The 576,716-nt window shown below is 37.3% G+C and overlaps 5 protein-coding genes and 1 long non-coding RNA gene across 37 annotated transcripts; 2 read left to right on the top strand and 4 right to left on the bottom strand.

Moving 5' to 3' along the window:
* The first annotated feature begins 129,216 nt into the window (after positions 1-129,216).
* Positions 129,217-147,387, top strand: LOC128870302 (growth/differentiation factor 8). The gene is made up of 3 exons (XM_054112908.1): positions 129,217-129,307; positions 145,123-145,556; positions 146,573-147,387. Exons 1-3 carry the CDS (start codon positions 129,217-129,219, stop codon positions 146,939-146,941), a joined length of 894 nt encoding a protein of 297 aa, XP_053968883.1. The 3' UTR covers positions 146,942-147,387.
* Positions 147,388-155,232: 7,845 nt separating this feature from the next.
* On the top strand, positions 155,233-398,635 carry LOC128870443 (twitchin). Of its 29 annotated transcripts, none has more exons than XM_054113075.1 (48): positions 155,233-155,345; positions 157,873-158,478; positions 167,423-167,453; positions 167,568-167,730; positions 168,724-168,865; positions 200,057-200,192; positions 200,755-200,955; positions 203,082-203,383; positions 217,505-217,728; positions 234,626-235,028; positions 235,140-235,792; positions 237,687-238,001; positions 239,859-239,900; positions 241,739-241,852; positions 241,982-242,044; positions 242,676-242,774; positions 244,216-244,533; positions 248,550-248,675; positions 251,187-251,219; positions 252,509-252,679; positions 253,131-253,358; positions 311,461-311,631; positions 312,480-312,515; positions 319,253-319,285; positions 322,348-322,389; positions 346,639-346,786; positions 347,785-348,158; positions 357,580-357,660; positions 361,167-361,292; positions 362,129-362,828; positions 364,083-364,436; positions 364,593-366,305; positions 367,108-368,007; positions 368,224-368,987; positions 369,068-369,203; positions 369,491-370,381; positions 370,444-373,116; positions 373,178-373,459; positions 373,520-373,819; positions 373,890-383,360; positions 385,539-386,517; positions 386,919-387,260; positions 387,327-388,369; positions 391,026-391,082; positions 391,875-392,005; positions 394,105-394,237; positions 394,310-394,612; positions 397,241-398,635. In XM_054113075.1, the coding sequence occupies exons 2-48, from the start codon at positions 158,166-158,168 to the stop codon at positions 397,858-397,860; spliced, it is 26,880 nt and encodes an 8,959-aa protein (XP_053969050.1). In that variant the 5' UTR covers positions 155,233-155,345; positions 157,873-158,165; the 3' UTR covers positions 397,861-398,635. The 29 variants fall into 29 exon arrangements, with proteins under 29 accessions (XP_053969050.1, XP_053969054.1, XP_053969068.1 ...); XM_054113079.1 differs by lacking the exon at positions 167,423-167,453 and adding an exon at positions 164,409-164,430; XM_054113077.1 differs by lacking the exon at positions 155,233-155,345 and adding an exon at positions 156,156-156,321.
* On the bottom strand, positions 289,617-320,842 carry LOC128870449 (uncharacterized). Its single transcript, XR_008455380.1, has 3 exons — positions 320,694-320,842; positions 320,255-320,616; positions 289,617-293,200 (listed from the first exon to the last, which is right to left on the bottom strand). It is a non-coding gene; the product is annotated as an uncharacterized LOC128870449 (long non-coding RNA).
* On the bottom strand, positions 327,780-328,964 carry LOC128870445 (uncharacterized). Its single transcript, XM_054113107.1, has 2 exons — positions 327,909-328,964; positions 327,780-327,853 (listed from the first exon to the last, which is right to left on the bottom strand). The coding sequence occupies exons 1-2, from the start codon at positions 328,908-328,910 to the stop codon at positions 327,845-327,847; spliced, it is 1,011 nt and encodes a 336-aa protein (XP_053969082.1). The 5' UTR covers positions 328,911-328,964; the 3' UTR covers positions 327,780-327,844.
* On the bottom strand, positions 332,758-334,329 carry LOC128870447 (uncharacterized). Its single transcript, XM_054113108.1, has 2 exons — positions 332,887-334,329; positions 332,758-332,831 (listed from the first exon to the last, which is right to left on the bottom strand). Exons 1-2 carry the CDS (start codon positions 334,267-334,269, stop codon positions 332,823-332,825), a joined length of 1,392 nt encoding a protein of 463 aa, XP_053969083.1. The 5' UTR covers positions 334,270-334,329; the 3' UTR covers positions 332,758-332,822.
* LOC128870448 (uncharacterized) lies at positions 351,747-358,836 on the bottom strand. Of its 4 annotated transcripts, none has more exons than XR_008455378.1 (2): positions 357,578-357,654; positions 351,747-352,430 (listed from the first exon to the last, which is right to left on the bottom strand). XR_008455378.1 is itself a non-coding variant. In XM_054113109.1 (2 exons), exons 1-2 carry the CDS (start codon positions 358,790-358,792, stop codon positions 351,980-351,982), a joined length of 480 nt encoding a protein of 159 aa, XP_053969084.1. In that variant the 5' UTR covers positions 358,793-358,836; the 3' UTR covers positions 351,747-351,979. The 4 variants fall into 4 exon arrangements, 1 of the variants encoding a protein (XP_053969084.1); XR_008455377.1 differs by lacking the exon at positions 357,578-357,654 and adding an exon at positions 356,970-357,130; XR_008455379.1 differs by lacking the exon at positions 357,578-357,654 and adding an exon at positions 353,613-353,675.
* Positions 398,636-576,716: the final 178,081 nt, after the last annotated feature.

The following is a 576,716-nucleotide window of genomic DNA, read 5'->3' as shown; positions in this document are numbered from 1 at the left end:
TATTGTAGACCCTCAGAGTTATGGACGAAAACCCATAGCTTACTACACCGTTAGATCGCGCCAGTGCGTCCACCGAGTCCTTGCAGACTACGAAAGTAGCGCTTCAGTATTCGCCCTTGGGATCGTCCACGTTTGTGACCTTCCACGACGATGTAGGAAGCTCCGGATTGCATACCCGAAGCATTTCAAGGATCCGTTGAGGGTCTGATGGCTCCGCTGGTAACCAGGCCCTAGCTCTTGGTAAACTGGGGATGTCATCCCTTGAAATTACCTCGAGTTTAGACCCAGGCCATACTTCGCCAATCCTTGAGATGGCTATTTTGTAAAGATCAGTGGATCTCTGATCGGCACAGGCAATAAGCTTCACGTGGCTCTGATGCCATCCACTATCGCGACAGAAAGGAGCTGGACCAGGATTCTCCTTCAGAATTTGGAAGAAAACGCTTGAGAGCCTGGCTTCCACTTTCTTCCAATTGTCAGGCGAAATAGTGCCATCAGGGTTGCTTTTATCAACCACCGCCCATAGCTGTTGGCCTTTGACAGCTTCGGTGTATGTAGCTGGAGAAGTCTTGTTGTCTCGGGGCTTCTTCAACGTGATGGGGTTGCTGGGTGGGTCGTCCGACAACTGAAGTTTTGGGTTCGGTTCAGAACCCCGAGGGGACTCCTCCGTTACCCTTGTCGCCCAGCTAAATGAGTGCTTCTGTTAACAGACCACTCCCCCTGTGGAATCGTTTTCAAGCGCTCCAGTAGCCTGAAGGCAGCACGTCTCTCCTTGTAGCCATGCCGTGCAGGCTCTGCTACTGCGGAGGTATCAGTCGTTTCAGACTCAGCTTTACCACCTTTACCAGGGCTAGTCCCGGTATTGGTGGTAGAGGAAATTGACTTGTTGGCCGTAGGTTTATTGTGAGTACCGCCGCTTCTGCTGTTGCCAGGTTTGTCCTCAGCACCAGCTTCCGCCGTACTAAACGGGCTAGCCGTGAAGGGCTTGGATGTACTGACACTTCCACTAGGTTTAGTTATCCCAGCTTCCGTCGTACTAAAAGAAATCTGGTTTGATCCAGATTTGGGGGTGGAAGCTATAGTCGAGGAGAGGAGATGATGGGATGATGAGGGTTAAGGATTAACAGGTACGTCGGTACGGTGATCTTCATATGGTGATTGGATGGCCACCAATTTTGCCATGAAGCGGGTGGATGGCTAGCCAATCCTCATATGGAGCTTCCCTCTTAGTTCGTGTTGGGTTGGTTCCCATGATGTGGGGGTCAAACCAGCACTTAAGCCTCATCCCCGCGACAAGGAGACCAACATGATGAGGCACTGTTTTATTACTTTGTTTTCGATTTAAAATTTTAAAACATTTTTTATACCGAACTACGTTCGTTTTCGAAGACATCACACACTGTATTTTCAATAAATACCCTTCTCACTTGTTTTGTGCGTACATATGTATACCATGTACATATGTATGTACTTGTTTTCTTTTTATTTGTCACTTTGGATTGTTTATACATGCATATGTTTGTTTGTTTCTTTAATTTAGTTACTGCACTCTTTTTCGTTTTAGATTGTTTATATGTTCGTTGATTTATTTCACTTAACGCGAAATTGGAGCAGAAATTTGTTGTTGCTCTATGTATGTGTGTATGTATAGATCCTCCTCCTATTTGTGGTGTGCGTCTTGATGTTGTTCCACAAATGGAGGGACCTCAGTTTCAAGCCGACTCCGAACGGCAGATATTTTTATGAGGAGCTTTTTCACGGCAGAAATACACTCGGAGGTTTGCCATTGCCTGCCGAGGGGCGAACGCTATTAGAAAAATGTTTTTACTAATTTTGGTTTCACCGATATTCGAACCAACGTTCTATCTGTGAATTCCGAATGGTAATCTCGCACCAACCCATTCGGCTACGGCGGCTGGCATGTGTATTATTACAAATGTTTCCGTATTAATTATGTTCACAGTATTATTGAACGCAAAGTAATTATTTATTAATTTTATAATTATTATTATAATTATAGTTTAATTTTCACACACCAAGTCCCTTCTCGGTCGCCATGAAAATTTCTTAAGCTGTTTTAGAAGTTATATTTATTTTTGTGTTTTGTTCGGGTAGTGTGCGAACTAATAACTTGCCTGTAACTACTTTCGTTAAAATACGTTCACATATGCAGTAATTAGCAATAAATCTACGAAATTACTCTACCCGTTCACAAATGGCAGAATACCTGCAAAATTGACAATCAGTTGTCAATACTGTTTTGAAAGGTTTTGTTCATAAACATTGCTTGGGTGGAATATTTTGGAGCTTTTTGTTTGTTTAATTCTTAACGATTCGAAGAAAAGACAGGAGAAAGAAATAGTTAATTTATTTGCGCAATTGGCTGCTATTAATAACCAGCTGAAAGAAAACCGTGACCGACGTTTACTGAGATTTTAAAAAGTTATGGCAGCAATACGCGTGCGAAATTCGAAATTGCATTTTATAATAAGTAATAACAGGGCAAAGTGTCTTTTTCTGTTATATATAAGCATAATTAATAATATTTAACAAAAAATGTATTAGAATTATGTCTACAAAACAGTTTTCTTAGCCGGCGTCCATTTTATTTAGTTTTGCCTTTGACGTTTCTCTTTACATTCGTAAAAAAAATTATTGATAATACAGAAAACACAGGGTTGTATGTGAAAAAGTATGGCAATAATCCAGGACTATTTTGTATGGTAATCCCGACGGAAGAGAAGCACGATGCGACCAAATATTCCTTCTATGAGCGAATGGAACGTTCCCATGAGCGCTGCCACGACATAAAATTCGTGTTTGGAGACTTCAACGCCAGGATGGACAATTAGGGAATTTTTGGTTCACAGTCGGAAAATTCAGCCTGCACAACGAAGGGCCGAAATACGTGAGTGCGAGGAGCTAGAGATGCCGACCAATAGGAACAACGCCCGAAAATGCTACCAGAAAGTTTGGTGGCTTACACAAGGTTTTAACACCGGGGCGTTTTCCTGTAAGAACAAAAACGGTGATCTGGTGACTGACATCTAGAGCATACTTAAATTATGGAGGGAACACTTCTCGAACCTGTTAACTAGTGACAGCTAGGCATATTAAAGATAATGTGAAGAAACCGATACCACAATCGTTGGCGACGGAATTCTTGTTCCCCACCATGACAAGGTGAGAATAGCGATAACGTGGCTAACGAACAACAAAGACGGGGCGCCGACAGACGGCCGGCTGAGCTATTCAAACATGGCGGCGAAGAGTTGGTAAGGTGCGTACATCAGCTCCTATGCAAAATATGCCTGCCGATTGGAGTTTAAATGTGCCCTGCCCAATCCATAAGAAGGGTGATACTGCAATCTGTGCCAATTATTGCGGGATTAGTCTTCTAAATATCGCCTATAAGGTTCTAGGGAGCGTATTGTGTGAAAGGATGACGCCTACCATCAACCAACTGATTGGACCTTATCAGTGTTGCTTTAGACCTGGAAAGTCTACCATCGACCAAATATTCACAATACGCCGAATCTTGGAAAATACCCATGAAAGGAGAATCGACACACACCATCTACTCGCCCATTTCAAAGCTGCATTCCACAGTACGAAAAGGAGTTACTTATATGTCGCGATGTCTGAATTTGGTATCCCCGCAGAACGTATGCCGCTATGCAAGACGACTTCGCTCAATACCAGCAGCGCCGTCAGAGATACGAAGGACCTCTCCGATCCGTTTGATACCAAACGAGGTTTAAGACAGGGTGACTCACTGTCATGTAACTTTTTTAACCTGATGTTGGAGAGCATCGTACAAACTGCAGAGCTTAATCGCTTAGGCACAATATTTTATAAAAGCGCACAATTGTTGGCGTATGCCGATGATATTGATATCATCGGCCTTAACAACCGCGCTGTTAATTCTGCCTTTTCCAAACTGGATAAAGAAGCAAAGCGAATGGGTCTGGGGGTGAACGAGGGCGAATCGGAATTCGTCCTGTTATCAAACAAATAGTCGACGCACTCGCGTGTCGGAATCCATGTCACTGTTAGCAGTTATGTTTTCGAGGTTGTAAAAGCCTTCGTTTACTTAGGAACCAGCATTAACACCTATAACAATGTCAACCTGGAAATCCAACGTAGAATCTCTCTTGCTGCAAGTGATACTTTGGACTAAGTAGGCAACTGAGTATTAAAGTCCTCTCTCGACAAACAAAACTAACACTCTAATGCTCTCATCATGCCCGTCCTAACGTATGGTGCAGAAACGTGGATGATGGCAACATCCGATGAAGCGTCACTTGGGGTGTTTGAGAGAAAGATTCTACGGAAGGTTTTTGGACCTTTGCACGTTGGTAACGGCGAATATCGCAGAAGATGGAACGATGAGCTGTATGAGCTTTACGACGACATAGACCAGCGGCTACGTTAGCTGGGAATGGATACAAACGCTCCGGCTCTGAAAGTATTCGATGCGGTACCAACTGGGGGTAGCAGAGGAAGAGAAAGGCCTCCTCTGCGTTGAAAAGATCAGGTGGAGAAGGACTTGGCGTCACTTGGTGTTTCCAACTGGCGCCGGTTAGCACGAGAAAGAAACGACTAGCGCGCTTTGTAAAACTCGGTCAAGAAGAATGAATTTTACTCTTAAGGACAGCTGAGCGAAATAGCTACCTTTTCTATTATTTTTTCCAAGCTCAAAACTGGTTCGTTAACTTGATTGTATCCAGAACAAGATTGAGGCAAAAGAGGTGATGAAATAAAGACAATTTGTATAGAAGTGATAAAGTCCATTCGAAAAATTTAAGAAGCAGCAGTGTACATACATATATGCGGGTAAATATGAAATAAAATATTGCTTGAAATAAATTGTTGTTAGAGTTTAAACAATTTTTATGTCTTTTCTACTGAAACACCATCAGCCTCCATTTTGTAGAGGGTTTTAGCTCTAAGATACCCTTCTCAACATCCTCCAGTGACAGACTGAAACTTTTAAGAGACGAGATAAGATCTGTAGGAATAACCCAGTTTAAACCAAGTTCATGCTTGACAAAAAAATAGAAGACAGGTTTACCATTTCAGAAGGGGTGATAGCTAATTCCTTATTCAGAAAAACGGCAGATGAGATATAAGAGGTAGACTTCCTAGATTTTATGTGTTCCCAAAAGCATTTGAGACTAGATTTAATATTGTTTTCAACAATTAGAACATTGTTATTATTAAGAAATTTATTTTAACAATTAAATGCTTTTAAGTGGTCCAGAAAAACAGCAGATGGGACACAAGAGCAGGACTTCCAAGATTTGATGTTTTGCCAAAAGATTATAGGTCTAGATTTAATATTGTTTTCAAAACTTAGAACATTGTTATTATTAAGGAATTTATTTAAACAATTACATGCTTTTAAGTAATGCTTATACATTGCAAAAACTTCCTTTCTATTGTTTGTTTTAAACTTCTTAAGGAATTCGTTACGCTTATTCTTTAGTCCTTTAAACTCACGAGTGAACCCAAGAAACTTGTACTGTCTTTCTTTATTAAAGGGATATTTATGCGACAGATCTCAACCACTTTAGATTTAAAAATAGAGAAACATTGGGCAACGTCAGAATATATCATACAAACAACGTTTCGCAGTTAACTTCAAGGAAAGAATTATCAACGCGTGAAAAGTCACAGTAATTGTAGTTAAAGGCTAATTTATCTTCAGGAATACTAGTAGTCAATTCATAAAAAATTAAGTACCACAGAAATATGATGCTTATCTGTAGTTGAAAAAGGACTGAGACACTCCGAAATATTAAATAAAATAGAATCAACCACGTAGGAATCGATCTGAGAATTCACTTTCATTGGTAAAATACCCAGTTAAGCTACGTTTTTGACCACATAGTATTTGGAAGGTTAAAATCATCAAATACACAAAGGTGATTATTCGCTAACTGATTACGGACCAGTGACAAAATATTGTCCGAATGAACCCTATAAATATTAAAACTACTCCCAGGAGGGATGTATGATGCCAGTAAATATAGTTGAGTTTCCCTTAATACATACACATAATTGAAAAATAGAAGACATTGAGATAACGCCGAACTGCAACACGAATTCCTTCGCCACGAGAAAGACCTGTTTTGTTTACATCACGATCTTTACGTAACACAGTAAATAATTAAGGATTAAAAAATTCATTCATGGAATCATTGAATTCAGCCCTGTTTCTACGAAGATTATTTATTTATTTATATAAATAGTAGATAGTAAGTCTAAGGTCTTTTAATAGTACTTCAACAGTATTATAAACAACTGGAATATTTTTAACATACAAGTTTCTTAAGGGGGGAGCCTGATTTATGAGGTCTAAACATTGCATCTGTTTGCGATTTTTTTTTTTTTTAAGGAAAAAATTAATTTAGCACTGCAAAGTTTTTTCTATCTTTTAATGAACATTTAAAAAGTATAAACAATTTTTGTACTGGTTAAAATAAGTTGAAAAAAATGTTTAACATAGAAATTAGTAGAGCGCTGCAACGCTGGAGTTTCCAGCTGGCGTACAAGATACAGCTCGTAATTATTATCTAAACCAAAAAATTCAAATGGATTTCTAATTATCATGATTTTTTATTCTAGATGAACTAAGAAAACTGAGAGAAATTCCAAAATTTCAACTTTTTAGAGGTTTTAAAGAAAAAAATGCCTTTCTATAAAAAAAACATTCACTTCAACTTGGTATAAAAATCTTGAACAATTTTTTTAAATCTATTTTGTTGGTTCAAATAGAAGAAAATTTAATACTGAAGGGAACAAGCTATGATTCATTTCATTTTTCATTCATGTACGCCAATTCAAAGAAATCATAAAAATGAAAAGTCGAGAAAAGAAGATAAAGTTTGTACTATAGCTGTCCGGTCACAGCGTAACTACCTAACGCTCGCCTACCTTTGGCTTTGTATCTACGGAAATATTGAGAATTAGGCTCTGTAACTTTGTGTGAATATTCTGAAATATATTAGGAATCGCTTAAAACGAAAAAAAATTGATTTTTTTGACCTTATAAACCAGGCTCCCCCCTTAATCTAAATTTTACACCAGTTCATTTACAAATCAATCCAATATATTTAACTTAACTTTAATAATAAGAAGAAAAGAAGCAGTAGGAAAAGAAAAGAAGGAAGAGAGAAATTTAATGCAATCAAACACTTTTAAAGTAATTATATAAGTACTTGTGCCCTGAAGTTAAATCTGTTAAGTCCAGCCTTCACAGTGTCTGGTAATGAGTTCCACACTTTAACCAGAGAATGTTAATGCAATGAGAAGGTGCAAATGTTACTGTAAGCTTTTTTTAGTACAGTAGGTTCTGTTTTTATGCGGCTTTTTTTATGCGGTTTTGAAATAGTGCGGTTTTTTTTTAAATTACAAAATGCATGTCGACCTATCGGGAATTGTACATATAAACAAGATTCTAAACCAGCTAAGCAAAAACTCATCACAGATTACATCAGAAATGCTAACCCTACAAGTATGGAACCGCCTGCATAACTATCTAGATCAGATGTGTACATTTCCTCAAGTGACGAAAGTGATTTTACGCCAAATCCTAAACGAACGCGCAACATGTGGGTATTGTCTGATTATATTTCTGACGTAAATTTATTTTTCGATTCTGACGTTTCTTAAATAAAGATATAGTTTTCAAAAATACAATATTTTGTTTATGCGATTTTATTTAATTATTTCAGATTCATGCGGTCTATTAAACGTATCTATACTAATAATATGGGACTAGTGCCCTTTTTTATGCGATTTTATTAGATTATTGCAGATTTATGCGGTTTTAGCATTTGAAACGTATCTATAGTTTTACTATAGAACTAGTAGCTTTTTTTATGCTGTTTTTTTTTTATGCTGTTTCTTGCGGAACGTATCTACCGCATAAAAACAGAACCTACTGTACAATTAAGATTTGAAAGATTTGAAGCAAGGGAATTTAGCACACCGAGTTTATAGACACCGCACTGACTTTTGCCCACACAAAAATTAGAAACACCACACATCTTTCACCTCAACACACAACACATTTCTCACCTCGACATTAAACCAATTAAATTTTTACTATTTTCGTATTTTTCAAATAATAAGCGAATACGTAAAATTTATTACATAATTTTTTTTTTCAATTACATTAAACAAAAAAAACGATTTAAAAAAAAAAAAATTTATAAAAAAAAGTTTGCACCGGGAATTGAACTCGAGTCTAACATGTGGCGAGGAAAAATAGGCGGTGCGTTTATTTCTTCGACTGCTTATTTTTTTACCATTTTGTTACTTTTGAAATGATAAGCGTATACATAAAATTTATTACAAATTTTTTTACGATTACATTAAAAAAAAAAAATTTAAAAACGAAAAAAAAAAAATTTCCACCGAGAATTGATGGCGAGTCACGTGGGGAGGATAAATACGCAGTGTGTTTATTTCTACGCCTGCGTTGTGAACAAAAGGTTTTGTGCATGCGCGCGACGCGAATAAATTTTAATAAAGTTCTGAAAGTAATTCATGAAGTTTTTCATTACATACATTCAAAAACGAACGTATACTTTATATGTAAATAAATGATGGTATATGATAGTATTTTTCCTGTAAGAACAAAGACGGCGAACTGGTGACTGACGTACAGAGCAATCTTAAATTATGGAGGGAACTCTTCTCGAACTTATTAAACAGTGACAGCTGCGCATGTCACCGAGAAAGTGAAGATCCCGATACCCCAATCGTTGACGACGGAATTGTCGTTCCGCTGCCCGATCATGACGAGGTGAGAATAGCGATAACGCGGCTAAAGAACAACAAAGCCGCGGGCGCCGACGGACTGCCGGGTGAGCTATTCAAACATGGCGGCGAGGAGCTGGTAAGGTGCATGCATCAGCTTCTATGCAAAATATGGTCGGATGAAAGCATGCCTGCCGATTGGAATTTAAGTGTACTCTGCCCAATCCATAAGAAGGGCGATCCTGCAATTTGTGCCAATTACCGCGGGATTAGTCTTCTAAATATCGCCTATAAGGTTCTAGCGAGCGTATTGTGTGAAAGGCTGAAGCCCACCGTCAACCAGCTGATTGGGCCTTATCAGTGTGGCTTCAGACCTGGAAGGTCTACCATCGACCAAATATTCTCAATACGCCAAATCTTGGAAAAGACCCATGAAAGGAGAATCGACACACACCATCTTTTCGTCGACTTCAAAGCTGCATTCGACAGTACGGAAAGGAGTTACCTGTATGCCGCGATGTCTGAATTTGGTATCCCCGCAAAACTAATACGGCTATGTAAGATGACGTTGCTCAACACCAGCAGCGCCGTCAGAATTGGGAAGGACCTCTCCGAGCCGTTTGATACCAAACGAGGTTTCAGACAGGGTGACTCGCTGTCGTGTGACTTCTTTAACCTGATGTTGGAGAGCATCGTACGAGCCGCAGAACTTAATCGCTCAGGCACAATTTTTTATAAGAGCGTACAATTGTTGGCGTATGCCGATGATATTGACATCATCGGCCTTAACAACCGCGCTGTTAGTTCTGCCTTCTCCAAACTGGACAAAGAGGCAAAGCGAATGGGTCTGGTGGTGAACGAGGACAAAACGAAGTACCTCCTGTCTTCAAACAAACAGTCGGCGCACTCGCGTATCGGCACCCACGTCACTGTAGACAGTTATAATTTCGAGGTTGTAAAAGACTTCGTCTATTTAGGAACCAGCATTAACACCGATAACAATGTCAGCCTTGAAATCCAACGTAGAATCTCTCTTGCCAACAAGTGCTACTTTGGACTAAGTAGGCAACTGAGCAGTAAAGTCCTCTCTCGACGAACAAAACTCACACTCTACAAGACTCTCATCATGCCCGTCCTAACGTATGGCGCAGAAGCTTGGACGATGACAACATCCGATGAAGCGACGCTTGGAGTGTTCGGGAGAAAGATTCTGCGTAAGATTTTTGGACCTTTGCACGTTGGCAATGGCGAATATCGCAGACGATGGAACGATGAGCTGTATGAGCTTTACGACGACATAGACATAGCGCAGCGAATAAAGATCCAGCGGCTACGTTGGCTGGGTCATGTCGTCCGAATGGATACAAACGCTCCGGCTTTGAAAGTATTCGATGCGGTACCAGCTGGTGGTAGCAGAGGAAGGGGGCGGCCTCCTCTGCGTTGGAAAGATCAGGTGGAGAAGGACTTGGCTTCACTTGGTGTGTCCAACTGGCGCCGGTTAGCACGAGAAAGAAACGACGGCGCGCTTTGCTAAACTCGGCCAAAATCGCGTAAGCGGTTATAGCGCCAATTAAGAAGAAGATATGATAGTATACATAAGTACATAATATGTATGTACATGTCAATAGGAGGTATTTGCGTTCAGAAAAAAAGAACGGTTTAAGATAAATCAACACTTATTTTATATTTTATGTCAATTTATAGTTTATGTATTCGACAGCATTTACATACATATGTATGTATGTACATTTGTATATGAAAAACAATAATGCACAAGCGCAAGAACATCATATCACATACATATGTATGTATGCAAGTATGCCCAAATAACCTTGACTTATGTATGTACACATGTCATAGCACATCATATTCTTACAAGAAATCAAATACACATACGCACTAGTGAACGAGTTTCTTCCTAACAAGTGCAAAAACAATTCTGCTCTATGTATGTATATATATTATTATTATTTATTTGTTATCTATAATTAAAATTACAAAATAACTTTTTAGCGCAAGCTAACAAGGCTATCGGCTACTTAATTCACAATACCTATGTATATATACCCACTTTATGTCCCAGCAAGAAGAGTGGCGGTCACGTTACCCTTCATGTAACCGCCACGCGTGGCCGTTAAACTGTCACTAACCACGCCCCTTTACAATCACGTTGTTAAAAGCGTTGGGAAAATCGTGCCAAAAACTTTGTGTACGTGTTATTTTTTATCCCTTTCATACATATGGATTCGTTTGCCAGTGCCAGTTTCGTATAAACGTAGCGACGAACAAAATAACTTTTAGGCCAGCGCCGGCAGCACAGCGCGATAGCCTAGCGGCTAGCAATGTGGGCTTCCGATCCAAAATCCTTGGTTCGAATCACAAAAAAAAAATTTTTTTATACATTTATTTTATTTTGTTTTATGATATGTTTATGAGGAGAATTTTTTCATGGCAGAAATACACTCGATGTTTTGCCATTGCCTGCTGATGGGCGACCGCTATTAGAAAAATGTTTTTATTAATTTTGCTTTCACCGAGATTCGAACTGACGTTCTCTCTGTGAATTCTGAATAGTAGTCACGCACCAACCCATTCGGCTACGGCGTTTGTTTACTTTGACTGATTCAAAAATGAGGAAAAATATTTGAATGAAGTTTGCTTACTGCTTACACATTTGCCAAAGGTTGACAATTTGATTCTCGGCCTACTTTGATATCAAAAAGAGAGAAAAGATATCTTTTTGACTTATTGCTTTGACAGCCACTTGCCGTTTTTTTTGTTTTTTTTTTCTATTGATGCAAAAATGAGAAAAAATATATGAATGAAGTTTGCTTACTGCTTACACATTTTCCAAAGGTGACGGAGAATCAAAAAAAAGTCGATTGTGTTAGAGTTTCGGTGACGCCCCAGCAAAACCTGCGTGCATATGTGTTTGTAACAAATAAAAAAGTGTAATTGTGTTAGAGTTTCGGTCACGCAGGTTTTGCTGGGGTCCTAGCATATATATATACATATACGAGTATACCTACTTGCCTTCTAAACTTCCTACAAAATAATTGTATTCATATGTTACTACATCCATGCACGTTCATACATTCATGCATATATGCGCGAGCACAGCGTTCCCTTCTTGCTTCCGTGTACTTTTGTCTTTCACCAGTCGATATTCCTAATATTATACTTACAAAAACACAATACAGTAGGTTCTGTTTTTATGCGGCTTTTTTTTATGCGGTTTTGAAATAGTGCGGTTTTTTTTTAAATCACAAAATGCATGTCGACCTATCGGGAATTGTACATATAAACAAGATTCTAAACCAGCTAAGCAAAAACTCATCACAGATTACATCAGAAATGCTAACCCTACAAGTATGGAACCGCCTGCATAACTATCTAGATCAGACGTGTACATTTCCTAAAGTGATGAAAGTGATTTTACGCCAAATCCTAAACGAACGCGCAACATGTGGGTATTGTCTGATTCTATTTCTGAGTTAAATTTATTTTTCGATTCTGACGTTTCATAAATAAAGATATAATTTTCAAAAATACAATATTTTGTTCATGCGATTTTATTTAATTATTTCAGATTCATGCGGTCTATTAAACGTATCTATACTAATAATATGGGACTAGTGCCCTTTTTCATGCGATTTTATTAGATTATTTCAGATTTATGCGGTTTTAGCATTTGAAACGTATCTATAGTTTTACTATAGAACTAGTAGCTTTTTTTATGCTGTTTTTTTTTTATGCTGTTTCTTGCGGAACGTATCTACCGCATAAAAACAGAATCTACTGTACTTTGATAGACGCAAAAGCAACAGCAAGCGCAACGCGATGGCCGCTTTTGCCACCACACATTCTAAAATGTTCTAGAACACAACAAAAACACATACCTCACATGCGCATGTCGCCCAAAGCTAAAATCTAACCCTAGCGACTACAAAAACAAAATACATTCGTAGACGCAGTCGCAGCGGCCATGATTCTATCAGCGACGGCGCTTAACAATTTAGAATAAAAACAAAAAGTTCATTCATAAGTTAGAGCTCATATTTCAATTTCATTCATAAAACGAGCCGCCCATATGCCAATTTTCGCGACCATTCGAAAATAGTCAATATTGGAATATTTCGCGTGGAATTATTTGCCAATATTTGATAAATCTTAAATTTTTGTCATGTCGAGTGGCCGCGGCTCCGTATGTATGTATGCACCCTTATATGTATGTGAATATGTCTTCTAACTGTGCGACAGTCGCGAGTTAATGCGACTTCCAGCGAATCACACATTGCTGTCCGCAAAGCCGCATATATGTACCTTATGATCAGAAAGTACCGGGAATGTTTAAATTAAACAAAACAGAGTTAAATTTAAGGAAAATTATATTATCTCCTTCAAAATATGACCCGTCTGAAGCAACACACATGTGCCAACGTTTAACCCAGTCCTCCAAACACCCCCGGCAGGCCGATTTGTATTTTCTTTGATCAGTGCGATGGCGCGTTATCATCATGCAAAATCTGAGAATTGTTTGCTCACATTTCCGGCGGTTTGCAACACACAGCATCTCTCTAAGGTTTCAAAACGGATAAATAATATTCTCTATTGACTGTCTGGCCCGATGGAAGGTACTCATGGTGGGATATGCCTTGGCAATCGAAGGAAACAGTCAACATCACCTTCCCGGTTCTTTTTGCTCATAGGGTATACATATCCCATCTTTTCACTGACGGACAAGAAGACGGTCGCAGTTGTTGTTTTTTATATGCATACATTTTGCGTTCGTTGAAGGTTTGTATATATTTGTATACATACGCGTGTATGCGCGTTTGGCTTTCTGGATGCATCCATGGATATTAGAATATATTCTCATCAATATGTGTATGTAAGTAGTTCAGATTTGGCTGAAGAGATTAAATATAGGAATGCATATTCAAATGATTGCCTTTATGGCTGGTTTAATATAAATTTCTAAATAACAGGTATTAGAAAAACCTGAATACACTATTTTAAATCAATTCTAATTAAACCAAATATAAAAAATGAAATAAAAATATCGAACAAAGAAAAGTGGGTACAGGACTTGAACCTGAGTCAAACATGAGGTTATGTACCGCATACACAACACGTCTGTCACGATTGCGCTAATCTACAACCAATAATGAAATTTTCTAAATCACTGATTTATTCGATTCGCAGTTTTATATGCACATATTCTGCGTTAGTTGAAAGTTTGTATGCGTAATTATATGCATATGTATGTGTGTTTGCGCGTTTGGCTTTGTGGACGGATATTATTGTAGAATGATATTTTCTCATCAATATAATTTGGATTTGATGAAATAGATTATAGACATATGTACATATTTTCTGTTTTGATTGATTTATATAAAAATCAGGTCATATCCAGTATGAACTATTTATACCGAAAAGAAATTTCCATTTATAAAATACAAAAAAAACAGTATTTTAAAGAAATTTTAATTAAAATAAACTCAAAAATTTTACCAAACTTTCCTGGTTTGAATTGTAAAAAAAAAATGTGCAAGAAAAAAATATGACTTCAGGACTTGAACCTGAATTATTGTAAATACGTGCCAAAAAACAAAACGAATAATTCCGCCGACTTTAGCTTCTGCACCACAAATTAACTGCCTTCTTAATCGCAAATTTATTCGCTTCGCTGTGGGCATGAAATAAGTCGATTTCCTTAGTAGTGTGCCGAAAAATCTTATGAACTTCCTCAGTAGTTTGGTAAACGCAGAAAAAATCTGAATTCCTGTCCTAGCGTGGTAAGTAAACACTCGCGTCACTCGCGTGGTAAATATCTGCAATTCCCCACTCGTGAGCAAAGTTGAATTTGAAATTACCTTAGTTTGAATCTACAAATTAGAACTCGAAAAAAGCTCATTTAACATTTGCTCCTTCTCATTGCATTAACATTCTCTGATATTAGAATATTTTCTCATCAATATGTGTATGCTCCTGCGTGAATATTGCAGAGACTCACAGCTTACGCAATGTAGCAGAAATATTCCCCTCAACCCTATTTATGTGGTCAGCACAGGTAAGTTTTGTGTTAAGAATAAACCCTAAATTTTTTACCTTATCCATAAAGGTAAGGGGACTTATACCTGTCCACAATTTAGGGATATTGTCAACATGCACAACACTATCACTACATATTATAAAACAAAGTCGCTTTTTCTGTGCCTATGTCCCCTTACCTATACGCTTAAATCTTTAAAACTACGCAACGGATTTTGATGCGGTTTTTTTTAAAGATAGATTGATTGAAGAGGAAGGTTTATATCTATATAATGTGAAGAAATATATAAAGGGGGCGTGGCAATCGGTCAAAATGTGGCAAAAAAACATGATTTTTTTGTTTTCACGGCCATAAATCATAAACGAATCAACCAATTAAAATGAAACTTTCTTGAAGTTTAACTTTGAAATATTTACTTTCGTTCTGCATCAAAAAAAATAATTGATTTATTTGTTATTTAACCAAAATTGTTTAAACAAAAGCAGCTCTTTTTCCAAAAAAAGCTGTTTGTGTGGGTGTTCGCTGTCAACCGAATGAAGCAACAGGCGTTAAGCGATAATCTCACCACACCTCATTAATGTTGAATTACATCGTATGGTGACGTATGTATGTATGTATTTACGAATCGCTCGCATTATTTCATTTCGGGCATATGTACATATGTATCTATGTATGTACTGAATTCCATGTAATTATATGTACATACAATTTTACAGCGAAATAAAACGCTATTTTCAGGTTCTATATTAGTAAATCGCACATAATTAAAATACAGTTTTTGAATAGTTTTTATTGATTCGGAACGCGTTTAGTTTGCTATCAATTCCATACAATAACATTTTTTGTCATTTACTTTTTACGACAACTAATAGCTTATTTTCGAAGCGATTTCAACAAATGGGTACAACATTAATCCTTATCCAATTAAATACCTTAAATACATTGTTGTTTTCATATAGATCTATGTATATGGCTCTTTACAGCATATAATTAAAAACAATATTTTTCAAGATATTACAACAGTAATTAGTAATTGAGATCTACCGGAAAAATTGCGTTAGCTGTTGCGTCATCCGGCATTGCCGCTACTCTTTTGGAAAGAGGCCGAACCACACACTCTACAATGAAGCACCCGCTGAAAATCGCCACCGATGATGATAACAGCGTCTGTAGTGTTTCTAGACAGAGCAATACAGGAAAATTTATGCGTGACTGCTCATTAATAGCCTGGGACGAAGCTACCATGTCAAACAAGACGTCTGTGGAAGCACTGGATAGGACAATGCGCGATTTGCGCAACAAAAAATCACCTATGGGTGGATGTACAATTCTGTTCTCAGGAGATTTCCGTCAAATCCTACCAGTTGTGACTCGAGGAACACGTGCTGACGCAATAATTGCTTCGCTAAAAAGATCCCACCTTTGGTCGCATGTCAAAAAATTAGAGCTTAAAACTAATATGAGGATTTCGTCATCTTCACGTGAGAACAGGCTATTTCCAGAGATACTGCTAAAAGTTGGCAATGGAGAATTAACACAAAGTGAGGGAAGGATTATGAAATATGAAAGGAATGTCACACCAATTGTTGTGATTTAATGATTTATTTATTTTGAAGGCTTTCAATGGTAAAAATAATGAAAAATACAAAAGAAAATGTCCTTCAATGGCCATAAATGACAACGATTTTTATTCATCATCGTCATCTAAATATTCCTAGTCGTCGTCCACGTCACTTTCGCAGTGTTTGCAAGTGAAATAACTTGCCTGCATGTTGGCGCACTTCAAATGAACTGGACGCTTGCATACGTTGCAATTGATCGAGTTGGCAGTTGGTGTTTTTTAAACAACAACAAAAATGTAGGAATTCGGCAGTTCTATATGATTGTAGTGCAAAAAAAAAGTGCGTCATAACTGGGCCACCCGCTGAGTCACAACCGGGTCACGATGCTATTTTGTGTATGACAAGCAAGTTTTTTATAGACACCACATAATCACATAAATCCATATAGAATCACAAAATATACGGCAAATACAATATTTTGATGCATTACACTCGCCTTTTCACTGTTAATTTCACAAAATTTTGGTACTTTGAAAAAAATCAAAATAACTTTTTCGCACGATTTTCAACACGATGTTTGGTGCGTGTATACACAATGCGACTACTAACGTTGGTGTCTGCACAAAAACTGCTGAACGTCAAACGAACATGATTGGCAGGGCTCAAACTGTCATTTTCATACCGCATGTCAAAAATATTTAGCTGCGTCACAACTGGGCCTGCGTCACAACTGGGCCCCCTCCCCTATACGCTTAAATCTTTAAAACTACGCAACGGATTTTGATGCGGTTTTTTTTAAAGATAGATTGATTGAAGAGGAAGGTTTATATCTATATAATGTGAAGAAATATATAAAGGGGGCGTGGCAATCGGTCAAAATGTGGCAAAAAAACATGATTTTTTTGTTTTCACGGCCATAAATCATAAACGAATCAACCAATTAAAATGAAACTTTCTTGAAGTTTAACTTTGAAATATTTACTTTCGTTCTGCATCAAAAAAAATAATTGATTTATTTGTTATTTAACCAAAATTGTTTAAACAAAAGCAGCTCTTTTTCCAAAAAAAGCTGTTTGTGTGTGTGTTCGCTGTCAACCGAATGAAGCAACAGGCGTTAAGCGATAAACTCACCACACCTCATTAATGTTGAATTACATCGTATGGTGACGTATGTATGTATGTATTTACGAATCGCTCGCATTATTTCATTTCGGGCATATGTACATATGTATCTATGTATGTACTGAATTCCATGTAATTATATGTACATACAATTTTACAGCGAAATAAAACGCTATTTTCAGGTTCTATATTAGTAAATCGCACATAATTAAAATACAGTTTTTGAATAGTTTTTATTGATTCGGAACGCGTTTAGTTTGCTATCAATTCCATACAATAACATTTTTTGTCATTTACTTTTTACGACAACTAATAGCTTATTTTCGAAGCGATTTCAACAAATGGGTACAACATTAATCCTTATCCAATTAAATACCTTAAATACATTGTTGTTTTCATATAGATCTATGTATATGGCTCTTTACAGCATATAATTAAAAACAATATTTTTCAAGATATTACAACAGTAATTAGTAATTGAGATCTACCGGAAAAATTGCGTTAGCTGTTGCGTCATCCGGCATTGCCGCTACTCTTTTGGAAAGAGGCCGAACCACACACTCTACAATGAAGCACCCGCTGAAAATCGCCACCGATGATGATAACAGCGTCTGTAGTGTTTCTAGACAGAGCAATACAGGAAAATTTATGCGTGACTGCTCATTAATAGCCTGGGATGAAGCTACCATGTCAAACAAGACGTCTGTGGAAGCACTGGATAGGACAATGCGCGATTTGCGCAACAAAAAATCACCTATGGGTGGATGTACAATTCTGTTCTCAGGAGATTTCCGTCAAATCCTACCAGTTGTGACTCGAGGAACACGTGCTGACGCAATAATTGCTTCGCTAAAAAGATCCCACCTTTGGTCGCATGTCAAAAAATTAGAGCTTAAAACTAATATGAGGATTTCGTCATCTTCACGTGAGAACAGGCTATTTCCAGAGATACTGCTAAAAGTTGGCAATGGAGAATTAACACAAAGTGAGGGAAGGATTAACCTAGAAAACCTTTGTGTTTTGATAGACAACATCCAAGAGTTAGTCAACAATGTCTATCCAGACATTGATAACATAAGTTATAAGACAATATCTTGGTTTAAAGAAAGAGCTATTCTGTCACCAACTAACGAACAAGTAGATAAAGTAAATAACTTGATTATTTCAAAGACTGATGCGCCGACGGAAATATACTACTCGGTCGATACTGTTCTCGATTTGGAAGAAGCTCTTCATTTTCCTACAGAATTTCTAAATTCTTTGAAACCGTCTGGACTCCCTCCTCACAAAATGGAGCTGAAAATAGGTTGTCCTGTTATTTTATTAAGAAACCTAAATCCACCTTAACTTTGCAATGGCACGCGTTTGCTGGTAAAATCACTGAAAACTTTCATAATAGAGTGCACAATACTCACAGGATGTGGTACCGGAGAAGATGTATTGATTCCCCGAATCCCTCTGATACCATCGGATCTACCATTCCAATTTAAACGCTTACAATTTCCGGTAAAGACATCTTTTGCAATGACCATTAATAAATCTCAGGGTCAAACCTTCAACGTTGCAGGCTTAGATTTGAGTGTTGACTGTTTTTCACATGGCCAACTGTATGTCGCTCTTTCAAGAGTAACCTCTAGAAAAAACATGTTTGTATTGTCTAATGACAAGAAGGCTATGAACGTTGTATATAAAGACATTCTGTAATATAGTAATTGTTGTAAAAATAAAATAAATACATATGTAAAAATGCAAAAAGTTAATATGCAAAAATGAAGGGTATGAATTTAGATATCCCAAAGATAGCAGGAAATCTTCATGCTATAAAGAAAGGGGAATTGTTTTACTCCAAATTTAACGCGTGCGGGCCACGGGCAATAATGAATAAGCCAAAACTACTGTATCGATTTTAATCATTTTTTCAGTGAGTGACATAGGGTATATATTTTATACCCGTGCGAAGCTGGGCGGGTTGCTAGTTACATATAAAGCGTTTTTCAGTAAGAGCGCTTCAACTTTTTTTTTGAATAAAGCACAAACGGTTCGACTTTTTTAACTATTTTTTTTTTATTATCGAGTTTGAACATATACATTTAAGTATGAAATTCGATTTCTTTTGCATGACCACCGCGTGCACGTTTTACGAAGTCCAATCGTTGAATCCAATTTTCGACCACTCTTTTGCATAAATCGGCCGAAATTCCAGTAATTTCGCGTTCAATATTGGCTCTGAGCTCACAAATCGTCGCCGGCTTGTTACTGTAGACCAGTGGTCTCCAACCTTTTCAATGTGTTGAGCTACTTTCAAGATTTTGAAATAAGCAGCGAGCTACTTGCACAAGCCAACATAAATTAAATAATACACAGTTATATTCGACATACAATACATGCATTTATTTTACTAATATACGTTCTATATATAATAAACTTATGACTTATAGCAGAGAATGTTAATGCAATGAGAAGAAGCAAATGTTAAATCAGCTTTTTTCGAGTACTAATTTGTAGATTCAAACTAAGGTAATTTCAAATTCAACTTTGCTCACGAGTGGGGAATTGTAGATATTTACCACGCGAGTGACGCGAGTGTTTACTTACCACGCTAGGACAGGAATTCAGATTTTTTCTGCGTTTACCAAACTACTGAGGAAGTTCATAAGATTTTTCGGCACACTACTAAGGAAATCGAAGCGAATAAATTTGCTATTAAGAAGGGCGCGCGGGAGTTCGTTTGTGGTGCAGAAGCTAAAGTCGGCGGAATTATTCGTTTTGTTTTTTGGCACGTATTTAATTCAGGTTCAAGTCCTGAAGTCATATGTTTTTTCTTGCACATTTTTTTTTTACAATTCAAACCAGGAAAGTTTGGTAAAATTTTTGAGTTTATTTTAATTAAAATTTCTTTAAAATACTGTTTTTTTTGTATTTCATAAATGGAAATTTCTTTTCGGTATAACATAGTTCATACTGGATATGATCTGATTTTTATATAAATCAATCAAAACAGAAAGTATGTACATATGTTAATCTCTTTCATCAAATCCAAATTATATTGATGAGAAAATATCATTCTAATATCCGTCCAGAAAGCCAAACGCGCATACACACATGCATATTCATATAATTACGCATACAAACTTTCAACTAACGCAGAATATGTGCATATAAAACTGCGAATCGAATAAATGAGTGATTTAGAAAAGATCATTAACAATTGTAGATTAGAGCAATCGTGAAAGACGTGTCGTGTATGCAGAAAATCGTCCCATATTTGACTCAGGGTCAAGTCCTGTACATAGTTTTTTGTTCGATATTTTTATTTCATTTTTTATATTTCGTTTAATTAGAATTGATTTAAAATAGTGTATTCAGGTTTTTCTAATACCTGTTATTTAGAAATTTATTTTCTATATAACATTATTCATACTTCTTTTGAATTGATTTACTATATGTAAAACAGCCATAAAGGCAATCATATGAATATACATTCCTATATTTAATCTCTTCAGTCAAATCTGAACTACTTACATACACATATTGATGAGAAAATATTGTAATATCCATGGATGCATCCAGAAAGCCAAACGCGCATACACGCATATGTATATAAATATATACAAGCCTTCAACGAACGCAAAATGTATGCATACAAAAAACAACTGCGACCGTTTTCTTGTCCGTCAGTGAGAAGATGGGATATGTATACCCTATGAGCAAAAAGAACCGGGAAGGTGATGTTGACTGTTTTCTTCGATTGCCAAGGCGTAGTGCACCATGAGTACCTTCCATCGGGCCAGACAGTCAATAAAGAATATTATTCATCCGTTTTGAAGCCTTTGAGAGATGCTGTATGTTGCAAACGGCCGGAAATGTGAGCAAACAATTCTTGGATTTTGCGAGATGATAACGTGCCATCGCACCGATCAAAAAGATCAAAGAGAATACGACGAAGGAGCTGAAGGCCATGTCGGCCTGCCGGGGGTGTTTGGAGGACTGGGTTAAACATTGGCACATGTGTATTGCTTCAGACGGGTCATATTTTGAAGGAGATAATATAAATTTGCCTTAAATTTAACTCTGTTTTGTTTAATTTAAACATTCCCGGTACTTTTTGATCATAGGGTACATATATGCGGCTTTGCGGACAGCAATGTGTGATTCGCTGGAAGTCGCATTAACTCGCGACTGTCGCACAGTTAGAAGACATATTTACATACATATAAGGGTGCATACATACATACGGAGCCGCGGCCACTCGACATGACAAAAATTTAAGATTTATCAAATATTGGCAAATAATTCCACGCGAAATATTCCAATATTGACTATTTTCGAATGGTCGCGAAAATTGGCATATGGGCGGCTCGTTTTATGAATGAAATTGAAATATGAGCTCTAACTTACGAATGAACTTTTTGTTTTTGTTCTAAATTGTTCAGCGCCGTCGCTGATAGAATCATGGCCGCTGCGACTGCGTCTAGGAATGTATTTTGTTTTTGTAGTCGCTAGGCTTAGATTTTAGCTTTGGGCGACATGCGCATGTGAGGTATGTGTTTTTGTTGTGTTCTAGAACATTTTAGAATGTGTGGTGGCAAAGCGGCCATCGCGTTGCGCTTGCTGTTGGATTTGCGTCTATCAAAGTATTGTGTTTTTGTAAGTACAATATTAGGAATATCGGCCGGTGAAAGACAAAAGTACACGGAATCAAGAAGGGAGCGCTGTGCTCGCGCATATGTGCATGAATGTATGAACGTACATGGATGTAGTAACATATGAATACAATTATTTTGTAGGAAGTTTAGAAGGCAAGTAGGTATACTCGTATATGTATGTATATATGCTAGGACATAAAGTGGGTATATGTATATACATACATACATAGAGCAGAATTGTTTTTGCACTTGTTAGGAAGAAACTCGTTCACTAGTGCGTATGTGTATTTGATTTCTTGTAAGAATGTGATGTGCTGTGACATATGTACATACATAAGTCAAGGTTATTTGGGCATACATACTTGCATATGTGATATGATGTTCTTGCGCTTGTGCATTATTGTTTTTCATATACAAATGTACATACATACATATGTATGTAAATGCTGTCGAATACATAAACTATGAATTGACATACAATATAAAATAAGTGTTGATTTATCTTAAACCGTTCTTTTTTTCTGAATGCAAATACCTCCTATTGACATGTACATACATACATATTATGTATATTGTCATTTACCATCATTTATGTACATATAGAGTATGAATGTACATATGTAATGAAAAACTTCATGAATTACTTTCAGAATTTATTAACACTTATTCGCGTCGCGCGCATGCACAAAACCTTTTGTTCACAACGCAGGCGCAGAAATAAACGCTCTGCGTATTTATCCTCCCCACGTGACTCGCCATCAATTCTCGGCGCAAATTTTTTTTTTTAATGTGATCGTAAAAAAATTTGTAATAAATTTTATGTATCCGCTTATCATTTCAAAAGTAACAAAATGGTAAAAAAATAAGCAGTCGAAGAAATAAACGCACCGCCTATTTTTCCTCGCCACCTGTTAGACTCGAGTTCAATTCCCGGCGCAAACTTTTTTTATAAATTTTTTTTTTTTTTAAATCGTTTTTTTTTTTAATGTAATTGAAAAAAAAAATTATGTAATAAATTTTACGTATTCGCTTATTATTTGAAAAATACGAAAATAGTAAACATTTAATTGGTTTAATGTCGAGGTGAGAAATGTGTTGTGTGTTGAGGTGAAAGATGTGTGGTGTTTCTAATTTTTGTGTGGGCAAAAGTCAGTGAGGTGTCTATAAACTCGGTGTGCTAAATTCCCTTACTCTAAATCTTTCAAATCTCAATTGTACTGAAAAAAGCTCACAGTAACATTTGCACCTTCTCATTGCATTAACATTCTCTGGTATTAGACGTGCTATGCGTGCGAATACGTGGTGCGCATAGTTTTCTTTATACAGTATGCAAAATTCGTATTAGTACACCCCTTTATAAATAAAAAAACCACGTATATTTTCTAATTAATTTTAAAACAAATGCTTAAAACCATTTTATTTTATAGATAACTAGCAACCCGCCCAGCTTCGCACGGGTATAAAATATATACCCTATATCACTCACTGAAAAAATGATTAAAATCGATACAGTAGTTTTGGCTTATTCATTATTGCCCGTGGCCCGCACGCGTTAAATTTGGAGTAAAACAATTCCCCTTTCTTTATAGCATGAAGATTTCCTGCTATCTTTGGGATATCTAAATTCATACCCTACATTTTTGCATATTTACTTTTTTGCATTTTTACATATGTATTTATTTTATTTTTACAACAATTAATATATTACAGAATGTCTTTATATACAACGTTCATAGCCTTCTTGTCATTAGACAATACAAACATGTTTTCTCTAGAGGTTACTCTTGAAAGAGCGACATACAGTTGGCCATGTGAAAAACAGTCAACACTCAAATCTAAGCCTGCAACGTTGAAGGTTTGACCCTGAGATTTATTAATGGTCATTGAAAAAGATGTCTTTACCGGAAATTGTAAGCGTTTAATTTGGAATGGTAGATCCGATGGTATCAGAGGGATTCGGGGAATCAATACATCTTCTCCGGTACCACATCCTGTGAGTATTGTGCACTCTATTATGAAAGTTTTCAGTGATTTTACCAGCAAACGCGTGCCATTGCAAAGTTAAGGTGGATTTAGGTTTCTTAATAAAATAACAGGGCAACCTATTTTCAGCTCCATTTTGTGAGGAGGGAGTCCAGACGGTTTCAAAGAATTTAGAAATTCTGTAGGAAAATGAAGAGCTTCTTCCAAATCGAGAACAGTATCGACCGAGTAGTATATTTCCGTCGGCGCATCAGTCTTTGAAATAATCAAGTTATTTACTTTATCTACTTGTTCGTTAGTTGGTGACAGAATAGCTCTTTCTTTAAACCAAGATATTGTCTTATAACTTATGTTATCAATGTCTGGATAGACATTGTTGACTAACTCTTGGATGTTGTCTATCAAAACACAAAGGTTTTCTAGGTTAATCCTTCCCTCACTTTGTGTTAATTCTCCATTGCCAACTTTTAGCAGTATCTCTGGAAATAGCCTGTTCTCACGTGAAGATGACGAAATCCTCATATTAGTTTTAAGCTCTAATTTTTTGACATGCGACCAAAGGTGGGATCTTTTTAGCGAAGCAATTATTGCGTCAGCACGTGTTCCTCGAGTCACAACTGGTAGGATTTGACGGAAATCTCCTGAGAACAGAATTGTACATCCACCCATAGGTGATTTTTTGTTGCGCAAATCGCGCATTGTCCTATCCAGTGCTTCCACAGACGTCTTGTTTGACATGGTAGCTTCGTCCCAGGCTATTAATGAGCAGTCACGCATAAATTTTCCTGTATTGCTCTGTCTAGAAACACTACAGACGCTGTTATCATCATCGGTGGCGATTTTCAGCGGGTGCTTCATTGTAGAGTGTGTGGTTCGGCCTCTTTCCAAAAGAGTAGCGGCAATGCCGGATGACGCAACAGCTAACGCAATTTTTCCGGTAGATCTCAATTACTAATTACTGTTGTAATATCTTGAAAAATATTGTTTTTAATTATATGCTGTAAAGAGCCATATACATAGATCTATATGAAAACAACAATGTATTTAAGGTATTTAATTGGATAAGGATTAATGTTGTACCCATTTGTTGAAATCGCTTCGAAAATAAGCTATTAGTTGTCGTAAAAAGTAAATGACAAAAAATGTTATTGTATGGAATTGATAGCAAACTAAACGCGTTCCGAATCAATAAAAACTATTCAAAAACTGTATTTTAATTATGTGCGATTTACTAATATAGAACCTGAAAATAGCGTTTTATTTCGCTGTAAAATTGTATGTACATATAATTACATGGAATTCAGTACATACATAGATACATATGTACATATGCCCGAAATGAAATAATGCGAGCGATTCGTAAATACATACATACATACGTCACCATACGATGTAATTCAACATTAATGAGGTGTGGTGAGATTATCGCTTAACGCCTGTTGCTTCATTCGGTTGACAGCGAACACACACACAAACAGCTTTTTTTGGAAAAAGAGCTGCTTTTGTTTAAACAATTTTGGTTAAATAACAAATAAATCAATTATTTTTTTTGATGCAGAACGAAAGTAAATATTTCAAAGTTAAACTTCAAGAAAGTTTCATTTTAATTGGTTGATTCGTTTATGATTTATGGGCGTGAAAACAAAAAAATCATGTTTTTTTGCCACATTTTGACCGATTGCCACGCCCCCTTTATATATTTCTTCACATTATATAGATATAAACCTTCCTCTTCAATCAATCTATCTTTAAAAAAAATCGCATCAAAATCCGTTGCGTAGTTTTAAAGATTTAAGCGTATAAGGGGACATAGGGACAGAAAAAGCGACTTTGTTTTATAATATGTAGTGATGTCACTTTATAGTTAATGTATTCGCAAGCATTTACATACATATGTATGTATGTACATTTGTATATGAAAAACAATAATGCACAAGCGTAAGAACATCATCTTCCTCCTACATCAACAATTCTGCTTTATGTATGTATATATACCCACTTTATGTCCTAGCATATATACATACATACATACATATATGTATACCTACTTGCCTTCTAAACTTCCTACAAAATAATTGTATTCATATGTTACTACATCCATGCACGTTCATACATTCAAGCATACATACATATATGCGCGAGCACAGCGCTCCCTTCTTGATTCCGTGTACTTTTGTCTTTCACCAGTCGATATTCCTAATATTGTACTTACAAATACACAATACTTTGATAGACGCAAATGCAACAGCAAGCGCAACGCGATGGCCGCTTTGCCACCACACATTCTAAAATGTTCTAGAACACAACAAAAACACATACATACCTCACATGCGCATGTCGCCCAAAGCTAAAATCTAAGCCTAGCGACTACAAAAACAAAATACATTCCTAGACGCAGTCGCAGCGGCCATGATTCTATCAGCGACGGCGCTGAACAATTTAGAACAAAAACAAAAAGTTCATTCATAAGTTCGAGCTCATATTTCAATTTCATTCATAAAACAATATTGGAATATTTCGCGAATTATTTGCCAATATTTGATAAATCTTGAATTTTTGTCATGTCGAGTGGCCGCGGCTCCGTATGTATGTATGCACCCTTATATGTATGTAAATATGTCTTCTAACTGTTCGACAGTCGCGAGGTTTGTATATATTTATATACATATGCGTGCATGCGCGTTTGGCTTTCTGGATGCATCCATGGATATTAGAATATTTTCTCATCAATATGTGTATGTACATAAGTAGTTCAGATTTGACAAAAGAGATTAAATATAGGAATGCATATTCAAATGATTGCCTTTATGGCTGTTTTACAAATAGTAAATCAATTCAAAAGAAGTATGAATAATGTTATATAGAAAATAAATTTGTAAATAACAGGTATTAGGAAGACCTGAATACACTATTTTAAATCAATTCTAATTAAACCAAATACAAAAAATTAAATAAAAATTTCGAACAAAGAAAAATGCCTAACGGATTTGAACCTGAGTCAAACATGAGACCATGTACTGCATACACAACACGTCTTTCACGATTGCGCTAATCTATAATTACTAATAAAGTTTTCTAAATCACTCATTTATTCGATTCGCACTTTTATATGCACATATTCTGCGTTAGTTGAAAGTTTGTATGCGTAATTATATGCATATGTATGTGTGTATGCGCGTTTGGCTTTCTGGACGGATATTAGAATGATATTTTCTCTTCAATATAATTTGGATTTAATGAAATAGATTATAGACATACATATGTACATATTTTCTGTTTTGATTGATTTATATAAAAATCAGGTCATATCCAGTATGAACTATTTTATCCCGAAAAGAAATTTCCATTTATGAAATACAAAAAAAACAGTATTTTAAAGAAATTTTAATTAAAATAAACTCAAAAATTTTACCAAATTTTCCTGGTTTGAATTGTAAAAGAAAAATGTGCAAGAAAAAAAAATATGACTTCAGCACTTGAACCTGAATTAAATATGTACGTGCCAAAAAACAAAACGAATAATTCCGCCGACTTTAGTTTCTGCACCACAAATTAACTGCCGCGCGACCTTCTTAATCGCAAATTTATTCGCTTCGCTGTGGGCATGAAATAAGTCGATTTCCTTAGTAGTGTGCCGAAAAATCTTATGAAATTCCTCAGTAGTTTGGTAAACGCAGAAAAAATCTGAATTCCTGTCCTAGCGTGGTAAGTAAACACTCGCGTCACTCGCGTGGTAAATATCTACAATTCCCCACTCGTGAGGAAAGTTGAATTTGAAATTACCTTAGTTTGAATCTACAAATTAGAACTCGAAAAAAGCTCATTTAACATTTGCTCCTTCTCATTGCATTAACATTCTCTGCTTATACTTATGCATAACTACATCCATGTTCACACCTATCAATCGTAACAAAATTTTTTGCAGTCATAATGGCAAATCATAAGCGACTTAAAAAAACAACAAAACATTAATAGTACATTATTATATAAATATAATATGGGCAGATAAAAAGAGTATATTTAATGAGAAGGTTGACATTCTGACTCATCGATAATTTTTTTAATATTTGCAGTATAATTTGATACAGTCATTCGAATACAGTTATCCAAATGTATATCTGTAAGCCGATTGCGGTATTTATTTTTAATAAATTTCATATTGGAAAAAGAAAATTCACACAAATAAGTTGGACTGAATAACGCTTTCACTTTCAACGCAACATGACACAAAACTGAATACTTATCTTTACTTACTAAAGTCCATATACATTTTGTATTTGAACCAAAAGATTTTAAAGTCAACTCACTTTGAAAAGCAATCAGTTCCATTTCTGTCACAGCAATGTCTTCGCTAAAGTTGTTCATAACACAAGTTGCAAACTGTTGTATATCAATGTCCATGAAGGGTGAAACAACAAATTGCCTCACTAAAGCAATTTTGCTGAAATCCTTGAAACGATTTTTGAAGCTTTCCTTCAAGTTAGAAACTATTTCCATATGATATTTACTGTCATAGGGCTCTAATAGATTTTTGGATATCTTTTCGGAAAGAATAGGAAAATGCTTAGTATCGCGGTTTTTTAGGTTTTGTTCCCCAAAATTCAAGTTTTGTAATAAATGCATTTATATCAGAAATCATTTCCGCTAATTCTTTATCCCTGCCTTGAACCTGCAAGTTAAGCTCATTTAATTTCTCTGTAATGCCCACAAGAAAACCAAAATCTTTGAGCCAAGTCGAATTTTCCAGTTCTGGAATCGGTTCATCGCGTTCTTTGAAAAATTGGAGTATAGCAGGCAGGACATCATTGAAACGTTTGAGCACTCGTCCTCTGCTTAACCATCGCACTTCAGAGTGAAGAAGTAGCTCTCCGTATTGACAGCCAATTTCATCAGCCAAGGTTTTAAATAATCTTCTTTGTAACGCTTGAGCTCTAATCTTGTTCACAATTTTCACCACCAGTTTCATAACGTTGTTCAAGTTTAGAAAATTTCCACATAATGCTTGCTGATGTATAATACAGTGGTAACTTAGAAATTGTGGAAAACTTTCATCCTGATGACATAGCGCCACGAGCCCCTTATCACAACCCACCATAGCTGGAGCACCGTCAGTTGTCAGGCCTACCATTTTTGATATTGGAATTTTTTCAGAACAGATGAGATTTTTTAAATGAGAAAACAGCTCTAGCCCAGTAGTATGTCCTTTGAGTGGAATAAACTTCAAAAGATCTTCTTTAATTGTAAATGCACTGAAAGCCATCCTGACAAATATGGCCATCTGTGAGGTGTCAACTACGTCTGTTGATTCATCCAGTTGCAGTGAAAAATAAATACAGTTATCTAAGTCACTTCTTAACTGTAAAAAAATAGCATTGCTCATTACTTCTACTCGCCTCATCACTGTATTAGCAGAAAGTTGCATAGATTTTATAGCAGACACTATTTCGTCTTTATTTCTAAAGTTGGCGAATAAAGAATCTGCAGCTTCCAAAAATGCTTGTTTTATGATTTCCCCGTCTTCATAAGGTTTTTTCTTTTGTGCAATTATCTGGGAAACACGATAAGATGCTTCAGTTGCAGCCTTATTTTTGTCGATTGTTTTCAAAAATATTGACAGTTGTCCAATTAACTGGATTTTTAAATGTTTCAGTTTTTCTTTTCTGGTGGCAGAATTTAACGGGAATGCCTTCTCAAAATTCGAATGTACAGTTTTATGATGCCTCTCAATATTTCCTTTTTTAGGAACTGACACAGATGTATTACATAACAAACAAACACTTTTGCCATTAACTTCTGTGAAGAAGTATTGTTCTTCCCATTCCGAATGGAAATGGTATGTCTTCACCTTCTTACTACTGCTTGCCATAATGTTTCGAACTCTAACCCAACCGCTGCACACAGAACGTTGATAATGCCGTTCAGTATTAAACTGAGCGCAATGTCGACGTGCATTGCGTATATATAAAGCCAAAAAATTCTCGAACACGCTAATCGGTTCCAGCCGATCCTAGAACGGAGACGCGACTTCGCGTCGTGTTTGTCGGCGCGAAATCGCTTACCGCAATGTTGCCGCTGTTTATCTATTTATTATGAAAATTTCTGAAATTTGCTAATACTGGTATGATTTTCAGACTTTTGGATTTTTTGCAACGTGAGCAGCGCGACCTACCAGAATTGCCTTTACGAGCTACCGGTAGCTCGCGATCGACGGGTCGGCGACCACTGATGTAGACCAATGACTTCAGATAACTCCAAAGAAAATAGTCTAGAGGCGTCAAATCACACGAGCGCGGCGGCCATTCGACCGGTCCATTTCTGGAAATAATGCGCTCATCGAACTTACTCTTCAACAAATCAATTGTAGCGTGTGCTGTGTGGCTTGTGGCCCCGTCCTGTTGAAACCACATGTCGTCTAAGTCCATACCATTCAATTGCGGCCAAAAATAATCGTTTATCATGTCGCGGTATCGATTTCCATTCACAGTAACGTGGCGATCGTTCTCGTCAACGAAAAAATATAGGTCAATTACGCCGCCGGCATGTAAACCGCACCAAACAGTGATTTTTTCGGGATGCAACGGTGCCTCATGAATCACTTGTGGATTGCTTTCTGCCCAGTAACGCATATTTTGCTTGTTGACAAAGCCATTGAGCCAAAAGTGAGCTTCATCACTGAAGATGATTTCTTGGAAAAAATCTGGATCATTTTCGAGTTGATCTTCAGCCCAATTTACGAATCGACGTCGCTTCAAATGGTCAAACGGCTTCAGTTCTTGTGTCAGCTTGATCTTGTACGGATGTAGGCCAAGATCTTTTCGGAAAATTCGCCACAATGACGACACAGAAAGGCCCAATTGTTGAGAACGTCGTGTGAGCGACACATTTGCGTCTTCTTGAACTGAAGCCCTGGCGGCAGCAATATTTTCAACACTTCGTGCACTTCTTGCTCTCACTGGCACCGGAACATTATGTAGCGAAAACGTAGATACAAATTTTTTCACTAGACGGTCGATTGTCGAACGGGATGGCCCTCCCTATCGGAAAAAAGTTGAGGCGCTCCTATTGAATAACCCTATACTTCAGCAAATAAGAACTCATTTTCACAGTTATTTCACTCTGCTATCAGTTTAAATTTCTAAGTTTTTTTGCAGTACACTGCAACACCAGCAGCTAATAAGAGCATTAGGTGGCTGCAGCAAGTGCATTTTGAATGCACTCAATATTAGACACTCTAACTGCTTTGCATTTAGGGCGAACACGTACATACACATATCCACGAATAGTGAAAGCAGCTGTTATTTTTTGCTCTCGCCTGAGCTGCATTGCAAAACGCATTAGTTCGCGATTGCCTTTTGTGAGACATTCGTGTATGTGTAATTTGCCTTCTGTTTTGAGTCCAGCATCACAGAGTAATAGCAGAGAATGTTAATGCAATGAGAAAGAGCAAATGTTAAATGAGCTTTTTTCGAGTTTTAATTTGTAGATTCATAATAAGGTAATTTCAAATTCAACTTTCCTCACTAGTGGGGAATTGCAGATATTTACCACGCGAGTGACGCGAGTGGAGGGTTTCTATATTTACTTACCACGCTAGGACAGCAATTCAGATTTTTTCTGCGTTTACCAAACTACTGAGGAATTTCATAAGATTTTTCGGCACACTACTAAGGAAATCGACTTATTTCATGCCCACAGCGAAGCGAATAAATTTGCGATTAAGAAGGCAGTTAATTTGTGGTGCAGAAGCTATAGTCGGCGGAATTATTCGTTTTGTTTTTTGGCACGTATTTAATTCAGGTTCAAGTCCTGAAGTCATTTTTTTTTTCTTGCACATTGTTTTTTACAATTCAAACCAGGAAAGTTTGGTAAAATTTTTGAGTTTATTTTAATTAAAATTTCTTTAAAATACTGTTTTTTTTGTATTTCATAAATGGAAATTTCTTTTCGGTATAAAATAGTTCATACTGGATATGACCTGATCTTTATATAAATCAATCAAAACAGAAAATATGTACATATGTCTTTAATCTCTTTCATCAAATCCAAATTATATTGATGAGAAAATATCATTCTAATATCCGTCCAGAAAGCCAAACGCGCATACACGCATATGTATATAAATATATACAACCCTTCAACGAACGCAAAATGTATGCATACAAAAAACAACTGCGACCGTTTTCTTGTCCGTCAGTGAGAAGATGGGATATGTATACCCTATGAGCAAAAAGAACCGGGAAGGTGATGTTGACTGTTTTCTTCGATTGCCAAGGCGTAGTGCACCATGAGCACCTTCCATCGGGCCAGACAGTCAATAAAGAATATTATTCATCCGTTTTGAAGCCTTTGAGAGATGCTGTATGTTGCAAACGGCCGGAAATGTGAGCAAACAATTCTTGGATTTTGCGAGATGATAACGTGCCATCGCACCGATCAAAAAGATCAAAGAGAATACGACGAAGGAGCTGAAGGCCATGTCGGCCTGCCGGGGGTGTTTGGAGGACTGGGTTAAACGTTGGCACATGTGTGTTGCTTCAAACGGGTCATATTTTGAAGGAGATAATATAAATTTGCCTGAAATTTAACTCTGTTGTGTTTTATTTAAACATTCCCAGTACTTTTTGATCATAGGGTACATATATGCGGCTTTGCGAACAGAAATGTGTGATTCGCTGGATTTGTTCAAGGAATCTAAGTCGCATTAACTCGCGACTGTCGCACAGTTAGAAGACATATTTACATACATATAAGGGTGCATACATACATACGGAGCCGCGGCCACTCGACATAACAAAAATTCAAGATTTATCAAATATTGGCAAATAATTCGACGCGAAATATTCCAATATTGACTATTTTCGAATGGTCGCGAAAATTGGCATATGGGCGGCTCGTTTTATGAATGAAATTGAAATATGAGCTCGAACTTATGAATGAACTTTCTGTTTTTGTTCTAAATTGTTCAGCGCCGTCGCTGATAGAATCATGGCCGCTGCGACTGCGTCTACGAATGTATTTTGTTTTTGTAGTCGCTAGGCTTAGATTTTAGCTTTGGGCGACATGCGCATGTGAGGTATGTGTTTTTGTTGTGTTCTAGAACATTTTAGAATGTGTGGTGGCAAAGCGGCCATCGCGTTGCGTTTGCTGTTGCTTTTGCGTCTATCAAAGTCTTGTGTTTTTGTAAGTACAATATTAGGAATATCGACTGGTGAAAGGCAAAAGTACACGGAAGCAAGAAGGGAGCGCTGTGCTCGCGCCTATGTGCATGAATGTATGAACGTACATGGATGTAGTAACATATGAATACAATTATTTTGTAGGAAGTTTAGAAGGCAAGTAGGTATATATGTACAATATGTATGTATATATGCTAGGACATAAAGTCGGTATATATGCATACATAGAGCAGAATTGTTTTTGCACTTGTTAGAAAGAAACTCGTTCCCTAGTGCGTATGTGTATTTGATTTCTTGTAAGAATGTGATGTGCTGTGACATGTGTACATATGTATGTACATAAGTCAAGGTTATTGGGCATACATGCATATGTACATATGTAGGTATGAAAGGAAGATGATGTTCTTACGCTTGTGCATTATTGTTTTTCATATACAAATGTACATACATACATACATATGTATGTAAATGCTGTCGAATACATTAACTATAAAGTGACATACAATACAATATAAAATAAGAGTTGATTTATCTTAAACCGTCTTATTTTCTGAATGCAAATACCTCCTAATGACATGTACATACATATTATGTACTTATATTGTCATATACCATCATTTATGTACTTATAAAGTATACGTTCATTTACGTATGTATGTAATGAAAAACTTCATGAATTACTTTCAGAACTTTATTAAAATTAATTCGCGTCGCGCGCATGCACAAAACCTTGGTTCACAACGCAGGCGCAGAAATAAACGCTCTGCGTATTTATCCTCCCCACGTGACTCGCCATCAATTCTCGGCGCAAATTTTTTTTTTCGTTTTTAAATTTTTTTATTTTTTTAATGTAATCGTAAAAAAAATTGTAATAAATTATATGTATCCGCTTATCATTTCAAAAGTAACAAAATGGTAAAAAAATAAGCAGTCGAAGAAATAAACGCACCGCCTATTTTTCCTCGCCACATGTTAGACTCGATTTCAATTCCCGGTGCAAACTTTTTTTATTAATGTTTTTTTTTTTAAATTCGTTTTTTTTTTAATGTAATTGAAAAAAAAAATTATGTAATAAATTTTACGTATTCGCTTATTATTTCAAAAATACGAAAATAGTAAAAATTTAATTGGTTTAATGTCGAGGTGAGAAATGTGTTGTGTGTTGAGGTGAAAGATGTGTGGTGTTTCTAATATTTTTGTGGGCAAAAGTCAGTGAGGTGTCTATAAACTCGGTGTGCTAAATTTCCTTATTACAAATCTTTCAAATCTCAATTGTACTAAAAAAAGCTCACAGTAACATTTGCCCCTTCTCATTGCATTAACATTCTCTGATAATAGTGGTCGCTTTTTGGCTTTGCAATAATTAGACACTGTTTTGAGCAATCTGGAGCGATCAGCAGAAGATGTTAATTTAACTATAACAGCAGACGCAGTTGAGTTACTCTGCTTACGCAGTCGAAAGGCGGGGGAAATTTGTGGCGCTGGCATATTGAGAGTATGACACAGGCTACCAAAAATATTTTTTATATTCTCACCATCCATGTGCGGCAAGCCGTTGATGATAGGATCGGTGGAGACGGCATGATTCTGGCACTCATCCAGCTGAGTCTTCAGTAGCGCGATTTCACCCTGAAATTGACCATTCAGTTGAATTTGGGCTTCGGCTTTCCCCACTCGTTCTTTCATTGTTTTCATTGCTTTCCGCAGGTTCTCATTTCAGCCGCTATTTCACCAAACCGCTGCATTACTCGCTCTTCGGAAGTTTTCACTCGTTCGGAAATCTCTTCAATGATACTCCTTCTCTGCAACTCGAGTTGTTCCTCTATCCGCTCAAGCCAGAAAGGAGGTGGCAAGCTCCCTTTTTTCTCCGCTTTGGTTAGAGCGCTCGCACTGTTTTGTGGAGTGGATATCGTTTGGCGTGTAATTTTTCCTCTGGTGGTCATTTTTTAAATTGTTCTTAAATTCGCAAAAATTTCTAGTTTGGTTTGTTTTAACGTACACTAAATATTTTCACGGCCATAGAATTAGAAAGTGATCAAAGAGACGCGTATTCGCAAAAAACTATATAAAAAAGCTGGTCACAAACAAAAGTAAATAGGAAATAACTACAGCGCTCAAAAAAACACGTCTACTCAGTTTGCATATACATACTTATTATGCCAAACTCGAAGACTGCACTACGAAGACAAATGTCATCCGACTTTGTACGTACACTGCCCATATTTTGGAAGTGAATTATCAGATTGTTGGATGATGACTTGGATTTGTTAGAGCTGGCTAGTTTAGGTTAGGTTCGAATGGTTGCCCAAGGAAAGAGCACACTTGGACAGGAGGTGAGGTGAATGAGAAAAGCGATGTGATACAAAAAGAGAGGGCGGGAAGAGGTGGTGGTAGGATGGTTAGGAGGATGGGTTTAGAGTGTGTGGATTGTGAACGATGTCTGTGCTGCGTTTGCGTGAACCGCTTTGTGCTACTGATGAAATTCATCAGATCTTCAATGCCAACGCCAGCTATATCAGCAGGTGTAGCAAACAAGTAAGAGCCAAGATGCCTGGATTTTAAACCCGCCAGAGCAGGGCAGCTAAGGAGATGGTGCTGAAATGATTCCACCTCATCCTCCATACATCTAACGCAAAAAGGTAATTCGAGGTAATTTCAAGTCTCACAGCATGCATTGCTCGCGCATAGGGCCCTGTGAGAAAACCCACGAAATTCGAGAGCTGATATTTTGTCAGCCTCTGAAGCTTGCCCGGGCACCCCCGATCCAACGTGGCCAGAAGCATTCCGCGACCTTACAAGTTTGTGTACTTGCCCACGCTCGCTGAGTTCGCGCGAAGCCCATCTTTCCAGGAGCACACCGCAGGTGGTCAGGGGGATCCCAATTCTCTCCCTACGCGGGGAAATCCCCTCACATGTCCCTTGTCCGGCCAGCTCATCCAGCTCACAGTTTCCTGCAATGTCGCTGTGACCAGGAACCCAGATGAAGCGTATGTCAAAGAATTCAGACGCAGTCGAAAGTGAGGTCAGGCATTCCCTGACCAGTTTCGAATGCACCGTCGGTGTCGGAGTAAATATTTACTTTCTTGACTATTAAAACGCATGTGAGCCGCCAGTCCGCTGCCTCCTTGATTGCGGCTACCTCTGCCTGGAACACACTGCAGTGGTGCCCAAAAGTGAGGTTGAGCTTATAGCCCGAGCCCTTCAGTCTGATTCCGGTACGTGCAGCGGCAATTCTGCTTGCGATGTCTACGGGTACCACATTTAACATTGCGCTGAGCGCCAGAGTAGGAGTCGTTCGAAGCGTCCCACTGATACCAATGAGTGCCGACCTCTGAACTCTCTCCAGTTTCTTCACCAATGTCGTCCTCTCTAGTGAGTTCCACCAGACTATGACTCCATATAACAATATAGGTTTTACAATGGTATTAGAAAGTCAAAAAACAACTCTAAAGAGCATCCACAAATTTTCCTCTAACAATTAGTGTCACGACATCCGCATATGCAGTTACCCCACAGCCGCCTCTCACCAGCTCCTCCAGCAAGTCATTCACAACAACAACCCAGAGAAATGGTGAGAGAACCCCACCTTGCGGAGTGCCCCTCCTTACCTGCCGGCGGATGAAAATGCCGCCCCACTCTGCCGCGACTGTTCTGTGGCTAAGCATTTTGCAGATAAATTCTACAAGGTCGCTTCCGACCCCCAGTTTACCTAGAGACCTAGTGATTGCCTCCGGGAGAAAGTTATTAAAAGCCCCCTCAATGTCGAGGAAGGTGCCCGCCACAAACTGCTTCTGAAAAAGAGTCTCCTAAATCTCGTTTACAATTGTATGCAGATTGTAAGCAGATTCCACCGATCTACCCTTGCAATAAGCATGTTGGGTATGCGACAACTAACTCCGAAGAATTTCGTCGTCACTGTTCAGGTTTACAAAGAAGGAAGGCCGTTCAGGCCCCAGATCATTTAGCGCTACCCAGGGTGCACCACGCGGAGGCGATCTGCCTTACGCCGCTAGAACTGGCTAAGTTTGATTTGTTTGTGGTACTTCCCTTTGAAAATATTTAAGCGGTCGAAGATTTACATTTGCAGGCCAAAGAGCAGGATTTTAGATCTTGTCGTTCAAAGAAGCGTTAACACCCAATTTGAAATTTACCTTCTGAATTAATGGTATCCCAGTTCCTTTCTTAATAAGTTTGAAACAGGATAAACCATCTTTTTGAAACATTAGCAGTACTAATTTGTTTAGAAGTAGCTGGCATACTTGGCGCAGCAATCGCAGAGCTCAACCTGTTGTTCAAGCCAGTTAAGAATGACGATTTGCAGTTGATAGCAAGAGAATTCGGTGCTGGATAAGTTCACGGAGTTATGCTTTTGTTGCTGCTGAAATCAGTACGCAAATTACTAATTTGTGTAGTGAGCACATTGATCGACTAATTTGATACTAATTTTTCCATGCAAAGCTTGCTTCCTTAAAAGATATTGTTTATCCTCAAACAGTTCGTTGACTTTAGCAATAACAGATGAACTATGCTCTCTAAGAGTAACAACCTCAGCAAATAACTACTGCAGAGTTATTTGTTGTTCAGCATCATTTAATTGTATTGTTTGGCAGGCATTTTCATTATTTCTGTGCATAGGAAACATTTCTAAATTAGATTCGTTAGCGGGAGCAGTAGCAGCACTGTCATCTAGAATGACGATAGGAGGCGGCGATCGAATGCAGCCACGGCGTTCTGCAGCACAAACTTTTCAATAGAATGACCGGTCGCAGCTGTGCAAAAATTCAGCTGCTGCACGTAGAGTTGATGAGCCAGGTTGTTTTTTTCTGCGATGACGCCCGTGAAAAGTAAACTGTCATGAGTATTGCTATACCAATCAAAGCAGTATGCATTGTAGCCTCACAGCTACACCTACGTAATAAACATCTCCGCTTATAAGCTGATTTCAGCATAAACTCAAAAATATTTTCTCTGTTTAAGATTTCATTTCCAGATTCCATTTGTGGAACAACATCATCAAGACGCACACCACAAATAGGATTAGGAGCTCGGCCAAACACCCAAAGAGGGTGTACGCGCCAATTATATATACATTTCGAAGAAAGGGTGTGAAAAAAGGTTCCGAAACAGTCCGAACAGTTCTCTTAAAACACAATTTTTCATCAAGAAGTACAGGGTGGGCCATATAGCGTTTGCTTATTGAACCACCTATTTTTTTGAGAATGGTAACACAAATGACATGTCAAATGTGTCCATAATTTACGTTAAGGTTTGACATTTACGAAATGGGACGCTATACGCTTGATCAAAATTGGGAAATATTGAAATTGGGAAAGATGAGCATTTTTACCGAAAAATCATCTTTTCTGATGAAGCTCATTTTCACATCGGTGGCTACGTCAATAAGCAAAATTGACGGATTTGGGGCTCAGAAAATCCACATGTTACTGTAGAGAAGCAAATGCATCGACAACGAGTCACTGTTTGGTGCGGTTTTTGGTCTGGCGGCATCATTGGGCCATTTTTTTTCGAAAATGAGCGAGGAGCCGCCGTTGCAGTAAATGGCGAGCGTTGCAGTGACATGCTCAACGAGTTTTTGTTTGGTTTCAACAGGACGGTGCAACTTGTCACACTGCCAAAGTTACACTCGAACTTTTGGCTACTGTTTTTGAAAATCGAATAATCAGCCGAAATTCCGATATCAATTGGCCGCCTCGGAGCTGTGATTTAAGCCCGTTGGTTTATTTTTTGTGGGGAGCCGTTATGGACAAATGCTGTGCGAACCATCCAGAGACGATTGATGCTTTAAAACACAAAATCGAAGTTGCCATTCATGAGATTGGAGCCCAATCAATCGAAGATGTGCTTAAAAATTGGGTTGATCGAGTGGACTACTGTAAAGCCAGTCGTGGCAGTCAGTTGAACGAAATTATTTTTCATTCATAAATGACAATGTTCAATTTTCAAAATAAAAAAAAAGTTTGAAATAATATTAATTCGTTTTTTTTTATAGCCGATTCAAAAAGCAAATTTTACATGGCCCACCCTATACAAAGAAAAAGTCATAACTATCGCACTAACGTTGACAAACTACTTTCTTTTGCTCTAACTCACGTTTCGCAGTCAGCACAATATTGGAATGTTTTTTGTTTTTTGATGATACAAAAATAATACTATATAATCCTTTGAACCCAGCAAACTTTAGAGAAAGCTGTCAAAAGCCCTACAAAATAAGAACATTATTTCCACAGTGAAATTTGGGAAGCTAAGTGTAATACTCGTAGTATGGGTTTGTATATGTAGCAAAGGTGTTGGTCAAATTAATATTAGTGAGCAACTAAGTTCCCGCTGTTTGTCAATAGATGTCATAAACCAACCTAAGGCATATGGTAAACAAACTGCTTCGACACATTAGTGATTTTGTTTTGGTATCATATACTTTTGGGTTTGTGAAAATGTCTGATTTTGAGCCGAATAATCGTCATTTGCGGGAAGTGTTGATTTTCCTCTTTCATTCGAAAAAAACGGCGACTGAAGCGCATCGAGAGCTACAAAAAGTTTATGGAGATGCTGCTTTAAGTGAAACAACGTGCCGAGATTGGATCCGTTGCTTTAAGGACGGTGATTTTAATGTTGACGACCGTCCGCGTGAAGGACGGTTTTCCTCTTCCTCTTCTACCACCAGCTGGTACTGCATCAAATAATTTCAGAGCCGAAGCATTTGTATCCATTCGGACGGCATGACCCAGCCAGCGTAGCCGCTGGATCTTTATTCGCTGCGCTATGTCGACATAAACTTTCGAAATTTACTTCAAACATTTTTTCTTGTCAATTATTTTCATATGAAAAGATTTATGCGACAAACTGGACCTTAAGAAATATAAATTTATTAAATGAGTAGTTCAATAAAATATTACAATATTGTGATCTATATACATAAACCACCGCTCTTACCCGTTTTAAAAACTCACAATTATGGTTATAATGATTCATAATTTTTTTTGCTATAAATTAGTACCAAAGCGCCATAGTTATTTGTAAAACAACTCATGAGGATAGCGATGTGATGAAAATTCAAAATCTAGCAAAATTTTTAAGACTATAGCGATCCTTTTTGATACCATTACTTCTGGTTGGAACTTTTGCGTACGTGGTTATTTTAATTTGCAATATTGCCTGGCCATATGTTGACAATAACTATGCCTGAATTGCTAAAAACATTAACATTTCGGAATCTTATAATATAATAATAACTGCGCTTATAAACTTTCTCGAATTCTTGATCTAGTTTTCATAAACGACAACATGAATTTCTCACTTAGTGAATGTCTTGAACCAGAGAATGTTAATGCAATGAGAAGGTGCAAATGTTACTGTGAGCTTTTTTTAGTACAATTGAGATTTGAAAGATTTGTAATAAGGTCATTTAGCACACCGAGTTTATAGACACCTCACTGACTTTTGCCCACACAAAAATTAGAAACACCACATATCTTTCACCTCAACACACAACACATTTCTCACCTCGACATTAAACTAATTAAATTTTTACTATTTTCGTATTTTTGAAATAATAAGCGAATACGTAAAATTTATTACATAATTTTTTTTTTCAATTACATTAAAAAAAAAACGATTTAAAAAAAAAAAAATTATAAAAAAAAGTTTGCGCCGGGAATTGAACTCGAGTCTAACATGTGGCGAGGAAAAATAGGCGGTGCGTTTATTTCTTCGAATGCTTATTTTTTGACCATTTTGTTACTTTTGAAATGATAAGCGGATTCATAAAATGTATTAGAAATTTTTTTACGATTACATTAAAAAAAAAACGATTTAAAAAAAAAAAAATTTATAAAAAAAAGTTTGAGCCGGGAATTGAACTCGAGTCTAACATGTGGCGAGGAAAAATAGGCGGTGCGTTTATTTCTTCGACTGCTTATTTTTTGACCATTTTGTTACTTTTGAAATGATAAGCGGATACATAAAATGTATTACAAATTTTTTTACGATTACATTAAAAAAAAAAAAATTAAAAACGAAAAAAAAAATTTGTGCCGAGAATTGATGGCGAGTCACGTGGGGAGGATAAATACGCAGAGCGTTTATTTCTGCGCCTGCGTTGTGAACAAAAGGTTTTGTGCATGCGCGCGACGCGAATAAATTTTAATAAAGTTCTGAAAGTAATTCATGAAGTTTTTCATTACACACATATGTACATAAATGAACGTATACTTTATATGTAAATAAATGATGGTATATGAAATATACAATACATAAGTACATAATATGTATGTACATGTCAATAGGAGGTATTTGCATTCAGAAAAAAAGAACGGTTTAAGATAAATCAACACTTATTTTATATTGTATGTCAATTTATAGTTTATGTATTCGACAGCATTTACATACATATGTATGTATGTACATTTGTATATGAAAAACAATAATGCACAAGCGCAAGAACATATCACATATGCAAGTATGCCCAAATAACCTTGACTTATGTATGTACACATGTCATACCACATCACATTCTTACAAGAAATCAAATACACATACGCACTAGTGAACGAGTTTCTTCCTAACAAGTGCAAAAACAATTCTGCTCTATGTATGCATATATACCGACTTTATGTCCTAGCATATATACATACATACATATATACCTACTTGCCTTCTAAACTTCCTACAAAATAATTGTATTCATATGTTACTACATGCACGTTCATACATTCATGCATACATCTATGCGCGAGCACAGCGCTCCCTTCTTGCTTCCGTTTACGTTTGTCTTTCACCAGTCGATATTCCAGAGAACGTTAATGAATAGAGAAGTCTTAATGACTGGAAAGTGTTCATTTTCGAGGGGTACTCGTCTCGCGAAGACAATTTCACCACAGACACATTTTTCAACAAAAATTAACAGTAAGGGGCTGAATTATGTAAATTTAGCAGCAGTCGATAAGAATTTGTTGGTGATTAGAAGCAAAGAATGCTAGGTAGCTTTTTAATATGACCTATATATTTGAATTTCTCCAAATCATCCAAATTATGTACATATGTTATGTCTGTCTGTCTGGTGTCTGTAAAACTTTGTTGAATCCCTTCCAACTGAATCAAAATCCTCTATAGCAAACGCTTCATTACCAGGCGCACAGGAAGATGGCATATGCAAATGTAAATTTGTGAATTTATATACATTTGCGCATATGTATATGCTGTGTGTATGTGTGCTCACCAGCCACAGCTCAAGATAAAACGGTAAAACTTCGCAAGAAATCCAGCGCGCACTCATGGCGCAGCGCATATTCATAGGCACAGCATTGTACATATACACATATTTACGTACATATATTGATGCATACATATGTACAATGCCGCGGGCACTCGACTTGACAAAAATTGAAGATTTATCAAATATTGGCAAATAATTCTACGCGAAATATTCCAATATTGACTATTTTCGAATTGTCGAGAAAATTGGCATATGGGCGGCTCGTTTTATGAATGAAAGTTCTTGCTCTTAGAACTATGAGCTCGAATTTATCAATGAATTTTTTGAAGATGAGTTTTTGTTGCACAGTACAATAGTTGAAACTGTTCGGCGCCGCCGCGACTGTTCAGCGCTATGGCAACTAGAATGATGGCCGCTACGCCTGCGTCTATGACTGCATTTTGTTCTTGTAGTCGCTAGGCATAGAATTTTAGCTTTGAACCACATACGCATTTTGAGGAATAAAGTGAATGCCCTGTGTGTGCGGTTGTATGTACATGCATATGTGTATATTAATAAGCATTGTTTTGCTTGAATTCAATATTTATATTTGCATATGCCATCTTCCTGTGTGCCTGGTAATGAGGCGTTTTGTATACAGAATTTTTTGATTTGTTTGAAGGGATATGGGCACCAAGTGTACATACGCACATACAAATATGTACATGAGTATTCAAAAGAAATTTGTTTTAGCATTTGTGAGGCAGGAATTTGATCATTAGGTTATTTACATGAAATATAAGGCGATGCTCGTGAGGTAGGTCATGTTGCTTCAGTGCACACATATGCGTGCAACATATACATATTTAATAAAGATGCAATTGAATTTAGTTGTCCCATATATGCAAATACGTTTCTTTGAAGTTTTCCTTTATTTATTTTAAAGTTTTATACTATCTAGAAAATGCATACATACAAATGTATGTATATTATTATTCCCTGTAATAAAATGTAAATTGAAAAAGATTTGGTTTGCCAAAGGAACAAATAAATGCATGTTCAAATGTAAATACATATGTCGATATACCAAAACACTTGTATGCTATGAATTAATTTCGACTCAAAAAATTAGTAAAAATTTTCATCAAATTTGTTTAGTTTTAAATTTACTAAAACGCACATACCAAAATGTGAGAGGTCGTTTTATAATGTATTTTTTTAAATTAAATCAAAATACTTATTAAAGTTACTTTGATTTGATTTGGCGCATATAATAAATTCAATCATTTTTTCTTCATCACCTTTGTTTGAAAATACAAATTGAATAAATTTTCGTTTACCAAGGGAACATAAAAATGCACAAGCAAATGCCTTGCAAAATGCCGTCGGCATTCGTCAATTTGATTTCATACAGAAACCAAAAACTGAGCAGAGCCAATGTACTTGTACATAATTCACTGTAATCAGCCCTGTTAAGAACTTCCCCGCTGTCGAGTTAAGCGAGGTGAAATAGTGTTCGCGGTTTCACTTCATTTTTGACAATTCACACTATTCGTAGCTCGTGAGAATTCTCTATATTTAACGTTCTCTGGATATTCCTAATATTGTACTTACAAATACACAATACTTTGATAGACGCAAAAGCAACAGCAAGCACAACGCGATGGCCGCTTTGCCACCACACATTCTAAAATGTTCTAGAACACAACAAAAACACATATGTACCTCACATGCGCATGTCGCCCGAAGCTAAAATCTAAGCCTAGCGACTACAAAAACAAAATACATTCGTAGACGCAGTCGCAGCGGCCATGATTCTATCAGCGACGGCGCTGAACAATTTAGAACAAAAACAAAAAGTTCATTCATAAGTTCGAGCTCATATTTCAATTTCATTCATAAAACGACCCGCCATATGCCAATTTTCGCGACCATTCGAAAATAGTCAATATTGGAATATTTCGCGTGGAATTATTTGCCAATATTTAATAAATCTTAAATTTTTGTCATGTCGAGTGGCCGCTCCTCCGTATGTATGTATGCACCCTTATATGTATGTAAATATGTCTTCTAACTGTTCGACAGTCGCGAGGTTTGTATATATTTATATACATATGCGCGTTTGGCTTTCTGGATGCATCCATGGATATTAGAATATTTTCTCATCAATATGTGTATGTAAGTAGTTCAGATTTGACAAAAGAGATTAAATATAGGAATGCATATTCAAATGATTGCCTTTATGGCTGTTTTACATATAGTAAATCAATTCAAAAGAAGTATGAATAATGTTATATAGAAAATAAATTTCTAAATAACAGGTATTAGAAAAACCTGAATACACTATTTTAAATCAATTCTAATTAAACGAAATATAAAAAATGAAATAAAAATATCGAACTAAAAACTATGTACAGGACTTGAACCTGAGTCAAATATGGGACGATTTTCTGCATACACGACACGTCTTTCACGATTGCGCTAATCTACAATTATTAATGATCTTTTCTAAATCACTCATTTATTCGATTCGCACTTTTATATGCACATATTCTGCGTTAGTTGAAAGTTTGTATGCGTAATTATATGCATATGTATCTGTGTATGCGCGTTTGGCTTTCTGGACGGATATTAGAATGATATTTTCTCATCAATATAATTTGGATTTGATGAAAGAGATTAACATATGTACATACTTTCTGTTTTGATTGATTTATATAAAAATCAGATCATATGCAGTATGAACTATTTTATACCGAAAAGAAATTTCCATTTATGAAATACAAAAAAACAGTATTTTAAAGAAATTTTAATTAAAATAAACTCAAAAATTTTACCAAACTTTCCTGGTTTGAATTGTAAAAAAAAATGTGCAAGAAAAAAAATATGACTTCAGGACTTGAACCTGAATTAAATACGTGCCAAAAAACAAAACGAATAATTCCGCCGACTTTAGCTTCTGCACCACAAATTAACTGCCACGCGGCCTTCTTAATCGCAAATTTATTCGCTTCGATTTCCTTAGTAGTGTGCCGAAAAATCTTATGAACTTCCTCAGTAGTTTGGTAAACGTAGAAAAAATCTGAATTGCTGTCCTAGCGTGGTAAGTAAATATAGAAACCCTCCACTCGCGTCACTCGCGTGGTAAATATCTGCAATTCCCCACTCGTGAGCAAAGTTGAATTTGAAATGACCTTATTATGAATCTACAAATTAGAACTCGAAAAAAGCTCATTTAACATTTGCTCCTTCTCATTGCATTAACATTCTCTGCTTGAACCAATATCGCATGCTAATAATCATCATATACCGCTTGTTATTCGTTTATTCTTTAGCTATAGGAGACTAAGTTCTTATAAAGTTACTAACAATTTTTGCTTTAAACGATGTAATTTTAGTGTTGTTAACATAGTCCAGTCAAAAGAAGATTTAACTTAGTAATTTTAGGAGTATGCGAGTTTATGGTTTTATTATGTAAAGCCCATCACTGTGAACTTAAGTTTGAGTTTTCGGGGTCGGGGGTTGTGTCCCGCGGCCGCCATCTTGGAAATAAGGGTGCTACTGGTTTTTTGCGTTTATCTCGTGAATTCTGAAAGTTGCGAACATTTTGTAAGATACTTTTTTGTAGACAATAATATTATCTACAACTTTCATTCAAAACCTTTTATTGTAAAATTAATAATAAAAAAGTTATAAACAAAATTACGCGAAAAATTAAGGGATGAATTGTTTTAAAGCGAATTAACTTCTTTTTTATAGATTTTATGGAAAATATACTTCAGAGCTTTTTTATAGAGCATTCTTTTGTGAACATTTTTGTCTATAAGTTTTTTCCGCTATCTTTATTTAGTCGTATGATTTTGAGCTGCTAAGCGGAGCAACCAATACATTAGCGAAGCCCGTACATGATTACACAGGCCGACAAAATTTAACCAACATTCAGACCCAGAAACCAGACTATATATTTCCGAAGCTTTATGATGCGCTGAATCCAAATCTGGCCTCAGAATTGCTCTAGCTGCTCTGAGTCTTATGTTTCTTAAAATTTTGTCTCACACACACTATCTAACCATTGGGTACCGAGTCACACACAGCCCTAACCCCTAGAAACCACCCCTATCATACCGCGAGCAGGCTAACCCACTTAACCGCAAGCAGGCTTACCCACAAACTCCAAATTTATATACTATTAATCCATATATTTCAGGCCCTCAAACCCAAGAAAATTAGTAATCGACTATATCATGTCTATGTTATCTTAATCGATTTTCAGGTGTAGGAAAATTTCGAAACATGAAAATTTCAAAATGCGATATCTCTGCGAAAACAAATGATATTTGAGCAAACAAAACGCCATTTGAAAAAAGAAGGCTTGTATTTAAAGATGACATCCGTTAATTTTGGTGAAAGAAAACATCTGCAAGGCTACATAACCTCAAATATGGGCAAAAATGGTGTTTTTTGCACTTTTAGGTTAGGATATCTCGAAAACCAGAGCAGCTAGAGCAATTCTGAGGCCAGATTTGGATTCAGCGCATCATAAACCTTCGGAAATATATAGTCTGGTTTCTGGGTCTGAATGTTGGTTAAATTTTCTCGGCCTGTGTAATCATGTACGGGCTTCGCTAATGTATTGGTTGCTCCGCTTAGCAGCTCAAAATCATACGACTAAATAAAGATAGCGGAAAAAACTTATAGACAAAAATGTTCACAAAAGAATGCTCTATAAAAAAGCTCTGAAGTATATTTTCCATAAAATCTATAAAAAAGACACATCCCCCGACCCCGAAAACTCAAATTTAAGTTCACAGTGATGGGTTTTACATAATAAAACCATAAACTCGCATACTCCTAAAATTACTTAGTTGGCTATTTTTTTGTCTCTTTTGACTGGACTAACACTGAAATTTCAATTTTGGATTGGGACTTACTGTTTGCTGGAGTTTACCTGTAAACTTGCTATGATATGTACGATATTTTATGTATGTACCATCTACTAGTAGTAAGAGATATAAAATTCCGTGGTGTACATTGTGGTTATTTATTTATTTATTTATTTATAAAATTGACTTAAAGAGTAAATCTTATAAGCTAATTGTAACATAAATCAATAGCATCGAGGCCTTACGTTTAAACTGTGTATATAGAGTACTTTGGTATTGCATATTAAATTCAATGGTATAGGTTGGTTATTTTAAGGAATTTGGTTATTAAAGACATTGAATCGGAAGTTGGGGAAGATAGATGGGTCATAGGATTTGTGTTGTTGAAGATTTGTCTTCTGCGGTCGGTGTATAATGGACAAGAAAGGAGGAAATGGGGTATGGTACTTGTTACGTCCGAGCACGTTTATAGTTGGGTTGGTGTTGGTCATGAGATGTCCATGTGTAGTCCTCGCATGCCCCAGAGGAAGACGCCCAAACTTTATGACATCAAGTCGGGTCACCCTATTTTTATTCTTTTTTATAAAGTCTTTTATATGGGTTTTTGTGTGGTTGTCCAAGAGTGCCCTAAGCTAGGGCTGCCATTTAACCTGTGTAGTTTACTCGTTGGTACCAGTCATTAATTGAGTTCTATGTATGGTGCTGTTTGTTATTGAAATGTTTTTAACACACTTTTATTAGGTCGGGTTGTATGTATGTATGTATGTATGTATGTATGCATGTATGTATGTATGTATGCATGTAACGGAATCTTTGAGCTTAATTTTCACTGGCTTCTAAAAATCTGATCGACTTGAAATTTTGCACACCTATCAAGGACCGATGACAATGCAATAATTTGATAAACGTTTTCCATTATCCTTATTAGGATTGCCAGGATTAATATTTTTTTTTTTTACCTGTGGGCAAAAAGTAAGGTGAATTTGGTTGTAAAATGAAAAAATCTTTTTTTATTCTTGTAAATCAGTTTCTCAGGCTCCCTCAACGAAATAAGTTCTTCATCCCGATTACTTCTTTATCACGGCCGATAACTGCATGGCTTTAGACTCACAGTCGATAAGAAAAGAATTAAATATAATTAACACGAATATATCGAATCATTTATTCACTGACTGCAATGATAACAATAATTTCCATTCATAATAAACAAAAAATAGTTTAAACAAACTAAAAAACACGCTTTTTTGCTAATCGAACTAAAAAGTAGAAAATAAAAAATAGTTTAAAAAAACTAAAAAACACGCTTTTATTGCTAATCGAACTAAAAAGTAGAAAATAAATTTTAATGACAAAGAGACCTATAATGAAGTAATAGCAAATCGAACGATCAGTCATAGTCAACTACCTCAGAACAGAATTATAACAAAAATTAAGATACAAATAGACTAATTCAAATTAGAGTTAAAAGCGTGGGATGCATTTTGCTTCACTTTCATAACCCTCTGTACATAGGTAGTTGCCAATAGAATGATTGTAAAATTTACTATATCAAGCATCCCACGCTTTTAACTCTAATTTGAATTACTCTATTTGTATCTTAATTTTTGTTATAATTTTGTTCTGAGGTAGTTGACTATGACTGATCGTTCGATTTGCTATTACTTCATAATAGGTCTCTTTGTCATTAAAATTTATTTTCTACTTTTTAGTTCGATTAGCAATAAAAGCGTGTTTTTTAGTTTTTTTAAACTATTTTTTATTTTAATGTCAGTTAAGTTGAATGGTGTTGGTGTTTGATTTGCTTGCTTGGTGATATAATCAGCTAATTCATTTCCGGTTATGTTGGCGTGTCCCGGCACCCAAATTAGTTTACTTTTAGAATAATTCACTATCGTAATATTTCTGATGCTGGTTGAATAGTGTAAATGTTCGCTATTGACTTGATAGCCGAAAGGGAATCAGAGCATATTACGAAGTTTTTGGTTTTGCTTTTTATTGTGTTTATAGCTTCGCATATGTCTATAATTTCTGCAGAGTAGGTGAGCTATAGCTTACCAAGCACATTTGACATTTTTATAACTTCGTGAGTGGGTAGATGAAGGTAAAGTTGTGGTATTTCTCTTTAATTTCGTAAGACTTTGTTTGATACTGGATTCGGTTCGTGTTGTTTTTTTTTTTTAATTACTTAGGGTAGTATTTATAGCCTTAGGGCTTAGTATCCGGGGAGGCGAGTTGTGGATGATATGTTTTGTAGGTAGATTGATTTCGGCACAGAGGTTTAATATTTTACCTATGGCTGGCTCTTGTGCATTTTCTTTTCTTGTAGTTTTGAGCGATATTATGAAGAGGGTTGTTTTTTGTTACTAAAAGTCCTTTAGCGCAGTGCCCCCAGGATAGCAATTAAGTACTATTTTGATTTTTTAGCTGTAAGTTTGGGGCGGACCGGAACAAAAAAATGCCATAATTTATTTTTGGAATGAGTAGCGTTTTAACTGATGTGAGTAAAGTTTGGGTATCACAATTAAACTTTGGAATGGTCGGCACTTTATGACACTAAGTTGTGTTATCAGTGCTGTGCTCATTAAATCAGTGTGAGAGTTCCACATGTATCTTTTGTTGAATATGACACCTAGTACTCTTTATTCATTGCTTGGTTGGAGGTTTATTTCGTGCGATAAGATTGTACATTGGCAATTTTGTTTACGACAAATGTGAATGTATTTGCTTTTTGTTTGAGATAATCTTGTTCATGAGCACTGACCCATTATGTCTGTAAAAATGGATTTTTCCCCCCTAATTATTATGTAAAAGTCGCCGCGTATCCACAGAAATTAAATTCTTTGGGAAGAGATATTATGGAGCTTAATTTGTTGTAGGCGATTGTTGTTCACCGATATAGGAGAACTTTGGGGGGTTCCATTGTTCCGATGCCGGACATCGGAGAACTGCTTATTAACGCGAACCGCAAATTTACGGTTGGTCATAAAGCTTTTGACATATTTCATAATTTAAGGGACATGTTTAAGTTTCCATGAATTAAGTTTCTCCACAATAGTGTCAATGCTGATTCTGTCGTAAACCTTTTCGAAGTCGATATTTAAGGGTTAGATGAATTGAAGAGAGTCTAATTGACGCTAAATAATCTAAGGAAAGCAGAGTATCTGCTATTGATTTTCCTCTCATAAAACCAGTTCGACGGCTATTGAGTAGCTTGTGTTTTGTTACAAACCACCAACGCCGATTTGCAATTATTTTCTCTAGAAATTTAGCAGGACTTAGGTTAAGTGATCTCGGCTTATACGAATTTGCTAGGGTTTTCTGTATTTTCTGTTTTTTTTTTTTGTGTTTGCGGGTAAGGGGGTGGCAAATGCCTAATACATCATCAAAACTGCCGTCGCAGCAATGGTATGTCCAGAGACTAAAAAACTCTCTCTCGTTTGGAACCGCCCACTCTGGAATCGGTTTCGCAATCCTTCAGAGCGGCGCTTCACCTTCCCCATTACAAAGGTCCCTATGGCAAAGTTTCGGCTTTTTAATCCGGGAAACTACTGATAATCTTCAACGTTTTCTCGCTACTTAGCATCTTGTCGATTACATTTTCAGTGGTTATGCGACCGACTGCATTCTCTATTGCGCGAAAGAATATGAGTTCAGCGTCATCTTCGGCGGCATCCCCGTAAATGCATGTGGGGTATTTGCGCTTCTCTATTTTGAACGGGTTTTTCTGGAAATACCCGTGCCCCGAAAGCATTTGGGTTCGCAAAAGTCTGCTGTCCCATGTGGCGATGTTTTTTATTACATTATTATTATTTATTTATTAAATAATAATTAAAATTATAATATAAAGTAATATGTTTACAGCACTAGCTACCAGAGCTATCGGCTAAGTCATTACGTGAAATAATTAGTATTATTTATTATATATTATATACTTATACTTATTTACATACAATACTTATATATTATAGTATTTTAAAATAGATGCGCCATGTTTAAATGTTTTAGAAAGTTGAAAATAAGTTTTACATTGGTTTCTGTTGCATTGGAGAAAATTTCAATTAGGTTTTTATTTGCAAAATATTGCGTGCGTAGATGGGAGATAGCGGTACAACTTAGCAAAATATGGAGCACACTTAGATCATATGTGTTGCAGAAAGTACATGGTGGTGGTTGAGTATTCTTCAAAAGATATTCATGTGTTAGAAGGCAATGGCCTAACCTTAGGCGTATAAAACATTTATTCATCCAGGTTGATCTGTTTGTTGATAAGATCATCCCGTTTCCATGAAGATTCCCTTCTTTGTATTGGTGTTTATAATTGGACCAATTACATCCTTTGCCGTGAACCCATAGCTTTGGAGAATATATTTTTGATGGATTTTTGGCTAGACGCCCACATGAGCCTTACTCTTGGTGACAGACTAATTAGTAGTCGCTGTAAATGGTAAAGAGGATCGATAGTAATATGAAATCTTTTTGCAGCTTTAAAGACAGATAGACTGTCAGTGCATATCACCGCTTTTTTGCTGCAGTTTCGCGTCAAATATGGTAGCATAGTTCAGCAGGAGTCCACAGGTTCGAGTGCCGCCATTACTGTTTGTTACAGTAAATGAGACTCCATCATCTTGTTTCGAGCCATCGGTGTATATGAAATTTCAGTCATTCTCTTGCAAAATGTGTCTGGTAAATAGAGTTATTTGTTCTCTTTACGCAGGAGATCTAATTCGTTCACAAACACGTTTCTTATAAGAGCCCAAGATCGAAATTTGGTGGCAGGGATCTTCATGGGGTGTGCGTCTATGTTCAAATCAGACACTTATTCTTTTATTGCGCATAGTGCTGACTTACATATGTGGCGTGCAAGTTTTCTTCTGTTTAAGTAGCTGAAATTCTTCATGTAGAATATGTTCACTGGTGCAAAATAGTTTGTAAACAATGCGTAGATATTGTATGCGGTCTTCAATTGATAGAAAGCCACCTTCAGCTAAAATATTTTTTACTGGTGTCGATCTGAACGCTCTAAGGCTTCGCTTTACTGCCATTTTAAAAAGTGACTTGATCTTGTTAATAGTGTCTTTGCTGCATTTACCATATATTTGTAGTCCGTAATCGATTTTGCTCTGTAACGTGAGCCTGGTGACACTAAGAAGAGTATTTGTGTGTGTTTTAGCTGGCTTTATGATATTAAGCCTGGTAGCTAGTACATTTCTTAAATTAGTACAGTGGGCCTTAAAACTAATATATGTTTGTTGTAAAATATAACACCGAGTATGTTAAGAGTAGTTACATTTGGAATTTGAAATGTATGCTTCTTATACTCGTATTAAAGGTCTTACAGCTATGTTTTTTTCATCAGAGAAATGCCAGCACCGGAGTATTCACTCCAACTTTCGATGGTATTTAGAGCGCTATTGGAAGTATCTTGGATTTTTCTTGTGTTTTTGTAACTGCAAAATATGTATAAGTCATCGGCATATAGGCAATGTTTTATGTTATGTTGTTGGCTAAGCAATCGACTTACATACATCATCGAATGCTATCAGAAATAGTGTAACTCAGAGAGGTGACCCCTGAGGGATACCATTCTCTAAGGGAAATATTGGTGATAAAGCATTATTAATTTTACACCGCAATTTTCTGTAGCTGAGGAAGGACTTAATGAAGTTAAATATCTTCGGGCCAAGCTTCCATTCTTGCAACTTTTTTAATACAGAGTGACAACCAATTTTGTAGAAAGCTTTAGTGAAACCAATGGAAAGAATAGAAGTGTGGTTTCTCGAGCATATATATTATTTTTCGAGATGTGGTGGTCGAGACATCTAGAGTGCTTATAGCAGGCTTAAATCCAGTTTGAAATGGAGATATTTTATGTTTTTTCCTTCAGAAACCACATTAGCCTTGTCGATATTATCTTTTCCATAGTTTTACTTACACATGAAATAAATAAAATTGAACCAGGATCTTTATTAGGTTTTGCTATTTGAACAACGACAGCTGTTTTAAAGCTGCTAATGCTAGAACTCAATATACCGTTGTAAAATTGAATCAAACGTTCTTCAAAAATCACAGCTGTGAAACGCAGCATTTGGTAATTAATATCATCAAGTCCTGGTGTAGTTCCTTTCATTGTTTTAAGAACTTCATTGAAGGTAATATCATGTTCAAGGTGAATGGCCAAACTGTCTATGCAGCCGGAGTTAATACTGATATGGGTTCACACTGCACAGATAACAATAAAAGAGACAACACGGACAAGGTTTAATAAGATCATTTATAAAATACACATAAATAAGCAAAGACAAATATCCCAAGCAGATAATAATAACTAATTAAAAGGTAAACCATTATCATAGGAAAACTATTTATTACTTAAGCTAACACATATGAGTTATTAGAATAAACAGATGTTTTAGTAGACATAAGTAAAACTTCCTCACCAAATATACGACAAAATATTGTATGATTAATCACAGCAGACAGTAATTACCACAAACAGGACAAAGTAAATAGATAACAAAGGTATTTACTCTATAAACAAATATCTAGGAAAAAATAGCATATACAAAATTCCACGGTTCTGAACGAAGACCAGAAAAGATTCCTGGAAAATTGGAAATATATTCAATTTCTCGGGAATAACAAGAACCATAGAGATGACTGAAGCAGCCACGATTAAGGCGATTAAGGGGAAAAACCAAACACCATATCATATAGCCACAGTGTCAACCATGCCAGCACTCCGGCCGAATATAACACTTGCAAACCAAATAAACACCGAAATTTTTGGGTGTCTACCAACATTCAGCAGCACAGAAAACGACTACAATCCATGGAGAAGCTAGGTAAGGACTCAAATGGAGAAAATCTAACAATTTATAAGCAGTCCTGAATTTTATAACTGTTTTTGCATAATTCGTATAAAAATTATTGGAGCAGCATATAGAGTTCTATCGGATAACGAAACAGAGCTAAATTTGTATGCCATAATAAATCGATTATACTATACATATTCTGATAAATGCCCCTTATATGTGCTGAAAGTCGGTATGTCTAGTATTAAGCAAGGGAATGAAACTCTAACTGAATTACATGATGAAATTCATCAAGCGCTTACATTAATCCAGCATAAAATAGAAACAATGGAAGAGAGTATGAGAGCAGGAAGACTATCTGATGTTAATGACGATGCTATCCTCACTTTCATCGTAGGTCTCCGCAGTAACTACACTAGAGGTATATTATATTCAAATAAGCCCAAAACCCTTGGAGAAGGTTACGCAATAGCCTGCACAATTTACCATAACAACCAGGACTTGCACTTCGAAAGCGTAACATCACACCGATATGAGAAATAAACAACATCCTATCATCAAAGAAATGATCAACAACTGAGGCCAGCATATCAGGCAAATCAACAAAGACAAGTCAATCATCCCCCACAACAAAGAAATTACGCAAGGCCATGAAAGTGGAACAATTTGTGAGACCATCTAGTTTCCAACAACCGTACAGGTGGAATAAACAACCTTCAAATAAGGCACCACATCATAATACATTCAGATTCAACAACCAACAACCTATGAGAAGGAATAGGAACGTTTCATCTCAAAACTTCAATTTTAACAAGTTTCAGAGAATCCATCAAACACAAGAGGAAGATCTGCAATCAACCAAAGTTTAACATGAGTATAATCAAGAAGAATATGAAAATGGCAGTGCTTTTTTAGACGAGTCAACGATCTGCCATGCCTACAAGGTACTTGCAGAGAAACAGGTAGATCAATAAACAATTTATTAGATTCAGGAGCCACTAACAATCATATTAATACTCGTACTACATAGTTGTAAGATAGGGAAGTCAATAAAAATTAATCGCGTAAAAGCCAGAACAGATCATGGATATTAAATAATAAACACGAAAAAAGTAATTACTGTTCTAAGCCACAATTTAACCTTTTATGAAACAAATGCACTTCAAGAATTCGATATGCTTCAAGGAGAACAGGGATTAAGGTTAATCAAAGCAGGGATAAATTTCTTTGACTACAGTTTAAAATATAAATATAAGAAAGAAATTAAAAAATTAATTACACAGTAAACAACGAGATTTATAGGAAAGATATTGAAAAGATAATGGAAAGGAACAATAAAACGAATGAAATATTGCCATTTGCTATAATATAACTATTCAGGCTTTAATTAGAAAAAAAATAAGAAGCTCTTGTTTATGTGAAATTTATGTGAAACAATATCCTTAAACAATATCCTTATCCAATATCAGATAACGAGTTTATTCACAATGAATTACAGAAATTACTAGATAATGAAATTATACAGCCAATTAGGAGTCCTTACAACTCCCCCATTTGGACAGTTGCAAAAAAGGGTACCGATGATCAAGGCAAACCCAAAAGGCGAATGGTAATAGATTTTCAGAAGCTAAATGCTCAAACAGTCACTGACTGCTACCCAATTCCTGATATTGGAATGAAAATCCAGAACTTAGGCAAAGCAAAGGTGTTTACTGCACTAGAATTAGAATCAGGATTTCATCAAATCCTTATAAAAGAATCACATAGAGAAAAAACAGCATCCAGTGTATGCGGCGCAAAGTATGAATTTTTAAGGATGCTGTTTGGACTTAATTACGCTCCCTCCATTTCTCAACGATACGTAGACGATATTCTCCGCCCTTTTATAGGAAAATTTGAATATGTTTATGTTCTTCATCAATCGAAGTGCATATGGAACACATCCGCACTATAGTTAACGCACTCCATGACGCCAATGTGAAAATATTCAACGAAAAGCATACTTTTTTCAAGATTCTGTAGAATACCCAGGACACATTATAAAATATAATAGAATAACAGTTGACTATTCAGTTCCCACAAACTTAAGAGAACTTACCTCAGTTTTAGGCTTAGCAAGTTACTACAGAAAATTCATTAAAAATTTACAGCTATAGTAAGTAAAACCACTCACAATGCATCTCAGAGGAGACAATGGTGGAGTTAGTAAAAACCGAGATGCAACCAAAAGATGCACTTCCGGCACAAGTCGAATTATTCCAACCTGAGTTTTCTAAACTATTCGCATTAACCACCGATGCAAGCAATTTCGCTATCGGCGCAGTTCTTTCCCAGAATAAGAAACCTATATCATTTATTTCACGAACCTTAAATGAAACAGAGCAAGACTACAGTACTAATGAAAAAGAATTACTATCTATTGTTTGGCCTATGCAAAAACTAAGAATCTACCTGTATGGCATCGCTGACCTAACAATATGTATATACTGACCATCAATCATTAATCTTTTCCATTTCGGACAAAAATCCTGACACGAAACTTAAAAGAAGAATATGAAGCAAAATTAGTGTATAAATATGGACACCAAAATGTTGTGGAGGTTGCTTTATCAAGGCAGCAAATTAATAATACATCCAGTTGTTCACAGCATTCAGCGCAAAGTTCACCAACAGAAGGTATTAAGAGAGTCAACCAACCTCTAAATACTTTTAGAAACCAAATAATACCAATATTTCATGAAAATAAAAAAATTGGAATAAATACATATACAATTTTTCCTGATAAATTTAGATACACTGTATACTACAAAACAAAAAAGTAAATATGAACGTAGGCCAAATACACAACCGATAGGAAAAACCCCAATACCCACAAAAGTAGGAGAATATATACAGATGGACATATTTTATGTGAATAACCAAATGCATATTAGCACAGTTGATAAATACTCTAAGTACTGTTATAAGGCGTTATTCAATAGGTGCACTTCAACTTTTTTCTGAAAGGGAGGGCGAACGACGCAATACTTTTTATTTTTCGCTTGTCATTTGTAAACTTCATTAGTATACATTTCATCATGGAACGCTACACACTTGAGCAACGATTGCAAATCGTGCAAATTTTTTATGAAAATAATCGTGCAAATTTTTTATGAAAATTTATAAATTTTCCAAAAAATCATCTTCAGTGATGAAGCTCACTTTTGTCTCAATGGCTTTGTCAACAAGCAAAATATGCGTTACTGGGCAGAAAGCAATCCACACGTGATTCATGAGGCACCGTTGCATCCCGAAAAAATCACTGTTTGGTGCGGTTTACATGCCGGCGGTGTAATTGGCCCATATTTTTTCGTTGACGAGAACGATCGTCACGTTACTGTGAATGGAAATCGATACCGCGACATGATAAACGATTATTTTTGGCCGCAATTGAATGGTATGGACTTAGACGACATGTGGTTTCAACAGGACGGGGCCACAAGCCACACAGCACACGCTACAATTGATTTGTTGAAGAGTAAGTTCGATGAGCGCATTATTTCCAGAAATGGACCGGTCGAATGGCCGCCGCACTCGTGTGATTTGACGCCTCTAGACTATTTTCTTTGGGGTTATGTGAAGTCATTGGTCTACAGTAACAAGCCGGCGACGATTTGTGAGCTCAGAGCCAATATTGAACGCGAAATTGCTGGAATTTCGGCCGATTTATGCAAAAGAGTGGTCGAAAATTGGGTTCAACGATTGGGCTTCGTAAAACGTGCACGCGGTGGTCATGCAAAAGAAATCGAATTTCATACTTAAATGTATATGTTCAAACTCGATAATAGAAAAAAAGTTAGTTAAAAAAGTCAAACCGTTTGTGTTTTATTCAAAAAAAAATTTGAAGCGCTCTTACTGAAAAACGCTTTATATGTAGGATACATAGCAAAACAAATTGTCCTGAATACATTAAAGAAATTCTCACACAAATATACATTTAATGATTTATAACTTATCGCTTACAAATACAGTACACAACAACACCAATTCATCATTCAACAACCAACAGACAAGTCGAACGCATTGACGGCACTCTGATTGAAATATCAATAGCCTTGGCACAGCAAAATAACACTTTAACAAGATAATAAAACAATTCATTCTACAACAGGATATAGGCCTGAGGACGTCTTTCTCAATAGAGAAAGTTACCCCGATGTTATAGGAAGACTTGAAGACAAACAAGAGAAATTGCTCAAGTAAAATAAAAAAAATAAATAATTGGCGCGTACACTTCTGTTAGGTGTTTGGCCGAGCTCCTCCTCCTATTTGTGGTGTGCGTCTTGATGTTGTTCCACAAATGGAGGGACCTACAGTTTCAAGCCGACTCCGAGCGGCAGATATTTTTTATGAAGAGCTTTTTCATGGCAGAAATACACTCGGAGGTTTGCCATTGCCTGCCGAGGGGCGACCGCTATTAGAAAAATGTTTTTATTAATTTTGCTTTTACCGAGATTCGAACCAACGACCTCTCCGAATGGCATTCACGCACCAACCCATTCGGCTACGGCGGCCGAAATTGCTCAAGTATCACAATAAAAATCGGCATTCAATAATCTACAAGGAAGGAGATATACGCTAAAACACACCGCCGCAATAAGAATAATGTGAAATCCCCACAACACAAGGTAAAAGAAGATCGTGGGGATACAATCTTAACAGTGAAGGGTAGGATTATTCATAAGGTCAATATACGCAGACTAGCTTGTACAATGTACAATGTACAAGTCAACAGGAATTATGATTATACTCTTCACACTCCATAAATTTTCGAACATACAGGAAATGTCAAAATATTTAACTCCTATTGAACACCATCCTATACGATTTACCGTTTACTCTATACTCACAGTCTTCATAACAGTACTATATGTATACACTATAGTAAAACTAGGTAATTGTTGTAAAGAAACAAAACAAGAAGACTTCCTAAACACATTTACGAGATAAAATTGACAAGATTAAAAGCAGAAATGAGCATAATGTAAAAGAGTGAAAGACACTTTGTTTTAAGAAGGAGGGGAGTTAATATTATATTAAGCAAACGCATAATATGTAGTTATTAGAATAAACAGATGTTTTTAGTAGACATAAGAAAAACTGCCTAATCAAAGAGAATGTAATATTTCTTGTATGATTATTCACAACAGACTGTAACTAGCACAAACAGGACCAAATAAATAGATAACAAAGGTATTTACAACATAAACAAATACATATCTGTAACATGTCCATAAGAAAAGAGATATTTAGTTCATATAAATAGCTGGTAGGAAATTCTTAAGAAGGTAGGAGCAGTCTTAAGAATATATTCAAATAAATTGCACGCTGCGGTACAAGAAAAAATATTTTTTTTTATTCAGTCCTTATTTAAGGATCTAACTCGCGTCCGAAGTATTTTTAGATTGTTCAATGAATTGTGAAGGAAAGTTCGATGTGAGCGATGTCACGGAAATGTACCTAGCTAATTCTATGGAGATATCCGATGGGTCGAATAAAACCTGACTATTGAAAGCTATAGACTTAGGAATTTTCGTTGCATACATATGTACCTGTAAGCGTCTTTATCCTTTTCCAAATGCCTCCGGTTGAATAATTTGGGTTAACGTTTTTTGTGAATTCTTCAAAACTTTTACGTTTTGCAAGGCAGTTTTCTTTGTTGAACCTGGCACTACATTTTTTATATGTTATAAGTGTGAAAGTACAGGTCGACTTTTTATATATTCTCCCCCCGAAACTTTTTCGGTTCGCAGAGCGTTGAGCTCAGGTGTTCACCAAGGGACTCTCCTTGAAGCTGTGCTGGCGTTATTGGAATAGAAGAGTTTGCTGCTTCGCGTAAGGATTTTTGAATCGTAGCTGCTTCTTTGTTGATATTATATTTAGGGCGTCAAATGCCGATAGGCGCTTCGTAAGCAAAATTTCTTGATACTTATTAGAAAGAGAGATGGAGTTTGAGTTGAGTTTACTTGTTTGCGCATGATGGAAAGAATAATGAGATGGCGCCTATTGTGGTACCGCTATTTTGCTCTCAGCAAATTTTACAATGAGTGACGTCGTATTAGCACCAGTTTGGCCAGATTACCATTTTCGTAATTTGGTTTAGCATTTTTTTGTTATTTAGTCTCGAAGTTTTATTCTTTCTTCATGACATTTTTCTAGCCTGTTCTTATTAAAAAATAATATTTATAATTTTGTAATATATACACTTTTTAAAAATTAGTTCAATATTTCGCTCAGTTTTATTTAGCTTTACTTTTTTAACATCTGGTCCCATTGCCCACGATTGCGGTTATTGTTGGGGTTCTTCTCCTTTCAGCAGTCAAATCTCTCTCGCTACTGCAGTGTTGCCTAGCTCTGGATATAAAAACGATCTAAAATGCCCATTTAAAGAACTTTGTATGCGTGAAAAATTGTCTTTAAAATGTGTGTTTTTTTTAAATAAATCTGTTATGGTTATGTACAATTCAATTTATGAGTTTTTTGTTATGAGAAACTTTTTTGTTAAGAGAAAACTTTTTGCTATATTTCAGGTTATGTAACACGATACAAGTACGTTAGCATATGCATTAATTACCAATAAATACACAAAATTAATCTACCCATATGGCAGATTAGCTGATTACCAAATTGACAATCAGCCTTGTATATCGCTGTGAAAGGTTTTTCTTAATAGAAATTATTTTGGTGGAATATTTCGGTGACTTTGCTTTGTTTAACTATTATTAACGATAGCTAATTTAAAAGAAGGCATAGCTAATTTAATTGCGAAATTGGTTGCTAATAATAAACAGTTGGAGGAAATCCGTAAGCGACGTTTACTGAGGTTGCAAAAAATTATGACAGCAATGCGCATGGGGAATTCTATATTACATTTTATAACAAGTAATAGAGGACATATGTACGTTTATCGACTTATGCTTTTTTCTGTTATGAATACATAGTTAATAATATATTACCTTACAAACATTTTATTAGAATTGTGTCTACAAACTTGCACAAAAAAGTAGAACATCTACTTATATGTGAACGTATTATAAGGTACTCTTTTTGTCGTTATGGTTTCTTCACAATTTTATGGTATTTTATTGCTGATTTTTACTATGAATACACCTTTTTTAAAATGTGTAAAAAGGGTTTCAATGTTAAGAAGAGTTGAGAGAAGCAGATTTAATATTCTAACAGCAAATTTTATAAGAACCAACAAATTTCATTAACACTAAAACCTTCTCAGAGTGATCTTTTTTAACATTCTTTTATTTAATAATACAGTTTTTTTGTTTAACTTACAATTTCTGTAGCTTTAAATTAAAAAAACAGAAACAAACACCAAACTTAAGCATTTTCGCATTTTGGGTATAAAAAAGCACTAAATTTATTGCGAAGAGCAAATGATTGGCAACACTGCACAATAAGGTGGATCGAAAGTTGTATGCAGAATATTTTTTTTTGTTTAATTTTTATTTCGGCCTATGCGGGAAAGTTGCCTCATATAAAGACAATCAAATGTTTATATGTTATATAAATGTTTATATGGAGTCATGTCAAAGTTTAGAGCGCGAATACTGCCACACGTCTTTCAAAATTCTTCCAAATGAGTAAAATTCTGACATTGTTGCAAAGAACTTCGATTGTGCTCATATTAAAAAAATAATTGTATACCAACCTTGTTAAGCTATTTATGTGTGAAAAACTCTACAAACGACATTTTTGTCTATTTTCAATATTTAGCGAAATATATTGAAAAATATGAAAATTCAACTGCCATTTAATACCAAGAACTTTTATATCATAGTCAAGAAATCAATAACAATTCCTACATATTTATCAAAAAAGGAATAAGTGTAACAAAATATAGCATTTCAAACATTTCTTTTATTCAAATTCATTTCATATTGTATCAAATTTCATTTTTAAGCATTAAAATTAAAATAAATCTTTACAAACACTGTAATCTTTTATAGAGTTTAATTTTGGCATGACTTTACGAGATTCCAATCGCACTCTAATAAATCCATCTTTACTCGTTTCTCCACAAACAGCAGTTGATGATTCAGTTACCAGTTTAACACATCTTTCTGTGGCTTGAGAGTGGCATGGGTACTTTTTTACCTTAGACAAAATTAGTGCATCTTCTTTTTGAGGTGATTGTTTGCATTCATTATGTACATCTGTGTTCATTTTCGTTACGAGTGGTGGCTCAGTAAGTGTAACATCATTCCAGTTAAACATTTTCGTGTAGCCTTTTGCACTAAAATAAAATTTTGGTATTTTAAAAAATCTTATGCTTACACCGGTTGTTTTTCTACTCTTAATTATTTTTTCTAACGTCAAAACCTTCACGTCCATTCTTTCATCAACCAACATTGCCAACAACATGTTCGCGGGTGTCCGAAAAAACAATTTCTTTGAATTACAGAGTCCACTATCTGTTTTAGGTTTTCTGGTAGATATCTCAATCGGACTATAGTTGAATGTAAATGTTTTGACCCATATATGGAGCTTGGTTTAGTTTTTATTTCAAACCACATTGCTGCATAAACTTTTACAATAAAATGAACTAACATCATAAGATTTTCTGAAGGATGACTTGTTGATACATACAATCTTAAAATTCTATTCGCTATAGTAAACCACCTGGAATGAACAATTTTTCTGGGGTTTTTCTTTTTTAAGCTGTCGTTGCAATGTCCACTTATAATAGCACTACAAATATCAAATAGGTATTTTTGATCCGTACTTAAATCTTTTTCACTGGATATATCTGGTAGGGTGAATATAATTGGTTTATAATTCACGAAAGAGAGCTTCTCACAATCCTTGAATTTTTTCCCTATTTCACCGTTAAAGCTTGCAGACGTAGAGCCATCAATGTATTCAAACAAATGTCTAAGCGGTAGTTCATTGGCGTGTAATTGGCAGATGAACATTGTAAGGGTTTTTGAAGAGTTTCGTCTAAATATCGTATTACTCCTCCTTTAAAACCTGTGTTCAAAACAGTTCCATCACATCCAACCACAACCACGTTGTTGTTATCAAGGCTTTTTCTATCAAAAAATTATTTAATTTTCGTACTCACCATTTTTGCTTTTCCGAGCTCGGTTTCTTTACAAAACTTATGTGCTCCTTTATAGTAATTTTTCTACAACCTTCAACCATTGTAAAAGTTTTGTCCTTTCTCCCATCAAATTAAAGCGGTCCCAAGATTAACGAAGGCGTATCACTTAAAATATTTCCCTGTACAGTACGGGAATGCCTCATTTTATTTCTGTCAACAACTTTACTTAAATCATCTTTCGTTACTAATCCAACATCTTGAAGTGTAACTGTCACGAGAGCTGCTGCAGCTCTATCTGATATACCGTATCTGTCAGCTGTATTAGCCATGGAGCAATTTTTAATTTTTTTGGCACTGCAAGATCCTCCAAAGGTTGAGACGATATCACTGGTATAGGTTCTGAAGGAACCATTTCGTTATTATTATTCTGATTACCAGAGAAAGTTGGTTCATCCATTTTTTCTTCGACTTCATGGAATTCTTCACGTCTGTGCCACCAATTCTCACTTTCCTTACTGTGCGCTGGTCAGTCAAAAATAATCTTTCAAGAATTGGTACTTTTTCTGGTATTGCACACCTACATGAATCAAAGTTCTCGCGTTTATATGATGCAATATCGAAAAGAAATTGAGCTTCCTTTCTAAAATTTTGAATTTTCTCTTGATAAGAATTTCGGTTCTTTCTAGATTTGTACGATTTGAGTAAATTACGGTATTTATCATGATACTGTTTTATTTTTCGAACAACTGATCGAGGCTCTATTGTAGGAATCGAAGCAGATTTCCAAATATCTAATAAATTGTCACTTGCAAGAGTTTTAAATTGATTTTTCTTAATCTCACTAATCCACAAATAACATAGAACTACATCTTCGTTCATGTCCAAATACTGGACATAATAATTCACTACGTAAAGTCATAATATTTATATGAGAACAAGCTAATTATTTTAAATTTCATATCTTACTAGCAACCCGCCCGGCTTCGCACGGTTATAAAATATATACCCTATGTCACTCACTGAAAAAATGATTAAAATCGATACAGTAGTTTTGGCTTCTTCATTACTGCCCGTGGCCCGCACGCGTTAATTTTGGAGTAAAACAGTTCCCCTTTCTTTAAAGCATGAAGATTTCCTGCTATCTTTGGAATATCTAAATTCATACCCTACACTTTTACATATTTACTTTTTGCATTTTTACTTATGTATTTATTTTATTTTTACAACAATTAATATATTACAGAATATCTTTATATACAACGTTCATAGCTTTCTTGTCATTAGACAATACAAACATGTTTTCTCTAGAGGTTACTCTTGAAAGAGCGACATACAGTTGGTCATGTGAAAAACAGTCAACGCTCAAATCTAAGCCTGCAACGTTGAAGGTTTGACCATGAGATTTATTAATGGTCAGTGCAAAAAATGTCTTTACCGGAAATTGTAAGCGTTTAAATTGGAATGGTAGATCCGATGGTTTCAGAGGGATTCGGGGAATCAATACATCTTCTCCGGTACCACATCCTGTGAGTATTGTGCACTCTATTATGAAAGTTTTCAGTGATTTTACCAGCAAACGCGTGCCATTGCAAAGTTTAGGTGGATTTAGGTTTCTTAATAAAATAACAGGACAACCTATTTTCAGCTCCATTTTGTGAGGAGGGAGTCCAGACGGGTTCAAAGAATTTAGAAATTCTGTAGGAAAATGAACAGCTTCTTCCGAATCGAGAACAGTATCGACCGAGTAGTATATTTTCGTCGGCGCATCAATCTTTGAAATAATCAAGTTATTTACTTTATCTACTTGTTCGTTAGTTGGTGACAGAATAGCTCTTTCTTTAAAACAAGATATTGTCTTATAACTTATATTATCAATGTCAGGATAGACATTGTTGACTAACTCTTGGATGTTGTCTATCAAAACACAAAGGTTTTCTAGGTTAATCCGTCCCTCACTTTGTGTTAATTCTCCATTGCCAACTTTTAGCTGAAGATGACGAAACCCTCATATTAGTTTTAAGCTCTAATTTTTTGACATGCGACCAAAGGTGGGATCTTTTTAGCGAAGCAATTATTGCGTCAGCACGTGTTCCTCGAGTCACAACTGGTAGGATTTGACGGAAATCTCCTGAGAACAGAATTGTACATCCACCCATAGGTGATTTTTTGTTGCGCAAATCGCGCATTGTCCTATCCAGTGCTTCCACAGACGTCTTGTTTGACATGGTAGCTTCGTCCCAGGCTATTAATGAGCAGTCACGCATCAATTTTCCTGTATTGCTCTGTTTAGAAACACTACAGACGCTGTTATCATCATCGGTGGCGATTTTCAGCGGGAGCTTGATTGTAGAGTGTGCGGTTCGGCCTCCTTTCAAAAGAGTAGCGGTAATGCCGGATGACGCAACAGCTAACGCAATTTTTCCGGTAGACCTCAATTACTAATTACTGATGTAATATCTTGAAAAATATTATTTTTAATTACATGCTGTAAAGAGCCATATATGTACATAGATCTATATTAAAACAACAATGTATTTATGGTATTTAATTGGATGGATAAGGATTAATGCTGTACCCATATGTTGAAATCGCTTCGAAAATAAGCTATTAGTTGTCGTAAAATGTAAATGACAAAAAATGTTATTGTATGGAATCGATAGCAAACTTAACGCGCTCCGAATCAATAAAAACTATTCAAAAACTGTATTTTAATTATGTGCGATTTACTAATATAGAACGTGAAAATAGCGGTTTATTTCGCTGTAAAATTGTATGTACATATAATTACATGGAATTCAGTACATACATATGTACATACGTCCGAAATGAAATAATGCGAGCGATTCGTAAATACATATGTATGTACATACGTCACCATACGATGTAATTCAACATTAATGAGGAGTGGTGAGATTATCGCTTAACGCCTGTTGCTTCATTCGGTTGACAGCGAACAAACACACAAACAGCTTTTTTTGGAAAAAGAGCTGCTTTTGTTTAAACAATTTTGGTTAAATAACAAATAAATCAATTATTTTTTTTGATGCAGAACGAAAGTAAATATTTCAAAGTTAAACTTCAAGAAAGTTTCATTTTAATTGGTTGATTCGTTTATGATTTATGGCCGTGAAAACAAAAAAATCATGTTTTTTTGCCACATTTTGACTGATTGCCACGCCCCCTTTATATATTTCTTCACATTATATTGATATAAACCTTCCTCTTCAATCAATCTATCTTTAAAAAAACCCGCATCAAAATCCGTTGCGTAGTTTTAAAGATTTAAGCATTCAAGGGGACATAGGGACAGAAAAAGCGACTCTGTTTTATAATATGTAGTGATATAAGATTTCAGTTGGATAATGGATAGTCGATAGAATTATCACTAAAGGATAGATTTGTAATAACTAAGAATTTGACAGGCCATACGAGGCTGCGTTTGAGAAAACACTTGTAGCAGAGATGGGACAATGCGTCAGTGATGTGAGAGTACCCTAATGCTCGGTAGCTTTTCCACGGCTTTCCCTCCCTGCTCGTTTGGCCTGTGAAATTATTTAGTTACAAATCTCCCCACTATCCACTATCCTCTATCCCACAGAAATCTATCCCTCGTTTTTTCTGTGTTTTAGTATGATGTCTCTACTATGTGATATGAGCTTTACAAACTTTCAATGATTCGATATTCAAAAAAGTGTGTTTGATTTGTATTTAACCATAGAACAGACACCCGGGTACAAATGTATCCACTTTCAACTTTGAAGTGTTGTAACTTTTGAACCGCTATACCTCTATAACGCTAACTTCGGATCTAGGAAGATTATTTAGTTTTGAGTTCAAATTCAAAATTTGAACCAGATCGGACCATTGGTTCAGGAGCTACAGCCTTCCAAACACATTATTTACGTAAACACACACCCGGGATACGTTTGTACCCCAATAGTAAAAATCCTCATAATAATCAAAAAAAAACATTTTTTGTATTATTTTTTTATTTGAAAAATTAAAAATATTCATTTCACACATTATATTATTGACTTTTATTATAAAAATGCATCTTATATCTAAGGAAAATCATGGCAAATAGAGCAATTTGTTGATGTGACCGAATGTTCAAGACACATTGGCTTCTTACATTTGGCGCACAGCTTTCTGGTTTTTCTACGGCGTTTTTCCTCTTGTGCGTAACATAAATAGCAAGATCCGGACACAGGTTTTGGCGTGCGCGCTGCGGCAGATGTTGATGCTGCTGTTGACACCATTGATTCCAGCGGTCGGTTGAAATATGCTTCAATAGCAATTTTAGTCGAAAAATTTCGCGTCACTTGACGATTTATGGCTCTGGCTTCAATAATGGGCATACACAATGCTTCAGCCAAGCTGCGCAGGCTTGTTGTTTGTTCTCCAAGGCAACATAGGGTTATTCAAATCGTAGACAATGTAGACTGCAAGAGCTGTAATGTCCAACATGTTAAAGAACATCGCTAGTGGCCATCGTTTTGTTTGTCTTTGTGTTGGATATTCCGCAAACATTTGGTCCATTCGATCAACACCACCTTTGGTACGATTATAATATTCAATTATTTCAGGTTTCCCACTGTCAGCTATTTCAGCATCATTATGCATGGTCGAAAGCAAAATTACTGCTTTATTTTTTTTGGGAACATAAGAGCACATTGTCACATTATTTTTGAAGCCAAATGTCGTTGAACCAATTGTCCTGTTTTTGTTCTGCTTCATTTCTTGAGGAATATATGATTTGTTTTTGCGCAAAGTTCCAACGATCGTGAGTTTCCAGGTGAGAAGCAGTTCTGCAACTGGCAAGGTCGTAAAAAAATTGTCCATTGTAATGTTTCGGCCACTTCCTTGGTATTTGGCAGACAAATCCTTCACCACTCGTTCGCCTTGGTTCGTTTCCCTACCAGTTTCTGCTTGGCCAGTATATATTTGTCCATGCAGTTGATATGCATTTGTGGCATCGCAAATCCACCAAACCTTGACACCATATTTAGCAGGTTTTGACGGTATGTACTGCGTAAACCGTGTGCGTCCACGGTAAGGAAATAATTGTTCATCAATCGTCAAGCATGAGCTGGGCTTGTAATGTGCAGCAAGGTTATTGTTCATCATCGTCCACAACTCACTGATCGGTGCTGCTTTATCAGTTAGTAAGCGTGTTGCACGAGTGTTTTTATCGTCAAATCTTAGGAACCGCAATATCGAACAGAAACGGTTGACTCCCATTGTGGCGCGATATAAAGGATAGTTTTTGACGCTCCATAAATCTCGAACATGTTCTCCATTGCTATGGTTCGCACCAGTCATAATAAGTATGCCAAAAAATGCATACAGCTCTGTTATTGACACAGGCGTCCATGACTTAGGAGTTGTGTTTGGATGCGCATTGTTGTAAGCATTATAAGTTTCTTTCGCTAACTTATTTGTGTGGGGCATAATTATATCAGCCATTTCACCATTTCAATGTTTGCTCTATTGACAACATTTCAGTGCATCTAGCTGGTCCAGAACGTTCTCTTATAATATTTTGTCTGAGTACCTGACGACTTACATTTGGTTCTTTCATCCACTCAATACCATCACGTGCAACAATTTTTTCGCCACTAGCAGGTAATTCATTATTTTCTTCTACTTCTTCTTCTTCATCGTCTTCTTCATCATCCTCATAGTCCGCATAATCAGGTAATACTTCTGCGGCACTTTGCGAAACTTCAGCATCGTCATCAGCAATTTCAATGTCATTGAATTGAATTTCTTCTTCATCTTCTGAGTCAAAGTCATAGGGAGCGTCATCGTCACAAATTTCATCAAATAAAGATTGTATATATGATCCTCGCTGTTCCTCAGTTGTTGCTTATTTTACATTTTTTACCTTCTATATGCTGCACTTGATAAATATTCGTTTCTTCTTGAAGTCATTTCGTATCCAGTTATTTATAGTTTCAGTTATATTTATTTTCACTTATATTTTCACTTCTTACACTTTTGAGCACCAAAACAATAATGAAAATATCAACAGGCAGCATTTATAACAACACCTCGTGTGAAAACAACCCTTGCAGCTGCATATAAAATACAAAAACCAGTTATACCAGTGTATTTGCTACCTACGTACCCATACCTTGCGCGACCTTTTTGCACATATCTTTTGAACCAGGTAGAATATTTCAATGAAATAAAAACCAAAATGTGTATTCGTTGTTACTCTACAAGTATATTATTATAAATTATATTATTTTGTTTTGCATTTATCAGGACAACAACAAAAACAAAAATCCACTGTTGCATGTCCTGACTTTATTTGCCCATATCGCTGGAACCAGTAGGAATATTCGAATGAAACAAAAGACAAAATACTTGTTATATATTAAAATATACATTTCAAAAAAAAAAATCATAGAACTCGGTTGAATAAGCATTAAAAAAACCGCAAAATAAGGTCCCGGGTACAAACGTATCCCGGGTGTGTGTTTACGTGGTATTTTCTGGGTGTGTGTTCTAGGGTTAAAAGAATGTAAAAAAGTTTAAAATTGACACCAAGTTAATTTATATGAAATTTGCATAATTACAAATAGACAAAAATGTCGTTTGAAGAGTTTTTCACACATAAATAGTTTAACAAGGTTGGTATACAATTTTTTTTTTGTAATATGAGCACAATCGAAGTTCTTTGCAACTATGTCAGAATTTTACTCATTTGAAAGAATTTTGAAGGAAGTGTGGCCGTATTCACGCTCAAAATTTTGACATGACTCCATATAAACATTTGATTGTCTTTATATCAGGCAACTTTCCCGCATAGGCCGAAATAAAAATTTCAAAAAAAAATGTTTTTAATCCAACCTACTGCACAACTCAGCCAATGCGACGTCACGCACTCTCTGATGCGCGCAATCTTGTTTCTATCATTCTTGTTGTTTGCGGTTGTGTGGAGCTAGCAACCGATGCATAGGATTGCTTTGAGTTAACGTGTGTGGGATTATGGATTTTCTACAGACGTTCAGCTTCTTTTAATTACGTTCGCTCTGTGTTTTTACCACAATTGGGGTTGTTATTGCATCTTTTGATAGTGTGTCCCAGTAGTTGGCAATTTCTGCATCGCATTGGTGTTTGGAAATATTCTTCCACTCTTACTGAGTACCAAGCGTACATATCAATGTCAAGTGGGACCGTAAAGCATGAATGTCAAAACAATTCGGCCTGTTGGGACTTTTTCTCCGTTACAAATTTTTGTAAATTTATATACGGCAACAATACCCTGGGATTTTAAACCTTCAAGAATCTCGTGTTCTTCTGTGTTTGCAAAGATTTAGATCAAAGATAGTTCCTTTGCAAGTATTTAATGATGCGAGTAAATCAATTAAAACTGGACATAAACCACCGAAAGTTTTCAGCCTCCTTATTTGATTTAGTTGGTACGAGTAGGCTCCCATCGCGAAGTATTCTGTACTAATACTATCTAGTGCTTTCTTTTTAGCAAACACTCTGTATTTAGCAATAGGGTTGGAGATATCAATCGATTTAATTAAAATAAATTTCGGATCATTTGTGTTGATTGTTTTCACTGTTTCCGATAATACCGCGAAAGAGTCTTCAGTGATGATGGGTTTTTTTAGCGTTTAGCTTTTGACGGTTTAGGCATACTGTTGGAGAGTATACTATACCGATTCCCCAAGGGGATCGGAGGAGTTTCCCCAATTTGAAATACTCACTACACGTTTGTTTTTGTAAACCTCAAATTTGAAAAAAGAAAAGTAAGTTACCCCCGCGAGTTAAGGGGTTAGAATTTGCCCGAGGTAACGGATGCCTGTCGTAAGAGGCGACTAAAAACCATACCTGAGCCCGTCATTTATGAGTTAACTCAACGATAGGAGGCTGAACGAAACAGAAACGGCTTGGTGATGATGGCAACACTGTCGTCACTGGAGCGTTCAACCACCTAACAGTGCATAATATTACATTTGCTTGTCGTGCTGAGCACACTCTCGGAAGACGAGCTGCTGGCTTCTATCCAGGACACAGTGGTCGGACCCATCACGTCGAGTGCTCACCATAACACCCCACTGCTGAAACCCAGCCGTCTACAGGCAATAACCTAACAAACGCAATCCTCTTCTCCGACGACCTCTGGTAGGGATGCCAAAAAGAAAAATAAAAAATCCTCTGTGTCGCTGCTCAAAGCGCGCTACCGGAGAGCCAAATTCATTTTGGCTAATATAGACCACATGAAAGCGACACAGGGGACAAGATTAAATATGAGGCCGTAGTTTCGGAGTACGAAACCATGACCGCTAGGAAAACTTCCGACCTCCAATCACATAAAAATCCTCAGGAACAACCAGCGGCTAAGCGTAATCGATCACAGAGGTGAGCGGACGCGCTGCCAAGAAAATAAAAAAATTCTAGACTCAGAGAGTTGAGGGCTTTACAACAAGAGCGGTAGTTACGGCTGCGAGGGTTGCTTATAGCGAGGTGGCCAGGGATCACTTAATAGTTTCCCTCGTAGACGCAAAATCCCATAGTGGTAGGGAGGTGCTGGCCAATGGATACCATTGAGGGACTGCTGTTAAAAATGTTCGTCGAATACCTCATAGCAAACCAAGGACAAATACCTCTTTTCGACTCGGGAGGCATGTGCTGTGACTGTAGGCTGATTAAGTGTGCCGATGAGTTCTCCAGGAGTTTTCTGGAGAAGGGAGTTGTTGAGGTCAACAATACCTGGGAGGGGCTCTTACTTAAGCTCAGCCCAGCTTCGGAGATCCCAAAAAGACCCAGAGCCCGCATTTGGGTACCGAAGGTCAATTTGGAGCGCCCGAAGATCCTCCATGGCCTGATGCTTCAAAATCCAGCGGTTCCTATGGACAACTGGTTTATGGTCAAGTTGGAGGAACCTCAAAAAAACAGGTTGACGGCACTGCTGCGAATTTCTGAAGAGTCCCTGAAGGTACTCGAGGAAAAGAAGCACAAACTGCGTTTTGACCTCAGGACGTGTGCGACGGACGCGGTACCCGAAGCCAAGAGCTCCATGAAATCCTTTGAGCTTGGCCATAAAACAGGCTTAGTTGAGCATCCTTTAACAAAGAAATGTTAAGGGTAGCTCAAATTAACCTTTGCCACGCTAGTTTAGCCTCCGATAACCTCTGTGTCATCCTCAGGGAGGAAGACATAGATATCTGCCTGATCCAAGAACTTTGGGTTCGGCAGTCTAAGATCATGGGCCTCCAAGGGAGACACTATCTTTTTTATGTCCAGTCGGAAGGTAAGCCTAGGGCTTGTATCCTCGTTAGGAATACTATTAATGCCTTTCTGATTTCTCATTTAAGCTCACCAGACGTGACAGTAGTCTATGTAGAAGCATCTAGTGGCCGCTGCTACTATTTGGTTTCTTCCTGTGGAAGTGGCGCGTTTGGTGGACTCACCTTCATTTAATAAAGAGGCCATCATGATTGGCTGCGACGCCAATGTGAGACATACCATTTGGGGCAGCAGCGAGATAAATGATTGAGGTGAGTCTTTTTTTGATTTCATTATAAGTCGAAATCTCCTTATTTGGAACAAGGACAACACCCCCACGTTCAAGTTTCCAGCATCGGAAACATCAAACGGTTGGGAGAAAGTTCTTGATATCACTCTCTCGACTAATTCGCCTGCCATTAGGGTTGATAATAGGAAGGTTTCTCAGAGAAATTCCTTTTCGACTCATAGGTTGATCCTTTTCGAAATCAATTTCGCGCGGGAAACCATATCTCTTCACAGGAACCCTAAAAGAACGGAATGGTCTCTGTTCAATAAGGTTTTCAATAATGAATTGAACACGCGAACTTTTTCCTACTCATCCACTGATCAACTGGACAAGCAGGTGGAACACTTGCAGCGATCCTATCTGACGGCCTTCAAAGTGGTTTGTCGAGTATCTTTTAGCAAGCAAGACTTTCCTCCCTGGTGGAGCAAGACGCTGACCTACTTGAAAAAGAAGATTAGGAGGATTTTTAACGAATGCTACCAAACTAGAAACTTTAAAACTTACCGTGTAATTTTGAATGAATATAAAAAAGCCACTAAATATGCAAAACGCAACTCCTGGAAAGAGTATTGCGAGTCCATTGAATCCGTGAAGGATTCTGCTAGGCTAAGCAAGATCCTTTCGAAAGACCACTCTTGCAGAACTCTTGTAAAAAGGGAGGACAAAGAGTGGCCTTAATCTGCAGAAGAATCTTTGACTAACCTGGTGAATAATCACGTTCCGGAAAATTATATTACACCAGGTCACATTGTCGACACGAGTCGACAAATAGAGCTACTCGATGTTTCCCTGGAATCTATCCTGTCAGTTGACAGAATCACGTGGGCAATAAATAGTTTTTCCCCTTTTAAATCTCCTGATTCGGACGATATCTTGCCTGTGATGCTTCAGAAAACAGTTATCTGCAAGAAATCTACGGGGCGTGTATCGCTCTTAATCACGTTCCCGCAAAATGGAAGAAAACGAGGGAAGAGGGGTCACGACTCGGCAAAGGACTTTAGGCCTATAAGTCTTACCTCATTTCTCCTAAAAGTGTTTGAAAGATTGATTGATTATCATATCCGAGAGCACATCGAATCCAAATTATCTTAAGCGCAACATGCTTACCTGTAAGGGAAATGCACGGAGTCAGCCTTACACGAGGTCGTAGGGACTGTGGACTGGATCTCGTCCCTGCTTGGCTGCAGGGAAGTTAATGCGGTCGCAAGACGCGAAAGTCAGTAGATTTGTTCACAGGGGCTAGATGCTATTGACGAAGTTCTGATAATGCTAAATAAGGGTGGGGTTAAGGTAGTAGCATAAGCCGATGACTTGGTCTTGATGGAAAGGCTGGCTTCACTCAGTCGCTGGGCTGCCACTTGCCACCCCTGAGTCAACTCTGACAAAACGGACCTGGTGCTATTTACCATAAAATATAATCCTCCACCCTTTCAGCTTCCCAAATTAAAGAACAACGTTCTCCCGCTCTCATCGGAAGTTAGGTATCTTGGAGTGAAACTTGACTCCAAACTCCATTGGAAGCTACCCATTAAAAATCGGGTAAAGAATGTATAGCCTTCTACACCTGTAAATCTATATTATGTATACAATGGGGACTCAAGCCACAGGTCGTGCTGTGGATGTACAACGCAGTGGTCTTACCAATTTTAACGTATGGAAGCCTGGTTTGGTGGGAAGCTCTTCGGAAGGGCTATAATAACACTAAAATGGGGAGGTAGCAAAAGACGGCATGCATTGGCACTACTGCAGCATGTAAAACTTGCCCCAGTGCTGCCCTGAATGTCGTTTTGCACTTACTTCCGATCGACTTTTACGTCATTTCCATCGCAGCTCAAAGGGCAATCTGGTTAAAAGAGATTGGCCTCTGGAGACAATCTCTCAAGGGACGTGGTAGCATTTTCGGTCAGTTAGCATCGTATTTCTCCGAACTTCGAACAGGTCTCTCTATCCGAAAACTTGAGTTTCGGAGTCGTGCTAGGGCAATCTTTCTAAAACAGGATTGGATCGAGGGGATAACCAACCTTGCACCTCTGTCTTCACTGACGGTTCCCATATGGAATCGGGAGTCGGAGCAGGGGCCGCTACTTTCTCCGAAAGTCTGGGGCAGTACGCCAACCTAAATCCAATCAATCTTCTCCATTATATCAACGGCTCTGGATAGCTACAGATATCTGCCCGTTGGAGCTCTCATAATGGCATCAAAACGGCGCTTTAGTAAATAAAATGAGAAAAATAGTGCACGTGGAAATGTCACTACGTAAATTCGAAGTCAACGAGAGAACGATTTTGGGCACAACTGCTCGGGACGAAGGTTAATCGGGACACGTTTTTTTATAAACCTAGCCGTCCATCTGCCGCGTGTTTCGTTAATCCAGCGGTCTTGCCATAGCCTTAGCGTTTCATCCCTTATTTCGCGCGTTGTAGCTTTGCAAACTATTTCTTATATTCCCTCTCACTTTAATGCCCCTAGCTTTTTCCTTTCAAAAGATAGTAAGTCTATCGGTATCGAACCGCTTATTACTTGTACAGATGGCTCTGATACCAGAGAATGTTAATGCAATGAGAAGGAGCAAATGTTAAACGAGCTTTTTTCGAGTTCTAATTTGTAGATTCATAATAAGGTCATTTCAAATTCAACTTTGCTCACGAGTGGCGAATTGCAGATATTTACCACGCGAGTGACGCGAGTGGAGGGTTTCTATATTTACTTACCACGCTAGGACAAGAATTCAGATATTTTCTGCGTTTACCAGACTACTGAGGAAGTTCATAAGATTTTTCGGCACACTACTAAGGAAATCGAAGCGAATAAATTTGCGATTAAGAAGCCCGCGCGGCAGTTAATTTGTGGTGCAGAAGCTAAAGTCGGCGGAATTATTCGTTTTGTTTTTTGGCACGTATATAATTCAGGTTCAAGTCCTGAAGTCATATTTTTTTTCTTGCACATTTTTTTTTTACAATTCAAACCAGGAAAGTTTGGTAAAATTTTTGAGTTTATTTTAATTAAAATTTCTTTAAAATACTGTTTTTTTTTGTATTTTATAAATGGAAATTTTTTTTCGGTATAAAATAGTTCATACTGGATATGACCTGACTTTTATATAAATCAATCAAAACAGAAAATATGTACATATATCTATAATCTATTTCATCAAATCCAAATTATATTGATGAGAAAATATCATTCTAATATCCGTCCAGAAAGCCAAACGCGCATACACACATGCATATTCATATAATTACGCATACAAACTTTCAACTAACGCAGAATATGTGCATATAAAACTGCGAATCGAATAAATGAGTGATTTAGAAAACTTTATTAGTAATTATAGATTAGCGCAATCGTGACAGACGTGCCGTGTATGCAGTACATCGTCTCATATTTGACTCAGATTCAAATCCTGTGCACAGTTTTTTGTTCGATATTTTTATTTAATTTTTTATATTTGGTTTAATTAGAATTGATTTAAAATAGTGTATTCAGGTTTTTCTAATACCTGTTATTTAGAAATTTATTTTCTATATAACATTATTCATACTTCATTTGAATTAATTTATATGTAAAACAGCCATAAAGCCAATCATATGAATATGCATTCCTATATTTAATCTCTTCAGTCAAATCTGAACTACTTACATACACATATTGATGAGAAAATATTCTAATATCCATCCAGGAAGCCTAACGCGCATACTCACATATGTGTATAAATATATGTACAAACTACCACCATTCTAACAAACCCAGAACACAAGCTTCTGCGCACACTTGACACATGGGATATGTATACCCTATGAGCAAAAAGAACCGGGAAGGTGATGTTGACTGCTTCCTTCGATTGCCAAGGCATAGTCCACCATGAGTACCTTCCATCGGGCCAGACAGTCAATAGAGAATATTATTTATCCGTTTTGAAACCTTAGAGAGATGCTGTGTGTTGCAAACCGCCGGAAATGTGAGCAACCAATCCTCAGATTTTGCATGATGATAACGCGCCATCGCACTGATCAAAGAGAATACAAATCGGCCTGCCGCGGGTGTTTGGAGGACTGGGTTAAACGTTGGCACATGTGTGTTGCTTCAGACGGGTCAAATTTTGAAGGAGATAATATAAATTTGCCTTAAATTTAACTCTGTTTTGTTTAATTTAAACATTCCCGGTACTTTCTGATCATAAGGTACATATATGCGGCTTTGCGGACAGCAATGTGTGATTCGCTGGAAGTCGCATTAACTCGCGACTGTCGCACAGTTAGAAGACATATTTACATACATATAAGGGTGCATACATACATACGGAGCCGCGGCCACTCGACATGACAAAAATTTAAGATTTATCAAATATTGGCAAATAATTCCACGCGAAATATTCCAATATTGACTATTTTCGAATGGTCGCGAAAATTGGCATATGGCGGGTCGTTTTATGAATGAAATTGAAATATGAGCTCGAACTTATGAATGAACTTTTTGTTTTTGTTCTAAATTGTTCAGCGCCGTCGCTGATAGAATCATGGCCGCTGCGACTGCGTCTACGAATGTATTTTGTTTTTGTAGTCGCTAGGCTTAGACTTTAGCTTTGGGCGACATGCGCATGTGAGGTATGTATGTGTTTTTGTTGTGTTCTAGAACATTTTAGAATGTGTGGTGGCAAAGCGGCCATCGCGTTGTGCTTGCTGTTGCTTTTGCGTCTATCAAAGTATTGTGTTTTTGTAAGTACAATATTAGGAATATCGACTGGTGAAAGACAAAAGTACACGGAATCAAGAAGGGAGCGCTGTGCTCGCGCATATGTACATATATGTATGCTTGAATGTATGAACGTGCATGGATGTTGTAACATATGAATACAATTATTTTGTAGGAAGTTTAGAAGGCAAGTAGGTATATATGTATGTATGTATATATGCTAGGACATAAAGTCGGTATATATGCATACATAGAGCAGAATTGTTTTTGCACTTGTTAGGAAGAAACTCGTTCACTAGTGCGCATGTGTATTTGATTTATTGTAAGAATGTGATGTGGTATGACATGTGTACATACATAAGTCAAGGTTATTTGGGCATACTTGCATATGTGATATGATGTTCTTGCGCTTGCGCATTATTGTTTTTCATATACAAATGTACATACATACATATGTATGTAAATGCTGTCGAATACATAAACTATAAATTGACATACAATATAAAATAAGTGTTGATTTATCTTAAACCGTTCTTTTTTTCTGAATGCAAATACCTCCTATTGACATGTACATACATATTATGTACTTATGTATATTTCATATACCATCATTTATTTACATATAAAGTATACGTTCATTTATGTACATATGTGTGTAATGAAAAACTTCATGAATTACTTTCAGAACTTTATTAAAATTTATTCGCGTCGCGCGCATGCACAAAACCTTTTGTTCACAACGCAGGCGCAGAAATAAACGCTCTGCGTATTTATCCTCCCCACGTGACTCGCCATCAATTCTCGGCACACATTTTTTTTTTCGTTTTTAAATTTTTTTTTTTTTAATGTAATCGTAAAAAAATTTGTAATACATTTTATGAATCCGCTTATCATTTCAAAAGTAACAAAATGGTCAAAAAATAAGCAGTCGAAGAAATAAACGCACCGCCTATTTTTCCTCGCCACATGTTAGATTCGAGTTCAATTCCCGGCGCAAACTTTTTTTTATAAATTTTTATTTTTAAATCGTTTTTTTTTAATGTAATTGAAAAAAAAATATGTAATAAATTTTACGTATTCGCTTATTATTTCAAAAATACGAAAATAGTAAAAATTTAATTGGTTTAATGTCGAGGTGAGAAATGTGTTGTGTGTTGAGGTGAAAAATGTGTGGTGTTTCTAATTTTTGTGTGGGCAAAAGTCAGTGAGGTGTCTATAAACTCGGTGTGCTAAATGACCTTATTACAAATCTTTCAAATCTCCATTGTACTAAAAAAAGCTCGCAGTAACATTTGCACCTTCTCATTGCATTAACATTCTCTGCTGATACTGTGCGGTAGGTGGACACAACTCTCAGGGCTCCCGTTCGGCTGTAACAATTTCGAGACGCGAGAAACCATGTCTTTCCTCGTATACACAAAAAGAAATCGACACGAAGTGCATGCGAATGCGTCGATTTGTCTTTGCTAAGCACTGAGCAAGTGTACTGTAAACGTATGTACATACATACATATATTAATGTATACATTTATATGTACGCACTAATGTATCATATTAGAAGCTATGGCAAAATTTTGATTTGCCTATTTTTGATTTTTGTAGGATTTTTATATAAAATAGCGTGAATATTCTATCACACTTCATACCTCTATGTAAAATAAGAATATATGTATGTAATCAAATATCCATACATCTTTCTGTACTAAATATTATTACTTAAGTATACTAACTTCTTTTTATCTAGCCGACGTCCCTGGCAGCCAGTGCTTTAGATTTACGTGTAGCAATTATTTATAATTGTTTCTCTTCATATAAATAAATACATAAAAAAAATTTATTCACATATTTATGTCGCAATAAAGTAGATAATTTTATAAATACCTGACATTACCATTAAACGTTCTATCCTCCAACTAGGAGTTAGAGGATCTTATATACCAAGAGATCTAAGATAGTTAAGGGATGATTATATTCACAAACAATAAATAAAAACAGTTAAGTGAATTCTAACTATAATCGTGCAGGGCTGAACAAATGCAAACATATGTATTTTAAGAATAACAAAAGGTAAACATGTGTTAAGAATAACAAAGGATAAACATGTTTTTCCTAAACAGCAAACAAAGAAACTAATATACAAGTCGTGTACCTAAAACAGTAAGATGAGGTTTAAGTATAAATACGACTGTCAAATATGTTGGCAGTCAGTCCAGTTTTAACAAAGTGTTAAGAAGTACCCTAAAATTAAATTCATAAAATAAATTTTTATATTTTTCCAAAGTCAAGCAAGTCCTTAACTATCTTCCAAGTCTTTAATTGGCGATCCTGCCAGGAGTATCATATACATTGTGGCACCAGTGAGCGGACCAAAAAAATAAAAACAGTCATCTAATTCTCACAGAAAGGTGTAGATAAGAAAATCTTTGGAGAAACGTAATGAACTTAATGCACAAAAAATTTTTCCACCATCGACGTTATGGAACAAATCGACGTGAACAGCATAATTCAGCAGATGGCCAATTTGCTAGTAATGCTTCAGAGTATCCAAGCAGAAAATGTAACATTAAGAGCCCGGATAGATCAGATCCAAGTTAACCCTGCAATGATTCCACAAGCAGCAGAACGAGTGGAACCAGTCAACATAACTTTTACCAATCCAACCGATACCACCCTGAACGTTTTTAAAGCACTACCGGTATTTGACGGCAACATTTCCAAATACCGCGTATGGAGGGAAGATGTCCCTAGACTTATGGATGGAATTAGTAATCATAGGAATTCCAAGAGATATGTAGAAGCTCTATAAATTATAAAAACTAAAATACAAGGTGCAGCAGCTGACGTGTTGACCAACCATAAGACAAGATTTAATTTTGATGGAATCAGGAATAGATTGGACTATACCTTGCAGGACGCGATGAAGAGACTCACACAAGGTAAACACAATTTAAGTGAATTCCATGACAACGTGAATAGAGCCCTGACGCTAATCACGTCAAAAATATATATGTCTGGCCATAGCCAAGAAGTGACCAAAGTAATGGCTGATGAGGCAACAGAAGAAGCGGTAAGAGTGTTTAAGGGTGCAATTAATAACTCATATATTCGTTCCACCCTATACGGAAATCCAATTAGGAATTTAGAGCATGCATTTGCAGTAGCCCGTACCATAGAGCACAATGACGACATCGAAAGTTATGTATAGGCTATGCACAACAGAACATTCATCCAACCAACAATAAACACTACTATGAGAAACAACATTACCAGAGACGTCCCATGTATCAGCAGAAATACAACTAACTATAAACAGCTGCCATCACAATTACCAAAACCAGAACCCATGGACACAATTTCCAGAAACACAACATTCAGGCAACCAACTCAGCATTAAAACAATTACTACGTCGTGAATAGAAACAATAAAAATTGGAAAAGACCACGAGGTAACAGTGGCCAGTTCACCAATCAATACCAACAACCAAAACTCATGTGGAACAACAACTTAAAATCCAAAGAAGACAACTCTAGCAGAATTGTAAAGACAGGTAGACAAAATCATTTAGTAATTAAGTATTTAAAACCAATAAACGGGTTGCTCAGTATAGTAATGAATGTGATACCTATCAATGCATGGTAATTCTATAATTAATACGAAACAAACTATTAAGTTCATGAATGAAGATTTCGACTATAGATTATAGATTGGTGGTAGATAAATGGATTTGATTTGATACTAGGATGGAACGGAATAAAGAAATTGAACGCGGTTATAAATTTGAACAAGATGACATTGGAGGTGTTAAGAAAACCGGAAATTAGTGAAAAAAATTATGCAAATTACACTATAGGGATAGACACGTATAGAGCAGAAATCGATAGGTTAATGAAGGACAATAATGTCATAGGACCGTTACCCTTCACTACAAGGATTGAAGCTAGCATACGGACAGATACAAAGGATCCTATATGGACCAAACAATATACAAGTAATATAAATGACGTAGAATTTGTAAATAAGGAAATTGACAAATATTGAAAGAGGGAATAATACGAAAAGCTACAGCCCATACAATTCACCCATGTTAACCGTACATAAGAAAGGTATAGATGAGAGCGGAAAACCCAAAAGACGTATGGTTATATATTAGATTTTAGGAAATTAAACGAACATACGATCACAGACAGATACGTAATACCAGACATAATTACGCTGCAAAACTTAGGGAAAGCCAAATTTTTCACTACACTTGATTTGGAGTCCGGCTTTCATCAAATTAAGATAAAAGAAAGTGACAGAGAGAAAACAGCGTTTTGTGTGAATGGAGGTAAATATGAGTTCGTTCGAATGCCTTTCGGATTGAAGAACGCCCCATCTATTTTCCAAAGATGTGTGGATGACGTCCTGCGCGATTTCATAGGTAAATTCGCATATGTTTACATTGCCGATGTAATCATTTACTCCTCATCCTATGGAGAGGATATGAAACACATCCGAACTATTTTTAACGCATTAAATAGTGCCTCTTTAAAAGTGTCCAATGAAAAGTCAAAATTTTTCATGGAAGAGGTAGAATCCTTAGGTCATATTGTAAAGCACAATAGAATTTCAACTGATCCGAATAAAATAAAAACGATAGAAAATTACCCAATACCAGAAACCCTCAAAGACCTTAGAGGATTCTTAGGACTTACTGGATACTAAAGAAAATTCGTAAAAAACTATGCAGCTCTAGCAAACTCAAAGACATAACACAGCCAAATCGACAGTTGGAATTAGTTAAACAAGCACACGAGCGAGCATACAGGGGATACAAAAATAATGTTAAAGAACTATTAGAACAATACTATTGGTCGAAATATAAAACCATAATGTAAGGCATACAACAAAAAGTGCATAGCTTGTCTTTACGGCAAATACGAACGGAATCCCACAAGAGAACCATTAAAAGACTCAGACATACCAACACAACCAGGGGAATACATACATTTAGATATTTATTTTAATGAACACAAAACATATTTAGTAACACTAGATTAATTCTCAAAATACATAACTATCAGACAATTAGACTCAAAAACAGAATTGGACAAAAGAGTAGAATACATTTTTATCAACAATTTTCCAAACTGTAAACGACTCATGACAGATAACGAAAGTTGTCTGAATACACCAATATTAAAACAAATGTGTATAAAATATAATATCAACAAAATACAGATACCAATATATAGGTCAAAGGCAAACGGCCAGGTAGAACGAACGCACAATTCCATATCAGAATTGGCAAGAATATTAAAAATAACGAATTCAACATCAGCAACCGAGGAGCTATTTGTAGCTATAAAGGAATTGAGCAACACGACCCATACCGTCACAGAAAAAAACCAAAGGATATACATTTTATCTTAATAGCATACAGCAAGGAAGACATAGTAAAAAAATTAAAAGACGCATCGGAGAAAACATTACAACGTTTAAACCAGGGAACTAGACACCGAATTTTCAAACAAGGAGACCAGATATTGGTGTTAAGGACTAACATCAGAAGTAAAAGCGACAGTCGTTACAAAAAGTACGTAGTGCAGGAAGATCGTGAGGACATGATTTTGACTAAGGAGAGAAAAATTATTCCCAATGACCACGTAAAAAATTACACAGTTACAGGAGACGACAATGAATTACCTGAAATTATTAGCCATGGTCATCATAATCGCAATTCAAGCAGAAGGAGGCACCAAAATAACAACCATAACTAACAGGAAATATACTCTAACTAGAACCGACGATGCATATTTATTTAACGAATTCACATTTTTATTCTACGCAACTAATTGTCAAAAAATTACCACATCGTACGAACAAATATTTAATAAGAACTAAAAATCCTATCAACAATATTTACAGTAGATTGAATGACTGTAAAATTATTTAGGCAAGAACAAGGAAAAAACCTTAATTCGGTATAAATCGGGACGATTTAATTTAGGAAGGAGAGAGTTAAGGAATGATTTTATTCACAAATTATAAATAGAAATAGTTAAGTAAATTCTAAGTATAATCATGCAGGGCTGAACAAATCCAAACAGATGTATTTTAAGAATACCAAAAGATAAGCATATGTATGTTAAGAATAACCAACCAACCAACCAACCAAGAATAACAAAAGATAAACATGTTTTTCCTAAACAGCAAACAAAGAAACTAATATACAAGTCAGTAAGATGAGGTATAAGTATAAATACGACTGTAAAATATGTTGGCAGTCAGTCCAGTATTAACATAGTGTTAAGAACTAGCCTAAAATTAAATAAAAAAAAAAAAATTTAATATTTTTCCAAAGTCAAGCAAGTTCTTCACTATCTTCCAAGTCTTTAACTATAAAACTATAAAAAAGAAACTACTCAATATTTTTCCAAACTTTTTTTTTTATTTTGAAGTACAATCCTTCCGGTTAATGATGGAACACAACTTCGTTCATATGGCTGCCTCGGCTAGCCATGCACCATCCCATACGATCGGTCCAAGTTTTCAACACATTTTCGATTGTATGCGGCTGTATCTCAGCTATGGCATCGCGTATGGTGCTCTTCAGTGCATCAATTGTTGCTGGTTTGTTGGCATAACACTGGTATTTGACGGCACCCCAAAGATAATAATCCAACGGCAAAAGCAACCCAGTTTCTCTTACTTTTTTCACAAAATAACGCACATACGCTTCATTCGGTGCTTTTCTTCTTCCCATTGCCGTACGTAATTTTCGAACACATTCTGCAACATTACCATGATTTTCAAAGTAATGTCGCAATATTTCCAAGCGTTCTTTGAGCGTATACACAACCATTTTCGTTCAGCGGAAGAATAAAACTAATTTTCTGTCAAATCAGATGACAGCTAAGTGTTACCATTCTGCAAATAATACCTAGTTCAAATCCGTAACGATAGATGGCGGGCCCTGTACATGCATGTACAAACATATTTGCATTTATCTATAAAGGTTAATAAAATATATGCCCCGTATTATTTACTTATTGAAATTTGCCGTCCGCCAGTCGATATTCCAAATGTTGTACGTATAAAAACAAAATACCTTCATAGGTGCAGAAGCAGCATTCTAAAATGTTCTTTAATACAAGAAAAACTATTTAATTTATAAACGCAAGTGCATATTTCTCATAGCAAGGCTCGATCATTCATAAAACGAGGCCGCCTGAAATATACATAATCCTATTTTTCTTGAGGAAGACAAAAATATTTGGTGAATCGTCAATTATTGTCGTTGTACGTTCCGGCATTTTGGTATATACATACAATGGTACAGCTGCGAGCACTGAAATAGTAGTGCGAACCTACGGCTAATATTTCTTGAAATTACAAGTAAACCAAAGTAATATTTGCATTAATTTTATTGCAAAACTAAAGGACAAATTCATGAGTACGTGTAGGGGGAAAAAATTGTTCATATATAAGCTATAACAAAAATAATTTCACGTAAGATGTGTTTTCATGCAAATTACCGCGAGCAGCAAAATAGTAGTAAGTTAGTAAAATTATTTAATATGTTTTAAATTGTTAATATTATTACTAAGACTTAGCATAAATATTAAGTATTTGGTAGCATGACCGTTATTTTTAATCACTGCTACACATCGGTTTCTCAAGATGTTGACATCTCTCCTGTGGTATTGATTGCCATGCGCGGAGCACTATATCCCATAAATCACTGTTATTTTTTGGTTTTGCATCCCACACAGCCTTTTTAACATCTGTCCAAAGGTTTTCTATGGGATTGAGGTCAGGAGATTGAGCTGGCCACTCCATGACCTCAACTGCATTGTCTTGAAACCACAACTTTGCCAACTTACTTATGTGCTTCGGGTCGTTATCTTGCTGCAGTACCCATTTGAGTGGCATCTCTTCTTCGACGAATGGGAGCATAACATCCTTCATTATTTTTACGTACTCATATTGGTCCATAATAGTTTTTATCCAATAAATTGGCCCCACACCATGATATGAAAAACATCCCCATACCATAATATTGGATCCTCCACGCTTCACCGTCGTTATTGTGGATGATATTCCATATTTGGTGGGCGTCTTACAAACTGTCGAGAGCCTTTTCCACCGTACAAAACAATTTTTGACTCATCCGTCCACAAAATGTTCCTCCACTTTGAAATAGGCCAATCAAGATGTTTTTTGGCAAAATCTAATCTCCGTACCACATGTTTTTTTTTTTAAAGCGGAACCTTACGTGGACTTCTAGCATAAAAGTTATGTTCTCGCAGCCGTCTCCTTACAGTATGCACACTACATGGTAACTTCAGGTCGCGTAAAATTTCGACAGCTGACATTGTCGGATGAGTCTTCGAATATTTAATAATTTGACGTGTGGTAGTCGTTGATAATTTACTGCCGCCCCTTTTTTAAGATTTACTTTGTTTTTTCCACTTCTTTGTACGTTTTCCGGCTAGAATTTAGTATAATGCCTATCGCTTTGGAAAAAACGGTAAAAAGGGGGTGATAGAGGGGTGTATCCCCATCTTAAAACTGAAAACAGAACCTGCCGGAGGCTTATAGTTTTTAAGTAATTTAATGTTAAAGTTCTATAATTTAGCGAAAAGTTGGTGTTGCCATACACCTGAAATGAAAACGAAGTTCGCACGCAGGGATGTTCAGTGGAAGGTTCATTGTAAAACTGCAGTATTTTTTGCTGTAATTTAAAGTTGAGAAATAAATTTGAAAATAAAAACATACAACTCATTTAAACTTAAAAACAATGATATTAAGCGTATCACAAAAAATAATAAAGTAATTAAAATTAAATTAAATTAATTAACACAGTATTTTTGCGTGGAACTCTTTATCGCGTAGGCGGCCTTCGGCCGCGCTTCAAAAAAATAACCCTCATCAGTCCAACTCCGGCTACGCAATCCACAGTATTTTTGCGTAGAACTCCTTTTCGCGTGGGCGGCCTTCGGCCGCGCTTCAAAAAAATAACCCTCATCAGTCCAACTCCGGCTACGCAATCCACAGTATTTTTGCGTAGAACTCCTTTTTGCGTGGGCGGCCTTCAGCCGCGCTTCAAAAAAATAACCCTCATCAGTCCAACTCCGGCTACGCAATCCACAGTATTTTTGCGTAGAACTCCTTTTTGCGTGGGCGGCCTTCGGCCGCGCTTCAAAAAAATAACCCTCATCAGTCCAACTCCGGCTACGCAATCCACAGTATTTTTGCGTAGAACTCCTTTTCGCGTGGGCGGCCTTCGGCTGCGCTTCAAAAAAATAACCCTCATCAGTCCAACTCCGGCTACGCAATGCACAGCATTTTTGCTTAAAACTCCTTTCCGTGTTAAAACCATTGAACCCAAAATTAAAACATCATATGCATGTATGTAGTAAGCAGGCACAATAACCCCCATTCCCATCATTAACACTAAACTCAAGTACTTGATTTTTGTTTTCATTTGCAGGCATCCGGCAACACCATACTGTTGTAATTCCAATCTTCTTCTTGTTCGCGCTTAAAATTGGAATGTGATTGCATAGGCAAATGAATTTGCATTTAATTTTAATAGATATAATTAGAATATTAGCATAAAAATCGGTAAAAACACGCGTGTGAGTGTATATTTGGTGATTTATAGTGAAATGTTAAAAAATATAGAGTGTAATGTGGCAAATTATAGTGATGTTCCCAAGGGCATTTTGAATGTAAATAATTAAAGAATTATTATTTCCCGATTAATTTAAAGTTATAAAGAGTGTTCCTTAACACCTCACTAACATCTCCACCAAGTTTCATTAAAAAAAACATTATAGTTTGCCAGAAATTCCGAAATAGGCATTGTTCTAAATTCCAGCCCGTTTTCCCTATTTTTAATAAGGGCTTTGAAAATTTCGCGTTTCTCGTGAGTGCAATGCACACCTCGTCCCACTAAAAGTTGTAAACAATTTTTTTTGCTATCCCCCCTAGACATATAATAAATAAAGTAATCAAACTTACTTATTGTTAGAAAAAATTAATTATTTTTGCAAGAAATTAAATTTTGTGACACTATTTGCTCTGCGCTACTATTTCACTGCTAGCCTTAAATGCTGTTCATTACAGAGATTGCTTTTTTTAAAATTAAACCGTTGCTGTTGAACGGGTTATATTTTGCATATAGTTAAAGCATACCCTAGATATGATAATTTAAAAAAAAATCGATATCGATATCACATAATTTGCGATTTTAATGGAATTATGCATTTCGCTAGTGGGCACTACTATTTAAGTGATCGCAACTTTATGTAAATATGTATGTCGTCTAATGCGCGACAGAATGGCGACAGTCCTAGCGAATGGTGATTGTTTTAGTTGCTGTGTGTGAAGTGCACGCAGAAGCACCCTAATGAAACAAAAACAAAGGGCATCGTTAGCTTAAAACCAGTTTACGTCGTCGAAATTTCGCACTATTAAAAGTTTAAAATCCATTCCTCTTTCTTCTCTTATAGAAGATAAATACTTAATCAGGGTATATCTTCTATGGGATTATCCAATTAACAAAAACTGTATGAAATAAGTAATACGAGTATAGCCGCGAAGTTTGAAATTTCAACTAGATTTAATTTTTTTTTTGCGGTAGTATATCTATGTTTACATACATATGTATACATTTTTCTATGCGCCCGGCGCAAAACTTGCTTGACTCCGTCGTACAGTGTCTTCTTCGCGGGCACAAATAAAAATGTTTTTCCCGAAATATATGCGTATTTGGATTGTTGAAAGAAAAAAACAATTTTAAACCCCCTTAGACTTAATTTCATCGAAAACATAATATAAAAAATATGAAATACCAACAAATAATCCCAAGTATCAAGAATTCAGCGTAGTCTAGCTCACTAAGGAAACAATTTGTATCACAATTCATTCATTTTTGAACACTGTTTATATTGAGCGTTTACTCTTTGCGTTTACGAGCAAAGCCATCATTGGTCGCCTTTATTACTTGACACGATGATTTGCGTATCAAGGAAATATTATGATGTTACCACGCAGTCGAACCAACGCGATTTGAAATTCGAATTAAATTCGATCCAATACAAAAACATTACCAGGTCCATCGAACTTTTTCAACCGGCGCAGTGCTTTTGCAGAAGCAAATTTCATAATTTTCACCATTTCGAATTTTTGTCTTTATAAATAGATACGTGGGTATGTATATACATACGTGCATACGAAATATCATCAATCTTGTGGGAACGTAGAAAAACAAACGCACATGCATAAAAGCTATTCCCTGCGAAAATATTTCCCTATCCCCAATTCATACATATGTACATACATATACATAAGTCGTCATACATATGTATGTATGTACATATATATGCACCGCCACGCACTCGCCACAGCAAAAATATCACCATTTGCCAAATTCGGAACAATTCTATATTGTGCTAACATGTATGGGAACATACATATGCATATGTATGTGATCTATCTAAATGCATACATTTTAATAAAATTTAAATAAAAATATTAAGTGAATGGACGGATATGCCGGTCCCCAGATTTGAACCTGGTGACAAGCATATAGGGATCGTACAAAAGCAATCATTGAGTAAGTTCTAAATCAATGAAGCCATAAAATATTCTAGCCACCAGCGAGTTGTAAGTATCAGAAGCCCGGAGTTCCTCCCCTTTTCCTTTCTTGCTATTCGCAGTGGCTTGCCGAGTTCGTCTGGTTCTACTGTATTTGTGTCTGAGGCGAAGACAGGCACGTCTCAATTTGTCTATTTCCTCCGTCCATCAATAAACAGAGCTTTTATGCTTTTTCTTTGTCAGAGTCGGCATCACTTTATTACAAGCTTGTATGATGCGAAGCATTTCAGCTCTCACCACTTGTGTGGCGCTTTTAAGAGTTGTGCATCCGTGGGAAGGTGCATCAACCATCGCTATTAGTACATCTTGGTCAAGCTTTGATACATTCGACTTCCGGATACCACTTTTCTTTATATCCGCTCCGGGTATTACCTTTCGTTCTACTTTGAACGAAATAGATTGGTGGTCACTGTCTGTGAAGTCTTCGGAAGTCCTCCATGTCCTTTTGGAAGGTCCTCCATGTCTTTACTAGTCCAGCAATGCGATCAAATACGAGCGTGGTATCTGGTGTTGTTTCTTCGCAATTGGATCTCCTCCTGTGTTAATGATCGTAAATTCGAGTACAGCCGCCATATCCAGAACCCTCCTGCCTCTTGAATTCGTACTTGTCATTCTCCATTCGATGGCTTTCGAGTTGAAATACCGATTTCACGAGCCGCATCCTCAATGTCACCTAGTTTGCTTCGGAATTCTTCGATGTTATCGTTGGGCGTTAGATAGCAGCTTATAATATTGGTTTGTTGGTCCGCTAACGTTTTCTGTTACGTTTACCACATTTCCTGGCGGGAGTTAAAGTGCCGCAGTACCGGTGGGGTCCTCCAACCAGTTGCCGGTACTTTTTTGTTTGTATTGCTCACTGATTATAATAACGTCTGTGTTCTTTTCTGCTATCAGTTGTACCTCGCATTACCCGATCCCGGTATATTTGTCGAGCTGTGATTGGCTTCAGAGCACAAACAGCACTCCGAGGCTTTACTGCATTCTTTGAACTTATGGCCGGGTTCGCCGCATCTGATGCAGAGACCTCTTCAGTCGGGGCTTTTACACTTCCATGTTAGATACCCCGGGCCGAAGCACTTGAAGCAACGCTTGATACTAAGCTGCATTCTGCAGTTCACCCAGCCAATTTTTATACGTGACTTATTGAGGAGAATGTCCGGTTACTGCTGTGTTATAGTCACGTAAGCACGAACCTGTTTTGCAGTTTGGTGCTGACAAGTTTACGCCTATCTCTTCCGTGGTTACAGCGAGTGTCGCCTTTAGAGTTTCTACCACTTCCTCCTTTGTTGTAAGATAATCCAAGTTTCGTATCTCAGCCGTAGTTTTCGGTTTAAGGTCTGTAATAACAGCCGATCCCTGTAGAGTGGATTTTAGTGACTCGCTGAAGGTGGGCTTGATCCGCTCACCTTTATCTATCTCAACCAGTATTGCTCACGCTATTGTTTTACGAACGGCTTTTATTTTGATTTCAGCGTTGCCAGGGTTTATTTTGCTACGGAGGCTTCTGAGAACATCCGCGTAGCTGTGTTCTTCTGCGGGCCGGATAAGAAGTGCCCGATTGAGTCTTGATTTATCGTTTTTTTTTTCTTTTTCCATATTTGCTTCTTTAGGGCCAGTTTTTGTTGTTGTAGTGGCATAAACATTCCGTGTACATATATGGGGAATGCTGCTGAAGCGGCAGTCCTTGGCCGGATATAAAGCCGGGTCGTTCCGGTAACGTAGAACCGACTGTCATGGGAACGTCTTTAGGACCCGCTTCAGCAGCACTTCTAATTCATCTTCTTTTTCGCCAACAATTTGCCATTGGCCGTCTTCGCCATTTATGTTTGTGTGTTGTAAGCGAGTCTTGGGAGCTGGAGGATTTGTGGCCACTCGTCTTTCATGTCTATGCTGACGTTCTTTTGCTTTATTAACGTAAGCTTCATTTTATTTATTGCTCTTTTGCATTTCGTAAGGGATTCTTCTTCGGCGGCTCTCATTTTTTGTATGAACTCCTGTTTTGGAGAACTGTGATAGTACGATAATAGTCCGGTTTGTATAAGTTTGGCGTGTTGTGTTGGTTGTTTCGATGCATCGATTGAAGCCTTCACTCTTGTTTTGTTAGGCTTCCCTTCGGGAGCCACCGTAATGTTTAATACGGGTTTCGGCAGCGGTATAACTAAATTATAAAGGGTGGTTAAGTTTCTAGGGCCGGTGTTGATATTGAATAAAATACATTTTTTTTATGAAATTATTGTCATTTCTAATATATTTATTATGATAACTACCTGACCCGACGAACTTTGTTCTGCCCTAGAGGCTATAAAAAAGCAGATTTTATTAATCAAGTATTTCAATGAAGCTTTAATAGATTGTACGCTTCATTAAGCACCTTGCGATACACGACATTTTTTGTTTTATTATCAGGTGCAAGAATAAACGACGCAGATGGTTTTCCGACCCATGAACATGCCATATATAATTGACCATGTGAGAAACATTGATTTTCTAGATTCCGACCACAAACTTTCAAGGATTGGCTTTGTGATTTGTTAATGGTCATGGCGAATGCAAGACGGATCGGAAATTGAAGTCTTTAAAACTCAAACGGAAGATCGGTTGAGATCATCGGGGTCTTCGGAATGAGAACTTCTTCACCTTCGAATTTTCCTTTGAGTATCGTCGCGTAAATCGCATTGTTCATCAATTTATTTACCACCAAACGCGTACCGTTGCAAAGTTTTGGTGGGCTTATGTTTCGAAGCATGATTACTACGGAGCCAACTTTTAGGCGTAAATTGTGCGGTGGTAAGCCAGGCACATCCAAGGAGTTTAAAAATTCAATTGGATAGTTGGTGGCTTCATCTTCATTTGTTACACAGTCAATGGATTTGAATGAATGCATTGTTCCAATTTTCAATCATTTTGCATTATGTAGTCATCTACATCTGTATTCTGAGCCGCTAAAATTGCTCGCTCACTCAACCATTCATTATTTTTGTAGTTATTAATGATGGTTGGGAATACTTTATTGATAAGTTTGTCTTTCAATGAGACAAAGTTACAGAAATGCTGAGGAAATGAAATCAATCCGCTCGATTCGTCGAGAGATACTCGACCATTTCCGATAGTCAGTAATTGCTCAGAGAAATCTTCAGTAGATGTATCATTAAGTAATGCAACTCTCATATTTATTGTCAGCTGAAGTTTCTTCACATAGCGCCATAGATTCGATGATTTGAGGCAAGCGTTTATTTCGACAGCAGCCGTTGATCTTGGAATTACTGGCAGTGTTTGGTGGAAGTCGCCACACAGTAAAATCATTGCGCCTCCAAAAAAGTCAATAATGACAATTTCACTCTTCCACTAAGGCAGCACAATCCGGGCGTTTCACCGGAAAACTTCAATGCGCCAAAATACTCGCAAACAACGTTCATTGGCCCAATGCAAACGCTAGGATGCAAGCAGCTCGATTCAAATCAGCACTTGATAATTCTCTTCTTGTGCGTGAACTACTTGTTGATCTCTGTTATTCACTCGCCGATTTCGCATTGACAACCGAGCCGTTTCACGGGCTGCCTCGCTCTGCTCTTGTGATTGAGAAGCACAAAGCCGAGCCATACTAACGCGGCGCTTTCACGGGCAATTCCTTGTGCTTCTTCAGTCGTTTCATTCATTCGCAATGTTTCGTATCCTTCTTGCATTACGGCTTTGTCGGGAAAGATTCGATCGTCTTGGTCGCGGCGTTGATAATGATGATTCAAAGAGAATACAAATTACTGTGATTATATATTTCTGACAAAATTTATATTATCAAATTTTCTACTTACCCATAGACAAAATTACGTTTAGCTGTCCTTTGCGTTTTGTTATACCACATTTTATAGTGACTTCACGGACACGCGTTCGAATGGGATAAAAAGTATTCTATGTCCGTCTCCTGGTCCTAAGCTTCCTCTCCACCGATTTTCAGCCAAATCGGCTCAGTCGTTCCCGAGTTATAAATAGCGTAACTAACATGACTTTCTTTTATATATATAGATATTGTTATAGCGCAATTACGTATGGAACAAAATATCGGCCAAATGGCCGTCGCGGCCTCGGCGGCACTCCTCCATCCGATGGTCCAAATTTTCGATGACACTGAGGCATAATTGAGGTTCTATGCCGTTAATGTGCCGAATTATCTCATCCTTTAGCTCTTGAATTGTTGCTGACTTATTAAATAACCCGAAATCAAGAAATCCAACGATGTCAAATCCCATGATCTTGGCGGCCAATTGATATCGCCGCGACCTGAGATTATTCGGCCATCAAATTTTTCGCGTGTGACAAGTGGCACCGTCCTGTTGAAGCCACATATCGTGCACATCCATATCTTTCAATTCGGGCCATAAAAAGTTCGTTATCATCTCACCATAGCGAACACTATTCACAGTAACTGCCTGACCGGCTTCATTTTGGAAAAAATACGGCCCAATGATGCCGCCGGCCCATAAACCGCACCAAACAGTCACTCTTTGTGGGTGTATTGGTTTTTCGGCAATCACTAATTCGCCCAAATGCGGCATTTCTGCTTATTGACGAATCCACTGAGGTGAAAGTGTGCCTCATCACTGAAGATGATTTTCTTCGAAAATTGGTCATTCACTGTTGCCATTTTCTGCCACCATTCTGACCATTGACGTCGCTTAAAATCGTCAAGAGGCTTTAGTTCTTGAGTCAGTTGCACCTTGTAAGTGTGTAAATGAAAGTCTTTATGCATGATGTTCATCAACGACGAGCGTGAGAGGTGTAATTGTTGGACACGACGACGAGTTGAGGTGGACGGCTCTTCAACCACACTATCGCGAACAGCAGCAATATTTTCTGCAGTACGAGCTGTACGAGCATGCTCTGGTATTTTCACATCTGCTACAGACCCAGTTTGCTCAAAGTTTTGCACATTTTTTCCGATTGTACGCACATTTGTACGATTAAATTGACCGAAAAAAGCACGAAGTGCGCGATATGCATTTTGATTTGAACGCCCGTTTTCATAATAAGCTTAAATAACTTTATCGCGTTGCTAGATTATGTGTCTTTCCTTGGTTCAAATTGTGTTAGTCTGAGAATAAAAAATGTCAAATTAAATGCAGAAGAACACTTGACGTTTAGGTGTGGTTCACATCCAACATCGGCCCTTAAAATTTAACCACTCTTGAAAGTTTTTGGAATGTAGTTTTGAAAAACAGAGTTATATGTAAAATTTTAAAGGACGTTTTTCAAATGACTCTGAAGATTTATTGATCATTGGATACGATATTCTATCTGTGTGAATACCTCGAGATAATTTGTATCCGCAAAATCGTCTAATATTTGTCCAGATGATTTTTGTGGGTGTATTGTGATTTATGTGTTCTGTCAATTTCTGTATCGCTAACCGTTTGGTTGTTTTTATTTCGCGTTTTAATTGGGAATTAACTTTGTTGTAGTTAAGGAGATTTTCCTGAATCATATGTTGAATAGTCTATTTTTTGTGCTTTTAGGTGGTGGTGCTTTAAGGTGGCTATTCTACCAAGGGACAGTATTCAATTTGTTGTGAAATTTTGTTTCGAGGGATTGATTCGTTAGCTGAATATAGTAATATTTTTTTGAGGTTGGAGGCTTCGGATTTTATATTATGGCTAACAGGCCTGATTGACTCATAATGGGTTTATTTTCTTTTGAATAGTGAACAATTTGCAAGATTGACTCGGAATTTGGGCTTGAGGAGTGTTGGCGAGTGTCGGATATAAGGAAATAACAATCGGAAAGTGGTCGCTTCCATTTAAGTCGTCTCAGGTCTTCTATTGCGCATGTGCGGCGAGGTGGGGAGAGCAGAAAGTCAAGCTGAAGTGAGTGAGCGTGTTATGTGTAGAAAGGTGAGTGGGAGATTTGTCTATTAAGCTTATCTAGTTGGATTGGTTGATAAACTTTGCCTTACCCTTTCGCTTGGCCTTTTTCGTTATCTTATTTATCTTTTTTAACTCGTTTTTGGTTTTTTTGGCAAAATGCTGATTTTGGTTCTTTTCACAGTTTTTTGTATGGTACTTCGCGGCGGTCGCCGTAGCCGAATGGGTTGGTGCGTGACTACCATTCGGAATTCAGAGAGAATGTAGGTTCGAGTCTCGGTGAAAGACCAAAAAGAAGAAAACGTTTCTCTTATAGCGGTCGCCCATCGGCAGGCAATGGCAAACCTCCGAGTGTATTTCTGCCATAAAACAACTTCTCATAAAAAATATCTGCCGTTTGGAGTCGACTTGAAATTGTAGGTCCCTCCATTTGTGGAACAACATCAAGACGCACACCACAAATAGGAGGAGGAGCTCGGTCAAACACCCGGAAAGAGTGTACGCGCCAATTGTATATATATAAAGGGTGAATTTTTAAGAGCTATAGGAATGTTTAAAAAAAACACACGTAAAATTCAGAAAAACGCTTAAAATGTTTATTTGAATCGATAGTATAGTCCATATAATTTAGTTTTTGAAGATTATTTCATGCAAATGTTGACCGGAACTGTGCTTCAAATGGTCCATCCGCTTAGCCCAATTTTGGCATACTCTTTCCAATGTTTCGGCCGGTATTTCACATATAAATGCTTTAATGTTGTCTTCCAATGCGTTAATTGAAGCAGACTTGTCTGAATAGACATGCGCTTTAACAAAGCCCCACAAAAAATAATCTAAAGACGTTATATCGCACGATCTGGGTGGCCAATTGACAGGACCCGAACGTGAAATAAAATTTTCACCGAACTCGCCTCTCAACAAGTCCATTGTTACCCGTGCTGTGTGGCATGTGGCACCGTCTTGCTGAAACCACACGCCATGCAAGTTAGGCTCTTGCATTTTGGGCAAAAAAAAGTTGGATATAATTTCACGGTAGCGCTCACCATTCACAGTTACGTTACGACTCGCAGCATCTTTGAAGAAGTACGGTCCAATGATACCTCCAGCCCATAAACCGCACCAAACTGTTTTTCTGGATACATTGGTAGCTCGTGCAATTCTTCTGGCTGATCTTCACTCCAAAATCGACAATTCTGCTCATTTACGTACCCATTGATCCAAAAATGAGCTTCGTCGCTGAACACAATTTTTCGATAAAAAAGTGGATCTTCGGCCAACTTTCCAAGGTCCCATTCACCAAAATTTCTGGGTTGCTGTAGGTCGTTCGACTTCAATGCTTGCACCAGCTGTATTTTGAAAAGCTTCACACCTAAATCCTTTCGCAAAATTTTCCACGTTGTTGAGTAACAGAGGCGCAATTGGTGCGAACGGCGACGAATCGATAATTGATGGTCATCATTAACACTGGCCGATACAGCTGCGATATTTTCTTCAGTTCGTACTCTACGTAAGCGTGTTGGTGGTTTGATGTCCAATAATGTAAATTTTGTTCTAAATTTAGTCACAATAGCTCGAATAGCCGCTTCAGTGGGTCGATTAAACTGATCATAAAATGGAAGAAGCGCGCGATAAACTTTCTTAACAGAACACGCATTTTTATAATAAAATTCAATGATTTGCAAGCGTTGTTCGTTTGTAAGACGATTCATGGTTAAATTATAGACCAAACTGAAGATGTTTGACAGTGAAACAAAATACGAAACGTGCGCCAGCTGTTTAAACCAACTGTTTAAAAAGATAATAGCCAAAAAATCACCCGTTATAATTATATACCACCCGGCGTAGTGGTGCTGTTGAGTAAAACATCTAAGTAGTAAATTTTTTCTCTTTGCTTGGAGACCGATGCACATACATATGTGGTGAAAACGAATTATGTGGTAAGTTTGATAGTGTGATGGATTATAATCCATTGGTGCTGCTGGAGCTCGTTGCTTGTGTTATGTTAATTTTTGGCGTTCTGGTCGTTATTGGCGTGTGAGTTGTGGAGTGTGTTGAAAGTGATGTTGGTGTAATTGCTGCATTCTTAGCATATGATGATTTTTGTGCGTGACGTTCTTCGTACGTAGTAGCATTATTATGGCTTGGATTTTCCTTTCTTTTGAGAATAGTGGACACATTTCGTCCAATGCATTGTTGTTGGTACTGTTGATACCGTGGTGAGAGGCTTTTGAGCTTACGCAAATTTGGGTATTATTGCATACTTCTTGTGAGTGACCGTAGCTTAAGCATTTTGTACAACGAAGGGGAAGTGGGATGTATGGTCTCAGCTTTACCTTTTCGAAGCCGATAAGTAGCTCGTTTGGCAGTCTAGGATTGTCGAACGGGATGATGAGTACACCCGTTTCGACTCAGTTTTGGTCGATTTTTTCTTTATTTTTCTTACATCGCTAACGTTTTGGTTTTATTATGTCCTCAGGTATTACTTTCAACTCCCTTGAAAATATAACACCTTTTAAAGTGTTTACTGTATTGTGATCAGAGACTTCAATTTTTATGGTTGGTTTAACTGATGTTAGTGTGATTAATTTTGTTGCTTGAACATAAGTTTTGGTTTTTATTAAAATATTTTCACTTTTTATTTTTTTGCACAATTCTATTTCACCGCACACTTTGTTATTAATGACATATTTGAATGTTTCCATTTCTGTTTTAAAACTGTACTAAGCCTGGCTGATTCATACAATCTTCAATCGTCGTGGCATGGTGTGATAGGAATCTACTTCAGCTAAATATTAAGAAATGCGCTCATGTATCATTTGCTGAGTCAAAGCATTTAATCTCTACATCATATTTTATATAAATTGATGCTTACACCCTTTTTGGGTGTTTGGCCGAACTTCTCCTCCTATTTGTGGCGTACGTCTTGATGTTGTTCCACAGGGACCTACAGATTAAGCGGACTCCGAACGGCAGATATTTTTTATGAGGCGCTTTTTCATGGCAGAAATACACTCGGAGGTTTGCCAATGCCTGCTGAGGGGCTGCCGCTATTAAAAAAAGAGGTTGTCTGTAAATCGGTTTACTGACGATAGTTAAACGCGACAACGTCATAAGAAAATATTGATGTAATGGTTGAAATTTTCAAAATAAAATTTTGATTTTATTTGTTTGATAGATATTTTGTATGGATATAGAGAAGGAGGTAAATGGAATCGCAATGGAATAGGTCAAGTTACATTTACACAAACGTGAAAAATGACGAAACATTTATCAAATTCATGAAAGATATGTTCAATTTCGATTGTGCATCAGACGTTAATAAGTAAACAACACTAAGAGGCACCACCATCGATTTGCCTTTTTCAAGACACATTACACTCGAAACACTCCCTTTCATTTCCTACTTTTCCTATTATCGTCCTATTCTCAACATAGAAATGGTTCATTATCATGCACACAGGAAGAAGGCATATGCAAATACAAGTATGTGAATTTATATAGGCATGGGCATATACATACATATACATACATATATGTAACAAATAATAGAGTTCGGTTCTTTTATAGTACAACTGCTTCGCGTAAGCGATAATTTATTTAATTATTTGTTATAGTAAGGTATGCAAAAGTAAAGAAGTTTAGATAACTTATTGAAATATGTTTGTAACTAATATAAGAGTTCAGTTCTCCACTGTACGACTGCTTCGCGGCGCGACGACTTACTGACTGCTACTTCACTACACGGTTATTTTACCCGTTGCCTCTCTGCTGCTCTCCAACCACTGTTGCCACTGTTACATTCGGCCGTCCTGATCATCGTCATCCGCCTCGGATGACAGGAGCTCTTCGTTGCATTCGGCGTACTTCCAGAGCCTCATGTTGTCACAGCTGGTAGACGTGTTGTTGGGACCCTCTACATTGGCTGCTTTGCGTACGTCGTATCGACCATTGCGTTTAACTTTGACGATTTCATATGGACCCAGATATTCGCTGACCAATTTTTTACCGGCCACAAACTGAATGCGTTTGATCGCCACTAGATCGCCAACCGTGTAGCCTATTTCCGCTTTTCTGCCCTTGTCAAAATTTCGCTTGTAAGTAGCTTGAGTCTTCAGAATTTGTGCCCTCGCGTCATCACGAATACGCTGTCTGTCGATATCCAAGTTGTCAACCAATTCATCTCGTAAAGCATCTAGAATCTGGCTCTCAAGATCGACTTTCATTTTGATGCCAAACATAATTTCGAATGGCGACGCCTTTGTCGAGCTGTGAAAAGAAGAGTTTATTGTGTTTTGAACTTCAGGTACAAACTTGAACCATTTGGCAGGATCGGCTGCCGAGAGCTTCGAAATAATAGATAAGATCGCCCTGTTGACCCGTTCTACTTGTCCATTGCCTCTTGGGATGCCCGTGGTGGTCAAAACGTGGTTAATGTTGTTCTTTGTAACAAACTCGCTAAAATTGTTAGATGTGAATGCAGCACCTCTATCACTTATGATGCGTGTCGGATTGCCGAAGATCATTGACCACTCGCTCAGCTTCCGGATAACCTCCTCGCAGCTTGTTGTCTTTGTGGGGTATAGCCACACAAACTTAGTGAACCCGTCGACTACAGCAAAAATATATCGGTAACTTTTTGAAGTCGCATCCATTGGACCGAGGTGATCGATGTGGATCGTATGCAACGGCAGGTCACCTTTATCAATGCAATTAAGGAAACCTTCTTTTTTTCCCAGCTTCTTGTTGTACAGGATGCACTTGACGCAATTGTTGATGAACTGTATAACCTTGCTCTCCAGATGTGGTATCCAGTAAAACTGTTTGATCGCGTGCATTGTCTTCTGCGTGGCAAAATGTCCTGGTTCGTGCGCGTTTCTGATAACTTCGGTTTCCATCGATTTCGGGACTGCTAATAACTCCAGACCGTCTAATACTTTGTATATAATATCGCCTTTAATTTTGAAATTTTCATATGGTTTGGTTTTCAAGATCTCGTGAACTGCTTTGAAATGCCTATCCCGTTGTTGAGCAGCGCGCATGCGAGCTGTGACTTCTGAAGCAACTATGAGAACTTGCTGTGGGTATCGGCTTAAACAATCAACATGTTTCATCTTGTCTGCACTTCGATGTTCAGCTTCGTAGTCAAATTCTTGGAAATAGAGCACCCACTGTGCAACTTCACGGGGCACATCTTTTTTCTTAAGGGTCTGCTTAAACGCTGCACAGTCCGTAACAAGCTTGAATTTCGTTCCCAGTAAATAGTGTCGAAACTTTTTTAATGCTAGATACGCTGCTTTTACTTCAAGAATGTAGCTATGTTGAGCGGATTCCTTCGGCGACGTCTTTTTACTCCAGAAAAACACCGGATGTAGTTGATTTTCGAATTGCTGCAGTAACGTGGCTCCAAATCCGTCTTTTGATGCGTCAGTATGCAGTTCTGTGTTCGCGTCTCGACAAAAAATGTGTAGTACTGGTTCTTGTATAAGCGCTTCCTTCAGTTCTTGTACAGCTTTCCTTTCTTCGACTCCAAATTCAAACTGCTTATTCGTCTTTAAAATATTTGTCAAAGGTCGAGCCTTTAGTGCGTAGTTCGGAATAAACTTTCGGAAGAGACCCGTCAATCCAAGAAATGACTGGACTGCCTTTATGTTTTGCGGCGTAGGAAACTTTTTTACGGCTCTAGTCTTTTCTTCTCCTGGTGAGATTCTTCCATCCTCGACTGTGTGACCAAGAAAGTCTATCCTTGACTGTAAGAAACTGCACTTCTTCCACTTGATATTTAAACTCCAACTCGCTGCTGTTTCTAAGACCATTTTCATTTTGTTTAAACATTCTTCTGTCGTCGACGCGTAGATGATTATGTCATCGATATACAAATCCATGATATCTTTGTTAATCAAGTCTTGGAAGATGTGATTTACGTAACGGCTGAAAACTGCAGGCGAGTTGCACAACCCAAAAGGCGCTCTATTGAATTCGAATAAACCTTCTTTGGTGATGAACGCCGTATATTTTTTACTTTCTTCGTCTATCTTGACATGAAAAAACCCATTTTCCAGATCCATAACTGTAAAAAACTTTGCTTTCTGCAATTTTTCAAGTACATCGTCAATAACCGGCACCGGGAACCGATCTTTCAGCACCATCGAATTCAGGTTTCTATAGTCGATACAGATCCTTCTGCTGCCGTCTTTCTTTCTTACTACTACGATTCGGCTGGCAAAGTCCGACGAGGATTTCCGCACTATTCCCTGTTGTAACCATTCATCAACTTGTGTACTTACAGCTTTTTGTTCATGATGAGGCAACCGGCTCGGTGAATGATGGAATGGTTTCATTGTAGTATCCGGAACAATACTCAGGGATATGATGCTTTCTTTCGTTACAGCTGCAGATTTATAATCCGTAATCATTTCTCGCACTTGCTTTTCGAATCGCGACGGAACCATTATCTCTTTAAATGACTCAACTATGTTGTAAATGTTCGCGTTCGGCGGCTCTTTTATGTTTTGTTGCGACCGCAAGGATATAAACGAATATCCGTCAGTACCGGACTCAAAACGAAACTTTTTAACGAGGTCCCAGCCTAATGTCGTATTGAATAGTGCCATTTGGCACCACCATCGTCGTTTGGGTTGTGCATAAATCATCGACGCATATTTCGCCTACAAAACGTCCAACCGGTTTAGTTTTTACATTACCGAGACCGAACAACGTAGTATCACTTTTTTGCAAATCGACGCTATTCAATTTTTCGAAAGTTGTTTTTGACATTATCGTAACATCTGATCCCGTATCTATGAGCGCATTTATTCGGACACCGTTCACCGAAACGTCTTTTACGCGTTCTTTTTCAACCACGACATTAACAAATTTTGACCTGTTTTCGCACTCCTTGGACGTATGTCCGAATTTGTTACACTTAAAGCACTTTGTCACAGAACGACAGTCCCTTCGTTTATGACTTGGGGATCCGCAATTGAAACAGTGTTCTTTTTTTTCTATAGGTGACCTTTTGTCCGCGACTTGAGGTTTGCCGATCTTATTTACGCGCTCCCCGTCGTACGATCTTTCGTCTTTAATAAAATGTTCAAAAATTTCGTATTCTTCTTGTAGCGATTTATATGTTTTACACCTGTACAGGAGATGTTTGTTTTCACTTTTTATACGCAAACCATCGACAACGTAGCGAACGATAGACGTTTCCTCAATTTCACTTAGTGAGGCAATTTTACGCATGTGTAACAAATACTCGTGAAACGACTCTGTGTTCTTTTTTACGCGTTCCGACAGTTTCTTATGCACTTCCGCACTATTGTACTCTTTCGCGAATTCTTCTATTAATGCCGTTTTTAACTCGTCGTACTCGGTTATTTGCGTTGTTTCTAAGATAAGTTTTGCGACCGACGTCATTTTCGCGCGCGCTTGCACATATTTTTGTTTTGGATTAAGTTCGTATGCTGTCGCGTTAATGTCAAAATTGTCAAACCACTTTTTTATTGGTATACTGTTTCAATCACACTCGGGGATAATTTTCTCGAAGCTTTCTGCACTTATTTTCGTAGTTCTATTGTGCTGCTCTTCTATTTCAATTTTTCTAGCCAGTAGCCGTACTAGCTCCGTTAATTGTAAATTGTCTTCGTTCGGCATATTTTGTTGTTCTCGCTCTACTGTTTCGCTATGTGCTTCTTTCATGTACTGCTTCTCCTTTTCGACTTTCTGCTTTACCTCTTCGTGCTGCTGCTTTCCCTCCTTGTTACTGCTGCTTCTGCTGTCGTTTTCGGTTTTCGCTAAATTTTTTGATGTGCCTTTAGAACGTGTGTTGTATGTGCTACCGCTGCTTGCCATCAACGCTGTGCACTATGCATGTGTTACGCGCCGCAACCACCGCTATGCTTATGTGTTATATATTTCGCTAGTTTCGCGCCGCAACTACTGTTATGTTTATCTGTTATATATTTCGCTATTTTCGCGCCGCAACTACTGTTATGTTTATGTGTTATATGTTTCGCTAGTTTCGCGCCGCAACTACTGTTATGTCTATATGTTATATATTTAGCTAGTTTCGCGCCGCAACTACTGTTATGTCTATATGTTATATACTTCGCTAGTTTCGCGCCGCAACTACTGTTATTTTTATGTGGACAACTTCAAGGGCACGATTCACACTTATCTCGTACCTAGGGTATTTTTATGACCTTCTACTTAAAATCACATACGCCAATCAGTTGCCACACACACACAACACTTTATTTATGCACTTTTGCTAATTTACCGCAGATTAGTTCAGATTATGCACTTTTATTAATTTATCGCAACGTATTTTGTTCAATCAAATTTTAAATCCCCGTATAATGGAAATCACACGCGTTTATTTGCGTTGTTTGGGACGAGCCCCCATATGTAACAAATAATAGAGTTCGGTTCTTTTATAGTACAACTGCTTCGCGTAAGCGATAATTTATTTAATTATTTGTTATAGTAAGGTATGCAAAAGTAAAGAAGTTTAGATAACTTATTGAAATATGTTTGTAACTAATATAAGAGTTCAGTTCTCCACTGTACGACTGCTTCGCGGCGCGACGACTTACTGACTGCTACTTCACTACGCGGTTGTTTTACCCGTTGCCTCTCTGCTGCTCTGCAACCACTGTTGCCACTGTTACATATACATGCTCACTCAAGTAGGACAGACCCAGATGTCGAACGTTGCCGAGCGCGGGGGCCGATTGTGCTCTTTGCCGTTCGTTCCGCGCTCTCGCTTGCAGTTCAAGCACTTAGCTTACATTGCGTACAGAATAGATTTGTACATTTGATATGCCCATATGTTGTTTGTATGCATCTTTACATATAGATTTATTCTTTTTGTTTGAAAATTGCGCGACATTGTATATGTATATGCATGTTTATATGTTTGGGCATAGGACATTTGTATATTAGACTATAAAAATTGCACCAAAGTATATGTATGTATGCATGTTTATATATGTACATATATTGGTATACAACATATCTTATAAGGCAGTGGTCGCCAACCTTTTCAATGTGTTGAGCTACTTTCAAGATTTTGAAATAAACAGCGAGCTACTTGCACAAGCCAACATAAATTAAATAATACACAGTTATATTCGACATACAATACATGTATTTATTTTACTAATATACGTTCTATATATAGTAAACTTATGACTTATAGTGCTTATACTTATGCATAACTACATCCATGTTCACACCTATCAATCGTAACAAAATTTTTTGCAGTCATAATGGCAAATCACAAGCGACTTAAAAAAACAGCAAAACAGTAATAGTACATTATTATATAAATAAAATATGGGCAGATAAAAAGAGTATATTTAATGAGAAGGTTGACATTCTGACTCATCGATAATTTTTTTATTATTTGCAGTATAATTTGATACAGTCATTCGAATACAGTTATCCAAATGTATATCTGTAAGCCGATTGCGGTATTTATTTTTAATAAATTTCATATTGGAAAAAGAAGATTCACACAAATAAGTTGGACTGATTAACGCTTTCACTTTCAACGCAACATGACACAAAACTGAATACTTATCTTTACTTACTAAAGTCCATATACATTTTGTATTTGAACCAAAAGATTTTAAAATCAACTCACTTTCAAAAGCAATCAGTTCCATTTCTGTCACAGCAATGTCTTCGCCAAAGTTGTTCATAACACAAGTTGCAAACTGTTGTATATCAATGTCCATGAAGGGTGAAACAACAAATTGCTTCACTAAAGCAATTTTGCTGAAATCCTTGAAACGATTTTTGAAGCTTTCCTTCAAGTTAGAAACTATTTCCATATGATATTTACTGTCATAGGGCTCTAATAGATTTTTGGATATCTTTTCGGAAAGAATAGGAAAATGCTTAGTATCGCGGTTTTTTAGGTTTTGTTCCCAAAATTCAAGTTTTGTAATAAATGCATTTATATCAGAAATCATTTCCGCTAATTCTTTATCACTGCCTTGAACCTGCAAGTTAAGCTCATTTAATTTCTCTGTAATGCCCACAAGAAAACCAAACGGTTCAAAGTACCAAAAATTATTTGAAGAAAGCAGAGCCTGGCATAAACATCGATTTCAGCCTGGCTAGATATTTGTTCAACCAACACACCACCCCGCACTCAACAACGAACCGCTCGCCTGCAGAGCTACTGTTCAATCGTGAGCTGAAAACTTATTTCGACAAAATTCAACCTCACGAAATAGTTTACGGTAAGGTCACCGACCCTGTCAGTACTAAACCTTTTATTTCAGGCAGTCCAGTATGGGTTCGTAATCATTCGACGGGCCCGAGATGGATCGAGGGCCTGGTGGAAAATCAGACTGGGCCTATATCTTATGAGGTTCGGTTGAACGACTCTAGGGTCATCAAACGACATCAGGACCAGCTTCGTAGTCGGGTGGCATCAGAAGATTCCGACTGCGAAATACTGTCAACCGAAGACGTCGAAGCCAGCACAATCCAATCGTCTGATGAAGTTGATTCAAGTACTTCCGGTCACGTCGTGGAGACTCAATCGCCAGGGCCATCAACGAATCTACAGCCTGTCGCCTCGTCATCGCCAACACCGGAAGAACCGCGCAGATCGAAGCGCGAGCGACAGGCCCCACAATTCTACTCCGCCTCTGGGTGTTAAGGGGTGTTATGTATGAGAAAAAGACAGACGTAATTGAGACACCGACCGAACAAGTTGTCCCGCGGATTCCAATATTTTATACATACACTACATACATATGTATACCAGAATTATACAGTTTCACTTTAATAAATATCATACGTTCAATACCTAACAGTATGTATGACTGCTGAGAGTTCTTTTAGGCTGTCGTTCCCTAATATTGCATGGAATGTTTTTAGTGTGGGTAGCAGGAAAAATTTAAGTCTGCAATCTTCTAAATTAAAAAGGTTTAAAAAGGTGTGGTGGGTAATTTTTATTCTTCCTCCGACTGAGTTAGCGAAGAAAGGCTTTTCGTTTTCCATATATTTTTTTACTAAATTGCATTGTATATAATTTCTGTTTGATCCTGTATCTACTAGAATGTTTAGTATGTCGCCGCTCTTCGTCTTACATCTGAAGTACGGTAACGAAGAGCTGTTTAGTCTAAAAAATGTACGTCCGTCAGGTCGTGGGTCTCTTTCATATTGTAGTCTGTCGACTGGCCGTTATCATATTCGTCATAGTATTGGTCCTCGTAGTTTTGGTCGTTTGTGGTTTCGTCGGAACTTATATGAAAGTTCCTTTGAACTTTCGTGGGGGGGGTGGTTTATCATTGATGCGTTTGGTGGGCGTTTACCTGGTTCGTGTGGTTTGGGACGGTTTGTATAGTTTACTGCTTTCGTCCTGATGCTTTCGTCCACATCCATAGGTTGAGGTGGTTTAGGTGGTCTTGGAGGGGGGTGGTTTTGTTGTTGGTTATAGGGATTTTGTGATTGGTAATAGGGATTTTGTGGTTGGTAATAGCGATTTTGTGGTTGGTATCTATTGTATAGGTTTGATTGGTTTTGGTTTTGTTGTCTATAGTTTGGATGAGGGTGAGGTATATGGGCTAGTTCGGGGTAGAATCTTAATTGTGAGTTTGTAGGTTGCACATATCTTGAGGTGGGAAACTGTTGTCTAGGGATAGAAGAATTAAAGGTTTGATTTCTGAGGGTTGGTTGTGGCATCTGATTGTTTGCATGCTGCGCTCTAAAGCTCTGGTTTTCTTGTTTGAGGCAAAGGTGTAGGGCCTCTGGAAGGCTCTTCGGCTCTTTTATGCCTAGGAATCTAGGAAGATCTCCAGAAAGTCCTCTGATGAAGGTATCAAGGGCTTTAGCGCGGTAGTTATCTGTTAATAGATGGACTGCCTCTTCTCCTATTTCCATGCATCCTATTTTATTAAGGATCAGGGATAAATGGCTATAAACTTTCTGGTAGAATTCGTTAATTGTCATTCTTCCTTGAATGAGACACGTCATCTGGTATTCCAGGGTGCCTATATCGCGTTTGTCTGCGTAGTGGGTAGTTAAACAGCGGGAGATTGCTGTCCAATCTAAAGGTGTGTTGTACGATTCAAGGGCTATATCCGCTTTTCCTATAATTTTGTTTCGGATCACATTTAGGATACCGAAGTATCTAGGAGTGCCTTTTGAGGGTTCGTATATCCTCAAAATACGTTCAACGCTTTTTTTCCATGAACTAAATTCGGAGGCGTTTCCTGAAAATTCTCGTAGTGAACGTACTACGTCAGGAATTTTGTCCATTTCATTCATGTTGTTTCTAAATTGTTCCTCTATTGTTTGGTCTGTTATTATGGGGGGGCTGTTATTGTTAAGGACATTTTGTATAAGATGAGGTCCATTGGATTCTATAGTTTTCCTAATCATATTCCTAATGAGAGTAGCTAAGTCTGGGGAAATTTGGGGGTTTGGGGGTGAAGGTGGTGCGACTAGCACTGGTGGCCTAATCAAATTGTTTGGGTTTGCCATAGTTTATTATTTAATACTCGTTCAAAAAAAGATAAAAATTTTTACATTAGCAACAGGTTTTCAGTAAACACTTGTAGTTGCTTTATAATTCTATTATTTATTTTGTTTTTACAAAAATGGAAAATATTTGAATGTTTGAGAAATTTTATTTCCTCTATTAACGTTACGCGATTTAATATTTTAAATTTAATTATTTTTTCTTTTTTACTATTGTAGGATTTAGAAATTTTAATTTGCTGTGGGAATATTCCTCGCTTGAATTTTATTCTACGCTTTCTTTTAACTATTTTAAAAAATTTCATAATATTTTGCAATTTCTTTCAGCTAAAATATTATCAATTTAGGCACGATTTAATTTACATTTTCCAATTTATATTCTTACAGTAATCTCAGCTATGTGAGTTAAATTCTTAAATCTAATGCATTATGTTATATTATATAATCTATTGTATTCTTACAGTAATCTCAGCAGCATTTGGGTGCCGGCAAGTGTGCGTGCTCCTGTTTTCCGTGGGTACTGAGGGGCACTAGGCTTGCTCCTTGCTGATGAAGTTGTTGTTGTCCGGGCTGGCTTTGTCTGGCTTGTCGTTGGGGCGTCGGGGAAGTTCCACGTTCCCTTTCACGCCTCTTTTATGTTGATTTCTTCTTCAAAGTTTTTTTGCGGCACTTTATTTTGTAGCTTTTTAGAAAAAAAAATTTGTGGCACTTTATTCTTGTAACTTAGCTCAGAAAAAATTATGTGGCACTTTATTTCTATAGTTTTTAGAAAAAATTTTGTGGCACTTTCTTCTTGTAGCTTAGTGGCACTTTATTTTGTAGTTTTTAGAATAAATTTTGTGCCACTTTCTTCTTGTAGCTTAGGGGCACTTTATTTTGTAACAACTTTTGCTAGACGCTGCCAAGCTTATTTGACTCGGGCGCCAGTTATCGTCCGGGAAATTGGACGATGAAAAAAAAACACAAGTTTTCTTGGTCGAAAGACCTTTATTCTTCAAATTTCAACTTACAACTCACAGCTTAATACTAAATCTGTCCTTAATATAGCTTATTTCTACTTATGTCAGCATTTTTGACAATTGATTTACATCGGCGCATGCCGGATGTTTATTGCTTAAACTAATATTTATTGATAAAGCTAATTTTGCTGATCGAAGTGTCAGTATATTTGGATATTGAGATTTTTATTGCTAAAGCTAGTTTCAGCATTTTTTTACAATTGCTTTACATCGGCGCATGGCGGATGTTTATTACTTTAACTAATATTTATTGATAAAGCTAATTTTGCTGATCGAAGTGTCAGTATATTTGGATACTGAGATTTTTATTGCTAAAGCTAGTTTCAGCATTTTTTACAATTGCTTTACATCGGCGCATGGCGGATGTTTATTGCTTACATTGTTGCGTTTGTTTATTCAGCATCTGGGATGTCGCAATTGCATTACGGGTGTGGGTATAACTTAAGTGGTGCTAACTTATATACATACATATGTATGTATATACCTACTTGCCTTCTAAACTTCCTACAAAATAATTGTATTCATATGTTACTACATGCACGTTCATACATTCATGCATACATCTATGCGCGAGCACAGCGCTCCCTTCTTGCTTCCGTTTACGTTTGTCTTTCACCAGTCGATATTCCTAATATTGTACTTACAAATACACAATACTTTGATAGACGCAAAAGCAACAGCAAGCGCAACGCGATGGCCGCTTTGCCACCACACATTCTAAAATGTTCTAGAACACAACAAAAACACATATGTACCTCACATGCGCATGTCGCCCGAAGCTAAAATCTAAGCCTAGCGACTACAAAAACAAAATACATTCGTAGACGCAGTCGCAGCGGCCATGATTCTATCAGCGACGGTGCTGAACAATTTAGAACAAAAACAAAAAGTTCATTCATAAGTTAGAGCTCATATTTCAATTTCATTCATAAAACGAGCCGCCCATATGCCAATTTTCGCAACCATTCGAAAATAGTCAATATTGGAATATTTCGCGAATTATTTGCCAATATTTGATAAATCTTGAATTTTTGTCATGTCGAGTGGCCGCGGCTCCGTATGTATGTATGCACCCTTATATGTATGTAAATATGTCTTCTAACTGTTCGACAGTCGCGAGTTAATGCGACTTAGATTCCTTGAACAAATCCAGCGAATCACACATTTCTGTTCGCAAAGCCGCATATGTGTACCCTATGATCAAAAAGTACCGGGAATGTTTAAATAAAACATAACAGAGTTAAATTTCAGGCAAATTGCGTCTATCAAAGTATTGTGTTTTTGTAAGCATAATATTAGGAATATCGACTGGTGAAAGACAAAAGTACACGGAATCAAGAAGGGAGCGCTGTGCTCGCGCATATATGCATGAATGTATGAACGTGCATGGATGTTGTAAGATATGAATACAATTATTTTGTAGGAAGTTTAGAAGGCAAGTAGGTATACTCGTATAAGTATGTATATATGCTAGGATATTAAGTGGGTATATATACATACATAGAGCAGAATTGTTTTTGCACTTGTTCGGAAGAAACTCGTTCACTAGTGAGTATGTGTATTTGATTTCTTGTATATTAAGAATGTGATGTGCTGTGACATGTGTACATATGTACATAATTCAAAGTTATTTGGGCATATGTACTTGCATATGTGATATGATGTTCTTGCGCTTGTGCATTATTGTTTTTCATATACAAATGTACATATGTACATATGTATGTAAATGCTGTCGAATACATAAACTATAAATTGACATACAATATAAAATAAGTGTTGATTTATCTTAAACCACTCTTTTTTTCTGAATGCAAATACCTCCTATTGACATGTACATACATATTATGTACTTATGTATATTATCATATACCATCATTTATTTACATATAAAGTATACGTTCATTTATGTACATATGTGTGTAATGAAAAACTTCATGAATTACTTTCAGAACTTTATTAAAATTTATTCGCGTCGCGCGCATGCACAAAACCTTTTGTTCAATACGCAGGCGCAGAAATAAACGCTCTGCGTATTTATCCTCCCCACGTGACTCGCCATCAATTCACGGTGGAAATTTTTTTTTTTTCGTTTTTAAATTTTTTTTTTTAATGTAATCGTAAATTTGTAATAAATTTTATGTATCCGCTTATCATTTCAAAAGTAACAAAATGGTAAAAAAATAAGCAGTCGAAGAAATAAACGCACCGCCTATTTTTCCTCGCCACATGTTAGACTCGAGTTCAATTCCCGGCGCAAACTTTTTTTATAAATTTTTTTTTTTTTAAATCGTTTTTTTTAATGTAATTGAAAAATAAATTATGTAATAAATTTTACGTATTCGCTTATTATTTCAAAAATACGAAAATAGTAAAAATTTAATTGGTTTAATGTCGAGGTGAGAAATGTGTTGTGTGTTGAGGTGAAAGATGTGTGGTGTTTCTAATTTTTGTGTGGGCAAAAGTCAGTGAGGTGTCTATAAACTCGGTGTGCTAAATTCCCTTACTTCAAATCTTTCAAATCTCAATTGTACTAAAAAAAGCTCACAGTAACATTTGCCCCTTCTCATTGCATTAACATTCTCTGCTGCTACTACACCTTGGGAGCTTCAAGAACCAGAGCTATGGGTTATTTTCTCTTGAAAATAAAATAAATAAGTAAATAATTGGCGCGTACACTTCTGTTAGGTGTTTGGCCGAGCTCCTCCTCCTATTTGTGGTGTGCGTCTTGATGTTGTTCCACAAATGGAGGGACCTACAGTTTCAAGCCGACTCCGAACGGCAGATATTTTTATGAGGAGCTTTTTCATGGCAGAAATATACTCGGTGGTTTGCCATTGCCTGCCGAGGGGCGACCGCTATTAGAAAAATGTTTTTATTAATTTTGCTTTCACCGAGATTCGAACCAACGACCTCTCTGTGAATTCCGAATGGTAATCACGCACCAACCCATTCGGCTACTTCGGCCGAAAAATAATACTGATATTTAATTCAATATTAAAAGGTACAATATTTATGGTTAATATTATTCAGTGGAATATTAAAGGTTACCAAAATAATTACCTGGAACTAGAAACTCTAATCAAAGTTCGTAAGCCACATATAATTTGTTTACAAGAAACCCATATTAAACCCAGTTACTCACCATATTGCCCCAAACAATATTCGCCGTATTTTCATAACTTCTCTAACATTAACTATTCTAAACAAGGCTGTGGTATATTAATCCACAAAAATCTTCAACACAAAAGAGTCAATATAATTTCTAACTTATCAACTGTTGCAGTCGAACTCAATGTTAAATATCCAATCACTGTTATTTCTGTTTACATCTCCCCAAACCAGACATTTTCTCACTCAGACATATTGCAACTTACCTCCTCAATAAGTACTCCTATAATCATATGTGACGATTTCAACGGCTGGAGTCCACTCTGGGGTTCCCCAAACGCTAATCGCAGGGGCACTATAATTGAAGATTTCATTCTTGCTTCTAACTTGTGTGTCCACAACAATAATAGCCCAACACACTTCTCCACCCACAAATCATTCACACATGTTGACCTGACTATTTGTTCACTACAACTATTCCCCATAGCATCCTGGCACACGTTTGAGGACCTGCATAACAGTGACCATTTTCCGATAGCTTGCTCTCTTTCCATCTGTACCCCAAATACCGCGAGCATTAAATTTACTTCTACATACACCACTACCAAAGCTAACTGAGAGAAATTTAATAATATATTAAATGACAAGCATTTTCCTTACTTCGACAACACCAACCCTAATAAAGAAGCAGCTAGAATTCATAAGGCTATAACGTCCTAACGTATGGCGCAGAAGCTTGGACGATGACAACATCCGATGAAGCGACGCTTGGAGTGTTCGAGAGAAAGATTCTGCGTAAGGTTTTTGGACCTTTGCACGTTGGCAACGGCGAATATCGCAGGCGATGGAACGATGAGCTGTATGAGCTTTACGGCGACATAGACATAGCGCAGCGAATAAAAATCCAGCGGCTTCGTTGGCTGGGTCATGTCGTCCGAATGGATACAAACGCTCCGGCTCTGAAAGTATTCGATGCGGTACCAGCTGGTGGTAGCAGAGGAAGAGGAAGGCCTCCTCTGCGTTGGAAAGATCAGGTGGAGAAGGACTTGGCTTCACTTGGTGTGTCCAATTGGCGCCGGTTAGCACGAGAAAGAAACGACTGGCGCGCTTTGTTAAGCTCGGCCAAAATCGCGTAAGCGGTTATCGCGCCAATTAAGAAGAAGAAGAAGGATATCAGCGAACCTAGCAATACCACGGAGTCATCCCCGTAAAACCTCAGGAAATGTGCCCTGGTGGTCGCCAGAACTAGGTAAACTACGACTTGAGAAAGTAGTAGCCTGGAGGGATTATCAAAGGTGCCTAACTCTCGATTCATTGATAATTTACAATACAAAAAGCTAAACGACCGTTTTAACAGGGAGAAAGAAAGGCTGAGTCCAAAAGCTTTAAAGAATTTACGAAAACACTAAACCCTAGCTCCCCTACTCGATATATATGAAAGGGGATACAAACTCTTACTGGGGCATATCAGCCTCATTTTATTAATTCAATAACTGTAGATAACACTGTAATCACAAATCCACACTCCATTTCATTCGAATATGCACAGAAAATTTCAAAATCTTCGGAAACATCCAACTTTCCGCCCCAGTTCATAGCCTCTTCCAACAATATCCCTTAAATGCGTGCAACCGGCAACCGATGCCACGGACCACCTTGCTCTTTCCCTTGAAAATAATATCAGCATTGATGAAATAGATTCTGCTTTAAAACTATGTAAAGGTAAAAGTCCCCAGGCTTTGATCATATAAATTACGATATGTTACGCCATATACCTATGTCCGTTAAACATAGACTACTCCAACTCTACAACTCAATTCTTAATCTTGGCATAATTCCCCAGAGTTTTAAGACAGTCGTAGTAGTACCTATATTAAAGGCACAGAAAAATGCATCGCTTATCGAAAGTTATCGGCCCATTTCCCTAATACCACGTATGAGCAAAATAATGGAGAAAATTATATCAAAAAGACTACTAATATGGTTTTTAAGGACCAAAAAGCATCTACCATCATTCCAAGTTGGATTCAAAGCCGCTTCCAGCACATTGCATGCCTTACTTTCTCCAAAAAGAAACACTCATCTGTTCTTGCAATCGACTTTGCTAATATAGGGTTTTTCAGTAAGAGCGCTTCAACTTTTGAACTTTTTTGAATAAAACACAAACGGTTTGACTTTTTTAACTAATTTTTTTTTTATTATTAAGTATGAAATTCGATTTCTTTTGCATGACCACCGCGTGCACGTTTTACGAAGTCCAATCGTTGAACCCAATTTTCGACCACTCTTTTGCATAAATCGGCCGAAATTCCAGCAATTTCGCGTTCAATATTGGCTCTGAGCTCACAAATCGTCGCCGGCTTGTTACTGTAGACCAATGACTTCACATAACCCCAAAACGGGACGGCTTGTTAAATGGACCGTAAAATGGCCGTAATGCTCTTAAAGTAGCAGCAACAGAACGATTATTTTCAAAAAAAATTTGCACGATTTGCAATCGTTGCTCAAGTGTGTAGCGTTCCATGATGAAATGTATACTAATGAAGTTTACAAATGACAAGCGAAAAATAAAAAATATTGCGTCGTTCGCCCTCCCTATCGGAAAAAAGTTGAAGCGCACCTATTGAATAACCCTATACTTTGGGCAAAATCGAATGTCACATATTTCTCAAAAAGCTTCAAGGTTGGAAAGTTGGACCCAAAATCTTCAATTACATAAAATCTTTTCTAACCAATCGTAAATTTCGTTGCAAGGCATAAAACAAATTTTCTCCCATTTTTTCTCTTCATAATGGAATCCCTCAAGGATCTCCTCTCTCCGTGACTCTTTTCTTAATAGCTTTTGACGAAGTTAGCAAAATTATGAGCCTACAACTAAACATAAAGCATTGTCTATATGCTGACGACTTATTTTTAATATGCAATAATAAGAAAATAGCTGATATTGAAACTTCATTTTGTACAGATCTAAGCGCTTTGGACGAATGGTCAAAACATTCGGGTGCTCTCATTTCATTTGAGAAGAAATGCAAGCACCTTCATGTCTGCAGGAAACACAATTGTAATCAGCTTAACATTCAATATAACAATCACACCATAATCAATGTAAATTTTATGAAAATACTAGGCGTTATTTTTGATAATAAACATAGTTTTCAGCATCATTGTATTAAATTAAGAAGTGACCTAGCTACCAGATTGAATATTGTAATTAAAATATTTGTCATCAAAAAAAAGTTGTATACATACAAACACTCTACTTACCGCAACTAAACTAATTATACAATCAAAAATTGACTACGGTCTGCAAATATTTGGAAAATGTAGTAAGTCTACCATTAATAAAGTGCACATAAGCACCATTCCATGCCGCGGTTCGGAGGAGTTTACGTGCTTTTAGGACAACACCTACTGTAAATATGCTAACGGAAGGTGGTTTTCAAACACTTGAAGATCGCACGAAATATCTCAGAAGTCGCATAATATACAAATTATTCTGCGATTCCAGTCATATTCTTCACCATGAAGTTCAATTACTGAATAAAAGAAGAAGAACACTTTCTCATAAATCAACATTATGCGAGGTAAAAGAGCTCGCCGATCATTTAAACTTGAAGATATCTCCAATGAGAGTGTCTCAAACCAAGCTACCACCCTGGGCTCTAAACTCTGAAAGCTTTATCGAAGACTTATGTTCTTTACGTAAACAGTACACCAACAGCACAACATATCAGCAAATTTTCTGGAGCATAGTGCACCCTCTGAAACGAAGTGGTTGGAATCTCCTTTTCATTGATGGCACCAAGCAACTCAATGGCATCGCATTTGCTGTTACAAATGAAGATGGGGAAACCCTTTCTCACGGGCTATTGAATTACAGGGCATAATTTCAGCATTCAATTTTGTAAAGATTAAACAAAAGGTTTTAATACGCACAGATAGCCAATCAGTGTTCAATGCTGCAAGAAACAATGTATGTAGGCCCAATATATCACATGCAACAATTGTTAATTAAGAAAGCGCTAAACACAAAACTTATGTGGATACCTGGACATTCGGGCATACTCGGTAATCATCATGCTGACTATGCCGCAAATCTTGCCTTAAAATCGTGTTTGCACTTTTATAACCCATTAAGTACAACAACAATTAAAACCATATACTCCAGAGCTTTACATTCTCAGCTGAACGCCAATTGGTATTGTATATCTACCAGCATGAATACAAAGAAGTAAATCCACACGGTTCCGCTACCAAACTGCCAACTTCGACTACTTCTCGAATGAACCGATGTTTTGTACGTTTAAGGCTAGGCCATACACTTTTAACAGAGAATGTTAATGCAATGAGAAGGAGCAAATGTTAAATGAGCTTTTTTCGAGTTCTAATTTGTAGATTCAAACTAAGGTTATTTCAAATTCAACTTTGCTCACGAGTGGGGAATTGCAGATATTTACCACGCGAGTGACGCGAGTGGAGGGATTCTATATTTACTTACCACGCTAGGACAGGAATTCAGATTTTTTCTGCGTTTACCAAACTACTGAGGAATTTCATAAGATTTTTCGGCACACTACTAAGGAAATCGACTTATTTCATGCCCACAGCGAAGCGAATAAATTTGCGATTAAGAAGGCCGCGTGGCAGTTAATTTGTGGTGCAGAAGCTGAAGTCGGCGGAATTATTCGTTTTGTTCTTTGGCACGAATTTAACTCAGGTTCAAGTCCTGAAGTCATATTTTTTTTCTTGCACATTTTTTTTTTACAATTCAAACCAGGAAAGTTTGGTAAAATTTTTGAGTTTATTTTAATTAAAATTTCTTTAAAATACTGTTTTTTTTGTATTTTATAAATGGAAATTTCTTTTCGGTATTAAATAGTTCATACTGGATATGACCTGATTTTTATATAAATCAATCAAAACAGAAAATATGTACATATGTATATCTGTAATCTATTTCATCAAATCCAAATTATATTGATGAGAAAATATCATTCTAACATCCGTCCAGAAAGCCAAACGCGCAAACACACATACATATGCATATAATTACGCATACAAACTTTCAACTAACGCAGAATATGTGCATATAAAACTGCGAATCGAATAAATGAGTGATTTAGAATAGTTTATTAGTAATTATAGTTAAGCGCAATCGTTAAAGACGTGTTGTGTATTCGGTACATAGTCTTTTCTTTGTTCGATACTTTTATTTCATTTTTTATATTTGGTTTAATTAGAATTGATTTAAAATAGCGTACTCAGCTTTTCTAATACCTGTTTTTTATAAATTTATTTTCTATATAAAATTATTCATACTTCTTTTGAATTAATTTATATGTAAAACAGCCATAAAGGCAATCATATGAATATGCATTCCTATATTTAATCTCTTCAGTCAAATCTGAACTACTTACATACACATATTGATGAGAAAATATTCTAATATCCATGCATGCATCCAGAAAGCCAAACGCGCATACACGCATATGTATACAAATATATACAAACCTTCAACGAACGCAAAATGTATGCATATAAAAAACAACAACTGCGACCGTCTTCTTGTCCGTCAGTGAAAAGATGGGATATGTATACCCTATGAGCAAAAAGAACCGGGAAGGTGATGTTGACTGTTTCCTTCGATTGCCAAGGCATATCCCACCATGAGTACCTTCCATCGGGCCAGACAGTCAATAAAGAATATTAATATCCGTTTTGAAACCTTAGAGAGATGCTGTGTGTTGCAAACCCCCGGAAATGTGAGCAAACAATTCTCAGATTTTGCATGATGATAACGCGCCATCGCACTGATCAAAGAGAATACAAATCGGCCTGCCGGGGGTGTTTGGAGGACTGGGTTAAACGCTGGCACATGTGTGTTGCTTCAGACGGGTCAAATTTTGAAGGAGATAATATAAATTTGCCTTAAATTTAACTCTGTTTTGTTTAATTTAAACATTCCCAGTACTTTCTGATCATAAGGTACATATATGCGGCTTTGCGGACAGCAATGTGTGATTCGCTGGAAGTCGCATTAACTCACGACTGTCGCACAGTTAGAAGACATATTTACATACATATAAGGGTGCATACATACATACGGAGCCGCGGCCACTCGACATGACAAAAATTTAAGATTTATCAAATATTGGCAAATAATTCCACGCGAAATATTCCAATATTGACTATTTTCGAATGGTCGCGAAAATTGGCATATGGGCGGCTCGTTTTATGAATGAAATTGAAATATGAGCCCTAACTTATGAATGAACTTTTTGTTTTTGTTCTAAATTGTTCAGCGCCGTCGCTGATAGAATCATGGCCGCTGCGACTGCGTCTACGAATGTATTTTGTTTTTGTAGTCGCTAGGCTTAGATTTTAGCTTTGGGCGACTTGCGCATGTGAGGTATGTGTTTTTGTTGTGTTCTAGAACATTTTAGAATGTGTGGTGGCAAAGCGGCCATCGCGTTGCGCTTGCTGTTGCTTATGCGTCTATCAAAGTATTGTGTTTTTGTAAGTATAATATTAGGAATATCGACTGGTGAAAGACAAAAGTACACGGAAGCAAGAAGGGAGCGCTGTGCTCGCGCATATATGCATGAAGGTATGAACGTGCATGGATGTAGTAACATATGAATACAATTATTTTGTAGGAAGTTTAGAAGGCAAGTAGGTATATATGTATGTATGTATAAATGCTAGGACATAAAGTCGGTATACATATATACATACATAGAGCAGAATTGTTTTTGCACTTGTTAGGAAGAAACTCGTTCACTAGTGCGTATGTGTATTTGATTTCTTGTAAGAATGTGATGTGCTGTGACATGTGTACATACATAAGTCAAGGTTATTTGGTATTTGCATATGTGATATGATGTCCTTGCGCTTGTGCATTATTGTTTTTCATATACAAATGTACATACATACATATGTATGTAAATGCTGTCGAATACATAAACTATAAATTGACATACAATATAAAATAAGTGTTGATTTATCTTAAACCGTTCTTTTTTTCTGAATGCAAATACCTCCTATTGACATGTGCATACATATTATGTACTTATGTATATTATCATATACCATCATTTATTTACATATAAAGTATACGTTCATTTATGTACATATGTGTGTAATGAAAAACTTCATGAATTACTTTCAGAACTTTATTAAAATTTATTCGCGTCGCGCGCATGCACAAAACCTTTTGTTCAATACGCAGGCGCAGAAATAAACGCTCTGCGTATTTATCCTCCCCACGTGACTCGCCATCAATTCTCGGTGGAAATTTTTTTTTTTTTCGTGTTTAATTTTTTTTTTTTAATTTTTTATTTTTTTTTAATTTGTAATAAATTTTATGTATCCGCTTATCATTTCAAAAGTAACAAAATGGTAAAAAATAAGCAGTCGAAGAAATAAACGCACCGCTTATTTTTCCTCGCCACATGTTAGACTCGAGTTCAATTCCCGGCGCAAACTTTTTTTTATAAATTTTTTTTTTTTAATAAATGTAATAAATTATGTAATAGTTTTTACGTATTCGCTTATTATTTCAAAAATACGAAAATAGTAAAAATTTAATTGGTTTAATGTCGAGGTGAGAAATGTGTTGTGTGTTGAGGTGAAAGATGTGTGGTGTTTCTAATTTTTGTGTGGGCAAAAGTCAGTGAGGTGTCTATAAACTCGGTGTGCTAAATTCCCTTACTTCAAATCTTTCAAATCTCAATTGTACTAAAAAAAGCTCACAGTAACATTTGCACCTTCTCATTGCATTAACATTCTCTGTTTTTAACACACCAATACCATTTAACAAAGAGTACGCAGCCAATGTGTAACTTTTGTAACGCGAACCGCTTAACCATACGTCACATTCTACTATATTGTCCATCTATCTCCACCTTACGCACCACAACACTGCATAACGCAGATCCAATCAACATTCTTTCCATCCCTTCTGAAGCAAATATAATAAAAATGTCAAACTTTCTTAAAGCTATAAATATATTTCAACTTATTTAGTCTTATAACTTTTATTTACTTACATTAACTATCACTTGACTAAGCCGTAGCTAGAGCTTTTATATTAGATAAATCTATAATTTTAATTATACTTTAATAAATAATAATAACAATCTGTTCTTATACCTTGGTTCCGAAAATATTTGTATAATCGGCTTTAAATTTGGTGAGCAAGTTTACATGATAAATATTTATAGTCATTATCTATAGTCTATATAATACAGTAGATTCTGTTTTTACGCGATTTTGTTTTATGCGGTTTTGAAATAGTGCGGTTTTTTTTTTAATTAAAAAACGCATGTCGACCTATCGGGAATTGTACATATAAACAAGATTCTAAAGCAGCTAAGCAAAAATTCATCACAGATTATATCAAAAATGCTAACCCTACAAGTATGGAACCGCCTGCATCACCATCCAGATCAGACGTGTACATTTCCTCAATTGACGGAAGTGATTTTACGCCAAATCCTAAACGAATGCGCTACATGTGGGTATTGTCTGATTCTGACGATGTAAATTTATTTTTCGATTCTGACGTTTCTTAAATAAATATATAATTTTCAAAAATACAATTTTTTGTTTATGCGATTTTATTTAATTATTTCACATTCATGCGGTCTATGGAACGTATCTATAGTTATAATATGGGACTAGTACCCTTTTTTTATGCGATTTTATTACATTATTTCAGATTTATGCGGTTCTTAGCACTTTTGAAACGTATCTATAGTTTTACTATAGAACTGGTAGCTTTTTTATGCTGTTTCTTGCGGAACGTATATACCGCATAAAAACAGAATCTACTGTATTTATAATAAATTTTGAGTGGATTTAGAGGATTTGTATTGTTAAATATGTTTATTCTTGCATTTTGGTATTTTAGAAAATATTAAAGTATACGGCTTATAGACAGTGGGCACTTGCACGCTAAGCAAATTGGGTTGGGTTGATCTTTCGTGTTCGTGCGTAATTTTTGTGTGCCCCAATCTTAATCCGGTGAAGATTTTTGATGTTTCTGCAGTTGGCGATGCAGGAAAAATTGGTTTGCAGCGGTCTTGATCGTAAAGCTTATAGCTATGATGATAACTGTGCCAGTTAGACGTCATCAATTCTCTTCAGGAGATATGAATTTACTTTTCAGATCATATCTGATTGAGCTAAGTTTGGTAGTGTAAGCAAGACGACTTGCAGCGTCAGCGCATTCGCTTCCATTTATGCCGCAGTGCACGGGTAACCACATCACTTTGATTTTTGAATGATCTTTTTCTAACTAACATGCCTCTCGATTTTTCCATCAGTGGCTCTTTGAGGTTTTGATGAGAATTTATGGATTATGTTACAAGCTGTTGATACAAATTACTTAATTTGCGTTAGTGGTAACAGCATGTTTAATAGCGATATTTATGAAAATAAAACTTTTGTGTTTGTAAAAGTGTACTTTACTGTAATTATGTTAGAATAGAAGTAAGATATTTTATGATGTTCAATCTATAATTAAGTTTGCTTTCTTAATTATATACAGTGCTGTTTGAAATTTATTGTTTTGTCGAAAGGTATACCTAAGGTTTTTAGATGTTTTACGTTATTAATAACAACGGTTTTGTATTAAAACTCGTAGTTTTGGTAATTTTTCTTTCTACAAATATAAAGAAAATGAGATTTGTTACATTAGCTTCTCAGCTTTTTGACCTAACTGCGAAGTTTTGAAAATGTATTTTGTTATTTTTTTTAAAGATTAGTGGGATAAAAGTTGAATGATTTCATCAAAAGCGATTATAAAGAAAACAACTGGGATTGTAGAGCCTTATGGTAGATCTAAACTAAATAATCCCATATGGTTTCGGTTTAAGAGGTCAGCTGACCGGCGCGGTTCTAACATAGGTGAAGTAGTATGTCAGTTGGACTCTGTCCTGCTTCAAGGTCAACTTGATTGTGACTAATTTGTTTAGCTGTTATTTTTTCTAGCAATTTGCTAAAACATTATAGCACGATATTGGCTTATAGTTGCTTACTTGATTTAAGGGCTTATATGGTTTGAGCATGGCTACAATTCGTTTTTCCAACGTTGATTATACTTGCCTGTGTCGAAGATTGAATTGAGGAGTTGAAGTAACCTATTTTTCACGCTTTGAGAAAGTCTTTCATATAACTCGTGCAGTACTGGCACTTCACATACAAACTCATTTTGGAAACGTTGATGCAAAAAAACGCAGATTTCGGGCGAATGTGGAGGTAAACTGCAGTTTTTATGGGCATATGAACGATTGCAAAATTTAGCAGTATATCCAAAAAGCTGGCAATTTTTACATTTCACGTGGAGGGAAAATATTGTCCCAGCTGCACTTTGCGTGAAGCGATATCCAATTCCCCGATGGTTGTATTTGAACTTTCGTTGCAATTTGCTCCTTGTTTAAAAGCCTACGATGGATACCCATTATAAAGGCAATACGGGAAAGGTTTCGAATACCTGCATACCTGCTAAGGATTCCCCAGAGCTACCTAAGTGAGCATAAACTTCTGTACGACGCACCAGATGGCCAGAAAACAAAAGCGGTAACGTCTGGCGCAGCTCAAGGATCTTTTCTCGACACCTATCTCTGGAATCTGAGCCATAACGAGATATTGAGCATAGAAATGCCAGAAGATACACATCTAGTGGGATAGGCGTATGATACGAGCCCGGGACGATGAGGACGCTAGGAGGGAGCTGAACCAAGTCATGACAAGGACGTAAATATGGCTTGAGGACCACCAAACCGAGGTCATCCTTATGATACGAGGTCAGCATGCAAAGAGGCAGTGAAATACCTAGGTACTCAGGTTGACTGCAGGCTTACTTTCTGGGCCCAGATGCGGCACGCGGCTACCAAAGCAGTAAAGGTCACGTGTATGCTAAGTAATATAGATTAATGGCAAACATCGGTGGGTCAACACAGAGCAGCGAAATATGGGGAATTGTGCTATACGGCAAAGCCAATCGCAAAGAATTGGAGGCTTTGCAACGAGCAGCGGCACTCAGAGTTGTCTCAGCTTACCGCACTCACTGGAAAAAATTGATGCGTGGGACTCCAACACGAAGAAAAAACACGTCATCACCAGCTTCTCAGAACGTAGATGTCAAACCATGCTGCGGTGGCAAAGCCGATGGCACGTGTAGCAGATGAACGCCGAAACTTATTCCATCAATTGATAAATGGGTCCAAAGGAACTTCGGTGAGTGAACTACTTCTTAACTCAGTTCCTCTCAGGCCACGTATTGAATTGAATTTGAAAAGGTCGAGCCAAAGAGCACCAGGAGATTTGGTGGCTCCGAAAACACTCAGGCTAAAGAGCCCATTGTATTTAAAGCTCTGAAAAGGGGGTAGATAGTCAAGGAGGGAAGGAGAAAAGTATCAGAGAAAGAGATAGGAAAGAATAGAGACAGAGATAGAGATAGTTAGTCCTGTGAGAATTTTCCAGATTCTTTGGCAAATCTGTAAATATCCTCCAGTTTTAGAGAACGAATATTACTCATTCTCATGACATCGGAACCCAATACTCGTAGCCTTGCTCTAGCAAAGGCAGGACACTCACAGAGAAAGTGCTCAGTGCTATCCGCCCCCTCCAAGCATGACAGGCATACCGGGTTCCCGATGATTCCAATGGTGGTCATATGCTGACCCCATGGGTTGTGTCCTGTAATGATGCCGACCATCAACCGAATTTCTTTCCTTCTAAGTTTTAGTAGAAAGTTTGACAGTTTTCTGTTCGGACTTGTCACAAAACATTTTGCAGTTCTGCAGCGTTCCAGACCGGACCATCGCTCTTTATGTAGATTGCCTACATAATCGCTGATCCAATTCTTGATTCCTGCGGGACTGATTCCGATTATTGGCTCTGGCCCCTGTGGGGGCACCGCTGATCCACGGTTGGCCAATTCGTCGACAATTTCGTTTCCTTGAACACCGGAGTGTCCCGGAACCCATATAAGTACAAGCCTGTTTTGTCTTGCGACAGAATTAAGCTTCTTCTTCAATGCAGCCTGACTGTCATTGAAGACTCCAATCTCTTTCCCGCTCCATCTCTCTCGATTATCCATTCGGCTACTTTTAGGATGGCAAAAACTTCTGTTTGGAAAACAGTTGCCATTCCCCCCATAGCATAGTGATACTTATTACTATCGTTTAAGTACCATCCGGCTCCAGACCCTATTTCATTCTTGGACCCATCGGTAAAGAAAATATCCGTCAAACCTCCCTGAATGCATTCTGGATTGCTCCATTACTCACGCAATGCAAATCTGACATCAAAATTCCTTCCAAATGAAACTGTGGGTATCAGGTCATCTTTAGGGAGCATCACCAGAGGTTGTACTCGTGGCACCCGTGATGCATAAACATACACTTCTTTGCAGCCTGTATAGTTCCCGGATTGTGGACTTAACCATGCTCCGTCGCCACCAGACCACAGAAGCGTAAGTGATGATTGGTCTGATAAGTGCTGTGTATATCCATAGGACCACAGCAGGTTTCAGACCCCAGGTTTTGCCAAAGGCTCTACGGCATTGCTGAAAAATCTTCAATGCACGATTCACCTTCAGTGAAACGTGTGTCTCCCAAGTCAGCTTCTTATCCAAGATTACTCCTAGATATTTAACTTCGTTGGAAAGACCAAGTGTCACACCTTTCAGTGTTGGAAGACTGAGTCCATCCAATTTCCGTTTTCTCGTAAACAAGACTATGGTTGTTTTGTTCGGATTGACGGAAAGACCTTGTCTCATGCACCAGTCATCGATTTTGTCAAGAATCCTCTGCACTTTCGTACAAAGCCTCCCAGTCCACGTATACTTCCGAAGATACCTATACCACATGGGCAAGGTAAGCGATTCCAAGTGGATATACTGCGAAGCGCTGAGTGATGACGCTGAACATAGGTTTTTTAGTTGTGATAGATGGCTCGTGGAATTAAATGCTCTAAGGGAGCAGATTGGCGACATTGTGCCGAGCAAAATAATTAGCAAAATCCTCGAGCGCGAGGACAGCTGGAACACAGTAAAGAAATATATCGAGATCGTACTACGAAAAAAAAAAGATTGACCTCGACACAGTGCAACAAGGCGAAGCTGCACATATAGACACACAAGAAGACGAGCCTATAGCATGAAATCTGGCTACGAATAGGGGGGACCCAGACATGGGTGAATAAAATTAGTCCTTTATGGATGCCGTTCTAGGCGTTCGTTTAAGTGCCCACATCACACGGCGCAGTAGACGACGGTTCCTATAAGTGCGAAGGCATTTTGAACCCTACCTCACCCGCCAAATACAAAAGAAAATCTACGCCTTGTTCCCTAAGCTCATTGAACATTTCATTTATTTCAATTTTCATTGTATAAACGGTACCTTTATTGAAGTTTAGGTTTTCATTTCATTTCATGCGTCTTAATGGCGCATAATGGCGCTCTTTTGTTGATATGTATGTATAAACTTTTCTGCAAGAGTTTGCTTAACAGAATAGGCTACCGTCACGTGGACCGCGATCTGTGAACCGCTAAACAAGAGTATTGCGAAATAGATTTATTTCTGTCTACAGGCTCTAGGACCACAAATTTTGTTTTTTTGCACAATACATAGCTTGGGGGGAAATGTCAATATTGTCTTTGAATGAAGGATTTGGTTTTTTTATTTTTGGAGCTTTCGGATAGCAATTGAAACCCATCAATACCAAGTAATGGAGGCCCGGCGGCATTATCTCATGTGATTTTATCACTGGTTTAATGTATTAATTTGCAGCAACTTGAATTGGTCAAAAGCACTAAGTACAAACAAACCGCTTGGCTCAAGCTATGAACGTCTTTTAGGCTTATTTACATTTCTTATCATACAGTCTAGTTCACTTGATTTGAGGCAATACTTTGTATGGAATAAATGGTTGTTAAAGCAACCGTATTTTATCTAGAACCATACGGCTTTCTGAAATTCAAGTGAAGACTTTACTTTGCTCGAAAATAAACATGCAGCAAAATATTATTCCATATAACGGTATTTCGCAGTATCTATAAATGTAGGTATTTGCGCGTTAAAGTTGTGAAAAGGGATCGTTTTTAAGCAGTCATTGTGTTTGGTCGACAACTTCTTAATTCTAATAAAATGGGGAAAAAGTAAATAAATAATTTGCGAATACACTTCCCTTAGGTGCTTGGCCGAGCTCCTACTTCTATTTGTAGGGTGTACCTTGATGTTGTTCCACAAATGGAGGGATCTATAGTTTTAGGCCGACTCCGAACGGCAGATGGTTTCTTATGAAGAGATTTTTCATGGCAGAAATACACTCGGAGGTTTGCCATCGCTTGCCCAATGGCGAACGCTATCAGAAAACACTTTTTTTTAGCATTTTTCCGCTTCATGCACGGTAGTCCCACGGGGGTACTTTTTCCCCGGGCCCGGGGTTTTCAGACGGGCCCGGACTAGAGATTATACGTATTTATATGAATTAGACATAATTGGTAAGGGCCCGCACTGCAATTTTCCCCCGGGCCCCGGATATGCTCTCTACGGCCCTGACTATACTCAAGACCACAACGTCAGCGCATAACAAATTCGCTTCGTTTTATTTTCCTTTTAAATTTCATTTATTTCATATTTTTCTTTTTAAATTAATTTTTATATTATTTAATTAATTAAACCTACTTAAACTACTAACAATTCCTTCTGTAAACTTAAAATTCGTCTTATGTAAACTTAAAATAAAAATAATTCATTTATCACATTTTTTTTAATTTTTCTTTTAAAATCTTCAGTTTTTTTTTTTTTTTTGTGTGGTTGTCGTAAATTTGTATTCATTTGGGTAGCGATAGAAAATACCACTACATATTTTGCTTGACGGCCTCTAAAAATTTTTCGAGAATACCATTGCGTTCCCTCTCAATTTGCAGAGCTTCTCTACTATCTTCCTTTAGTTCTTGGATTTCTCGGGCAATCGTTTGGCCGCCCGAAATTCTTCCAAAAATGCATATTAGAAATTTTAGTTTTGGCGTTTTCCAGAGGTTGTGAAGACAATTCCAATGCAATTTCCACCGAAGGTGTTTGCCTTTGAGAAGAGCTGCTGCATTCTTCCTCTGTCTCAATTTGAAGGGTCTCCACTTTATTATATAATATAATACATAAAAAAAAACAATTAATATCGGCATAAGATTATAAAGCTTTACCGTACTAACCTACACTCTCTTCTACAACTGCATCAAGGTTAAACTACTTGTATCCGCCAAGGATATGGTGCACTTTATCGTAGTATTCCCACTCAGATGGGGTACCGCCCGAAGGCCCAACAACTTTCTTCTCATCTCTGTAAAACAAGAACACTATTTTTAAAATTACGTACTAACAATTGCTATTGAACAAAATTACCTATATTTATTTGTTAAATTGTGCATTTTAACCTTTATTTCTCTTGACGAGAACAAAAGCCATTTCCACGGCCATGTCTGCATATAATGGGTTATTCAATAGGTGCGCTTCAACTTTTTTCCGATAGGGAGGGCGAACGACGCAATATTTTTTATTTTTCGCTTGTCATTTGTAAACTTCATTAGTATACATTTCATCATGGAACGCTACACACTTGAGCAACGATTGCAAATCGTGCAAATTTTTTATGAAAATAATCGTTCTGTTGCTGCTACTTTAAGAGCATTACGGCCATTTTACGGTCCATTTAACAAGCCGTCCCGTTTTGGGGTTATGTGAAGTTATTGGTCTACAGTAACAAGCCGGCGACGATTTGTGAGCTCAGAGCCAATATTGAACGCGAAATTGCTGGAATTTCGGCCGATTTATGCAAAAGAGTGGTCGAAAATTGGGTTCAACGATTGGACTTCGTAAAACGTGCACGCGGTGGTCATGCAAAAGAAATCGAATTTCATACTTAATAATAAAAAAAAAATTAGTTAAAAAAGTCAAACCGTTTGTGTTTTATTCAAAAAAGTTCAAAAGTTGAAGCGCTCTTACTGAAAAACCCTATACATGCGTATCGTAGTTGCGGCAGCTTTTCTTCCCACAACTCCAAAAGAAACTCGACCGCCTCTCTATACCTATGTGATCGCGTTTTTCTATAAAATAAATCCATAATTAATAATATTTACCAAAAATTTTATTAGAATTATGTTTACAGACCTGTTTTCTTTGCCGGCATCCATTTCATTTAGTTTTTATTTTGATGTTTCTCCTTACATTCGTAATAATAGTTATCGATAACACAGAAAACATAGGGTTGTATGTCGAAAATTATCGTTATGATCTAGGATTATTTTATAATCTCAGATTTTGGGAGAGAAAACTTTTATGAGAAATCGCGCTTTTTAATCACGACTCTTGAGTTAAGCGCGGTAAAGGAGGTCATCTATTGCTAAGGATGTATTTCGATTACTCTAGTGGAAGTATTTACAAGAAAATTTGATTGCCGAATTTAGGGGTCGACAATTTTTGTCTACCTTCAGCATTTATATTCGGACCTCAGGGTATGATGTCTCGAGGTTTTGTCCTGACGACAATTTTCGTTTATTCTTTAACCACAATAACCTCCTTCAAGTATGATACTTACCTACGGAATCATATCAACTTCTCGAAAATGAATAAACAAATTCGAAATTTGAAATTTGCTTCGAATTGAAAGACTTTGGGGTATATGATGAACTTTTTTACTTTTTTACAAAAACGGTGTCCGCGCCAATTATATATACTTATATATATACCTGGTTTAATGGCTACAATGAGATTATAAAATTACGTTTCTCATGAAAGGCGTTTATTCATAGGCTCATGAAAACGGAGTTTAAAATGCATTCTTGTCGAACATAAGTATTAATAAGTAACACATGAATTTTAAGATTAATTCGGATTTAACTACCACGTGTGTTCTCTCAATAAAACCAACAGATTGTGGGCCCAGTCCCGCAATTAGAGTTTAAAGGTTAGAATTAATTTTTCAGGATGAGTGTGATGTACCAGATAGAAAAGCTCGACGAGAATAATTTCGATTCTTGAAGCGTACAAATGCGAAGCGTACTGGTACATGCAGAGCTGTGGAAGATCGCATCGGTTGAGTCACCGAAGCCAGAGGCCAATGCAGAGGCTGTGACCTGGACTGTGAAGGATGAGAAGGCACTTGCGATGAATACACTAAGTGTAAAGCCTTCACAACTAAATTACTTGTGCCATGGCACAACGGTAGCAGACGCGTGGAGACGACTTAAAGAAGTGTATCAGCCCCGCGGTCCCGTTATGAAAATATCACTGTACAAAAGTTACTTAACTTCGAATCATGAGAAGGTGAGAAAATGGCGGCATATTTGAATGCGTTTGGAACAGTCATGGATAAGTTGGCCGAGGTGGGCATCATGCTTAATGATGAGCTAGTTGCAATCATCCTGCTATCAAGACTTCCAAAGGTGTTCGGAAATTTCGTCATCGCAATGAAGACGAGAGACAACTAGCCAACAGTTCAAGTTTTGAAAATGAAAGTTCTCGAAGAAAGAGAACGGAGAATGAATAGTGAAACACCCACAAAACTTGAAGGCAGCACTCAGCAGGCGTTTGCAGTGAAGTCGGCGCAGGGCAGCGAAAAGAAGTTCAAAAGTAAGCAGTTGTAAAATGTTATTTGCTTTCGCTGCGGTCAACGTGGACACATCAAAGCAAGTTGTACAACCAAGCTGAATGAAGGTTCGAAACAACAAAAACAGTATTCATTTACCGTGTTAGCTGCATCGAACTGCAGCATGTTTGACAGAACGAAATGGTGTTTGGACAGCGGCGCAACCGCGCATACATACATATGTGTTGCGATCGCAATTTATTCTCTAACTTCGAGAAGCATACCGAGGTGATTGCATTGGCTGGTGAAAATATCATTAATGCAGAAGGCAAAGGCAGCGTGAATATATCTACGGGGTTGTGTGCTTTGACTTTGAACGATGTTTTGTATGTTCCTTGTATGAGAGGTAGTTTTATTTCTGTCGGTCGTGTCCAGCGTTGCCGCGAGCTTCGAAAAAAATGTATCAATTTCCAAGCAAAATATGTTTCAAAATGTATCAAACTCATCAACGGCAACAATTTTGATTATTTTTTCCCTAAAAATAAATAGCACTAGATATTTTTAAAAATCCATATTTATTTTAATAATATTTGCAAAAATTTACACATTCAGACTTATTAGGCTATTTTTTTATGCATGGGTACATAGTAAAAAAACATACACGTACAAGGTACATTTTTTCAAAAAATAATTCAGGAAATAAAAGTTTTAATTTTTTGACAAAAACTGAAGATTTAAGAAACTAGAATTAACAAATTTTCTTACTCATACTCATTTTTAATTTGCTTCGTAAACATAACAGCTTCAACTGTTTCTACATAATACTTATTTTCTAAATTTGTTTTTATCAAATTAAATTGTGAAAAAATACGTTGAGCCGCTGCTGAGCTATGAGGTAAACTCAATACTTTTGATGCGAATTCAAAAATGTCTTTATACAATGGACATTTTCTGCATTTTTTATACATACCTATACATTTCCCCAAAATTTTTCAATATTGTTTAAACTCGACAGATTAGTTTCTAATTGCATCAGTTTATACTGTGTGCATATATCTTCTTTTTTTCATTATCATACATGTTAAGAAATGAGTTTAAAAGTGTTAAGAAGGAAATAAAATCATTTTCTGAAACTATATTTTCAGGATCTATTGAAGATATACACTTAAAAGCAATATTATCGAATTTAAACCGTTTTGTGATTTGCAAACATACTATAATTCAATGCATCCCACTGAGCCAAAAGTCTAGCAGCCACTTGCTTTAGAGATAACCAACGAGTACCACAAATTCTCAAAATTTTATGCTTTTTTACGTCAACGTAATCTTGGAACTCTTTAAATTGGGCGATTCTTTTGGGACTATGTGCAAAAAAATTGTATACATCTTCTTGCATGCATGAGATGTACATAAATGCAGCGAGTGACAAATGCAGGGCATATAAAATAAACTTGAATTCAACGTTTTGAATTTTGCACGCAGCCCTCGTATCTCACTGGCCATAACAGAAGCGTTATCTGTAGCAAGTCCAATTACATTTTTTAACGTAATTTCTAAACTATTTAAATGGTCTTTGATAACATTATGGTACATATAGATACAGCTTTACAATCTCTAGTTGAAGTAGCCCAAAAAACATGTCACAAGTTGTATGCTTCGTTTTACAATAAAACGGCGCTGCCAAAGCAAGAACTTTTTTTGAACTAACGTCTGTACTCTCATCAACAATTAATGAAAAATAGGTCGCTCCTAAAATGCTTGCTAATTTGTTCTTTGCCTTTGGTGCCAAATGATTTTTAATTATATTTGTCGACTTTGTTCTAGCACAGGCCACATTTTTTGCAATACTTGAATCCGAAAAAATATTTTTTAAAACTCGAGGTAGTACATCTATTGTTGACATTGGTAGATTGTGGACTGCGCAAAATATAACTAAGGAGTGTTCAGCGTACCTTACCTTTTTCAGCATGTTTGTTTGCTCATCTGGCACCAGAGATTGCTCGATGGTGCTTGGTTTTTCTTCCTGCTAACGTTTTTTTGGTATAAAGCAGATTTTTCATTCCGTTGAATATGTGTTATTATATTGAACATATTTTTCCTCAGTATACATAAAATGCATTACCATTTTGTTCATCCAGCCAATGAAATAATTCCTTCCTTTTTTACCTGAAACGACGTTCATATGTTTTGGGCGTTGAAGATCTAAACGAGTGGTCAAATATATTTGCAAATTAAATGAACATAATGTACATATGTATGCATGGATGTGTATATAATATTTTACAATTACACAGGCCTGCGAAATCTCGCTTTTTTACGATTCTACAACCGCTATGGGTGTTTCTTGAAGGTTTTTTTTATGCTGAAAACGAATATGACCTTGAAAATGCTCCAGTACGTAGGGATTTTTGGCAATTTGAGGTTAAATAGTCAAAAAAATCCAGATTTTGGCCATTTTTTTAATTTTTTTTTGAGCAAGGTAACTTTTTTTTTAAATTTTCTATAACGGCATCGCAAAGAACTACTCTTTAGCTTTAAGGTCCTTTTTTAAAAATATTTTTACGATTAATATAAAAAAAGTTATTCTATTTTGAATTGGAGACTTTTAGATATGCAAATTCAACCTTTCAACTCTCTAACGCCCCTGTAAAAGGCGAATTCAAAATGGTATAACTTTTTTAATATTAATCGCAAAAATGTTTTTAAAAATGGACTAGTATTTTGCGATGCCGTTGTGGAAAATTAAAAAAAAAACTTTACCTTGCTCAAAAAAATTAAAAAAAATGACCAAAGTCCGCATTTTTTGACTATTTAACCTCAAATTGCCAAAAATCCTGACGTGCTGGAGCATTTTCAAGGTCATATTCGTTTTCAGCATAAAAGAACCTTCAAGAAACACCCACAGCCGTTTTAGAAACTGTATATCCGATACATTTTGGTACATAAACTTTATTTTTACTTAATTGTAAAATGTGAAAAATTGATGGGTGATATAACTTTTTAATAATTTTTTCGTAATCAGGACACCAAATTACAAAGTAGTTAGTTAAAATTATCGAAAAAGTTTTTTGGTTGTTGGCCTGTGTTACCTTTCGTTTTCTATGTTTTTTTTTTTCTTTCCCTGTGGAATCCACCTTATTTTCACTGTTACTAGTATTTTTTTCAAGCCGTTGTACAAATCTAATAATATATGTTATTTTAATTGAGTATTTTATTATTTTCACTAAAGAAATACTTACTTATACATTTTTATGCAAAATCAACGCGTCATATCTTTCCAGATACTAACAGTAAATGACCTACAACACTTATTCAAGTCAAGGTGGATTTATTAAGGTGACAGCATTCACCCAGCTGAATTTTTCACCGTAGGTATGGCTTACGTCAAAATGATATGCTTTGCTTGTATGTATTGGTATGTTTACATTCGTATGTTTACATTTGCTTGCTGATTTTGATGTGATGGTTGGACCAAACGCAACAACAAATACATGTAGGGTTTTACTTATATGTATTTGCTGTCACCTGTAATAAATTCGCCTTGATTCAAATCCATATGTACACACACACACATTGCACGTACGCTCAACAGTGTTGTCAAAACAAAATTGAGCCGAAAATAGAAAAGAAATCAGGGTTATGTTTCTGTATAAGAGTTGCCACAGAAAAATTTTAGCATTTCTAAAATCTTAGTAAAGAAAGAAAATAAATTTGTTTTAATTTTAATTGTCCCTGTGCAAATTTAAAATTAATTTAGAGAAATAAGCAAAATGTATCAAAATAGGGCATTTCGGAATAAAAAAGTATCTATGTATCAAATCACTTAATTTAGAAAAAAGTGTATCAAGAATGATACAATTGTAGCAAAACGGCAACGCTGGTCGTGCCGTCGAAATGGGTTGCGTAGTGAGCTTCAACAAAAAAATATGCAACGGTGGAAAAGAACAGTGATGATATTTTACTACTCACACAAAGCAACAACTTGTTTATGTTTGAACATAAGCGCAGCAGTTGTCATGCAAAATCAAGCAATCGTGGGGCAAAATAGGTATGGGCAGCTTGAATGAACTTGCACACAAATCTTTAGTGCATGGGATGGAAAAAATAAGTTTCTCGGAAAAGCCGTTTCCAAATACAGATGAGCATAGAGCAAAGAATTTGTTAGATTTGGTGCATAAGGCTGTATGTGGGCCTTTTGATACATCATCGCAAGGTGGATTAAACTATTGTATTTTCTGACATTTATAGACGATATATCAAGAAGCATATTTGTCTATTTTATAAAATCAAAAGCTGAGGTGTTCAACAGATTTGTCGCCTTTTGTACTATGATTGAGCGACAAACAGATAATCGTATTAAAGCGGTCAGAAGCGACAACAGCCGTGAATATATAAATAAGCATTTAAATGAATTTTGTGGCAGAGGCGTTGGACAAAACGCATCATAAGAAATTCCAACGAAAAGGCAAGCAGTATATAATGCAGCGAAAACGACGAATTTCTAAGCTCTGATGATCAGCAGGTGACGCGTGGACCAGGAAGGCCAATGCTGATTCGAACAGGTAAGCCAGGTCGTCCCAAGTAGAAATTTAACGTGTTGAATGCTATGGACATGAGTGAAATAGAAGTACCAGAAACATATGAAGAAGCAATGGCTAGTAAGCAAGTGGCTATATGGAAAAAGGCGATGGACAGGGAGCACCAGGCTCTCACTTCAAATCAGACTTGGTCATTGGTAGATGTGCCTAAGAAGCAATCGGTAATCGGCTGTAAATGGGTGTATAGCATCAAAAGAGACAAGCACGGCAACATTGCTCGTTATAAGGCGCGTTTGGTGACGAAAGGGTGTTCGTAGCAGTTTGGTGTAAATTACGAAAATACTTTTTCTTCGGTGCGTCTTTTTGAAACGGTACGATTACTATTAGAGAGAAGTGTGAGAGAAATCAGCAGCGAAAACGACGAATTTCTAAGCGCTGATGATCAGCAGGTGACGCGTGGACCAGGAAGTCCAATGCTGATTCGAACAGGTAAGCCAGGTCGTCCCAAGTAGAAATTTAACGTGTTGAATGCTATGGACATGAGTGAAATAGAAGTACCAGAAGCATATGAAGAAGCAATGGCTAGTAAGCAAGTGGCTATATGGAAAAAGGCGATGGACAGGAAGCACCAGGCTCTCACTTCAAATCAGACTTGGTCATTGGTAGATGTGCTTAAGAGGCCATCGGTAATCGGCTGTAAATGGGTGCATAGTATCAAAAGAGGCAAGCACGGCAGCATTGCTCGTTATAAGGCGCGTTTGGTGACGAAAGGGTGTTCGTAGCAGTTTGGTGTAAATTATGAAGAGACTTTTTCTCCGATGCGTCGTTTTGAAACGGTACGATTACTATTAGCGTTAGCGGTAGAGCTGAAAGTGTATATACATCAGATGTGTGCACAGCGTGTCTCAACAGTGAGCTTAACGATGTCGTTTATATGAAGCAGCAGAAGTAATCAACAAACCGTTTTGCGGTTAAATTAAGCTATCTACGGTCTAAAGCAAAGCGGTATAGAATGGAATTCCAAACTGGATGCGACGTTGCGTGAGTTGGGTTTCATTAGTGCGAGACCGAGCGAAGTCTTTATAAGAAAGAAGAAGGAGGTAATATTTGCCTATAACTTGTATATGTAGATGATCGCCTTCTAGCGTGCCAGTCAAAAGAAGTTATAATTAAAAGCAAAAGTAATATATGCGACAAGTTTGAGTGCGTTGACAAAGGTTCAGTTCAGATGTTTTTAGGCATGTAAATTGAGCGAGGTTATATGTATATCGGTTGGACAATCACAGTACATCAAAGATTTGTTGCGACAGCATTGTATCGGTTCATGCAGACCAGCATCGACACCACTGAACTCCGGTTTCCAGGTCCCGTGTAACAGCGAAAACTGTAAGAGGGTTGACGAAACATCTTATCAGTCTATAATTGGAGCGCTGATGTGGCTAGCGCTATCCACGGTACATCTTTCACTCAGTATCAAAACTGGCACACCGTAATAAAGATCCGCATAGTGAAAATATGGCAGGTATTATTCATGGTATTACGGTATTTAGCAGCAACGATCGATATGAAGATACAATATCGTGCATGCAAGCAACCATTGAAAGGGTATTCTGACGCGGATTGGGGTGGCGATAGAGTTGACTGCAGGTCTTATACCGGGTACGTGTTCTTTCTGGCTGGTGGTCCGATATCCTGGAAGTCGGAAAAACAGGACTGCGTCGCCTTAAGTAGTACCGAGGCAGAATATTTATCTATGTCATCTGCAGCGAAATAGGTGTTACACCTGCGACGTATTATCCGCGAGATTAATTGTGGCAATGCGCGCACACCAACTGTGTTATTTGGATACAACCTCAGTGCTCAACACCTTGCAAAGAATCCTGTGCCCAATGCAAGGACAAAACACATTGATATTAGATATCACTTCGTGAGAAATATTGTTGAGAGAGGCGACATTATACATATTAGAATACATATCAACTAATGATATGATAGCAGATGTATTAACGAAGAATTTGTCAAAAACGAAACACAATGAATTTTTAAAATTGTTAAGCCTTAAGAAATGTATAAATATTTTTGTAAGAACATCAGCATTGAGGAGGGCTTATGTTCGACAGAAATGTCGAACAAAAGTATTAATAAGTAAGCACATGAATTTTAAGATTAATTCGGATTTAACCACCGCTTGTGTTCTGTCAATAAAACCAACAGTTCTCTTTCACAATGGGAATAAATTTGGTCTATACACATTCTACTAAAAAAAGAAGAATACACAACTGTTACCCTGGTTTTAGATGAAATTAAATATGTGTAACACAATTACTACTTCATATGTGTCAAATTAAAAATGGTAAACTTCTTTCTAGTCTAACAAAGTGGTTACACAAAGTATCCTTGTTTTCTTTGCTTGTGGGACAGTAGAACTAAAACACAATATTTTATTAAAAAAAATTGGCATACTCGGGAAGCGCTAGCTTCCGGTCAACAGAATGTGATAAACCCACTTCTAATATCAAGGGATTGTATAATTTTACCCCCGTTACACATAAAACTGGGGCTTATAAAACAATTTGTAAAAGGTTTTGACAAAAACGGAAATTGTTTCCTATTTCTATCAAAAAAGTTTAAAAAACTAAGTGCAGATAAGATAAGATAAAGGCGGGAATTTTTGATGGTCCACAGACAAGATCTTTAAGAAAAGCCTCAAATTTGACGGACGTTATGACAGAGATTGAGAAAAATGTATGGGATGAGTTTAGTTGCATGTATCCTGCAGTGTGTTAGTGAGTTTAAGGATCTTGGCGTCATCTTCGATAACAAATTCTCTTTTAATAACCATATAAATTATATTACTTCTAAATCTTTTTCGATGTTGGGCTTCATCAGACGAAACGCCACTAAGTTCTCTGATCCCTATACCATTAAGTTACTGTATACATCTTTTGTTAGATCCCATTTAGAATATGCTGCTTTTATTTGGAGACCTTGTAGTCAGCAAGCTATTAATAGAATCGAAAGTGTGCAAAAAATATTTCTCAAATATGCCCTTCGATCCCTGAATTTTATTGATCCCATGACATCATATTCTGCTCGTCTCATGCTTATAAGTCTCAAGTCCTTAGAGATTCGTAGGACTATACTGTGTCTGTCTTTTACTCATAATATTATTACTGGAGTAATTGATTGTCCCTACTTGTTGGAAAGGATTCGATTTAATGTTCCCCAGCGATCTCTTAGGAACTTCTACCCTTATTATGGGGGAAACTTTAAAACTACGTATGCCAGCAATGCTCCCATTACTCGTGCTTTACGGGAATTAAATGCCGTTCATAATGATGTTCTTCTTGATTTCTCGCTTTCAAGAACAGCACTTTTAAATCTTTTGAATTCTATATTATAGTTAGTTAGTAGCTAGTATAGTTTTTAAATACATATAATATATTTGTAGCTCAATCTAAGCAACTTTTGTATCATAGTCTGTAAGGATTGTAATTCATAGACTTAAATAAATAAATATTTTATTTTAGTTGGGTTGTTCAAAATTTTTTCGGAATAAAAAAATTCTGATTATTTCCAATTGGTCGAAAAACGAATGAGTCACTTTCAAAGTCTTGCATGCAACATGAACATCAAGTTACACTTTCTTCATAATCACCTCGACTATTTACCGGCCAATCTTGGGGATCTAAGTGAAGAACAAGGAGAGCTTAACATGCATGAACATATGCATTGCTAGGGTTGTTTTATAAAGTAGCATTTCAACAGCCCTCCTCAATGCAGATGTTCTTACAAAAATATTTATACATTTTTTAAGGCTTAACAATTTTAAAAATTCATTGTGTATCTTTTTTGACAAAGATGAACGCTATCAAGGCTACTGTAAGGCACATATAATGGCTAACTATTGTTGGAACATTCAGAACAGCTCTCTGCTTTCAGCTTCAAAAAGAAAATCAAACAAACGAAAGTTGTTTCGACTTAAAAACTAAATAACATATGATTATCTTTAAATATTAGTGTTTTTTTTATAAGAAGACTCGTGTGTCATATTTTTTTAACAAGAGCTGATATTGAAATCTCAGTTACAGATTTAATAAAAAATTGTACCAAATTGTCATAACCCAATATTAGTTGGACATGGACACGCTGTTGTGCAGTGTAATTACACAGATTTGAGTACGTAGAATGAAAGGGAGAATTTCGCTTATAGAACTTATCATTTATTATGGAAACTAATATTTTTCAATATCGTTGATATATAAGTGTACATATTGTATGTATGTAGAGAGCACACTTAAATTCCAATCGGCAGGCATGCTTTCATCCGACCAAATTTAGCATAGAAGATGATACATGCACTTTATCAGCTCCTCGCCGCCATGTTTGAATTGCTCAGCCGGTAGTCCGTCGGCGCCCGCGTCTTTGTTGTTCTTTAGCCGCGTTGTCGCTATTCTCACCTCGTCATGGTCGGGTAGCGGAACGACAATTCCGTCGTTGACGATTGGGGTATCGAGATCTTCACATTCTCTGTGACATGCGCAGCTATCACTATTTAACTATACACAGGTTCGAGAAGGGTTCTCTCCATAATTTAAGTATGCTTTGGCTGTCAGTCACCAGATCGGCGCCTTTGTTCTTAGAGGAAAACGCCGCTGTCCTAAAAGTTTCTGTAAGCCACCGAACTTTCTGGTAGAATTTTCGGGCGTTGTTCCTATTGGCCAGCATCTCAAGCTCCTCGCACTCACGTATTGCGGCCTGTCGTTTCTTCTGTCGAATAATACGTCTCTCTTCCTTTTTTAGCTTTGGGTAGCGCCCGATCGCAGCGTGGCTCTATAGGCAGCATCCTTTCTTTATGCGGCAGCATGACATACCTCGTCGTAGCAACTGTTTTTTCGGGCTCGCCGGAATCCGATTTCTTCTTCGGCGGCAGTACGTAGGGAGCGAGAAATGTTGCTACATTACTAGTGCATGCCGGTTTGTGGGGCAGTACTCTCTGAGAGCAGGAGTGAGAGTCGAGTGGCGAATCTCCTGGCTGTGTGTTGCGATTGCTGTACAAAGTCGAACATTCTTTGCGTAGGAAGATGTACGTTTTTTGCTGTACAGAGGCGTGTACGCAGTTTGGTTGCAACAAGGTAATGATCCTAGTCGATGTTGGGTGCTCGGATCGTGTGTACATTTAATACACTAGAAGTGTGTCTTTCATCTATCACAACATGACCGATCTGGTTTCGCGTTTGTCGATCAGGAGACAGCCAGGTAGCTTGGTGTACCTTTTTATGCTGGAATCTGGTGCTGCAGATTACTGCGAAGTCGATCAGCCTCTGTCCGTTACCGGATGTTTCGTTGTGCAGGCTGATTTTTCCGACTGTGGGACAAAAAATTCCCTCCTTTCCCACCCTGACGTTGAAGTCGCCAAGCACGATTTTTATGTCGTGGCGGGGCTGCGCTCATAGAAACGTTCCAAGCGCTCATAGAAGGAATCTTTGGTCGCATCGTGCTTCTCTTCCATCGGGGCGTGGGCGCAAATGAGCGATATGTTAAAAAGTCGCGCTTTGATGCGGATTATTGCCAGACACTCGTTCACCGGACTGAACGACAGTACTTAGCGACGAAGTCTCTCTCCCACAACAAATCCGACACCGAATTTGCGCTCCTTTACATGGCAGCTGTAGTAGACGTCGCAAGGTCCTATGGTTTTCTTGCCTTGCCCCGTCCATCGCATTTCTTGAATGGCAGTGATGTCAGCCTTTACTCTCACGAGGACACCAACCAGCCGGGCAGAGGCACCATCCCCATTAAGGGACCGGACATTCCTGGTGCATGCCCTTTGCATGATCATCTTTGGTAAAAAAGGTGTGTTCGCCTTGGATCCCAAACAATTTAAAAAACGCCCTGGAAGCGCGACTAGTCAGAATTAGTGATGGGATAAGGGTAAATACCCAAATGGAAAATTGGGTATTTAAATGTAAATACCCAGGTATTTACCCAAGCACCTGGGTATTTACCCAAAATGTGGGTATAAATCAGAATAAAGAAACATTTAAATAAATTAAAAGAATTTAATTTTTTATTATGAATTAGATGTTTTAATAACAAATGAAATAATTTTTAAATTTAATCGTAATCGCTGTCGCTGTCCGTATCCAATAAAAACTCATATCGAGTAGAGTGCGTGATTCCTGTTGAGTTTGAAGGGATATCGTCCTGAGTACCTTCCAGTGAAGAATTCATGTCATTTTCAAATTGAGTGGAGTGCGTGCTTTCTGCTGAAGGTGGTAAACTATTTTTAAAAAGCAAGTTCCAGTTGCACGATATATATGTTATTTTTCCTGCTCTTTGTGTTGTTAAACGGTTCCTTTTTTTTGAATGAATGAAGCTGTGAGTGCTAAAGGAACGTTCAGTAGCAGCTGAAGTACAGGGAGCTGTTAAAATTCGAACAGCTAATTTGCTTAATTGCGTGCTTCCACAAATTCCTTTCCACCAAGTTACTGGAGAAATTTCATCCAAACAGCTCCAGACAAAAGTTTTTGCCCAAAAATCATTTCTGGCCTTGTAATTCGCAAAATCTGCCATTACATTTATGTTTAGCGCCTGTGACATTGTGTGAATGAATTCCAATGCATCTACCTCCTCAGAGGGATGAAGATCACTTCCTTGCGCCTTAGGATCTGGCAAATTCGCAGCTAAATGTATCGGTTTTATGGTTTTTTTAAATCGTGTATTCAATATGGTTGATAGCTCAGTTTTTTCGGCATCATTCAGTATCATAGTTGAAGCAAACTCTAATTCAAGCTTACTTTTAATTTCATTAAACGCGAAATATACCCTGTGTATATTAAATTCGTTTGATTCGAGCTTACAAATCCATTCTGTAATGTAACCGAATATGTTTGAGCTTAAATTTAATTGCTCCCAAAAGATTTCGCTAAGTAACTGTGATTTTATATCGGCTTGTAGATTAATTTGCTCATGAACTGCTAAGACCTGAAGGGATGCTTTTGTTTTTATTACACTCTGCATTGAATAGAAGTAACTTCCCCACCTTGTTTTGGCTGGTAGTTTTAATTGTTCACCGATTCCTTTTTCTTTCACAATTTTAGCTAAAGTTGCTGTTAGAACTTGGTTGTTTTTAATTGTTTTGATTATATTTACAACATCTAAGTAATTCTTCTGTAAGGTATCGCATTTTAAAAAATCCTGACAAATTAAAAGAAGACTATGCACTACACAACCCATAGGCACAACATTCGGGTAGGCTTCTTTTACTATTTTGAACGCCTTTTGCATATTTGCAGCATTGTCACCAATTAACACAAAAAACTTTTGTTCACCGTTTTCCTTCATGATTTTAATAATTTCCTCTGATAAATAGTTAGCTGTATGCCGATTAGCCTGTGTTGCCAAACTTTTCACAAATACAGTTTCTGGCTTTGATATGAGAAAGTTTACAACACCTTCATTACGAATGTTACTCCATCCATCACATTGAATATGTAAAAAATTTGCTGTTTTTAGTTGCAGAGTAATGTCCATACTCATCTCGTTATAAATTTTATCCAAATATGTGGAGGAAATTGCTTTTCTAGTTGGAGTCTTGAAATGTGGATTAAGGTCCTTAAAAAAGTCCTTCCACAATGGATGCTCCACCATAGCCAAAGGAGCGCCGGTTACAAATATAGCCTTAGCTAAGTTGTATTGTGCTAAATTTGAAGGAAGATGCATATGTAAATCAGATGAAGGCGGAGGATCAGTTGCTGTCTGTATCTTGCTTATTGTCACATTGGTGGCAAGCATGTCTTGAACTCGTTGCTTTATTAATAATGGACACTTGATGCACGTTATTAAATGTTTTGCCATTTTATTTACATTTGCAAATTTGTACCGCTGTTCGCAATGTGAGCATGAAACTTCATTGCTACCTCCGCTTCTGTGAAAATGTTTCCAAACAGTTTCATTTTTTGGTCTTCCCATCATTTAAAATATAATTATCAACCCGCGCACTTTATTTCATTTAGTAATCGCTGGGAACGAATATTTAAGAATGAATGAACGAAATTCTTTTTATGCACCTGATGCTCAAGCTTGGGTTTCGAAACTTTGATCTTTCTAGTTACTTCAGCATTGTTGTTGCCATCGCTCCCACTCATTACATTGAATTGCCATAAGCACACTGATTAGCGGTTCTTATTAAGAATTGTTGTTGTGTTCGATGCAGACAAAACTGCCTTATCTGAGCAAAACGCATCAAGAAATGTATAAACAATTCAAAATAAATTCGAAAATGTTCACATTTCTGTTACTCTACGTGACAATGAGTATTTACCCGAAATTAGGTAAATACCCGGGTATGAAAATGGGTATAAATGGGTAAATACCCAGCGTTGGGTAAATACCCAGGTCTAAACCCATCTCTAGTCAGAATCATCAACTAAACCTCGTACTGAACAATTGTGTCAGCGTTGTTCTCTCAGTTTTTGCTATTTAAAGCTCTTATTTGGTTTTTTTTTCATACAGATCTACTTATTGTAGTTGCGCGTTTAGTATTTCTCTTGAGTGCACAATATTATCCAATATATAAGTATATTATAATTTTCGTCCCTCGGGGGCACCCATTTCGGGGGCAACAGGTTTTCTACGCTTGCTCAGAGTCCCCAATCGAAGCGAAAAAAAGCGTTTCAAAAACTACAGCAAGCTTTTTCTGCTTCCGGAGCTGCTTTCTGTATTACTTCGGGAGGGCCAAGAACGGCATGTATATTAATAAGCATTGTTTTGCTGGGAGTTCAGAATAAAAATATGTACGTACATAGTTTAGGGCATCAAGTGTACATACGCACATACAAATTTGCACATGCATATGTATAATAGATTTGTTTTAGCATATGTTAGGCAGGAATTCGATCATTCAGGTATTTACTCCCTAATTATTGCATGAAAATATGATAATATGAATAAAGAAATTGCTGAGTTGCGGGCAAGAAAACAGGCAGCTTGGTATGAATATAAACGGTATCGCTCACTTGTCAACCTAATCCTCTTCAAGAAAGCTAATGCGCTTTTTCGACGTTCTACGAAGCAGGCCAAGCCTAGGTGATTTGAGGATTTCACAAGCAAAATAAATCTTCCTCTAGTCCAAAATTATTGGGTATGGGAATAAGTTTCCGTCCTTTGTAGCCAAATTTACCATTTATTTAAACAATGAAATAATAATACATGATATTACAGGGTTTGATTGAAAAGTAAATGAGCCGCACGGAGCGTCTGCCAAGCGATCAACCGGATCGGTTGGTTCCCCTTCCCCTTGCCCTAGAAACCGGTCCCAGTTCGCTGGCAACAGCGGTGCAGTCAAAATCGCTCCGCGCTTGAAAGCTGTTTTAAAAGTGTGTTAGGATTTTGCAGTGGCGAAAATTCAGCGATCGTTAGAGCAACGTTACTCGATCAAATTTTGCGTAAAGCTAAACAAAACAAGTACCGAAACCATTGGGCTACTCAAGGAGGCTTACGGGAACCGATCTCGGTCCAGTGTCCAGGTAAAACGGTGGCTCATGTCGTTCGAGGAAGGCCTAGAGGACGTCGAAGACGAACAGCTATCTGGAAGGCCTTCGACGACACAAACAGACGAAGATGTGAACCGGGTCCACAGGAATTTGTACCTGCAGGAAGCACTGTAAACGCGTTTGCCTTTGATGATATTAGCCGAATGATAACAAAATATAAAGGAATGGAACACCAGATCTATGCGGATGATGTTATAGTATACGCAAAATTTTCTAACGTTAAATTAGCTCAATATTTATTTAGCAAGTACATTAGCTGAAATTGAATCATGGTCGCTGGAGTCTGCTACTTCACTTTCTTTAGATAGAAAGATATGTGTTTCATATATGTAGCAAGCTTAATTGCATCGGGATCTCACTAACACATAACCACACAAATATCGAATGTAAGACACAGTTAAAAATTCTAAGACTTATATTTGATTCTAAGTATAACTTTAACTCCCACTGTAAATGTGTTAGAAACTCTTTAATGTCTAGATTAAGCATTGTAAAACATCTCTCGTCTAAGCAATCGTTTATTCATTCGAATACATTCGTCAATGTTATTAGAGGTTTTTCTCCTTTCTAAAATTGACTATGGGCTCTCCATATATGGCACTTGCTCAAAAAGCAGTATAAACCTTTTATGTGCACCATACCAGTGTGCAATACACGGTATTCAACACAGCATTGAAGACTCCACGATAAAATGTTTGCTAAAGCGGCAGGGAGTACCAAGCCAATATTTAGGAGAACCATCACACGTGCTAAAAAAAAAAAAATTGCCAAGAATTCTATCAGCAATTATGAGCTGCATAAGTTTTGCCGCTTGTCCAAACAAAATACTTCAAACGAAGTTTTTCAACATACTTTTGCTGAACTGGAATCTTTTTATGCTAATAGTGGAAGGAAGTTATGGTTTACGGCCAAGTCCCTCAGGAGAAATAATTTGCAACTGGTTCCTTCCTTCAATGTGTCCTGTCTTTACTACTGAAGCGTCAGCAATCCCCCATGCAGTTAACCACGCTGAAAAGACCAAAGAAAAGTTCCTCATCTGTACAGACAGCAGATCTTGTATAATGCAATAGCGTCTCCGTCCAATCATCGCCCCATAATTGAAACAATCAGAGGCTCAGAAAATGCAAGTAGTGGGGATTCCTGGCTATGCTGGTATTAGAGGAAACCACTATGCAGACCTTGCAGTGAAAAATATATCTAAGACACCTGCTTTAACATATCGTGCTTTAACTAAGCAAGACATCTCCAATCACGGTGAGCTGTTGGTTCAGGAAGGTTGTCCAAAATCTGTTGTGCTGCAAGAAAATATCTATCCTATGCGCGAAATGGTTGAGTAACAGAAATTGATGTCATATACCGTGAGATTGGGGCATCCATAAGAATTTGCATGATCACCTTTGGAAAAAAATGTGTGTTCGCCTTGGATCCCAAACAATTTAAAAAACGCCTTGGAAGCGCGACTAGTCAAAGTGCTTCGAGAATTGGTTCATCCCGTTTGAAGTGTTTTGATCTTCCCGGAGAATATTATATTTTGAAAAACAATAAAACTATTTTCAACGACAAATATTCATTTTTCCATTGTTGGGCTAGAAATATAAATAGCAACCCTTGTACTCGTATACTTATTTCCACATATTTAAAGTTTTGGATTTATAAATAAAAATGTTTGTATGAGTTAACATATATTTTTCAACTGTTCTAATACCGAATCGCATAGAAATTGATTTTTTGAAATAATGCTTTTCCATTTTTACTCAACAATAGCCACCCGCATTCGCCATAATCGTAGATGGGAAATAATAAATTTTAAATTTGACCACAATCACTTCACAATAGTTCGCACTATTATTCATCTTTATATACGTGGTCGGGAATGGATTCATGAGCATTATCCTGATGTTCTAGAGCAAAAAACCACCGATGGAAAGATTAGAAGGCGAGGTGATCTCATAATTATGATTCATTATGTCGTTCCCCGATCGAGCAGCCAAAACCTTACCCATACTATGAAGCTAGTGGAGTCTCGCCATCGAATACCATCCGGTTTAGGTCAATGGGTGCAATTCGAAATCAAACATATACCTCCAAACTGGTTAAATCAAAATGCTGTTACAATATCGCTCGCTATTAAAACTCAAGAGTCGTGGATGAGGTCGTTTTTAGTAATCGATACAGAAAATAGCCAGAATAAAGAATTTGTAAGTAATATATTAATTTTTTTCGGTTATGAAGGTATTTTTTCTATCAAAATTCCTCCCACATTGAGGGCTAGAGTCGAGAAAAAATTTGGAAAAAAGGCTTCAGTTACACTCACTTATTGAATTTCATGGCTTATCCAAATTTATTACTTTATGTCTAATGATGGGGCAGGCACTTCAGACTTATAACATATATTAATTAACGTTTATTACAGAATTAACTTTATTATCTATTACTCAAAAAATATTTCTTTAATCTAAGTTGCAAATTTGACGGTAATTTCAGTCTAGTACCTTCTGTAAGTATTGAGCTGATAAAGTTTTGGATTAAAGGAATACTAAAAATATTTTATAAATAAAATTCCAATCCAAATACAATATATCAGTATTCTCCGTGCCGATCAAAATATTAATGAGGCACAAAACGAAATCGCAGAACCCTCACGCAATTCTCGATGGTGGAGGAGATTTTAGTCCCATCAGAATCCATTCGCTGAGGCCCAAAATACTTTCAAGCACTAATATGGAACGAGGCTAATAATATAACTGGCCAATTCATCCTTTGCTTGGGTGTCTGCACGAGCTCCAACTCCATTTTGAAGTGTACGTATTGATGTTGTGCCACAAAAGAATGGACCTACAATTTATGGCGTCTCCGAACCACAGATGACCTTTTATGAGGAGCTTTTTCATGTCAGAAATACACTCCAAGGTTTCTCGTTGCTTCCCGAGAGGCGATTATTTTCATTTTTATGCCCGCAGTGGGTTTTAAACCCGGACTATTTGAAATGATAGTCACTACAAACCTATTCAGCTACGGCAGTCGTCAGTTATAAGTTATTTTCAGAAAATTTGTTGCTGTAGAACTGTTTTGAAATATTGAAAGTATTTTTTAAAGATGAATATGAATGTGAAAGTGGTTTATGTATTGAATTAGCGGATTTATCTACATATATACATATATGTATGTGCAAGAAGTTATTTCTAATTTTTATCTAAATTTTGTGTTCTTATAGCCTCTGCACATTGAAGCGTTTATCAAACAACCCCGCCGGCAAAAACGAAGCACGTCGTTGGATTGCCAGGAGAGCGATCACGAAGTTCGATGTTGTCGATATCCGTTGAAAGTAAATTTTACTAACTTTGGTTGGAACTTTGTCATTGCGCCTACCTCTTTCGATGCATACTTTTGCAATGGGGAGTGTAAAGTTGGATATCTGGAGCAGTATACACATACACACATCGCATCATTAACCACTTCAGCTACTCCTTGTTGCTCTCCTACAAAAATGAGTCCTTTGAGTTTACTTTATTTTGATCAGGATCACAATTTAGTATTAAGCACTATTCCTAATATGTCTGTAGAGAAATGTAGCTGTTCATAATGAAATGAAATGACCTAGTACCTACAGTACAAAACACAGAAAACGTAACTCGGTAAAGATCACGAAAATTGTATGTATTGAGTTGTGAAACGAAAATTATTTTATGAATCATATAACTAATATTTTGTTTTTAAGAAACTTTTTCAAGGCATTTGTTATTGTTTTTTGCACTGTTTTCTTACCAGGAAGTTAAACAGTAGTCTCATAGCTTACAAAGATAAATATAAAATGTACATATTTTTGCGAAAATCGAGAAAATGCTTGAACCAACTCTTGCGATTACCGAGTATAAATTGAGCTTGTAAAATGTTTTGTACAATACATATGCATTTGTAATCAGTGGAGAACTTTATACAACACAAAGAATGTGTTATGCTATGAATTGCTAAAAGCAACATTACTCAATAATTACATAGACCAAAATAAAAATTTTGTCATCACAAAGTGTCCGGTAAATCAATAGTATTTATCAACTTTTGAGTTTTTTTACGTACCGTAGTACCTGCATACCTTCTTACTTACCAGATATACAGGATTTGAGGGCTAATTTCTATCGAATATTTTGACTATTTTCCATGTTTTCAGGAGAAGTGAAAGCATGAGAAATGCTTTGAAGTGATTTGAGGAGAAAATGTAGAGAATTTCAAAGCGATTCCAGTTATTTGGAAAAAAAAGAAGAGCACTTTTTTGGCTGTCACGTCTGCTTTAGTTTTTAATTCATACACATTCGCACACACAAAAACCAGGGAACGATAATGTATAGAAGAGTCTCAATGAGAGGAACGTATAGAATTTTGAGGGGTACTCGCCCCACGAAGACCAAGGCATTTTTCACCAAAAGTTAACAGCAATAGACTGAATTATGTAAATTTACGAGTAGCAGTAGTACATTAGAATTTGTTGGTAATTTGAAACAAGGAATGTTAACGCTGTAGGCTGGATTTTTGTTGCAAATGATCCAAAATTTTATATACATATACCTATTACGTCTGTCTGTTAAACTTATTCAATTCCCTTCAGCCAAATCAAAATCCTTTATTGAGAAATGCTTCATTACCAGCCACACATGAAGATGGTATGATATATGCAAATTGAATGTGTGACAGCAGCTGCGGCTGTTGAGCATTTAAAGGGTGATTTTTTAAGAGCTATAGGAAAGTTTTTCAAAAAACACACGTAAAATTTAGAAAAATGCATGAAATGTTTATTAAAATCGATAGTATAGTCCATATAATTTAATGTTTGAAGAATATTTCATACAAATGTTGACCGGGACTGCGCTTCAAATGGTCCATCCGCTTAGTCCAATTTTGGCATACTCTTTCCAATGTTTCGGCCAGTATCTCACATATAAATGCTTTAATGTTGTCTTCCATGTCTGAATAGACATGAGCTTTAACATAGCCCCACAAAAAATAATCTAAAGACGTTATATAGCACGATCTGGGTGGCCAATTGACAGGTCCCGAACGTGAAATAAAATGTTCACCGAACTCGCCTCTCAACAAGTCTATTGTTACCCGTGCTGTGTGGCATGTGGCACCGCCTTGCTGAAACTACAAGTCGTGCAAGTCAAGCTCTTGTATTTTGGGCAAAAAAAAGTTGGATATCATTTCCCGGTAGCGCTCCCCATTCACAGTTACGTTACGATTCGCATCATCTTTAAAGAAGTACGGTCCAATGATACCTCCAGCCCATAAACCGCACCAAACTGTGACCTTTTCTGGATACATTGGTAGCTCTTACAATTCTTCTGGCTGATCTTCACTCCAAAATCGACAATTCTGCTTATTTACGTACCCATTGATCCAAAAATGAGCTTCGTCGCTGGACACAATTTTTCGACATTAAACTTTCTTAACAGAGCACGCATTTTTGTAATAAAATTCAATGATTTGCAAGCGTTGTTCGTTTATAAGACGATTCATTGTTAAATTAGATGTGTGACAGTGAAACAAAACACGAAACGTGCGTTAGCTGTTTAAACGACTGTTTGAAAAGATAAAAGCTAAAAAATCACCCTTTAGAAGATATATTTACATAAATATATGGGTGTAAACATCCATACGGGGCCGCGACCATTCGGCATACCAAAAATTCACGATTCAACAAATATTGGCAAATATTTCTGTAAGAAATATTCCAGTATTGACTATTTGGATTTGATTTCTTGAATCTTAGAAGTAAATTTTTGTCATCGTTGAGAAAAATTGGCATATGGGCTACTCGTTTTATGATTGAAAGTACTTTGCTCATAGAAATATGAGCTCGAACTTATCAATGAATTTTTTTTCGTTGTGCTGTACAATATTTGATGCTGTTCAGCGCCATGGAACCAGAATCATGGCCGCTACGGCTGCGCCTATGAATGTATTTTGTTCTTGTAGTTGCTAGACATAGAATTTTAGCTTTGGACGACATTAGCATTTAGAGGAATAAAGTACCTTGTTTGTGCGGTTATATGTACATACATGGAAGTTTAGTATACAAATATGGACATACATAGTCTAGGGCATCAAGTGTGTTTGCGCACGTACAAATATGTAAATGCATATGCAAAAGAAACCTGTTTTAGAATTTGTTAGGCCGAAATGCGATTTTTCGGATATTTTTACTCCCTAATTATTTCATATAAATATGATAAGGCGATGCCTCGTTGTAATTCCATACAGAAGAAGAGCCACTGAAAACTGCTCTGTTAAGAACTTCCCCGCTGTCGAGTTAGGCGTACACCCTGTTTAGGGTGTTTGGCCGAGCTCCTTCTTCTATTTGTGATGTGCGTCTTGATGTTGTTCTACAAATAGAGGGACCTACAGTTTCAAGCTGACTCCGAACGCCAGATATTTTTTTATGAGGAGCTTTTTCATGGCAGAATTACACTCGGAGGCTTGCCATTGCCTGCCGAGGGGCGAACGCTATAAGAAAAAACGTATTCTTCATTTTAGTCTTTCACCGAGATTCGAACCTGCGTTCTCTCTGAATTCCGAATGGTAGTCACGCACCAACTCATTCTGCTACGGGTGCCGCTGCAGAACCTCCATGCATTTATGCATATTCTTCGTTAAAAATTCGCTAAAAAATATACCACAGCTTTTATCAGCTGCAAAAATTAAAACACCATGTTTCGTGTAAGCGAACGCTTTATTCGCTGTGAATTTTACGAAGTTTCCATTTCTAGACACAAGGAGTATATCAGATAGCATAATGTCCGCTTCAACTGATTTGACTTTCATATTACCTATCCCCTTCGCTACAATACTTTCCCCTGATGCTAATATTAACCTCTGAGCATGCTGTATGTATGAAGAATGCTCCACTATCTAAAATCAGCTGTTGTTGTGGTATGTAAGCCACTCGAGCAGCATTGGGCGTATAAAATACTGAAGGTGGCGCTTTCCGAAAGCCGCTACTTTATTTTTCGCGCTTTTGACAAGAGATGACGTCATCACTTTAAATTAAAAAGAGGAAGAAAAGTTACTTGTTTGAAAATATCCATTGAATGGCTTAGTATTATGGGGATGTTTAGATTTGTGATTTTTAAAGTAAACAAACAAATAAAATTATGTGTCGCGTGTTAAATTGCGAAATCACGAATTAAAAAAAAATTCCGAATGCAGTTTTCTTTGGCCGATGACGCCGTGTCAGGTGTGTATATGTGCAATTGCTTGTGTTTGACAAGTTTTTTTGTTTATATGAAATGTCACAGCACATTCGGAAGGCGCAATTATGTATTCTATCATTCTTGCACACTTTATGTTGTTTTTATTGCGTTTGTTCCACGATTTAATCGATGTACGCCAATTATCCTTCGTATCGTTTACGGCATATAAAGGGTGATTAAATTTCAAGGGCCGATGTTAAATGTGAACCAAACCTAAACGTCAAGTTTTTTCTGCATTTCATTTAACATTTTTCAATTTGAGCCTAAGTCAATTTGAACAATGGAAAGATACACAGTCGAGCAACACGTAAAAGTTATTCAGGCTTATTATGAAAACGGGCGTTCAAATCAAAATGCATATCTGGCACTTCGTGAAGAAAATCATCTTCAGTGATGAGGCACACTTTCACCTCAGTGGATTCGTCAATAAGCAGAAATGCCGCATTTGGGCGAATTAGTGATTGCTGAAAAACTAATGCACCCACAAAGAGTGACTGTTTGGTGCGGTTTATGGGCCGGCGGCATCATTGGGCCGTATTTTTTCCAAAATGAGGCCGGTAAGGCAGTTACTGTGAATAGTGTTCGCTATCGTGAGATGATAACGAACTTTTTATGGCCCGAATTGGAAGATATGGATGTGGACGATATGTGGCTTCAACAGGACGGTGCCACTTGTCACACAGCTAACGAAACAATGGCTCTTTTGCGCGAAAAATTTGATGGCCGAATAATCTCCCGTCGAGGCGATGTCAGTTGGCCGCCAAGATCATGGGATTTGACACCGTTGGCCTTCTTTCATTGCGGTTATTTGAAAGAAAAGGTGTACGTCGATAAGCCAGCAACAATTCAAGAGCTAAAGGATGAATAATTCAAAATCAACACCGGCCGTTGAAACTTAACCACCCTTTACAACCTGATTATCTTCACTGACCTTGCACTCGTGTCGTTTCTTTCTTCAGAAATCTTGATGTCAGTATGTCGTCACGAATTGATACGTCAATATACTTAAGACTTTTCGGGATGGAACAAAAATGGCTAACTTGACTATTATAACTTACGTTAAGTTAAAACTGAGAACGCTGAATCTTTTTAAAAAGGTTTATTTTTCTTGCACGGCTTCGATACGTGTCAGAAACTTAATCCAAAATACAAACGCGTTATGGTCGTAAGGGCCTTCCGGTCGTTCGATGTCCAAGCTGTTTCTATGGCAGTGCTGCTGCAACATAATGTTTCAAACACGTGCCAAGAACCCAATGTCGCCAATAAACTTTTCATTTTGACTAACTGCAGTTTTCACCGTTTAATTTTTCTATATTCTGCTTGAATACCTTGGGCTAAATTTTAGATAATATAGGAGAATGAAAATCATGGATCTAAAGAGTACACATTTTTTATATTATATATTTATATGCATCCATATTCATACATAGTAACAACCCGGAAGTTGTGCTCGGAACTTACGAGTTTAATTAGGAGTAAACAGGTTATGTCTGATGAAGAATGATCGGGATGTAATATAATATTATAAATATTTTGGCTCAAGGGCATTTCTAAAAGGTTTTATTATTGTAACAGCCATAGAAAAAATGTAGTGAAAATTTCATCAATTAGATTTAAAGAACTCTGAGTGACCGTGCCTAGTAATATTAAGGGGGGAGCCTGGTTTAAGAGGTCTAAAAATTGCATCTCCTTGCGATTTTTTTTTTAAGGAAAAAATTATTTTAGCACTGCAAAGTTTTTTCTATCTTTTAATGAACATTTAAAAAGTATAAACAATTTTTGTACTGGTTAAAATAAGTTGAAAAAAATGTTTAACATAAAAATTAGTAGAGCGCTGCAACGCTGGAGTTTCCAACTGGCGTACAAGATACAGCTCGTAATTATTATCTAAGCCAAAAAATTCAAATGGATTTCTAATTATCATGATTTTTTATTCTAGATGAACTAAGAAAACTGAGAGAAATTCCAAAATTTAAACTTTTTGGAGGTTTTAAAGAAAAAAATGCCTTTCTATAAAAAAAGATTCACTTCAACTTGGTATAAAAATCTTGAAAATTTTTTTTTTATCTATTTTGTTAGTTCAAATAAAGGGTTTTTCAATAAGGGCGGGTAGATGTTGAAATGGAATAAAATGGCGTTTGCAGTGTGGCACGTAGTGCCGTGCCAAAATCGACCCGCGCCAATTGAAAAACCCTTTAGAAGAGAATTTAATACTGAAGGGAACAAGCTATGATTCATTTCAAAAGGTTCATTAGTTTTTTTTCATTCATGTACGCCAATTCAAAGAAATCATAAAAATGAAAAGTCGAGAAAAGAAGATAAAGTTTGTACTATAGCTGTCCGGTCACAGCGTAACTACCTAACGCTCGCCTACCTTTGGCTTTGTATCTATGGAAATATTGAGAATTAGGCTCTGTAACTTTGTGTGAATATTCTGAAATATTATATATTAGGAATCGCTTAAAACGAAAAAAAAAAATTGATTTTTTTGACCTTATAAACCAGGCTCCCCCCTTAAGATACTGCTGCAGCGAAGAACTAAGTTAAACTATTTAGTTCAATAAGTAATATATTTAATTGATTGTTTTAATTTAACCCACATTCATCGCGCAAAGAATGCATACAGTTTTAAAAACCACTCAATAGTACGGAAGAAAACAGTTGGACAAGTAAATAATAGATATTCACAGACAAATTATTCCCTGCAAATTTATCTGTTCAGCAGAATACAAATTTGCCTTTTAGATTCAGAAATTTTCTTTCGTTGACACTGAAAACGACTTAATTTTGCTTTCCACTAGCATAAATTAGAAAGGAGATCAAATGGGTCCGATAATGAGCGAATTATTTTTATACGGTGCAAATAGTAAAAACTTCCGACTTTAGTAAAATATATTCTGAGTAATATTGTAATGAAGTTACCATTTGAGTGTAAACTGACTTCTTTCTACTTAAGGTCTCACCAGGGTCTGGGAATTAGGAGGTACGGCTTCAAGTAGGCGTCTAGCTATTTATATACCAATGGGCTCATGTGAAATTCCACAGAGCTTAGTTTGGCCGATGATGCCTTTTATTTAGTTCAATCAACATCTATTGGGTTGGGGAATAAGTCCATAGGTTTTTTATATTTTCTTTTATTTTATTTAACAACGATTTGTTTGCTGTTTGGCAGAGGGTTAGAATTCATTCGATAAAACTCTTTCTGCTCCACAAAACTGTGATAATTGTATTTTTGAGTTATTTAATTTTTAGTTTTGAGGCGGATAAAATAAATCTTAATCACCTTCAATCAATGGGATTTACCGAAAAATTAGGAGCCGGGATGCCGCACGAGCTCAATGAAAAAAAACAAAGAAAGTCGCCTTCAAATTGCTTCTTAGCACTCATCCACCATCGAGTAACACACGGTCATAAACAGCCGGATCTTCATCCAAAGAAGATCATAATATGTGTTTGGTGGGACTGGGAAAGCTAGGAACAATGGGGAATTGGGAACAATCGAAAAGAATGCCCAGCTACACCACGTGAATGACCGGCCCTGGCACCGGCCGATTCCCATCCTTTCCGCTCACTGTCAAACCATATGAAAGACATTAACTTTGATAATAAAGGACCTCCTAAAGAACTTGTTTGAAACCAGACCAGCCGATTTTTGCCGAAACGGCATCAACAAATGGGTCGAGAGGTGGGAAGAGGTTGTAAACAGCAACCGTGAATATATATCTGATTAACTTATTGATATAATTATTATTATTTGTTTAAATAAAAGTTTTCGGTAAAAACGCTTTAAAAATATTAATGCCATTCAGTCTATATTCTTTTCTCCTAATGTTCAAAAAGTACCAGAAATTTATAATTTTAACCAACTGAGTTTGAGTTAGTATCAAAGTCATTTTCTTCTGTGCTGGTACTTGATATGCAGGTACTAAGATGGTACCAGTAAGTACACAACGAAACGTAAATAAAAAACGAATTTCGATATTTCGGTGCTCAAATCTTTGCGACATCCCAAGCAGCCCGACATTGTCGAAAATATATTGGTAATGCGCCGGCTCACACATCTCATCTTGCACGCTGTAACTTGACTAAAAACAACTTGAATACCGTTTCACAAGCTTCGCTTAAGATTTTTCTATTCAAGTGACTCAAATTACCACTTCCATGAAAGCAGTTAAAGAATTGATGTCATAAAGGAAAACTCGCAGAAGAATCTGAAAACAATTTCTAAGTCGGCCTTTGTGTATTCTTAAAGATGGTCAGAAGCATTGGAATATGTGTATTGGTTACAATGACGATTACTTTGAAGATAATAAAATAGAAAAATGGAGAACAGTTTTTCTTTTATTATAAAATGTTGGGTACTTTTTGAACAGAAGTAATACACACACGCATATGGGGCATTATTGAAACTTAACTATTCATTATAATGTAAATAACCAAAAAATACTTATTTCTTATTTGTTTCATTCTAATTTTCACAAGATCTATATTAAATTATTTATTAAAATGGCTGAAATATTGCTCTAATGCTTGTTACTGTTGGTTTCACGTTTTTAATTAGAATTTTCTCTCTTCAACCTCAAATTTCATTCGTCCATTCATGTTCTATTTTAATTTTTATTCTATGTTGAATTCAGTTCGATAGATACTCACGCCTAGAGTATGTCGTGGAACGTGTAATCGCTCAATCAAAAGTTCTAAGTAAATTATTAATTGTCATGCAGAAGAATGCAAATTTTTTGAGTAAGCAAGCTTAAAGGAAATATTTGAATGCATTAAAATAAAATAAAATTTAATAATATAAAATTAATTAAGAATAAAGTAAATAAATATAAAATAAAGCAAAGTGCAAATTAAATCTAATTAATCTATAAAAGTCTGGGAAAGCCGATATACATATGTGGAGATTTTTTAGCAGGCGAAAATTTGTATTTTTTATTTTTTATTGTGCTTCTTTTTTGTTTTATAGTCATATTTGAAAAATGCCAATATATATATAATTCAAAACTGGAAAACTAAATTTTTACTCACATAAATGCATATTATTTTTTATTCCTTTGAAATTTGAGTACGTACAAAAATAAATTTTCCGGGGTAGGGGGCGGAGATTATATTTACACAAATGTGTATGTATTTACATAGAAATATGTAAAAAATATTTTTATTTTCGTGGAGTGGTTTTTCCTCATAAGTTTTCCATAAATTTAAATTTAAGATTTATATAACATATGCATATACCTATTTTATATATGTTAAAACAACTCGTTTTCCGATGAGAAATGCTCCGAAAAATTTACTCCCCATGTTATAGTAAGTGAATATTTTATAAAAAAAATGTATTTTTAGTCAGACTGAGCAATGCGTAGCACGATTTATTTACATTCAAAGATAAAAATAGTCCACCGAAATTAGTAAGAAAATCAACTTAAAAGCTTTGAGCAGTAATCAGTAGCGAAAACCCAATATGTGAAATATATTAACTCAAACGTGACATGTGTGTGGATGTGAAGTCCTGTGTTTCAGAGCGTTGTGGTATAGGTGTACATACATACAAATACATAGACGATGCATTAGTGCCACTTTTCAATTCGTACAATTGAACGAGTGAAATAGTTGAAATTCAAAAAAAAATACGTTAATAAGTATATTGGGATAACCGAATATTATTACGAAATTTATTTAAACGATCGAAAGTACTGGTGCCAATGTTCGTGATTTGGTAAGACATTTGTAAAAGCTTAAAAATATGCATTGCTCAATTGGAGCAACGATAAAAGTTTTAAATGTGTATGAAAATTGCTTAGGAAAATAATTCAAATACTCGATAAAAAATATATATATGTGCAAAGTGATCATATCCATCATATACGGTAATAATAGGTAAACATATATTTCGGTAATAATAGATATGTATAATATGCAAGTGCCTCACATATTATTTGAATAAAGTATATATACTTTTACCAACAAATGATTTCGAGGAAAAGTCAAAGCAATACCTCAAATGTGTATGCGTGCATAAATCAATAATGAATGTATGCACATACACATACAATATATTTACGTACATGTACTATAACGATTAGGGGAGATCGGCATTGAAATTTTTAGTGTTAAAGAAAACTGCAGGTAATATCCAAAATGAATAAACATGGGCGTTGTCAAGAGTCCAAATCTGCCCTTTTTAAGTTAACAGAGAAAACAGAGTCCGGACACATTTCAAACATTTCATGTGTGTGAAAAAAACATTTTTTATCCTTATACAAAATGGTAAAGCAATTTATCATCAAAAGTGCATGAATTCAGTGACATGTATAAAACATTTTAACTTGAAACTTAATTTCAGACCGCATATCACGAAGGCTGTGCCCGATGTTGATTTTCAAACAGAACTCTAAAAATATAATTTTACTTACTCACAAAGTCATTGTACAACTGAACGCAGTTTGACATTTTTGAACATCTTTTAGTGGGCACTTATTTTGGAAATAAATTTCCACAATTTATAAGGTCTGTTAGGCTAAGTCTTGGCATAGTAAAATGTCAGAAAGATACCGAAAATACATGAATTGTCTAATTTTTCAGAGAATAATTTGCCAGAGATGTGATTTGCCTATTTACATATGGTATACATATTTTTCTTATCTTAGAAGTAGCAGTATCCGGAATACTGATATGTTTCTTCTTCGGAAGCATACATTTTGTCGTAAATTGCGATTTTTCGTTAGTCAAATCTACCTTATAGTTCTGCACCTCTATTTTGTGTTTTTATAAAAAAGAATATTGAAATAAACTACCAATTTTTCAGAGCCAACCAAAAAGAGTTATATTTTTTCTTTCAAATATTTGGAATTAGTTTAGATTCGTTCATTTAAATATCTAACCATTATAATACAAAGCCGTAAAAATGTAAAACATTTCCTTCATAAGTTAAAGACTAAGATCATTTACTCAAGTGCTCTGCAGATAAGGATTAATAAAATTGCAGATTACGAATTGCGTAGTGAAAAAAAAAATTCACATGATAAGAGGCAATCCTAACTTAAGAATATCAATATTTTAGAACCTAAACCAAAGAGCTGATATTTCAGTCAACTCTTATTGGTAATTGCTCTTCATATTTGCACTACCATTATGATTTAAATTTAGTTTTATTACAACATGCATTAGTTAGCATGCATATATGTAATATTATGCAATATACAAGTATGTATATTAATATTAATTATATTAAGCCGTAACTTTATATTCAGATTTGTTTTTTTTTCAGGCTACGATAACATCTTTACCACAGAGTGAGAGAGCGTATATTTTAGGAGTAACTTAATTATTATCTTTAGTGAAAACCAAGCGAATTTACATATATAGCAGACTGAACTGTTTTGCCAGCTCCATATAGATTTCGAAAAGAATATTTAACGAAAGAAGTAGTAAACACCTAAACTCACAAACGAATCTCCCAAAAACACCTTCTATATATTGTTGCATACCATTCTGAGAGGCACATGGATTTGAATTAACTACTAAATTGCAAAGGTGCTTGTGTTATTTTAAACCCTCAGCATGGGAGTTGCTGAAGAATTTGCTCCCAGCTTCGTAAAGAAGCCACAACTTCGTCAAGAAGATGATGGAAATCGGTTAATCTTTGAATGTCAACTTCTCTCATTGCCTAAGCCGAACATTGAGTGGTTTCGCAGTGACAATTTGCTCACAGAAAATGATCGAACTAAATTTAAAACTCAACCTATTGGTGATAACAAGTTCATAGTTATTTTAGAACTCGATGATGTTATTGAAACGGATGCTGGACTATACAAAGTTAAGGCCAAAAATAAATCAGGCGAGGTTTCAGCATCAATCAACTTAAATTTCAGACGTAAGTAACGATACTTATTATAGTATTTAATTTTTATATCGATACTCTAAGCGAAATAGCTATATGTGACAAACCATCTTAATAATTTTTCTTCCAAGTCTTTGCTTCAAGTCCCGTTACGTTTGAGCGTTGCTTAAAATTTGAGTTACTTAAAGGAGATGGTTATAGGGACAAGTGCTTTCGTTAAGATTTTATTTCTTGTTGTGGTAATTGAGTGATATTTTAAACACATTTTACAATTTAACAGATTCCTTAAGGTAACTAGAATAGTTTCCATTAGCAAATAAATAAATTTCATGCGGGGAAAATAACTTTTTAGGACATTAAAAGTAAATAAAAAATAAAATTATCATCCACAACTCTTTAAAAAATTAAAATAACTGGTCAGATGCTTTAGATTGACGACAGGTGTAAAAGAGAGATAAGACGGTTCCGAAGAAAATAATACAGCAAATTTTGAGTAAAGACTCGAATTTAAAATATCAAAACAGACTAGCTGAACCGAAGCTTACCTCCCCCACAAATCAGCTAGACTCGAATTCGCCGATAAATATAAGTTCTGGGATCATGAATCCATAATTTTTAGCGATCAAAAGAAACTTAATCTCGATGGGACTGATTGTTGTCAGATGTATTGCAGAGATATTCATGAATTACGACAAGCGTGACACTCCCGAAACTTCCGTGGCTCCTTTATGATCTGAGCGGTTTTGGCTGCCGTAGCAATACCTTTGGACCTTAGCAAGCAAATTTATAAAGGCGGACGCAAGCTAGTCAATAAGAAGGAGTAAAAATCGTCCTTAATGCCCTTCAGTCACTCGTAAATTCGATGCCACGATACTAGTCCACTGACAAAAAATAACAATTAAAAAAATATGTTTAATATTAGATTTGTCCCACATATCTTTTACGCCTTTGAAAATTATGAAATTTCTACCTTAAAAGGCTAAAATAAATCCTTCAACATGTCACATTCTTACGGTTGTTTTCTTCCCTTATGCAGCAAGGTAAAATTATTAAATCTCTGATTATTTTAGTAAAAAAAATTGTTTGTCAGTGTCTCATAAAGCTATTTCATTTAGTGTAGGAGAGAGAAAATACACGGTGATATTTTTAATCATATACTTGTATTATTATTTTTTTTTGTTTTGTATAAGTTTAGTTATTTTAGTATTTCTATAATTTTTTATTATATATTTTCTAAAGAGTAAGTATAAAATAGAATAGAATAAAATAATATAAAATATATTATAAATATTATAATAAATACAACTAGAAACAGATTCATAAACTCAGTCTTGCCATAAATTCTGTAAAAAGTTTTCCAATGCCTACGGCGAGAACAAATTTGCAGAAAAAAGTTCCGTTATTTTTGCTTTTGTTCGTATGCAGTTTTGTGGTAAATTTCGATTGTTAACAATGGAGTGGGAGCTAAGGAGAATCGCATTGCAGTGATTACATTACATAAGTGTGATAAAAGTGCAAGTGAGATGTACGAAAAAACTTAATATTTCGAGAATGTTTAATTAGTGCTCGATCAATCGTTTTTCCCAAACGTCTGAAGTGAGAGACAGAAAAAGAAGTGGTTGTCCGTGCGTGGTTCTAACCAATGCAGCCATAAAAGCCGTTCGAGAAAGAATTGTCAGAAATCCCCTTAGAAAGCAGAAAATCATGTTCAGGGGAATGTATGTATGGACCAGATCCATGTCAAGACTAATTGGAGATGATCTCCACATGAAAGCCTTCCGTCACTCAACTGGTCATCTTTTGACAATGCGCTTGAAGAAAATTAGACTCGACAGATGCAAGTAGCTTCTTCGGTAGCACGCGGTTAAGGGCCATGAAAATATTCTTTTCACAGATGAGACAATTTTCACTGTTGAAGATAAGAAGAATGACAAAATCTATGCTAAAAATTCTAAAGACGCGTAAAATGTTGTTCAGCGTGGTCATCATCCAACCTCCGCAATGGTTTGGTAGGGAGTGTCTTGTAAAGGCGTTACATCTCTTCATTTCTGCGAAAAAGTGTACCAGGCCGCTGTCTTAGAAGGCGTAGTGAAACAGTTGAGCAGTACTCTCTTCAATGGTGAGAGTTGGATCTTTCAACAAGATTCCGCTCCAGTCCATAAGAAAACCACCCAGCAGTGGCTAAAAATAATATTCCTGGGTTCATAGCCGTTCGACTTACAGGGTTTGATTGAAAATTAATGATCGTTGGACCTTCCCCTTCCACTAGAATCCGGTCCCAGTTCGCTGGCAACAGCGGTGCAGTCAAAATCGCTCCGCGCCTGAAAGCTGTTTTAAAAGTGTGTTAGGATTTTGCAGTGGCAAAATTGCAACGATCGTTGGAGCAACGTTACTCGATCAAATTTTGCGTAAAGCTAAACAAAACGAGTACCGGGCTACTCAAGGAGGCTTACGGGGACCAATCTTTGTCCAGTGCCTAGGTAAAACGGTGGCTCAAGTCGTTCAAGGAAGGCCGGGAGGACGTCAAAGACGAACAGCGATGTGGAAGGTCTTCGACGACGCGAACAGACGAAGATGTGAGCCGGGTCCACAAGGAGTTTGTGCCTCCAAGAAGCACTGTAAACGCGGCATTTTACAAAGAAGTGCTCCTTCGGCTGAAAAACCGCGTCGCCCGGGTTCGGCCCGACCTCATCAACAATTGGACCCTTCATCACGACAATGCGCCGACGCACACCGCCTTCCTCTGCACCTCTGCATTGGCCAAGATGGGGGTTCCGGGGCTTCCCCACCCTCCCTACAGCCCAGACCTGTCCCCTACGGACTTCTTCTTATTCCCGCGCCTGAAAAGAAAGCTGAAGGGAGGCGTTTCGACTCCATCGAGGCGATCCAAAAAACTGTGACAGCCGAATTGAACGCGATTCCAGCGGATGAGTTTAAAAAATGTTTCCTGCAGTGAAAGAACCGCTACCAGCGGTGTATTCATGCTCAAGGGTTCTATTTTGAAGAATATTAGTTGTATAAGCCAAAAGGTTTAATAATACTGCTTAAAAAAAATAAGGCTCATTACTTTTCAATCGAACCCTGTATGTAGCTTATAACAGAACTGTCGGCAATCTCCTTTGAAGGGTTCTCAAACTTTGATAAGGAAAATCTCGATGGAATTCAATATTTTTTTAGAAGAAAGGCTACATTAAAAATATTTTTTTTTTTCGTCAACAGGAATTTATCTTTGAAGGAATTTTAACGAAATCTCTTTAGCCATATTTCTTTCTTCGATGTAGGAAAGCTTAAAAAAACGTGTAACTAATTTTTTGTTTCAGCTGCTCCCAGGTGAGCAGTGCTTCAATTGTCCAAATCCGAAACTCGGAAAAGAAACACCAAGTTTTCTATTAACGGTCACCATCGGTAAACCTTCGAGACCAGTTATTACCATGAATAAGATTGAAAGCTAAAAGAGTAGATTCCTCAATTTAGAGGCCAACACTAATTAAAAACAAAAAAAAAATAATTGGCGCGTACACTTCTGTTAGGTGTTTGGCCGAGCTCCTCCTCCTATTTGTGGTGTGAGTCTTGATGTTGTTCCACAAATGGAGGGACCTACAGTTTCAAGCCTACTCCGAACGGCAGATATTTTAATGAGGAGCTTTTTCATGGCAGAAATACACTCGGAGGTTTGCCATTTCCTGCCGAGGGGCGACCGCTATTAGAAAAATGTTTTTATTAATTTTGCTTTCACCGAGATTCGAACTAACGACCTCTCTGTGAATTCCGAATGGTAATCACGCACCAACCCATTCGGCTACGGCGGCCGCCAACACTAATTACCAAGCATAATTTTGAGGCGAAGCTGGGCCAAACGCCTCCGACAAACATACATATGTACATATACTATTTTTTTAATTTTATTTGAAAATTGTAATATATATACATACTTACAATAACCACTAAAAATTAACACTGTACTTATACATATATCAGAATGCACTTATAAGTATTTATATTGATAGGATTTCGGTTGTCGTTTTTATAAAAACAATAACTATTGTTATATAACATTATTTATATTTTATCGATTTTTTTGTATATATATATGTAAGTGTATATATATCATTCATATTTAAATTTATATACATTGCTTAGATTAATATTATTTCCCTTATATTTTGTGTTAGTGTTGTAAATCTGACACAGATCTCATAGAACGGTAATGTATAGAAAAGTCTCACGGGCTACGAATAGTGTGAATTGTCAAAAATAAAGTGAAACCGCGAAGACTTTTTCACCTCGCCCAACTCGACAGCGAGGAAGTTCTTAACAGTGCAGTGCTTACAGTGAATTCTGTATAAGTCCATTGGCTCTGTATGAAATCAAATTGCGACACATATGAATGTGCATTTATTTGTTTCTTTGGCATACGAAATTTTTTTCAATTTACATCTATAATAAAATGTAGATTTCGGAATAATATATGTATGCATTTTCTAGATAGTATAAAACTTTCGGCCGCCGTAGCCGAATGAGTTGGTGCATAACTACCATTTGGAATTCAGAGAGAACGTGAAAAATCAAAATGAAGAAAAAGTTCTTTCTAATAGCGGTCGCCCTTCGGCTTATAAAAAATGTTTGCCGTTCGGAGTCAGCTTGAAACTGTAGGCCCCTCTGTTTGTGACTCAACATCAAGACGCACACCAAAAATAGAAGAAGATGCTCGGACAAACACCAAAAATTTAAAATAAATAAAAGAAGAATTCAAGAAAACGTATTTGCATATATGGGACAACTAAGTAAATATAGTGTCGCACTGAAGCAACTATGACCTGCCTCACATTGCATTATCCTATTTATATGAAATAATTAGGGAGTAAAAATATCCGAAAAATCGAATTTCGGCCTAACAAATTCTAAAACAGTTATCTTTTGCATATGCATGTACATATTTGTACGTGCGTAAACACACTTGATGCCCTAGACTGTGTATGTACATATTTGTATTCTGAACTTCCATATATGTACATATAACCGCACACTTTATCCCTCTAAATGCGAATGTCGTCCAAAGCTAAAATTCTATGCCCAGCGACTATAAGAACAAAATACATTCATGGGCGCAACCGTAGCGGCCATGATTCTAGTTGCCATGGCGCTGAACAGTTTCAAATATTGAACAGCACAACGAAAACCAATTCATTGATAAGTTCGAGCTCATATTTCTATGAGCAAAGTACTTTCAATCATAAAACGAGTAACCCATATGCCAATTTTTCTCAACGATGACAAAAATTTACTTCTAAGATTGAAGAAATCAAATCAAAATAGTCAGTACTGGAATATTTCTTACAGAAATATTTGCCAATATTTGTTGAATCATGAATTTTTGGCATGTTAAATGGTCGCGGCCCCGTATGTGTATTTACACTCATATAAGTATGTAAATATATCTTCTAAATGCTCGACAGCCACATCTGCTGCCACATATTTAAATTTGCATATACCATCTTCCTGTGTGCCTGGTGAAAAATGTGTCTGTGTTGGTTAGTTTTCGAGGGACGAGTACCCGTCAAAATTCCATACGTTCCTGTCACTGAGCCTTCTCTATACATTAACATTCTCTGTAGATCTCACAATTGGGGGCAGGCTTTACCGCTTTCGGTCTTGACAGCTCCTTGTAACCAAAATACAGTATATTTTTAAATAAATATGTACATATATTTAACTCATTGTGAGTTTCACGACGACAAGCGAGGCGAAAAACGTGTCGAGTTACTTGGATGAAGTACCTTTTCCAATAAACACTTAAAATTCATGTATCCTATCTCCATTATGATTTATAAACTAAAGTAATATAAGTATAGGTAAATCACAAGTTAAATAAAATAAGCTATATGTATCATATATGAAACCTAGAAATAAGAATATTAATGAAAATATAATATTTTTTTTTACTTTCCTGTGGAACAAAAAAGCTGCTGACGAGCCAAAAGAAAAGTAAGAGTAATTCATAATTTGTGAATGTTTTGTAATACTTCAAACGTTTTATCCACATATTTTGAACATTAATGACTTATTCTGTTGCTATTAGAGCTTTAAATTGACTTTTTTGCAAACTTAAAAAACTAATATCAACTGCTTAAAGTTCCACTGCTGATCCCATGCCAAGTCACTTTGCCTTTACCTTGACTTATAGTTTTAAAAAATTTAGGATTGATATTTGTTAATTACATATATCTTTTACAAGCTCAAGGTCAATTTTAATTTTTTTAATTGAAAACTGAAATAGCTGATAGCTGCTATTTCGGAGATCTACATATATAAGACTACTTTCTAGAGTTTAGCGAGGCTTGAACCCGAGCCATCTGAATCTTGAACCTGTGTCTTTACTCATTGAGCAAATGTAAAGTTTACAGTCAAAGCTGATGTTACTTTCATAAAGGTAGGAAACTTTTTTGTGGAAAAATATTTCTGCATTAAAATTATTTAATGCCACAACCTCTGTTATATTGTTTTTTGATATCTATTTTATTGATTTCCAAGTAAGTAAATTAATAATAATAACCAAAATCCTTTTCTAGCTTTCAAAACATCGATTTTGGAATCACCTCAATTGTTCCAAAATCGTTTCCGCTTAGTAGTAATTTGTGCCATGGGAATAGTAAGTATGAGAGTAAATTCCTGTTTTGTTTCGATATCATATTCATGCATCCATGCCTTGTAATCGGTAATGATGCCTTCGATACTTTGATAGCATTCTAACCCAAAAAATTCTATACCATGTGACGCTATTTTTACAAAAAGTCGCCTTGAACGCATCTCATCACCAAAATATTGTTCATAATACTCTGCACAAACCCAAGATCATTTATATTATATCAGATGCACATATGATGACATTTCAGGAAATTTTTTTTTACGTTTTGCGGTAAAAAAGTAATGAATGTATTCATCTAGACAATACAAATAGTGTCTTTTCACTTGGCAACCACTTAGCACTTTTCCAACAAAACATGTCACTTGCTGCAAATTTGTCTTCACTAAAATATTTCGTTGATGGTGACAGAGAAAAGTAGTGAGTACATAAATTATAAACAAAACAAAAGGACGTTTGGTTAGTAATTACGTTTTTGTTTTAAATTTTTGTGTAAAGACAATTCACTATAAGTAAAATGAGTTATGATTAAACGAACCGCTTATAGCTCACTTAAAATTCCCTCTACTCGCTGAATTTTTTTTTATGTACGAATTTTTTAATAAGACATAAGAAGTCAAATCAAAAGTACAAATATATGAAATAAAAAGAACATAGTTTCTAAGAGATTGCATTGGTGTATAAATGAGTACACTGACCGCCTAAGTATGAATATTTTCGAAACAGAATGTTGTTTTGGGCACTTTTTACACTTCCAGCGCTCTCCTGAATGACAAAGGACACATCGCAACTATTTTCAATCCAATTCCATCTTGAAGTAAGCCTGGAACTACCGACGAATATGCACATAGATAATATCGTGCGATATGACGTCAGAACATGAGTTAATCCATGGCTCCATTACTCATGACATGTAAACGCCAGGAGTTAGCAATAACCATGTCCAACATGTATATAAATAACACTCGCCACCACTTTTTACCATGAATAGCGGTTCTACTTCATCGGTCAATCCACTTCGAACAGGTGGTATGATAACCATTTCAACTTCATCACCGTCACTATCGCAGATAATGACATAAATAGCTTATTGAAGCCCTTTGTAGCTATTCAATCAATTATTAACTCACTTTGATATGCTTTGTTTAATGATTGAATGTGAAAAGGACTCAGGACTCTTCTTGTACACCTTCAACTGATGTTTTGATGTTAAACACAATTCCCACGAAGTATTTATCTATAGCTTTGAACAGTACAATAATAATGTAAAAAAACTATTATTATATCAATATTTATATTGTATAAAAAACACCAATTATTTGAAATCTAAAATCCACGCTGGCTATATGCACAGGAACTTCTAATGGTGTAAGCATTTTTTAGCTTGGATAGAGTGGTGAATCGAGAGCAGCTAATATCTCAAGCGCGGTTTGTTCGAACAGAAGTTATGGTTCAAATAAGCGTCTACTAATATGTACTTATATATGTACATTTTACTTTTTTATTTCGCCACAATAATATTCAGCTTTAGTACGAATTCCTCGGAAACAAATAATTGCCATGAATAGAGTTTGAAAAATTCTTTTAGAGTAATTTTTTGTTTTGCTCTTTTGTCTATAATAAAGCTCATTAGATTTCTTAGTAACGACGTGGAGGTGTGTTCCAAAGACATCATATGAAAGAGAGCCATTTAAAATTAGTCAGATGTCGATCGATGGCTTGTATGGAAGAATGATCAGTTTCGGTTAGAATACAAAAAATTTATGTAATGTTGTAAAATTTGTATCTACGCTTTTCCGCTGCAGGTAAAAAGATGGCCCCACAAAAAATATTTACTTTTGTAAGATCCGGTCTGCTTAGAATTATTCTAGGGAATTTTGCTTAGTAGGAAGCCATAGTCCCTTTACGAAACTGGTTTGGCGATGCGCTTTGAATGCCAGAACCAACCCCTATATGGTACAAGTAGTACTTTATAGTAGATTTGTAAAGTTTTCTGAAATTTTCCGATCACGAATTTTCCGATATGTTTTTCTACAATATCGGCAATTTTCATAATATGTTTCGATAATTTTAACGCGTTGCTCTATCCTGTAAAATTCTACATTTATCTACTTGACAAATGCCTAAGTTGACATAAAAAAAGATACCGTCTAGCAACTATTCACTACTACAATCTTTTGAAAGGCTCTCTATAAATACAATACATATATAGCTTGTTGGGAAAATAATTAAGAAAATAATATGTTTTAGAAATTATATTTGCTTTCGTTTCGCGCAATCATCTCGCTTCTTAACATTCTTTTTTTTGCTTTTTTGGCACAATTTAACCATCAGAGGGCGAATTTGATGTCAGTGAATCTGTTCGGTAAGTTTACTACTTTTCAAAGAAATATTTTCATTTGCTTTGCTTCTATTAGAAAACAAAAAGTCAAAGAAGTTCAAAAAATGTATGCTTAACCATTTTCTCTTCATAATATAGACAAATCGACGGTTTCGCGCCGACTTTCGCGAAAAAGCCCGCTATCCGACAGGAGGATGACGGAAAACGTCTGCTCTTTGAATGCCGGGTCAATGCAGAACCTTTACCAACCATCAGCTGGTTTCACAATGGGAACTCTGTTCAGGAAACGGCAAGACATAAAGTAAGGAGAAAATATACATATCATAATAGACTTAAAAATTAAAATATAAATATTTATAATCATATTTCAGATAAATAAATTTCTAAAAATAGTACACATTTGCCATATACTCTGTTATTGCAATATATTTAATAAAAAATAGAGATTAAGAACACCAAGCTGTCTTTCAGATTTGAAATCGAAAAAGGCCCTTAAAAATGCATTATATATGAATAAATTAAATATAATCCAAAAGGTGTTACCCTTATTAAGTTCTTCGTAAAAACGAATAGTTTGGATGCAAAAATGCCACAGACAATTCTCCACTTCGTTCAAGTCTGAACTTGATTATGAACTCTTGAAGTGAACTAAATGTTCTATTTTTTTCTAAAAATTTACAATTACATATTCATATTTGTGATCCGAAAACACTTTCCATAAAACATTTTACAAAAATTTGAGCACATTTCACGGTTATCCTTTATGTACGCCGATTCCACTATAGGTGCCTTTACTTGTGGTGGCACATCGGCTAGTAGTCAAATTAATTTCTGAAAATGATCTAATTGCCGAATATTCCCTGAAATCAAAGGTTTGTCAGATCAAGAAATATATTTTTTGGGGTAAATCGTTAGTTAATGAGTCGTCTACCGATTCGTGTTGTTATAAATGTGAGAAGTTTTCTAAGTTATTCTTAAAGCAACTGCACTAGAAGCGAGTCAGATGTGCACACAAATGGAATGCTTTAAGATCTTTTTACTACTATTTTAAAACGCCAGACCGGTGTAAATATCTTTATAATGAGCTGCCAAATAGCACAGCCCTTTGTTCCTCCCTGGAAATATAAGGAATAATAATAATAATAAATAAAAAAGGCGATACTTGAACAAATGACTTAAAAAGCACACTCGAGAAAGACATCAAACACACCACATTCCGGAGCAGCATTAATTTTAAGTTTACGAAGGTGAAAAGGATGAATTTCTAATAAATTGCTTATTTTACATATTTCAGATAACAGTTCAAAAAGATGGCCATTCATATTTTGCCTCCTTAGAGATAAAAAATGTCACAGTTGAAGATGCCGGAAAATATAAAGTAAATGCCAAGAATGAGCTTGGAGAGAGCAATGCCACCATAAGCCTTAATTTTGACAGTAAGTCGTATCTAATATTACTTGATTAAGCGAGTAAAGGGTAAATAATATTTTAGTAATATTTCATAAATTTTATCATTTAATTTCCCTAATTTCCCTAATTTTAAATTTTAAAATTATTATTAATATTTATTATTGCAAATTATTGCATCATCCTTCTACCAAAATAAAAGCAACACAATTATTCCTAAGGCAATGTGTGGTGTGAATAAAAAGAATAAAGTATATTACAAGTCGTAAATTCCAAAAGAAATCTTTTTCTCTAAAATTTGCATAACTTTTCGAAGTCCATGAAATAAGGTGATACAATATCTGTGATCTTCAACTCGTATGCTCATAGCTTTAGTGTAAACTGAGTTTTTATAGAAGATAAGATAAAATAAAGTAAAATAAGGCTTATTGTGCTTTTCACTCTTCCCAACATCTCATTCAGATTCAGTTCTTTTGCGAAATTTATTCTCTTCTAGTCGTTTCAGCGCGAGACTCTTACTTCTTTTTCTCCATGATATCACATTCGAGAAGTAAGTGTATAATATAATTAGACTATACCCCGAGCCTGTGCAGATGACTTCGTAGTCTGCAGTGATTAAGGAGTTTGCTTGTGAGCATTTCCAGTTTGTTCCTAGAGATTTTTATTTCTAAAAACACATTTTGGAATCATTCCTATGATATATTATTAACAAATTATATTCTATTAACAAATTATATTCTGATCCGGTATCTCTGTTATGATACTTATATGACCGAAGTCAGAAAAATCTTGCACAAGTTAGATTTGAATTTTTAGTGCAATTCGGGCTGCACATGTTTTAAGGCCAATTTACAGTAAGACTAGTCTTACCACCGCTTCTATAGCAATAGTGGAACAGCTGTTCATGGCACCAGTTATTGCCAAGCTGGCTTGAAGACTACCAAGTAGTTGTTTATTGTTGTTGTTGTGTATTGTTAAGTGATTACTTGTTTGGTTTTCATCCACCAAACAAGAAAAACATACAGGTAGGTGATGATCGGTATAATCACCATGGTATACTCGCACATCCAATGTATCATTTTAGAGTCTAGACCCCTAGTGGTTCTAGTGGATATTTCTATCACTGCTTCGGTAAGTTCCAAATTAGGCGTTTATCCAATTTTAATTTGTTTGCAAAAGAAACAATGTATAAATTAATTGTAATCGTTGCTAGTATTTCAATATACTTTATTTCATTTTTGAGCACAATATAAAGTTAAATGTTAAGCGATACTACTCGCCTTTCGTACGTTCTCTTTTGTACTACTCGATCGCTGACCATCCAACTCCCATTGCCCGCAATTGCTGTTGACTTTGCAATCTTTAGCGTGCATGTCCCAACAACAATGCCAGCACCCACAACTGGTTTTTGCTAGTCTCACCTTCAACTGACCTATGCTATTCTTGCAAAGGTGATCTTCATAACTGCTGGCACTATGAACAATAGGCAACGGTATGGGCAATTTGTTTCTTTGCTGTTTTATTAGTGCAAAGACCTTGCACTTGCATTCCACTATTGGTGTTGCTAGGCGCATTGAAACTTCTACCGCCCAACCCAGCATCCAATCTGATGCGTTGACTTAACCCAGCATACAAATGCAAGTAAAATGTTGCTCGGTCAGAAGGGATACCTTAACTACCCCCGTTGTTAAGACTGCAGGTCCTCGGGTAGAAGCAAAAATTGTCTGTACGGACGTTTGAAGTACAACTTGATTTCCGTGAACGATCCTTGGCGTAGTCGCATTAAGTTTGCAGAAATATTAAATTAATAATGCTAATTACAATTAATTCAGAGTGCTTACTTACAAAATTAATATATCATTGATTTCAAATTCTTATTTTTTTAGAATATTAAGTTCTTATTTGAATAGCTTTAATATTACTTAAAAAAAGATATGATCATTCAAACCATGAAAAAATGGACTTGTTTTCTATGATTATTGCGTCAACCTTGATATTTTTTATGTTAAATAGATTATCGAAGATTACTCTTATGTATCCTTTTGCCGTCAATCAAAACTGTGGTGCCAATATCCTTCTGGATAACCTTTTCTACAAAAACTTTATCCAATTTGTTGCCAAGTCTTTTATTACGCTTTAAGAAAACTTTTTCCCCGGGATAATATGTTCTCATTGACTTTTTTACATTACACCTTTGAATGGTTTTTTCTTGTGCTGCAGCTAACATTTTCCTTAGATTTTCTAAATTTTCTTCCGAGCTTTCGTGAAATACGTCAATTGGCTTAGCATTAATCACGGAGTGAATACTACAATTGTATTTGTGTGTTGCTAGTAATACTAACTCGGTAGCATCATCAATTTGCTGCTGGTTCTTAATACATCGAATAATTTCTAGCAACGTGGAATGGAGCCGCTCCATCTGTCCATTACTTTCGCTGTGGAGGGTTGGTATAAAAAACTGCGCTATGGAAAAAATATCTCGGACCAATGTCATAATCGTGTTCGATTGAAAGGCTTTTTCGTTATCGGAAACGATAGTTTTAGTATCTTTGAATACGAGCAAAGTTTCTAAAAGCGCATTTTTTATGTCGATCATAGATCTGGATGCTATAGGCTTCACAATGGCAAATTTTGATAGTTTGTCAATACAGGTCAGAAATAAATACTTGGAAATTATAAAAACATCGACATGAAGGATTCCCCCTAATTTAGTAGGAATAGGAGTTTGACCTATCAATGCATCAGGTGGCTTACGTTGATACTTATTTTCCAAACATATCTTGCAATTTGTGATCGTTGTTTTAAGTAAATATTTCATGTTTGGAAAATAGTACTCGCGAGAAATTTGCTGATAATTTTCATGTAAACTACGATGGGCTCTATTGTGCTCTGTTACTACTGCTTCGAGTTGGTCATCCTTATTGATTAAATCTATAACGAGGAGTTCAGTATGAACAAATTTAATACCGGGAAAAGCTAGTAATATCGAGCTCTGTATTTCACCCAGTGTGGGAAGATCGCAGTGTATACCATTGGTAACATTATAGTTTATAACACCCTTTAAACACTGAATAAGGCCTTCAATTGAGTCGTATGTGATTGTGTGTCTAATCATTTTTTGAAAAAGTATCTTTGTACTTTTACTGCATGAGCCTGATTTCGATATCAATAGTTGGTTTTTGAATTGATTTATTGGATTCTTGACTGTCTTTATCACATTACTGGACAATACTTCACTATGGACTGTTTCAGCTGATTCGGTCTCATTTAAATTGTGAGAAAACTGCCTTGAAAGTGCGTCAGCTACTTTATTTTCGCTTCCGGGCTTATAATAAAACTTTGGGGAAAATTCCTCAATAAACGCACGCCATCGTTTCATTTTGCTATTGGGATTTTTTTCTGAGATCGCAAATATAAGGGGTTGGTGGTCAGTAAAGATTTTGATATCTTTTATCCCATATAGATAATGGCGAAGTTTTTTTAACGCCCACACAATGGCAAGTAATTCACGCTCATTAACAGCATAATTTTCTTCAGTCGCTGAAAGCGTTCTGGAAATCATCGTTATGGGACGACCCCTTTGTGATAAAACCGCTCCTAATGCCTTGGACGAGGCATCAGTCGTAAGCTCGAATGGCTGATTGTAATTAGGATATTGAAGTAAAACTTCTTCAGATGCTAATATATGCTTGATCTTTTCAAATGCGCGTAGAGCTTCTGTGTCGAGAGTGATTTTTGTCTGTTTCGAAGCTTTGGTACTAACTTGCCCATTTTCACCGCGAAGGTAAAGGGTTAATGGTTTAACAATGGAGGCATAATCTCTCACAAAACGTCGATAATACCCTGACAGACCGAGGAATGAACGCAAGGCACGCAGCGTTTCTGGTTGTTCATAATTGATTATGTCATGGACTTTGTCTGGACAAGTTTTAATGCCTTTTTGTGAAACAAGAAACCCTAGGAATTCGACTTCGGTTTTGAAAAATTTCGACTTTTCCGGCGACACTCTCATTCCAGCATTTTCTAGCTTTTGTAGAATATAATCGATATGCTCCAAATGCGATTCCTCATTTGGAGAGTATATGATTATATCATCGACATTTACATGACAGAATTTCCCTATTACATCGCGCAGCACGTCGTCGATAGTTCTTTGGAATATGCTAGGCGCGTTTCGCAGGCCGAAGGGTAACCAACAAAATTCATATTTCCCATTATTGATACTAAACGCTATTTTTTACCTGTCCTGCTCACACATAATTATCTGGTGGAAGCCTGATTTTAAGTCCAAAGTTGTAAAAAATTTCGAACTTCCCAGATTAGCTAATATTACAGACGTATCCGGGATCGGGTATCGGTCAGGAATCGTTTTTTCGTTGATTTTCCTAAAATCAATTACCATACGTAAATTGGGTTTTCCACTATCATCGACACCTTTCTTCGACACAACGTGCACAGGAGAATTGTAAGGCGAACAGGATTCTTGGATTATGCTATCTTTAAGAAGCGATTTAATTTCATTATTAATGAATGGGGCTACTGATATCGGATAGGGATAGCTTTTAGTGTAAATTGGTTCTTCTGTAGTTGTGCGGATACGCGCCTGGACTCTTGTATTAAACGGTAATGCCCTGTCGGGATCAGCAAAAGCATTAACATTTTTATTTATAATGTTGCGGAATTTGGACTGAAATTTTGCTGGTACTGAGTCTTCTGAAATGGTAATTAGGTTTACCTGCTCACATGAAAGAAAGCATATTTTGACTTTACCATTCCGGTAAAATAAATAGCCTCTTACAGTGTCGATTTTTGCATCGATTTCTTTCAAAAAGTCGTATCCTATTATACCGTCAAACGTGTTTAGGGTGGATAATAAGTAAAACGTTGAGGTATTTTCTAAAATGTTTACTTGACATTTTTGATTAATGATATTTTCACCGTTTATCGATTTTAGATTAAAACCGCTTTTCAAGGTTTTGATGCCTTGAAGAAATGGTAATGGTTTAATATAGTTTTTGGATGTGCCTGTGTCAATAAGAAATCGGAGCTCCTGACCGTTTCTGCCTTTTTTGGTAATAAACGGCAGGAGCGATCTCAGTTTAAATAGTTGATCTCATCACCAATTTCCGAAACTGTCACATCAACTTCATTATAATTATAGTGATCACCGTTATTTTGATTATAATACTCATCGAAACTTTGACATTCATGATCATTCGAAGATATTTCAACTTCTGGCATAAAGTGAACCTTCTGAATCTTATGAACCGGCGAACGTTCAGATAACTCTCGGTCATTACCACGCTTAAAAGCCACTGGACGAGGATCTGGATTTCGTGAGCTAGAAGTATATTTGGGCTATAAGGCTGCTGTGTGGCATGAGGCTGTTGGGGAGTAGGTGAGCTTTGAAAATTACTACGGTGCCTATAGAAGCTTGAGCCATTATCTACTTCCATTGGGGTTGGTTTATTTAAGTTATGATTCTTGGTCTCTGTAGACTGATATTGGTACATGAATGGTCTAGTGCGATTAGGTTTATTTGCACTACCCAATGCGAAAGCTTCGGCGAATTCATAACGCTTATGGCTAGTTTGCAGCTCCTGTGCAACTGCTAGCGCTGTTGGAAGGTCTTGAGGTCTTGCTGAGAATAATACATCACATAAAGGTCTTCGAAGACCAGATATGAATACGCGTAATGCGTTTTCTCTAGCCCGCTCATTCAAAGCTGCTACGAGCTCATCATTACCACTGTGTGTCATTATCTGCTTATTAATAATCATCGATAATTTTTTATCTACCTTATCATAATAATCAGCGATGGACAAATTGTCCTGCCTTAAGATGCTTAACTTGTTCTCTAACACATATAGAGGTCTTTTATCAGAATAAGTCTGATCAAGCCTTGAAATTATTGCTTTAAAATTCAATACTGTATTAAAGGAAGCTAGAGTGGAATTAGCAGATTCCATAATTTTATTTCGAAATATGCCCATGGCAATATAATACCTTTCCGAACCCTCTTTATAGTAATTCATGGCGAATTGTGCGGCGCTTCGCCAATCTGGGTATGAAGCAGGATTACCCTTGAATTCGGGCAAGGACTTAATCAAATCTAAACTTGCATTATCTTGAACCAATGGATCTATAGAAACCGGTAGGTGCGATTCAACGCTAGGTGGTTGTAACCTGCCAACAGCTAAAGTTAGCTGATTAAGCTGTTCTAATAATTCCGATTTAGTGCGCGCATTGGCTTGGTTAACAATTTCGAGCACATCTTCTCTACTTACACTCATTTTATCCTTAAGGAATTAGTTTTCTAAGATGAAGCAAAATGCACTTTAAAAAGCTCAGCGCATCAAAAGCGGCAAAAATTGGTTATGAAATACTTTTGAGTTTCAACCAAAAGTGTTAAGAGAGCAAGGAACCACTCATACAAGACGGATTTCTTAAAAAAAAATAGAAAAACTAGATTTAAATCAAAAAAGGGTATGAAAGAGTGTTTTTTTTTAATATTTTGAATCTTACGAATTTGAAATATTCTTCCCTTAATTTTTATTGAAATTATCAAAAACTATTTTGTTTTAAAACGTTAAGTTTGTCAAGAAAAACCAAGACTTAGTTTGAAATTGTGTTTGAACACAAAATGTGCACTTTTTATCAACACGTTTTAAATTCAAAAATCTTTTTTAACTTTCTTTTGGATTATTATTTAATCTTTCACTCAAAATTTAGTCCACTTTAAACATAATTTGAAAACCACTTACACTTTTTTGGATGCCTAATATTAATGAAAGTTCCTTTCTTTAAGTCACGTGGTCCTTTTGTGTTGAGTAGCTTCTAGGGATTCTATGGCCCTTTATTGCTTCGCGTAGAACAGCTTCTCAGGATTATGTAGTCCTTTTTATCGCCCCACGTTGGGCGCCAATTAATTGTAATCGTTGTTAGTATTTCAATATACTTTATTTCATTTTTGAGCACAATATAAAGTTAAATGTTAAGCGATACTACTCGCCTTTCGTACGTTCACTTTTGTACTACTCGATCGCTGACCATCCAACTCCCATTGCCCGCAATTGCTGTTGACTTTGCAATCTTTAGCGTGCATGTCCCAACAACAATGCCAGCACCCACAACTGGTTTTTGCTAGTCTCACCTTCAACTGACCTATGCTATTCTTGCAAAGGTGATCTTCATAACTGCTGGCACTATGAACAATAGGCAACGGTATGGGCAATTTGTTTCTTTGCTGTTTTATTAGTGCAAAGACCTTGCACTTGCATTCCACTATTGGTGTTGCTAGGCGCATTGAAACTTCTACCACCCAACCCAGCATCCAATCTGATGCGTTGACTTAACCCAGCATACAAATGCAAGTAAAATGTTGCTCGGTCAGAAGGGATACCTTAACTTATACAATCATTAGCTAGGATTAATAGATAATCCTTCTGCACGACACCAGTATGATATGAGGATCAGCGCATGGTTCGTGATGTTGGAAATTATACCTGCAAATTTACCTGACACAATGACTGTAAGATCGCCAGCATATTCAATGGTATCAAATCCTGTTTCCTGTAGTTTCATTAGGTGATCATAAATGACTAAAGACCACAGAAGTAGTAACAAAACACCTCCTTGTGCACAGTTTTCGTTGACTGAGTCAGTTTCAGCCACCCTACAGTCGGTGTATCGATTTTCTTATTAACACATTCGCATCGGGTTATTTTTCCTTAAATAGAAATCGGAGTATTTTAACATTGTAAAGATATTTGGAGATATATGCACTAAAACTGCGATAATTATTTTTGTAACTATTATATTTTACAGGCATTTTCAGAAGTTGTACATAAAAAGTATTATTTTTTTTTTTTTGTATGATGTGTGTCTGGTGAAACAACTTCTCTTGTATAACGGTACTTCAGAGAATTTGTATACATATCGAGTTTCGCTCATACCCCATGCGCTTTACATACTATACATATTCTTGTGGGAGTTTTTTATTATTTTTTGTTGTCCTTATTGTCTTCAGGGTGTGTTCTTTCAAGTCACCAGACAATCTACCAGATGGTGTTGAAATTGGACCAGTAGCTCGTGATGTTGCGGGTTGCATTTCATCAGCTTTATCAGTTAACCAGGCCCTCGCAACTGATAATAAGCATTTTTATACACAATTTTTTTCGGATTTATGGCTTTTATGAATTTGTGGTATTTTATGATGCACAGAGTTTTCGCAATATTATCTTTGGTTTTTCTTTTATGTTTTCCAGTCGATGCTACTTCAGCAGAGTGAATTGTACTTATCATTTTTATATTTCTTTTATCCTTATAAATATATCAACAACAGACAGCCACCTTTTCAGCGAAATACTACGTCACTCTTTTCATTTTTTCATGTTATTCTTTAAATCTATCGGTAAACTTCTGTTTTCTCTTATAGTGCCGCAAACTCTAGTCTTATGTTTTAATAATAACTCTGCATTTTAGACAATATTATAATAGTTATCCTGGTAGAGGTAATGCCATTTACCTAATACCGGAAGTGTCTTGAAATTTTGCGCAGTATATTTCTAGATTTATTAGATATCCGGACTTACTTTAACATACTTCCCATACGAGCAACTCATATTTTATGATCTTAGCCGGATTATATGTTCTAAATAAAAGCCTTCCTCTCCAAGGAATTATTCCTTCCTCTAAAGAAATCCCTCGCGCTGGCGAATAAAATTCCTGAAATTTTGCAATAAAGTGGTCTAAAATAGGCTGAACTTTTAATAATCGGCCAGAATCATCTTTTATTTGGGAGTTGTCATTACGATTTTTTTTTTTATTTTTATTATTTCCCTTTTTTAATTACAATCTGTTAAATTTAAACAATAAGTAATTATTTTTAAAGTAGTATTGGAATTCTTTGTTCTCTAACCTATGCTAGATAAACATTCAATTTTGCTTTAGATTATGCTACATTATATTATTTTCTAAGTGATAATTATTATTTTTTGTTTTTTCTTTTGTTATATTGTGAGTTCTGTGGAGTTAATCGTTTTAATCTTCGTTTTCCCAATTTCTCCGATTGTGGTAGTTTGCGCATTTGTTCATTTGGATGATTTGTTAGTCGTTGTAGGTATATGCTTGGTGCTGTATTTTCTAATTGTGCCATCTATTATGTCGATGTTGAGGTCGCTGTGGTCACGTCGTTTGGTATATACCAGCCTGCTTTTGTTATTGTTCGAAGTATTTTAGATTGCGTCCTTTGAATTATTTTGATATTGGTTTTTTTTGCTGTGCCCCAGATTTCAATGCCATATTTCCAAATGAGTGAGATTATGGATTTATATATCACTACTTTGTTCTTAAGGCTTAGTTTTGAATTTTTAGCCAACAGCCAGTATAGTTGTCTGAACTTGTTTTTGATTTCATTTCGTTTGTTTTGTAAATGTCGTTTCCAATTTAGTTTTTCATCTATAGTTATGCCAAGGTACTTTGCACTAGGAAGGATTTTTATTTCATTGTTTTTTATTGTTAATTTATGTTTCTTAGGCTTTCTGTTTGTATATATTACTTGTACCGTTTTATCTTTGTTGACTTCTATTCCCCAATTATCGAACCATGATACAGTGTAATTTATTGTTTGTTGAAGAATGTCAGTCGCGTTTTTTTCTATTTTATCCGATGCCATTAAAACCGTGTCATTCGCGAATGTGGCTATCATGCAATTTTTTGTTGTTGGGATCGGTATATCTGCTGTAAATATCAGGTACAATAGAGGCCCTAGGACACTACCTTGGGGTACACCTGCTGTCATTTGCATCATGCTTGAGCATTCGTCTTCGAACTTTATAAAAAAATGTCGGTTTTCCTGATAACTTTTGAGAATGGTGAAGTGATTCCGTGGTAATATTTGGCTGATTTTATGCAGTAGTCTTTAGGCCACACCCTGTCAAAAGCTTTTACAATATCCAGTTAGACAGCTATGCAGAACCTTTTATTTTCCATATCATTTAATATTTTGTTTATAACTCTGTGGATTTGTTGCACAGTTGAATGATGGCAAATTGATGGCTTGGTATTATATTTTTTTCTATCAGAATTTTGTCTATTCTGGCAAAGAGTATTTTTTCAAACACTTTTGAAAGAATGGGCAAGAGACTGAAAGGGCGATAAGATGTCGTTTCTGATGCACTTTTACCTGGTTTGCCGTTATTTGTGCAACTTTCCAGAGGTGTGGGAAGCATTGTGTCCTTTTTACTGTTTTTCAAATGATATCTGATTTCTGCTGAGGTTGTCATTTTCATTCTCTTTTCTGGGTTACTCGTATTTACATTTTATTGAATGTGCTGATTGTCTTTTTCGTTTGAGAATATTGTTTTAAAGTGTTCAGCTAGTGTGTTTGCCTTCTCTTTATTGGTCTTTGCCAAAGTTGCGTGTTGTGTTTTGATGGGAGGTTTATATGGAACTGCTTTGACTAAGGTTTTAGTTGATTTCCATAGAGAATAATTGTTAACTGCCGTGGCCCCCAAGTTATGTATGTAATTCTCAAGCTTTTTATCTTGGTGTTGTTTTAATAATGTTTTTAATTCAGTTGTTGATTTGTTGAGTTTTGCCTTATCTTCGGGATGTTTAGTAGTTTGCCACTTTTTACGGAGTTTCCTTTTTTGTTTGATATGTATTAGAATAGACTCTTTTTGTTGAATTTTTATATTTGGTATCGAGAGGGTGAGGGCTTTGATGATGGAATCGTTGAAAAAAGCTATTGCTGAGTCAATTTCGTTTTCCGTTTTTAACGAAATATTTATAGTCAATTGTGCTTCCACACTTTGTCGAAAATAATTCCAGCCTGTTTTATTATTGTATAGTCCTCTAAAAGTTTGTTGGTGCAGAGAATTGTCATTAGAAGTGGGGAATGATTCGATGATAGTTCCAAACATGACTTAATGGTGAGATGGGATTGGGGAGTATTTTTATATCTGTAGGCCAGTATGTCGGCTCTCCGGTGCTTATGAAGTGTCCATTATTTTCTCTTATAGCGTCTAGTAATTTTCGGCCTTTCGAAGTTGTTAACCTTGATCCCCAAATAAAATTTTGTGCATTGTAGTCACCTCCAGCGATATATCGGCTTCCTAGTCCGTTTAAATAGTGCAGGTATTCATCTTTTGTGTTATTGAATTTTGGCGGACAGTATACTGCTGATATTGTTATTGGTCCATTTAAGCTATTTATTGAAACTGTCGTTGCTTGTATGTTATTTTTTCTATAACCATCAAGTTCGTGGTATTTAATTGTTTTTTGATGATTATTGCAGTTCCTCCGTGAGCCTTGTTATCTGGGTGATTTGTGTAGTGTATGTTGTAATTGGGTATACCTATTTACAAAAGTTTTATGAGTTGCATGAGTCTCGGATATTAGCATAATATCAATTGCTTTGTCTAGAATAAAAGTCTTGAGTTCTAGTTCGTGGCGCGTAAGCCCGTTTGTGTTCCAAATTGCTATTTTTATTTTACTTAGTGCGACCATCTAGCTTCGATACCAGTATGGTTACAATGTTCATCATGGTGGCCATTTGTGTTATCAATTGTTTCATCATAGTTTTAAGTTCAGTTAAATCATCGTTACTTGATGTACTATTAGGGTCGTTAAATTCTTTTGTTAATGTTTTCGTTGACGTTGCTTGTGCATAAGAAATGCCTGGTATAAGGGTTTGATTTGTATTAGTGCAGATATTTTCCTGGTGATGTTCATTATTGCCTTGTTCTTGTGCGGCGTGAATTTTTTTTTTTGCGTAGTGTCGGATATCTTTGTATTTGGAGTTTTTTGTAGATTTCGCAGCCTCTATATTAGCTGTATGATTTTCGCCACAATGAGCACATTTAATTTGGTCTGTTTCCGTCTTGTTCTTAATATTACACATATTTGTCTTGTGTTTGCCAGCACAGTTAACGCAGACTGGATCTACCATACAGTAGTTTTTTGTATGTCCGTATCTCTGACAGTTTGTACATTGAGGAATTGTTCTTTTTTGATGCGGTGGCTCAAAACTAATTTTACAGTGGAGTAGATGAATTATACTGTATATGCCTTTATTGTTTTCGTTTAATTTTAGTTCAATTGAAAATAGTGACAGAGGTTGTTTTATTCCCGAAGCGTTTTTAATTTGTACGTTGTGAATATTTGTTATTTCATGACCAAGTTCAAAAAGTTCATTTTTTATGTCTTCGATAGGAGTCGAGTCTAAACCCTTGTTGCTCTTTTGGTCTAAATGTATAAAATTTTGTTTTTTTTTGTTTTAGTAAGCCTATTATTTTTGTGTAATGTGTTGTTTCTTTCGGTTGGATTTTAATTTCGTTTCGGCTAAGGACTTTTATTTCAAATTTAGTATTTGGCAGGAATTCAATGCATTTGTTAGGGTACACACTTTTTCTACATTTTGTACATATATTGGTGGCGGTTTTTGTGCACGCTGCGTACCTGGATATTTTTCTACTGGGTTGCTTTCTGGCTCATTGATATTTGGTTCCTAAGTCTTTTTTTCTCGTTTTGCATTTGCATTCTTGTATTGTGCGTTCCTGTTGATGACGATGCGATCAGTGTAGTTGGTGCGCTACATTCAGCACTGCGAGTTGCAGTTTGAAAGAGAGTTGAAGGTACATGGATTGGTTTAGCAGAAGGGGATGAAGTTGTTGTTGTTGATGAGCTTAGAGCTGTTGCTGATGTAGTGATAATGGAGAAGTGAGTACCTGTTGCTGTCGTGCATGATGTCACTGCTGTCTTTTGCGGATAGTTGTAGGGCGCCAAAGTAGTCTTTATTACCGGATTCTCCACGTGATGGTGATTAGCCGTTAACGCTATTGGTGTTTTACATTGATCACTCCACGATAGAGGAATTGTTGATTCTCTTATATTAGCCATAGTTTCTCTTGTTTCTATTTCTGTTTTATCAGAGTAAGTTGAGCACTGATTTGGATTTGTTGTTTGCGCGGTAGATAGCGGTATACTCCGTTCACGGGGTGGAGTGCGCTCTACTGGCATCTAATTTTGTCAATATCGTTGTTTTTATATTTTTTTACACTGTTTATTTTACTTATGTTGTCGTGTTTTTTTTTTTAATAACAATACTAAGTTGTGATTAGCACGTTAAAGCGTCTATTTCGCGAACCAAAGATTTTTTAAATTAAAGATTTACCACTTTAAGGAGGTTGCACTCGAGAGCGAGGTGTTTACACGTCCGAACATGATAAATATTTTATGTATATTATCATTACGAGTAAAGTGCAAAAACGTCCAAATTTGTCATAATCACAGCAAATATTGGTATTTATCTTAAGGGAGTTTTCGCACGCTTCTCGCAAATCGAGAATTCTCGTTTCCCAACGACAACGATTTTTTAACGAGAGTTACCATTTCCCGTTGAGAATGTGTTAAGAAAAGCTCTTTCTTTAGAGCAATAATCCGTGATATCAAAGGCGCATTCAATATCTAATAAGGTACATAAAGCAATTCCTCTGGAATTTAAAGCTTTATCTATCTTTTTTACAATATAATGAAGTGCTCCTTTCATGGATTTTCCTTTATTACATATATGCAAACTGATATTGGTACAGTGGTGTTGTTGTTTCTATATATGTATACATACATATATATTTGGCGCTTGCATCCTTTTTGGGTATTTGGGAAAGCCCCTCCACCTATTTGTAGCGTGCGACTGCAGATATTTTTTTATGAGAAGCTTTTTCATGGCAGAAATACACTCGGAGGTTTGCCATTGCCTGCCGAGGGGGGACAGCTATTAGAATTACGACGAGTAGTTTCAGCAATATATCTAGCCCTCCTTTTAAGAGAGCTGGAAAGTTATGGTCCTCACTTGCCTCTGTTGTTTACATCTGAGCTACCCCGATGACTAACTGCGAATTTAGTTGTTGGTAGTGCCCAATTAGCTGCCGCACCTCTTTGGAAGTTATGTCAGTGGAGTCTGCTGGGAAATAGGCGGGCGCACAATGAATTTCGTATTTGCCTTCTTCCAGCGAAACCTCCACCAGGATTCGTACGAGATCCTGAATGATAATGAATTCTGAAACGGGGAAGTAATTGGTGTTGTCATCAAAGAATCACCTCCCTTAGTCTTGAGCATTCATAATATACCAACTTACATCTACTAATTATTATTATTATTATAAGAAGGCGATTACATACTAAGATCAGAGTTGATCTATCGTGCTAGGCCCTTTTTGGAACCCTAGAGTTTTAGGCTTTTTAACATTTTAGCACAATTTTGGGTTTATTGTTCCAAAGATTGCATGGAGATACTACGGTACCACCAAGGTGGTGAAGTCATTGTCTGCCTAATGCAGGACATTCAAATATAACACGTTCAGAGCTTTCTATGTCCATTTCGAAAAAGCGACTCATATTGGTCTCAGATAGACCAATATTATTTAAATGATACCTCAGGCTGCACATACCCTAATATTTAGTCGTTTATTTGGCCGCCATTTGCCCATGGCTCTTGTATTAGAGCAAAGAATAATTTTCGTCCGGCAAATCTTTTGCGCACGGTGTCCGATGCCCCTTTGCCATGGTACTAATCTCGTGCGCCGTGAACCCTTGTTCGGTCGGTCCGTGCGTTCAACAGCATGATTTTGCGTCAACTGTTGCGGAATCATAGTGTGCTAACTTACGGTGTCTGATCTGCTGGGGACCTTGCGTGCATTCCGCCTTCCTGGTGCGGCCTTGCTAGTAGATGACTTCTCGGGGTCCGCCGGTACGTGTTGTGGGTGCCGGCACCGCATGTAGAGTGTTCAATGTTCTCTCTACTGGCTTTTTCATGAGCATCCATTATGCAGTATTTTCCTTTGAACAAAGAAACAGTAACCATCAGTTTCTATGTACGAGGCCGCAAGTACCGGTATCTTATTGTCGTTGACCTCGATCATAACGTCAATAACTTCCTCCTAGATTAAAACCATTTCTTCTTTGGTGAATAGTGATATGCCATTTTTTTCATCTTGGCCCACACCAACAATGTCTCCTAGCGTTACTCTTCCTTTTATTATCTCTTCAATCGACATTCTTTCAGAAATATATCTCCGGCAGGAGAAGAAAATATGTTCTGTATTCTTACTACAACTGCCACCAAACGAGCAGTTCCCTGCGTCCAAATCTTTGAAGATACTATCTGTTGCACCCATGCACCGACAGGAATCATGTCAAGTAGTAATCCGTGCCTTCATGTCTTCGCTCAACCATGCCTGTACGTTTATGAGTCCACCTCTCTTTTGTCGCTAAGTCCTGTCTTTCCTCCTTGCGCTCTCCTGCGTAAGTCCTCCGTTTAGGCTTCTGGTTTTGTCGTGCACTCTACCCACTTTAGAGGCCACTTTATCTGGTATCATGATACCCGATATGACCGGAGGCCAGTATGCTGAGTTGGAAGCATTCTTTCCATCCAAAGTAACAACCGCACAGTATTTTTTTGCCGCCATGCATGCACTTGTCATCCTCAATGGCCTAGCTCGGTTATATATTTTGTTTTGGGAAGAGTGTCTGTACCACTTTTTCTAAATGAACAGGGCATGTTAGTGCCTGCCCTCTACCTCCTTTGACCTTGGCCATAACAAGTCCACATTCTGTCACAGTTCCTTAAAGCTAGTTGCCTTGCTGCTTTTAATGACTTTCTTTAATTCTTTGACTTTGACTTTGACTAATGACTTTCGCTTCTTTTTATACTTTTGCTTTATTTTTCTTGTCCGAAACCCACGTTCCGGCATTTAGGTTTTTACGCTGGTCGCTAACTAACACCATATCCATCTTATTCTCATATAACCTCATCTTAACTTACGCCGCTTGATACAGAGGACATTTTCTGCTTCCAATCTGGTGGCTTATATCCTCTCTTCCATTTCTTTAACATGCTCTACAGAATGACTTTTTTTCGCATATTTTCACTTGATGATCTGTATCTGGCTTATTTGGCACTTTCTTCTTGACTAGTTTGCGCTTGACACTCAGTCCTGTTTATCTTTTTGACAGTACTTTTCTCTTTTGCTTCTCTTACCCGAACTTGCTGTCACTTTATGCTCATGGCATGATTACAGTCTTTTCGACGTTCCTTCAGCCACTACACTTCCAAGAACGTTTCGCCTGGCTTTTAAATTCTTCCTGAGCTCTCATGTGGAACTTAGTGATCGATTCGAGCAATTCTTTTATGTGGTTGTTAATCGAGCTTTGCGCTAGACGGATAGTTTCTGTCAACTTTCCAATTTTCTCACCAAGCAGAGTCGAGGTATCACTACTCGATTGAGCTGCTTTCTCTTTGTTTTCTTGTCATGCAGGTGGCGGCGATTTTGCTCTCTCAGGCCTTTTTACACTGAGCGTCTTGGCAGGACTCCCCCGTGGTTATACGGCCTTTGGGGGTCTTGTTCTCGGTTAGGTCCACTAGTATATGACTTGATCCACTTGCACGTGGTGTCTTTCTGAGATCCTCTTTCAGGCTTTCGTTACCGCTGCCCATGTTAGCTCCATATGTAATACTGTTGTTTGTTGTCCTCATTTTGTTATCTATTCTTTGTTTTTTTTACAAACGCAGCGTGTGTAGAGGGGTGGGCCGAAATAAACAGTAACGGGTTCTCTAAGCCCTTTCCTTCACTTTACCGGCCCCAGAAAACACGGTTGGACCGGAGTTTGCCCAGGGCAACGCGTCCAATACCTCTGTGTCCAATACACACTCCCTGACTGATATACCCCGTGGTTAATACCTCGGCAGAGTAAGCTCACAGCACCTTCTTCACTTCAACAACAAAGATGGTCGAGAGACTCCCAATGCGCTACAGCATATACCGATCATTTAGCAGCCACAACCAACCTGTCGAGCAGCCGCTGACCAGGAAGCCGTTGATTATGGAAACCGCCACGTCTGGATTTTTGTTTTGCTCATCATGCCCATGCATGGTGAGACGGACACCTATTTCTCAGAAACGTTGTCTCTTCCCCACTGTCAGTGGATATTTCATCGGATAGGCTGGCTTTTTTGTCGCATCCTACGCTTCTAGCCGCTCATTGTCGGGGATTCCTTATTCGTTTAAACTTGTTTCGCAACTAACCTGCTATTATGGCAATCCGCAATCTGCCGATCCTTACGGTAGGGTAGAGCCCAGCTTAGTTGTCTGATCCCGAAGAGCGAATGCTTCTGTGAGCTTAGAGCCCAGAATAGTAGTCCGATCTCGGAGAGCGAACGCTTCCGTAGCTCAAAAGCTGTAGTGGTCGAATTGACACATAACGAGCCATGCATAGCTCGGCATATGCTGTTCCACCTTGGATGAGGATTCTATCTAGCATAGCCGTCTTTGCATCAGCCAACTAGTGTAACAAGTCACATTAGTTGACCAAAATACAGCCGTTACAGGGTGGAGGTGATAGATTAGGTTTCCACCAGCTATATAATTACGGAATGTACCAGTGTGAATGTTACTCCACTTGCATGTTAGTACCCATGAATTCACGAATAAGCACCTTCTTAGCCATGCGCGGCATATGTTGATCCACCTTTGATTAGGATTTGGTCTAGTTTAGACGACTTTACAACAGCCAACTAATGTAATAAGTCACATTAGTTGACACAGCCGTTTCCAGCCGGTACCGCGTAGAGGTGATACATCGGAAGCCTGGCTGGCCATATAATTACGGCACGCACCAATGTGCATGTTTGCCCCTTTGAATTACTGATGGCTTGGATGCCCATAGTCTAGGGCATACACCTCGTTCTAGTTTGTTCATTACTTTCGAATAATAGGATTGGTCCAAGTCTGAAAAATGGGCATTCGTTTCTGCAATCAGCTCATCGTTTGAATAAAATCGTTTTCCCACCAACAAATTCTTCAAATTGGGGAACAAATAGTAGGCCGAGAGATCCGAGGGAACCAAGTCTGGAGAATTGCCGGGATGTGAAACGAGTTAAATCCAATTTTTATTAATTTTGCGGTCACAACTGCTGAGGCGAGAGTTGGTGCGTTGTCGTGCTGGAAAAGGAAAATCACTCAACTTCCTCCACTGAAACGAATGCCAAACACAAAGAAATATACCGATCTGGCAGAAACTTGTTGTGTGTTCTTCGAAGAGATGCTACTAACTAAACACAACCTCGATACGCACCAGTAGTACCACCTCTCTGACTTTGCATGGACTTTTCAAACGACCTTCGTACGATGTACTATACATAGTTAACAGAATAAAAACTAAAATCAGACCATTCTTGGCAAACTTTGTTGATTAATAAAGGGTGATTTTTTAGCTATTATCTTTTTACACAGTTGACTTAAACAGCTGACGCACGTTTCGTGTTTTGTTTCACTGTCAAACATCTTCAGTTTGGTCTATAATTTAACCATGAATCGTCTTACAAACGAACAACGCTTGCAAATCGTTGAATTTTATTATAAAAATGCGTGTTCTGTTAAGAAAGTTTAAAATCCACTTTTTTATCGAAAAATTGTGTTCAGCGACGAAGCTCATTTTTGGATCAATGGGTACGTAAATAAACAGAATCGTCGATTTTGAAGTGAAGATCAGCCAGAAGAACTTGCAAGAGCTACCAATGTATACAGAAAAGGTCACAGTTTGGTGCGGTTTATGGGCTGGAGGTATCATTGGACCGTATTTCTTCAAAGATGCTGCGAATCGTAACGTAACTGTGAATGGTGAGCGCTACTGTGAAATGATATCCAACTTTTTGTTGCCCAAAATGCAAGAGCTTGACTTGAATGACATGTGGTTTCAGCAAGGCGGTGCCACTTGTCACACAGCACGCGTAACAATAGACTTGTTGGGAGGCGAGTTCGGTGAACATTTTATTTCACGTTCGGGACCTGTCAATTGGTCACCCAGATCGTGCGATATAACGTCTTTAGATTATTTTTTGTGGAGCTATGTTAAAGCGCATGTCTATTCAGACAAGCCTGCTTCATTTAACGCATTGGAAGACAATATTAAAGCATTTATATGTGAGATACCGGCCGAATCATTGGAGAGAGTATGCCAAAATTGGACTAAGCGGATGGACTATTTGAAGCGCAGTCGCGGTAAATATTTGCCAGAAGTAAACATTAAATTATATGGACTATACTATCGATTTAAATAAAAATTTCATGCATTTTTCTGAATTTTACATGTGTTTTTCTTGAAAAACTTTCCTATAGCTCTTAAAAAATCACCCTTCATGTATAATAGCGTTTTCAAATTTTATATTTTTTTTTTAATTAAGAAAACAGAAATAGCAAAAAAATGTTTCCCTCCTTAAATTTACGATAGAAATTATCCTCAGCGGACGAGAACTGTAAATGCCCACAGACGACAACTCCCGTTTCCTCTGCCTCACCAGTAGTTGTCGTTGTTGACGACAAGATTAGAAATCTGAAACAAACTTGCGTACAGTATGCGCGCTAGGTGTTTCATTTCGGCTATGGTTCCTTTTTAATAAGAGTAGAGTTTGGACAACATATCATTCCCTAACGGCAGTATGATACCACGACTGACACCATCAAAACAACTTACGTTTCAAAAACAAACTTTTATTTGATACTTTAAAAGCTTTGAAAGAAACTATTAATTTTCATTTGAGCGGCAATAGAGTGTAATGATAAGAGAGTTGAACTTTCGATTGATAAAATGAGATTCCCACCATTTAGATTTCATGCTAGAGAGTGACATGTTCTAAAAATATAAACATAAAGTATCCTTAGATATAAAATTTAGGAACTTAGTCTAGTCACAAAAGATTTCCAACTATATTTTTCTTTAAGCTCTTAGTTGGCTTAGTGATTTGCTCGTCTCTCTGTTGATTGTCCTTCTCCATGTTATTTTCGATCGGCCCCTATTTCTTCTTCCTTACGGGCTCCATTCCAAAGTGGCATGTGCTATTTGGCTCAAAGGTTTACGTAAGGTGTGGACGATCCGGTCATACTTTCTTTTCATAATTTGTTTGTCAGTTGGTTTTTCCTGTGTTAAAACCCATAGGTGCTCGTCGCTAATTGTTCTCGGCCGCAATATTTTTAAAATTTGTCTGAACCATTTATTAATAAAGATTTGCAACTCAGAGGTGATAAAAATCGTCACAAACCAAGTTTCTGAACCATAAAGCAGCACTGTTTTGACGCAAGCATTAACAATTTTTATTTTAGTATGTATTTAGGAGCAAGCCTCTGGATCTCTAGACTTTATTTAAATTGGCAAAAGCACATCTGCCTTTTTTTAACCGGTTGGCGATGCCAATAGTGGTACTCCCCTCAGTAGTAGCAAAACTCCCAAGGTACTCAAATTGAGCAACGTCTTCCACTAGATTGCCGCTAATATTAAACTGAGCAATCCAGATCTGTAATACATAGAAGCGGGGACAAGGCACAACGTAGACGAGAATGGTTCGGTGAGAAAACCAGCATGCAAAACATGACATGAAGCTCCTTAATAACTGTTATTAGTTATGTTCACTATTTCCGGCGGAGTCCGCCTTGATTCAAGAGAAAAAGTTGCGTCAAAGGCTTTCTTAAAATCTATGAAAGTTAGGCACAGGCTCGCATTTAGTTCGAGCAATTTCTTATGATGCTTTAACATATGAAAAGCACTTGATTGCCTTGGACAAAAACCGGCTTGATTTCGCCGAATAAGGGCATTTAGTGGCTCTGCAATTCGATTTTAATCTTCTGCTTCCTTTCAATCTATCGCCATAATTTTTGTATTCCACACTTGCACAAACAAGCTATGCAATTTCTCTGCTATGCTGTCCGTTATTGACTTAAAACACTCTTCTGGTATACTGTCGCTTCCAGAAGCTTTCCAAAGCTTGAGCGATAAAATTGCTTAGCGGATGTTTACCGGGCGGTCTGCAGTCTATGGCTCTATTGGAGTCACGCCTTCTTAGTGATGCCTTTCTAATTTCATTCGCTACAGAAAAATGGAAAATCTGATCTGATAAGATAGATAGATGAATATACTCTTTTCTATATTATGAAACTATACACATATATATGTATATACATATATAATTGGCGCTTACACCCTTTTTGGGTGTTTGGCCGAGTTCCTATTTGTGGCGTGTGGCATGTTGTGTCACAAATGGAGTGACCTACAGTTTTAAGCTGACTCTGAACGGCAAATATTTTTATAAGGAGCGTTTTCATGGCAGAAATACACTCAGAGGTGTTTCACGGAGATTCGAACCGACGTTCTCCGAATTTCGAATGGTAGTCACGCATCAACCCATTCGGCTACGGCGGTCGCTGAAAATATACATAAACATCTTAAAAACTATTTATTAAAGATTATACGACAATGACCCAAATGGGTGTGTGTCGGAAAAACATAATTAGGGCTGGATGATGGTCACGCTGAAACCTAGAAACAATATTGCTAGCGTCTTTAGAGGTTTTAGCATAGATCTTGTCATTTTATTTATTAATATTTTCATGGCTGTTGACCGCGTGCCACCGAAGAAGCTACTTGGATCAGTCGAGTTTAATTTTCCTCAAGCACGTTGTCAAAAGATGACCATTTGAGCGACGGAAGGCTGGAGATGATCTCTAATTAGTCTTGTCATGGATCTGGTCGATACATTCATTTCCCTGAACACGATTTTCTCCTTTCTAAGGGAATTTTTCGAAAGGGTTTTATGGCTACACTGGTTCGAATCACGCGAGGACGACCACTTCTTTTTTTGTCTGTATTGGAAATATTAAGTTTATTCAGCAATTCGTAAATCTCATTTGTTTTTTCACCATACTTACAATATATAATGCAATCACTGCAATGCGATTTTCCTTAGCTCCCCACTCCATTGTTAAAAAGCGAATTTTGCCACGAAACAGAGTATATTTATTAGTTGACAATATGTACATGCATACGAACAAATGCAAAGAATCATTGTAAAATTTCCCACAGAACTTATGGCAAGACTAAGTAGACTACTGCATCCGTCTGAACCAATTCCATTCAATATATTATTAACTTTATCTTGGTCTAAGTAGAATTGCCCAAGGTCCCGATGTCTGATTTGTTACAAAATAGGCCACTTTCCTAAGAACTGTGTATGTTTTCTAATTCGTTTAAGAGAACAGTTTAAATTTTTGTGGCCGCCGAGGTAAATAATATCGCATCTGGCCTTCGAAATTCAAGAGACTTTATAATTTTGAATCGTATCGTTATAATAGCTTTTACCATGTTTGTTCGTCGAGCTCACAATTGAAAGAATTATTGTACATCTACCTGTACTTGTATGTTAGTATTCCACTTCCACATGTCGAAAGTCCTGAACTGCTTTTGCCCAATATGTTCGTCTTTGTAGGATAATTTTTGAGAATTTATGTGGCAATCTATTAGCATCATAGTTAAATAAGGCCTTATGGATATGTCTTAGATAAAGTTGTAATGTATTCCAATAACAATTTGAAAACACAGTTTCGAAAAGGACACAATAAGACAGTTTATTTGTAGGCAAGTTCAAAATTCTTTTTTAAAAAATACAATTCAGTTTTATCTACTTCATCTAACAGATCAGAACCCAAAATTTTAGTGGCCTAACTTTGTATTGCTCTTGTTACTGCAAAAAATATATTAAATTTTGTAGATAATTTTATTTTGTTTTTGGCCAGAAAAGTTCGCCATGTAGCTTTATATTATTTGTTGCTACGCTGCTTCTACAATATTTAAAACATGTTTTTTAAACCTTAACTTTGGAGTCAATTAATTATATTCTGTCGATATTGGTATTTGTACTACTTTGAACGTCCAGTTTTTTCTACTTGCCAACCTTTCTCTTTGACAGAAAACCATTATTCCATATGCAACAATAATTTTCAAGATTATACATCATTTTTTGCAGTTCATCTACAACTTCAGATAACATAACTAAATCATGATACCACCTTCTGCTGTTAAGTAAGTCATTCAGATAAATCAATATATGGTACTCAATTTTTCCAACATTTTCTCGCCTGTCCAGATCACAGATTCTGTATTCTTATACAAAATTCCGATGAAAAGATTTCTTCGGACTATGTCAAAAGCTGCTTTGAAGTCTACAAAAAATGCATAAACTTTTGTTTGTTCTTCAAATTTAATATGAATGATTGATGTCAAGTTGTAAATGTTGTCCGCCGTGAATTAATTTTTCAGAAAACCTGCTGGGTATTCTGTGATTACCTTCTACTCTTTAAGCAATTTGTGCGTCGCTCGTTTAGTTGCCCATCATGATGCTAATGCACTTCATGAAAAATATACTTCTGTAGTTCGAAACTTTGTCATTGTGAATATGACACTAGTTTTAAAAGCAGCATCTGCGTGCCCATCATTATATTATATAATCTAGTGTAGACTTTAGCCAGCTCATCGAGGAATTCTATATCTACATCAATAAAGAATTTGTATGTGATCCTATCGAAGCCTGGAGCTTTTTCCCGATTTTGTTTTCTGAAGCATTTGGAAAATTTCTGTGGAAAGTTTTAATTTACAGTTACTTTGAGGTGTATTTTTCGTTTGTTTGTAACTGTTGCTTCTCACATTTAAATTCTAATTTGATATCTGTTAATTTCTTAGTTTTTTGTTTTACTTTTTTCTAAAGGAAAATTTCAATTCAAAGTAACTTTTGCAAAGTCACTACCAAAATTTGATGCTAGTATTTTTTCAGCAGGTTGATTTTTACACATAAAAGATATGTCGGTAAGAAAGGTTATCAATATAAATATTATCACCCCTGGGTTTTATGGGACATATTTAAAGATGGCAAATCCTTCTTTAATTGCAACAGTGCATCCCGGACAACAACATGTTGCAAATTTGACTGCTGTTTACACATTTTTTAAATAATTTCAGTGGGTGTTGCGTCTTTCACTAAAGCTATTACAACTATTTTATGTCTTGTGTGGAAAAAGTTTCTTTGAGTTCATCTACATGAATTTCTTTTTCAAACTAGGGGCTCAAGTTTATCAGCAACTTTAGTCTCAATACTATGTATGCCATAATTATATCCTGCAAAGATATCTGCGGAACATATTGCACAATGCCAAATGATAGCTCAGAGTTCCTTTGTTAATTACTCTGTGATGTAACCCTGTTTGCTTCAGGAGTGCGATTCAAAAGTATGGTGGCAACACTGCGCGCGTAATCGATATTATCGACCTACTGTTATCTTTATCAATAACTGAGAGCGCCGCTCACGATATTTGAATTCAACGCACCTCGTTTAATATCGTCGCTTTTTCTCGTCATCCAGCTCTCAACCACACTCGCGATCTAGTTCACCCCCACGCACATACTTAGATGTAAATATTTCGCGAGACAGCACTTTCCATCTTGTACATTTCCACGGACGCTGAGTTTTCTAATACATACAATACATTGATGTTGTTAAATCTTCTTCTTCTTCTTAATTGGCGCGATAACCGCTTACGCGATTTTGACCGAGTATAACAAAGCGCGCCAGTCGTTTCTTTCTCGTGCTAACCGGCGCCAGTTGGGCACACCAAGTGAAGCCAAGTCCTTCTCCACCTGATCTTTCCAACGCAGAGGAGGCCTTCTCTTCCTCTGCTACCACCAGCTGGTACCGCATCGAATACTTTCAAAGCCGGAACGTTTGTATCCATTCGGACGACATGACCCAGCCAACGTAGCCGCTGGATCTTTATTCGCTGCGCTATGTCTATGTCGTCGTAAAGCTTATAGAGCTCATTGTTCCATCGTCTGCGATATTCGCCGTTGCCAACGTGCAAAGGTCAAAAAATCTTACGCAGAATCTTTCTCTCGAACACTCCAAGCGTCGCTTCATCGGATGTTGTCATCGTCCAAGCTTCTGCGCCATACGTTAGGACGGGCATGATGAGAGTCTTGTAGAGTGTTAGTTTTGTTCGTCGAGAGAGGACTTTACTGCTCAGTTGCCTACTTAGTCCAAAGTAGCACTTGTTGGCAAGAGAGATTCTACGTTGGATTTCCAGGCTGACATTGTTATCGGTGTTAATGCTGGTTCCTAAATAAACGAAGTCTTTTACAATCTCGAAATTATAACTGTCAACAGTGACGTGGGTGCCGATACGCGAGTGCGCCGACTGTTTGTTTGAAGACAGGAGGTACTTCGTTTTGTCCTCGTTCACCACCAGACCCATTCGCTTTGCCTCTTTATCCAGTTTGGAGAAGGCAGAACTAACAGCGCGGTTGTTAAGGCCTATGATGTCAATATCATCGGCATACGCCATCAATTGTACGCTCTTATAAAATATTGTGCCTGAGCGAATAACTTCTGCGGCTCGTAGGATCCTTTCCAACATCAGGTTAAAGAAGTCACACCACAACGAATCCCCTTGTCTGAAACCTCGTTTGGTATGAAACGGCTCGGAGAGGTCCTTCCCAATTCTGACGGCGCTGCTGGTGTTGACCAACGTCATCTTACATAGCCGTATTAGTTTTGCGGGGATACCAAATTCAGACATCGCGGCGTACATGTAACTCCTTTCCGTACTGTCGAATGCAGCTTTGAAGTCGACGAAAAGATGGTGTGTGTCGATTCTCCTTTCATGGGTCTTTTCCAAGATTTGGCGTATTGTGTATATTTGGTCGATGGTAGACTTTCCAGGTCTGAAGCCACACTGATAAGGTCCAATCAGTTGGTTGACGGCGGGCTTCAGCCTTTCACACAATACGCTCGCTAGAACCTTATAGGCGATATTTAGAAGACTAATCCCGCGGTAATTGGCACAAGTTGCAGGATCGCCCTTCTTATGGATTGGGCAGAGCACACTTAAATTCCAATCGGCAGGAATGCTTTCATCCGACCATTTTTGCATAGGAGCTGATGCATGCACCTAACCAGCTCCTCGCCGCCATGTTTGAATAGCTCAGCCGGCGGCTTTGTTGTTCTTTAGCCGCGTTATCGCTATTCTCACCTCGTCATGATCGGGTAGCGGAACGACAATTCCGTCGTCAACGATTGGGGTATCGGGATCTTCACATTCTCGGTGACATGCGCAGCTGTCACTGTTTAATAGGTTCGAGAAGTGTTCCCTCCATAATTTAAGATTGTTCTGTACGTCAGTCACCAGATCGCCGTCTTTGTTCTTACAGGAAAACGCTCCGGTCTTAAAACCTTCTGTAAGCCGCGGAACTTTCTGGTAGAATTTTCGGGCGTTGTTCCTACTGGCCAGCATCTCAAGCTCCTCGAACTCACGTATTTCGGCTTCTCGTTTCTTCTGTCGGATAATACGTCTCTCTTCCTTTTTCAGCTCTCTGTAGCGATCCCACATGGCTCGCGTTGCGCCCGATCGCAGCGTGGCTTTATAGGCGGCATCCTTTCTTTCTGAGGCAGCATGACATTCCTCGTCGTACTAATTGTTTTTTCGGGCTCGCCGGAATCCGATTTCTTCTTCAGCGGCGGTACGTAGAGAACGAGAAATGTTGCTCCATTGTTCGTGCATGCCAGTTTGTGGGGCAGTACTCTCTGAGAGCAGGAGTGAGAGTCGAGTGGCGAATCTTCTGGCGGTCTGTTGTGATTGCAGCTTTTCGATGTCGAACATTCTTTGCGTAGGTAGATGCACGTTTTTTGCTGCACAGAGGCGTGTGCGCAGTTTGGCTGCAACAAGGTAGTGATCCGAGTCGATGTTGGCTCCTCGGTTCGTACGCACATCTAATACACGAGAAGCGTCTCTTTCATCTATCACAACATGATCGATCTGGTTTCGTGTTTTTCGATCAGGAGACAGCCAGGTGGCTTGGTGAATCTTATTATGCTGGAATCTGGTGCTGCAGACTACCATGTTTCGGCCCCCGGCGAAGTCGATCAACCTCTGTCCGTTACCGAATGTTTCGTTGTGCAGGCTGTATTTTCCGACTGTGGGACCGAAAATTCCCTCCTTTCCCACCCTGACGTTGAAGTCGCCAAGCACGATTTTTATGTCGTGGCGGGGGCAGCGCTCATAGGAACGTTCCAAGCGCTCATAGAAGGAATCTTTGGTCGCATCGTCCTTCTCTTCCGTCGGGGCGTGGGCGCAAATTAGCGATATGTTGAAAAAACGGGCTTTGATGCGGATTGTTGCGAGACGCTCGTCCACCGGAGTGAACGACAGTACTTGGCGACGAAGTCTCTCTCCCACAACAAATCCAACCCCGAATATGCGCACCTTTACATGACAGCTGTAGTAAACGTCGCAAGGTCCTATGGTTGTCTTGCCTTGTCCCGTCCATCGCATCTCTTGAATGGCAGTGATGTCAGCCATTTCAGCCTTTACTCTCTCGAGGACATCAACCAGCCGGGCAGTGGCACCTTCCCCATTGAGGGATCAGACATTCCAGGTGCATGCCTTCAAATCGTGATACTTATTTCGTTTGCAGTGGTCGTCATCAGTATAGGGAGGTCTCATCCGAGGCTTTTTGAAACTTTTCATTGGGGGGGTTTTTAAGTGGCGGGTCCCAAACCCAACGCACAATCAGCTATCCTGGAATATTTCGCCTTCTCACGTTAGCTCACTCCCGAACGGGTGTTCGAGAGCTACCCAGAGGATACGTGGGCTAATCCCGGCCGTTGTGAGCTGCTTGAACCATATGCAGAAAAATCGTCCTGGCCATTCCCAAGTGAATGACGATCAGCAACTTTCCCCACTTGCGTGGACTTCTACACATGGAACCATCCTCCTGTTGTTAAATCTAATGTGGCTTAATTTTATACGAGTACATCCTGCATCTCCATTTTTTCTGTATATTTGCGTTTGCCTCGCGTTTTGCATACAAATTTGCTGCATTCAACTGTGTCTTAATTATTTGCATTTATTTATGCGAAATCTAAGTTATTATCCTCAGATCTTTCCGTTCACGTCTTTTATTATTTACGTCCATTATACATATCCAGTCACTATTGGTTAACACAAAAAATTCTCTTCCTCATGTATATGTAATACTCGTACAGCATCTATGATATTAAAAGACAAGTGTCTTATATTTCGGTCAAAATTGGAAAAATATAAAACATATTTTCTTCCAAATAAATCTAAGTGAGACCATTGAAAATCTAATCCAATCTAATTAATACACCAAACTCTCTTGTTTTCATAGTTCTTTTTTACACGATTTCGAAATAAATTTTTTAGACGAAATTTCCGGTCTTGCATGAATCTCAAAACAAAAAACGTTTTGCTAAACAAAACATAAATCTTAACAGAATGTCTTATTAAGTAAAAAATTTCGTGTAAGAGCAATAAGTACATATTAGAACTAACCAAGTCCAACTGTACATTAAAATTTCAATGTAATCTTTAGGTCGCGTCTAGCTGGATAGCAAGTATTGTATACGGTGGCGCAAAATCTGTTTTTGATTCATATTTTTACTGAATAAAAAATAATTTTGAGTGGAGAAATCTTTATTTGATCTTTATATGCTTCAGTGCTTGTCTGTTTCTATACTGCAGCTGTCTAGTTCAAAAGAGCAAATATGACTGACGAACGACGTCATTTGCAAAAATTATAAATCATACATATCTGGCATAGACATATTACGCGCACGCTTGTTATCAAGTAGCGATGAATTTATATGTGTTTTGTACTTATGGATTGAATTTTCACTGTACACTAATTTTATTCTTTATTGTAATAGAAATTAATTGTTTTATTTTAAAAATGCTTATGTATGTAATAATGTAAGATTTCTTTATGACTTCTTTTGCACGTTTTTTTGTGAGAATATTTAGAGCTTTTCATTTACACGATTTTGGTAAATTGTGGAACATTGTACTTTTTTAACACACTTTTATTAGGTCGGGTTGTATGTATGTATGTATGTATGTATGTAACGGAATCTTTGAGCTTAATTTTCACTGGCTTCTAAACATCTGATCGACTTGAAATTTTGCACACCTATCAAGGACCGATGACAATGCAATAATTTGATAAAAGTTTTCCATTATCCTTATTGGGATTGCCAGGATTAATATTTTCTGTTTTTACCTGTGGGCAAAAAGTAAGGTGAATTTGAATCTTTGAATCTTTTTAACACACTTTTATTAGGTCGGGTTGTATGTATGTATGTATGTATGTATGTATGCATGTATGTACGTATGTATGCATGTATGTATGTATGTATGCATGTAACGGAATCTTTGAGCTTAATTTTCACTGGCTTCTAAAAATCTGATCGACTTGAAATTTTGCACACCTATCAAGTACCGATGACAATGCAATAATTTGATAAAAGTTTTCCATTATCCTTATTAGGATTGCCAGGATTAATATTTTCTTTTTTTACCTGTGGGCAAAAAGTAAGGTGAATTTAGTTGTAAAATGAAAAAATCTTTTTTTATTCTTGTAAATCAGTTTCTCAGGCTCCCTCCACGAAATAAGTTCTTCATCCCGATTACTTCTTTATCACGGCCGATAACTGCATAGCTTTAGACTCACAGTCGATAAGAAAGGAATTAAATATAACACGAATATATCGAATCATTTATTCACTGACTGCAATGATAACAATAATTTCCATTCATAATAAACAAAAAATAGTTTAAAGAAACTAAAAAACACGCTTTTTTGCTAATCGAACTAAAAAGTAGAAAATAAAAAATAGTTTAAAAAAACTAAAAAACACGCTTTTATTGCTAATCGAACTAAAAAGTAGAAAATAAATTTTAATGACAAAGAGACCTATAATAAAGTAATAGCAAATCGAACGATCAGTCATAGTCAACTACCTCAGAACAGAATTATAACAAAAATTAAGATACAAATAGAGTAATTCAAATTAGAGTTAAAAGCGTGGGATGCATTTTGCTTCACTTTCATAACCCTCTGTACATAGGTAGTTGCCAATAGAATGATTGTAAAATTTACTATATCAAGCATCCCACGCTTTTAACTCTAATTTGAATTACTCTATTTGTATCTTAATTTTTGTTATAATTCTGTTCTGAGGTAGTTGACTATGACTGATCGTTCGATTTGCTATTACTTCATTATAGGTCTCTTTGTCATTAAAATTTATTTTCTACTTTTTAGTTCGATTAGCAATAAAAGCGTGTTTTTTAGTTTTTTTAAACTATTTTTATTTGCACTATGTTATTTTGAACACATTTCTAAGGAGCCTACTGTGTAAAATCAGAGTTGGGTGTACTTAATTTTCTTCGCGATTTCTCATACGCAAAGGTTTACATTTGTAACAAATTACTTTACTTTACTTCTTAAAGTGTAAAAAATATTATGAAAATCAGAATATAAAGTGAAATATAGGACCCCTATTCTGTGTCTATTAAAATCTTTAATCAAAGCCGATTGGCTTGACAGTCAAGTTTTCAGAACTTTAATTTATTAAGTTGCCAAGCCCTCGTATTTATTGAAAGATCTGGTGTTTAATTACCAGGAATATTTCCTAACGGCTTTAAGAAAGCGTACTTGACCTTTTCTCATATCTCCTGCGCGGTCATAGATCACCGTTATTATTGAGTATCTTCATAATTACTCTCAAAAGTAACCGGGATAATTTGTCATGGTTATTACAAATCGCTAGTACTGACAATTTATTAAGTAACCGGATGCAATCAATCAGTCAAAAATAAAATTATTTACCATTAGCTAAACATTATACACTATTTTCTCTCTAAAATAATTTTGTGTTAGAAAAAATATTGACAGTTTCAAAAAACAGCGATCACTCGATGAATCACTCAAATAAACCTTTTCGTCACACTTTGTCATAATTCTGTTATGTTCCAAAGAGTTCAGGATAGATGTTGTGTGGAATTGGAATGCGAGCCATAAATATGGGTTGATCCAACATACAGACGCCAGTTCCGGTAGTGAAAGTCTTGCTAAAACGTGTTCAGCCCTTTCACTAACAGAGAGACTGCAAACAATTTTCTGAGGTTTGTTTAAGTTTTGGCTACATATGTATAACCATATAAGCTTAAAAACTACTTTTATTTCAAAATCATAGACTGACAGATGTTTTATTTATATATATACATACATAGATTAAGTGTGAAAAATTTAGTCAAAATCTAAATAAAACTGTTAACCCAAATGGCCTTTCCTACAGTCCTTTTACTTCAGTCATGTCCACATGCCCATATACATACTTATGTATATTGTATATGGATGTGTATATACGTAAATATAAGTATATTAGTTTGGATTTCTTTTTAATTCAATTTAACTACTGAATTTTCTCGTATAAATACATGTTTGAAAATTGAAGCCAACCAATATATATGTGTATATAAATTTAGGCGATGAAGCACCGGTGCCTGACGACGGCATTAAACCTACCTTTACCGAACGTCCAGTTATACGCCAAAGTGAAGACGGAGGCAATGTAACGTTTGAATGCAGATGTGTCGGAGATCCGAAGCCAACCGTAACTTGGTACGAGTTTATTTTATGATAAAATTTAAAGTTTTGAATAAACAAGTAAGAATATCAATATTATTAAGTGGAGATAAGATAACGTAGTTCCGCCAGAAAATCGTTTTATGGACAGCTTAATCTAATTTGATCCTAAAAATTTATTGAAATTAGGGATAACAACAATTTAAAAATAAGTATTCTAACGTAATCGTTGTTTCAGCATAAAGCTGCTCCTAGAGTTCTATGAATTGTTTACTTGTTAAGCTAGCACTCAAAAATGTTGCTTTTTCTATGAAAACAAAGAAGACAACCTGCAGTAAGTAGATAGTTATCCATTTTAGTGCTCCCAGAAGTACTATTTAAATGTATTTCATGACCGCTGAAAATAAACTACTTGCTGAAACTTTGCAGTTCTCCAATTAAATAACGTGGTTAAATTACAAATTCTCAGAACATAAATGCAGTGCTATGAAAATTCTTACTTGTTTAATAGAAAAATGCAAATGCGTATAAAATATTTTATACTTTTGGATACAAAAAAAAAAAAACTCCCGCGAAACACGTTTGCATTCTTAAAAAGGTTTCATGGCCATGATGAACTCAAGGAAGGTGACAGATATGCTATGTCTTTAACTTTGGATCAAAAACTGTACTACATGGCGCGATTAGAAATCAGCGATGTTATGTCAAATGATCAAGGAGAGTATCGCGCGAGTGCCAGAAATCAACACGGCGAAGGTGTAGCTACCATCAATCTAAGCTTCGAAAGCGGTTCAAAAAAGTAAGACATAGCGTTTTGATCATACATACATGTAAAAAAGTATTACATATTTTAATAGAGCTTGTGGTGGATAAAGACATATTTTTGCCAAGATATATATCTACATACATATATATACTTTTGCGCACGTTTGTGTACATAGTAGAGAATTGTATTGTCTGAAAACGTTTATAAAATTAAAATACAAATAAAATGCGATAAATGCACACGCACTTATATGTATGTAAAAGTTTGCCAATATGGTATACTAATTTGCACATACGTTATATGGTAAATGATTCTATGCCATTTATGTGCATACGTACATATATCTAGACTCAATTATAAAATAAAGGGTTTTCCAATAACAGGTGTTATTTATCGCTATGGAGAGATGATTAACGATTTTTTATGGCCGGAATTGGATGGTATTGATCTGGACAACGTTTATTTTCAGCAAGACGGTGCTACGTGCCACACAAGCACCGAAACCATTGATCTTTTACGAGGTGATCGCAATTGGCCACCGAGATCTTGTGATTTAGCACCCTGTGACTTTTTTCTTTGGGGCCACCTCAAATAGAAGGTCTACGCCAACAGCCCAGGGTCGATTCAAGATCTCAAAGATGGAATTCGTGAGGCTATCGAGGACATAGGGCAGTCACTTTGCAATTCAGTTATGGAAAATTTCATGAAAAGAATATTTTCCTGTAAGCGTGGTCGTGGTGGTCATTTGTCTGATTTTATTTTCCTCTATTAACGGCATACCTTCCTCTTTATAATGAAATAAACCTCTGCTCATTTATATTAAAAAGTTGCATTTTTCTTTGAATATCAAAATAACACCTCTTATTAGATAAACCTTTATTTATGGGCCTGCTTAAGGTAGAGGAGAAGGAATTTATGCCTTCTAATCAACCTAAAAATGTTATGCTTGAAAGCAAGACATGCTCAGAGAAGCCTAAAAATTCCGAATTTAATAACGTATTTTTCTTATATTTAACTAAAAATAAATTAAACGATTTCCTAACAAAAATTATTTTTATAACATTTGAATTAAAAAAAATCAAACGATTTTTTCACAATAAAGCTTTTTGGTTCACTCCGAAATGTACAAAGTTATGTATATAATACTGGATTTAAATGGCATGAATCAGTTCATATTCTCTATGAATTAATCTTTAAAAGAAGTAACAGCTTCATACACAAAAGGTTGATTGCTATTTATTTATTACCTACATATAACTATCAGAGATCGTAAATAGGTGTTATAGCGTCAAATTTTTTTCTAAACATCGACATGTTATAAACCTGTTTTTAATTTTTTGTTTTACGTTCAATAAACAGCACTTCTTTCGCTTTTATTTGCTCGCGATGTAAATGTTACAGAATGAGTTTTATTTTTCTATTGATAATTGTACTGGATGAGAAAAAAACAAATGTTGAAACTTAAGTGTAAGAATCGGTTATAGATTGTTCGCATAACATTTTATTGGTACAGCACAAACAAAATTCTAAGGGCGTCAAATTGCAGCTCCGTGGTGGCCAATTGACATCGCCGAAACGACTGATACCACGATTACCGAACTTGGGCGATAATGATCGACTGTGGCATGGCGCGCCTTCCTGCTAAATCCATTCCTTCAGTTGCCTATGTAACGCTCACTGTCGACAGAAATGGCGTTTCCAGAGATAAATTTGCCAATGATGCCACCGCTCCATGTAAATTGACTGAGTACTTTTTTTACATATAGTTTCTAGCTCTGATAGAATCGCAGTAATAGAATTTCAAAATGAGTTTCAAAGCCACAACTCACGAAATTTTTAAAACTATATTTTTTCAAAATATATTCGAATATATGTCTCATTTTTCGACATAGGACTCGTAAAAAATATTCAGAAAAATCAAAAATTTGTCGCTAAATCAAATCTTTTCGGTTTGCATATAAGCCATGTGTTCACTTATTCTGAACCTGTATTAAATATTTTATCGATTCATAGGTTTTTGAAGATTCCATACCACATAAATCCAGCAATGCAATCCTTATATTTAAAAATCCTAATTTTCATTAAATGTCTTCATCCACTATTTTACAATAAGTGAGTTTTAATAAAATTAAGAAAACGATTAAAAATTATCAATACAGAATTCCGGATGGTAAATCGCCGCGTTTCCCCAAAAAGCCAACCATACGACAAGAAGAAGATATATTAATAATGGAATGTATATTAGAAGCACATCCGGTCCCAGACATAACATGGCACTGTGCCGACAAAAAAATAGAAGATTCAAAGCGTACAAAGATGTCAAGAAAGGCAATTTCTAAGGACGTATATATTTTGACATTGGAGATACAAAATCCAACCAAGGACGATGGTGGCAATTATCGCTGCAATGCCGTTAATATGTATGGCGAAAGCAATGCTAATATAGCGCTGAATTTCCAAGGTATATTTTGCAATATACAAAACGCACATAGAGACAAGTCTGCCTCTAAATATATATCCATACCTACATACATTGTTATGCTACAAAAAAAAGAAAAAAAAAACCGTTACTTTAAGATTCTCTATGCTATGTTTTGATACGTTGATATGACATATGTAGGTATGTATAAATCACTTTGTATGAATAGGTAGCATGTATTTGAGTGCATTAAGCTATGTATAAGAAGTGCAAAGCAGCCTTACTTATACTACGTACATACATACGTATTCGTGTGTATTAATGTACATACTTGTATGAGTTTTTGTATATACCTCTATGTCTATATATATTGTATAATTATAATTATTTATACACACTGATGGACAAAAGTCACCGTCATTTACTATCTAGAAGATTATAACATCGCCCGCGCCCAGAACATAATGGAAACATAAAAAGTAGTATATTTAACGAAAACTATTATTTATTTAAATTATGTTTCAGTTTAAACATAAGGCTAATTCAAGAAGTATTTATAAAAAAAATGGCATTTCTGGTGGACAAAAGTCACCGTCATTTAATAAAGTACTTAATCAATTTAAGTGCTAATATTATTTTAGTGTGTTTGCCGTTATTTTTGATGACAGCTTGCAATCGTTTCTGCATCGAATGAGCCAGTTTTTTGGTAACTTCTGGGCTTATTTTCTGCCATTCCTGTAGCAGCGTTTGCTTAAGCATAGTCTTTGAGGTAATGTGATGCTCCCGAATGCGCCGATCTAAATGGTCCCATAAATGTTCTATTGGATTCAGGTCGGGTGACTGTGGCGGAGTTTTCAAGGTATGGGGAGTGTTGTACAAGACCCACAAGCGAACTATTTCTGCGGTGTGCTTGGGGTCATTGTCATGTTGAAAATAATAGTCTGATTCAATGCCAACCTTTTGAGCACTTTTTTGGAGATTTTCTTTAAGGATATTCAAATAAAGTAATGTGTCCATTATTTCATCGATAAAGACGAGCTCTCCGACACCAGCCGCCGACATGCATCCCCATACCATGACTCCAGCACCACCGTGTTTCACAGTTGTTTGTATATGCTTCTCTGCTAATTCATCGCCCTGCCTTCTCCACGTTAAAACACGTCCGTCTGATTTATATATGCAAAATTTACTTTCATCAGAGAAGATAAATTTTTCCCAGAAATCTATTCTCTTGCTTAAATGCTCTTTTGCGAAGGAAAGACGCTTCGATTGGTTGACCTTGCTGATCTGTGGTTTTTTTCTGCATACTCTGGCGTTATAACCAGCGGAATTCAGCGCCCTGCGCACAGTACGTGGGTGAACAACTGTACCAGTTCCTTTATCGATGCAGCAATTTCTGTTGACGGAGTTTTTGACTCTTTTTTAACTATTTTTATTATTTCACGCTTTTCACGTTCAGATAGTGCCGGCGGTCATCCACTCCTTGCCAAATATTTGCACTCTGGTACATCTTTAAATCTTTTTATTATTCCAGTAATAGTGGTGCGTGGACGATTTACTAATGAGCATATCTCCCGAATGGTCTTGCTTTGATTGTACGCATTTAAAATAATTTTTCTCTCTTCAATTGTGGTTTCTTTCCTTTTTTGATTCATTTTTAACAATCACGCGGCGTCAGTAAAATTTTTTAATTATGTACCGTTATAGAATGTATACAGATCAGTCTTAAAGCTACCATACTAAACGAATTCACTGAAAAAAGGAGCCAGATTGGCTTAAATTTTTGTTAAAATGCAAGCCGACCTGACGTGACGGTGAATTTTGTCTTCCAAAAAGGTGACAAAAATATTTTATTTTTCATTTTTCCAAAAATGGGCTAGTAAGAGAAAGATATTTAAACTGAAATAGAAATTAAATAAATCATAGTTTTTGTTAAATATGCTACTTTTGATGTTTCCATTATATTCTGGGCACGGGAGATGTTATAATCTTCTAGATCTTAAATGACGGTGACTTTTGTCCATCTGTGTAAATATGTAGACCTGTTTGGTATTTCCTCTTCCTTTTATAGCATATCTCATAAGACCGCACAGTTGAAGATGCAGGTACATACGAGGGTGGATTAATAAATCCCTGAAAACAGAAATAAAGAACACTGTGTTTAGCAAAAAACGACACACTTAAATGAAGGTTTTCCAAGTAGTTGATGTTCTCCAATTAAACGATTTATCGATGTGAATGAAACCGCACTTATACCAAAGCTTTTACTATGACTTTGTTGCTCCACCTTCATCTTTTTCGGTGAACCCACATTTCACCCACTGTTAAAAAACGCCGCCAATTGTCCTTCGGATTACGATTTAAACCAGAGGTCGGTAAAATTTGCTCGTGCGAGCCAAGGAGGGTAGATTACTAGGTTTAGCCAATAACTATGGTGAAAAACCAAATTGTGAGGAGAACTTCGGCTGCCATTGCTGACGGGAGTGATTCGTCAACCAAATTCTGCACGATGATTTCACATGTATGGACGCACTCGTCCAATCAATCGTTGTTCAGATAGCAACGAAGCAATATGAGTGAAGGCTGCATTGATTTTTTTGTATGTCAGTAACACAATCGTATATCATTTCACATATATTCACACACTCGTCTAATTAGTCGTTGTTCATTAGCAACGAAGTGACATGAGCGAAAATTGTGTGGAGATTTTTTTTCATATATAGTACGACTAACACAATCTTATCCCCAGCCAAAAGCTGCACTCGTCCAATCAGTAGTTGTTGAGACAGCAACGAAGTAACATTGTGTTATTTTTTTCGTATACCACTAACGCATTCTTAGTTTTTTCATAAACAAACCGATTCGGAGCTTCTGATACGTCAACCCAACAGCCGATTCTGTCAAATTCGCAGAGAGCTGGCTAAAGGTTTGATATTGGCTATACCATAAAAATCTTTTCACCATGATCCGAGCAGTATATTCAACACACGCATTCTTATGCTGCAAACAGTCACCGATGTAAACGCCCCTGTGTAAATGAAAAATTGCTTCCCTTCCGTATCGTAGATTTTGCAGCAGGATTTTTGAAAATTCTCCTAAGGATTGCTCTCTCACCACACAGTGTTGCCAAACAGTACATTTCGAAATCATTTACAAAATAAATTTGGAAAAACTTTAATTTTTGTTTAAATAACTTAAAAACAATGTTGAATAATGTTAATTATAGATAAATAAACTATTTGCATTTGTTGGTTTTTGGCTTTGGTTTATTAAACAATGAAACATTGTAACTGATAACGCGGATGTGTGAAAAATTGTGTAAGCAAAGATATCAATGGTAACATTGTGTAGATACAACCAAACACATACACACACAAACTGATGCGTTGTGTAAATATGTAACTAAAAGAACGCAGTTGTTCTCCACGGGATGAGTTTTGCTCAATTTTGTGCTTTCTAGGGGCTACGGTAAGGGACTACGTACGTCGCTGACTGTTTCCAGCATTATAGTCCGCACACTGACCGACGTATCGTAGTCCCGTGGAGAACAACTGCGTTCTTTTAGTTTCATATTTACACAACACATCGGTTTGTGTGTGTATGTGTTTGGTTGTATCTACACAATGTTGCCATTGATATATTTGCTTACACACTTTTTCACATATCCGCGTTATCAGTTGCAATTATTCATTGTTTAATAAACCAAAGCCAAAAACCAACATATGCAAATAGTTAATTTATCTATAATTGTCATTATTCAACATTGTTTTTAAGATATTTTAACAAAAATTTAAATGTTTCCAAGTTTATTTTGTAAATGATGTCGAAATGTACTGTTTGGCAACACTGTGTGGTGAGAGAGCAACCCTGAGAGGAATTTTCAAAATTCCTGCCACAAAATCTACGATACTACGATACGGAAGGGAAGTAATTTTTCATTTACATTGGGTTCTCATTAGTTTGATCGTAACAGCTGTCAGGGAACTGCGTTTACGTCGGTGACTGTGCGCAATGTTATGGTTTTAAGAGCGCTTTTATGCTGCAAACAGTCACCGACGCAAACGCAGTCCCCTGTCAGCTGTTACGATCAGCCCCAAATGAAAAATTACTTCCTTTCCGAATCGTAGATTTTATCGCAGGATTTTTGAAAATTCCCGTAGAACTCTGTCAGCTGATTGCTCTCTCACCACACAGTGATGCCAAACGAAATCATTTACAAAATAAACTTGGAAGCATTTTAATTTTTGTTAAAATAACTTAAAAACAATGTTGAATAATGTTAATTATAGATACATTAACTATTTGCATAGGTTGGTTTTTGGCTTTGGTTTATTAAACAATGAAAAATTGTAACTGATAACGCGGATGTGTAAAAAAGTGTGTAAGCAAATATATCAATGGCAACATTGTGTAGATACAACCAAACACATACACACACAAACCGATCTGTTGTGTAAATATGAGACTAAAAGAACGCAGTTGTTCTCCACGGGATGAGTTTTGCTCAATTTTGTGCTCTCTAGGGGCTGCAGTAAGGGACTACGATACAGGCCCGTGCAGGGTTCAGACCCCATGTTGTGTTAAAAACGAAATTAAGCGCGCGGAGAAGCTACTTTGGACCAAAGCAACGTTTATCGGTGGTACAAAAAGTTCCGAGAAGATGTGAACGACGAAGAGCGTACCGGACGCCCGAGCACTTCAACAACATACAAAAAATTGATGAAGTAAAGAAAATGGTATTGGCCAATCGTCGAATCACCATTAGAGAAGTTGCTGAGGACCTAGAAATATTGATTGGCTCGTGCCATTCGATTTTTTTCAATGGTTTGGGCATGAGACGAGTCGCCGCAAAATTCGTGCCAAAACTTCTCAATTTCGACCATAAGCAGCATCGCATGAACATTGCTAATGAGATGTTGGACTCTGTCCGCGACGACCCAAATTTGCTCCAGAGGGTCATAACTGGTGACGAATCGTGGGTTTATGGTTTAGATGTGGAAACCAAAGCTCAATCAACTCAATGGAAGCTACCGCACGAGCCAAGACCGAAACAAGCGCGCCAAGTTCGGTCGAATGTAAAAGTTTTGCTTACCGTTTTCTTCGATTGCAGGAGTGCTGTGCATCATGAGCTTTACCCACAGGCCTATGAAAGGACGACGCTACGCTATGATTGACGAGGTAAAGACGGCATCGAAGGAGGAGCTGAACAAGATAAAAAAATGATTTCTTGAAGTGCTTCAAAGATTGGAAAAAACGTTGGAACAAGTGCATAATAATTTTTGAAAAAACACTAATTTCGCGATACTGTTTGAACAAACCTCGTATAATATATAAATTATAATTTTATGCGTATGAGTATCAGAGTGGAGCAAAACAGTATTAACTTTTCAGTGTTGGTACATTTGGTATTTAAATTATACTTTTTTGACCACTGTGCAGTGCGATTACTCTGTGTTCACCAACACACTCGGAAAGTCAATTTTGTTGACCTCTGATTTAAACTCGCCAAACACTCTTCTGTTTGTTGCCGATTGTGAGCAAACGTGGCATTCAATTTGCTGATAGCTTCTTCATACCCAAATATTTCCGCAAAACTAAAATCCCTGATACATGTGATAAGTCTCGCCGGTCGTGCAAAGTCACACCATGGATTTCATCGACCATTTCTGGTATAGTGATGCCCATTGGCCGATCAGAACGTTCGACGTGCTAGTACGACCGACTCAAGAATTAGTAAACTGGTAATGGATAGCTCCAACCAATAGTTAAAAGACAAATTAATACTTTAAAGCATTTGTTTGGATTGCGTATTTAATGAGCACACGAAACTCATTTTTTCCATTTTTAGAAATAGGGTCGTAGACGTCTGTTTTAAATGGTTGCCATAACAAAACTATTTGAAAGATGCGAAAATTAGGTGGCAATGCCATCTGGATTTATTGACCTACTCTCGTACATGTATTTATATACGTTTAAGCTTCTTTGCGTTTGAATTATTGTAAATTTTTAAAACCCAATGTGCAAACATATGATACATAGCTAAAATATTCTAAATACCACGCATTTTTATGCAACGGTTGCTTCTAACTTAAAAAATCGTTATGATCTCCTCACAGATTTTTTAACTTTTTCAATTGCATCATTTGTTAACATTCATTTGCTTATATTACACTGTGCGACAGTGATATTATACTTTTGTTGAGATTTCCAATACACCTCCAAAATCTCATTTTATGGCCATAAAACCGTTTTTCAGTAGGTTGATGTGAACAATCACTCCTAACTTCGCCAATTTCCATCCGATTTCGAATTTGTTTTTTAGTTCGAAAGAACAAAAACAAGCCTTTGTAACAGTTTGTTGACAATTTTTCTAAAATAACAACTGACGAGACTGTAGACGGAAGTATTTGGAATTTTTTTATTTTTTCTCTATTTTTTCAACTTTGACATAATTTTTACAATATTATCCGATATTGAGGATTTTTTTTGGTACACTACTGTTATAGTAAATTTAATTTTGCGTCGAATGAGCTATATTTGACTGTAATTGAATTAAAATTAATAGAGTTGTGTGGGTTTTAAGATTTTTTTTTTTTTTTTACTAATTTGGTATGTAGGTATAACTAATGCTAAATGGGAATAAGGGCGCGTTTCGAAGCACGAAAATGATAACAAGTGTCATTATAAACACATAATATTTATTGGAGTATTGTGCAGTGCAGCACTGTGCGGTGCGGTACGGTGCAGTACACAACGGAACTGGTTCCAAACTTAAAAATGCATTGGAAACGGGCCTTTGGAGTTTAGTATGGTACGGTACATTTGTCATTCTTTTCATCAGTTTTGAAAACTTCTCTGTAAGAAATTCGATCACCATCATTCATCTGAAGTCGTCATCAACTAAATTCCATTGTTTAAATCGAGAAGCGAGCGTTTCAGATTGTCTTCCCGATAGAAGTAAATTACGAGAAAGATCCTGAAAATCTGAATTTGATACAATGTGTCGTTCTGAAGACTTAGAACCAGACGGAAAGTATTCTTCATCATCAGGTTTATTGTTATCAGTTTGATCATCATCAGCAATGAGTTGAACTTCCTTCAGTTCATGACCTGCAGTTGAGTCAATCATATCGTCCAAGACTACGGGGTTCTTAACAGTTGCAACAGCATTAGCATACACAAAAATAACAATCATCTGGCTTATGATAAGGCTGATGATGCCACATCATCGGAGAATATAAAGAAATTCGACTTCTCTGGCAACGTTTTGATTTATATCTCTTGAATTTTAATGAACACTCAGTACAAGCAAATTCCGGTTCATACCAGCGATCAGAAGTAGTATATGTAAGCTTAAAGACATCGTTGTAGCAGAGAATGTTAATGCAATGAGAAGGTGCAAATGTTACTGTGAGCTTTTTTTAGTACAATTGAGATTTGAAAGATTTGTAATAAGGAAATTTAGCACACCGAGTTTATAGACACCTCACTGACTTTTCCCCACACAAAAATTAGAAACACCACATATCTTTCACCTCAACACACAACACATTTCTCACCTCGACATTAAACCAATTAAATTTTTACTATTTTCGTATTTTTGAAATAATAAGCGAATACGTAAAATTTATTACATAATTTTTTTTCAATTACATTATAAAAAAAAAAATTTATAAAAAAAAGTTTGCGCCGGGAATTGAAATCGAGTCTAACATGTGGCGAGGAAACATAGGCGGTGCGTTTATTTCTTCGACTGCTTATTTTTTTACCATTTTGTTACTTTGAAATGATAAGCGGATACATAAGATTTATTACAAATTTTTTTACGATTACATTAAAAAAAAAAAAATTTAAAAACGAAAAAAAAAAAAATTTGCGCCGAGAATTGATGGCGAGTCACGTGGGGAGGATAAATACGCAGAGCGTTTATTTCTGCGCCTGCGTTGTGAACAAAGGTTTGTGATGTCTACGTAGATATGTATGCGCGCGACGCGAATAAGTTTTAATAAATTCTGAAAGTAATTCGTGAAGTTTTTCATTACATACAATACATTCATAAATGAACGTATACTCTATATGTACATAAATGATGGTATATGACAATATATTATACATAATATGTATGTACATGTCAATAGGAGGTACATATTTGCATTCAGAAAAAAAGAACGGCTTAAGATAAATCAACACTTATTTTATATTGTATGTCAATTTATAGTTTATGTATGTATTCGACAGCATTTACATACATATGTATGTATGTACATTTGTATATGAAAAACAATAATGCACAAGTGTAAGAACATCATCTTCCTTTCATACATATGTACATATGCATGTATGCCCAATAACCTTGACTTATGTATGTACACATGTCACAGCACGTCACATTCTTACAAGAAATCAAATACACATACGCACTAGTGAACGAGTTTCTTCCTAACAAGTGCAAAAACAATTCTGCTCTATGTATGTATACATATATACCCACTTTATGTCCTAGCATACATACATACATACATATATACCTACTTGCCTTCTAAACTTCCTACAAAATAATTGTATTCATTTGTTACTACATCCATGCACGTTCATACATTCATGCACATATGCGCGAGCACAGCGCTCCCTTCTTGCTTCCGTGTACTTTTGTCTTTCACCAGTCGATATTCCTAATATTGTACTTACAAAAACACAATACTTTGATAGACGCAAAAGCAACAGCAAGCGCAACGCGATGGCCGCTTTGCCACCACACATTCTAAAATGTTCCAGAACACAACAAAAACACATACCTCACATGCGCATGCCGCCCGAAGCTAAAATCCAAGCCTAGCGACTACAAAAACAAAATACATTCGTAGACGCAGTCGCAGCGGCCATGATTCTATCAGCGACGGCGCTGAACAATTTAGAACGAAAACAAAAAGTTCGTTCATAAGTTCGAGCTCATATTTCAATTTCATTCATAAAACGAGCCGCCCATATGCCAATTTTCGCGACCATTCGAAAATAGGCAATATTGGAATATTTCGCGTGGATTTATATGTCAATATTTGATAAATCTTAAATTTTTGTCGTGTCGAGTGGCCGCGGCTCCGTATGTATGTATGCACCCTTATATGCATGTAAATATGTCTTCTAACTGTTCGACAGTCGCGAGTTAATGCGACTTAGATGCCTTGAACAATTCTAGCGAATCACACATTTCTATCCGCAAAGCCGCATATATGTACCGGTATGTATATGTACATATATGTATATGTATGGTCAAAAAGTACCGGGAATGTTTAAATTAAACAAAACAGAGTTAAATTTAAAGCAAATTTATATTATCTCCTTCAAAATATGACCCGTCTGAAGCAACACACATGTGCCAATGTTTAACCCAGTCTTCCAAACTCCCCCGGCAGGCCGACATGGCCTTCAGCTCCTTCGTCGTATTCTCTGGGATCAGTGCGATGGCGCGTTACCATCATGCAAAATCCAAGAATTGTTTGCTCACATTTCCGGCCGTCTGCAACATACAGCATCTCTCAAAGGCTTGAAAATGGATGAATAATATTCTTTATTGACTGTCTGGCCCGATGGAAAGTACTCATGGTGGACTACGCCTTGGCAATCGAAGAAAACAGTCAACACCACCTTCCCGGTTCTTTTTGCTCATAGGGTATACATATCCCATCTTTTCACTGATGGACAAGAAGACGGTCGCAGTTGTTGTTTTTTATATGCATACATTTTGCGTTCGTTGAAGGTTTGTATATATTTATATACATATGCGTGCATGCGCGTTTGGCTTTCTGGATGGATATTAGAATATTTTCTCATCAATATGTGTATGTAAGTAGTTCAGATTTTACTGAAGAGATTAAATACATACATACATATATGAATTCATATTCATATGCATTGCCTTTATGGCTGTTTTACATATAAATCAATTCAAAAGGAGTATGAATAATGTTATATAAAGGGTGTTTTTTTTAGAGGTTAGGTTTTCAAGTTGGCACTACTTTTTTCGTAGATGGTCTTTTTGACAGCTGTCACTTGATTTATGCTCAGTTTGGTTTGCCATTTCATAATGAATAGACGTACACCTGAACAACGTTTGCAAATCGTGCAAATTTGGGCCCAAAACGAGATGGCCACCGATCCCGATTTTCACAAGAAAATTTTGTTCAGCGATGAAGCTCACTTTTGGTTGAATGGGTATGTCAATAAGCAAAATTGTCGCATTTGGAGTGAACATAATCCACAAGCCATTGCTGAGACGCCGTTACATCCTCAAAAAGCCACTGTTTGGTGTGCTCTATGGGCAGAGGGAATCATTGGTCCATATTTCTTTAAAAATGAAGCCGGCCATAATGTTACAGTCAATGGAGAGCGCTATAGAGCCATGATTAATGACTTTTTCGTGCCTGAATTGGACGATGTTGATGTCGACGACCTTTGGTTCCAACAAAACGGCGCTACATGCCATACAGCCAACGCAACAATCGATTTATTGAAGGAAACTTTTGGTGAGCGCATTATCTCGCGCCGTGGACCTGTTGCGTGGCCTCCAAGATCGTGCGATATAACACCGCTGGACTATTTCTTGTGGGGCTATGTGAAGTCGCTTGTCTACGCAGATAAACCCGAGACGATTGACGTCTTGGAAGAGAATATTCGGCGCGTTATTGCTGACATACGGCCCCAATTGCTGCAAAAAGTGGTCGAAAATTGGGCCTCTCGGCTGGAATTTATTCGAGCCAGCCGCGGCGGCCACTTGCCCGAAATCATTTTTAAAACATAATGGCAAACCCTTATATTTATAATAAAGCTAAATTCTTGGCCATAACATTAAATTATATACGTTTTATTTCATCTTGAAAACCTAACCTCTAAAAAAAACACCCTTTAGAAAATAAATTTCTAAATAACAGGTATTAGAAAAACCTGAATACACTATTTTAAATCAATTCTAATTAAACCAAATACAAAAAATTAAATAAAAATATCGAACAAAGAAAAGTGTGTACAGGACTTGAACCTGAGTCAAATATGGGACCATGTACTGCATACACAACACGTCTTTCACGATTGCGCTAAACTACAATTACTAATGAACTTTTCTAAATCACTCATTTATTCGATTTGCAGTTTTATATGCACATATTCTGCGTTAGTTGAAGTTTGTATGTATGTGTGTATGCGCGTTTGGCTTTCTGAACGGATATTAGAATGATATTTTCTCATCAATATAATTTGGATTTGATGAAAGAGATTAAAGACATATGTACATACATATTTTCTGTTTTGATTGATTTATATAAAAATCAGGTCATATCCAGTATGAACTATTTTATACCGAAAGGAAACTTCCATTTATGAAATACAAAAAAAAGCAGTATTTTAAAGAAATTTTAATTAAAATAAACTCAAAAATTTTACCAAATTTTCCTGGTTTGAATTGTAAAAGAAAAATGTGCAAGAAAAAAAAATATGACTTCAGCACTTGAACCTGAATTAAATATGTACGTGCCAAAAAACAAAACGAATAATTCGGCCGACTTTAGCTTCTGCACCACAAATTAACTGCCGCGCGACCTTCTTAATCGCAAATTTATTCGCTTCGCTGTGGGCATAAAATAAGTCGATTTCCTTAGTAGTGTGCCGAAAAATCTTATGAAATTCCTCAGTAGTTTGGTAAACGCAGAAAAAATCTGAATTCCTGTCCTAGCGTGGTAAGTAAATATAGAAACCCTCCCCTCGCGTCACTCGCGTGGTAAATATCTGCAATTCCCCACTAGTGAGCAAAGTTGAATTTGAAATTACCTTAGTATGAATCTACAAATTAGAACTCGAAAAAAGCTCATTTAACATTTGCTCCTTCTCATTGCATTAACATTCTCTGGTTGTAGCCACCAGAGCTTTATTACTCTGTAACTTCAAACAATGCTTTTGATCCACAAACCACAAATGAAACAAAACTTATTGCGATTATCGCACATTTCTTTCTCACAAATTTAAGCAAAACAATAAAACTTTGACGTTTTAATAAGGTTAAATTATAATAACAAACTTCTTTTGTTAATCAATGTACAGTGTGAACTTTGGTACACTTGGGAGCTTTTTCATATTTCTATTGAAAAAAAAATGTGTGATAATATGTCAGATATTTTCGTAAGTTCTAACCAGTTCTGTTGTATGCAGAACAGTGTACTCTCATGTATATATATATACTCCAATAAATATTACGTATCTATAATAACGCATCAAAACACGTCCTTACTCCCATTTAGCGTTAGTTATATCTACATACCAAATTAGTAAAAAAAAAGAAAAAATCTTAAAACTCACACAACTCTACTAATTTTAATTCAATTACAGTCAAATATAGCTCATTCGACACAAAATTAAATTTACTATTGTATAACAGTAGTGTACTAAAAAAAATCCTCAATATCGGATAATATCGTAAAAATTATGTCAAAATTGAAAAAATAGAGAAAAAATAAAAAAATTCCAAATACTTCCGTCTACAGTCTCGTCAGTTGTCATTTCAGAAAAATTGTCAACAAACTGTTAAAAAGGCTTGTTTTTGTTCTTTCGAACTAAAAAAAACAAATTCGAAATCGGATGGAAATTGGCGAAGTTAGGAGTGATTGTTCACATCAACCTACTGAAAAACGGTTTTATGGCCATAAAATGAGATTTTGAGGGTGTATTGAAAATTTCTCATATACCATTTTTTTTAGTTTTTCTATAGCCACAAGTTGTGCTAGGTCTCCTTAAAGGTATATTTAATTTTTGTTTTTGTCACACAGTGTTATTCATTATCATTACAACGTTTACATACGAGTTCATATGTACATGAACACTAGCATTTAATCATCATTTGTATTTTTAATTATACGACTATATTCATATTAAGTACATACTTATAATTAATTACGTAGTTATTATTTTATTATTTTATAGTGGTGATACCATCCTCACATCAATGGCATATAGAGTAGTCCCAAACGAAACTTCTACTGTTCAAGAAAGATATTGCATATTGTATTAGTACAATAATATCAAACAAAATCAAAATAATCCAACTGAAATTTTTAATTATATTACACTTTTAGTGAGGCGAAAGAAAAAAATTCCATGTAAATCAGTGCGAAAGTGAAACTCGTACATTATATATAAGTAACCATTTATAATTTCTTTGGCATAGATTTTACAAGCTTTACACAAAAACTGGTCTCAATTTTTTGTCGTTCGTACAAAAGGACCCTCTTTATGTCGTCCTTTGAATTTATGGTATTGTGGCGAACTTTCCCATCGATATACACACTCACAAATTCTCGATGGGGCTTAAATCAGGTCTCTTGGCTGGTGTATCGATGACATGCGAAGAATTATGTATATAGCAACCATCATAACACATTATAAGCCTTATGCTTTAGGTAACTGGCCTGATAAAAATACAAATATTCTCCTAGACCAAGTATTCCTTTAAAAAGTGTCAATTTTTCTGTGTTAAGATACACAGCCCCAGATGCAGAAAATGAACGGACCATTTACGGACCCACACCCGTGCCTTACTGTGGATTTTATATTTTTAGTAAGGAGCGCTTCATTTGATCTTCCCCATACACAAGGTCTGCCAATTGAACCAAATGGTTGAACTTGTTTTCATCAATGAATAGTGTAGAATGGAATGGACTGACAAATCTTTTAATTAGTATTCCTTGTCAAAGCGCCGCCTTGCTTTTTGATTACGTTCGTTAATAAAGGCCTTATATGCTTTGATCTTCTGCCGTTAAAATCAGCGCTATTCAATATATTTCTTATTGTTTGCATGCCAAAATTTTTCCCCCAAACCATTTTCGGCGATTGTTGCGAGTTTCGGTGGACTTAAAAATAAATCCTTTTTGACTCGCCGTAGAACATATTTGTCATATCTCGCGGAGTAAATTTTGTTATTTGCAACTCTTAGGGAAGTGTGGAATTCCAGGAATTCCACTTTCAAAATAATTTTAAGTAAGATGTGATTGCAAACAATGTTAGATTTGTTGCCCCTTGTTACACAATTTGTTTGCATAGGTATATTTCAATACCGAAACCTTTATGAGACTAATTAATAATTTTTTTCTAATTTCAAATACACATAAATTTATACACTAGGTGCTAACGACGCTAATGGATTTGCGCCGTCATTCATAGAGAAACCTCGAATTATCCCAAATGACTCTGGTACACTAATAACGATGAAATGCAAATGCAAAGCGAAACCTGAGCCCACGGTTAGTTGGTATAGAGGTTCCCAGCTGGTCAGTGAAAGTGAAAAGATTAAAATAAAATCAGCTGTGATTGCGGAAGACACATTCGAATTGACCTTAGAAATAAAGGTAAGTTTCATACTCAATATATAAGTAAATGCGCATATAACAATTTTTATCGCAATTCGATACAATTCAATTACTCACTAAAACCCCTATTTTGCCTTCCTTGTTTTCTCAATGCTACTAACAAAGATAGGGACCAGGTCTTCAGGATATATAAATTTGTATGAAGCTTATAAATGCTTTTTCAGTAAATCGATAGGATTTATTTAGTTGTCATAAGATTCATACAGATTATTAGATACAATTATAAATTACCACAGGGTCCGGCGCTCGAAGTGTAACCAATTAAAAAGGCAATAAATTTAATTTGGAAAATCATTTTTATTCAATTCAAAGTAAAAATGTGTGAAAATAATACAAAATTAAGAATCAATTTTCTTTTACTCGGTATAACCCCTTTGCCTTTGGTTTTTACGCGGTCCAAAAACGAATCGCAAACTGCCCGAATGTGACTTGCAGGTATATTGGACCACTCGCGGACAAGGACTTTTTCAGCGTCTCGACACTGGTGAATCTTTTAGTTTCGACCTTGTTCCCCAAAATGGCTCAATGGCCATTGTTTGTTATGAACGTTGTTTTTTAGCCATTCTTGGTTCAATCGAGCTTTGTGAGACGGTGCCGAGTCCTATTGAAAGGTCCATGGTCTGCCACCGAAATGTTTGTATGCACAGAGCAACCTCCAGCATTTTTTCTTGATAATATTTCGCATTCACCTTGACGCCAGGCTCGATGAAAACAATTTGAGCGCGCCCATCTGCGGTTACAGCGGCCCAGCTGTGGCGGGTGCTGCCTCCTGGTGGCCAATCGATGACTCAAATTCTCGTATGAGCGGTCGGTCAAATTAACCCTATCGTTTTGCGGGTTTACGAATTGCTAAACACAAAAAATTGTCTCGTCAGAAAACACAATGTTCGGAAATTGACCGCTTTCGGCCAAGCGAAGCAACTGCTTTGCTCTCTAAATCCTGACTTGTTGCTGCTTTGGTCTGAGATCATATGCCTTTTGTAAGGCTTGACTTTGGGATCATTTTTCAGGATGCGGCGGATGCTACGGTCAGATATTTTCAGTTCTTTCGCCATTTGATTGGCACATCGTTGGGAATTTCGCCCAAGTCGCTTCTTCACTTTTTGAACCATTTCACGTGACGTTGTAGTCTTTTGATGATCACCTCCATGGCGTTTCGCGATGTTACCAATATCATTGTAACTAGTAATCGTGCTATAAACAAAAACTTTATTTATATTAATATGCTCGAGCTCATGAACAATCGCTGGTTGTTATTTTCCAGCCAAATATAATGCAATCACACTATTACGTTTAATTCCATTACTGATTTTCTTTTTTCGCGTTTATTCTCGGCAAAATACTTTCGCGCGCTTGTAAACAATACTCTTGACTGTCTGTTAGCCAACTAATTGACAGCTGATGCACGAGCGGTCTGAAGTTGGTTAAACTTCGAGTGCCGGACCCTGTACATAAACATATCATTCAAGAATAATTTAAAGTTATGAATATTAATGTGAGCGAAAGAATAGTTCACCAGCTATTTGACGATTTCACGCTTATTAGAAGACATCTAAAATTAAAGGGTGGAAAAGGAGGAATGGAGAGCAAAGCATTGTACCGGCGGCCGCCTAAGCCGATTGGAGATATATTGGGTAGTTCTCGTGAAACAGCTTCTCTCTTCTATATGCCGTACCTTCAACCTAGTCTACCTTACATGAGGTAAAGCGAGGCTCGCTTTATTCGTAACAAATATAGATACATATAAAATAAGTGAATATGTATGAGCACAATAATTTTATTTTAATGAATTATGTTTCTGAATATAAGTCCTAGGCATGCATGTAATGCCACCTTTGCTCATGCCTAATGCAAGCTTCGTAAGACTGCTCTACGTACCAACTGTAGCGTTACCTATTTCTAAATAAAATTGACAGGCCGTCCGCTGGCGGACTTTAGTTTAGGTTAGGTTTCAGTAGTTGCCATTCTGCATGAGGGACCCACTTAGGCCTGGAGGCCCATTGTGATACCTTTAGTTTACATCAATATCCCCTTCTAACTCAAAATGTGGCGAAACCATTTTTTTGAGAAGCGCCGATTCCAAGTCTGCTAGACTTCCAAAGAAGTAAAAATTTAGACAGGGATATCACATTCTGGTTAGATAGGGACAGTGGCTGAGGAAGTGTTCAACGCTCTCCTCATAATCGTTCCTACGGCGACAGAAGTCATTAAGCAATGTGTTTCCATTAGGCAAAGCCCGGTGATGATGCCAACTACTGTACTGATGAATGGTTAGTCTAGATTGATGAGAGAACGAGTTCTGTACTCATTCTTTCTGGGCCGGATCTGTCTAGGTTTCTCACAATTGGGCTCCGTGGTCCACCTACTACTGGCTTGCACCATGTATACTGAACTTATCCACAGCTTGTTCGAGGATAAAGCGATGCCAACAAAGAATTGACTGATTTAAGATCAGTTTCCCTCCCGGGCGGTTCACCCCCTCCACCTGACAGCTTCATCAGAAGGAATTTAAAGTCTGGCTGCATGGTCTCCGTCCTTCTAGTGACCTGTTAAGGTTTGCAGTAATATGTGAAATGTTTGAGCTAACTGGTAATTCGTCCTCTGGATATTGTATGACGGCTATGTTTTTCTTTCGGCTAAACTATAGTAGCTCGTCGGCTTTCTCATGTCTATATTCCTGTGTCCGAGAATCCATATCAGAGTAATTTGTAGCCAATGACCAATCAGTTCTAGTTCCTCTCTACACTGTGAAACTAGTTTGGACGAATTAAAGTTGGAGTCAAAGGCCTTGATAGTTGCTTGACTGTCTGAAAAGATAGCTACTCTTGCACCAATTTCTTTGTAGTGTTTCAGGGATTTGCAAGCTTCTCTGATTGCTAATAGTTCTGCCTGGAACACGCTAGCATATTCAGGAAGTCGAATTGATTTGGATAAGCTAAGAGTTTCCTAATAGAGGCCATCCCCCACACCACAGTTCATCTTCGAACCGTCTATGCAGATTTTGACATCAAATCTACCAATCATTTTCCCTTTCTTCCATTGGGCACTCGGTGGAAAACGTACCGTTAAGTCTTTCTTGAAGTTTAGGTCGGGAATTATGAAGTCTGATTTGTTTTTGAGCGGTGAGGGTCCCTGTAGAAGGATCTTGCCGTGACCGTACAGTCTTGTTGTCCAGTTTCCTGCATCTCTGAGTCTCCCCGGGCTGCATATTGCAACTGTTTTTATATATAAGTCTAATGGTAACAGATGTGTTAGCACGTTAAACGCTTCAGTAGGACGCTAAGCGCTCCTGTGGTTAAGACACATGCTGATCTTTGCATCTTGTTAAGCCCGGTTTGGTTACATTTCTTTTCCATAGCGGGCCACCAGACTAGTGCCACGTATCTTCCCACCGGTTTTACAATGCCTGTGTAGGACCAATTGGATAGTTTAGCTCAAAATTCTCTTACACGTGTAAAGTGCTAATTAGCTTTCTTCACCTTGTATTCTAAATTGCGCCTCCGGGCTAGCGTGAGACTACCTCCGTTTAATTTTGGTGAGTAGCATCAGATCTGTTTCGCTCGGGTTTACCCTTAAACCGCAGTCTGTTGCCCAATTGCTGATTAATCACACAGCTCCTTCTATAATCTTGTTGATCATGAAATGAAAATTTGAAAATATTCCTGAAACCATAATCACTATGTCATCCGCATACACCACTGCTTTCATTCCCTTTCGGTTGAATTCGGTAAGGATATTGTTGACAACCAATAACCACAGCAAAGGTGATAAGATCCCTCCCTGAGGGATTCACGTGTTGACAGAGCGTTTTACCGTGCTACAGCCCATCTCTCCCATGATTATTTTAGTTTTAAGCATGTTGTTTATCCAATCGTTGAGACCTGCCTAATGTGTTAAGAGCCCTTACTTAAGTAAGTAATGGAGCTTGTGTTAACGTTGTTAAAGGCAGCCTCTTTGACGATAAAGTCGACAAGGGAGTATAGATTGTATTCCATGCTTCTCTATATTGTACTTACAACTTCGTGAAGAGCTGTATCTGTAGATTTTCCTTTGAGATAGGAATGTCGGAATGTTAAAATTGCGGTGTTTGTAATTTTCTCTCTAAGATATGCATCGAGCAATCGTTCAAGAGTTTTGACGATAAAAGAGGATAGACCCGATGTCTTTCTCTGTGTCATGACCGCGTCTAGTAGCTTTAGGGATAAAAATCACCTTAACCCTTTTCCAGCTTTTTGAAATACATTTAGTCATATATATAACTATATGCTTTGTCTTTGTATAGGCACTTGCCACAGCAAAAAATATTACGGTAAAGCTTCTCAAGAAAACCAGCGCACATTCATAGGTACAGCATTGTATGTACAGTAACCTTCAAATATGTACAGTAACCTTTAAATACCCTGATTTCAGAGTAAGTTTCTAACTTTGCAGCAAGACACATATGGCTTTGTACGCTTTTTATCAATTGAAGAACTACATACGTATACTATACTAATTAACTATTCACCTACTATCAGGAACATAAAATAATTGTTTCGAAATTTTCTCTCAGTATTCAAATGTCCAACACACGACTTTTTTATAAGCTACTTATGTATGTTGTTTTCTGCAACTTACTGTATGCTCATGCGCGCACTTGACGCACAGCAACTGCGGTTGTCGAGCATATAGAAAGGCATATTTACACACATGTATTGATGCATACATATGTACGGAGCCGCGGGAACTCGACTTGACAAAAATTCAAGATTTACCAAATATTGGCAAATAATTCTACGCGAAATATTCCATTATTGACTATTTTCGAATGGTCGTCTGGGATATCTTCAATCTTAGTTGAAGAATTTTTTCATCGCTGAGAAAAAAATGAAAGTACTTTGCTCGTAGAAATATGAGCTCGAACTCATTTATGAATTTGTTTTAGTTGTGCTTTATAATATAGGGTTTTCCAGTAAGAGCGCTTCAACTTCAAAAACTTTTTTGAATAAAACACAAACAGTTCGACTTTTTTAACTAATTTTTTTTTTTATTATCGAGTTTGAACATATACATTTAAGTATGAAATTCGATTTCTTTTGCATGACCACCGCGTGCACGTTTTACGAAGTCCAATCATTGAACCCAATTTTCGACCACTCTTTTGCATAAATCGGCCGAAATTCCAGCAATTTCGCGTTCAATATTGGCTCTGAGCTCACAAATCGTCGCCGGCTTGTTACTGTAGACCAATGACTTCACATAACCCCAAAACGGGACGGCTTGTTATATGGACCGTAAAATGGCCGTAATGCTCTTAAAGTAGCAGCAACAGAACGATTATTTTCATAAAAAATTTGCACGATTTGCAATCGTTGCTCAAGTGTGTAACGTTCCATGATGAAATGTATACTAATGAAGTTTACAAATGACAAGCGAAAAATAAAAAATATTGCGTCGTTCGCCCTCCCTATCGAAAAAAAGTTCAAGCGCACCTATTGAATAACCCTATATTTCGAATTGTTCAGCGCCGCCGCGACTAAAGTAATCATGGTTGCTACGGGTGCGTCTATGAATGTGTTTTGTTCTTGTAGTCGCTAGGCTTAGAATTTTAGGTTTGGTATCATACGCATGTAGAGGCACAAAGTAAGTGTGTGCAGTTATATGTAGATGCATACATATATATATATATATGTATGTACGTGTATGCACTGTTTTGCTCAGAATAGAAACATCTACGTACATGCATTGTCCCAACATATGTATTCATATGTGCATACATTACATATGGATAAGTCGGTCCTCTTTTACGCCTGCAAAACGTGGAACTTGTTGCAAAAAGATGCACAAGCACTTCAAAGCTTTGTAAACCGCTGCTTGATCAAAATCATGCACGTATTCTGTCCAAATACAATTGCAAACACCATGCCCTGGCAAGTCACAAAGCAAAAAATGATTGAAATTGAAATCACTAAACGTAAGTGGAACTGACTTGGCCATGTTTGTCTATTTACTCTTGAATTTTGTTATAAGTATGTAGGTATGCATATGAGCTGTGTTATGATGCAGGTTAAGATTTTTTGCCCTCATAATATGGATGGTATTGTAGATGTTGTATGTATTCAACACTTTGTAGTATATGAATATACATAATAATTTAAAAAGTACAACATATTGTTGAATACTATCCCTTGATGTAAATGAATGCTTTACAAGGATAATTAACCCAGCAAGAAGAGTCCCGGTCACGTAACCTAGTGACGTTACCGTCACGCGAGAGCGGTAAACGGTCACCGAACATTGCTCATCACAATCACTTTGTTAAGAGCGTTGGGAAAATCGTGCGAAAAATTTTTTGTACGTGTGATTTTCTATCCCCTTCATACATATGGATTCGTTTCAGTGCCAGTTACATATAAACGTAACGACAAACACAATAACTTTTAGCGCACCGCCGACAGCATGGCGCGATAGTCGAGCGCCTAGCAATGTGGAATTCCGATCCAAAATCCTGGGATCGAATCCCAAACAAATTTTTTTTTGTATATATTTATTTTATTTTGTTTTAGTTTAATGGTATTTGTGGTGTGCGTCTTGATGTTGATCCACGAATGGAGGGACCTACAGTTTCAAGCCGACTCCGAACAGCAGATATTTTATGAGGAGCTTTTTCATGGCAGAAATACACTCGGAGGTTTGCCATTGTCTGCCGAAGGGCGACCGCTATTAGAAAAATATTTTTCTTAATTTTGGTGTTTTCACCGGTAATCACTCACCAACCCATTCGGCTACGGCGTTTGTTTATTTTTGCTGATGCAAAAATGAGAACAAATATATGAATAAAGTTTGCTTACTGCTTACACATTTTCCAAAGGTGACGGAGAACCAAAAAAAAAATAGATTTTCATACAAATACGAGTGCATATGTGCTTGTAACATACAAAAAAGTTTAATTGTGTTACAGTTTCGGTCACGCAGGTTTTGCTGGGTACATCCTTGCACGTTCATTAATACATACATGTATGCGCGAGCACAACGCTCCCTTCTTGCTTCCCTGTACTTTTGTCTACCCTCAGACGGTATTCCGAATATTGTAATATACTTACAAAAAAATAACTTGATAGACACAAAAGCAGCAGCAAGCTCAACGCGATGGCCGCTTTGCCACCACGCATTCTAAAAAGTTCTAGAATACAACAAACATACAGCACTCTCACTTCATGCCTCAACATACGTATGTCACCTAAAGCTAAAATCTAAGCCTAACGACTACAAAAACAAAATACATTCGTAGACGCAGTCGCAGCGGCCATGATTCTTTTAGTCGCGACGGCGCTGAACATATTTCTAAGGGGAAAGTACTTTCATTCATAAAACGAGCTGCCCATATGCCAATTTTCTCGACCATTCGAAAATAGTCAATATTGGAATATTGCGCGAAGAATTGAAATTATTTGCCAATATTTGGTAAATCTTGAATTTTTGTCATGTTGGTGGCCGCGGCTCCGTATATATGTATGCACCCTTATGTTTGTAAATATGTCTTCCATCTGCTCGACAGCCGCAGTGGCTGTGAGTCAAGTGTTCGCAAAAGCTACAGTAAGAGGTCCAAAAAAACAACATTTCGATACTAGGGAAAATTTCGAATCCATTATTTTTGGTTCGCTCATGGTATATACATAAATACTAAATTATTATATTCCTTTACGTACATATGTGGTTCTCCAATTGATAAAAAGTGCACAAAAGCATATGCATATTAGCAGCACAGAAATAAACTTACTCTAAAATGAGAGTGCGGCGTTTTTGTAGGCTATTGTGCAGACATTCAGCCTTCAGATGAAGCACAAAGTGCCAAAAATTTAATATTGAAGAAATCACTGAAGCTTCTGTGAGTTGTGTTGATGTGCAGTATAGTTCATGACAACAGGGACCAATGCGTCAAACTTTTGAATCAGAATTTTTCAATAAATATGTACTTTTTATTTCAAAGCTTTAACACTTAACACTGGACTTTAATATAAGTATTCATATTCCAAATAATAACGTTACACTTCATACAGAAGGTCTAAAAAGGTATCTAAGTATATTATGGGGTAGTTTTGTTTACGCTTCGTAACTCATAGTTTTCGGCACAATGCTGTGCCTTTGAATGCGCGCGGATTCCTTTTTAGCATTTTTAGCGAATCGTGTGCGAACAACCGCATATGTATTGTACATAGTATACATACTGTATTTTCCTGAAGGGTAAGGAGTAGGCGGCTACAGCGAATGGTTGCTGTGTTTTATATGCCCTGTGTCAAGTGTGCGCAGAAGCTTAAGTTCTGTTGAGTTGGTAGAAGTGGTGGTAGTTTGTATGCATATTTATATATGTAAATATGCGTGTATGCGCGTTTGGCTTTCTGGAGGGATATTAGAATGATATTTTCTCATGAATATAGCTTATATTTGATTTAAGAGTTTAAATACATATATGCATGTTATATGTATGTACATATATATATATATATATAATTGGCGCGTACACCCTTTTTGGGTGTTTTGCCGAGCTCCTCCTCCTATTTGTGGTGTGCGCGTCTTGATTTTTTTCCACAAATGGAGGGACCTACAGTTTTAAGCCGACTCCGAACGGCAGATATATTTATGACGAGCTTTTTCATGGCAGAAATGCACTCGGAGGTTTGCCATTGCCTGCCGAGTGGCGACCGCTATTAGAAAAATGTTTTTCTTAATTTTTGTGTTTCACCGACATTCGAACCAACGTTCTCTCTGTGAATTCCGTATGGTAATCACGGACCAGCCCATTCTGCTACGGCGGCTGGGCTACTCCACTGAATATGTGCCAGTTTGTTCTTCTGGGGTTTCTGAAAGGAGTCGGTTTCGCGAGATGGAGATTGATATCGAACAGAATCCAACTATGGTCTGAAAAAGATTTCTTGTCGGATACCTACCGACTGGTTATTGCTCTGACACTGCAGAGATTTTTGGTAGCTTGACTGTCAAAGAGTGATCAGTTGTGCTGCAACGGATGAGTCCTTGACCCACAACTCAGCTCCCTTTATAGCTACTAACCCAGCTTGAAAAATGCTGCAGTGGGCAGGTAGCCACAGACTTAGGTCCAGCTGCACCACTTCTGAGCGAATGCCACTCCGTACTCTACTTATATTATTTAATCTTGAGCCGTCAGTGAAAAAAGAGAAACGTTTTCGTGCTTTATTCTTGCTCGGTAAATTTTTTAAATTTATCAATTAATTCTGTCATGTAAAGTCCCAAACATAGTATCAAAATATTCGTCTACTCATAAGGTACAATTTTTTTTCCTGTTCCTTGTACAATTTCAGTGTTGTTACTGGTCGAAATATTACGAACATGGCCCACATAGGTATATAGCCACTGTTGCCGTCTTCCCGACTCTATCGCTGCCGTCATTGGCGCAGTCATTATATTCGCTGGATTAGCTGTCCCCATAGTTTGTTGTTCTCACTCGTTTAATTGCTGTTGTTGCCGTCTGTACGGTGTTTTTTCTATCCCTATTTGCATTGTTGGATAGTTTTGTGCAAGTCATTGCCTTCATTGCATTTGCTTTCCCACAGTTGCTGCTTTCGCTGTCAGGTTTTTGACTGTTGTTGTTGATGTATATACGGTGCACTGCAAGAATGATAGAAAGAAGATTGCGCCCATCAGAGCGTACGTGACGTCACGTTTGCTGAGTTGTGCAGTATTGCCAACCATTTGCTCTTCGTAATAAATTTAGTGCTTTTTTATACCGAAAATGCAAAAATTTTAAAGTTTCGTGTTTGTTTCTTTTTTTTTAATTTAAAGCTACCGAAACTTTAAGTTAAAAAACAAATTATATTATTAAACAAAAAAAGGTTAAAAAAGGTCACTCTGAGAAGATTTAAGTTCTAATGAAAATTTTTTTACTCTTATAAAATTTGATAATTTGAAAGTGCAAATTTAATTTTTGGCTCCATTTAAGGTTATGCAAAAATATTAAATGCCACTCTCTCAACTCTTCTTAAGATTGAAAACCTTTTTACACATTTTTAAAAAGCCTTTGAATTTATTGAATGCGAATTAAAACCATAGAGGTGTAATCGTTTCTTCCGACATAGGACATTAAGAGTTATATTCATTGTAAAAATAAACAACAAAAGGGTCTCGCTTAAAAAAAAACTCATAAATTAAATTGTACATAAGCATAACACATTTATTTATTAAAACGCACATTTTAAAGACAATTTGTCACGCATACAGAGTTCTTTAAGTGATTCAATAAAAATTTGTTGGGTTATTTTCTTTGAATGGACATTTTAGTGCGTTTTTATATCCAAAGCTAGGCAACACTGCAGTAGCGAGAGAGATTTGACTGCCGAAAGCAGAAGAACACCAACAACACCTGCAATCGCGGGCAATGCCACCCGATGTTAAAAAAAAGTAAAGCTAAATAAAACTGAGTGAATTATTTAAATAATTATTAAAAAATGTATATTTTACAAAATTATAAACATGACATTTTAATTAGAACAGCTAGAAAAATGTCATGAAGAAAGAACTAAAACTCCGAGACAAAAAATAATAAAAATAACAAAAAAAAAATGCTAAATCAAGTTACGTAAATGGTAATCTGGCCATACTGGAGCTAAAATCACGTAACTAGTTGTCAAATTCGCTGAGCGCAAAGTAACGGGACCACGATAGGCGCCATCTCATTATTCTTTCCATCATGGGTGCACTGTTTATCTATACTCGCGTTGTTGGATAAGCATGACAACTCGCACTGAATTTGCGCGCCTGATCCACTTAACGCTCAAGTTACAGTAGATAAGGACGATACCGGCACTCCACCTGCTTCGATTACACGAGAAGAAGCGAAAATTGGAAGAGTAATGGAACAGATAACTTCACAGATGAAGACATCTGAAAAACAGGTACTAAGCAGAATAAGTGAGATCACAACTAAACTGTTCAAAGTTAAGCGGGATCCGTATGATTTCGTGGTAAGTTTCGCAAAGGTTGAGAGCTAATATTAATTTTGCAATATTTACATATTAATGCTTCTCAAGTGCGATGCCCTCTTCTCTACTTATTAAGGTAATAGCATGTGAAGATGGGTATTGTTATTGTGATTCGTGTCCTGAGTATGTCTTTGAGCCGTATGATGTAGATGCTGGGTGTGTACCTTTTCATTGACATAACATCTGAGTATAATAAAATCCAAACCACGCTTGTACATTTCCTACACTCCTTTTGTCAACTTTATTGAAAACGGGGCCCTTAATTGTAATAACAAAATATGTAAGTTTGCGTTACATTTCACGCAAACTAGTAGGACTTTACTGAACATATTTTTTGTAAATGACAGCTCTAAAATACTTCGTTTTGACTAACTGTATGTTCCAAGTTTTTCTAAACAGGACTTAAATTTTTATAAATTTGAATCCCAATCGATTCACTAAAATCGTGAGATCGGGATTGCCCACAAAAACCACTCTGTCTCTGATTCACTTTTTCTAAAACTGTTAAATGAACAATTTATACTGTTACAATTGTTACAGTTCAAATATAAATGATAGCCAGTTTTTGTTTCAAATGTGTCAATAAATGTGAGATAGTTAAGTTCATAATTAGTGTTAAATTGAATACGTCATGGAGGTGGTCACGTGAAATGGTTCAAAAAGTGAGGAAGTGGCTTGAGCGAAATCCCCAACGAAGTGCCAATCAAATGGCGAAAGAACTGAAAATCTGACACTTGTACTCTCTAAGCATTCTCGTGTACAATTAGTTTCAACACAAAATTAGCAACAATATTCATCAAATTTGTATAAAGTTTTAAATTAACTAAAACGCACGCACCAAAATGGGAGATAATTTTTTAATATATTTTGCTTCTGTTGCAATCTTCCTTTTAAATAAAAGTAGAGAACATTAAAGATACTTTGATTTTTTAATTTTGGTGCATATAATTCAAATATATGTATCTTTGAATGTACATTTAAGTTTTTTAATAACATAAAATTAATAAAATTTCGTTAAGGGAAAATAGAAATAAGCTGATTCAAATGCCGTTCAAAATGCCGTCGGCTATTCGTCAATTTGATTTCCTACAGAAGCCAAAAACTGTGCCCAACCAATATACTAAAGAGAGAATTCATTGTAATCAGCTCTGTTAAAAGTTTCACCACACCACGGCGGCGGCTAGACTTCATTTTTGACAATTCACACTATTCGTAGCTCGTGAGACTTCTCTATACATGAACGTTCTCTGGTTCACATAAGTTTATATGAAGAGTTTACTAACATACCAAAAAATATATAGGCTATCGAACCGAAAAACTTATTGAGCAGCCTGGTATACGAGTGTATAACTACTCTTTTACTTATTCCCTAGAACATACTACGGTTACTTTCATCTGTATTCTCTAAACTTCTTCTACCACTTCTACTATTAACTACAATACATTTTTATAATTTGAAGTACTATTGTCGATTTAAGCTTGACATACATTTATATATATATAATATATATATAATTGCCGCGTACACCCTTTTTTAGGTATTTAGCCGAGCTCCTCCTCCTATTTGTGGTGTGCGTCTTGATGTTGTTCCATAGTTTCAAGCCAACTCCGAAAGGCAAATATTTTTATGAGGAGCTTTTTGATGGCAGAAATACACTCGGAGGTTTGCCATTGCCTGCCGAGGGGCGACCGCTTTTAGAAAAAACGTTTTCTTCATTTTGATGTTTCACCGAGAATCGAACCTACGTTCTCTCTGAACTCTGAATTGCAGTCACTCACCACCGCCGCCAATTTGTAAAAGCGATGAAATTACAGCAAGTATGATATGTTGCAAATTTAATAAAATATTAATTATTTACAGTGAGACTCTAGGGTAAGGTGGAGAGGATTTTACCATAAAGAGTTCCCCTTGCTATTTGGCTAGTTGGCTGGTTCTTTTCTTTTCACCAGTAGGCGATCCACACCTGAAGTAGGGCTCTGATGTTGTTAAAGGTCCCTATAAACGTTTGGGAGAAGGTGATTTAGAAGGTCTCATAGTCATGAATATATGTACGGTTAGAAGGACTTAATTGCTTTCGATTTTCCTGGGGATACTCCAGACCGCCGACAGCCATTCGGAAGGGGACAGGTTCGAATCCCAGGGCATGGAACATCAAATGATAGAAAAAGTTTTTTCTAATAGCGGTCGACCCTTGGCAGGCAATGGCAAAACCTCCGATTGTATTTCTGCCATGAAAAAGATCCTCACAAAAAAGCCATTTTGCTTTTCGGAGTCGGCTTGTCTGTAGGTGCCTCCATTTGTGGAACAACAGCAAGACGCGCACCACAAATAGGAGGAGGACGCCAAACACCCAATAAAGAGTGTAAGCGCAAATTATATTTATATGCATGTATCATACTTATACTTACGTGATGGAAATAATAATGAGATGGCGCCTATTGCTCTCTGCGAGTTTGATAATGAGTGATGTCGTATTAGCACCAGGCTGGCCAGATTACCATTTTCGTAGCTTTATTAAGCTAATTAAAATGTAATGTTTTCAGTTTTGTAAAATATACAATTGTTAATAATTAGTTCACTAATTAGCTCGGTTTTATTTAGCTTTACTTTTTTTGACATCTGGTCGCTTTGCCCCGATTGTGGTTATTGTTGGTGTTCTTTTCCTTTTAGCAGTCAAATCTCTCTCTCGCTACTGCAGTGTTGCCTAACTTTGTATGCGTGGCAAATTGTCTTTAAAATGTGGGTTTTTTTAATAAATGTGTTATAGTTATGTCATGTATCATGCCCGTCCTAACGTATGGCGCAGAAGCTTGGACGATGACAACATCCGATGAAGCGACGCTTGGAGTGTTCGAGAGAAAGATTCTGCGTAAGATTTTTGGACCTTTGCACGTTGGCAACGGCGAATATCGCAGACGATGAAACGATGAGCTGTATGAGCTTTACGATGACATAGACATAGCGCAGCGAATAAAGATCCAGCGGCTACGTTGGCTGGGTCATGTCGTCCGAATGGATACAAACGTTCCGGCTTTGAAAGTATTCGATGCGGTACCAGCTGGTGGTAGCAGAGGAAGAGAAGGCCTCCTCTGCGTTGGAAAGATCAGGTGGAGAAGGACTTGGCTTCACTTGGTGTGCCCAACTGGCGCCGGTTAGCACGAGAAAGAAACGACTGGCGCGCTTTGTTAAACTCGGCCAAAATCGCGTAAGCGGTTATAGCGCCAATTAAGAAGAGAAGAAGAAGAAGTTATAGTTACGTACAATTTAATTCATGAGTTTTTTTGTGAAGAGAAACTCTTTTGTTAAGAGCACGACTTTTTTTGCTATATTTCAGGTTTTGTAACAAGATAAGGTACTATTTTGTAAAAATGTCGTTATGATTCCTTCAGTATTTTTTGGTATTTTGTTGCTTATTTTTACAATGAATATACCTCTTGATGCCCTATGTCCCACTACGGATTGAAGACCGGAAGAAACGATTACACCACTATGGTTTTAATTCGCATTCAGTAAATTCAAACGCTTTTTAAAATGTGTACAAAGGTTAACAATGTTAAGAAGAATAGAGAGAAAAAGATCCAATATATTTGCGTAACCCCAAAAGGAGCAAAAATTTAAATTTGCACTTTCAAAATATCAAATTTTATAAGAATCAACAAATTTTCATTGACACTAAAATCTTCTCCTTTTTAACATTCTTTTGTTTAATAATACAGTTTTTTTAACTTACAGTTTCTGTAGCTTTAAATTAAAAATAAGAAACAAACACCAAACTTAATCTTTTTGGGTATAAAAAACACTAAATTTATTGCGAAGAGCAAATGGTTGGCAACACTGCACAACTCAGCTAATGCGACGTCACGTACTCTCTGATAGGCGCAATCTTGTTTCTATCGGTCTTGTTTTACTTATATACGGGTATACTCCAGACCGCAAATTTGAGAGTACTCGACCTCTGGAAAATGGGTTTTTATTAGAACATCCCGCATTTCATTATATGTAGAGGTTTAGTCATGGCTTAGGATTTAATTTGGGCAAGTCGGGTTTTCCCATATTTCCGAAATTGAAAATTTCTTCATAGTTTTCTTTAATGTTTCCGCAGAAGCCTTTTCAGCATTCTCTGCGGGCTCTACTGATGGATTTTTTTTTAAGATTTTGAGAGCGTCCTTATATATGTATGTACATATTTTGGTAACAAAGTTTGCCGCTTCATACATTTTAGAAGATGCGTCAAGCTTACCGAGAAAAACAGACTTCATCCTAGAAGAGTTCTCTTCATGATCTTAAAGATACTCAATGAAAATAATTCAGAAGGTGCGGCCAATGTCAGACCGCTAACCGGTGATATACGAAAAAAATCAACACAGTCATTACGGGCAAAATTTCCTTTTCACCATAGCGGATTGGCCAAGCCCAGGAATCTATCATCCTTGCTTACAGATAGGCTGCGAGTACCGAAAGAAGCGGGTTTGTGGAGTGAAGCTGACAAGGATGATAAATTTACCAGGTTTGCTATTAGCTATGGTGGGAAACCAAATTGTGCGAGCAACTGCAGCTACTCATCACAAGGCCCTCGGCGCCGATTTCTGCCAGCCCGTTTCACACGTATTCATACACTCGTCCAATCAGTCGTTGTTCAGACCATAGATGACTAGATGCGAAACTCTTTTTCTCGTGAGAGCGCTGTCAAAATGTTCATTTTTTAAAACATTCGTCAGTGATGCCATACCAGAAGAAATATTGATTGGGTATATTTTAATCATAAATTTGAAATTTTCAATTTCCACACTACTATTGACATGCATAAGTATTGAGTGCGCGGTTCCCCAGTAGGCTGATATCACCCGCATTCACATCCATACAACAAAAGATCAGCACAATCAGTATGAAATACCTAAATATGAAATACATTCAAAAGATTTAAATGAAATTATCCAACGCTAAAGTTGTGAACACAAGAAATATAATTATAATATATATATTATATAAATATAATTATATATGTATATATATACATATATATAGTTTGTGACAAAACCATATTTGTAAAACAACGAATAGAATAAGTTAAAGCAAAATAGAAATAAAATCAACGATTAACGAAGATAACCTTTAATTTTTAGTTAACAATATTATGTTTGTAAAATATCCCAAACACGAAGTCAATTCCTTTACCTATGCTTTTAAACCATAAACATGTTTCTATACATATTTCCATACATAAACCACTACACAGTTTTCAATAGAATTACATGTATACAAAATGTGCTCTCTTAAAAAATATATTATTACTCATATATGTATGTACACAAAATGAATTCAAAGTAGAAGCCGAAAAGGATATAAGAGGCTGTGAAAATTCTAAATACAAACTTGAATATAATTTACTTCGTTTTAATTGAATTTTATTTAAAACAAATAATTGTAAAAATTTAAATCGCAATACTTTTCAATTAACGTAAGAACGAACTGTTTTCGTCAGTTATTTTTGGTGCCTTACTTCTAGCAGCCCGACACTTCGACTACCAGCTGCTTATCAGCCCAGGGATTGGCAATCCTGCCAAGTATTGAAACGAGTTCCTGGGCCCGCTCTCACCCTAAATGAGAATGTTTCTTATTATCTATGTTTCAAGGGGCAACGAAGTATATCACTAACATAATCTTAAATTTCTTCTAAAGACATCTCCTGTTGCGTCAGCCCATATGCTGATTCTGTCAAAGTCGGTGAACATCAAGGCGCTTAACACAAATATATTTATTATACATAAGTATAAGCTTCACCTGCTCAGTATTTTTAATTAATAGGAGTCATATTTGGAACGATATAATCCAGTTTTCTTTTATTTATAAGCGTGTTGAATTACTTTTTTTGCCAATTTAGGATCCTGGCGCTGCAGACGGTGGTACTTACCGTTGTAACGTTCAAAATGAATATGGAGAATCAAATGCCAATCTTAATTTGAATATCGAAGCCGAACCAGAACCGGAAGGTGAAGCTCCTACGTTTGTGGAGAAACCGCGAATAGTATCTGAACATAAGGGCAAACTTGTAATTATGGAATGCAAGGTGAAAGCTGACCCTAAACCAGATATTATTTGGTATCGCAATGGTCAGGTCATTCAAGAAAGTTGTAAGATCAAAATGTGTATGGAGCAACGTGGTGATCAGTACTATATTAAGCTGGAGCTTATCGATCCACAACTGGAAGATTCTGGCCTTTATAAATGCAATATTAAAAATATACTTGGTGAACTGAATGCCAATCTGACGTTAAACATTGAGAGTATGTGTTTATCTTTTTTTTCTTATTTAAGTTTTCAATGATTTTTATACATCGCGATATCATTTCAAATGATTTTATTTTTAAATGTCAATTATTCTTAATTATTTATAGTTGTCCCTGTTATTAAAGATAAACCGAAAATTATAAAAATCATCAAAAAACGTACCGTAGTTATCGAATGTACAGTTGCTTCCAAATTTGAACCGAAATGTACTTGGTATAAAGAAGAAACTGCTGTCAAAGAAAGCAAACGCCACGTTTACCTCATCGAACAAATCAAGGAGGGCGAGTTTTCTGTAAAGTTGGAAATAAACGAAGTTGAAGAGACGGACAAGGGCTCTTATAAACTAATTGCGAGCAATGAAAAGGGCGAGGCACTTTCACAAATAGTCCAACTTATCGACATACCAGAGGAGGATCGCAAGCCGACTAAGCCCGAGATTGTACGAAAGCTTGAAGATCAGACTGTAACAGAAACGAAATCATTCGATCTACATATTACACTGAAACAAAGTGATCAAAAATGCAAAATTGAGTGGTATAAAGGCAGCATATTAATCAAAGAGACCAAAGACATTACAACTACGTTTGATGGTATAAACGCGCGGCTAACGTTCAGCATAGCACGTCAAGAGCATTCTAGCACCTATAAAGTAGTAGTAACCAACGAAGCTGGCAAGGTCGAGTCAACATGTAAGATAAACATCGTTAAGAAAGATACAAAGAAAAAAGTAACCGAAAAGGAAGCAGAAGAGAAACGCAAGGTAATAATCTGAGTACATCAATGGGGCCAGTTTTTCAGCTAAAAAAATTTCCCTGCGCTCCAATTGATCGACTTTTAAACATTCTAACTCGTAATTCTAAATTTATTTAAATAAATTAAATTATTTACGCAAATTCACCAAAGTTGAGCATGCACTGAAAAACTAGGCCTAATAGTGGTGCATATAAAATCAAAAACGGTAAATACGAGAAATGGAAGATAAGTACGGAGACCTTAATATTTTGGGCAAGAGGTCTGATACAAACTTTCTAGAGTTGTTCAAAAAAGAATTTATATTTTATATACCTATGTATCTAGCTAAATAATTACTTGGTCTTTCTAAATCGAGTTTCTATCTTAAAATCAAATTAAACCATACTATGATCGATATCTCAACCCATTGACGGTAAGTGCATTTTTAAAGAAAAATTTAATGGTCATGAAACAGTACCCGTGGATTTTCCAAAAACATTAACATAAACATTTTTCCAGTAAACATCGTCTGAGAATATGATCTCTTTTATCCCAGGTTTCCTTGGATAAAACTAACGAATTGTCGCCGTTGCTGATAGTAGTATGGCTTTAATTCTTTCAAGAATTTAATACTGTATTTTTCTAACCATTTTATTAAAATTTTTCAATTATCTTTTTCTTTTTCATTCCGGGCTCTGCTGTACGATTACAATCGCCGAAAATATCTTTAATTTTGCTAAATCTAGTCTTCACAGATCCACCTTTTTCGTAGCGCGTCTTAGTTATTTTAATACGGTTTTCGAACAAAATCGAGCTGATTGCAGTAAATTGTATCTCAGATCTGTCAAAAGGGATGTAATCACATTGAGACAGATTTCGAAACGAAACTTTTCTACACAAAAAAAAAATTGAATTTGAAAGACTCTGTGCATGCGTTGTGTAGATAATTGAATAATTGATACATAGAAGAATTGATTGAATAGAAGAATAGTTTATACAATTTAATGATCGTCAGTATGGTACTATCAAATAGGTACTTCCATGAGTGAGGCACTATATGAGTGGATCTAGTAAGAAAAATTTAAAAGTAGTAAACAAATATTAACACTTAGTAAATACTGTTAATCGAAACAGAGATGTCTTTTTGGGGAAAAGACGCAAATGGTTGGAAAATTTAAATATTTTATTTTATCTTATTTTCTTTCATTTCATTTCCTTACGAAATGTTATTCACTACCTCTCTGAATTTTATTTAGATATATGTATATCTGAATTCTTTCTGGTTCATTCTTGTTCACACTTTTTACTCCGACTTTTTTAAAAATCGACTGGTCCCGCAAGTGTCCAAGATCAGTCGGAAAGGAACATGCGACTACTATCACTTTTGACTTCTTTATATGTGTGAACTGTTTCACTTTTGTTTGAGCACAGCCTACGAAGAGACTAATTTTTTTGATTAAAATATTACAAGGTAATTTTTTTTTTTTATTTAAAAAACTCACATTTCCAACAGACTGGGCGCGAGGCAGTGAATCGAAATTGCTCCAAGTTATTTCTTTAATATCATTATATGTTGTATTTGGGAAAGAAAATTAAATTAAAGGACGAAAATAAATAATATCGATCTGTAAATTCTGTATACCAAACTTAAACAGAAGCGCATTCTTGGCAAATTCATTGATAATTTTAAAAGCGTTGGCATCACGTTAAATATTAAATAAACATAAATTCAAAATTAGGTGTCTTTTTTTTTTTGGCCATAGACAAATTTAAGGGGTTGCATTTAGAAACAACTTTTAATGGGCCATCCTAATGTATACAACACATATTAATAATACATTGCATAGATACTTATATACCTACTCAATTTCGCACTTTCATTCACTATTTACATCATAACTAAAAAATTTTGAACCCCAAAGGAAGAGGAAAAAACTGTTGAAGAGGAAGAAGAAGAAATAAATTCGAAAGAACCGGAACACGTAACTGTTAAAGAAGAATTGAAAAAGAATGAACAGAAGAAACAAAATATGAAAGAAGAAAAAATGCTTGAAGAAGAAAAAAAGAAAATAATTGAAGAAGAAGAGAAAGCTGGGCGAGATAAGACGAAAATAAAAGAAGAAACGAAGAGGCTTGAAAGGCCTAAACAGAACACGACACAAGAAAATGCAAAGAAAATGGCTACCAAACAAGAAAAAGAAAGTAAACCAATAGTGGCAGAAAAACCCAAGGATGAGGTAAGAAAAAATACTGCCAGCAATTTGTCAACGGCGTTCATGCTTATACCTGCGCACAATAAATTGTTCTCAGCAAACCTTTTTCAGCGGTTTTAGAGATCGGTTAGAACAAGGAGTCCAACTCATTTATTTATAACATTTCTAGTATTGTATGGCTATCACACATTTATTTATTTATAAAACCACTTGCTTACAGGGTTTGATTGAAAAGTAATAAGCCTTATTTTGTTTAAGCAGTTTTATATTAACCTTTTGGCTCATACAACTAATATTCTTCAAGATAGGACCCATGAGCGTCAATACACCGCTGGTAGCGGTCCTTCCACTGCAGGAAACATTTTTTAAACTCATCCGCCGGAATCGCGTTCAATTCGGCTGTCATAGTTTTTTGGATCACCTCGATGGAGTCGGAACGCCTCCCCTTCAGCTTTCTGTTTAGGCGGGAACAAGAAGAAGTCCGGACGAGGTAGGGCCGAACCCGGGTGACGCGGGTTTTCAGCCGAAGGAGCACTTCTTTGTAAAATGCCGCATTTACAGTGCTTCCTGGAGGTACAAACTCCTTGTGGACGATGCCGGACGAGAGTCGAAAAAGATGATCAGCATGGTTTTGACCTAGGATTTCGGCATGCGCGCCTTCTTGGGTCGTGGCGACTGGCTCGCGTGCCACTCCGCAATCTCTCTCTTGCCCTCAGGATCGTACTCAAAGCGCCAGGTTTCATCTCCTGTGATACAATTGTCTAATGTATTATCCTGTTCGTCACTTTCCAATGCTTCACGACTCTTTTCCACTCGCAATTGCTTTTATTCATCAGTGAAAACCTTTGGAACCAATTTGGTACACACTTTGCGCATTTCAAGTTTTCCGGTCACGATTTCCCGCACATTGTAATAAGTTAAATTGACCTCTTCACTGATCTCACGTAGACTAGCACGACGGTCAATGTTCAAAAATTCACGCACCCGGTTCACATCTTCGTCTGTTTGCGTCGTCGAAGGCCTTCCAGATCGCTGTTCGTCTTCGACGTCCTCCCGGCCTTCCTTGAACGACTTATGCCACCGTTTTACCTGGGCACTGGACCGATATTGGTCCCCGTAAGCCTCCTTGAGTAGCTCAAAGGTTTCGGTACTCGTTTTGTTTAGCTTTACGCAAAATTTGATCGAGTAACGTTGCTCAACGATCGCTGCATTTTCGCCACTGCAAAATCCCAACACACTTTTAAAACAGCTTCCACGCGCGGAGCGATGTTGACTGCGCCGCTGTTGCCAGCGAACTGGGACCGGTTTCTAGTGGAAGGAGAAGGTCCAACGATCATGGTGGGGGAACCAGCCGATTCGATTGATCGCTTGACAGACGCTCCGCGCGGGAAGACTCATTACTTTTCAATCAAACCCTGTACATCAGAATTATGTTGGTCATTTATCATTGATTATTTTATTATATTGTATTATCAGCATGTCCGAAAAATGCACCCAAAATGTGAGAAACATTTATAAAATTTGTAAACGTCGCATTGTTCCTGATGTATTGAATATGGTAATTACTTTACCCTCCTGGGAATCATCATGAGGGTAAAATAGATGCACTCAACAAAACGCACCGTTTTTAAGTCTCAAAATGAAGAAACTTTGTTCGTGGGTGCAGCCAATTCGGTGCATGAGGCGAATTGACTCTGCCTACAATTAATACTATGTACTACGAGTATAGTTTAACCCTGAGCTTCAGATTTTAGCTACGTAAATGCATATTATAAATAGCTAGCTGTGTACCTACATATGTACTATATCTCATTGAAACTAATGATTTACCTCTTTTTTTACAACTCTCTTTAAACACCACAATCGATGCCATCTCGACAGGGACAACCCGAAATAACTGCCATAAGAAAAATCGATCGCAAGGTAAGTTTTGTACCCTGAGGGTTATATTTGGTAAAAATTCATATTAAACAAACCAAGCCCAATATAAATATGTTGTTTATATGTATATCAATATATTTTACCATTATATCAATAAACAATTACAATCTTACTTCGTGCATTTAGCCGACATCCCAATTTTGCAGTTGTTAATGACGATGTAAGTTCAGCAAAGAACGAAATTTCTGTCGCAAGCCATTCTGTCTGCACATAACCAGTTTATTGAGCTTTCAGTCGTTGTTCTGAAAGCAGCCGTTAGTTTACAAGTTATTTCCAAAAAAGGTTTAAAAAATATTTGGTAGGCACCATTTGGAATATGAGTTAACTTCATACTTTGTGATTTAAAGTTTTATATTAGATCGGCGCATATAGTACATGCTAACTGCTTTTAAGAATTGTCGTGTCTTAGGTAGACAGGTAGGTCTGGTGGCTGTGTATATGACACACTTAGACCTGTGATAGGTCCATTGTGATACCTCTGGAACTTTTTCCTTAAACTATAGAATCCCTTTTAAACCATCCTGTAGCTTTTATAAACGAACTTACTTTCGTTAGTTTAAGATGCGCTATATCCACTACTTCTGTTAAAAATGCACGGCCAACCGTGTAAAGTTTTCTTCTAGCTAATCCTTCCCACTCACAAAGGAGATGTCTTCTATATTATAACAGCTTCTACAATAATTGTTTTATAGTATGAAGCTGTCAGCCTTTTAGCATGGTTACCTATTAGACAGTGATCGGTTAATACACCTATCAAAGTTTTTGTACTCTCTCGGTTGAGTTTTAGCAGGCATTTCGAACGACACTGTTGAGTTTCGGCCATGTAAATTTTCTTAATTCACATGTTGTTAGGTTCTGCCATTTTGTGTTTACTATTTTAATAGTGCTGTGTATAAGTAATTTACAAGTGGCTATGGGCATGGGTATCAACGGCTTATGCGCCTGAATGCTTGGGTTGTATCTTTTCTGACAAGTTGATCGGCTATATAGTTTCCTGCTATATTTCTACGACCTGGAACCCAAATAAGGTTTACATTGAAATACTGGGATAAGTCGTTTAGGAGTTTATAACATTCTATGACTGTTTTTGACGAGTACTTTTTGGACTCTAGCGCTTTTATTGCGTATGGCTGTCTAAACAAATGATGACATTCCTGGTGGATAATAGTCTCGTGTTTATCGCTGTAAGTCTTTTAAAAGCAGTGTCTTCCGCATAAAATACCCTACAGTGATCGGGTAGGCGGAATGATTGCTTGTGGTGTCTTAATGCTACTCTACAAATAAACTACTAGTAGTTTTATGCCGCCTCTGTTCTTCAAAGGGTTTATTATGAGAATATTTTTCATGGCAAAAATACACTTGGATGTTTATTACTGTCGGCCGAGGGACAACTGTTGTTAGACAAAACTTTTTGTTTATTAAGGTCTACAATGGAATTGAACCCTTGGCCCATGTAGTTTCAGAAACAATTTCTTGCGTAAAGCTTATAATTGTAGTGAATTTATGTAAATTCCTCCAAATTGCGGAAACTGTTAAATGTTTTATCCTTCTAACTATTTTGTTATTATTAATATCATCGTCCAACAACTGTTTATTGTTTTACATGAACTTAGCTTTTTTATTACCGAGTTTTTATGTTAGAAAGCATCGGAATATGTTTTCATGGTGTAAACGTTCGAGTTCTTTTTTACTTTCCTTACTCCTACTTTACTTCATGCTTCCTATGCAATGCTATTTTTATATATGCTTATACATACAAACATAAATACAAATACATATATAACTCAACTGTGTGCTCTATATACATTTTAACATAACAGGCTAGTATACAAGAAGAACATAAATTAGAAGTTCGTACGAAGTCTGTAATCAAAACAGAAGAGACCGCTATAACAGATGAGGAAAAAGTGGCATCAAGGCGATCATCGGTTGTGGTAAGCTATTGAAATAAAATTTCAACTTAGGTGTACTTCTCTTACTGCACTTACCATACATACATACAATATCTATCCCATATACAAATATCAATGTTTCTGTGTGTGTTATATACGATGGTTCTACAGCAAATTAAAGAGTCCAGTGTGGAGTCTCGCAGGTCATCTATAGTGGAAAAGAGGACACTTGAGGTAATTAACAGAATTCAATTAACCCCCTCAATTAACACCCTCATTTAACCGTCTTTTATATTCATTGGAATCGGTTTCCTTTTATAACAAAAGTATTATCCAATTGTGAATCGGAGGGTAAAGAAAATTGTATATACAAATTGAATGTCTATCTGTTTGTCTTGTATGTACTCTTAGCCGTTCATCAAATTCAAGATGAACGATTTACACAAAACGGGAGTTATTACAAGTGAAAAAACTTTTTTTAGCAACACAAGAAAACGGGTCAGGGTTGTACTATATATAAATTTAAGCTAATTTTTTAGAAACAAACGAATGAATAAAGTATATACATACATACCGCAGGAAGAGTATCACAATCCAAAAACAATTTTTATTTAGATAAGTATGCAGAAATGATCATCAGCTATTATTTTATGTTACGTTGTTATATACAAAAATATGTCTTTATTTTAACTTTTTTGAAAACTTTAAACCTAATTGTTTTTTTTGGACTATGGCACTCTTCCAGCAAACGTCCGAAATGTACAAGCATTGCATAGTTTTTAGAAGCAAAACTGGATAATCCTTAGTAAATTAACTAAAATTCCACGTCCACTTTTCCTCTTTCCCACATTTATATTTCAAAAAGAAACCTGAAAATAAAAATGTTGAAGCGAACACGAGCCCACAACAATTAAAAGAAGAAATACCAAAACTTAAACCTGCTGAAAAACGACAAATTCCGAAGGTAAGAAGTGGCTAAACATTTTTTATGGGCTTTATGTTTCGATTCATTAATAATAGATGAGAGTACTCTTTCAATGGTGTAATAGAAATTATCTTTCCGCTTAAGCTGGAATCACTCAAATTAGCATAAAATGCGTATTTATTTTATGCAGGGACATAGATAACTCTCCATACTATACGATACATAACGCCTTTGTAAAAAGCAAAGGTTCGGGACCTGATGTAGATTCACAGACCTCGGAATGATGCTCAGAGCAGGTAATTTCCGAATGGTTTGTTTTCTGTGCCACTGTATATATATGAATTGCAAGCAAGCACTGATTGCACAATTTAAGAAACTTATTATGTTACTTCCAGCTCAGCTCGAATAGGTGTTTTGTTCGAAAACGATATTTTGCATAGCATAAAAACTTTTTAATACAGAATATTGTCTACTTATCATTTTCCTCCTTTTCCGAAACTTAAAGTTTCTTCTATCAAATATTTTTATATCATCGCAAAGTTAGACATTTCGAATTGTTAATTAACTATATGTCCTGCTTATAAATATCCACAAACAAATCATTCTCATTGTATAAGTTTACCTTTTTGATACTTGCGCGCACTTGTAATAGTTTGCGCGCGATAACTCGAGCAAAAATTAATATAATATATTTCAATTTCTTATGGTGCCAGCACTTACCGACGTAAACGCAGCTCCCTGCAAGCTGTTATGATGAAACTGATGAGAGCCCCATGTAAATGAAAAATCACCATCCGTTCCGTAGTATCGTAGGATTTTGGAAATTTCCGCAGAATCGTGTTAGGTGATTGCTCTCTCACCACATAGTGTTGCCAAACAGTACATTTCGAAATCATTTACAAAATAAACTTAGAAAAATTATAATTTTTATTAAAATAACTAAAAAACAATATTGAATAATGTTGATTTTTGGCTTTGGTTTATTAAACAATGAAAAATTGTAACTGATAACGCGGATGTGTGTAAAAGTGTGTATGCAAAAATATCAATAGCAACATTGTGTCGATACAACCAAACACAAACACACACAAACCGATGTATAGTGTAAATATGTAACTAAAAGAACGCAGTTGTTTTCTACGGGATAAGTGTTGCTCAATTTTTTTATATCCTACGGGCTGCGGTAAGGGACTCCGATACGTTGGTGAGTGTGAGCACCATTACTCTTTGTCCACGGTAGATTGGTAATGAAAATGGGCGAAATCGATCAATATACAGGCCCATGTCCAACCCAAAATAAATTTTTCTAAAATGTGAATGGGTACATAAAGTTCCATACTTGCTTACACTGCCGTTTGTAACTAACTTTCCTTTCATTGATTAATTTGCTAAAACTTGATTATTTTATGTTATATATTTGTACTCATTTTTTAAAATGTTTTCAAAAAATTTGGTGAAATTCCGATATGAAATAAAACAGCAAGTGCAAGAGAAAATCACTGAAGCTAAAGAGCTCCCCAAATTACGAAAAGCTTCCATTAATACGCAAAAAGAAGAACCGAAACTAGAACCGGCTAAACCTAAAGTCAAAGCCAAGGCTAAAGGGAAACCGAAATATGAGGAACTACCAGAGATACCGGACTACGAACGACCAGTTTTGGAAAAGTTTGAAAAACTTGAATTCGCTGCAAGTGACTTTGGTCGTGACCTTGATATACCTTCTAAAATGGAAAAGCCAGTATTAGAAACAGACAAAAAAGAACCTGAGAGAGCGGTTCTGAAAAATGGACTACCAAAGGTACAAAATAATACATATTTCATTTAAACAAACTCAAGAACGCTAAACAGCTTTTCAGCTACCAAAAGGTGGCGCAAAATTAATCATCTTTTTTTTTAATACCGCTTAGAATAAATAACGGAAAATGATTTTGAATGACGAAAATCTTAATTTTGACTTTTATGCGCTTTAATGCTTTTTTGGTTGCTGTCTAGTTTATAAGTGTCAAATATGATTGACGTACGCCGCCATTTGCAAAAATTATAAATCTTCTGATAGGGAGACTAATTTTGCGCCACGTTGATCGCCTTTTTAGTTACACTTTCGAATTCATTAAGGCAGGAAGTTTAGTAAAAATTCCGTGTATCTATATCGCCGGACTCACCCTCACACTGTTGTACTTTCGTATACATAGGTTGCTTACGTTGCCCATGGTACATTTGCGTGGATGCAACATGTGTGATTAAAGTCGCGCTAGTGTAACTATTATACAATACATGTCCAGAAGTATCGCTAACTATACTCTTGACATTGTAACAACAGTGAACATCAGGAAATTTGACTTTGTGGCAATTCTCTGCTAAATGCTACGATCGAATTCTGATCAATAATATTTTACATATATATTTAGATCTCCCTCATCATCGCGTAAAAATAGACTATATACAAACTTAGGACCAAGATCATGGACTACAACTTTGATTTCTGTAGCCTTGAGTCACCAAAATGCGGAAGCGCGAGAGAGAAAATGTTGTAAGATTAGTTGGGTGTGTTGGGTTAAGTGGACAGTCTACCTCCTTATACAGAAACCGCTTGTATCGAGTGTTTTTTAATAGCTTGAGAATTTAAAATGATAATAACAAACAGAAATACCTATTGTTGGAATGAACACTTTTTTATTATAATTTGGTAGATGATTTCAGTGCAATTATTTTTTGAATATTAAATCCGGCATATGTGCACCGCGGCTACGAATCATATGGTCCATTCGATCAATCCAATTTTTGAATACCAAATAAATCTCGTCATGACGTAGCCCCATAAAAAGTAATTCAGCGGCGTTAAATCGCAGGAACGAGGGAGCCAGTGAAATGGACCCCTCATGGAAAGAAATTTGATTTCTTGATAGCACTCGCCATTCACCGTAAAGGCAGCTCCTTCGAAATAAATGAGCACCGATAATGCTGCCAGCGTGTAAACCGCAAATAAAATAGACAAAATGCATTTGAACTTCGCGAACAGATTTATTTTGTAAAGTAAATTCCCACAATTTGGATGCTCTTTTCTGGCGTTACACTATTCGTGATGACTTGCCAAACCTTACTGAACATAAATGTCAACACAATTTCATATTATCAGCTGTCACCCCATAGTTATCGATATCGATAGTTCTTATGCAGCTAAGAAAATACTCGATATTTCGCAAAAAAATATTATCTTCGCTCAACATACGCAATTATGCAAAAGAAATATAGAAGTACTACAAAATATTTTGGAAGCATCAAAAAGTAGAATATATAAGAATGTATGTACATACATATACCCGTACGAGTTTAATATATAGTTCATTTCTGAATCTCAAATTTCTGATGAAATAGGCATAGATGACTAGATGTGAAACTTATTCATTTTGAGAGAGAGCGCGCCCATGAGGACGTTTCAAAACTTGGCAGCACTCACACATTATGGGATTTTGAACAGCTGATAGGCGAAATGGCAGACTGCCAGAAGAAACGCGCCGAAAATAACTGACGAAAACAGTTCGTTTTTGCTTAATGGAGAAATGACGTGTTGAAAGTTTATAATTATTTGTCTTAAAATTAATTCAATTGAAACGTAATAATTTAAATTGAAGGGAGTTTTAGAATTTTTCAAAGCCTTTTATATCCTTTTCAGCTTCTACTTTAATTAGTCTTATGCACATATGCATATGAATACATTTTACTCGTACATACATGTACTTTTATTGAAATCTGTATGTTGGTTTATGTCTGTAAATTGGTATATACGTAAATATTCTATGAGTGAAAAGCGTAGGTAAGGGAATTTAATTTGAGTTTGAGATATTTTACGAAGATTAAAAGTAATCTGCTTTAACTTATTCTGTTCGTTGTTTGAGAATTTTTGTTTTTTGTTACCCACTTTCTGTGTTATATTAAAAAATCGCAATAAGTCATGTTTTTAATTATTACTTATGTTTTTCGGGCTCATAACTTTATTATTATTAAATTACTTATGTATATCAGTTTTAAATAATTTCATTTACATATAAATTTTTAAATTTTTGGCTTATTTGTGTACATATTTCATACGGATTGTGCTTATTTTTAGTATATGTTGGAGGTTACGAGTGATATAAGGCTATTGGGCAACCGCACACTAAATACTAACCTCAATGGTGGTATGGAAACTAAAAATTCCAGACCTTTGGTTCAAAAATACCCAATTCATGTTTCTACCGGTGTGGCAATATTGGAAAATGTTATAAAAAATGCACATTTTTCAGCGCTCTCACGAGAAAAAGAGTTTCACATCTAGTCATCTATGGAAATAGGTACAGAATAATAACCATAGATGACTAGATGTGAAACTCTTTTTCTCGTGAGAGCGCTGAAAAATGTGCATTTTTTATAACATTTTCCAATATTGCCACACCGGTAGAAACATGAATTGGGTATTTTTGAACCAAAGGTCTGGAATTTTTAGTTTCCACACCACCATAGAGGTTAGTATTTAGTGTGCGGTTGCCCAATAGCCTTATATCACTCGTAAACACCTACATATACTACAAATAAGCACAATCCGTATGAAATATGTACACAAATAAGCCAAAAATTTAAAAATTTATATGTAAATGAAATTATTTAAAACTGATATACATAAGTAATTTAATAATAATAAAGTTATGAGCCCGAAAAACATAAGTAATAATTAAAAACATGACTTATTGCGATTTTTTAATATAACACAGAAATTGGGTAACAAAAAAAAATTCTCAAACAACGAACAGAATAAGTTAAAGTAATATAGATTACCTCTAATTTTTGTAAAATATCTCAAACAAAAATGCAGTTCCCTTACCTACGCTTTTCAACCATAGAATATTTACGTATATACATATTTACATAAACCAACACACAGTTTTCAATAAAATTACATTATGTACATAAGACTTATTAAAAGTAGAAGTCGAAAAGGATATAACGAGCTTTGGATTCTACAAACTCACTTAAATTCAAATTATTACATTTCAATTGAATTAATTTTAAGACAAATAATTATAAACATTTCAACACGTCATTTCTCCATTAAGCAAAAACGAACTGTTTTCGTCTGTTATTTTTGGCCCGTTTCTTCTGGCAGTCTGCCATTTCGCCTATCAGCTGTTCAAAATCCCATAATGTGTGAGTGCTGCCAAGTTTTGAAACGTCCTCATGGGCGCGCTCTCTCTCAAAATGAATAAGTTTCACATCTAGTTATCTATGATAATAACAACTCTGTTTTTGCACATGCACTTATGTCGCGCTGTGTAACTAATGTCATAAGGAGTTTATCAAACAACCCTTTGACCATTGAAGAAGGAACGTGAACAGTCCTTCTGCGGTACGGTACTTGGCTCCGTCTCATTATCACGTGCGTGATATTTACGGCAGATGTTTTTTTTAACTCTGTATATCATAGGATGGGCATTTATGTATGTAAGAGTCAGAGTTAATTCAGTGAAATCTGCTTAATTGCGTCAACACTTTATTACACTTTTCACGATATTTGCTCGAATTGTTTTAAATGCGCTCTTTATTTCACTTCTATACAGATATTTTGGAAGAAAGGAATATACTATATGTATATATACATACTTGAAATGCATAAGAATTTAAAAAACAATAAATGTACATTAACGATAATTCAAAATCATCCTTGTTAAATCCGTACATACACATGTATTTCTTTTCCTATTGCTTAGAAATTAGTTTTCAATATACATTTTTTGTACAATCACCCATGTTTTATGTTTTCATGTGTTTTTGTGTACACAGAAGGAAAAGGCTGAGGTAGCTCCAGCTGAAGAACCTATTGGCTTTAAAATGGGTAAAGGGAAAATGCCTGAAGACCTTGCGGATGCTGGCGGTGCTAGTTTACGACCAGTAATAATTGAACCAGAGGTAGGTGAAAACATTATATCTTCTAATTTATTTTGTCTTTCTACATACATATGTATACTTTAGTAGGTATTTAGTTCAAAATTTTTTTAATACTTACTTATGAACATACGTAGACTTGTTTATAAATACGAGTACCATGTTTAGCCGGAGGAGCTTGGTGTGTTGTGCGTTTAATTTAGTTCCACAAATGAAGAGACCTGTAGTTTTATGTCGCCTCCGAACGGCAAATGGTTTTCTATTACGGGATTTTTTCATGGCAGGAACACACTCGATGGTTTGCCATTGACGGCTGAGGAACGACCGCTATTAGAAAAAGCTTGTTCTACCATTTGATGCCTGCCCGGGCACTACTGAATGGTCACGCACCAAACCATTCGCCTATGGCAGCCATACCATAGCATTTGTGAGTGAAGAGAGCTTTTTCTAAGAGTTTGTCGCAAAATATTATAAAATTTCTACAATATATAAAAATCTATTTAAAGAACCAAAGTATGTAGTTACACAGAAATTTACATGTATACATATGTATACTTATATTGCTATTTACAATGTTTTTCAACAAGAACTTGAATTTTCAAAACAAAATAAAACAAAGAATTTAGATGAAAATTATTAAAATTTTTAGTGTATTAGGCTTGGCAATTATAAATTAAAAATTATATCGGATTTGTAAAAATGGCGGGTCCATTATATTAATCACGTCGCTAATTTTGATTTTTAAGGCTGCAATCGATTCGATTTTAATAGGTTTTATCTTTAACTTTGTTCCACAAAGAATATTCCAGTGTTGTTCACTGGATATTCCAGTTCACCTGTTGAAATCGCATGTCAGTAGGTTTGGCAATTATAAATTAAAAATGATATCGGATATGTTCACCACCACTGTTTTTCAATCACTTTTTGAAAAAATGACGGGCCCATTATATTAATCACGTCGCAGATTTTGATTTTTAAGGCTGTAATCGATTCAATTTTTAAAGGTTTTATATTTAACTTTGTTCCACAAAGAATATTCCAGTAGTGTTCACTGGATATTCCAGTTCACCTGCAGAAACCGCATGTCAGTGATATCCATGCGGTATGAGGCCTTGCGTTGTCGTAGTGAAACAAAACTTTGCGTCTATTCACTAAAGACGGTCGATTTTTGTTAAGTGCCTCATTCAGGTTTGATAGCTGATGGGAATAATAATCAGCAGTTATCGTCTGGTTTGGATCCAGACGGATGGTTCATAATAAACAATATCGGCCATATTCCTCCAAATAGACAGGAGAATCTTCTTGGGGTGAAGGCCATCTCTAGGGGTCGGTTCTGGTGTTTCATCTTTATCTAACCATCGGATTATTGTAAAGGGCCTATTTTTCATCACCAGTAACGATACGGTTCAAAAAACTTTCATTTTCAAGCCGTTGCAGCAGCTGATAACACATTCACTCTCTGCTGAAGATTGGCGACGGAAAGCCTATGCGGAACCCATTTTCCCAGCTTTGAAACCTTTCCCAACTGAACCAGATGCCTGTGAACTGTTCCATGCGATGAATATAACCTCTTACCTATCATATCGACTGTCAAATTTCGATCAGCTTCCACGAGTTCAAGCAAAGCAAGGCGTTGGAGTTAAAGACTTCAGGACGACCAGCGCGCGGGGCATCCTCCACGTCACAGTTACCACTTCGGAATTTTGAAAACCACTTTTGCGCAATCCTTACACTCACGGTATCCTTCTGAACAGTGTTTATTTCTGCAGCAGCAGTTGTTACATTTTTACCACTTTTATAAAAAAAATACAAAATATGCCTCTTATACGCGTTCGAAGATTCCATTTTATTTTTTAACCACACGTGCTTCTATCCGCGATTAAAATCACTTGTTGAATGTACAATATATCAAAGAAAATATAAATAGTTCCGTTATATTCCGCGAATAATTTTTTGTATGCAAAAATCGTACAAAAGTGAAATTATGGGTAAAATACGCACGAACTTATGGACTGACCTGATATATCAAAATTCTCGTGGTAATATCTCTCGATAGCGTAATCCGTTGACCTATTCACGTAGCGTTTTTCACTTGAAAGACCCAGTCGAATACGCGTTTATATTGGCACATTATGTACCGAGCTAGTCAATACAAATTTATCAAATTCGTCATAGCGGTTTCAGAAGGATGATCGAAAGGTGCCCGAAAATATTCAGTTTGAAACTCACAATGTGTGTGCAATGTTTTTCGAATTAAAATAAATTCATTGTAATTATTGCCAAAGCTTTTACTGTGTAAATAATAAAATGTCAAAACTGTCATGATATTAGAATTTTCCCCTATTGAAAAACAAAGTCCTTGTTGGAAAGCCCTGTACATATGATACATACATATATACCAAAAGTACAAGTTTTAATTTTCCTTTTACATATTTGCCATTTGTGATATTTCATCCAAAAATCCCCCAAATCCAATCTAATCAATGCGGAAAATCAACATATTCCACTCATAATACACGCATTGAAACTTGATAGGAAAAAACTTCTTCCAATTCTGCTCCTCTCGAGGTAAGTCCACTTGATATACCATGTAGGCATAGATAATACATCTTTGTGTATGTAAATACTTATACGAATATATACATAACATATATATGTAAATATACTTATATATACTAAACCCTAATTTCTTCCCAATTTGAGTAAAAATTCATTTGCGTATGAATATGTGTATAATTTTGCAAGAAGTGAATAGGGAGTTTTGAATTTAAAAACGTTTATATAGGTACCTATGTATGAATTCACGCCTCACTACTTGTTTCCGTTAATTTAGTTCTTACAAAAACTTACAAATGTATTTATTATCATGTACAGTTAAGAATCTCTATTAATCGGCCCACGATTATTGAGTAATAAAATCGGAAATTAAAATTCCGAACTCGAAAAGGTTTTAGGATTATAGAAGATTCACCAAATTTGGCAACTTTAGCTCGAGGGTTACAAAAAGCTTTACAAATGCGTAAAAAACAAAGAGTTTATCATATGCGGAAATGTGCACGGCTTTTTTAATTAAAGTTATAGATAGTAAACCCCTTTGTCGAAATAATACTTTGACAGCAGACTAATTGTGGATATGAATATATCTCTGTGTACTTAATGAGAAGATTGGGTTCACGTGAGAACCTTCATTCACACCCTGGTAATTGCTCAACCGCTAAAAAAGACTGTTCAAGCATATAATTTGCTTAGTAACATCCACAGATTTGTGGTGTGTTAGAACTAGAACACTTTTAGTATTTATGTACGTATTTACATAAAGATTATGACTATTGTAAGAAGCATAGCAAAACATTTACAATTATGTATGTCATCCGATATTCTTTGTATGCCATATTTTTTCAGTTTACATAAAGCCTTCTTAGCATTAACACGTACGTTTCTTATTTTATGACATAACCTAATAATGGTTCTGTTCAAAATGTTTTGTCGCGCATTTGAAGTATTTATTTATATTATAATATTTGTATGCGAATGAAAGATTTTCGAGCAGCGTTCTATCAATTGATAGAAGAAAAGTTCAAGATCTGTTTAAATTTCGGTAAACGAAATTCTCTTCTGCTAATGAATAAAATGCATATCATTAACGAAATATATATGTAAATACATAAATTTCCGAATAAAAAATAATCAAGACCTTTTTAATAGGGTGTCCAAAAAATTTCGGAGGCTTAAAAAATATATATACGTTCCTGAAGAAGTACATATATATATGGGTCATTTTTTAATCTGTTATTTCTAAAAAACTAGGTACTGACTAATTACAACTATGTTTCTCTACATGTACTTGTGTGGCACAGGCTAACCAATCACTTAAGGAACTTATTCAGCAACGTCGTCGTTCTTCGGTTCGAAACCTTATGACCAAAGAGCCAATCGAAAATGAAAACTTTTTGGGTGTTGTTTTAAAGCCCGTAATAAAAGACTCGAAAGATGAAGAAGCTCCACAACGAGCCAAACAAATACTAAAGGTAACTGAATGGCGGCACTCTCGTAAATTTTCATTGCTGCAATTCTTCTATCTTTATTTCTTTTTCTCTACATAGATTCAGCGGCTATTTTACCTTTCGTTACTTAAATTTTTAGCGTATTTAGCACATTTAAACTTTTAGCATCTTACTCTCTGGCTATCTTTACTACACTACCCCGCTTTCATTCTTTTAGAATTTTTTATATCAAATACTTAAAAACTATTTAGATTATTACTATTTATTCTACTCTCTTACTTCTTTCGCAAACATTCCACCGGGTTTTGCTTCTACTTTAAGCTTTCTCGCCATTTTTAATGCCTTTTTTCTTTGGTTCATTCTTTCTGGCGCAGTCTTTCTTGTCAATGCCTTTCTTTTATTTACATACAAGCAATCGCTAATAATCATTGGTTCTTTGTGTAACTATTTTTTTTCACACGAATTCGCATTCAAGGAAACTGTGAAAGAAGGCAAAATCATATTTTCTCCTGATAAAGCCAAAGATTTTGCTTTGAAAAAACTCGAAGATTTACCAACAATCGAGGATAATTATGAGCGTCCCGAATTAGAGAAATATGAAAAAATTGAGTTTGAAAAGAACAAAAAGGATAAGCCTGGAGTTATAGTCGAATCCAAAAAAGTTATACCCGCAGTTCAAACACCTTCTCAAGAACCGGCAAAGGTAAGCGTGTCTTATTGTCATTTCTAGATAGCTGGATTAAAACCAAAGCAAACAATAGATGTTGTACTACTATTTACAGGGTTTGATTGAAAAGTAATGAGCCTTATTTTTTTTAAGCAGTTTTATTAAACCTTTTGGCTTATACAACTAATATTCTTCAAAATAGGACCCTTGAGCGTGAATACACCGCTGGTAGCGGCCCTTCCACTGCAGGAAACATTTTTTAAACTCATCCGCCGGAGTCGCGTTCAATTTGGCTGTCACAGTTTTTTGGATCACCTCGATGGAGTCGAAACGCCTCCCCTTCAGCTTTCTTTTCAGGCGCGGGAATAAGAAGAAGTCCGTAGGGGACAGGTCTGGGCTGTAGGGAGGGTGGGGAAGCACCGGAACCCCCATCTTGGCCAATGCAGAGGTGCAGAGGAAGGCGGTGTGCATTGGCGCATTGTCGTGATGAAGGGTCAAATTGTTGACGAGGTCGGGCGACGCGGTTTTTCCGCCGAAGGAGCACTTCTTTGTAAAATGCCGCATTTACAGTGCTTCCTGGAGGTACAAACTGTTTAGCTTTACGCAAGATTTGATCGAGTAACGTTGCTCAACGATCGCTGCATTTTCGCCACTGCAAAATCCTAACACACTTTTAAAACAGCTTTCACGCACGGAGCGATGTTGACTGCACCGCTGTTGCCAGCGAACTGGGACCGGTTTCTAGTGGAAGGGGAAGGTCCAACGATCATGGTGGGGGAACCAGCCGATTTGGTTGATCGCTTGGCAGACGCTCCGCGCGGGAAGGCTCATTACAATTCAATCAAACCCTGTACATGCTATGCTTATGACAAGGCGAATTTATTACAGATGACAGCAAACACATATAAGTAAAACCCTACATGTATTTGTTGTTGCGTTTGGTGCAAGCATCATGTCAAAATCAGCAAGCAAATGTAAACATACGAATGTAAACATACCAATACATAAAACAAAGCATATCATTTTGACGTAAGCCATACCTACGGCGAAAAATTCAGCTGGGTGAATGCTGTCACCTTATTAAATCCACCTTGGCTTATGATAATACATTATCTAGTTGAGTGATTCGATTTGGTACTTATATTTCGGGTACCTGAACAAAAACAAAACAGTATATTTGAAAAACTAAATCCAAAAACAGAATTACCCACCCTAGATAGCTTTTACATACAGAAAGGTATAATAAAGAAGCATTACATTCCTACTATAGGGAATTGTATTCCCATACGAAAAATATTATTAAGTTCCGACTATTAGAGCGGCGAAGAACTGTTTGAACAAGTATCAACCAAGTAAACGTAATTTTTATGCCATCATAGATAGGTTAGGTTACGTTGAAGCGGTTGTCCTGTGAGATACACTCAGGGTCATAGCCCATTGTGATGCCGCGTTTGGAGCTTGTCCCTATTTCTCCTACAACCAGTGTGCTTCTCAAAAATTTTAGAATATCTCTGATTTCTGCAGAACTGAGATCTTCCAACTCATTAAAAAATTGTTTGCCTAGAATAGTAAATCCTTGTCTGGATAGAGCAGGACAATGACAGAGTAGATGCGAGATTGTCTGTTCCTCCTCCTCATCTAGACAACTTCTACAGAAGTCATGTGTTTGCACACCCATCCTTTGGGCGTGTCTACCTATTAGGCAGTGCTCCGTTATGCGCGAATAGAAAATACTTAATGTATTGTAGAGGCATTGAGCGGAGATACTGTAGAGGTTTACAATGCTCCCATGACGGTCTCTCGCTTCCTCATTTTAAATGGATGTATACAGAAAGTAGTCCATTTTCATGTCTGCAGCTTATGCGCCATTATAAGATCTGTCAACTTTCTTTAACCTAGGCTTCGGACGTGGGTAGCAACCGTTCAATGATGCGTAGGAACAGTAACGCACCGCGCTCTTTGTCTTTGCAAGCACAATGGATGTTGTAACAATTACATAAGAGTTTACCAAAAAAAAAAAAAAAGCACTGCTGCCAAATCATATACATACAAGGTTGAATTCAAGGGAAATGTTTTGTTTAATTCACTACTCGATCGGAGATGGGTGAATCGAATGCCAATGCTCTGATTAGTTTTAACTCGAATTTTAAGATTTTAATGCACATGTATCTGGTGTTTTTTTAGCTGCATTAGAACTATCGAAATCGATAATTATGGTTTGATAGCTGTGCAAACTGTGTTGACATTTCTGTTCAGTAAGGTTTGGCAAGATCAAAATTAAGAAACATTTTTTTCTAATAGCGGTCGCCCCTCGGCAGGCAATGGCAAACCTCCGAGTGTATTTCTGCCATGAAAAAGCTGCTCATAAAAATATTTGCCGTTCGGAGTCGAGTTGAAACTGTAGGTCCCTTCATTTGTGGAACAACATCAAGACGCACACCACAAATAGGAGGAGGAGCTCGGCCAAACACCCAAAAAAGGGTGTACGCGCCAATTATAAAAAAAAAAAAGGTTTGGCAAGAACCTTTTAACGCAAGAACTACGCTTTTAAATTATGGAGAATTCACTTTAAAACAAAAAAATAAATAAATGAGTTCACGAAGTTCATACAGCATAGGCGGCATGATCCATTCTGGCTGAAAATTTTTGTTTCTAAAAATATGTATATCAGCTAAACATAATACACATAATAAAAAAATTCATTCCAACAATATTTCTGTTTTGTGCTATCATTTTAAGCTCTCAAGAACACCCAAAAAACACCCAATACATGTTATGAAGTTATTAATAGCTTATTTTACAGTTATTAATTGCATTACTGGAGGTGTGAGTTTCTTACAATTCTCGAGGGTAAATACTGTTCAAATTCTAAAATAAAGAAATTGAATAACAAGTCACTGAAACCATAAAGTGGAAATGGATCTGAAAATGTTCTTAGTATATTATATAATACTATAAGCTTTTCCACATTTTTTTTTTTTAATTTGCACTGGGATCAACTTATCGTTGCATCATTAGAGACAGCCGTTGTCGCAAAATAAATATTTTGAATGTATTTATTTTATCACGATTGACGTAGTTCAGAAACCAACCTTTTTTTTAAGAAATTCACTTTATAATTTTATGAAGTATGCGTACTAATATAAATAGCATTGAAATGCATACATTTTATGGTAAGAGTTTTGTTTTTATTTATTTACAGTTTTTATGTTAGCTAAATGTGGTCCTGCGACTTAAATATGTGCTTTTTCATACAGTAGTCTTAATTGAATGTTTTAAACAGGCCTACAAAATAAATTGTTTTTTTATATGAAGCCGGTTTCCGATGTATATTTGTACGCTAGACACGATTCTGAGTTCCAAGAGTGCGTATCATGTCACGGTTTTGAGAAAATTGGGGGCAAACCTCCATAAAAACCGGTTTTGGGGGTTTTAACACTCTTAATGAACTCTTAATCAACAATTGAGCTAAGCTTATGAAAATAGAAACTCGAGGGTTTTTGAAATAGCTAATTACCGGTGTCAGTTTTCCAAATTTAAAAATCGCGTTTCCAAGAAGGACAGAAAATCGGAAAGTTCAGCACAAATATGTTTTATATACGAATAGTAGTTAGAAATCCAATCTCACAACAAAAAAAAATATATATATACAATATATTTATCTATAGACCTTTAAAATTTAAACAGCTGGAACGTTATATTAGAAATACTAAACAAACGAAAAGTACATAAACTAATTTTTTTAGAATGAAATAAAATGAACAAGACTTAATTTATTTTGGTGTGTTATGCCTTTATTATTTACGGAACACGATTTCATGCACGAGCTTTCCAATGGAATTATGTTTATTACCTTTCCGGACATTACGATCTCAACTACATCTAAATCATCAACTAACTTGAAAGTGTATCCAATTTCAAACTTTTGAATTTTTTTCTAGCCCCATATAGATTACCCCCACTAGATAGCCTGCATTACTTCTACGCTTCGCTGACCTCCAACGAAGATTGAATTTTTTAAAGTACTTCTCATATTTTAAACAATTTTCTCTTTCAACACGAGTTTTAAAAAAACCGAAACCGCTTACGCGCTTTTGGTCGAGTTTAACAAAGTGCGCCAGTCGTTTCTTTCTCGTGCTAACCGACGCCAATTGGACACACCAAGTGAAGCCAAGTCCTTCTCCACCTGATCCTTCCAACGCAAAGGATGCCTTCCTCTTCCTCTGCTACCACCAGCCGAATCGTTTGTATCCATTCAGGCGACATGATCCAGTCAGCTGGATCTTTATTCGCTGCGCTACGACTATGTCGTCATAAAGCTCTTACAGCTCATCGCCTAAAATATTCGCTCCAAGCGTCGCTTCATGGGATGTTGTCATCGTCCGCGCCATACATTAGGATGGGTATGATGGGAGCCATATAAAGTGACAGTTTCTTTCGTCGAGAGACGACTTTACTACTCATTTGCTTACTTAGTCCAAAGCATACTTGTTGGCAAGAGAGTTTCTACGATGAATTTCCAGGCTTACATTGTTATCGGTGTTAATGCTGGTTCCTAAATAAACGAAGTCTTTTACAACCTGAAAATCATAACTGTCAACAGTGACGTGGGTGCCGATGCGCGAGTGCGCCGACTGTTTGTTTGATGACTGGAGGTACTTAGTTTTGTCCTTGCTCACCACCAGATCCATTCGCTTTGCCTCTTTATCCAGTTTGGAGAAGGCAGAACTAACAGCGTGGTTGTTAAGGAACAATTGTACGATCTTATAAAAAAAATTTGGCTGAGCGATTAAGTTCTGCGGCTCGTACGATTCTTTCCAACATCAGGTTAAAGAAATCACACGACAGCGAGTCACTCTGTCTGAAACCTCGTTTGGTGTCAAACAGCTCGGAGAGATCCTTCCCAATTCTGACGGCCCTGCTGGTGTTGAGCAACGTCATCTTGCATAGCCGTATTAGTTTTGTGGGGATACCAAATTCAGACATCGCGGCATACATATGGTAAGTTCTTTTCGTACCGTCGAATGCAGCTTTGGAGTCGACGAAAAGATGGTGTGTGTCGATTCTTCTTTCATGGGTCTTTTACAAGATTTGGCGTATTGTAAATATTTGGTCGGTGGTAGACTTTCTAGGTCTAAGGCCACACTGATAAAGTCCAATCAGTTGGTTAATGGTGGGATTCATCATTTTACACAATACGCTCACTAGAACCTTATAGGCAATATTTAGAAGACTAATCCCGCGGTAATTGGCACAGATTGAAGGATCATATGGTTTGGGCAGAGCGCACTTAAATTCCAATGGGCAGACATGCTTTCATCCGACCATATTATACATAGAAGCTAATGCATGCACCTTACCAGCTCCTCGCCGCCATGTTTGAATAGCTCAGCCGGCAGTCCGTCGGCGCCCGCCTTGTCGTGGTCAGATAGCGGAACGACAATTCCGTCGTCAACGATTGGGGTGTCAGGATCTTTACATTCTCTGTGACATGCACAGCTACCACTATTTAACAGGTTCAAAAAGTGTTCCCTCCATAATTTAGGTAGAATTTTCGGGCGTTGTTCCTATTGGCCAGCATCTCAAGCTCCTCGCACTCACGTATTTCGGCCTCTCAATTCTTCTGTCGGATAATACGTCTCTCTTCGTTTCTTAGCTCTGGGTAGCGATCCCACATAGCTCGCGTTGCGCCCGATCGCAGCGTGGCTCTATAGGCAACCGTCTAGTATCTCTCAAAATTGAAAGTGCCATTCGGCTATCTAGAAATATTTTCGGAACTAGTGCACAATTTATAAATTGTAAAGAGATATATATCTCGAATCCTTGGATTGACACAACTTAAAGCAGTTGGGGCAAGTTCATCGCAAAATCTTGTAAAAGCAATTTTATAGGTGTTAGTCATGATGGAAAGAATAAGGAGATGGCGCCTATCGTGATACCGTTACTTTGCAGATTACCATTTTCGTAACTTGGTTTAGCATTTTTTTTGTTATTTAGTCTCGGAGTTTTACTTCTTTCTTCATGGCATTTTTTGTAGCCTGTTCTAATGCAATGTTTATAATTTTGTAAAATATACATTTTTGAAAAATTAGTTCAATCATTCGTTCAGTTTTATTTCGCTTTACTGTTTTTAACATCTGGTCGCATTGCCCCCGATTGCGGTTATTGTTGGTGTTCTTCTCCTTTCAGCGGTCAAATCTATCTTTCGCTACTGCAGTTTTGCCTACCTTTGGATATAAAAACGCACTAAAATGTCTATTTAAAGAAAATAACATACCAAACTTTTATTTAATTACTTAAAGAATTTTGTATGCGTGACAAATTGTCTTTAAAATGTGCGTTTTTTAAATAAATGTGTTATGGTTATGTACAGTTTAATTTATAAGTTTTTTGTTAAGAGAAACTCTTTTGCAGCAACACTGCAAAGATAACAAATAAATGGGACGAATATAGGAAATCCCTAGGTAACTATAACAAAGAACTAGGGAAGTCCAAACCAAAACTCTTGGAAAAACTTCTGCGAGGATCTAAAAGATACTCCAGCAACAGCTAGAATCCAAAAATCACTCTCCAAAGGTGACTCAAGTCCCATAGGCACACTAAAAGGTCCAAACAGAACTATTACCAACACATTCTTAGAAACACTAGAGCTTCTTCTAAGGACTCACTTCCCAGATTGTAAAAGTCGTGACCTATCAATCCGCAATAGTCTAGACATGGTAACTCACCATCAACGGAGATCGACGGTCTCATTTGTCAACAAAATCATAAATTTTGAAAGGATAAAGTGGGCAATTAACTCCTTTAAACCCTTCAAATCACCAGGCCCGGATGGAATATTCCCAGCACTTATATCCAAGGGCACTGTGGAACTGATCCGAGTCATGGTGAAAATCTTCAGAGCTAGTCTAATATTGGAATACATTCTAAAGATATGGAGGAAAGTGAAGATAATATTTATTCCTAAGGGAGGTAACAAACCCCCTGATTTTCCAAAATCTTACAGACCAATCAGTCTATCGTCGTTCATGTTAAAGACAATGGAAAAACTACTTGAATACCATCAAAGAGAAGAAGTAATCTTCAAAAAACCCCTCCATAAGCTGAAATTTTTTTACCAAAAGGTAAATCCACAGTCAGAGCACTGCACACACTCGTTGTCAATATAGAAAAGGCTCTAAATCAAAAAGAAATAGCCCTCTGTTCCTTTATGGACATAGAGGGAGCCTTCGACAACGCAAATTATAAATCCATGGAAACAGCACTCGAGAAAAGAGTGCAAACCCTATATTAGCTCATTGGATAAGCCAAATGCTTAATCAGAGGATTATTAAAGCCTCGTTAGGCCAAGCTGAACTTAATGTAACAACAGTAAAGGGATGTCCGCACGGAGGAGTTCTTTCTCCACTGCTATGGTCGCTACTAGTTGATGACTTGGTGCAGCACCTAAACAATAAGGGATTTATAACCATTGGTTATGCAGATGACATATCTGTTATAATAAAAGGCAACCAGAAAGGACACTAACAGACTTAATGCAAAATGCCTTGAACGCGACATGGAATGGTGTAAAAAGGAGGGGCGGTCGATCAACCCTAACAAAACTACAATTATCTCCTTCACAAGAAAAAGAAAGTTGGAGTTTCTTATATTGAAAATAAATGAAACAGTGATAGAACTAAAGGAAGAGGTCAAGTATCTAGGTTTAACCTTAGACAAAAAACTCACTTGGGAATCACATATAAAAAATATAACAAAAAAAGCCACGAAATCCTTGTGTATGGCCCCCTGGATATAGACCCAAATGGTTAGACCAATCATACTGTATGGGGCACTAGTGGAGCAAATCTATCCAAAAAAACAGCTATAACCAAACTGGGAAAAGTACAAACTCTTGTTTGCCTATGCATCACAGGGGCTATGAGAACTACCCCAACAGCTGGCATTAAAGCACTCCTCAATCTCCCACCACTTCATATAGCAATCCAAGAGGAAGCAGCTACGCAGGCACGCATGCTACACATGAAAGAAAATTTCAAATTAGGCAACCTCACCGGACACCTAAGTATCCTAAAAAAAATCAAAAACACCGTAAGCATGTCTCAAGTTTCAGACCACATTGACCCAACCCTCTGTTTCACAAAAGGATAAACAGTTACCTTTCCTGAGAGGATCGAGTGGAAAACAAACCCAAAATGGATGAATGATGATTCACAAAAATGGCACACTGATGGATCAAAAACACCTTATGGTGTAGGAGCAGGAGTAGTGGGGCCCAGAATCCACAAATCATTCACTCTCACCAGGGGCACCACCATCTTCCAAGCGGAATTATACGCAATTATGGAAGCAGCAAACATCATGCAACGTAGAAACCAAAAGAGAGTAAAGATTAGAATTCTCTCGGACAGCCTATCAGTTCTAAAAGCTTTAGATAGCTATACCTACAACTCAAAAACTCTCTTATAATGCCACAAGGCACTCAATAACCTGGCATCCAAAAACAATGTCTCATTAATTTGGGTACCAGGACATGAGGGATATGACGGCAACGGAAAGGCAGACTTTCAAGCCAAAAAAGAGGCAGATGTAAATTTCATCGGACCTAGTCCCATGTTTGGATTTAACAAAAACAGCCTAAAACAAAAAGTAAAATACTGGGCCAAAACTCTATTAAATCAGCATTGGAACAACGTAGAGGGTCTTAGACACTCCAAAAAGTTCCTAAGTGTCAACGCTAAAAGAGCTAACATGGCTCTCACGTTAAACAAAAAGAGAATTCGCACTCTCACAGGCGCCCTCACGGGTCACTGCACCTGCAACAAACACCTGCATAAATTAGGCATAACTAACACCAGCACCTGCAGATTTTGCTGCGAAGATATAGAACATCTCATCATCGAATGTCCGGTGTTGACGCATAGAAGGAAAAGGTTTTTAAACAAGTTCATGCTTACAGATGAAGATCTTCAATCACTCTCTCAGAAGCACCTGATACAATTCATAAGCATACTTAACAGTCAATAGACAGCATAGGGTGCACAATAGATCAATATGGTCGCAGTGCTAAAGGCCTATACCTTAACCCTTTACTACCATTAACCATTAAGAGAACGACTTATTTCCTATATTTCAGGTTATGTTACAAAATAAAATACTCTTTTTGTAAAAATATCGTTATGGTTGTTCCGGTATTTTGATGCTTTTTTTACTGTGAATACACCTCTTGATGCCCTATGTCCCACTAAGGATTGAGGACCGGACGAAACGATTGCACCACTATGGTTTTAATTCGCATTCAGTAAATTCAAACGCTTTTTAAAATGTGTAAAAAGGTTTACAATGTTAAGAAGAATTGAGAGAAAAAGATCCAATATATTTGCCTAACCCCAAAAGGAGCAAAAAATTTAATTTTCACTTTCAAAATATCAAATTTTATAAGAATCAACAAATTTTCATTGACACTAAAATCTTCTCAGAGTGACCTTTTAAACATTCTTTTGTTTAATAATACAGTTTTTTTTTTAACTTACAGTTTCGTTAGCTTTAAATTAAAAAAAAAAACAAACACCAAACTTAAACATTTTCGCATTTTGGGTATAAAAAGCACTAAATTTATTGCGAAGAGCAAATGGTTGGCAACACTGCACAACTCAGCTAATGCGACGTCACGCACACTCTGATGCAATCTTATTTCTATCATTCTTGGGTGTTAGTGAGGTATGGTATTCAATTAAGTCAAATATGATACATCTGACAATGGAGCCAACATGCAAAAGACATCGAAAATACTCTCTCAACATTGCATTAATGAAGATGATTGTGACGGGCTCGATGTAGAGATGGTTAATATACAAATATGCCGGAGCAGTACATAATGCAAAGCTTTACGCTCTTGATGTTATGAAAAATTAGGTTATGAGGAAATAGTTGCTGCAGTGTCGCAATATAAGTAAATATGTTCGCAAACCAACTACCCTAGTTGGATTGGCCTACTCGTTCGGGATGAACATATCACATGATTGATCAACTTCGCAAAGTAAGACTCATATATTATTGAAGCAATAGAAAGCAAAACGGAAGATGAGAGCTGACATTACCATGGCAGCCGGTTCTACGTTACCGGAATGACTCGGGTTTTCCCCGACCAAGGGCTGCCGCCCCAGTAAACTAGTCCTGTCTAGTGTACCGTATCCCACCCCCAATCTTTCGTCACAGGAGCAATCCCTTGCAGCACGTTTGCTCCGAATACTTCTCTTCAGGGCTGGCGTCGAACCCAACACCGGACCAGAGGTATTTTACTGCTGCATCTGCCACAAACGGCTCCACCCGAACTCCACCTCGGTTAGGTGCAACACTTGCAACGAATGGTGCCGTATTAAGACCTGTTCAGGCTTTAAGTCTCATAGGGAGTGGCCCCCACGGTATGTGGCCACGTGTTCCTCCTGCCATCAGGTGGGCCCTGCCTCAACGGCGCTACCGCTCTCAGTGCTGGCACGTCAAACTGCCGCCACCTATAACACATAAACGGTAAGGAGCCCTCATGCACAACACAACTCATCCAACGACCCACAACCCTCCTGCTCCTATCCCAGTGCGGGGACAAACCAGCAACTCTTGGTCCCCCGCACCGTCTGCTCCGTGTGTCAGACCAGAGTCCCTCGGAACCTGACAACAGTCCAATGCAATTCTTGCAATGGCTGGTGCCACTTTCGGAGGTGCTCTGGCCTGCGCACCACCCGTGAGTGGACACGTGACTTCGTTGCCCCCTGTGGCAGAGCTCTGCACCCGCAACCGCCCTCTGCGGCGCGGCCGTCCGTCAACGTCAGGCCACAACAACTCTTGCGGAACGCACAGCAGGACCAACCCAGACAACACCACGCGTCCCTCACCCCCGAGTTACGATCACACTCCCAATGAGTTTTAAACTCTTACAACTGAACTGCAACGGACTTATGAGTAAGATTGACGAGATAGTCGACTTTATGACCGACATGGTATCCAGTTAGCTGCAGTCCAAGAGACAAAACTGCACGCTAGCTCCCCCCTGATCACCAGGGACGGCTACAAAGTGCACAGAAAGGATCGCGAGCGAGACGACGGTGGAGGCTTAGCGTTCATAGTCCACCATATAGTGCAGTATCGTCTTATCGATGAAGGCATCGTCCGCAGGGACACCACCTTATTGCATGCGAGCGATGAAATATCAAGATGAAATTCAGAAGTAGAAACATTATATATGTATATATAATTTGACATAAAATGTGCTACAGCGACATATTTCAAATTATAATCAAACATATACATATGTACATAATACAACGTTTAAGAAATAGCAAAAATATCAATAGATTAATCCCCCACATACCTGCAACCGACAGTACACTGACATACCTAATTTGTCGGTTATGTTTTCAGTTAACCTTCGCAAAAACGCATGCAAAATGGATCTAACAAAAACGAACACTGCTCAAGAAGCGCTAGTTAAAGACTTGCTTGTCTTTGGAAAATGTTTAAAAATTTATTTTTATGAATTTAAATTTTGGGTAGTTCTTAACACTATGTTAATACTGGACTGACTGCCGACATATTTGACAGTCGTATTTCTACTTATACCTCATCTTACTGTTTTAGGTACACGACTTGTATATTAGTTTCTTTGTTTGCTGTTTAGGAAAAACATGTTTATCTTTTGTTATTCTGAACATATGTTTATCTTTTGTTATTCTTCAAATTCAAATGTTTGGATTTGTTCAGCCCTGCATGATTATACTTAGAATTTACTTAACTATTTCTATTTATAATTTGTGAATAAAATCATTCCTTAACTTTCTCCTTCCTAAATTAAATCGTCCCGATTTATACCGAATTAATGTTTTTTCCTTGTTCTTGCCTAAATAATTTTTACAGTCATTCAATCTAGTGTAAATATTGTTGATAGGATTTTTAGTTCTTATTAAATATTTGTTCGTACGATGTGGTAATTTTTTGACAATTAGCTGCGTAGAATAAAAATGTGAATTCGTCAAATAAATATGCATCGTCGGTTCTAGTTAGAGTATATTTCCTGTTAGTTATGGTTGTTATTCTGGTGTCTCCTTCTGATTGAGTTGCGATTATGATGACCATGGCTAGTAATATTAGGTAATTCATTGTCGTCTCCTGTGACTGTGTGATTTTTTACGTTGTCTTTGTGAATAACTCTTCCCTCCTTAGTCAAAATCGTGTCCTCACGATCTTCCTGCACGACGTACTTTTTGTAACGACTGATGTTAGTTCTTAACACCAATATCTGGTCTCCTTGTTTGAAAAATCCCTGGTTTAGACGTTGTAATGTTTTCTCCGATGCGTCTTTTAATTTTTTTACTATGTCTTCCTTGCTGTATGTTCTTAGGATAAAATGTATATCCTTTGGTTTTTTTCTGTGACGGTATGGGTTGTGGTGTTCAATTCCTTTATAGCTACAAATAGCTCCTCGGTTGCTGATGTTGAATTCTTATTATTATTATTATTAAACTTGTATAATAACAAGTTATACAAATATAAGGAGGCAGCAGCACCAGCAGCATGGGCCATCGGCTGTCTGATAACAAAAAATGTAAATGTACTTTAAATAAGGTCTAACGTTAAGTAATTATTTAAATGCTTATAACTAAATAAAATAAGCAGAGGTAAATGTAAGCTAAAATTTTAGATCCGTCTTAACAAGTCGTTGGCTTTTAGAAATTTGTAGACAGTCCGTATATTACTTGCAGATGGCTCTTTAAGAATATCAAGTGCGTGAGAGGATCCAAAGAATTGTTGTCTGGAGGTGTGTAGATTTCGGCAAGATTGTAGAATGTGATCGGAGGTTGCGGTTTCGTCACAAAAGGGACAATCGGCTGGCAGCGTACGTTGGAGGAAGTGTGCATGTATGAGAATAGTGTGGCCTAGACGTAGGCGCGAGTACGGTTTGAGAACTTTTAATGGAAGGTCGGAAGGGAGTGATATCTTTGATCTAGATTGATTTAAGAAAGCGTAGTGGCGGTGGTAGTTTTTCCAGTTATCTAACACATAAATACGCCGTTGTTTTGTAATCTCTAGAACGATGTCACTTTTAGAGTAGCATTTATGAAGCATTGACGGTAGATCAGAAACGTTTCTTGCCGCGGCATCAGCGTTTTCATTGCCGATAATCCCCGAATGTTCTGAAATCCACATTAGCTTAATTTTGTTTGGATAGCTTATGAGTATATTTCTTATTGTATTTATATGAGTTTGATCGTGTGTTGGACAACCGAAGGCATTGATGCATGATTGACTGTCCGTGCATATAATTATTTTGCCTTTAATTTGTTTGGCATAAATGGAGGCTTCTAACAATGCCACTGTTTCTGCTGCAAAGCAGAGCATATTGGGTGGAAAAAACCATGTTTGATCGTGTCCCCGTTTTCCTTTGTGACAGCAAAAAATGTTGATTTTGGGTTTTTCATCAATCTGTAAATATAAACTTCCATTCCTGTTTTGAGTACTTTTCTTTTTCGGACAGTGCTTTGTAAATCTCCTTCGCTGTACGTTCTTTTGGTCGCTGCAGCGTGTTGATGATAGCAAATGGAATATTACGTATCGTCCATATATATATATTTTCCCGTGGTTCCTAGGTGGAACAAAGGGCCTCAATAAACAAGTTAAAGTTAAATCTATTAGAAGCTAGGAATTTTATTTGCCGCCAGGAGCGGCCTGCTTGTTGCACTTCTGTTTCTACTAGTCGCCTCCACGTGTTAGATGGTCTGCCAGGTCTGCGGCTGCCTTGGGGGTTCCAATCCAGGGCTGCTCTAGTGATATCACCATATGGCTTTCGAAGTGTGTGACCGATCCATTTCCATTTGCGGCGTCGAATTTCGAGATAGACTGGTATCTGTTTCGTTATAGTCCACAGATCGGAGTTTGATATGACGTTAGGCCAAAAAATGTGCGTGATCTTGCGAAGGCTGCGGTTGATGAATACTTGCATTGCTTGTATGTCACGTGTTGACGCGTTCCACGTTTCGCATGCATACAAGAGGACAGATTTCACATTGGACTCGAAGATTCTCAGTTTCGTGCGCCTCGTTATATGCGTTGCTCTCCAAACTTTATCAAGCATGCCAAACACTACGCGAGCTTTCGATATCCGGTTACGTATGTCAGCCGCTGAACCGCCGTTTTTATTTATTTATCGTCCATGGAGGTTGCGTTTTAACTGTGCGGTGGCAAATGGTACACAGCAGTTCAAGTCTTCTTTGCAAGTTCAGACATTTGGCTACAACCGACGTAATTTTAGCATGCCTTTTTCTTGAAGATGCATTTCTGAAATCTTTAATAAGATTGACATTGTAGGTGAAAAGTAGTTTTGGTGAAAGTGTATGAGTACTGTCTTCGATCCGATCAGAAATTGTTGGCAAACCTGTTTCTGCAAACAAGTTTCGAAGTGGTGTAGTTGGGAACGCTCTAATGCTCCTGCGTATCGCAGAGTGATAAGGCGATGATATTTGGCTAATTAAGCGTTTATCTGCGTTTCCGTATACATATAAGAAGGCCGTAATCGATTTTTCATAGAATGAGTGCTCTGCATGCATCAACAAGTGACGACGGATGTACAAAAGATTTCTTAGAAGATAGGTACTTAATTATGTTTAACCGTTTCATATTACAATCTTTTATGTATTTACAATGTTTTTTAACTTATACTTAGAATCTATAATTACACCTAGAATTTTTATTTCTTTTACTGGCATTATAGAATGGCCAAAAAATTGTGTAGACAGCCCAGAGCAACTAGATTTTTTGCAAATGTGCAAAGTTCGAGATTTTTCGAAAAAATTGATGTGCTGTGCTTGAGGACCATGTCATTATATCGCGGAGAATGCTTTCGAAAATACGCGAGACGAAAGAAGATTAGCATTTCCAAAGATTTTCTCATCTGCTCCTTTCTATGAGAATTATATCACTGTTTTTATTTTTTTAATGGAAGAAACGCGAACAGTTTTTCTATCATTCTTTTTTTTTTTCTTTGTTCACTGTATTTTCACTTCTTTTCCTTACAGCCTTTAATTTTTTTACATAAGATTTTGTCCTTTATTATGAAGGATTATGTATGTATGTCATTGCTGCGACAAGCATGACTATTTTTTTGGTCCGCTCACTGGAGCATCCTTGTATATGATACTCCTGGTAGGATCGCCAGTTGGATACTTGGAAGATAGTTAAGGACTTGCTTGACTTTGGAAAAATGTAAAAATTAATTTTTTTTGAATTTAATTTTGGGGTAGTTCTTTAGACTATGTTTGACAGTCGTATTTATACTTATACCTCATCTTACTGTCTTAGGTACACGACTTGTATATTAGTTTCATTGTTTGTTGTTCAGGAAAAACATGTTTATCTTTTGTTATTCTTAACATATGTTTATCTTTCGTTGTGCTTAAAATACATATGTTTATCTTTTGTTATTCTTAAAATACATATGTTTGGATTTGTTCAGCCCTGCAGCCCTTAGAATTTACTTAACTATTTTTATTTATTATTTTTGAATGAAATCATTCCTTAACTCGCTTCGGCCGATTCTAAGTTTTCTGCTACTACTCCGCCTACAGAGAGTACATAATTTTTTTTTTAACTTGTGCGCTACGTGCCCCACTGTCCATCTGTTCAAGTTCAAAGTAGTAGCATTAGCAAGGTTACCGTAATATTGCTGCTACGAAGTAGTTAATGCTAACCCTGATTATAAGTATTTAAAAAAAGCGCGTTTGATAATTTCTGCGATCTTTCATTATAAACCACATTTAGTATTGAGATTATATAAGTATATATCTTTATACTCTTGAATTTTCAATCTACACAGCAAGCTGACAAATAGCGGCCAGAATTTCTATGTTATTGTTATAACTAATCTCTGGATATTATGTATTCTCTCTACTATGTAAGATAGTTTTACAGAACTCCCGACTATGATATCAGTATATGTTTATTTAAACATAATAACCGGAGTATTTTCCCTTGTGTAGAAGTCCACGCAAGTGGGGAAAGCCCCTGATTGTCATTCACTTGGGAGTGGCCAGAACGGTTTTTCTGCAAATGGCCCAAACAGCTCACAACTTCCCGGACTTCGCCCAAGTATCCTGTTTTTGGCTCACGAGCATCCGGCATGCACAGGACCTGAAAATCCGGCATTCGAGACCCGCCACGCAAAAGTCGTTCTCAAAACACAACCAAGCCTCGGATTATAATTGCTTACTCTAGTGATGTTGCAGCCAAAATACGTCATGATGCCACGCACAGAAAGGATGCTACTGTAAGGCCACGCTGCGATCGGGCGATACGCGAGCTATGTGGCATCGCTATCGGGAGCTGAAAAAAGAAAGAAAGACGTATTATCAGAATGAAGAAATGAGAGGCCGAAAGACATGAGTGCGAGGAGATTGAGATGCCAACAGGAAAAACGACCGCAAATGCTATCAGAAAGTTCGGCGGCTTATCGAAGTTTTCCAGAACGGGGCGTTTTCCTGCAAGAACAAACACGGCGGTATGGTGACTTCCATCTAGAACGTGCTTGAATTATGGAGGGAACACTTCTCTGCTATATAGTGACAACTGCAGAGAATGTGAACTTTCCCATACCTAAATGGTTAACGACAGGATTGTCCATGCGGAGTTAAGAATAGCGATAATATGGCTAAAGAAAAACAAAACCGCCGGTGCGAAGGGACTGCCGGCTTTTAAAACATGGCGGCGAGGAACTGGTAAGGTGCATGCATCAATTCCTATGCAAAATATGGTATTGTGTATGGAATTCAAGTGTACCCTACCGAATTCACAAGCAGGGGGATTCTGCAATCTGTGCCAATTACCGAGACTTGCGGGATTACTGAAGCCCACCATCAATCAACTGGTTGCACCTTATCAGTGTGGCTTTAGATATTCACAATACGACAAGCCTTGGAAAAAACCTATGAAAGGAGAATCGGCATACGCCATCTTTTCGTCGATTTCAAAGTTGCATTCGTGAGTTGTGAGAGAAATGTTATGCGGAAGAAATTTGAACCTTTGCACGTTGGCCAAGGCGAGCAACGTGGGCGATAGAACAATGAGTTTATTAGCTTTACAACAACACAGATATAGTGCAGCGAAAAAAGAATATCGTCCGAATGGATACAAAAACTCTGGCTCTCAAAGTATTCCATGCGTTACGAGCTGGTGGGAAGAGAAAGGCCTCCTCTGCTTTGGAAAGATCAGGTGGAGAAGGACTTGGCTGTGTTTTTGCTTATTCTAAGTAAATACAAGGTCCGATACTCGAAGTGTAACTAATTAAAAAGGCCATAAAGTTAGTTTAAAAATTACTTTTACTCAAGTTAGAGTAAAAAATGTGTGAAAACAATACAAAATTAAGAATCAATTTACTTTTACTCCATATGACCATCTTTTGCCCTGACTATGTCCTGAAGACGGTCCAGAAACGAATCGCAAACTGCCCGAATGTGACTTGCAGGTATTTTGGTCCACTCGCAGACAATGGATTTTTTCAGCGTCTCGCCTTAGTTCGGACCTCGTTCTCCAAAATGACCCAAAAAGAATAATCCATTGGAATCGTAACGTTGTTTTTTATCCATTCTTGATACACTCGAGCTTTGTGAGACGGTGCCGAGTCCGGTTGAAACATCCATGGTCTACCACCAAAATTGCGGTCTTTTCGTGACCACCTCCGTGACATTTTCGCGATGCTACCAGGTAATCGTGCGATAAACGTTTGAAATCCATTACTGATTTTCTTTTTTCGCGTTTACTCTCGGCAAAATACTGTCACGCGCTTGTAAACTGTCAGTTAGCCAACTAACAACCGTGCATCAGCTGCGCGAGCGGTCTGAAGTTGGTTATAGTACACTTCGAGTGCCGGACTCTGTAACTTAAAACTTGCTAAATTAAGTTCCGAACTAAACCATCAGCTGACTCTGTTACACAAATACAGGGTTAACGTGCGACCTCTGATTGGCACATTTTGGTGTTGCCAGTTTTTTATAATTGAATAAATTATGAAAAATTTCCAAATGCTAATTCAAACCATTATGAAACATGGATTAACTAAAAAACTGGAAGATATGGAAAAATTTTGTATGGAATTAAAAAATCAAATAGCTTTACTCAAAGCAGAAAATCAAAATCTGAAATTGATTAAAATAGTTCTTACAAATAACGATATAAATGTAGCTTACAAAACAGATGAAGATGAACTTGCCCGCGATGGGTATTGGATATTGAAAAATATTCCCAGTACGAAAAGGAAGACGGAATCATCTCCTGAACCTGTAGGGCATTTTGTTTTTTTTTCTTGTTTACTCCACTCGGGGGCATAGGGCCTCGACAAGACTCAGACTTGCGTTGGTTTCATTAATCTATTTACTTTCTTACAGGCTAAGTGATTAGCCTACCGCTACCAGTCCTAAGTAGTGGGAATGCCCACTTGTCGTTGCTTAGGAGCAACGCCTTCTTACTGCCTGAAGCGCCATCTCTGTGTCACATTTTTCTGGCAGAGGGATCACACAGAGGGTTGAGGACTTCGCTAAATTTAGTGTGTCTGCGCTATTACCGCGATTGCAATGTGTAACTGTGTCTTTTTTCTTTTGTTTGTTTTAGCCGCCACAATGCAAGTAATACGCTGACTTTTGTGCGGGAGTAAGGATAGGAAGGATCAGGCTGTTGGAGTTAAGGCATGAATTGTTTTTTTTTTTATTTATAGAAATTAGTAAAGTAGGAAAGTTTGGAAAAGTGCGAGGACCGTGCTTTACGTGGGATTCGAACCCACAACCTCTGGGATGACAGGCTAGGGCAGTACGCTAGACTACCGAGGCCGCAAAAGTGAATCAGATTTCAATGACTATAGAAGGTTAACAAAAACGTTAACTAGCATGATTCTTTCATGGTACTCATAAGCAATCTCGACATGCTATATAACATCACTCAAACAATGCAAAAGCAATAGTCGCAGATCTGCATGAACAAGAGTTAAAGACCACAAACGTATTCAATAAACTAAAGTGGAAATCAAAATACGACATAAAAACTATTCTGCACTCCGTAGTCACGATTGAGGCAATGAAACAATCGAAAATAATTCCTTAATGTAAATCGTTCCAATCATACGGTCATAAGCAAAACTAAGTATTGCGGTAAACAGCCAAGGTGCGTCAAATGCGTTGGAAAACACAAAACATTTGATTGCAATAAGCCTAAAGAACTGCAACCGAAATACTGCAATTGTGACCAAAGATCCGATAACAAAAAAAGGGATATTAAAAATAAAGATATTAATACAAAAGTTTCAGATATCAAACTCATACTAAACGATCCAAAAATATCTGCTCTTAAACTCGTTTCTCAAAAAACTGCATCAGTAGCTAAAATAGTAAAAGGGAATAGATGCTTTCCATTTCAATTCAACCGGGCAATTCGGGACATGTTCTTCGATTTCGATGTAGCTCAAGTATGTTGGTCTCTGGTCAAAATAATGAGGCACGTATTTGACCGAAAAAATATTTTTTTCAAGATTTATCGGCAATATTGGTTTTCGGCACAAATACCATCAGTAACTTTCTTAAAAATCCAGAAACATATGGTCAACTCAACCGAAGCGGCAGATCAACTAACATCGACATCACATGCAAACGAGAAATTCGTCATTTGGCTGCTCAAAAAGAAATGTCTTGCAAGAAAATCAAACACCATTTAAGTCTTAAGGTCACCGAAAGACGAATACATCAAATTTTGGTCGAGGACGGAACACTTAAATATTGTTTGCGGGAGCCGGTACCAAGACTATTGGCAGCCACATTAAAGCTCGTTTAGCAATTGCCGGAAATATAAATTTTGTACTAACGAATTCCGAAACGTTTTATTTTCGGACGAAAAAAAGTTCAACTTAGATGGTCCAGATGGTTGCCAGAAATATTGGCGGGATCTTAGGTAACCACGGCAAACGCGCCATAAGCGAAACAACGGTGGCTGGTCTTTGATGATTTGGGCCGCTTTCGGACATGGTGTAAAGTCTCCAATTTGTTTTATTCCGCCAGCACTAAGTCCCGATTTTAAACCATTTGAAGACCTCTGGGCAATATTGTCGGCACGTACTTATAAAAATGGTCAATAGTTTGAGACAATCAAAGACCTGAAAGGTGCTTTAGTGGAAGAGTGGGATAAGATAGGCTATTCCAAACATGACAGACTCTAAGCCTAAGCGTATAAATGATGCTCTTTCTCAAAATGAAAAACATATTAATTATTAGAAAATCGAAAGTTTTAGGAACGTTGAAAAAAGATGTAAAGAAAGGCCAATGCACATTTACTTATTTCATATGAAGTTAGTTTCATTTCTTTTTTAATTTAATAAGTTTAGTCAAGTTGAATTTTTGTTGTATAATTTTTTGTTCCTATTTTTAAATATAATATATATTAAAATTATTGGTTGAACCTTTCTGCTGCTTCTTTATAGTTTTTCATTTGAAAATACCCTTGCACATATACTTATTTCTGTGAGGTTTATGAAAAAGTAAGTTTTTCATTTGAAAATACCCTTGTACATATACTTATTTCTGTGAGGTTTATGAAAAAGTAAGCGAATATTTGTGGACTTTAAACAAGCATTTGACAGCAAAGACTGCAGGCATATTAAGTTTATGCTGCAGTCTATAGGCATTCGGCTAAAACCAATTGAGCTTTCTTTTATGACGCTTACAAATACTACGGCGAAAGTCATTGTGCAAGGCAAGTGTTCTGAATCATTTCCCATCATATCACGCTTTATCAACATTGATATTCAATGTGATCTTTCACGCAGCAATTAACGAACTAAATTCAAATGGGACTTTATACAACAAGCCGTTCCAGCTTTGTGCATATGCAGATGAAATACTTATCATGGCGAAAAGCAGGAGTGAATTACAGAGTGCGGTTAAAAAACTGGAAAAAAGTACGAACTACCGTTAATACAGAAAAAACGAAATTTATGGTACGGTCCAGCTCCGGCTTAAGACAAGAATTTACCTATTTGGGTATCAAAATATCAGCCAATAAGGATATGCCATTGACAATAAATGACAGAGTTTTGGCAGCAAAGAAACCTTATTATTCTAACTTGAAACTGCTTAAGTCAGTTATTATCTCGCGACCAAAAGTTAAGGATATACAAAACCTTTATCCGCCTTCTGCTTACCTATGGTTACGAACTATGGACGCTAAAAACCGGTGACATTAATCAGCAAATGGTCTTCGAAAAAAAATTTAACGAAAAATTTATGGACCTATAAGACTGCAGGACGGTACTTATTGAATAAGGTGTCAGGTCAGTCCATAATTTCGGGCGTATTTTACCCATAATTTCACTTTTGTACGATTTTTGCATACAAAAAATTATTCGCGGAATATAACGGAACTATTTATATTTTCTTTGATATATTGTACATTCAACAAGTGATTTTAATCGCGGATAGAAGCACGTGTGGTTAAAAAATAAAATGGAATCTTCGAACGCGTATAAGAGGCATTCTTTGTATTTTTCTTATAAAAGTGGTAAAAATTTAACAACTGCTGCTGCAGAAATAAACACTGTTCAGAAGGATACCGTGAGTGTAAGGACTGTGCAAAAGTGGTTTTCAAAATTCCGAAGTGGCAACTGTGACGTGGAGGATGCCCCGCGCGCTGGTCGTCCTGAAGTCTTTAACTCCAACGCCTTGCTTTGCTTGAACTCGTGGAAGCTGACCCAAATTTGACAGTCGATATGATAGGTAAGAGGTTATATTCATCGCATGGAACAGTTCAGAGGCATCTGGTTCAGTTGGGAAAGGTTTCAAAGCTGGAAAAATGGGTTTCGCATAGACTTTCCGTCACCAATCTTCAGCAGACTGAGAATGTGTTATCAGCTGCTGCAATGGCTTGAAAATGAAAGTTTTTTGAACCGTATCGTTACTGATGATGAAAAATAGGCCCTTTACAATAATCCTGTACGCGAACGCCAATGGTAGATGAAACGCCAGATAAAGATGAAACACCAGAACCGACCCCTAGAGATGGCCTTCACCCCAAGAAGATTCTCCTGTCTATTTGGTGGAATATGGCCGATATTGTTTATTATGAACCATCCGTCTGGATCCAAACCAGACGATAACTGCTGATTATTATTCCCATCAGCTATCAAACCTGAATGAGGCGCTTAACAAAAATCGACCGTCTTTAGTGAATAGACGCAAAGTTTTGTTTCACCACGACGCAAGACCTCATACCGCAAAGCAAACATTAGGCAAGCTGATGGGAGTTAATGCTGCATCAACCATATATATATATATATATATGTATATATACATATATATATATATATAATTGGCGCGTACACCCTTTTTGGGTGTTTGGCCGAGCTCCTCCTCGTATTTGTGGTGTGCGTTTTGATGTTGTTCCACAAATGGAGGGACCTACGGTTTCAAGCCGACTCCGAACGGCAGATATTTTTATGAGGAGCTTTTTTCATGGCAGAAATACACTCGGAGGTTTCCCATTGGCTGCCGAGGGGCGACCGCTATTAGAAAAATGTGTTTCTTAATTTTGGAGTTTTTCACCGAGATTAGAACCTACGTTCTCTCTGTGAATTCCGAATGGTAGTCACGCACCAACCCATTCGGCTACAGCGGCCGCCTGCATCCACCATACTCTCCTGATATTGCACCTTGTGATTAACACCTTTACCGTGGACTTCAATCCCATATGAGTAACAAAAGCTACTCTTCAAAAGAAGCTATAGAAATTGATATCGAAGCGTATTTTGGCTCCAAGGACAAACAATTTTTTGAGCAGGGTATTAAAAATTGACCTAAACGTTGGGAAGACATTGTAAATAATGGAAAATACGCACGAACTTATGGACTGACCTGATATAATCACGAGCTGGAACTTTTATCAAAACACGAATCTGTGATTAGATTTATAAAATCACAGAGGACAAGATGGCTTGGGCGCGCGCTTAGAACGCCCAAGGAGAGAACAACTCGAAAGGCAGTTGAATTATGCCCTATTGGAGGCCGAAGAAGAGGACGCCCCAGAAAGAGATGCCGCTAAGGGGAAGCTGAACGTGCGGCGGTGGAAGGAAGTAGCCTTAGATAGAGACGGGTGGTGAAAGGTTGTGAACGAAGCAATGGTTCACCAAGGACTGTCATGCTAAGAAGGAGAAGAAGAAGAAGAAGAAAGCGGACTTGATTTAAGCTCCTGTTATTCTCCAAGCATAAAAGTGTAACTACCAAGGAACATCAATTTACACTAACGAATAAATGATGACACAGATCAGAAATAAATAGTTATGAGGCTCTTGACGATGAAGTATTAAGCTTGTTAAACAACATACTACGCGCAGCGTGGGGTACTAAGAACTATTTCAGCGGGACATAAGTACGTCAACGATGCCAGCTATCCAGTTGTGAACCTGATAAAAGTTCTTTGAATAAAACAACACAAGAACTTTCTAAAAAGATAAAGAATTTTAAAACAGCTCTCTTAAAAGGACTACTTAAAAGGACTCACAAATGAACTCAACACCGATTACTCACTTCGGAAGTGCACGAAAAGATATTCATAATCAGCTACAAAATATCCACCAATAATAAAATCACATACCACATGGGCAAAAACCAATACAGAGAATGCTAATACCTTCTCTGAATACCTTGAAAATATCTTCAACCCGTACGACGTATCAAGAGTGGCTGAAATGGGCCTATGTTATCACAAGCGTCACGGCGAAATTCATCCAGTAATGAATTCTGAATTATGTGATGAAATAAAAAGATTTAAATTCAAAAAGCCGCCTGGCTTTCAGATTATCACTAGGGAAGTCCTAAAACAGCTCCCACCAACTACTCTAACTAAATTAATAGAAATCATGAATGCTACATTCCAATTGAAGCTCATTTCCATATGCTGGAAAACTGCCGAGGTGATCATGTTGAACAAGCCAGGAAAGCCAGCGCACAATGTATCGTCATATCGGCCTATATCACTCCTACCTATCTTATCAAAACTACTAGAAAAACTACTTTCTAAGCGCCTTAACAAAGTTATTGATCAGAGGAATCTGATACCAATGCATCAATTTGACTTTCGCCCAAAACATTTAACAATGGATGAAGTCCACATGCTAACTCAAGTATAAGAAATGCTTTGGAAAAGAAAAAAAGTGCTCTTCGCTGACTTCCTAGATGTATCCAACGCTTTCAATAAGGTATGGCCACCGTGACAATAAAATAAAAGAGCTATTACCAATTCAATATTATAATATTTTAAAATCATATTTATCCGATCGCTTCTTTCGAATAAAATGCGACGACACGAATTCTGAGCTAAAAAAAATTAAAACTGGTGTCCCACAGGTTAGCGTTTTCGAGCCTATCATTTACATAATTTTCATATGCGATTTGCCTACCCATCAGAACTGCGTGACAGTAACGTTTGTAGCCGACACCGCATTTAAACAGAATTTATGAGTGGACAGTTATCTATGAGTGGCGCATAAAATTAAATGAAACGAGGGCCTATATATAAATGGAGTGCAAGTCCCGTATCATAACACGACTAAATACCTCGGTATGACTCTTGACACCAAACTAAGTTGGAATGCTCACTCAAAGAAGAAAACAAGAGAACTTCATATTAAACTCAGAAACACGTATTGGCTCATGGGTAATCGATTCGCCTTATCCTTCTTAATTGGCGCGATAACCGCTTGCACGATTTTGGTCCAGTTTAACAAAGCGTGCTTACCGCCACCAGTTGGACACACCAAGTGAAGCCGAGCCTTTCTCCATCTGATCTTTCCAACAGAGAAGAGGTCTTCCTCTTCCTCTGCTACGAAAAACTCGTACCGCATCGAACACTTTCAGAGCTGGAACGTTGGTATCCATTCGGACGACATGATCGTTAAGCTCATACAGCTCATCGTTCCATCCTTTACGATATTCGCCGTCTCCAACGTGCAAAGGCTCAAGAATCTTCCGCAGAATATTTCTCTCAAACGCTCCAATCAACGCTTCATCGAATTTTCTCATCGTACATGCTTCTGTGCTATTCGTTAGGATAGGCATGATGAGAGCCTTTTAGAATGTTAGTTTTGTTAGTCGAAAGAGGACTTCAATATTCAATTGCCTACTAAGCCCTAAGTAGCACTTGTTGGCAAGAAAACTCTATGCTGGCGCTTAAATAAACGATGTCTTACACGTGACGTAGGCGCCGATACGCGAGTATGCCGACTGTTTGTTTAATGACAGGAGGTACTTCGTTTTGCCTGTCTACCCAGGTTGGAAAAGGCAGAACTAATAGTGCGGTTGTTAAGGGCGATGATGTAAATAACATCGGCATACGCCAACAATTGTAAGCTCTTATAAAAAATTGTGCCTGAGTGATTAAGTTCTGCGGCTCGTACGATACTTTCCAACATCAGTTAAAGAAGCTACACGACAGCGATTCTCCGCGTCTGAAATCGCGTTTGATGTCAAACGGCTCGGAGAGGTCCTTCTGATGGCGCTGCTGGTATTTAGCAACGTCTTCTTGCATAACCGTATTAGTTTTGTGGGGATACCAAATTCAGACATCGCGGCATACATATGGTAAGTTCTTTTCGTACTGTCGAATGCAACTTTGAAGTCGACGAAAAGATGGTGAGGTCGATTTTCCTTTCATCGGTCTTTTACAAGATTTGGCGTATTGGGAATATTTGGTCGATGGTAGACTTTCTAGGTCTAAGGCCACACTGATAAAGTCCAATCAGTTGGTTGATGGTGGGACTCATCGTTTCACACAATACGCTCACTAGAACCTTATAGGCAATATTTAGAAGACTAATCCCGCGGTAATTGGCACAGATTGCAGAATCATATGGATTGGGCAGAGCGCACTTTAATTCCAATGGGCAGGCGTGCTTTCAGCCGACCATATTTTACATAGGATCTGATGCATGCTCTTTACCAGTTCCCCGCCGCCATGTTTGAATAGCTCAGCTGCCAGTCCGTCGGCGCCCGCGTCTTTGTTGTTCTTTAGCTGCGTTATCGCTATTCTCACCTCGTCATGGTCGTCAACTATTGGGGTATCGGGATCTTCACATTCTCTTTGACATTCGCAACTGTCACTACTTAAGACGTTTGAGTAGTGATACCTCAATAATTTAAGTATGCTCGGGATGTCCGTCACCAGATCACCGTCTTTGTTCTTACAGGAAAACACCACGTTCTTAAAACTTTCTGTACGCCGCCAAACTTTCTGGTAGAATTTTCGGGCGTTGTTCCTATCGGCCAGCATCTCAAGCTCCTCGAACTCAGGTATTTCGGCCCCTCGTTTCTTCTTCGTGATAATACGTCTCTCTGTCTCATGCCTCGGTAGCGATCCCACATGGCTCACGTTGCGCCCGATCGCAGCGTGGCTCTATAGGCAGCACCTTTTCTTTCTGCGGCAGCATGACATTCTTCGTCGTACCAACTGTTTTTTCGGGCTCGCCGAGATCCAATTTCTTCTCTGGCGACGATACGTAGAGAACGAGAAATGTTGTTCCATTGCTCGTGCATGCCGGATCGTTGGGCTCTACCTTATAAGACCAGGAGTGTTGTCTGTTGTGACAGCAGCTTTTCGATTTGGAACATTCTTTGCGTAGGTAGATGTACGCGTACTTTGGCTGCAACAAGGTAATGATCCGAGTCGATGTTGGGTGCGCGGTTCATACGTACATCTAATCCACTAGAAGTGTGTCTTCCATCTGTCACAACCTGACCGATCTGGTTTCGCGTTTTTCGATCAGGAGATACCCACGTTGCTTGGTGTATTTTTTTATGCTGGAATCTGGTGCTGCACACACCATTTTTCGGGCCCCGGCGAAGTCGGTCAGCCTATTTCCATTACCAAGTGTTTCGTTGTGCAGACTGAATTTTCCGACTATGAGACCAAAAATTCCTGCCTTGTCCACCCAAGCACGACTTTTATGTCGTGGCTGAGGCAGCGCTAATAGGAACGTACCGGGGACTCACAAAAGGAATCTTTGGTTGCGTCGTCCTTCTCTTCCGTCTGGGCGTGGGTGCAACCGACGCCGAAATTGCGCTCCTCTACGTGACAGCTGTAATAGACGTCGCAAACTGTAATAGACGTCGCTTCGTATCTCTTGAATGGCAGTGATGTCAGCTTTTACTCTCACGAGGACATCAACTAGCCGGGCAGAGATACCTTGCCCATTAAGGGACCGGACATTCCCGGTGCATGCCCTCAAATCGTAGTCTTTAGTTCATTACAGGGGTCGTTATCAGTATAGGAAGTTCTCATCCGAGGATTTGTTGGTGTTTTCATTGGGGGTATTTTTACGTGGCTGAAAGCTTACTTTATGCTATTGGTCCTACACGAAGCCTGTACAGTATGTCAGACCGGAATATCTCGGAGCGTAGAAGCAGTCAAAACGACGCACCCATGATTGGAACCCTGCACAGAATGGTTGGGAAATTATATAATTTCGCCATCATCAGTGATGCAATTGTGACTGAGTGCAACATTTGTGACAACATTTTGGGATCCAATATTTTGTATTCAAAATTCAGGTTGTTAGAATTCTGTATAGTCAGATTCTATGTATTGATAAAATTCTTTATTGCGAAATAGTGTATTCGAAAAATCAGGTTTGTACTTCTTATCACTATTTGAATGATTCTCAGAATTGTTAATACTCAAAGTTAAATTAATACAAAATTATTAGAATAACTATATGATGAAAGATATATACATATCGAAATTCAAGCATCGACACCTCGTATCTGCCTTAATTGCCAACCGGTACCACCACGTAATGGTGATTCAAAATATATGGCACGGGTTTGACTTATATAGCAATGTTTTAACTTATAATAATGAAGGCAGGTACGGGAGCACATTAAATTACCTATTTTGAATTTTTATTTAATAAATTTTTTTCATTGAAAACAGTATATACATAATATTGTATATACATAAATACATTTGTATTGAAAATAGATAATTAGGATCCTGAGGAATTTAAGCTGTATACATTAAATTTTTTTCAGAACTTTCAACAAACACAAAATTTTTGTGCAGGTTTTAGGACATTTCCCGTTTTGAGTTAAGAATTGCCGTTGATATATTTGTAAAAATGCTCACACTGAGTATCCTATTTTTTGGAGAACTTCCTTTAAAGAACATAATTTCTGTTCCTCTTTCGACAAAAAAAAAAAAGTTTAACTAATTTTGTATTGCTTATATTCTAAATGTCACTTTGTTTGTAAACGTTAGCCTACAATATTCGACATATTCGTATGATAAGCCTTGTGGGAACTTTCGTGCAACAAAATTTAGTACTGCTTGTGAAACTAGCATTTGGAGCAAGTAACAAGTAATTTGTAGTTTCGAGAAACAGGCCCCTGTTATACCAGTGAATTATATAAAACGTTTTTTTAGAGTTTGCTCATAATTCAATAATAAAAGGTTTGATCAGTAAGCAGCTTGCTCGTTCCCTCTTGACAAATCGGCTCTCTTAGTAAGACATTGAGTTGCTAACTCTAGAATTTTTGAGTAGAAGTGGGGGAAAAAAATTGTATTTCCAAAATGGTATGCTTACGAGCAACAGCTCGCTCAAGAGTTTGTATCGGTGTATCCAGGACATGGAATACATCCTGGCATACCGTTTAAGTCAGGACATGATAGAGAATTAAGGCAATCCGAGATCGATACAATTTAAAAACATCGATAACATTGCAGTCTTCATTATCAGAAAGTTGGGATTGACGGATCTTGTTTCCAATGAGCCTACCTTCACATGGGTGAATGAAATATCCAGCGGAGGCTTAGCAAAACACAATAACAAAATGCGTGATGAATCCATTTCATTACGACCCTATTTTGCTTAGGTAACGTAATAGCTTCATATTGGCGACACTTCGCAACTTCGCGATCGGTTTTAAATATAAAAAATCATTCCAAGATTATATGGATTAAGTGAAAAATTGTTTGTTTTTATATCAGACTTGGCAATTTCCACTAATAACTTCTATTTGTACCATAGATTTATTTATACACATAAATATGGATATATATAAAATATGTATATTTATATTGTGTATAAAATATGTTAGTTGGAATCAAATATTATATAAAATTTATTTTTAAGCTGTTCGCATTTCAGTCAAAAAAATACTTTTTTGCTACCATTCGTAAAAAAGGTTTTACTTTTTTCCACTCTCTTCACATTCTTAAACTCAACCTTTTGTAAGGAAGTGTCAAAATGTCTAATGTCACAAGTGCGTAAACCTTTAATAATTGAATCATGCATGGTTTGCATAGGAAAAAATTTCGTTGAACATTTAGCATCTAATACAAATCTATTAGGATGTCACATATGTAGATACATATGTATGCAGCCCATGTGCTTGTACAGGGTGGGCCAAATAAGACCTACTAATGTTAAACGCAAATAACTTTTGCAATAATCGTTTATTTTGCTTAATTGTTTTTATACATTGAATATATTTTATGGAAATTATGTATGAAATATTACATCAGGCAAATGTCCACCAGTTTTCTCGATACAAAGATTGGCTCTTTTTACCGCGTTTTCCATTACACCACATAATGTTTCTGGTTGAAGGCTCAGTATTTCGTCTCGAATATTTTGCTTCAGCTGTCTAATAGTCTCTGGTTTATTAAGATACACTTTGTCTTTTAAATATCCCCATAAAAAGAAGTCGGGCGCAGACAAATCTGGCGAACGAGGTGGCCAAGGGAAATCTGAATTTATGGAAATCAGACGTTCGCCAAAAATTTCATGCAACATGTCCATAGTTTGCCTAACAGTATGCGCAGTTGCTCCATCTTGTTGAAACCACAAATAAAGATACTGCTCCGCCATTGGCCGCAAAAAGTTTTCAATCAATGTTCTGTAATAAGCTCCTGAAATCGATTCCGACGTTTCATCCTCATTTTGAAAGAAATATGGGCCGATAACTCTAGTGACCATAACACCGCACCAAACAGTACATTTAGATGGGTGCAACTGATGTTGGTGTGTTGCCCTTGGATTTTCAGAGCCCCACAATCTACAGATTTTGTTTGTTGACATAACCATTTAAATGGAAATGCGCTTCATCCGACATCAAAACATTATTTAAAAATTAATTTGTGTGGCTAATTGTGTAAAACGAAGAACTCGATAATTTAAACGCGTTGTGTTGTACTGTAAGGTTCCATAATAAATTTCCAAGAATTCAATTATAACCTACAAAAAGAGAAAAATAAATATGTCAAAAAATAAAAAAGTTATTTGTGCTTAACATTAGTAAGTCGTATTTTTTGGCCCACCCTGTACATACGTAAGTACATCACTCAAAAACATTTAATTATTCTGATTGAAACGAAGCAATCGAACATATTTTGGCCAATAGATTTTTCATGGAATATTTCGTTAATTTCTTTGCTATCCATTAATATACATTCATATATATATATGTATACATGCATGTGTGCATGCAAATACATGTTTTTGTCCGTACAGCACACGTGTATGAATACATATGTATACAAATTTAGTACATATGTATACATATATTCTTTTTATATTCATTTATGCACTATTTATATATGTTTAATTATATACATACAAATGTATGCATTTACATATATTCTATGGCCTGAGTGCTTATTTTGGCCAAAACGCTTAAATCTTCAGCATTTTCTTGTTAGTTATAACTATGAATTGCTATTTTTATGATTATACTTTCCTTTTGCCTGAGATATTCTCTGCGACATTTCATTCCAATCAAAACAAAAGACAGCGGCGTTGTAGCTAACGTAGCAATTTAATTTTTTTTACTTTATTGACAAACATGTTCCTCAAATGTGAAAAATTATGAGCATTTTAAAATTTTCAAAATTATTTGTTATGTTTTTAAAAATATAAACTCAGGTGTATGCACATGTTTGTGCGTATATGTATGTATATACATATCTGTTTACATACATATGTATGTATGCATGTAGATAAATATGTTTTGAATCTGCGCGTGTCCATTCTGTTATTATAATTTATTCTGAGCAACCGTAGGCGCAAGTGCTTTTCATCGCACCTTTCATTATTAACAAATAATTTTCTGAAGTCTTCGCGTTGGCCTTATGTGTCAGTTTTCATTATGTTGCCGGCCACATCAGACGATTTCATAAGTAGCATTAATTTGTTTAACAGTGATAAAGGACTAGATTTGAGAATAAATATTTACTAAATGGCAATAACGCCTAAGTATATTTTTCGTCCATGTGAATAGTAATATCGTGAATTCATATAAAAGACAATTTAACAAGTGGAGAACATTTTATATTAAATATAACAACTATTCTCACTCTAACCGTAAATTAAATTCATTAAATAATATTACAAAATAAATTAGAATAATTGCTGATAAGAATTATTAACTTGTGAACAGTTATTTTTACTCAAGCAAACACAAACCTTAACACTCTGATAAAATGGCCACGATAAAAATAACACCAGCAACGGTTCGTATCAAATTTCATAATCGTAAATATGCATTTTTCAGAAATTATTGAGTTCAAGTGCATCGTTTAACATAAATAGGCACATCACAGTTGCATGTAACTATGTGTACATACAATGGATGCATAAATAATATGGGCGACCGCCGTATCCGAATAAGTAGTGCGTGACTACCATTCGGCAGTGCCCGGGCTTGAAACCTCGTAGATGAAACACCAAATAATAGAAAAAGAGATCTAAGTTAGCAAATAGCGGTCAACTCTCGACTGGGAATAGCAAACCTTCGAGGGTATTTCTGCCAAAAGAAAACTCCACTCAAATAAAAAATAGTTTAAAAAAACTAAAAAACACGCTTTTATTGCTAATCGAACTAAAAAGTGGATAATAAATTTTAATGACAAAGGGACCTATAATGAAGTAATAGCAAATCGAACGATCAGTCATAGTCAACTACCTCAGAACAGAATTATATAAAAAATTAAGATACAAATAGAGTAATTCAAATTAGAGTTAAAAGCGTGGGATGCTTGATATAGTAAATATTACAATCATTCTATTGGCAACTACCTATGTACAGAAGGTTATGAAAGTGAAGCAAAATGCATCCCACGCTTTTAACTCTAATTTGAATTACTCTATTTGTATCTTAATTTTTGATATTATCTGTTCTGAGGTAGTTGACTATGACTGATCGTTTGATTTGCTATTACTTCATTATAGGTCCCTTTGTCATTAAAATTTATTTTCTACTTTTTAGTTCGATTAGCAATAAAAGCGTGTTTTTTAGTTTTTTTAAACAATTTTTTATTTTCTACTTTTTAGTTCGATTAGCAAAACAGCGTGTTTTTTAGTTTCTTTAAACTATTTTTTTTATTATGAATGAAAATTATTGTTATCATTGCAGTCAGTGAATAAATGATTCGATATATTCGTGCTATATTTAATTCCTTTCTTATCGACTGTGAGTCTAAAGCTATGCAGTTATCGGCCGTGATAAAGAAGTAATCGGGATGAAGAACTTATTTCGTGGAGGGAGCCTGAGAAACTGATTTACAAGAATAAATAAAGATTTTTCATTTTACAACCAAATTCACCTTAAAAAAAAGAAAATATTAATTATGGCCATCCTAATAAGGATAATGGAAAACTTTTATCAAATTATTGCATTGTCATCGGTCCTTGATAGGTGTGCAAAATATCAAGTCGATGAGATTTTTAGAAGCCAGTGAAAATTAAGCTCAAAGATTCCGTTACATACATACATACATACATACATACAACCCGACCTAATAAAAGTGTGTTAAAAACCCTCTGCCATTCGGAGGTGGCATAAGACTATATATCCCTCCATTTGTCCAAAAACATTAAGGCGCGCACCGAAAGTAGGAGGAATTATTTATAAGTACATATGTACATATGTATATGTATGTAGATAGTGAGATATATGGATTTACACTGCGGGATATCCCCTGTTACCGGGTCCATTACTTCTAGGGCAATCACAGCTACAGCTAGTCAAGGGGGGCAGCTACTCGAGATAATAAGTTCTTCAATCATTTTTTGCGAAAAACTGAGAGTATTTGTTATGTTAAAATAAGTTACATATTAATATTCATGCTTAAATGAATATGCAAAAAATCAGCTGCTCAAACGTGGCTACTTAAATTTGCGCCGTAGAATGTACAGCCTCTTGTAATCAATTGAAATCAATCAGACACAATTTTTTCATTAAATGTAAAATAAGTCCTTCCACTTTGCACTTATGTACCTATTTTTGTAAACAAATTGATCAAAACAATATTTTTAGTAATAATTAATGCAAAATTTGCGTACATGCAAGCCAATATGTTAAAGAATATCCCTGTAAAATTTAAAATTTTATATTTCATTATTTTTCCCCATTTATTTTATACACCTGTCTATTGACATTAAGTTTGTTGGTTAACAATTTGGTCAGAATTTATATAAATACATTGCTTAAGTCGCTTCGTCGAGTTCTTTTAGACGTATTTTTGTGTTTTTCCCCTTTTCAAGAAGTTTTTTGATTTCTGCATTATTGTGCTTGTGTATTTTTTCAAAGAGCCTTGTTGTTATCTTTTTGATTTCTTCGTCTACTGTTGCTACTTTAAAAGTCTTGTGGATATCATTATTTTTCGTGTAGTTGGTTTTATTTTAATTGCTTTGCCATTTATTTTTATTGGAACTGCAGTAAATTTTGTTTTGGTAGTAAATATAAGCTGTACGGTTTTGTCTTCATTTATTTTAAGGCATCAGTTATCAAATGATTGCTTAACTGCGTTTGTATATCGCTGCAGTTTTTCAGTAGCGATAGTTAAGTTTTTGTCTGATGCCAATAGTATTGTATCATCTGCGAACCTAGCAATTGTTGAATTAGTTTCGTAAAGACGTGGTATGTATACATGTATACAAAACATATAGTAGTAGTCCAAAAATACTACCGCACAGTAAGGATTGTTTTCAAGGTCTGATTGGATTTTATTTGTAATTCTATGGATCTGTTGGATAGTCCAATGTTTTTTTTTCTAAATCCACATTTATGATCCAATATTATACGTTTTTTCTCCAGATATTGTCGGTAGTAAACTTATATATGATGATACGATAGTTGGATCTTTACCCGATTTTGGCAATGCAATAATCTCTGCCACTTTCCAGAGTTTCGGAAAATATTGTAAGCGAAACATTGCACTAAAACGTTTCGCAAAAATATATATGCCTTGGTTGGTAGCTCCGCTAATGCTTTTCCTGTTATCATGTCATATCCGGGTGTTGTTTTATGCTTTATTCCTCTTGTGATGCAAGCTATATTTCGTGTGCATTCGTTCTTTCTATTTTTGTAAGATCATAATGGACGTTGTTTTGGTTGTCGATTTTCTTTCCTTCGTCATTTGATAGAACATTTTCAAAGTAATTTGCCAAAGTTTTCGCCTTTTCCTATTTTATAGCAGCCCATGAATTGTCATCTTTCTTTAATGGTGGTTGATGTATTTTGATTGGGAGTTAGTTTCTTCAAATAGTTTTCGATTTCTTTGTTATTTCTTTTGTTTAAGATATCCTTTAGAGTTTTCGTAACTAAGTTTAGTTTTCTTTTGGCTTCAGGTGATCTAGTTTTTTCCATATTTTTCTTAACTTTCTTTTTACAATAATTGGCTTCTTAATAGAAATATCAGTTGCCGCTGTATTTGCTTGCTTTGGTGCCGATCTGATCCCTGCTTCTAGGAGTACGTCGTTAAAATGTATAATGGCACGTTCAACGTCAAGTTGCGCTTTTAATATCAAATTTGGTAATATATAAGTATCAATATGGTGCCGTAATTTTTTTCAGTTGGTTCTGTCATTGAGTATGCGAAATGATGAATCTATATAATTAATATAACTTACATATTCAAATAATATCGAAAAGTGGTCATAGGACGACTTTAATTGGTTATGGCTTATGTTTTTGGTTATGCAGAAATCTATCAAGCCTGGAATTTCCTTTGCGTCAGTTGGTGAATAGGTAGGTTCTCCGGTACTTATAAATATGCCATTTTTAACACACTTCTATTAGGTCGGGTTGTATGTATGTATGTAACGGAATCTTTGAGCTTCATTTTCACTGGCTTCTAAAAATCTGATCGACTTGAAATTTTGTACACCTATCAAGGACCGATGACAATGCAATAATTTGATAAAAGTTTTCCATTATCCTTATTAGGATTGCCAGGATTAATATTTTCTTTTTTTACCTGTGGGCAAAAAGTAAGGTGAATTGGGTTGTAAAATAAAAAATCTTTATTTATTCTTGTAAATCAATTTCATCCCCTTCAAAATAGTCCCCTCTCGAAACGCGTTCCCCGGAGTGTTCTCTTGAGTTTTGGGAATAGCCAGAAGTCACACGGAGCCAAATCAGGCGAATACCGTGGTTGCGGAACGATATGCGTGGAATTTTTGGCGAAATGGTCACGAAGAACGAGTGCAGTGTGAGACGGTGCATTATCGTGATGCAAAAACCAAGAGTTGCTGGCCCATAATTCTGGTCTTTTTAGATGAATTGCTTCACGTAAACGACGCATAATGCTCAAAAAATATTCCTTATTAACAGTTTGGCCAGGTGGAAGGAATTCATAGTGCACCACACCACGAAAATCGAAAAAACTGGCCAATGGAGTGGGGTAGCCGTTTCTCAGGCTCCCTCCACGAAATAAGTTCTTCATCCCGACTACTTCTTTATCACGGCCGATAACTGCATAGCTTTAGACTCACAGTAAATAAGAAAGGAATTAAATATAACACGAATATATCGAATCATCAATTCACTGACTGCAATAATAACAATAATTTTCATTCATAATAAAAAATAGTTAAAAAAAAAAACTAAAAACACGCTTTTTTGCTAATCGAACTAAAAAGTAGAAAATAAAAATAGTTTAAAAAAACTAAAAAACACGCTTTTATTGCCAATCGAACTAAAAAGTATAAAATAAATTTTAATGACAAAGAGACCTATAATGAAGTAATAGCAAATCGAACGATCAGTCATAGTCAACTACCTCAGAACAGAATTATAACAAAAATTAAGATACAAATAGAATTATTCAAATTAGAGTTAAAAGCGTGGGATGCATTTTGCTTCACTTTCATAACCTTCTGTACATAGGTAGTTGCCAATAGAATGATTGTAATATTTACTATATCAAGCATCACACGCTTTTAACTATAATTTGAATTATTCTATTTGTATCTTAATATTTGTTATAATTCTGTTCTGAGGTAGTTGACTATGACTGATCGTTCGATTTGCTATTACTTCATTATAGGTCTCTTTGTCATTAAAATTTATTTTATACTTTTTAGTTCGATTGGCAATAAAAGCGTGCTTTTTAGTTTTTTTAAACTATTTTTTTAATTGCGTTAATGAGAATACGCCCCTTAAGGCGTCGAATACTGGAGTTGTTCTATGCGTGTCATACTTAATTTAATAATTATAGCTGTATCTTTATGGGCTCTTCCATCAGGATGGTTTGTCATATACAATTTATATTTTGGAAATTTTAGGAGACTTTTGTCAGTGAAGTGTGTTTCAATCAATGTTTTGTCAATTTCTTTGTCAATTAAGGTTTAATTTCCTTTATGTGCTTTTTGTATTCTATTGAGATATATCTACCAGCGCATTTCACGCATACTGGATCTATTGTACAATAATTTTTTGTGTGGCTATATTTTTGGCATTTCGTGCACTCCGCAATGGTGCGCTTATGATAAGGTGCCTCAAAGATGACTATGCAGTTCATTACTTTGTTTATATTGTAAATGTCTTTGTTGTTATCACTTGCTTGTAGTTCGATGAAAAATAATGCTAGTGGTTTTTTTCGTTGTTTTTTTATATTATCGTATATTTTCGGCCACCGTAGCCGAATGGCTTGGTGCGTGACTACCATTCGGAATTCAGAGAGAACGTAGGTTCGAATATCGGTGAAACACATAAATGAAGAAAAAGGTAACATTTGTGTAACAAAATCAAGACGCACACCACAAATAGATGGAGGAGCTCGGCTAAACACCCAAAATGGGTATAAGCGCCAATTATATATATTATATATATATTTAAAGTTGTTCCAACAGCTTACTACTCGTACATCTTGAACTCGCCGCTAAAGTCAATTAGTGAATTAAAGGACCTGGGTGTTTATTTGGACTCCAAGCTCAACTTCACCACCCACATAAACTTTATTCTTTCTAAATCGTTCACAATGTTAGCCTTTTATCGTCGGAATAGTTCTTCGTTTTCTGTTCCATATACTCTCAAACTGTTGTACTCGTCCTAAGTTCGGTCCAGGTTAGAATACGCGGTATTCGTTTGGAGACCATTTCATGCAGTCTATATTACTAGATTAGAGTCTGTTCACAGAGCTTTTGTGTGTATTGCTTTGCACTCAATGAAATTCGTTGATACCATTCCATTTTATCGGTCTCCATGCTTATTAATAAATCGAATGTCCTTAGAGTCTAGGTCTAGGTCACGCATTTTCCGTTGTAATGAATTGTTTTTTGTGGGTATTGCTTAAACTGTTTATGGAATGAATGCTCCTTTTAGAAGGACTCTAGCACAATTTAATACTTATTCTTCTTCCTTAGTCTTTGATTTCTCTTTCTCTAAGTTTACTTTTAAGAAGTTACTTATAAGACTCTTGTCATAAGGTCTTAATTTGTATCTACCCTTGTTTGCTGATTAAATATATATAGGGTTATTCAATAGGTGCGCTTCAACTTTTTTCCGATAGGGAGGGCGAATGACGCAATATTTTTTATTTTTCGCTTGTCATTTGTAAACTTCATTAGTATACATTTCATCATGGAACGCTACACACTTGAGCAACGATTGCAAATCGTGCAAATTTTTTGTGAAAATAATTGTTCTGTTGCTGCTACTTTAAGAGCATTACGGCCATTTTACGGTCCATTTAACAAGCCGTACCGTTTTGGGGTTAAGTGAAGTCATTGGTCTACAGTAACAAGCCGGCGACGATTTGTGAGCTCAGAGTCAATATTGAACGCGAAATTGCTGGAATTTCGGCCGATTTATGCAAAAGAGTGGTCGAAAATTGCGTTCAACGATTGGACTTCGTAAAACGTGCCCGCGGTGGTCATGCAAAAGAAATCGAATTTCATACTTAAATGTATATGTTCAAACTCGATAATAAAAAAAAAATTAGTTAAAAAAGTCAAACCGTTTGTGTTTTATTCAAAAAAGTTCAAAAGTTGAAGCGCTCTTACTGAAAAACCCTATATCTATATTTTGTATAATATTAGTAATGTGAAGTACTTACTGGCTTTTTCGTTTAATTCTTTTTTAATATCTTCTTGGTCTATAGAGTAGCGCTTATTTCGTAAGACTAATTTAAACCTTCTTTCAGTTTTATCCTAAATGTACACGATGTGGATTCTTTTTCTTCTAGAATGTGGTATAATTGGTTATATATTTACAAGTTTTCTGCTTTAACACCAACTTCATTACTTGCTAAAATGTTTAAAGTGAACCTGTTATTTGCTACTTCATTTAAAGCACTCTTTAAAGTTTTTATACATTCTACATCTTGAACATATATTGGTGGAGGTTTATTATTTTTTCTTTTTCGCTCTTATTTACATTTTGTGACAATCAAGCTATAATTTGCCCACTGTTTACAGTTTGAGCAAGTTCTTCTCATCATCCACATCTAAAGTTGCAAATTTGTTTGCAGAAGAAGTTCCATTCAGCCGGTAATTTGGCAGCTTACTTTGACTCAGGGTTGATGTTAGTTTTATTTTTTTGTTACTGGTAGTCGTCGTTGAGACCTTTATAGGTGAGTTTCGTGCTCGTTTAATAACTGGTTGCTTTTTTAGTGCAGCTTATTGCGTAGTTTTGTTGATGCAGTTGTTGTTGCTGTAGTATTTGTAGTATTTGTAGAGGCAGCTGAACAAGTTGTTGTTGATGAATTTATTGCGGTAGTCGTAGGCATGCCAGTTGTAAATACGGGGAATACACAAGAATAATAGAAACAAGATTGCGCCCATCAGAGAGTGCGTGACATCGCATTACCTGAGTTGTGCAGTGTTGCCGCCATTTACTCTTCGCAATAAATTTAGTACTCCTTAGACACAAAATGCGAAAATTGTTAAGATTTGTGCTTTTTTTAATTTAAAACCACCGAAACTCTAAGTTAAGAAAAACTGTATTTTTAAACAAAAGAATTTTAAAAAAGTCGCTCTGAAGACTTTAGTGTTAATGAAAAGTTGTTGGCGTTTACAAAATTTGATATTTTCAAAGTGAAAATTTAATTGTTCGCTGCGTTTAAGGTTATGTTAGAATATTAAATCTTCTTTTCTCAACGCTTCTTAACATTGAAAACACACGTCGAAAAGCGTTTTAATTTCCTGAATGCGAATTAAAACCATAGAGGTGTAATCGTTTCTTCCGGTCATCAATACTTAGTGGGACATACGGCATCCAGAGGTGTATTCATAGTAAAAATAAGCAACAAAGTAATATATATGAAAATACTAAAAAAAACCATAACTACATTTTACAAAAATAGTACCTCCTCTTGTTACATAACCTGAAATATAGCAAAAAAAGTCGTTCTCTTAAAAAAAACTCATGAATTAAATTGTACATAACCATTTTAAAGACAATTTCTTGCGCATACAAAGTTATTTAAGTAATTCAATAAAAATTTGGTATTTTATTTTCTTTAAATGGACATTTTAGTGCGTTTTTATATCCAAAGCTAGGCAACACTGCAGTAGCGAGAAAGATATTTGACTGCTGAAAGGAGAAGAACACCAACATTTTTAATTACATATTTACACAATACATCGGTTTGTGTGTGTATGTGTCTCATTGTATGTACACAATGTTGCCATTGATATTTTTGCTTGCACACTTTTTCACAAATCCGCGTTATCAGTTACAATTTTTCATTGTTTAATAAACCAAAGCCAAAAACCAACAAATGTAAATGTTCATTTATCTATAATCAACATTATTCTACAGTGTTTTTAAGTTATTTTAACAAAAATTATAATTTTTCTACGTTTATTTTGTAAATGATTTCGAAATGTACTGCTTGGCAACACTGTGTGGTGAGAGAGCAATCAGCTGACAGGGTATTACGGGAATTTTTAAATATCGTGAAAAAAAATCTACGGTACTACGATACGGAAGGAAGGAAATTTTCATTTACATGGGGTTCTCATTAGTTTGATCGCAACAGCTGACAGGGGATTGCGTTTACGTCGTTTACTGTTTTCAGCATAAAACACGTCCGATACGCACAGTATAAAAAAACGTTGATAAATTTTAATTTGATATATTGAGTTATATTCGACAGCGATTAAATTTTTAGTTCAACACTCATCACTTCACTGACTTTATATAGACTTTTAAGACTTTCTGTTAAGCTTCAAACATTGAAAAGATATTCTCTAGATTGTAAATGAATTTAACAAAAAAATAGAAAATTTTAAAGTGCTGTCTGCTTAACCCTTTCGACCCCAACTTTTTTCCTGTGGAACGAAATTTTTTTTTTAATTTGAGTCCTTTGTATTTGCTTAAGAAACAATTGTCCAAAATTTTGAGTCGTCACGCCCCACGGTTTGAGCGCTGCCGAAAGTTGCTTGTGAGCAACTTTGGGCAATGGTGGTATACAAAATAAACACATTTTTTTTCGAACAACTTTTAATGATTTTTATTTATTTTGCAAAATTATTGTTATTACTGCAAAGGTGGACTTTTTGCATTTAAGGCATTTGGACATTGGGGTTCCTGCCTTGCTCAATCTGCAACGTCCCTTTTCACTAAGGACTACCCAATGTTCCATTTTATCCTAACGCTGTGAGACTGAAGGATTCGGTTGGAACCTGTACTTTTTCGACTGTTGGGAAGACACACTGCTTGATGAAGAGCCCAGGGTCGGCTTTTTCTCTTTCCGAGCGAATTAGTGGCAGTAAACAACTCATGAGCAATTTCTAGTTGAAATTTTATTAGAGAAATATGCTTTTGTCTCGGGTTTATCAAGTTTAAATGCTTTCTATACAATAGCCATGCATTTGTAACGGATGTTCCGAGGCACCAATACAACAATACATATCTACCACTTCTTAGCCATGTCAGCCAATCTACTCCTCCAATACTCTTAGGCTGCAAACACAGTGCACGCTGAGACGAAGACGAAGATGAAGACGAAGCTGAAGATAAATTGCTTGCGTTGCGAGTAAGCGAATAGGTTGCACAGTGCAAGACGAATTGGTTGCGCTTTTGTTATGTTAGTCGCAATGGATTCCTCATCAGATGATGGCCTGCTGATTGAGCAAAGCTTATATTTTAAATTAAAACGTATAAAAGTAAATAAAAAAGTACACCCTATAAATTTGGGAAGAGAAGCATTTGGTGAATTTCATCATTTGAATGATGAGCTGCGCCACGATGAAAAGAAATTTGTGGAATATACCAGAATGACAATTAGCACATTTGATTACATTAATATTAATTAAAATTGAGCCACTTATTATTAAAAATTGGACTAATTTTAATAAGACGCCAATTATATGTGCTGAAAGGCTAATTGTGACGTTATGGTAAAAAATAGTTTAAAATATATTTAGTTTTATGCCTTTTATTGATTATTACTTCTCATTTAATTACTTGTTTTTCGACTGTCTTAACTTAATTAACGTGCCAAATCATAGACAGAACAAACAAACAAAAACCACGGTAACTAGCAAGCGATTCGTCTTCAAATTCAGCGTTTGAAGCTGATTGCTTGCGTTTCGTCTTCATCTTCGTCTTCGTCACAGCGCGCACTATGCGTACGAGCGAGCGAATTCATACGATTTGTTCTGCACTGTTTTTCGTCTTCAGCTTCGTCTTCATCTTCGTCTTCGTCTCAGCGTGCACTGTGTTTGCAACCTTATTGTAAGAAGCAACAATCGCAGGTCTTACAACATCAATATAAGCTTTTTCCTTTGGATTCCAACGTTTGCATATACCAACAGGTTCAATGCTTTCACACGAGGATTTAAGTTGAATTGGCTTATTGTCAAACCACTTGACGCATACAATATTATTGTTGATTTCACATTTCTTATCTAAAGATCCTCTTCCACACTTTTTTAACTCAGCACCTGAAAGTAGCTGACAATTGCTTATGCGGTTTTTACGTACAGTTCCTGTTGCAAACATGCCCATTTCTTTCAACGATATCAGAAGGCTTACTGACGTGAACCAATTATCGAAATAAAGCTTAAAATGTTTGTCCTTAGGAAGACATTTTGCCAAATATAAAACTATATCCGAAGATGGGCCCAACCCATAAGCAGGACAAGTACCTTCACCAACATACAACGTAAAGTCGTACACTAATACAGAGGTTCCAGCACGCGTAAATATTTTCAGACCCCATTTCTGAGGCTTAGCAGGGTTGTATTGTTTAAATGACGGTCGACCTGTAACAAAAATTTAAACTAAAATTTTCATTATGTCCTTTATGAATGTATACCTTTGAACGCAATGATTTGTTTATCAATACTTTGATGTTCTTCCTGGGGTAGCTTTCCAAAATTTCTTTGAGACTGTCAAATCGCCTCTTTTGGATTGTTTAGTGCTATCGTTGAAATGTATACATTGTTTTAGTTTTTCAAACTTTCCGCGCGGCATTGAATCTGTTATAGCGGTAAGATTTAAATTTTTTGACCATTCCATTTTGAGTGGAAGCAATTTTAAAACACCCATCTACCAATATAGCGTTTAATATCTTCAACAGTGCATTTGAGCTCAATCCCGTTGTCTTTCACCGCATATTTTTTGTGTGATCAAATTAAAAACTTGGCAACTAAAGAAAGTGCAGAAATATTCTACTGGCGTCATCACATCGTCGACCTTCAGAGTATTTTCTGGTCTCCCAAGGTACAAATGGCCTTTTTCTCCACTTTAGTGTCTTGGGGTCAAATTTTTCAAAGCAATTATCAGCCACATAAGATATCGGCTCACATTCTTCGACAATCATATTTTCGGGAAGGTCAATCTATATAGTTTCCCCTCCTTGCACGATCCCTTCTAAATTCTTCTCTAGCACTGCAGAAATGTCATCCATCTCGTCATCACTTTCGTCGACAGAAGAGGCATCCCAATCAAAGTTAACAATCCTCTCAATATCGTTATCTGACAATCCTTTCGGTCTCATAACTAAGGATAAAAATATTTATTAGCACAATGGCCCAAGGTTGCCCACAAGCAACATTGCAACTTTGAAAATTACTCACCTGGTTAATATTTTTAATTAATCAAATTTAAATTGGGGTCGAAAGGGCTAACTGTCATGCGCTTTACGAGTTGTCGTCCATTGATACGTCAGTACTAATTTGAGCAAATTTATACAATATAAATTAAATATGTGTAGGTGGGTATACAAATAAAGTTTGCAGATGAAACGAATGAAACAAACGCTGAAATAAATACAATTCACAATGTGAAATTATGGTTTTTAAATGTTACCACATTGACACAATTGCCCGAATTGAAATTAAATTAATTTTAGCACAATTGAAACTCAATGTTGTAGTAAAATGCCAGATGTTAACAGGATTAAAACTAAGACCAACAAAAAGAGTTTTTAGCAAAACAACCTCCTACTCAATACAGTAATTTGCAAAGAAAAAAAATGTCAGATGAGTGTCTTAGATCCTCGCTAATATAGTCGCTGGGCCTCAATTCTTGGACTTCAATTCTTGCGTACAAAGCTATGTTTTCTTTACATCGCACCACTCTGTGTCAATTAGTGGCAGGTTCAAAAAAGTGTGATCACTTCACCTCGAGAATATACATAACACTTGGAAAAACTATCATTACTACCTGTCATCCTATATTTATACTCTTAAAGCACCCTCTGTATTACTGCCCAACATACTTCCAGCATTTCTGGTTCTGTGTTTTTTTTTTTCATTGAACAACCATTGCCTCTGTATATTCTCTTGAGACAACGAAGAACCAGAGAATGTTAATGGAATGAGAAGGCGCAAATGTTAAATGAGTTTTTTTCGAGTACTAATTTGAAGATTCATAGTAAGGGATTTTCAAATTCAACTTACCACACAAGTGGAGGAATTCAGATATTTGTGAGTATTTCAGATTTTTTCCTGTGTTTACCACACCAGTAGAGGATTTCATATAATTTTTCATCACAGTAATCCCCTACTACTACACACTAGTAAGGGATTCGTAGTATTTCATGATCACAGCGAAGCGAATGAATTTGCGATTGAGAAACTGCGCAGACAGTTAATTTGTGGCGCAGATACTAAAGTCGATGGGATGATTCTTATACTTTTGTGACGCGTATTTAAATTCAGGTTCCAGTTCTGAAAAGAAAGCCACATTTTTTTTCCTTGCACGATTTCTTTTTTAGAATTCAAACTAGGAAAGCTTGCTAAAATTTTTAAGTTTTTTTAATTATAATTGCTATAAAATAGTGTGTTTAGATTTTTTTATTTGATATTTAGAAATTTCTTTCCGTATAAAATAGTTCATATGTACATACATCGGCGGCCGCCGTAGCCGAATGGCTCGGTGCACGACTACCATTCGCAATTCACAGAGAGAACGTTGGCTCGAATCTCGGTGAAACACCAAAATTAAGAAAAACATTTTTCTAATAGCGGTCGCCACTCGGCAGGCAATGGCAAACCTCCGAGTGTATTTCTACCATGAAAAAGCTCGTCATAAATATATCTGCCGTTCTGAGTCGGCTTAAAACTGTAGCCCCCTCCATTTGTGGAACAAAATCAAGACGCGCACACCACAAATAGGAGGAGGAGCTCGGCAAAACACCCAAAAAAGGTGTACGCGCCAATTATATATATATATATATATATGTACATACATATAACATGCATATATGTATTTAAACTCTTTAATCAAATCTAAGCTATATTCATGAGAAAATAGTCTAATATCCGTCCAGAAAGCCAAACGCGCATACACGCATATGTGCATATATAAATATGCATTCAAACTACCACCACTTCTACCAACTCAACAGAACTCAAGCTTCTGCGCACACTTGACACAGGGCATATAAAAAACAGCAACCATTCGCTGTAGCCGCCTACTCCTTACCCTTCAGGGAAATACGGTATGTATACTATGTACAATACATATGCGGTTGTTCGCACACGATTCGCTAAAAATGCTAAAAAGGAATCCGCGCGCATTCAAAGGCACAGAATTGTCCCGAAAATTATGAGTTACGAACCGTAAACAAAACTGCCCCATAATATACTTAGATACCTTTTTAGACCTTCTGTATAAAGTGTAACGTTATTATTTGGAATATGAATACTTATATTAAAGTCCAGTGTTAAGTGTTAAAGCTTTGAAATAAAAAGTACATATTAATTGAAAAATTTTGGTTGAAACGTTTGAGGCATCGGTCTCTGTTGTCATGAACTATACTGCACATCAACACAACTCACAGAAACTTCAGTGATTTCTTCAATATTAAATTTTTGGCACTTTGTGCTTCATCTGAAGGCTGAATGTCTGCACAGTAGCCTACAAAAACGCCGCATTCTCATTTTAGAGTAAGTTTATTTCTGTGCTGCTAATATGCATATGCTTTTGTGCACTTTTTATCAATTGGAGAACCACATATGTACGTAAAGGAATATAATAATTTAGTATTTGTATACCATGAACGAACCAAAAATAATGGATTCGAATTTTCCCTAGTATCGAAATGTTGTTTTTTTGTACCTCTTACTGTAGCTTTTGCGAACACTTGACTCCCAGCCACTGCGGCTGTCGAGCAGATGGAAGACATATTTACAAACATAAGGGTGCATACATATATACGGAGCCGCGGCCACCAACATGACAAAAATTCAAGATTTACCAAATATTGGCAAATAATTTCAATTCTCCGCGCAATATTCCAATATTGACTATTTTCGAATGGTCGAGAAAATTGGCATATGGGCAGCTCGTTTTATGAATGAAAGTACTTTCCCCTTAGAAATATGTTCAGCGCCGTCGCGACTAAAAGAATCATGGCCGCTGCGACTGCGTCTACGAATGTATTTTGTTTTTGTAGTCGTTAGGCTTAGATTTTAGCTTTAGGCGACATACGTATGTTGAGGCATGAAGTGAGAGCGCTGTATGTTTGTTGTGTTCTAGAACTTTTTAGAATGCGTGGTGGCAAAGCGGCCATCGCGTTGCGCTTGCTGCTGCTTTTGTGTCTATCAAGTTATTTTTTTGTAAGTACAATATTCGGAATACCGTCTGAGGGTAGACAAAAGTACAGGGAAGGAAGAAGGGAGCGTTGTGCTCGCGCATACATGTATGTATGTATGAACGTGCAAGGATGTACCCAGCAAAACCTGCGTGACCGAAACTGTAACAAAATTAAACTTTTTTGTATGTTACAAGCATATATGCACTCGTATTTGTATGAAAATCTATTTTTTTTTTTCTCCGTCACCTTTGGAAAATGTGTAAGCAGTAAGCAAACTTTATTCATATATTTGTTCTCATTTTTGCATCAGCAAAAATAAACAAACGCCGTAGCCGAATGGGTTGGTGCGTGATTACCGATGAAAACACCAAAATTAAGAAAAATATTTTTCCAATAGCGGTCGCCCTTCGGCAGACAATGGCAAACCTCCGAGTGTATTTCTGCCATGAAAAAGCTCTTCATAAAATATCTGCTGTTCGGAGTCGGCTTGAAACTGTAGGTCCCTCCATTCGTGGATCAACATCAAGACGCACACCACAAATACCATTAAACTAAAACAAAATAAAATAAATATATATTAAAAAAAAATTGTTTGGGATTCGAACCCAGGATGTGGATTTACGTGACCGGGACTCTTCTTGCTGGGTTAATTATCTTTGTAAAGCCTTCATTTGCATCAAGGGATAGTATTCAACAATATGTTGTACTTTTTAAATTATTATGTATATTCATATACTATAAAGTGTTGAATACATACAACATCTACCATCCATATTATGAGGGCAAAAAATCTTAACCTGCATCATAACACAGCTCATATGCATACCTACATACTTATAAAAAAATTCAAGAGTAAATAGACAAACATGGCCAAGTCAGTTCCACTTACGTTTAGTGATTTCAATTTCAATCATTTTTTGCTTTGTGACTTGCCAGGGCATGGTGTTTGCAATTGTATTTGGACAGAATACGTGCATGATTTTGATCAAGCAGCGGTTTACAAAGCTTTGAAGTGCTTGTGCATCTTTTTGCAACAAGTTCCACGTTTTGCAGGCGTAAAGGAGGATCGACTTATCCATATGTAATGTATGCACATATGAATACATATGTTGGGACAATGTATGTAAGTAGATGTTTCTATTCTGAGCAAAACAATGCATACACGTATATATGTATGTATGTATGTATGCATATACATATAACCGCACACACTTACTTTGTGCCTCTACATGCGTATGATACCAAACCTAAAATTCTAAGCCTAGCGACTACAAGAACAAAACACATTCATAGACGCACCCGTAGCAACCATGATTACTTTAGTCGCGGCGGCGCTGAACAATTCTAAATATTATAAAGCACAACAAAAACAAATTCATAAATGAGTTCGAGCTCATATTTCTACGAGCAAAGTACTTTCATTTTTTTCTCAGCGATGAAAAAATTCTTCAACTAAGATTGAAGAAATCCCAGACGACCATTCGAAAATAGTCAATAATGGAATATTTCGCGTAGAATTATTTGCCAATATATGGTTAATCTTGAATTTTTGTCAAGTCAATATATGTATGTAAATATGTCTTTCTATATGCTCGACAACCGCAGTGCTGTGCGTCAAGTGCGCGCATGAGCATACAGTAAGTTGCAGAAAACAACATACATAAGTAGCTTATAAAAAAGTCGTGTGTTGGACATTTGAATACTGAGAGAAAATTTCGAAACAATTATTTTATGTTCTCTGATAGTAGGTAAATAGTTAATTAGTATAGTACGTATGTATTTCTTCAATTGATAAAAAGCACACAAAGCCATATGTGTCTAGCTGCAAAGTTAGAAACTTACTCTGAAATGACAGCATTTTAAGGTTACTGTACATACAATGCTGTGCCTATGAATGTGCGCTGGTTTTCTTGAGAAGCTTTACCGTATGGGCAAGTGTCCATACAAAGACACAGCATATACATAGTTATATATATATGCGCATATGTACATACATATGTACAATATATAAATTCACATATTTAAATTTGCATATGCCATCTTCCTGTGTGCCTGATAATGAAGCGTTTTCTATAGAGGATTTTGATTTACTTGAAGGGAATTCAACAGAGCACCTTAGGCAGACAAAATTGTGTATATAATTTTGGATGATTTGGAAAAAAATCAAATTATAGGTCATATCAAAAGGCTACCTAAAATTCTTTGCGTCTAATCACCAACAAATTCTTATCGACTGCTGCTTAATTTACATAATTCAGTCTCCTATTGTTTACTTTTGGTGAAAAATGTGTCTGTGGTGATTAGTCTTCACGAGACGAGTACCCATTAAAGTTCCATACGTTCCTGTCATTGAGACTTCTCTATGCAGTAACGTTCTCTGTATTCTGGATAAAAGAAAAGCTGACCCCATTAAAGGAAAAAGATCAAACGATGAAAATAAAGGGTTTTCCAATAACAGGTGTTATTTTGAATAGCCCGCTATTTCGGTAGATGTCACTTTTGAAGCTGTCATTTTTTCATATTTGGCAAGTAGAAACACGCCATTCCCGTAAAAGATCAATGGTTTTTTTGCTTGTGTGGCACGTAGCTTCGTCTTGTTAAAAATAAACGTTGTTCAAAGCAATATCATCCAATTCTGGCCATAAAAAATTGTTAATCATATCTCGATAGCGGTGAATGGCACAGTAACTGTTGCGCCAGCTTCATTTTGGAACACGTAAGGTCCAATGACTCCGTCGGACTATAAACCACACCAAACAATCACACGTTGAGGATAGAGGAGCTTTTCAACAATAACTCTTGGATTTTCTGAGCCCCAGATCCGACAATTTTGCTTGTTGACGAAGCCACCGAGGCGGAAATGGGCCTCATCACTCAAGAAGATTTTTCGATGGAATTCCGGATCATTTTCATGCATTTCAACTACCCAATCAGCAAAGACACGACGTTGTTGTTCTTGTGTTAACTGGACTGTATAAGCCTTAAGACCCAAATCTTTATGCAAAATACGGTGTAATGACGTTTGTGGAATGCCTAATCCCAAAGAACGACGAGGAATGGACAAACCTGGGTTTTCTTCAACACTTTCGGCTACAACAGAAATATTTTCGGCTGTTCTTGAGCGACGTGCACGGGTTTTATTCTTCACATCATTAACTTGTCCCAATAGCTCGGATTTTTTCACCAATTTCTGTATTGTCAGACCGCAACGGTGCTTCACGATGACCCAAATATGTTCGAGTTTTACGAACCGTCTGAATTTTGAACTGAATTTTAATAATTTCAATGCGTTGTTTAAGCGTGTATCGTTCCATTCTTATTAATGGCGTATATTCTACTTGTCAAATATCAAAAAATGACAGCTTCAAAAGTGACGTCTACCGAAATAGCGGGCTATTCAAAATAACACCTGTTATTGGAAAACTCAGTATATGTATGTATATTGGATGAATAAGAAACTTTCGTTTTAAAATCGTTCTATGATAGTTGTATATACTAATGTTGGAGTACTATGAAAATACTTAAGTCTTACTCTGTACTACTGATATAAATTAAATAAATTTAAATGCAAATACATCAACCTAGGAAGAAATATCAAAGATTAATAACTCATCAAGGATAAAGTCAACAAAAAAATTTTCGAGCGAGGTGGAAAAATTACAGAGCAGGCAGAAATGATGTCTGAACAGGATATTGAAATTTTTTCTAAAATTTAAATAAATTGGCGGACACCACAATCAAAGAGATCTTAGTATAGAGAAATCTGAAAAAGGAGATTATAGGGACTACCACTAAGCACCGAATAAGCTTTGAGATGATAAGATGAAAATTACGAACAAATGGTTGAGGTGGAACAATGAAAACCAGCTAGTATGCGGCCAGGGAGATGTAAATAGAACTATAAAAATGTTGTATGAAGACACGCTTCAAAATGTAAACACAGATTATAATGTATTACTTAGTAAGAAAATTCAAAAACTTACGATTCTATCATAGCAAAATAGTTAACAAAAATAAAAGTATTATAATTGCAAATGATTTGAAATGTTCACAAGATTAGAGTAGATGTGATAAATAACATTACATTACAACATTACTTTTATTCCCTTGTATATAAGAGGAGCAGCTTGGTATTAAGACACGTAGGTAGTGAAGGAATATTTCAAGGAATATCCAGAGAAAATTGCAGTTGTTTTGGCCGACTTAAATGTCAGAACTGGAAATACACAACAAGAGATGGAAGACATGCACACAACCACTTTCAAAGCAGATATCAGCAAAAGGGCCTCAAAAGAGGACGTACTAAATAATAAAGGAACAAAATCTTTGAAAAAAAATCGACGAATCATTACATATATAAAACAATAATTTTCTCAATCTTTAAAAAGTAAATGGAAACATAGCAAGTGCTTATCGCGGCATATCCTTTATGAACTGTATCGCAAAAGTATTAATGGGATTGATTAATGCAAGACTTACAACTAAAATAGAAACTGGATGACATATGTATACAATTTTGCATCTATAGTACATTTATGCATACATCGTGGATTTCGAAGTGGCCTTCAACAGAGTGCCCAGGAAAACATTAATTTATAAACTCCGACAGATGGGAATACTAAACAAAATAACAAACCTGATAGAAGATATATATTTGAATATGAGAACCGGAAGTATTTTAATCTATGATTAATTTGATTGATTATAGAAGATGGAAGTAAATTCAATGAAATCTGAGGTGATAGTCATTAGAAAAGGTAGTCAACTAGCCAAGGCTGAAAAAAATGGTGGTACAAAGGCAAAGAAATAAAAATGGTGGCAGAATAAATATATTGGTGTCATTCTCACACTCAAAATGGCGTTTGCTGAGCAAGTGGAAACTACAAATAATTCAGAAAAAGCTAGCATTGGAGCATGGAGCAATTTCTTAGCTAAACCAAACATTTCATACAAAGCAAAATGGAGCTGTTTCAAGCTGTGTATAGAGACATACAAACATACACACCTCAAATCTGGGGTGATACGCTATTTGAAGAAGTAAATAAACTTCAGCGTTATTTTATTAAAAGAATTTTCAAATTACCTGACATAACCCCGAATTACGCAACAACGCTAGAAGCTTACGTGAAAGATAGGTACTTATATTCCCTAGAACGACACATAAAATACTTTTGGAAAACTACTTATGAATACATCAGCAGTAGCCTCCTGCACAAATTAACACAGTACATTTTACGAAAAAACGTGTTTTGGCACAAACAACTTAACAACTTAGGTATGAAGTTCGGCTTTAAGCTTGAAGAAAATACAACGGCTATGGACTGGCAAGATGGCTGTATCCAGCTTTTATCAAAAATGAAATAACAAAATTTAAACATAGCAAAAGAAAGCAAGCACGGCGCGAATTTTAAATACATACTTAGATTATGCAAAGAAGATTATTAAAGAAGATACGCGGCTAGCTGACATCTCAACAATATATAAAGCAAGATGTCGATTGCTAAAACTAAATGCAATAGCCTATGGTAACGCGGTGAAAATTTTAACCCTATACAGCTTAAACGAAGAAGAAGACATGTATCACTTCTTGGGAAAATACCCTAAACTGAAGGAAACTAGAAAAATACATACTTAAATGCATAGAAGCTAAACGACGCTGAAGTAATATATACATATATTAAATGACCAAAATTGGAGAACCCTGACTGGTTTTAAATACTCAGCCTTACATACGCAGTTCTATTCCCGCGTCGCCAACTTATGTTTATTTATACCACTTGCTTCATTTATTCGCCACTTGCTAACGCTTGGCGAAAAGAAGAAGCCTAATATCGATAACGCGTGGCGCTCGCGCAGCATTTGCCAACATGCCTTTGAATCGCACTCCCGAGGCAAACAGGATTGCAGCACAGAGTAGTAAAAGAAGAAACTCTGAGCTATCACCAGACATCGCGCATAATGTTCCGCACATAATATTGAAGGATATAATGATTGCTATACATAGACTACTGAGACTAATGTTACTGATAAACTTGAGCACCTAGCTTCCAAAAAAGATACAGATGAGCTCAAAGAAACGTGTGCCACACCACAGAAACAAAATAGTTGTAAAAGGTTTAGGGAAAGATCCAAGACCCACAGAAATAATTCAAAAAATGTGTAAGCAGCATCTGAATTTGCAACATGTTGTTATCCGCGATGCTGAACGAAACGAAAAGGTTATCATAGTAGCAGAAGTGGAAACAGCATATATGGCAACTGAAAATTTGTAAAACTCGAAAAAGCTAAAAGACACCAATATTTTCATCGAAAAGGATCTAAGCTTAGAGAAAGAGGAAAACAAAATGGCACTGTTACAATTAAACAAGGATTTACCATCTTTAAATTTGCTCCATAAAATCGTTGTCAAAGGTGATAGTATCTGTATTGGCGACCAGTGAACGTCCTTTATATCGTCATATCTCTTACATGTAAAAATCAACCTGCTGAAAAAATACTAGGATCAAATTTTGGTAGCGACTTTGCAAAAATTAATTAGAATCGAAATTTTCTTTTAGAAAAGGTAAGAAACAAACACTCACATACATACCTATCTATATATATATTATATATGTATATATTAGGGTGGCAGTTATTTTGCAAGATTATTTTTTTATTGGTGCTACCCCCCAGATTGGTTCCTTTATATATAAAAATGGTGGAAAAAAAGTTTGAAGTAAATCTGGTAAGTGGAAAGTGTGCCTCCGGGCCTTCAAAGTTTCAAAAAACCCGAAAATTCGTAGTATAAGTACTAGTAAGTAAAGTAAAGTAGCCGAGCACTTATTTTATCACATTACAATGATAATTCAAATTATTACGCTTAAAAATATATATATTCAATGCAGAATCTACCAAGTCGTTCGACCCTTGCTTTTTGACAACTCTGTCAAAATTTTTCCATTTTTCTTCAATTTCTGAATTACAAAAACAAAACGGAAGTTAAAATATGTGAGATAACTTATCAACTGATCACATTTTGAAATTCGAAATGAAAATAGATTTCTTCAAACAGATTTCCGCGCATAAAAAATTGGGTTCGCGTTTTGACTAACGTACACATCGAGTCTTGGATAATATCAATGTCATCATCTAGTAAAACTAGTACTAGTATCAAATAAAGTAGGCGAGCATTTCGTTTCTGAAATAACAACGGTATTCCAAATTTTTATGGCTAAAAAAGTTTTGTATTAAAGTTTTTTAAAAAAATCATTAGTTGCGTACAACATTTGAAGTGAACACATTCGGTAGTACAATGTCGCGACCTCTATTACGAGAAAACGTGTATCTGCTCTGCTTATTCAAATTAAATTTTTGGAAACAAACTTCCATCTGTAAAACAAACGTTACAAGTTTTGTTTTCAATTTACGGGTGTGTGATTTAACAATACGAGGCAGTGCTTCACTAGCTGTGCGGGAAGTGATGATATATTGGGAGAAACCCCGAATTCCGAAGCAAGAACTAAAGAACTGTATACCAAAGTTAGAAGGTCTCTATCAGCAGTGGCGGCAACTTCAAAAGCATGCTGCAAGAACGTCGATGGATCATAAGAAAAAAGAAAAATATTTCGTTGAAAAACTCGAGGATCTCTTCGATATTGCACACGCCAATGCATTGAATATCATATCGAATGAAGAAGATAAGCAGTTCTTAAACAATCAGCGGATGAAAGGATGCCCGGGGTTTATGTATGGAATTGATTACCAGCTAAGTGCGAAAGAGACTCGAGTTTCTGAGCGAAAATTATGAGAGGAGAAGAGAAAAGAACGAAGCAATAATGAAGTTCTTCAATTGAGTAAGTATTTATCTTCATCTTCTCTAGCTACCTATTTAACATGAATATTTATGTATATCGAACTAAATCGTACTTATATTGTTAATACTATTTCTAGCTCAATCTGATATACTGATGACGTCGAGTTCAAGCAGCGCAGAAGATTTAGAAGCGCGTGCTTCAGAGGAAATTCCGCAATGCTCAAAACATTTGTCTGTACCAGCAAAACAAAAAAGAGGATGACAAATAATAATAACTCCTAAGCTTGCAGCTGCTTTGGATAAGTGCAAGATCAGTGACAGAAATGCAGTTCATATTCTTATAGCTACACTTGACGCCCTTGGTCAAGATGTGGAGACTTTTGCGATCAACAGGTGGTCTATTAACAATTCTCGTGAGAAACTCCGCGAAAAGAAAGCTACCGAAATCAAAAATATCTTTAAGGATAAGGAATAGCCTGCCGCTACGATACATTGGGATAGTAAATTTCTGCCATCACTAACAGGTAAAGAGACAGTATACCGACTTCCTGTTATTCTTTCAAATTGCGGTGCTGATCAACTTCTTGGTGTACCTGCATTGCAATCAGGGAGTGGAAAAGAACAGGCAACAGCTGTTTGCGAAACGCTTGCGGAATGGGTCTTTCAGCACTACGTAAAAGCATTGGTTTTTGACACTACTGCCTCTAATACGGGCGCTTTTAATGGTGCGTGTGTTTTGATTGAAAGCTTTCTAGAAAAAGATCTCTTATATTTGCCTTGCCGCCATCACATATACGAAATCATTTTAAAAGCCGTTTTCGAGGAAAAGATGGGTAAAACTACCGGCCCAACCGTACTAATCTTAAAAAAGTTCCAAACTGCTTGGAATAAAATAAATGTAAATAATTTTAAGACCGGAATCGTGAATAAGAAGATCAGAAAACATTTGGATCTGGTCGATGTTTCCCGAGTTCTTGATTTTATACGAAGCACGTTGCAAGAACAACAACCGAGAGAGGATTATCGAGAATTTTTACAATTGGCTGCTATTTTTCGTGGCGAAATACCATCTCGTGGAGTATCCTTCCGTGCTCCAGGAGCTATCCATCATGCAAGGTGGATGGCAAAGGCTATTTATTGCTTTAAGATATCCATGTTTCGCGATGAATTTAAATTATCACCGCGTGAGGAAAATGCAATTTGTGATATTTGCATTTTCCTTATCAGTATATATATCGAAGCGTGGTTTTGTGCGCCTTCTGCAGCCAAAGCACCATTTTTGGATTTCAGTGTTCTTTCCAAAATTTACAAATACCGGACAGTTGACGAAGACATCTCTCGTGTGGCTTTACAAAAAATCAAAAATCATTTGTGGTATTTATCACCTGAATCTATCGCCTTGGCCTTCTTTGACCCAAATGTGAGAGCAGAATCAAAAATTAAAATGGTAAAGGCGTTGAATCGTGAAACTGATGCTGAATGTGAAAAAAGTATTAAAAGGATAACCGTGGAAATAAGCCAAGTTCCTGAATTATTAAACCAAGGACTTGAATAATTTGTCTCCAACAAAACAAAACGATTCTTTGCAAGATTTAACATAAATGACGAATTCCTATGCACAGATCCTGCCCGGTGGCACAAACATGAAGATTTCGTCCAAGCTTTAAAAGTAGTTAATAAACTTAAAGTAACAAATGATACGGTGGAGAGAGGTGTTGAACTAGTAGAGGATTTTAATAAGTTATATACAAAAAACGAGCGACAAATGCAGTACGTGCTCCAAGTTGTAAGTGACTATCGACAGAGGTTCCCAGACAGTAATAAACAAACTATATCTAAAAATAAAGATTTTTAATTCATTTTTATTTTATTTTCTTCAATGAGTTATTTCTTTTTTTTAGTTTTTTTTTATATGCAATGAAGTAAGCGTCATATGGAACTATATATGGTAAATACTGTATGGATAATAATTTCCTTCTTCAATTTATATATGTATTGTATAATATAATATACTATACCAATTAAATTCTTTTACTACTTATTTACGCTGTATATATACTCATGTAAAATAAAAAACCCACTTTTAATGAAATTAAAATTTTTTGTCATTTTGGGGTAAATTTTGCATATTGAAAGGCTCGGGGGCACACTTTTCCCCTATCCGATTGGCACCAAATTTCACAGAGGTCACTTTTATATAGAATGGAACCAAGCTGGAGGGTAGCCCGCGAAAAAATATTGTATATAAAGAAACAGGTCAAATAACTGCCACGCTAATGTATATATATATATGAATATATCTAGCTCCGAGCTCCTCCTACAATTTGTGGCGTTCGTCTTGTTGTTGTTCCACAACTGGAAGGACCTACAATTTTAAGTCGACTCCGAGCGACATAAATATTGTATGAGAAGCTTTTTCATGACAGAAATACACTCGGAGGTTTGCCATTTCTTTTTTTTACTTTTACACTACGACCGAAATTCTGTTAGACATCATCAGAATTTACCTGTAGTTGGGATAGTTCACCAGTAGAATTGTATAATCGATGTCTTATAAATGAATTGAACAAAAAGAAAGCGAACGATGAGATGAAACTTGGCGAAGATTACAAATTCAACAGCAGTGCGAAAGCAAACTTCTAAAAAGCTATTGAGGAAATTTCACAAAACAACTAATGCAGAACTCAAAGAAAATATCTTAATGCAAACAAAATATACAAAGAAAAACGTGAAACGAGCAATAAGGAATATTATGAAGATCTAGAGCAAAGAATAAATGCTTTGAAAGATAGCGCAGAGTGGCGGGGCCTAGTCTGGACGAGGCTAAACTCAGACACCAGATGCATTGGTAAATATTTAATTATATATTATGCATCAATACCAATATCGGATGATAGCTTAGTTAAGTCGATATCTTCGACAGAAATCATCCAAATGCTTCAGAAAACAAAATCGGGAAAAGCTCCAGGCTTCGATAGGATCACATACAAATTCTTTATTAATGCAGATACAGAATTTCTCAATGAGTCGTCTAAAGTCTACACTAAAATATATAATATAATGATGGGCACCCAGATGCTGCTTTTAAAACTAGTGTCATATTCACAATCTTTAAGAAAAGTAATAATGACTAAGTTTCGAACTACAAAGGTATGTTTTTCATGAAGTGCATTACCATCATGACGGGCATACTATACGAGAGACTCACAAATTGTTTAGAGTAGAAGATTAATCACAAAATTCCCAGCAGGTTTTCGGAAAAATTACTCCACGGCGGACAACATTTACAACTTGACATCAATCATTTATGTTAAATTTGAACAAAAAACAAAAGCTTATGCACTTTTTGTAGACTTCAAAGCAGCTTTTGACACAGTCCCAAGATATCTTTTCATCGAAATTTTTTATAAAAATACAGACTCTGTGATCTGGACAGGCGAGGAAATGCCGGAAAAATTGAATACATTGTTACGAGTGAGGCAGGTTTGTTTGATGTTGCCGTTACTCTTATTGATTTATCTGAATGATTTACTTGACAGCTTAGGAGGTGGTATCATGATTTAGTTATGTTATCTGAAGATGTATGTATGGTAAATGAACTGCAAGAAATGATTTATAATCTTGGAAATTATTGTTGAGCTGTATTTCTTTAACAGCATAATAACTTTACATAAGAAAAATTTTCCACTGAGTAAATAATTTAAAATCCTCTTGCTATTCTAAATAGTAATAAAATTTGCGTAAATAGTTAAAACGGTCAACCGTAAGTAAAATTTAATGCTTACACGTATAATGACAAGTAATTACACCCACATGACAATTTTGGTTTTTATAAGGAAAAGGTTCTGTAGCTTTGAAGAAAAATAGTTGTAGTCAAGCAAAAATGTTCATTTTCTTCCTATCATTACTTTTACTCATACCCTTAATGCTATGTTATATTGTACGTAACTTTATTTAGTATTCCCAATTAGTATTAAATCATATAAAATTAAAATTTTCATTTTAAAGGATGAAAAGCCAAAGGTGCCAAAAATACAGCCACCTGCACCAGGAGAACCACCCAAGATTGAAGTCGTTAGAGAAAAACGACCGTCACTTGCACCTGAACCTGCTAGTCGTCGAGGATCACTGGTGCCACCTGAAATGGGACGTCGCCCATCACTTATAATAAATGATGAGGTACGTAATCTTACAAGTTTGATACCAATATTTACACGCGAAAAAATTTGGCAGATACAATTTTTGTTTACGGCAATGAGCTTAAATGTTTTTAATAACTCCAACAGTTAGCTGTCTTTTTAGTGTATGAGTCGATTTTATGACTTTTATTTCGAAACTATCTGATCACTCACATTTCAAGCAGTAAAGATATAGAAACACGGCTTATACTTTTTGGATTTTTACAGAAACCAAAATACTTGTAGTAAATATATAAATAAGTTGTAGGAGATATACCAATATATAGAGTGTATGTCTACATTTAGTACGATTAAAATAATTGTAATATATTGGATCAAAAGTAAAGGAAGGACATTTTATGGAAATATAAAAGTTCTGGTTTCCTTCAAATTATGGCAGAACGCTTATCAATTTTTGTTATGTTTATAAATTTTTTGCTATGTTTACTATGTATGAGTGCTTTTAGTTGTTATATCCCGTTACCCGTATTTATATTGAATTTGGTTCACGCCCAATATTTTATATCACCACACTTATAAGGTATGAGTTTATTTTACCGATTTAAATACAAGTGTAATTTCTGTTATGATACTCAACAACCACATCTTTTGCTTTTATTTGTTTACTCGAATCCAACAACACCTAAAATCACCATTACTTCCTCAAATATTTGCAACATCATGAAACAATTACAAAACAATATACTTATCGCCTACCAAAACACGTTGCCATACATTCGTCACACTTTATACACAAAATTTACCTCAACCTGCCACCAACACCACCACATATTACGTGAAACATATCGCATATGAAAATTCGGGCCACAATCTTCATCGGTTCTTTAGAAGAAACTGCGACCCGGTGAAGTGGCGGATAATAGGGTAAGCATCAAGCATATATTCACGACTCCACTAACTATTGTAATAAGTATTGGTATAAAATACATTTTTTTCCATTTATTTTATACATCTGTGTATTGACATTAAGTATGTTGTTTAATAATTTGGACAGAAGTTATATATGTACAAGTTTATAAAATACATAACACAACCAAAGAAAAAATACAATTGTATATATGTAAAATTATACATACGTACATATACTAAACAGTGAGTTTACTTAGTACTTGAAATATGTATATTATATTTGTAAGTATGCAAATGAAACATAAGGGAGAAGTTATTCGTTTTATTCCAAATAAACATAAATATGCATATATATGTATGTACATACATATAGTATTACAATTGCAATATAACCTGAGCAACTTTTTCCTATCAATAAATAGTCAATACCGGTTATATCAACTCTAGTAGGACATTCTGAGTTGTTGCTTTTTACGTACATAGTTCGCTAAACTTCCTTTTGTTTTTTTAGGACGGGTGCAAAGGAATACAGCTATTAATTAGTGTATTTTGATTGCCTTTTCGCTCACAATATTCATCTAGTATTAAGAATGCACACATAGCAGAAAATTCAGCAAATTTAAACTGAATTGCAAATGTATTCGTCAATTTCTTATGAATTGAAATATCATATTCAAACCTTTACTTTATTTATGTGATTACTAGATTGTTCAATAAGTTTTACAGTTCGATAAGAAAAACCCAATTTTATGGTTTGAACTGCACTTTAATATTCAGTATAGTCTCCCGGAGCATCAAAACTCTTGTTCCAACGAGATTCCTATTTATGAATTCCATCCCTGACCTCTCTTATCGAACCGCAAAACTTAATGAACAACCTTGTACAAATAAAAGCTGAAATTGAAACATTTGTAGTAAAAAAGTGTAAATAGGAACAAGCTGACATTAGAAAAATGTGCAACAACTTTCCATTTTTTTTACTTTTTTGAATTGCACGCCATGAAAACTTGATGATTCTTACGAGATTCATTTATTCACATTCACACATTCTACAATGGAGATGGGTTATACGGATTGGGCTATATACAGATTTTAAAAGGAGAGTATGAAAGCTGCAAAGTACGCAGAGATTAGAGCTGGGAGAGTAATTTTGGTTCCAGCGAGACAACGACCCAAAACATGCCGAGCATAATGCGAAGGTATGGTTGTTATGGTATATAATGTAGAAAATCTGTTGCGAACAACTCCCAAATCGACATACCTTAACCAATTGAACATATATATGTGAGACTTACTCTTATGTTGAATCCGAAAACATACCATAACTTCAAAAAGTATGACATGGGCCATATTATAGAAGAAATGGACAAAAATTACAACAGAAGGGGTAATGCGCATATTTTTCAAATATTGACGGATATACTAGAAACCAGCTGGTCTCTCGACTTTTTCCAAAAATTTGTAGTAAACGTACTAGCACTTCCTGGTATATTTTACGTTTAAAAACTTGATCACATTTGCTTCAAAAAGTTTCGTCCGGATACCTCAATTTTTAGCATGCGTAAATTGAAAAAAATAAGAAAATATAATGGAGATCTACTTATACATACTTTGTATCCCATATTAAAGTTGTTCAGGTTTACACAATACTGTATGTACGAATATAAGCAATAAATGGAATAAACGTATGTATCTTGAATATAAGTTGTCATAATAAAATATTTCGTTACTATTTAAAAATAATTTATATACAAAAACCAAAAGAATTATATGAAAAATAAACTAAGATAATACCGATTGAAAGAAAATATAATAAAATATGTACGATAATTTAATAAACAAATAACATAAAATAAAATGAAACGCTCCTAGGGTTAATTTACATAATAGTTCTGCCATATTATATCTAAAACATATGTATGTATGTATTCTCAGTACTACGAAATTTAGCTTTTTATTATATTATAAAATTATTATTATATTATAAAATTATTATTATATTATTATGCGTAACAGTTATCATCAGGTTTTCCCTCTTTTATATTTCATCATATATATATATATGTATATATGTAAGTATACACAGATCTATCATCATAAATTAACAGAGCTTCATGACGTTTAAGTGACACATGGTCCTGAGCTGAATAAAAATTCCACATGCAAAGCAACAGCGGCGATTGGAAAATACAGTTTTCTAAATCCGTATATTTCTTATATGTAACTTATATTCGACGGCAAAGTAAGCTTGGCTGAAGATTTAGTAGGAGTATATGTATGTATATACGTGCACATACTACATAGTTCTTCTTGATTGGCGCAATTACCGCGAGTTTAACAAAGCCAATGAAGCCGCTTGCCCTTATCAACGTGCAAAGGAAAAAAAATCCTACGCAGTATACATTTTTAAAGATGTTTTGGCATTGTGTTTGTATTTCCCCACATACAATTTTTATGTTCCTATTTAAATCCCTTTGACTCATTTCAATAAATATAGTATATCATTTAGCTGTAATAAAGTTTTTATTTATTTTTAATATTTTTGGTGAAATAACAAGCTCTCTACATTTTTTCACTTTATATTGACGCTTAAATTAACATAGCTATAATTATCCTGAGCAAAATGGTTCTAAAACGTTTTGTGACTAATCTTCAAATCCTTGGCAAGTTTGGAAATTGAATGGCGTGGAGTCTACAGGACCTTATGAGCCCTCCGTCTATTGTATTGGGGCCTCAGGGTTTTATGAAATAGCACATGAAGAAATGGAGCTCCATCTCTTCTGCGCTTTCCTAGAAATAAGTTGTGCAATTCCCCCTTTAACAACAGTCAGGGGGATGTCGATGAAAAGGTAGGAGGTCTCCGAGACCAATCCAACCCCCTTGCTAGCAAGCCCATCTGCAAATTCACTTCCTTCTATGTTCCTATGTCCTGGAACCCAGATCAGAGAAATGTTTCCTACACGTTCAAGAGATTTGATCTCCTCCTTACAAGAGTTGGCTAGTGGCCATGTTGCCATGGCGTCGTCAGAGTCAGTTTTCGGCATTTTTAAGGGAAATAGATAAATTCACTGATTTGGACAAAACCCCTGCTCTAACTTCCGATTCCATCTTGGAGCCGTCAGTGAAGACAGAGGTACCAGGTTCGGTGCAGATTTTCCCTTCATTCAAATCCTGCCTACTTGAAAAAATTGCCCTGGCAGGACCCTTAAATCGCAGTTTGCGAATAAATATATATATCCGAAGTAGAGTTAAATATGGTGTTAACAGCTCAAAAATTCTACCATGTCTCTCGACAGATTGTCTCCAGAGGCCAACTTCCTTTAACCCATCCCAGTTTAGTGATATTATAGCCTTTCCGAAGGGGTTCCCACCAAACCAGCATCCATAAGTTAAAAGTGGCAGAAACACTACGTTGTACATCCAAAGAACGGCCAGTGGCTTGAATCTTTACTCGATTTTCAATTTGTAGCTTCCAACGGATTTTGGAATCAAGGATCACTCCAAGATACCTAACTTCCGATGAAAGCGGGAGAACGTGGCTGTTTAATTTGAGAAGTCTAAAGTGTGGAGGTTTATATTTTTAGGTAAATAGCACCAGCACCGTTTTGTCAGAGTTAACTCGGAGGCCGCAAGTGGCAGCCCATCGACTGAGTACAGCCAAAATCTCAGCCATGACTGGGGGAACGGTCCCGATGCCATTAGGACGCCGTCATCGGCGATTGCTACTACCTTAACACCACTCTTATTTAACATTGTCAGAACCTCATCAATAGCAACTAGACAAAGGAGAGTCATAAGGGCACCACCCTGCGGCTTCCCCCCCAGAACGAACCTAGTAGCTTTAGACCCTCCTGTCACCACAATAATTTCCCTGCAGCCAAGCAGTCACGAGATCTAGATACAGATAGGTCTTTCCACCTCTAGTCTTTCTAACGCAGTGAGAATTAACTCCGCCCTAACGTTATCAAAAGCACCCTCTATATCTATGAAGGCTGCCAAAGTGGTAATAGAAGTGGAGATGGTATGGAGTGATTAAGAAATCTCTAAATAGAAGTCTCTACATTTGTTTGTGAATAACAATAAAAACTAAAAGTAATACAATAATGAAATGGAAATGAATATCAAATTATTACGCCAGCAAATCAGATGGTTCTCTCCAATTCACTGTGAGGGGGGTAACGATTCGCGGAATTCACTACCTTCTGTATTCTCTTAACCGTGACAGAAATATACATTTCTTACCGAAAATACATGCATGCAGGCCCGCTGCGATAACGTTGGTTTCTCTCTTTTTATATCCTTGTATTTCTTTCACTAAAATTCAAATGAACCAAATATAACTTACACTAATGATTTTCAATCAATCAAAAGATTATTTTTAACTATTTTAGGAAAAATATTTAAATTTTCTAAATTCATGTCACCACATACGCTTGTCACCTGCTTTCAAAATTTAACACACCGCACTTCGTTTTTATTAGTTTGTTTAGTTTCAATGTCACAAACCACAATTTTTCCAAACCATTCACTGAGGTTTTACAAACATGTACAATAATTTCTCTTCTAACGGTTTTCGGAAGGAACAACCTTAGGTATTCAATTCGCCTCGAGCAAAACCTGATAATCTATCATTCTTGCAGAAAGTGGCGACATCCGCAAATCGCCATACCGCTCTCAGGGAATTTGAATAATCAGGTTTTGAACTGACGTAATAGTTGAGCATTCGTTTTCATTTTATTATCGAACGAATTTATCGTACTCCGCCGCTTTCTCTTATTATCCCAATTGTTAAAGCACTACCAAAAATATTCTCACTGATGTCGCTATCTTGAAGATGATTTCACTAGAGAAACTATAAATATAATTATAAACCATTTACATGTACAGGGTGAACAATATAATGAACAATATGAAGTGCTACCTATTCAAAACACCATAACTTTTTTGTGTGAAATTAGTTTTTATTGACTTCAAAGACAAAATTGTTCAAAAATGTTAATAATTTTAACATATATTCACTTCAGCTCGATATGACCACCTTTTGTCTTGATTATAGCCTTCAAACGTAAAAAAATGAGTTGCATGCTCCACGAATGTGATCTTGAGGTATTTTGGCCCATTCTCGTATAATCGCTTTTTTCAGTGCATCCATACTGGCATATTTTTTAGTCCTCAGGTTGCTCTCCAAAATGGACCAGATAGAATAGTCCATCGGATTTGCGTCTGGCGAATTCGAAAGCCATTGTGGGGACGAAATGAAGTGTGGGACATGATATTTTAACCATTCTTGGTTCATACGAGCTTTATGAGACGATGCCGAGTCCTGTTGGAACGTCCATGGTCTACGACCGAAATGTTTGCGTGTCCATGGCTCTAAACCAGCTTCTAAAACATTTTACCGATAACAAGTCGCATTCACTTTGACACCAGGCTCGATAAAAACGATTGGAGAGCGTCCATCAGCGGTCACTGGACCCAAACCATTACTTGCGATGGGAAATTATTTCGAGTGGCCATACGTAGGCTGACATTCTCGTATGAGCGTTCGGTCAAGTAAACACGATCGTTTTGAGTATTTATGAACTGCTCAATTGGGAAATTTGTTTCATCAGAAAACCCAATGTTAGGAAATTCGCCACGTTCGTGCAAGCGCATTGTAACGTTTAATAGTGCGATACACAAACATTTTATTCATTTTGAGGTGACTGAGCTCACGGACAATGGCTGGTTGTGATTTTCCAGCCATATATAACGCAATCACACTATTACGTTTGAACTCCATCACAGAAAAAAAATTCAACAAAACTGAGACGCAAATGCTTTTTATTGCTTATAAACAATATATTGAACTGTCATTAGAATAATTTTGACGTTGATGTCATGAGCTGTTTTACAGATACAAGCAGTGCGAAGTTGGTAACACTTCATATCGTTCACCCTATATATTGTTTTTGCAACTGAGTTGTTTGAATATCAAAATTTCAATGGTTATGTAAGCAAATAGATAGGACAATGACACAGAAGAAGTTCACTTTGACATTCCAACCAAGGAATCAAAAAAAAATCAGTTACTTTAGTAAACTTTACTTTGTGGAATTCGCCCCTGAACTTCTTCTTTGATCCCCAGAATGTTCTCTTCTGTTGATATCCCTACCCATTACTTTCAACTTTGAAGTTTAATTAAAGAAGTCTTTTTGAATAATAAAATATAAAAACAAAAACAATATCACATTTATGTGGTATCTATTAAAAATTTTTAACCACATTTTCAACCAAAACGTGATTCCGTTTCTGCATCGAAATCAAATGCTATGGAGGTTACTGATTTTTTTAATGTAGGTAGAAAAAGGATTCAAATTGATATTACATAATGTGTACATCCCACACTCATATGTATGTATATTGGATGACGTTATTAGTGACCAGCGATGTTAATCTCTCTATTATATATGTGTGTACATATGTACGTATGAACGGATCACTAGATTTTATAGTTGCTTTATATGCAAATTTTTTATCCGGTACTGAATCATGTGCCACCGGAACTCAGCTACAGGTGTGTTGTGGTGCACGTTTTATCGTTATGTATAGTAAATATATTTGAACATACTATACAACATTCCGGAAACTTGCATGTGAAGCAAGTTTAAATAAAATCTTAACACACCTGACATACATACATACATATGTATAAGTGTACCTATGAATGCTTTAATTATAATTTTGTGTTTTTACACATAAACTAATTACAGTTGTTGAGGCCAGGCGAGGTTGGTGATGGACAGGTGAGCATATACAAATAGTTACAGTATGCGAACAATTTGTTTTTTTCTGATACAAAAAACAATACCAACAGACAAGTATTTATCTAATATAAAAATGCATGCGCACCCAGAGTTCGCCGCAGTAGAATTTTTTAAATGCTTCAACATTTAAACAGTTATGGGTTTGTTTTTAGTAGAGTACAGTATTAAATCTTTATTAATTTGGCTTTGCGTTCAGAAACACAAATTCACAATGAGTTTAAGTATCTTATACATAACCACTTACACACATACATATGTATAACAGTACACAACCCAACAAACGCATTGTCGAGAGCGATGCGTACTGCTGTTATGGTAATTTATAGAATGGACATTTACATACATACGAATGTATGAACATAGGTATGATCTGTAGAGACAAAAACTTGTCATCAAAGTTTATAAAGTGTTGCAAACTCCCATCTACAGAACAGACTTCGTCTGAACTGTTGATCAGATGAAGGGTGATATGTATATCGGACAATGGGCTTGTATATATGTTACATAACTCATATTCATACATACATATGTACTTACATTCATATATGTATACCTACTTACATTCATACACATATGTATATATTCACAACTATACACAAACACAACAAACAGACACTCTTAAATTAAAGAAAAAACAGGCATTTGTAAATTCATATATGTATATGCATACATACATATGTACATACGTACATTTTCCTATACATACAGTTATGGATGTTTATAGGGCTTTACACTTTCAAATAACGATCGGAGCTCTTCATTTTCTGGTCCATGGTAACGCATTATGTTTGTATGATATGATGTTTCACAGTTTGCAAGCTAAGTTAGGACAAATGCACATTTATGTACTATGTATATACATACATATTTACATATATGCACATACATACATATGCCTATAAGTACACGGATTTATTCACTACACCTGCTTAACTTATTAGTACTTACATGTCTGGGTTTGTTCATAAAAACAGTATTTCTGTGGAACTCTGCTGCAGTCTTGCCACTTGTGGTTGCTACTGCAAAATTAACTTTGTACATACTTACATATGCACATATGTATGTAGGTATGGCTTTGCTATTGCGATCGTACTGCGAAAATTTATTTAATATTTCCGAGAGCAAGCGCCATTTTCAACAACGTCATTGGTAGCATCACTCATTGGTAGCGGTACAGACGACTTAAAATTTTCAGGAGTATTAATGAAATGCATTGTACCATAAGCTTCGTCGAAATGTTGTTATTCCTCGCTTTTATTATCTTGCGAAGAGATTATTGTTCTTGTCATATTAAATTCTGGTCGCTTTTCCTAAAAAGTTAATACGGTACATACGGTAGCGGTGGTTACAGTTTTGCAAAAGTAATATGTATAGTGAGGTAATTTACCGAAGTATTGCCAACAGTTGTATAAAATAGCTTTTAAGCAGACTACTACACATTTTTTAACGGACTCTTAACTTTCGTCATTTGTGCGGTGCAACTATTATACTGCGTTTACGAACGAACCCTTTACTTCGATATCACACTATACAGTGTATTTTGATAGAGTGCCCGAATCTGCAAATTGATTGTATTTACCCGGGAAATATTTGCATCAAAATATTTTATGTAGGCAAAAAGTAAGTTGAATTTATTTGTCAAATTTCGCGGGATTAAAATTTCGCTCTAGTTATTTTTTTCATGAGTTGGCAGCACTGTTAATAACATCTGAGCCAACTTTCATGTGAATGTCATTATCAGTAATATATTTACGCTTGTGTTTACCAAACGACCCAGAGTGCATTTTTCGATTTTTACAATGTCTGATTTGATTGAGCAGAGAAGTGCCATCAAATTTTGTTTGCGGAATGAAATTTCGGCTGCGGAAACGTTTAGCATGTTCCAGAAGGCATTTGGTGATTCGACCATGTCGCAGAAAAATGTTTATAAGTAGTAAAAAGACTTCAAAGAGGGTCGAGAATGTGCTGATGACTTGGAGCGCTCCGGACGACCATCGACGTCAACAGATGATCAACACGTCAATAAAGTGAAGGAGTTAGTGCTCAAAAATCGTCCGTTGACTGTTAAAGACCTTACTGATATGATCGGAATATCAGATCTCAATTTCTTGGAAAAAAGTCGTCGCGTTGATGTGTGTAAACAATGCTTTCAGACTATCAGGACAAGCTCAAATGCATAATTACGGGAGATGAGTCTTGGATTTATGCTTACGATCCTGAAACAACCGGCCAATCAAGCGAATATCGTGCTAAAGGCGAGGCCAGACCGAAAAGAGCACGTCAAAGTAAGGTTCAAAAATAAAGGTCATGATGACAGTTTTTTTCGATTTTCGTGGAGTGGTGCACTATGAGTTCCTTCCACCTGGCCAAACTGTTAATAAGGAATATTATTTGACATAACTCTCAAACGCGAAGCAATTCGTCTAAAAAGTCCAGAATTATGGGCCAACAACTCTTGGTTTTTGCATCACGATAATGCACCGTCTCACACTGCACTCGTTCTTCGTGACGATTTCGCCAAAAATTCCACGCATATCCTTCCGCAACCACCGTATTCGCCTGGTTTGGCTCCGTGTGACTTCTGGCTATTCCCAAAACTCAAGAGACTACTCCGGGGAACGCGTTTCGAGTCGATTGAGGAGATAAAAGCTGAATCGAAGAAGGTGCTGATGGCTATACCGGAAACGGACTATTTGGCATGTTTCGGGGATTGGAAAAATGGGTGGCATAAGTGTATTTCATCGAGAGGGGACTATTTTGAAGGGGATGAAATTGATTTACAAGAATAAATAAGGATTTTTCATTTTACAACCAAATTCACCTTACTTTTAGCCCACAGTATACGTAGTAGGGGATATTTGAATTCGAAAACCCAAAGAAAGGTACATACATATGTGGTTTTACGTTTCTTAAAATGAAGATTGCTGTGCTTCCACAATGAGAACCAATGAGTAAAAAACAAAAAATAAACATGATGAAATAACATGTTAGATTATTTTATGCAGAATAACTTATTAAACTTTTACACTATTTATCCATAGAAAAAAAATCAACGTCCTGGAGAAGTTGGTGATATGAAACAGGTTAAAAGAATTGTTATATCTATATTTTTTCAAACGTTTTTCAAGTTACATAATAGTTACTAAATGCATTTATACCAGCATTTTTTTAAATTTATTGTGTGTATGATAAAATAGATTTGTAAATAAATTATGTATAAAAATTGCTCACAGAAAACTGCCGATGGAAGTACAATTTAAATGTTAATAAACAACTCTCCATAAAACATAAATATATTTGTAAATAATGATGAAATGAACATTCCAATTAAATAGCAATAATAATAATTCGAGAATTGCATGGAAATGAAAAGATTCGAGCATGAGGGGTTGATTGTACCTACATTCACACACATATTGTTGCACTTTTTTTCTGCATCTGGTTCAATTTATGATACGTTCTGTTCATTTTATTTTTAATCGCTAGTTTGACAGAATGGCCTTTTGTAATATTGGGTTGGCAACTAAGCAATTCCGGTTTTTTTTTTAGAAAATCAAAGACAATTTTTTAATGGAACTAAATAACTTTATTCGGTAATGTATTGCCCATTTTGATCAATGACCTTTTGCCATCTTTCAGGCAGCATCATAATCCCACGTTCATAAAACTTCTAATTTTTATTAGCAAAAAATTGAATCAGGTACGATTTGACATCATCATCATTATTGAAATTTTGACCGTTCAAGGAGTTTTGTAAAGATCGAAACAATAAGTAATCAGATAGTCACGACTATATGGTGGGTGTTGCAAAACATCCCAACCAAGCTCCAATAATTTTTGCCGAGTGGCCAAAAATGTGTGTGGCCTTGCATTGACATGATAGGATACAATACTTTTTCGATTTGTCAATTCGGGACGCTTTTCTTCAACTGTATTGTTTAATTTCGTTAGTTGTTCAATGTATACATCAGAATTGATCGTTCGGTTGGGTGGTAGGAGTTCAAAGTAGACAATTCCTTTGTAATCCCACCAAACTGATAACAAATCCTTCTTTTGATGAATATCAGCTTTTGATGTTGTTTGAGTTGGTTCACCTTTAGCTGGTTAACTGGTTCTTTAGCAAATCGCAGCTGTTAATGCGTTGCGTTGAATGCGTTTCTTTCAGCTCGTGAGGAACCCATGAATTAAGTTTTGGAACATAGCCAAGTTGTTTTACCATAAGCGATTTTCAATGCATGTGTGTGATACATGAAGCTTCTCTGCTATCTCACGTGTTGTACTGTGACGATCCGAATCGATTATTGCTTTGATTAGAGCGTCATGAACTTGATTGGACGACCAGTGCGTTTTTCATCTTTGAGGGAAAAATCATCAGAACGAAATTTGGCAAACCAATTTTGACACAGCCGTTCTTTTAAGGTTTCGTCACCATAAACAGCACATAATTTTTTATGAGCTTGCGGTGCAATTTTCCCTTTGCGAAAATAAAAAAGCAAAATATGACGAAAAAATTCCTTTTCACTTTCCTTTCCTTTCCATTTTGCAACGATCGCCAAACGAAAACTACGCAACCGATCAAACAATTTTTTTTTACTGATTGAAATCTGAATTACCAACTATCAAATAACAAAATATGGTTTACATTTGTACTACGTCTGCAAACCTAAAAATTCAACTGAAGCCATCTATGAGTGAAATCCGCAATTACTTAGTTGCCCATCCAATAGCATAAGTAAACATGCAGTTATATGAAGTGAATTAAAAAAGCTTTTATTTCAGGGACAAGTTATATGTATGTTACAGTGTACTCTCTCTTAAGTGGGCATCTAATGGACTGACAAATTTGTCCGCTTGTGAGAAATGTCCGCTTACGAGAAAAATATAAAAAGAGTTCATAAAATTAAAAAAAAAAATTATTATACAAGATACTCAAATTGATTTTAAAAAGGTAATAATCTTAGCTTGGCGAGTTTTTCTTTTAATTTCAATATCTTGAAGATCCGTTAGCAGTTTAATACCCTTAAGGTCGTTGTGGCTTAGAGAAAAAATTTTAAATTCTTTATAGCTAAATAAGTCTCTTCATAGTATAATAATAATGATAATTAAACCGTCAGAAATGACAACAGCACCTTATTCTTCTTGCGCTATACACCGAATCAATCTTTATTTCTACAAAATGGCCTATCGTACCAAACGCTACCATCAACGAGTCTTAAGGTCTAATTACAACGAAAGCTTACTAAATAAGTCTTAAGGGCTAATTACGTAAGTATAAGCACATGCCTACAATTACTGTTTACAACTCGGCCTTCCTGACACATAGAATCTCCTGATTCTACTAAGTTTCGTTTACACAAATAAAGTCTGTTTACTTCTCAGTATTTTTTCCGAGACTTTGTTTAAAACCACACCAAGGCTTTAGATTTGTAACCGACCAAGTACCTTTATACGGAATCTGTGTCTGCTGAAAACCTTCTACATCTTCAACTACGTAGCGGTCATTTTCTAAAATTTTAGTTACTCTGTATGGTCCCTTGTATTTGGGTATCAACTTGCTTGACGCTCCTACCTGCGAACTGGTGTTGGAGACTACAACATAGTCATTTAGGCTAAATTTGCGAGGTTCTCGCCGTTTCATATCTGAATAGGTTTTGTTGTAACTTTGTGCTTTGATTTGTTCTAATTCTGCATGTTTTCTGACGTTCTCTATTATCGCTGGAGTTGAATTTTGTGCTGGCTCTACCACATTTTCTTTTACGCTATCTACGAACTTTCCTCTTTGTCTAACCCCAAACAAAAGTACGCTAGGTTGTTCCTTGGTTGCTCTATGTACTGTATTGTTCATTGCGTATTCCGCTGACTCTAATACTTTCTCCCATCTAATCTCTTTCTCAGAATCCACCATCTTTGCTAACATAGGTCCTAAGGTTTTATTCACGATTTCGACCTGGCCGTTTGCTTGGGGCGAGCTTGTGGCAACCTTTATGTGTTCTATACCTCTTTCTTCTAACAATTCTTCAAACTCTTTTGAGGTGAAGCAGGTTCCTCGGTCTGATACTATGAATTTTGGTCGACTATAGGCTCTGAAATAATCTTTTAGGGCAGTAACGGCTTCCTTGGAAGCTGTCGTTTTCGCGGGATAGAGACGAACAAACTTTGTGAACGCGTCTATTATTACTAGTATATGTTTGTACTTTGTGCATTTGCTATGAACTGGTCCGTAATGGTCAATATGAACCATTTCGAACGGCACGTTTCCTTTAGGTATCATATGTAAAAGCCCCTCTTTTTTACCGCCTTTATTTGAAAACGCTATACACTTCAAACAATTTTCAATGTGAGCGGCCGTCTTTTTCCTAATATTTGGAAACCAATAACTTTTCCCTACGGTTTCTATTACTTTGTCTACACCTAGGTGTCCCATTTCGTCGTGGTATTTATACAAAACATGTTGTTCCATAGGCTCAGGTACGTAAAACAGTAAGTCATTGTCCTTCTTTTTATAAACTACTCCATTTCTCATCTCATATTGACTGTTTTCCTTAACTTCTAATTCCTTTTTTACTTTTCTAATCCGTTCATCTCTACTTTGGCATACGATTAAGTTTTCTTCGAAAGTATTGGCATGAATTACTAGTACGTTGTTTATTCTACTTAGTGCATCTACATGTTGCATTCTTTTGCCTGACCTATGCTCAACTTCGTAATCATAATTTTGCAATTCTAATGCCCACCTCGCTATTCTTGGATTCATATCTTTTTTGTTGAGTGCCAAAGTAAGAGAGTTGCAGTCAGTAACTACCTTAAATTTAATACCTTGAAGGTATACCCTGAACCTTTTTAACGCATACACTATCGCTAGCGTTTCTAGCTCGAAACTGTGGTATTTGGATTCTGCATCGGTCGTTCGTTTGGAGAAGTAGAACACGGGATGAAATTTCCCGTCTTTCTTTTTCTGTAACAATATTGCTCCGAACCCTAAAGTACTTGCATCACAATGTAACTTTGTTGCATCACTCGGATCATAGATCGCTAGCAGCGGGGATGCGATAAGTTTTTCTTTAAGACTGTTAAAAGATTCTATTTCTGCTTCCATGAACTGAAACTTTTTATCTTTTTTCGTAAGATCGTGGAGAGGCTTGGCTATAGTCGCAAAATCTTTTATAAACCTTCGGAAGTATGAGCACAAGCCTAAAAAACTTTGAACTTCCTGAACTTTTGTTGGGACAGAAAAGTTATTTATCGCCTTAAGTCCTTTTTCATCGGCTTGAATACCTTTGTCTGTAATGACATACCCTAAATACGACACCTTTGATTGTAAAAACTCGCACTTGTCTAGTCGTAGCTCTAAATTATTCTGAACAATCCGTAACATAACTTTTTCCAATATTTCTAAATGCTGTTGTACACTTTGCGTTGCTATCATAAGATCGTCTAAGTAAACTATAACTTCTCCACTTCGAATCATGTCCGCGAAAATTTTGTTAATAAATCTCTGAAATGTTGCGGGCGCATTTTTCAGTCCGAACGGCATCCTCAGGAATTCGTACTGCCCCAAGGGAGTTGTGAAAGAAGTATATTTAATTGAGTCTTTTTCTACAAAAACATGAAAAAACCCGTTTTTTAGATCTAGCTTTGTAAATACCTTTTTGTTTGCCAATCTGTCTAGTAAATCATCTATAAGTGGCATTGGATAATTGTCTTTAACTGTAACCTTATTTAACTTTCTGTAGTCGACGCACAACCGAAGTTCACCAGTCTTTTTTTTAACCAGCACTATAGGTGACACAAACTCAGACTCGCTTGGTCGTATGTACCCTTTTGCTAAATATTCGTCAATTATTTTTTGTAACTCTTCTTTCTCACTGTACGACAATCTTCTTGGAGGACACGAAAATGGCTTATCACTTTCTAACGCTAATCGTATTTCCTTTCTAACTAGGGGTTCGTCGAGACTTTTTGAGTTCACGTAAATCCTTCTAAACATTGCTTGGAATCCGGTTTTTTCATTATAGCTTAACTGCTCACCTAGTTTGAGATCTTAATCCGTTTCATTACACACGTCTATTGCCATGATTTCTCTCAAAACTTCACTAATGTTGGTATTGTCGTCAGTTGTATCTTCGTTCCTTACACTGACTTCGTTAACTTTTCCACACGCTCCTTCGTTCGCTAAGACTAAATTACTCACTTTTTCAACATTGTAAATTTTCTCGACTTTACTTTTGCTCACAACATTTTCTACTTCTATTTTTGCCACTCTATCCATAAACTCGACATTTCCTATCTTCAACTTTGCGTCACTTGCTTCGATGAAATCCCTACCCAGCAAAACTGGACAACCCATGGACCCATTAGGAACCACCAAGAGTTCAACTGAAACACATTTATTTAACACTTCTATAAAACATATCATTTTTCCACTGATATTCAAAGGGGACTTGTTTAACCCATAGTAAACATTTTTGACTTCTTCTAATTTTGCTCCTGCTGGTACTAGAACTTGCTTAATCAGGCTGACTGGGCTTCCTGAGTCGACTAAACATTCTATAAACATGTACCTATTAGTATGTGCTGATACATATAATTTAAAATAACTTACAAACGTGTTCTTGTTTTTTTTGTGTTGTTTGCACTCCGCTGCGTAATGGCCTAGCTGTCCACAAGCGAAGCAGGAACCAGCTTCCCTCTTCGGTTTCCGACAATCTTTAGCATAGTGACCCGAGCAATTGCAGTTGTAACACCGCATCCTTTCGACCGTTCGTTGTTTTGGTTCCGTATGCTCTGGTAGACTTATAGAGCGGAACGCCCTTAGTACGTCGTTGGCTGTGGTGAAGTTTTGTAACCTGGCCTGATTGCGGAGTTGTCTATCAGGAATGCCTTCTATGAGGTAATCTGCGAGTTCCTCATCACCCAAGTTCAGTTCGCCGCCCAGCAAACATTTATCGTTGAAGTAGTTGGCGAAGCTTTCTTCGGATGACCACATTCTCTTCTCGAATTTTCTGCGGCGATCAAGCTTACTCTCACCTGCCCCGAACACTGACTCCATCTCACGTAGCAATTCGTCAACCTTTTTAGGAAACATAGGCTTTGCGTTGTACCACGCCAGGGCTGCACCTTTTAGCTTGGTGTGAATAACGACTCCTAGCACAGCGTCGTTTACTTGTACTACCTCGCGCAAATGCAGCAACTGGTTATGCCAGGCTTTGAACCCGTCGCCGCCATCGTACGCAGGTATTACGTCCTTCAATGTCTCAAACGCTACACCTTCAGTCGCTACTTTGCTTATTGTTTTCTCTCGTTCCAATTGAGCCTTTTGTAACTTCAGCAGCTCAATTTCTCTCTGCAGCAGTGAAATTTTTATGCTGTCTTCTACTGTACTGTTCGACATACCGTTTTTTTCTTTGGCGTCGCTGTTTCTCGTTAAACGGTCTCCGAATGTACCGCTACATATACGTGCTAACGCCTTTTGCACACGAACCGCGCCGTCGTCGTCAGTGACTTCCACGACCGTGTCACCTTGCCATTGCTGTACCTTCTCACCGTTGTCCTCTACCTTGTAGTACGCCTTTTTTTCTGCACTATTGTCCACTAAATTTGCCATTGTATTCCCTGCTTCATTGACCGCTGCATTGGCAGCTACATTTTTTGCAGTATCCTCTACGTTGACTGTCACCTTGTCCGCTACTTTGTCCATTACGTTTACCGCTACTTTGTCCGCCACGTTGACCGCTACGTTGTGTGCTGCTATGGTGTCTGCGTCACTGTCCGACTCGTTGTTTCTTCCGGTAACGTTGTCACTGACCTCATAAATCAGATCTACTGATTCGCTTGCTGGGCACAATCCGCGCGCTTCTTCTGACAACTGGCTCAGCCTTGCCGCGAGCGACGCTTTTGCACCGTTTGCGTTTACGCCAACGGCCGTACACCAGGCCTTTAATTGGAGGAGTGTATGTTTTTCGGCACTCACCACCTCGTCTTCCATTTCAGGACGCAAAAGAAAAAATGTTGTTTAAATATAACACACAGAGTTAGCTTTAGTTGCTTCGACTCCCACTTCTGATATAATAATAATGATAATTAAACCGTCAGAAATGACAACAGCACCTTATTCTTCTTGCGCTATAAACCGAATCAATCTTTATTTCTACAAAATGGCCTATCGTACCAAACGCTACCATCAACGAGTCTTAAGGTCTAATTACAACGAAAGCTTACTAAATAAGTCTTAAGGGCTAATTACGTAAGTATAAGCACATGCCTACAATTACTGTTTACAACTCGGCCTTCCTGACACATAGAATCTCCTGATTCTACTAAGTTTCGTTTACACAAATAAAGTCTGTTTACTTCTCAGTATTTTTTCCGAGACTTTGTTTAAAACCACACCAAGGCTTTAGATTTGTAACCGACCAAGTACCTTTATACGGAATCTGTGTCTGCTGAAAACCTTCTACATCTTCAACTACGTAGCGGTCATTTTCTAAAATTTTAGTTACTCTGTATGGTCCCTTGTATTTGGGTATCAACTTGCTTGACGCTCCTACCTGCGAACTGGTGTTGGAGACTACAACATAGTCATTTAGGCTAAATTTGCGAGGTTCTCGCCGTTTCATATCTGAATAGGTTTTGTTGTAACTTTGTGCTTTGATTTGTTCTAATTCTGCATGTTTTCTGACGTTCTCTATTATCGCTGGAGTTGAATTTTGTGCTGGCTCTACCACATTTTCTTTTACGCTATCTACGAACTTTCCTCTTTGTCTAACCCCAAACAAAAGTACGCTAGGTTGTTCCTTGGTTGCTCTATGTACTGTATTGTTCATTGCGTATTCCGCTGACTCTAATACTTTCTCCCATCTAATCTCTTTCTCAGAATCCACCATCTTTGCTAACATAGGTCCTAAGGTTTTATTCACGATTTCGACCTGGCCGTTTGCTTGGGGCGAGCTTGTGGCAACCTTTATGTGTTCTATACCTCTTTCTTCTAACAATTCTTCAAACTCTTTTGAGGTGAAGCAGGTTCCTCGGTCTGATACTATGAATTTTGGTCGACTATAGGCTCTGAAATAATCTTTTAGGGCAGTAACGGCTTCCTTGGAAGCTGTCGTTTTCGCGGGATAGAGACGAACAAACTTTGTGAACGCGTCTATTATTACTAGTATATGTTTGTACTTTGTGCATTTGCTATGAACTGGTCCGTAATGGTCAATATGAACCATTTCGAACGGCACGTTTCCTTTAGGTATCATATGTAAAAGCCCCTCTTTTTTACCGCCTTTATTTGAAAACGCTATACACTTCAAACAATTTTCAATGTGAGCGGCCGTCTTTTTCCTAATATTTGGAAACCAATAACTTTTCCCTACGGTTTCTATTACTTTGTCTACACCTAGGTGTCCCATTTCGTCGTGGTATTTATACAAAACATGTTGTTCCATAGGCTCAGGTACGTAAAACAGTAAGTCATTGTCCTTCTTTTTATAAACTACTCCATTTCTCATCTCATATTGACTGTTTTCCTTAACTTCTAATTCCTTTTTTACTTTTCTAATCCGTTCATCTCTACTTTGGCATACGATTAAGTTTTCTTCGAAAGTATTGGCATGAATTACTAGTACGTTGTTTATTCTACTTAGTGCATCTACATGTTGCATTCTTTTGCCTGACCTATGCTCAACTTCGTAATCATAATTTTGCAATTCTAATGCCCACCTCGCTATTCTTGGATTCATATCTTTTTTGTTGAGTGCCAAAGTAAGAGAGTTGCAGTCAGTAACTACCTTAAATTTAATACCTTGAAGGTATACCCTGAACCTTTTTAACGCATACACTATCGCTAGCGTTTCTAGCTCGAAACTGTGGTATTTGGATTCTGCATCGGTCGTTCGTTTGGAGAAGTAGAACACGGGATGAAATTTCCCGTCTTTCTTTTTCTGTAACAATATTGCTCCGAACCCTAAAGTACTTGCATCACAATGTAACTCTGTTGCATCACTCGGATCATAGATCGCTAGCAGCGGGGATGCGATAAGTTTTTCTTTAAGACTGTTAAAAGATTCTATTTCTGCTTCCATGAACTGAAACTTTTTATCTTTTTTCGTAAGATCGTGGAGAGGCTTGGCTATAGTCGCAAAATCTTTTATAAACCTTCGGAAGTATGAGCACAAGCCTAAAAAACTTTGAACTTCCTGAACTTTTGTTGGGACAGAAAAGTTATTTATCGCCTTAAGTCCTTTTTCATCGGCTTGAATACCTTTGTCTGTAATGACATACCCTAAATACGACACCTTTGATTGTAAAAACTCGCACTTGTCTAGTCGTAGCTCTAAATTATTCTGAACAATCCGTAACATAACTTTTTCCAATATTTCTAAATGCTGTTGTACACTTTGCGTTGCTATCATAAGATCGTCTAAGTAAACTATAACTTCTCCACTTCGAATCATGTCCGCGAAAATTTTGTTAATAAATCTCTGAAATGTTGCGGGCGCATTTTTCAGTCCGAACGGCATCCTCAGGAATTCGTACTGCCCCAAGGGAGTTGTGAAAGAAGTATATTTAATTGAGTCTTTTTCTACAAAAACATGAAAAAACCCGTTTTTTAGATCTAGCTTTGTAAATACCTTTTTGTTTGCCAATCTGTCTAGTAAATCATCTATAAGTGGCATTGGATAATTGTCTTTAACTGTAACCTTATTTAACTTTCTGTAGTCGACGCACAACCGAAGTTCACCAGTCTTTTTTTTAACCAGCACTATAGGTGACACAAACTCAGACTCGCTTGGTCGTATGTACCCTTTTGCTAAATATTCGTCAATTATTTTTTGTAACTCTTCTTTCTCACTGTACGACAATCTTCTTGGAGGACACGAAAATGGCTTATCACTTTCTAACGCTAATCGTATTTCCTTTCTAACTAGGGGTTCGTCGAGACTTTTTGAGTTCACGTAAATCCTTCTAAACATTGCTTGGAATCCGGTTTTTTCATTATAGCTTAACTGCTCACCTAGTTTGAGATCTTAATCCGTTTCATTACACACGTCTATTGCCATGATTTCTCTCAAAACTTCACTTATGTTGGTATTGTCGTCAGTTGTATCTTCGTTCCTTACACTGACTTCGTTAACTTTTCCACACGCTCCTTCGTTCGCTAAGACTAAATTACTCACTTTTTCAACATTGTAAATTTTCTCGACTTTACTTTTGCTCACAACATTTTCTACTTCTATTTTTGCCACTCTATCCATAAACTCGACATTTCCTATCTTCAACTTTGCGTCACTTGCTTCGATGAAATCCCTACCCAGCAAAACTGGACAACCCATGGACCCATTAGGAACCACCAAGAGTTCAACTGAAACACATTTATTTAACACTTCTATAAAACATATCATTTTTCCACTGATATTCAAAGGGGACTTGTTTAACCCATAGTAAACATTTTTGACTTCTTCTAATTTTGCTCCTGCTGGTACTAGAACTTGCTTAATCAGGCTGACTGGGCTTCCTGAGTCGACTAAACATTCTATAAACATGTACCTATTAGTATGTGCTGATACATATAATTTAAAATAACTTACAAACGTGTTCTTGTTTTTTTTGTGTTGTTTGCACTCCGCTGCGTAATGGCCTAGCTGTCCACAAGCGAAGCAGGAACCAGCTTCCCTCTTCGGTTTCCGACAATCTTTAGCATAGTGACCCGAGCAATTGCAGTTGTAACACCGCATCCTTTCGACCGTTCGTTGTTTTGGTTCCGTATGCTCTGGTAGACTTATAGAGCGGAACGCCCTTAGTACGTCGTTGGCTGTGGTGAAGTTTTGTAACCTGGCCTGATTGCGGAGTTGTCTATCAGGAATGCCTTCTATGAGGTAATCTGCGAGTTCCTCATCACCCAAGTTCAGTTCGCCGCCCAGCAAACATTTATCGTTGAAGTAGTTGGCGAAGCTTTCTTCGGATGACCACATTCTCTTCTCGAATTTTCTGCGGCGATCAAGCTTACTCTCACCTGCCCCGAACACTGACTCCATCTCACGTAGCAATTCGTCAACCTTTTTAGGAAACATAGGCTTTGCGTTGTACCACGCCAGGGCTGCACCTTTTAGCTTGGTGTGAATAACGACTCCTAGCACAGCGTCGTTTACTTGTACTACCTCGCGCAAATGCAGCAACTGGTTATGCCAGGCTTTGAACCCGTCGCCGCCATCGTACGCAGGTATTACGTCCTTCAATGTCTCAAACGCTACACCTTCAGTCGCTACTTTGCTTATTGTTTTCTCTCGTTCCAATTGAGCCTTTTGTAACTTCAGCAGCTCAATTTCTCTCTGCAGCAGTGAAATTTTTATGCTGTCTTCTACTGTACTGTTCGACATACCGTTTTTTTCTTTGGCGTCGCTGTTTCTCGTTAAACGGTCTCCGAATGTACCGCTACATATACGTGCTAACGCCTTTTGCACACGAACCGCGCCGTCGTCGTCAGTGACTTCCACGACCGTGTCACCTTGCCATTGCTGTACCTTCTCACCGTTGTCCTCTACCTTGTAGTACGCCTTTTTTTCTGCACTATTGTCCACTAAATTTGCCATTGTATTCCCTGCTTCATTGACCGCTGCATTGGCAGCTACATTTTTTGCAGTATCCTCTACGTTGACCGTCACCTTGTCCGCTACTTTGTCCATTACGTTTACCGCTACTTTGTCCGCCACGTTGACCGCTACGTTGTGTGCTGCTATGGTGTCTGCGTCACTGTCCGACTCGTTGTTTCTTCCGGTAACGTTGTCACTGACCTCATAAATCAGATCTACTGATTCGCTTGCTGGGCACAATCCGCGCGCTTCTTCTGACAACTGGCTCAGCCTTGCCGCGAGCGACGCTTTTGCACCGTTTGCGTTTACGCCAACGGCCGTACACCAGGCCTTTAATTGGAGGAGTGTATGTTTTTCGGCACTCACCACCTCGTCTTCCATTTCAGGACGCAAAAGAAAAAATGTTGTTTAAATATAACACACAGAGTTAGCTTTAGTGGCTTCGACTCCCACTTCTGATATAATAATAATGATAATTAAACCGTCAGAAATGACAACAGCACCTTATTCTTCTTGCGCTATAAACCGAATCAATCTTTATTTCTACAAAATGGCCTATCGTACCAAACGCTACCATCAACGAGTCTTAAGGTCTAATTACAACGAAAGCTTACTAAATAAGTCTTAAGGGCTAATTACGTAAGTATAAGCACATGCCTACAATTACTGTTTACAATAGGAATGTTGTCAATCTCATTTTCTTGGGAAACAGTTAACACTTCAGTATTGATATTTATATACATATATCTAAATTAAGATAGTCTTCTATGTCAACTTGGATTTCGCTCTGAATTCGATTAATAACGTTGGAGAACTGAGTAAGTGCTGATAGCGGAAACTCATCTTTTGCGGCCCAACCGCTATCGTTATTGGGCATATCTATTTTCCAAAACCCAGCTTTGCTGGGACAAATTTGTATTGTATGTAGACCCACTTGCTCCCACGCTTTGTGTATGAAATAAACAGCATCTAATAATAAATTGATTGATTTTGACAACTCCATAGCAGAATGTGTTTCTTCCATCCGAAACAAAATTGTTTTAAAAATAACGATTTATACATGAACTTAAAGTTTTTTATAACGCCTTAGTCAAGGGGCTGACAAAATGCTGTTGAGTTTGCTGGAAGAAAAACAACTTTAACATTTTTCAATTTTAGATCGCCAGAATAACAAGCCGCATTATCTAGAAATAGAACGACGCTCCTCTCTTAAAGTTACATTTTTCTATCGAACTGCTCGAGAAAATATGTCATCAAATCAGACGTCATGCAAGCCCTTTTGTTTGATCGCCACGTAACGGGTAAATTGCTGCTCCAAATTTATGTTGCGACTTCCCAATAATAAAAAGGCGTTCTCTTTTTCCAGCCATATTGGTCTTTGTATTCGATGATGCAGCAGGTTGAGTTTTGCTGATCTTACATTTCTTTCCCAACTCGCGTACATTAAGTCTTTCATTTTTATGAATTTCAATGACATTAACTTCGTCTTTTAAACTCAACACTGCTTTAGGCATTACCAGAGAACGTTAATGATATGTAGAAGTCTCACGAGCTACGAATAGTGTGAATTGTCAAAAATGAACTGTAACTGCGAAGACTTTTTCACCTCGCCTTACGCGACAGCGGGGAAGCTCTTAACAGAGCCGATTACAGTAGCCCTGCACAGGTTTTAGTTTCTGTATGAAATCAAATTGCCGACGGCATTTGAACATGCATTTATTTGTTCTTTGGCAAACGAAATTCTTTTCAATTTAAATTTTATTACAGGGTTTAATATATATGTTTGCATTTTCTAGATAGTATAAAACTTTGAAATTAAAAATAAATAAAAGAAAAATTCAAGGAAACGTATTTGCATCTGGGACAACTAAGTTCAATTGTACCTTTAATAAATATAGTGTTGCACGCATATGTATGCATTGAAGCAACCATGACCTACCTCTCGAGGCATCGCCTTATCATATTTACATACAATAATTAGGGCGTAAATACCCGAGTAATCGAATTCCTGCCAAACAAATGCTAAAACATATTTGCATGTGCGTATGCACACTTGATGCCCTAGCCTATGAACGTGCATATTTGTATTCTGAACTTCCAGCAAAACAATGCTTATTAGTATACACATATGCATGTACTTATAACCGCACACACAAAACACTTGTACAGCACAACAAAAACAAATTCATTGATAAGGTCGAGCTCATATTTCTATGAGCAAAACACTTTCATTCATAAATCGAGCCGCCCATATGCCAATTTTTCTCAACGATGACAAAAATTTACTTCTAAGATTGAAGAAATCAAATCAAAATAGTCAATACTGGAATATTTCTTACAGAAATATTTGCCAATTTTTGTTGAATAGTGAATTTTTATCATATCGAATGTTTGCGGCTCCGTATATAAGTACCTAATAAAAAAGTTCTGTCCCGGACATTTCGTTACTAGAGAAAATTTCGAGACAATTATGTTTTGTTCGCTGATAGTAGGAAAACAATTAATTAGTATGTTACTTTACGTACATACATATGTGGTTCTCCAATTGATAAAAAGTGCACAAAAACATATGCATATATTTGCAAAGTTAGAAACTTACACTGAAATCAGAGTGTACATATTCAGCCTACGGATGAAGCCCAATGTGCCAAATATTCCGCTACATTGAAGCTTCTGCGAGATGTGCAGCGCTGTTCATAACAACAGAGACCAACGCTGCAAATTGTTAAACTCATATTATTCAGTCAATATGTATTTTTTATTTGTAAAATGTACTACATACTTTTCCTCTTAAACATTAAAAATCACATATCGAATTATAATGTACTACTTCATATAAAAGACCTAAAAAGTGGTTTAAAGACCTTAAAAGTTGTAAATTATGAAACAATTTTGTTGACGCTTCATAATTCATAATTTTTGGCACAATGCAATGTCTAGTGCGCTGGATTTCTTGAGATATTTTAGGGAATCGTAATATTTTTGCTTTGGCAAGTGCATGCAGCCGTCCATAGTATTACATAATAGTATTATACATACATATATGCAGAGAACGTAAATTCATAGCGGAGGCTCAGGAACGAATGGGCAGGTTAAATGTCAAATGCTAACAAAACGCGGTTAAGAAATTTGTATTATTTCACCAAGGCCTTGGAAAAGTTAACATAGCGAAGGGTAGTCTACATAATTAATAAAGCGTTTTCATTGAAATATAGAATGCCATGATTTAGTGTTAGGCAAATTAAAATAACAGCAGACTTGTGCATTTTTCTTTCATGCTTATTTGCCGTCGGCATTTTGCATGCGCAAATGAAATATTTCTTGTGAGATGAATAAATTAATTCAAAGTATATATGTACATGCATGAATGTAAAATTTTGAGTTCAAATCACCTAATTGTATTGATATTATGTGTATTACCAAATTTACTTTAAAATATCCACATAAAAAACTAACTTTGTAAACCATTCATTTACATCAAGGGTTAGTATTCAACAATATGTGTGGCCTTTTAAATTATAATAACATCTACCATCCATATTTATGTGGGCAGAAAAAAATCTTGACCTGCCTCATAACACAGCTCATATGCATATCTACATATAAAAAATTAAAGAGCAAATAGACAAACATACATATGCAAAAAAACTCATCTAAACCGTATGCGTTTACATATATGTACATATGTATGTATGCACATATTAATACATACATATGTACGTTATGTTTTTTTGTTTTGTGGTATGCGAATCTTGGAGGTGGAATCTTTTAAGGATACGCATGAGCCGACTCATACGTATGCCCGATTCACATGCGATATTCCCCGGCTCTTTTGAACTGAGTTTCGTAGTGCCTGCGGACTAAGCCACCCCATCGCCTCGCTGTTCTGCTTTTCCCCTCGGTATTACCAGTTAAGATATTCCTTCGAGGGGGCAGGATGTGTTTATTAACTAATTTGTCTGCGTTCATTATCATCATGTCTCAGCCTTCGCATAATTGTTGAGGCTACGCTACAACCATAGTTCCACGTTTCTTCGGATTCCAGCATACATTGTACTAGGCTAGCAGCTGTCATGCTCTCGCCGATATTTGAGCGCCACATGCTTCGTTCCCCATCAAATCTAGAGCACTCCAACAGGGCATTCTCAGGCGTTTCATGTTTTTCTGGCAGCATAGACATGTGTGATTGTATTTGTACAAATAATGCCTGAAACAGCCATGCCCAGTTAAAAACTGTGTCAGCATGAATGTAACGTTTCCATATGTTCTCCGGATCCATTTCTGTATGTCGGGGATCATAGTGAAATTGGTTCTTCCCTTCCCACTATCGTTCCATTTGGTCTGCCAGTTTTGCAGAGCGGTATCATCGATCCTCTGTAGGGTGTCCCTCAGTGAGGCTTTGTCACCAGATACCCACGCGTTTTCTGCATGCTGGTGTTTTTGTTTCATGCATTTTACCTTTATATCGATGGGGATTCTGCCTGCTATTATCCCTGCTGCTTCGTCAGATATGGTCCTATAGCGTCTAATGATTCTGAGCTTGCATAATCTGTACACCCGTTTAGCCTGTCTCAAATAGCTGGGATATTTCACTGCGTTGCCCCACACTTCCACAGCGTAAAACAGGATCGAGTTGCAGACGCTTGCTAACAATGCTTTCATTTGTTACCTTGGTCCACCCACATTGGGCATTAGTCGCGATAAAGCCGCGCAGGATTTTGCAGCTTTGGAGCTTGCGTATTCCATATGCTTTTTAAAATTGAGCCTTCTGTCGATCATTACCCCTAAATATTGTGTGGTATCTGTTGATGTTATAGTTCGACCACTAGCCTTAATTGAATGTTTTCACCATTCGGCTAGAACTTATGAGAACCAGTTCGGTCTTATGGTCTGCTAGTTTTAGCCCAGACGATTGTAACCGTTGGTTAATTTTATTGAGGGTGTCCTCTATCCTTCGTGAGACCTCTTTTAGCGTTTTCCCTACAACTACCACAGCTAGGTCATCTGCGTACCCAACAATGCTGGCTTGTTCATGCTGTTCAACGCGTAGCACTCCATCATACATGATATTCCACAGTGCCTCCAGTTAGCTTATAGCTTTTGGGGCCCACGTCGCTATCATATCAGATCATTCCGCACATTCATACTCAAAAGTGGCATCAGTATTTGGTCCCATTTGGCCGTATTGAACGCATTTTTAACGTCCAGAGTCACGACTGCGCAATATTTTTTGGTTCCTCCTAGCCATATTCTACCAGAGATAGCAGTTTTTGCTATTTCGCATACTTCTATTATTACATCTACTGCACTGCGATGCTTTCTGAAACCGTATTGGCGAGCTGACAGACCTGTATGTCCTTCTGAGTACTGCTCTCGTCGGTTACAGATTATTGCTTCTAGCACTTTGCCAGCGGTGTTCAGCATACAGAGCGGCCTGTATGATGAAGGATCTTCTGGAGGTTTTCCAGGCCTCGGCAATAGGACTAGTCGCTGTTGTTTCCATTTTACAGGAAAACTGCGTTTTTAATGCATGTTGTGTACATGATTCGAAAAACTTCTGGTCTAACTTGCAGTGCTTTTTCAGCACGGTGTTAGGGATTCCACGAATGCCCGCTGCTTTTTGCAATTTAATTCTTTTGCAGACCAGTTCTAGTTCGTTGAGGTCTACTTCGGGCACTTCGCCCTCGTTATCAGTGAAAACCCTTCTGATAGAGAGTACACCTTGATCCAGAAAGAGATTTGTTACTATGTGTAGCATTTTAGCTTGTGGCAGCAGCATGCTAGTACTCCCATTCTGGATATTTTTTGTAACAATTTTATAAGCGTTACCTCATGGATTCGCATCTACCTCACTTAGGAGTGTATCAAATGCCTCCGCCTTGCTTTTTGCTATGGCCTTTTTCAGTGCTAGGCGTTTGGCTTTGTATTCTGCCCACAGCTGTTCCCCCTCTGGCCTATTTTTTTTGCGCTGATGCCTTCTCCACAATTTGTGGCATTCGCTTCTCAAGAGCGCGATGTCGTCGTTCCACCAATAATCGAGTGCTGTCCCGTTTCCTTGGCATTTACGAGTCATTGCAGCATCGCTCGCAACTGATAGTTGGCGTATTATAGAGTTGGCTTGCTGGTTTGCTGTGCCTCTAGCTTCCTCTGTTTTCTCCAGAAAGTACAAGAGCATTTCTTCGTCTAAGTTTTTCCAACTTCGTTTTTGTACTCTTTCGACATGTCGTGTCGACATGAAATCGTTGTGTAGGACTCCATTCGAACAGGATCGTCTTATGGTCACTATGTGTATCCTTCTCAGACACATCCCATCGTGCTGTTCTAGCTATTGTTGGACTAGCAAAGGTAAAGTCTATGGTAGATCTGCCTCTGCCATTGTCGATGGTACTCTTGTTGCCCCGATTTAGTAGCACTAGGTCTAGACTACCAAAGGCCTCCAGTAGTGCTGCTCCCCTTTGCGTTGTTACCGAGCAGCCCCATTCAGTAGCCCATGCATTAAAATCGCCTGCAATTACTATCGGTGCTTTCCCTCTGATGGCTCCGGTCAATGCATCAACCGTTTGCTCAAAGTCTTTCAGGCTGCAGTTTGGCGAAATATAGAAGCTACAAAAGAAAATGCCCTTTATTTTGGCGATTACGAATCCGTTATATTTCTGGGGCAGAATCTCAAAGAAGTAGTTGCCGCAGTTCATTATGGCTGCGTTGCCGTTTGCATCAGATGCCCCCCGGTTACTATCTGATTTGATGCGGTACGGTTGTGCAGCTTCACAGTGATTAAGGTTTAATTGCAGACACTTACTCATTCCTGGTTCTATTGTTAATCGCTTTCTTATATATCCAACATTTGAAAGAATGTGCTCTGTTTCACTAAGCCCCTTGGTTTCACACACAGAGCAGCTTGGATTTGCAATGCATGTTTTCGCGATATGTCCTTTAGTTCCGCATCTTAAGCACATTTTAGCTCTGGCTGTGTTTTGGCATGATTTCGCAACATGATCGAATTCCAGACACCGATAACATCGCGTTAGCGTTGCCTTTTCCCGTATTCGGCATCGTACCCATCCCACTTTTAGTTTGCCTACTTGTAGCAATTTCTTTGCATGCTTGGTGGGCAGTACTAGAGTAGCTACTTCCGTGTTATCTCGAAGTACCCGCATGGACTTAACTGTGCTATCTGTTAATACATGAATTTCTGGGAATTGTTCCTTCACTGCTTGTATGACCTCATCTTTGGTAGCCGTTTCTTCCAAATCTCTTCATTCGATGGCGGTTTGTTCACGCAGGCTTTTCACACTCGCCGAATCAGTCAGCATATTTTCTACCTGCTCTTCAAATTTTTGGGTTTGGTTACTAGCACCATTTATCAGCTGAATCAGAAGTTCCCCTTTCGCCGTTCTTCTGATTTTGTTGACGCTTTCCCCCAGCTCTTTCATCTCAGGCTTGCCTTTAATTGGTTTTAGGATATCAGCATATGCCTTCTCTCCGGTTTTGAAAATGATTAGCGCGTCGGGACGTCCTTGTGCTAGCTTGCGCGGACTCTTGACTGTGTTTTTGCGTTCCAAAAGTCGCCAGCCATTTATCATAGCATGGCTCTCCGTGTGCTGTTCGCTTGCTGTCCTTTCAGCTTCTGTTGCTTTGCTAGTTATAGAACTATGCTGTCTACTTACTCTGCTACCGTCCTTGCCCAATGCAGGTTGCTGAGCTTTCACATTTTTGAAATTTTTCCCCTGCTTGGTACGAGGCATGCCATCTGTCTGCACTCCTTTCGTGGCCTGCATTACCACTATTGGTGCTTTAGCGTCCTTATTAATTAACGCCTCTTTGTGTAGCTGCTGTATTTTAATTGCTAGGTCTTTCAATGTCTGCTTCACATGTCGCTGTGCTGCCATCATGTCGATTAGTTCGGCAATTTTACTTCTCAAATTCCCATATGCATCACTATCTTTAGGCTCCTTATCCTTGGATGCAGTACCGATATCTTTGTCTATGGGCGTGCGTGGGGTGAGGATGCTTCCTTTAAAAGGATCGCACATTATTGATGGAACATCCTCTGCAACCACCGCGCCATCAGATATAATGGGTGTAGTTGGACGAGTCGGCGATCTTGCTATTTTGTGGCTTCTCTTGAAGGGATCTTTCCTTTTCCCAGCATTCTCTGCTAATATGATTTCACTATCCTTCTCATATCCGCTGTTGCAGGTACTGTCGCTTTTTTTCGCTATTATTAGCGCTTGCTGTTGTAAGTTTTATGTTTGTATTTGTGTTTGTGGTTTTTTTTTCTCCATTTAGTAATAGACTGAGCTGTGGATTTTAGGCGCCTCCTACGACAGGCATCCCTTACCGCGGGCAAATACTAACCCCTAACCCGCAGGGGTTGTATGTATGTTGGGACAACGTATTTAAGTATGTAGATGTTTCTATACTAAGCAAAACAATGCATATTCATGTATACATATATATGTACATACAATATAACAGCACACACTCACTTTATGCCTCTATATGCGTATGTTTCCAAAACTAAAATTTTAAGCCTAGCGACTACAAGAACAAAATGTATTCATAGGCGCAGCTGTAGCCGCCATGATTATTTACCCGTGACGGGGCTGAACAGTTTCAAATATTGTAAAGTGCAACAAAAATATTGGAATATTTCGTGTAGAATTATTTGCCAATATTTGGTAAATCTTGAATTTTTGTCAAGTCAATATATGTATGTAAATAGGTCTTTCTACATGCTCGACAACCGCAGCAGCTGTGCGTCAAGTGCGCGCATGAGCATACAGTAAGTTGCAGAAAACAACATTAGTAGCTTATAAAAAAGCCCTGTGTTGGACATTTCAATACTGAGAGAAAATTTCAAAACAATTATTTTATGTTCTCTGATGGTAGGTAAATAGTTAAATAGTATAGTACGTATGTAGTTCTTCAATTGATAAAAAGCACACAAAGCCATATGTGTCTAGCTGCAAAGTTAGAAACTTACTCTGAAATGACAGCATTTTAAGGTTACTGTACATACAATGCTGTGCCTATGAATGTGCGCTGGCTTTCTTGAGAAGTTTTACCGTAATCTTTTTTTGCTGTGGGAGGTCCACATATAGTACATACACACATCATATATTGTATGTGCGTATATGTATATAAATTCACATACATATGTATTTCAATTTGCATATGCCATCTTCTTGTGTGCCTGGTAATGAGGTGTTTTCTATAGACAGACAGACATAATACCTGTATATGTATATAATTTTGGATGATTTGGAAAAAATTCAAATAAATATGTAGGACGTATTAAAAAGCTACCTAACATTCTTTGCTTCCAATCACCAACAAATTATTATCGACTGCTGCTAAACTTACATAATTCAAATGCACAAAAACATATGCGTGTATCTGCAAGGATAGAAACTTACTCTGAAAATTGAGTATTTGAAGATAAGTTGTTGGAAATCCTAATATTTTTTTCTGTGGGAAGGGCACAAATATACACACAGTATATATATATGCATGAGGGAAAGAATAATGAGATGGCGCCTATCGTGGTACCGTCACTTTGCTCTTATCGAATTTGACAATGAGTTACGTCGTTTTAACACCAGTATGGCCAGATTACCATTTTCGTAATTTTATTTAGCATTTTTTTGTTTGTTATTTAGTCTCGGAGTTTTAGTTCTTTCTCCATGGCATTTTTCTAGCCTGTTCTAATGCAATGTTTATAATTTTGTAAAATATAAATTTTTTAAAAATTAGTTCAATTATTCGCTCAGTTTTATGTAGCTTTTATTTTTTTACATCTGGTCGCATTGCCCCCGATTGCGGTTATCGTTTGTGTTCTTCTCCTCTCAGCAGTCAAATCTCTCCCTCGCACTAAAATGCCCATTTAAAGAAAAAAAAATACCAAAGTTTTATTGAATTACTTAAATAACTTTGTATGAGTGAGAAATGGTCTTTAAAATGATCGTTTTTTTTTTAATAAATGTGTAATGGTTATGTACAATTTAAAATAAACTCTTTTGTTAAGGGAACGACTTATTTGCTATATTTGAGGTTATGTAACAAGATAAAGTACTGTTTTTTTAAAAATGTCGTTATTGTTTCTTCAGTATTGTCTGGTATTTTGTTGCTTATTTTTACTATGAATACACTCTAATATCTCGGAGTGACCTTTTTTAACATATTTTGGTTTAATAATACGTTTTTTTAACTTACAGTTTCGGTAGCTTTAAATTAAAAACAAAAAGAAACAAAAACCCCAAACTTAAAAATTTTCGCATTTTGGGTTTAAAAAAGCACTAAATTTATGGGGAAGAGCAAATGGTTGGCAACACTGCACAGCTTTGCAAAAGTGACATCACGCACTCTCTGATGGGCGCAATCTTCTTTCTATCATTCTCGATATATATGCGCGTATAAATATAAATTACCATGTTTGTATTTGCATCTTCCTGTGTGACTGAATCATTTCTCTATGAGGATTATTAATTTGATATGCTTGAAGAATTTAAAATAAAACCTTAATATATGTACATTTATCCTATGCTAATATATATTGTATTGGTACTTGTATTTGTCCTGTGCTAATATATATTGTCGACCGCCGTAGCCGAATGGGTTGGTGCGTGACTACCATTCGAAATTCGGAGAGAGAACGTAGGTTCGGATCTCGGTGAAACACCAATTAAGAAAAACATTTTTCTAATAGCGGTCGCCCCTCGGCAGACAATGGCAAACCTCCAAGTGTATTTCTGCCATGAAAAAGCTCCTCATAAAAAATATCTGCCGTTTGGAGTCGGCTTAAAACTGTAGGTCCCTCCATTTGTGGAACAACATCAAGACGCACACCACAAATAGGAGGAGGAGCTCGGCCAAACACCCAAAAAAGGTGTACGCGCCAATTATATATATATATATATAATATACTATATATTGTATAAGCATGCATACATGCAATTTCGCGCAATTTTCATCAAAAAACCAAAAAGAACAAATCTATTGTAATATGTAAACATGTATACAAATCATATGCACATATCAAATGAACAAATCTATTCTGTACGCAGGCAAATGTAAGCTAAGAAAACTACATTTTTTCACACTTGCGTATCACTCTCTTCCTTTCATTTCTCTCCGGCAGCCATATTAATTAATTTCGTTCTGTTAACTTGTGGTGAAGTAATTTCTGAGTTGAATTATTACCCGTGTTTTGTTAGAGCCCAAAATGAGGAACGGGCCGGGACTAAACCTTCTTTATGAAATTGCGTTCTCTGGTAGGAGTATATGTATAGCCGTGTATATTTTTTGGAGGTAATAGACTTTTATAAAATACGAAAAAACCTAAGAAAAATATTTTGGATGGACACAAAACCAAAGCTGTTTTCTGATGTACGTCTATTCCATAAATTTTTGTGGTATTATTCTGAATATTTTGCACCGAACTCTAAAAGTGCCGCCAGACACTGCAAGTTAAGTGATATTTTGACTGTAATTAAAGGAAAGCAAATCAATTTGGAAAGCTCTAAAGGTTCAGTAACAAGTTTTAATATTTGTAAGAAGTGTGACCATGTGAAATATTGGCTCGGATTACATACATACATATATGTTTTTTCTACGTTATGTTTTATAATTACATGAATTTTTTTGCAAAATCGAATTTAATTTCATTTACTAAGTGAAAGTTAACCTGCAATGCACTTTTTGGAAATAAATAGGCAATTTTTACAAACTCTTATTATTTCCGAAATTCTTTAGCTTGACGGGCGTAAACTTAACTATTTTCTAAGTGGTTTCTGTACACTTGATATTAAAAACCGCCACTGTAGTTAAATAAATTTTCTTTTTCAAAATTTGTTTATGATATATATATACATATGTAAGTAATTTAATATTTAATACCAGATTGCCATTTTTAGGTATTCCGACAGCAACAAACAACTATATTTAATGAAAAGTTAAAATATTAAGCATAAAAAACTTTTCATGTATAGTAGAAACATTAGAATTAAGAAATGCATGTACTGAATAACAATTCAAGAAGGAAAGACTTCTGCTCAAAAGTATTCGGGAATCCGGGTATTCAAATATTTGGGGCAAAATTTTAAAATATATTTTTCATTTTACTTTAAATTTCTTTTTCGATTATTTATGATAAGAAAGCATTTTATGTAAATTTAGTAAATTCTAGCACATTTTAGCTTTGTATTATATTTCAATGATATGTAAGCCTAAACTAACTTACTACATATATTAACAATATTTATGTGTGTTATATATACTCCTATTTATATGTTGTATATACACATATAATGTGCCTAGTTTGTTATTACATTTATTTAACGATTATGCGATTTTTATCATTGCATTCGTTGGTATTGACTTACTTTCTGTATACACATGCATACGTTTATGAAAAATAATTTTATTCATTTTAAGCACCCGCATTCATATATGCTTTTACATATATATTTATTTACAAAAAAGCCGGGTTTGATAGTTAATTTGTAGTGTAGAAACATTGTTTTGGTTCCTCGGTAGAATGAAGTTGTAATGCATTGTTCGTCATAACTTTTATTTGCATTTGTTTCAATATAACAATTCTATTTTTGTAAGCGCATATGTATTTATTTATTTACATTATTTACATTAATTTCATTATTTTTTTAATTCACCCCGTTCTGCCTCCTAAATACATATGTGTGTACCTGCTCCGTTCTATATGTATTTGTGATGTTTCCATGAAAATAACAGCGTCGGAGAACGTCAATTGATGTACGTCGCCCAAGTGTACAGGATCTGGAAGATTTGATAAATAAACCTTCTACGCCATTGCGTGAAATCGGCGATGGTGGACCACCGCAAATTATTGATGTACAGGAATCATATTCCGTGGTCGAAGGTGCGTAGAACGTTTTCTAACATAAACTATTTAAGTATGTATATAATTGCACTTATTTACAGAAATTTTAATTCTAAAATAAAATTGATTAATAAATACGTACATACACACTCATATGCGAACTTTCATAATTGTTATATGCCTGTGTATAAGTATTTCTCCTTTGATTTTTCGCTTTAAGGACAGATCAGTATGGATTAATTTATAAGATTTAAAGTTTTTCTATTTATTGGTGCTCTAATCTAGTTAGTTATTGAAAATGTTCCAAAAAATGACATTCAAAAGGTCAAAGATCCATATTATTAGTATCTAGAAATTTAACGGCATTCTAGTTACAAGTTTTTAAAAACCAATTTAATTTTTTCTGAAAAACTGGAAAACGGATCGGGTAATAATCGGATAATAACAAACCCCTAGCGTACCTGTGGTTCTGTTTCATTGTTTTTTGACTAATCTGTTGTCCAAAAATGTATTAAGTCACGAAAAACTGATTGAATCCATATAATATATATTTCACTGACTTCTCGACAATATTTTAAATGTCACAGGCATAAATGGGTAAATTTAATTCAGAGTTTTCTCACAACCTTTACTAAGATATTTCTGTCATTACTACTACTACTCCGACAACAGGACTATGTACTCCGACTATGTTCGAACCGTCCATTGTACTGTTTTTCTAGTCAAAGTGTGCCGATTTTTGTTTCCAACCAAATCTTCCCCGAGAACCTTAAAACTTCTTCGGATAATCGGCGAGTGGACGTCCAGTAAGTCCTTAAACTTATGAAAAATTCCATCTGAGTACCTAGCCTAGACATTCCATTAAGAATTTGGTTAGGAATAATTTTTGAGTTCGTCATAAGTCTTACAAGCGTATGTATGTATGTAAATATGTTGTACTTATTCCATGTCTATAAATGTTTTCCAATGTATGCCCACACATATTTGTACCATATATTTATACATATGTTTTCCCCCTTACATGTAACACTGTCCAGACTCTACAGCTTATATGACTGTTGGTGTTGAAGGCAACCCAGCGCCAACATTTAGATTTTATAAAGGCGTCAGCGAAATAATCGAGGGTGGACGATTTAAATTCCTTACTGATGGGCAGACAAATTCTATTACTCTCTGTATGCGTAAATGTAAGCCCAATGATGAGGGCAAGTATAAAGTGGTTGTTTCAAATATACATGGCGAAGACTCAGCCGAAATGCAATTGTATGTTTCGGATTCAAGCGGCATGGATTTTCGTGCTATGCTCAAAAAACGTCGTTATCAAAAATGGGACAAAGAAGAAGAAGACCCCAATTGGGGAGAATTAAAACAAACTGAAAAACCATTGCCAACACTCAAAAAAGTTGAGAGGGTAAGAAAATGTTCAACATATATACGACGGCTGCAAATTAATCGTACCAATTTACTAAAATATTTGCTTTAGACTAACATGTACAACACGTTTCAGTGTATCAAATAATACTAATGTGTTTTCATAAAAAATTTTATGAATTTAAATATAAGTATTTGTATAAAAGTTCGAATCCAATGTAAATTAAATTTTGATTTCCAAATTCAACTGAAGTGGAATTTTATCGAAATAATGTAAGACAAACTGCCATTATCACATAATTTTGCCAATAAAACTTATTAACCGTAAAGAAAATACTGCAACCAAATTCTTGCAAAATTCTTAATATCTATTCATGCTTGGTGTAAAATTTGCAGTAATTTTCGATGATTCTCAAACATTTAAGTATAGAACTCTTTAAGATAAACATATAACACCATCCGACAAAATTAAAATTTTGTTTGCACATACTTTCACCACCTATAAAATTCTGAATGCAGGGCTAAAAAATTCATCATTCATTCACGTTTTTGAGACGCAAAATGCATCTTATTTAATATTATAATTTTTTTATTGGGCATGGGAATAAGTTTCTGCCCTCGCTAAAGGAGTGTCGCTGCTGATACTATTTTTGTGTTCGCTCTAGTAATATATTGGTGATTTGAAGGTGTATATGTGAGGTCTCCGTGGCCGAATGGGTTGGTGCGTGATTACCATTCGGAATTCACAGATAGAACGTTGGTTCGAATCTCGGTGAAAGCAAAATTAATAAAAACATTTTTCTAATAGCGGTCGCCCCTCGGCAGGCAATGGCAAACCTCCGAGTCTATTTCTGCCATGAAAAAGCTCCTCATAAAAAATATTTACCGTTCGGAGTCGGCTTGAAACTGTAGGTCCCTCCATTTGTGGAACAACATCAAGACGCACACCACAAATAGGAGGAGGAGCTCGGCCAAACACCCAAAAGGGGTGTACGCTCCAATTATATATGTATATATATATGTGAGGTCTCGCTCGCAGTATCTGACATTCGTTTGAAGCGTAAATATCCTTTTTTACCTGACGTCAATAATGTCTACGTTTATCCCGAAAAAACAGCATGAGCGGTCATGCTTCATTATTAACTTTTAAAGAAAAATGCAGCTGAAACGTGTCGTTTATTCATCAATATATCCGGTAATCACGCTCCATCAAATAAAACTGGTAAAGAGTGGTTTCGACGCTTCCAAAGTGGCAATTTCGACGTGAGTGATAAAGATTGCGAAAGAGCACCGAAAAAATTCGAAGATATCCAACTACAACAATTATTGGATGAAAACGAATGTCGAACGCTCGGTGATATGCCTAAAGAGTTGGATGTTGACAGAACAACCGTCGCTAAATGTTTGCACGCGATGGGATTGATCCAGAAAGCAGGTGACTGCGTGCAACATCAATTGAAGGAGAGGGATATCGAGAGACATTTGGTGACGAGTGAGATGCTTCTTGAACGGCAGAAAAGGAAAGGTTTTCTGCATTGCATTGTCAGTGGCGATAAAAGAAGGACCTTTTATCATAACCCTAAGCGTCGAAAATGTTGGAGCCTGCCAGGTGAATCAGGTCCATCGACAGCGAAAAAAATACTCATGCTTCAAAGCTTATGTTGCGCATCTGGTGGGATACTCTATTATGAACTCCTTAAACCATCTGAAACCATCACTAGCGATCGTTACCGAGTGCAGCTAATGCGTTTGAATGGAGCTTTCAAAGAAACGCGGCCGGAATGGGATTGTAATCAGTCAGCCCTTATTGGAGAGCGTTTCATTTCTTACGAAAGCATCGCAAACTGGCTCAATTAATGGATCAAGTCAAAAGAACTCGAATATTTTGTCAGAGGAATCCGTATGCTTCCTAAAAGATGGAGTAAAGTTGTAGCTTCCAATGGCACATACTTGCCATAATGTCAGGTATTATTAAGTTGTTTAAATAATTCGTAACTTTGGTTAAGAACGGACGGAAACTTATTCCCATACCCAATATTTTCTAAGTAGTGTAAAACAATTCTTTTTTGACGTGATAACGTCTTATAATTCGATTTAACAGGCTGCACGCACGAAAAAATGTGTCGTTACCTAGCTCATTAGTGTTACCTTGCTCATTAGTGTTACCTTGCTCATATGTCGTTACCTTGCTCATTGCCGTTACCTTGCTCATTGCATTGAATGAACTGCAAGCGAAAGCGCGGAATGAACGACAAAGCAAACAAAGCAAACGAACGGCAACGTTCAACATCTTGCTCTCTCCTACTTAAGTGAGCGTATATATGTATGTATATGCGCATATGTACATATATAAATTGACGTATTTGTATTTGCATATGCCTTCTTATTGATTATTATTAATTTGATTTACTTGAAGAATTTAAAATAAAACCAAGTTTGTTAATAATACCTGTTGTTTTAATGTTATTATTATTAATTTTTTTATTATATATGAAGGAAAAAATGTATGGTAATATTTACCATATACCTTATAAGATATGTTTATACTAATATAATATATTATATGTATATAAACATGCATATACATATACAATTTCGCGCAATTTTCAAAAAGAACAAATCTATATGTAAAGATGCATACAAGTCATATGGGCATATCAAATATACGAATCTATTCCGTACGCAAGCAAATGTAAGCTAATGTGCTTGAACTGCAAGCGAGAGCGCGGAACGAACGACAAAGAGCACAATCGGCCCCCGCGTTCGGCAACGTTCGACATCTGGCTCTGTCCTACTTGAGTGAGCATATATATGTATGTATATGCGCATATGTAGGTATATAAATTCACATGCTTGTATTTGCATATGCCTTCTTCCTGTGTGCATGGTAATGAGAATAGGACGGTGATAGAAAAAGTAGGAAATGAAAGGGAGTGTTTCGAGTGTAAAGTGTCTTGAAAAAGGCAAATCGATGATGGTGCCTCTTAGTGTTGTTGACTTATTAACGTCTGATGCACAATCGAAATTGAAGATATCTTTCATGAATTTGATAAATGTTTCGTCATTTTTCACGTTTGTGTAAATGTAACTTGACCTATTCCATTGCAATTCCATTTACCTCCTCCTCTATATCCATACAAAATATCTATCAAACAAATAAAATTAAAATTTTGTTTGGAAATTGCAACCATTCCTTCAATATTTTCTTATGACGTTGTCACGTTAAACTATCGTCAGTAAACCGACTTTACAGACAACCTCTTTTTTTTGTAATAAATTTTTGGTACTTATTTTGTTAATTGAAAGATTCAGGATTAGAGCCATGGCAAAGTGACCAACAGTCACGATCAGCACGATTGAAAGGGAGTACTTCAAATGGTTATACGGCAAATGAATTTTTAGTGGCATATGTGCACCGCATAACTATTTTCTGTGACAATTTATTTATAGTACCAACTTTTCAAATACTAATTGCGATTCGCCGCCACCGTAGCTGAATGGGTTGATGCGTGACTACCATTCGGAAGTAGGTTCGAATCGCTGCATGAAACACCATATGATAAAAAGTTATATTCTAATACCGGTCTAACACCCCTCAGCAGGCAATGGCGGTAGAAATGTAGGTCTTTCCATTTATGGAACAACATCAAGACGTATATCTCAAATAGGAGGAGGAATTCGGCCAAACACCTAAAAAGGGGTAAGCGCCAATTATATAGTATAACACCTACGGCTTGGTTTTAGGATTGGTATATATAGGGCTTTTTAATAAGAGGTGTCATTTTGGTATTCAAAGAAAAATGCTATTTTTTAATATGAATGATCGGATGTTTATTTCATTAAGAAGAGGAAGGTATGCCGTTAATAGTGGAAAATAACATCAGGCAAACGACCTCCACGGCCACGCTTACAGGACAATATTCTTTTCATGAAATTTTCCATAACCGAATTACAAAGTGGCTGCCCCATGCCCTCGATAGCCTCACAAATTCCATCTTTAAGGTCTTGAATCGACCCTGGGCTGCTGGCGTAGACTTTGTCTTTCACGTGGCCCCAAAAAAAAAAAAAGCCACGAGATTTTAAATCACAAGATCTCGGTGGCCAATTGTGATCACCTCTTCGAGAGATAACACGGCCCGGAAACTTTTCCCGTAAAAGATCAATGGTTTTGTTGCTTGTGTGGCACGTAGCGCCGTCTTGTTGAAAATAAACGTTGTCCAAATCAATACCATCCAATTCCGGCCATAAAAAATCATGAATCATCTCTCTTTTCTGTTTATGATATTGGCAATATTCCAGGAAAAAATAAGTCCTGTAATGAAAGAAAGTTTTTTTTTTATTATAAAACAAGTCTACTAAATTTATTTTACTAAATTTATTTTACTATATTGGATTCAATTTACATTGGAATATTTAAATTTTTGAACCAGAAAAAACGTGTTGTTAAAAAAATCGTATGGGTAAAAATAATTAGAGCAATTTTGCGTCTAAAAAACGCAAACCGATTGGTCTAAAAACTGCCAGACACGGCCAGATATCTTTTTTTAGCCCTATTTTCAGAATATATAGCTCTCACTCATGTGTGCCAAAATATTTAAATTTTTTGTAATTTGTTTAGCAATTGCCATTATAACATTTGCGAAATATTTATTAAAACTTATGCTTAATAATCAATAAAACCACAAAACAACTTGTATTTATTTACAATAAATTTATGTGCCCCAAATAAGTCAATTAGGTGTATGTAATAAAACTATAGACGGACGAACTTTAAATAAGAAATAAAAAATTACTTGCCATTATTTTAATCTAACCAAATTCTAGCCCAAGGCGATTATGTTTTTATAATTATGCAAATATATTTCATTAACGCGCTTGGCGTTTCCAGGGTCCCTGACCCCGAGTACTACATATATTCTTACATGCTTCGTATCTAACCAAGTATTTTGGAAGATAGCCTTTGCAACTTTTCAAATGCAATATATTAGTTGGAAAAATTACTTAATTATATTTATTTCTTACAATCGCAAATATATACACATTTTACTTCTTTGTAAATGTAAAATAGCAAATCACTATATAAGCATATCCAAAAAATTAAAAGCTTTTATTCCCACAAACTGTTTATTATCCTCTAAACTTTAAGCTAACTTCTAAATCGTCAGTTGCAACCCATAGGTACAAAGGATATGTAGTGCTACATAACACTATAAAACAGAATATTAAAAATGCAAAGCATTGAATTTATCTTTTGCACTTATTACACAAAACATTTCATAAGCCCATACGCCGTCACTTACTAGTAATATTTTTGCAATCAATAACTACATGGAATGTATGTGGAGTTATATGTATGTAGAGTAAAACTCTTATAAAGTACGTTAATGTAGACCAACATAGAATACATACATATATAAACCAATGCTAATAAAATGTTACCTACAACTAAAATTTTGCTATGTTCTATTTTCCATAACAAAAAATATGTACATACAGGCAACAACACCAAAACGTAGACCACCCTTAGCTGAATTGATACCCGATTGGCCAACATTACGTCCAATTCGTCGCAAGGAGGTTCGACTACTGACATCAGCCCTATCTCCATATGACTACTATGCAACTTTTTTACATTCCTTGCCAAGAAATTGGCACTCAAAATGAGTATTCTTTAGCGTTCGATGTTGTCTACTTGAACTTTCTCTCTCTCACATTTCCAAAAAACACAAAAATATTAATAATATTAATAATAGTCTTAATGTAATCAAACAAAAAGACACTGTTCAGTATATGTGTACTTACTTATACATAATACCTACTTATGATTAAACAAAGCTCTTTACTTTTTAATGCCTATACATTGAACTTTTCAGCACTTTTAAAGATAATATGAACTTGAATGCATATGTTTCTCGATAAGTAATATTTTTTGTGCCACTTTTTCGAAAATTTTGTACTCCTCACTCAATCTTTTGTACTTTCTTTCTGTCTCTTAAATGTTGATTTTTAGGATTTTTACTGCTCGCTCGTGGATGAGAAAATTTTTAAACATTTTTTGTTTTCAAATCGTTTGGGTAATATTAACTAAAATCAATTTAAAATCGTTTCAAAACGCAAGCGAATTGGTCTAAAAAAACGGTCAGACAGGGATATTTTTATTTTGACCTACTTTCAGAATATACAGTTCTTGATTATGTGTGCAAACATGTGTCGGTCGATGTAATCAGTCGGTGTGTGTAACAATTGCCTTTTTAACGTTTACGAAATATATATTAAAACTTATACTTAATAATAAATAAAAGCACAATAAAACGTGTAGATTGTTACAATAAACTTTTATATCCTAAATAGGTATGTAGGTACATTATGTATATGTAACGAAATAAGAGACGGACGAACTTAAAATGGAAATACAAAATTAATTCCTGTTATAAGACCTCTTCTATTTGCCACTTCTCTGTTCGTTATCTCTCTGCTCGACTAACTTGACGAAGATCCGCCGAAAGCGAGTATAGTTATACCTCATAAAATTGGTATAACTCATTATTTTATATACAGATGTAATTTTAGGCCGCTCTATTCCAGCGTTGCCAAGATATGTTTATTTATGCCAATTGCTTCATCTATTCGCCACTCGGTAAAACTTGGCGAAAAGAAGAGGCCTATTTTGTTCTTATCAAATTCTAACCCACGCCGACTATGTTTTTCTAATTACGCAAACAGAAAGCAATGCATTCATATTTTATTAATGCGCTTGGCGTTTCCGGGAGTACTCATCCCAAGAACTGTATTCTTACAATCTTCGGACCAAACCAAGTTTTTAGGCAGCTAACCTTTGCAGCTTTCAAATTATTAGTTGCAAAAACTACACAGTACTATTATTTATTTTTGACAATCGCAAATAGATACACAGTTGACTTCATTTTAATTGTCAAATAGTGATATGTAACATATGAGTACACCTACATATCTATAAAGGAGACCGTTTGGAATCTTTACACACAAAGAAAAATCCCGCGAACCTTATTGCACTGCATCACAAATGAAACTTATAAATATTTCTGATCGATGCTTACATCATGATATGTTTGAGTGAACAATTTAAAGTACACTGAGGTACTACATATTGGCTTACTTAAGTGGTGCTGAAACAAATATCGTTAGGTAATGTTTCTAACTCCTTTCCCAAATATCCTTGTAATAATCATAATCTTTTTACACTTATTACACAAAACATTTAATAAGCCCACACACCATCACTTACTAGTAATATGTATGCAATGAATAACTACATGGCATGTGTGTGGAATTATATGTGTGTAGAGTAAAACTTTGTTCCATACTCTTATAAAGTACGTTAATGTAGACCAACATAGAATACATATATTTATATAAATCAATGCTAATAAAATGTTACCTACAACTAAAATTTTTAATGTGTTCTATTTTCCATAACAAAAAAAGTGTGCATATAGGCAACTACACCAAAACGTAGACCACCCTTAGCTAAATTGATATCCAATTGGCCAACATTACGTCCAATTCGTCGCAAGGAGGTTCGACTACTGACATCAGCCCTATCTCCATATGACTACTATGCAACTTTTTTACATTCCTTGCCAAGAAATTGGCACTCAAAATGAGTATTCTTTAGCGTTCGATGTTGTCTACTTGAACTTTCTCTCTCTCACATTTCCAAAAAACACAAAAATTTTAATAACATTAATAATAATCTTAATGTAATCAAACAAAAATACACTTTTCAGTATATGTGTACCTACCTATACATAATACCTAGTTATGATTAAACAAAGCTCTTTACTTTTTAATGCCTATACATTGAACTTTTCAGCATTTTTAAAGATAATATGAACTTGAATGCATATGTTTCTCGATAAGTAATATTTTTTGTGCCACTTTTTCGAAAATTTTGTACTCCTCACTCAATCTTTTGTACTTTCTTTCTGTCTCTTAAATGTTGATTTTTAGGATTTTTACTGATCGCTCGTGGATGGGAAAATTTTTAAACATTTTTCTTTTTCAAATCGTTTGGGTAATATTAACTAAAATCAATTTAAAATCGTTTCAAAACGCAAGCGAATTGGTCTAAAAAAACGGTCAGACAGGGATATTTTTATTTTGACCTACTTTCAGAATATACAGTTCTTGCTTATATGTGCAAACATGTGTCGGTCGATGTAATCAGTCGGTGTGTGTAACAATTGCCTTTTTAACGTTTACGAAATATATATTAAAACTTATACTTAATAATAAATAAAAGCACAATAAAACGTGTAGATTGTTACAATAAACTTTTATATCCTAAATAGGTATGTACATAGGTACATTATGTATATGTAACGAAATAAGAGACGGACGAACTTAAAAAGGAAATACAAAATTTATTCCTGTTATAAGAGCTCTTCTATTTGCCACTTCTCTGTTCGATATCTCTCTGCTCGACTAACTTGAAGAAAAATTTGGATGCGAAAGCAACAACAAAGTTGTCGAGCAAGATCCGCCGCTAGTATAGTTATACCTCATAAAACTGGTGTAACTCATTATTTTACAAACCCATGTAATTTTAAGCAGCTCTATTCCAGCGTTGCCAAGATATGTTTATTTATGCCAAATGCTTCATCTATTCGCCACTCGGTAAAACTTGGCGAAAAGAAGAGGCCTATTTTAATCTAATGTAATTCTAATCCACGCTGACTATGTTTTTCTAATTACGCAAACAGAAAGCAATGCATTCATATTTTATTAATGCGCTTGGCGTTTCCGGGAGTACTCATCCCAAGAACTATATTCTTACAATCTTCGGATCAAACCAAGTTTTTAGGCAGCTAACCTTTGCACCTTTCAATTTATTAGTTGCAAGAGTTACACAATTGTATTATTTATTTTTCACAATCGCAAATATGTAGATACACATTCTTCACTTTAATTGTTAAATATATAACGGAGTCCGTTTGGAATCTTTACACACAAAGAAGAATCACGCGAACCTTATTGCTCTGCATCACAAATGAAACTTATAAATATTTCTGATCGATGCTTACATCATGATATGTTTGAGTGAACAATTTAAAGTACACTGAGGTACTACATATTGGCTTACTTAAGTGGTGCTGAAACAAATATCGTTAGGTAATGTTTCTAACTCCTTTCCCAAATATCCTTGTAATAATCATAATCTTTTTACACTTATTACACAAAACATTTAATAAGCCCACACACCATCACTTACTAGTAATATGTATGCAATGAATAACTACATGGCATGTGTGTGGAATTATATGTGTGTAGAGTAAAACTTTGTTCCATACTCTTTTAAAGTACGTTAATGTAGACCAACATAGAATACATATACTTATATAAATCAATGCTAAAGAAATGTTACCTACAACTAAAATTTTGTATATGTTCTATTTTCTATAATAAAAAATGTGTACATACAGGCGACAACACCAACACGTAGACCATCCTTAGCTGAATTGATACCCGATTGGCCAACATTACATCCATTTCGTCGCGAAGAGGTTCGACTACTGGCATCAGCCCAGCTCCATTTGACTACTATACAACTTTTTTACATTCCTCGCCACGCAGTTGGCACTCAAAATGAGTTTTCTTTAGCGCTCGATGTTGTCTACTTGAACTTTCTCTATCTCACATTTCCAAAAACATTAATAACATTAATAATATATTAATTGTAATAAAAAAAACGAAACTTTTCACTTCTCCATATATATGTATGTGTGTACCTACTTATAATATCTACTCGTGATTAAACAAAGCTCTTTACTTTTTAATGCGTATATACTGCGTTTTTAAGGACAATATGAATTTGAATGCATATGCCCATATTTTTCGATCAGTAATATATTTATGGTACTTTTTCGAAAATTTTCTGCACCTCACAATATCTCTTTTTCACTTTCTTTTACTCTCTTGAATGTCGATTTTTCAGAACTTTTACTGATCGCTCGTAGATGGGAAAATTTTGAATTGCTTTTACTATTTTGAAAAAAGTAAAGAAAAAGCCTACATGTTTTTGAAAAACAAACATTTTAATACAAAAAATTGTTGGTGTCTGTTTGTGGATGTTGTGATAATCATTTTTGAAGTTTTTTCGAAACCTTTGCAGGTTTTTGCTTGTACTTATATACATATACCCTGCAGTAAAGTTGGGACAATTTTCCAAGATTTAGATGCGGCGCAAAGCAAGTTGATTATTTATTACTCAAAAAACGTTTCTGACAAGAAAATGACTTCGTTTGGTAATTAATATTCAAAAACATGCAAGTGAAAACCAATATAAATAAAATAAATTTTTGATCGATCACAACTGATTAATATTTGCACCATGATTTAAGTTAGTAATTTAGTAAACCTAGCTACTTATGCGTGTTAAAAATATTCATATGTTGTGAAAGGATGAAAAATTATATCACTGTTGGTTTTATTACCGATAAAGTACGTGTCTATAAGTCCTAAGGCAAAAAGTAATAGTATAAAATTCGTCTTCTAGTAACCCGAGTTGGCTACTTCCACAATAAATTTACTATATGTGTATGGATGTTGTTTCTTACTCAATATATATTAAAGTTATTGGGTCAGCTAAACCAAATATCATACTTACATATAAAATCCATAAATGTGAAGGGCCATTTGCACTTAAAAAGGGTCACTATTGAGTCAAAATTGTGTTGCAAAACGTTGGAAGCATTTAGTTGTAAGCATTTGCCGCTATTATCGCAACTAATATCATTGTTACATAGAAGTACACAGTTGAAAGAATTTGCTGGGGATTTAAGACAGCTAATATTGCGAGGTCAGCGCTAGTCTGTGGATGGTCTGATTTGCTGCAGGGTACACGTCATATGTATCTACCCACTTTTAAATAAATCTGGCATGCTTATGACCCAAGAATGTGACAGCAGATGGTAATAATAGAAAGGTATGCGAAGTTTATTTAATATTTTGAAATAAAAACACTGTAATAAAAAGTGTCTTTAACATTTTCGAATGGTTTAAGCTCTTTGCAGTTATGAGCCAAAACAGTTACACTTTTTAATTTAATTCACCTACATATGCACTATATATGTATGCATATACTTATACATTATACAAAAGTGTGTGTAAATATGTGAGTGTATGTAACTGCAGTGTGGTCCACATAGCGCTTGGAATGCATTCATATTTTTCTATGAATTTTATTTTACTGTAAGGATTTAAATTTGCCTTTAAATATCGAACATAATTTAATTTGAAGGGCTTCCGCGGCTGGAAAATTCGATTTCATATTTTTACTTTTGAATTGTCACTGAAAGATGTCGAAACATTTGCACTTCACAGTACGCCTCAAAAAATTGAGGAATAGGGTCAAATCGCAACTTCTAGGCTGCCAATTGACATCACCATTTTCACTGTTCAGGCAAAAACAGGCTATTTAACAATTTTTTTTTTATAATATATAACCCGCATGCCATTTTAACTGTCAAAGTTAAAAATATCAATAGTTCAAATTCCAAACGCTGAATGGGCCACCCATTACGGTTTTATTTAATGTATTTTAAAAATACAATTGCTCCAGCTTATTAAATTTCTATACTATATTCGAGTATGTCACTGCAGGCCTAGAGTTTTCTTGCAAAATCATTATTAAAAAAAGTGATGCATATACATATGCAATGATATAATATTATTGTGTATGTATTTTTTATTTTTTCATCACTATATTTTTACACCTACATTGCGTATTAATATTACATATACACAAATATATTGCATCTTTTACATTTTAATTAGTTTTTATAAGCCTTACTAAAAGTTCGTAAACAATTTTTATACACTTGGCAGTCAAAGTAGCGTCTTTTTTGGAATTTTGTGTGCTATACATATATCGGGAAACAAACGTTACTCACTAGCGTTACGTTACAACTCCGAATTTTGTTTTATATGTCTATTTGTAAGTCGTAAGTTATGTGTTTGCTTTATTTTATGCTTAAATATAAGCTTTAGCTTTTTTCAACCAAATGCTCAATTACTAATGGACTTTCATGTAATCTTGTTGGCAATTTTTTTTTACCTATGATGAACATAATTACATACATATATGTATGTGCCACAAAATATTAAAACAATTATTTTTTAAGACATGGACCGAAAATGTGGGCATTTTATTTTTACATATATGCATACAAATGCATCACAACTTAAAACGAAACTGTAAATAAACAAAGTTGTCGTCCAAATGAAAGTCGTCTTAAATACTTCAGGACATTAATATTTAGGTAATTTTTGATTAATTGGTGTCCAAGACTAAACTATTTTCGAGATGTTCGGTTTAAGTGATATTAATACAATATACTATTTTTTTTTGCTTCTACCTCCATTTTTTTGAAATGTATTATATAATAATAAAATTTCAACGGCATGAATTTACGATTTTTCACTAAGTGTTTCCTGCTTCACATCATTAAAAATGGTGACTATTTGGTAAATTATATCAAAAACTGGTATGTCGTTATTAATGACTAAGATTTTGTGGCAGATACATGTGCATATGTACGTACATACATGTATTTTTTAAACTACATATATGTATTCTGCTTGTACTTACTCAAGGGCAGAATAAGTACGTATGTATTTTCAATTGATGTACATACACGGAACACACGATGAAGTCAGTTGGAAATCGCGCGCTGGTATTCATTTTGCTAATTTTTGAGCGCTGAATTTTGGAGTTACCGCACAACCCAAAATAAAAATAAACAAGAAAATAAGATGTATGACAATTGAAAAAATAATTTTACAATATTATTTCTTTTCCCATTTTTGACAACGCAAACCTTTATTTCGACAATCAAAAACAAAAACACGACGCAATCAACAAATATTTAAAAATATATACGAAATGAATTAAAACTCATGCAATTTCAACGATAATAAATGGAAACGGAAACAACAATGATGTTAATTTTAACAACAATATTTAATATAAAATACTTAACAAATATAATAATATGAAAAATAAAAACAGAAGCAGGAATCCTTCCTGAGCCCGCTAATCGATCAGTTTGCCAAGGAAGGTAAAGACAAGAAAGTCGTTTTCGAAGCACGTTTCAGCAAACCGAATTGTAAGCCAAAATGGATGTTGCGCAAGGATGTAAGTAAATACAATTATTTTTATGTGCATTAGCAAGTATAAGTCGAATAAGTATCTAGAAATTTTTTAAAAACCGGTATCTTATTTTTGAGTTTTATTTAGCTCGGATAGTATCGAATTTATTATACCCAAGGCACTTGTTTTCGATGGAATAAGAACCAAAAAACTGTTTCGGTTCAATGCAATGCAAATAAATAATAAAATTTGCGGTGCAATTAATTATTTCGTTTTATAAATACATATTCAGTAAAATTCCTCATTACGAACGGCCACACAAGCTTCAATTTCGTGCACACAGATTTTTCATTAATTTTCCCCAATAACCGGATACCCTACAAAGTATCTCATAAACCGACGAAATTCAAGAACATCCCAAGCATGTTTTCTTGCTCAACACATCCAAAATATCGGGAATCATTTGGAACATGAACATTTTAAACTTGAACCATCTATTTTAAAGCCGTCGACTATTAAAAAATTCTTTCAATCAAAGTATTATTGTACAAAATCCTTTATATACATATGTACATAGGTAATATTAATATGTATATTTGCATATATCCATAGACTCGTATAACATATGAAATAAACACCAGTTTCTGATCAATTTAAAAATTATTTTTTGCCCGAGATTTCGAGCCCGGTAACAAAAACACTGCGACGATGAATGTCTAATTATGAGGAATTTTACTGAAAATGGAAATAAATCGATTTTGTTTGGTATACTCTTCAAAATTAGAAATTTTGTATGGCCTTAATTTAATTATTGTTTTTGAAATCAATTCTCCTTGATGTATTGACCAATACCTCACTAATATTTACTACCCAACAAAAAGGAACTTTTCACTGGCAGCAAATACAAATTTAAAAATGAAAATGACACTTACCAGTTGATTGTCATGAATCCCAAAGTTGAGGATGGCGGCAAGTATACTATTGAAATAGGCGGTGTGTCCAGTACGGCATTTTTAAATGTCGAAGAAGCTGATCCCAGTTATACATTTACCAAGCCGCTTAAGAAGAAAATCGAAGGATTTACGAAGCACGAAACAACGCTGGAATGCTCTGTTAGTAGCAGTATGGCCAATGTCACTTGGTACAAAGATAATAAGAAAATCGATACTGATGATCTTCGTTACCTAATATCAAAAGATATTAATGGAAATCTTAAGCTTATAATCAAAGAATCTGTCCTTGAAGACACAGGTCAATACCGGTGCCAACTGGATAAGCAGCCAGATAAGACTGAGTCAGCAGTAAAAATTGTAGAATACCCATATAAATTTGTGAAAGTACTGAAATCCCTACAATGCATTGAAAAAGACAACATTACGCTGGCATGTGAAATAGACGATGCTACTGGTGAAGTGCAATGGTGGCGGGGAGATGAAGAAATTGAAGGAGATAAACGCATACAAATCGTTAAAGATGGCCGCAAGCGCAAACTCATAATAAAAGATTGTAAAGTCAGTGATGCTGGCAATTTTAGATGTACTACGAATGCTGACAAAACTGAAGCAGAAATTATAATCAATTGTAAGTAAGAAAAAATCATTTAGATTGTATAATATATTCGACCAGAGTGACCGAGGATTGCTTCAGAAGTCGAACTGATTTTGTTATAATAATTATTAACAACGATAATATAACGACTTCGGAAGGATAAGATAAGTTCTGTGTCTTCGCGTATCGAGGAAAATGGATCTTATCTGTTTTCATTTTTTAGTTGTCAGTGATTGTATTACCTACGTCCCTTCCAAACACTACTTTTTCATTATTTCTAAGTATATCTAAGAAGCTTCACTTTGGATGTGTCTCTTCGTGACACACGTTTTTTTTTTTATTTAAGCTCTCAAATTTTTGAGTTATCTTCAAAACAGTAATTTTTAAATAGGCAATTTTTTTTTGAATTCGATAAAATCTTTCATTTAATTTATACATGGTTGATTGGCAGAGATCTTTCTCCAATTTGGGGTGTGCGTCTTGAAGTTGTTCCACAAATGGAGAGACCTACATTTCTATGCCGCCTCCATACAGAAAATGTTTTTTATGAGGAGGAAATACATTCTAAGATTTGTCTATGCCTGCCAAGGAGCGACCGCTATTAAAAAAATTGCTCCTATGGCTTGGGGTTTCATGCTCGGATATTCGAACATACATCGGTACATACATTTGTACTCATAGGCTTCATGAATATGTATCAAATAGGCAATACACAGTTCGACCATACGTTATGATTTCAGACAAGAAACATTCATTTTAATACATAATACATAATAATTCATCATATATATATAGTATGTATCTACTTATATCAGAAATGATTTCGTTGATAAAGTATAGCAAGTGATAATTCAAGAGAGCAAATATATGGCGGCCGCCGTAGCCGAATGGGTTGGTGCGTGATTACCATTCAGAATTCACAGAGAGGTCGTTAGTTCGAATCTCGGTGAAAGCAAAATTAATAAAAACATTTTTCTAATAGCGGTCGCCCCTCGGCAGGCAATGGCAAACCTCCGAGTGTATTTCTGCCATGAAAAAGCTCCTCATAAAAAATATTTACCGTTCGGAGTCGGCTTGAAACTGTAGGTCCCTCCATTTGTGGAACAACATCAAGACGCACACCACAAATAGGAGGAGGAGCTCGGCCAAACACCTAACAGAAGTGTACGCGCCAATTATTTATATATTTGTTTTTTAAATATGATGAACTATGGAACATTTAAATATATTTTGTTTATTCTTATTGTTTTTTATGTAATTTTAAAATATTTATATATGTATATATAGATCAAAATCGTTTCAATAAGAAGCTTAAAGACACCGATGCAGTAGAACGTGAAAAACTTGTACTCGACGTTGAACTGCAAGATCAAACGGCACCTTGTGAATGGAAAATTAACGGTAACCTCATTGAGCCTAATGAACGCATTGAAATTAAAAATCTTGGCGGTGGAAAGCACCAGTTGATTTTCAATAATCTTGAACTTACCGATGTGGGTGAAATAACATGTGAATCTGGCAAGTTATCGTCCACGTGTAAACTAACCGTACGAAAAGGTGAAAGCCGACCAAACATTGACTGTCCGGATGAGTTCGCTGGTCCAATTAGTGCACCTGTTTTACTTGAAGTGCCATACAAAGGTAATTTTGGACTAAGCTTTAAACTAATTTATAAAGACTTTTATTCTTTGTTTAGAAGCATAAATTTCCTTCATTTTTGACATCAGTTGTGCCTACTTAATATACGTATTTCAAATATTGTTTCGCATTCTTGTTTCTTTATTTTATTCACTTTAGTCAGCGGTACAAAGCAAACTCCCATAGAAGCGAAGCTAATTAAGGATGGCAAACCTTTGCCTGTTAAGGAAGTTGAAGTAGGTGTAACTGAAGACAAAATCACATTTAAAATTAAGAAACCAGCACGTGAGCTTTCCGGACCATATGAAATTAAACTCTGCAATGGCCAAGGTGAAGATGTGAAGATGGTAAATGTTATATTCCAAGACGTTCCACAGCCACCACGAAATGTCGATGTTGTGGAGGTTTTCCAGACATCTTGTAAAGTGACTTTCGACAAGCCCGATGACGATGGTGGTTCGCCAATCATTAAGTATATAGTCGAGCGCCAGGACTTGAGCAAAAAGCAAAGCTGGGAGATTGTCGCTGAGGTTACGCCACAAGCACAACTCCTTAAGAAGATTGAAGACCTTACGCCAAAAAAACAGTACAGATTCCGTATGCGTGCTGTGAATAAGATTGGTCCTTCCGATCCTGCTTCTTTCAAAAACATTGTATTAGCCAAAGATCCATGGGATGAGCCAGGAAAACCGAAGAATATTGATCTTACTGATTGGGATACAGATCATGCTGATCTGAAATGGGATGCACCTGATGAAGATGGTGGCGATCCTATATCTGCTTACATAATTGAATATAAAGAGAAATTCTCCAATGATTGGATAGCAGGTAAGGAAGTTCCCGGCAATATGCGTGCAGGTACAGTATACGGTTTAAAAGAGGGACAACAGTATGAATTCCGAGTCCGTGCTGTTAACAAGGCTGGTCCAGGTGAACCCAGTGACAAAACGAAGGCTATAATTGCTAAATGCCGCTTTGTGAAGCCATTTATTGTTGGCAGCGGCCTGAAGAACATAACAGTTAAAAAGGGTCAAACTGTGCGTTTTGACATCAAATACGACGGTGAACCAGAACCGGCAACTAAATGGTGCAAAGGCTCAGAAGATTTGCTTTTCGACAATCAACGTATATTCCTTGATCAAATGGAACGTAACTCATGTATAACTATTAAAAAGGCAGTTCGCAAGGATACAAATCTTTACAAAATTATTTTGTCCAACAGTTCTGGTACAATTGAATCCGAAGCTCAAGTAACTGTACTAGATAAACCATTAGCACCGGGTGGTCCAATGGAACCCGAAGAAGTACGTGCTGATCATATCAAAATGAAATGGAAACGTCCACAAGATGACGGGGGCTGTGAAATCACTGGTTATGCATTGGAGAGAATGGATGATGAGACAGGGCGCTGGATTCCAGCTGGGGAAGTTAGTCCAGACGAAACATCTTTCAACTTCAAGGGCCTTACACCAAACAAGAAATATAAATTCCGCGTCAAAGCTATGAACAAGGAGGGAGAATCAGAACCTTTGGAGACCACCGAGCCCATTGTTGCCAAAAACCCATATGATCCACCAAGTCCACCCGGTAAGCCTGAAATTGCTGACTACGACAATAAGAGCGTATCGCTTAAATGGAAGCGGCCACCGTCTGATGGAGGTCGACCGCTGTTGCAGTACATCGTGGAGGTAAAAGACAAATTTTCACCAACATGGAGCGAAATAGCGAAAACTCAAACTCCCACACCTGAGTGCTATGTAGATGGCCTCAAAGAGAAAATGGTATACCAATTCAGAGTACGTGCTGTAAATAAAGCTGGTCCCTCAGAACCATCTGAACCTACTGACAATCATTTGTGTAAACATAAAAATCGTAAGTTGATTGTTTTAACACAAAAATTGTTCGTGCAAAATTTTTTATGATATCGACTAAAAAGCTTAGCTTACAACATTTTTATACCATCATTTGCTTATAGCTGAAGTACAGCAAGAGTATTCAATATATTATGCATCAGTATGTTGGTACTGATAAGATATAACGAAATATAAATTACGCTCAACCAACTGCGGCAAGCTAACACTTAATCTATTCAACTTAAATTCTTTCCTTTTGATTCAGAAATAAAAATGCTAAGCAATAATTTTGATGCATATTTTCTTTATGCTTTATATAAAATTATTAATGATTGAATGAATGATGAAAGAAATATATCGATAATAATATGCATTGTTTGTGCAACTCTACTGTACTCACACTATCCGAACTGAATTTCCTCATCAAACCTAAACCTCCATTTTTTCATATGTTTACTTGAGTTTATTTGTACATTACATTATACATTATTCTGCGTACTAATGCTCTATTCTAATTTTAATATACAAGTACTTTGTCTGTTCTCTTTGATTACTTTTGCCAACACATCATTGTTTCTTTGGCTAGGGTTTCGGATATATTTAGAATATATAATATTCATCGTAAAAGATGGTAAGATCGCATCTATTAAGCCAGTTACATCTATTAGCCTTACAATAAAACTCTTATCATGATTGATGTGTTGACAAGAAGATATTCAGTCGATATCTGTCTAATTTTCATAATTTTATTATCTTATCTTTTAATATCACAATATCCGTTCTAACACCTTCCCATATTTTGACACACACATTATTCTCAGTGCAACCACAAATCGACCGTTCAACATTTAAGCGGGTCACTATCAAGACTGGTCGTACCCACAAATGGTCAGTGGATGTCATTGGTGAACCAGTTCCAACATTACATTGGAGTTGGCGCGATGATATACCACTATCCACTGGCGATCGTATAAAAATTGAGAATGTCGACTATCACACCGACTTTATCATCTCGAATGTAATACGCAAAGACAGCGGTATGTATACATTAAAAGCTGAAAATCGCAACGGCGTTGATAAAGAAACCGTTGAGCTGATTGTAATCGGTATACCTACCTCGCCAAAGGGACCATTAGTGGTTAGCGATGTAACTGCGAATGGGTGTAAATTACAGTGGAAAAAACCAGAAGATGATGGTGGTGTACCTATTAAAGAGTATGTTGTTGAAAAAATGGATATAGCCACTGGCAAGTGGGTGCGCGTTGGACGCTCTCCAGGTGAAAAGGAGCCGCCCAGTTTTGATGTGACTGGCTTAAATCCAGGATCTGAATATATGTTCCGTGTATGCGCGATAAATGATGAAGGTGAGTCCGAACCGCTAACTACATTGATTGGCGTGGTTGCTAAGGATCCATACGATGAGCCAAATAAGCCAGGTACTCCAGAAATTACCGACTACGACAACCAGAGCATTTCAATTAAGTGGACACCACCTAACAATGATGGTGGTGCAGCCATTGAAAAATACATTATTGAGAAAAAAGATAAAAACAAACCTGATTGGGAGAAAGCGGTTGAAGTGCCTGGCAATCAGTTAGATGCCTGCTTAGCTGGATTACAGGAGTACGGAGAATATCAATTCCGTGTTATTGCTATAAACAAGGCAGGCCTATCGCCACCATCTGATCCCAGTAAAATTCAAGTCGCCAAATATAAGAAACGTAAGTACTTAATGTCGTAACTACCTTAAAGACGTAACTACCCTTATGAAATAGATTATTTGAGTTGGGAAGTTTTTGTCAAAAACATAAGGAATGATTTTATTTTTTGACTTGTGCTACCAAAAATAGTCAGAGCTTTTATTTTTTATTTTCTTTTTGGTGTGCTCTCCACCTACTTGCTCCTTCGTCTCATTGTTTGATCTCTTTTTTTGTTAGTCAAACCGAGAATCGATCGTACTAATCTAAAACCACTTTTAATACGTGCCGGTAAACCAATCAAGTATGATGTCAATATACGAGGTGAGCCACCACCGACTATTACATGGTACCAAAATGATAAGGAATTAAAGTCAGAAGAGTTACCTTCGAATTATGAAATTAAAAATATCCCACATAACACTAAAATTTCCATAATTGATACTGTACGTAAGCATACTGGTACTTACAAAATACGTGCGGTTAATGAACATGGTGAAGATGAAGCTGAAGTGGAGGTCAACGTCTTGGGACAACCAGCTAAGCCAAAGGGACCACTTGAAGTTAAAGACATTACGAAAGATAGTTGCAAACTCATATGGAAGAAACCAGAAGATGATGGTGGCAAGCCAATTACTGCCTATCAAGTAGAGAAGTTTGATAAGAAGCAAGGGCGTTGGGTACCAGTTGGACGCACCCCTGGCAATGATACTGAAATCGATATCAGAGGCCTACAAGAAGGCCATGAATATCAATTTCGGGTTAAAGCCATCAATGAGGAGGGTGAATCAGAACCACTTGAAACTGATGGTAGTATTATAGCTAAAGATCCATATACCGTTGCCGGTAAACCGGGTTTGCCAAAGATTGATGATTTTAATGAGCATATGGTTAAATTGAAATGGGAGCCTCCCAAAGATAATGGAGGTGCGCCAATTGTTGGTTATGTAATTGAGAAAAAGGACAAATACTCTCCGGTATGGGATGGGCTGTTAACCACAGATGTAAGTATCAGAAATGCATAAATTAAATATATAATATAATATAATGAAATGAAAAACAAAACTGACTTTTGCTTTCGCAGACACCTAATCCCGAAGCTGCTATTGATGGTCTGATCGAAGGTAACATTTACCAGTTCCGTGTTCGCGCCATCAATAAAGCTGGACCTAGTGAGCCTAGCGCAGCTACGGAACCTCATATAGCTAAACCGAGAAACTGTAAGGAACATAATATCCGCTTAATTTGCTCCGAACCATTCGCTACTAAATTGCTAATTGCTAATGAAATTACTAACTTCTTTTCTGTTTTATTTCAACATATTTCTTTTAAGGATTTTTTTCACACGAAAACGTATCTAAATTTTAACATATATAGTATATATATTTAAATATGTATGAAAATAAATATTTATTTGCTAAGCAAAGCTTTTTCGTTGGAATCTGTTATGTTGCAAATGTGAAATAATTTATTTGCCATTTACTAATGAACTTTTGATGATTCTCAGTGAAACCACATATTAATCGTGATAAGCTGAAGCCCGTAAAAGTTAGGGCAGGCCAAAATGTTAAATTTGATGTGGACGTGAGAGGTGAACCTGCGCCAAATCTAACTTGGGCATTCAAGGAGAAGGAACTCTCCAGCGATAACAAAGTGCGTTTAGAAAATGAGGATTATAATACGAAATTGACAATTTTGGATATAATGCGTTCGCAAACCGGAATTTATAAAATAAAAGCAGAAAATATAAATGGTATAGATGAAGCTGAAGTTGAAGTTATAGTACTAGATAAGCCAGCTAAGCCTGAGGGGCCCCTGAAAACATTTGACATACATAAAGAAGGCTGCAAGTTGAAGTGGAAAAAGCCGAGAGATGATGGTGGTGTACCTCTTACTGGATATGTAATTGAAAAGATAGACACTGCTGTCGGTCGTTGGGTACCAGCTGGATCCGTTGATCCTGAAAAACTTGAACTAGAAATTAAAGGACTTGAGCCCAATCATCGCTATCTCTTCCGCGTTAAAGCTGTCAACGAAGAAGGCGAATCAGAACCTTTAGACACTGAACAAGCTATAGTAGCGAAAAATCCATTTGACGTATCAGCACCTCCTGGTTTACCAGAGTTGGAAGACTGGGACGAACACCATGTGAAACTTAAATGGGAACCTCCGATTCGTGATGGCGGTGCACCAATTACTGGCTATATTATTGAAATGATGGATAAAGATACTGGGGAGTTCGTTAAAGTCTCCGAAGTTGACGGTCCGATATGTAAAGGTACAGTAAAAAAATTGGAAGAAGGACAACAATATAAATTCCGTGTTCGTGCTGTAAATAAAGCAGGTTCTTCGGAGCCATCTGAGCAGACAAATTGGCACACAGCTAAGCCACGTTTTTGTAAGTAATATATGTTACTAATTTTTAAGCAGACTTGCAAAAAATAACACTATTTCTTTCAGTAAAACCACATATTGACCGAACAAACCTGAAACCAGTTGCAGTAAAAGTTGGTCTATCTATAAGCCTTGATATTAGTGTTAAAGGTGAACCAGTTCCGAAAATTGAGTGGTTCTTTAAGGATCAACCATTAGAATCAGACAAAGAAGGTATAAAAGTTGACTACAATGATTACAATACCAAATTTTTTGTAATGCGTGCTAAACGGCCACAAAGCGGCAAGTATGTGATTAAAGCCACCAATGAAGTTGGCGAAGATGCTGCAGAACTAGATGTTACTGTTCTGGGTAAACCGGGTATACCAAAAGGACCACTTGAAGTTAACGATATCAAAAAACATGGCTGTAAATTGAAATGGGAAAAGCCAGTAGATGACGGTGGAGCTCCTATAGATTATTATGAAATTGAGAAATTGGATCCTCACACTGGCCAATGGTTACCTTGTGGAAAGAGCACTGAACCAGGGGCAAAAGTAATTGGTTTGCAAGAAGGAAAACTTTATAAATTCCGCGTGAAAGCGATCAACAAGGAAGGCGAATCGGAGCCTTTAGAAACCGAGAAAGCAATTATTGCTAAAAATCCATTCGATGAACCTGACAAACCAGGTCGCCCAGAACCAACTAACTGGGATAAAGACTTTATCGATTTGGCTTGGGACCCACCAAAGAATGACGGCGGTGCTACCATTCAAAAGTACGTCATTCAAATGCGTGACAAATCTGGACGAGCATGGATTGATGCCGCTACCGTACCTGGTGATCATACAAAAGGTACTGTTACAAGCGTTGAAGAAGGACATGAGTATGAATTCCGAATCGTGGCCATAAACAAGGCAGGGCCAAGTGAACCCAGCGACGTTTCCAGTTCAGTTGTTGCCAAACCACGTTTCCTTAAGCCACATATTGATCGTAAAGACTTACGAAAAAAGGTATTGCGTAGTGGGCAAATGCTACATATGGAAGCACCAGTAAAAGCCGAACCACCCGCAAAAATAACTTGGACTTACAATGAAGTAGTTCTCAAAACAACCGATCGAATCAAAATTGAAAATGAAGACTATAGAACTACATTTATTTTGCCGAAAGTAAAGCGAACAGATAAAGGAGTCTACGTTGTGACAGCCAAAAATGATTCAGGTATTGATACTGTCGAAGTCGAATTAGATGTTATCTGCAAGCCGGGCAAGCCAAAGGGTCCCCTTGCCGTATCCGATGTAACTGCTGCATCTGTGCACTTGAAATGGGACAAACCAGATGATGATGGCGGTGAACCCATCGAACACTATGTAGTTGAACGCATGGATACCGAGACTGGTCGTTGGGTTCCCGTATGTACATCTAAAACCCCAGAAGCAGATGTAACGGGATTGGTTGAGGGAAAACAATATTTGTTCCGTATAAAAGCTGTGAATGCAGAAGGCGATTCTGAACCGTTAGTTACGGATACCCCGACTACAGCTAAAAATCCGTATGATGCTGCTAATGCGCCAGGAAAGCCACAAATTACTGATTGGTCTGCTAATTTTGCTGACTTGAGCTGGCGTCCACCAGAAGATGACGGTGGAGCACCTATCACCGGGTATATTGTTGAAAAGAAAGATAATAACACCGGGAAATGGCAGAAGGTTTTGGAAACTAGCACACCTAATTGCAAAGCGCGAGTTAACGACCTTATCAAAGGTACAAAGTACCAATTCAGAATAAAAGCAGTAAATAAAGCGGGCCAAAGCAAACCCTCAGATCCATCCGATCAAATGACTGCAAAAGATCGCTTTGCACCTCCAAAAATTGATAGAGCAAATATTAAGGATATTATTATTAAGGCCGGACAACACATTCGTCTTGATATTAAAGTGTCAGGTGAGCCCCCAGCAGCTAAACATTGGTTCCACAATAAAGCTCGCATTGAAGATCAATCAGATGATATTAATATTGATTTTGAATCATATCGAACTAAGTTTTCAATTCCAATTGCAAAGCGTAAAAATACTGGCAAGTACACAATTAAAGCCGAGAATGATTCAGGTCATGATGAAGCCACATTTGAAATCACTGTCTTAGATAAGCCAGATAAACCAGAAGGACCCTTGCGTGTCTCGGATGTACACAAAGAAGGTTGCAAATTAAAATGGAATCCACCTTTAGATGATGGTGGATTGCCTATTGAGTATTATGTACTGGAAAAAATGGATTTAGAAACTGGTCGTTGGTTGCCTTCAGCACGAGTTAAGGAACCCTTCGCCGAACTAAATAATTTAGAACAGGGTCATGAATACAAATTTCGAGTCTTAGCAGTAAATATAGAGGGTGAATCAGAACCACTAGATGGGGAACATGCGGTCGTAGCCAAAAATCCATTTGATGAGCCTGGAAAACCAGGTACACCAGAAGCTGTTGACTGGGATAAAGACCATGTAGATTTGGTATGGAAAGCGCCATTAAACGATGGAGGTGCACCAGTTACAGGTTATATTATTGAAAAACGTGAAAAGGGTACTGAGCGCTGGATAAAGGCTGCGGAAACACCAGCAGGCCCAGGTATTGGTGAATGTAAAGGCACTGTGCCAAACCTTGATGAAAATTGCGAATATGAATTCCGCGTTAAGGCTATAAACTCAGCTGGACCTGGTGAGCCCTCCGATGCCAGCAAGTCTGTTATCACCAAACCAAGAAAATGTTCGTAATTCTACAATTTTCGCATTGTGTTTGACTATTTATTCATTCATTATTTCCATAGTGGCACCAAAAATTGACCTCCGTCATATTCACACCTATAATATGAAAGCTGGCGAACCATTATTCCTGGACATTCAGGTTTTCGGAGAACCTGCTCCCGATGTGACGTGGTCTCAAAGCGGGAAGTCCATACAAGCATCCTCATTTCGAAGGATTGAAAATGTACCTTACAACACAAAATATATCAACAGCAGTCCCCAACGCAAAGATACTGGTTTATATAAAATTGTTGCAATAAATAGATTTGGTCAAGATCAAGTTGAATTCCAAATCAATATTATAGGTAATTTGATTGTTAACACAATTTTACGCAATTTATACGATGCTTTTTATTTTACTACAGCCAAACCTGGTAAGCCTGAAGGTCCACTCGAAGTTTCAGATATACATAAGGAGGGTTGCAAACTAAAGTGGAAAAAGCCCAAAGATGATGGTGGTGAACTAATCGAAGGATATTTGGTAGAAAAGTTCGATCCCGATTCTGGTATCTGGTTGCCTGCGGGTAAATGTGACGGACCGGAATTTGTGGTTGATAGTTTGACTCCTGGACATGAGTATAAATTCCGTGTGAAAGCTTTGAATAAAGAAGGGGAATCTGAACCACTTGAAACTTTTGGCACTATTGTTGCCAAGGATCCTTTCGGTTTGTATTAAAGTGCTAATATTTTCTCACGAAGTTCATCAAACCTATTCAATTTCTAATTATATTTTAGTAACACCATCTAAGCCTGGAGCGCCTGAGCCTAAGGATTGGACTGCCAATAAAATTGAACTGGTTTGGCAAGAACCCGTTAGTGATGGAGGCTCTCCAGTAACTGGATACATCATCGAGATGAAAGATAAATACAGTCCATTGTGGGAAAAAGCTTTTGAAACAAATGATCCTAAGCCTACAGCAACAATTAATGGTTTAGTTGAAGGAAACGAGTATCAATTCAGAGTTATGGCCGTAAATAAAGCAGGTCCGTCAGAAGCATCCGATGCAAGTAAATCGTTTATTGCCAAACCACGTTTCCTTGCACCAAAAATTGATCGTCGTAATTTACGTGACGTAACCATATCTGCGGGTATACCACTCAAATTTGACGCAGTGGTTACTGGTGAGCCGGCGCCCAAGGTGGATTGGCGTTTCAACAACGGTTCTCTCCAATCAAGCGATATAGTCACTATTGAAAGTCCAGATTACTTCACAAAACTTGTCGTCAGACCGACAGCACGGGGCGATTCCGGTGAATATGTAGTAACAGCCACGAACAGCTCTGGCAAAGACAGTGTTTTAATAAATGTTGTAATAAGAGATAAACCGAGCCCACCAAAAGGCCCATTACAAATATCTGATGTAAACAAAGAAGGTTGTCATCTGAAATGGAAGCGTCCAGTTGATGATGGCGGTACACCCATTGAATATTTCCAGATTGACAAACTTGATCCAGAGACCTGTTGCTGGATACCTGTTTGTCGATCAAACGAGCCACAAGTAGAAGTCAGTGGATTAAAGCCAGGAGGGGAATACAAATTCCGTGTTTCAGCTGTAAATGCTGAAGGTGAATCAGCGCCTTTGGTTGGAGATGAGTCTATTATAGCCAAAAATCCCTTTGATGAACCAGGTAAGCCGGAAAATCTACACGCAGCTGATTGGAATAAAGATCACATTGATTTAGCCTGGACTCCACCATTAAGTGACGGTGGATCTCCGATTACAGGCTATATCGTTGAAAAGAAGGATAAATACGGGCAGTGGGAAAAGGCCCTTGATGTGCCGGCTGATCAATGTAAAGCAACAGTTATTGACTTAATTGAAGGCCAAGCGTACGAATTTCGCGTATCCGCAGTTAACGCAGGTGGGATAGGAGAACCATCTGATGTCACACCGCCAATAATTGCTAAGCCCAGAAACAAGGCGCCTCTTATTGATCGTACAGATCTTATCGAAGTACGCATTAAAGCTGGTCAACCATTCTCATTCGATGTAAAAGTTTCTGGAGAACCAGCTCCAAAAACTAAATGGTTGTTTAAAAAACGAGAAATAATTTCAAAGGATAATGTTAAAGTAACACACATTGACTATAATACTAAACTCAAAGTTTCCAATGCAACACGTGCAGACTCCGGCACGTACACCGTGCATGCAGAAAATGCAAATGGAGAAGATTCTGCTGATGTTAAGGTTATCGTAATTGACAAGCCATATCCTCCTAACGGTCCACTAAAAGTTGATAATGTTCATGCTAAAGGCTGTACCCTCAACTGGAGTCCACCTGATGATAATGGAGGTCAACCAATTGATTCTTATGTTATTGAAAAACTTGACGAAATCAGTGGTCGTTGGGTACCTGCAGGGGAAACCGATGGACCAGAAACTAAGTTCAATGTGCAGGGTTTGACACCGGGCCATAAATATAAGTTCCGTGTCAGGGCCAGAAACCGACAAGGAGTTTCTGACCCCCTTACAACACCACACGCTATCGAAGCGAAGAATCCTTTCGATGAGCCATCGAACCCGGGTACACCATTTATTAAAGACTTCGATAAAGACTTTGTCGATTTAGAGTGGACAAGACCAGAAAAGGATGGTGGCTCACCAATAACAGGTTATGTGATTGAAAAACGAGATAAATATTCACCTGATTGGGAAGAATGCGCTGAAGTGATAGATGATGTTTGTATAGGTCACGTGCCAAATTTGACTGAGGGTATAAAATATGAATTCCGTATTCGAGCTATTAACAAAGCAGGAAAAGGTGAGCCCAGTGAGCCAACTGCGCCACACCTCGCCCGCAGTAAGAATTTACCTCCGAAAATTGATCGAAACTATATGTTGGACATCAAAGTTCGTGCTGGGCAAACGTTTGAGTTTAATGTGCCAGTGATTGGTGAACCAGTGCCAAGCAAGGAATGGTTTCACGAAGGTAACATGATTATCAATACTGATCGAGTGAAGATTACCAATGAAGACTATCGCACTAAGATTCGTGTAATTGATGCAAAGCGTGTCGATACAGGCGTATACACATTAAACGCACATAACATGAATGGCAGAGACCGAGCCACAGTTAAAGTAACCGTATTGGATGTTCCATCACAACCAGAAGGTCCATTGCGGCCGCAAGATGTAACAAAGAGTTCTTTAACGCTAAGATGGCGACCACCTAAGGACGATGGCGGTTCCGAAATAACTCACTATGTTTGCGAAAAAATGGATATTGGAGCAATGCGATGGATACCAGTGGGTGAAAGTACAGATTTGCAAATTCGAGCTGATAATTTGATTGAAGGCCATGATTATAATTTCCGTGTACGTGCTGTAAATAAACAAGGTGAGTCCTTGCCACTGGCGACCACACAGCCAATTCTCGCTAAAGATCCGTTCTCACGGCCTGATAAGCCAGGACAACCACAGCCAGTGGACTGGGGTAAAAACTTCGTCGAACTTAAATGGTCTGCTCCAAAACGTGATGGTGGATCAGCGGTAATGTCATATATTGTTGAAAAACGCCCTAAATTCGGACAATGGGAAAAGGCAGCCGACGTACTCTCTGGTGAAACAACAGCGTTAATACAAGACTTAACCGAAAGTGGTGAATACGAGTTCCGAGTATATGCAGTAAACAAAGCGGGTCTCAGTGATCCCTCTGATCCATCACCACTAGTCACATGTAAACCTCGATTCTTGGCTCCATATTTCGACAAATTTCTTTTGGGAGATATAACTGTACATGCAGGAAAACGCTTAGGCTGGTCATTACCAATCGAAGCTTCGCCAAGGCCAACCGTGAAATGGTCATTTAATGGCGTTGAAATACAGTCAAACTCTCGTGCTGATATGAACCTCTTCCAAAATGAATTGACATTTGAAATACCCTCAGCTCTACGTACTGACGAAGGGCGTTATACTTTGTTATTGAAAAATGAGCATGGGTTCTTTGAAGCCTCTGCCCATGCCATGGTTTTAGATCGCCCCAGCCCACCTATTGCTCCTCTAACTGCCACAAATATTACAAAGGAAGGATGTCACCTTTCTTGGGGAGTTCCTAAAGATGATGGAGGATCACCAATTTTACATTATGTTATCGAGAAAATGGATCTTACACGTGGAACTTGGTCAGATGCTGGTATGAGTACTCACCCAGTACATGACGTGGCACGATTAGTGCACCGAAAAGAGTATTTATTCCGTGTAAGAGCAGTGAATGCTATTGGTGAGTCAGAACCTTTAGAATTGCCATCGAGCATTATTGCCAAGAATGAATTCGATGAACCGGATGCACCAGGTCAACCACAAGTCACAGACTGGGATCGTGATCATGTGGATCTACAATGGACACCACCGAATTCAGATGGTGGTGCACCACTCGCTGAATATATAATTCAAAAGAAAGAAAAGGGTAGTCCATATTGGGTCAACACACAACATGTTCCACCAAATCAGACCAAAGTCACTGTACCTGGATTGGTTGAAGGACAAGAATATGAATTCCGAGTAATTGCTGTTAATAAGGCTGGACAATCTGAACCATCAGAACCATCCGATCTTGTGATGGCAAAGGCTCGTTATCTTGCACCTAAGATTATAACTCCCCTTCAAGATATTAGAATAAAAGCAGGTCTTATATTCCATATAAATATTGACTTTACTGGCGAACCTGTACCGGAAGTTATTTGGAACCACAATAATATTCCTTTAACATCCAATGAGCGATCAACCATTACATCTATTGGGCACCACACTGTTGTGCATATCGTTAATTGCCAACGTAGTAACTCAGGTACATATCATCTTTTAATACGGAATGATTCGGGTATTGACGAAGGAAGTTTCCAACTGGTAGTTTTGGATCGACCAGGCCCACCCATTGGTCCAATGGAATATGAGGAGGTTACAGCTAATTCCGTAACTGTTTCATGGAAACCGCCTACTGATAATGGTGGTTCTGAAGTATCAGCATATGTCATTGAAAAGCGAGACCTTACTCATGGCGGAGGATGGGTACCCGCTGTGACCTATGTCAATGCAAAATATAATCATGCTGTTGTACCTCGCCTACTTGAAGGTACTAAATATGAGTTCCGTGTTATGGCTGAAAACTTGCAAGGGCGTTCAGATCCACTAAGAAGTGAGGAACCTGTTATTGCCAAAAACCAATACACAGTACCTGGAATGACCAGCAAGCCAGAGCTTACTGACAGCGACAAAACTCATATCACATTGAAATGGAAACCGCCAATTAGCAATGGTGGTTCGCCGGTTTTAGGTTATGATATTGAACGTCGCGATGTGTTAACTGGGCGTTGGGTTCGCATCAATGCTGGGCCTGTACCTAGCACCGAATATACTGACGAACGTGTAAGCCCAGATCATCAGTATCAATACCGTGTATCCGCTGTGAATGCCGCAGGTAGCGGAAAACCATCGGAACCATCAAATACGTTCAGCGCACGCCCAATGCGGGAGAAACCCAAATTGCATCTGGATGGCCTTGTAGGTCGAAAGATTAAAGTCAGAGCTGGTGAACCAATCAATCTTAACATACCAATATCAGGAGCACCGACACCAAAAATTGAGTGGAAGCGCGGTAACCTCAGAATTCCCGAAACGAACAAAATTTCGTGTAATTCTAACTCTGAACATACAATATTCCGAATTGATGATTCAGTTAGGGAGGATGCTGGTATATACACAGTAACTGCTTCGAATGAATTCGGTAAGGATTCTGCAGATATTGAAATCATAGTCGTCGACAAACCAAGCCCACCACAAGGACCTCTCAGTTACATAGAAATCGCTCCTGACCATATAAGGCTTGAATGGAATCTACCAAAAGATAACGGTGGCAGTGATATCACTGGTTATATTATTGAATTCAGTGAATTCGGAGTGGATAATTGGCGTCCAGTTGCTGGTTATTGTCCAAAGACCAACTACATCGTTAAAAATCTCGTTGAAGGCAAAAAGTATGTGTTCCGCGTCATGGCTGAAAACATATATGGTGTTTCCGAGCCGTTAGAAGGTAAACCGGTCGTAACGAAATCTCCTTTCGATCCTCCGGATGCACCCAGCCAACCGCAAGTTACAGCTTATTCTCCAAGTTCTGCAAGTTTGGAATGGCATCCACCAGAGTCTTGTGGCGGTAAGCCAATCACTGGTTATATTGTTGAACGACGAGAACGTGGTGGCGAATGGATTAAGTGCAACAATTATCCCACACCAAATACGAACTACACTGTACAGGACTTGCGAGAAGGAAACCGCTATGAGTTCCGCGTAACTGCTGTAAATGAAGCTGGTCCTGGGAAACCATCGAAACCGTCTGAACCAGTGAGTGCGCAACTTCAACGCTACAAACCTGAAGTTCCAGAACCACCAAAACCCGATCGTATAACTAAGAATGGGGTTACTCTTTCATGGAGGCCTCCGAGGTTTGATGGTAAGTCGAAAATAAAAGGATACTATTTGGAAATACGTCCAAAAGACTCAAAGAAGTGGATGCCGGTTAATGAACTTCCAATAACTGACACAGTTTATCATGTACCTAATCTAGAAGAAAGCAAAGAATATTCATTCCGCGTATTTGCCGAAAACGATGTGGGATGTTCCGATCCATCGAAACCTTCACAGCCAGTTATTATTGAAGAGCAACCGAACAAGCCCCGTATGGATCTTGGTGGTGTTCGAGATATTGTTTGTCGTGCTGGAGACGACTTTTGTATACACGTGCCATATATCGGTTTCCCTAAGCCTAACGCGCATTGGTATTCGAATGATCTACATATAGAAGATGATGGACGCCGTATATTCCAACATTTGACCGATGATGCTGCTTCATTTGTGGTCAAAAACTCGAAACGTACTGATTCGGGTCAATATAGGCTGCAATTGAAAAACCCCTCTGGATTTGATACAGCCACAATAAATGTAAAAGTATTAGATCGTCCGAAACCGCCCATAAATCTTTATGCAGATGAATTCGCCGGTGATGCGTTAACCTTATATTGGGCCTCACCTAAAGATGATGGCGGTTCTCCCATTACAAATTACGTTATTGAAAGAAAAGAGAAATCGTCCAACACATGGACGAAAGTAAACAGCTATTGTACTGTACCATTTCTTCGTATACGCAACATGACTCTCGGTAGGGACTACGACTTCCGAGTTTATGCAGAGAATAAATATGGTTACTCTGAACCGGCTACAACATCTGAGCCCATTCAAGCTCGTCATCCATTCGATGTGCCAAACGCACCTGGCATTCCTCAAGGCATTGACTCAAGTGAAGATAGTATTACAATTACTTGGGTTAAACCAAGGCATGATGGCGGTTCACCAATTACCGGATATGCTATTGAAAAACGTTTAATAAACGAAGAGAAATGGACTAAAGCTATACACACTCATTGTCCAGATTTGATTTGTAGAATACCGAATCTAATTGAAAATGGTGAATATGAATTCAGAGTCGCGGCTGTTAATGCAGCTGGAAAATCACCTTATAGTGCTTCTAGTGATCCCATCTATTGTCAGCGCCCACCACATCCGCCAAAGATTACATCAGACCTATCTATAAGGGACATGACAGTTATTGCCGGAGAAGAGTTCCGCATAACAGTGCCATACACCGCAAACCCTCGCGCTATACCTACATGGACCATAAATGGCCAAGAAATGATACAAGATGACCGTATTAGGTTTGATACGAATGACTATAATTCTATTTACTACAATAAATCTGCTAAACGGGTTGAAACTGGATGTTATACTGTTATTTTGACTAATAATAAAGGCTCTGATACTGCTTCTTGTCACGTCACAGTGGTTGATAGGCCTAGTCCTCCCCAAGGACCTTTATCAGTTTTCGATATTACTCCAGACACTTGTACATTGTCCTGGAAAACGCCATTAGATGACGGTGGATCGCCAATAACCAACTATGTGATCGAAAAACTAGATAACAGCGGTACCTGGACAAAAATCAGCAGCTTTATACGTAATACCCATTATGATGTCATGGGGCTAGAACCTAATCGCAAATACCACTTCCGTGTACGTGCGGAAAATCAATATGGGCTATCAGATCCACTCGAGCTAACTGATCCAGTTGTCGCTAAATACCAATTCACAGTGCCAGATGCACCTGGACAACCAAAAGTTATAGATTGGGATTCCGGCAACGTAACACTTATGTGGGCCCGCCCTTCTAGTGATGGAGGTTCGCGAATCCAAGGCTATCAAATTGAATATCGTGACATTGTAAATGACTCATCGTGGAATACTTACGAATACTTAATCAAAGATACCAAATATCAGCTATATAATCTTACAAACGGATGTGAATATGAATTCCGTATAAAGGCCAAGAATGCTGCTGGTTTCAGTAAACCGTCACCACCGTCAACCAAATTCAAGTTGAAGGGCAAATTTACAGTGCCGTCATCACCGGGCACACCTCAAGTTACGAAGGTTGGCAAAAGCTATGTTGACCTTAAATGGGAAAAACCAACGAGCGATGGCGGCTCGCGTATCACTGGATATATTATTGAACGTCGTGATGTTGGCGGAGCAGTTTGGGTGAAATGCAATGATTACAATGTCATGGATACTGAATATACTGTACTTAGTTTGATCGAAATGGGAGACTATGAATTCCGTATTTTCGCAGTGAATGCCGCAGGCCGATCCGATCCAAGCTCTTGCACTATGCCAATAAAGGTATGTGAAGTGATTGGGGGTGAAAAACCGGAATGGGTGGCACGTTTACAAGATCGTAGTGCACCATGTGGTAAGGATTTCACTTTGGAATGTAAGGCCACGGGTAAGCCATTACCAAACGCTAGGTGGCTACGTAATGGAAAGGAAATACAAATGGGCGGCGGACGATTTGTCAGTGATAGTAAAGATGGTGTGTTCCGTCTACATATTGCCAATGTGCAATCTGGCGATGATGGTGACTACACCTGCGAAGCATTCAATTCCCTTGGATTTGTACACACAACTGGACACTTGAAGATCGGTTCACCTCCAGTCATCACTCGCTGTCCTAATGAACTATTTATGGCAGAAGGTGACAACACAAAAATTAAGATTTATTATACTGGTGATCAACCAATGAAAGTTACTGTCACTAGAAACAATGAGGTACTTTCTGAAAAAGATGAGCAACATTTCAAATCCACTGTATTTGATGATTACGTGGCAATATTCATTAGAAACATTGTGAAAAATGATTCTGGGCTTTACCAAATTAAGTTTGAAAATGAATCTGGTTCTGCAACAGGACAATTTGATGCTCGTATTACTGGACTACCATCGGCGCCTACAGGCCCAATGGGTGTATCTCATATCAATAAGCATTCTTGCATGCTAGCTTGGCGCCCTCCTACGTATGACGGCGGTCTGCGCATAACACATTATGTTGTGGAACGAAAAGATGTTACTTCACCTCATTGGATTACAGTATCCAGCTTCTGCAAAGATTTATCCTTTAATGTTCAAGGTCTTATTGAAAACCAGGAATATATATTCCGAGTAATGGCAGTTAATGACAATGGCATGGGACCGCCATTAGAAGGCTTGAATCCAATTCGGGCAAAGGCGCCAATAGATCCACCATCCCCCCCTGGCAAACCCTCCGTTACTGAAATTGGCGGCGACTTTGTCCATTTGGAATGGGAAAAGCCAGAATCTGATGGTGGCGCTCATATTCAAGGTTATTGGATTGACAAGCGCGAAGTTGGTAGTAGCACATGGCAACGTGTCAACGTTACCATATGTCTTACCAACCAAATAAACTGTTCGAATCTAATTGAAGGCAGACAATACGAATTCCGTATTTATGCACAAAATGAAGCTGGATTATCGAAAGAATCTATAAATTCCACAGCAGTCAAAGTAATTGATCCACAAGCCGCTACGCCACCAATTATTGTTAAACCTCTGGGTGATGCCACATGCATACAATATCACAATGCACAATTTACATGCACAATTACTGGCTTACCACGTCCAATTATTTCATGGTACAAAGGAGCTCGAGAAATCACCAATGGTGCGCGCTACCACATGTATGCTGAAGGTGATAACTATTTTTTGAATATCAACGATGTCTTTGGTGAAGACGCAGATGAATACGTCTGTCGAGCTGTTAATAAGGCGGGCGCTAAGTCAACACGAGCCGCACTGGCAATATTAAGTAAGTCCTTTTTAAATAGTGATTTAACATATCTTTTTATTTTCGATTGTATATATATCAAACGCTGAAGCTTCATAAAGTATTTACTTAAATTTGATTTTGCTCGTTTTGTTGGCTGACAAGAATCCCGAATCAGGGGGCCGATGAACGTTAAATATGTGAAAACTAGCTCCATTCCAAATGTACCGCTTTTGATTCAGAAAACACATTTAATTCTTGTTAAAAAATGTATTGTAACTTAAAGACAGTGATAATGGCAATATTAGGAAGCAACAATTTATTTAGACAGAAACTGAATAAATAATATTTGACATGTTGTTTGCCGGAGTGGCAGCACCCTCAAGAAACTCTTAGCGTTTTCTTATGGTATTATTGTAACCGTTGCCCAGCTGATTTACTATCCGTGTTCGTCAAAATAATTGAGCGAAAACATTAATTGTTAGTTTAAAATGGAAATAAATCATTAAATTTTGATATATTCAGTATATATTTTGTGGAAGAATTGAACTTCTCTTGTTCTTTTCTCATATGAAATATACAATATTTTTGTAATGCTGCTATATTATGAGATGAAATTTTTTCGTGAAAAGAAAACACTATTGGGGTCCGACCATAAATTAGAATACCACTTCTTGAATCTGGAAAAGAATTTTGACAGTAATTATATAAGTTTGATTACTCAAGATTTAATGGATATAAATTAGTATTATGAATCTGAAACAAAAATGGAAGAAATCACCAACTTGAATTAAAACTAAGAACCATAAAATAATACCTTAATTTTGATTTGTATTTTTTAACTCATAATGATTGCCATCTCTGATGTACTTACATTTCAATTATTATAATATAATCAGTTTTTCAACATTGCCATTTCAAAACAAAATTATTTACATACATACATTATTTACAAACATACAGAGATTTACAGGTTGGTTGAAAAATATTTAAAGTAACACCATTATCCAGTTGAGGAATCAAAATGTGTACCCTTTTTCGATATGTGTACTAATTTCGATATGTCAATTCACTCTGAATTTTTTACAATGGAAAAAACCGAGTACCGATCGATAAGATTATGTACTTTGGCAAAATTATCAACAACAGAAACTCATATGGTAATGGTGAAAGTGTTAAATGAATCCGCTCCTTCATTTCAAGATGTTATCGAAGGGTTTTCGAGTTTAATCGTGGTTGTACACGGGCGGAAAAGTCTCGGGCCTAACACGTAGATGGCATTAGTTTTATTACATTCACCTATTTTTCAGTTAGTGCCAAACCTTAAAATTTCATGAAATAAAATTTTATTCATTAGTTCGTGAGTTATTGTGCTAAGAGTGTTATTTTAAGAACAATGAATCAAAAAGAATTTCGTGTTTTAATATTACACTGCATCTTGATAGGAAAAAATACCGTTCAGGCAAAGCAATGGCTTGGAAAGTATTATGTGGACTCCGCTCTGTCAATAAAACGATGGATTGCTGACAGACACCGATGATGCACAACGCTGTATACGCACCACATCATTTGTTAACACCAGAAAAAATTAACACAATTTGAAGTTGCGTGAGTTAGCTGACATCATAAAGATATCAAATGCGTGAGCATTTGACTATGAAAAAGCTCTGTTCAAAGAGGGTGCCGCGTTTGCTCACTTTCAAGACAACGCACCGTGTCAAAGGCCAATCAAAACAATGGCAAAACTACATGAATTGAACTTCGAATGGATGTGAAAGCAATCCACCGTATTCGCCAGATTTCGCGACCATTGTCTACTGTCTGTTCGCAGACCTAAAAAAATGCTCGCCGGTAAGAAATTTTACTCGTATGAAGAGTTTTCGCTGTAACGGAGAGACAAAAGAGAGATATTATCGTTCTACAATAGTGGTATTGAAATGTTAGAGCGGCACTGGAATGATTACGTTGTTCTTTATAGAAATTACGTTGATGAATAAAGCTAATTTTGAACATAAAAGCGTGTTTTCTTCGTTACACCCAACCTTTACATTACACCGAAAAGTGAAGTGGGATAACTATGCGTTCCACTATTATAAATTTGAATAAACACATCGGCTGCTGGAGTCATTGCTTGTTATTATTATTACTGTTACCGTTATTACAAGTAGATTTAGTTAAAATGATATTAATATTGCTTTCCTTTTCTATTTCTCGATGTAGCTGCTCCCAAATTGAATGTTCCTCCACGCTTCCGTGACACTGCTTACTTCGATAAGGGTGAAAACGTTGTTATAAAAATACCATTCACCGGCTATAGAAAGCCTAGAATTACATGGATACGGGAAGGTGAAACTATTGAATCAGGTGGACATTATACCGTTGAAGTTAAGGAGCGCCATGCAATGCTAATCATTCGCGATGGCTCGAAACTAGACTCTGGGCCTTACGTTATAACTGCTGAAAATGACCTTGGCTCCGACACAGCAACGATTAGAATCCAGATCAGCGATCGCCCTGATCCGCCACGATTCCCACTAATTGAGAATATTAGTACCGAATCATTATCGCTAAGTTGGAAAGCTCCGGTTTGGGATGGTGGGAGTGAAATAACAAGCTATCTGGTAGAAAAGCGCGAGCATCCAATGTCGTCATGGATTCGTGTTGGTAATACCCGTCTCACAGCCATGGCTGTTACTAGTTTAACTCCAGGAAAAGAATACGAATTTCGTATATATGCCGATAATGTGTATGGCCGTTCAAATCCATCAGAAATTAGCACACTTATTAAAACAAGAGATATTATGAAGAAAAAGCCTGCTGAAAGGAGATGGGAGATCGACGAGCAGGGCAGAAAAGTTCGGGGCAAGGCTGATGGACTAATTAAAGACTATGATTCGTATGTTTTTGACATATATTCTAAATTTGTTCCGCAACCCGTTGAAATTTCACATGACAGCGTTTATGATAAATATGACATTTTGGAAGAAATTGGTGCTGGCGCGTTCGGAGTTGTACATCGGTGTCGCGAACGCAGCACCGGAAACATATTTGCTGCAAAATTCATTCCTGTATCACACACAATTGAAAAGGATCTGATAAGACGTGAAATTGACGTGATGAACCAATTACATCACCAAAAGTTAATTAATCTTCATGATGCATTTGAAGACGATGATGAGATGGTACTTATATTAGAATTGTGAGTATTTCAAAATTGTATGTATATTACTTTATGAACATAATATCTGTTGAAGCTCTCAAGTGTTATCAAACAATAAGGGAGATATTATTCATGCCGTCATACATACTGAAAGATTTAGGATAGAAAATGTATTTTAAAAGCCTCATCAATAGACAAAGGTTTCTACATAAAACCCTAAACAGTCACATTCAATTAAGAAAACTAGCACAAGTTTTTTAGAATCCGAAAAGTTATTAAAAAGCTAATTCATACCAAATTTGAACTTCTTATATATTTTTATAGTATCTTATTTGTTATCCTTAAACTTTCGGCAAAATTGTTATCTGCTTTTTATTGTTCGTATATGTATGTAAGTGTGTCATATATTTATCATTGAATGTTTCCAAATTATTTTTCAGCTTATCTGGTGGAGAATTATTCGAGCGCATAACCACTGAGGGCTACTATATGACTGAAGCAGAAGTAATTAATTATATGCGCCAGATCTGTGAAGGAGTTCGACATATGCACGAAAAGAATATTATTCATCTAGACATAAAGCCAGAGAATATCATGTGCCAAACTCGTACCAGTACGAATGTCAAGCTTATTGACTTTGGTTTAGCCACCCGTTTGGATCCAAATGAAGTAGTTAAAATAACAACTGGCACAGCCGAATTCGCCGCACCTGAGATTGTAAATCGTGAACCGGTTGGCTTCTATACAGATATGTGGGCCACTGGTGTTCTTGCATATGTACTGTTAGTATTTTTGGTTAGTTTTTTATTTCAAAACAGAAACATTAAATTTTTATTTTTATATTTTAGTTTGAGTGGGTTGTCACCTTTCGCTGGCGATAATGATATTCAAACCCTGAAAAATGTCAAAGCCTGCGAGTGGGACTTTGATGAAGCCGCCTTCTGTCATATATCGGATGAAGCTAGAGATTTTATTAGGAAGCTACTTATCGCCAATAAGGAAAAACGTATGACGGCACATGAATGTCTTTTGCATCCTTGGCTTACAGGTGATCATAGCGATCGCTCACAAAAAATTGCACGCGATCGATACCTTGCATACCGAGATAAGCTTCGGATGAAATATGAAGATTTCAACAAGTACTTGCTCCCTATGGGACGCTTATCTGAATATTCCTCATTGAGCAAATTGCTTATGGAAAAATATAAAGTTCATGAAACTTCATTTGATCGTCGACAAGCCGCACCACGTTTCGTCATACGACCATCGTCACAATTTTGCTATGAAGGTCAAAGTGTAAAGTTCTACTGCCGCTGTATAGCTGGTGCTACTCCAACCTTAACATGGTCTCACAATAATGTAGAATTGCGACAAAGCGTCAAATTTATGAAACGTTATGCCGGGGATGATTACTACTTCATTATTAATCGTGTCAAGCTCGATGACAGAGGCGAATATATAATTCGGGCAGAAAACCACTATGGGTCTCGTGAGGAGGTTGTTTTCTTGAACGTGCACCCGCTACCGAAAGAACAGCCACGTTATCGTAGTGAAACGACACCAGTGCGCCGACGTGATCCTCTACCCTATACATTCTGGCAGGAGGAATCTGAATCGGCACCCAGCTATACATTCCTCTTACGGCCACGTGTCATGCAAGCTCGAGACACATGTAAGCTTCTATGTTGTCTCAGTGGTAAGCCCGTACCAACTGTAAAATGGTATAAAGATGGTCGAGAACTAAGCAAATATGAATATTCAATGTCAACATCGGACGGAGTTGTAACAATGGAAATAGTTGATTGCAAACCCTCAGACTCTGGTAAATACACTTGTAAGGCGACCAACTGTCACGGTACCGACGAAACTGAATGTGTAGTAATTGTGGAAGGTGAGTATTAATTGGTTTTAGAAATATGCGGGCAAACCAAATGCAATGTAATACCTAATATCAATAATTAAATACAAATTGCTGAGAGAAGAAGAGAGAGAGAGAATATTATGAGGAAATTATTTCAATAAAAAAAATTTGAAATCTGAAATGAACCGACGCGCAATTGCTTTATTTATTTACCTATTTATTTTTTTATTATTTATTTTTTATTATTTACTTACGGGTTTTTTGAATTAAGACCCTATTACAATAAATGAGCGATATGTAGCTGATTATTATAATTTTCTTTAGAAAAATAAAATAACAATACCACAAGTCTCATATAAATAAATAGATCAAATACGTTGAATAGAAAACTGTCCCAAACTGGATATTCCATTTTAATTCAGAATAAGGCATTAACAAAGGAAATTGAGTCTTTCAAAAGTGACGCCTAGAAGTCAGTGGTGAATAATTCCTAGACAGTAGCTATTTTTTGTCATCTTTGACATTTGTCAAGTAGAGAGATGTACAATTTTAACCATGGATATTTACACGATAGAACAACGTATTAAAATTATTGAAACTTGTTATGAAAATGGTCAATCTTTAAGAACAAAATATCGGAAAATTTTCAATTTCTTTGGTGGAAATGATCGCCCGAATGAGTCGGCAGTTCAAAGGTTGGTGAAAAATCTTCAACTGGCTTTGTAGAGGATAGAAAAAGGACTGCTAGACCAAAAACTAAGCGTTCTATTGACAATATTGCTGCTGTAGCGCAAGGTGTTGCTGAACAACCTAAAACATTGATATCTCGACGTTCTCAACAATTATACCAGTATAAGTGTTTATAAGGGCCATTTAAATGATGGAATTTTTCACATATAATTATAAGAGCAGTACTTCGAGTAAAAGTAGAATAGTAAGTAATAGTTTTTATGTTTTATTTTAAAACAAAAGCTAGGCGTATCTTTTGGAATACCCTTTATAAGTGCAATCGTCACTTACCGCTGATAATTCTTACAATTCCTGCCACTTCTCCGAAAATATAAACCAGAAGAGCTTGGTATTATTGTTACCGATCAATTTTAAGCAAAATCGGACCACTTTGCTAGCATATTAATTCTTATTTTTGCCATGAACAAAGTTCTCTTAAAAGTAATTTGTCGTATACTTAGCTCGGCCATAAGTTCTGTTAAAAGCTAAGTCCGTTATAGATCTTTTTAATGCTTTTTTTTCTTTAATCATGAAAATATTAAAAAAATTAAGTTTTCAATCGAAATGGTCAACATTTGCTTTTACCCTAGCCTTCAAACGATTGGGCCGTTCCGCTATTGCAACACGCACGGTTTCCATGGATATTGTACGTCGCTGCTCGAACCAAAGATAATGTGATACTGTAGACCAATGGATTCAGATCTGGACTTCCAGACGACGAATCTTCTGTGGCTATGAACCCAAGAATATTGGTTTTAGCCACTGTTTTCTAGCCTTTTCCTTATGGGTTGGAGCGGAATCTTGCTGGGAGATCCAACGTTCTCCACTGAAGAGAGTACCGCTCAACTGCTTCACCACGCCTTCTAAGACATCCTCTTGGTACACTTTTGCCTCGGTCTTAAGCCCTTTTTCGCAGAATTGAAGAGATATAACGCCCTTACAAGACACTCACCATCAATCCATTAGAAAGTCCGAATGGTGGCCACGCTGAACCCTTGAAACAAGCTTTTTCGCGTCTTTATAAATATTAGCATAGATTTTGTCGTTTTTTTATTAAAAACTTCTTCAACAATGAACATTTTCTCATTTGTGAAAAGAATATTTTCATAGCCGATAACCACGGGCCACTCTGTCGAGACTAATTTTCTTCTAGGGCGTTGTCAAAAGATGACGAGATGAGCGACGGAAGGCTTTTATGTGTAGATCATATCTAATTAGTCTTGACATGGATCTGATCGGTACATTCATTTCCCCGGATATGATTTTCTACTTTCTAAGGGCACTTCTGCGAATTTTTTCTCGAATGGCTTTTATGGCTGCACTGGCTCGAGCCACGCGAGGACCACCACATCTTTTTCTTTTTGTCACTTCAGACGCTTGGGAAAAACGATTGATCGTGCGGTAAACAAACTTTCTGGAAATATTAAGTTTTTTCAGGAATTCGTAAATCTCACTTAGACCTTTACCACACTTTGTAATGCAATCACTGCAATGTGATTTTCCTTAGCTCCTCACTCCATTGTTAACAAACGAAATTTGCTATGAAACTGAGTAAAATTTACGAGTAGACAATACATACGAAGAAAAGCAAAAATATAGAAACTTTTTCTGCGAATTTCTTCTCGCCGTATGCATTATAAAATTTGTCACAGAATTTATGGTAAGACTAAGTAGAGACGTAATACGTATCGTTATTCCATTTTGGTATAGATTCCAACCTCTTAACATAAGTATATTTAGGGAACTGAAGCCTGTACGAATATTTATTTGAAGTACTGTACCACTCATGTGCCACTCATTGCACATATGTACTTGAAATAACACAATTTTATATGACATTTATTTACATATATATAAGTATGGCAATTATTTATAATATAAATGCATTAATACAATATTTTTACTTAAAATATTAAAATTTGTTTCCTCAAAAATATTAAATGGCATTTTTTCATAGGAGAATGGGTAACACCTGAGCAAGCTGAACTTGCTCACAATTTTCTATATTCTGGAGGTAAAATATTGAATTCTTAACTCATATAAAATATGTTTCGTTTCAATACACGTTTGTTGAATATTTTAATTTTTATGTTTAGTCCTCTATGGTTCTTATAGTTAATATAATATATTGCATAGAAACTGGTTATCCTGTTTTGTTTAAACATTCTAAATACATACTAAAAGAACATACCGAATCAGTTAATACACTTACAAAGCTCAGAAATCCGGCTACCCTTTTCAAAGACTTTTAAATCATTTAAATTCTTCGAAAATAAGATAACTCAGAATTTCATACCAAAGTTATATATTCCTGTATTATTATTTCCCGAGATTAAGTATTAAATGTCTCAATTCCTCGCAAAGCACATGCAACTGTATGCACAAATCCATTTAATCTTTAATCAAACCGCTATATACCTATTTTCTTTCTTAAATGTTTTCCAATACAAAAATTGAATAGTTAATCATAGTTTTTGATAATATTCACATAAATGAATTTTTTAATTGATTTACCACAATTTTCCGTTTACCCTTTCCTAAAATCTCAAGAAATTGTGAAATTGGAAATTAATTAAGAATGTATCAGTAATTTAGTTATATAGTAAATAATTTTCTCAGAACTGCATGCCAATCAATCAGTTATAAACCCAACTGAATATAATATTATAATATACATATATGTTTTAACAATAATCCTAAAACTTGAATACAAATTTAATTTATGATGTTCGTTGATGATAGCAGAATTTGATCAATGTTTGGTATAATATCTTTATTTAATATCTTCCATTTTTTACTTTAATAGATCGTAAGTATATCGAACACCCGTTGAAACTTGCACCGCCACCAATCAATACTGTACGTCGATTCACGTCCAGCTCCTCTTCAAATCAGTACAACAGTTCATGGTCAACAGCGCAACAAAACTCAAGTCAGGTATAATGTTAATTTAAAACTAGATTTTATTTATACATACTATACTTGCCATAATTACTAATAACACTAGTCTACAAGGAAAAGTATCCGAAATAATTTAAACTAATATCTGCTTCTCTGTCCATGCAAAATTCGGATTGATAACTAAAATTAATTTATTAGTTTGAGTTTTCGAGATATCCTAACCTAAAAGTGCAAAAAACCCCATTTTTGCCCATATTTGAGGTTATGTAGCCTTGCAGATGTTTTCTTTCACCAAAATTAAAGGATGGCATCTTTAAATACAATCCTTCTTTTTTCAAATGGCGTTTTGTTTGCTCAAATATCATTTTTTTTCGCAGAGATATCGCATTTTGAAATTTTCATGTTTCGAAATTTTCCTACACCTGAAAATCGATTAAGATAACATAGACATGATATAGTCGCTTACTAATTTTCTTGGGTTTGAGGGCCTGAAATATATGGATTAATAGTATGTAAATTTGGAGTTTGTGGGAAAGCCTGCTTGCGGTTATGTGGGTTAGCCTGCTCGCGGTATGATAGGGGTGGTTTCTAGGGGTTAGGGCTAACCCAAAGGTTAGATAGTGTAGGGGTGTGGTGAGTCAGCCACTTATGGTGTGAGACAAAATTTTAAGAAAAATAAGACTCAATTCAAGAAAATTAGTAATCGACTATATCATGTCTATGTTATCTTAATCGATTTTCAGGTGTAGGAAAATTTCGAAACATGAAAATTTCAAAATGCGATATCTCTGCGAAAAAAAATGATATTTGAGCAAACAAAACGCCATTTGAAAAAAGAAGGATTGTATTTAAAGATGCCATGCTTTAATTTTGGTGAAAGAAAACATCTGCAAGGCTACATAACCTCAAATATGGGCAAAAATGGGGTTTTATGCACTTTTAGGTTAGGATATCTCGAAAACTCAAACTAATAGAGCAATTCTGAGGCCAGATTTGGATTCAGCGCATCATAAACCTTCGGAAATATATAGTCTGGTTTCTGGGTCTGAATGTTGGTTAAATTTTGTCGGCCTGTGTAATTCGTATCCCTACTATTTCTTTGCATATACGTCCCGTCGCAAAATTGAAACCACACCACTATTTTTATATAAAATTATAGTTCATACTACAACAAAAACCATATAAGGGATAGTTTTAAACTTTATGCAACATAACTCAAAATGCAATCATTACTTTCAAGTTTTTCACCATAGTTTTTAGAATTTTTCTGGGTATGCGGTTTTTTAGCATAACAAAGGTCAAGTTTCAATTGAATTTAAAATACCGTTGATTTTTGAAAAAAAAAGATTCGGTGACACCTTTCCTCTCATATAAAGTACATGCTTGCTTGCTTGAACTTTTTATAAAGAAGAAAAAGCCTAGCACTGTCAACAAAACCTATTATTCTGAAGTTGATGTCTATCTACTTACTGGGTTACTGTTTACATTTCTGGCAATGGGCACCTCTAGTATTGTCATGCGCCATCTAATGTTTCCTTTGGAAAGTTTTACATATTTTACCATAAAGTCGTTTTAAAATCAATCTTGGTAAAAAAATGGAATTAAACCCTGAACATTTTCGTTCGATTACTTTAACAATTTAAAAAAACATTATTTTGGCATTAAAAAACAATATTTCATCGATGAGATGGAGTCGTTACACGGCAAGCAAGCACTATTTTAGATTCGTACAAAAACAGGTACAATGCATTTTCTCCTGATCGCTGTCCATTCACCATTGAATTCCGTGAAGGCCGTCCAAAACCAAACTTTGGTAAAAACAGTTGGATCGCATACAATTAAAAAAAGCTCTGGAAACACGACTGGACTAAGGGCAAGGAAAATTGTTTCCAACGAATGCAAAAGAGTATTGTTCGTCATGGAGAATATTTTGGAAAACAACAGTAGAATGTCATTATTTAATCAAAAGGACCAACATCTCCAGTCTATGATTTATTTATAAGTTCATTCTCTATTAAAGTAAAAATATTAGCAATTAGCAACATATTAAATAAACACAGTATTTTTAAAAATAGACGGACATAAATAAATGCATTTTCCTTATTACTCATACCCTTAAATTTCGTAAATTTCAGACTAACATTCAAAATTTAAGCCACAACACTACCAGTGTCAATAACAGTAGCAATAAAAAGAAGTATAACAGCAATAGTTTGCACACGCCGGGTAGTCCGTCAAGATCTCGAAGTGCTACCAAGGAATTAATATGTAAGCCTTTTTAATATGATTCATGAAATATTGAGCATTTTGTGTTAAAATTCAATAAACAATTGTTCTTAGTGCCTCCAGACGATGCGCTGATGTGTAAACCTGAGTTTACGAAGACGCTTCAGGATGTCTCTATTAACGACGGTGACAAGTTAATCTTAACATGTAATGTTAAGGGAGATCCGGAACCACAGATAACATGGTCGAAGAACGGCAAACTTATATCATCCTCAGATATAATGAATTTAAAATACAAAAATGGTGTTGCAACCCTAACTATTCATGAAGTTTTTCCAGAAGATGAGGGTATATTCACCTGCACTGCTACTAATTCCATAAGCGCCGTGGAAACTAAATGCAAATTGACGGTTAAACGTGAGTATTACCAGATATTAAGCTCAATTATTTCTTATTGTGCATTTGCACGTTAAAGTTTTATCTTTCAATTTGTGTACGCTTAAGGCTTTTCAAAGTCACTTGATCACTGTACGCCCATTTTTATGTACGTTTCAATCGTTTCTTTCTCATGCTAACCGGCATCAGTTGGACACACCAAGTGAAGCCAAGTTCTTCTCTACCTGATTTTTCCAACACAGAGGAGGTCTTCGTCTTCCTCTGCTACCACCAGCTAGTACCGCATCGAATTCTTCAGGTCCGAAGAGTTGTTATTCATTCGGACGACATGACTCAGCTAACGCAGCTGCTGGATCTTTATTCGCTGCACTATATCTATGTCGTTGTAAAGCTCATACAGCTCATTCATCCATCAACTGCGATATTCGCCGTCACCAACGTGCAAAGGTCCAAAAATCATCCGCAAATTTTTCTCTCAAACGCTCCAACTGACGCCTTATCGGACATTGTCATCGTCCAAGGTTCTGCACCATACGTTAGGACGGGCATAATGAGAGTCTTGTAGAGTGTTAGTTTTGTCCGTCGAGAGAGGACTTTACTACTCAATTAAACGAAGTCTCTCACAACCTCGAAATCAAAACTGTGAACAGTGAAGTGGATGCCGATATGCGAGTGCACCAAGTGTTTGTTTGATGACACGAGATATTTCCTTTAGTTCTCGTTCACCACCAGGCCAATTTGTCTTTGCTTCTTTATCCAGTTTGGAAACGGCAGAACTAACAACGCGGTTGATAAGGCCGATAATAGTAATATTATATCATCGACATACGACAAGAAATTGTACGCTTTAATAAAAAATTGTGCCTGAGCAATTAAGTTCTACGCCTCGAACGTTGTTTTTCAGAATCAAGTTAAGGAAGTCCCACGACAACGAGTCACCCTGTAAAAACCTTGTTTTTGTTCGGAGAGGTCCTTCCCAATTCTGAAGGCGCTGCTGGTTTTAAACAGCGTAATTTTGCACAGCCGTATTAGTTTTGCGGGGATCCCGAATTCAGACAACGCGGCATATAGGCAACTCCATTTCGTGCCGTCAATTCAGCTTTGAAGTCGACAAAAAGATGATGTGTGTCCATTCTCCTTTGAGTGGCCTTTTCCAAGACTTGGCGTATTGTGCCTTTAACACAATACGATCGCTAAAACCGTATAGTCGATATTTAGAAGACTAATCTCGCTGGACTTGGCACAGACTACTGGATCACCCTTCTTATGGATTGAGCAAAGCACATTTAGATTCCATTCGACAGGCATGCTTTGCATAGGAGCTGATGCGTGCACCTTACCACCTCCTAATCGCCATGTTTGAATAGCTCAGCCGGTAGTCCGTCGGCTTCCGTCGGCTTCCGCGGCTTTGTTGTTTTTTAGCTGCGTTATCGCTTTTCTCACCTCTTCATGGGGTTGCAGAACGGCAGTTCCGTCGTCAACGATTTCGGTATTGGAATGTTCACATTCTCTCTGACATGCGGAATTGTCACTGTTTAACAAGGTCGAGAAGTATTCCCTCCATAATTGAAGCACACTCTGGATGTCAGTCACCAGATCACCGTCTTTGGTCTTACAGGAAAACACCCTGGTATTGAAATCTTCTGTAAGTCACTGAGCTTTCTGGTAAAGTTTTCCGGCGTTGTTGCTATTGCCCAACATCTCAAGCTCCTTGCACTAACGTATTTCTAACTGTCGTCTCTTCATTTTCATAATACATACATCGCTTCTCTTTTTTTAACTTCCGCCGGGACTTTTACGTGGCGGGTCGCATACCCAGCACACAAGCGGCTATGCTAGGTTCATTCGCCTTCTCATTGATTAGCTCACTTTCGAACGGGTGTTTGGAATCCACCCAGAGGATACTTGGACTAAGCCGGGAAGTTGTGAACTGCTTAGACCGTATATAGAAGAGTCGTCCTGACCTCTCCCAAGTGAATGGCAATCAGGCCCACTTCCGTGTACTTCTACATATGCAACCATCCTCCGGGTCAGATTAAAGAGGTCTTATTGATTCTTCTTCTTTTCGTAATCGAATGTAAGCGATTATACAATTTAAAAGTAATACTTTTTTTTTCTTATTATCATTTATAAAAAAAAACGTTATGTACCAAACTCATTTCTAAAATATTTGAATCTAAGTCTTAATAAAGCAGACTATTTAAGTAGATTGCGCATGCGGAAGAAATATGATACCGCGATTCCTGTAGATCGCAATATATATAGCTATCTTGGCTTTCTACGATGTGGCCCTTATTAAGGCATATTGCGGACCAGACGGTAAGAAATTTATCGAATGCGTAAAGATTAACATCTTAAGTTAACGTGCCCATGCAATCTCTTGACAACACCAATGATAAATTCCGAGGCCTATGTGAAGTCAGTGTCTATCAGCCAAGCTAGCCTTACTTATAGATTCTAAGATCGCATTAGCTAGCTAGGTTTCTCCCTTCCGCGACTGTTGAATATCGCAACATTGATCATCACATGTCTATCAGAATAAATATTTATCTTCTTTAACTATATAAATGTTTACATTAATTCCTTTAAAAAACTTTTTGGGCATCACATTACTCTTTTTCTTTTCTGTTCTTGTTATATTTCCTATAGCTCTGGATAAAAATGCCTGTAAACGACAGACGAATAGCTCAAAACCTCCGAAAATTGTTAGTCACTTGGAATCACGATTTGTTAAAGACGGTGAAATGGTAACTCTTGCATGCCGTATCATAGGCGCTGAACACTTTGACGTAGTTTGGCTGCACAACAACAAGGAGATCAAACCAAGCAAAGACTTCCAGTATACCAACGAAGCTAATATTTATAAGTTACAAATCGCTGAGATATTCCCAGAAGATGGTGGCACTTATACTTGTGAGGCCTTTAACGATGTTGGTGAATCCTTCAGTACTTGCTCTATAAACGTAGTTGTACCTGGTGAAGAGCCGAAACAGCCCATATTTATACAATTCCCAAACTCAGTAACCATTCAAGCAGGGGAAAGCTGCCAATTTTCCTGTGAAACGCAAGAAGAACCATTGCAACTTACATGGTTAAAAGATGGAAAGCCAATTAATACCAGCAGTACAAAATATACCTTCACCAAAGACGGAAATAGCTACACATTTGTTATAGTCAAGTGTTCGATGGATGACGTGGGCCAATATCAAGCAAAAGCCATTGGCAAAAAGAGTGAGACATTGAGTGCTTTCTCCATAAATGTCGACTGAATAAACAATAGAATATATACATGTAGCATAAGTCATTATGCTAATAGAAATAGGAAACAAAAACGAAATCTAAAATATAAACCGAAAAGTTAGTTCAAATAAGTATTTTTTTAATAGAGACTCTCGCTAGGCATAGGTAACTGAACAGTTACATAAATCGCTCTCTTTCTCTTTATATCGAAACCATTTAAACAATAGTATTGATATTTTTAATTTTCGTTGCTTATGCCTAAAGCATATAAAAATTATGCATTTTGTCGTATATGAATTTATATAATTACGCATACGAAAATATATCTTGGTGATAACGTGAACTAGCACTGCTCCGAACAAAAAAATTTTGTGTCCCTGACTAAAAAAAAAATCAAAACGATTAACGATGTTAAAAAACATATTTTACACTGTCTTATTCGAAAAAAAAATTTATGAAAATATTTTGTATTTGGTATCCTCGAAACGAAGCAATAATAATACTGTAACTGCATGAAGTTACATCCATCGGGACTCTAAATTAGAAAATAAAATTATAATATGTATAATACTTATGTGAACTGACTTGGTTAATGTACATACATACGTGCGTAACGTTTACTTACATAAATTATTTTAATGTTTGTACAGAACCAATTACGTTTTCACTCCCGAATGTGTTTATAAATTTGGCGCATGCCAAAATATTTCATATAACACTTAGATTGTAAACATAATTTATTTAAGGTACGCTCTAAGTATGCTCTAATTTATTTGTATGTAATAAATGGAGAAAAAAGCAAAAGCATCTTGTTTTAATATCGTAATTCATTCCGAAATAGATACATACATACATATTGTTACGTTAAAATCTCTCACAATAATTCCTCCGAGGTCGATCAGTGGATTGTTAAATAAAAGTCACAAAGTAATGACAACACAACTTGCTCCATTTAATTCCAACTCTTTACTTTACGTGTACACGCTCACCTCAAGACTGAAAATACTATTCGCATGCACATCTGCTTATAAACATGTACCGATTCAAAAAACCGATTTTTTGTTTTTTTGATAATTCGAAAGTATAGCATCTTAAGAATGTACTGTGAAATTTTCATTCGGAAGTTCCCAATATTATAGCTTCTACAGCCTGTACGCTCCTGTACTCGTACCTCAAACTTTAAACTTATTTATATCGAAACGACTTTTTTTTGCCTGGTGCTTCCAAAAATTAACAATTCAACCGAATCGTCTGAAATTTTAATATATTGTTCACAACATCAAACATCAACAAAGAAATATTATTTCAATTATTTCGTATTTTTTATTAAAAAACTAAAAAAAAAACGATTTTTAGAGTGTCAAATCCAAAACTGCGCTATTTTGTTAATTTTCTTTTTTTTCTAGTACGGGACGTAGCTACATTCATACTTATTAATAATTTTTTTGGTTTTTGTGTTTCAGATAAATTTCTTTAAATGGACAACACCGTCCAGGTCCAGTTTTTCGGGAGGGCCAACTTCAGCGCCATTTTTTAAATTATTAAAACTAAAAATAAACAATTTTTTTTCATTCTTGCATGTAAAAGAAGTTATTAAAAAGCCTAACAATTTAAATATCGTTTTTCATTTTTTTGTTGTAAAAAAGTTCCTGAAAACACCCTAAATTTTCGAGCTCTAGACGACCGGGACCCCTTAATTACGATAGTTATTATATTATTATTATAGTTATTTCTAGATCTGGCAGCTCGCATCATCTGGTGAGTTCTGTCTCGCGATCTGCTGTCGGCATCAAGGCGAATTCATGTTTTTGTTTTGGTATCTCATTCGCTCGCTATTGTTGCCAGTCGGTTCGCGAAGTTCCTCGATTCGCTTATGTTTCGATTCGCCAATATGTTTGAAACACAGGGTGGCGCGAACACCCTCTTTGGGTAATTGACCGATCTCCTCCTCCTATTTGTGGTGTGCGTCTTGATGTTGTTCCACAAATGGAGGGACCTACAGTTTCAAGCCGACTCCAAACGGCAGATATTTTTATGAGGAGTTTCTTCATGGCAGAAATACACTTGGAGGTTTGCCATTGCTGCTGAGGGGCGACCGCTATTAGAAAAATGTGTTTTCTTAATTTTGGTGTTCCACCGAGATTCGAACCTACGTTCTGTCTGTGAATTCCGAATGGTAGTCACGCACTAACCCATTCGCCTACGGCGGCCGCCAAGCACTTATCTTATAATATTAACAATGAAGCTAGAAACAATCTAATTTTATCTTCTTCTTCTGCTAAGTTCTTTTTCTTAATTAGAAAGGCGAATTCATACAAGTAGTATAAGTACAATAGTTCAATAGCCAAATTTGCACACATGCATTTTGTTTTTGCAATTTATTGTTTTGAGTGTCCAAGTCGGCTGATTACTTTTCACGAATTTCAATCCGAATGTAAACAAAATATAAAACAATCAATGGAAAAAGAAAAAATCAAATAAGTTATTCTAGTAAGATCATCTTATATGAATTTGCATTGGTGTACAGCTACACCCAATAAGAAAAGTCTTCCATTTAATTTTTCCAACAATATGCCTGCTTTCTCCCACGCAACAATTTCTGTAATCACTGTCTTGTGAATTTCTACATTCTAATGCAAGGCGAGAAGCACTAGGTAGCAAATGCAAATAAAATAAATGTATGTCCTGCTAATGGGATTAACCTACATTTCCATATCTAAACTGTTCACATGCTGGCGTATGCCGATGGTATTGATTTCATCGCTCTTAACAACTGCGCCGTAAATTCTGTCTTTTCTAAGCAAAGGCAAAGGCAGGGCAAAGAAGCAAATCGAATGGGTACGAGGACAAAACGAAGTAGCTGCTGTCATCAAACAAGCACTCAACAAGTGCCACTAGTTAAGTAGGCAAATGAGTAGTAAATTCCTCTCTCGACGATGATCGTCTGTGCTATTATATGGCGCAAAAACTTGGAGTACTCAAGAGAATGATTATACGGAAGGCTTCTGGGCCTTTACGTCTCGACAACGGAGAGTATCACATACCCTGAAACAATGAGCCAATGAGAATTCATTCAAGGATTCAAGATGGCACTCAAGCAACAAATCCATTTACATGCACATTGGACACAATTTATTCGCAAACTCACAGATTATAAACAGATAAACCTGATACTTAGTACGATTTATACAAAAGAACAAAGTTTTAATATAATACAATACAATACAATAATATAATACAATCCAATATCGTTTTTATTCAACATTAAAGGAACAAAAACTTCAAAATTCATATGGTGTTAGAGAACTTAAGTCAATAACGAAATAAGGCACAATTTTATGCAAAAATATTATTCGTATATAGCCATATAAAGAATATTTTATCTAAAAAATAATACAAAAAACGAGTATTCAGTACTTTATTGGGCCGCCTTTGGCTTTAATAACTGCTTCCAAACGTCGATGCATACTTTTTATTTCATTATCTGCAATTTTCTTCCACTCAACACGTAAAGCTGTCTTTAATGATGCCTTTGATGTTATTTTGCGCTTTCTGATTCTCCTTTCTAAGAGCTCCAAGACATACTCAATTGGGTTCAGATCCGGTGATTGCTTACAGTGGTAAATAAGCCACTCTTACACGAGATAAGATGAGTGTTTTGGGTTATTGTCTTCTTGAAACAAGAACCCTTTAGCATACAATCCAAGTTTAACGGCTCATGCAAATTATTATTCAAAATATTTAAAATACACATGTTTGTCCATTTAATCATCAATAAAAACCATTTTTCCTACTCCATTAGGGATGTACACCAACCCAAAAGAGATATGTACAGGTGGCGCAAAAGTAACCTTGCGATGTTTTTTGGCTATAGTCTACAAAAAAAAATGAAAAACTTTGATTCTTCTTGTGGATTATTTTTATTTGGTCTTTTAATTTTTTTTTACATTAAGCCGAGAATATGATGTCATGTAAATGGCCGCCGCCACAGTTGATTGCCATTTGAGCCCTTTTTATGGCATTTTCCATCACTTTGGCCAAAACTTCCGGCGATAGGTCCTCACATTCTTGACGGATATTGTCTTTAAGAGCTGCAAGAGTCTGAGGCTTGTTGACATAAACCCGCGACTTCAAAAAGCCTCACAAAAAGAAGTCTGGAGCGGTCAAATCAGGCGATCTTGCCGGCCAGTGCAAATCGCCAAAACGGGATATTAGGCGCCCGGGAAATGCATCCTTCAGCATATCGGTTGTGGCACGTACAGTGTGTGCCGTTGCACCGTCCTGTTGGAACCTCATGCTTTCCAATCCCAATTCATCAAGTTGCGGCAGAAAGAACTCGTTGGTCATTGCTCTGTAGCGCTCACCATTCACAGTAACCGTTTGGCCCGCGACGTCTTCGAAGAAAAAAGGTCCGATGACTCCTCCAGCGAAAACAGCACACCATACAGTGACTTTGAGCGGGTGTAATGGCTCTTCGTGGGTTACACGCGGATTTTCAGTTCCCCAGAAGCGTAGATTTTGCTAATTAACGTGCCCGCTAGAATGGAAATGGGCCTCATCACTCATGATTATTTTTGATGAAAAATCATCTTCCTCTTGGTGGTGATTAAGGATGGCTTGAGCGTATGTTAGACGCGATTGGCGGTCAGCAGCTAACAGCTGATGCACCGTCTGGACTTTGTACGGAAACATCTTCAAATCTTGTACCAAAATTCGCTGTAAAGACCGTCGACTGATACCCATTTGCTTGGCCCGTCGTCTGGTCGATGTCGACGGCGCTTCCATGACATCCTCGGTTACAGTAGCAATATTCTCTGCAGAACGGCTACTCCGGGGTCTGCCACGCCTGGCAGCATCTCGTGTTGTGCCAGTCTCTTCGAGGCGAGCGGCTAAACGTCGCAGTGTTTCACCAGTAGGCGTTGGACGGCGAGGAAATCTGCGACGAAATTCACGTTGTGTCACCGACCGATTATTGGTCAAATAATATAAATAGTCAGCAATATTCCGCGGTCTGGAGCAGTGTAGCGTAACATTGTTTATTAACGTGTATTTCGCATGTTTTACTATACAAATGTCAAAACAGAACTGACATTAGGGGCCAATCGCACAATTTATAGCATTTTATGTCACAGCAAATATTTTGCTAAAGTTTTTTACGTACTACACAGGGTGTGCGAATAAATTGTGTGACCACTGCATTTTGTTTTTGCAACTTGGTATTTTGCCTATTAATTCAATCAATGTCAAAACCACCAAATCGCAAGAAAAGAAAATCTGTTGCTCTATCGATAACATGTTGTACCAATTCGCCTCACAATGAAATGTGTGAGCTTTATGATAGATATCGTGCAGTTTTTTTTTTTTTTTTTTTTTTTATTGAAACGTTATAAATATTTAAATACATTTCATTCTATTACACCTAGTTCACAACTATCAAGTAATATTATTTTATTAAATTCAACAGTATTTACAGGAAACACGTATATAACTGGAAGACAGCTGACAGAAATTTACATATATTTGTCAGTCATCAAAATTTCTGGAACAAGATCATTTGGTTTTTTTCGTTTAAGTCTCCGGCATTGGTCATCTAAATTGGCAAGTCGCCGAGCCTCTGGGTTAGTATGTTTTTCGAGTCTTTCGGCATGAGCTACAGCGTAATGTTTGACAACTTCTGATACTAATGACATCTTTAGGTCACGATGTGATATCGTGCAGTGAAAAAAGACCCAGCGATTCCGCTGATTAGGGCATGTCATCCGAATGGATGGAAGCGCTCGTGGTAGCGATGCAATGAATGCTTGCGGTTACAAAAGAATAGGAAGGGTTCCTTTGCATTAGAATGACCAAGTGGACAAGGACTTGACTTCATTTTGTGTATCAAAATATCGCCAATTAGTACGATGAGGAAATAGCATTATTAAACTCGGTTAAGATCGCTTAAGCGATTATCGCACCAATCAAAAAGAAGAAGAATATTTTACATTCGCCATTAATTCAGCAAAAATAATTTTACTTATTAATTTTCGCCATTTTTTTATTATTTAGTTATATATGTATGTAAAATAGAACTAGTATGAATAGTAAATTACATGTAAAATAACAACGCATACAAACTTATATACGTACAATACTTGTAAATATAATCGTGCCTCGAGTTGAAGAATAAAAACTGCGATATTGTGAATGGGCTTTGAAAAAATGCTTTACAAATTTCAGATAAACACCAAATCATATTTAAAAAATATGCCGTGAAATTACTCATCTCATCTACTCATCCTCCAAGATGTTATAATTTTCCTGGACTTTATTTTATGGACCATTCGTCACGTGTGCTATCAAGTGCTAGAAAGAGATAAAAACGTTATAAGAAATCTTATTACACAAACTAAATAAGTTTTTATAGAGTGTGTATTCCAAACAAAGACATTCCTGCATTGCCCTCTTAAATTCTGAAAAGAGCGCTAACGTTGCTATAAAGTTTTAAGTTTTTTTATAATTACCAACCCTAAAAGGACACCAACAGGAAAAAACAGCACTAAAAGGATACATAGGAGACACGATTCAATACCCAGAACGGATTGACAGTAAACTGGTCAATATATAAGTACAGTCATGTTTGTATATTTAATATATATACAATATATATATATTATTGGCGCGTACACCCTTTTTGGGTGTTTGGCCGAGCTCCTATTTGTGGTGTTCGTCTTGATGTAGCTCCACAAATGGAGGGACCTAAAGTTTCAAGCCGACTCCGAACGGCAAATATTTTTTATGAGGAGCTTTTTAATGGCAGAAATGCACTCGGAGGTTTGCCATTGCCTGCCGAGGGGCAAACGGTATTAGAAAAATGTCAGTCATAGACCGTTTATTATATACATTTTTTAAGTGGCAAATTGCATTTTATTTGTATATGTAATTTATAAACTCCATGTTCATAATTTTTAATACTTTATCATTTAATAAATACATTTTATAAATATATATAAGCATGTTACGCTTAAAAGGAAGCTTCCACCAGGTACGTTCCGTCCATTCGCTGATTGTTTTGATTAATTTGAGCATTGTCCGAGGCCGGCATATACTTTCCACAAGCCTGAAATAAAAAAAATATCATACATAGTGTGAATATTTCGGTTATAAAACAATGTATGTATGTTCTAGTTTTTTCCTCGATGGAAAAAGTTGTGAACAAAATTTTTTTTTAATATTTTATGAAAGTAAAATGAAGGAGTTATTTCTATTAAATTTTATATAAGGTGTTCCATTTTGTCAGTATATGTTAGAGTTTGAAAAACAAATGCAGTGATTATTTTAAAAAGTTCCAATGTGTTAAATGGTCACATGAGTGTAGACATGGAAGTTATTGGTAGTTCTATATGTCATAAATTACAGAACATGACATTGTCATTTTTGACGAAATTTTATATGACATTTGATTATAGTCAGGGATTGTAATCAGGTTATAGGCATTAGCAAATTTCGTTTAACGAAGTTCATTGCTCCGTTCACTATTTGAAGACAGAAGAGTAGGTTTTTCATCGCAATAACGAATGCTGCCTAATGCGACAACTCCATTTGTTGACATAGCCGCCAAGTTTGAAATGCACCTCATCAGTGAAGATGATTGCTTCAAAAAATCATCATTTACTTTATGCGGGAGCGTTCAGCGTTACTCACGATATATGTACTGGCAAATGTCAACTGTCAACGCTCTAAACTGTTTCATGAATATCACGGTTGCTAAAAACGATTGTAAATTGAGATGGAAGAATTCAACTGTAATGATTCCATTAAACCGGACCGCACGAACACGAACACATTTTGAAGGATTTGAATTGGTCTATTTGAATAGTCTCAAATTGCTTGATTAATCAAATCACTGTAGCGCAAACCTTTTTGTAATACTCAGGCCCGTGCGCAGACCCTCAGATTTGTTGCAGTCTGATATAACTTTGCTTGTGTTTATAAATTTAAGACACAGTACACGCTTAAGTCACAGTTTTGGATATGATGAATCATTGATTGGTGATAAGGATAAATAATAATAAAAAAAAAATTGAAACTAGTTTATTATAATATGCATTATAATAACTCATCAATGTTCTCATGATTTATTCGTATATAATTTGTTTTCTCTGTACATCTAATCGATCTACATCATAAGCTATTATCAGATTTTATAGAAGTAATTGAACATACACTATACATTTATTACTATTTGAGTAAAGACAAATGCCTATTTTTCTCTTTTTCATATCGATTCATGTCAAAAATTTTTTTAAAACTTCGTCTGGGCCTGGTAATTTTTTTTTGTCGGGACAACTAGCAAGTGCAGCACTCAGACATTAATTAAGTCCATTATTCTACACTTGGATTCCCTTTTAATTATCTTTAAATCTACCCGATCTCCGAAGAAATCTGAGTTGATCTTGTGGTGCCAAGGAGCCAAGATGGTCGCTTCTTAACACATCAGTGCCAAAGACCTCAAACCTGATTCGAGCGAAGGCGGGGCAGACACACAGGAAGTGGTCCGCCGTCTCATCCTCCACTTCACAAGCTGGGCAGAGAACACTGTCTGGGATGCCCAACCTTTCCATGTGCTTCGCCCACAGAAAGTGGCCCGTCATCAGTCCAACCAGCCGTCTGCACTCCCCTCTGCTTAATGACAGAAGGGTTTGCAACAGTCGATCGGACATGACAGGTGACATCAGTTTAGTCCATCTGCAGCCTCTCTCAGCCTGCCAAGCTCGCTTGTGGGTGGTAGTTACCCATTTGATAACCGTGGCTGTGATGGCCGCAGAAGGGAGTGGCAAAACGGGCTCTGGGCCAAAGAAGTTGGCCTCAGAGCCCATCTTAGCTAAGGAGTCAGAGGTCTCGTTACCCGCGATACCCACGTGTCCCGGGACCCATATTAGCATCAGGCTATTATGTCTACCGACATAGTTCAGCCTGGATTTACAGGACTTAACTACCCCTGATGTGGTTGGAGGGCTCTCTAAGGCCATAAGCGCAGCTTGGCTGTCACTGCAGACACATATAGATCTGCCTCTCCATCGTTTTTCCACAACAAAGTTCATCGCTTCTTGAACTGCATACACCTCCACTTGAAACACAGATGCATGCATTCCAAGAGCAAAGTGCAGTTTTGTCCCGCTGGATTCCACGTAGACCCCAGAGCCGGAGCCATGCTCGGTCCTGGAGCCATCCGTAAAGATGCGAAAACAGTGTTTGCCGAGGTCATTTTCTGAGTCTTCCCACAATTGAGCCTCTGGTAACACTACACTGTATCTCTCTTCAAGTACGACTCTTAATGACATGGAGACAAGGGGCATGGAGAGAATCGTTGGATCGATGTCCATGCCTTCTCTGTGTTCCAATGCCGGACAGAGGCCGTACCAGAAAGCTGCCAGTGCTTTGGATGTCTTTGTTTCAACATGTGATTTCCATAGGAGCTTACTATCGATGAGTCCATCAAGCTTCCTCCTTCTGGTACAGAGGACAATACCAGTCTTGGCGGGATTTGCTGATAGCCCATTCGCACAGCACCAAGTGTCAATCCGATCCAGAGTTTTCTGCACTTTCCTGCAGATGTTCATAAGCGAAGGGCCTGTTACCAAACAAGAAACATCGTCCGCATATGCTTGTGCGTAGACTCCCGAATCGTTTAAGGTAGTGAGTAGAGGATCGATTACCATGCACCAGAGCAATGGAGATAGCACACCGCCTTGGGGGCAGCCTCTATTAACCCCAGATGACACCAGCAGATCTTCCTCTGCTCGCACCGAAACGATTCTTTGGGCCAGCATCGAACGAATCCAATTTACTAGCACCCGGTCTACGCCGTGCCTACTAGCAGAGTTACCCATACTGTCAAAAGTGGCATTATCAAACGCCCCCTATATGTATAAAAAGACGCCCATAGCGTAGTCCCTCCTGTCGATGGCCAGCTCTACCCTAGCAACAAGGTTTTGCAGTGCCGAATCGCAGGATTTTCCACTCTGATAGGCATGCTGAAATGGAGACAGAGGATGAGCCTTAAGCGAATTCTGACATATGCGCAATTCCACCAGTCGTTCGAGACTTTTCAGCATGAAAGAGGTCATGCTGATGGGTCTAAAGTTTTCGGGGCTATTGTAGTCGTCTTTTCCAACGTTTGGGATGAAAGCGACCGTCACCATCCTCCAAGAGCGTGGTATGTAAGGCAGTGCCAGACACGCCGAGAAGTTTCTCTTCAGGGCTGCTGTCACGGACTCTGCACCTTCCTTCAGCATGGCAGGATATATGCCATCTGGTCCGGGCGACTTGTAGCCGCCAAAAGATTTGATGGCAAATCGAATGGCGGCCTCATTCACCATAGATCTGGCAACGAACCAGTCATGCCGAGAAGGTGTAACAGCTCTGACAACTGCCTCTATCAATAAGGGCTGTTGCCGGCTGACGCTTATCTGATTACCAGGAATATGAGATTCCATCAGCAAGCAGATTGTCTCACTTTGCCGCTCCGTTAAGGAGCCATTAGATTTCCTAAGTGGCTCCAGATTGCAGAATTCCCTATATGAGGCTCTTTTCGATTCCCGAATAAGCCTCTTGTAGTTCTTCTGAACATCACGGTATCGCTCCAGTCCTCTGCAAGGTTTGTCTTGAGGGCCCGGTTTAGAAGTTTTCTCGACTCACGCCTCAACATCTGGAGCTCTCGATTCCTCCAAGGAACGGGAGTCCGTTTAGAGAGAGGTCGAATTGGACAGACTGACTCAAAACATTCGGTTAGGGCAGCGTTGAGTTTCTCAACAGTCGCCTCAATGGCCTGTTCTTTTCGAAGTCTTGGTGGCGCAACGTCAAGGTCCCGCAACGCCCCTCTAAACTTCTGCCAGTGTGGTTTTCTGGGGTTTCTGGAGGACAATGGCATTTGTGCCTCCTTGCCACACTGGAACTCAATGTACCTGTGGTCCGAGCACGAATCTTCGGCAAGGACTCTCCAGTTCTGGATTGACCACCTAAGTTTTGAGTTTGATAGGGTTAGAGCAATCACCTCCTGCCTTCTAGCTGTTACAAACGTTGGCTGTGAGCCCTTGTTATGTATGTCTAGGCAAGAGGACGTGATAAATTCGAATAGTCGAGAGCCCCATCCATTGCACTTGCTGCTGCTCCAGATTGTATGCTGGGCATTAGCATCGCAACATAGGATGAGACCCAGACTGCGCCGCTCACAGACCCTCACGTGACTAGTGGCCTTCCCGGGTGGTGGCCCTTCCAGAGCATCGTAAGGAAAATAAGCAGAGGTAATCTCAAACTTCGACCATCCGCGTCTACCTCTTTAACACACCTCAGCTGATACCAGGTCTTGGCAACAGAATTGCTCAAGACCCGTCACAGTGAGATGGGATGATACTAAAAGACCGGTTCTAGGTCCACTCGAACTCCTGTCATATAATAACGCTCAGCGCACTTAAGCCACAGAGACGGCCCCTAAAGACCCAGGGCTCTTGCACTGCTGTTATGTGGGGTAATGTGTGCAGCTGGGAAAGCATTCTACTTAGTAGTGCAGTAGCGGCTTTGGAATACTTCAAGTTAATCTGCGTCATCGTCAAGGGACGGTAGCTACAGGAATCGTCCGAGAAAATCATTTGGGAAAGACATGAAAGCTGACCGTCCCAAAGAAGAACTTCAGACGGTTCCCGTACCGTGAGCCCATGACATCAACACTGGCCGCATCCACTTGCACCACAAGAGCAGCCCTTCCTTTCCTTCCCGGTTTTTGCTCTTGGTGTACGAGAGGATACGACATCCGCCGTAGACAGGTCTGGATCCGGAATCCAGCAGATGGCCTTCCTAAGGGGTACACTCTCCTCGCTGTAGACTGCGAAGCGAGTGGTCCCCATGGGGGGCACGTTATTGACCACGGTCCTGGTCCACTCGAAGTTGGCCAGAGACGCGCACGTCACCTTTGTGGTGCCGTCCTTTGTCTCATAGCCCTTCGCGTTGGCTTCAGGACCGGAGGCAATAACCTGACGCATCAGTTGACTTTTGCAGTATTTGATTTCTGCATCCGTCAGCTGATGGCCAGACCCCAGTTTTCCAATCACAGCCACAGGTCGTGGGCCAGCAGCCTTCTCGCTATAGGATGGCTTGGCCGCACCCTTGGATGTGCTTGGGCGAAGGTCCAGCTTCTGATCCTCCACTGACGAAGATTTCGCCGGGCAGACAGCTGCGCGCTCGTACCTTGGGGGGTCGTGGCTCGGCCATTGGCGGCAACCGCAGGGCAGGGAGGTGCGCTCTAGCTTATAGAGCTGAGAGACTTGGGTAATGGTTGGGGCCTCCAGAATCCATGCCCCTGCCGCCGAAGCGGGTGGATTGCCACTTGTGTGGATTCCACCTGGAGTAATAGATCCATTGTTTTCCATTACCTTTTTGGTTTTTTTCGGGACTCGATTCGCGGTAATACTTATACTATCTGTTATACTAACAGAACATACTACGAAAATTTCGAACCATCTCCGTAAAACTCACCACTGAGTTTGGAGATTTTTATATTCGTTGCTTGTCCGTGTAATTAAGCATAAGTAAACCTCAGTGTTCACTTATATATATTATGAAATATCAAACAATCACCTCTATTACATACATTAACCGACGGATGGTTGCGACGAAATACTCCATCCGACGGCTTTCGGTATTATGGTAAACGATTGATAACGCAGTGTGGGGATCGAATAAAAAATCTGAACTTTAAATATATTATTCTATTTAGCATTCCAAGTTCATTGCGGTCAAAGAGACAAAAGAAAAATGCACTTGTTTGTTAAGTAACAGGGAGTAAACAATGAACAAACTTATATTTCTCGGAAGGGCACATGGGCAGGGAAATGAAAGCTAGGCCGTTAAGTAATGCAATACTTTTTGATCATTGTATTAATTTGATTGAGAGCCAAATCAGTGCAATAATTTTTCATTAGTGACGACTAAGATCAAAAGAAGTCATTCTTTATTCATTTTGTTAGTCATGACTGGGAAGCCATCAACTTTTTTACTCACTTGAATACAACCATTTTATTGTAATCACAAAATTATTGATTGCGGTTTGATGATTTGAAGCGGCTGGCTGTTGAAATCTGACATTTCATTTATAATTTTGGATAAAGTTTCAGTGTTGTGGTAAAATATCAAGACGCACACCACAAAAAGGAAGAGGAACTCGGCCAAACACCCAATAAAGAGTGTAAGCGCCAATTATGTACATATACATAGGTATATATTATACGTAAAGTTTCAACTTTCGTTGTTGCATTGCTCATGCTCTAAATGCAAAAAATAAACAACAAGCAAACAAACCACATTAACAGCTCACACTTTTCTATGTGCATATACTAAACTTTTTTGCTAAAGCCCAGCCTTGAAATCCAACGGAGAAACTCTCTTATGAAAAAATGCTACTTTGGACTATGTAGGTAATTCAGTAGTAAAGTCCTCTCTCAAAGAACATAACTCACTCTCTATAAAGCTCTCATAATGCCCGTCCTAATGTATGGCACAGAAGCTTGGACGATGACAACATCCGATGAGGCGTCACTTGGAGTGTTTGAGAGAAAGATTCTACGGACGATTTTTGGACCTTGGCTCGTTGGCGACGGCAGGTATAGCAGGTTATGGAACAATGAGCTGTATGAGTTTTACGACGACATTGACGTAGCGCGGCGAAAAAAGATCCAGCGGCTACGTTGGCTGGGTCACGTCGTCCGAATGGATGCAAACGCTCCGGCTTCCAAAGTATTCGATGCGATACGAGTTCATGGTAGCAGAGAAAGAGGAAGACCTCTTCTGCATTGAAAAGATCAGGGGGAGAAGAGCTTGGCTTCACTTGGTGTGTCCAACTGCGCTTTGTTATCGTGTAAGAGATTAAAATTAAAAAATTAGTTCTCGAAAAACATTTAGCCGGTCCTAATTGTGCGAATTTTAAGCCGGTTCGAAGCCACTTTTTATTTCTGAAAACTAGGAACTTTCGAGCCAATGTAGTGTTTTGATTTTGGAACAGACTTCTACTTCGAAGGATTTTACCTAAAACAAAGCAAAAATTCCATTAAAATTTTTTGTTAGTATGTACATACAGATGGTATGTTTATTTCCCAGTTTTTGCAACCTGTACGAGTTTTCTAATACATCTATGCAAAATAAATGCTGCTTGACTCTAGAGTTAAAATATAATTTGACGAGCCCTTCTTATTTACTAATTAAATATTTTGTTTGTTTGTTTGTATAATATGACCCCAAAATGAATTACCAGTCGTAAATAGCAAGAAAGGCTAGTGACTACAATTCTGCAGCCTTTAAAAACAAAAAAAAAAAAAGAACTGCAAGGCTGCAGTAAAAAACTGTTATTCAATGAATGTGGCTTCAACTGTTTTATTTTTATTTATTTTTTTTATTTTTTAAACATTAGTACAATAATAATTTTTTTAACAAATAACTGCTTAGCAGCGCTAGCAACAAAGACCTTACGTTGTCTCTAAATTAATAGTAGGTTTATAATAGATTAGTGATTGATATTACATTCGTCTTAAAAGATCAGTCTCTTTCAGAAACGTATACAGCTTATTAATGTTTCCAGTGGTTGTCTCTCTCAGAAGATTGAGAGGGTCGATTGCGCCAAAGATTTCGAGTCGGAGTCTGTCAATGTTTTGACATTGTACCATTATATGTATTATCAATGCATGCTCATCGCAAAATGGGCATTGGCTAGGAGAAGTACGTAGAAAAATATGCCCATGTGTTAAAATGGTGTGTCCCAGGCGTAGACGGATGAAAGGCTTTATCTTTGGAATAGGAATGTTAGCGGGAAGATTGAGTTTTGTTCTGAATGGATTGATATCAGAATAGTGGTGTTTGTAAGTTTTCCAGTTGTCAATTAGCTGTCTGTATCTCTCCTTTGCAATTGCAGCGAAGATATCGTTTTTTGTTGTATAAGTGAACATTAAGATGGAGTCATCGCAGCGCTTTTGGCGGCAGTGTCTGCATTCCCGTTGCCTTTGATTCCCACGTGTCCAGGAACCCACATCAGTCTGATTTTTCTTAGAGAGGTTAATAGGGTATTGCGGATGATATTTATTTCATTATGATCATTGAGTGGGGATTCCACAGCTTCAATGCATGAGCTACTGTCGGTGCAAATGACAAATTTGCCCTTACTGCGCTTGGCATACATCACTGCTTCAAGTTTGGCAGCTAGTTCGGCAGCAAACACGGAACATATGGGGTGTAGCATACCTAGGCGATGATATATCCATTTTCCCTTGTTACTGCGAAAGAGGTGTTATGGGACGTTTTGGAACCATCATTGCTGCTGTAAAATTGTTTTCCCTTCGCAAATATTGTATTAAATTTTTCTTTTGCAGTGCTTGCCTTTGGCAGTTGCAGGACTTGTAGAAGATGTAAGGTGTGGCAAATGACAGGTACAAAACATGGTTGCCGTTTTCTGGAAATAGCGTTGCATGCATCTTTTGCCAGAAGGCTATTTGAACAACATAAAAGTTTCGGCAGTAAACGACGGGTGCAATCAATTGTTCTGTCGCCGATCGTAGGTACACCAGTTTCTGCAAACAAATTTTTTAGCGGAGTAGTCGGAAATGCCCTTAAACGTCTTCTCATTGCAATATGATAAGGTGTAGACATTTTTTTTATTTTAGAGGCCGTACAGTGACCGTAAATGGGTAGTGCGTAGTCAATCTTTGAAAGCATTAAGGCTAGTGTAACATTAATAAGCGTGGATGGATGAACGTGACTTTTCTTAGACGAAAGATATTTTATTATGTTTAATCTTGTTACGAGACAGTCTCTGACATAATTACAAGGCTTAAAACTATATATATATATATATATACAGTGAAATTCCTTATAACCGGACACTCACCGTCGCAGTGTTTTTGTCCGGCTATGGGAGATGTCCGCTTATAAGGGATGAAGTCACAAAATATTTATATACCACACATATGAATTGTATTGTACATAGTTTATTTAAGAAATTTTTGGAAGTAAAGAATATTTGCATACTTTAGTATTACATATAAATACATATATGTACATATAGCGATTAAGTACATTGTACAAGTCTTTACATTTCAATACTAGTTTGATTGAAAAAATTAGGTAATGCTTGATTGCTTTAATTTAAAATGTTCATTTTCAAAGTGACTCTCGATATTTTTAATGTGCTGAAAAGCTACATAGTCATTTTTTGCATATTGTTTCAAGCCCGCAACAAGTTTTAAAGCCTCATCCTATGATGTTATAGGCTCACTTATTTCTTCTGAAAATTCATCTTCTGAATCACTTATGTCCATAGTATCATCTTGTTGGTCAAATTGAACTTCTATATTGTTGTCCTCAGTGAAAACATTTTGATCCATTTGGAGAAAACCTTTGAACGCAACCATTCGCATGCAACTGACTTAACAAACTGAATGGAAAACTACTCTTAATTTAAAACACAGGACTTGAATGAGTGTATACATGTTAAAAGGGGAATCACCTGTTTCATTTTTATAATGAACAACAAAGCTTGCTTGTGATATTTTTGAATTTTGTCCGTTTATGAGAAATTTTTTTATGAAAATGGTTTGAAATACCTTGTCCGCGTCCGGTTATTAGAGTGTCCGTTTATTAGGATGATGTTTGTATGAAAAAATGAATGAAAAACCTGTGTGCCCAAAATTTGTCCGGTTATTGGAGCTGTCCGGTTATAAGGACTGTCCGTAATGGGGAATTTCACTGTATATATATATATATATATATATATAATTGACGCGTACGGTGTTTGGCTGAGCTTCTCCTCCTATTTGTGGTGTGCGTCTTGATGTTGTTCCACAAATGGAGGGACCTACAGTTTCAAGCCGACTCCGAACGGCAGAAATTTTTATGAGTTTCGATAGTTCCGAGTCGCTTTTTATAGGTAACATGATTGGAGCTAATGAGTTTTTGTCTGTTAGCATACCATGTTAAGCGGTTGACTACAATTTTTCAAGAAACTTTCCTAAACAGGACAGGAGAGACATTGGTATATAGCTGCTTATCTCAGAAGAGGTTTTGTTGCGCTTTAAAATAGGAATAACGCACGCAGTTTTCCAAAATTATGGAAAACAACCGCTGCCAAAGATCGGTGAATATGGTGCTTGCACCAGCAAGCTAATCCAGCACAATTTGGGCTCTGTGCGATGGCGCGTTATCTCTCAAATGATCGAATGACGCTAAAAAGGAACAGATGTGTGTCTTACAGTCCTACTAACATAAGAAAAAAATGTGGACCGGTTCCCACGTGCACGGTTCGTTTGAATTAAACATTCCCGGTACATTCCCGAATAGATGGACACAAATAAATATGTATATATTGGCAGAATTGAAAAATAGCTAACATTTGTTTGAATGCACTTAATGAATACTAGCAATGAAACTTACTTAAGGCGACTTCGATTCGACAAGCGTCACTCAACATTTCAACACTCAATTATTTATTTTATAACAACGGTCAAATTTGATTAAATGCGATGGCAATATTTTAAGTGGGAGCATTGCCACGTTGTGTTGTCGTCATTTCGAAAATGTCGTCAAGTAAGCCACTTCGTTGTGCCCGGGCTCTTGTTGGTTTGAAAGCATTATTTGATTTATACAATGAAGAGGAAAAAAGGACGACGATATACTTTGAATCCTTTTTTGCAAAGAAGGGAAATACACAGTCTGGAAAACTAAAATTTTCAAAGATGCTGCCAATGTGCGGGTCTAAAAAAATATCGATTGGTTGTCAAACATTCAAAATGACAAACCATTGCTTCACAGATGTTGGCAATATATGACTTAAAATATTTCATGACATGAATTGCCAACTTCATTCAATTTGCTGTCCCGATTGGGAATTTCATTGAAATAAACCATTAAAAATAATCAAAAACTTAGTATCGAGATGCCTAGTAAAGAAGTGGCAAATAGATGAAGCAACTAGTTCAACTAATTCAAATATGTAATCATATTAAAAAGCTACCTAACATTCGAATACTGTCCGTAGCCGCTGGATCTTTATTCGCTGCGCTATGTCTATGTCGTCGTAAAGCTCATACAGCTCATCGATCCATCGCCTGCGATATTCGCCGTTGCCAACGTGCAAAGGCCCAAAGTCTTACGCAGAATCGTTCTCTCAAACACTCCAAGCGTCGCTTCATCAGAGTTGTCATCGTCAACGCTTCTGCGCCATACGTTAGGACGGGTATGATGAGAGTCTTGTAGAGTGTTAGTTTTGTTCGTCGAGAGAAGACTTTACTGCTCAATTGCCTACCTAGCCCAAAGTAGCACTTGTTGGCAAGAGAGATTCTACGTTGGATTTCCAGGCTGACATTGTTATAGGTGCTACTGATGGCTCCTAGGTATACGAAGTCTTTTACAACTTCGAAATCATAACTGTCAACAGTGCCGTGGGTGCCGATACGCGAGTGCGCTGACTGTTTGTTTGATGACTGGAGGTAGGTACTTCGTTTTGTTCTCGTTCACCACCAGACCCATTCGCTTTGTCTCTTTATCCAGTTTGGAGAAGGCAGAACTAACAGCGCGGTTGTTAAGGTGGATGATGTCAATATCATCGGGATACGCCAACAATTGTACGCTCTTATAGAATATTATGCCTGAGCGATTAAGTTCTGCGGCTCGTACGATGCTCTCCAACATCAAGTTAAAGAAGTCACACGACAGTGAGTCACCCTGTCTGAAACATCGTTTGGTATCAAACGGCTCGGAGAAGTCCTTCTCAATTCTGACGGTGCTGCTGGTGTTGAGCAACATCATCTTGCATAGCCGTATTAGTTTTGCGGGGATACCAAATTCAGACATCGCGGCATACAGGTAACTCCTTTTCGTACTGTCGAATGCAGCTTTGAAATCGACGAAAAGATGGTGTGTGTCGATTCTTCTTTCATGGGTCTTTTCCAAGATCTGGCGTATTATGAATATTTGGTCGATGGAAGGCTTTCCAGCTCTAAAGCCATACTGATTAGGACCAATCAGTTGCTTGATGGTGGGCTTGAGCCTTTCACACAATATGCTCGCTAGAACCCTTCTCATGGATTGGGCAGAGCACACTTAAACTCCAATCGGCAGGCATGCTTTCATCCGACCATATTTTGCATAGAAGCTGATGCATACACCTTACCAGCTCCTCGCCGCCATGTTTGAATAGCTCAGCCGACATATTTATTTATTTTATTCTATTGTTCTTTAGACACGTTATCACTATTCTCACCCCGTCATGGTCGGGTAGCGGAACGACAATTCCGTCGTGAACAATTGGGGTGTCGGGATCTTCACATTCTCTGTGACGTGCGCAGCTGTCATTATTTAATAGATTCGAGAAGTGTTCTTTCCATAATTTAAGAATTCCCTGGATGTCAGTCACCAGATCACCGTCTTTGTTCTTACAGGAAAACGCTCCGGTCTTGAAACCTTCTGTAAGCCGCCGAACTTTCTGGTAGAATTTTCAGGCGTTGTTCCTGTTGGCCAGCATCTCAAGCTCATCACACTCACGTATTTCGGCCTCTCGTTTCTTCTTACGGATAATATAGTACGTCTCTCTTCTTTTTTCAGCTCTCTGTAGTTATACCACATGGCTCGCGTTACGCTCGATCGCAGCGTGGCTCTATAGGCGGCATCCTTTCTTTCTGCGGTAGCATGACATTCCTCGTCGTACCAATTGTTTTTTCGGGCTCGCCGGAATCCGATTTCTTCTTCGGCGGCGGTACGTAGAGAACGAGAAATGTTGCTCCATTGTTCGTGCATGCCAGTTTGTTGGGCAATACTCTCTGAGAGCAGGAGTGAGAGTCGAGTGGCGAATCTTCTGGCAGTCTGTTGTGATTGCAGCTTTTCGATGTCGAACATTCTTTGCGTAGGTAGATGCACGTTTTTTGCTGCGCAGAGGCGTGTGCGCAGTTTGGCTGCAACAAGGTAGTGATCCGAGTCGATGTTGGCTCCTCGGATCGTACGCACATCTAATACACGAGAAGCGTCTCTTCCATCTATCACAACATGATCGATCTGGTTTCGTGTTTTTCGATCAGGAGACAGCCAGGTGGCTTGGTGAATCTTATTATGCTGGAACCTGGTGCTGCAGACTACCATGTTTCGGGCCCCGGCGAAGTCGATCAGCCTCTGTCCGTTACCGAATGTTTCGTTGTGCAGGCTGAATTTTCCGATTGGGGGACCAAAAACTCCTTCCTTGCCCACCCTGGCGTTGAAGTCGCCAAGCACGATTTTTATGTCGTGGCGAGGGCAGCGCTCATACGAACGTTCTAAGCGCTCACAGAAGCAATCTTTGGTAGCATCGTCCTTCTCTTCCGTCGAGGCGTGGGCGCAAATTAGCGAGATGTTAAAAGAGCGCGTTTTGATGCGGATTAATCCGAGACGCTCGTCCACCGGAGTGAACGACAGTACTTGGCGACGACGTCTTTCTCCCACAACAAATCCCACATCGAATTTGCGCTCCTTTACATGACAGCTGTAGTAGACGTCGCAAGGTCCTATGTTTTTCTTACCTTGCCCCGTCCATCGCATCTCTTGGATGACAGTGATGTCAGCCTTTACTCTCACGAGGACATCAACCAGCCGGGCAGAGGCACCTTCCCCATTAAGGGACCGGACATTCCAGGAGCATGCCCTCAGACCATATTCCTTATTTTGTTTGCAAGGGTCGTCATCAGTAAAGGTGGTTATAATCCGAGGTTTGTAATTCTTTTCATTGGGGAGGTGGCGTGTCCCAAACCCAGCGCACAACCAGCTTTACTGGAATGCTTCGCTTTCTCACGTTAGCTCACTCCCGAACGGGTGTTCGGAAGCTACCCAGAGGATACGTTGGCTAATCCCGGACGATGTGAGCTGCTTGAACCATATGCAGAAGAATCGTTCTGGCCACCCCCAAGTGAATGGCGATCAGAAACTTTCCCCACTTGCGTGAGCTTCTACACATGGAACCATCCTCCCACAGCTGCGCATGACACAGAGAATGTGAAGATCCCGATACCTCAATCGTTGACGACGGAATTTTCGTTCCGATACCCGACCATTACGAGGTGAGAATAGCAGTAACACGGCTAAAGAACAACAAAGCCGCGGACGCCGACGGACTGTTGGCTGAGCTATTCAAACATGGCGGCGAGGAGCTGGTAAGGTGCATGCATCAGCTTCTATCCAAAATATGGTCGGATGAAAGCGTGTCTGCCCATTGGAATTTAAGTGTGCTCTGTTCAATCCATAAGAAGGGCGATCCTGCAATCTGTGCCAATTACCGCCGGATTAGTTTTCTAAATATCGCCTATAAGGTTCTAGCGAGCGTATTGTGTGAAAGGCTCGAGCCCACCATCAACGAGCTGATTGGTCCTTATCAATGTGGCTTTAGACCTGGAAAGTCTACCATCGACCAAATATTTACAATACGCCGAATCTTGGAAAAGACCCACGAAAGGAGAATCGACACACACCATCTTTTCGTCGATTTCAAAGCTGCATTCGACAGTACAGAAAGGAGTTACTTGTATGCCGTGATGTCTGAATTTGGAATCCCCACAAAACTAATACGGCTATGCAAGCTGGCTCAACAACAGCAGCGCCTTCAGAATTGCGAAGGACCTCTTCGAGCCGTTTGATACCAAACTAGGTTTCAGACAGGGTGACTCGCTGTCGTGTGACTTCTTTAACCTGATGTTGGAGAGCATCGTACGAGCCGCAGAACTTAATCGCTCAGGCACAATATTCTATAAGAGCGTACAATTGTTGGCGTATCCCGATGATATCGATATCATCGGTCTTAACAACCGCGCTGTTAGTTCTGCCTTCTCCAAACTGGATAAAGAGACAAAGCGAATTGGTCTGGTGGTGAACGAGGACAAAACGAAGTACCTCCAGTCATCCAACAAACAGTCGGCGCACTCGCGTATCGGCACCCACGGCACTGTATACAGTTATAATTTCGAGGTTGTAAAAGACTTCGTATACCTAGGAGCCAGCATTAGCACCTATAACAATGTCTGCCTGGAAATCCAACGTAGAATCTCTCTTGCCAACAAATGCTACTTTGGACTAAGTAGGCAACTGAGCAGTAAAGTCCTCTCTCGACGAACAAAACTAACACTCTACAAGTCTGTCATCATGCCCTTCTTAACGTATGGCGCAGAAGCGTTGACGATGGCAACATCCGATGAAGCGACACTTGGAGTGTTTGAGAGAAAGATTCTGCGTAAGACTTTGGACCTTTGCACGTTGGCAACGGCGAATATCGCAGGCGATGGATCGATGAGCTGTATGAGCTTTACGACGACATAGACATAGCGCAGCGAATAAAGATCCAGCGGCTACCTTGGCTGGATCATGACGTCCGAATGGATACAAACGCTCCGGCTCTGAAAGTATTCGATGCGGTACCAGCTGGCGGTAGCAGAGGAAGAGGAAGGCCTCCTCTGCGTTATTAAGATCAGGTGGATAAAGACTTGGCCTCAATTGGTTTGTCCAATTGGCGTCGGTTAGCACGAGAACGAAACGACTGGCGCGCTTTGTTAAACTCGGCCAAAATCGCGTAAGTGGTTATCGCGCCAATTAAGAGGAAGAAGAGGTTATTAGCGTGAACAAATGCTTGCAACTGTTCAATAATTCGTCGCATTAACTGTTGCGTTCCCTGTATATTGCACCGCACATTCAGCTGATCCACCATCGACGAAATGAAATATATTTGCAGAAATTGATGCGGTTCATCTGGTGTTGGGACCATTGAACCATGCAAGTGATATATTTGTCCTTGTATCTGTGATGGCAAACAATTAAGATAGAATAATTAATTTATTTACTTTTGAAGAATACGGTGTGACTTCTGATCGTGTGATGTTGTAGTGTGTGGTGTATGTGTAATTGTTATGCGTTGCAATTGATTCTTGGTGTGATTGATTGGTGTGTGTGATTGGTTGTGTGTGTTGTATCTTTTACCTTGCAAGTCGGCATGAAGCCGCCTTCTCGAATGATATGAGCTCCAAAGGAAGTCATGCGAAAGCAGTTATTGTATTCAAGGATACGTTGAGGAAAAAGGTTGGAATCGGGATCAGTTCCATCGAACAATGGTTTCAGTGGCTGTGGTGGTGTAATGGATCCAGTTTGACTTTTCCTTTTGCGCAGCACAATCCAGCCGTTTCTCTTTTGAACTTTAACGCATTGCAATATCGGCATACAGTCGTCATTGGTATAATATCTAAATTGTCATCATCAGTGTAGTTCGCAGTGGAATCATATTGGAATGCCAAGCGATTGTATGATGCCAATGGACTAGGGCATCAAGTGTGCATACGCACATAGAAATATGTGCATGCATATGCAAAAGATAACTGTTTTAGCATTTTTTAGGTAGCAATTGGATCATTCGCATATTTACTCCATAATTATTGCATGAAATATGATAAGGCGATGCTCGTGAGGTAGATCATGGTTGTTTCAGTGCATAAATATGCGTGCAACACTATATTTTTTGTCCCATATATGCAAATAGGTTTCTTTGAATTTGTCTTTTATTTATTTTAAATTTCCAAGTTTTATACTATCTAGAATATGCATACATATATTATTCCTTGCAATAAAATGTAAATTAAAAAAAATTCGTTTGCCAAAGAAACAAATAAATGTAAATTAAATGCCGTCGGCCATTTGATTTCATATAGGAGCTAAAAACTGTGCAGAGCCAATGTCCTTATACAGAATTCACTGTAATCAGCTCTGTTAAGAACTTCCCCTCTGTCGAGTTGGGCGAGGTGAAAAAGTCTTCGCGGTTTCACTTTATTTTTGACAATTCTCACTATTCGTAGCACGTGAGAATTCTCTATACATTAACGTTATCTGTAGTACATTCGTCGGAATCAAGTAATAATACGTTGACATATGCATTAATAACCTATAAATCTACCCATAAATCTTATCAAATTAGTCTGCAGATTACCTGCAAAATTGACAATCAGCTTTCAATACTGCTTTGTGAGGTTTTTCTTCATAGAAATTATTTTGGTAGGAATATTTTGGTATTTTTGGTTTCTTTAATTATTATTAAAGATATGAAGAAAGTGCAAGGAGAAGAAATAGCTAATTTAATTGCGCAATTGGCTGCTAATAATAAACCGTTGGAGGAAATCCGTATGCGACGTTTACTGAGGTTGCAAAAAATTATGGCAGCAATGCGCATGGGATATTCTATATTACATTTTATAATGAGTACTAGGAGGACAAAACGTTAATGGACACACGCTTTGCTCTGTAAATTGATTCCATAATTAATAATATTTAACAAAAATTTTATTAGAATTATGTTTACAGAGCTGTTTTCTTTGCCGGCACCCATTTCATTTAGTTTTTATTTTGATGTTTCTCCTTACATTCGTAATAATAATTATCGATAACACAGAAAACACAGGGTTGTATGTCAAAAAGTATCGTTATTATCTAGGATTACTTTATAATCTCAGATTTTGAGAGAGGAATTTTGTATGGGAAATCGCACTTTTTAATTGCTGATTTGGAGTTAAGCGCGAAAAAGTAGATCATCTACTTATATGTGAACGTATTATAATAGCGCTTAGTGAATATAATGATTTGAATGCGGATCGAATTTACTCCTGCCACAAGGCACCCTTTGTTAACATAATAGGCGTTAACATCGCTGCAAGAAAAAAAATATATGGCGCTAAATTTCAAATAAACGGGGTTAATGGACCGCCAGATACAAGCAATATATATGTAAGTATAAGCATAAAACATAGCCGAACAAAAAGAGATTAATAAGAATGTTTCATACTGTACCTGGTAGCGTTGTGGACAGCAACGACCGCAACATGATTGCATTAATCCGACGGCGCTGTTTGTTGAATGGGCAGGACTAGCCAAGGGCGACGGAGAACCTGTACGTTTCTGTTGACCATTGTGTGGTATTTCAAGCTCAACAAACTCGCGATCCTTTTTTCAAGTTAGGCGTTTTATTATTTGTATAATTATTTTTTTTCATTATTATTTGATATAAATATTTTTAGGGCAGCATGATATGAAGTGTTCAAAAAACGAGTGCACGTACAGCAATAGGTAAAGCAGAGGAAAGAGAGGGATACATTAACTAGTAAATTGTAAAATATAGATACGGACCTAAATTTTTTATAGTTATTGTACAAAAGAAATAATAAAAATCGTCAAGTAGGAATATACAAGTCAACGGTACCTATATGTATCTATGTATAAGTGTATAAGTATACATAATTTTACATACGTGTGTAACTACATACATATACTGGCAAATCTTCATATACTATTGGAGTGGCCTTGATCGGTTTTTATGTGTTTTTACTATCATATTTTACATGTTTTCCCTTTTTCAGAAACTTGATCTACAGATTTATGTTAGGATTCGGTCCCAGATAGACGCTATTCCGAGATTGGTTAAATTTGTTAAATATCTGTTAACCGTTCTTTGTAGGTCACTGGCGGCAGATTAAAAATGGCCTTTATTTGGGCATTCACCTGCATCCGTTTGTTTTCTATCACGTTATTCTACCGTGTAAATATTCGTGGTTGAAATTGTACCTATCTCTACTTGACAAATGCCAAATATGACAAAAAAATTCCTAGCCGGTAAATATTCACTACTGGCATCTAGGTGTCACTTTTTGAATACCTTCTATATTTATGTGAGTGCGGGTATGTATAGTTTTATACTCGTATGTATAAAGCAGTAATTGCCATTGGCGGAGCAACTGATATGTTATACTTCACTATTTCGGAGAAATGTGTATTATAAAAGTGCAAAGCAGAATACAGGAAAGTAAATAGCGACAAAGATATAGCTAAATCGAAAAATGTTTAATTTCTGTGGAAAATTCTAATTTTTATTAAACCGAAAAGCGTGTTGTGGAGTTGGGGGGTTATCCATTCCTGCATTGTACTTCCAATTTTCAGATTAAGAGGATGCAGTGATGTGTTAATTTGGCGTAACCAGTTAATATAGGAGCAGTAATTTGCGGAAATACAGTCGGCAGGTTTATCAAAGACGATAAAGATTAAATGGTCTGATGCAAGGAATAGTATTATATATGCCGCGATGTTCCGCTATTAATTAGACCAGCAATTGTTCGTGCAGGTGAGCGGCTGCAGGTACTCATTATTAGCACAGTCGAATTGTCTATCTGTTTATATATAAGCAAGTTGATATGCTGCCGGGCAGCAGATGATGGAGAGTTATATATTTCGAGCTCGATATCGCCTGACCGGACATTGTTGAATGACGTCAACGATGACGTCCAGATTTGCTTTAAAATGTCATAACTGGTGACGAATCATGGGTATATCGTTATGACATCGAAACCAAAGCCCAATCGTCCCCATGGAAGAATCCAGGAAATCCAAGAGTCGATAGCAGAAAATCGCCGAGCATGCAACACACTTGTCTTATTTATGCCTCTCAGAAACATACTAAACATGTTATATTGCTAAAACCATGAACATATCTTCAAGACGAGTGTACCGACATAAAAAAGTAATAATCGAAAGTCGAATGTACGTAGCCCGCGAAATTTGAAAACTCACCTTATATTTTAAGCACACCTCGTACATAGTATGTAATAAATTGTGGCTTTAACGATATTAAATATATAGCGATAGAAATATATATAGTTTCTAATAGCGGTCGCCTCTCGGCTGGCAGTGTATTTCTGCCATGAAAAAGCTCCTCTTAAAAAATTTCTGCCATTCGGAGTCGGCTTGAAACTGTAGGTCCCTCCATTGATGGAACAACATCAAGACGCACACCACAAATAGAAGGAGAAGCTCGGCCAAATACCCAAACAGGGTGTACGCACCAGTTATATATAAATATATACATACACACAGGGACAAAACTATTCACATAACAACTAATTTTGGATTCAAGAAGCTGTATCTTGAGAAAACATATTAAGTAATTAAAAATGTTATTCTAAGATAAATACACAAATATATTGTTTATTTAAAACTAACATAAACTTAACAGAACTTTATTCCATAAATAAAATAACGAAAATCATACGTCTCCTCATATTTTCAAGCGACACGATTATTCACACAAAGTAGGAATTTTAAATTTTAACAGATCTAATTTGTCTAACAGCAGCCTATGCCGTCGAATAGGTTAGCTAAGTTTTAGTCGGCTTAGAGTAACCAAACTCACTTAGACCATGTAGGTCTGCTGAGGTACCACTGTGTAACAGGGATCCTTACTATTATATTTCAGGGAGATAGTAAGACTCTCTTATGAAGCGTAGGATAGGTTTTATCCCAACACCGGACAGTTCCGTAAGAGAGTCAAAATGGTATTTTCCCGGCAATATTGGTCTACTCGTAGCTAAGGCTGGACAATTACAAAGAAAGTGTTCTACTCTTTCTTCCTCTCCCTCGTCTCTACAACTTCTGCAGTATTAATGCGAAAATATTCCTAGCCTAGAAGAGTGCCTACCCAACAGCCAGTGACCCAAGGTGGATTTAATAAGGTGACAGCATTCACCCAGCTGAATTTTTCGCCGTAGGTATGGCTTACGTCAAAATGATATGCTTTGTTTGTATGTATTGGTATGTTTACATTTGCTTGCTGATTTTGACATGATGCTTGCACCAAACGCAACAACAAATACATGTAGGGTTTTACTTATATGTGTTTGCTGTCACCTGTAATAAATTCGCCTTGCAGTGATCGGTGACACAAGCCACGACCTTCGAGATTTTCTCTCTTGAGAAGTTAAGCAACTCTCCCGATCTTCTCTTATCTATCTGCGGCCAAGGAGGCCAGCAGAATATTATTTTGTTTCCTAAATTTGCAAGTTGCCATGGGGTTCCAATGTTGCCTCTATTTGCAAGAAGTGGAAGATTAGTACCCTTTCTGGCTAGCTCATCGGCCCTGCAATTTCCTTCAATATCGCTATGTTCCGGAACTCATATAAGGCTGACTTTGAAGACAGTGCTAATATCAGTTAGAGCTGCCAGGCATTCTTGAGCAACCTTTGATCTTAGTGTAACTGCCTCCATTGATTTGATGGCGGCCTGGCTCTGCGAGAAGGTATTTATCGTAGTTTTTATTACGGCGTGTGTTAAGGTACACAGTTACCTCCTGTATGGCTAAGACTTCTGCCTGATACGCTACAGTAGTCCGGAAGTCGGACCGATAATTGATTTCCTAATTTTTTTTCTTTTGGAAAAACTTCATAGCCCACTTTATTTTCTAGGTTGGATTCACCCATGTAGAAATTTATTTCTCCTCTTCTCCACGGCCTTAGAGTTTGCCTTTGTTTTGTTTGTCCCTTGACGGGATGTTAGTCTTGAAGCGCCTGTTGAAGGCGGGAAAGAGTAGTCGATTTCTTGGTTATAACTACTCATAGTATGTAGTATAGAAGCGTTTCCGAACCGCCGAGTCTTCCACAGGGCCATACTGATAAGTCGAAGCGCTGAAGCCGCGGCCACGTGTTTTCTTACCAGATTTAGAGCAGATAAGTTGACTAGCATCTTGAGTGCTTTATTGGGGGGTCCTTAATGCACCGGTGGTGCATAAAAATGCAGCTCTTTGGGCCTCGCACAACAGTTTCTTATAACTTACTTTTTGAGTTGATGACCACCACACAAGTATTCCATATAGTAAAATAGGTCCAACTGTCGAAGTGTAAGCCAGTGTATGATACGAGGTGTTAATCCCCATTTGATTCCGACCGCTTTTTTGCATGTGTGCAATGCAACGTTAGTCTTTGGAATCTTATACTGAACATTAGATTTCGATTTAAGTCTCCTGTTTAATACGAGTTCTAGCTATTTATCATTATCTTGCAAAGGAATCTCCACACCTTTGAAACTTAGCGGGGAGACTGTGGGCAGTCATTAAATTTGACTCCAAAATCTTCTAGAGCACCCGTTATGGCACTTAAAGGCTCCTTCAATGTCTACAAAATCAACCAAACCATTTTTTACCAGGATCTTTTCTAACTAACCCGACAAACGAGTGTTTAATAGTTTCTGTAGATTTGTCTTTTATGTAGGCGTGTTGTGCCAGGGAGCAGTTGATGATTGGTATGGCGCCCCGTAGATACTCATCGACAATCCTTTCTAGAATTTTTACGAAGAAGATGTAAGACTGATAGGTCTAAAGTCCTTAGGATTAGTGTGTGAGAACCCAATTAAGCGAAATGTAGCCCCTGAGCCCCTATTCAAGCAGCTTCTAACAATGACAGTAATGAACGGAGAGATTACAGCCTATGATTGCTGTAGCTCTTTAGGATAAATGCTATAGTCCCGGCGATTTTATGGACCAAAAGTGCTAATAGCCCAATCAGTTTTTTCATTTGAAATCATTTGATTTATTAGATTTGGTGGCCGCCTATTCTTAGCAGAGTCATTATGCTCTACCGGCTTGTTGCCTGGGATGTGTGCGTCTAGTAGGAGACCTAAAGATTTTTTACTTGACGTGGGCCATGTATTTCCCGGACTCTTGAGATACCTAGGCTACATGGCGATTTTGCAAAAAATCTTCTTAATCTAGACGCTTTTGTAGTTTCCTGAATTCCCTTACAACAGTTCTAACTGTTTTTTGAAGATTTTTAAGCCAGCTTTGTAGGCTAAACAGTCTTCGGACCTTCTCGTGGTCTTGTCCAAATTGAATAGAGTCCTATTGGATTTTCGTAGCGAGGTTATTTGTTTTGTTCACCAAGGTTGTTTTGCCTTTTCTCTGTGGTGTACAACCGGACACCCATCTTCTATTGAACTATTCATGGCTTTCGGTACCTGATTTACCAATCTGTCCAGTTCCCCCTTTGTAGTGGGATTTTGCAAGGGTATTTTTGGTAAAAAAGCTCTTAATTTGTTGTTGTATACTCTCCAGTCGGGTTTTCGGATGTTCTTAAGCTCGTAAACTTGCTTATGATCAATGAAAAATTCTATGAACCGATGATCAGAGCAAGATTTTTCTCTCAAAACTCGCCATATTTTAACATGGGTGGAAAAAAGGTCAGAGACCAGGATTAAATCTAAAACTTCTGGCCTTGTTTTTGTTTCAAAGGTCGGCCCTGAGCCTAAATTCAAGACACTAAGTTTATTTTCTAAAATGAAGTCCAATAATGACTCAACTCTCCTATTAGTGTCGGTACTCGCCCAAAATTTATTGTAGGCGTCACAAGAGAGAGCCAGGTGCAACTCCTTGCCTTGCAGAATTCCAAAGCAGCTACCGCACTACTAAGTAGAAGGCTTGCAGAGCTACACACATTACCCCACATAACAACAGTGCAAGGGCCTTGGATACTTAGGCTTTGCGCGTTAAAAGGGGTCACGTTATTATACGCTCCTGTCGTCCTTCGAGTAGATGTAGGACCGGTATTATAATATCATCCCATCTCACTGTGACGGGTCTTGAGCAATTGTGTTGGCAAGACCTGGTAGCGGCTGAGGTCTGTTATAGAGTTAGGCGCGGATGGTCCAGGTTTAAGATTGCGTCTGCTTATTTTCCTTACGACCCTCTGAAAGGGCCATCACCAGGTAAGGCCACCAGTTTCTTGTGGTTCTGTGAGCGGCGCAATCTAGGCCTTGTTCTCTGTTGCGATACTTATTCCCAGCACACAATCTGGGGAAGCAACAAATACAAAGGACGGGGCTGTCGGTTATTTAAGTTTATAGCTTCCTCTTGCCTAAACATACACAACAAGGGCACACAGCCGGTTTTATCTCACCCTATCAAATTCAAAACTAGGGTGGTCAGTTAAGAACCGGAGAGTCCTTGCACAAGTTTCGTGCTCAGACCTCAGGTACATTGAGTCTCAGTGTGGTGAGGAGGCACAAATACCATTGCCCTATAGAAACCATAGAAAAACAGACTGGCAGACGTTTAGGGGGACGTGGCGGGACCTGGACGTGACAGCACCAAGACTTCGGAAAGAACAGAGCATTGAAGCGGCTGTTGAGAAACTCAACATTGCCTCAGCTGAATATTTTGAGTTAGCCTGTCCAATTCCACCTCTCCTTGAGCAGACTCCGGTTTCTTGGTGGAATCCAGAGCTCCAGGTGTTGAGGCGTGAGTCGAGAAAACTTTTAAATCGGTCCTTCAAGACTAATCCTGCTGAGGACTGGGAGCGATACAGTAATGTTCAGAAAAACTACACGAGGCTTACTCGGGAATCGAAAAGAGCTTCTTATAGGGGATTCGGCAGCGGTATTGAATCTCTGAGGGACACGGCGAAATTGGTTAGGATCCTGAAAAGGGACCTAACCGCAAAGATGGGATCACTTAGGAAATCTGATGGCTCCTTCACGGAGAGGCAAAGTGAGACACTCAGCTTGCTGATGGAATCTCACTTTCCAGGTTATTAGATAAACGTCGGCCGGCAACAGCCCTTATTGAAAGAGGCTGTTGTCAGAGCTGCTACACCTCTTCGCATGACTGGTACGTTGCCAGATCTGTGGTGAATGAGGCCGCGATTTGATTTGCCATTGAATCTTTCGGCTGCTACAAGTCGCCCGGACCAGATGGCATATATTCTGTCATGCTGAAGAAAGGTATAGAGTCCGCACCAGCAGCCTTGAAGAAAATCTTCACTGCATGACTGGCACTGGCCTATATACCACGCTCATGGAGGATGGTGACGGACGCCTTTATCCCTAAGGTTTGACTAGTGTAATTGTGCATAGCAAGGTTCACCCTCTTTCTCCATTGGATTTGTTCGATGCTTGCCCAAAAGAATGAACCAAAAGATGTTACCTGTCACGTCCGACCGACTCTCGCAGTACCTCCTGTCACTAAGCTCAGACTTCTTCGGAGGTCGAGTAGATTTAAATAAAATTAAAAAGGGAACCCTAGTGCAGTACAATGGACTTAATTATGCTTGAGTGCTGTACTTGCTAGTCTGTCCCGAAAAAAAAGATTCTTTTGTCGCCTTGGAAATAATTATTTTGACACTTGTGCCTAAAAAGCAAAAACAACATACATAAACAGACTTTTTGACGAAGAGCAAATAAAGAAAGTAACGTTACGATGCCGGTAAACTACGGAGCACGCACAGGTGAACGACATCTTTCACTTGCAATGTTACTCAGACTATTCAGCAACATGCCTAATGAAACTCCCAGTAGATAGATTACCAAAATAGAGCGATGTGGTCAACCGTTTCAGGGATGGTCAAGAAATAATTACTTGAGAAATTACTACTCTCTCTCGAGCAAGAGCGCTCCAACAAGCAGCATCAATTGTTTGCAACTCCAGGCAGAGCAATGGTAGAGAGAGGAGCCGCTACGTAACTACATGAGAGAGACGATAGAAGAGCTTATCAGCATGATGGAGATTGCGCCGTCCAAATTCGCAGTGACGTCAGCGCTACAGATATACTATACAAACAAAAGGAAGAGAAAAAAGTTGCTTGTAAAAGGGAAGAGCAAGCAAAAGTAATGAAAATTGCCGAAAAAAATAAATTATACACATAAACACTTTCTTGCCACGACGTCATCGGCGAATAAATGACAAGAAACTGCATTTGGAGGTATTTAAAAATTCACACTTTCACAATTTAAAACGCGGCTCCTCATTTTTATTAGTTTGTTCACCAAACCATTCACCGAATATTAACAAACAAATAACATCTCTTCTCCTAGTTGCATATTAGCAATGCTGATATCATCTGGTTGTAAAAATCGCGAAAAATAAATAGCATGCTGCAGAGGCATATCAGCATGGCTATGAGAAACTGGGTGAGTGCAATAGATAAGCAGCATCTGATACCACTAGCCATGCGCACACTGTGAACTGGTGAGCGCTACCGTGAAATGATATCCAACTTTTTTTGCCCAAAATGCAAGAGCTTGACTTGCATGACATGTGGTTTCAGCAAGACGGTGCCACATGCCACACAGCACGCGTAACAATGACTTGTTGAGAGTCGAGTTCGGTGAACATTTTATTTCACGTTCGGGACCTATCAATTGGTCACAAAGATCGTGCGATATAACGCCCTTAAATTATTTTTTGTGCGGCTATGTTAAGGCTCATGTCTATTCAGAGAAGCCAGCTTCAGTTAACGCATTGGCAGACAACATTAAAGCATTTATATGCGAGATACCGGCCGAAACATTGGAAAGAGTATGACAAAATTGGACTAAGCGGATAGACCATTTGAAGCGCAGTCGCGGTCAACATTTGCATGAAATAATCTTCAAACATTAAATTATGTGGACAGTACTATCGATTTAAATAAAACTTTCATGCATTTTTCTGAATTTTACGTGTGTTTTTAGAAAAACTTTCCTATAGCTCTTAAAAAATCACCCTTTAGAACTGCGGAGCAACCCAATCCATCTGAGCACACCTCTCTTTACAATTGGCTACGTGGGTGTCTAAATAGGTAATATGCATGTATATATATAATATATAATTATAATTGGCTCGCACACCCTTTGTGGGTGTTTGGCGGAGCTCCTCCTCCTATTTGTGGTGTGCGTCTTGATGTTGTTCAACAAATGGAAGGGCCTACAGTTTCAAGCCGACTCCGAACGGAATATATATTTATGAGGAGCTTTTTCTTGGCAGAAATACACTCAGAGGTTTGCCATTGTCTGCCGAAGGGCGACCGCTATTAGAAAAATATTTTTTTTAATTTTGGTTTTTCACCGAGATTTGAACCTACGTTCTCTCTGTGAACTCCGAATGGTACTCACGCACCAACCCATTCGGCTACGGCGGCCGGTGCATACATGTATACAACTGATATATATCACTCAATACCGATCTGGCTACCTTTTTCAGCATTCTTGCCGAGCTGGTTAATGACGCTAAAAGAAGTAACAGCAAGCGATATTAATGTATAGGCAGTAAAGTGGGGACGCAGTAAAACCAACCCGAAGGATAAGGAAGTTTTTAATACAGTTGTAGCGCTTGATTTGGTTATACTTAAAAGGGGCAGTTAAAATATATTTAGTAAAAATGGTGCTGGTTCGTCATCGAGCTGTCATTTATATGCAGGTAGCTTAGTGGAACTACAAGATAGCACATTATCGGCAGCCATATGGGTGTGTCATCGAAAAATTCCGAGTAGGTACGGAACTTCTTAAACGGTAAATAAAAGCTTTGACAAGAAGCTCTTTGAAATAGTTTTGACGACACCGGGATACGTTGAAAACTACAGCGACGGTGTTAATGTCAATTCCTGACCCCTCCAAAGCTGATCAGCTGGAAGCTGCTAAATCGGTGCTTATACCAAAATATTCAAACCCTTATTCTTCTACTGCATATCATCCACTATGGGTGTTGGACTCCACTAGCAAGCTGTTCGATCTTATCATCAAAAACCGGCTAAAAATGGACGTAAAGCGAAATGGCCCGAGGAGCTATTTTGGATGCACGTCAACAAAAAGTGTGAGTGTATATTTTTATGATCTTGCCACGTGCATGTTGTCAGAAAAACTACCGCAACCACACTTCATTTCTCAAGCTTGGCCTCAAAAATCAAAGAGGCGGACTTTTCACCAATCGTGGTAAATAATATCGAGGCTAAAGTGTCCGCAATAGTCTGAGCAGAAATTCAAAAATTGTTTGATTGCTAACACTTGGAATGTATATTTGCATTTATGTGAGTCACAGATATGATTTTTTAATATTATCCTAATGTAAACATGAAGTGATATTTTTTAATAACCTTACGGTATTTAAGGACATGCATATATGCGACTATAACTTCCCCATTTACAACACACGACACAGATTTAGAATTTCTAATTTACTTGAGTACGCTCATTCGTTCACCGTGAATTGGGCGGCGATACATAATCTATTGCAACACAAAAAACACGAAGAACGTTCTGTTATTGTCCGATCTGAAGATTTTATTAAACTAGTGCAAGGGATCATTGACGAGGACTCTTCAAAATGAGGGAGGGCCCTTGCGAGGGAACTTAATGTGGCTGAGGGTCTTATCCGTTGACGTGTCCATGAAGATCTTCGGTATAAATCCTACGTTGTGCGCAGAAGACAGTTTATGTCGGGACAATCCCGAGAACAGCCAATAAACCGATTACCCGAAAACACCTCCTAAACAAAATTAAACACCCTGAAGTAACTGAGATGTTATGGTATTTTCTAACGAAATAAATTTTCACCAAGACCTTACGCAGGAATGACAAATGTCTATATACCAATCTTGAAGAGGTACACAAAGTTTCCAGTCATGGTTTAAGATGTTGGGAGCAACAAGGGACATATCATGCCACCACACTGCTTTACTCCAGGATTTCGAGTGAATATATCGAGGTTTTTAGAAACTGCAGTGACACGGATTGATAGTATATGGAATAACAGCCCATAAATCTATCAGCAAGACTCTGCTACTACACACAAAGCGATGGCGGAACCAGATTTGATGGCTGAAAAATTGCATTAAGATACAACGCCGAACTTATGGCCGCTCAACTCCCTAGACCTTAATCCCCTGGATTACAACGTATGGAGCGTGGTTGAGCGTGGAGCCAATAAACTTCCTCATACACCATTTGTTCTTTGAGGGATGCAATTAGTTATGGTCAATATGAATAAGAAGCATTTGAATCGAACAGGCATTCGTTTCTGGACCCGGAACGAGGAGGTTATTGCTAATGCAAATCTTGTTGTATGATTTTATAGAAATATTGTTGCAATGATCAAGTTTCGTGAACCAACTGACAACAATAGCGAACGATATGCCCAAACAAAAATGCATATGAATTAGCCTTGATGGCGACAGCAGATAGCGAGATGGAGCACGCTTTCTGGGTCTACCGTTAGATGAGTTAGACGAAGACGGCAGCTGACTACGTCGCACAGAAGGGGTTAAGAAAGCTGCTAGAACAGCAGAACTCGCCAGAAGATACGAGCTGCCAGGTCTAGAAATTGCGGTAGGTATTAAGCACATGTATATAAGCCGAGGTGCATGCGCATGGGGTATTCAGTTGGAAGTTGAACTTGTAAGCGAATAAACGAAAAGTAATAAAGTGATTCAGTCTTAAGGTGAACTTGCTAGAGTGGTACTTCAACCATTTTATTAACATACCTCCATCGGTTGGCCGAAATTCCGAACGCATTTCCTGTATGCACGCGACGTTTAGACAATGGCACAAACAATCTTTTTGGTAATTATAAATCAAGAATCCGGTATTTGATGGCCTGGTTATTCGAATATGCTGCCAATCGATATCTTCCAACCAATTTGTCATATCGGTATCAGTTCGCTTACATACATTCGGAAGAGACAAATAAACAATATGCAATTCTTATCAAATATCACATGTTTTATACACAAATAACTTTCTACGCCGCTGAAATGCCAAGCTTGCACGTCACATCCTAAAAGATAAGAATATAAACATTTCACATTTGCTTACAATATGTACAAGCACGTTTTTGGGTCGATTCCTTTTCTGTTGGAAAATCGCTCCATTCTTGATCATAGCAAGGTCAGCAATAAATTGAAGCTATCCTTGCTTTATAATGGAGTTGCTCATCCTTTTCTTACAGCTGCTTAATGCATGTGTTTGAAAACACTTCTTCCTTGCGAGCCTAACTAATTGGACGAAACCACCATCTACGTTTGCTTCCACCACCATCTCGTTATACTGTAGCTGTATTTGTTATCTGGTGGCGATAGCATTGAGTCAAAGCCATACTTGAATTACCTAGGCATCTTGGTAGATAATCGACATAGCTTCTGGTATTATTTTGAATACGCTAGCAGCAAAACTTTGATTGGAACGGTAGCCCTAGCCAAATATAGGAGGGCCGAAGCAGCAGGCAAGACAGATTTTGGCTAGAGTAGTAAGGTCTATTCTCCTGTGTTGCAGACTGATGTGGTGTATTCAAACACACTACATAAGTTCGAAGTATCACGTACCGCTTGTGTACTAATTGAGTCTGCTCTGCCTTCAGCAGTGTAGCAAACACGATGGGATAGTTCAGCAAAAGGCAGGTGGACCCGTGGGCTCTTCCCCAATTAAAGCATCGCTAGAGTGAATGCACGGGAAGGGAATTACTACCTTATGGGTATGTATATTTTAAAGTTCATCGCTTTGTGCATGAAGATACTCCATACTGCGAGCAGTGCAATCCAGCAATCGACGAAGATGCGGAACATATACTCTTCGTATGTTTCAGCGCCTACAAGGTGTGACCTCTGATGCTAAATGGCAAAGATGCAAGAAATGGAGTACCTGCAGTATATAGCTCCCAGCGCACGGACAAGGCGTAGAGGCGAACACCTAGAAAAACTGTAAGCCAAAAAGTATGTGTTGAGGTGAAATAGTAGGTAAACTGACGATACCAGGCTTAGAAAATAACCTTTCTATGATATGGCCAGGGACATATCAGGTAGAGGCGTACAGATCCGACCGGGCTTCTTCCTGAAATGATTTGAACAGTGGCTTGCAAAACTTCGAAATCTAAGCTTTAAAAAATTACTGGCGAGGGCTCGAAATTTGCTAGCTTCGCAATTTGAAATTGTCACGAGTTTGGGTAAGCGTGATATTTTTTCTGTAGCAAGTGTGTTCCTTGGCCTATATGTATGTACAAGGGACATGTTGTCGCGGATGGTGTTCGATGTTACCATCTCTCTCGACATGCGGACGCTGATGACAAGGAAATCCTCTCATACGAAAATACAAATAGAAGCCTCTCATCGCAGACCTTATAGCATAAGATTTATCGGATGTAGAGAACTTAATACTTACCTATGGTTGTGAACTACGGACGCCAAGACTACTGACATTAATCAGCTAATGGTATTTGAAAGAAAAATATCGCGAAAAATATATGGGCTGCAAGACGGTATCTATCGAATTAGACATAATCATAATTACTGTGATCAGAAGATAAGATGGCTCGGACACGTGTTAGAATACCCAAGGAGAGAACTACTTGAAAGGCAGTTGAATTACGCCCCGTTGGAGGCCGATGAAGAGGACGCCCCAGAAAGAGATGGCTCGAAGACGTGGCAGTTGACATTGAAAAGCTAAACGTGAGGCGGAGGGAGGAGGTAGCCATAGATGGAGACTGATGGTGCAAGGTTGTGAAAGAAGCAATGGTTCACCAAGGCTTATGATGCTAAGAAGAAGAAGTGAACCGCCTTTTTTGGTGTTTTGCCTGCTATGTTTTCATTCGAATATTTGTAGTGGCATTATCATAAAATCAAAAGAGAATTTTAAAAATGAGATTCTTCTAATCCCATTAGCCTATTTAACAATTTTAGGGTATTAAGGCCACTGCTAGACTGATTTAACGACATTTTTTTCTTAATTTTTCGTTTAATAAACATTATATTTTGCTCGCAAGGGGTAAGTTTATTCCACACGCTAAAGTCTGTAAATGTCAGGCCATTCAAATGCTTAAAGCGCATACTATTTCGGCTGTTGCAAATGTTTTGTTCGCGAATCGTTTCTGACCGCTTAACCATAAAAACATTCTGTCACTCACAACTTATTTGATGCAGGTACGGTTTTTTTTGTAAAGTGTTATAAATTTCATAATATCTATTTTGCAAAAATGGAAAACCAGTTTGCACATGTTTTGTTTTATTCCATTTCTCAACATAAAATACAAAAAAGTACACTCATTGCCAGACTGACATCACTCAAATATGTTATGCGTCTCTTTTTTGTAAAGTAAGAAGAATGAAATGAAGAAGATATGCACATCAAACCGTTATAGAGGCGAGCAACGATGGCTTTGCTCGTATAGAGAGTAAAAAGAAAGAGTAAATAACCCACTTCTACAACTCCATATAAAAAGTGGACAAAATAAGGAAATTGATGGATTTTGCTAAAAGTGTGTTCCTTAGTGGACTAGAGTACGCTAAACCCGAAAACCGAATTTCTTTTTTCATAGCTTTTATATTTTCGATTAAATTAATATTATGAAGCAGATTAAAAAAATGTATCTGAAACATTCCAGCAATATCAAATAGTCTATATTTGAGATATCAAAATTTTTGATTTTTGCTCACTTAGAATACACTGTGAGATGCAGCGAAGCAAGTGCCGCGCCGGGCACACAGAAAAATATCACAATTCACTAAAAATGCTCAAGAGTTCAAGTTTGTTGTCATACGCAAAATGTATACAAACATAAATGTATAAATGTATGTAAACATGGATACACTAACTTGGAAGGAAAAAGCCACACTCTTGTTTCAAAGTCAAATTCGATCCTCATCGGTTTATTACTTAGTTCGTACACTTTTTATTAATTGGATAATCCCATACGTAAAGATATATATTAATAAAATAAGCATCACAAAAAAGAATACATTAGAAATTTTTACAAGTACAAACTATCGAAGAGCAAGCAAGCTTATTTTAAGCAAACGGCCGCTTTTTAAAGCGTAGAGTACCTGTATGCTACTGCGCGACTCAAATAATTATTTTTGTTCGAAATAATAACTGATCAAAAACTTTGTTTTTTTTTTGTTGTGTGGATGGGGAGGTTTTAAAATGCCGAGTGCATCATCATAGCTGCCGGTCTAACAGCTCGCCCTCGTTTGAAACCGTCGCCCACCCGGAAACCGCCTTCGCATTACTTCAGAGTGGCCTTTTAACCGCCGTAGCCGAATGGATTGGTGCGCGACTACCATTTGGAATTCACAGAGAGAACGTAGGCTCGAATCTCGGTGAAACACCAAAATTGAAAAAAACATTTTTCTAATAGCGGTCGCCCCTCGGCAGGCAATGACAAACCTCTGAGTGTATTTCTGCCATGAAAAAGATTCTCATAAAAATATTTGCCGTTGGGATTCGCTTTAAACTGTAAGTCCCCCCATTTGTGAGACAACATCAAGACGCACACCACATATATGAGGAGGGCTATATATATATATATATATATTCGGTTGATCACCGCAGCGCCCCATACCATGGCAAGGCCACCGTTATAACCTGAGGTGGCCTTATATCAAGAGGGATGCGTTAAAAGACAGCCTTATTTAGTCCCCCGGCTGCCAATCGCACCCAATAGGTTTGTGCGGGAGTTTTTTTTAACGAAGCTTACGTCTTCAACCTTTTTGGTTCGTGGGAGATATTTACGCTGTACGCCACATAGCTGGGAGGTATTGCCATATCCATCACCTGGGGACGCGCTCTCCAGGGATTACAGGCTTCTCCGAGGAGCCCTTATGTTCTACTCCGAACGAAATATTGTATAGTGGTGCTCGCTGCCTGTGAAGTCTTAGAGGAGGTTTCCTATCTTTACTAACCCAGCAATGTGATCAGATACGAGCGTGATATCTGGTGTTGTTTCTTCGCAACTGAGTCTTCTAAATATGGTTATTCCTCCTGTGTTCATGATCATCAATCCGAGCCGGGTCACCATATCCAAAACTCTCCTGCCTCTTGAATTCGTAGTTAGTATACCCCGCTCAATGGTTTTGGAGTTAAAATCCCCGGCAACGATTACCGCTATCCAGATTTCGCGAGTATCTAATTTGTTTCGGAATTCTTCGATGTTTCTCTTTGTGTTAGATAGCAGCTTAAAAGTGGGGTTTCTTGAATGTGCGCCCACACAAAGCCATTGCCGTCCCGTTTTCTGTTGTGTTTACCCCACTTTCTGGCGGGAGCCACAGTGTCACAGTGGGACCCTCCAACCAGTTGCCGGCTTTTTTTTTGTTCTGCTCACTGATTACTCTTTTCTGTTATCAGTTGTGATTGGAGCCCTTCTTCGGTTTTGCTTCTGTACATGTTCGCTTGTAGTATATTAATATTACGTTTTGGCTCTCATATACCGCGCATCTTCCCGATACCGGCATTATAGAGGAGAATGTTCTCCTGTTTAAGCGCTAACCTGTTTACTGCTGTTTAGTGCTGGCAAGTTTACGCCCATCTCTTCCGTGGTTGTGATGGGGGTCGTCTTCAGAGCCTCTTCCGCTTCCTCATTTGCAGTAGGAGAAACTAAGTATCGTATCTCTACCGTAGTTTTCAATTTAAGGTATCTAATAACAGCCGATCCCTTTAAAGGGGTTTTAAGTGTTTTGCAGAAGGTGGGCTTGATCTGCCCCCTTTTATCTAGCTCAACTAGTTTTATTCCCGCTCTTGTTTTACGAGCAGCTTTTATTTTGGCCTCAGCGACACCAGGCTTTATTTTGCTACGGAGGTTTCTTAGGACATCCGCGTAGCTGTGTCCTTCTGCGAACTTAGTTTGAAGTGCTTCCGATTGGGTCTTGCTTTTAACGCTGTTTTCGCTTTTTCCGTATTTTCTGCTCTAAATTACAGCAAAAAAATACTGCAGATTTACAATCAACTATCCACTGAAATTCTCTGCATACGAACTTCGCTTTTATTTCACTTAACGGGGGTTAAGTGTTTTGTTCTCACTGTATCAGTCTTTCTTAATACTGACTATAACTACTGTGAGGACGACACAGGGCGTAGATATGCGTAATACAGAGGATTATTCCAACCCCATAGCCTCTACTAAGCCAAGACCGTTAGTGCGTGATGAAGAATCACATCCAGCGCGAGGTAACTCGGCTACTGAACTCAGTAAGATCCCTTGATGTCAGATTACAAATAGAGTGATTAATGAATTAAAACAGAACACTACGGATCTAGACTTGAACTGTCGATAACGGTTCCTCTTCAAAAGTGGCTCCCTTGAAGAGTATTAATAGGGCCAAAAAAAAAAGGAAATGAGTTCAAACAAAAACTACACTGCACGGGGTACCCATACTTGTGGCAATCCTCCCGCTGGATCTCCAGCGGCTTGGGCATCGGATGTGCAGGCCCAAAACTCATTCACCACCAAGACGACCAGGGCTGAAAATCAGGGACCTAGAGGAAGCAAGCTACTGGTTTAGGATGGACACCTATTGGACGGTGCATCCTCGTCAGGCTCTATACGTATAGAGAGCCTGTCACTGGGCGAAAAAGAGTTCGGCTTAGTGGAACCAGCGAAAGCAACGGGGATGCAGGTGACCCCTGCAAACCCTTTAGATGATCCTGGGGAGGCTGCGCTAGCTCATTTACGTCTCAGTGCTCTGACGCTTTCCTCTGCAGACGGAAGTAATGTGGTTAATTTGGATGCAAATCCGAAAAGTACCACTGCACTAATGGCTACAAAGAAAGCGTCTGATTCGGGAGGTAATTTGGAGGACGCAGACGTGGTTATGACGCAGGTAACCCCTGCCTGTCATGTCACCACGACTGAGAAAACCAAATTGGTTCCTGTCCTGGCACCAGTTTCGCTGACTGTTGGGGCTATGGTTAATCAGAGTTCGCGCTCAGAAAGTACCAGCGCACCAATGGCCACGGAACAGATGCCAGCTTCAGGGGAAAATCTGTCTAATAGACAGAAGAAGCGGCAAAGGCAGAGGAACGCAAAGAAGGCAAGAGAAACAGTAGGTATGACTGCGGCTAACGTAGCTATGCCACCTGCCACTCGAGCCGGAGTTGGGGCTCATCTGTCTTCGTCCACTCCTGTAGCCGAATCTGGCAAGAGGAACAGATCTGATGATGACCCATCTGATCTGACCACCTTGACAGATGAAGCGACGGTGAGCGCACCAGTTAGCACGAGGAAGAAGAAAAGGAGGAAGGGTAATAAACCGGAATCCGTAGTAAGCGACCTTAGGCAACAGGTTGTAGTGACTGCAGGAGGAGCCTCTTGCAGCAATCAAGTACCTGGTATTAGTACCAACGAATCCAGTGGAACGAGTACCGCGGGGGCTAAGAGTGCAGTAGCGAGCGCAAAACCGGGTCCGGCTAGTGATCCACTATTGTCCGTTGGAGGTAACTATGCTGCGCAAGCAGCCAGCGGCATGATGGTGGAGATCTGTGGCGATGGACATATCCAATTGTCCCAAAACCAATTGGATTTTGTCGACAGTCATGTCTGGGAGACGATAGGGAAGTCGAAAGACGTACTTAGATTCGAGCGAACGAGAGTGGAGCAAGGTATCTTGAAGGTGCAATGCTCAAACACTCAATCGCTCGAATGGCTGATCAAAACAGTGGCTGCGATGCCAGCGTTTGAAGGATGTAAGTTTGTCATTCGGCAAACGAACAAATTTCAAAAAATGATGAGGGTGAGCATGCTGATTCCTGGTCCTCCAAAGGAGCCGCATGCGTTCATCTCGAGGCTCCATGCCCTGAACGAGGGACTTGATACGAAGCACTGGATATCATACCACTACACCAAAGCGGGGACGGATCCTAAATATGGAAACTGTTCCCATTTGGTTCTTGGTGTGAGTCAAGAATCGTTGAAGATCATACGGTTGAGGTATGGAATGCGCCTATATTTGAATCTGGGACGGATACTAGTTACTGTCCTCGACTCAGATATAGGAAAAGCGTAAGGTTGGAATTATGGCTGTCCTTATGACATCAAACATTTCATTTACGCAAATTAACTTGCAGCATAGCATATCGGCTACGGCTCTTTTATGCCGTAGTCAAGCGAAACTGCACACATATCCTCACATAATATTAATTCAAGAACAGTGGGTGGCTAAAGGACAAATACGGGGCTTGGGAGATATAAAGTGGGGGTCTATCCTTCATAAAGAGGGAGAGGTCCATCCGCGTACGTGTATAATTATGCCGAAAGCGGTTGATTGCTCTTTGTTAAGGCAATTCTGTTGTCAAGACTTAGTTGCAGTTAAAATAAAGTAGAAGTAGAGACAATTGTCGTCTCGGCCTATTTTCCTTGCGACTCCATTCTCCCACCCCCTACGAGGGAGTTTACGGAAGTTGTATGATATGCTGAATCCATGGGTTTAGGTCTAATAGTGGGATGTGACGCAAACTCACAGAACACACACTGAGGTAGCACAAAATGTAACTTCAGGGGGCATAAACTCATGGACTTCATTCTGTCATCTCGCTTGGTCATACAGAACGTTGGCACCAGTCCGACTTTTGTGACCAGCAGAAGGCAGGAATTGATTGATATGACATTATCTAACGATAAAATATCAGATCATATCACTGGTGGGAAAGTACTCGATAAAGATTCCCTGTCGGACCACCGCTATATAGAGTTCAGGCTTGCGGCCGAGACAATCTCGACCCCAGCAGGCCGGAATCCTCGAAAAGCGGATTGGACACGATATGAGGATCTCACTAAAGAGGAAATCCGTGATGTTCCCAAACTCTGGACAATAACTGCGATTGAAGAAGCCACAAACTCATTGAGGCGAACTTGGATCGAGTGTTATAACAAGGTGTGCCCGGAACGTAGGAGAAGAGAGGGTAAGACAGCCCCTTGGTGGAACGCCGAACTCTCGAAACTCCGCAAAACTTCTAGGAAACTTCTTAACAGAGCTCTTAAAACTCAGTTGGAAGAAGATTGGACTGCATACCGAAAGCTGAGGAAGGAATATAAAAAGAAAATTAGATCATCTAAATTGGACTCTTATAGAACCTACTGCAGTGAACTGGAGGAACGGAAGAGTTCAGCGAGGTTATGCTTACTTATACGGACTGAAAATCAGAAGTGTACGATGTTCTCTTTTCAACACATTTCCCTGGCTCCAGGAATGTTGTTGGTCAAAGCTCTATCGATCAATCTGATCATGTCAATATAATTACCAGCAGACGTGATAGGTTTATTGCATCCCGGATAGTTAACGAGGAAACGATAAGGTTCCCCTTCTCGTCATTCGAAAACTTTAGCTTTAAAGCTACGCTTTACCAAAAAGTTTCAGACCTATAAGTCTGACATCGTTTTTGCTTAAGGGTCTGGAACGTATGGTGGAGAAGCACTTTAGGACGAGGGTTCTAAGTCGAAACCGTCTCAACGCCAGAAAACATCCTTATCAAAGTGGGAAATCTTGTGAATCGGCTCTGCACGAGTACGTTAGCATAATCGAAAAAGGGCTGGAAACAAGAGAGTACACTTTTGGCGTGTTTGTGGACATTGAAGGAGCTTTCGACAATGCTACCTTTGACTCTATGTGCTCTTCTATCAGAAGTAATGGAGTAGAAGAAATTATTGTCAGATGGATCCACTCTATTCTATCCAAAAGACTGCTTACCATGGATAGAGAAAGCGATGAAGGAGTCAAGGTTGAGGTTAAGAAGGGTTGCCCACAAGGCGGTGTACTCTCTCCCCTTCTCTGGTGCTTCGTGGTGGACTCCCTCCTTAATGATCTGCAGGAAATTGGACGCATCCAAGCCTACGCAGACGATGTGTGCGTATTAATCTCAGGACGATCACTTGAAGTTATATGCAATAAAATGCAGGTAGCTCCAAATAAGATTGAGTATTGGTGCGAATTGCATGGTCTTTCGGTGAATCCTACACAAAGTACCTTTGTGCTTTTCACTAGGAAACGCAATATGGAAGGCCTGTTACTACCCACATTGAAAGGGGTAACACTGCAACTGGGTTCTGAGGTTAAATATCTGAATATTCTCTCGAACACTAAAAGTTGTCTGGCAGTGTAAGATAACCTTTGGCAAGACATGGGGTCTAAGACCGGCGATAGTACACTGGCTGTACATCACCCTGATTAGACCCATTATTACATACGCCTCTGTAGTATGGTGGAAAGCCACAATTGGTAATTCCAGAGTAAAACCCCTAAACAGGCTATAGAGAAGTGTGTCCTTGGGTATCACAGGTGCCATGAGCACAACATCTGGTGATGCCCTTAATGCCATTCTGAACATGCAACCTCTAGATCTTCAAATTCGAAAGGAAGCAATGAAGGCGCCGTACAGGCTCAAGTTAAAGGGAGTCTGGAGAAATGAAGTAAGCACTGGCCACTGTCAGATATAAAGCCAGTTGTCGGAGCGGTGCACACTGTTCTTGATGCCGGTGGACAATCGTGTGCCTGTCGTTAGCTTCGGTAAGAAGTATGATGTTTTGATTCCAGATAGAGATCAATGGTTAAGACCAGAGAAGCTATTAATGGGATACCAGCACAATTTCTACACCGACGGATCCAAAACCAGCGATGGAAGCGGATCTGGATGGTACTTAGACGAAGACACTAAGTACTCCTATGCCACACGACGGATGGCCACGGTATTCCTTACGGAAGTCTATGCCATCTTGAATGTGGCGTACTGGCTAATTGAGAAAACTTGGCGGGGCAACAGTATTGGAATTTATAGTACCAGTCAAGCTGCACTGAAAGCCCTTGCTAACCCACGCTGCTCTTCGAAGTTGGTCGGTGAATGTAAGACAAAACTGAACAGTGTTGCAAAACACAAGAAAGTTAGTTTTATTTGGGTGAATGGACATTGGGGTATTGCAGGGAACGAGTTGGCTGATAAATTGGTAAATGAAGGCTCTGGAAGTATGCCACTAGGCCTGAACCCTTTCTAGGTGTCAATTCCGCATCGATTCAACTATGGATTGACGACTTCATGAGGTCTACTCACAGAGGTCGTTGGTCTGAGCTGAACTCGTGCAGAGTAGCCAAGTGCTTTGTGAAAGAACCAAACAGGAAAATAACGACCTTCCTCCTAAAACTCAGCAGGAAGATACTGAGAGTACTGGTGGGTGTAATCACAGGGCACAACGTCTGTGGTCAGCATATGGCTACCATGGGGGTCGTGGACAGCCCGATCTGCCTATCCTGTCTTGAGAATGACGACACTGCAGAGCATTTTCTCTGTAGCTGTCCTGCATTCGTCAGAATCAGACTTAGGATATTGGGTTGCGATACACTGAGTATGGACAAAGTTCATACTCTTCCTCTTCCGTATCTCTTAAAATTCATCAATGAATCCAAGAAGGAAGAATGACCTCAAACTAATCTATCCGTTTTTACCATCCACCTTCTATCTTTCCTATCTCTATTCTTTCTACTGATATCTATCCGGGAGTAGTACAATGGTCTACTGACTGAGTGCTTGGACTTGTCCAATCCCCCACAAATCTTATCTAATTTCAGGTGTATGGCGACACCAACTTTTCGCTAAACTACACAACTTTAACATTAAATTACTTAAAAACTATAAGCCTCCGGAGGGTTCAGTTTTAAGATGGGGATACACATGGGTAGTGATTTAGAAAGGGCAAATCATCCAAAAATATATATGTACAGTAGACTCTCTCTCTCTCATTAATTCAAAGTTATCACGAGTCCCCTACAAAAACTCTTTATATTTCGAATTATGCCCCTACATTTTTATGCACTCGGTAATTCGAACGAAAAAATTATTGCTACGACGTGGTCGGTTAGGTAAGGTTTGGCAGCCGCATCGCACGAAGAGACAACGATGCCACTTAGACCAATTCAAACAGCCGCCAATTCAAATTTGCAAAGTTTCTTCGAGTGTTAGTAAGAACTTTGAATTTTGGGTCTCCCCAGAAAATACCTTTACCGCACGAATCGCATCGTTGATGTACAGATTAAAAATTTTTATTAAATATGAGACCTAAAAAATATAAATGAAAAAGATTTAAGATTTCTCTCAGTACTCTCTCAACCATAATAAAGAACAAGGAGAAAGTTACTGCTGCTCAATCTGCTGGAGCACGGAAAAGAACAACTTAAGGTCAATTTCCTCGTCTGGAAGAAAGCCAGGTCATTTGCTTTGACAGTGTAGAGGACAAAAAGTATCTATTAGCGGAACGTAGTTAAAGGAAAAAGGAAAGGAGTTCGCGTCTACTCTAAACATACAAAACTCTGCGGCAAGTGGGTGGCTTACAAATTTCAAAAATAGGAATGGAGTCATGATTAAAAAGTTTGTAGAGAAAGTGGAACTATTAATAATGCTGTTTGCTTAGATTCGCATAGTAAATTGAAGACACTGATTGAAAACTATGATGCCCGGGACATTTTCAATACTGACGAAACTGGCCTATTTTTCAAATACTTACCGGACAAGACGCTTACTTTTATATATGAAAAGTGTCATGGGGGAAAACATAGTAAAGAGAGGTTGACAATTCTATTTGCAGTAAATATGAATGGGTCGGAAAAACTTAAGCTCTTAGTATAATAATAGGATAAGCAATGAAACCGCGATGTTGTAAAGGAGGGAAATCGTTTCCTACTGATTATTGTGCTAACAAAAAAATTTGGATGACAACAGAACTTTTTAACAATTGGCTTTTAACAGTTAATGGAAACATGAAACGACCAAAGAGAAAAATTTTACTATTTTTAGTTTTTTTTTTTTACTGATGAAACAGCATATCAGGCAATTTTGCTCCTTAAAAAAAATTAGTAAAAAGTCTGAGCAGCAGTAATGTGCTTCGAAGCAAACCCGTATAAATTAGTTCTTTTCAAGGATTAATTAATTCACGTTATGAATACGTAAAACATTAGCAGTTTAATAAAAACATTTGATAATTCGAAGTTTTCTTTATTTTCTCTCAAAAACTTCGAACCATTTAACATTTCAAGCACTCGAAAACACGGTGCCACAGTGAATCAGAACTTTTGAAGTGACATGATGAGCATTGTAGATCTAGATGGGAACGACGCGGAACCGTGTTCAAAAAATTTTTAACACCCTCAAATTTTTTATTTATCGTTAAAAAACCGATTTTGGGTGTTTTCCGGCACTAAAAATTCGTAGCTCGTCTGCATTTTATCCGATTTCCAAACATGAAACAGTTTTGTTGAAATAAATGTTACTCCTTCTGTCGTATGTCTTCTATTTTTCACGCTAAGTAAAAAAACCTCAATTTTCCCAATTTTTGCGAGTTTTACGAGATGTTGTCGATAATATTGAAATGCAAGGTTTATTTATTAGTAGAAAGTCTTATAGCTGTGTCTATTCCTAATGTAAAAAACATTTAATTTCAAAAATCGATCAAAATGTGTCGAAGTAACGGATTTTTTTGTAAATCACAAAAACTGAAAGTTTTGTTCACTACTTTCATATTTGCAAATTTAATGCTGTTCTCCGTTATGATTCGCGATATATGTACGTGTAGAATTAAGTATATTTACTCATACCTGTGCCCATTCCAAGAGTGGCTAATTTGAACATAGCATACTGTTAAAAAATTCTGATTTATGTTTACTTAGTATACTTAGGTAAGGTTAGGTTAGGTTAGATGCACTTATGCTAAGTTTTAATAGGTCTTGATCATTCAAGAGTGATGATTTTTCACACTCATTAAATTGTACATGCTTACCAGCAAATTGCAAACGCCTCTACCAGAGAATGTTAATGGAATGTGAATTCGCAAATGTTGATGTTAACTTTTTTTAGTACAATTGAGATTTGAAAGATTTGTAGTAAGGGATTTTAGAACATCGACTTTATAGGCCCCATACTGAGTTTTGCCCACACAAAAATTGAAAACACCACACATCTTTTATCTCAACACACAACACATTTCTCACCTCGACATTAAATAAATTAAATTTTTACTATTTTCGTATTTTTGAAATAATAAGCGAATATGTAAAATTTATTACATTTTTTTTTTTTTCAATTACATTAAAAAAAACTAATTTAAAAAAAAATGAATAAAAAAAAAGTTGGCGCCGGGAATTGATATCGAGTCTAACATGTGGCGAGGAAAAATAGGCGGTGCGGTTATATCTTCGACTGCTTATTTTTTTACCATTTTGCTACTTTTGAAATGATAAGCGTATACATAAAACTTATTACACATTTTTTTACGATTACATTAAAAGAAAAAAACACATTTAAAATACAAAAATTGACGCCGAGAATTGATGCCGAGTCACATGGGGAGGATAAATACGTGCGTTTATTTCTGCGCCGGCGTTGTGAACCAAGGTTTTGTGCATGCCATCGGCGCGAATTAATTTTAATAAAGTTCTGAAAGTAATTCATAAAGTTTTTCATTACATACATACATAAATGAACGTATACTTTATACGTACATAAATGATGGTATATAACAATATACATAATATGTATCTACATGTCAATAGGAGGTATTTGCATTCAGAAAAAAAAGAGGTTGTCTGTAAAGTCGGTTTACTGACGATAGTTTAACGTGACAAAATTTTAACTTTATTTGTTTGATAGATATTTTGTATGGATATAGAGAAAGAGGTAAATGGAATAGGTCAAGTTACATTTACACAAACGTGAAAAATGACGAAACATTTATCAAATTCATGAAAGATATGTTTAAGTTCGATTGTGCATCAGACGTTAATAAATCAACAACACTAAGAGGCACCATCATCGATTTGACTTTTTCAAGACACATTGCACTCGAAACACCCACTTTCATTTCCTACTTTTCCTGTGTCCTATTCTCAACAGAGAAAGGGTTCATCACCATGCACACAGGAAGAAGGCATGCATATGCAAATACAAATATATGAATTTATATACATATGCTCACTCACGTAGGAGAGAGCCAGATGTCGAACGTTGCCGAATGCGGGGACCAATTGTGCTCTTTGTCGTTCGTTCCGCGCTCTCGCTTGCAGTTCAAGCAAGGTAACGACGCATGAGCACGATAGCAACGATTGAGCAAGATAACGACGATTGAGCAAGATAACGACGAATGAGCAAGATAACGACGATTGAGCAAGATAACGACACATTTTTTCGTGCGTGCAGCCGGCTAAATCGAATTATAAGACGTTATCACGTCAAAAAAACAGTTTAAGATAAATCAACACTTATTTTTTATTGTATGTCAATTTATAGTATATGTATTCGACGGCATTTACACACATATGTATGTATGTCCATTTATATATGAAAAACAATAATTCCCAAACGCAAGAACATCATCTTCCTTTCATACATATGTACATATGCATGTATGCCTAAATAAGCTTGACTTGTGTATGTACACATGTCAGACCACATCACATTCTTTCAAGAAATCAAATACACATACGCACTAGTGAACGAGTTTCTTCCTAACAAGTGCAAAAACAATTCTGCTCTATGTATATATATATGCCCACTTTATGTCCTAGCATATATACATACATATGTATATACCTACTTGCCTTCTAAACTTCCTACAAAATAATTGTATTCATATGTTACTACATCCATGCACGTTCATACATTCATGCATATATGCGCGAGCACAGCGCTCCCTTCTTGCTTCCGTGTACTTTTGTCTTTCACCAGTCGATATTCCTAATATTGTACTTACAAAAACACAATACTCTGATAGACGCAAAAGCAACAGCAAGCGCAACGCGATGACCGCTTTGCCACCACACATTCTAAAATGTTCTAGAACACAACAAAAAACCATACCTCACATGCGCATGTCGCCCAAAGCTAAAATCTAATCCTAGCGACTACAAAAATAAAATACATTCGCAGCGCCCATGAATCTATCAGCGACGGCGCTGAACAATTTAGAACAAAAACAAAAAGTTCATTCATAAGTTCGAGCTCATATTTCAATTTCATTCATAAAACGAGCCGCCCATATGCCAATTTTCGCGACCATTTGAAACTAGTCAATATTGGAATATTTCGCGTGGAATTATTTGCCAATATTTGATAAATCTTGAATTTTTGTCATGTCGAGTGGCCGCGGCTCCGTATGTATGTATGCACCCTTATATGTATGTAAATATGTCTTCTTACTGTTCGACAGACGCGAGTTAATGTGACTTAGATTCCTTGAACAATTCCAGCAATTCCCTATGATCAAAAAGTACCGGGAATGTTAAAATAAAACAAAACAGAGTTAAATTTCAGGCAAATATATATTATCTCCTTTCCGTCTGAAGCAACATTATTGTTTGAATTAGCCTCCTTGACGGCCAAAACGAGGGCCTCAACACTAATGACTGGCGGGTGCTCAACAGAGTGCGCAAGGGTACTGTGGTAGAAATTACCATTGCTATTGACCCAATCTCCGCAGAAGTCATAAAGACTTCCAACAACTGGTTGAACTACGGGTTCGGTAAAACCCAACTTCGGCCAAAATCTAAAGGCCCGATTGATCCGCCTAAGGTTACCGAACAGGACTCTGACCCCTCGACGAAACAAAGCTCTGAGGAAGCGGGAACTTTGACTCCAACGGCTTCAATAGCCCAGGACGATAAGGCCAGCTGCTCTAGACACGAGCCAGAAGAGCCAACAACATCCGGCACATGGCGCCATAACGTGGCCGAGTGTATCCGCATGCGACCCCCGCTGCAGGCTGATAAAAAAGCGCACAGCCACAACAAGGATCGAAGAGGGGATCAGATGTCCGCTGAGGAAGCAGTCCTGCTGAAAAGCAACCGAGGCAAGAAAAAGGCAGCCATTGCCAAACGAAGGATCACTAGATGACCTGGCCTAAGCGAAAACCTTACAACACCAGAAGGCAACTCGGATGCCTTCAAATAAATCTCCATCACGTAAAAGCAGCCTCGGACGTGCTTACGAGGAGATTTAACCAAGAACTCTTGGATGTAGCTTTCATTCAAGAACCATGGGTACGTAAAGGAGTCATTCTGGGACTCCAGAGCACAAACGGTAAGTTGATATATGCTGCCAACAAAGACCGTCCCAGAGCGGCGTTGATAATAAATAATCAACTAACCTTTATCCCAATATCACAGTTCATTACAGAAGACCTGGTGGCGATTTGGGTAAAAGTGCCAACGAGCAAAGGTGAGCATGAGGTAGTACTTGCCTCCGCCTACCTTCCAGGAGATGAGGTCACTGCTCCAACAAGGGAAGTTATAGCCCTGGTGGAATATTGTCAGCAAAAACGTCTCCGGTGGATCCTCTGCTGTGATGCAAATGCGCACCACACAGCGTGGGGAAGCACAAACATCAATCCAAGAGGTGAGTACCTTATTGAATTTCTACTTAGGTATAATATATCTATCCTAAACCGAGGCAACGAACCTACATTCATTAATGCAATCAGAGGTGAAGTCCTTGACATCACTCTCTCTAGCCATAATGTTTTGTCCGAAGTCTCAAATTGGCATGTGTCAGAGGAAACATCTATGTCGGATCACAGACATATTAGATTCGATATAGGTGCAACCAAACCACAAATGACAATTTACAGAAACCCCAAAAAAACTAACTGGGACTACTTTCACTTCTATTTAGAACAAAGTGTTAACTGCTCTAAGCGTCACATTCAGCTTATATCTGACCTTGAGTTCGAATCGAACGAACTACATTCAAACATAAGATCTGCATCTCACGAAAGTTGTCCAGTAAAAGTGAAAAAGCCACAAAGAAATGTTCCTTGGTGGAATAGTACACTTTCCAAAATGCGCAAAGAAACAAGAACCTTATGGAATAGAGCTAAAGCAACGGGGGACTGATCCTCCTACTCAACAGCCCTAACCAACTACAATAAAGAATTGAGGAAATCTAAAAGGGCTACTTGGAGGAATCACTGTGAAAAGATTTGTAGTCTTCCGGATGCTATTCATATCCAAAAAGCCCTACTAAAAGATCACTAAAACGGCATTAGTACCCTGAAAAAGCCAGACGGAAGCTACACAAGGAATCCAGAGGAAACCAGTCAACTTCTGCTGGACACTCACTTCCCTGGATCACTTGTGCTAGACGAGATCTCTGTACCGGCAGAAACTACTACATCTGCGGGTGCTGAGAACTTAAAACTAGCAAACAAGCTATTCCATGAAAAGCGGGTACAATGGGCGATATCAACATTCAGCCCATACAAATCTCCTGGTCCTGATGGGATATTCCCCTGTCTTTTACTGCAGGGTGCACACCATATTATCCCTAATTTGACCAGACTATACAAAGCAAGCTTACTGCTAGGATATTTGCCTACAAAATGGGCTGAGGTTAAGGTCGTATTTATTCCAAAGGTAGGGAAAAAACCCGAACAATTGCCTAAATCATACAGACCAATTAGTCTCAGCTCATTTTTCCTCAAAACAATGGAAAAGATAGTTGATCAGTATATTAGGGAATACAATCTAGCTAAATTCCCACTGCATCGACTTCAATTTGCCTATCAACAGGGAAAATCCACTGAGACTGCAATACACAGCCTGGTAACAGTTATTGAAAAGGCCATTGAGTCCAAACAGATAGCTCTATGAGCATTTATTGACATATCAGGAGCTTTTGATAACACCTCCTATGAGGCAATCTATAATGCCCTATATCTAAAGGAGGTACCTAAACCCATTACTAGATGGATAATATTCATGCTGAAATCTAGGACGATCAGCACCGAACTAGGAGGAACAATCAAATCTATTAAAGCCACAAGAGGTTGCCCTCAAGGTGGCGTACTTTCTCCTCTTCTGTGGACTCTAGTCATAGATGAACTTCTCCACAAACTGAACAACCTAGGATTTCACACTCAGGGTTACGCTGATGACCTAGTAGTTTATGTATTAGGCTGGCATGAGGAAACCATTTCGGATCGCATGCAGCAAGCCCTTACAATAATAAACAAATGGTGCACGGAAAAAGGGCTCTCCATCAACCCATCCAAAACAACACTTGTACCGTTTACTAGGAGAAGGAACATAAATCTCAAATGTCCGACCCTTAATAGAACAACACTTGAACTCTCGACAGAAGCGAACTATCTTGGCGTTAGTCTTGACAAAACGCTTACGTGGAACTCCCATATTGAGAGAGTTACTTCAAAAGCCACAAGGGCATTCTTTGCCTGTACAAGGCTTTTTGGTAAGACATGGGGACTAAGCCCTAGAATGACCTTCTGGACATTCACCACAGTTGTAAAACCCATAGTCACTTATGCATCCTTAGCATGGTGGCCCAAGGTCAAGCAAAGAAAGGCGGCAAACGAATTAAGCAAACTGCATCGCCTGGTATGTGTTGGTATTACAGGGGCTATGAAAACATGTCCCACGGGTGCATTGGGTGTGCTCCTGAACATACCACCGCTTCCAATTCTAATTGAAAGGGAAGCTCGCTCGAGTGCCTTAAGACTAAAAGGTATATATGAACTTAAAAGTGGGGATATGAAAGGACATTTAAAGATCTTACAAGACTTCCTACATAGTCCCATTCTTCATAGGGATGATATACTATCACCCAAACCAATACTCTTCAGGAACTTCCAAGTTATAATCAATGAACGAACAGACTGGAGAACTAACTCTATCACTTTCAAACCTGGCTCCCAGCTATGGTTTACTGATGGGTCCAAATTGGAAAATGGTAGAACAGGGGCAGGAATAAATGGGCCCAAATTCAAAAAATCGATTCCGATGGGATCCAACCCAACAATATTTCCGGCAGAAATACATGCCATTGAAATATGTGTGAGAGAATGCCTTAAAAGGAAAATGAGAGGTACTCACATCTACATACTTTCAGATAGCCAAGCGGCTCTAAAAGCCCTTCTATCAACAACCATCACCTCTAAATTGGTAAACGATTGCCTAAACCTCCTAAACACGTTAGGAAACCTCAACACATTAACACTAAGTTGGATTCCGGGACATGAAGGACATGAGGGAAATGAAATGGCTGACGACCTTGCAAAACAAGGAGCAAATATGCAACTTACTGGTCCTGAGCCTTTCTGTGGACTGACAAAAGGCCACATTAATGAATTCCTTAGGAAATGGGAGGAAAGAAAACTTGCCGCACACTGGCTAAGCTGTGCCAGTCAGCGTCAAGCCAAACTATTCCTAAGTCCCAACAAAGGAATATCTGACAAACTTCTCTCACTAAACAGAGTAGATCTGCGGCTTTTAACCGGATACCTTACAGGTCACTGCAGCCTGAGGTGTCATCTAAACAATATTGGTCTATCCGAGACCAATGTCTGCCGCTTTTGCGAAATGGACATAGAAAGCTCAGAACATGTGCTTTGTGAATGTCCTGCGTTGGGCAGACAAAGACTTCACCACCTTGGTGGTATCGTAGTATCTCCATGCAATCTTTGGAACAACAAACCCAAAACTGTGCTAAAATTTCTAAAAAGCCTAAAACTCTAGGGTTACAAAATAGGCCTTTCACAATAGATCAGCTCTGGTCGCAGTGCGTAATGGCCTTCTAATAATAATAATAAAGTACAATATTAGGAATATCGACTGGTGAAAGACAAAAGTACACGGAAGCACGAAGGGAGCGCTGTGCTCGCGCATATATGCATGAATGTATGAACGTGCATGAATGTAGTAACATATGAATACAATTATTTTGTAGGAAGTTTAGAAGGCAAGTAGGTATATACATATGTATGTATATATGCTAGGACATAAAGTGGGCATATATATATACATAGAGCAGAATTGTTTTTGCACTTGTTAGGAAGAAACTCGTTCACTAGTGCGTATGTGTATTTGATTTCTTGAAAGAATGTGATGTGGTCTGACATGTGTACATACACAAGTCAAGCTTATTTGGGCATACATGCATATGTTTTTTTTTTTTTTTTTTTTTTTATGGAGGTGGCACAAAGCATTGAAAGCCGAAAAGTGTGAGACTTGCCTTTCGGCTCACCCACTAAAACCCACCCCAGCTCCGTTTCCCTCCCGCGGGACAACCGTTAAGTAGTACTTCACGGAAGGGGGAGCGGCCTATTGCCTCTTCATAAAGATCTGCGCTGTTGTTCAGCGCTACGCAGTTTGGAGATTACTATTTTTGCCATATTACATACAGCGGACCAATATTCTTCGGACTCTATCATAATATCGACTAGGTTATCAGCCGTAATTGGCTTCCCCACCCTAGTGCTTAGTTCCCCCCTTTCTAACGCAAATCGCGGACAGACAAACAAAACATGTTCTGCGTCTTCTGCAGTTGGTGCACAATGAGAACAGTACGGGTCGTCTTCGTGCTTAAACCTGTATAAGTAGGATTTGAAGCACCCATGTCCTGTCAGTATTTGGGTCAGGTAGTAATCTAACTGTCCATGTTCACGGTTAATCCATTTGGAAATAATGGGAATCAAACGGTACGTCCAGCGTCCGTTGGGAGACGAGCTCCATTTTTCCTGCCATAAACGCTGGCTGCGCTCCTTTGCTATCCTGCGTATTGTCTGTCGTTCTGAAGTAGCTTTGTTTTGGTAAACTTCAGCGTACTCTTTTGCCATTAAATTTATTGGGAGTAGACCTGCTATAATCATAATGGCGTCTTCCGATACCGTGCGAAACGCGCAGCACACTCTGAGGGCACTCAATCGGTACACCGATTTCATACACTTCACATACGAGCTGTAGTTTGTGGCTTCCGCCCATGCCGGAGCTGCGTACAGCAAAATCGATGAGACCACAGTATTAAGAAGTCTCCTGCTGTTTTGCCTAGGGCCTCTAATATTCATCATTAGTCGTGTTAGCGCAGTTACTGCTTCTGCCACCCTGCTGCTCGCGTACACCAAGTGCTCTTTGAAATTGAGCCTACGGTCAATTATTACGCCCAGGTACTTAATGAATGGCTTCGATTCTATACCATGGTCGCCCACCATTATATTAGCTGACTCCACAATCTTCCTGCTGCTAATTAATACAACTTCGGTTTTATGGTCCGCAAGAGTTAGACCACTGTTACATAACCATCTCTTTACCATGCCGACAGCCCGGTTGCATGTTTCTTTGGCTCGACGGAGTGTTTTGGCCACGACCACAACAGCTATGTCGTCAGCAAATCCAATGATTTGCGACCCTAGAGGCAGACTGAGGCGCAAGACTCCATCGTACATGACGTTCCAAAGTAAGGGTCCCAGGACTGAGCCTTGTGGAACTCCGCCAGTTATGTTGTGCTCTTTTACCCCAGCATCGGTTTTATAGCGCAGTGTTCTGTCGGAAAGGTAACTGGCGACAATCCTGCGAATGTACCTTGGAACGTGGAAATTATCAAGGGCGATCAGAATTTTGCTCCAATTCGCCGTATTGAAGGCGTTCTTGACGTCTAGTGTCGCAATTAGGCAATACTCCTTGCTACCGTTTAGCCATCGAGTACCTTCAATTGCCTTCTGCGCAATGGTCTTGACTGCAGACACAGCATCTGTTGTTGAACGGGCTTTCCGGAATCCGAATTGTCGGGGTGATAGACCGCCTACATCCTCTATAGCAGCCTCCAGACGGACTGCAATCAGTCGTTCCAGGATTTTTCCTGCAGTGTCGAGCATGCACAGGGGGCGGTAGCCTGTAGGGTCTTCCGCAGGCTTGGATCCTTTTGGTATTAAAACCAGTTTCTGCAACTTCCACTGCGTTGGAAATGTACCTTCCTTTAGGCATGTATTGTAGAGATCTACAAAAATGTCGGTACGACTTTGAATAGCAACTTTTAAGGCCTCGTTGGGGATTCCATCCGGTCCGGGAGCTTTATTATTTTTAATCCGTTTTATGATCATAAGGAGTTCTTCTTTGTTGGTTAGCTGCAAATTTTGGTCGCCTTCACAGGATCCTACCAATTCGTGGTCTCGTATAGTGTCTTGGACGGGGAACAGAGTTTCTACTGCATTACGCAGTGTAGTTGGGCATGTTGTTGGGAGTGGCTTAAAGACTTTGAGCTTTTTCATAACAAGCCTGTAACCGAGGCCCCAAGGGTCGTTATCGGCATCGTCGCATAGCTGCAGGAAACACCGGCGTTTACTGTTTTTGGTTGCCTTTTTTAGGGCCTTCCTTCTTTGCTTATATTGGAGCTGGTTTTCTTGAAAACTGTCCGTACCCCTAGATCGTTGGTAGATTCGCCTTGCTCTTAAACATTCGCTGCGCAGTTCTGCAATGTCTGCTGTCCACCAGTAGACAGGTTCGCTGTTGCGCTTATTGGGCCTCGTTTTGGACATGGCTGCGTCGCATGCCTCTGTTAGGTGTCTCATGGTTTGTTTTGTTTTCTCAGATGCATCCCCTCCGAGAGTTACATCTGCCAGCATGATTTCGATAATCTCAGCCTCCATTGTTTTAACTTTGTACCGCGTGTCGTAGTTATTTGAGAACCTTTCTTCGCCGTGCTTCCTTATTTCACAGATTATTGCGAGGTGATCGCTCCGAGTGTAATGCTGGCTGACGAACCATTTCGTGTCGCGAACAAGACTAGAACTCACGAAGGTAAGGTCGATTATAGACCCCGTTCCCGCCTTTCGATACGTCTGTTGACTTCCTGTGTTCATCAAGGCTATATCTAGCATAGCGAACGCTTCCAGCAGGGCTTGCCCTCTAGGGCTTGTCCGTGGGCATCCCCAGTTAACAGCCCAAGCGTTGAAATCACCGGCTACGATGACAGGTCTATGCTCCTTTACATCCTGGGCGAGGTTCTCCAGGATGCCTGTTGCTTCCAGCAGAGTTAAGCTGGATGGTAGATAACAGCTGTAAATGTATGTGCCTTCAACGCGTGCACGTACGAATCCGCGGGCTGCATTCACGCTCATCAGTTGGGATCTATTTGCTCCACAGTTCCAAATCGTTGTCTTGCCTGTTGTGTCAGATGCCCAGCCGTTACCTTTTTTGCGTTTATAGGGCTCACTGAGTATAGCAACATCTATTTTGTGTTCCCGTATAGTCTGCTCGAGTAGGTCCTGGGCGCTTTCACAGTGGTTAAGATTTAGTTGCAAGATCTTCATTTCTGCCGAATATCTTTAAGAGCTCTCAGATATTGAGGGCACTTACTGCTGGTCATCGCATGCGCCGTATCACTTGCCTTTTCCTTCTTGCACATTATACAGCTTGCTGTTTGTGTGCAGTTTTTGGCTTGGTGGTCCTTATTGCCACATTTGAAGCAGGTGTTTGTAAGGTCAGCTGTGCTTTTACAGCTTACTGCCACATGCCCATATTCCATGCGTTTAAAGCATCTTTTTGGCTCGATCTTCTACCGTATGCGACAAATTACGAGGCCTATACGGATTTTATTAGCTTCCACCAGTTTGGTAGCGATTTCCGGTGTTACCTTTAACGTCGCCGTTTGTGTTCCTCCATAAGCTTTTCGCAGACCCAGGATGGCTGAGATAGGTACCTCTAGCTGTTGAAATTGTTTTGCTACCGCCTCGTGGACTTCTTCCTTTATCGTGATTTCATCAAGGTCACGAATTTCGACCTGCCTCAGCTCCGTAAGCGCCCTGACATCTACAGTTTCCCCTAAGGCCGCCTTAACAGCTTCATGAACCTTCGAGGTATTTGGGTCTGATGATTTTTCTAGCAGCAGCAGTAACTCTCCTTTGGCTGTTTTCTTTACTCGTTGTATATTATTGCTAAGCTCCTTAAGACTTGGCTCTGTCTTAACGCGCTTCAGGATTTCGGCATATGAGATGCTACCAGCGCTTTTGACTACAATAGCGTCCTTACGTGGTGGTCTTCTCCGTCTTCGATTGTTTTTGGCGTCGCTATTTTCCGTCTTCTTATCGTCTCGCTTTAGAGTACTCTGCGTAGACCCCTTTTGGTTCTTCTTCGATTTAACCAATTGCCATTTTTCCGTGCTTGTTTGCTCATTCGTTGAAACCGGCGTATTCTTTAGGACTTCAACCCGGCTAGTTTTGCTTCTTTTGGCTGAGCTTACGGCGGCGTTAACAATTGCCCTCTTTGGCGTGCAATCCGTTGTGCGCTTGATCAGAGGTGATGTTTGCGTCCCTTTGTCTTGAATGACAGGTTTCGCCTCATTCGTCCCTCTTGGTGCCTGGTTCATCCGGGTAAAGACAGATCTTCCTAGTTTCTTATGGAGATCCGCTATATTCGCTATCAGATCCCTCATTGGCTGATTGATGTTTCGCTTTGGAAGCTCCATCATTTCCGCTAACTCCTTGACTTTATTGCCAATTGCTTGGTGAATTTCTTCAGCCGTCATCGCCTTCACGAAACCGAAGTGCTGCATACACGGTGACGCCGATCTAGTCCTTCCTGTGTCTGGTGGCGAGTGCGTTAGCCTTGAACTCCTTTGGAAAGGGTTCATAAGGAAGTCCCCACAGCCATTATTGCCATCTGCAATAGCTGTTGTGATTTTTGCTGATACTTCAGCCTCTTCTGTCGTTTGTAGTTTTGTATTGTTTGTATTCATTTTGTGTGGGCCCCAACTTCTAAGTCGTTATCCATATTCCGATGCGTAGTCACCATTGACGATTCCATGGTTGTCTTTGCATGCAGGGAGGACATGCTAGGGTTGACAAAGGCTCCTTATGGGAGCTTAAGTTCAGAGCCGAATCAGTGTTAACTAGGAATATTACATCTAGACCTACGCCGACACTTAATGGCGACGGAATATGGAGCGTTCATAGAGATTTGCCATCATTTTAACGGGGCGGGGGCAACTGCACCATTAGCCTGAATGCCGTTTCTGCTGGATACCACTCCGCATACTAAGGAAACAGAATAGTGCATTCGTCAACTCAAGATTTTACCTATATCCAATCATTTTCCAGTACGCCATAATTAAGACCTTACTGGGCTCAGTCTTAATGTCATTGTTGATGGTTTGACAGCCGCACCTAACATGGTGAACAGACGCTGACCAGGAAGCCGTCCATTATGGAGCCGTCGCGCCTGGTTTTTTGTATTACTCATCATGCCTACACATGATGAGGTGGACACCTATATCTAAGAGGCGGTGTCTTCTCGCCACTGTCACAAGAACTTCATCAGATTTATGCTGGCTTTTATACCGCATCCTCCGCTCCTGATCGCTCAATTGTCGGGGATTGCTTATTCGTCTAGACTTATTTCGCAACTGGCCTGCTACTACAGGCTTTCCGGCTATCCGCAACCTGCCGACCCCCACGGTAGCTTAGAGTCCAGCTTAGCAGTCCGATCCCTAGGGAGCGTGGACCTCCGTACATACATATGTATGAAAGGAAGATGATGTTCTTGCGTTTGTGCATTATTGTTTTTCATATACAAATGTACATACATACATATGTGTGTAAATGCTGTCGAATACATATACTATAAATTGGCACAATATACAATAAAATAAGTGTTGATTTATCTTAAACTGTTTTTTTGACGTGATAACGTCTTATAATTCGATTTAGCCGGCTGCACGCACGAAAAAATGTGTCGTTATCTTGCTCATGCGACGTTACCTTGCTTGAACTGCAAGCGAGAGCGCGGAACGAACGACAAAGAGCACAATCGGTCCCCGCATTCGGCAACGTTCGACATCTGGCTCTCTCCTACGTGAGTGAGCATATGTATATAAATTCACATATTTGTATTTGCATATGTATGCCTTCTTCGTGTGTGCATGGTAATGAACCCTTTCTCTGTTGAGAATAGGACACAGGAAAAGTAGGAAATGAAAGGGGGTGTTTCGAGTGTAATGTGCCTTGAAAAAGTCAAATCGATGATGGTGCCAGTGTTGTTGATTTATTAACGTCTGATGCACAATCGAACTTGAACATTTCTTTCATGAATTTTATAAATGTTTCGTCATTTTTCACGTTTGTGTAAATGTAACTTGACCTCTTCCATTTACCTCTTTCTCTATATCCATACAAAATATCTATCAAACAAATAATGTTAAAATTTTGTCACGTTAAACTATCGTCAGTAAACCGACTTAACAGACAACCTCTTTTTTTTCTGAATGCAAATCCTATTGACATGTACATACATATTACGTATATTGTTATATACCATCATTTATGTACATATAAAGTATACGTTCATTTATGTATGTATGTAATGAAAAACTTTATGAATTACTTTCAGAACTTTATTAAAATTAATTCGCGTCGCACGCATGCACAAAATCTTGCGTATTTATCCTCCCCATGTGACTCGGCATCAATTCTCGGCGTCAATTGTTTTTTTTTTTTTGTATTTTAAATGTGTTTTTTTCTTATCATGTAATCGTAAAAAAATGTGTAATAAGTTTTATGTATACGCTTATCATTTCAAAAGTAGCAAAATGGTAAAAAAATAAGCAGTCGAAGATATAACCGCACCGCCTATTTTTCCTCGCCACATGTTAGACTCGATATCAATTCCCGGCGCCAACTTTTTTTTTATTCATTTTTTTTTAAATTAGTTTTTTTTAATGTAATTGAAAAAAAAAAATGTATATTAAGTAATAAATTTTACATATTCGCTTATTATTTCAAAAATACGAAAATAGTAAAAATTTAATTTATTTAATGTCGAGGTGAGAAATGTGTTGTGTGTTGAGGTAAAAGATGTGTGGTGTTTTCAATTTTTGTGTGGGCAAAACTCAGTGTGGGGCCTATAAAGTTGATGCTCTAAAATTCCTTACTACAAATCTTTCAAATCTCAATTGTACTAAAAAAAGTTAACAGTAACATTTGCGTCTTCTCATTCCATTAACATTCTCTGCTACAAATCTTTCAAATCTCAATTGTACAAAAAAAAGTTAACAGTAACATTTGCGCCTTCTCATTCCATTAACATTCTCTGGTTATAATGAGTTTTAATATGTTAGATGTATTCATAGTTATGTAAACTTATTGCTGTCTTTCAAAATTAGCCACAATGAGCAGTAAAGCACTATCGGTCATGCGGTATTCTCTACATTTTATTGGAGTTTAAAAATATGTATATATTTGTGGTGCTCGTTGGAGAATAGTGGCCAAAAAACAGCATCACATTGAAAAAAACGTGGAAAAATTGCACAAATCAGAGCTTGTTATTGAAAATTTCTTTTGAACGTCAATCGTGCGTTAGTTATGTATTTTTACTTCATCAAAGACACCATACATCGGTTTTTTAACAATAAATAAGAAATTTGAGGGTGTTTTGAATTTTCTAAACACAGTTTTGACCTAAAATGTGCACCATATCACTTCAAGAGCTCTTTCGATTTTTTTTATTTTGTAGCATCGTGTAGTTCATAATATTTTAAGTGTCCCTCGAATTTCGAATTAACGAGAGTCGACTGCACATATAGTATATCTGTCCAACGGATCTCCTGTTAAAACTTTGTTGAATTCCCTCCAACCAAATCAAATCCTTTATAGGAATTGCTTCATTACCAGGCACACAGGAAGGTGGCATATACATACAAATTGAAATATGTGAATTTATATATGTACATATGCGGCTGCGTGCACTTACCACAGCAAAAAACATTACGGTTTGTTAAAAATTCTCAAGAAATCCAGAGCGCATTCATAGGCACCGTATTGTGCCAAAAATAATGAACTATGGAGCGTCAACAAAATTATTTCATAATTTACTTAAACCTTCCTTTAGGTCTATACTATGAAGTAGTACAGTATTATTCGATAATTCAATTTAGTGTTCAAGAGGAAAAGTATCTAATAAATTTTACAAATAAAAAATGCATATCGACTGAAAAATAATAGGACTATGAATAAGTTCGTGCGGTTTTTTTTCGAAATTTGAAACTTTATTGACGTAAAATGGTTACAAATTTAATATTCAAAATATTGTCCATCGCTTACTACTACTTTTTCCCATCTTTCTGGCAATTCACGGATTCCCTTTGTGAAAAATTCGGTCGGTTTTGCCGCAATCCACGAATCGATCCATTTTTTGACTTCATCGTAATTACGGAAGTGCTGGTCAGCCAGGCCATGTTGCATCGATCGGAAGAGATAGTAATCGGATGGCGCAAGGTCTGGACTATACGGCGGGTGGGGTAGGACATCCCATTTGAGCGTTTCTAAGTATGTTTTGACCACTTGTGCAATATGTGGCCGAGCATTGTCATGTTGCAAAATAACTTTGTCGTGTCTATCGGCGTATTGCGGCCGTTTTTCTCGCAGTGCTCGGCTCAAACGCATCAATTGTCGTCGGTAGACATCCCCCGTAATCGTTTCATTCGGTTTCAGTAGCTCATAATACACAACACCCAGCTGGTCCCACCAGATACACAGCATAACCTTCAGGCCATGAATATTCTGCGCCGACGTCGATGTTGAAGCATGGCCAGGGTATCCATACGTTGCCCGACGTTTTGGATTGTCGTAATGGACCCACTTTTCATCGCCAGTCACAATTCGATGCAAAAAACCCTTTCTTTTGTGCCGTTGAAGCAGTTGTTCGCATGCCATAAAACGGCGTTCAACGTCTCTTGGCTTCAATTCATACGGCACCCAATGGCCTACCTTTCGGATCATTCCCATGGCTTTTAAACGTTTGGAAATGGTTGATTGATCAACTCCCAAAGTTTTTGCAACCTCTTCTTGCGTTTGAGCCGGATATTGATCGAGCAATTCCTCCAATTCGGTATCCATGAACTTTGGCGGCGCACCCTCGCGTTCTTCGTCTTCCAAGCCAAAATCACCACTTTTAAAGCGTGCAAACCACTTCTGGCACGTTCGCTCAGATAGAGCATGCTCACCATAAACTTCCACCAAGATACGATGACTTTCGGCTGCTTTTTTCTTCATATTAAAATAATGAAGAAGAATTCCCCGCAAAAACACATTATTTGGCACGAAATTCGACATTTTCAAGTGTGGTAAAAATATTGTTGTTTACGCTTCAAATAAAAAACTTATACTGACGTTTGTGCCTTACGACAGTAGCTCTCCAATGAATGTTTGGAAATGTGGATCGATGGAATAATAATCAAGTTACGCCATCTGTTGTAAAACCGCACGAACTTATAAATAGACCTATTATTAGTTCAACAATCGTTTTTATCGAGCCTGGTGTCAAAGTGAATGCGACTTATTATCGGGAAGTGTTTTAGAAGCTGCTTTAGAGCCGTGGACACGCAAACATTTCGGTCCTAGACCATGGACGTTCCAACAGGACTCGGCATCGTCTCATAAAGCTCGTGTGAACCAAGAATGGTTAAAAAATCATGTTCCACACTTCATTTCGTCCACACAGTGGCTTTCGAATTCACCAGACGGAAATCCGATGGACTATTCCATCTGGTCCATTTTGGAAAGCAAGCTGAGGACTAAAAAATTTGCCAGTATGGATGCGCTGAAAAAAGCGATTATACGAGAATGAGACAATATGCCTCAAGTTCACATTCGAGCGGCATGCAACTCATTTTTTGACCGTTTGAAGGCTATAGTCAAGGCAAAAGGGGGTAATATCGAGCTAAAGTAAATATATGTTAAAATTGTAATTATTTTTAAACAATTTTGCTTTGAAATCAATAATAATACCTATATTTGTACAAAAGTTCAATTGCATCTTCTTATGTACATACATATGCACTGCAGCACCCATGACCTAACTCACGTCACGTCTTCTTATTATATCTTCATGCACTAATTAAGGAGAAAATACTCTAATGTACGAGTTTCTGCCTAAGGGTGCGTGCATGTCAGAGATGCGATAAGCGATAAGAGCGTCGATAAGAGCAGCGACAAAAGCATAGCGTCGAGCTTTAATTTTGTGTGGTGTATACAACAGAGCTGCGATAAGAGCGTTAGTTGCATTTGCATTTTAAGTTTTGAAAAGTGGAGAGCTATAATATTTATAATAATGAGTGATTCAGAGGAAGAAAATATGTTGTTGTTGACGCCTACCGCTGCATATTATCATCTACATAATACTGTAAGGGAAAAACGTCAGTTTTCGGCGCATCCTATAAACCAAGCAAGACTAGAACTCGGAGAATTTCACCATCTCTATAATAGTTTGAGACAGGATCCAAAAAAGTTTTTCGGATATATGAGAATGACAACCGATACATTCGATTATATTCTGTCTCAAATTTCGGATCGACTGCAGCATAATTGGCAAAACTGACACAACAGACCAATTTTGCAAGAGGAGCGAGTGATGCTTACAATAAGATACATACGTACGAATAATTTTATTGGAGAAAAATTAACATATTCATTGGTAAATAACAAAAAAAATTAAATATTTTAAACATTTAGAATATTGTGAATCTAAATCGGATATTCATTGTTTTGTGCATTGTCATCACATCTAGCCGTGGTGTTTTCAGTGTTACATTCAATATAAATAGGTATTGATTTATTAACAGTACATGTGTCAGCTGCAATACTTTCATCCTGTATTCTAGTTTATGCAATGAAGTGATATTTTTCAGATGAGGCAATAAACTTTTACTTGCCACAATTTATCCAAAATGAACCTGTTGGGGTGATTTGGATCTTTTTGATCCCAAATTGCAGGTTTTAAAAATACTGCACCTATAAAATCTTCTGTGTCCATCATCGATAATAGCGAAGAAATTACTAACCTATAATTTCTACGCTCTTTTCGATGATAGCGAGCGAAGAGTGAGTTAGCGCGCTGCTCCGACGTGCACATTTCTATTAAAATACATACATTAATTTTCTACGCTTCGCTCTTATTGACGCTCTTACCGCTTATCGCATCTCTGACAAGCACGCACCCTAACATATGGTAAAAATATTATCTTTTGCATATACATACATATTTGTATGTGCGTATGCACACTTGATGTCCTAGTCTATGAACATACATATTTTTATTCTAAACTTCCAGCAAAACAATGCTTATATTATATACACATATTATATATATATTATGTACACATATTCATATACATACAACCGCACACATAGGGCACTCACTTCATTCCTCTAAATGCGTACATATGTCGCAAAAAGCTAAAATTCTATGCCTAGCGACTACAAGAACAAAATATATTAATAAGCGCAGCCGTAGTTGCCAAGGCGCTGAACAGTTTCAACTATTGTACAGTACAACAAAAACTCATCATCAAAAAATTCATTGATTAATTCGAGCTCATAGTTCTAAGAGCAAAGTACTTTCGTTCATAAAACGAGCAACCCATATGCCCATTTTTCTCAACTATGACAAAAATTTACATCTAAGGTTGAAGAAATCAAATCAAAATAGTCAATACTGGAATATGTCTTACAGAAATATTTGCCAATATTTGGTGAATCGTGAATTTTTTGAATGGTCGCGGATCCGTATGTCTACTAACTGCTCGACAGCCGCAGCTGCCGTTCGTCAAGTGCGCGCATGCGTGTACGGTAAGATGCAAAAACCAGCAACAAGTAGCTTATATAAAAGTTCTGTCCTGGACATTTCGATACTAAAGAAAAGTTCGAAACACTTATTTTTTGTTCTCTGATAGTAGGTAAATAAGTAATTAGTATGTTTCTTAACGTATCTCTAATTACTAAAAAGTGCACAAAAATACATACATATACCTGCAAAGTTAGAAACTTACACTGAAATCGGAGTGCGGCTATTTTGAGGTTACTGTATATATATGTATGTATATCAATATACCAAAACACTTGTACGCTCTAAGCATTCTCGTCTAAAATTAGTTTCAACACAAAAAATTACCAACAATTTCATCAAATTTGTATAAGGTTTTAAATTTACTAAAACGCACGCACCAAAATGTGAGATCGTTTTACAATGTATTTTGTTTAAATTCTTCTTTTTAAATTAAATCAACGAACATTAAAGTTACTTTGATCTTAAATATTAGCGCTTATAATTCCGATATATGTATGTTATCTTTGATTGTACATTTAAGTCTGCTTGAATGTATAAATTGCATCAAATTTCGTTTATAAAGGGAACACAGAAATAAACTCATTGAAATGCCTTGCAAAATGCCGTCGGCCATTCGTCAATTTGATTTCCTACAGAAGTCAAAAACTGTGGAGCGCCTATATACTGAAGAAAGAATTCACTGTAATCAGCTCTGTTAAAAGTTTCACCACACCACGGCGGCGGTTAGACATCATTTTTGACGACTCACACACTTTATTGCCACGTCGTCTTCCGCAAAAAATTGCTTTGGGAGGCCTTATATTAATTTTTGCTTTCAGAATTTAACATACGGCACTTTGTTTTCATTAGTTTGTTTAGTTTAAATCTCACAAATAACAATATTACCAATTTTCCAAAAATCTTATTCCTGTGTTTGTTTTATATTACTGGCGTTAGACTTGTTAAAATCGCAAAAAAAAAGTAAAGTAAGTAAAGGCGCCACCTAAGGGACTCAATTGCCCTTCGAGGACTACATGGTAAACTCTTTTTCTTGAGAGAGCGCTGTAAAATGTGCTTGTTTTGTAACATTCGGAAATAATGCCACACCGGAAGAAACATTGAATGGGTTTAAAAAAAAAAGTGAGTTTTCAGTTTCCACACCACCATTGCCCATATTTGTATTTAGTGCGCGGTGGCCCAGTAGATTTACATCACCCGTATACACTTACATATAATAAAAATAAGCACAATCAGGATAAAATACATAAATAAGCGAAAAATACAAAAATTGATATTTAAATGAAATCATTCAAAATTGAAATACAAAAATAATATAATAATAATAAAGTAGGTAGGTAGGGTGGCTATCGCAATGGCACACTTAGACCTATTGTGATCCCACTGGAACTTATCCTTACCCTATGGATTCTTTTTTAAACCATCGGATAGCTTTAATAAAAAACGAGCGAAGCTTCGTTAGATTTAGATGCGCTATGTCCGTTACATCAGTTAAAAAGGCCGTACCAAGAGTGCGGAGCCTCTCTATAGCTAAGCTTTCAGACTCACATAAAAGGTGTCTGACAGTTTCCTTTTCTTCTGTGTTAAGACAGCTTCTACAGGAATCGTAGTATGGGAGTCCTTCTAGCGTAGCTACCTATTAAACAATGACCAGTTAAGACCCCTATCATGTTTCTTATAACTTCTCTGTTAAATCTTAACAATCTCTTTGATCGACCGCTGTTCCATTTCGGCCATGTCTATCTGCTTAGTTCGCATGTTGTGATGTTTTGCCAACCTGTACTTACCTTGTTGATGGTTTCTATATCTATAAGTAGTTTAAAAGTGGCTCTAGGCATAGGTATTAGCGTCTTATCCACTTGGATCTCAAGAGTTGTACCGATTCGAGTAAGTTCATCTGCAGTTCCCTGCTTTATTTCTGTGGCCTGGCACCCAAATAAGGTGTACTTTGTAATATTTGGATACGTCATTTAGAAGTTTTCGACGAGTTTGTTTTAGATTATACCGCTTTAATTGCTGCTTTGACTGTCCGAGTATATGATGACTTCATTTGTGCATAATACTCTCGTTTTTATTACCGTAAGTCCCTCTTTTATGGCAGTGACTTCCGCCTGAAATAGACTGCAATGATCAGGTAGGCAAAATGATTGGCTAACTCCGAGTTTGTCGGAGTAAGTCCCTCCACCTACTCTGGTGCCTAGCTTTGAGCCATCTACCAATAGGAGCCCATTCCTCTTTGGAAGAAAGTACTGTGGCGAAGGTTTTAATAAAGTAAGGAGCACGAAAAACATAAATATAAATAAATACATAAAATATTGCGATTTTTTAATATAACACAAGAAGTGGGTAAAAAATAAATAAAATGTTGAAACAACGAACAGAATAATTATTTATAAATTAAATTAAATTTTTTATAACTTATATGTAACTCAAGCTCAAATTGAATCCCCTTACGTACGCTTTTCAACCATAAAATATTTATGTACGTATATAAAAATTTACAGACATTTTGAGTAAAATTAGGTGCATGTAAAATGTATTCACATACGAGGTGTGTTAAAAAAATAAGGTGAAGGTTTCAAATTTGGCCGGCTACGTACATTCGACTTTCGATTATTATTATTTTTTATGTTGGCACACTCATTTAGAAAATATGTTCACGGTTTTAGCAATATAGCATGTTTAGTTTGTTTGTGAGAGGCGTAAATAAGACAAGTGTTTTGCGTGTTCGGCGATTTTCTGTTATCGAAAAAAAAATGGATCAAAGGAGTTGGATCAAAATGGAACAAAAACAATTAAAATGTTGACACGGTGGGATTACTCTGAGTCAAAAATTTGAGTCCAATGTGAGTCTAATGTTAACTCTATCCTTAATAGACTTAATGAAGTCGTCAGGCAAAAAGGAATGCCTACTAAATATATAAATTGAATAATTTTGATCCTTAAAAATATAAAGAATTCTGTGATTTTTGTCAATTTTTTATTCATGAAGTAAAGTTTTTTGAAGTTTATATTAGTTTATTCTCAAGATACAGCTTGTCGAATGAAATATTAGTAGTTGTGTGAATAGTTTTGTCCATGAGTGTACTTCTGGCAGCCGCCATTTCGACTATCAGCTATTCATTAGCGGCAGTGGCAATACTGCTGGATATTGAAACGAGCTCCTGGGCGCGCTCTCACACACAATGAAAGAGTTTCGCATCTTATTATCGCTTCGTTACTTGGTCCTTTTTTCCTGGTACTCTGTCAGCAATACTTCGCTTTTTAGAAATTGCTTTGTGATCGTACAACTGGATCTTAATCACTATGCCCAAATTTAGCTAAAACCAGTCATGTAATCTATACTATCTATACTATAAAGGTGAATGTCTGTACGTTGTCCACGCATCACTACGAAACGACAATACCAAATGACGTAAAAAATTGTATACATTCATATTTTCACCCAATGAAGGTTATAGGCATGTTTTTATTTTTGTGTTTGCATATTTTTGCCTTTTTATACGGATGACGCTGGGGGAAGAGTGTGTGTATGTATATAATTCTTTGTGTTTGGAAGTTTCTATTGCTCTTTCTCTTCACAAACAAGTAATTCCCTTTCCTTATGTTTGTTCATTCATAGAGGCTTAGGAGGATCTGCGATAGTCGGTCGGACATGACAGGTAACATCCGTTTTGTCCATCTGAAGCCTCTCTCAGCCTGTCAGGCTCGCTTGTGGGTTAGAGTAATCCATTTGCTAACCGTGGCTTTGATGGATGCAGAAGGGAGTGGTAGAACGGGCTCCGGGCTGAGGAAGTTGGCCTCAGAACCCATCCTACCTAAGAAATCAGAGATTTCGTTACCCACGTGTCCCGGGGCCCATATAGGCATCAGGCTATTATGTCTACCGACATAGTTTAACCTGGAATTACAGGAGCCGACTACCCTTAAAGTGGTTCGGAGGCTCTTTAAGGCTATAAGCGCAGCTTGGCTGTCGCAGGAGACACATATAGCCTCTCCATCAGTTTTCGATAACAAAGTTCATGCGTTTCCGATTGAAACACAGATGCGTGTATTCCAAGAGCAAAGTATAGTTTTTTCCCACTGGATTCCACGCGAACACCAGAGCCGGAACCATGCTCGGTCCTGGAGCCATCCGTGAAAATACGAGAACGGTGTTTGCCTGGCTCATTTCCACAGTTTGAACACAATTGAGCATCTGGCAGTACTACACTGTATTTCTTTTCAAGTGCGACTCTTGATGGCATGGAGTCAAGAGGTATGGCGAGGATCGTTAGATCAAAGTCCATGCCTACTCTGTAGTCCGATGCCGGACAGGGGCCGTACCAACTCCAATTGTGTTTCACTGCCAGAAGGCCGTCAGTGCTTTGGATGTCTTTGTTTCAACATGTGACGTCCAAAGGATTTTCATATCGTCGATTTTTCCAAGATATTTGATTTCTTAGGTTATCTGTATTGTAATTCCTTTTAGCTTAGGGAGAACGAATTCATCAAGCTTCCTCCTTCTGGTAAAGAGCACAATACCACTCTTGGTGGGGTTTGCCGATACTCAATTCGCACAGCACCAAGTGTCCATCATATCCAGAGTTTTCTGCACTTTTCTACAGATGTTCTAAGCAGAGGGCCTGCTACCAAACGGGCAATGTCGTCCGCATTTACTTGTGTGTGGACTCCCACATCAGTTAAGGTGGTGAGTAGAGGTGCGATAACCATGCACCAGAGCAATGGTGACAGTACATCGCCTTGGGGGCAGCCTCTATTAACCCCGGATGACACTAGCAGATCCTCTTCCGACCGCACCGTGACGATTCTTTAGGCTAGCATTGAACGAATCCAATTCATTAGCACCCGGTCTACACCATGTCTACTGGCAGGGCTGCACAAACTTTCGAAAGTGGCATTTTCAAATGCCCCCTCTATGTCCAAAAAGATGCCCATAGCGTAGTCCCTCCTGTCGATGTCTAGCTCTACCCTTGCAACAAGGTTTTGAGGTGCCGACTCGCAGGATTTTCCACTTTGATAGACATGCTGAAATGGAGAAAGACGGTGAACCTTCAGCGACTTCTGACGTATGCGCAATTCCACTAGTCGTTCAAGATGTTCAGCATGAAAGGAGTCATGCTGATGGGTCTATAACTTTTGGGGCTGGTGTGGTCATCTCTTCCAACCTTAGGGATGAAGGCGACCCTCACCAGCCTCCATGAGCGTGGTATATAGGCCAGTGCCAGGCATGCAGTGAAGATTTTCTTCAAGGCTGCAGGTACGGACTCTATACCTTTCTTCAGCATGACAGGATATATGCCATCTGGTCCGGGCGACTTGTAGCAGCCGAAAGATTCAATGGGAAATCAAATCGCGGCCTCATTCACCACAGATCTGGCAACGTACCAGTCATGGGAAGAGGTGTAGCAGCTCTGACAACAGCCTCTTTCAATAAGGGCTGTTGCCGGCCGACTTTTGTCTAATTACCTGGAAAGTGAGATTTCATCAGCAAGCTGAGTGTCTCACTTTGCCTCTCCGTGAAAGAGCCATCAGATTTCCAAAGTGATCCCAGCTTTGCGGTTAGGTCCCTTTTCAGGATCCTAACCAATTTCGCCGTGTCACTCAGAGATTCAATACCGCTGCTGAATTCCCTATAAGAAGCTCTTTTCGATTACCGAGTAAGCCTCTTGTAGTTTTTCTGAACATTACGATATCGCCCTCAGTCCGGTTCTTGACTGACCACCCAAGTTTTGAATTTGATAGGTTGAAATCAAATCCTGCCTTCTAGCAGTTACAAACGTAGGCTGTGCCCTTTTTGTATATTATACGCAAGAGGAAGTTTATTGAAAATGCCTTCTTAACGGGAAACTAAGCGGTAAAATCTGAAGGTGCGTGCCCAATGCAGATTGGCTTTGCTTGACTTTGAAAATTTGTATGGCTGAATTGGCGCTTTGAATGCTATCATAACAATCAGAGGATCCATTTAGGGAAAAACTATACAGAAATATTCGCTATATTCAATAATACATGGTACATTTTTGAATTATGATGTTATCTAAAATCTGTGAAAAAGGCGATGTTTTGTTGTAAGAGTAAAAATTACAAGATAAGACGCCAACCATGCCAGCGACGAGAGTTTTGGGTGCGCGAATTATATTTAGATCGACAAAAACATAGGCTGTTTGAAATCGCTTTGCGCAAGCTTGTAAGAGACAAGGAGTAATTCCAGAAATCACTACAAATGCCCGTTTTGTTGTATAACGGGTTGCACAAATTCCTGCAGGATTCTTTAAAAAGCTACATTTAAAAAGCTTTAACTACATTAAAAAAAAATAACTCTAGAAACGTGTGTGGCTATATGGAATTCGCTGCCAGAACTCTGACGGCACCAACCGAAACTGGTGGGATACGTTCATATTACTAATGAATTTCCAATAATGTAGAATATTCCCAACTGAGTCGGCGCCATGGATGGAAAGCACATCAACATAACATGCCCCTCGAATTCAGGATATATGTTTTACAATTATAAAGGCAATTACAGTATTGTGCTCATGGCAATATGTAACGCCAAATACACATTTACCTGTGTTGTTATTGGGGCGTATGAGAACCAATATTCTGGCAGATTGTCCATTGCTAGGAGAATTGGCTCCCATTCCCCCGTTACTTCTTTCTACGGCAAAGCTATACAGTCAGAACAGGATTATTTAAATAAAAGGCTTTCTCGTACGCGTAGAATAATAGAGAATGTTTTTGGAATACTTACTGCAAAATAGGGAATCGTTCGAACTACTTTATATATGGCTCCAAATAATGCGTAAAAAACAGTAAAAAGCTGAATCGTTCTACATTGAGCTATTTCGAACTTCGTCGCATTTCAAGCGCTTCAAGCAGAGCTGCCATTTATTCTCATTTCATACATATATATTAGTATTATTCTATTCTTTTTTGGCAGCTATCGAAGCCCAGCAATCAAAGCCAGCCAGCACCTCACCCTTCGGTAGACAAACTGAGATGTGAGTCACTCCACAAAATGTTTGCTGGATTGTGGTTTGTTTATATCATCATCTGGAAATATACCGTTAATTGTGTTTTGCATATACAGTCCACGTCAAAAGAAAGTGTATACCATATATTGACAAGTCTAGGACACTATCAGCGTCATCAAAAACAATTATTTTATCATGCACATCAGATCAAAAAGTTTCCACCTGGCTTCCTTTTAGAAGCCGACCACATTGCCATTATTGCTCTAAAAGAAAATCATTCCTTATAAAAATGGAATTAAATCTTTGACAAACCAAAGCTTTTTTTGCCCCATATTGATAAGTTTTGACTTTTTATTTATTTATTGTTTTTATTTTAATTAATTTTATACACAAATACTGTTCATACTACTACAAAAACCATATAATGCAACTAACTAATAATTCATTAACTAATTTTTATGAATTTGCTATTTTTCTTCGTATTCTTACTACTTCATTTTTAGTAGTTAGAGATAGTTTTGCGATACATATATTTTTTTTCTTTAGAACGCAAAGCCTATTTCTGATAAAAATGTTTTTCATGTGAATGAACTCCAAGCTTGTTATTATATTGTATTATTTGTTATATTTCAATAAATTAAACTAAACTATTCAAATATATTGTATATGTATGTTTGTTTGACACTGTTTTGTTTAATAATACACGTATTCGTGCTTTCGTCTCTATTGGTGGCAGCGCTCGAAGGGGGCACCCAATTAACAGATGCCCTGGTGTTAAGACCTCTCCATCGTTGGGATCCTGTCTCAGAGGCCCCAGCGGTCAGGAGTTGAGTATCGCCCCGACCTGGGCCAGCAGCGTCTGCAGTTCTTCGGCAGTGAGCAGCGCATTGCCGATTGCGTGCAGGAGAAGATGCTTGGCGGACTTCACTGCCGCCTCCCATACCTCGGCAAAGTGCGGCACTCTGGGTCGTGTAAAAGCGAAGGCGAATCCTTCGACCGTTGCGTAGATCTGTGCCTTCGGGGGTTGGACCATGAACGATTACCTCAGCTCGCGAAGTTTGCGATCAGCGGAACATATGATGCGAAGGGCTGTAAACACGACACCGATTCACTGAGCGCCCCTTTCGCAAACGATTTATGCATAAGGGTATTGAGCCAATCAGGGGAAGGCACTAAGGCAAATTTTGTCTTTCCGCATGCAGGTGGGGTTCCTGTATGATGTGACTGATGGACGGCTTTAGCCTCGACGTTGAGGCTTCATGGGCGGGTAGATGTTAGTAGCGCTTATTTAATGCTGCCTCATACTCCCACCATAATGGCAGCTTATCATAATCCAACTTTTCTTCCCCCTTCCCATTTCGACCGAGTAACAGCAACGAGTCGTAAACACCCGACACTGTTTCAATCATTGTGCGCAAAGAAAGTGCAGATGGCTCAAAAAGTTTCGAAATTATATCGAAAAATATTAGGCATGAACATTCATTAAAAAAAAATATTGGGAATTGTTCATTTAAAAAGCGCGCGTTACACATATGTCTAATTTTTTTACTGGAATGTTTATTCAACTATCCTCTATAGTGGCGCAGAGTTTGAGCGTGATCTGGCAATTAGCTTGTTTTTTGGCATTTAATTATATCAGTCAACCGGAGGTGTGCTCTGCAATTTCCACTATGAATAAAAATATTGTATCGAGCAAAAAATTTGTCTTAAAGTTTTTGTTTTCAACGGGATTTCGTGTGTCGAATATTGAAAATGTTGGAGAAAGTCTATGGCGAGTGTGCTTTATCAATAACACGGGTCTAGGAGTGGTATGAGGCTTTTGCAGGGGGCCGAGAGGTCTTGGAAGATTTGGCCCGATCCGGTCGACCATCAACGAATGAAAATGTCGAGAAAATCAAGGAAATGGTGCTGGAAAACCATCAACTAAGTTTGAGGGAGATAGCCCGTGACCTTAGCGTCTCTCACGAAACCATTTTCAACATATTATACCATCAATTAGGCAAGAGGCGCGTGGCCGCTCGACTCCTTTCAAGAGAGTTGAATGTCTTTCAAAAAATTCATCGGAAGAAGGTGACTGAAGATATTCTTGAGCAAGTGAATTCGGATCCAACGTTTATCTAGCGAATCACAAGAGGTTATGATAGGTACTGGCACAATTACGTTCTGGATACTGTAGCAGGTTAAACTCCTACATATCCAGAATCGACCCCGACATATTAAACACATCTCCGGCATGTGAAGGTACCCCGCACGACACTAACCACCTCTTCACATGCCCCCTCAAACCGACTCATCTAACCCCCCTCTCCCTCTGGACCCAACCTGTCGAAACAGCATGTTTCCTGGGCCTACCCCTAGATGAGCTAGATGAAGACGACCGATGATATGCCTACACAGTCAGGGCTACCTATGCTGTTAAAACAACAAACAACAACAAGGTTATGATACGTGGGTATATGAGTTTGACATGCAAACCAGTCAACAGGCGACTGAATGGCGCTATCCACAAGAGCCGAAACCCAAAAGACCACGTCAAAGTCGGTCAAAAGTTAAAGTCATGTTACTCCTTTGCTTTGATTATCATGGTGTTGTGCACTCGGAATTCCAAATGGTTCTATGGTAAGTAATTAAAAAATATTATCTGGAAGTTATGCGACGTTTGAAAGAGAATGTGCGAAGGAAATGGCCCAATTTTTGAAAAGAAAACTGATGGATCTTGCACCACGATAACGCACCGTCTCACAAACCTCATATTGTGAACACTTTTTTGACCGAAAATTTGACAAACTCCCGGTACTTTTTTGGCAGAATGTTTTACCATACATTTTTTTGAGACTATCCAACGTCGACGACTCACGATTTATTTCTCGCCAAAATAGATTTTATGACGGACTTGGTTTCCACTATTTCGTCCACTAACTCTCCACTGGCTATGTCTTCCTCGTCGACTTCTTCAATTTTCGACTCATACTTCATAAGCTTATCGCTATCGAATTTCAAAATGTCAAGTCGACACTCTAATTCAATTGGTTCTAATGACATTTTTTTCAGGAGACCCGTCTTTATGCGCACTGTGCTGTTTTCAGCAACAGTTCGCTAGCGTTTTAATGATTTCAATTCCATCGTCTCCTACTTGGAGAGAGTTTTGGAATTGCTGTCTTTGGCTTGCTCATTTTGAGATTATACATAAGGCAAACTCGCGAAAAATTTGCCCTATGTCCTCAAAGACAAAGAAATGTCTGTGAGGATTTGTGGTAAAAAAACGAAAACGAAATAGTGGCTGAATAGCCTCCATAAATCTAAATCAGAAAAACGAAAAATAGCTATTGGACAAGGATGTGGTAAAGCCACGAAAATGTGAGCAAGCATGCAACGAAAATTGTTCCACAAACTAGCGAAAATCGATTTTTGTTAAAATTCTTGTCTTGCAAAAATACGTGTTTACAATAAGGTATGTATATTTGCTATTGTTTGCCTCAACATCATTTTTGTTCTTATTGCGCGGTCAATGTTACTATTGGTGTTACTGTCTAGTCAGTGTTGTGTTTGTAATGTCAATTCCACACGTTTAGGTTTAGGCAGTTCCTCCTTGATCGCGTCCATATACATATCTTAGAATTATCATGATGGAAAGAATAATGAGATGGCGCCTATCGTGATACCGTTTCTTTGTTCTCAGCGAACTTAGTAATGAGTTACGTCGTTTTAGCACCAGTATGGCCAGACAAATAACATTTTCGTTACTTGATTTAGGATGTTTTATTTGTTATTTAGTCTCCGAGTCATAGTTCTTTTTTCATGACATTTTTATAGCCTGTTTTAATTAAAAGTAATGTGTATAATTTTGTAAAATGTACATTTTTTTTTTAAATTAGTTCAATAATTCACTCAGTTGTATACTTTTTTAACATCTGGTCGCATTGCCCGCGATTGCAGTTGTTGTTGGTGTTGTTCTGCTTTCAGCAGTCAAATCTCTCTCTCTCTACTGCAGTTTTGCCTAGCCTTAAAAATAAAAACGCACTAAAATGCCCATTTAAAGAAAAAAAAACAAATTTTTTTTGAATTACTTAAAGAACTTCGATGCGTGGCAAATTCTCTTTAAAATGTGCCTTTTTTTAAATAAATGTGTTGTAGTTTTGTACAATTTAATTTGTGAGTTTTTTGTTAAGAGAACGACTTATTTACTATATTTTAGGTTACGTACTCTTTTTGTAAAAAAGTCGTTATTGTTTCTTCAGTATTTTCTAGTATTTTGTTGCTTATTTTAACTATGAATACACCTCTTGATGCCCTACGTCCCACTAAGGATTTAGGACAAGAAACGATTACACCTCTATATTTTTAATTCGCATTCAGTAAATTCAAACGCTTTTTAAAATGTGTAAAAAGGTTTTCAATGTTAAGAAGAGTTGAGAGAGGGACATTTAATATTCTGCATAACCTTAGAAGGAGCAAAAAATTTAATTTACACTTTCAAAATATCAAATTTTATAAGAACCAACACATTTTCATTAACACTAAAACCTTTTCAGAGTGACCTTTTTTAACATTCTTTTGTTTAATAATAAATTTGTGTTTTTTTAACTTTTAGTTTCGGGTTTTTTTAGCTTTAAATTAAAATTAAGAAACAAACACCAACTTAAAAATTTTCGCTTTGATATACAAAAAACGACCAAATTTTTTGCAAGAGCAAATGGTTGGCAACACTGCACAACTTGCCAAAAGTGACGTCACGCACTCTCTGAGGGGCGCAATCTTGTTTCTATCATTCTTGTTAGAATTATTATATGCTCGCTCCCAAACAATATGAGAACCAAAGAGAGCTTGTATTATTTTATAATTTGTTTGCCTAGTACACGCACACGTACATGCATAAATATGTTAATATACAACGACGAACTGTTATCCGAGCTACCCAGTAGGAATCGTGCACGTCACCCCGGCGGGAAAAGTAGCCAAAGTAGCATAGTAGAGTATTACATTATACATTTATAACGTCTGCCTGAATACCGCTTCAGTTACTGTTGTTATGGTAGGTAAAAAAATATTGTTCGCCTTAACGTTATCACGTAGTGGTACCATGGTTAAAAACGATATTCAGGGGATGCTTGAGGTTCGGCTATGTTCCTGTATTGTGGAGAGAAGCGAGAGTTGTGTTTATTCCAAAATCTGGAAAAAGCAACACTCTCTACTCGAAGGAATACAGGCCCATTAGTCTGACCTCATTTCTCTGAAAACGTTAGAGAAGATTCTTGACACATACATTAGAGACTCAATTGCGCCGGACGTATTACCCAAGGCGCTGTACGCTTACACTAAAGGCAGATCTACTGAAACTGCACTTCACTCACTTGTACTAAACTTAGAAAAGGCGTTAGAATATAAGGAGTATGCTCTAGGAGTATTTCTAGATATATCAGGGGCCTTTAACAACGTGACGAAAGATTCTATTTTAAATAGCATAGAGTCACTTAATGTGCAACCCGCGATGGGATGGATAAGGCAGCTATTAGCTAGTAGGAAGACAAGAGCGGAATGGAACGATACGAGCATCACCAAATATGCCTGCAGAGGCACTCCGCAAGGTGTGGTACTATCGCCGCTATTATGGTGACTTCTAGCAAACGAACTGCTCAAGAAATTTGACGGAGGGGCACCAAAACTAGTGGCATATGCAGATGACATAGCTATAGTAGTTACGGGAAAGTACCTGGGCACCATCAGTAATGTGATGAATAACACACTTAAAATGGTACACCAATGGACATTTTGCGCAGGGCTAGGGATAAACGCCGGAAAAACGGACATGGTAGTTTTTACCAGGAAGTACAAGGACCCGACGTGGAACCTCCCGAAGATAGGCAAAAACGAACTACTTCTCAAAGATCTTGCAAGGTACCTCGGAGTAACACTAGATGGTAAATTGCTGTGGAAGCACAATGTTGAGGAAAGGGTGAAAGAGGCCAGTAATGCGTTGTACGCATGTAAACGAATGCTGGGCGTTACTTGGGGTCTATCACCCTTTCTAATACATTGGTGCTACACGGCCCATATTGCTGTATGGGGCCTTAGTATGGTGGACTGCGACAAAAAAACTGGCATACTTAATGCCACTGGAAAGGATTCAACGACTCGCTGCTCTGTGCATAACAGGAGCGATGAAAACCACTCCAACGGCGGGGCTGGAAATTATACTCAGCATGCCACCTATTGATCTTATGGCAGAAAACCTAGCAGCGAAATCCGCGAGGAGGTTGGTGGCTGCTGGAGTATTCACCTACAGAACCTTCGGTCACAACTCAATAGGAAAGTGGAGCTCAGGTTGCACAGACTACATGACTCCGTACTTTAGTTGGGAGAGAAGGTTTCGCACTACAATTGAAGAGGAGGGATGGCACAAAGGCATGAAGCCTGGGCATAGAACTTTTCACATATATACAGACGGCTCTAAAACCTCAGATGGAGTGGGTGCGGGTATTTACTGCTCAAAACTAGGGATAAGGCAGCTTATCAAGCTGCCAGACCACAGCAGTATTTTCCAAGCGGAAGTTTTTGCTGTGGGGAAAGCCGCGGAGCTAGCCTACCCAAAAGAAAGAAAGAACTCTACAATTATTTATTTATTTATTTATTTAAGTATATGAATTACAATCCTTACAGACTATGATACAAAAGTTGCTTAGATTAAGCTACAAATATATTATATGTATTTAAAAACTATACTAGCTACTAACTAACTATAATATAGAATTCAAAAGATTTAAAAGTGCTGTTCTTGAAAGCGAGAAATCAAGAAGAACATCATTATGAACGGCATTTAATTCCCGTAAAGCACGAGTAATGGGAGCATTGCTGGCATACGTAGTTTTAAAGTTTCCCCCATAATAAGGGTAGAAGTTCCTAAGAGATCGCTGCGGAACATTAAATCGAATCCTTTCCAATAAGTAGGGACAATCAATTACTCCAGTAATAATATTATGAGTAAAAGACAGACACAGTATAGTCCTACGAATCTCTAAGGACTTGAGACTTATAAGCATGAGACGAGCAGAATATGATGGCATGGGATCAATAAAATTCAGGGACCGAAGGGCATATTTGAGAAATATTTTTTGCACACTTTCGATTCTATTAATAGCTTGCTGACTACTTAATATATACGTGGACAGTCAAGCAGCAATAAAAGCAATAAGCTCATTTTGTATTAAGTCCAAAAATGTTCGACGGAGCAGGAAGGCCATAGAAAGGCTAGCCGCAAACAGTAGGATGCATATCTATTGGGTGCCAGGTCACAAAGGCATTATGGGGAACGTAATAGTAGATGAGATAGCAAAAAGCGCTGTTAGACTAATATTTGAACAAGGGAACGACATACCAAAACCGCTAAATACAATATACAATGAAATGGACGACTACATGAAAAGGCGAGTGGAAGCTAGGTGGACTAATCTAACCACATGCAAAACAGCAAAAGTCATGTGTAGAACTAACGACAAAAAACTGACTCAATTCGTACTTACGATGTCGCGTAAGGACTGCAGAACTATCATAGGTATGATAACAGGTCATAATCTATTGGCTGCACATGAGTACAAGATAGGCATTGCTAACACGGACAAATGCAGGAAATGCAGAGAGGATGTTGAGGAAACTTTAGAACACCTTCTGTGCGTTTATCCGGCATTACCAAAAACGCGTTTAAAATGCCTGGGAGCCCCATTGTTTGAGGGTGTGGAGGACGTCTCAAAAGCAGATCTCCCAGCGCTGCTTAGAGTCGCCAAAAGCGCTGACATCCTACATGATGTCTACTTTAGGTATTCATAGAGGTCGGCCTACATCTGGTATCGCTAGGGACCAAAAGTTCTATGCGTGCCCCGTGGTTGGCAACAGACTAACCTAACTTAACCTAACATTATGACCTTTATTACTGAGTTGTAAATGTTGAGTTTGTTGGGTTTACTATGTAAATTCTTCACATTAAGTTTATTATTACCAGGTTGTTACTCCTAATACTTGAATGTGTTCATAAACGTACATAGCGAAGCATGTACACCGCTTAAGTCGTGAAATTGTTGTAGGGAAAAATACCATACTCAACCTGAGCAGGCTGATAGCGTTATGATATGTTTAAATCGCTATGCTCGCTCTGAAACAGAAGGAGAACCCAATAAAAAATTTTATCCTTTTTATTGATTTGTACACCCACACCTACATACGTACACACAATTAAATGTTACCCAGTAGGAATCTTGCACGACAACCCAGTAGGAAAAGTGGAAGAAGAAGCAATTGACAAAACTGTTACCTAAATGAGATACATTTGTATTACTAATAAAGACACCATAATAGATTCAATTACCCCTTTGCACTCGAAGTTTTTTTTGAGTCATATTACCAGCAACTCGAAGCCATTTGAGTGAAAAGATCATATTCACATGTAAGTTCATGATATACGCATTGAAAGAAAAGTCATCGTTGTATGTTATTATATTTTTAATTGTTTATGGATACAAATGTTAAAAAATGTATAAAAAAAATTATAAAATTATTACATTTTGTAATCTTCCAAAGTGTGATACCTCTCGAAGCAATTGCCAATATGTAATCTTGGCTTCTCTAGACAGGTATCACAAAAATAATGGGTCTGCCGTCTTTCGCCTGGAATTTTTCTATTCGAACACACTACACAATCTTTCTTGGTTCCAGAACGTATAATATGTAGGTGGTTGTTGAGTCTGGCCTCCGTATTTGGTGTGTAACTGTATTCTCGAGATGTGCTGTTTTGTCGGAAATTCCCAATCAATTGGTCCACCAACAATTTTACAAACTTCAAGGGTGTCATTGGTTTTTCATTATTTATTTTTTTAACAGAAGTGTACAATATATATGCATTTACTGTACACATTTCCATCCCCCAAAAAAAATAGTTTTCTCCACCATTTCAGGGATTTTCTCAGAAAACAATATGTTGCAGCATATTGGTCGGCCCGATCTACTCCACGCATATTTTTTGTGTAATCGATAACAATTTTAGGTTTTTGTATTCTGACCAATTCACCACCACGTACTATTCTATCAACCGATGTCAAACCCGCTTCATTACGAGTACTTAACAAAGTGACAATCCTTTTGTTCTCATGTTAAAAACTGAAAATTATTTCCATTGTCTCCGTAGCGGAGCCCTCGACTTTGAAGACACATTTTAAAGGGCTCCGCTCCGGAGCCCTCGAGTGCAAAGGGTTAATAGCCAAAGCTGCCACAATTCTATTTTAACATGTTAGAACGGAGCCCAGTAAGGTTTTAACTTTTGATATGTTCGCTTTGAGCTGGTGGGATTGGTATTATGTTACCTGAGTATGCAGGTGTGACAATCTGCAGAAGTGGCTTTCAGGCTAATACCAAGTTTGCCCCCGTCTCGTTAGAACCATGGCAGGACGCAGAAAACGCTCTCTCTTCGTTGCTATTAAGTTGGCCGCGTAGGCTCAGTTGATTTAAATCCTGACTAATACCGATCTGGCTCTAAACATAATTCTTCATAAGAGATTATGTCAACGCTCGCATGTTTACATAGATAACCATGGGATCAAATAGGTAATTACGCATACGAGTAAAGATAACGGCTCCGAGTGGGGACCCAAAAAATAAAACATGAAACAATTCAACACAAAACAAACGAAACTAATGAACAAAACATTAAAAAAAAAAAAACAAAATATGCTTGCCTCGGAGGACATACATCCCTTCAGGAAAAGCTCACGGCAAAATCTTCCATGGGTTGGACTTGCCGAGTCGGAGAGCCACAGAGGATTACGGGTGCTGGCTCATTCGCTAACAGATTAGCGCAGAAACAAGATCTGGAAACAGAAAACTCGTTTAGCAAACTCGTCGTGCATTCGATAGATCTAAGCAGTGCAGGAAATGTGGTCTTGGCGGTCACTTCGCCAAGGATTGTGTGTGTGTGCTCTGAGAGACCGACAGAAGGGAGGACATCAACCATATTACCGGGAGCTATAGGTGCCCTGTACTCAGGAGAGCTCTACCAAATAAAGTAAATGAGAATTGTTCAGATAAATCTTAACCACAGTGAGGCCACCCAAGACCTATTATCACAAAGAGTTAAAGAAATTAGAGCAGATATTGCCATTAAAAGTGAGCCCTACAGGTGTGAGAACCACAGCACATGGGTCTTCGATAGCAAAAACTGCGCGGCCATCTGGCTTTGCGGAGGGCTCGCTTTACAAGGGAATTATAGTGCTGGTGAAGGGTTCGTGCGATCCAAAATAAATGGAATCAATTTCGTCAGTTGCTCCGCAAGACCCAGTCTGAATACATTGGAGTTCTTCAAAACTTTGTACAGGAAGCTTGTGAGAAATCGCCTATAATCATAGGGTGATTTCAACGCCTGGGCAACCGAATGGGGAAGGCAGCGCACAAATGAAAGACGAGATACGCTTCTTGAAGCATTCGCTCTACTCATATTACCGTTCTAAATTGGGGGGCAACTTACACCTACCGTAAGATGGGAATGGGGTCAGTCATACATATTACCCTGGCAAATGATTCTCTTGTTTAAAAGATCAAATGGAGGGTGAGCGAGGGCTACACTCACAGTGGCCATCAAGCTATCATAATGATCGTTACTGAAAGAAGGCTTAAAATTGCACCTAAACTGATAGGTTAGAAGTGGAAGGACGAGAAACTTTATAGCGAAGTCCCTAAATACAAGATTGAGCTACTTCACTCCCTGCTGGTTCTGCCGAGAATGTGACGAAACTCCTAGTAGAAGGACTAACAGAAGCTTGCGATGCCCCCATGCCGAGGCGAATAACGCGCCAACCCATATATCCATGCTACTGGTAGAATGAAAACATCAAATCACTATTATCTCAATGCCTCCACGCTAGGCGCAAGATGCGGCGCAGTAGATGGAGACCTGATTTTATTAAAAATGTTCAAAATCTTAGATCAGCCAGGCTGGCGCCAAAAAAGCCATTAAAGCCAGCAAGCAAGAAAGTTTCAAGAAACTTTGTGATGAAGCTGATATCAACCCCTGGGGCACCGCGTATCGGGTGGTATTAGCCAAATCGAAAAACGTACACACACCCCAAATTACTAGCCCAGTAGGACTGCGCAAAATTGTTACTACTCTTTTTCCTCAAAGATCTGAAAACATTTTGCCATCCTGCACACAACACGAAGCAGGTGACATCCAACGTGTCACCGAATAAGAACGCCAAACGGCATATAGTAAAATAAAGTCTAAGAAAGCTCCAGGACCAGATGGTATATCAAACAGAGCCCTTAAATTAGCGATTTTCAAACTTCCAGACATATTTCTAGCAGTATTCCAAACCTGCCTTAATGAAGGCACTTTCCCGAAGAGGTGGAAGGAGCAAACACTTGTACTTTTATCCAAGGGCAACAAAAGCCTGGCGAACCAGAATCTTACCGACCAATATGTCTACTAGATACAGCGGGAAAAGTTCTCGAGAGTATTATTTGCGACAGATTGTCATCTTTCCCTGAAGATAAAGGTATTCATCCACGTACCAGTTTGGCTGCAGGAAATCCCGCTCAACAGTGGGTGCTATCAATTGCGTGGTAGATTCGGCAACTGAAACCATTGAAGGCAAGAGATGGCGCGGCGGGAAAAATAGTACTGCGCTGTGGTAACAAAGCACGTTAGAAAGGCTTTTAATACAGATCGCTGGCAGCGTATACTAGAAACCCTCGCAAAAATAGAATCGAATAGTTTATATTACTACAATAATTGAGAGCTATTTAACGAACCATAACCTGTGGCTTAGAAGCGACAAAGGCGTTGAGGAATATATCGTGACAGCAGGGGGTCCTCAAGGATCAGTTATGGGTCCACTGCTATGAAACGTATTGTGTGACGGTGTTATAAGACAGGATATGCCCACTAGAACTAAAATCATTGGATTCGTGGATGACATCGCGGTGGTAATGGAGGCAAAACATCTCCGCGAAATAGAGAGAATCGCCAGCGAATCAGTACGCATCATCAAGACTTGGCTAAAGAATTCTATATAGCCGGGTAGTCAGCTCAGTTCTTTTGTATGCCGCACCGATCTGGGCTGATGCACTGAACTTAAATAGCTTCACAAAAAACCTGACAGCCGTCTATCGGCTAAGCACTTTGCGGAATCTGCGGCTTCCGTAATATTTTGGACGATGCTTCCTTCGTTATAGCAGGACTAGTCCCCGTAGACATTTTGGCGAAAGAAATGCAGAGAGTGTATATAAGACTATCTAAACACGACGGTAGAGCAAGTCGTAAAACTATCACAGAAGAAGAAAGGCGTCGTTCAATCATCCACTGGCAAGACCGGTGGAACAGATTACTGAAAACCCACGCATAAGCTAATACCCGACGACGACGTGGTTAGAAAGCAATCATGGGAAAACCAACTTCTACCTAACCCAATTCTTTTCAGGGCACGGAGTAATTCGAAAATACCTCCATGGATTCGGCCATGACAGTTTCCCAAACTGCCCAATCTGCACGGATAGGGAAGAAGACGCTGATCACGTCTTGTTCCAATGCCCACGCTATGCTACCAAAACCTGTGGTATATTAAACAGAGAAATTATTATAGATTTTATGCTAAAATCGAGTGATAACTGGAAGCGAGCGTGCGCGCATTTAAAATATGTTCACAATGATCTAATACGCGCGGAGGTTTGTAGACGAAATAGCTAACAGCCTATGAGCTAATTAGACCCGTGAGGTAATTCCTTTTGGGACAGTTTCCCGGGAGCGTGGTGTATAGTGGAGAGGTGTTTAATACGTAGGTGTAGTTGTGAGGCTACATGTCGTGCATACTGCTATGCCGGTATAGCAGTACTCATGAGAGTTTCCCCTTCACGGGCGCCATCCCGGAAAAAAACGTACTGCTGCGCACTTTACTCGTACTATATGTAAATCATGTACGGAGGAACGTTCCGTTTAGTAACCTGAACGAGCAAGACTACCAATGCTGTTCGCTGTCCACACTGCAAACACAGTTGTGTTAGCAACAACCACCATGCAGAGAACGTAAATTCATAGAGAAGGCGCAGTCCCGGCCCATTCCTCATTTTGGGCTCTAACAAAACACGGGTAAGAAACTCAACTCAGAAATTACTTCACCACAAGTTAACAGTAGGAAATTAATTAATATGGCTGCCGGAGAGAAATGAGAGGCAGAGAGTGATACGCAAGTGTGAAAAAAATGTAGTTTACATTAGCTTACATTTGCTTGCGTGCAGAACAGATTTGTTCATTTGATATGTCCATATAATTTGTATGGATGATTACATATTAGATTTGTTGTTTTTGGTTTTTTTATGACAATTTCGCGGATTTGTATGTATGCGTATTTGCTACAGCAAAAAAAATATTACGATTCCGTAAAACTTCTCAAGAAATCCAGCGCACATTCATAGATACAGTATTGTGCGTACAATAAAATTCAAATACTCTGATTTCAGAGTAAGTTTCTAACCTTGCAGATATATGCATATGTTTTTGTGCACTTTTTATCAATTGAAGAGCTACATACGTTAAGTAATATACTAATTAACTATTTACCTACTATCAAAGAGCATAAAATAATTGTTTTAAAATTTTCTGCTAGTATTGAAATGTCCGACACAGAACTTTTTTATAAGCCACTTATGTATGGAGTTTTCTGCAACTTACTGTATGCTCATCCGCGCACTGAACGCATAGCAGCTGCGGTTGTCGAGCATTTAGAAGACATATTGTTGATGCATACATATATACGGAGCCGTAACCATTCGGCATGACAAAAATTCAAGATTTACCGAATATTGACAAATAATTCAACTCAAAATATTCCGATATTGACTATTTTCGAATAGTCGAGAAAATTGACATATGGGCGGTTCGTTTTGTGAATGAAAGTACTTTGCTCGTAGAAATGTGAGCTCGATCTTATCAATGAATTTGTTTTTGTTGTGCTTTTTAATATTTGGAACTGTTCAGTGCCGTCGCGGGTAAATAATTATGGCCCTACAGCTGCGTGAGTGTGTGCTGTTATATGTATGATACATACATATGTACGAATATGCATTGTTTTGCTTAGAATAGAAACCTCTACGTTCGTACATTATCCCAACATATGCATACATCTTCTATATATTATATATAAAAATTCAGCCATTTCAAGAATCGGATACCAGGGTTTCGAGAAATAGGCCAAAACGTGGACCCGGGTAACCCTCGGATGTGTTTGTACAATATGGGTAGCAAATGGAAGATGTTGATGATTTCTATAGTACAGAGTATTTTTAATACCGTTCCGTGACTAGGGTTTCGAGATATAGGCCAAAACGTGGCAAAACGTGGCCGGGTAACTCTAGGATGTGTTTGTACAATATGGGTAGCAAATGGAAGCTGTTGATGATTTCTATAGTATAGAGTATTTTTCATACCGTTCCGTGACTGGGGTCTCGAGATATAGGCCAAAACGTGGACCCGGGTAATCCTAGGATGTGTTTGTACAATATGGATATCAAATGGAAGCTGTTGGTGAATGCTTTAGTACAAAGTATTTTTCATGCCGCTCCGTGACTAGGGTCTCGAGATATAGGTCAAAACGTGGACCCGGGTAACCTTTGGTTGTGTATGTACAATATGGGTATCAAATGAAAGCTATTCGTAAGTGCTTTAATACGGGGTAATTTTCATACCTATTAATGACTAGGGTCTCGAAATATATGCCAAAACGTGGACCCGCCGTGTCTTTGCACCGAATTAAGCCAAACTCACACACATTGTTAAGTAAGTATTGAAAATGGGTTTCGTAAAGTTTGGTTGTAATTCGGAACACCGAATTGTCATTTTGAATTGAAATTGAACTGTCAAATTGACAGTGTGAGTTACAATGTGTCAATATTTCTTTCTGATTTGGACGCCATAAGGAGAAGACGTAAGTGCAAAGTGTAAACATTTTTTGTGAATTTTTTTGGAGTGGATTTTGGAACAGTGAATAATTTCTTACGAAATTTGAGAATTTAATGTGAAATCCGAGTGTTCAAATGAAATTATGTTTTGTGGATTTATTTTTTCGGTTCATATGCGATAAGCTACGATACACCTTGAGTGAAAAAAATGGTAATAAAAAATGAAAAAACAAAAGAAATTGGTAAAGGATGCAAAAGAAGAGCACGAAAAATGCGCAAATTTGATGAAAAAATTAATAGTCTTAATCTTTTCTATTAAATTTGTCTTATCTTCAATATGCTGAACTATCAAGAACTTAGAATAAGAGTCAATCAAAGTTAAAAATTTCAGTTTTTGAGCGTAAAAAATGTCAACATGAACTTGTTCACCTTCTTTCTCTGGAATTGGTGCCCTTCCAATTGGTACCTTTTTGGGTTGTCTATCGTATTTATTCTTATTACATACCTGACAATTTCTAACATACAAAAGAAATTGGTAAAGGATGCAAAAGAAGAGCACGAAAAATGCGCAAATTTGATGAAAAAATTAATAGTCTTAATCTTTTCTATTAAATTTGTCTTATCTTCAATATGCTGAACTATCAAGAACTTAGAATAAGAGTCAATCAAAGTTAAAAATTTCAGTTTTTGAGCGTAAAAAATGTCAACATGAACTTGTTCACCTTCTTTCTCTGGAATTGGTGCCCTTCCAATTGGTACCTTTTTGGGTTGTCTATCGTATTTATTCTTATTACATACCTGACAATTTCTAACATATTGCTTGAATTGCTTCACCATTTGAGGCCAATAGTATTGATCCCTGATCTGTGCCAAATTTTCCCTATAATTTCTATGCGCTCTACCATGTGTTTGCTCTATAATATTACCCTGGTCCTCTCTATTCGTGACATCAATTGGAAAACACTTCACACGTACAAGTTTCGTTACCGGAGAAGTATCCATCAATACGGTTTTTATTTCATATGCCACTTCCGGAGTACAAAATATTCCTGTAACCAATTTTGGATTTATTTGTTCAGAAAGAACAGGTATTATATTTTCTGGTTTATCATATTCTATTAAAAATCTAGTGTTACCGAAGATTAAAACTCTTTCTTGGGTAGTAATTTTTGCACCTTGATTTATTAATATTTGCTGTTTAAAATGATTCAATGGCTTGTTGATTTCCCTAATTGAAATTTCATCACTACTCTCGGCTGAATGCTGTGTATTCGCAAATGAATCATCAGATTCTGAAATTTCATTATTCGATTCTGTTAAATTACACTGTGGAACAAATTCAGGTTAGCAAAAATTAGGTCCATTCTGAGAGTGGCGGGTGAAAAAAGAGGCGAAATTAGAAGACCCGTATCGCGCCGTTTTTTTATGTTAGTTCGAATTTTTTTTTAATCGGCCTTCGAAGTTCGAATTTGTTTATATGGTTTTTTGGCTATAACTCGTCGACTAATTGATATTTTTTCAATCTGTAAAAGCCAAATTATTGCTAGAGACCTGTGCAACAATTACAATTTTTGAAAAAATTGATTTCGAAAATTTTTGTGGTACTTATGAAACAATATACTGAAAATCGGCATTTGACTGCAAACTTCGAAGGCCGATTAAAAAAAAATTCGAACTAACATAAAAAAACGGCGCGATACGGGTCTTCTAATTTCGCCTCTATTTTCACCCGCCACTCTCAGAATGGACCTAATTTTTGCTAACCTGAATTTGTTCCACAGTGTTATTTAACTGCCGTCTCGATAGTGCATCTGCTACAACATTTGTTGCTCCGGGTTTATAGATTATTCTTGGCGAAAATTCTTCAATAAATGCCCTCCATCTTTTCATTTTAACATTAGGGTTTCTTTCAGATATCGCAAACGATAGCGGTTGGTGGTCCGTATAAATTTCTAAATCTTTTACTGCATAAAGGTAATGTCGCAATGTTTTCAATGCCCAAACAATAGCATAAAGTTCCTTTTCGTTAGTTGCATAATTCTGCTCGGTTGAATTCAAAGTCTTTGAAATAAATGTTATGGGTTTTCCTCGTTGTGATAATACAGCCCCCACAGCTACATTTGAAGCGTCGATATTTAAAATTAATTTTTCATTACAATCAGGTTGCGATAATTCAAAGCATTGGCATAATACATCCTTTAACCTTTCACAAGCGGCTATACCTTCCTGGTCAAGATCAATCCTTGTCTTTTTTGATACATGCTGCGATACTCCTCCATTTTTTCCTTTTAAGTGCTTTGTCGGTGGCTTAGCTATTGTAGCGAAATCTTGAATAAATTTCCTGTAATATCCTGTTAATCCCAAAAAACCCCTTAATTGTCGTAAAGTTTTAAGGATAGAGTAAGCAAAAATTCTGTATAAAAGAAATAACGAATGAATAAAATAAGCACTAAGTTTGAGTTTGGAAGCAAGCGTTACATTTTTTATTTTTTTAACGCTCACCCGCGTTAGAACATTAATTAGCGATCCTGCCAGGAGTCATCAACCGTAAGCAAATACCTCGTGCGAGAGGGCATACGGTCGGTGAAAATAAAATAAGTACCCCACGAATCGGGCGAAAAAACAAAAAAAAAAAATAATAACACAATATACAGGGTGGCTGATGAATTTTGCTACATTAACCCTCTAGTGCCCAAATTTTATTCTTGAATGAAAAAAATTGCTTTGGGTGGGGATTATGGAAAAATTATAGGTTCTTTATCAAGAAAGTGAAATTTTGTTCCTTGATCCGACTATATAGGGATAAAACCTTACCCCGCCTGCAGGCGGCTTTGGGAAAGAACGCCAAAAAAAATCTAAATGAAAAACTTGCAAATTCAGTATATTACGTACTTTTATCGAACAAAACAGAAAGTTTTTAACAGAAATCAATACAAAACAAACAGTCAGTCTTATTTCAAATAGTTTTAGAAAAATGTCTACAAAAGAAAGGCATGCTCTTGGGCATAAATAGGCAGTTGGTGCAAATTATTTATGGTGAAAATTGTGAAAGCAGTCCTTTTGCTGGGAAAAACAAAGATTCAGATTCCATTTTCGGCACACGATTTGAGTTTCGGAGGTGCAGCCAGGATATTCGCACCTATTTTTACCGGTGCGTGATAAAAACTTTGCAAAATGTCCAACTCCGTCGTAGCGAACGTGGTCAGGAGGTGAGTAAGCTTTTCTTCCAGTAAATTTTTACCTGAGGAGTTTGTCATGGACGACCGGGAGCTCTTGGTATTGAAGAATATTGTTGTTTGTATAGTACGTATGCGATCTCTGCCGGGAAGTTCGGCAGTTGGTACTGCCTAGCATGCGTGTCAATCTTGTTAATTCTTCTGAACAAAACATAAACGTTTATCATGGCCATATCAAGCAGGTGATTAAAAAGTCGGTTTGTGTACTTATTGCTCTTTACCGGAATCTTATATCGCCCAATTAGTCCATCCATGAGGTCGACGCCCCCCATATATGACTATTATATTCACCGACTGCATTGGGGCAATCGACATCAACAAATTTTTTTTCTGAGCGGACGAACCGCGACACCTTATTTATAACATTTGTTTCATTCTGGAAGAGCTTTTCGCCTGCGTAACTCGATGCGAGTCACACTATTTTATTGTCCTTCCAAACTGATAAAGAAATGTCAACTCCTAAAGCAGATACACAAAATTCAGTTGAATATCCACGGGGTTGTTTCCTGAGATCAAGATCTGTCGGAAGTTTGCAATTCGGAATTCGATTTGAACGAATAGTTCCCAGCGAATGTATTCCGCGTGATTTTAGATAAACCAGAAGTGGCAGTGACGTGTAATAGTTGTCGAAATGTGTTATATAGTTTTTAAAATCTGGAATATTACGGGACAATCGGACCACCACATTCGCTGATGCCCCAAGATCTGGTGTATCAGTCAGAACAGCATTGTCTCCTGCGCCGCAATATATTTCGAAGTTATAACAAAATCCGAAGGAGTTACACAAAACGAAGAGTTGTATACCCCATTTATGTGGTTTATCTGGCAGATTTTGTCGAAGGAAAGTCCTCATCTTCGGTGCGTACATTTGTTCATCGTCACATAAACGTTGAGTCAACGGAATGGACTGAAACCTGTTATTGAAATGATTAACGAGACATAAATTGACAACATGTACATAAATTGACACACACTTCTTATTCCAGCATAGAATCTGACAAATTTACCGCCCTGTTAATCACCTCGTCAATTCCAGTGTCGATAGGTAATTCTGCATCGTCCACATCTTCGTCTAAAAGATCTTCCAAATCTTCTTCCACGTCTGTATCATCGCCGATCTCCAATAAATCCAAAAATGTTGCAATATCTTCATCATTGAGGGATGATAATTTACACTTTTGTCGTTGATCCATTTCTAAAAAACCAAAACTTTAAGCTTAGCCCCCCTCTAAAAATATCAAAATTTCAAACTTACCGCATAATGTTATTTATTCCGAGTTATCCCAGGACCGCCTCTAGACGGGCTGTCTGCAAAGGTTTATAAAATACAGGAAACACTTTTTTTTTGTTATTGTTTTTAACTTTCGTATTTTGAACACAACCAGCAACACTATGATAATTTTTATTATAAGCTAAATACACTTCTAATATTTTTATTTAATTTTTAAAATACACCACTTTTGCAGAATAATTAATTTGACCGCTTTTCACTATTTTCCGACTTCAAATGACTATGACGGCTGATTAAAAAACAAGACGCTGCTGCAAATGCACCAGCAATAATTCTGGGACTTTCCAGAATTAGAAAGAGTTTAAAAAGTAACGAAATGGTATTTTAAAAGGGAATAAGCGTGAAATAAACTTAGGCCGTCTACAAGCGGTCTTGGGTACTAGAGGGTTAAGAAACTCAAATACCTTTTTTTTAGTGTATGGAATTCATTTATTTTTTTTTTCAAGTTGAAGGTCATTAAATTTTATTAAATGTAGCTTAACTAGTTTTAAAAATAATTGAATTTAAATGCCCCCCATGCTCGTTGACACAAGTGCGGCATCTTAGTAAAAAGTTGTTCATTGCTGCTTTGAGAGTTGCGACAGGAATAGCCGCAATTGTTGCCCGAATGGATTGTTTTAGTTCATCCAAATTTGTTGGCTTTGTTTTATAAACTTCTTGTTTACATAAACCCCACAAGAAAAAGTCAGGTGCAGTAAGGTCAGGCGACCTGGAGGCCAACGAAATTCGGAGTTTCTTGAAATCAGGAAATTTTCGTCGCAACTCTGTCATAACAGTCTGGGCTATGTGAGACGTTGCCCCATCTTGTTGAAACCACACAGAGTTGAAAGGAATTCTCTTTCGGCGTAGTTCTGGATAGAAAAATTCTTTCAGCATTTTCAAATAACGGTCTCCAGTAACCGTAACGGTGTGACCATTTTCTTCAAAAAAATAAGGCCCGACAATACAGCGTGAAGAAACCGCACACCACACTGTCACGCGAAGAGGATGCAATTCCGTCTCGTGGAGTATCTGTGGGTTAGAAGTACTCCATATTCGACAATTTTGTTTGTTCACATTGCCGTTTAAATCGAAATGGGCCTCATCAGACATGAAAAGGCAGTTTAACATGTTTTGGTCTTCTTCCACCATTTGCAGGATCTTCTGGCAAAATTCCAAGCGAATCGGCAAGTCTGCTGCATTCAGTTTGTTAACCATTTGAATTTTGTAGGGAAATAAGTCTAAATCTTTGTGCATTATTGTTTGCAAAGACTGTCGGCTGACACCAAGTTGAGCAGATAAGCTTCTTGTTGAAACCCTTGGATTGTTTTGTATAGCTGCAGCTACAGCAGTGATCGTTTCCTCCGTCCGAACTGATGGGTTTCGATGATAAGGCCTTCTTGCGACTGTTCCTTGCTATGCAAAATTATCCACCAGTCTCATTATGGTCCATCTGCTCGGGGGATCGCCACCAAACATCCGCCTGTACTCTCTCTGTACCAAAACTCCGGACTCCAGTGCGTGATAGCGGCGGACTATCCAAATTCTTGTTTGCGTGTCCCAGTTATCCATTTTAATAAATTTTAAAGATCAATCTGCAAATTAAAACAAAAATGGAACAGATAACTTAAAAAGAAAAAAAGTTATTCAATTTTTTTTTGGTAGCGGCTTTCATCAGCCACCCTGTATTTTGCGGAAAAAATAAAAAGTACCCCATGAATTGGGTGAAAGGAACATTATCAGGACGACACCAGAATCAGGGTTATATTAATGTAAGTTATTATTAATAATTATAAGAAATGCGATAATATAGCTGTGAATTTATCATAATAAAAAAAACCGTAGAAATAAGGTAAATGGGAAATAGTTCAAGTACCCCTAAATACGTGCGTCTGTATTATTGCAGTTACTGTGGCAGTAATCACAAAGAATCTAAGTGCCCACACTTAAATAAGAAAATAGTGAAAAAGTGTAATTGAGTGAAAGATTTATCAAGAGAATAAGTGCAAAAGGTGAGGAAAGGACCTTGAAAAAAATTTATACAAGAATATACACTGGACGATATAATACAATAGTTAGATTTGCAAGAATGGCAGTGAATAATTTATCTGCGGAAGATATAGCTAGATTAATAGCTACTCACACCGCAAACTTACGTATTGAAATAGGTCAATTGAATAACCAAATTAGGGCTCTGACCACAGCTTCTCAGGTAACTGAGTATCAGACTCAGACTATTGACGATGCATTAATGTGTAATGAAAGCTTGGATATTATTCGATCTTTGCCCGTGTTTTCAGATAAATCATATGTGAGTTGGAGAGAGGCTGCAAAAAATTCTATGAGTTTGTATATTGAAGGTAGCAGAAGATACTTTGGCGCACTAACTATATTAAGAAATAAAATTGTAGGAGATGCGAACGATATTTTGACTAATCATGGGGCTGTATTGAATTTAGAGGCCATATTTGCTAGATTGGACTTTGCATATGCTGACAGACGACCAATTCATGTAATTGATCAAGAGATGAGTATTTTAAGACAAGGATCAATATCCCTAATAGATAATTATAATGAAGTAAACCGTAAATTAACTTTACTAATTAATAAGGCCATAATGACGCATGGTACTAATTCAGAAATAACAAACCAACTTAATATTAAGAATCGTGAAACTGCTTTGAGGACATTTATTACTGGTTTACATCCTCCACTTAACCAGATACTTTTCACATTGGCTGCAGTCGATTTACCAAACGCTTTGGCTAAGGCTCAGGAGCTTCAATCAAATCAAATGCGATCAGAATTTGCATTGCACTTTTCTAGAGCTCGAAACCAGGGAAATAATGTTAATGGAAATTATCAAAATAATTTTAGAGGTGATCAAAAAATGGTGTTCCAAAATAATTTGAGATATCCACAAGTAAGACAGAATACAAATGTAAATTTCTCAAAGCCAGAACCCATGGATACTTCATCCAGTAATGCTCCTGTGGTGCAACGAGGGATGTTTGCAAGATCACAACAGGATAATACTTTCTCTGGAAATAGGTTTAATCCACCGATAAAAAGAAATGATATTACAAACTTTAGTGGTCAACCACCTGCAAAGGCTCAGAGAATCAATAATATTAGTGAAAATCATTTTTTAGGTCAAACTTCCACCTGCCCTACATATTCCGGACAGATCTGCAAACCGGAAAAGTAATGAGGATACTAATAGATACCGGTGCTACTAGTTGTTATATTAGAAAAGGAGTGTATGACAATGGACAGGAATTAGCAATTAAGAAGAGGGTAAGGACTATTCATGGTTCGACCGTCATTGATTTGTTTCATAACGTACATCTATTGTGATGTATGGAAAGATTTTATGAAATAGATAATGTAGAAAGTGATTTCTTGATAGGAGTTAATTTTTTTAAGAAGATTAGAGCTAAGATTGATATGGAAAAGGAGTTAATTAATTATGGGAACGAATATTCAGAAAAATTACGGTTTTTAAGTAACAATGAGGATGGTTGTATAGGAAAATCAGGAACGATATTAAAATCTTTAGGACACGGAAGTCCTAAAGCGCCCGCCGAAGGTAATACCGGCAATACAAAAGGAAAAAATGAAAATTCAAAGAAGGAATGCTTTGGAAATACAAAAGTTATCATGGGACAAAATTGTCTTATGACGCCAGCTGATGAGTCATACCAGCATAAAATAACAAATAAAGAATTAACTTTGGAGGAAGAAACCTCTAAAGCGCCCGCTGAAGATCATTCCAGCAATATGTTAAATAATTTTGAAGTTGAAAATTTGGAAATGAGGAATAAATTTTCTAAGAAATGTGAAAAAAATATTGGTGAAAGTGAAGGTTTTAATATTCCTCTATTGAGAGAGGATATTATTAGAATTATAAAGGAAACACATAAGAACATTGACATGGATTTGCCTTTCAGGACAGACATAAAAGCGGAAATTAGAACTGAGGATGACAAACCCATATGGTCGAAGCAGTATCCGTATCCTGTGTCTGTAAATGATTTTGTTAATGAGGAAATTGGAAATTTACTAAGAAAGGGTATAGTAAGGAATAGCAAAAGTCATTATAATTCTCCTGTTTGGATTGTTCTGAAAAAGGGAATGAACCAGGATGAAAAATTAATTTTAAATATTTAAATTGAAGCGTCGATATTTAAAATTAATTTTTCATTAAAATCAGGTTGCGATAATTCAATGCATTGGCATAATACATCCTTTAACCTTTCACAAGCGGCTATACCTTCCTGGTCAAGATCAATCCTTGTCTTTTTTGATACATGCTGCGATACTCCTCCATTTTTTCCTTTTAAGTGCTTTGTCGGTGGCTTAGCTATTGTAGCGTAATCTTGAATAAATTTCCTGTAATATCCTGTTAATCCCAAAAAACCCCTTAATTGTCGTAAAGTTTTAGGTATGGGATAATTTTTTATCGCTTCCACTTTTTTTGGGTCTGTTTTAACAACCTTATGAGATACTACGTATCCCAGAAATTCAACTTCTGTTTCTATAAACCTTGATTTTTCAAGAGATATTTTCATATGAGCCTCCCTTAATCTTTCAAATATTTGTTTTAACTGCTGAATATGTTCTGTCAATGTCTTCGAAAATATTATAATATCATCAATATACACTTGGCAAAATTTACCGATATATTCACGTAAAATATCATTCATTGCTCTCTGAAATATACTAGGGGCATTCCTTAGCCCAAATGGCATCCGTAAGTACTCATATTTCCCGTTATTAACTGAGAAACCTGTTTTATCAATATCACTTTCCTGCATTAAAATCTGATGAAATCCTGACTCTAAATCAATTGTTGAAAAATATTTGGATTCCCCCAAATTCGAAAGTATCACCTCAGAATTAGGCATGGGTTATCTATCTGATATTGTTTTTTCATTTAATTTTTTAAAATCTATGACCAACCTTAGTTTAGGACTTACTTCCTCGTTCATTCCCTTTTTCGGAACAACCCAAACAGGAGAATTATAATGACTTTTGCTATTCCTTAGTATACCCTTTCTTAGTAAATTTCCAATTTCCTCATTAACAAAATCATTTACAGACACAGGATACGGATACTGCTTCGACCATATGGGTTTGTCATCCTCAGTTCTAATTTCCGCTTTTATGTCTGTCCTGAAAGGCAAATCCATGTCAATGTTCTTATGTGTTTCCTTTATAATTCTAATAATATCCTCTCTCAATAGAGGAATATTAAAACCTTCACTTTCACCAATATTTTTTTCACATTTCTTAGAAAATTTATTCCTCATTTCCAAATTTTCAACTTCAAAATTATTTAACATATTGCTGGAATGATCTTCAGCGGGCGCTTTAGAGGTTTCTTCCTCCAAAGTTAATTCTTTATTTGTTATTTTATGCTGGTATGACTCATCAGCTGGCGTCATAAGACAATTTTGTCCCATGATAACTTTTGTATTTCCAAAGCATTCCTTCTTTGAATTTTCATTTTTTCCTTTTGTATTGCCGGTATTACCTTCGGCGGGCGCTTTAGGACTTCCGTGTCCTAAAGATTTTAATATCGTTCCTGATTTTCCTATACAACCATCCTCATTGTTACTTAAAAACCGTAATTTTTCTGAATATTCGTTCCCATAATTAATTAACTCCTTTTCCATATCAATCTTAGCTCTAATCTTCTTAAAAAAATTAACTCCTATCAAGAAATCACTTTCTACATTATCTATTTCATAAATCTTACCATACATCCCAATAGATGTACGTTATGAAACAAATCAATGACGGTCGAACCATGAATAGTCCTTACCCTCTTCTTAATTGCTAATTCCTGTCCATTGTCATACACTCCCTTTCTAATATAACAACTAGTAGCACCGGTATCTATTAGTATCCTCATTACTTTTCCGGTTTGCAGATCTGTCCCGAATATGTAGGGCAGGTGGAAGTTTGACCTAAAAAATGATTTTCACTAATATTATTGATTCTCTGAGCCTTTGCAGGTGGTTGACCACTAAAGTTTGTAATATCATTTCTTTTTATCGGTGGATTAAACCTATTTCCAGAGAAAGTATTATCCTGTTGTGATCTTGCAAACATCCCTCGTTGCACCACAGGAGCATTACCGGATGAAGTATCCATGGGTTCTGGCTTTGAGAAATTTACATTTGTATTCTGTCTTACTTGTGGATATCTCAAATTATTTTGGAACACCATTTTTTGATCACCTCTAAAATTATTTTGATAATTTCCATTAACATTATTTCCCTGGTTTCGAGCTCTAGAAAAGTGCAATGCAAATTCTGATCGCATTTGATTTGATTGAAGCTCCTGAGCCTTAGCCAAAGCGTTTGGTAAATCGACTGGAGCCAATGTGAAAAGTATCTGGTTAAGTGGAGGATGTAAACCAGTAATAAATGTCCTCAAAGCAGTTTCACGATTCTTAATATTAAGTTGGTTTGTTATTTCTGAATTAGTACCATGCGTCATTATGGCCTTATTAATTAGTAAAGTTAATTTACGGTTTACTTCATTATAATTATCTATTAGGGATATTGATCCTTGTCTTAAAATACTCATCTCTTGATCAATTACATGAATTGGTCGTCTGTCAGCATATGCAAAGTCCAATCTAGCAAATATGGCCTCTAAATTCAATACAGCCCCATGATTAGTCAAAATATCGTTCGCATCTCCTACAATTTTATTTCTTAATATAGTTAGTGCGCCAAAGTATCTTCTGCTACCTTCAATATACAAACTCATAGAATTTTTTGCAGCCTCTCTCCAACTCACATATGATTTATCTGAAAACACGGGCAAAGATCGAATTATATCCAAGCTTTCATTACACATTAATGCATCGTCAATAGTCTGAGTCTGATACTCAGTTACCTGAGAAGCTGTGGTCAGAGCCCTAATTTGGTTATTCAATTGACCTATTTCAATACGTAAGTTTGCGGTGTGAGTAGCTATTAATCTAGCTATATCTTCCGCAGATAAATTATTCACTGCCATTCTTGCAAATCTAACTATTGTATTATATCGTCCAGTGTATATTCTTGTATAAATTTTTTTCAAGGTCCTTTCCTCACCTTTTGCACTTATTCTCTTGATAAATCTTTCACTCAATTACACTTTTTCACTATTTTCTTATTTAAGTGTGGGCACTTAGATTCTTTGTGATTACTGGCACAGTAACTGCAATAATGCAGACGCACGTATTTAGGGGTACTTGAACTATTTCCCATTTACCTTATTTCTACGGTTTTTTTTATTATGATAAATTCACAGCTATATTATCGCATTTCTTATAATTATTAATAATAACTTACATTAATATAACCCTGATTCTGGTGTCGTCCTGATAATGTTCCTTTGCTGGCACTTAGATTCTTTGTGATTACTGCCACAATAATATAACCCGGATTCTGGTGTCGTCCTGATAATGTTCCTTTGCTTGCACTTAGATTCTTTCTCCTTCCTCCAACTATTCATTCAAAAAATTTTTCCCGAAAATTTATTTTTTTCACCCAATTCATGGGGTACTTTTTATTTTTTCCGCAAAATATATTGTGTTATTGTTATTATTTTTTTTTTTTCGCCCGATTCGTGGGGTACTTATTTTATTTTCACCGACCGTATGCCCTCTCGCACGAGGTATTTGCTTACGGTTGATGACTCCTGGCAGGATCGCTAATTAATGTTCTAACACGGGTGAGCGTTAAAAAAATAAAAAATGTAACGCTTGTTTCCAAACTCAAACTTAGTGCTTATTTTATTCATTCGTTATTTCTTTTATACAGAATTTTTGCTTACTCTATCCTTAACAAATAATTGTTTATGTTTACAGTAAATATTCCACTACTGGATGAGTTTATTTCATCATCCTCCAATTAGTGCTTATGCTAGCTTTCAAAAGTATTGTTTACTCTAACTTTTTGTATATATTTGCCGTTATGCGGCTTACCAGAGTAGGGTATTAACTTTCATGCATGCATATACTTAAGACTTTATTTATTCATCTCACAAGAAATAATCCATTTGCGCAAGCAAAATACCGACGGCAAATAAGCATGTTATTTTCTTTTGCCTAACACCAAATCATGGTATTTTATCAGGCACGTGCGCAGGGGGGGGTTTTGGGGGTTCAAACCCCCGCCCCCCCTTTTAGGAAGATTTCAGCAAACATTTATATTTCAAATGGCCAAATTCCATTCCATCTGATACTCTTTACAGCCTTAGATGCGGATCAAATTTTTTGGTGGGTGTATGTATTCAAATTGTCATTTACGTTCGTGCACTCACTTGTAAGTGCAAAGCGGTTTAAATTTGCCTTATTACTTATAACTGAACCGCAATGCGGCATTTTCTCTCGCTTTCGCACACATGAAAAACCGAATTGAAAGCTTGTAATGACTACATAGTAGATATACTTATTTAATACATATGTAAATACTCCTTTCTGTTTGTTGTTGTTCCCGCAATGCGTATTTAACCGATTCGTCGTGATATTGTGCAGAGAACGTTAATGAATAGAGAAGTCTTAATGACTGGAAAGTGTTCATTTTCGAGGGGTACTCGTCTCGCGAAGACAATTTCACCACAGACACATTTTTCAACAAAAATTAACAGTAAGGGGCTGAATTATGTAAATTTAGCAGCAGTCGATAAGAATTTGTTGGTGATTAGAAGCAAAGAATGCTAGGTAGCTTTTTAATATGACCTATATATTTGAATTTCTCCAAATCATCCAAATTATGTACATATGTTATGTCTGTCTGTCTGGTGTCTGTAAAACTTTGTTGAATCCCTTCCAACTGAATCAAAATCCTCTATAGCAAACGCTTCATTACCAGGCGCACAGGAAGATGGCATATGCAAATGTAAATTTGTGAATTTATATACATTTGCGCATATGTATATGCTGTGTGTATGTGTGCTCACCAGCCACAGCTCAAGATAAAACGGTAAAACTTCGCAAGAAATCCAGCGCGCACTCATGGCGCAGCGCATATTCATAGGCACAGCATTGTACATATACACATATTTACGTACATATATTGATGCATACATATGTACAATGCCGCGGGCACTCGACTTGACAAAAATTGAAGATTTATCAAATATTGGCAAATAATTCTACGCGAAATATTCCAATATTGACTATTTTCGAATTGTCGAGAAAATTGGCATATGGGCGGCTCGTTTTATGAATGAAAGTTCTTGCTCTTAGAACTATGAGCTCGAATTTATCAATGAATTTTTTGAAGATGAGTTTTTGTTGCACAGTACAATAGTTGAAACTGTTCGGCGCCGCCGCGACTGTTCAGCGCTATGGCAACTAGAATGATGGCCGCTACGTCTGCGTCTATGACTGCATTTTGTTCTTGTAGTCGCTAGGCATAGAATTTTAGCTTTGAACCACATACGCATTTTGAGGAATAAAGTGAATGCCCTGTGTGTGCGGTTGTATGTACATGCATATGTGTATATTAATAAGCATTGTTTTGCTTGAATTCAATATTTATATTTGCATATGCCATCTTCCTGTGTGCCTGGTAATGAGGCGTTTTGTATACAGAATTTTTTGATTTGTTTGAAGGGATATGGGCACCAAGTGTACATACGCACATACAAATATGTACATGAGTATTCAAAAGAAATTTGTTTTAGCATTTGTGAGGCAGGAATTTGATCATTAGGTTATTTACATGAAATATAAGGCGATGCTCGTGAGGTAGGTCATGTTGCTTCAGTGCACACATATGCGTGCAACATATACATATTTAATAAAGATGCAATTAAATTTAGTTGTCCCATATATGCAAATACGTTTCTTTGAAGTTTTCCTTTATTTATTTTAAAGTTTTATACTATCTAGAAAATGCATACATACAAATGTATGTATATTATTATTCCCTGTAATAAAATGTAAATTGAAAAAGATTTGGTTTGCCAAAGGAACAAATAAATGCATGTTCAAATGTAAATACATATGTCGATATACCAAAACACTTGTATGCTATGAATTAATTTCGACTCAAAAAATTAGTAAAAATTTTCATCAAATTTGTTTAGTTTTAAATTTAATAATCTTTCAAATATTTGTTTTAACTGCTGAATATGTTCTGTCAATGTCTTCGAAAATATTATAATATCATCAATATACACTTGGCAAAATTTACCGATATATTCACGTAAAATATCATTCATTGCTCTCTGAAATATACTAGGGGCATTCCTTAGCCCAAATGGCATCCGTAAGTACTCATATTTCCCGTTATTAACTGAGAAACCTGTTTTATCAATATCACTTTCCTGCATTAAAATCTGATGAAATCCTGACTCTAAATCAATTGTTGAAAAATATTTGGATTCCCCCAAATTCGAAAGTATCACCTCAGAATTAGGCATGGGTTATCTATCTGATATTGTTTTTTCATTTAATTTTTTAAAATCTATGACCAACCTTAGTTTAGGACTTACTTCCTCGTTCATTCCCTTTTTCGGAACAACCCAAACAGGAGAATTATAATGACTTTTGCTATTCCTTAGTATACCCTTTCTTAGTAAATTTCCAATTTCCTCATTAACAAAATCATTTACAGACACAGGATACGGATACTGCTTCGACCATATGGGTTTGTCATCCTCAGTTCTAATTTCCGCTTTTATGTCTGTCCTGAAAGGCAAATCCATGTCAATGTTCTTATGTGTTTCCTTTATAATTCTAATAATATCCTCTCTCAATAGAGGAATATTAAAACCTTCACTTTCACCAATATTTTTTTCACATTTCTTAGAAAATTTATTCCTCATTTCCAAATTTTCAACTTCAAAATTATTTAACATATTGCTGGAATGATCTTCAGCGGGCGCTTTAGAGGTTTCTTCCTCCAAAGTTAATTCTTTATTTGTTATTTTATGCTGGTATGACTCATCAGCTGGCGTCATAAGACAATTTTGTCCCATGATAACTTTTGTATTTCCAAAGCATTCCTTCTTTGAATTTTCATTTTTTCCTTTTGTATTGCCGGTATTACCTTCGGCGGGCGCTTTAGGACTTCCGTGTCCTAAAGATTTTAATATCGTTCCTGATTTTCCTATACAACCATCCTCATTGTTACTTAAAAACCGTAATTTTTCTGAATATTCGTTCCCATAATTAATTAACTCCTTTTCCATATCAATCTTAGCTCTAATCTTCTTAAAAAAATTAACTCCTATCAAGAAATCACTTTCTACATTATCTATTTCATAAAATCTTACCATACATCCCAATAGATGTACGTTATGAAACAAATCAATGACGGTCGAACCATGAATAGTCCTTACCCTCTTCTTAATTGCTAATTCCTGTCCATTGTCATACACTCCCTTTCTAATATAACAACTAGTAGCACCGGTATCTATTAGTATCCTCATTACTTTTCCGGTTTGCAGATCTGTCCCGAATATGTAGGGCAGGTGGAAGTTTGACCTAAAAAATGATTTTCACTAATATTATTGATTCTCTGAGCCTTTGCAGGTGGTTGACCACTAAAGTTTGTAATATCATTTCTTTTTATCGGTGGATTAAACCTATTTCCAGAGAAAGTATTATCCTGTTGTGATCTTGCAAACATCCCTCGTTGCACCACAGGAGCATTACCGGATGAAGTATCCATGGGTTCTGGCTTTGAGAAATTTACATTTGTATTCTGTCTTACTTGTGGATATCTCAAATTATTTTGGAACACCATTTTTTGATCACCTCTAAAATTATTTTGATAATTTCCATTAACATTATTTCCCTGGTTTCGAGCTCTAGAAAAGTGCAATGCAAATTCTGATCGCATTTGATTTGATTGAAGCTCCTGAGCCTTAGCCAAAGCGTTTGGTAAATCGACTGGAGCCAATGTGAAAAGTATCTGGTTAAGTGGAGGATGTAAACCAGTAATAAATGTCCTCAAAGCAGTTTCACGATTCTTAATATTAAGTTGGTTTGTTATTTCTGAATTAGTACCATGCGTCATTATGGCCTTATTAATTAGTAAAGTTAATTTACGGTTTACTTCATTATAATTATCTATTAGGGATATTGATCCTTGTCTTAAAATACTCATCTCTTGATCAATTACATGAATTGGTCGTCTGTCAGCATATGCAAAGTCCAATCTAGCAAATATGGCCTCTAAATTCAATACAGCCCCATGATTAGTCAAAATATCGTTCGCATCTCCTACAATTTTATTTCTTAATATAGTTAGTGCGCCAAAGTATCTTCTGCTACCTTCAATATACAAACTCATAGAATTTTTTGCAGCCTCTCTCCAACTCACATATGATTTATCTGAAAACACGGGCAAAGATCGAATTATATCCAAGCTTTCATTACACATTAATGCATCGTCAATAGTCTGAGTCTGATACTCAGTTACCTGAGAAGCTGTGGTCAGAGCCCTAATTTGGTTATTCAATTGACCTATTTCAATACGTAAGTTTGCGGTGTGAGTAGCTATTAATCTAGCTATATCTTCCGCAGATAAATTATTCACTGCCATTCTTGCAAATCTAACTATTGTATTATATCGTCCAGTGTATATTCTTGTATAAATTTTTTTCAAGGTCCTTTCCTCACCTTTTGCACTTATTCTCTTGATAAATCTTTCACTCAATTACACTTTTTCACTATTTTCTTATTTAAGTGTGGGCACTTAGATTCTTTGTGATTACTGGCACAGTAACTGCAATAATGCAGACGCACGTATTTAGGGGTACTTGAACTATTTCCCATTTACCTTATTTCTACGGTTTTTTTTATTATGATAAATTCACAGCTATATTATCGCATTTCTTATAATTATTAATAATAACTTACATTAATATAACCCTGATTCTGGTGTCGTCCTGATAATGTTCCTTTGCTGGCACTTAGATTCTTTGTGATTACTGCCACAATAATATAACCCGGATTCTGGTGTCGTCCTGATAATGTTCCTTTGCTTGCACTTAGATTCTTTCTCCTTCCTCCAACTATTCATTCAAAAAATTTTTCCCGAAAATTTATTTTTTTCACCCAATTCATGGGGTACTTTTTATTTTTTCCGCAAAATATATTGTGTTATTGTTATTATTTTTTTTTTTTCGCCCGATTCGTGGGGTACTTATTTTATTTTCACCGACCGTACGCCCTCTCGCACGAGGTATTTGCTTACGGTTGATGACTCCTGGCAGGATCGCTAATTAATGTTCTAACACGGGTGAGCGTTAAAAAAATAAAAAATGTAACGCTTGTTTCCAAACTCAAACTTAGTGCTTATTTTATTCATTCGTTATTTCTTTTATACAGAATTTTTGCTTACTCTATCCTTAACAAATAATTGTTTATGTTTACAGTAAATATTCCACTACTGGATGAGTTTATTTCATCATCCTCCAATTAGTGCTTATGCTAGCTTTCAAAAGTATTGTTTACTCTAACTTTTTGTATATATTTGCCGTTATGCGGCTTACCAGAGTAGGGTATTAACTTTCATGCATGCATATACTTAAGACTTTATTTATTCATCTCACAAGAAATAATCCATTTGCGCAAGCAAAATACCGACGGCAAATAAGCATGTTATTTTCTTCTGCCTAACACCAAATCATGGTATTTTATCAGGCACGTGCGCAGGGGGGGGGTTTTGGGGGTTCAAACCCCCGCCCCCCCTTTTAGGGAGATTTCAGCAAACATTTATATTTCAAATGGCCAAATTCCATTCCATCTGATACTCTTTACAGCCTTAGATGCGGATCAAATTTTTTGGTGGGTGTATGTATTCAAATTGTCATTTACGTTCGTGCACTCACTTGTAAGTGCAAAGCGGTTTAAATTTGCCTTATTACTTATAACTGAACCGCAATGCGGCATTTTCTCTCGCTTTCGCACACATGAAAAACCGAATTGAAAGCTTGTAATGACTACATAGTAGATATACTTATTTAATACATATGTAAATACTCCTTTCTGTTTGTTGTTGTTCCCGCAATGCGTATTTAACCGATTCGTCGTGATATTGTGCAGAGAACGTTAATGAATAGAGAAGTCTTAATGACTGGAAAGTGTTCATTTTCGAGGGGTACTCGTCTCGCGAAGACAATTTCACCACAGACACATTTTTCAACAAAAATTAACAGTAAGGGGCTGAATTATGTAAATTTAGCAGCAGTCGATAAGAATTTGTTGGTGATTAGAAGCAAAGAATGCTAGGTAGCTTTTTAATATGACCTATATATTTGAATTTCTCCAAATCATCCAAATTATGTACATATGTTATGTCTGTCTGTCTGGTGTCTGTAAAACTTTGTTGAATCCCTTCCAACTGAATCAAAATCCTCTATAGCAAACGCTTCATTACCAGGCGCACAGGAAGATGGCATATGCAAATGTAAATTTGTGAATTTATATACATTTGCGCATATGTATATGCTGTGTGTATGTGTGCTCACCAGCCACAGCTCAAGATAAAACGGTAAAACTTCGCAAGAAATCCAGCGCGCACTCATGGCGCAGCGCATATTCATAGGCACAGCATTGTACATATACACATATTTACGTACATATATTGATGCATACATATGTACAATGCCGCGGGCACTCGACTTGACAAAAATTGAAGATTTATCAAATATTGGCAAATAATTCTACGCGAAATATTCCAATATTGACTATTTTCGAATTGTCGAGAAAATTGGCATATGGGCGGCTCGTTTTATGAATGAAAGTTCTTGCTCTTAGAACTATGAGCTCGAATTTATCAATGAATTTTTTGAAGATGAGTTTTTGTTGCACAGTACAATAGTTGAAACTGTTCGGCGCCGCCGCGACTGTTCAGCGCTATGGCAACTAGAATGATGGCCGCTACGTCTGCGTCTATGACTGCATTTTGTTCTTGTAGTCGCTAGGCATAGAATTTTAGCTTTGAACCACATACGCATTTTGAGGAATAAAGTGAATGCCCTGTGTGTGCGGTTGTATGTACATGCATATGTGTATATTAATAAGCATTGTTTTGCTTGAATTCAATATTTATATTTGCATATGCCATCTTCCTGTGTGCCTGGTAATGAGGCGTTTTGTATACAGAATTTTTTGATTTGTTTGAAGGGATATGGGCACCAAGTGTACATACGCACATACAAATATGTACATGAGTATTCAAAAGAAATTTGTTTTAGCATTTGTGAGGCAGGAATTTGATCATTAGGTTATTTACATGAAATATAAGGCGATGCTCGTGAGGTAGGTCATGTTGCTTCAGTGCACACATATGCGTGCAACATATACATATTTAATAAAGATGCAATTAAATTTAGTTGTCCCATATATGCAAATACGTTTCTTTGAAGTTTTCCTTTATTTATTTTAAAGTTTTATACTATCTAGAAAATGCATACATACAAATGTATGTATATTATTATTCCCTGTAATAAAATGTAAATTGAAAAAGATTTGGTTTGCCAAAGGAACAAATAAATGCATGTTCAAATGTAAATACATATGCCGATATACCAAAACACTTGTATGCTATGAATTAATTTCGACTCAAAAAATTAGTAAAAATTTTCATCAAATTTGTTTAGTTTTAAATTTACTAAAACGCACATACCAAAATGTGAGAGGTCGTTTTATAATGTATTTTTTTAAATTAAATCAAAATACTTATTAAAGTTACTTTGATTTGATTTGGCGCATATAATAAATTCAATCATTTTTTCTTCATCACCTTTGTTTGAAAATACAAATTGAATAAATTTTCGTTTACCAAGGGAACATAAAAATGCACAAGCAAATGCCTTGCAAAATGCCGTCGGCATTCGTCAATTTGATTTCATACAGAAACCAAAAACTGAGCAGAGCCAATGTACTTGTACATAATTCACTGTAATCAGCCCTGTTAAGAACTTCCCCGCTGTCGAGTTAAGCGAGGTGAAATAGTGTTCGCGGTTTCACTTCATTTTTGACAATTCACACTATTCGTAGCTCGTGAGAATTCTCTATATTTAACGTTCTCTGTATTGTGTCTACATAGACGACAGCGAGCGACAGTCAGCATCTGTAAAATTTTATTTACACGCGTTCTTATGGAACCGATTTTTTTGACGACAGCACAACTTCAAGCGGCAAAACTGCAAATTGACGTTGTCGCCGAATTAAATCTATTTCTAATTTTGCCGACGACAACTCACAAAGCAAGTGTTGCTACTTAAGTAGGAACTGTGACATTTTATAAATTTCTTTATAAATCTCATAGTACTTAATCACAGAAGCATTAAATAATAATTTATGCTCAAAATAATGCAAAAATTATAAATAACATTAAAATCAGCTGTTGTCGTTGCCGCTTTCAAAATATTTTTGAAGCTGGATTTGCGGCGACATTTGCTGTCGCGCAACATTTCACCGTCGCTACGGCGTGAAGTGCTGGTGTCTATGTAGGTGCAGTATTACGCGTATTCCATCAGGTTATAAGAATGTTTGACAATTCTTTGCTTCATTTTATTCACTGACCAAAGAAAACTGGTGAGGCATACACTACGGTAAGCTGAATATTTTTAAAGAATTTGCATTATTATTAAATAATTTGCATTATTAATAAATAGTTTGTACAAGTCCTATCCTAATATTTTTTACCATGGATATTCGCCGTTTTTTGTGCAAAAAAAGGCGAATCGAGAACGAAGATGTAAGTTTAACGTACAATAATATTAAATACAGCATGAATTCGGATTTGTACTAAGTGCATAATATTCACTAGGGCGTTGGCAAATTTAGTCGTACTGAGCTTCAAACTCAGACAAATATTGCTGAAAATGTCACAGGTAAGAAACAAACGGGATTAGCACTGACTCCTACAGAAGTGGAATGTGATTTGGAGGTACCGGAAAGCTCATCTTTGCCAGTTTGCTCTTTGAAAAATGATCTCAGTTCCTATGATATTCGATTGTTTGTTCAAAAATCACCAGCTGACGGAATAAACTCAATTCCTGGATTGCAAAAGAAGATTTGGAGTCCCCCTGATGGCTACAGTTTCCCTGCATCGGGTCCTAGAAGTTTGAAGTTTCAACGTTCTTGGCTCCAAAAACACCAATGGCTAGCGTATTCGGCAATAGAAGACGGTGCATATTGCAAATACTGCGTCTTATTTTGTGCCACATTGAGAGGAGTCGGTAATCAAACTCTGGGCCAGTAGTTACCGCCCCATTAAAAAACTGAAAAAAAGCACTGGAAACTTTTGGAAGGCACATTTCATTAGAATACCATAAAAAATGTCTGTTGCAATGGTCCTCGAGATTAGAAATCGAAGAAAAAAATGCTTTATCCATTGATTTGCAACTGTGGAAACAAAAATTAGACTTTTTGAATGACAGCAAACTACGCATGATTCCAATCATTGAAACAGTTATCCTGTGTGGCCGACAAGGACTTGCTCTCAGAGCTTCCAATGATACGGGAAGAATTTCTGAAGACGAACCGTTGACGAATGATGGAAACTTTAGAGCTCTCTTAAGATATCGAGCCAAAACTGATGAGCGGTTGAAAAAACACCTGAGTGATTCACCAAAGAATGCAATGTACATAAGCAAACGTGTCCAGAATGAAATAATAAACATTTGTCACCACCTCATCATGAGTTACAACATCGATCGAGTGAACAAATCGAAGGGCTTTTCTTTTCTCGGAGATGATACGCCAGACATTGCAGGAGTAGAACAAAGTTCAATTTGCATTCGCTACTTGGCTAAATGCGGCAAAAAGTTCACCATTCAGGAAGATTTTTTGTGTTTTATTCTTATCACCGATTTTACTGGAAAGGGAATAGGAAGTGCTTACCTTGATTTCCTCAAATCTTCCGGACTAGATTGCAAGTATTTCTTCGGGCAAGGATATGACGGTGCGAGAGCGGTTAGCGGAGAGTTCCAAGGGGCCCAAGCTGTTGTCAGAAAAACTTTTCCCCTCGCGCTCTACTCTCATTGTGCTGCTCATAGCTTCAATTTGGCGGTAAGCTCTGCGTGCAATATAACAGGAATCAAAAATTGTCTGGGAGTTCTAGAGAATATCCATTCCTTCTTCAATTATCCGAAACGCCAAAATGCCCTTCAGGGTGCGATAAATGAAAACGAATATCTATCGGAATCTCGAGTAAAGAAATTGAAACAATTTTGTAAAACCAGATGGGTAGAGCAGCACGAGTCCGTCGCAACATATCTTCATTTGCAACCAGCAGTGATTCGCGCTCTTGAAGTGATTTCTACTACCTGGAAAGACCAAACGACTTCGTCTGGAGCTTTTCAACTGCTTTCAGCTATAAAAACCGCAAATTTCCAGATATCCATGCATATTTTGAGCTCGGTGCATTCTCTCACATTGTCCCTGAGTAGAGTACTTCAAGGAGAAAATCAAGATCTGGGAGAGGCTATCAAATTGGCTGATGCAGCGAAACAAATTTTGATGGAAAGAAGAGAAAACGCTGAGGGTGAGTTTAGACAAATTTTCAAAAGCGTGAGCGAAATTAGCGAACAATATGAAATGGAATTGCGAAAGCCGGGGATTGCGTCGAAACAGACCCAACGTTCCAACGTACAAACTGATTCAGCTGAAGAATATTTCCGCATAACAATCTACATACCGTATATTGATTCGTTTCTGGTACAATTGCAATCTCGATTCTTAAATCACCGCAATATTTTATCAAATTTCGCTTGCCTTTTTCCTAACAATATGCAAATTTTCGAGGAAGAGTCCTGCGCTCAACTATTCCAACCATACTGTTCAATTTTGCACGACGATTCCCGTGAAATCTGGGTGAACGAAATACAACTTTGGCGGAAGCTCATTGCCGGAAAGGAAATAAAAAACTCACTTGAAGCACTCGATATTTGTAATGAAGATGCGTTCCCAAATGTTAACCAGATGCTTCGCGTGATGGCAGTTTTGCCTGTGACAACAGCGACGAATGAACGATCCTTCTCAACTTTGCGACGACTGAAAACGTATTTGAGATCAACAATGTCTGAAGATCGCCTGAACGGCTTAGCCTCACTCAATGTATATCGCGATGTCAAAATCGTTCCGCAAATAATTTTGAAAGAGTTTTTTTCAGTACCTCGAAGAGGTGATTTATTACATACCTAAATGTAGCTAATTATTACTTTTGACAATAAAATTTCTGTACTCTAAAAATTTTTTTTTTCTTTTTTCATTGATTACGTAACTTGAGTTAAAACCCCCCCCTCGGAAATTTTCTGCGCACGGGCCTGTATTTTATATTTCAATGCAAACGCTTAATTCTATTGACTACGGTCCGCTATCTTAACTCTCTTCTCTTAACTTTTCCAAGGCCGTGGTGTAATAATACAAATTTTTTACCCGCGTTTTGGTAGCATTTGACATTTATACTGCTTATTCGTTCTTGAGCCTTCTATATGATTTTACGTTCTCTGCACCATCTAGCACATAGATCTATGATGTAGCATCCAGAGAACGTTAATGTATAGAGAAGCCTCACAAGCTACGAATAGTGTGAATTGTCAGAAATGAAGTCTAACCGCGGCCGTGGTGTGGTGAAACTTTTAACAGAGCTGATTACAGTGAATTCTCTCTTTATTATATTGGCTCTGCACAGTTTTTTGCTTCTGTAGGAAAGCAATTTGATAAATGGCCGACGGCATTTTGCACGGCTTGTGAATGAGATTACTTCTACCATCCCCTGACAAACGAAATTTTATTAATTTTATATTTTCAAAAAACTTAAATGTACATTCAAAGATACATATTTTTGAATTATAAGCACTAAAATGTAAAATCGAAGTAACTTTATTGTTTTTTGCTTTTATTTAAAAAGAAGATTACAACAGAAACAAAATACATGGTAAAATGGCCTCACATTTTAGATTTATTAAATTTAAAACTTTACACAAATTTGATGAAAATTTTTACTAATTTTAATTTTTAATGCTACCTTTGACTCTATGTGCTCTTCTATTAGAAGTTATGGAGCAGAAGAAAACATTGTCAAATAGATTCAGTCTATGCTATCCAAAAGACTGCTTACCATGGATAGAGGAAGCGATGAAGGAGTCAAGGTTGAGGTTAAGAAGGGTTGTCCACAAGGCGGTGTACTCTTTCCCTACTTTGGTGCTTTGTTGTGGACTCTCTTCTTAACGATCTGCAGGAAATTGGACACATCCAAGCCTACGCAGACGATGTGTGCGTATTAATCTCAGGACGATCACTGGAAGCTATATGCAATAAAATGCAGGTAGCTCTAAATAATATTGAGCGTTGGTGCGAATTGTATGGTCTTTTGGTGAATCCTGCAAAAAGTACCTTAGTGTTTTTCACTAGGAAACGCAATATGGGAGCCCTGTTACTACCCACATTGAAAGAGGTAACACTGCAACTGGGTTCTGAGGTTAAATACTCCGGAGTAATCCTAGATGGTACGCTTACCTGGAAGAAGCACGTCGAGCAGAAGGTCTCTGGAACACTAAAAGTTGTCTGGCAGTGTAAGAGAACCTTTGGCAAGACATGGGGTTTAAGGCCGGCGATATTACACTGGTTGTACATCACCCTGATTAGACCCATTATTACATATGCCTCTGTAGTATCGTGGAAAGCTACAATGGTTAATTCCAGAGTAAAACCCCTAAACAGGCTACAGAGAAGTGTGTGCTTGGGTATCACAGGTGCCATGCGTACGACATCTGGTGATGCCCTTAATGCCTTTATGAACTTGCAACCTATAGGCCTTCAAATTCGAAAGGGAGCGATGAAGGCGCCGTACAGGCTCAAGTTAAACGGAGTCTGGGGAAATGAAGAAAACATTTGCCATTGTCAGATATACCACCAGTTGTCGGAGCGGTGCACACTATGCTCGATGCCAGTGGTTAGCTGCGGTAGGAAATATGTCGTTAGCTGCGGTAGGAAATATGATGTTTTGATTCCAGATAGAGATCAATGGATAAGTCCAGAGAACCTATTAACGAGATATCAGCAGACTTGCTACACCGACGGATCCAAAACCAGTGATGGTAGCGGATCTGGATGATATTTAGACGAAGACACTAAGTACTCCTATGTCACAGGAGAGATGTCCACGGTATTCCTTACGGAAGTCTATGCCATCTTCAATGTGGCGTACCGGATAATTAGGAAAAAGTGGTGGGGTGGCAGTATTTGATTTTGTAGTGAGAGTCAAACTGCACTGAAATCCCTTGCTAACCCACGCTGCTCTTCGAAGTTAGTCGGTGAATGTAAAACAAAACTGAACAGTGTTGCAAAACACAAGAAAGTTAGTCTTATTTGGGTGCCTGACATTTGGGTGCCTGGACGAATTGGCTGATAAATTGGCAAATGAAGGCTCTGGAAGTATGCCACTAGGCCCTGAACCTTTTCTAGGTGTCAATTCCGCATAGATTCAACTATGGAATGACGACTTCATGATGTCTACCCGTAGAGGACGTTCGTCTGGGTTGAACTCGTGCAGAGTAGCCAAGTGCTTTGTGAAAGAATCAAACAGGAAAATAGCGACCTCTCTTAAAACTCAACTGAAAGGACCTGAGAGTACTGGAGGGTGTAATCACAAGGCACAACGTTTGTGGTCAGCATATGGCGACCATGGGTAGACAGACCGATATACCTATCCTGTCTTTAGGATGACGACACTGCAGAGCATTTTCCCTGTAGCTGTCCGGCGTTTTCCAGAATCAGACTTAAGATATTGGGTTGCGATATACTGAGTATGGATAAAGTTCATACACTTCCGCTTACGGATCTCCTCAGATTCATCAAGGAATCCAAGAGATTTGAGGAAGAGTGACCTCAAACTAATTTACTCGCAAAACAATGCTTCTTAATATACACATATGCATGTACATACAACCGCACACACAGTGCTCTCACTTAATTCCTCTAAATGTACATATGTCGCCCAAAACTAAAATTCTATGCCTATCGACTACAAGAACAAAATGCATTAATATGCGCAGCCGCAACGGCCATGGTGCTGAACTGTCTAAAATAGTCGCGGCGGCGATGAACAGTTTGAACTATTCTACAGCACAACAAACAAAAATTCATTGATAAGTTCGAGCTCATATTTCTATGAGCAAAATAAAAAAAAATAAAAAAATAATTGGTGCGTACACTTCTGTTAGGTGTTTGGCCGAGCTCCTCCTCCGATTTGTGGTGTGCGTCTTGATGTTGTTCCACAAATGGAGGGACCTACAGTTTCAAGCCGACTCCGAACGGCAGATATATATTTTTATGAGGAGCTTTTTCATGACAGAATTACACTCGGAGGTTTGCCATTGCCTGCCGAGGGGCGACCGCTATTAGAAAAATGTGTTTATTACTTTTGCTTTCACCGAGATTCGAACCAACGACCTCTCTGTGAAATCCGAATGGTAATCACGCACCAACCCATTCGGCTACGGCGGCCGCCATACTTTCATTTATAAAACGAGCCACCCATATGCCAATTTTTCCCAACGTTGACAAAAATTTACTTCTAAGATTCAAGAAATCAAATCAAAATAGTCAATACTATAAGAAAGACATATGTGCTAATATTTGAATTTTTGTCAAGTCGAGTGGCCGCGGCTCCGTACATACATAGGTAAGCATCAATATATGTAAGTAAATATGTCTTCTAAATGCTCGACAACCGCAGCTGCTTGTTGGTCAAGGGCTCGCATATGTACATATATATATATATATATTATTGGCGCGTACACCCTATTTGGGCGTTTGGCCGAGCTCCTCCTCCTATTTGTGGTGTGCGTCTTGATGGAGGGACATACAGTTTAAAGCCGACTCCGAACGGCAGATTTTTTTTAAGAGGAGCTTTTTCATGGCAGAAATACACTCGGAGATTTGCCATTGCCTGCCGAGAGGCGACCGCTATTAGAAAAATGTTTTTCTTAATTTTTGTGTTTCACCGACATTCGAACCTACGTTCTCTCTGTGAATTCCGAATGGAAGTCACCCACCAACCCATTCTGCTACGGCGGCCGCCATGTATGTATATAAATTAACATATTTGAATTTTTATATGCCATCTTCTTGTGTGCTTGGTAGTGAATATATTCTCTATGAAGGATTGGATTTGGTTGAAGGGAATTCAACAAAGTTTTAACAGAGATGCGGTAGACAAGTCACTATTGAACTTAACATATTTGTTTTTTATGATAAAGTGCCTGTAGCTAGCCTATAGCGTTAACATTATTTCTTCCTACATACGAATTTTACTCAACTGCTGTTTAATTTCACGAGTTGAGTACATTTCTGTTAACTTTTGGTGAAACATATTTCTGTGGGGAACCACGCGCGCAAAACGAGTACCCCTCAAAATTCCATACGTTTGAGACTTTTCTATATGTACATTAACGTTCTCTGTAGCAGTCAGCCACGCAAGGACCATAGATTTCAAGGTTTGCTTGATAGCTGTAGAGTAAAACTCAATTAATGCTTTTGTAAACTCCACACAGCAGCTAAAACAGTCACCATTCGCTATGACTGTCGCCATTCTGTTGCGCATTTAAAAGACATAATGCCTCATCTATTTGCCATTTCCCCCCTTGCTATCACTAAGCTCGATTAACTTCACGAAATATTTGCATGCGAAAGCAACAACAAAATTATCGAGTAAGATTCGCCGCTAGATAGTATGGCTATAGCCCATTAGACTGGTATATCGCACTGCCTTACCAACACATATTATTTAAGGCAGCTCTGTTCCCGCGTTGCCGACATATCTATTCGCAACTTGCTGACTCTTGGCGAAAAGAAGAGGCCTATATTTGCATACATATGTATGTATATACGAAAAAAATTTACGGTTTTATTAAAATAAATATTTTTGTTTTCCTCAAGAAAATAGAGTTATAGACAGCTCAGGCACGTGAGGGAAGATGTGGCGGGCTTGTTTTATGAATGATCGGGCCTTGCTTTGAGAAATACATAAGCGCTTGCGTTTATGAATAAAGTATTAGTTTTTGTTGTATTAAAGAATATTTTAGAAGGCAATACAATATTTTGAATATCGGCTGGGGGACGGCAAATTTCAATAAGAAAATAATAATTAAAAGGCATATATTTTATTAACCTTTATATGAGTTAGATCTTTCAGGACAAAGATCTTTAAAAAATATATCTAAAGCGAACTTTTCTCGAAAGAGATCGCGGACAGTGTTTGAACAAAATAAAAATGCTTTCCGTTATCGAAAGTTCCGTTCTTTAAAATTCAAGAACATAGTAACTTAATCTTTAAAAATACGTTAAACTTATCAACTACCCGGGCCATAAATTGTCTATTCGGATTTCCATGGAATTTTACGAAAGCATTGCAGTTAATGCTTTCGCATTGTATGTAAGTCCGACGCTGCAGTTTTATGAACGGAAATGCGTTTTCAAATTTCGTGTTAATTTTGTCTGAGAATTTGGGCAGCGAATGGTTGTCAACATATATACTTGTCAACGATATTCGCTGACAACATAGTTTTCATGACCGCGCGTGTAAACTAAATATTGGAAAACAAATATGAATATGAACTGAATTCATGTGTGCCAAAATATATTAAGAGTTTTCAAATATATTTTTTTGTTAACTCATCCTCCTTTAAAAACGATTGTCCCCTGTGCATCGTCAACAACGGATCTGTACTTGTCTATTTCTATGATGTGGATTAAGTTAAATGTTCCGTCTTGTATTCTCGCTGGTCCATTATAAATAGTCACAAGGTGTGACATCGTATAGTTCAAAACTTGCATCTCGGTTGCAGCAGAGAAGCAAATTGCCTAAAAGGTGCTGTAAAAAGATAAAATATAGGTCCAATTTTTTATGTTACTTTTGTGGACAACTTTTCCAGACTCTGTAGTTACTGTGGTAGACCTATTTTCTTTGACTTTTTCTTTTCTAAATATAGGTGATGGTTTGGTTCCTAAGCGTTTATTATTTCTTATCGGTTTGATCGGTTTTTGTTATGAATCATTAGATCAGTTGCTTGTTTATTTTTTAGTCTTTGAATGTTGTTCTGCCTTGCTTTTTCGTACGTTTCAGGCTCAGTACTTACAGAGAACGTTAATGTATAGAGAAGTCTCAATGACAGGAACGTATGGAATTTTGAGGGGTACTCGTTTTGCGAAGACTAATCACCACAGACACATTTTTCACCAAAAGTTAACAATAAGGGACTGAATTGTGTAAATTTATCAGTAGTCGATAAGAATTTGTTAGTGATTAGAAGCAAAGAATATTAGCTAGCTTTTTTATATGACCTATAATTTGAATTTTTTCCTAATCATCCTAAATCATATACAGTGAAACCTCCCCTTGCGGACACCTCCAATAAGCGGACACTCCCCATAACCGGACAAAAACTGAGGAACCAAGCTTTATGTTGTGTTTTTAGAACGAATTCCACTCTAATAACCGGACACTCTAATAACCGGACGCGGACACTTTTTCTCATTTTTTTTGTTCTAATCACCTCTCGAAAGCGGACGCGGACCTCTCGGTAACGGACAAGCAAAATATATCACTGAACAGAAAGAAAAAAGAAAACAAAATAAACCTCTCATAAGCGGACGCGATACTCTAATCCGCGGACAACAAAGATAGTAGATAGACAATAGTTGAAATAAAAAAAGAATACATAACTAAACTAAACACACGAATCTACATGCTGAAACATGTGAACGTGTAACGGGATCTATGTACAACAATGTGTAGCTTTTAGCATGAAAAAAAACAGAAATTTTTGAATAATTTGATTTGTATTTTGCAAAACTTTTATATTGTGTTAATTGTTTCAATAGTGAAAATGTCACAGAAAAAGAAAATGCTTTCCATTAAGGAAAAAAATGGACGTTTTAAATGTGGTTGATAAGGAAAATTTATCTGTTCGTGCTCTAGAAAAGAGGTTAGTACTACACAAAATTGTTTTTTTAAATATCTTTTCAACAGGTTTCCTTTTGTTTTGCTTTTAAAGGTTCAATATTGGAAAAACCCAAGCTGGTACTCTCGTGAAACAAAAGGAAGATATTAAAAGAATATGGATGGGCGGTGATAACGGCAACAAAAAGAAAAAGTTCTTAAACGCGGATAGCTCAAAAATTGATACGCCAAGACTTTAGAATGTCATCTTGAAAACCTTTTTCTGAGACATAAACATGAAAATCTACTACAGACTACGGTATATGAATTTTTGAAGCCTAAAATATAAATATGTTCAATGAAATATGTATGTATATTCAAATGTGTAAATATATTCATTGTTCCCAATATAAAAATGTACATACATACATATATATTTTTCAATAAATATGAAAAAAAAACTGAACGTACCATAAAAAAACATAAAAAATTGTTTAAAGAGGTGGGATAGTAATTTTAACTTAGAGTTTTTTTCAACCCCCATAAGCGGACACTCCCCATAAGCGGACGAAAATTGTGGAACCGTGAGTGTCCGCTTGTGGGAGGTTTCACTGTACATCATTTTGTCTGTCTAAGGTGCTCCGTTGAATTCCCTTCAAGCAAATCAAAATCCTCTATAGAAAACGCTTCATTATGAGGCACACAGGAAGGTGGCATATGCAAATGTAAATATGTGAATTTATATACATACTTATGTGCATGTATATGTATATGATGTATGTACATATATACACTTGCCACAGCAAAATTTATTACGGCGAAACTTCTCAAGAAATTACTATCAGAGAACATAAAATAATTGTTTCGAAATTTACTTCTAGTATTGAAATGTCCGACACAAAACTTTTTTATAAGCTACTTACATATGTTGTTTTCTGCAAGTTACTGAATGCCCATGCGCGCACTTTACGCAAAGCAGCTGCGGTGGTCGAGCATTTAGAAAGACATATGTATTTACATTCATACATATATTGATGCATACAAGGTATGTACGGAGCCGCGGGCACTCGACTTGACAAAGGCTGGGATTCGCAATAATGTCTAATGGCAATTTTTGGCAAACTAAAAGGTCTTTATTAATGAAACTTGGTGGAGATGTAAGTGAGGTGTTAAGGAACACTCTTTATAACTCCAAATTATTCGAGAAATAATAATTTCGTGATTAATTGCCTTCAAAATGCCCTCCGGAACTTCACTAATATATAATTTGGCACATTACACTATATATTTTTTTACACTTTACTAAAATTCACTAAATATACACTCACACGCGTGTTTTTACTTATTTTTATCTTTATATTCGAATTATTTTCATTAAAATTAAATGCAAATGCTTTTGCCCATACAATCACTTTACAATTTTAAACGCGACTAAAAAGAAGATTGGAGTGACAACAGTATGGTGTTGCCGGATGCCTGCAAATCAAAACAAAAATATGAACAAAAATGAAGTATTTCAGTTTAGGTTTAATGATGAAGATGGGGGTTATTGTGCCTCCTTTTTACACACACGCATATGACGCTTTAATTTTGGGTTCAATAGTTTTAACACGAAAAGGAGTTCCACGCAAAATTACGGTGGACTGCGTAGCCGGAGTTGGACTGATGAGGGTTATGTTTTTGAAGCGCGGCCAAAGGCCACCCATGCAAAAAAAAATTCTATGCAAAAATTCTACAAATTTACAAAAATATTTCTCAATTTAAAATTACAGCAAAAAATACTGAAATTTTACAATCAACCCTCCACTGAACATCTGTGCATACGAACTTCGTTTTTATTTCAGGTGTACGGCAACACCAACTTTTCGCTAAATTACAGAAATTTAACATTAAATTACTTAAAAACTATGAGCCTCCGGCGGGTGCGGTTTTCAGTTTTAAGATGGGGATACACCCCTCTATCGGCGACATTTAACCTTTTTTTTTCAAAGCAATAGACATTATACTAAATATTTCCCTGACAAAAATTCAAGATTTACCAAATATTGGCAAATAATTCTACGCGAATTATTCCAATATTGACTATTTTCGAATTGTAACGAAAACTGACATATGAGCGGCTCGTTCTATGAATGAAAGTACTTTGCTCTTAAAACTATGGGCTCGAATTTATCAATTAATTTTTTGATGATGGGTGTTTGTTGTACTGTACAATAGTTGAAACTGTTCGGCGCCGCCACGACTATTTTAGATTGTTCAGTACCATGGCAACTAGAATGACGGCCGCTACGGCTGCGCGCATTAATGCATTTTGTTCTCGCAGTCGCTAGGCATAGAATCTTAGCTTTGGACGACATACGCGCTTACAGGAATAAAGTGGGGGGCCCGTGTTTGCGGTTGTATGTACATGCATTTGTACGTGTATACTAATAACCATTGCTTTGCTGGAAGTTCAAAATACAAATACGTAGATGGGCTAGGGCAGTGGTCGCCAACCTTTTCAATGAGTTGAGCTACTTTCAAGATTTTGAAATAAACAGCGAGCTACTTGCACAAGCCAACATAAATTAAATAATACACATTATATTCGACATACAATACATGTATTTATTTTACTAATATACGTTCTATATATAATAAACTTATGACTTATAGTGCTTATACTTATGCATAACTACATCCATGTTCACACCTATCAATCGTAATAAAATTTTTTGCAGTCATAATGGCAAATCACAAGCGACTTAAAAAAACAACAAAACAGTAATAGTACATTATTATATAAATAAAATATGGGCAGATAAAAAGAGCATATTTAATGAGAAGGTTGACATTCTGACTCTTCGATAATTTTTTTAATATTTGCAGTATACTTTGATACAGTCATTCGAATACAGTTATCCAAATGTATATCTGTAAGCCGATTGCGGTATTTATTTTTAATAAATTTCATATTGGAAAAAGAAGATTCACCCAAATAAGTTGAACTGAATAACGCTTTCACTTTCAACGCAACACGACATAAAACTGAATACCTATCTTTACTTACTAAAGTCCATATACATTTTGTATTTCAACCTAAAGATTTTAAAGTCAAGTCACTTTGAAAAGCAATCAGTTCCATTTCTGTCACAGCAATGTCTTCGCTAAAATTGTTCATAACACAAGTTGCAAACTATTGTATATCAATGTCCATGAAGGGTGAAACAACAAATTGCGTCACTAAAGCAATTTTGCTGAGATCCTTGAAACGATTTTTGAAGTTTTCCTTCATGTTAGAAACTATTTCCATATGATATTTACTGTCATAGGGCTCTAATAGATTTTTGGATATCTTTTCGGAAAGAATAGGAGAATGCTTAGTATATTTATCCCTGCCTTGAAGCTGCAAGTTAAACTCATTTAATTTCTCTGTAATGTCCACAAGAAAACCAAAATCTCTGAGCCAAGTCAAATTTTCCAGTTCAGGAATCGGTTCATCGCGTTCTTTGAAAAATTGGAGTATAGCAGGCAGGGCATCATTGAAACGTTTGAGCACTCGTCCTCTGCTTAACCATCGCACTTCAAAGTGAAGAAGTAGCTCTCCGTATTGACAGCCAATTTCATCAGCCAAGGTTTTAAATAATCTTCTTTGTAACGCTTGAGCTCTAATCTTCTTCACAATTTTCACCACCAGTTTCAAAACGTTGTTCAAGTTTAGAAAATTTCCACATAATGCTTGCTGATGTATAATACAGTGGTAACTAAGAAATTGTAGAAAACTTTCATCCTAATTGTGGAAAACTTTCATCCTATTAGCGCCCTAGAGCCTCTTATCACAACCCACCATAGCTGGAGCACCGTCAGTTGTCAGGCCTACCATTTTTGATATTGGAATTTTCTCACAAGAGATGAGATTTTTTAAATGAGAAAACAGCTCTAGCCCAGTAGTATGTCCTTTGAGTGGAATAAACTTCAAAAGATCTTCTTTAATTGTAAAATCACTAAAAGCCATCCTGACAAATATGGCCATCTGTGAGGTGTCAAATAAATACAGTGAAAAATAAATACAGTTATCTAAGTCACTTCTTACCTGTACAGAAATATCATTGCTCATTACTTCTACTCGCCTCATCATTGTATTAGCAGAAAGTTGCATAGATTTTATAGCAGACACTATTTCGTCTTAATTTCTAAAGTTGGCGAATAAAGAATCTGCAGCTTCCAAAAATGCTTGTTTTATGATTTCCCCGTCTTCATAAGGTTTTTTCTTTTGTGCAATTATCTGGGAAACACGATAAGATGCTTCAGTTGCAGCCTTATTTTTGTCGATTGTTTTCAAAAATATTGACTGTTGTCCAATTAACTGGATTTTTAAATGTTTCAGTTTTTCTTTTCTGGTGGAAGAATTTAACGGGAATGCCTTCTCAAAATTCGAATGTACAGTTTTATGATGCCTCTCAATATTTCCTTTTTTAGGAACTGACACAGATGTATTACATAACAAACAAACACTTTTGCCTTTAACTTCTGTGAAGAAGTATTGTTCTTCCCATTCTGAATGGAAGTGGTATGTCTTCGCCTTCTTACTACTGCTTGCCATAATGTTTCGAACTCTAACCCAACCGCTGCACTCAGAACGTTGTTAATGCCGTTCAGTATTAAACATAGATAACTAGATGTGAAACTTATTCAATTTGAGAGAGAGCGCGCCCATGAGGACGTTTCAAAACTTGACAGCACTCACACATTATGGGATTTTGAACAGCTGATAGGCGAAATGGCAGACTGCCAGAAGAAACGCGCCAAAAATAACAGACGAAAACAGTTCGTTTTTGCTTAGTGGAGAAATGACGTGTTGAAATGTTTATAATTATTTGTCTTAAAATTAATTCAATTGAAATGTAATAATTTGAATTTAAGTGAGTTTGTAGAATCCAAAGCTCGTTATATCCTTTTCGACTTCTACTTTTAATTATTCTTATGTACATAATGTAATTTTATTGAAAACTGTGTGTTGGTTTATGTAAATTTGTAATACGTAAATATTCTATGGTTGAAAAGCGTAGGTAAGGGAATTGAATTTGTGTTTGAGATATTTTACAAAAATTAAGGGTAATCTGCTTTAACTTATTCTGTTCGTTGTTTGAGATTTTTTTTTTTTGTTACCCACTTTCTGTGTTATATTAAAAAATCGCAATAAGTCATGTTTTTAATTATAACTTATGTTTTTCGGGTTCATAACTTTATTATTATATCAGTTTTAAATAATTTCATTTACATATAAATTTTAAAAATTTTGGCTTATTTACATATGTACATATTTCATACGGATTGTGCTTATTTTTAGTATATGAAGGTTTTTACGAGTGATATAAGGCCATTGGGCAACCGCACACTAAATACTAACCTCAATGGTGGTGTGGAAACTAAAAATTCCAGACCTTTGGTTCAAAAATACCCAATTCATGTTTCTACCGGTGTGGCAATATTGGAAAATGTTATAAAAAATGCACATTTTTCAGCGCTCTCACGAGAAAAAGAGTTTCACATCTAGTCATCTATGGTATTAAACTGAGCGCAATGTCGACGTGCATTGCGTATATATAAAGCCAAAAAATTCTCGAACACGCTAATCGGTTCCAGCCGGTCCTAGAACGGAGACGCGACTTCGCGTCGTGTTTGTTGGCGCAAAATCGCTTACCGCAATGTTGCCGCTGTTTATCTATTTATTATGAAAATTTCTGAAATTTGCTAATACTGGTATGATTTTCAGTTTTTTGGATTTTTTGCAACGTGAGCAGCGCGAGCTACCAGAATTGCCTTTGCGAGCTACCGGTAGCTCGCGATCGACGGGTTGGCTACCACTGCAATAGAACTTAGTTGTCCCATATAATTTATATGCAAATACGTTTCTTTGAAGTTTTCTTTTATTTATTTTAAATTTCAAAGTTTTATACTATCTATAAAATCCATACATATATTATTCCCTGTAATAAAATGATAATTGAAAAAATTTCGTTTGCCAAAGGAACAAAAAAATTTATATTCAAATGTAAATATGATAAGGCGATGCGTCGTGAGACAGGTCATGGTTGCTGCACTGCGTAGGCACATAAATATGTAACACTGTAGGAATTGAAGATGCAATTGAACTTTTGCACAAACATAACTAATATAATATATGTATATATTGATATACATACATATATATCAATACACCAAAACACTTGTAGGTTCTATGAATTCTTGTCTAAAATTAAATTCGACTCGAAAAATTACTAAAAATGTTCATCAATTTACTAAAACGTACACACACCTAAATGTAAGGTCGTTTTATAATGTATTTGGTTTAAATTCTTCTTTTTAAATTAAATCAACAAACATTAATTAAAGTTACTTTGATTCTAAATGTTGGCGCATATATGTAAAAAATACACAAATCATTCATTCATCAATCATTTAAGTTTGTTTGAAAATATAAATTGAATAAATTTTAGTTTATCAAGGGAACATAAAAATGCACAAGCAAATTCTTTGCATTCGTCAATTTGATTTCATACAGAAACCAAAAACTGAACAGAACCAATGTACTTGTACATAATTCACTGTAATCAGCTCTGTTAAGAAGTTCCCCGCTGTCGAGTTGAGCGAGGAGAAAAAGTCTTCGCGTTTTCACTTCATTTTTGACAATTCACACTCTTCGTAGCTCGTGAGACTTCTCTATACATTAACGTTCTCTCGTACTTATTCTCCGTCCGAAAAATACTTCAAGTGGTCTTTGACTCGTTGTTCTATGTATTGAATAGTTGTCTTCATAAACTGCTCTATCTAACAATTCTATAAAAGTAGTGTAAGTGCGTTCGGTTTTAAGACAACGCATAATCTCTGTTAAGGTGGAATGTCCATTGACCGTGTCCATTCCGTGCTCGTATAACGAGGAGCTTTGCAGGTTTGTATTCCTAGTTGGTCCTGTAACATAAAGATTATTGAAGCTGAATTAAATGATTTTGCGTTATCGAAAACGATACATTTCGGAACACCGAATAGGAAAAAAAGTTCTCAAAGGGGCTCTTTCACGTCCTAGACGGCTCTTGACTTAATGACCTTGACCTGCGTGTATTTTGAAAATGTGTCTAAGGCTGTAAGAACAAGTTAGTTCTCGGTTGTGTAAACGTCCACATGAAGAATTTCTCCAGAGTACGTCGGTATTGGTGTTTCTTTGAGAACAGGTTTCGATGGATGCCTATCGTATTTATTCTCCTTACATACCACCACACATTGTTTAACAATTCTATTAATCTTGTTATTCATACTAGGGAAGCAAAATTTTTCAAGAATTTTTATTTTGTTTTCTTTGGCACGTAGAAATGCTCTTATGTGTAACTATAATTATCTCATCCTGTTGACGTTCATCTTTCACATCCTCCACTTAAAGGCTTGTGAATCTTACTCGGATTTTAGCAAAATGGAGATGATAAATTTCTTGAACTTTTCCCATTAACGATTCTGAAGTCTTAATACCCTTTATAACAGATGGATTGGGGTATTTTTTCAGAATAGAAATTAGCTGTTCGGGAGTATAATCTGTCAAAAGGATTGTATGTCTGTGAATAGTAGGGAAAACTATTTCAAATTATACACAGTGGTTAAATCTGGATCAAAAATAATTTGCTTCTTGAATGCATTTACAGGTGTTTCAACGCTGTAAATAAGATTGTACGATGAGCTATCGTCACTATGGGTCATCTCAGTCATCGTGTTGATTTGTGATACCTCTGGCACTCTGGAGAGGGCATTGGCTACTACGTTGCTTTTTCCTGGCTTATAGAAAAGTTCGTAGTCGTACTCCTCCAATATTGCCTCCCATCGCTTCATCTTGCAGTTATTATTTTTATTGCTGAGAGCGTAAGTTAGAGGCTGGAGATCCGTGTATATCTTGGCTGCACCATATAAGAAGTTCCGAAGTAATATAAGTTGAGGGCCCAGATGGTAGCGAGCATTTCTTTATCATTTGCTGCGTAGTGTTCTTCAGCCTTGTTCAAAGTCCTTGAAATATATGTAATAGGTTTACCGCTTTGCGAGAGCACAGCTCCGATAGCGTAATCTGACGCATCGGTAGTCAGCTCAAAGTGCTCCGTATAACTTGGGTAGCAAAGTAGTGTGTCCTTTGAGATTAAAGAATTTTTAATTTTTGTAAATACTTCAGTTGCCTCTGGATTGAATTCTACACAAATTTTCGACGACTGCCTGTTTGTCATCCGACCTTCTTCTCCTCTTAAGAGCGCTGTTAAAGATTTTTCCATTTTAGCATAGTCCCTTATAATCCTACGATAATAGCCTGAAAGACCCAAAAAGAATAGGAGCTCCTTGATTGTTCTAGGTTGTGGAAAGTTTTTATACCAGCTTCTGAATTTATAAACCCAAGGAATTCAACCTCTTGCTTGAAAAAATGGTATTTGTCCAATTGGACTTTCATATTTGCATCCTCCAGTGTTCTGAATACGTTGTGAATATCCCGAATATGGTATTCCTCAGATTTGCTGTATATCACTATGTCATCGATATATACGTAACATGTTCTCCCTAAGTAGTCCCGGAGAATGTCGTCCAGTGCACGTTGAAAAATCGAAGGCGCATTTTTTAATCCAAACGGTAAGAGCTTGAATTCGTATTTTCCGTTATTAATTCAAAATGCCGTTTTTTCTATGTCAGAGTTTCTAAGCGGAATTTGATGAAATCCACTTTTAAGATTTCGAACAGAAAAAAATTTGCTATTTCCTAGTTTCGCTAGAACGTCGGAAATCTCATGGATAGGGTTTCTATCCGAAATTGTAACAGAATTAACATAGTTTTCTGTAATCTATTACCATTCAAAACTGTTTATTACCGTGAGAGTCAGATTTTTTATCGACTATCCATACTGGGGAATTGTATGGCGATCTTGATGGACGTAGGATTCCGTCATTTAGTAATTTGTTCACCTGGCTTTCAACTTCTTGTTTCAACGCAGCCGGATAAGGGTAGAATTAAGTGTAAACAGGGGAATCAGATGATGTACGAATTTCCCCAACTACTTTAGTAGTGTAAGTTAATTTCTCGTCCGGTTCTGAGAAAAGCGTGGGGAAAATTCCCATTAATGAGTCCACCATTTTCCTCTGTTTAATATTCAATTGATTGCCCTGAATTTTTATTGAGTTTACACTCTGACTAATGTGCTGTTTAAGTCGAATTTTTTTGTTGTTACGAACGACCATATAATTTTTATTCGTGTAAATGACAGTGTCTAAGGCTTTTAAACTATCGTTACCTAAAATGCCATGAAATGATTTCAGGATAGGCATTAGGAAAAAATTTAGATTCTCGCTAAGATTAAAAAGGCATACGTATGCGATGTGATTTTTACATCACCTGCCACCGATTTTGCAAAGAATGAAGTTTTGTTAGGGATAATTTTCTTAACTAGATTGGGTTGAACGTAGTTTTTGCTGGAACCGGTGTCAATAAGGATTCTGAGGATGCCTCCGCTCTTCGCTCTACATTCAAAGTAGGGAAGCGAAGAGCTCGTCATTCTAAAAAATGAATATCGTTTAGCTTGGAATCAATTTCGTTGTCTTCTTCAGTTTGAGAATATTCGTAATAAAAATTTCGCGTTTCCTGATCATGATATTGGCTTAAACTCTTGTTTAGCCGCCAAGTTTATTTAATATCAGAGATCAATGTGAATATACCGCTTGATAAAATTCTTGAACAATTGAGTTGCCCTGTATGAGTCCTATCATTTAATACTCTAACTTGGAAACATCTCGCCAGTCAGCGTGGTGTAAAGTAAGACATTTAGAAATTGCAGGCCAGTCCAGTGGGGTGTTATATGATTCTTAACTTAAATGCGTTTTCAAATTTCGTGTTAATTTTGTCTGAGAATTTGGGCAGCGAATGGTTGTCAACATAATTGTCAACGATATTCGCTGACAGCATAGCTTTCATGACCGCGCGTGTAAACTAAATATTGGGAAACAAATATGAATATAACCTGAATTCATATGTATGTGCCAAAATATATGTATTAAGAGTTTTCAACATACTTTGTGTTAACTTATATAAATTCAAATGTATGTGTGTATACAAATGTGTATAAGGCAAATATTTTATCTCTTAATATACATGAATATGTATAAGGTCCTCTAACTGGTATGGTGGGTATAAAATTATTTACTTTATTGCGACATATATATTTAAATAATTTTTTTTTAATTGAATTTATTTATTTATATAAAGAGAAAGAAATAGAATACATGACTGCGTATATAGAAATGTATGCATGAATATATATGTATACATACAGACGTTTACCGTACGCTTGCTCAGTACTTAGGCAAAGACAAATCGATACATTCGCATTTACTTCGTGTCGATTTCTTTTTGTGTATAAGAGCAACGACATCGTTTCTCGCGCCTCGAACTTGTTACAATGGTTCGCGCTTCCTCTTCTTTTCAGCCCGTTTGCCAAAAATTGAGTGATTGTGCCTCTATCCTATCACTTGCTCAATGGGGAAACTTTGGCTGCACGTTACTTGGGAAATATTTAACAGAATTTAGCTTGGGTTACTGGTATATCTACCTATGATAAAAATCAACACAGCCTATAAGCCAATGCTTATACCATGGTTTGTTTACGATTACGGTGCATACAAATGTGCGTAATTTTATTGTATGTTATTTAAATTGAGTGTTTGTTTAATTAAAATTGATAGGCCAGTAGTAAATCGCTCAAACTTAGCTCTAGCATGTGTAGTTCTTGCGTGTAACTCAAATAATGCTGCTGCGTTGTTTGCAAATTGTGAAATTGTTAAATTGCTTAAAATAAAATTTAGGTATTTAAAAAAAAGAAACAGCATAATTTGCGCACCATTTGCAGCCTTGGTTTATGTCTGGAAATGTGTATAAACGTAAATATTTTATGGTTGAAAAGCATACATACGTAAGGGAATTGAATTTGAGTTGGAGTTATTTTACAAACATACTTTTGTTAAGGCCGGCGGGCCAATTAGATGTCCTAAATTCAGTAGTTTTCGCGAAGCGTGGTAGGATGAGAAAAAAAACAATTAGCCAAATGAAGTTTTGGGGATAGTTTAATATATATTTGAACTAAAAAAAAAAAATTGTACAATCTCCAACAATATATTGTAAGCCGAGTTATCAATAGATTCCCAGAGCGCCTGTATCCAACTTCTGTACAAGATACAAGTTGCAATTTTCATCTGAAAACAAAAAACAAAAGATTATTAATTTTGATGTAATTATCTTCTATCTTTAAGTTATAAAAATTAAAGGTTTTCTACTTTAAGTTATTGTGTTCCTTATTTCAATATTTTTTTTTTGTTACCCAGCTCTTGTGTTATATTAAAATCGCAATACTTTATGTATTTATTTACGTGTTCCTTACTTCATCATTATTACATATAATATTTTTGTATTTCAATTTTGGATAATTTCATTTAAATATTGTAGCATACTTATATTTAATATATATTTAATTTAAAGTTTTCTTATATGGCAATGCCCTAAAATTGTAATGACCACTAGATGTCTTTTTCAAACTGTAAATTTGAATTTTCCAATGCTCTTAAATTGTAATGACTACTAGATGTCTTTTTTCAAACACTAAATTTGAATTTTCTAATAGGATTGATATTGCCTATAAAAAGCCTGCGCGTTTGAAAAGAACACATTCCGTTTGGTAATCGGCAGTGAGCAGAGCTTAGGTGCTTGCCAATAACTACCTTTGAGGTGTGGACAGCGTTGGCTGGCCGTTACATGGTGGTTGTTGCTAGCATATATGTATTTGCAGTGTGGACAGCGTTGGCTGGCCGCTGCAAAACAGGTGGTGCTCTTGTTCGCGCAGCTTACCAAACGCATTTGTTTTAGTTTTCCGGCGTTTTTATTACAATTAAAAATATGAGAGATATATTTTACGAAAAAGAAACACAACGTTTCACTAATACACAACTTATCAATAATAAAAGAACATACAACGTTACCATATACATTTTTTAATTTTTTGCTTATTTATGTATTTTATACTGATTGTGCTTATTTTTATTATACACCTGCAACGGGTGATATTATATAAATCTACTGGGCAACCGCGTACTAAATACTAATATAGGCAATGGTGGTGTGGAAACTGAAAACCCACAATTTTTGTTTTGTAAATAGCCAAAGTGTCATTTAAAACTAACGATTCGTTAATCAAATGGCACCAACAATTTTCTTAAAACGTTTTATAAAATATCGAAATATATTATCCACTGAGCATACATATATATACCATATATGTACATAAGTGCATACTGATACTTTGTATTAAGAAAAATTATATTAGTTAAAAAAAAGTGTTTATTTGCGATACGACCAATGTAGGGATTTGATTTTAGAACAATTTTTCACTTTGAAGGAAATTTAAAAGACTTAAAGTAAATCAACAATCCTATTTATACCAGTCATGAATAACAATAAGGTTTAGTGTCCACAATTCTGCAGCCTTTTTCAATGAATTCGACTGCAAAGATTTTAAGTCGCATTGATTGCACTGGAAAAATCTTTAAAAAGATATACCTACAGGAATCTAAACTATATTTATAGGTATATGATATTATAATTTGAAAGAAATAGAACAGCAAATACGTTTTTTGAAACAGGCAGAATATACATACCTATTATTTTGGCTGTTGTCAGTATGAATTATATATGCTACAAATGCTTTTATATTTTTGATTTGAAGTAGCCTGAATTTTTAATCCATTTTTGGAAGTTGATGGAAATTTATTTTTTTAATTTTTTTAACAGGTATTCTAGTACGTCAAAGATTTATTGAAAAGCCATTATACTAGAGGGAGAGGCGGTGCAGTATGTTGAAAGTTTCTGTTATCACGCAATAATTTCAACTAATGGTGGACTTGAAGAAGACGCAGAAAACCGTCTCCGTAAAGTTAGGTCAGCCTTCGGACGGTTACAGCCAATTTGGAAAACAGAATCGCAGAAAACTAAAACAAGAGTATTCAACTCATCCGTAAAATCCACACTATTACGTGGCTGGTGTCGAGAAGCAATACACAGAAACTAGAAAGCTTCACAAATTAATCCTTTCGGATAATATGTAAAGTTTTTTGGCCGAACACTATCCAAAATACGGACTTGTGGCAAATCACCGAGCAAGATCCAATCCAAAAGATGATAAGTGGTCGTAAATGGCGATGGATCGGGCACACCCACAGAAAGGACAGGGAAAGCATTAGCTGAACAGCATTGGAATGGAACCCACAAGGAACAGACGATCCGGTCTATGAAATACTTGGATTAATAGAATAAGATTTAAATGTTTAAGGCCTCAGTAGCCATAGCTATAAGCTTCTTGTATTTTATAGTTAACTGTAAATACAATTTTGAATATAAAAAAATGTTTTGTTGAAGCCCTATGTTCCCAAGTGGAATAATAAAGGAATAAAAAAAAATACTATTGTGTGAACTAAACAGTTTATAAGTAAACAGATATATTTCTATGTTAATGAAAGATCCTGGTCAGTATTATTTTTAAAACCAAATGTACTTAATCGTAAACATTATTTTTATTAATGAATTTATAGGATGTGTGAATTAAAATAACAAATTTGAATGTTTTATAAATATTTTTTTTCAAAAAATAGGTTCATATCATTAGAACGGATTCATACAGAATACTTAAGGTCTTATATTCTAACAATAAGTTCTTAAAAGTTAAGAACGTATTCCTGAATTCTAAGAAAAAGTTCACACATTCTTCTGGTAGTCTCAGAATAGTTCCGTGTATTTTAAAAGGCATTTCTATATTCCAAGTATAGTTTCAAAAATTCTATGAAAACCAATTTCTAATAATTTAAAAATTGTCTGAAAAAACTGAAAAGATAACCGCCACATAAGACGACCCTCTTAAAACTTAAAAAAAAAAATAGTTCCGTGTATTTTAAAAAGGCATTTCTATATTCCAAATATAGTTTCAAAAATTCTATGAAAACCAATTTCTAATAATTTGAAAATTGTCTGAAAAAACTGAAAAGATAACCGCCACATAAGAACCCTCTTAAAACGGTCATTTATATTCTGGTTACACTTGTCATCATGCATTCGGTCTGTGGTTGAGGAGCCTTCGAAATCGCTTTTATCGATTTTATAGTTTGAGTAAAAAATTCTGAATCTAAGTAAGAAATTTGACAAAAAGTTCATAAAAATTAATAACGATAATTTTTGTATTAAATAGCAGTGTTTAAAAGAAATTCAATTGTCTAAATAAAATTTTATCGTAATTATAAAGGTTGGCCAAAAAGTCTTGCGGTATTTTTATTGAATTTTCAATTGTTCATAAAATTGGTTATAATAATGCGATTTAAGTCAAATATGCGCCGTTTTGTTCGATGACGAGTTCCCAACGAGATGCCCCTCTTATAGAAGCTCGCTTCCCTATTGTCAAAAAACTCGGAGAGCCAATTTTCACAGAACTCTCTTGTGGACAACTTCCGACTACCAAGCTCGTTCGCCATGGACAGAAATAGGTGATAATCACTTGGTGCGAGATCCGGACTATACGGTGGATGCAAAAGAACCTCCCATCCGAGCTCCCGGAGCTTCTGCCGCGTCACCAAAGATGTGTGTGGCCTGGCGTTGTCCTGATGGAAGACAATTCGGCCTCTGTTGATCAAAGATGGCCTCTTCTGCATGAGTGCTGCATTCAAGCGGTCCAGTTGTTGGCAGTACAGGTCCGAATTGAGCGTTTGGCCATAGCAGCTCATAGTGGATGATTCCCTGCCAATCCCACCAAACACACAAAAGAACCTTCCTGGCCATCAATCCAGGCTTGGCCACCGTCTGGGCTGCTTCACCGCTTTTTGACCACGATCGTTTGCGCTTCACGTTGTCGTAAGTAACCCACTTTTCATCGCCAGTCACCATCCGCTTCAAAAACGGGTCGATTTTGTTGCGATTCAGAAGCGATTCGCATGCATCCATACGGGCAAAAATGTTTTGTTGCGTCAAGTCGTGTGGCACCCATACATCCAGCTTCGTTTTGAATCCAAGCTTCTTCAAATGGTTTATAACGGTTTGAAGACTTATGCCCAGCTCTTGGCCGATGCTACGGCTGCTACTATGCCGGTCTCTTTCGATCAATTCAGCGATTTTATCGCAATTTTCGCCGACAGGCCTTCCGGACCGTGGCGCATCTTCGATCACCTCTGCACCAGAACGAAAACGTTGAAACCATCGTTGTGCGGTGGAAATGGAAACTGTATCGGGTCCATAAACTGCACAAATTTTATTGGCAGCATGAGATGCATTTTTGCCTTTATCGTAGTAGTACTGTAAAATGTGCCGTATTTTCTTTTTATTTTGCTCCATGTTTGCGACGCTATAACTCACGAACGACTAAAAGCAAACAACAATTAATCAAAAACGTGTTGGCACGTGAAAAGAGCTTTCCAAAAAGCTCTAGCATGAACCGGTGCGACGAATACAACTAGAACTACGCGCTTGCAAAGACAAGCTTGCGGAAATACCGCAAGACTTTTTGGCCAACCTTTATCTAAAAAATCTAAAATCTAACAACACCTGCGCGAGTGTACCAACTGCTGTTCGTCTGGATAATAAAGTAGCAAGCTATCCTCTTGAGTAATAAATTTTTTCCCGATCTGCTCAGTTTCCATCCCTTATTTTTGATCATTTTGATCTCTCTACGCATATTAGATGGAATTTTGACTTTGAAGGCCTCATCCCAGACTGATGCTGACGACTTTTTGGTACTTCTCTTTAAGAAGTGCCTCATCATAGCAACTCTACTAAAAATTGTTTTTAATAAATCACTTGCAGCCAGAATATTTATTGATGATTGGAAAATGACAACAGTTACTCCAATCCTAAAGGTAGTCATAAATATGATGTGCGTAACTATAGACCAATTTCAAAGCCGTCCACGACTTCCAAATTATTCGAAACTATTATTAAAGAAAAATTATATTTTGCTACGAAATGTCTAATTTCTTCCAACCAGCATGGTTTCGTAACAGGTAGGTCTACTGTTTCCAACCTGGCAGTTTTCAGTGAGTATTGCATTGAATCATTTTCGTGTGGACTTCAAGTTGATTGCATCTGCACTGATTTCTCTAAGGTCTTTGACACTGTGTCACATAGAATTCTTTTGTGTAAACTGGGTTCTCTTAGCTTCAACTCGGTTTTCCCTTTAAGGTTAAAATTTTATCTAAGTGGAAGGAGTCTTGTTACAATTGCCCCACTCTTTGCCACTTCTGGGGTACCTCAAGGTAGTGGTCTCAGAACACTGCTACTACTCACCTACTAATTTATAAATGATATTAGCACATGCTTTTCATTTACCAGGAACCTATTATATGCTTAAAAATGTTTACCTCAATGAGAAACCTTAATAAGGCGCCTTTAATAACGTTAGCACTGATGTTATCCAACGGACCTTAAAAGGCTTAGGGGTGAAAATTGTATCAGCAATTGGATCATCATGGTAAAGAAGGCAGAAATCATTTTATATGCCTGTAAACGTATGCCAGGAAGAAGAAGGGGTGTTCAACCCAAGTTTGGTTGTATAAGGTGATTATACGACCAATTTTATCGTATGGTTCAGTGGAAAGCTCTAGAGAGAGAATGCAATATCAAATTTCTTGACAGAATACAAAGATCAGCCTGTGCAATATTAGTCGGCCCTGTCAGAGCATGTCCGAGGGAGGCTCTTAAGGGGTTAGGGGTAGTCAGAGGCCCGAAAAAATGATGATTTTCACGAATTTTTTTTTGCTACTTAATTAATTTATTTAACAAAAATAAAAACATAGCATAAAAACATCATGTTTTAACTTGACTTCACCAAAATTTCAAAAAAAAAAATTTATAATTGCAAAAGTTATCGCTGTTTGTGTGAAGCCCGTTTCTCCAGAAGTCCCTTGCGGTGAACATCACAAGTCCTTGCAGATTCATCTAAAACCAATCGGATGAGAAAAATTATTTTTATTGATAGATAATCTCGAGCCGGATCGAAGCTTTTTTTTTTTTTTTCAAAATGAACAAAATGGCGGCCTCAGGAAATATTTTTCAGATTTTCGGGAAAAAACCAACAGTTAATTGTTAAAAAAAAATCGAAATTTTTGAAAAAAAAAAAATCCTTCGATCAGGCACAAGTTTTTTATGTTTTTCAAAAGCTGTATAAATTTTATTGAAATCTACGTAGCGGTTTTTAAGTTACAGTGTTCACCAGTTTGAAAAACATAGTTTTGAGAAAAACGCATTTAAAGTTTTGCTATCGGCTCCGGAGCGGCCGAGCGCCCTTTGTTAATTGTTGAATAACTTGAAAAGTATTTGTCGGATTCACTTCAAATTTTTACACAATATTTTTAAAACATTATACTTTAAGAAAATGCAAAAAAAAAAAACTCGATTTTTTGAAAATTCTGACTACTCCTAACCCCTTAACGCACTGATACACGTTATTCCGGTAGATCTACATAAATAAAGTCACTGGAAAGAAAAAACGTATGGCGATGACAGTCTATTACTGCGTCAAATCCAGTAAACCTTGAAGAGGACTGATTATATCATCCCGACGATAGAGTTCAATAGAAATTTTGTCACTCTCATTCCATCACGGGTGGAATCAAATAAAGGATTCTCATAGACTTAAAATTGAAAAATCTGTACGTCTTCCTAATGTCTGCAGTGTCTTTCAGACGGAAGTACTGGCCATTGGGGAAGATTGTAGGTTACTACTTGCAGATTTCTTGTTAGAGCAATATCGCTATTCTTTGGGATAGCCAACCTGCCATCCAGGTACTGGATTCAGCTACAACAACCTCAAAACTGGTGGAAAAAAGTAGGAATAGCCTTACCACCTTGAGTAAAAACCATAAAGTTACCTTAATGTGGTCCCCAAAGCATTGAAGGTAACAAAAGAACTGGCAAGAGGGGAATCTGCCATAAATAACGATCTGGCAGAATCGGTATTCACACACTAGGTGTTCCCTAAACTACCTCCGAATCGCCGATTGTAGATGGAGAGACCAGACGAAATGCAAAATTAGCAGAACGTTATGGCCCACCTACAACCTTAAGCAATAGTCAACATAGATAAACTTGAAACGGCGGGACGCCTGGAGACTAACGGCAGTCATAACTGGCTTGTGGTCTGTCGGAGAACAAACAGCCGAAATGGGCGTCGCTCACACACACTCATGCCAGCATTTGACGGAGCAGGGTGGTTCAGCGGAATCAAAAGAAATCAATAATAACACTTCAAGGCCTGTGGGAGGGGACATCACCTGAAATTGTTGACCTCAGCTGCATCCAGACCTCAGCTGCAAAATACCTGCTTTACGTACGATTCAGGAGAATGGCGTGGGGTGTTGGTAGCGTGCACCTTCCCCTCAAAAAACACAGCCCGACAGACGACAACCACAATGCGCTCGCTGCGGGGGAGGTGGAAATGGATCTCGGTATAGAAGAGATCTTGGAAGCTTCCCTCAATATACAGGACGGGAAGAAGGGTAAGCTGGAAGAAGTATCCAACTCCGAGAAGGTACTACAATCAGATGCTGAAGGTTCTTCAGATAAATCTCCACAAGAGTAAGAACACCTCAGGTGAGCTCCTGCCCAACATAGAGGGAGTCGGCTACGATGTGGCTCTAGTCCAGGATCCATGGGTAGCATCGGGCAACTGAGTCTCCGGTCTAAAATCACATAACTGCAACACCTACAACCCGTTTGCAAAGAAAAAGGTAAGGACACCGATAATCGTTAAAAAATTATATATTCTTATATTAATCATAATCTCTCTTCAGATGATCTGACAGTGGTGGCGCTGGAGGGCTGCTAAGATGAGACGTTTCTCTTTGGGTCTTTCTGTGTGCCACACGAGGAAGAAACATCACGGATAGAGCTTCGGAAGCTGGTAGAAACAGCTGGCAGAAAGAAGCATACTCTGCTGGTAGGAACTGACGCAAAACTAATATACATCACACGGTTTGGGGTGGTGCGGACATAAACGGCTGAGGGGAGTCATTAACTATATTCTTCAGAGTAGTTTACAAATAATTGGGGTGACCATGTTGGACCAACCTCGAGGAATGTACTTGATTTAACACTCTACACAAGCAAGCATATTATGGTGCAGGAATGGGAGGTGTTGAGTAAACCTTCATTCTCTGATCACAGATACATAATATTTTAGGTTATATTCCGCTCAAAAAATAAAAATATATCCTTTCGAAATCCTAAGACGACGAACTGGGACCTATATAGGGATATACTATCAAAAACACCGATGATACCCCGGAAATAAAGGTCACACGTTGCACTTGAGAAATGGGTTGCACTTTTTGCAACTGCGCTCGTTAAAGCCTATTAAAGATCCTGCCCCCAACACGTAATAGAAGCAAGATGTACCCTCCTTGGTGGAACAAGGAATTAGGAGAACAAAGGCGTAGAGTGCATGAATTCTATAAGTTAACCAAAGTTGCTGACAATGAGTTCTGTTGAATGGAGTATAGGGATCTACGAAAAGTATACAAGAAAGAAATACGTAGAGCCAAGAGAGAATCTTGGAAAGACTTTTGTAGTAAAATGGAAGTGGCTAGGCTTAGCAAACTGCTATCCAAGAATCCGTTTATGCCAAGAACAATACGAAAAATTAACGCGAAGTGGGCTGACAGTTTTTAAGATTCTCTAGAAAACCTAGTCAGCACACATTTTCCCGAATGCGCGGACACTATAGACCTCGAACCTAGAAGAGATATTGTGCCCGACATCCGGCTTACGTAATTACGACTAACAAGATAGGGTGGGCTTTACAAAGTCTCGAACCATTTAAATCGCCAGGACTGGATGGAATCTTCCCAGCCATGCTCCAAAAGGTAAGCCATCTTGGGGTACCATGGTTAAGAACGATATTCGTGGGGTGCCTGAGGTTCAGATATGTCCCTGTCTTGTGGAGAGAAACGAAAGTTGTGTTTATTCCAAAAGCAGGAAAAAGTAAATATCTTTACTCGATGGAATACAGGCCCATTAGTCTGGCTTCATTTCTCCTGAAAACGTTATAGACGGTTCTACTATAGACGCGTACATTACAGACAAAATTGCGCCGAACGAATTATCCAAGGCAACAAGGAACTACTTCTCAAAGATCATGCGAGGTACCACGGAGTAATACTAGACAGTAAATTGATATGGAGGCACAGTGTTGAGGAAAGAGTGAAAAAGGCCAGTAATGCGTTGTACGCATGTAAAAGAATGCTGGGCGTTACTGGTGTCTATCGCCCTCACTGATGCATTGGTGTTACACGGTAGTAGTTAGACCGATATTGCTGTAAGGGGCCTTATTATGGTGAACTGCGACAAGAAAACTGTCATACTTAATGCCACTGGAACGGATTCAACGACTCGCAGCTCTGTGCATAACAGGAGCTATGAAGACAACTTCAACGGCGGCGCTGGAAATGATATTCAGCATACCACCTATTGACCTTATGCCGGAAAATCTGGCAGCAAAATCCGCGGCGAAGTTAATGGCTGCTGGAGTATTCACTTGTAGGAAAAGGCATTATGGGAAACGAAATAGTAGATGAGATAGCCAAAAGTGCTGTTAGATTACCATTTGAACAAGAGAATGACATACAAAACCCGCTAAATACAGTACACAACGAAATGGACGACTACATGGAAAAGCGAGTGGACGCTAGGTGAACTAATTTGACATGCAAAAAAGCAAAAGTCATGCGTAGAACAAAGTGCAAAGAACTGACTCAATTCGTGCTTACGCTCTCAGGAGAGTACTGAGGTAGTATAGGTATGCTGACAGGTCATAATATGTCGGCCGCACATCCTCCAAAATAGGTATTGCTAGCACGGACAAATGCAGAGAGAATGTTGAAAAAGCTTTAGAACACCTTTTGTACGTTTGACCGGCATTCTTAAAAACGCGTTTTAAAATGCCTGGGAGCCCCACTGTTTGAGAGTCTGGAGGACGTATTTGTGGATTACGAACGGTGACTTATTTGCGGCTGCGTTAGTATCTTTATGCTGCTGATGAAGTTCATCAGATTTTTTATATCAAGGCCAACTATGCCACCAGGCATAGGAAAGAAATGAGAACCAAGATGCTTAAATCTTAGTCCCGCGAGAGCGGGGCAGCCAAGCAGCAGGTGGTGAGATGATACCACCTCATCCTCCATACAGCTGCCACAAAAAGGACATCAGGCTTACACGATTAAATTACTGTTTACCGCCTTTGTTCGTTCTAGATTGGAATATGCTTCATTTATGTATTTGGATACCTTATCACCAATTTGCTTTCACAAGAATAGAACGGATACAAAAGATGTTTCTTAAATATAAGATCTCTAAAAATTTTCGGTCGCATCTCCCTCTTATCGCTCCCGCTTGTTATTAATCAGAGTAAAGACGCATGAGTGCTAAAGGTCGATTCTATCGCTTTCTATTGTGTTTTATATAATTCAAGGTGACACTGATTGCGCGTTTCTTTTGTAACGCATTAGCTTTCACATTCTGGCGTGAGCTTTACGAAGCTCTTCCCTTTTAATCCCATGCTATTCAAAACGAATCTCAATTCCAATGCAGCTATTGCTCGAACTCTACGCGAATTTAATGTGATCTCAAATTCCATATCGTTAGATTTTACAATTACTAAAAATCAATTCGCTATTATAATCATATTCTTTTTAGTCAAGTTGTATTTTAGTTTTAGCTAATTTTATTTGTTATTCTATTAATACAGGGTTGCGCATGCTCGACGGACCCGACGGCTTGTTCGCAGGCAACAATCTTTGCGTCAATTGAATCTTATACGGAAATAAATGCAAATCAATGCGGATAATTCGTTGTAAAGTGGTCCGAGCAATGTCCAACTGCTGAGAACGGCGATTTTGGGATTTCCTTGGCGACGCCTTGGTCGGTTTTGATTTGGCCTCATTGGATTAGAAAGAGCATCACCAGTCGAAAACCTTTCGTACAAACGTTTAATGGTGTTCTTAGAAGGTGCACTTATCACATTATTTAATTTTTTATAAGTACGTTGAATTTTCACAATTGACTTCTTTTGTTGAATGTAAATTTCAACAATTTGGGAGCGCTCGCGTGGCGTTAACTGTTCCATGGTAAAAATCTGCTTGGGCTGACGCTTCCGACCCTGTATGTCATTAAGCGATCTGACGTCTCTGTCAAAAGATACAGGGTTGCCAGATGGGTCCGTCGAATATTGGCAACCCTGTATGTTGTTTATATTAGCACTAAGCACTAGTCAGTAAGAAGCTTTGTATTTTTAAAAATTAAATAATCCATTATGAAAATTCGGCCGCCGTAGCGGAATGTGTTGGTGCGTGATTACCATTTGGAATTCACAGAGAGAACGTTGGTTCGAACCTCGGTGAAACACCAAAATTAAGAAAAAGATTTTTCTAATAGCGGTCGCCCCTCGGCAGGCAATGGCAAACCTCCGAGTGTATTTCTGCCATGAAAAAGCTCCTCATAAAAATATCTGCCGTTCGGAGTCGGCTTGAAACTGTAGGTCCCTCTATTTGTGGAACAACATCAAGACACACACCACAAATAGGAGATACCAAAAAGGGTGTACGCGCCAATTATATATATATACATTATGAAAGTATAGATGCATTTACATTAGTTTAGTAATTTCTCAATGTTCTGTTATTAGTATTACAAATATAGATAATTACAAAACAAAAATTTGTATTATAAGCATGTACATACAAACTTAATTTATTTTAAAACAATTAAAAAGATTGCAAATAATAAGCATAATAACACAACTAAGCCATAAGAGTTATAATTTTAAATAGTGTACTTTTAGAAATATTTGAAGGAAAGACTTTGACATATTATTAGTAGAGAGTGGATTGATTTGTTAAATTATATTTTCAAACTATGTAACATATGTGACGTTTGACTAATGTAAATTCAATACTGTTCACATTTTCTGTGACTGCAAAGTGGTTTTTCTAAATGGCTTATGTGTTCAAACAAAACGTAGCCTAAAGGTTCGCAGCTGAATTGTATAACGCTTTCATTCCCTTCATAGCAAGAATACCAACTGTGAAATTGTTACATCTGTCAAATAAAAAGGAAGGAATAAATATATTGCATACAAAGATATACAATATATACATAAATATTCTTCTGCGGCATATTTAAGTAAGTACATACATATATATTTGGGTAAACTTTTATGCGTAGATGACTTGGCTGTGGTCCTCGTTATTACTTAAAAAGAGTCACTTGTCAAATCTTTTACATGTACCTACTTATATATGTACTTAACACATGGGCTATATAGATGGCACTAGATTTCTTACATTCAGTTAGTACTAGCCTTAAAAATATTGTTGAGATTCTATTCATTTGTTCATGAGTTATTGTGCTAAGAGTGACGCTACTTTTGTTATTTTCAAGACAATGGATCCAAAAGAATTTCGTGTTTTAATTTAACACCGCTTCCTGATGGGAAACAAGACTTCGCTCCATCAGAAACAACAATAAAACGATGGTGTGCTGACCTCCATCGTGGTCTTAGTGACACCGATGATGCACAATGCAGTGGACGTCCAAATAAGGCGGTAACGCCAGAAAACCTCAAAAAACCCACAACATCGTTTCGAGTGATCGAAAAGTCAAGCTGCGTGAGTTAGCTGATATCGTAAAGATATCAAAAGAACATGTTGGCTTTTCTCATGCAATATGCATTTGACTATGAGAAAGCTCTTATCAACTCACTGTTGACTAAAATGTGATAATGATTCTGAGTTGTGTTTGGCCATGTTTAAACGTAATAAATCAGAATTTTTGCGTCGATATGTGACAATGGACGAAACGTGGATCCATTACTTCACTCCAACAAAACGATGGTCCTCTGAGTGGACAGCAATTGGTGAACCTCTTACAAAATGCTCGAAAACACAACAATTGGCTGGAAAGATTGTGGCCTCGGTGAGATGTGGGGATATGTGTGGTGTAATACTCATCGACTATTTTGAGAAGAGAAATACCATCAACCGTGAATATTATATAGTATTGGAACGTTTGAAGGCCGACATTGCAAAGAAATTTGTTTCAACAAGATAACGCACCATGTCACAAATCAATCAAAACAATGGCAAAACTACAGGGTGGGCCATATAGCGTTTGCTTTTTGAACCACCTATTTTTTTGAGAATGGTAACACAAATGACATGTCAAATGTGTTTATAATTTACTTAAAGGTTTGACATTTACGAAATGGGACGCTATACGCTTGAACTAAATTGCGAAATATTGAAAACCTATTTCCAAAGTGGTAAGTCTTCTTCTTCTTTTCTGATTTTCACATCGGTGGCTACGTCAATAAGCAAAATTGTAGGATTTGGGGCACACGTTACTGTAGAGAAGCAAATGCATCAGCAACGAGTCACTGTTTGGTGCGGTTTTTGGTCTGGCGGCATCATCGGGCCATTTTTTTTCGAAAATGAGCGAGGAGCCGCGGTTACAGTAAATGGCGAGCGTTACCGTGACATGCTCAACGAGTTGTTTCCAAAAATTGAAGAGGATGACTTGTCACACTGCCAAAGTTACACGCGAACTTTTGGCTACCGTTTTTGAAAACCGAATAATCAGCCGAAATTCCGATATCGATTGGCCGCCTTGGAGCTGTGATTTAAGTCCGTTGGACTATTTTTCGTGGGGAGCCGTTAAGGACAAATGCTATGCGAACCATCCAGACACGATTGATGCTTTAAAACACGAAATCGAAGTTGCCATTTATAAAAATTGGAGTCCAAACAATCGAAAATGTGCTTAAAAATTGGGTTGATCGAATGGCCTACTGTAAAGCCAGTCGTGGCAGTCATTTGAACGATATCATTTTTCATTCATAAATGACAATGTTCAATCTTCAAAATAAAAAAAAAAGTTTGAAAAAATATTGATTATTTTTTTTTATAGCCGATTCAAAAAGCAAATTTTACATGGCCCACCCTATGCATACTTCAACTCGAATTGGTTCCACATCTACCGTATTCGCCAGATTTGGCTACCATCGACTACTGGCTGTTCGCAGACCAAAAAAAAAAATGCTCGACGGTAAGAACAAAGCGAGTTTTGAACAAAAAAACGTGTTTTCTTTGTTAGACACGCGGCTTTTCAGCCCATGTGTTAGATGCATTTACATATGTGCATGCAGCTATGGACAAAGCAAAAGCGCACCTATAAACGAATTAGTAGTAGTAATTCTTTATTTATTTATTATTGTAATATTTCATCTTGCATTTCAATAATTTTTACAATCATTCGTTTAAATATATAAATACATAAAGAAAGAAATAATAAATTTTTGGCAATAACAATGTTGTCTGTCACAACTCAAAAATTAATCATAAATTAAACTCTGCAATAAGAAAATTTCTAAAGCGTAAGGCTGAGTATATAAAGAAAGTTAGTCTTTTCCAGTTAAGGCCATTAAGTATATCTATTACTTCTGCTTCATCTAACTTCGCTGCGTTTAGGTATTTTGTTCTGATCTCCTTCAGTACCGGACATCTTCCTAAGAAGTGCTGCATATTTTCTTCCTCCTTTGAATTGCAGAGGGTGCATATTTTCTGAGCATTTCCATATGTAGTTGCATTTAGCTTCAGTAAACCACATCTTGCTTTGAAAATTGTCGTAATAACAGTTAGCCGCATATCTTCTTTAATATATGATTCCCCTTTTGAGTAGTCTAAATGTTTATAAATGCGTGTCGCGCTTGACTGCCATGTTGATATCTTTTATTTTAATTTCGGTAAGAAGTTGCACACAGCGATCTTGCCAGTCTATAGCGGTGATGTTTTCTTCAAACTTCAGACCGAACTCCATTCCCATGTCGTTCAGATGCTTAAGCAAAAACACATTTTTACTTAAGATGCCTTGTGTTAATTTGTGTGGGAGTCTATTGCAATTATATTTATAAATAGTTTTCCAGATATACTTCATGTGTAGTTCTAAAGAATACATGTGCCTATCTCCTATATTAGGTTCTAATGTTATTGCATAATTTGGAGTGAACTCGGGTAGTTTGAGGATTCTTTTAATAAAGTAACGGGAAGTTTATTTACCTCATCGAAGAAGGCATATCCCTAAAGTTGCGCTGCGTAGGTTTGTATCGCTCTGCATACCGCTTGGAACAACTTCCATTTTGATTTTAATGAAATGAATGGCTTCGCTAAAAAATCGTTCCATGTGCAATTAATACTAGCTTTTGCTGAAGTATTCCTGGCTTCTAAGTGCTAAGACACCAAGATATTTACAGTTAAGGAAAAAACTCTACATACACCTCCTTATTTTGTATTTCTAAGATATTCGTAAGGTAAATTAATAAAGCGTTTGCATTTATATTTAAAGGACCAAAAACAAAGTTTATTTACAAAATAAAAAGCTAATTCAAAATCATAACAATAACAGAAATAACAAAAATAATAAAAAATCATGAGAAAAAAAATGTCTACATACAGTGGTAAAATTCGAATACAACATTTAATTTCTTTTAAATAAATAAAAGAAAACAATATATTTTTAATACTTTGTAGAACCCCCCTGGACTCCAATAACCGCCTGAGGACGACGTGGCATAGACATCACCAAATTCTCCGTAATACTGGGCGCAATTTCCAGATCTTGGCTTGTTTTCGGTACTGTTGGTTTTTTTATAGTTTTTGACAATAGTTTGCACGGTTAGTCGCACTGTAAGTCGCTCTAATTTTACTATTTCAGCAATTCCCCCCTAAGATTTGTTTTCTTTTCGAAAATTAACCACCAAATTTCGAACTGATTGCTGAATTTCTTTTCTATTTGCCCTTTTTAAAAATTGGGAAAATTATCGTTTTTTCAAAAGTTTCATCGATTCTTCCGATCTCAAAAATTATGTTGTATACCTTTGTTAACTCCAACTGAAATTCTGGCGAAGCAAACTTTAGCAGTTCATAAGTTATTCTATCTTCTCCTGGCGCTTTATTTATTTTAGCATTTTCAATGGTTTTTTCAACTTCCATAATAGCGCAGCTGCGTAATAAATGCCTTTTGTTAATTGCGGTTGGTTTAGTAGGCTTTGAAAATAGTATTTAAAATCGTTCGCAGTTATATTTGTACCAACTTGAAATGACTTTCCTCTTATATCCTTCGCTAAACTCCACCATACTTTTGCATTTGCAGTTTTGTTGATTCGTTTTTCAATTTTTTCGTAATATTCTTTCTTTGCTTTTTCACATGCGTTTCTATAAAATTGATTTGCTTGTTGATATTTTTGCTTAACGTCTGCAATGTTAGATTTTCTAAAGTCATTCAGATATTTGAAGGATAGCTCCCTGGCCTTAAAACATTTGAAATTGAACCATGCATTTTTAAAAGTTATTTTAATGTTTCTGACAGGTGACTGTGGCACTGACATTTTTATTACGTTGGCAAGCTTCTTCAGATCCATTATTTCTCCTCTATTTTTAAACTTATTTAGGTATTGGTTTAGTTTTAATTGATAATTTATCTTATCTTTTTCTTTAAGCACTGCTTTCGGCAATAGGTTGATGTTTTCCAATTCATTTAGTACCATATTAATTTTTAATATTAATTTAATTCTACTTTCGATTCAACTTCGAGCCTTTTAATGTATGTATATCAAGCCTTCTTGGGAAACTGCGTATATATCGTTTACGGAATTACCAACTGCACTTATGTAAGTCAAATTACCTTCCTCATCACCAGCTGCTCTGCCATTCAATATAATTGCCTCTATTATTTAATACCGCGTCTCTTGAGCTCCTTTTTCCAATATCTGCTGAGAATGTAGCTGCGTACAAGTCTTCGATTTTTTGTTTTATATTTCCAACTCTAACATTGAGATCTTCCATAACAACTGAAATCTTCTCTTTCTTTTCCTTGAAAAACTCCTCAACCACCTCAATTTCTTCGTGCCAAGCTGCTCCTCTTATATACACTGGTATTATGTCATCCTTAACGTGGAATCTTATCACATCTACTCTATACACGCAACCTCCAGACCTTCCAAATTTGCTGCTCCGACTTGCTGCTTTCCAGTAAGTGTCAAAATCTGGGAAATATTTCTTTGCTTGATTTATTTTCTTTTCGGTTAGGTGGGTCTCTATAAGTTCAAAAACGTAATGCTTTTTAACATAGTCGAAAAACACAGGGAAGACATATTTGTTTTCAAGGCCATATTCATTAAAGGAAATAATATTAATTTTAATTTGTGCACATTTTAAATTATTTTCAATTATAATACTTTTAAGGTTATTTTGTTAATCATTTTGCCATGACAGACGTTTTCTAATTTTTTGAAATAATTTTACTTAACAATATATTATAATCTGTTTTAACGTTCTGAAGTCTGCTTTCTTAAAGAAGTTGCAAAGTAATATTTGCATCTTCCATGCCACATACCAGCTTTTTATCTTTATTCTATCTCAACCATTTGATGTTTAGAGGAAATCGCCATAATATCATTTTTCAACTGCATCATAACTTTCTGGTCTTGTTGCCGCTCTAAATTAAGATCTCTTTCTACATAGATTGTTGTTCCCGCAAGCTTACTTGAGTTTTTGAAAATATCTCCGATATCCTTTTTTGATCTGATTTCTGCCAGCACCGTCAGTTTTCCAACTCGCTCGTAGATTTTCTTTGTCGATTTGACAATTGATGCGTCGTTTATTTGTAGTACTTCCTTGCACACTTTATCAACTGCCTCCTTGGTCGATGTACTTACAGTTAGGCCTTGGAAAATTAATTTTTTGTTTTTTGATATGGTCTTCCAACTGGGCGAGTCTTATTTAATCCATATTCTTTTCAGCTTTAATTTTTTTGATGTCCTGCGATAAATACTCATTTTGTTTCTTTAGCTCCGCAACATCACTACTTAATTCATTTAATTTTTCAAGCATCTCATTGTTACTCTCTTTGATTATAAGCTTAAGAGTTTCTACATCCAAATCACCAACTTTTTGGGTACTCATTTTGTGCATTTTTGGGGTTTGGTTTTTAGTGTCCATTGGGGACAGCTGATCAGCTTTTCTTTTCTCTTAGTTGCGCCTTCTACTTTTTATAGGATGGTATTTCACCTCCTTTAGCTAATACACCAACCAAGAAATCGTTTTGGACTTGATAAAAATTCAAGATTTACCAAATATTGGCAAATAATTCTACGCGAAATATTCCAATGCTTTCGAATGGTCGAGAAAATTGGCATATAGCGGCTCGTTTTATGAATGAAAGTACTTTGCTCTTAGAAATATGAGCTCGAATTTATCAATGAATTTTTTGATGATGAGTTTTTGTTGAAACTGTTCAGCGCCGCCGCGACTATTTTAGGATGTTCAGCACGACGGCAACTAGAATGATGGCCGCTACGCCTGCGTCTATAAATGCATTTTGTTCTTGTAGTCGCTAGCCATAGAATTTTAGCTTTGAACGACATACGTGTTTAAAGGAATAAAGTGAGTGCCCTGCTTGTACGGTTGTATGTACATGCATATATGTATATTAATAAGTATTGTTTTGCTTGGAGTTCAGAACACAAACATGTACGTACATAGGCTAGGCCATGATTCTAGTTGCCATAGTATATCATATGTATAAAAAATTCACATATTTATGCATATGCCATCTTCCTGTGTGCCTGGTAATGAAGCGTTTTCTGTAAAGAATTTATTGATGTGATCAATTATATATGTATATGTCAAAACACATGTATGTACGTTCATAGGCTAAAGCAGGGCTTCTTAAACTTTTTTATATAGCAACCCCCCTCAAGCTTAGGAAATTTTAAACGACCCCCTCCTCCATATAATGAAATATATATTAACCGTAGATGTAGATGTAATATTACACTATTTTACAATGTAAATAAAATAAGGATTAAAGAATACGTACCCATTCATTTCATATATATATAATTGGAAACGTTGACGGGATGTCGGTCGTAATAAAACACAATAAATAGAATGACATAAAACTATATATATATTTATGCAATAGAAAAAATAAACTTTTGTAACAATTTTTTTATAAGAAAACATAAAACTATATCTATATATTCAATAGAAAAAATAAACTTTTGTAACAATTTTTTTAATAAAAACATATTATTAACATCAAACAATATTAATGTGACGGATGTGATTGTTTATTTTTACACAAATAATTAAATCTAGGCTCAATTTGAGTTAGTGCAGATCGTAATAAATTTTCAACGTTTATTAAAGTTGAACGGTATTTTGATTTTATGTAAGTTAATGTGGAAAAGGCTGATTCACATAAATATGTTGTACAAAATGGCAGTAATTTGTTCATTGCCATTTCCGATAGTAGGGGATATTCTGATTTGATTTCTATCCAAAATTCATGCACAGGCACTTGAGAAAATCTGAGTCGCAAGGTAGTATCACTTGTTAATTCGGCAAATTCTTCTTGTGCTTTTAAGTTTAAAAAATTAATTTCTTCCATTTCAATTGAAAATGGATTGCAAATCCATTGTTGTGTATCGATATCATTGGGAAAATACCTATGCATGTAAACTTCCATATCCCTTAAATGATTAACTATAATTTTTGTTATAGGAGTATCTTTTTTTGAAATATTGTTACTAATTAATATATATACTCGCCAGTAAATGGAAACATTTCGAGCAATCCACTTTCCACTCTGTTCTTCCATATAAGAATTTTTTTAACAAAGTCCTCAAGTTTATTTTTTAACATAAACATATTAACGCAGACTCCCTGCATTGATAAATTCATATCATTGATTTTATCAAAAATATCTGCCAAATAGCATAGCTTGAGAAGCCATAAATTATCGTGAAAATAATCGGTCAAATTAGAATTTTGCTCTGTTAGAAATATAAGAACTTCATCTTTTAAAGTTAATAATCGTTTCAAACTTCGACCTCTTGATAGCCACCTAACTTCAGCATGTAGCAATAAACTTGTATAATCCGAATCCATATCAATGCACAAATTTTTAAACAATCTACTATTAAGTGCTCGACTTTTAATAAAGTTAATGATTTTGACTGCATCAAAAAACACAGTGTTTAATTCTGGTGCAATTTTTTTAACAACAAGTGCGTCTCGGTGAATCATACAATGTGTAAATGTAATATGATCATTTCCAGCTTTAACAAATGCTGTAAAACCAAGATCTTGTCCGGTCATTGCTGCAGCACCGTCCGTGCACACACCAACACAATTTTTCCAATTTAAACCTTCTTTTTCAAAAAACTCATTTACTTTTTTATATATATCTTTTCCACGAGTATGACCTTTCAGAGGATGACAAAACAGTATATCTTCATGAATGCTTCCCTCATAAATGTATCTTACAAAAAGTAACAACTTTGCCATTTTTGAAATGTCTGTCGACTCGTCCAGTTGTATTGCAAACTTTGAGCTGTCTTTAAGCCTCATAAGAAGCTGTTGAAATTGATCATTGCTAATGTCTGAAATTCTTTTGGGCACAGTGTCATTTGATAATGGAATTATACTAATTTCAGCAGCATACTGTTTTCCATAAACAATTTCAGACATTCTTATAGCTGCAGGTAGTAAAAGTTGCTCTCCAATAGTAAAAGGCTTTTTCGTTTTTGCTATCAAATACGAAACTTCATACGATGCCAATAGATATTTATCATTCAAAGTAACATACTTCTCCAAAGTGTTCTTTTCTTTATTTGATGTTTGCAAAACACGCTCAAAATATTCTATTGGCTTTTTAGATAACGTTGCATGTTTAGTATTCAAATGACGTTGCAGTTTTGACGGTTTCATGCTTTCTGCAGCCAAAACTTCTTTGCAAATTAAGCACACTGGTTGTTCTTCATTGTTGTGAGAAGAGCATGTGAAGCCATACTGCAAATATGATTCGTCATATTTTCTTTTTTTTTTTGTTTTGCTAGAAGTCGGATTTGAAGCACTGCAACTTGGTTGTGACGGCGTGGCAGACTTATTAGTTGGAATTTTAATTAGCCATTTATCCATGATGGTTAAATAATAATAAATAATTAAACAAAATGTAGTTGAACTTTAACGTAATAATTAAAAACACCAACTGAAAATTACACAGTAAATACACACATGTCACTACGAAGACAAAGCTGAGTCCAAACTGAAGTACAAACAGAAAAATAACTACACTCGAATCTTTACCAGTGCAATGACAACAAGTTACGATCAGATCAACCCCGACGCATGGTGTGTTCAAAGTGTGCAGCGCACCGTATCACAAAGACGCCGAAAAAGAAGCTTTCGTTTAATTTTTTTTATTATTCTTTTATAAAAATAATATGCCGATTCGCCTAGCCTAGCTTGATTATGCTTCCGTATTGCATATGCTGGGTACTTATAATCACTAAGTTACATATCTTGCAAACACTGACGCCGGCGGCCAGACATCAATGTCGAACGTTCAGTTGAAAATCGAGGAGCGCGTTGTATTTATTATTTTAAATGCTACTTCCATATTCTCATTTATAGGCCCTACATAACAGTTTTGCATTGCCATTTTTTTCAAAAAATAGTTATAATAAAACTAGAATAGTATTTTGTATGATTTTTATTTGTATTTATATTTGTACGTAGTGTGTATACTAATTTTAAAATTTTATTTGTAATGATTGAAAAGTATCAGATCTTTGCGACCCCCTTTCAGTAGTCAGTTTAAGAAGCCCTGGGCTAGAGCATCAAGTGTACATATACGCACATGCAAATATGTAGATGCATTTGTAGTAGAGAATTGTTTTACCATTGGTTAGGCAGGAATTTGATCATTCGAATATTTACACCCTAATTATTGCATGAAATATGAAAAGGTGATGCTCGTGAGGGAGGTCATGTTGCTTCAGTGCATACATATGCGTGCAACACTAACTATATTTATTAAAGAAGCAATAGAACTTAGTTGTCCCATACAAATACGCTTCTTTAAAGTTTTCTTTTATTTATTTAAAATTTCACAGTTTTATACTATCCATATATTATTCCCTGTAATAAATGTAAATTGAAAAATATTTCGTTTGGCAAAGGAACAAATGAATGCATATTCAAATGTACATAAATATGATAAGGCGATGCGTCGTGAGATAGGTCATTGTTGCTGCAGTGCGTGTGCGAGTACATTCATATGTAACACCATAAGAATTGAAGATGCAATTGAACTTTTGCACAAACATAACTAACATAACATACATATGTATATATGTGACCTGGTCTATGAAAAGGTACCTTACGTGTCAAAAAATCATTTTTCACTTTTTTGTTGATTCGAATAGTGTGTGAAAGGCTCTTTAAAATGGTGAAAACCAGAAAGTCATAATTTGTTTAAAAGTTTGTTAAAAGTAAAAAAAAGAAAAGTACAAATACGAAAAAGACTGATTTTTTGTGATGATACAAATTAGAATAACGAAGACAATAATTTGAGCAAATTAAACACTGAACCATTCCTGGACAGTCTGAGGTGTAATGAATACGATACTGAAGTCTGTTTTCAAAAAATTTTTGTCACCGGGTCTTATACATTTTTTTTGGCATGGATGTCGGTACAAAAGCTAACTTATTTTTTAAAACGATTTCTGCGATTTGCATGAACTTTTTTTTATTTATTTATATATAAAAAATGTTTTTCACTGCTTCTGTGATTTTATTGATACTGTGATCTATGCTGAAGAAAATAAGCCAAACCGGATTGAAAAATATTAATATTTAAAAAAGTTACAAGGGTTTTTAAAAGTTTAAACTTTAACTGCTGTTTTCTCGAAAACTTGTTTTCGCACGTAAGGTACCTTTTCGTAGACCAGGTCACATATATATATGTATATATATATTTTTTTTTTCATTATAAGTACTTTCATTGCAACCTGTATAACATTACATATATATAGTTACTAACGAGCAATTTTTGTGGAGTTTTGTTACAACAAATAATTTAAGTTAATCCTCAGCAAAATACAATTCATACTTTTAACTGATTTTTATTTATTTATTAGTTTAAATTTAGAGGTTTTTTACGTTAGAGCCTTCGTTTCCATTTTGTATTATCGTTAAGAATCAAGGCTTCATCGTTCACATGCTTGCTTAGTCGCTCTGCGTGCGACTTTGCAAATTTCTTTATATATAATATATATTGATATACATATATGTATGTATGTATATTCATCAATATACCAATATGCTCTTTGAATTCTTGTCTAAAATTATTTTCGATTCGAAAAATTAGTAAACATTTTCATCAAATTTGTATGAAGTCTTAAATTTACTAAAACGCACACAACAAAATGTGAGGTCGTTTTATATTGTATTTTGTTTAAATTCTTCTTTTTAAATTAAATCAACAAACATTAAAGTTACTTTGATTTTAAATGTTGGCGCACAATTTCATCTTTTGCTTGAAAATATAAATTGAATAAATTTTCGATTATCAAGGGAACAAAGAAATGCACAAGCAAATCCCTTGCAAAATGCCGTCGGCATTCGTCAATTTGATTTCATACAGAAACCAAAAACCGTGCAGGGCCAATGTACTTATACATAATTCACTGTAATTAGCTCTGTTAAAAAGTTCCCCGCTGTCGAGTTGAGCGAGGTGAAAAAGTCTTCGCGGTTTCACTTAATTTTTGACAATTCATACTATTCGTAGCTCGTGAGATTTCTCTATACATTAACGTTCTCTGCGCACAAGTTACACGACTATCACCATGCAGAGTTGCCAACACTTATATATACACTATTATATACAAATTATTATTACTCAGAAGATCAATTGATATGCGTACATATTTTTATGCCAATGTTATGCTGTGAATCGCTTGTTTCTAATATCGGGCAATAAGACCCGTTAACTTATTTGATGTTTCTTTCTGCAATGTTTCACTCGAAATTCAAATTACAGTGCACTCGCGGTAACTCGAATAGCCGCTAAGTCGAACGACGTGCTAACTCGAACACATTTTTTCCCCTATTGACTTCTTTGTAACTCGAACAATAAAAAAGCGCTATAACTCGAACAAAAAAACGAATTTATTTGTACACACATTCTTTTCAAACATGTACATTTTGTACATAGATACATATGTAATAGTATATGTGAATAAATTATATGTATACTAGTGTATTGTCCATATGAATATTTCGGCGTTAATATCCCGTTAGTTTTCTGGGAACAACATCTTGCATTGACCAAATTGCTTTAAATTTGTCATTTGTAGTATATCAGTGCACGTGAGTAATGGATCGTAAAAGGTTGAAGTGTTTAGCATTAAAAGAGAGGGCTGAAGTCCTTAACAAAATTAAACGTGGACGTAGTGTTACTTCTCTAGCGAAGGAATATGGGGTAGCCAAGTCCACCATAAGTCTTATAAAAAAGAAAGATAAGGCAATTTATGGCTTGCACTAACGCTACCGGCAACCATAAGCTTAAACTTCTCGTTATTGACAAAGCAAGAAATCCTCGTGTTTTCAAAAATTTTAACTGTCCGGTGGAGTACAAAAATTCCAAATCAGCCTGGATGACTTCGGCGATTTTCAAAGACTGGTTTCATAATTCGTTCGTGCCGCAGGTAAAATGACTTTAATATTTAGGTAAGAAAAAATTTGAAAGATGGGGACTACCTGAGAAGGCTCTTCTTCTAATTGATAATGCCCCATCACATCCCAACGAAATCGAATTAAAGTCCGAGGATGGTTTAATTTTAACTATGTTTATGCCGCCGAATGTGACACCATTGATCCAGCCAATGGACCAAAATGTAATTCGTATAACGAAACTATACTACAGAAATTTTCTACTGGCCTCCATTTTCAACAATCGATCGAAAAATCGATATCGATGACTGTTTTTTTAACATAGCACACTCAATTGATAAGTCGAACAAATTCGATAAATCGAACAGCGCCTGTTTTAATTAGTTCGAGTTATCGCGAGTGCACTGTATTCAACAATGATAGAAAAAGAGAATGCGCCTTACGAATTCGCTGTGACGTCAGGCTTCGAGAAGACGAAGAGTAATCGAAAGCAATAGAAACTACCAAACTGAAGAAATTATACAAACACACACACTTCCTTGCCACAGCGTCATCTGCAGAAAAACAGAATTTAGAGCTATGTTTTATTGTTTATATTTTTTCTTATTTTTACTTAACGTATGTAATAACAAATTATTTTTTACTATAATGTAAGTTTTGAAATTGCAGCATTAGCAAGGAAGGCCATCCACTGTCTGAATACATATGAAAATTACGAAAGCTAGAATGTTATTAAGTTTTTATAAAAGTCAGATTGCAAATAGTATATAGGGTAAACTTAAAAACATTTGCTTGTTATAAAACGATTCAAACGATGAGAGTGGTTGAGTATAGTGTGACCATGGCCGTAAGCTAATAAAAGGTTTCAACATTTTTAAGGTCAAGGCAAGTGGAAAGGTGGGTTTTATCATTTTGTGATTAACGGAAGCATAGTGGTGGGTGTAAAATTTCCAGTCATCATGGAGAGTGGAGTGACAATGTCTAGATATCTCAGTAATTATATCTTGTTAAGTTAGATGACGATGAAAGTTTGATGAAATATTTGCTACGTTTTTAGCAGCAACAGTACCATTTTCGTTACTTCTGAGTCCCATATGCCTAAAACCCACATACATTTCAGTCTATTTAGAGAAGTTTTAAACGTGTTACGGATAGCAGCGATTTCTCTAATGAGCATATAAGGTGTAGAAGGACATATTTAATTGATTCGCCATTTTCTTTTGCTACAGCAGGCGTCTATAAAAAGTAGATTCCAACCTAAATTCAGGAATTTATCGCGATCGGATGCAAATATTGTTCTGCATTCTTCTCTAGAGGTTTTTTTTACAAAGTTAAATAGTTTCGATTGCGATTGATGGCCCAAGCAGGGTCTGTTTGTAAAAGTTTTGAGTAAGGAGGCATACCAAGTTTTTTAAAGAAAATGAGACAAGGAAAGATAACTGAAAGTGATCTAGGTCGTGTTTTCTTGTTCGAAGCGTTTTAAAGACCTTTGCAAAAGATACATTTGATGAGGATAAAAGTTTTGGAAGAATGCGATAGGTACAGTCGTTGACTCTATCCCTGATACTGGAGAGCTCGGTTCCCACGAAGAAATTTCTGAACGGAGTGGTTTGGAATGCTCAGAGAGATCTTCGAATGACGATATGGTAAGGTGCAGGTATTACTTTTAATGAGCGTTTTTCGCAATTTAAATAAAATGGTAAACCATAATCGATCTTTGATAGTAGTCGAGCCCTCGTGACGTTATTGACTGATGACTGGTGGATAGCGCTATTCTTGAATGTAAGATACAAGGCAGTGTTTTACATATTTACAATGGTTTTTAAAACTATATTTAGGATCTATTATAAGGCCTAGACGGTTATCTTCGGTCACGGAGCTGGAAAAGGTTCCACTGTGGTTAAGTTGAAATCAAGTACAAGATAGCTTTCTGCAAATATGAATCATCTTGTTTCAATAAGTTTTACAATACAATATTAAAATTCATATACAATTTATCTTACTCTTTTTCTTTGCGACGCCCATGGGCTTTCGTTAACGGCTAAATAGAAAATAACTACATTTCCTGCTATTTAGCACGTGTTGATTGGCAAATGGGAGAGAAACGGAGAAATGAGAAAATGCAAAACTGGTTCCCAAAGTGATCTTTCAATACACCCCCATTTGTAAATCTTATACCAAATCTTTCTCAGCCTCAACGTACAATTTCGCCAACTTTATCTATTACTACTCCCTTCGGTCACGAATTTATCTTGATGTTTTCGTCTACGATGACAAGTTCAGTTTGATTGGGTTTGCTGGCGGCTGATACCACTTTGAATATCTAGTAAGACAGGGGACAGTGGCGGCGCTAGGCGTCAGCGACGTCGGCGACGTCGGCCACCGGCCAGACACACTGCCCGACACGATATCTGTATTGGGTGAAAATGTTTGTAAGTAATGCGTGTGGCATTTATCATTTATTTTTTGATTGAATTCATGGGTGCAGGTAAACCTATGAATGCAATACATAAATCAGTTATACGTGCAAAAGATCTGTTATTAGTTTAGCATATATACAAACGTAATGTGTGTGTGTCCTCTTCTAGTGGATAAAAGTTTTACGTTATTTGTTATTAATTTCATACATAATGTTAAGGTAAGTCAACATCAACTTTTTAACGACTTTAACGATAGTATATTACAACCCAAGGCCAAAAAGTTGGATTTCCTGGCGGGCGTGAGATGGTGGCCGAGACGAAGCCGAGCCGACCACGAAAGTCTAGTAATCCGCTAGAGCGCGCTGCGGCTCGAAAGGGCCTCAAAAGTCGCTCTTCCGGGAGTCAAATGCGGCCAGAAAGACCGTACTTTCGGCAAAGTGATCATGAAAAATTGTTTCGTCAAAATCGATAGTTACATATATCTTTTATAAGTCGTAAATACTCGTAATATTTATAAAGAAATATATCTAATTTTATATTTACCTAGATAAGTAAAGTACCTACCTACTTATTTTTTAACCTGCGCTAGTGTTTTTTCTCGAAATAATAGAAATATTTCGCCTCCCGACCAATGCCTTCGAGTATATTTTGTATGGGTCAAAATTCGTAACATTATTTTCACAGTTCTTTTTTCATACATACCTACATCTCTTGCGGTGTTCCTACAATAAGTACAAAATCATATGAATGAATAGGTACCTACAACGAATTATTTCACTTCTCCATAGAAAGACCTTGCTTATAATAAGTTGTTTCTGCATTACGTATTCAACAAAATAAGTAGGTTGGTGCTACTTACCTTTGCCTTCTTAATAGTGACTATAAAATAAAAATATTCGATCTGTGGCATGTACGTACATACATATACAGGGTAGTCATGGATGAAGTGCAAATACCATTGAGACCATCGGCCCGCGACAAATCAAGGTGGCGTTCTTAGGCGAGGTCCATATCTAGCAGTAGATGCTACCGGTTGAGATGATGATGATACAAAGTTGGCAGCTGACTCGTAAATTTTGTATAGTCGTTTTTTTTCATTTCCGACAAAAAGTTTGACAAAAAATGTTCCGGGTGTGTATCGTAACCCAGGATTTTCGTATTTTCACTTTATCCAGGACCTCCCTGTGTAATAATCATCAACCAACTCTTATAATCTGTATCCTGTAGCATTGCGTTCTTACCAAACTTAACTAAAAAATATTTAAGGTTATCATGTCTAGAGGAGCCTCTAGAGACAGAGATGTAGGGAGAAAATGGGAATCCGGTGTGTCAAAAAGAAAAACAAAGGCTGAAACGGTTGTATCCAACCAAGCTCTGAGTTCCAGTATGATGCAATTTCTTAAAAAGCCTTCTTCAGGTGCCACTGCTTCAGAGTCATGTGATGAATCTTTCATTTCTGAAACAGAATCAGCTACATAGTTCAATGAAACTTTTAGTCAAATTTCTGATACAACTTTACCTTCAACATCGAGTGAATCTGCTGTGACCCAAATTTCTGAATCCAATAAAGAGTTGGAAAGTGAGTATATGTGTGAGTCAGAAAATCAAGAGCAAGAAATTCATTTAAGCGAGCCATTAATAGACCTTGATCCGGACAAGTGGGCATTGCCACTAAATGATGCGCAGCGCCATCTCTTAATTCAAAACGGTCGCGATCAAGACCTAGAGTGACCTGATGAAAATTGCCCAAAAGACCAAGGTAAAAGACATTTTTCTAAATTTCATTATACTAGAAAATTGAGTAACGGCGAAACGCAACATCGCAGATGGTTACCTTACTCCATATCTCAAGATAAAGTTTATTGCTTTCCATGTAGACTTTTTTCACATTTGCAGACACAAATAGTAAAAGAAGGATGTTGTGATTGGAAGGATCTAAGTCGGATACTGCAAAGACATGAACAAAGTCAAGGACACATGGAGTTCATGATGAAATGGGCGGAGCTCTTTAAAGGAATCAAACACGGTAAAACAATAGATAAGGATAACGAGAGATTGATTAGGGAATCCCAAAAGTATTGGTATAATTTGTTTGAAAGATTGATAGATATAATAAACTACTTGGCCTCACAAAATTTGGCATTTAGAGCTCATCGAGAATCCTTGAAATTGAACAATAGTAAAAATTCTGGCAATTTTCTAGACTTAGTTAAGTTGTTATCTAAATATGGTCCGACATTACGGGATCATATGCAACGTATTAATGAAAAACAACTTAATCAACTTTATCTGAGCCACGACATCCAAAACGAATTAATTACTTAAATGTCTAAATTAGTTATTAACGAAATTATACACAGGGTTAAACAAGCAAAATACTATGCCATCTTGCTCGATTGTACCAGGGACGTAAGCCGTGTTGAACTAATGTCAATAATATTAAGATTTTGCAATTTGTCAACTGGAGCTGTAGAAGAACATTTCATTGGGTTTATTGACGTCGCAGAAACAACAGGAGAGTATTTAACAAAATCAATATTACAAGAACTGGAAAGAAATGACCTAGATATCCAAAACTCTCGAGGACAGGGATATGATAATGGCGCCAATATGGTCGGAATTAGAAAAGGTATCAGAAGAAGAATACTCAATATAAATCCAAGATCATTCTTTACACCATGCGGATGCCACAGTTGGAATTTACTTTTGATAGATGCAGTTAACTCTTCAACGACAGCCAAAACATTTTTCGGCTTTATCAATAAAATCTATGTGTTGTTTTCAAAGCCAAGGAAGCGTTGGGAGATAGTAAAAAGTAAATTAAAATTGACTTTACAAACTCTGTCTGAAACGAGGTGGGAGAGTAGAATCGGAGCAGTAAAAGCAATATTTTTTCAATTTGATGATGTCATCCAATGTGTGAATGAACTGAAAAATAAAACTGATGATTCCGAAACTCTAAGCGATTGTGAAGCAGTCCTAAAAGAAATGTTAACTTTTGATTTTATTGTTGCATTACACGTGTGGTATGAGGTGTTGCTACTTGTAAATAATGTAAGTAAACTATCGGTTCAAGTCAACTTGCAAGTCGCTATTGATACTTTACGTTCATTTTGTAGCTAGATTCAAGAATTCCGAAATACAGGATTTGAAAAAAGCGTAACAGAAGCTAGATTATTTGTGGAGAATAGTACTTATGAAATTCAGTCTCAATTTAAAGAAAAAAGAATAGCCAGGAAAAAACGAATGCTTAGTTACGAACATACTGATGAACCAGTTGAATCTCCTGAAATGCAGTTCAGAGTTATTTATTTTAACTATAATAGTCGATACCGAATGTCGATTTACAGCGCTCAATGAATATTTTGAGTTTGGTTTTATTTATGATATTAATTATTTGAAATCTATGCCAAAAGAGGATCTTCTCAAACATTTTACTGATTTAGGTACAAGACTTCGGGAAGACGAAAACAGTGATATACAGCCTTTCGAACTATATGAAGAGCTTCAGCTTTTAAAAACTAATTCACAAGACTCTATCGACGACGCGAAACAACTCATCCAATACATTTTAGAAAATAATTTAGAAGAAATATATCCAAATGCTTATATTACAATTAGAATCATGCTCACAGTTCCGGTCAGCACAGCTTCCGCTGAGAGAAGCTTCTTAAAGTTGAAATTGATAAAAACCTATTTGAGAAGCACAATGAGCCAAGACAGACTATCCTTGTTATCAGTTCTGTCAATCGAAGCTGAAATAGCGGCTAAAAGCCGAAAAGTTCGACTATTTTAATTTTTGTGTGTAATTATTTTTTGTCATCATTTTATTAACAATAAAACTCGTTAAACTCATAAATTATTTTATAATTTGGCTCACTTTATTTAACGGGTTTTTTCACTGCGAAGTAAAGAGGCCTCGCGAAGTTGATGTCGCCGACGTACACATTTGGTCCAGCGCCGCCACTGACAGAGGAGATACTCCTGGATCCAGCGCCTCCAAGTTTTGCCGAAGAGCCGATCGGCCATTATCTGTTAGTTCTCGAATACCACTTCTCAAAAGGAAGTGGTTTGGCGTAAGAGCTTCATCTTTGGCTGAATTTACCTGCACATAACTCAGTGGCCTTAAATTTAAAAGGTTTTCGATGTCAGCTAGAACAGTTCTTAACACCTCCGCTCTCAATCCGTAGCCTGGCCCATTAGAATCGATTTTGTACAACGTATCATGCGCTCCCACGGCCCTGTCATCTGTGGTGAAGCAGGAGGAATAAAAATCCATCCAACTTCAGGATTTTTTCTCTCTATATCATCAGGTGATATTCTTTCGATTTCTTTTACTAGAAGTACACTAGCACGGCTGAGAGCCCTTCGACCAGTGAGGTGGCCAGGGATCATCTCCAAGTTGCCCTCGTGGACGCGAAAACCAATTCTGAAAGGGTTTGGATTGATATTGAGGGACGGCTATCTGGTATGGTCGTCAGACACCTCATAGACAATAAAGGACCAGCCCCTCTCTTCGACTCCCGTGAAATCTGTCGAGGTTGTCGGGTGGTAAAATGTGCCAATCAGAAGGAGTTTTTGTAGAGGATCCTTGTTGCAGTTAGCAACGCCTGGGAAGGGCTTTCGCTAAAGCTCATCCCTGCTTCAGAAATTCCAAGCCGACCACGAGCTCGAATTTGGTTGCCGAAAATGGAGCAAGACACTTCGGAAATTGTCCAGTGTCTCAAGCTGCCAAATCTTGAGGTACCGATGGATGATTGGTCTGTCATCACAGTAGAAGAGCCTCAGCAACACAGCTCCGCCGTATTACTGCTGATTAGCAACGAGTTCCTGGAGGCACTCGGAAAACACCAGTTTAAACTTCACTTTGACCTCATGTTGGCCAAAGTGAAGGGCTTCCCCGCCTCTGTTGCCCTGGATGACGACTTGGAGTAATTTGGGGCGGCACAAAGAAACTGCTCGACTATCTGCGGTTGTCTTGAACGGACGCAGATTCTGAACAGGAGAAGCAGTCGTAAAGGTAAGCAACACTTTTGATCAGTTTGGTAAAAGTAGTCCAAATTAACCTTCGTCACTCTAAACTAGCCACCGATAACCTACGAGTCAGCCTCCGTGAGGAGGACGTCGATGTCTGCCTTGGATCTGGCAGCAAAAATTCATGGGACTGAGGGATAGATCCTATGACCTATTTTATGTCCAAACTGATGGTAAGCCTGGGGCCTGTGTCCTAGTTAGGTTCCTATAAAATTTCAGTTCACCGGATGTGACGGTGGTCAGGGAGGAACTCCAGCGGCAGTTGATTCTGCTTGGTGTCTGCCTAAATGGCCCATGACAGATAGCCGCCTCCATTTATTGGATACTCTCCAGCTCAAGAAAGAGAACATCTTGATCGGATGCGACGTGAATGCCAGACACACCATTTGGAGCAGCAGCGAGATCAATGAACGTCTCGAGTCTTTATTTGGTTTTATATTTCGCCGTAATTTACTTAACTGTGTTGGATTTGTTGCGGGAGAGAGACTTTATCGCCAAGTACTGTCGTTCACTCCGGTGGACGAGCGTCTCGCAACAATCCGCATCAAAGCCCGCTTTTTTAACATATCGCTAATTTGCGCCCACGCCCCGATGGAAGAGAAGGACGATGCGACCAAAGATTCCTTCTATGAGTGCTTGGAACGTTCCTGTGAGCGCTGCCCTAGCCCCGACATAAAAATCGTGCTTGGCGACTTCATCGCCAGGGTGGGCACGAAGCGAACTTTTGGTCCCACAGTCGGAAAATTCAGCCTGCAGAACGAAACATCCGGTAACGGACAGAGGCTGATCGACTTCGACGGGCCCGAAACAAGGTAGTCTGCAGCACCAGATTCCAGCATAAGAAGATTCACCAAGCCTCCTGGCTGTCTCCTGATCGAAAAACACGAAACCAGATCGATCATATTGTGATAGATGGACGATACGCTTCTAGTGTATTAGATGTACGTACGATCTGAGGACCCAACATCGACTCGGATCACTACCTTCATGCAGCCAAACTGCGCACACGCCTCTGTGCAGCAAAAAACGTACATCTACCTACGCAAAGAATGTTCAACATCGAAAAGCTGCAATCACAACAGACAGCCAGAAGATTCGCCACTCGACTCTTACTCTTGCTCTCAGTGAGTACTGCCGAACAAACCGGCATGCACGAATAATGGAGCAACATTTCTCGTTCCCTACGTACCGCCGCCGAAGAAGAAATCGGATTCCGGCGAGCCCGAAAAAACAATTGGTACGACGAGGAATGTCATGCTGCCGCCGAAAGAAAAGATGCCGCCTATAGAGCCACGCTGCGATCGGGCGCAACGCGAGCCATGTGGGATCGCTACAGAGAGCTGAAAAAGGAAGAGAGACGTATTATCCGAAAGAAGAAACGAGAGGCCGAAATACGTGAGTGCGATAAGCTTGAGAGGCTGGCCAACAGGAACAACGCCCGAAAATTCTACCAGAAAGTTCGGCGGCTTACAGAAGGTTTTAAGACCGGGGCGTTTTCCTGTAAGAACCAAGAAGGCGATCTGGTGACTGACGTAAGAGCAATCTTAAATTATGGAAGGAACACTTCTCGAGCTTGTTAAACAGTGACAGCTGCGCATGACGAGGTGAGAATAGCGATAACGCGGCTAAAGAACAATAAAGCCGCGGGCGCCGACGGACTGCCGGCTGAGCTATTCAAACATGGCGGCGAGGAGCTGGTAAGGTGCATGCATCAGCTTCTATGCAAAAAATGGACGGATGAAAGCATGCCTGCCCATTGGAATTTAAGTGTGCTCTGCCCAATCCATAAGAAGGGCGATCCTGCAATTTGTGCCAATTGCCACGGGATTAGTCTTCTAAATATCGCCTATAAGGTTCTAGCGAGTGTGTTGTGTGAAAGGCTGAAGCCCACCGTCAACCAACTGATTGGACCTTATCAGTGTGGCTTTAGACCTGGAAAGTCTACCATCGACCAAATATTAACAATACGCCAAATCTTGTAAAAGACCTATGAAAGGAGAATCGACACACGCCACCTTTTCGTCGACTACAAAGCTGCATTCGACAGTACGGAAAGCAGTTACTTGTATCCCGCGATGTCTGAATTCGGTATCCCCGCAGAACTAATACGGCTATGTAAGATGACGTTGCTCAACACAAGCAGCGCCGTTAGAATTGGGAAGGACCTCTCCGAACCGTTTGATACCAAACGAGGTTTCACACAGGGTGACTCGCTGTCGTGTGACTTCTTTAACCTGATGTTGCAGAGCATCGTAAGAGCCGCAGAACTTAATCGCTCAGGCACAATATTTTATAAGAGCGTAAAATTGTTGGCGTATGTCGATGGTATTGACATTATCCGCCTTAACAACCGCGCTGTTAGTTCTGCCTTCTCCAAACTGGATAAAGAGGCAAAGCGAATGGGTTTGGTGGTGAACGAGGACATAACTAATTACCTCCTGTCTTCAAACAAACAATCGGCGCACTCATGTATCGGCACCCACGTCACTGTTGACAGTTATAATTTTGAGGTTGTAAAAGACTTCGTGTATTTAGGAACCAGCATTAACACCGATAACAATGTCAGCCTTGAAATTCCACGCATAATCTCTCTTGCCAACAAGTGCTACTTTCGACTAAATAGACAGCTGAGCAGTAAAGTCCTCTCTCGACGAGCAAAACTAACACTCTACAAGGCTCCCATCATCAGAACACAGAAGCTTGGACGATGACAACATCCGATGAATCGACGCTTGGAATGTTTGAGAGAAAGAAAGCGGCGAATATCGCAGGCGATGGAACGATGAGCTGTATGATCTTTACAGCGACATAGACATAGCGCAGCGAATAAAGATCCAGCGGCTACGCTGGCTGGGTCATGTCGTCCGAATGGATACAAACGCTCCGGCTCTGAAAGTATTCGATGCGGTACCAGCTGGTGGTAGCAGAGGAAGAGGAAGGCCTCCTCTGCGTTGGAAAGATCAGATGGAGATGGACTTGGCTTCAACCGATTATAAGCGGTTATAGCGCCAATTAAGAAGAAGAAGAGAATTTACTTAACTAGAGCAAGGGCAAATCCCCCAACTATTGTTTTCCAGGCAGCGGAAAAATCAGGAGGTTGGGAGGAAGTTCTTGATATTTCGCTTTCGACAAATTCTTCTGCTGTTAAGGTTGAAAATTGGACGGTCTCCCGGAAGAACTCTTTTTCGGACCACACGCTGATCCTTTTCGATATCGATTTCGTTCAGGAAACCTTGATACCCCGTAGGAACGTTTAAAGAACTAATTGGTCTCTTTTCTACAGGGTTTTCTGCAAGAAGCCTAACAAGAGTAAGTTTTTGATTACCACTAGAGAGCAACTGGACATGCCAGTTAGACGCTTAGAGAGGTCCTATCAGACTGCCTTTAAAGTGGCCTGTCCAGTATCCTTTTGCAAGAAAGACTTTCTCCCTGGTGGAGTAAGACGCTGACCGACTTGAAAGAGAAGGTTAGGAGAGTCTTTAATAAATGTTGTCAAATAAGGGCCTTTTAATATTATTAATATTTTGAAAGAGAATAAGAAAGCCAATAGAGATGCGAAGCGCAACTCTTAGAAAGAGTACTGCGAATCCATTGAATCCGTAAAAGACTCGACCAGACTCAGCAGGGTCCTCTCCAAGGACCACTCTTGTAAAACTCTTGTCAAGAGAGAGAATGAGGAGTGGGCTGAATCTGCAGGCGAATCTTTAAAAATCCTTGTTGATGCCCATTTCCCGGAAAATTCTATTGCTCCAGTCCGTAACGAAGGCGCGAATCAGCAGCAGAGGTTACCCGCGATGCTCCTGACATCTGTAGTGTCCGTCAACAGAATAAACTGGGCAATCGGTGGCTTTTCCCCTTTCAGATCACCAGGTATCGATGGTATCATGCCAGTAATGCTTCAGAAGACAAAAACCTTGGTGGTTCCCGTTCTTCAAAAGATCTTTTTGGTGTGTATCTCGCTAAACCACGTTCCTGCAAGCCGGAAGAAAACCAAGATGCTCTTCATTCCTAAGACAGGAAGGAGGGGCCACGTCTTGGCCAAGGACTTCAGACCCATAAGCCTTACCTCCTTTATTCTCAAGGTGTTCGAAAGAGTGATGGACTATCACATTCGAAAGCACTTTGAAACCAGACTTTCTCCAGCTCAACACGCTTACCTGAAAGGGAGATCCACCGAGACAGCCTTACATGAGGTAGTAGGTACTGTAAAGAAATCTCTGGAAGGAAAATAATTCATTTAACGGCCTTTATAGACCCCTTTAATAATGTTACGGCTGAGTCAATTGTCACTGCTCTAAGTAGGCTGGGGGTAGGAAGACCTATCTACCTATGGATCTCGTCCCTGCTTGGTGGTAGGGAAATAAGTGCTGTGGCTGGAGGGGCTAGAATCACTAGGTTCTTACATAGAGGTACACCACAGGGCGGCGTCCTCTTACCTCTCCTTTGGCTAGTAGCTATTGATGAAACTTTAACTCGCGTAAACAGGGGAGGGGTAAAAGTGGTAGCATATGCCGATGACTTGGTCTTAATGGTCTCAGGACCCCTCCCATCAGTAATGGCTGAAATTTTGGAAGGTGCACCGGCCACATTCAGTATTGGGCTGCCAGTTGCGGTCTCAGAGTCAACTCTGACAAAGCGGAGTTGATGCTATTCACCAGGAAATAAAAGCCTCCACCTTTTAAGCTTCCAAGCCAAGTATCTTGGCGTAATATTTGACCCCAAGCTCCACTGGAAGCTGCACCTTGAAAATCGAGTTAAGAAGGCCAGTATAGCCTTCTACGCCTGTAAATGTATGTATGAAAAATGGGGTTTCAAGCCACGTGTCGTACTTTGGATGTACAACTTAGTGGTTCTGCCAATTTTGACATATGGTTGCCTAGTTTCGTGGGTAGCTCTTCAGAAGGGCTACAACACCACTAAACTTGAGAGAGTGCAGAGAACTGCATGGGAGACATTAATTTTTTTTCCGATAGTAGAGGAGGAGGAACTCAAACGTCTCGAACGTGCAGGAAACATTTCCCTTATCTGGGTTCTTGGGTACAGGAATATAGAGGGAAATTAATTTGCCGATGAGTTTATCAGAAAGGGGTCGGCAGAACTGGTTTCAGCTGTCCCCTTTTCAGACATACTACACAATTCCTTTCTAAAAAAAGCACAAGACTAATGGAGGTCTGTCTCATCATGTGCTATTTCGAAAACACTATGGCCTCAATACGATATAAACAGAACGCTTAAGGTGACGGGAATCCCCCACCATTCAATTTCCAAACTCATTACGGTGTTCACTGGTCACTACGCAGACAACAAATCTCTTTATGGACCACTTCTCTCTGACAATGAAGCATAAAACTCCGCTGTCTCTATGTTGTCTGGCTGGAAAATCTTTTGCCAAAATTGAGAACGTAGCTTTCCTTTCGCATCCAATCGTAGAAAACTTAAAACAAATCCATGCGTGTTGCGAAGCTTCTTCCAAGTACTAAATCTTTTTACATCCGGAGTGATTTCTGTGTTCGTAACCGATGAGTTGTTTGCAAGGTCTCTGTGATGCAGAACGTCAACTGTCCCTTCGCTATCATCTGCGAATTTCATAACTGGCCAACTTGATTATTGTCCTAGTAAAAATTTATGTCCACAGAGCGTTGGTTGTCCTTGAATTCCCGGTTGCTGCTCCATTTAGTGCCTTCGTCCACAATATCCTCCAAATGACAGTCACCTCCATTCCCTAATACTAGAACTCTCGAGGATCTCTCCGTTTCTCAGCATCACGAATTGATGAAATTTTCTCGTGCTCGAACGCAACCAAAACAACACATTTGTGGAGTCTGTTTAGAATGCTCTGCGATTTTACTTGCTGAGAACATTCGCTAGCCTGAGTCCCAAAGTAGCAGCTAACAGCTCCACCCTGGGTATGGAAATGGACTCCTAAATAGCGCACGGAGAGTTTTGGATTCCAAAAGTGAACAGGAGAACAGACGCATAGGCTTTTATGTTAGCACCTACAAAAACGTGCTACCTGATTATTTTGGCTTTCGCAGGCTAGTGAAAGGAAACGGGGAATTTTTATGCCGTGGACCTCAGAAATGTGTTTTACCCAACGAAAACAGTTGTAACGCTCTTCTTCTTTAATCGGTTTGTCCCAACCTACTGCGGAGCCGCAGACGTTTTGTAGACTAAATTTCGCCTGGAAAATGACGCAACCAAGCAAACCCATAGAATCGAAATTCGTCATTATTGTGCGCAGAATTTGTCGTAAAAATTTGTAAAAACTTCCCTTGGAAATCTTTCATAGTATGTTAACTCATCTAAAACTGGCAGCTACCACACCCCTATTTTCTTCTCTATAACGCCTTCCGGCTCTTCAAAACATTTGGCGGTTGGAACATCGTCAGCGTACGTGTTTATAGTTGGATACAGAATTTCTGATTTAAACCCCTTCCTGGTGAACCCAACGAACTTTAGTTGCTAGTTGTCAACTAATGTGTTTTTTACTATGGGAACGGGATGAAGATCAGGGAATCGTTGAGCATTACGATTTTTTAAATAGTTCGCCAGCTAAAACGGCCGAATGTCATAACCTTCATCACGTACATATCGTCGCGAGGCGGGTCACCGTTTCTTCACCAAAATTTTTGCGCTACTTAATCTTCTTCTATAATTTTAATCCAATAGAGACTCAAGTAGGTCGGGCACTTTCAGCAACATGTTATTAAGCCCGACCCCCCTAACCTTGTCGTGGCATCCCAAACCAATATATGGGCTTTTCCATGATTTGGAGTGCGCGTTCATCATCTTTGGATGTCAACGAATTGACTGGTGCGCATGATCCGATGGCATCGATGGAAGAATACGTTTTCAGTTGCTGGTCCATACAGACGTCTCTGGGTGTGTCACATTCGCAAGTATGCAATATCCTCGGCTGTTCAATGCAGTTAGTGTTATCGCGCCCATGTATGCTCCATCCTAGTCGGCACTTTGCGGCAATAAGTTCGGATCCCCCTTTTTTTATTTCAACAGAAATACCGATTTTAGCCTTGTCTAAGCCGATCAAAAATCGCGCTCTTGCTTCGTTATATGGTCGAATCGGCAAACCTTTAATGTGTGGATGCTTACTAATCGTAGAGCTGAACAGCGACTGGTGAGGAGAATTAGCAACGGTTCGAATGTTTCGAAGCTTATATTTTTGAGACCGTAATGCAATCGGTGAAACATTAAGACTAACAAATTTTGCCTCGTTTTGAGTGATTTTTCCCGTCCAACGCTCCTTCGTCGATTAGCGCGATTGTACGTATTGATTTGGTATCGCTATGTAAATGTTCCACACACGGGCATACTTGAAAAGTACCCTTTATGTTTCTTTGTCAGCTGCTGTGCCGAACTCATCATATGGTGTTGCGTTTTGTTTTTCAATTGCCCACGAAGTTCCATTGTGAAGCAGAGGATGGAACTTTATTCGTCATCGACGCAGCAGCGTAAACAGAGTTTATTTTCACGTATAAAATTCCACTTATCACTTTGCGAGAGGGCGCGAAACTCATGGCAATCGCACAGCATGTGACTCGCACCGCATTCCAGGCAATTCATCGTCTTTCCAACCTCTTCGTTATTTTCCGCAACCACATTGTGAATAATTATTCTACCCTTTTTTTCTTCGACGTTGCTATTAAATGATGTTATCGCCGATGTCTGAATGGGTTTGACCTGGCTAGCGCACATGGCAAGACCGAAAAGCCACTTATCGAATGCAGCATTATCAGCGCGTCTCAGGGACATACATTGCTGGCCCCAACTCAACCTCTGGTTACACGGCAGCTTAGCCACCAGCTCGTTTAATAGTACTCGATCATTTAGATAATCGTTTAATCCGACCGCCTGCATTATAACGCGATAGTTTTGTACCGCCAAGGAAAAGGTTGCTAAGGTCTCTAGATTGCCCGTCTTAACAGATGGTTCTTCCCTTAATCTACGCTGCATTACTTGATGAAGGACGTCTGCATTTCTGCAACCTAATAAGGTTTTTTTGGGCTGTGAATCCACACCTTACGGTAGCCTGTTCGTAGTTAGTAATAAATACGGGTCGGTCCTCAAGCTTACCTGGTTCTCAAGGTTGGCAAATCTTTTGTAAGCACTTGACGACTACCTATTGCGCCGCAGTCAAATTAATCCTGAAGGAACCGATGCTGGCAAACTGTGCAAATTGTGAATCTTTGTATCTGCAGAAAAGGGTTGAGATCTAGATATAGCCTGGACTGTATTGCTGTTTGAGGTTAAGTTGGACAGCATGGTCGTCATGCCGTTCGTAGGGAAAGTATACGGAAATGTTATCATGTTAGAAAGGTTAGGGACGACATTGCACATAGGCGTTTCGCTGCCAATTGTCACAGTATGGCCAGTTTTCTCAGCCTCATCAAACAGAACCTCGACTGCACTGATTATCTCAGGGTCCGCGTTTCCACGTGGCGATGCAGCTTTAGGAGCATTCTCCATGCTCTTTGCTCTTCTCCATTCTCTTTGCAGCTTATTAAATGGAATTCTCCTTAAAAATATAGTTTTTCAGAACCTTTTTCTTAAGTTCGATTTCGTAAAGTAAAGACCTCAATTTAAATCAGAATCAGATATTTAGATCAATAAGTTTTACAATACAATATCAAAATTTCTTATATTTCCATATTTAGCAGGTGTTGATTGGCGAATGAGAGAGAAGCGGAGAGATGAGAAAATGCGAAATGGGTTGCCAGAGTGACCTTCCGCAACAATTATATTTAAAGGTTCTATAGGTGAGAGAAAACCGTTGATTCTGATCTTACGCTTTCTACTACAGAGGGCATTTTTTTCAATTGCTTTTACTTTTTTTTAAAGGAAATTTATTGAGAGTAACAAAATTTAAGTTCTGGAAGCATTTGAAATGAAGTGATCGATGTGTAGAAGACAGTCAATGGAACCGTGATGCTTTTTCTATGCAGCTTGGTTTGCGCTGAGTAATTTGTTTTTAATTACCATATGAGTCTATTGAAAATGATTTTTTCAAACAATTTACCAAGACAAACTAATAGGGAGATTGGCCTATATCTATCAACTTCAAACCGTTTTATTGGGTTTTAGAATGACAACGATACATGATAATTTCCAGGATTGAGGAAAATAACTGCTACCTATAATACAACATTGTTGAAAATGTTGATCAACCTAAGATAAACCGATGTGGAAATGTTTCGAATCATTGGATACAAAATCCTGCCGAGACCAGGAGTTTTACCCTTTACAGAGCTGAGAACGTAATCGAATTCGGATACTTCTGTATTCGCTTCTATTTGTTTTGCAGCCGTTGATAGACAATGACAAAGTGAAGCTACTATTAAGAACTGCATCTTTTTCATTACGGAAGTTTCTAGAAAAACTCTTGTTGGAGGAAAGGAAAGAAAAAGGAGGCGAAGGAGTCAGAAATATCGGCTGGGGAAAATAGCACTCCTTTTGTAGAGTTAATGTGCGAAAACGTTTAAATTCGCAGAGAACCAGTTTAGAATTTTATGTCTACCTATATTTTTTTGGATTTGTGATAGGTTTAAGATTTGAAATCATATCTTAAAACTGTTTCGCAGATTGTGCCGCATGTTTGAAAATAGCATTGGCTTTTTTATAGAGTGTCAAACTTTGATTGGCACGATTTCGCTCATTTTCTTGTTACAAAAGTTGCTTATTTGATTGCAAGTCGGTTGAATCAGCGTTCCACCACAATGCTTTTCTTATGGCGATTATGCTTGGATTGAGGTAAGATGAGTCGCAGTGCGCAAGATTTTTTCAAGATTTGTGGAATCTTGCTTTACTCGTTGTCCTCCGGTATCTCTGTTGACGACTGGAAATTTACTTCCGTTACGCCTATATTTAAGAGTGGAAATAAAAACGATGTTAGCAATTACAGACCGATTTCGACGCTTTCGTCTGTCTCAAAACTGTTTGAGATAACAGTGAATAATAAGTTATATTTTGCTGTCAAAGGCCTAATATCTACCAACTAGCATGGTTTCGTTGCAAGTCGCTCCACTGTCACTAATTTGTCTATTTTCAATGATTACTGCATTTCAGCCTTCCAGAACAGATCTCAGGTTGAAACAATTTATACAGACTTCTCTAAAGCGTTTGACAAAGTATCGCACCGAATACTCTTGTCGAAGCTTGCATCATTGGGTATACACTCCACGTTTTTGTCGTGGATCAAATCATATTTGTCCAACAGGCACTGCGTTGTAGCCGTTGATAATACGACATCCAGTGCATTTATTGCGTCCTCTGATGTCCCACAGGGAAGTATTCTTCCTTCTCTTTATACTCTTTATTAACGATATTGGTTCTTGCTTTTCTTTTGCTGAACACTTGTTGTATGCTGATGATCTTAAAATATTTGCGGTGATTAACAGTGTTAGGGACTCTGAAAAGTTGCAAACCGACTTGCACAATGTCCGGAACTGGTGCTATTTAAACCGTTTGTCACTAAATATAAGCAAATGCTTTCACGTAAAATATGCTAAATCAAACAATACTTTGCATACTTCGTATAGTATTACTGGCTTATATCAACGGATTGAGGAAATTAAAGACTTAGGCGTTATTTTCGACTTTAAGCTGAATTTCTCCAGCCATGTTAACCACGTCATAAGACGATCATATGCGATGCTAGCATTCGTACTAAACGGATTGAGAGAGTTCAGAAAGTCTTTCTTCGTTTTGCGCTCCGATCTTTAAACTTTTCTGAATCTGTACCATCGTACCGCTCTCGATGTTTATTGATTGACTTAAAACCACTTGATAGCAAACGATCTATTCTATCGTGCTCATTTATTATGCGTATCATTTCTGGACCTTTAACATTGGCTTCTCGAGAACCAACTATGGGGTGAATGCTCCGATTCATAGGGCATGTGCAGATTTAAATATGTTTTTCAATTCTTCTGGTGCTAATTTTACATGGCCGTATGGCATCTTAGTCAATCATCTTAAATCGTTCTTTTCTTAGTAACTACTAAACTATTGTACATTAGCTTAATATAGTCTGTAAGAATGTATCCATTCAAAGACAATAAATAAATAAATAAATAAATAATTAGAACATTGTGAGGGGATCCTTGGATTATACATCACTTGGCCTGTGTTTTACAAAATTTAGTTTGTGGTAGTGATAAAAGTCATACGTGCTGCTACGTGGTTTGCCAATTGTGAAAATTTGTGTGTCTTAAATTAAATTTAGCTATATTTGAAAATCAATTAAATTATCGATTTTAATTAAACAATATAATTTGTAGCTTTGCACGTTTGTATTAAAACCAACGGTATGAACATTGGCTGAGATGATTTTTATCACTACCACAAACTAAATTTTTTGAAACATATCCCAAGTGACATCAGCACATGTGTCAAATTCACTCAGAGCTGAATAAGGGTCTGCTACGCAGTACACCTTTAAAAATCTTTTCACCATGAGTATTAAGTAGTATTCCGAATTAAGTGTAGTTGTTGTAATAGGCATTCATGCAGAGAACGTTAATGTTTAAGGGGTACTCGTTTTGCGCACGGAGTTCACCACAGACATGTTTTCCACCAAAACTTAACAGAAATATACTCAACTGGTCAAATTAAACTACAGTTGAGGAAAATTCGTTAACGCTGTAGGCTAGCTACAGGCACTTTATCATAGAAAACAAATACATATGCTAAATTCAATAGTGACTTAGAAAGAGCAAATCATTCAAAAATATATAGATAAAAGAATATATATATCGATTCATTACCAGGCACAAAGAAAGATGGCATATGCAAATTTAAATACATATGTGAATTTATATGCATATGCGCATACATATGTACATATATGATGTGTGTATGTATGTGGACTTGCGACAGCAAAAAATATTAGGATTCCTTAAAACTTCTCAAGAAATCCAGCGCATTTTTAGTAACCTTCAAATATGTACATTAACCTTCAAATACTGAGATTTCAGAGTGAGTTTCTTGTTTCCCTTGCAGATATATGCATATGTTTTTGTGCACTTTTTATCAATTGAAGAACTACATACGTAAAGTACTATACTATTTAACTGTTTACCTACTATCAGAGAACATAAAATAATTGTTTCGAAATTTTCTCTCAGTATTGAAATATCCGACACAGGACTTTTTTATAAGCTACTTATGTTGCTTTCTGCAAGTTACTGTATGCTCATGCGCGCTCTTTACGCACAGCAGCTGCGGTTGTGAAGCATTTAGAATGACATATTTACATACATATATAGATGCAAGTTCCTTGCGCGGAAAACCTCAATGAAAATAAAAACACGGTAATTTACTAGGTGCGGTGCGTCCGCCTTTATTAACTGTCCGAATTAAACTCAAAAACTTTACAAAAATTACTTAACTCTACACCTACGAATAACTAAATTCTACAGGAAGGCGTTGCTTAAGCCAGACGCTAGGTAAGCATTATTTATTTTCCCAAGTTTGAATTAGTAAGAATTTTATTTCAAAAAGAATTGACAACGATATTGTGAAACAGTAAACGCTTCCGCTTGAGTGTTTGCGCTACTGCTGAGTGAGTTAATTGGAAAAAGGTGATTGTATATTACGATTGTACGGTAGGCAAAATATATTGTGTGTTAACTCTTCCCTCTTAAAAACGATTGTCCTCAATCGTTAAAAGTGCGGAAGATCGTTAATTTTGACTTGTGAGTTTCGACTTAATGGAGGCTTTACCGGGGGTCGCGGTTGTTCTAGACTCGGAATAGTTGTTTGAAAAATAACTTCCCTCTTTTTTTTAAAGGAAAACCTCAGAAAAATTAGGCAAATTGTTATGATAGCAAGTAAGAAAATATTTATGTAATTATTAAACGTAGAGTCCGACTTAAGCAATTTAATTTTCCCGTGTTATTAACGTGTAATTGACTTAGCATCTCCAATGAAAGTATTTTCACGAATTCTTTTTCTATAGGCTTTGGTTGGACTATCGGTGGAGCACCCTCCATAGGGGGTGCTTCCCAATTTCTGTAAAATTGGTTATTTATCTTTACAGTTGAATTCGAAAATTTTAGTAAGAATGTGCCATTAACCGTGTTATTATTGACCGTGCCGTTAAAGTCGTTTAAAAGTTAAGCCAGTTGAAATCTTATCTATTGTTGAAATATGGTACCCATCAGAAATTGAACATGATGAGCTTAAACCATTAAGGAGCGCGGGGATGCAAAGTTCATTGGAAATGTCAGTCAATTGACTTTTCTTACATAATTTAATTCTATTAATTTGATTACAATTCTCAAGTAAACCAAATATTTTTCCTCGTTTCTTAAAATTTCATCGTATAATATTTCAATTTAATTATTTTATTTCCCTTCTTTACGGGTTTCAAAATAATATTAACATAATTCTCCCTGCTTGTGAGCGGGATTTTAACAACATACAGTAGAGTAGTGCCGTTATACAAAATATCAATATCGGCAAAGCTAAGGGCTTCTTCTGTTGAAGTAAATAAAATGTTTTCTTCTCTAAGTTTGCTAAGAGTTACATCGGTTTCTTTTTATCTAGTAGGCTTGAGTTTATTACATTGTTTTTTGCCCATTGTATTGCGTTTTTAACGTCTTTCAGTTCATCTTTAACTAATCTAATTTTTGTTTGTAAAAGTAATGCAATTTCATCTATAAGTCTATTATCTTTCCTAATAGCGTTACTTAACATATTCGTTATTGTTGTCAAATTGTTTATTCTGTCGCTAAATGCTTGATGTATCAATACTTGCTTATTGTTATTTATGTTATTTTTATCTGTAATGTTCTTTGACCATTTCGAAATCATCATGGTCCGGTGTCCCAGCAATATACTTCCAGGCCGTACCAAGCATATTAATGGATCTTTTGTTCCGGAATTTATGGATTGGTTCTATTGAGTTGAGGATATTGGTAATTTGGGATAATTCAAGGTTTAATAGTGGGAAAAAGGAATTGCTTTTTGGGATGTTTTCCTCCATGAAAGTTCGTATGTTGTTCAGGAATGATGCGTATTGATCAAGTCTTGTAACATGAATTATTTTAAATGTCCCGTCTTGTATTTTCGCTTGTCCATTGTTAATTGTGACCAGGTGCGATAGAGTATAGTTTGTTATTTGCTGTTCGTTTGCCAATATGCTGGTGATGAAGAGTGATCTATAAAAGATTAATGGATATTTAGCTTCTGATATATCTCTTGTGAACAATTTTTCCTGTTTCTGTGAGGACAGTTGTTGACTTGTCCTCTTTCACAATTTCTTTTTTAAATTTCGGGGTAAGCTTCGTTCCTAAACGTTTATTTATTCTAACATATATGATATCTCCCTGGTTATATTTTCGAGATGGTTGGCGATTTTTATTGTGGTTATCTACGTCATTATTTTGTTTGTCTATGAGTCTCTGTACGTTAGTCTGTCGAACTTTCTCGAGTGTTTTCGGATCAGTATTAATTTTTCGTCCGAAAAATAAGTCTAAAGGCTTCTTTCTTGTTGTGCTATGAATTGTAAAGTTGTATTCATATAACGCTCTTTCTTAGAGTTCAGAAAATATTTTATAAGTGCCTTCAGCTTTGAGACAGCGCATGATCTCTGTAAGAGTGGAATGGAACCGTTCCACCTGGCCATTCACAGAGCTCGTATATGGCGGCGATGTGAATATTTTTATACCTAATTGATCTTTTAGCATGAAGTTTATTGCTGCGGAATTAAAGGATTTTTCATTATCGAAGGGGTTCCTTAATGTCTTCTATGGCTCTAGAGTTTATAATTCGTCCTTGGGCGTATTTCAAGAACTTATCGATTGCCGTTAATACCAGTTTGTTTTCAGTTCTATAGATATCTATGTGAAGTATTTGACCCGGAAAGGTAGGTATGGGGGTTTTTCTCAGTTCTGGTCTTATTGGTTCCCGGTCGTACTTGTTAAGTTTGCAGATTGAGCATTGTTTTACGATTCTATTAATTTTATTATTCATGCTAGGAAAATAATACTTTTCCAGAATTTGGACTCTGTTTTCCTTAGCGTTGCGATGCGCTCTTGTCCGTGTTTCTATAATAATTCCTTCCTGCTGCTTTTCATTTTTAATATCTTCTACTAATAATTGTGTAAACCTAACTTTATACTTTGCGAAATTATCTGGGAAAATATCTTGAATCTTTCCCATCAGGGACTCTGGAGCTTTGATGCCGTTTATCACCGACGGATTTAAATATTTAGAAGTGAACGAGTTTCTTGGAGGTGAACTCATTTTCTGTAATAGTTTGCTGGTGAATTGTAGGGAAAACGATTTGGAATTCATATGCCGATGTTGGATCTATGTTTAGAATTATTTGGTTCTTGAAGACGTTCAATGGGGTTTCGACGCAGCAAATAAGGTTTTGTCCTGAACTGCTGTCACTTTTAGTCATTTCTGACATAGTATAGACTCCCGATTCTAATGGGATTCTTGACAGGGCGTCGGCCACAACATTACTTTTTCCTGGCTTGTAATGAAGCTCATAGTTATACTCCTCGAGTATAACCTTCCAGCGCTTCATTTTGCTGTTATTGTTCTTATGGCTGAGCGCATAAGTAAGCGGTTGATGGTCTGTATAAATCTTTACTTTGGCGGAGCCATACAAGTAGTTTCGAAGAGAGTTTAGGGCCCAGATGATGGCAAGCATCTCCTTCTCATTTGCCGCGTAATGCTCCTCCACTTTACTCA

Source organism: Anastrepha ludens, chromosome X (assembly GCF_028408465.1).
Source record: "Anastrepha ludens isolate Willacy chromosome X, idAnaLude1.1, whole genome shotgun sequence".
Classification (NCBI taxonomy): domain Eukaryota; kingdom Metazoa; phylum Arthropoda; class Insecta; order Diptera; family Tephritidae; genus Anastrepha; species Anastrepha ludens.
This window is presented reverse-complemented; position numbering and strand designations above follow the sequence as displayed.

Bases quoted from the DNA above. Each gene is read 5' to 3' on its own strand.
- LOC128870302 (XM_054112908.1), top strand. From the start codon at position 129,217: ATGAATAGTGAAACACCCACAAAACTTGAAGGCAGCACTCAGCAGGCG. The intron at 129,308-145,122 runs GTAAGCAGTTGT...ACTCAACAATAG, and splicing joins CAGCGAAAAGAAGTTCAAAA to CCACCCGCATTCGCCATAAT. The intron at 145,557-146,572 runs GTAAGTAATATA...GTGTTCTTATAG, and splicing joins ATAGCCAGAATAAAGAATTT to CCTCTGCACATTGAAGCGTT.
- LOC128870443 (XM_054113075.1), top strand. From the start codon at position 158,166: ATGGGAGTTGCTGAAGAATTTGCTCCCAGCTTCGTAAAGAAGCCACAA. The intron at 235,029-235,139 runs GTATGTGTTTAT...AATTATTTATAG, and splicing joins TCTGACGTTAAACATTGAGA to TTGTCCCTGTTATTAAAGAT. The intron at 391,083-391,874 runs GTAAAATATTGA...TTACTTTAATAG, and splicing joins CAATTTTCTATATTCTGGAG to ATCGTAAGTATATCGAACAC.
- LOC128870445 (XM_054113107.1), bottom strand. From the start codon at position 328,910: ATGGCAAATTTAGTGGACAATAGTGCAGAAAAAAAGGCGTACTACAAG.
- LOC128870447 (XM_054113108.1), bottom strand. From the start codon at position 334,269: ATGGAAGACGAGGTGGTGAGTGCCGAAAAACATACACTCCTCCAATTA.
- LOC128870448 (XM_054113109.1), bottom strand. From the start codon at position 358,792: ATGGCCCTTCACATTTATGGATTTTATAT. The intron at 352,431-358,763 runs GTAAGTATGATA...CTTTCATTACAG, and splicing joins CACATTTATGGATTTTATAT to GACTTATTTTTTCCTGGAAT.